This window comes from Microtus oregoni, unplaced genomic scaffold (assembly GCF_018167655.1).
Source record: "Microtus oregoni isolate MIOR12 unplaced genomic scaffold, Mior012 000020F_ref0000438, whole genome shotgun sequence".
NCBI classification, from domain to species: domain Eukaryota; kingdom Metazoa; phylum Chordata; class Mammalia; order Rodentia; family Cricetidae; genus Microtus; species Microtus oregoni.
In genome coordinates this window covers 38,953,521-39,487,723 of record NW_024543079.1, presented here as the reverse complement: position 1 = coordinate 39,487,723, position 534,203 = coordinate 38,953,521, and the positions used below count along the sequence as shown (strand labels likewise).

The 534,203-nt window shown below is 45.6% G+C and overlaps 2 protein-coding genes and 2 pseudogenes across 3 annotated transcripts; all 4 read left to right on the top strand.

Annotated features, from left to right (window-relative positions):
- Positions 1–57,166: 57,166 nt before the first annotated feature.
- On the top strand, positions 57,167–295,407 carry Acoxl (acyl-CoA oxidase like). Its single transcript, XM_041670171.1, has 17 exons — positions 57,167–57,172; positions 58,096–58,182; positions 58,752–58,850; positions 68,557–68,671; positions 69,263–69,349; positions 70,989–71,061; positions 75,254–75,386; positions 101,414–101,448; positions 159,503–159,619; positions 166,593–166,746; positions 194,175–194,264; positions 212,432–212,541; positions 219,040–219,151; positions 244,170–244,257; positions 254,723–254,793; positions 274,244–274,345; positions 295,177–295,407. The coding sequence occupies exons 1-17, from the start codon at positions 57,167–57,169 to the stop codon at positions 295,363–295,365; spliced, it is 1,668 nt and encodes a 555-aa protein (XP_041526105.1). The 3' UTR covers positions 295,366–295,407.
- Positions 258,530–258,681, top strand: LOC121460589 (annotated as a pseudogene).
- A 3,015-nt stretch (positions 295,408–298,422) lies between the features above and the next one.
- On the top strand, positions 298,423–335,183 carry Bcl2l11 (BCL2 like 11). 2 transcript variants are annotated; one of them, XM_041670899.1, is made up of 5 exons: positions 299,874–300,082; positions 300,885–301,021; positions 301,190–301,279; positions 320,346–320,455; positions 331,954–335,183. In XM_041670899.1, the coding sequence occupies exons 1-5, from the start codon at positions 299,874–299,876 to the stop codon at positions 332,053–332,055; spliced, it is 648 nt and encodes a 215-aa protein (XP_041526833.1). In that variant the 3' UTR covers positions 332,056–335,183. The 2 variants fall into 2 exon arrangements, with proteins under 2 accessions (XP_041526834.1, XP_041526833.1); XM_041670900.1 differs by lacking the exon at positions 299,874–300,082 and adding an exon at positions 298,423–298,517 and having other exon boundaries at positions 300,885–301,279.
- Positions 335,184–496,385: 161,202 nt separating this feature from the next.
- On the top strand, positions 496,386–497,238 carry LOC121460454 (annotated as a pseudogene).
- Positions 497,239–534,203: the final 36,965 nt, after the last annotated feature.

The following is a 534,203-nucleotide window of genomic DNA, read 5'->3' as shown; positions in this document are numbered from 1 at the left end:
TTTGGAAATAAGAATTTTTGCAGACGTAATCAAATTGATAAGTCTTACATATTGGATTAGGCTGAGCTCTTAACCCAGTGACTGGTGTCCTTGTGAGAAGAGGGAAGTTTGAAAATAAATACAAGGAAAGAAGGTCACATAATGAGTAAGACAGTTAGGAGAATGATACGATGCAGCTACAAACCAAGGAATGCTGGAGATTTCTGGAAGCCACTACAGTCTATGAAGAGGCAAGGAATTCTCCCCTGAAGCTTACGGGGACAAGGTACTGCAACAGACATTCATCTTCAGACTGACCGTGAGAGAACAGGTTTCTGTTGTTACCTTACCCATTTGTAGTATTTCTGTGGCAGGACACTAAAACAGTGGCCGTTGGACCGATTTAAACTAGCCAAAGTGATTCAAAGGCAATTTTTCTAAGTCATTTATTGAACAGCTTCTCCTTGTCTCCAAGGAAGTGCCTTGGAGACAGCTAGGGAGCTTCTGATTCTTGCTGCTCTGGGCACAGAAGAGGATTATGTTTCTCTGGCTCTTGGAAGTGGGTGCGACATGTGGAAAGATTCTTCTAGGATCTTCCAGGATAGTCTAGATTATGGGTGTTATCTCTGGTATCCTTTGCCAGTCAGTAGGGTACTGGATTCACATTTGTGCTTTGATACAGAAGCCTGCAGAGCTTCACATGGGTGTCATTTGGAGCAGTGTGGCCTGGGAGAAAGGAGGAGGTTGTTTGTCAGAGTGAAGTCTGTTTGTCACAGGGTTCTAGGCAGACATTTGATTCTATCCTCATCACAGTGTAGAGTTTGGAGGTCTTGAGTCCTTATTCACCTTTGTCCTAAAAACAGTCTCCCCCCCCTCCAAAAAACCTCTCTACCACTCAGGTTTATCTTTTATGAATAGAAAAGAAGTTACTAAGCAGTTACCTCCCCTACCTCTAGAGTTCCTAAACTCTTTATTCCCTTTTACTCCACTTGCAAAATGCTTTGCTTTGTTTGTTCAGATAGGGTTGCAGGTACTCCAGGATGACCTTGAACTTATGACCTTCTGCCTTCACCTCCCAAATGATAGGGATTACAGGTGTGTGTCACCATGTTTGGCCAGTTGTGTCTTTTCTAAGCCCTCTTCTTGCTATTAAATGGCTATGAAACACAGCAATGGCAGCCAATAGACAATGTCCTTTTGTGCTTTGGTGTCGCCTGGAGCCATGCGTCCATAAACCCATGGCAGTCTTACCTGACTCCTATCACTTCTCTAAGATTTTAGAATATTTACTTTATGTGTTGTAGTAGTTTGCCTACACCTATGTATCCTCCACAAGTGTGCCTAGTGTCTATGGAGGTCAGAAATGGGCACTGGATCCCCTGGATGGAACTAGAATTACAGATGGGGGTGAGCCAGCACGTGAGTGCTGGGTACCAAACCTGGGTCCTCTGCAAATGCAACAAGTGCTCTGAATTGCTGAGCCACCTCTCTGTCCTCATCACCCATCACTTCTTAGAATGAACCTCCTTCCAATACCATCTTTTCTGCCCATATGTATGTATACATTATATGGGCATATACACATGTACACAGGCACACACACAACAACATTCTTCCAGTATCTTCCACAGATAATGCAATGCACAATTCTCCAAAAACTTATGGTGACTTATAAGAGCAGAAGGTTCCCCCACCCCCACTTGAGCTGCACACAATGGAAGATAGCATACTTACTTGTCTTTCTACTTTCTAGGTCTCTAGGCCAGGAGAAGGAAGGTCAAGGGTAGCTAAAATAACAGATTCAGTAATCACTTGCACTGCTCACAGACTGATTTGGGTGTTGGCCTTCTGGGAGTGCCTAGGAGGTTACTTTCCCAAAGTGAGCAATGAAAGGCTCTGCCTGATGGATTCTGACATCTGGATATCATCTGTGTCCTTTCCAGTTGTAAAAGCCTGCGTGGCAACATGATGCTGATGATTCTATCATCTGGTCTCAGGTGAGAGGACAGGATCAGAATTTCCAGGTAGCGTGTGTTAGACATAAACTTTTGTCTTTAAGAGCCCTAAGATTTGGGTGCTAAGGGTGACCATGCTATGTAGAACCATGTGGTAAAGGCTTGTGTAAAAACCAGGAGAAGATGCTTTCCTCATTTTGGCACACCTGGTACTTGGCAATATCCATACTTTAGATTGGAAGAGACAAGTGTAAAGAAAGGAAAAATAGGATGCAGAGAAATGATAGATGGGTAGAGCAGAAAGAATGGTCCCGAGCCAAGCATTTAGTCTTCTGAAGTCTCCCACATTCTGGATTCCCATTACGTGGGGACAGGGATGTTACTCTTTGCCATCAGTGGGTATTGCTACTTGAAGTTACATGGATGGTGTGGTCGATAAACAAATAGCCCACCAATAATGTTTATATCCTAACCTCTGAAACCTAAGAATATGTGGTCTTCTTTGATAAAGGTGGCATTGCTGATGTGACTTAAGGATGTTGAGATTTAAAAAGCTACCCTGTATATCAATGTAAATGAGTACATTTAAGAGGGAGGCAAGAAGGTTAGTCAAGAGAAGAAAAGAAGATGGAATTCTGGTAACAGAGGTCAGAGTGATGGTCTTTGAGGAGAGAGAAAGGAGCTGAGAGGCAAGAATGTAAGCAGTGCCCCAGAGCTAGAAAAGCCATGGGAACAGATTGTTCCCCAGTAGCCTCCAAAGTAAACCCAGCCCTACCAACACCATGATTTTAGCCCTGGAAAATCCAGCTTGAACTTCTGACTTCTGGGACTATAAATAATTATATTTGTGCTCTGTAAGGCAATCAACCTGTTGTAACTTGAGAGTCAAAGGAAACTCCTCCAGGTAGCATCCCCTGACCTAAAGACAGCCTATGAAAGGAAGGGAGAAGCTAGCATGTTCTTGTGTATGACCACAGCAGTAACGAAGGGAAAGAGAGACAGGGAGGGAGGGAGGGAGGGAGGGAGGGAGGGAGGGAGGGAGGAAGAGGAAGAGAAAGTGAGGAGGAAGGGAGGGAGGGGAAGGAGGAAGAGAGAAAGAGAAAGGGAGGGAGGGAGGAAGGGAGGGAGAGAGAGATTGATTCCTGGTAGGTGAATTACGTTCATTATCTTCTGTCTATACCCAACTACCTTGCACTGCCTGCCATCCTGTAGGTTTGTACTGAACCACTTCCAGATTGAAGGGACACAATACCCAATTTGGGGTGGTGGCCTCTGAGCAGATGCCAGACCACCTGGGAGCCAGGCAAAATTGGCCAGGTGGGTGGTTCTGTTGAGTGGATGAAATGGTTTAGCGTTAAGCATCTGTCTGTGGCCTAAAGAAATTAGTCCAGCAACCCCTTTAAGGACCTGAAACTTGTTTCTAATGACCCACAAATCTGGAGGGACAACTTACTGGTGGGATAGTGGTTCTCTGTAAGGATGGGAGAATACCGGTAGAGGTCAAATGCTCTGGACAGCCCTTTGCCTCAAGCCTAGGAGGAGGGTGCCTGGGAGGGCGTGTGGCAGACAGGTGAAAAGGGAGGAGACATGCCAGTGAGCTGGGAGGAAACCAGTCTGGTAGAATGATAAGTAGGAGTGCCAGTAAGCCAGGAGTTCTGAGGAGGTGTGTAGAGAGAGAACAGCCTGCAGCCTTAAACACACAGATGGAGCGCACTCCCGACCTGGGGCTTGGGGACTCATCCCTGCACCGCTACCTGGATGGAGAATTCTGGACCCTCAAGAACGAGATGCGCAGAGCCCTGGGGAGCTCTCCTCTCTTCCAGCCCAGGTAATGCAGTGGAGTAGCGATTCCTGTCCCTCTGGGCTGACCGGATTTGCCCCTGGCGAGGCCGGGTGGGATGTGAGCTGCATCTTAGTGGCAGCCGGCATCATCCTCACTTCTGGTGAGGAAAGGAATCTCCTAGCAGAAGTGTGATCACAGCCCGCTGCCTTCCTCTTCCTGAGTTCCTAAAGGTGTTCTCCCCACCACTCGCTGAAGATGCTGGGCTAAAGTGTGGGCTCTACAAGGATAGGTGCTCAGGCTTATTTTGCATCTAAATCTGTTTCTGAGTTTCCCTCTGGCTTGGCAGGGCAGAACCCACAGAAAACAGAGATAGGGTGCGCGCATCTGGGATGGATGCCCCTCCGGGGAGGGGTACTGCTGTCTGGGCGGGGAGGGACGGCGGGAGGCTCGCTTAGGAAAGTTTTTCGATGAGCCAGTGCAGAGGAATGGCAAACCCGGCGGGCGCGTTGGCTTGCAGAGGGAGATTCTAGGTCTTTTACACTGGTTTTGTTGGCACTGCACGCCTGACAGGGAGATCCAGGGGTTGGATATAGAAAACAGCTGTCATGAAGGTGAGGAGGCGACCTCAGCACCGGGACCCCAAAGCCTGATTACAGACATTTACTTTGTAGTTTTAACATAGGAAAATCCTAATTTAGAATGTTAAAATAACGTTACCACTTGGGAAATGGAGGCAGGAAAACCAGGAATTCAAGGTAATTCTCAGCTACCTAGGTTCAGAACAGCTGAGGCCACAGAGACCCTGTCTAAAAAAGCAAAACAAAACAAAACACCCCCCAATCAAAACCACCAGAAAACTGACAAAACTTAGTATGTTCCAGAGAGAATTAGCTAACTCCCTCCTACCCAGTTGTGATAACCTGGCATTGGTGGTTCACGCCTTTAATCCAGGCACTCAAGAGGCAGAGGCAGGTGTATCTCTGTGAGTTTGAGGTCAGCCTGGTCTACAGAGTGAGTTTCAGGACAGCCAGGGCTACACAGAGAAACCCTGTCTTGAAATGTGTGTGTGTGTGTGTATGTATGAGAGAGAGAGAGAGAGAGAGAGAGAGAGAGAGAGAGAGGAGGGGAGGGGAGGGGAGGGGAGGGGAGGGGAGGGGAGAAGAGAAGAGAAGAGAAGAGAAGAGAAGAGAAGAGAAGAGAAGAGAAGAGAAAGGGGTGTCTGGGCAGCGAGTGCAGGTGGAAGGTGACGTCCAGATTTTTAAGTACCCTTTAAAAAGACCCTGGTTATGTCTTTGAGTGTCCCCCACATTTTTCAATCTTTTTTTTCCCTCACCAATAGTTCTTTGGGTCACTAGTAACTCTAGAGGTCATGGTCCTCCAAGTGTGGTCCAGGTATCTCTAGACTTTAGATGGTATCCAAGATTTCTTACAACAGGTTCAAGATTATTTTTATAATTTCCAAAGTGTCATTGGCTCTTTCCATGCACATATTCCCACCAATGCACAGTAACAAATTCCAGTGACGTCATGAAGTACAGTATTCCCCACCCCAGACTAATTGGGAGAGCCGATGTGAGATCCACCTGCTTTCTATTAGGATGGACATTGAAGAAATTTATGAAAATGTGGAACAGTTTTGGTTTTCTTCTTAACTTTGTTTTGTTTTGAGAAAGGGTTATTTTCATAAAACACACTTAATGGAAGTATTATGTTTAAAATGATTTAAAGATTTGAAATCTTTTCTGTAATGGCATCTGAGAGGATAAATATAACTCAACCAAAAAAAGGAAAGGAATTCAGGGGCCTCACTTTAGGGGTTCAGGGATCTCTTTAGCCTATATTCACTAATGTATCACCAAGTATTTGTGTAATGTATCACCAGTTTGTTTCTGGGTGGGTGGTTCTTGGCTTTTTCTGTTTGGGTAACTACATTTTAAAACTTGGGACAGAATTCTGAGATCCAAACCACTGATTTGGGCCAAATAGATGGTCACTTACTTACATATCACCCTATCTCTTAGGGACAGAGGTAATGGCAAGCCTGAATTGCAAAACCACTGGGCAATTGGCTTCTTGGGTTTAACACCAGGGTATTTCCTCAGCCCTATCCTTAACACCGAGTTCTGGTTAAGGTGTAGCTCAGCACTAGAGAGCATTCCTAAGGTTCAATACACACACACACACACACACACACACACACACACACACAAACCCAAAGTAAAAACACAAAAACACACTGAAGTGGAGATAATGTCTGAGCTCCTTGGCTGTTGGGAACCATAAATGAGAAACTCTTGAGTAAGCTTTTAGGAAACATTGGTTGAGTGCCGTCCTAGTTAGGGTTCCTATTGCTGTGATGAAACACCATGACCCAAAACAAACTGGGGAGGAAAAGTTTATTTGGCTTATACTTTCATATCACTGTTCATCATTAGAGAAAACCAGGCAGGAACTCAAACCTAGAGGTAAGAGCTGATGCAGAGGCCATGGGGGGGTGCTGCTTACTGACCTGCTCCTCATGGCTTGCTCAGTCTGCTTTCTTATAGAGTCCAGGACCACCAGTCCAGGGATGGCACCACCCACAGTGGGTTGTGCCCTCCCCCAGCAATCACTAATTAAGAAAATGCCCTACAGATTTGCTGACAGCACCATTTTGTGAAGGCATTTTCTTAATTGAGAGTCCCTTCTTTTAGATGATTTTAGCTTGTGTCAAGTTGACATAAAATTACCAGCACAAGTGTATCCTTCTTCTCCTTCCCTTTCACACACACAGAAGAAAAAAAGACAAAACCCCACAATCCCAATGTTTCGCCCTCCTTTCTTGTTTATTTCATAATCTCAGAATCATAATAGCATAGATAACATTTTTACTGTTTCCCCCAAAATGATTCAAGATTGTGATACCTACATGAAAGCTCACTTTGTGCTACCAGATTTAATCTTTATGGGGCTAGAAGGAGATGGCTCTTATTTCTGGATGAATATTCATTCTGCTATTGCAAAATCTGCCTGGAAGTGGTGTTAAACCTCCTGTAGTCAATCCTTATCTCCATTCTTCCTCAGTGGGCCTTTGAAGTTCAAGTAGGCATTGGGGTGGAGCAGGGATTGTGGCAACTCAGTTCTTTGAGTGCTTTGTATAAAGCAGAAAGTTTGTGTAAAGTCAGGCACTCTCAGAATAAGACTCCAGGAAATAACTTTCTCCCCAAGGAAAAGAGTTTTGGAAGTCCTATATACTGAGGTGCTCCTCAGGGAAGGTTTTTGTCTTTAGACTGCTAGACCTCAGCAATAAAGAGCAGCATGGGCCTAGCTCACTGCCCCCTCCTGAGGAATGGTTCTGTCTCTCTCAAAGACTTGCTTCCAAGGCAATTTCCTCTAATAGCGTCCTCCAGACTCTGGGAATTCCCTAACTTCCTGAAGTCTATTCCTTCTCTGCCATGCATGCCATGATAGCACGGTCTTCTCTGAGAACAAGATTCTAGGTGGCGTAAGGATTGTATGATCTGAATGTGGCTTTGTGCTGCAAGGACTCATGGGTTAGAAGCTTAGTTCCCCAGTATGGTGATATTAAGTTAGGTAGGACCTCTAAGAGGTAGAGAGAGCCTACCAGAAGGTCTTAAGATTATCCCCTGTGCATTCTCGGGCTTCCTGTTTTTCTTTGTCTTTTGGTTATATTTTCTGACAAAAGCTACTTCAGGAAGGTTTCTTTTGGATAACAGTTTCAGGTTTCAGTCCATCCCCGTGGAGAAGCCAAGGCAACAGGAGCTGGAGAAGGCTGGTCATGTCACCTCAAGAGGTGGAGGGTGATGGATATTTGTGCTTTCTTACTTTCTCCTTTTTACACTGTTCAGGATCCCAGCCCAGGGAATGGACTACCCTGGAATAGAGAAGGAATGCTACCTGTAGTGGGTCTGCCTTTGCACTAAGTTTACCTAATCAAAATAATCCTCCAGAAGCATTCCCAGGGGCTCATCTACCACATGATTCTGGATTCAGCCAAGTTGATAACTAAAAACCATATGTAGTAGTTTAAATGATATTAGTGTCCATAAATTTGTACTATTTGCACACTTAGTCTGCAGTTGTAAAATATTTGAGTGGTATTATAAAGATAGGAAGAGTGGTCTTGTTAGAATAGGTGTGGCCTTGTTGGAGAAAGTGTGTCCCTGGGTGTGGTCTTTAAGATTGCCTAGATGCTTCCTGTTATAAACCGCCTTGGTCATGGTGTCTTTTTCACAGCAACACAACAGTAACTAAGACACCATGTGATTTTGTTTTCCCACCCTGTGCTACCACCCACCATGTGATCTTTGCCAGAGCTGGGCAAAAAACCGGCACCATGCCCTGGCACTTCGTGAACTCTCTCTCTCTCCCGTCTCTTTGTGTGTGTGTGTGTGTGTGTGTGTGTGTGTGTGTGTGTGTGTGTGTGTGCGCGCGCGCGCACGTGCACACGTGTGTCCTTGAGTGTGTGTGATATGTGTTCATGTGTGAGTCCAGGTGCTTGTGTGCCAAAGTGTGCATGTGGTGGTCAGAGGAAAACATTAGGTTTTGCTACTCTCCTTTCCTCACTGTTTAGGAGTCTCTTGTCTCTGCTTCTCACCTCCCATAGGCTGCTGGGATTATGCTACTGCCTCTGGTTTTTATGTAGGTTCCGGGAAGCTGTACTCAAGTCATTAGGTTTGCAAGCAAGTTTTTTTTACCCATTGAGCCATCTCTACAGCTCAGACCTCTTTTCTTTATAAACTATTTGGATTTAGTTGTTTCATTATAGTAGCAGAAAATGGCCTCATGCAAGGCTTCTCATTGGGGTTTGAAGGGAATGAAAAAAGCAGTGCTGGAAATGAGATATGCTCCCAAACACTTTTAATTTTGTTTCCTGGCAAACAGAGGTTCTGTCACGGCAGACTAGATGGTGAGTGGTTGCTTTCACTTAGGGGTATGTCACACTCTTCAGCCAGACAGCTTCGAAAGCCCTGTGAGTAGATGTTTCTGTTCCTCTAAGGCTTTGTCATGCTCCACAAGGTGCCTTTGGCTGTTTCTGGATGCTTCTATATCTCCTTTTTCTTCATTCCCTTATTTTTTTTCTTCCTTGGAATAATGTATCTTTTTCTTCCTGACTTTTCATGTTTCGTATTTTTCTCAGTCTTATTTATTCATGTGAGTATACTCAAGTTTACTCAAAGAGTCAAATAATATTGGAAATAAAGTTTTCTTAATGGTTCCATCTCCAACCATGTTTCTAAACTGCGCTAAAATATACACAACCTAGTTGTTTACTATTACAAACTTGAATATATACTTTAGCAGCATTGATTACATTTGCATTGTTGAACTGCCGTCACCACCATCCATCTCCAGAACTTTTTTATCTTCCTAAACGGAAACTCTACCCCATTAAACACCAGTTCCCCCTTTTCTCTTTTTTGGCTCCTGCAAGCCATCATTCTAATTTCTCTATATGACTACTGTAGATACCACACATGGGAGCAATCACACAGCTCTGGTTCTTTATGATTAACCGGGAGTGACATACATGGTCCAAAGGAGATGTGCTTGTTCCAGAATCCTTACTCTGACCACTGGATGCCTATCCCTTGAGGGCTATTGCTGCCTCTCAAGGGAAATGGGAACGTGTGGCTGTATTTGTGTTTTAACTGGGGATAAGGATGCTACTGGCACCACGTTATGGTTGTGAAGTAGTCTCTCAGCAAAGATATTCCTCTCCCTGTGTGTCCCTTGTCTAGGTAGGCAGTGTATGTATGGCGGGTCCCTGTAGTGGTATACCTACAGTAAAGCTCTGAAGGCGACGGCTTCTCACCCAGGCTCTCCTTCATCTCTTCTTTTCTTTTCTGTCTCTATTTCAGAGAAGAGATGAAATTTAGAGAACATGCAATTGGTTATCGTCAAGGTGTTCGCTTCAGTAACAGTTAGTGTATTCAGTGTTGTGCAACCAACACTTTGACTCCATTCCAAAGTTTAAGCACTCCCGAAAACATTCTGTAACCATTACTTAATCACTTTTTGTTTCCCCTCCAGTTTGCCCTCTGGCAACCAGTGATCTACTTTCCGTTTATGAATTTGCCTGTTCTGGACATGTAGCCATGCTCCATCTGGCTTCATTCACTTAGCGAGTACTTTTGAGGTCTAGTCATGCTATAGCGCTTTACAGCCTTCAGCTATGTGCTAGCACTTTGTTCCTTGTTTAGGGTTTCCTGGTCTCATGTTGTATACGTGTGTCAGGCAGGTAATCAAAGGTACGAGTAGTCCACATACCCTGCCCAAGTCAAGCAAAGTCATCTGATTTGTCTTGTCTCAGGCCATTGAGGAATGCAGTAGGGTGTGCACATCTCTTCTAGATTCTAGAAGAATTTGTTTTTATTTATCTCTAGATTTTATTTATTTATTTATGGAATATATTCTTCTAGAATTTGAGTAAGTTCCTTTTCCTTAGTCACTCACAATGACTGTTTTGATTTATTTTACAAATATTTACTAATTTTCCATTAGCTTACTATATAAAATGAGAATATAATGATTTTTAAAAAGCCTGAGTTCAGGGAATTGGTGAAGAAGGCTGGACTGTCACTGAGGTGTTCCCAGGCCATCAGTGATCACCAGGATAGAGCGAAGGCCACTCAGAACACTTCTCACCGCTCTCTCCAGGTCACCCACAGTCTCTGTGTCACTGCTGCTCTCGCCTTAAGACTTTTACCCCCAGATGGAGACCTTAGAAGTCTACCCTCCTGCTTTTCCTGATGGTGGCTTCTCCAGAGCCACGTCATCAGGAGACTGATCCATGTCCTTTTGTCAGGTGTCTAGGGATCCCTGAAAGAAACTGGTGATGTGCGCTAGGATTTTCATTGCCTCCAGGCTTCCATAGGCCCAATTAACTGTGAAAAAGTCATGCTCGGGCTTTGGATTTCCCCTCTTACAATCATGAGTGCATATAGTACTTCCTTCTCTGCTCCGTGGAGACCTTTATCAGTAACTGAAAGGGGCTGGGATATAACCCAGGAGGTTTATTTAGCATGTACAAGGTCCTGGGTTTAATCCCAGTACCACCACAATGGCAACAATAATATAACTGATATAATAGTAATTATTATTTGGCAATTGAGAATAACTTCTGCTAAAACAAGAGAAATGTAGAATGCTCCTTTAGTTCGGAGACTGTTGGGTAGCAATTTTATCTGAGTTAAAACATTCCATCTTTGTGGGGAGCGCTTTATGACTCAGGGATTTCTAAAGGGAAGTTCTTAAAGATTTAGAAAGTAGACAACAAACACATCTCAAAGAGTTCCTGAAACTTAGAGGATCACAAAGGCCCCTCTCTCCAAGGTTGTATAAGAAATAAACACTGCCTGGGAGAGGAGACTTTCTGATCTGAGGAGTTGCTGGTAAGTCATACAGAGAGCTGAGGGGTTCAGCTACTGAGGGGGTCACCACTCATGCTGGGATGGGTTCCGTTCTCCTATAAGTAGCTCCTCCCTCATTTATACTTCTGTAAGTAACTCCAATCAACTCACTGGTTTATCAAGTTGAACTTTGGCGATACTGTTACTGGGATTTGTCATTGGTTCCCTATCCAGGATGAATAGATGTTTGTTCACACTTCCCTAAGCATAGTGCCACGCAACAAACATGAGGATATATTTGTTCTTCCTAAGAAAGATGCAGAATAAACATTAGGGCTACCTTCAAAGTACCAAGTGGGTGTGTGGGGCCAGGGCTAAGATTCTGCTTCGTGCTGGGGAAGTGGATGTCTGTCAGGGAGAAGACAGGACTCCCCAGACGGTGTTCTTTCAGTCTCCTACAAATCCCAGACTTAGGAGGATAAAGCAGCCTGGGCACCTTCTGTTAATGCATTGTGAAAGGTTTCCGCCCACTCTTCTGCCTCTGCACCTCTTCTGCAATCCTAACCACTGATCAGGCAGCAGATGGGCACTACCCGACCTGCCCCAACGTGTCAGTTTTTGAGTGATAATGGTCAGTCCTTTAGGGAAGGAACTCTTCCTTCCTCTCAGAAGGATTAGGAGTGATTCACAGGATTAGGAGTGCTGGCTGAGGGCTACAGCATCACTCCCAACATCCACAGGTACTGACCCTGCATCAGGCAAAGAATGGTCTACCTTCAGTCAGGCCTTGTCTCTGCAGCTGTCCAGCTAAAGAAGCTGGGGGTGGGTGAGGTGGGTGGGTGGGGGATGAGAGAAGGAGAGGAGAAAGGAAGAGGCAGAGAAGGGTAGGAGGGGGGTAGAGGTGGCAAGCATGGGCGTAAGAGAAGGAGCCTCTAATGAAAAGGACCAAATCTCTGTCTATGAAGGACACTTCATTGCCAAGGAGCTCTAGACCCAGAACACACAGGCTTATATGTGTCAGCAGAATATATATATCTTATAATTTTCCTGGCTATTAAAGGTGGCAATAAGGGGGAACTATGGTGGAAATGTAGATTAGGCAGATCAAACAATTTGGGAAGGGGACTTGTGAGATTTGATAATTATAAAATACATTTGCATGTCTAATTTGAGGAATTCCTTTAAAGGTGCTAATGAAGAAGAATTCATTTCCGTCCTTTCCCCACAAAGCAGTCTTACTAAAGGGAGCATTGTCCTCCCAACACACACCCTTCTCAGCATTGCCTAGGTTTTCCTTGTGGGCACACTGTGTGATCATCTTATTGTCTCCTGGCACTGATAACCCTGTCTGCCTCCTCCCAACCCTGCTCCCCAGAGGCTACTTCAAGTATAGCCTTTCTCTGGCTGCAGGGTCTTGTTCCCTGGTTTTGGTCAACAAAACGGGAGGGGAGGGTTTGGAGCTGCTCCTAGGAAAGAGATCTTCTGTCAGCAGTGCCTACTTCATTTTGGACAGGGTAGAGTTTGAAAGTGAAGCTGGTCCTCCCATAGTCAGTTAGTTATCATAAAGGAAGCCAGCTCTAGGATGAAGTGACCCCTAGAGGAAGTTAGAGAGATGTTGGTTTCAAACTACGCTAGAGCCACAGTCAAACTGCCGCAGGACCTACCCCCAAGTCAGGCCTCCCTCGTTTGGTAAGGAAGAAAGTTCCATTTGCTGTCCAAGTGGCTGCGGCTTGACTCTCAGGTGCTCACTACTAGAAATATCTGAGTTAGCCTTAAGTAGTGACTCCCTGCAGTTACAGAGTTGGAAACTCAGCTTCTAGGAGCTTTAGGAGTAGAAGCCGGGGTTCAGCACATGCAGTCCCCCTGTTCTCTCCATCTCCTGCCCTTAGCTCTGGGTACACGGCCCAGACTCAGCAAGCAGGCAGGAAGACAGTGGCACTTGTGATTTCTAGCTTGGCTGCAGTTTCCCCTCACTGATGCATCTTGCAGCCACCTTTCCTTGAAATCGGCCCTGGGGCTGAAATCAAAGAGTGGCCCAGGCTATCCAGTGTTTGCTCACCTCTAGAATGGGGTCACCACCAAGAGCCATGAGATTAGGAGAGGACAAATGAGCACTTGCCAAAAGAACCTGAGGTGATGCAACTCAGCTGAGAGAGCGTGCAGATGCCAACAGGAGACTCCTTGCCTCACAGTCTCCAGGGAAGCTAGGAGAGTCATGCTACCTTTTTTTTTTTTTTTTTTTTTGCTATGATATTCATTTGAAGTTGTTAGAATCAAGATGGAGCCACTTCTGTCAAATCCTTACCAAAATATAAATAAATTAATACTGCAGGGAAGCTGAAAAGATCCCCGTTCATACTTGCCTTTGATAATAGCTGTTACAGAGACTTTGTGGCTCTTAGCAACCAGAACCTATAGCAAGAACTTCTGCTGAGGAGTTTCCCGACTGCATCTTGCTCAAGTGGATTCTACTGCTCGCCTTGCCTCTAGAAGCTCCTATTTGCTATCCCTTCCTTCCTGTAATGTGCACAATCTGTATCATAAAACCCTGCTACCCCAGAAAAAGTTCCACAGGGTGTTCCTTAGAAAGCACCCCTCTGTTTGTGCTTTAGGACAGTAATAAACACGATATCTGCTTTAATAGATGGAGCTTTTCTGACTGATTCCAAAAGACTTGAGTTTGGTAAAGAGGTCATTGAGACCTAGTCCTCTCTATGGTTATAATTATGAGCATTTGGGGGCTGTTTCTTAATTAAAGATAGCCCTATTCTGTTGAGATCATAAAACACCAAACCCCTTTTGTGTCCCTGCAAAGGGTTGAGAGCCCCTTTTGTGTCCCTGCAAGGGGTTGAGAGGTTAACAGGAGGTTGTCACCACCTGTTAAGATGCTTCATGCTCATTTTGTTTGTTGCATGGAGGTATGGATGTATGGGGTGTGTGGGTATGTGTTTGTGTATGGGTGGGTATACACGTGCACAGATGTACATACGTGAGTGTGTATATGTATATGCTTGAGTGTGGAGGCCAGAGGATAAACACTGATGTTGTTCATCAGACCTTGTCTACTGTTTGTTTTCAGGTAGGGTATTGCTAAGAAGGTCTGGAGCTTGCCAAGTAGGCTAGCATTGGTGCCCACTGAGTCCCAGGTGCAACCTCTTTCCCATCTTAGGGACTTAGCTTCTTTGTGGCCCTCAGAGAGCTCAGGCCTTGAACCCAGTGGCTCCTGAAGTACCATGTCCATCTTTCGACTTCTGAAATAATAGGAAATGAAAAGGAAAATGGACAAGTGATATATATATATATATATATATATATATATATATATATATATATTTTGGTTTTTCGAGATAAGGTTTCTCTCTAGCTTTGGAGTCTATCCTGGAACTAGCTCTTGTAGACCAGGCTAGCCTCAAACTCACAGAGATCTGCCTGCCTTTGTCTACTGAGTGCTGGGATTAAAGGTGTGCGCCGCCACCACCACCCGGCTTGGACAAGTGATTCTTAAGGGTCTTTGTGAACCCTGGCTCCTGAGCACATTATCTGACTCATGAAGGGGGCTTCCTTATGTATCTGTTAAGTGGATTTGTTGTTAAAGACAATGAGCATCTGTCTTCTGTTCTGTAATAAAATGTCTGCCATAAGGTAATTTACAAAAATAGAAATGTATTCCATTCCCAGTTTTGGAGTCTAGGAACTTCCAGAGCTCGGCACCAGCAGCTGGTAACGTCCTTGCTGCGCTATAGCATACTAGAAGGGATTAAATAGTGAAATGGCAAGAATGCCAGCTCAGAAATCATTTTCTCTTCTCATAAAGCCACTGATAGAATTTAAGATTACATCTCCAGCCAGCATATAAACATATAGAACAAAGCCAAAACCACCGTGAGTTTTCAAGGAGGACTGTTATACAATTAGTACAATATTCCACTAAAATGCCACATTTTATTACAGGAACCCTACAGGTCAACAGGTCAACCATACTGCAGACAGAGCAGCTTTAGACAGGTCTGAGAGCCTCGTGTCAGCAATAAGCTGCAGTGCCTTATGGTGGTCACCGCTGCTGCCCCCTGGTCACCTCTGTTTTCACAACTGATCCTTGTGTGCTGCTCTCTTTACCTAAATGTACCCCTAAACAAGAGTCTTCTTGTTTTAATATCGTCTTTTCTTTCCAAACTAATCATTGTCCTGGAGGTTGGGATCCTGGTGACAACTTGAGCTAACCAGGTGCCACGCCTGAGGCTAGGCAAGGAACAGCCTCAGAAATCCAACAGGAGAGGAACAGCCCCAGCAGTCATGGCCACAGTGTTTCCTTGGTGAAATATCTCAGTATTTGTTAACAACTCTGGACTTTTCTGTGAGTGTGTATGCGTTTCTGGTAGCTTCCCCTCTCACTCGCCACTGTGTCGGTATTTGTTGACAACTTTGGGTCTCTCTCTTTCTCTCTCTCTCTCTCCCTTCCGCCCCCCCCCCCCCCCCCCCCCGTGTGTGTGTTTTCAGTATCTTCCAGTATTTTTTGAGATAGGGTCTCTCACTGAACCCAGTGCTTAGAATCTTAGATTGGCTGACTAGCAAGTCCCCAAATCCTGGCTTTGCATCACCTCTGGATTTTATGTAGGTTCTGAGGATTTGAACTCTGGCCCTCATGCTTGTGCAGCAAGCACTTGACTTACTGAGCCATCTTCCTAGCTCCATAAGTGTATGTTTTTATCTTAGCAGATTGTGATTGTATGTATTAATAGGTTTGCTGTAGACCGACAATCAGTTTCTCTGCCAATGCAGTAAGTCGGATCAAGCTGAATTAAAAAGTAAAAGACCAGGTTTATCCTGGGCAAAGCAGCTCTCGAATGGCTCCTCCAGCCCCCCAAAGAGAGAGAGAGAGAGAGAGAGAGAGAGAGAGAGAGAGAGAGAGAGAGAGAGAGAAAGAAATGGGAGCCTTCACAGGTGCGAGCTGGAAGTTCCAGCAGAACATATATCATGTGCTTATTTGATCATATTTCTCCTTCCTGTTTGTTCCTTTCCAGCCCTTCCCATTTTACCCCTACTCTCTAACATCAGCCCTGCTTCCAGAAGATGTACTCCCTCTGGCCACAGCCATATCATTTCTCCCAATGTCTTGCATAAAACTCTCTGCCTCCTCCAGCCCTGGAAGCAAGCTCATCTTTTTAGAACCAACTCAAGGTTCTAGACCACAGGCTTAGACAACAGCCACACCACTCTCCAGGAGGAAGCCACAACCCAACCAACTTGATGGGTACTGAAAATGAGTAAAACCTGTGTATTTCTTTGTGTGAAGACCCAGCATCTTCCACTGTGTTGGGGTTCTTCTGTTTTCCATGCATGTATCAGAGCTTTTGAGGATGGCAGTAATCCACCCGTGTTCTTAGAACATAGTTTGGTGTAGGCATCTGGTGAACAGTCAAGCGAGCAAGGGAAGAAGATAGGAGGAAAGAAAGGAAAGCATGAAGGAGAAACAGGGGCCCTGCTGCAGGGCTCAAGCATCTAGTGAGGGTTCCCTACCAAGTTTTTGTCTCTGGTATTTTCTGCCTCTTCCTCCCTTTTCTTTCTGGCCTCCATCTTTCTTCTTGCTACCTGTGAGGAATTTGTCACCTAAAAGATTTCTTTTCCTTTGAATGAACTCAAAGCTAAAATCGAGCTGTAGTACTTAGAACACCGCTCCCTCTACCCCATCTATGGTTCTCAGGTCAACCCAAGGCTTAGGGTGGTTAATCTTTGTTAACGCAGGACACTTCGACAGTTTCTCTTTCCATCCTTAGTCATCCATCCATTGTGTGTGTGTGTGTGTGTGTGTGTGTGGTGTGCTGGAAGCTGGGGGTATGGTTGCAGAAGCAGTGTTTACTAGAAGGCAGATAGTTTCTTTGTTTGCTGATCTGGAGCTTTGTTTTTTACAGCCATTTAGATTGGTGTGAGCGGTTGGTTCAGTTCATAATGGAGACGGAACATTCACACAATAATGGTGTGTGTACTGTGAGTCAAACCCCGGACCTCATGAATGCTGAGTGTATACGGTCCTGCTGGACTATCTCCCTAATCCTGGAGCAGGTTTTGATCCCTGCTGTTTTCAAGGAGAAGGGATTAATGTAGGGAGTGGTAGGGGGCTGGATTGAAGGTGTCATCTGAAGCAAAAGTGTAGAAGGAACTAGACAAAGGATGCAGGTTAAGCAAGACCATGCTGTGAAACCATGGTTTAAAGTTGGCATTAGTGCATATTTGCTCTCAAGAAACATGTGAGTGGCCAAGGATAGATAGCAAAATGTTTCTTATCGTGCAGGCTTTTAAATTTTGTATCTGAAGGTGTTTTTCCCACCAGCCCAACACATGGGCCATTGGGGACATTCAAACTGCATCCAAACTGTAACAGCTGGGTTCTTCTGGGTCACTACCTTGGAACTTGGATTTAAGAAAATCGTAGAACATTTACTTAAAAGCTTTTCTGTTTTTGTTTGTTGGCGTGCATAGAGTTCTTTTGGTTGTTACCGTTGACTATTGTCCTTTTTAGAAGTGGACTTTAAGATTTTTTATTTATTTATGTTATTATTATTTATTTGTTCTTTCAAGACAGGGTCTCTCTGTGTAGACATGACTGTTCTGGGACACTTTCTGTAGACTAGGTTGGCCTTGAACTCAGAGATCCACCTGCCTCTGCCTCCCAAATGCTTGGATAAAACAAAAAATATATTATTTTTAATGACACATATCTGTGTATGTTTATTTGTGTGTGGTTATGTACCTGTGGAAGCCAGGCCCCTTGGAGCTGGTGTTACAGGTGCTTGTGCACTGCCTCACAGAGGTGCTGATGAACTCTGGTCCTTTGCAAGAGCTGTGGCAGCTCCTAACTGCTGGGCCATCTCTCCAGTTCTGAGAGCCTTTTTAATAGAACGCTTCTTGTTGTCCAGTGAAGCTATGGAGAGCGAAGACAGTTCCCATGTACCCCTCACCTGGTAACATCTTACACAGCAATCTATTTGCCAAAAATAATAACAGCACGGACATGTTACCATGAATTAAACTCTAGACTCCCTTGGTACCATCTTAAGTTTCCGCACATGTGTTCTGGTCCCATCCTATGGTCCCCTTCAGGACATCAGGTTGAGTGTGTTGTCAGATTCTCTTAGTGTGTTCTTATCTGTGACATTTACTCTCTCTCTCTCTCTCTCTCTCTCTCTCTCTCTCTCTCTCTCCATGTTTGTCACGATGTATTATCTTTGCTGTGATAAACACCATCATTTATGAAAAGAAACTTGGCAAGGAAGGGTGTGTTAGGTAATCAGAGTCTATCATGATGTAAAGACAGGGCTGAAGGCGTAAGTCATAAACAATGCCACACCAGTTTGGAATTATGATTAATAGGGTGGTATTTATTTAAAAGGGAAAAAACTTACAGATCACTGTCAGCCCTCTGCACAACCAGGAAGTGAGTCTAGTCGCCGGCGGAGCAGGAAGTGAAGAGAGAGAGGAGAGGGAAGTGGCAGCTTTTTTAAAGGGAGAGAGACCATGCCCCAATGGGCTGGTATCTCAGCGGCGATAGTCTGGAGGAGTGGGAGGACCTCCCGTAACACCTCCCCCTTTTGTTTAAATAAGAGAGTTCTAAACCTACTATGAAATTATATACAATAAGTACAAATATCCTATTCTAACTAGCTTAGGTCTTGTATAATAAATAACTTGGCCAAGTCATGAGAGAAACTAACTGCATTTATATAGTCTTCAACCCCATCGAAGATCTGAGAAGGGAAATAATGTTACCTGGGTAATTAGGAAGTTCAGTAAAACAACTTCCAAAACATGCAACAAATCACAGAGACAACTAGCTACCTAGGCAATCACCCAAAGTCACATTAGCAGCGTTGAAGCAACCAACATTGGCTAAGGCCTAACATAACTGACATACCATTTTTCAAAGGCAAGCAACTTTTCAAAACTATCTTACCCTGTCTTGGCAGGATATGACAGCCCTGTTTTATCCATTGATGCATGCTCTGTATCTTTGTCAGTGGTTGAGGTGTGGGCATTTCTTTGCCCCAAGGCCAGTTCTGCCAAAAAGAAGGCTCCAGGTGGAGTGTCTTTGGTGCTCAACATTCTCTCGGGAATGGAGTGGTGTTGCCAGGAGCAATTGTGTCTCACTACCGCAAAACTCTGAGTTAGATTAAAGGCCATTTTCTACAGCTCTTTGAAGAAGTTGAAGATTATCTATCTATACTGAGTATAATCTCTATATACCTAAAGAACCTGATTAGTCTAATTATAAATGACAAACTTAGATGACTATTAGTCTATATAATTCTCAATATCTATCTAACTTAAAGACTAAGACAATAAACGACTGTGAAACAAATGAGGACAGTGGCCTCCAAATATAAACAATGTACAAATATACATTGCAGTAGGTAAATATATATCAATACACAAACATTATATAAGTATCTTAATCAGAGGTAGAAATGTACACTGCAATATGGTAAATATATACAATATATATATCAATACAATATATGTCAATACATAAAAAATGTTTTAAGCAGAGGTAGAAACATGCATGCTTACAATAGTCAATATAATTTAACTTTGTGTCAATATACAAGAATCTATACCAATATATTTGTCTAAAAACAGTAACTCACAATTACAAATCTATTATCCCATCATCCCTCTTTTTTTTTTCCAAAATGATCCCTGAGCTTATAAAATTCCTCCCCAACCCTTAATCGTATACTAATTATAATCAACCCCTAAATGATGTCCCTAAACCCAAGGGCAAACTTTACTGGGAGAGGGGATGTCGTCCTCTAGAATTACTTCCAGCTGTCATGGGGGCGACGTTCTTTCTGGGGGATTCTGTGAAAGTAAAATGATGGTTAAATTTCAAGATCAATGTCTTTTAAAATTGCCAATAGTCTCTGAGTATTTTGTGTAGGTCTGGCCAAAATGTTGTATAAGATGTGCACCATTTCAGCTAACCAAGTTGGAACTGTCTTGTGCAGCTGGTATCCAAAGCAGGTCTTGTAGTAGCGCTATCAGTATCATGACGTCATATCAACCAGGTGGAGTTGTTGTTATGGGGCCCCATCTTCTTCCTGGAAACTTCAAATGTCACTTCAGGAAAAACTCATTGTTCATTATGAAAAACTTAAACATTAATCATATAGACATATATATATATATATATTCAATGAAAGACATGATAGATATATTCAATGAAAAATATGATAGATATGAAGAAAAGCAAAGATGTTTTCTAAACTCATATTTCTTTCTGTCCCACATCATGGCTCTTGACATGAGACAGAAACTCCAGAAACTCTGGGTTTTTCTCTTACTAACAGGCTTGGAATTGGAGAGGGACTGAGCCAGAGTCCAACTTCAAAACCAGCTTTATAAATTTAGAAATATGGTTTAATTTTACTTACACAACCCATTCAGTTTTCTTGATATTTCCTATTGGGCAGGTATTTTTCCATCTGTCAGTATCCAAATATCCAGGGTCCCTTGAATTTTTCAAAGATGAGTGTTTTCCTGTGGAGATAAGAACAGAACCCTGCCCCCATTCTATATGTTTTTCTTACCACCTGTATGAATATCATCATTGTGGATAAGTTGTCATTTCTCCTTTCCAAGAGGTTTCTCCTCTTCAAATCTTAACTTTATTAATTTTGATGGTATCCACAATTTTTCTTCTCCTGTGGAAACAAGAGCAAAACCCCTTCCCCAACGTAGCACATCTCCTGGCTTCCATTGAGAGGTCAGCACATCTTTGAAATAAATCGGTTGATTTAGTTCAGCAGACTTTTCCATTATCCAATGTCTCTCTGCTGCTGTCGTTCCTTTCTCATTAGCGTTAAGAAAATTCAAGGTTAATAAAGCATTATGTAATCTATTCCTAGGTGTATTTTCGGTCCCTTTCTGTTTGTTCAGCATATCCTTTATAGTACGATTTGATCTTTCTATAACTGCCTGACCTGTAGGATTATTTGGTATACCTGTAATGTGTTTTATATTATAATAATCAAAAAAGCGTTTCATTTTCTTAGATACATATGCTGGACCATTATCTGTCTTTATTTGCGCAGGTATACCCATGATGGCCATAACTTCCAATAAATGTGTGATTACTGAATCAGCCTTTTCTGAGCTCAGGGCAGTAGCCCATTGAAAACCTGAATACGTGTCTATGGTGTGGTGTACATATTTTAATTTACCAAATTCCATAAAGTGGAACACATCCATCTGCCAGATTTCATTTCTCTTAGTACCCTTTGGGTTACTCCCTGCAGGCAACGGTGTTTGATTATAGAAAGAACAAGTAGGACATCTCTTTATAATGTCCTTAGCTTGTTGCCAAGTAATGGAAAATTCTTTCTTTAGGCCTTTACTATTGACATGATGCTTCTTATGATATTCTGAGGCCTGCAACACACTTCCAATCAATAATTGATCAATCTCAGCGTTGCCTTGGGCTAGAGGACCAGGCAGACCTGTATGGGACCGGATGTGTGTTATGTATATCGGACAAAGCCTGTTCCTGATTATGTCTTGTACCTGGATAAACAATGAAGTCAACTCTGTGTCATCTGGTATAAATTCAGCGGTTTCAATATGCAAGATAACTCTTTCTGCATATTGTGAATCTGTAACTATATTAAGAGGTTCTTTAAAATCCCTTAGCACCATAAGAATGGCATATAATTCTGCCTTCTGGACAGAATTATAAGGGCTTTGTTCCACCTTACTCAATTCATCTGACTTGTAACCTGCTTTCCCTGATTTATTTGCATCAGTATAGAACGTACGGGCTCCAGTTATTGGAGCATCACGTACAATTCTAGGAAGAATCCAAGAAGTTCTTTTTATGAGGTTAAGTCTACCACTTTTGGGATAGTTGCTATTTATTTCTCCCAAAAAATTAGCACAAGCTCTTTGCCATGGTTCATTATCTTCCCATAACTTTTTTATTTCTTCAGTAGTAAAAGGCACTATAATTTCTGCTGGGTCTATACCTGCTAGTTGACGAAGTCTCAGCTTACCTTTTATAATTAATTCAGAGACTTTTTCCATATAAGTTTTTAATTTTTTACTTGGTTTATTAGGTATAAATATCCACTCTAAAATAATATCTTCCCTCTGCATTAGAATCCCTGTAGGAGAAATTCTGGAAGGCAATATGACTAGGATGCAGCTAAGATTTGGGTTCACCCTATCCACATGTGCCTCCTGTAATTTTTCCTCAATCATTGTCAGTTCCTTTTCTGCTTCAGCTGTCAGTTTTCTTGGACTATTCAAATCTTTATCACCATCTAAGGTTTTGTTTAAATGAACTATTAGATCAGGTGTTATCCCAACAGCTGGTCGTAGACTGGAAATGTCTCCTAACAATCTTTGGAAGTCATTAAGAGTCTTTAAGCGGTCTCTCCTAATTTGTGCCTTTTGTGTTTTAATTTTCTCTAACCCTATTCTGTAACCTAGGTAATTAATAGAATTTCCTCTTTGAATCTTTTCAGGGGCAATTTGTAATCCCCACCTAGGCAAGACTTTCTTTACTTCTTCAAACATCATTTCTAAAGTATCTTTATTTGAATCAGATAACAAGATGTCATCCATGTAATGATAAATGATGGACTTGGGGAATTGTTTACGAATTATTTCCAATGGTTTACTTACAAAATATTGGCACAGTGTAGGACTATTGAGCATACCCTGTGGGAGGATAGTCCATTGATATCTCCTATTAGGCTGAGAATTACTATAAGTAGGCACTGTGAAGGCAAATTTTTCTCTATCCTTTTCTTGTGACGGTATAGTGAAAAAACAATCTTTCAAATCAATAACTATAAGAGGCCATCCTTTTGGTAACAGAGAAGGCAAAGGAATTCCAGATTGTAGTGGGCCCATAGGTTGAATTACTTTGTTGACAGCTCTTAGATCTGTCACCATTCTCCATTTACCAGATTTCTTTTTTACAACAAACACAGGAGAATTCCAAGGGCTGGTTGATTCTTCAATATGGTGAGCATCTAGTTGCTCTTGCACCAGCTGTTCCAATGCCTGTAGTTTATCTTCAGCTAGAAGCCACTGTTTGATCCATATTGGCTTCTCAGTTAGCCATTTTAAAGGTAGGGCTGTTGGTACCTCTAAAGGTTTGGTATTTGCTGTATGTTCTTGTACAGCCTGAATGACTGGTGACCTTTTTCCATAATACCTCATCATATTCTTCCCAGAATTATGAGTTCCTGGAACTACAGGAATGTTAACCTGGGTATTCCATTGCTGTAGCAGGTCACGGCCCCATAAATTTATGGCAATATTGGCTATATATGGCCTTAGTCTTCCTATTTGCCCTTCGGGCCCTATGCATTCAACCCATCTTGTGCTCTGTTTTACACGAGATAGGGTTCCAATTCCCAGGAACTGAACATCTACCTCTTGAAGAGGCCAATTCGGATGCCAAGATTCTGGGGTAATGATACTTACATCCGCACCTGTGTCTAATAAGCCTTCAATAAAAGTGCCATTTATACAGACTCTTAGCTTTGGTCTTTGATCATTAATAGAAGTCTTCCAAAATACACGTTTACTCTGTCCTACTGGGTTTTTTGACTCATCCTCCACACGTATTTCATCATTTAGACCAGTATTACTTTTTACAGCAGAAATTGGAGCTTTTAATTTTCTTGTTGAGGCACGTTCTCCACTGTGACTGGGAATGACTGGGCCACTGTTGGCTTGGGGGCCTGCGAGAGGCCCCTCAAGGAGTTTCCCGACGGTATCGGGTTGCCTTGTTTGTCTGTTGTTGACCTGCACTCATTGGACCAATGTCGGCCTTTACCACATCTCCTACATATACCTGAAGGCCTAGGTCTCCTATTTTTGTCATTCCCAGAGGAGATAATATTCCTAGAAATTCTGTGCCTGCAATCCCTTTTCAGATGTCCTAATTTACCACAATTAAAACACCTGGCAGTTTGATGTCTCCTCATTGCTGTGGAAATCGCTTCTCCTACCCAAGGTTCATTGTTATAACTAAACGTCTCAACATTCATCGTATGCTGAATCCATTCATCCATAGGTGCTGATCTAGACTTTAAAGGCCCAATTATCTTTTTGCATTCTATGTTTGCATTCTCAAAAGCTAGAGATTCAAGAAGTATTCGTCCAGCTTCTGGGTCTGTTACCCCTATGTCCAGAGCCTTAATTAATCTTTGCAAAAAGTCAATAAAGGGTTCTCTCGGTCCCTGCCTAATTGTAGTATATGATTCAACCCTTTTTGCTGGATCTTGTATCCTATTCCAAGCATTTAAAGCTGCTTGGTGACATAGACACAGTACTTCATCATCATAAAGAGCTTGGACCTGTGGATCAGCATATTCTCCTGCACCAAGAATTTGATCTTGGGAAACCTCGACACCTTTTGCTCTTCCTTGCTGTTCCATATGTTTGGATTCTTCTCTGAAATAAATTCCAAACATCAAGGAAGGTCCATTATCTAAAACTGCAGACACTAACTGATGGAAATCATGGGGTGTAGCTCTAACATTAGAAGCCCAAGTCCTTATCATTTCCTTTACATATGCAGAGTGCAAGCCAAAATTAACAATAGCTTGCTTAATTTCTTTTAGATCATTCATTGTTATTGGCGTCCATCTAGCTTCTCTGACTCCCTTTGAGCCTTTAGAAGTTGACGCTTTGTCAGAATTAAGTATAGGGTATGCCGCTAAAACCTTGGGTAAGCCAGTTCTAATGGCTGGTGTTGGCATTGTATCCTGTCCTTGTGCCTTATTACTCTGTTCACCAGCTCCAATCATTTCTTCAATCATTTCAAGTCTTTTTATTATTGTCTTTATTATTGTCTCTTTTGAATCCTGAATCTCCTGACCTGCATGAGTTTCTAGTAAAGATTGTATGGTTCTTATGATAGAATATTCAAAAGAATACTGAAGCCTAGTAACCAGTAAATTAAGTTATCCCCATAGTCATATAAACCTTGCATGATATTGTATTGGAAACCAGAACAGTAAAATTCGCGTTGGAAACGAAAACTGCCATATTTACCTATTATCCAGCAGGTGGCGCTGTTGCCAAGTCGTGACGAAAACAGAGTCCTGTTTCAGAGTCCGCCTAGTATTTGTTAAAAACTGGAAAATGTAAGTTGCTCAACAAAGTAAATGTAATTAAATCAATTCCAGAGACAGAACCAGAAACCCAGAATCCAGGCGTAGAGAGAAGAGCAACCTGGAAGCCGCTTATGCCTCCACGTGACAGAGTCACCCTGAGGGGTTGCAGCTTTCAGCAACCGCGTGCTCTGGTTCGTGCCACTTAAGAGCTGTGCTTGCAAGGGAGATTTAAAAACGACTCAGAAAAGAGCAAACCACGCGGCAGAGACTACGCGGGCCTGTGGAGTTTAAATCCACGTGGGGAGGCCAAGGCCACCAGCGGCGGCAGCTGAGGAAGGGAGGGTTCCCGCCAAGCCGAACTCGCGGCCGGCAGCCGAGCGGGGAAAGGAGAGGTTCTAAAACCAAACCTTGGGTGCCAACTGAAGGCGTAAGTCATAAACAATGCCACACCAGTTTGGAATTATGATTAATAGGGTGGTATTTATTTAAAAGGGAAAAAACTTACAGATCACTGTCAGCCCTCTGCACAACCAGGAAGTGAGTCTAGTCGCCGGTGGAGCAGGAAGTGAAGAGAGAGAGGAGAGGGAAGTGGCAGCTTTTTTAAAGGGAGAGAGACCACGCCCCAATGGGCTGGTATCTCAGCGGTGATAGGCTGGAGGAGTGGGAGGACCTCCCGTAACACAGGGCAGTAACTCAAGGCAGGAACCTGGAAGCAGGAACTGAAGCAGAGGGCACGGAGAAATGCTGCTTCCTGGCTTGCTCACTGTTTCTTGGCAGCTCACTTTCTTATACAACCCAGGGCTGGTGTCAGGAGCCATTTCCCCCAAAAAGTATTGCAGGGACCATTGTCCTGGGGAGTTTGCAGAGAGCCCCACACCCCAATGGTATTAAGAACTGTTTTATCGGCAGAGCCTACCCCACACCCAACTATCTTGAGAGCTGTTAGCTGAACCCGCCCCACATTCCAACTATCTAGAGAACTAGGTGTGTCAACTTGTGACCTCCTGACTCGAGGAATCGTGACCTGACCGATTGTAACCTCCTGACCGATGACCTCGTGACCAGCTTGGACCATCTGGACCACCGGCTGCAAGATCCCTTCCTGCCCTGGCCCTGCCCCCATCCCAACCCAAATTCCTCATCCAGGGGCTATATAAGCTGCAACCTTGACGCTAATAAACGGAGGCTTTGACAACATCTTGCTTGGCCTTCTTCCTCTTTCCCGCCCATGTCTTTTCAGATAGCACCTCTCCGGGACCCTGGAATAACTGACCTGCCAGGGGGGGTTACAATCCCTAGACTAACTGACCCGCCAGGGCAGTCTACAGGCTGGCTGCCCATGGGTGGCGCCACTCACGGCAGACTTCTAAGAGCCTTCTTACTGACAAGGACTCTTTGTCAGCAGAGCAAGGCATCATAGTTGTTGAGAAGGCATCCTCTGCCCTACCTTCTAGGAGGTACCCACCGCTTTGTTATCTCTACTTCCTGTTACAGATGGGTTTTGTCTATGTTTAGAATTTAGTATAACCAGAATCATGCAGTTTGTTCACTCAACTTCTTATGGCATATTTTAATTCTAATGATTCAATCCTATAGCACAATGGAATGAAATGAATGAACTATGGATACAACAGTCACTGGAGGCAGCTCTCATTGGTCATGCTGAATGGCAGAAGCCAGACACAAAAGAACAAACACGTGTGTATAATCCAATCTCTTCAATATTCAAAAGAAGTACAGAGTAGTTTCTAGAGTGAGAAGCTAGGACAGCAGGCAGCCCTGGTCAGGAGAAAGGAAGTAGAGACTGACAGGGAAACTGAGAGCACATTCTGTATGCTGGCTTGGGAACACCTCCCCCTCCCTTCACCCATTGACTTGGCTGGGGTTTCCACAGGGAAATCTACTTTGCACTAATTTCCTGAGATATAACTTATAGCCCATGCCTCTGTTCTTGATATATTATTAGAGTGTTTTAAAAATAAGATGCTAGAAATGAAAAAGGTAAGATCCAAGTTCCTGCCCACCAGCATTGTATGCATGCATGGCAATAATGTATCCCTTGTTATTTGTTGATAAGTAGGAAATTACTCCAAAGGGCAGCAGGCTGCATAGCATTACACATTGTCTCACACCGTGTCTGGGCTTCGGAGCTTCTGATCTGGGCAGTCATGGTTCAGTCTCCTGTAAGACAACATTTTGGCTGCTGTCTAAGCCTTGACCAGAACTGGGAGACCCACTTGTAAGATGGCCCATTGAACATGGTTGTGGGTAAGAGATCGCAGCTCTTATCCTGTGGATCTCTTCAAAAGGCTGCCCAAGGACCTTCATATCATGATAGCTGGCATTCTCTAGAGCAAGGGATTGGAGAGAGCTCAATATAATGTTGTCCTGATTGATATATGTCATTTATACATCTCAACACTACATTCCTTTTATATCTAATTTGCCATTCATGAAAATCACGGTTATTTATCTGTTCTCCTATTGGTGGATACCTGGGCTGTCCAAGCTTGGAGCCTTTTGCAGTAAGCTGGTATGAACAGATTCCTATAAGGATTATTGTGAACACGTGATTCCATTTCTGTGGGGTAAAAATCCAGGGTGTGACCACTGGGTTAAAGGATGGGTATGTGTTTAGTTTTTATAAACCTTGGCTGGTCACTTTTAAAAGACTCACACTACTTTACACTTCCACAGAAAGATAGGGGAGGATTATACCCTCATGTTGCTCACCGGCAACTGATGTCATCACTGAAACAACGCTAGCTGTTGAGATGGGTGCACACTGGCATTGCGTTATGGCTTTAGTTTGTTTTCCCATGATGCCTGTTGGTGTTGAAATTCTCTTCTGTGTTTGCTGGTCATTTGTATATCCTTTTATATGAAGCATCTATTCAGATCTCTTGGTGTGTGTGTGTGCTTCTGTGGAATTTTATCCCACGTGTATAGCCAATGTCACACTCAGGTGCACAACATCACAAAGTAACTCCCTTGTGCTTTTCCTGTAGACTCAACTTCTTTCTGCAGCCCCAACCTCTGGCAGCCGCTGAGGTGTTATCCATTTCCATAATATTTGTCATTTTGAGAGTGTTATAAAATGGTGCTTGTACAGGATTAACCTTTTTGAGATGGGCCCTTTTACACTCGCCTCTGAGAGCCATCTAAATTGCTGTTCATGTCTATCACTATGGATACAGCACAGGGGGCTTACCTACTCCCCATGTGAGGGACATTTGGGTTGTTTGTCTTTGAGTTTTTCCCATATGCAGAATGTTTTATAATCAGCTTTTTTAGTTAGCATAGAAAATAATGGATTTTGTTATGACATTTTCATATGTATACATTATTGTCCCTTGCTTATATTTACCTCTTGCTACCCTCCTCCACCCCTCACTGGCTCACCGATGTCCCAAGTGCCCCCATCTCTCCACATAGAGTCAAACCTAGATTCTGTGGTTGTAAGAGTGTGCCCAGTTTGTGATGGCTGCACATAGCTGTTGTAAACATTTCTGTATAATTTTGTTGTTGTTTGATTAACAAATGGCTTCTCTTCTCTTGGGTGGATATTTAGGAGTGGAATCATGGGTTGTATGTGAATTACATGTTTGAATGTCACAAGAAACTGTCGAACTTTTCCAAGTGACTGTACCATTTCACAATCCCAGCACCAGCAGTGAGCTATCTGGTGACTCTGCTAACGCTTGGCCAGGTCTATTTTTATCTTAGCCACTCTTTTTTTTTAAAAGTATTTATTTATTTATTAATAATGTATACAATATTCTTTCTGCGTGTATGCCTGAAGGCCAGAAGAGGGCACCAGACCTCATTACAGATGGTTGTGAGCCACCATGTGGTTGCTGGGAATTGAACTCAGGACCTTTGGAAGAGCAGGCAATGCTCTTAACCGCTGAGCCATCTCTCCAGTCCTGTCTTAGCCATTCTTATGGGCATGTATGATTTGGCTCTGTTTTCACTTAGAACCTTGTGGCTTGGTCCTGGCTTATGAACCGTGCTTTCTAGAGAGATCTCTCATTCTGAGAATTCATTACTGCCCCTACAATCCCCCCTACCCAGCAGCTCCTCCATCAGGACAGGTGGAACCTAGTATCTTTGACTTCCTGCTGGTTGCATGCCGTAATGCAGAGAATGTTCAAGTGTGTCCTTGGCGATTGGTTGTAGTCTTTTTTCAAGAAGAATTTCACACAGAACACCGGTAGTTGAGTCAGATGGTGAGGGAACTGCTGGGGTTACAGCTGGACCCTCTCTTCATGGATGACCCTAGATGTCCCTGAGCATGCCAGGCCTGGCTCCTGATTGTGGCATGAATGCCATTGACTCTTAAACTTAAAACATCTCTTGCTTCTGTGGGACTCCTGTAGGGAGAGTGAGACAGGGGAGTAGTACCTGCCACATCTCCCTATTTTACAGACTCAGGAAAACAGAACAGGTATCATAGCTGTGAAAATACCAAGTCAACTATTAGGTGTGACTTATACCCTTGCTATGCAACAGTACTTGAAGTAACCAACAAAAGTCTTTAAACGAGGAAAATACACTATCAAACCTGTGCTTAGAGCTTCAGAGTGCCTGTGACTGTCTCCACAACTGCTTTACCAGCTACGTGGCTTCCATTTCTCTGCTTCAGAGATGGCCACTTGGGTGGGCAATTATGAAGAACCAATGTTCATCTTTCCAGGTGTTCCTAATGGTTTTCCATCCCATTTTGATTTCTTTGATAACTTTAAGCTGGTCCTGGTGACAGTTCAAGTGACGAACAAGTTCCATCTAGTGGTTGTTTTAAGTATATGCTTAGAAATGCGTGTTATGGGCCAATGAGAGAGCTCACATTTACTGCTAAACCCGATGAACTTGGGTTGGAGCCCCAGAACCCATGTGGTACAAGGAGAGAATGGTACCTGAAGGTTGTTTTCTGACCTCCTCATGAATGATGACAGGTTTGGTTTCCAAAGTGAGAACTGATTGCTGGAGGGATTCAAGCTGGAGATATGTTACATGAGGACTTGCATCTCCAGAGGCCTGGCACTAGGCTTCTGCAGCCCCCGTAACTCAGCTTCCAGCCTCTGTGAGTGGAAATGGTAAATACATCATAGGCCTGGGAGACTGGCACCCCCAGCTTTAGAGAACAAGCATTATAGCTCTTGGGCAACTGATATTAGGGATTTCAGGTTGGGGTGTCTGAGACCTTGGTCCTTACAGCTTAGAAGGTCCTGAGACCTCGTCCAGCAACCGGGACCCACAGGTTTTCTTCTCTGACTTGTCACAAAGTCTCTTGATTGTCACATGAGGCTCTTTGCCTTATCTTGTCTTTTTTGTTTCCACTGTCCTCATCATTTCTACCCTAGCTGCCCTTTGTCACTGCGGCTACTGATGGCTGTTCCCTTTCCAGCTGCTGCCACCCCTTCTGCGGATGGTTCTGTTGCCTTCCGTTCCTGTTACCAGCGTAGCTCATTCTACTAAGGTCAAAGATCAAATTCAGGTGAGAAGAGGCCATCTGAACTGGAGGGGCCCAGAGAGTGTTTAGGGTGAAGTGCTTTATCAGATGCTGGATGCATGCACTGTAAACTTGTCTCAATTCATAGACTATACTCCATCAAGAATAAACTCCAAGGAGCTTAGTGGTTAAGAGCACTTGTTGCTCTTCAAGACAACCCATGTTCAGATCTCAGCACCCACACCTCACGGCTCACAGTTACCTATAACTCCTTGGAAGAGATCTGATACCCTCTCATCCCTGGACACTTACACACATGCCACACATAAGACACACACACACACCTTTTTAAAAAAAATAAATAATCCTGATCTTGATGTAATCTTGATGAGCTTGTAATCCAGCACTTGGGGGAGTGATGCAGGAGAATTACCATGATTTTTATAGGTCAGCCTAGTCTATATTATGAATTCTATGCTAGCCCAGGCTAAAGAATGAGATTCTGATTCAAACCAAAGACAATCAAACCAACCAAACAAAACTTCCCAAACGAAATAAACAAATAAAAAAGTGTGAACCTTCTGTAAGCTGCGGACTTGAGGCTTTAGTGCAGGTTAATTGGTTGTAACTAACATCCCACTCTGGGAGGTGAATAATAATAATACAAGAGGCTATGCATTTGCATGGGCTGAAAATATATGGGAAATCTCTGTACCTCCTGTTCAATTTTGCAACGAACCTACACTGCATTAGGAAGGTCCATAAAAAAACCAAACCCAAACAAACAAACAAAAGAAAACTTTTTCTGCTGTCTATCATACTTATTTCTGTTTCCACCCATTCAGACATTCTCTTTCTGTTGGTCCCAGCCTTGTGTGTGTGTTAGTAAATAATTTCTTCTATGTTGAGAAAATACCTTTACCTGTCATATCCTTTCTGTCTCTCTATCTCTGTCTCCTTTCTCTGCCTCTCGCTGTCTCCCCACCCCAGCCCCCTGTGCTGGAGTTGGGATCTGGGGCCCTGTAAGGCAGCAGGCAAGCACTGTGTCACCAAGCCACGCCTCTCTTATGTCACATGAAGGATGCCTTTGTGAGAATGTCTTCATTGTTTCCTTTATTCATGAAAGGCAGTTTCAATGGATGTAAGACCTGCTCTGGTCATTCTTTTGTTCCTGAGCTAAGAAAAACAAACAGACAAACAACCTGGAGCCTCCCCCTCCCCCTCCCCGCCCCAGGCCTCTGTGGCTTCTGAGGAGAAATTTGTTACTACCCTGTGAGTCTTTCCCTTTGCATTGGTTCTCTCAAGTTGTCTTCCTAATTTTTGCTTTTGGTTTTTAGACTTTGAATTGTGCTACATCGCAGTCCATGAACGAAAGTTCTTCTCATGTGATAGGCTCATCTCCCAAAGACCCCCACCTCCAAATGCATCACTTGGGTGATGAAAAACTGAAAAGGGAGAGGACCAGCTGGGTGGTGGTGGTGCACCCTTTAGTCCCAGCACTGGAGACAGAAGCAGGTTGATCTGTGAGTTCCAGGCCAGCGGTCTGGTCTACAGAGCCAGTAGATAGCCAGTACAGAGCCAGGTCTAAACACAGAAACCCTGTCTCAGAGGGAAAGAAAGAGAAGGGAGAGGACACAAATCTTCAGACTGAGCACGTTCTCATGAGTTCACAGACTTGCTCTCTGTCACTCCCATAGGAGCTATTTTCATCAGAGAGGTGTTTTAATTAATTTTGGCTACCATATTTTTCAGTTGTATAATTTCTATGTAATGCCTCCCTAAACAACTTATATTTCTTTGGTGAGGTTTTTTTTTTTTTTTTTTTTTGGTTTTTCGAGACAGGGTTTCTCTGTGGCTTTGGAGCCTGTCCTGGAACTAGCTCTGTAGACCAGGCTGGTCTCGAACTCACAGAGATCTGCCTGCCTCTGCCTCCCGAGTGCTGGGATTAAAGGCGTGCGCCACCATCGCCTGGCTTCCTGTTTGTTGTTTTAAGATCATGACTATAATGTATCAGTGTCTGAGTCATCTTGGTATTGCCGTGATACCATCCGAGATAGAGGCTAACATCAACCGTGGATGAGGCTCTTCTAGGCTTCTGCTATGATTTGCACGGAACTATTAGATGACACAGAGGAACCTCTCCTCCTGGGCTTAGGCTTGTTGAGAAATAGACGCCAAGATGGAGCTAGACATGCCAGAGATTTGATGGAGGAAAATACCTGTGAAGGGCAAAAGTATTGAGGGATTGGTGAAAGATGCTGCCAAAATATCGGAAGGCAGGATGGACCCTGTGGTAGGAGACAGGCAGGAAGAGTGTTTCTTGAATAGTCCCTGACACAGCATAGCCCAGGACTTTGTCACAGTTAGGACAGAATGCAGGTGGGATAGGAGAAGGGCAGAAATTTCTTACCAGGCAAGGGTAGTTTTGATGCTACTAGGTCAAGCTCAATCATCTGCCTGGACAGCCAAACAGGAGAGTAACTTCCCAGTGACTCTAACTTCATTCAATCAAAATCAGAGCAGTGGAGTCAGGGATTCACAGTTTGACTCTGAATAATTCTCCCCACATTATCACAGTCCTCTCCTTATACCAACCAACAGGTTCTACTCTGCCCCGCCTCCACAGATCCTGCCCTTGGGTCTTCCCAGACTATCTTTAAAGCTCTGCAGAGGAGAGGGAGTGGTGGCAGCCTCATTTTAATTCGGTCTTATCAGGAAACCCTCCCCTTTCTCCTTCCAGCTGACCTTGGGTGCAGGGCCAAAGTGTCTGTTCTCTCAGAGCTCTGGATTTGGTTCTGGCAACTTACAGAGTCAATGTCCTAATGCCCACATGCTATCTGTTCTGTGCAGGTATGATTTAAGTTTGGATGAAATGAGAGCTTTGACAAATCAGCGAACGAAGTTTGTCCTAAATCACCCTCTGGTAAAGCGTGTATTTCAGGAACAGGTAAGTGACATCATTATTTTTGCAAGAATGTGTGTGTGTGTGTGTGTGTGTGTGTGTGTGTGTGAGAATATTTATCTGTTTCTGTAGTGTGTGCCTATAAGAAAGCAAGGCATGTGTTATTTGCTTTTGTGACTTGTGTAAGCTCATGGCCTGACAAAGCAGAGTATATTCCTCAGCTCCCTTTCTGCTTTAAACCCCAGACTGGGTCAGCTTTCCTGGACTCCATATTTACTGTTAGGTATAATCTTAAAAAGAGCCTCTCTGCCGATGCAAATAATTCCAATCAGACTGTTAAATTGGGAGCGTAGCCCCCAGCCCCTGGCCTGGGAGTTGCATTACTCTGGACTCCAAATGCCCCCTCCCTGGGAGGGGGTCAGGACCACTCTCACAGGGTATTTAAGTGGCCTCCTGGAGGAACCCCGAGAGCGTCTTACTTAACAAACGATGGGCATTTTGACCTAATTGGATTCCTGCGGAGTTGCTCTTTTTTTTTTTTTTTTTTTTTTTTTTTTTGGTTTTTCGAGACAGGGTTTCTCTGTAGCTTTGGAGACTGTTGTTCTTAATTTCTGTTTGTCCTATGGGGGTAAAGACGATTACGCAGGGAAAAGACACAGACACGCGGCGGTACCACGTGGTACACTTTTTAATGGGAGGGGAAAACACACTAGGAAAAGTGAAAGGAAGGGACAAGGGGAAGGGATAATAAAAAAAGGGCCGAACTTGTGGCTTGTCCTTGCTTTTAACAGGATGCAAAGGCTTCTGGGAAATGTGTCCCGCGCTTGCTGTCCAGAGGGATGTTGGGAGTTGTAGTGTTGCAAGGGAACAACAGAGACTGTCCTGGAACTCCCTCTGTAGACCAGGCTGGCCTCGAACTCACAGAGATCCGCCTGCCTCTGCCTCCCGAGTGCTGGGATTAAAGGCGTGCGCCACCACCGCCCGGCTGCGGAGTTATTCTTATCACAGACCAAATAAAAGATGCCCACGTTTACTAAATGCAGCGCTCCCACGTGGCCAGGAGAGCATGGCAAGGAGAAGGGGGGGGCACCACGCAAAACCCGAGACACGTGTTCTTTTCCTAGGCAGAGGCCTAAATAGGCTATGGGAGCAGTCCTGACCCTTCCTGGGGAGGGTTCAGCGTTTGGCAGGCTTCCCGGAGGTGAAGTCCGTACCAAGGCAACCCCCAGGGGCAGGGGCCTTAGGATGGATGCCAGGGACTGGGGTGAGACTTCCAATCATTTGTTCCTCCCAGGCTGGAGAAGAAACGATCCATAGAAGTAACAAAACGTCCAATTATAAAACTGATATAACTCAGGTCGTCAAATAAAACTTGCTGACAAATGGGAAACAACTCATTAAAAAGAAAGTTTGAAACATTTTAGACTTGTCCAAAGTTTATGAGTGTTGGTCATCTAAAAATTGCCATTTTTATTTCACTGGTACCGTTTTAGTCAGCTTAGCCTCATGATAGAGAAGGAAAGGAAGAAAGACGATGAGATGAAAGATCCCCTCTGTAACACTAGCGTTAGAAACTGTCTACTGTAGCAGTTCTGTATCACGTCCTTTCCGTTCAGCTCAGTGGCTTCCTTAGAGGTACTTTCCTTTTAGAGAGCCACAGGGGAGGGGCCTGAATGGAAGACGACTTCAGTGTGGGAGATGCTGAGAGCTGAGAGTACCTCGCAGGAAGCTCGGCCTCCTCCTGCCAGGGAGTGATTGAAGATTGAGAGGTGGGGGTCCTCCTCTCGGTAACTCTCATGCAGCGCCAGTCAGCGCTGGATGTAGTAGGGTTCAGATCCAAATGAGAATAAATCCTCCAAACCCCACCTCCGAGTAACGGTCCTGAGGAGATGTAGGGGCTGACTCGCACATTTCGGGGGCTGATTTCACTGCCTAAACACAAATTTCCCTCAAAGTAGTCAGCCATCTTGAAGTGGGCGACACTGCCCTTCAGTGGAGAGCACGTGGAAAGATGTTCATTTGGAACTGACAACCCCTACATAACAGAGCACATGGATGGAAAAAGCAAACAAAACCATGTTTCATTACAGCCCTTGCTCAAGATTTTAAAGTTAATAAATTGCCAATCAATATACATTTAGAGTTGTGAGTATTGACACCATATAAAAAAGGAAACATATAATTTGGGGCTCACAGTTGCAGAGGGTTCGAGTCCGTGGCCATCGTGGTGGGGATCACGGCAGCAGGCAGACAGGCAATGGTGCGAGACCAGAAGCTGAGAGTTTGCAGCTTGATTCACAAGCGCAGGGCAGAGAGAACTAACTGGGAATGGTTTTTGAAGCCTCATCTCCTGCCTTCAGCGCCTTCTAAGCCTTCCCAGAGAGTTCCACCAACTGGGGACTAAGTATTCAAATTAATGAGCCTATGGGGGGCAGCTCAGTTTGTTTTTAGTCCTGCCAGTAGAGACCAGAATTTATTCATCCACTGTGGGGCTGGTGGGAAGGTAGACTCCTGGCGTGAGACCAGCCCTCTGCTCCCTTAATCAACCCGTAACACATGGCGCTTAAACTAGTGCCAACACCCCAGACACTGATGTGGAAGTTGATCCTTGAGTGAGGCCTGAGAACTGCTTTCCTACCTGCTGAATCTGGAGGAGCCTTTGTAACCAAACTCTTAATGAAGTAGGCTAACCCAGATTCAGTTACCTCCCTGTTTTTGTAACTCCCCTAGTGACTCTAGGCAGCCTGGACCACTTTCTGTCCCGGATGAATGGATCTAATTCCTCCATAAGGCACAGGAGTGCCCTTGAGTATCCTTCTGGTTCATCTTCTGTTAGTTATTTTGATGAATTTGGTTCCCCTCTCTGTGTGAGTCCGTAAAAAAAAAAAAAAAAAAAAAAAAAAACCAATGAAAGTAAACTAGCTGTCAGTCCAGCAGGCTCATCTCACTGGGTAGATGTCAGGAGACTTGGCAGTACATCTGTGTTGGAAGGTTCTCGGATCCCACCCTTAGACAGCTGGACAAGCTGCCTACATCCCAGGATCCTAGAAGTGTTACATGATTCATTCTGCCTTTCAATAAAAAATATTGAGTCATGGCTGTCCTGCCCAATCAGAAAGCGTACTGGCTCTTCCGTCTTTTTCTGGCCCCAGTGACATATTGCTGCTAATGTTCAAGGGTGAGCCAGTGAGTTCAGAGGCAGAGTGTAAGTGTAATGACGATGTTTTCAGGCACATGAGTAGGGAGCCTCACTTGTTCCAGTTCTCCACGGACAGTTCACAAGCCAAGAATAAGCCATTAAAAATATTTCCATCCTGTCTCTTCTCTGTAAGACAAAATGTTTCAATAATCTTAAAGGGGAAAAACACTGAGACCAACTAAAATGTGTGTGAGTGTGTGGATATTTTTCCCTCCTCTCCCTCCTTCCCTTTCTCCTTTCCTTCCTCCTTCTCTGTCTCTCTGATTCCGTGTCTCTTTATTTCTCACTTTCTATATTTCTCTGTATCTATATGTTTCTCTGTATGTTTCTCTTTCTGTGCCTCTCTCTGAGCCTCCCCCCCCCGTATGTGTGTGTGTGTGTGTGTGTGTGTGTGTGTGTGTGTGTGTGCATATAAACACATAGGATACCCAGTGTGAACACTATCATTGCTTACTGTACTGGTACCTCTTATACTGGTCTCTAGTAACATCAGCTTTGTGTATCTCAGCCAAGAACTTTCTTGTTCCTCTGGCAATTTCAGGATTGGGTCCTAGGTGGAGGAACTGCGGACTCTCTATCTCGATGAAGAGATTAAAACCTTAGGGTAATTGTCCTCTTTGTGGCAGGACTAAAATGGGAGTTTTCACTCCTTGCTTTGGAGCTGTTATGGTTTGCTGTGAAATCTTCTATGGGCTAGTGCACTCGAATCCTTGGCTCCCATCTGAGTTTTGTTTTGGGAAGTTATGAAACCTTTGGGATGCGGAATCTAGGTGGTGGCCATAGCCACTGGGCAAGCCTTGAGGGTTTCAAACAGACTGTCTTCCAGTCCTATTCTCTTTTAGTTCCTGATCTACTCAAGCTTTTGCCACCATGAATTCTGCCATGCTTTCTTTGCCTGCCATGACCGACTGAATCCATGAACCAAATAACACTCTTCTTCAAGTCATTTCTGTCAGGCGTTTGCCAAGGTGGGAGAAAAGTAACTAATATAGGAGCCCGGTCATGAGTGGCAGCATCTTTAGAGACACTTGTCCCTCGAAGCTGATAGAGACTGATGGTTTCTACCGTCATTAAAACAAAGAACGACAACACAAACTTAAAACTTACATAATTTGCAGCAACATTAAGAACTGTAAATGGGTAATTGTGCTAAATATTCATCACGTTGTTCACGGTGTTTCCAAGTACAGGCTAAAAACAAAAACAAACAAAAAAGAAAGAAACTGGTAATTGAATTGAGGTGAGTTGTGTCATTGTACACTAAACTAGTAGAAGGTATTCAAGCCCAGGCCATTGACTAACTAGGCTCTTCAGTCTGATGCTACTATCTATTACAGTCAGCTGGGGAGCATTAAAGATTCCGTTAACAAGCCCCCACTCTGATCCAGAAACTATCTCCAGTTAGGAACTTCTCTCAAAGGAAAGTTAGTTTTCTCCTATAGAGCCACACTGGTTATACAAACAACTCTTAAGGGCAGGTCCCATGCGCAACAACAGATGGTTAACATAAAACAAACTCAGTGGTATTTTGTTTTTGTTTCTGTTTTCTCCTAATTCTTTGTCTGGGCACTTAAAATAAACCTCTTTTGCTTATATACCATGGTTTCCAATTTTGTGTTTTTATAGGATTTCTCTGTGTGTGTATCTGAATTTGTATGTGTTTTTTTTTGTCTCACCCCTGCCCCCATTTCTTTCTTTCTTTTGTTTTTAATTACTATTATTATTATTATTATTATTTTAGATGCCTGCTTGTTTTCTAATAAGAGAAAGAAAGGGTATGAATCTGGGTGGGTGGGGAAAAGTTGGGGGAGGAAAAACTATAATCAGGATATATTCAGTAGAAAAAAATATATTTTCTTTTTTATTGTTTTTATTGAGCTATATATTTTTCTCCACTCCCTTCCCTTCCTCCCCCCTCCCCTTCTATCCTCTCCCATGATACCCATGCTCCCAATTTATTCAGGAGATCTTGTCTTTTTCTACTTCCCATGTAGATTAGATCCATGTATGTCTCTCTTATGGTCCTCTTTGTTGTCTAGGTTCTCTGGGAGTGTGAATTGTAGGCTGGTTTTTCTTTGCTTTATGTCTTTATGAGTGAGTACATATTATATTTATCTTTCTGTGTCTGAGTTACCTCATTCAATATGATGTTTTGTAGCTCCATCCCATTTGCCTTCAAATTTCAAAATGCCATTATTATTATTACATTGTGTAAATGTACCACATCTTCTTCATCCATTCTTCAGCTGAGGAGCATTTAGGTTGCTTTCAGGTTCTGGCTATGACAAATAATGCTGCTATGAACATAGCTGAGCACATGTCCTTGAGGTATAATTGAGCATCCTTTGGGTATATATGCAAAAGTGATATTTCTGGGTCTTGAGGAAGGTTGTTTCCTAATTTTTGAGAAATCGCCATACTGATTTCCAAAGCGACTGTACAAGTTTGCACTCCTACCAGCAATGCAGGAGTGTTCTCTTTACCCCACATCCTCTCCAACATAAGCTGTCATTAGTGTTTTTGATCTTGGCCATTCTTACAGATATAAGAAGGAATCTCAGAGTTGTTTTGATTTGCATTTCTCTGATGGCTAAGGATGTTGAACATTTTAGATTCATCTGTTGCGAGTTCTCTGTTTAGATCTATGCCCCATTTTAAAAATTGGATTATTTGTTTTTTGATGACCAATTTCTTGAGTTCTTTGTATATTTTGGAGATCAATACTCTATCTGATGTGGGATTGGTGAAGATCTTTTCCCATTCAGTAGGCTGCCATTTTGTCTTGTTGACCGTGTCCTTTGCTTTATAGAACCTTCTCAGTTTTAGGAGGTCCCATTTATTAATTGTTTCTTTCAGTGTCTGTGCTACTGGGGTTATATTTAGGAAGTGGTCTCCTGTGCCAATGTGTTCAAGTGTACTTCTCATTTTTTCTTCTATGAAGTTCAGTGTGGCTGGCTTTATGTTGAGGTCTTTGATCCATTTGGACTTGAGTTTTGTGCATGGTGATAGACATGGATCTATTTTCATTCTTCTACATGTTGATATCCAGTTATGCCAGCACCATTTGTTGAATATACTTTTTTTCACTTTATATTTTTTGCTTCTCTGTCAAAAAATCAGGTGTTCGTAGGCGTGTGGATTGATATCTTGGTCTTCCATTCGGTTCCATTGGTCCTCCTGTCTGTTTTTATGCCAATACCAGGCTGTTTTCAGTACTGTAGCTCTGTAGTTGAGTTTTAAATCAGGGATTGTGATGCCTCCAGAAGTTCCTTTATTGCACAGAATTGTTTTTGCTATCATGGGTTTTTTGTTTTTTCCATATAAAGTTAAATTTTGTTCTTTTGAGGTCTGTGAAAAATTTTGCTGAGATTTTGATGGGCGTTGTGTTGAATCTGTAGATTGCTTTTGGTAAGATTGCCATTTTTACCCAAGCATGGGAGATCTTTCCATTTTCTGGTGTCTTCTTCAAAGTCATACAGGTCTTCCACTTGTTTGGTTAGAGTTACTCTAAAATATTTTGTTATTAGTGGTTATTGTGAAAAGTGATGGTTCTCTGATTTCTTTCTCAGTCCATTTATCATCTGTATAAAGGAGGGCTACTGATTTTTTCTAGTTAATCTTGTATCCTGCTACATTACTGAAAGTGTTTATGAGTTGTAGAAGTTCCTTGGTAGATTTTTTTGGGATCACTTATTTAAATTATCATATCATCAGCAAATAGTGAGAGTTCGACTTCTTCTTTTCTGATTTGTATCCCCTTGATCTCCTTTTGTTTTTTTATTGCTCTAGCTAGAACCTCAAAGTACTATATTGAATAGATATGGAGAGAGTGGACAACCTTGTCTTGTTCCTGATTTCAGTCGGATTGCTTTGAGTTTCTCTCCATTTAGTCTGATATTGGCTGTTGGCTTGCTGTATCTTGCCTTTATTATGTTTAGGTATGTTCCTTGTATCCCTCTTCTCTCCAAGACCTTTATCATGAATGGATATTGTAATTTAGTCGAAAAAATACATTTTCAATAAAAATTTCTTCTGTCTAGACTTTTGCCCTGACCAATGAAATTGGCATTTAAATCCACTGGTTGAATCAGAATGTACCTGGGGTTTAATACTGCTGTGCCAAACACTGTCTTCCTGTGGCCCTTGCAGTATTCTCCCAAATTGTTCCCATCATCAGTTGATCTTTCTTCTAGTCATGGTCCATGAAAGGCTCATGAGGACATTCTAACTCAATATTTCCTCTCCCAGGAAGGAGGCAGCTGGGTGTCAGACTATTCTTGGCCATGTATGGGGCTGGCTGGGGACTAAATCTTGGATAATGATACCCACTCATGGCTGCTCCATACCATCTTTCCTAAGTCTAGCTGTAAGACCCTGTGTCACCATCATCCTGTTAATCTGCACAGGGAGGGACACTCAAGTATCATCTAAAGATCCATGGGCATCTCTGGGATGTTTGCAGGCACTATGTGAAAAGTAAATGTCCAGTTCCCTATGTGGGTGGTGCAGGGTTTGCATTACAGACTAACCCAAATGGCAACTCACAGCAAAAGCAGACAAGAAAGTCAAGGGTCTTTAGTTAGGTCAGATATTCAAACAGTTTGTAAAATGTAAGATAATTCTATTCTTCTTACTGATTCTTTTTTTATTTTTGAAGTTATGTTACTTATAGAGCTATTTGCTTTGATATGCAATGAGTTTATTGTTATTTGCAATGAATAAAGTGCCAAATTTATCCATTCTAATTAATACTAATATGGTAAATTTCTAGATATAACCACAAAGAAAAGCTCTCAGTAGTTTTTCTTCTTTTTACATTTATTACTTACTTACTTATTTATTTGTTTTGTGTGTGTATGTGTGTGGACACACATGTGCCACGGGATGCATGTAGAGGTCAAAGGCAGCTCGTGAAAGTCGGTTCTTTTTTTCCACCATGTGGCTCCTCAGGATCAAAGTCTGGTCGTCAGGCTTGATGGCAAGCCCCTTTACCAACTGAGCCATCTCCCTGGCCCCTCAATCGTGTAAAGGGGTTCAGGAACCTTGGAGTTTGAGAAGGACTATCGGACTTAAAGAACCGATAGTTTCCAGGGAGTTTATTCACTCTTAAGATCTTTGAGGTCCAAATCAGGAGCAGAAGGAGACGGAGCACGAGCAAGGAACTCAGGACCACGAGGGGTGCACCCACACACTAAGACAATGGGGATGTTCTATTGGGATCTCACCAAGGCCAGCTGGCCTAGGTCTGAAAAAACATGGGATAAATCCGGACTAGCTGAACATAGCGGACAATGAGGAATACTGAGAATTCAAGAACAATTGCAGTGGGTTTTTGATCCTACTGCACGTACTGGCTTTGTGGGAGCCTAGGCAGTTTGGATGCTCACCTTACGAGACCTGGATAGAGGTGGGCAGTCCTTGGGCTTCCCACAGGTCAGGGAACCCTGATTGCTCTTCGAGCAGATGAGGGAGGGGGAATTGATCGGGGGAGGGGGAGGGAAATGGGAAGCGGTTGTGGGGACGAGGCAGAAATCCTTAATAAATAAATAAATTTAAAAAAAAAAAAAAAAAAAAGATCTTTGAGAGGACTTGGAGAAGACCCACAGTCTGATACCTGTGTTTATCCTAATTATATATTACTTTCATCGGAAAACTCACTTTTGGGTGTTTTATATTTAGAGAGAAGTGGGTTGGTGACTAAGATGGTGTTATTTTCTAAGGTCAAGTCACCTCACCTCAGAAGGTGTTTGAGAATGGGGAAAATGTTGGTTACTTTCCTGATAACCTCTGAGAAATAAGACTTTCCCAGAAAGTCGTGAGTACATTTCAACACTCTTGCTGGGCAGGAAATTTGTCCAGAGACCAAAGAAGTCAGTCTGTCATTGGTCCTTCAGGACATCTCATCCTGTTCAGGCCCCAAACACCAACACCGGTCCTTATTGGTCATCTGGATCGTGACAGAGAAGCCTTCCCCCACCAGTCCCTGTGTTGGCTCCCGACTTGCTCTCTCTGAGATCTTTCCTCTTTGACCTTGGCCTTGGCTTCGTTTTTGGCCCTCTGGCTTCTGTTTGTCCTGGATCCCTGGCTTTTCCTAGCAGGCTGTGACAGCTGCCCTGGATCTCAGTCCTCTATGTTGCTTTTGGCAGGAGTCTTTGTCCCAGCTCCAGCTCCACAGACTTGGATACTGGCCACTTGGCCAGCACTCTGGCCAGGCCAGCCCTGGTCCCATGGGATATTGTGGAAGAGTTGAGCAGAGATGACAGGATGGAGTGGACTGTTTATAGAAGTCCCTCTGTGTAGATTGGCATTCAAAGTGTGTTGTCATCTGTGAGGACCACAGGGATTTCTTCCAAGAGCCTGCCGGGGAGTAAGTTGCCTGCCAAGGGACTCCAGCTGGGATCCTGGTGCTGCTGCTTATTTCTTGATACTGAGACCATTCTTCATAAATAAAATCTTTTTATTTGAAAACCTAATTACTATGTTTGCAGTAAAGTATTGTGTAAAAGGTAACAATAATTATGACTTGCTACCATTTGTTAGGTTCCGTTTGTGTGCCAGGTGAGGTAATTCACTCGTTTTACACTTATTGACTAGCTCCTTTTGTGAGCCAAACACTAAGGGGAGGGAGTAAAGCAGGCATTTGTAGAGCTTATAGCTTAGTATAGGAGGAGGCACTATGGAGTAATAAATATATACGTTTATGGCACAGCAGACAGTGACAGACCTGGGACTAAAATCAGACATAGGGTGGAGAGAAAAAAGATAAAATTGTCTTTGCTGACAGATGACATGATCTTACTGTAATAATTCCACAGTAATAAGTGAGAGCTAGTAAATCCAGCAAAGTTGCAAGATAAGATCAATACGCAGAATTATTTTTCATTTCTGTATGTTAAAAAGCGCAATCAAAAGTAAGTAATTTTATTTACTAAAGCATAAAAATAACACAACACCGGGGGATAAAATGAACTGAAGAGGTGGAGCACTTACACATTGAGGACTACTTGGTGGGCATCAAAATGTTCCTTCTTGTTGATACAAAGAGTCATTGTATAGCCTGATTGACCTGGAACTCTCTCTATAGACCAGGTTGGCTTTGAACTCACAGATCTATCTTCTGCCTCTGCCTTCAGAGTACTGACTGGCATGCACTGTCATGCCTGGCTTACAATTTTGTGCATCAAGGTGATATGGATTGAATGTATCCCTCCAGACTTTTATGCTGGAAACTTAAGGTCCACCAGAGTAGTTTTGAGAGATGGAGCTTCTAGGATGTGGTTAGAATATGAAGACTCTGCTCCTGTGTTAGTCAGGGTGCTCTTCAGAGGAACAGAACCAATAGAATGAATCTCTCTCTATATAAGAGGGATTCATTACTGCAAATTTTAGGATGTAGCCCAGCTAGTCTAATTATGGCTGTTTAGCAATGGAAATGTCAATAACTGATTAGTATTCAGTCCCCAGGCTGAATGTCTCAGCTGGTTTCATTGTATTCCAGAATCCCGAAGAAGTAGGTTCAAATGCAGTGAAGGAATTGACTTGCCAATGAGAGCCAGGGCAAACAGACAAAGAACAAAAGCTTCCTGCTTCCACAACCTTTATATAGGCTGCCACCAGAATGTGTGGCCCAGATTAAAGGTGGATCTTCCAACTTCAAGTGATTTAAGAAAAATCCCTCACAGATGTGTTCAGCTGCCTGGGTTTTTGTCATTTCCAAATGTAGTCAGGCTGACAACGAAGAATGGCCATCATAGCTTCCATCAAAGGATGAATGCCATTGTCTCAGGAGTGGGTTAGTTATGGCAGTTGGTTCTTTGTAAAGGGTGTATTTTTGTTCTGCCTTCCACCATGGGATGGTACAGCAGGATACTTGTCAGACGCAAGACCTTCAGCCTTGAACTTTCTCTGCCCCTTAACTATAAGAATAAATTTCTTTTCTTTATACATTACCCAATCTCAGGTATTCTGTGACAGCAGAGCAGACTGAAGGAACACGGACATCAGAGTGAAGAGACAGTCCGTGGGATGGGAGAAATACTTGCAAATCACGTTTCTAAGACAGTCATAAATGTAAGGAACTCATGCAATTCAACTACAAACAACTATATTAAATAACAGATGACATCATCCCCCCCCCACTTTTTTTGAGACAGGGTTTCTCTGTGGCTTTGAAGCCTGTCCTGGAACTCACTCTGTAGACCAGGCTGGCTTCATACTCATAGAGATCTGCCTGTCTCTCCCTTCTGAGTGCTGGGATTAAAGGTGTTCGCCACCACTGCCCAGCTAGATGACATGATCTTCTATGTAGAAAAAAACACTGACAACAATTTGTTTTTAAATGACCAAAGGACTTGAAGAGACTTTCTCTAATTAAAGTATAAAAATGATTTGTCTCTAATTAAACTATGCAATGACCAATAAATACACAGAATGATGCCTGATATTAATCATTTGAAAATCAAAGATCAAACCTGCAGTGAGCTACACATTTCTTTACACCAGTGATTCTCAACCTTCCTAAGGCTGCGTCCCTTTAACACAGTTCTTCATGTCGTGATGACCCCAACCATAAAATTATTTTCAGTGTTATTTCATAACTGTGATTTATCTACTGTTATGGATCACAAATATCTGATATACAGAATAGCTGATATTAGACCCAAAGTGGTTGTGACCCACAGGTTGAGAACCACTGATTTACACCCTTTAACACAGCTGTCTATAAAAAAATGAGACAAACCCTTAAGGATGTAATATGTGAACCCTTATGTGTTGCTGGTGCTGGATAAAGCCATGTAGCCTCTGTTTAAGACACCATGGCATTTCCTTAAAAATTAAGTCACATGATACAGAAATCCCATTTCCTAACATATGCCCCAACACTTGAAAGCAGACTCAGGTAAATGTTTGTGTATGTGCTCTAGTCAGAGTTATCCACAGGAGCAGGGCTTTCCTCAGGACCTCTTTATGTCAGACTGCCTGGAAGGTGCTATTCACTTACTCCTTCCTGGAAACACCCCCACAGACCCTTGCAAGCTTGGTTCTTAGTTGATTCCAGATCCAACCAAGTTGACAACCCACATTTACCATCACACCACATTAACAGCATCGCTGTGCACAATAGCTAATGTCTGTCAGCAGAGGGAAGAATGAGCAAAATGAGGCAGGTAATGACGAAAAGAATTAGGTTTTAAAAGTAAAGGAAACTTGACAGCTGTTGCATGGCTGACTCCTGCAGACATTGTGCCTAAAGAGAGTGAGGCTGTCGTTACTGTGACTCTATGAGAGGTGTAGGGGTAAGCAGAGTCAGGGAGACAAAGACGAGAACGGTGGTTGTCATAGGCTGGGAGAAAGGAGGATGAGAAGGTTTTAATTGGTTCGGCTTTCCTCCTAGGATAAAATGGGAAGGTTCTAGAAGGACTGAGTGGAGCAGGACATGATTTGATAGTTCGCCAGGAGCCTTCCTAGCTGCTGGGGCAGGACTGAAAATGACAACAATTGAGGGGATTTTCAGTCCCCGAACAGAGAGCTGGTGCTGGCCAGGACCAGAGTGGCTGTGGTCAAAGTGGCTGAATTAGAGAGTCTTCTGAAATCCGATTGGAAAAGCAGTAGGAGCAGCTGATGGATGGCGAGACACAAAGGGGAGAGAAGGATGAAGACTTTTCTGTGCTTGGCTTGACACTAAGTCAGGAGTTAGTTTTTAGCTATGATCAGAAACTTGAGATGTATAGGGGCAGGATGTGGAAATCGTGAGTACAGGGATGAATTAGGAGCTGCGAAGCTGGATGGAGTCCCAAATGTGTTGACAGAAGAGAGGAGGCTCAAGGACTGGGTCTGGTGGATTCTGGAAAAGGATCAGAGTGGAGACTGGGGTGGGAGGACTGGTCAGAGAAATAGGTCACGAGCAGAAAAGAGCTGAAAGAATTTTTCATATGCAATACACTGCACAAGCTGGGCATGGTGGTACATGCAATTACCCAGGTAATCTCATCAAAAAGCTGAAGCAGGAGGATAGAAAATTTAAGGCTACTTTGGGCTGCATGACAAGGTCTTGTCCCAAAAGCACACTCCACCCAGGAAAATCATAAAGTAAATTTGATTCTCTATTTTACGGGCCACAGGCCATGGGGCTAATGGTTAGAGAACAGGTTAAATTATCTAAAGTTAAATGCTAGAAGTAACAGAGGTGAAAGTCAAATTATACCTGTATTGATTCCATAGCCCAAATGTGGTAAAGCTCTGCCCCACACAGTCTTTCTGTTGTGATGAGGCAGAAACAGAGGCTGGGAGAACAGAACTGCAGAACTCAGGAGGAGCAGAAGGCATTCTCTGTCTTTCAAGTGTCCCTGATCTATTGGTCCAGGGCTGGTGTGGAAACGGTCAAGTGAGGGGCTGTGCAAAATCAGCCCAGCTGGGCAAGCCAGGATGGATGCCAGCCATAGGAAGCTGTGAAGGCTTCCACTCCTAACTTCAAGGTTTACATGAAGGTAGGGGAAGCTACTCTAACATAGGGTGGGACTTTTGGGTATGGGAGCAAGATGTTGTGATTTGGGATGGTCTCAGCATGGGTATGGGTAACACTGGAGGCTCCCCTTGGCATCTTCCTTGCTACGTACCAAAAGTGGGCTTGAATGCAGGACCCAAGGCCAACTATCAGAACCTACCATCAGGACCAGTGAACAGGCAAGGGATGCCATGCAGTTGGAGAAATCAGGTTTCAGATTTCTGCTGGCCATGTCCAGTTGAGGTCATGAGTTCTGGGTCATACTGGATTTACCACTACAGCATTAATTTCTCTGCTTCCTGCACTGAGATCAGCTTTTTCTTAACCCATGTTTTAAGCCTGCTTCTTCACCTTCTATTTATGCTGTGAAGTTTGGAGAAGTCAAACAATTATAAATAGAGATTATAGAAAAATTCACAAAATTCACTGGAAGAAATGTTGAAAATTTACATTACCAAAGTAAGAGATATTCACTTCAAGAAAATTAAAATTATACATACACACAGACTCATACATAATAACATATATAACTAATAATGGGCTTATGTATTCTAGTGTTGTCTTTTAAAGTGCACTTCATATGTATGTGTGTGTGTATGTCTATATATACGTATATATTTGTATATTGACTTTACATTAATTTGGGGTAGTCAAAATGTAGTTTTCTCTCCCATTTTGGAGTCAGATAGATGAAGGTTCATCCTTGGCTTCTTCATCGAGAAACCCAAGCCCTCGGGTGACTTTCTTGCTTCTCTGAGCCTTGGTTTCCATCACTCATGTTGAAGGGCGCATGGGAGGATCAAATGACATCCCACATGTTAGGTTCTGCATACAGCACTCGGCAATAGCAAGTGAGCACTCAATGATACTGTGATTTACTACCCGGTTTTTAAGGCACAATCTTTCAAAATGTGAAGTGACTTGAGCGATATTTACCCGAGGACAAACATGGATAAGCCATCATTAATTTCCATTAAGACGATGGTCAGATGCTGGAGTTGGCACTCACAGGAAAGAAGTCCCAGGCACTGAGATGGCGAGGCCAATAGAAAAACTCATTATGGCATGTGGTTAGTATTGACCAATTCTGGGATTACTCTTTAACTGGAAACATTTCCAAATGCAGGTACAAGGGTAAGGATGTGGGAGGCCTCTGTTGCCAAGGGAATGTATATCATGTTTGAGGCAAGAATCTGGGAGAATCTTGCTTTGTCAGAATGCTACAGTAATGTTTTCATGACATGGACACTGCCCTTAGATAAAGCCATGGGAATATCACTTTTATCAGCCCTGGGAGGAAAAGTATATGAAGTACATAGCTAGCCTTTGCTATCAAATGTTTCCAGCCCTCTGTTCAGAGCCTCTCCTCTGTGATCTTAGTAACCGCCACAGGACATTAAAGCCAGACAGAGGCTGCGCTGAAATGATTCAATTTTATTGAGATGGTACTGGGGTCTCTGGAGGCTCTCATCACTGGGAAAGGCATCGGCGTGAGACTGATTCTGGAGCCATCATTACAATTTACTGGTTGATTCCAAATGCCTATGGATATGCAAAGGACCTAGAATGGTTAAAACAATTCTGTAACAGAGCAAAGCTGGTAGGCTCTCAATACATGAGTTCAAGGCTCATTAGAAAGCTTTATGTGATGCTGATAAAAGAGACAGACATAGTGGCTTGGCGGTGGTGGCGCACACCTTTAATCCCAGCACTGGGGAGGCAGAGGCAGGTGGAATCTCTGTGAATTAGAGGCCAACCTGGTCTACAGAGTGAGTTCCAGGACAGGATCCAAAGCTACACAGAGAAACCCTGTCTCCAAAAACAAAAACAAAACAAAAACAGACAGACATATCAAGGGAACATAATTGAGAGTCATGGCAGAAATACACATTTGATCAGTTGCTTTATTCTTCATAGTGTTGCCAAAGCAACATAACAAGAAAAGAAACATCTTTGTAATAAATGATGCTGAAGCAAATAGGAAAAAAAGTAAATCTATATTCCCTACTTCACACTGCATGCAAAAATAATTAGAGTGTATTATATAGTTTTTTGGAACACAAACTTTAAAATCAGCTCACGGAAGGACAAAGAACATCTTTTTGACTTTAGGATAGGCAAGAGTTCCTTAGAGAAGTGGAGAGAAAGAGAGGGGGAAAGGGGAGAGGGAAGAGGAGGGGAAGTGGGAGAGGGAAAACGCATTACCTAGATCCTGTTGAATGTGCATAAGCAAAAGTGATAAATTGGTCTTCATTAAAAATGGAAAGTTGGTCATGACCTCCCATGAGGACATGTAGTAATACGGGCGGCAGGGCTACGTCCCCAGCACCCCAGCTGCCCACACGGCTAGCTTTACCCGAAATAACAACACACAAACTGTATTCATTTAAACACTGCTTGGCCCTTTAGCTCTAGCCCTTACTGGCTAATTCTGATATCCCGATCAACCCATCTCTAATAATCTGTGAGAACCGGTCTTACCGGGAAGATTCTAGCCTAGTCCATCCTGGGTCAGAGTTTCATGGCGTGTGTCTGCCCGGGAGCGGGGCATGGTGTCTCTCTCTCAGGCGTTGCTCCCGAGAGGAGAGCTGTGGAGTCTGAGCTCACTTCCTCTTCCTCCCAGCGTTCTGTTCTGTTTACTCCTCCCACCTATCTTCTAACCAATAAAATGGGCCAAGGCAGTTCCTTTATTAGCCAATGACCTTCCTCCATCAAGGACATGCCTCTCACAAATGATCTCCTTCATCCCTCTTTAGAAAAGAAGAAGAAACTCAGGAAAAGGTGCCCATTGTAGGTCCCGGTTTCTACTTCATGGATGTGAAATAGCCAAAATGCTATAAAATAACAATGGTTTTGAGCTGTGCACAAATGGTAGTCTTGTGTGTAGGCTGCTGTACCTTCATCAGCCCACAGGTGGAAAAGCAAGGCAGACAGAAGGCTGCATCTTCAAGGGGAAACATAGAGATCTGCTATATAAATGCCCCGAAGAGAGTATTTTAGGACAAACTGTCTTCCTTCTGTTTGAAGTTGAAATTACTACACAGATGTGTTTGATGGCATGGACTTCAAGTTCAGATATAATAAAAGTTTGAATTATTGTTTATACATTTATGGATTTACTACCCTTTAAAATGGTAAATTTACAAGACTATATAGTCATTGAGTTTGGTTTCAAATGTGAATGAAGGTAGCTATTGATATAGCAGACATATTAAAAAAGATGCAAAAAATACATTGATTAATGATTGATCCCAAACAATGCAGCCAATGCAGCTAGTGCTGCCAATTTAAGGAGAGGGTAAATTTGCCAATTATGGCTATTACTTAAGCAATTAGCTAATTAAAGACAAGAAAATTTATGTGTATAGATGATGTTAGAAATATATGCCAGCAATATGGTCAATCAAATCAAACCCAGTCCAGGTTTCAGAACTTTGATCTGACTTCTTGAAAATGAATCAGCCCAAGCACATACTCGAGTTAACGCCAGGGAATGACAAACTCCTACTGACGTTTCCCATCAGGTCTAATAATAAACATGGCTGTCTTCTGTGGAGACAAGGGAAGGGAAGTCATCATAATAAACAATTTCAAATGCTCCAAGATGGGTGAATTCAACACATGTGCTTGCACTTAGCTTCAAGCTTGTGAGTAAAAATGGCCACAACTGGATGTTACTAGTAATAAAATTATATTCCTGCATCAATAGTGTGAATTATCAGAATGAAGAAAACCATCTACACCTGATATTTCTAAGGGATTTACTATCATCTATCTATCTATCTATCTATCTATCTATCTATCTATCTATCTATCCATCCATCTACCTACCTATTTATCTAATAATTATTTAGACATAGGGTTTTTCTCTGTAGCTCTGACTGGTGTGAAACTTCTGTTCAGACCAAGCTGACCTGGATCTTTCCTCTGCCTCCTGAGTGCTGGGATTTCAGGCATATGCCACTATGCACATCCCTTTGATGGTTTGTGTCTAGAAAAGGCAGAGCAAGTGGTTGAAAGCAAAGGGATGTTTGTCCATGTGACTGTAGATAGCATGACTCAGAAAGATGGCATGGGGGCACCTTGACAGGATGATGTTGAGTCTTCTCTGGTGGTACGAAATAAAATGGTGATGAAGACTGGGTAACCAGAGTCTTTAATAATGAAGGACAGTGAGAGGTAGTAGCAAGACATCCTCATGAGCTCTGAAGTTCTAGTTTCTGACCCTTGTTTGGACACTCATAAAGTGACTCTGGTTGGGTAAGTCACTTGATTTTCCTGAGCATAGGCTTTGCCATCTTTTATGTTGGGGTTGTTCTAAGCATTGGTGAAACAGAGGACACTGAGAAAGTAAGTAGGTATCTGCTACAGTTGTTTTTCATTATCTGCTTGTAACTGACTCTTCAGTGCAACCCCGGGCCGGAGCCACGCCATGGTTTCTGCGAGAGCCTGGAGGTATTTTAGGAAATAATCAATACAAGATGTGTTGGGTTGCGGCCATGTTGAGAAGCCTGCTTCTTGACAGAATGGTGTTTGATGGAATTAATAATACTTGAGAGAAACATTGTAAAAGCCTGAGGGAAGGAAAAATATGGAGGATGCCTAGGGAGAGAGTTGAAGCCAGTGTGGAAATCGTCATCCAGAGAAGGCTGGTCTTGTCTTGCTGCTGGTGGGGCAATACACATGCACAAGCCCACATGTGAATGTGTGTATAGAAACACACACTAAGACATGCATGCATATGTAAGGGAATATGTACATGTCCACATATGTATATATAAGAACATGCACACACATACACGTGGAGATTTATGCACATAATATATACAAATAGATGTGTCCACATTTGGATACACAAATACATGTGTGCACAGATAGATGCACATACTTGCACACATAAGCAACCAGTATCAGTTTTGTTGGTGGGGGTCTCAGGAGAAACTGGCCCATAAGGACAGCTCACATGAATTCCAATAATGAATAATTGCAAATTGTCCACTCAACAGGCTATCACCTTCTCTGGAAATGTTGTTTCTGGCTTGTTTTGAAAAGTGTGTGTGTGTGTGTAGGTCAGAGGTCATTGTTGGGTGTCTTTCTCTGTCACTCTCTACTGTATATTTTGAGTCAGGCTCTCTCACTGAATGTGGAGCTCAGAAGATTGGTTGGTTAAAGAGCCCCTAGCATCCTCCTGTCTCTGCTAGAATCTCTAGTGCTGCTAGAATTGCATATATATATATATATATATATATATATATATATATATATATTTAAACAGTTGAGAACCATCTGCTGTCTGCTCACTGAGATTTGGAAGTTATTGATGTTGTGATAGGAAGAGACTCAGCAGGGATGACAGACCAGGACCTCATGGTTTTAAAATCATAAATCAAACCCAACAGTGACCTACGCTTAGGAAGAGAAAACCATTGCTTTTCCTTTATCTAAAATGTTCCCAGGTTTTCTACAGGATTTTCTTCACATTGGTGTTGCTGTGGGAACACTTGGAGTAGCAAGGCAGGATGTTTTCGCTGCCTATATTGCAGCAGAAACATACTGGGAAGTCAGGGACAAGCTTGGTCAAGGCTAAGTAAAGCCTGGGGGACATATGGTATAGGGACAAAGAGTCTGTCCTCAAGAAGCTGCCTTCCTGTTGTGTAAGAAAAGAGGTTGTGGGGCTCTTCATGGTGAAATAGCAGGTAAAGGCACTTGCTGCCCACCCTGATGACCCAGTTTAGATCCTTAGGACCCACATCGCAGTAGGAGAGAATTGACACTTGCAAGTTGGCCTCTGACCTCTACACATGTACTGTGTTGCACATACCCCTAAATAAATGTTTTTTTTAAAAGAAAGATTAAAAAAGGGAAAAAAGTTCTTGAATACCACACCCAAATGGCCAGAGACCAAAGGCCACATTGACACAAGATGAAAACATTTATTTTCAGAAGAGCGATGAGACGCTTTCCTAACTTAAAATTGCTTTGTGTTGTTTTTTTGTGAAGGAATTATGTATATTACTCATTATTTAAAATATGTATATTTCAAGATCAGAAGATCAGCAGTAAATCTTGACATTAGTTCTATTATATTTTCAGGAAGAAAGAAGGAAGAATTTCACCAGCCGAAGCCTTGCCCTGGCAGAAGTGGTCTGCATGGTGGACCCGGGCACCTGTGTGAAGGTGAGAGGCAGACAGTCCTGCTTCTGTGGAGCTTGCTGCCTCAGACCTGCTCTCCTGCTTTTTCACTATTGTCATCCATTCTCTCTTCTTTGCCTTTTGCTTTGTTTGCTTTGAGACAGTTTTCCTATGGCCTAGGCTGACCTTGAACTCCTGCCTCTGTCTCCCAAGTGCTGGGATCACTAGTGCAGTCTGATGCGTTTCTTGTTTTTTCATATTGTTTTCATTAATTCATAGATAGTGTATTAATTGATTATTCCCATTTGTCTTAATTTCCTCCTCCTTCTCCTTCTTCTTCTTCTTCTTCTTCTTCTTCTTCTTCTTCTTCTTCTTCTTCTTCTTTCTTTTTGAGACAGGATTTCTCTGTGTAGCCTTGGCTGTCCTGGAACTCACAGAGATCAGCCTGCCTCTGCCTCCTGAGTGCTGGGATTTAAGGTGTGCACCACCTCACTCAGGCTTCATTTGTCTTTATTTTATAAAGACAGTACCATAAATGTCTGTGACTTACTTTCTTCACTTAGGTATCACTGCTGAGACTGACCTATATTGTCCCAAGTCATGGCCTTCATTGATTTAAATAAGTTAAATATTTGGCTTTGAAAATTAAGCCCTTGAAGCTTTTATTTGTTCGGTTTTTTACATATGTGTCACATCATGGAGAGCACTACTGCTTTCTCATCAGCCTACATGGAAGTTAGCTACTTTTGCTTCACAGTGACCCAAATACCTCTGAAAACAACACAAGGAGGGATGATTTATTTTGATTCATGGTTTCAGCTTGTTGCTGAGAAGGCGTGGTGAAGCAGGTGGTGCCATGGCAGCAAGAGTGTATAGCAGACAATCGAAAACACAGCAGACCAGGAGGCAAAGAGCAGGACAGGAAGTGGGCAGGGATAATACATTCCCAAGTACTGCTCCTCTTGGTATAACCTTTTGAGATGTGGATAGTATGTGTGTGTGTGTGCATTTGCACACGTGTGCTTGTGTACAGAAGCCAAAGGGCAACTGTGGTGTCATTCCTCAGCCATATTTTTTATAATTAGATTGTTTATGTATTGAAAGAGAGAGAAGAGGGGTTGGGGAAGAGAAAGGGAGAGGGAGATCAAGAGAGAGAGAAAGACAGACAGACAGACAGACAGAATATGAACACATAATGGTGTTCCTATGGAGGTCAGAGGACAATTTGTTGGAATCAGTTCTCTCCTTCCACCATGCAGATTCTGGGGACTGAACTCCGATCATCAGGCTTGGCAACAATATTCCCTGAACCATCTTGCTAGCTCCTGGACACTCTGTTTTTTAAAAAAAGGAAACAGGGGTCTTTACTGGCCAAGAACTCACTGAGTAGACTAGGTTGGCTGGCCAGCGAGTCCTGGAGATCCTCCTGTCTGCTTTCCCAGCATTGAGACTAGAAATGTATGTCATCGCACCTGCATATTTTTTAATGGAGGTTCTGGGGATCAAACTCCGGTCCCTGTGGTTAAAAGGCAAACACTTTGCTGACTAAGTCGTCTTATCATTCCACCCAGAGCCCTCGTTAATTATCTACCAGGTGGTGGCTTCATTGGTGGATTGAGGAGAGGCCAACAAGCACTCTGCTCTGATGAACAGAATCACCTTCTCTTCCCCATGTGTACGTCGAGGCTCTGGCCAAGGCTCATCATTTGTCTCGTGATACTGTCCTGACCTCAGGTGCCAGTCTTTAGGCATCTCCAGTGGGAGCCTGTGGAGGCTGCTGCCAGCTCTTGATGCTGTCCTGACCTCAGGTGCCAGTCTTTAGGCATCTCCAGTGGTGCCTGTGGAGGCTGCTGCCAGCCTTTTCTGGGCATGCTGTGGTTATTGCTTCATACTCCTGATGTTGCAACCATCCTTTTTCTTCAGATTATAGAAAAAGGAGAGAGAGAGAGACACCCAAAACAGTACATGTAGAGTGCATGTTTGCAGTTGGGGTTTTCTTTCATAAGGTGTCTCAACTGCTTTCCTCAGTTTGTCTCAACACAGGTGGGCTTCTTAGTGTTCTGCCCCTGAGGTTTACTAGGGACAGGAGATAGGGTGGTTTTTACAGCAGTGGACACAGTGTCTTCTGGGACGACAGTCTGGATATATGTCCATCTCTGGCCAGTTGCAGTATCTCTGTCCCTCTATCTTCATTTAAGATATCTCCTCCCTGTTCATGCCAACTCTCGCAAGCTCCTCCATCACAGCTAATGGGCTTTCATGGACACGGTCACTCAGCCAAAGACCAGGTACTCCCAGAGTACCCCTTCTCTTCCCAAATCCAACTCATCAACTTGTCTCCAGAATTTACCCTGAATCTCTCCACTCCTTTCCTCACTGCCACCACCACTACTCACCTGCCTGATTCAGTTTTCTGGTTAGAAAACTGTTTGTGCTCCTCCTGGGAGGCGCTGCTGTGACCATGTCAGGCCAGAGGTCACCAGCTCAGGAGCCCTCTGGTACTCTTGGTGAACTTGGTCTTGTTGTCTGCTGTGTGAAGACTGCTTTTGTGAGGGGAAGTCCCCACACATTTCTTTGTTGTGTGAGTGGAAGTGGCAGAGATGCTATCTACGAGCTGGCCACTTTCCTTCGAAGGCACAGGCCATCCTGGCCTAACTGCTTACTAACGTAGCTAGTGAATGGAAGCTTTTCAAGCATGTACAAAAATATCCTAGTTTTTCCCATTCCCAAGGAAGAGGAAAACGTTAAAAATCTAGAAAAGAAATATATGATAATGTATACATTCACCATCAACCATAGAGGTTTAGGAGAGGAAAATTCAATTTGCCTTAACTTGAGTAAAATATTGTCTTTAAAACTAGACACAAAGGAAAAAAAATATCATTTTGGATTGATTCCATTTTCCAAATGTGTGGGTACAATGGACCCCTCCTGCCCACCGAAAGATCCAGTTTAAACTTGATTAAGCAAAATAGACTTAATTATTCTCATTAAAGAATTCCACTGGTGAGTGAGCCCTGAGTTCTTGAACCTCTTGGCCATCTTCTTTCTTCAACCCCATCATCGTATGCTGGCTTCATTCACCACCTCAAGGTGAGCTGGCAATCAGCTGCCTCAGGTCTCAATGGCTCTGGATTCCATTGTGTCTTGGTGGCCACTTGGAAGGGGCCCATTGAGATCCTAGGTCTATTCTTGAAGCCACAACTTCATGGCTCTGGGGATGATGTAGCTCAGCTGTATGTAGGTCGCACTCATCCTAAAGCCACATGTAAGGATGGTCCTCAGGGGAAATTCAGAGTCTGTGGCTAGGAGAGAGAGGGAATGCTGAGCTCAACACCAGCAAATATCTACACACTTCCATCCCTTTGTTTCTGCCACCAGTCACCTTACTCCTTCCATGTGGAATCTAGATGTCTCTTCTTCTTCTTTGTGTTTCCGTCAACTTGACATCAACTAGAGTCACTTGGCAAGAGGGACCCTCAACTCTCCATTTGGCTTGTCCAGCATGCCTTGGTTAATGTTTGAAGTGGGAAAGAAAGCTCAGTCCCATGTGGGTGGTGCCACCCTGGGAAGCCCAGCCCCATGTGGGTGGTGCAACTTTGGAAAGCCCAGTCTCTTGTGGGTGGTGCCACCCTGGGAAGCCCAGCCCCTTGTGGGTGGTGCCATCTTAAGTGGGTGGTGCTGGGGTGTATAAGAGCAATAGAAAGCCATGGGGATCAAGCCAGTCAGTAATATTTCTCTGTAGTCTCTGATTATTAAGTTTTCTGCCTTGGCTTCTCTTGATGATGGCTGTAACCCAGAAGCTGAAAGAAACCCTTGACTCCCCCAAGTTGTTTTTGATTGTAATGTTTATCATATGGATAGGGATCAAACTAGGGTACCTCTCCTCTTTCTCTTTTTTAAACCTGCATCCACCTCCCCTTCCTCTTTCCCTTTCCCTGTCAGTAACACTTTCTCAGGGCTTACAAAAGGGCAGAGAGGGCGGTGGTGGCCCACACCTTTAATCCTAGCACTCGGGAGGCAAAGGCAGGTGGATCTCTGAGTTCGAGGCCAGTTTGGTCTACAAGAGCTAGTTCCGGGTTAGGCCCCAAAGCTACAGAGAAACCTTGTCTCAAAACAACAACAACAACAAAACAAACAAACAAACAAACAAACAATTTTTCCCCGACGGTGGTGGCGCACTCCTTTAATCCCAGCACTCGGGTTCCAGGACTGGAACCAAAGCTACAGAGAGAAACCTTGTCTTGAGAAAAACCACCCCCCCCCCCCAAATAAAAAGGGCAGAGAAAGACCTGTGTAGCGTGAAGGATTCCTAGAGATACCCTGAAGTGCGATTTTAATTAGTCTTAATAATGGAAACCTAGTGTCAGGTATCAGGGTAAAAGCTGAAAGATCAGAGAAGTAAAGTAGCAACCACAGTCACCTCTTAACCTCTCCAACTCCTTTGACCAAAAAGGGCTGAGATCCTGTCTATACCCCACCTTATCACTTCCTCTCTCTGCCCAGCCTGTTCACTTCCTGTCTGTACAGCCCTTCAGACCTGTACGGTTAACTCGTGGCTAGATCCACCCTTTGGTCTCCAGGCAAGCTTTATTAGTCAGAACACAAAATATTACAACCAAATCAATCCTTGAATGGATTTTGACCAATGGGTCTAGCCGTTGCTAAGCTGTTGACTGTGGCTCGTCATTGTTTGTACTGTCCTTGTTTCTAGTGTGGAGTCATTTCTTTCCTATTTGGCGGTACCATCCTCAATCTTGGAAGTTCTGAACATGTTATCAAGTGGTATCAGCAACTCAAGGTATGATGCTTACTTTAGCAGATAGCTTTTTCCATGGAGATTTAAAAAAACAAAATCATACTACTTTTGTGTGTCTGTTTGATTAGAAACAAAACAGAATTCAAGTCTGCAAAAATTTTGACCCAAATGAGAATTTCAAGACTATCTTTTTACATACTACATCTACATCTGTCATATTCTTTTTTTAAAGATTAAAAAACTGTTTATGTGTATGGATGTTTTACCTGGCTGTGTGTTTGTGTACCACATGAGTGTGAGATGCCTTCAGAGGCTGGAAGGGGGTGTTGGATCCTCTGGAACTCGAGTTATGGATTGTCGGAAGCTATTACATAGATGCTGGGAACTGAACCTAGGTCCTCTGCAAAACAGGAAGTGCTCTAAACCGTGGAACCATCTTTCCAGGCTCATCTTCCATATTCCCAAATGCATAATAAACATCAACAAAATATGTTTTTATGGTTGTTTCCAGCTTTCTTCTCCTTTCCTTGCTAATATTGTTAGTGTCCTGAGGTCTTCAGTTAGAGTTCCTCTGACCATCTAACTTCCTTTTAATATTTCCTAAATTTCAGGAGCTGAAGTATACCGGGATGTTTGCAATGACGGAGAAAGGCCACGGGAGCAATGTGAGACAGATCCAGACTGAGGCTACCTTTGACCTTGACAATCAGGTGAGGGATCTGTTTTTTGTTTCATGGTTCTCTGCAATAGGGGACCTGCACAGACCACCCATCTTCCTGAGCCTGGCTTTACACCCTCAGCATGGTTCCCTGCAATAGGGGACCTGGACAGACCACCCCATCATCCTGAGCCTAGCTCCACACCCTCAGCATGGTTCCCTGCAATAGGGGACCTGCAGAGACCACCCCATCGTCCTGACCCTGGCTCCACACCCTCAGCATGGTTCCCTGCAATAGGGGATCTGGACAGACCACCCCATCGTCCTGAGCCTGGCTCTACACCCTTAGCATGTGCTCTGGTTGGGAAGCTTAGGCTCAGAACAGGTTGTTTTATGAATGGACATGGGCTCAACCTTTGGAAGCAATACCAGCCTACGCTACACACTTCCTGCCACCAACAGGACACAGCTCTGCACACATATTCTTTAGTTATTCCCTCGTAACGTTTCAATGGGAACAGCACTAGCCACATTGTTCTTCTTCCAACAGTAGTCTATGAGAAAGGAAGAGATGTCTTTGCTGTTTCTGCCTGGAGTACATGGCAGCACACCAAGAGTTGAGATTTTTCTGATCAGGAGATAAGTCCTCTATGCTGTCACAGCTGTTCCTCAGTATTCATGGACATCACAGCTTCTAGGAACCTCTGAAAAGTCTAAAATACACAGACGCTCAATTTCTTTCTATAAATAGCATAGTATTTGTGTAGGACATGCCAGACCTCCTCCATTTTGTATAAAAAATGATCTATTTACATCATTTTTGATGACTTCTAATACTTACTATAATAATGATGTTATGCATCTGTTAAACTGTATTATTTATCGAACGATGATAATAAAACCTTGTCTGTAGGTAGTAAGTATAGATGGAATTAAAATGTATCTCAATACATAGTTGATTGAATCCAGTGATATGGGACTCATGTGGATAGAGGGCAAATTAATTGCATTATGCAGTGTTCTTTTTGTGTGTGGTATCTTGAATTTAATTGGCCTCCATAAACTCATAGGGAGTGGCACTATTTGGAGGTATGGTCTCATTGAAGTAGATGTGGCTTTGTTGGATGGAGGAAGTGTGTCACCATGAGAGTGGGCTTTGAGGTCTCCTGTGCTCAAGCTTTGTCCAGTGTCTCAGTTCACTTTCTGTTACCTTGGGATCAAGATATAGAATTCTCAGCTCCTTCTCCAGCACCATGTCTGCCTGCATGCCACCATGTCCCACCATAATGATAGTGGACCAAACCTCTGAACTGTAAGCAACTCCAATTAAATGTTTTCCTTTATAAGAATTTCCATGGTCATGGTGTCTCTTCACAGCAATAAAAACTCTATAAAAGATGGAATTTGGTACCAGGGACTAGGATATTACTGTGATAGGCTTGACCATATTTTTGTTTGAAGGAATATGAACATTGGAACTATGTATTAGGAAGCATTTGGAACACTTTAAGCATTGTCTAATGGACCATACTAATAGGAACATGGAAGACAGTGGTGCTGAGTGTGAGTTGATGAACTGTGGGGGCCCAGATCAAAATGTTTCAGAGGATAAGAATTTTAGTATGTTGCCTCAAGATCATTCTTGTGATATTTAGTGAAGAATGTGGCTGCTTTTTGCCCTTGTTCAGAGTCTACCTGAGGCTAAAGTGAAGAGTTGTGGATTAACTCCTTTGGCAGAGGAAATCTCTTTAATTGTCTAGTATAGACTGTGTCATGTGGTTATTAGTGATAACTCTAATCAAGATTTATACTGAAAGGGAGTAAATTGAAGAAGGCAAAATACAAAATGTAAAATTTGAGGAGAAAGGGGGCAACAGGAAATGGAATGGTGCTAAATCCCGCATTCAAGGAGAAAGACAGATTAAGAAATGGAATAAAGGGAGTGGTGACCTCAGGGAACTATCCCACCAGCTAAGTTTCCAACTTGGGAAAAGGAATTAAAGAAAAGCTTAGAGCTGGGTGTGGTGGTAGATACCTTTAATCCCAGCACTCCAGAGGTGGAGGCTGGCAGATCTCTGAGGCCAGCCTGGTCTACAGATCCAACTTCAAGACAGCCAAGCTTAGGCTGCAAAGGAAACCATTGAAAAGAGAAAGTTGGTGAAGATGTAATTGAATGAGGAGGGCCATGTTCCAGTCCCAGTAAGCAGCAGAAGATGGCAGCTTTAGTCACGTGGTTCTGGAGTTAAGGATAGAAGAAAGGGGCTATGGAATTTGTCTCTTTGACTAAGAAAGTTGTTGAGGTCAGGCAGATGTCATGAGTGTCCCTAAATGGAGACCTGGAGGGGCCATTACATAAAGCTGTGAAGTTGAAACCTGGATGGCCTTGGAGACCCCAAGATATTGGAGATGCCAGACCCATGGGATACCTGCTAAGGAAAACTGCTAACAGGGAGTGGAACTAGCCCAAGAGACGAAGTGAGTTGCAGTCAACAAAGCTGAAAGGAGTTGGAGATCTGAAGAGCATTTTGACATCTGACATGGTGATACAGAGTTTGGTGTTTGCTCAGCTGGTTTTTTATCTTGTTTTGGTTCAGTATTTCCTCTCTATGCTTCCTTCCATATGTTTTGGAACAGTAATGTATATCCTGTGCCATTACGTGTTGGAAGTATGTGATTAGATTTTTTTATTTTGATTTTATAGGGGATTATAGTTAAGAGATTGCATGAATTTCAGAAGAGACTTTGAACTTTGGAGTTTTAAACATTGTTGAGACTATGATAGACTATGGGGACTTTTGAAGCTGGACTAAATGCATTTTGCATTATGATACTGTTACAGGCTTATAGGGGTCCTGGTGTGGAATGTGGTAGTTTGAATGTAATTGACCCCATAGTCTCATAGGGAGTGGCACTATGAGGAGGTGTGGCTTTGTTGGAGTGGGTATGGCCTTGTTGGGGGAAGTGTGTCACCTTGGGAGCTATCTTTGAAGTCTCCTATGCTCAAGCTATGCCCAGTGTCTCAGTTCACTTCTTGTTGTCTCTGGGTCAAGGTGTAGAATTCTCAACTCCTTCTCCAGCACCATATTTGCCTGCATGCCACCACGTCCCACCATAATGATAATGAACTGAAACTATAAACCACCCCAATTAAATGCTTTCTCTTGTAAGAGTTGCCATGGTCATGGTGTCTCTTTACAACATTAGAAACCGTAAGATGTTATGTGAGCGTATGTGTGGTTTATGTGCACCTATGCCTGTGCATATGGAGGCCAGAAGAAGATGCAGAGTGCCCTGCCTTACCATGCTCTACCTTATTCTCTCGAGACAGGGTCTCCCACTGAATCTGGACAGAGATAGGCTAGCAGCCAGCATGGCCCAGTGATGCTCCTGGTTCTGCCCAACACAGCATAGGGTCTCACCTGTGTTTTCACCAGGGTCCTGGGGATTTAAACTCAGGTCCTCATGCTTGAGAAGCAAGTGTTCTTCCCCACCGAGTCATCTCCTAGCCCCTGTGTGGTTTTCCTAACTCACATGGATTTTACTTGACAACCTGAAGGCACTGTAGTGTTGCTTTTTCTCCTTTTTATTCATGTGATGAACTCTATTCTTTTCCTTTCCATTTTGTTCTTTTGCTTCTCTTTTCTTTGATTTTCTTCATTCCCCTTCCCTTTAAAATATGTGTGTGTGTGTGTGTGTGTGTGTGTGTGTGTGTGTGTTGTAGTAGGAGCGGCGGGGCTGCGTCCCTGGCACCCGGCCGCCCACACGGCTAGCTTTACCTGAAATAATTACACGGACACTGTATTCTTTTAAACACCGCTTGGCCCATTATATCTAGCCTTTTCTCGGCTAACTCTCGCACCTGGACTAGCCCATTTCTTATAATCTGTGTAGCCCACGAGCTGGCTTACCAGGAATGATCTTTTTTTTATTTTTTTTATTTTTTATTTTTTTTTACCAGGAATGATCTTAACCTGTGTCTGCCTGGAGTGGGAGAATTATGGCGACCCTCTGACTCAGCTTCTTTCTCCCAGCATTCTGTTCTGTTTACTCCACCCACCTATGTTTTAACCTATGAGGGCCAAGCAGTTTCTTTATTGCTTAACCAATGAAATCAACAGATTGATGTATGACACTCCCCCATCATGTGTGTGTGTGTGTGTGTGTGTGTGTGTGTATTGTGTGAGTGCGCACGCACGTGTGTGCCACAGTATGTGTGTGAGGTTAGAAGACAACTTGTTGGATTCAGGTCTCTCCTTCCATCATGTGGGTACTAGGGATTGAACCCAGGTCATTAGACTTGGTGGTGAGTGTCTCTACCCACCGAGCCATCTCAATCACCGGCCCTCTTTTCCCTTATTAATTAAACATGTTGGTGAAGACCTTCTAATCTGGCGTCTTTCTCCATAATGGACCATAACCAAAGCAATGTGGAAGCTCTTCTTGGTAGTTCTCCACTGGACCCCTCCACGCCCATAAAGAAAGCCACTGTTGAATTCTGTTACCCTCTTTGCACTTTCTTATCTGGTACTCGGTATTCCTAAGGACTACAAAGGGACAACTGAATTCTGTTGTGTGTAGCTGTGTTTGTGAGTGGGCTGGGGAGGGGACATTACACTAGTGTCTGTGTGTCTAGTTCTATTCTTCCATTTCCTCCGAGTTTGCCTTTCTGAATCAGGAATTTAATAAAGTAAGTTTTTTTTTGACTGACAAATCTTCAGTGGGTGAGTGACCAGTGCTGAGAATGCCCTAGTCAGTGACCAGTGCTAAGAATGCCCTATTCAGTGACCAGTATTGAGAATGCCCTATTCAGTGACCAGTGGCTTAGAGGATAGTTTCCCTGCCCTGATGTTCATTCTTTGCAGCGGTCAGTGATCTCCCAGGTTGTGGGAAATGCAAGGACTGTGCCCTGCCATGCTGGCCCAGCTTCTTCTCTATGCTGCCTGTATTCTTTCGCATCAGCACTCCCTTTAAGAAGGTTAAGCAGTTCCTGCAAGTAGAGAATTCAAGTGGTAGAAGGCACTAAGCTAAGCCCTGAGATAACCAGCCAACAAAACTTTGTTGTCCCTATTTTATGGATAGAAACTAAGACTCACAGAAGTTAGGGACCTGACTATAGTGACAAAGTAGCAGAGTTAAGGAGTCTTAGGCTGAAATGGAACTGTCTTTAAGAGTGTGGGTTATTTACCCGATATCTTGTGGGTTATAACTGACCACTTTTGTCCTTTTCCCAGGCTTGCAATCGTTACTGTGAAGGGAAAAAACACCCACAATTCTTACTTGTTTCTTCTTTCAATTTCTTTTTTGACAAAAAAATAATTTCTTGCATTGGTCCCATTTTCCCCAAACAGCATAAATGATTTTGTCACCTGATGGGCCTCTGCAGCTGCCTCTTTCTGACAGGGGAGTTGCAGATGAGGAAAATGGTGAGCACTGTCTCTCCAGTGGGTGGGAGAGAGACAAGTCAGTCATGAACTTCTGCCAGGAGGAAAGCAGGATGGTGGGGGGTGAGGGGCACAGCGGGGGGGGGGGGGGACTGACACAGCAGGGGGTGGTTTCTCCCTTGGATTCACATTTCTCCTTTTGAAAGTGTGTTGCATATCAAATGAATCTTGCTTCCATCACTTACTGGTTTTGGTTTTTGGTTCTTTTGTTTTCATTTGTAGGGGACTAGATCAGCCAGCGGTATGTTAGCTGTGAGATAAGAGCTTTATTTTCATACTCTGTGCTAACTAGCAAAAATAAGTGCGGCTACGGCCAAAGCTTTTTAATTTTTATTTTAAATCTATTATCTATCTATCTATCTATCTATCTATCTATCTATCTATCTATCGTGTGTGCATACACATGCATGTACCACAGCACTCATGTGGAGGTCAGAGAACAATTTTCTGGAGTCTGTTCTCTCCTTTCTGCCATAAGGGTTCCAGAAATTAAATTCAGGTTATTAGGCTTTGAAACAAATGCCATTAGTGACTGAGTCATCTCACTGGCCCTTTTTGACTTTCAAAAAGATTTTATTTTACATTTTACATTATGAACATGTGTGTGTGTGTGTGTGTGTGTTGGTATGTGTATAATGTGAGCGCAGGTCTCTTCAGAGCCCAGGGATGTGGGCTGTCCTGGAACTGGAGTTACACAGTTACAGGCAGTTGTGAGCTGCCTGACAGGGCTGCTGAGAACCAAAGTCAGCTCCTTTGTAAGAGCCGTGCATTCCTGAACCACTGAGCCATCTCCCCAGCCCTCTCCTTTCCTATTTTTTATTTTATTTTTACATTTCTTAGTCTTTGCAACTTTGACCATTTTGCTGGTCTTTACCAAGTAATCATAATTGTAACCAGCACACATGCTGGGCATTGTTTAGGTTACAGTTTGAACTCCAGCATTTTGGCTGATACAAACTTTCCACATGCAGTCTCTTGCCAGAAGTGACAAACTTCTTCCCGGGGTGTATTAGATGTGTAGAGGACCAGTATGCGTGGCCTCCCACCTTCTCTCCTGGCAGCCTGGTGTTTCCAGGGCTCTCTTCTCAGTATGAGTGGCCTCCCACCTTCTCTCCTGGCAGCCCGGTGTTTCCAGGGCTCTTTTCTCCCTCCCCATCATGCACATGGGTTGTTTTGTCTTCGTGCCCATTGCATGCAACCTTGAATTCATTCTCCTGCTTCCAGAAGCCCTGGCTGACCAGATAAACCAAGGGCAATCTCGAGAGACTTCTCTTGAAGAGATTCAACTCGCCCATGTATTTTTTTTTCTGAAAAGCCCCTGCACATGTTAAAGGTTTTCCTGTACAAACTGATGTCAGAGATTGTTTTCTTAGGCTTTGAGACTGTATTTCTTGGCCCGATGGGAAAGCACAGTCTATACACTTTATAATCTGAAATCTGAGATAATCCTTGTGTGACCAAGAACATGTTGGTTTAGCTGAATCATATCTTCTACATTGTCAACTCCAATTAAGTAGCCAGTTCAGCTTTCTGCCATTTTTCTCTGGGCCCCTGACCTGTCATAGGTACCCTGTACTCAGAACTAGCAATGTGGTTGGTACCGCCTTGGGAAGAGGTTTAAGAGAAACCTATGTGGTGAGCAAGAGTGGGGAGATCCGAGCCTTGAAGGCAATATTTTCACCGGCTAGTAGCAAAGAGACGCCTAGATTTGAGCAGAGACTGGAAACCAACCCTACATGTGGTCCCTGCTTCTACAGGCTGGAGCTGGTTTCAGGGTCTTTGGAGCTGGAATCACTGGCTATTACTGAGACAAACTGCATGGGGCATTCTAAGATCCCCTCAGAAGACCACGGCTCCTTTGCAGGTGTCTCTGTACCAAGGGCTTGGGCATGTGGCTCTAGTCTGGGACCCTGGGGACTCTTTTACATTCACTGACTAGTAAGATGTTCACAGTAGGTTCTGAGACAACCAGCCAAAGGGTTTGGTGGGTGTTTTCTTTAACTTTAAAAAAAAAAAATCTAAATTAAAATTATTTTGGGGCGATATGCTAAGCAGTATAGGAATAACGCACAGATGCTTGTTTTGCTGGCAGTCAAGCACATGGCTTCGGCTTCTTAATGAATAGGTTGTGATTTAAACAAAGTTCTTATCATGGCTGCAGGATGGCCAGGCCTGTGCAATTGTGGAAAGCTTGAGAACTCAAGAGATTTACCTAGAAAGGGAAGACAAAGTGAAACATATGTTGTGTAGAAACAAATCATCCAGGGCCCTGGGTCATTGGGCTGCTCCCTCTTTTCATGGGCACCTCATAGGTGAGGTGTTTGAGAGTGAGGGGTATGTGGAGAGCTAAATACATTCTACCAGAACCTGTGTGCCCCCTTCCGTGTGTGTGTGTGTGTGTGTGTGTGTGTGTCATGGGGAGTAAACCCATTACTTTGAGGCCAGAAAGTATTCAACCTCTGAGCTGTAAGCCCATCCTTTTATTTTTATTTTGAGAAAAGGCTTTGCTAAATTGCCTAGGCTGCCCTTAAACTCACTGTGAGGTCCAGGCAGTTTTTGAATGTATAGTCTTCTTGTCTCAGCCTCCCATGTAGCTGAACTTGGGGTCTGTGTCAGCACATCTAGCTCTTGTAGAGGTTTTGGTGTTGGGTTCTTTAAAAGGTGAAACCACAGTTTGAAGTAGTCGGATAAGAGAAATTGATAATTGAAGAAATAGTTAGCATGTTGAAAACCAGTGGGTGAAGAAGACAGCACACATCAGCCTGACACTGTTAAAGACAGAGATGGGAAATGAATGAATGAAAACTGGCTGCTTTTTTTTTTTTTTTTTTTTTTTTTTGGTTTTTCGAGACAGGGTTTCTCTGTGGCTTTGGAGCCTGTCCTGGAACTAGCTCTGTATACCAGGCTGGTCTCGAACTCACAGAGATCCGCCTACCTCTGCCTCCCGAGTGCTGGGATTAAAGGCGTGCGCCACCATTTTTTTAAATTTGTTTATTTATTAAAGATTTCTGCCTACTCCCCGCCACCGCCTCCCATTTCCCTCCCCATCCCCCGATCAAGTCCCCCTCCCTCATCAGCTCGAAGAGCAATCAGGGTTCCCTGATGTGTGGGAAGTCCAAGGACCACCCACCTCCATCCAGGTCTAGTAAGGTGAGCATCCAAACTGCCTAGCCCCCCCCCCCCCCCAAAGCCAGTACGTGCAGTAGGATCAAAAACCCACTGCCATTGTTCTTGAGTTCTCCGTAGTTCTCATTGTCTGCTATGTTCAGCAAGTCCGGTTTTATCCCAGGCTTTTTCAGACCCAGGCCAGCTGGCCTTAGTGGATTCCCGATAGAACATCCCCATTGTCTCAGTGTGTGGGTGCACCCCTCGCAGTCCTGAGTTCCTTGCTCGTGCTCTCTCTCCTTCTGCTCCTGATTTGGACCTTGAGATTTCAGTCCGATGCTCCAATGTGGGTCTCTGTCTCTGTCTCCTTTCATCACCTGATGAAGGTTAATATTCAGGAGGATGCCTATATGTTTGTCCTTGGATTCACCTTCTTATTTAGCTTCTCTAGGATCGCGAATTATAGGCTCAATGTCCTTTATTTATGGCTAGAAACCAAATATGAGTGAGTACATCCCATGTTCCTCTTTTTGGGTCTGGCTTACCTCACTCAGGATAGTGTTTTCTATTTCCATCCATTTGTATGCAAAATTCAAGAAGTCCTTGTTTTTTTACTGCTGAGTAGCACTCTAATATGTATATATTCCATACTTTCTTCATCCATTCTTCCATTGAAGGGCATCTAGGTTGTTTCCAGGTTCTGGCTATTACAAACAATGCTGCTATGAACATAGTTGAACATATACTTTTGTTGTATGATAGGGCTTCTCTTGGGTATATTCCCAAGAGTGGTATTGCTGGGTCCAGGGGTAGGTTGATCCCGAATTTCCTGAGAAACTGCCACACTGCTTTCCAAAGTGGTTGCACAAGTTTGCATTCCTACCAGCAATGGATGAGTGTACCCCTTTCTCCACAACCTCTCCAGCAAAGGCTATCATTGGTGTTTTTTATTTTCTGGCTGCTTATTTTTCTGATTGAATTACGCACCAGAAACTAAAACCCATTTCCAGTCACCGTCAAAGCAAAGATGGAGGTAAAGTACATTCGCAGACTGACAGACAGCACAAAGTTCAGAGTTAAGACAGTGGCTTCCCAGGAGCCCCTGAGTCTTCTTGACACTGCAGATCTGTTTTAAGGTTTTCATTGTGTTGAGTTAGGGGTTCAAGTGAGCCACATGGAGGCAAATACTCTGTGGCTTCCTCTTCTGTGCAGGAGTTCGTGATTGACACGCCGTGTGAAGATGCCCAGAAGATGTACATCGGCAACGCCATGGACGGGAACTGTGCTGCCGTCTTCGCCCAGCTCATCATTGAGGGAAAGTCACAAGGTTTGTTACCAACATGAAAGAATCCTCTTTGTTATTGCTGTTTTCCCATCAGGTGAAAATGGGCCTCACAGGGCCAGTTTTGTCTTGTAAAAATATGTACTAACTTTATCTTACATAGAAAAGTGGTGACCAAATTTGCTGACATTAGTCGCTGCTGTGTGCAGTGCCTAGAACTCAATGGATTTGGAATGTAACAATGTCATATTGCTCCAGAGAAGAAGTTTTATTCTTTTATTTTTATTTTTCACTGGGTAGCCTGGCTATTCTAGAATTCTCTATGTAGACCAGGCTGGCCTTGAACTTACAGAGATCCACCTATCTCTGCCTCCCAAATGTTGGTATTAAAGACACATGCCCTCACACAGAGCTTGAAGGTTTATTCTTCACAAGGAGTCATCTAGGGCCGGGATGGTAGCTTACTCCTGTAACTCCAACACTTGGAAGGCAGAGACAGGAGGATTAACTTGAATTAGAGTCCACCTTGATCTATATGGTGAGTTCTATGCCATCTAGGGTTATATATTGAGACTTTGTCTCTACAGCAGTGAAAAAGGGAGGCCTACTAAGGTCCTGTCTCTGTGCCTTCCTTAGGGCCCCACTGTTTCATCGTTCCCATCAGGGATGAGCACGGAAACTTGTATCCAGGGGTGACAGCTATTGATATGATGCATAAAGAAGGTGAGTCCTCAGGTGACCCTCCTCTGTGCTGGCTGATACCCCCCATGGGTCCTCCAGCCCCCACCACAGCCAAGGAGAATCTAACCACCTTCATCTCCAGGAAACCAAACTGCCAGGGGACCATACATTGATATTGTTATCTCCCAGCTTCTCAGTTGCTTAGTGACAAAGATGCTTAGTCTCCAATGGGTGTCTCAACTTTTCTTTTCTTAGACTTGTGCAGGTATCAGCTCTCTGGTGACTTTTCACCTCCAGATGGATGTTTGTGTCCAGACAGCCCTTTCTGAGCCTTGAGCACTGTCTCAGGACATTTGTGACACAACTAAGTCCTCACAGTTTTGGAGGTTAGAGGCCTGAGATGAGGGAGCTGCCAGGGTTGACTCCTTCTGATGGGGGCAATGGAAGGTTTTGGTCCAGGACTCTTGCCCCAGCTTGTGAATGTCATTTTTACACGAGCATGAAGTCTCCCTGTGTACATATCTGTCTCCAGGTTTGTCCTTCTTATAAGAACTTCTATCATTTATATTAGGGCCCACTTTAATGACCCCATTTTAACTTGGTTGCCTCTGTTTCTAAACAAGGTCGCATTGCAAATATGGGGCTTACGGCTTCAATCTACAAATCGGATAGGGGAGGACACAATTCATCCCATAGCTCTCAATGAGATCAGGTTTCCAAGGTGAAGCCAGCTAAAGAAAGGGATGTAGGAGTTAAGAAAAGAGAGAAGAGAGAGAGGAAGGGGTAGGGGAGGCACGTTGGACAGCGGAGGAGTAATCCCTTCCTACCTTTAGTATAGGCAACCACTGCTGCCAGGCATGGCCCCTGAAAGTACCTCGAGTGTCAAAGTCTGCTGAGAGCGGAGGGACAGGCCACTGCTGATGAAATCATGCCACATGTTGACAGCATTGGCAGCTGCAGAAAGACTGCTTTGGTTTTCCCATGTCTTCTGCTATTTACTTTCACTAGCTCATCCTGTGCCTGAGGAGGAAGCATGAACCGTGCATGGAGACAGGCTGGTCTGTCTCCAGTGTCCCATGCTTTCTCTTGCCTCAACACTCTTTTTTTTAATTTTTATCTACTTATTTAGCTTTAAATTATATTTTATGTATGAGTATTTTCTTGCGTGTCTGCGTACCACATGTGAGCTGAGTGCTCAGGGAGATTGGAAGGAAGCCTCAGTCTCTTGGAACTGGAGTTGCTGATGGTTGTGAGCCACCCTGTGGGTTCTCAGAACTGAACCTGGGTCTTCTGCAAGAGCAACAAGTGCTCTTAATCACTGAGCTGTCTCCTCAGGCCCTGAACTCTTTCCTTTTAATAATGTTTGCTGTTGGGGAGGGAGATGTGCCCCATCAGACCCTGAACTTGAGTTTCTAGCACATTGTGGGGGGCAGGGGCTGCAAACAAGGAAAACCACATCATTGTCTGGTTCTTCTTCAAGGTGGGGGTTGGGAATGGGCCAGGTGTGTCTGAGCCAGGGCCCAGATAACAAAGAGACAACATCCTAGGCATACTCCCTAACAAAAGAACACCTGCAGTTCTGGAAATGTTTAAGGTTTGTGTTTTAGGCCAAGAAGCTGAGACCATCTTGGAATGTTGTGTAGCTTCCCCTTGCATCTCCATTTGAAATCTGTCCCCCCAGGTCTGAACGGTGTGGATAACGGAATTTTGATGTTTAACAAGGTTCGAATTCCAAGAGAGAACCTGCTGGATAAGTGAGTAATTTTTTCTTTAAGGTCTGTGTAGATGGTCTCCTTGTTCCCAAAAATGAGGCCTCTAGTTTTGGGGTCTTGCAGACTGCAGGACCAAGTGGTCTCCCCTCAAGGGTTTCCACAACTGACTGGAAAAGGTAGATAAGCAAATAGTGAAAAATCTAAATGCTCCAACATGACATCTGTCAGACATAATGCTTGTTACGGTAGACTTTTCTCTATGCCAATATGTCTAAAAAAAGAGACCTATATTAGAATTTTAACATAGAGTATCTTCTATTCTTTTAAGAATTCCCATTAAAATGTACCATAGCACTATGCTAAATAACTGATGAATTATGTCCCCAGTTTCTTGTTGTTTGGCATTTAACTTCTTTTTATTTTGGCAATTGTTTTTTTCCCATTTATTTATTTATTTTTAATTAAAAATTTCCACCTCCTCCCCTCCTCCCATTTCCCTCCCCCTTCCCCCTTCCCCTCTCCCTTCCTCTCCAGTCCAAAGAGCAGTCAGGTTCCCTGCCCTGTGGGAAGTCCAAGGTCCTCCCCCCTCCATCCAGGTCTAGAAAGGTGAGCATCCAAACAGACTAGGCTCCCACAAAGCCAGTACATGCAGTAGAATCAAAACCCAGTGCCATTGTCTTTGGCTTCTCAGTCAGCCCTCCTTGTCCGCCACGTTCCGAGAGTCCAATTTGATCACATGCTCCATCAGTCCCAGTCCAGCTGGCCTTGGTGAGCTCCCACCGTCTCAGTGGGTGGGTGCACCCCTCGCGGTCTGATGTGCGCTGCTTGCTTCCCCTGTGGGTGTGAAAAGTTAAGACACTCCCCCTTTTGATCATTATCAAAATACACTGTATGCATGCATGAAATTCTCAAAGAATAAATAAAAAATATTGTATTAGAAAAAAGACACCTTTCATCTGAGGAGGTAGTTAAAACTACTGTCAATTGGAGGGAGAATGCCCAAGCATCCACAAGGTAGTCAAGGTGACTCAAACAGGGAGGTGGATGTTTCCTTCTCTGGTGTGATCACTGATGAAAGTTAGGGTTAAAGATGATATTTTTTTTTTGCAGATTCTCGGAAACACCAGCTACCTCAGTGCCTCAGCTGTGTTTCCTGTGGTCTGTAAATCCAGAGCCAGAGCTGCACTTAGATCACTGGTAGAGCCAACAATCTGGGCATACACATAAGCTTTCTATTTCACTTTGCAGTGGAGTTTTCCCTTTACTTATCTTTGCTCCTTACAAGTTCTTGTCAACAAATACATGTAGTCACTTGCAAAAGTCAAAGAAAATTGTGTGGGAAACAAACTTAGAATGGGCCACATTCTCTTTGTCTCCCACCTTATGTAAAATGGTGGTAAATAGAACAGAAACAGCAAAGACATCTTTACAGATGTCCTGGAAAATCTCAGCAGATACCAGTGCTTGTGAAAGTGGGTCTGAGGCCCACTAGCCTTCCCTAGAGTCTCCTGTCCATTTCCTAGGCTCCTGTCAGCATCACCCGGTTTCTGTCTGTTTCCTAGGCTCCTGTCAGCATCACCCACTCTGGGGGATGGAAGGGAGGGAGAAAAGTCACAATGGGCAGCTTCCCATATTCTATCACCCTAACCAGATCCCAGTGTCCGGTGTGGCCTCAGAAGCTACTGGCCAATGGGAAGGGCTTAGCAAAAGCACTAGAGATTAGCAAATCAGATTCCATGAGAAAGCAGAATGATAGTGGACTTGTTTGTAGTTAATCATTTTGATGAGCAAGATTTGATTTATAACATTATTTTGTTACCATTTAAGTTGTCCCCCATAACTGCAAAACAGCAGTAGCCACATGGGGTTTTAAAGGAGCAAGTTTTGGTTCATCACTTGAATAGAAAGTGAGCCAGTTCATAGATGTAAGCAAATGATTCAATATAATCTCTCTAAAAAAAACCTCAGCTGCCATTTTCATTTTTGAAGAAATTAATAAACTCATCCTAAAATTTACATGCAAGTATAGGAAACTTAGAGCAGAGAAAAACCATCTTTATAAAGAATACAGTAGGAGGATTCATACTTGGAATCTGAAAGCTGAAGACCAAGCTGTGGTAATCCTGACTGCATGGCGTTAACATAAGGGATATATATGGACAATGGGATAGAATAGTGTACACATAAATTTATTGACAATTACTAGACTTCTGGAGAACCAAGACAGAAAGGAAACAATAGTCTTTTCAACAAGTGGTTCCAGAACATGTGGCTGTCTGTATTCAAAAATGTTAGGTTGAATTATTACCTCACACCACCCAGCACAGATGCACACAGTTCTTAGAAGAGGCCTGGGCTATACAGCTAGTGACCTTGGTCTCATCAGTGAGTTTTTTTTTTAAGATTTATTTATTTATTATGTATACAACATTCTGCCTCCATGTATGCCCACATGCCAGAAGAGGGCATCAGATCTCATTACAGATGGTTGTGAGCTACCATGTGGTTGCTGGGAATCGAACTCAGGACCTCTGGAAGAGCAGCCAGTGCTCTTAACCACTGAGCCATCTCTCCAGCCCCTCATCAGTGAGTTTTTAAATGTGACACCAAAGATACAGGCAAAGAAAAACCAAAGAAAAAGTAGCGCACTTGAAGTTTATAAAAAATTGTAAAAACTTAGTGAAAATTGACTTTTGAGCTGAAAAAGACTTGTGAATCAAACATATTATAAGGGCGTAGCCTTCAGAATGGGAGAACTATGCCAGTTAATTATACAGACAACCAGTTAAAAAACTAAACAAAATATCATTAGACATTTTCCCAAAGAAGATAGTCAACCTTCTAATAAAGCATGAAAGAAAACTCCCCAACTCCCCACTGTCAATGGGAGGCTGCTGTCCAATCCCAGTGAGATGCCATTCTGCACCCCTTAGGACGTCTGTGCTAAAACTTGCAGACAATACCAAGTACTGTTGAAGATGAAGATATTGGATCTGACACGTGGCACTGGCAGTGTTGTAACATGTCTTCATAGATTTGGAAAGTCACTTAGCAGTTCCTCAAAAGTTTTAAGTTTGGACTGGAGAGGTGGCATGGCAGTTGAGAGTGTTTGTTCCTCTTGCAAGGAAGCAGATTCAGTTCCCAGCACCCACATAATGGCTCATGAATGTCTAACTTCAGTTCCAGAGGATCTAATGTTAATCAGATGTTTATTGCATCTCATTTCATCTTCTTCTGGCCTCAGTGAGCTCCTTTACTCAAGTGGTGTGCATTAAACTCGTGCAGCACACACACACAAATAATATATAAATCTTTTTTAAAATGTTGGAAGTTAGATGATTCAACAGTTTTATTTCCAGATGCACATGTATATCTGTATATGTTATGTGTGTGTACATCCATACATATATACATAGATATGTGTGTGTTATATACATATAAACATTGTCCATATGCTCATTGAAATGTGTACATCTATTTGTCCCAAATAAACTTGAGCACAAATAGTTATAACATAATTATCCATAATATCCCCAAAGTGGAAAAATTCTAACATCTGTTAGCTGATAAATGCTAAAGATGATTGGGTGAAATATTCCTCCATAAAAAAATAAGTAGTGATATAAACTATATAGCATAGGTGAACCTTGCAAACCCTGTGCCAAGTGAAAGAAGCTGGATACAAAATGACATGATATATTTTGTTCCCTTTGATGCAAAGAGTAGGATGATCCATAAGGACAGGAAGTTGTTAGCTATGGACTGGAGGGTGGAGATATAGAGAGTGAGTTCAGCTGGGGTGGGGTTTCTCTAGGATGGTGAAAAGTTTTGGAGTTGAGGAGTAATAATGGTTGTAGAACTTTGTGAAAATTCTAAACCCCACCAAATCCAGATGCTGTAAACAGCTGAATTGTATGGGATGTTCATTACATCACCTTGTTTTCAACAAGCAAGCCAGGGTGTTTGCCCATCCAGGCCCTGGCTTTGGTTTGATGGTGGTGGTCTTCCTGCTATTCCTTTGTGGGAGCTGCTTCTCCACTGCAGGCTGGCAGTGGTAGAGAACCTGTACTTACCTTCAAGTCAAGCCCTTCTCAGCATTCCCTTGGAGACGCTCCCAGGAGTCCCATTTCTGTGTGTACAGGGGAGTCACACGATTTCATTTCTAGCAGCACCATACTTTGTTTTGTCTTAAACACCGTCCTCTTTTCCATCCTGCTTCCCTACATCCTCACAGGTTTGGTTCTGTGACTCCAGATGGACAGTACTATTCACCCATTCAAAACAAGAGTACAAGATTCAACGCAATGCTGGCAATGCTGACCCCTTCAAGACTGGCAGTGGCTTTCAACGCCATGGGTACCATGAAGGTAGTAGACTCTGATTCTAATTAACTTTACTGCTTGTTGTTTCCAGGATGAGTAACAATATCAGAGGCTAAGATTCTCAACTCACAGTTACATGGGGCCAGAGATATTCATGGTATGCTGACGAGGGCTGTTTAACCGTGAATACAGATCATTTCTGCATCCTCGGACTATCTTTCATCTATCTGTATCTCAGATATGCATTGCTAGGCAAAAGCAGCAGCATTATAAAAGGTGACCCAGAGAGACTATCTTCTTTAAGATGAGTGTGTCTGCTAGAAAGCAATTAAGCATCAACTCACATGGGAAGGTCATCATTTCTTTGCTTAGTTCTTCGATGCCTATTGCTCTACACATGCTAGTCAGGTGTGATGTTTACCAGCCTGAAAAAAATGGACAAGCAGGAACGGGGAACTGATTCAGGGTTGTCTTGAGTGTCAAGGGAGTGTCTGTGTGCTATCGCTCCAATTCATGGACGTCTTTCAACAACCACTGTCAACAGTCTTCTGGCAGAGTTCACAAGGACAGATCTTTGAAGCTATCTGGGTCTCCCCATTCCCCTTCTCCCATGCACTGGTTTGGGTAGAGCCTCAAGAGAGGAAGCTCCGGGAGTATCGTTCTCTCTTCCTCGTGGCTCCATACTGTTTTGTTCTCTGGGCCTTCATAGTTTCTGAGTGAGGGAGAATTCTGCCTTAAGTGCCGTTGAGTTTGGCGAAGCTGGAAGAAAAATGTAGACTCCTCAGTAGTGTGTATTTGTGACTTGGATCCAGTTTTTCCATCAAGAAGGATGAGATTTCATTCACCTGACTCCAGGCCTGACATTGGTCTGTGGGTAACTGAACAGTATAAAATCCTTTCTTACTCATTTATGGGCACCGTGGCCTTATCCCAACGTCTGGGAATGGCGCTCCTTTTGTGTGTGGATCCAGCTGTCACATTGTGAACCCAAGTGTTCAGTACCGAGGCCCTGACCTGATGCCCTGCGCGCATGCTTGTTCTGTGGTGGCTCTTATGTGAGACCAGGTGGCTATTCTGAAGTCTCGTGTCGCCGGTGTCTTGACTAGTTCCTTATCAGTACTATTTGATGGGGGGAGGAACCCAGCAAAACTTTGTGATGAGGCACTGGCCCGTCAGCATTCAGGTTCTGAAGAAAATGGACAAGCAGAACGGGGAGCTGATCCAGGGTTGTCTGGAGTGTAAAGGGAGTCTCTGTGCACTATTGCTCTAACTCATGGACGTCTTCCAACAATCACTGTCAGCAGTCTTCTGGTAGGAGTTCTGGGTTATAATCACATGCTGGTTGGCTAATGGCAGCAGAGGCCTCTGGGAAACCCTGCATTGTAGGCATGGAGTCTTGTTATTAATTAGGAAATCTTGGCCTTTAGCTTAGACTTGATTTCAACTAGCTCTTTCTTTTTTTAGATTTTATTTATTTATTATGTATACAGTGTTCTACCTGCTTGTATGCCTGCTTGCCAGAAGAAGGCACCAGATCTCATTACAGATGCTTGTGAGCCACCATGTGGTTGCTAGAAATCGAACTCAGGACCTCTGGAAGAACAGCCAAGGCTCTTAACCTCTGAGTTGTCTCTCCAGCCCTCAACTAGTGCTTATAACTTAAATTAACCCATATTTTTATTAACCTATGTTCTACCATGTGTCTTTTACCTCTACCCCATTCTGTGTGTCTGACTCATTCCATATCTCACTGGCCTCTCTCTGGAGTAATCTGCATACCTAGGTTCCTCCTACTTTCCCCCCTTCTCCCCAGAAATCTCACCTATCTCTTTCTGCCTAGCTATTGGCCATTTAGCTCTTTATGAAACCAATCACAGCAATACATTGTCACACAGTGTACAGATATTCCACAACATCACAGCCTAGACAGATACATGTGGGAGATGGCACCAGGACATCCACACTGCCGGAAGTCTTGTACATGCACGGTGGGCATGCCTGGCATTAGCCTCAGCCATATGTGGGCATCAGATCTCTTGTAACCAATATTACAGATTTCTGTGAGCCATCACGTGGGTGCTGGGAACTAAACTTGGGTCTGCTGCAGAGCAGCAAGTGCTCTTAACTGCTGTGCTACCTCTACAGCCCCGAGACCTGGTTTTAAATTTCACCAGATCTGTACAGTGTGGGGAGGCAGCTCCCAAGAAAGGAGACCGATGGGTGAGTTTTTGTGATTTCATTTCCTCTTCTACTGAATGTTACTATGGGGCTAGCACTGAAGACCCTGTGGTCTCGAGAGCCACATTTGGGTCAGTTCTTTGTGACAGTTTGATGCTCATCCTTAGTTTCTGTCCGTGTAGATGGATGATAGTGAGGATGGGCCCTGAACTCAGGGGACCTTTGGATTCTAGTCTTAGCTCGTATGTGACAGAAATCGGGCTGTAGGGCAGGCTTTAGCCCTTCCTGAACCTCAATTTTCTCACCAATGAAATGGACTGCCAATGATGGTGAGGTAAGAGTGAAGGACCAAGGGTGCCAAGCATAGAATAACACGGCTTTAGGGCATTGTGGCTTGAGCGCATGGACGAGAGCACACCTCATGCCATGGCATCTGAGAAGCACAGAGAGATGGGAAGGGTCTATACCAGTTACTTGTCTCTTGCTGTGACAAAATACTGGATAGGAGCAAACTGGCTGGAGGGCGGGTTTCTTTGGGCTCCACTCTTCAGGTATGTACCGTCTACAATGATGGGGATGTCACGGCAGCAGGAACTTGAGACAGCTGCTCACATTGTATCTGCAGACAGAAGCAGAGAGGGAGAAAGGCTTATGTTTAGTTCACTTCCTCATTTCTATTCAGTCCAGGTGCCAGCCCATGGAATATTATTTATATTTAGAGTAGATTGTCTCACCTCAGTTAACCTAGATCATCCCTACAGACATGCCCATAGAGTTGTTTGTATGGTGTTTCTTTCTTTCTTTTCTTCTTTTTTCTTTCTTTTTTTTGAGACACGGTTTCTCTGTATAGGTTTGGAGCCTATCCTGGAACTCACTCTGTAGCCCAGGCTATCCTCAAACTCACAGAGATCTGTCTGCCTCTGCCTTCCGAGTGCTGGGATTAAAGGCACACACCACCAGCACCCAGCTTTGTATGGTGTTTCTAAATCCCATCAAGTTGGCAATCAAAATTAACCATCCCTGCAGCTGAGCTCATGGTACCTACTTCAAGGGCACAGCCCCAGTGATCTTACTTCCTTCTGTCAGGCCCCAGATTCTAAAGACTCCACAATTTCCCATTAGTGCCACAGGCTAGATACTAATCTATCAATACATGGGTGTAGAGGGCAGCATGCAGGATCCCAGCTGTAGCATCTAGGCCATGGGGAGATGTTTTACAGAGCCCCAGTGGGGTTAGACCTTGTGTATACTGCCATGTTGTCCCCTGAATAGCATTTCCAGTGGCTGTGTTGCATAGTAAGTGATTCAGAGCGGCCCTCTTGGCAGCTCCTCTTCCCCTGCAGCTCAGACATGTGACGGGTGTTTCCACAGCTGAAATCTAAGATGCTTCTGTTCCTTCTGCTGTCTCTGATGAATGGAAAATGGATCCTACCCTCCTGCGTGCATTCTTGATGTGTTAGGAAACTGTCACCCAGGCTGCTCACAATGATCTTAGCTCAAGGCTGGGCATGCTCAGTCCTTTTAAACTTTGCCCAGATGCCTGACTTTTCATGACTGTCTCTCATTCCCACGACATTCCTCAGAACGTTGAGATTTCTCTCAAAGGTTTGCCGCAGTAACCATGCTCTACTGGGTGCCCAAAATGACATGATCATTTAAATGATCAACAAGAACAGGAGAAAAAAGAAACTGAGATGTTTGGGGTAAGGGGTAATGTGGGGGAGGGGGCTTAAAAGACATTTGAAACATACTTGGGGTAGCTGGGAAGCCTTTCCCAGCAAATAAGGGAGATGAGGACAACACTGTGAATGTGGAGGGTGGCAGCAGGGGGGGGGGAATTTTAGTTCGTGGTCAGGCATCCCAGCTTCTCCTTTTGGATTGATTCTGCATGGAGGTAAATGTTTTAGCACAAGACACGTTGGTCCCCACTTGTAAAAGCGTATCCCCAAAGGAGACTCCTGGGAGCTGCATCCCATCCAGCAGTGTCTTGTCTGGTGTGACGTTACAGGCAAGGGTTTGCTCTTTGTGGAGGCCTGTGTCTAGCAGGTAGGCATGGCTGTACCTAGGCTAGCTTTGCTCCAGCCACCCTGATTCCCTCTGTGGCCTTCTGATGTTCATGGACCAAGGGCCAAGTTCTTGTCTCATATCAAGGGTCCCATATGACTCCTTACTTCTGGACCCCTTCTTCCCACTTGGCCCTCTCCTGATGGCCTCATTTTCTTCCCTTGTTGTGGTTGGGGTACTCACAGATGATGCTCTGCCTACTCATTTTTATATAAGGCAAATTTTCTCATCCATTTCAAAGCTCTCAAGATTGTGCCTTCTTCCGAAGTGCCAGGCCGGCACATACTCCCAGTGCTGTCTCTCTCCAAGACGTGGTGGCTCCCCACATGGTGTTTACTTTGGTTATAACTAAACTAAAGCTTGCGACGGTGACACTAGAGTTTAGGGATTCCGCATGGGTCATGGATCCATTCAGAAGGCATGGCCAACCCCAATGTTTGGGCACTGTGTGTGCAAAAAGGGAACTCAAAGGAAATGCGGAAATTTGCTAAGACTGGTATCTACGAGGCATCTCCATGTGTCTGCACATGGGACAAAGTCCATGCGAGGACAAAATGGGAGTGGCTTCTGGTTAGCCACTGGAACCTCCATCTCAGGCTTCTAGACTCCAGACTGTGAGGGAAAAATGTCTGTTATTGAAGTTATTGGGTTTGCTTTGCTACTTCAGCAGACTGATATATGTGTCAAAGGACCCAGAGGGTAGGTGAAGGACCTCCATGACAGGCTGTCAGTCAAGACTACAGCTGATTGGAATCATCTCTGCCTCCTCCCCTCACCCCAGGGCCCAGCCCTGAACTAGGCAAGAAGAGGTGGTCCTATATAAAGTTGTCAGGCGAGGTGACTGAGTGGAATCCACATGAATGGAAACAGCTAAAATGTCGGGTCTGCTCCAGATGCTGTACTGAGGCCATTAAGACCCTAGAGCCAGCCTCTCTGGGTTTTTGTTATACCCTTGTGACCTTGAAAATCACAGAGTCTTTCCATTTCTTTAGAGAGAAAACTACTGTCATAGAAAGGAAGGGCTTCCCTGAGAACCTGCCGATGTGAGCCACACAGGGACGTGGAAGCTTGCAAGATCAGGTTCAAGGACACTGATGATTAGAGGTGTCTCTGAGGTAGTTAGGGTGACAAATAAGGGTGATAATACACGCTCACCCTTGGCAGTAGTTTCTCAGAGCTTAGCTGAATGATGAGCCAAATCTGGGCGATGGGAGGGATTTGTATATGAGTAGTTTGGGGACAAGAGTAGCCATGCTGCCTGGGCACCCTCCTGGAATCAGTGAAGTGCATGATCTAGAGAAGAGATTGAAGGAGCCTCTTAAAGTCATCAAAAAAAAAAAAAAGGTGTGGTAGGAAAAATGGTGGCAGCTTCTTCAGTTTCCTAGACCTGCAGGGGTAGTGGGGCTCAGGGTGGGGTGGGGGGACCATTTACCTCCCATCCATCCATCCATCCATCCATTTTTGCATTATTCTGTCTCTTTAGTCATTTGCTGATATACCTGTACATCCTTCCATACATATACCCGTTTGCTCATTCATCCATGCATCTCTCCCTCCTCCACTCTTCCCCTCCTTCATCTATCCGTTCCTCCGCCCTACTGAATGCTTTGGTGGCTAATGGGGATCTATGCAACCCTCAGAGAATAAGTCACCTATCTGATGATACTGCACTAGAGAGTCTACACCTAGTTGGGGTTTGGAGGGGGAGCTGAAGGTAGCAGCACCTCCATGAGATCTTGTTTACATGAAGGCTCAGGGTGGGAGACACATTGAAAGGACTTGGTTAGAGTTGAAAGCCTTTGATAATGTTGGTAGTGTGACCTTATGGAGGGCAGGGCAAAGAGAGGTAGTGGGTTCCTATGTCAATGCCCTCAACACACACACGGTGTGTGTTTTGTTAAAACTGAAGGGGAAGTCAAGTGATGTTTATTCTTTTTAACACATGTACACAGCGAGCCATCGCTCATCTGTTCTCACAGATAGCAGTGGTGGAGAATTCAAATTGGTGCCTCTTCTCTCAGTTATCTTTGTAGAGGAAGCATGGTCTCAATGCTCATTTAGCAGCTTGGGCTGTGCTATTCTTTCTCCAGCACACATACATATACACACGCACACATGCACAGGCACGCACATACACAAAGAGGCACACACAGGCACACAGAGGCACAGGGGCACACCCACCTGCACATGTACACATATAGACACACACACAGGTGCACATGCACACAGGCACACACACACAGGTTCATAGAGACACATACACAGTGAGGCACAAAGAGGCATACACAGGCGTGCGCGCACACATACAGGCACACACACAGGCATACAGAAACACACATAGGCACACAGAGGCGTACACACACACATACATGTGCACGTACATACATACACAAGCACACACAGGTGCGCACACACACAGAGGCATACACACAGAGGCATACACACACACACACACACACACACACACACACACACACACACACGTGGAGAGCAGAGGATCAGGACCTGCTCTGTTGCTTAGAAGTCTGGTAGAATGATGAGACTTGCGAGCACACATCTGTGTGAACTATATCCTTTCCAGGTCTCTGGTGTGGGAACTTCTCAGGGTTGATCACCAGAGGGCAGCAAATACCAATTTGCAGATTGTGTCCTTGCTATTGTGTATTTGCTTTGTGTTGGGTGTCAGAAGGGACAGGATTTGCTTCTACCATCAGTTGAATTAGCTTCTTACTGTCACTGTGAGCACAGGGGCTGCGTTAGCCATGTGTTAGCCAGGCTCAAGACTTGTAAATTATCTATGATTATTTTGATGACTTCAGGGCATAATTTGACCCATAAACGTCTCTTAGAAAAACAAACAAAACCAAAGCCCTTTGTATTACTTTGGATGGATATTAAAATACTTACATATTGCTGGGTTGTCTCTATGGCAATTATTTACATTTTCACAACAGAAATTTAAACATTTGTCTTTTCTTTTGAGACAGGGTCTCACTATGTAGCCCTGGCTGTCTTGGAACTCCCTTTATAGACCAGGCTGCCCTCCAGCGCACAGTGATCCTCCTGCCTCTGTCTCCGGGTTACTGGGAGTAAAGGTGTGCATTCAGCAACATTTACCTCTTAAAAGATTTAGCTCCTGTACTTTCCCCAGAGTCCGAGGTGCTGGCGGTAAATACAGCTAGAGATAAGCAGGTGTGTTTGAAGTGGGTGTTTGGAAGAATTTCCGTTTTGAGCATACCTCTGTAAATGTGTGCTGAATATTTTCCTTTTCAGCACTGCAGGGGCGGTAGAGATGACCTGGACCAGGTTCATACCCCACAGAGACTCAGAGTGTACCAAGGGAACTCTAGACCATTGAGAGGGAGCACCTCTAGGAGGGGGATAGAGGTAGTGGTATATAGACTTGGGGCTAACACATCATAAAGAGGGAGCCTTAGGGTATTGTGGATTGGAAGGGACCTCAGAGATCACGTTCTAATCTAAGCCCCACACCCCACCATGTTTGGGATTGAATTTAGGGCTTCACACACGAAGAACACCAATTTGGCCACTGTGCTGCACCCCACCCCCACTGCATGTCTTTTACAGAAACATTTCTGAGTGAGGCCTCTTGATCCCTGGCAGAGTAACCTAGAGTTGGCCTGCAGCCCATTCCTCCTGAGTCACATATCTAGGCCATGTTTACAGATGAACACCCTCAGAGTGTGTGGCAGGGTTGGAGTTTTTCAGTGCTGAAGGAGAGGGAAGTCCTGGGGCATCACTCCCTGTTTGATGTGGCACAGAAACCTTAGATGCCGTGACTGTGCCAGCCGTTCAAGGATCAGGGCCTTGTCCGTGAGTCATCAGAAGCTGAGCAGGCGTTTGGGAGCCCTGGGTACAGCCATGGCAACTGTAAGGCAGACTGAGCCACTGCCATGGCTGTGGACCGTTTACAGTGTTCCTTGCCTGTGTCCGGCTAGGGAGGGAGCTGGCCTTCCACAGCCTGGCAGCCTACTTACCTGGCACAGAGTGTACCTGAGCTACAGTGTGGGGAGCTTCATTGCTTCATGGAAACTCTGTCACCTGTCATTGGGGATCATTGTCTGTGCTTCCCCCCCCCACCTCCCCCACCCCCCTGCCGAAAGGTTGGATAGTGGCAACTGATTGCTGGCAGATTTTTCTCAGTGCTCCTGTCTGAACCTATTTCCATGCAGGACGGGTGACTGTGAAGGTCATGGTCCCTTTTCTTCACATTTCACTATTTCCTACTTCTGTCCCTTGCTTTAGTAGGCTCATAGAGAAAGGGGCCCAAAGAGAAGAGTCACCGTCCAACTCTAGCTGGCTATGCTGAGAGCCCACTGTTAAGGGACAGTTTATGGACAGTCACCCATTTGATCATCTTAGCTATCCTGTGAGATAGATGTTTTCATGATTCTTGTCTGTAGTTGAGGATTATGTGAGTTAAAAACACACAACTGCTTTCCCAGCGTTGGTCAGGGCTCGCAGTTCATGGGGTCATCTCAAGGGCTATGTCTCTGAGTGTCTTCATAGACCCTACCTGCAGCCGCTCCTGGCTTACTGTGGTATGCAATCATATTTGCTTGGGTTAATTTTGCTCAACCAAAGGTTTAAAAATTGTCCACATTGAAAATCATGGAAATTCTACCTAAACTGGGATTTGTCAGGTGTCAGATGACTGGTGGCTGGACCAGAATCCAGGCTTCTACCCACCTAATTGATTTTTAGTGGGATGCTGACTTTTTTTTTTAAAGACTTTCCCCTGGTCCCAAGCATCTGTGTGCCAAGAGGGTTAAGGGAGGGACAAGGCTGAGGCAGTCTTTATACTGATGTTCTTTCACGAAGAAAGGGGCCATTTATGATGAGCATTTATGGAAGATGTTCAGAGGAGCTTTTAAAAACGCAATCCTTTGTAATGATTTTGAATCTCTCTGCCTATTCTATAATAAAATTTAATAGGTCAAAAAGTTTGCCTTTCATTAGACAAATTTTAAATATCCTAGGTCATTTAAATCAGACATTACAAAACTCTCATAAGAGAGGCAAAAATGAGGATTTGTGATTATCTGTATTTCTAAGTTTCTTGAATTTGGGGCATTTCTACATCACTGCTGTGAGAGATGAGAGTTCAGCTCAGTAACACAAACCGCATGTCATTCCCCACTTCAGCCTTTTCCTTTAGCTTCTGACTTTTACATTATTTTTAATTTTTGTGAAGACTACCAGATCACTTACATATATTCTGCAACCTCCCATTTCCTGTCCCAATAACTCTATTTCAGGATCCTATCCACTCCCACTGTGGCCTGCAGAAATACTAATCATTTTTATATTGTGAAAACTAAAACATTAGCTTTTTGCCTTCTGTACTTATCACCTAACTTTTGGTTTGTAATTACATTATTAAGGCCAGGGCCGTGCATTTGTCCACAATAGAACTATATAGAATACAAGCACATATTTTCTATCTATCTATCTATCTATCTATCTATCTATCATCTATCTTTCCAATATCAAAACACTTTTGCAATTTGAAGAACAATATCCTAGCAACAAAGTCAATGTAATAACTCTCTTACACTGCATTAATTAATCAAATCACAAATGCTTGATATTTACATAATTATATTTTTGTAAGACTTTTGTTTTCTCCTGTAGTTTTCAGTTGCCTTTTTTCCTCATTGGGAGAGAAAAAGAAGTTACATCTTCCTTTTATCTTTTTTATTTGTTTGTTTTGATAGACTTCTAATGGTAGTTAGTCCTTTTTTTAAGTCCTGTGTTATCTTTTGGTTAGATTTCCTCTAGTTTTGTTACTATAAAAATATATAATATCTAGAAGGGCATGTAAATGACAATATTTTGACTCCTTAATGTGTTTTTAGTGGTCTTTATTTTGCCCTTATTATGACAGATTGTTTAACTGAGACTTGTAAATTGAAAATAACTCCTCGTGCCCCCCCAAAAAACTTTAAGGGTGTTCCTCCATTACCATTTTGTACCCAGTCTGTCCGTCGGAAACCCTGTGTCTCCCTGTGGTGTACCTATCTGCACTTTTTCTCTGTGAACTGTTTGTCTTAAGCCTTGAGTGTGGGGATTTCTTAGTGATGTGTCTAGGTTTGGATTCTCATTCATCCTGTGTGGCACGGGGTAGGCCCTTTCAATTTTAAAACTATGTCTCCTTTCATTCTGCGGAGCTTTTCTCTCTACTCAGAACTCTCTTATTTGGAGGTTAGGACATTTTTGTCTGATCACCTCTCTCGTTTATGCCCTCTCATATCCCAACAGGGTTGTTCTGTAGGAATCATCTTTCCAATTTTAGTTTTATTTGCATGATTATTTTTCACTTTGTAAGAGCCCTTCCTGTTGTCTATTTTCTTTAAGCCTGTTGTTTTCTAGATGTAACTGCTGGCTGAAGTGTAGAGTTTGACCACCTGGATTATCTTTCTTCTCTAACACCAGTGGAGTTGACCAGGGAAATAAGAAGGCTGAGAAACAGAGAGGACAGAAGCTACAGTCAGTGTGACAGAAATGCTAGCATGAGCAGTTGCCACCAAGGTTAGCTTTGACCACTCAGGGGATCCCCCAAAGACCTTACACTGAGTTTTGACACCCAGGTAGAAGCTAGTTAGCTAACACAGTAATGGAAGGGCATTTCAGGCCTGGGAGAATGCACAAAGTCACAGAGTAGGCGAACAGTGTGCTCCAGTTGGGTGCCACACAGGAATTAACACGGCCTGAGTTTCCATGGGATGCTTGAGAGTAGATGGATGGTGGGGAGGCTGCAGGGAGGCTCGAATGCACGAGAAAGATGTGAGGAGATTTACGTCTATTTTGTTTTGTTTTATTTTTTTAGACAGGGTTTCTCTTTGTAGCTCAGAATGTCCTAGAAGTCACTTTTTGTAGACCAGGCTGGCCTTGAGCTCAGAGAGCCACCTGCTCTGCCTCCCAAGTGCTGGGATTAAAGGTGTGCACAACCATAGCCCAGCTGAGACTTACATTGTGTGACTGTCCTACAGCTGGCTAATGAATGGGAGAACAAAGTGTTGATGACTGGGACAGCCATAATGATCTGAAGAGGACATGATCCATTGTGAATGTATAAACAGTAGGAAGAGGAAAAGACCTCAGGTCACTGGAGTGATGGATCGAGGATGGGTCCTTCTGGGTTTCGTGACTGTGAGACTTGAACTTGTTAGAGAGGGAGTTAGAGACAAGGATATCTTCTCACCCTCAGAAGCAGAGACATTTTCTTAGATGTTCAACGGGCCCTTCTTCACCCTTTACTCAGCCTGTCCTGTAGTCCTTTAGTGACTTACCTCACCAAAGAATTCAAGCAAGAGAACAAATCTTGTCTTTTCTTGGTTACCATTGCCCCTTCTGAACTGAGATCAAGACTTGATACTTAGTGACTATTTTTTTTAATTTAATTTATTTATTTATTAAAGATTTCTGTCTCTTCCCCGCCGCCGCCTCCCATTTCCCTCCCCCTCCCCCAGTCAAGTCCCCCTCCCTCGTCAGCCCAAAGAGCAATCAGGGTTCCCTGCCCTGTGGGAAGTCCAAGGACCACCCACCTCCATCCAGGTCTAGTAAGTTGAGCATCCAAACTGCCTAGGCTCCCACAAAGCCAGTACGTGCAGTAGGATCAGAAACCCATTGCCATTGTTCTTGAGTTCTCAGTAGTCCTCATTGTCCGCTATGTTCAGTGAGTCTGGTTTTATCCCAGGCTTTTTCAGACCCAGGCCCTTAGTGACTATTAAATAAACTGTGAACAAAGATGGACAGACGAATGACTCACTGTAGAAATGAAGGAGGAGTTTCTTCTGACTGAGAATTGATCAGTTCAGATCATAATGTTATGGGGATCTGGTTTGGGTCATTTGGTGGCTTTTTATTTATTTATCATTTATTAATTAATATTATTTATTATTTAATACTTGAGACATTTGGTGGTCTTCTATTTATTATTTACTAATACATCATTTATTATTTATTTATTTAAGGATGGAACCCAGGGCTTCATGACATTTTAGTTGTGAACAGTAACACTGAGCTACATTCTCAACCCTTATGCAGGGGCATTTGAAATGTATTAAGAGTCCTAGAATCCTAAATTAAATTTTTAGAAAAACAAACAAAATACTTCCATTGTCCTGTGTGCCAGTCCAGAGCTGTGCTATAATCTTAGGTCTAGTTTGCCCCGGGACATTTCAGTCTGGCCAGTGTGTACACAAGCAGACATTTGTGTTTCTTTCCTGTGGTGCTCACTTATTCCTTGGCTACCCTTGCAGATTGCTCACGGGTGAGCCTCCTGGGCCTGACGACATTGTCAGTGTGACTGAATCGCTATTCTGGGCTGATGACACATAGCCTAGGGACAACCTCTTGTTCTCTGAAGACTCTGTGTAATAGAATTACAGCTTCATAATGCAGTTCAGGCCAAACTTTGGAGCAGCTGGGCTAAGGGGAATTATACCTGAGTGAGAGAAATTGATTCCAAACCTCAACAACACAGAACTTGTTTCAGCTTCTCAAACAAGCTGACAGGTGACAGGCTTTGTCACCTATGGGCTCGGCACAGGCTGATCCTTCTGCCCGTGACGCTAATGTTTCCTTTCTTAGCCACTGTTTCTATGTAGGTGGATGTTGTGTCTCCAGGAAACCTCTCTCTCCTGTGGAGAACCTTCCTTTACAGAAAACTCAAAGTGCTTGGCTTATTCCAGTCCCTGATGCGATCTCTGTATTTCTGCAGAAGATGTGTGGGTGGGTGGGGGCATCACATAAGACCAGGCACACAGGAGGCCTTCAGTAGCCATCACAGCATCTCTGTGCTAAGGAGGTCCAGGAGGAGGAAGGGAGCTATACATGCAGCTGTCTACAGTGGGCCACACTCCTCTGTACACTGCTGTCCCACCCTGGAAGACAAGGGGCTCTGGGAGGTGAGGCGACTTGGCAGTGGATTGTTGTGACCAGCCCTGTCCTTCAGTGACTTCAGTCTCTGCAAAATTTTTTATTTTTTAGCTGGACATGGTGGTACATGACTTTAATCCCCGTACCCAGGAGGCAAAGGTAGGAGGATCTCTGTGGGTTTGAGGCCAGCCTGGTCTACATAGTGAACGCTAGGATAGTTAGAACTACATAGACTCTTTCTCTCTAGAAAAGCAAAACAAAACCAACCAATCAAACAACCAAACTAACACCCCTCCCTCCCAGCCCCCACACAAACAAAACAATCTTCTTCTTGTCAATGTATTAAGGCTTTGCTACAGCAGGATTGCGGGCATGTTGGACTCTGAACATATATCTTGAGTTTCTAGAAACATATATGTTTCTTCCTTGGATAACAGCTTCTTTGACTTTTGGACTGTACTGACCCATTCAATATTTTAAAAATTTCATCATGCCTATCTCTGCGATTGTGTGGCCCTTGAACTTGATTTTTGTTTTCAGGGATCTTCCAAGTCAGAGTCAAGGGCATTAGCTCCATGCTGAGCCTATCAAGTCATGCTTTCTTTGTGAACTTTCATCTGGTAATAATGCTGGAGCGAGTCGACTTTTAAAAAATATTTGCATATCTCATTTCCTTGTCTAATCAGTGTTGTGAGGATAATGCCCCACTTTCCATGCTTGGCTGAGCAGCTGCGGTGGTGTGAGGCGCTCGGGGGCCGGCTCACGGCAGCAGTTTCTCTTTCCTACGTTTCCCATCTCATCCCAGCCTTGCTGCAACCCACGCCCCAGACTTCCTTAAAAAGACCCTATCTCTTCAGCAAAACGATACGGACGTATGACATTTGCCCACAGTTTAAAGGACAGCTTTGTCACAGCTGCATCGTCCTTGGGCATGCTTAGTGGAAGGTGTACTGTGCCTAGCGTCCCCTTTGAAAGTCCTTTAGAGAAATAAGGGGAGCAATTAGGTTTAAGGACGACTTTTCCTTTGGCGTGTCCCTATGGTTACCCGTGACCTTGCGAATTGTCTAGTTTATAGGTCACAACTAGGCCAAAGATGTCAGGTGCCTCTTTTCAAAAAGAAATACAGCATCCTCTTTTCCTGAAGGTGTTGATGGGGGTTGGTGAGCTTTTTGTGGTAAATAGAGCCTCTCTCAGGAGTCCCTCTGTAGATTTTAATAGGATCATACTGATTTCCTGACAGCTTCTAATGGAGGGGTGGACTTGAGGCTTGAACCCCAGGGTGTATTCTATGTCTTTAGCTAAGGGAGTTCCTAAGATGGAATTTGAATGCTTGCTGAGGATGGGCATTTTTAAGATTGTGCAGAGGGAAAAGGAAGCATAGAGAAATCCTTGCTGCCAGAGAGAGGAAGGAAGTTGACTGCTGGGAGAGGCATTGCATGAGTTTCTTTTCCTGTTGCAGTGACCAAATATCTGACCAGAAGCAGCTCACAGGAGGAAGGGTTTATTCTGGCTCACAGTGTGAGGGGTTTCAATCCATCATGGCAAGGAAGCCATGGCAATGGGGGCTTGAGGCAACTGGGAACATTACATCTACAGTCAAGATGCAGAGAGTGGTGAGCGCTGGTGCTCAGCCCGCTTCCCCCTTTACATATGCAGGCTAAGGGATGGTGCCACCTATAGCCAGCATGGGTCTTCTCACCCAGGCTAACCTAATCCACATGGTCCCTTGTAGGAATGCCAGAGGACGTTCTCTTGGGTGATTTTAGGTCCTGTTAGACTAATAAGCATCCACTGTAGTCCCGGAGACATAGGCCTGACGTTAAACACCAGTGGAAACTTGACCTTGATATGAAAGCAGAGATGGGAGGAGGATCAGTCTAGAAAGTGGACAAGCTATAGAAAAACTTTCAGGGTGGGACAAGAAAGTTGAAGGTGGCTCAAATGACAACTTCTGTCCTCAAGGTCTAAGGAGAAGAGGCTGGGGTGAAACTTAGGACAATGTTTGTCTCAGTTTCTCTGTTGCTGGGAACAAAGAAACCCGAGAAAACCAACTTACAAGAAGAAAGGTTAGTTTTGGTTCCTGGTTTTGGAGGCTTTAACGCAAATGCATGGTTGGTTGGTACTGTTGTTAGGGCCTGTGGGGTGACAGTACATTATGATGAGGAGTGTTCACTGGAGCTAAGCTGTTCTCATAGTGGTGGCAGGGAAGTGATGGGGGAAGGCGTATGGTGAGGAGCCACGTTCCCAATATACCCTTCAAAGTATATCTCCAATGACCTGATTCCCTTCTACTAGGTTCTACACCCTAGAGGTTCTACCACCTCCCAAGAGCATCACGAGTTAGGATGGAGCCTTTAACACATGGCCTCTGTGGATATCCAGGATCCAAAGCACATTTATCAAGGCTCAGCTGTTTAAGGTGTCAGAATACAGGGCGACAGGCAAAGCATAGAGAAGTATGGGAATTACTGAACATGGAGTCTGGAGAGGCGTGCTTTGGGCTAGTCTGTGTCCATGGCAGTCCCCATAATAGAAAATGGGATTTTTTTCCCCTGCAGAGAGAAGTGGAAAGTGGGTTGGTTGGGTTGACCCGGGTCTGGAAATTTACCTTTGAGTTTGCACGAGGTCCAGGGTGGGTGCGTGGAAGTGCTGTCTGTTGGGAAGGTTTGAATCAGGCGAGCTTGGGAAAGGCGTGTGGAGGGGATGGAACAAAGGAAGATTGGAAGGAGATAAAAGCCCCCTTCTCACTTCTGTTGGGTACCCAGTGTATGGTCAGAAACACCTAATGAAGGGCCCTGATGTTTAAATCGCTCTGACCAGCCACGCCAAGGTATCTGTATGGAAAATAGTATTGCAGGAATGTCTGGATTCTACTCAAATCGTGATTTCAATTGCAGTCCTTTAACACTGCACTCTCAACACCCCTGGCCTGGTGGTGAGGGGTGGCACATTAGTGACTTTCTGTGACAGGGACAAAATGCCTGACAAAAGCAGCTTGAGTAAGAGAGGTTTGCTTTGGCTCAGGATTTTAGAGGATACGGTCCATCCTGGCAGGAAAGATACAGGCGAAGGCTTGGTCTGTGGTGATGGGGACTTAATAGAACTTGTTCCTGTCCAATGCCAACCTGGAACCAGAGAGCCTGGGCAGGAAGTCAGTCTTGGCTATTGCTCTCAAAGGTCTCCCTTAACAGGTGACTTACCTCCTCAACCACATCTTCCACCCTGAAGGTTCCACAGCTTCCTCAAGCAGCACGAGCTGGGTACTAAGTGTTCAAACATATGTCTGTGGGGACATTTCATAAATCCTCGCAGGAAGCGTTGGCTTCTCATAGTTTTCTGTCCTTCTGTCTTGAATGTTGAAGGGACCCAAGTGAAACATGTATAAGGAGGACATCTCTCTTGAGCTGTTCAGGGTGTTTTCCCTTCCCTTCCTTCCTTAGTTTCTATTCATCAATGAAGGTGCCAGGAGATCAGACCACTGGACTGAGTTGCAGATGGAGCAGTCAAGCAGGCTGGAGCAGGTTCCATGGAGAGCTGGACCACTGTATGCAGCAGGGTTGTGGTAGTCTCACCCAGTTAGAGAGGCTCCCCTCCTCTGGGGTATGCCTTAGAATCTGGCGCTTTTGAAGCTAGGTGATACAAACGACAGAACCTAGGGCCCAGCAGCTGCCCTGTCTATCTCTCTACAGCCCCAGGTCAGGTGTCATTGACTTAGCATGGCTAAGGTAGTCTCTGTCAGCTTTCTCTAGGCTAAAGTTACTCCCTGCTCTCATACGATCAGCTCATACTTAAGACATGGGCAGTCATGCTTTTCTTCCATAAGAAGAAATTATGTGGACATAAATTACTTGGAATTCTCCCGCATCAAAATTTGCTTCTTCTCCTTCATTTGCTTACTTATTTTAGTCACATCTTTTTCTCCCCTTGCTTCGGCTTTTTGAGACAGGGTTTCTTGTTGTCCAGGATGACTGAACTCACATGTAGTCAAGGCTGACTTTGACTCTACTCTTCTCTCATCTTTATAGGGCTCGGGTTACAGGTGTGTACTCCCCCATCTGGCTTGATTATTTCTTTGTATGATTATCTATTTATGGATATTTAATTTATGCTGTGGGTTAGAATCTAATTCTACTCATTTTATTTTGTTGTTTAAATTATTTCACTTATGACTACCGGGAATTCATCCATTTGGCTTATTTCTCTTCCACCTGGGCATGAGTGTGTGAGTGTGTGAGTGTGTGTGTGAGTGTGTGTGTGCGTTAGATATTTCTTTCTAGTGTTGCAGGGCACTCCATGCTCATCTTGTATTTTCCCTGCCCCAGGCTCAACCACTCTGCCAAAGAACCCTGGTTTCTCTTATTGGAGAACATTTTGAGAAATCAAGGTTTGGGTGCTATGTGGCTTTGTTGCTACAAGGGAAATGCATGTGTATGCCTGTATGTGAATAAATGTATTCACTTTTAGCTCTATTAAGCTAAACATGAATTCATGTTATGTCTGAACGCTGATCATTATCACATAGATATTCTAGATTCCTATTATGGCTCATGTGTGAGTTACCTGCTCCAGCATTGAGAAACCTGGCTCCAGACATCCACTGTAGTGGTAGCTGGTCCAGAACTGTGGGCCCCATGGGAAGCATTAGATACAGCTTGGCTTTGCAGTTCCCTTAGCCCACCCTGCTCTGCCCTGCCTCTCAGATAGGTTGTCCTGTGCTCTTGGCTCTTTCATGATCTGCATTTCTTCTGGACTCTCCTCACCATTCCACGTTTTGTCGACTTGTGTTTTCAGTTGCTTACATTTCACTTTCTCTCTGTGTTGTAAGTTTCCTTCGTGGGTCTGTGATGTAGCTTCGCTAGTCCCAAAGGCCGTGCACTTCTCCTAGTCAATCTTCTTTCTTCTCTAAACCCTTTCAACCTGGACCTATTTCCTATGTCCACCGAGCTGCCGCTTCCAGAATGTCCTGCTGATAGAGCTACACTACAAGTGGCCTTCCAGCATTAGCTCCTGTCACCGTAACACAGCACTTTAAGATTCGTCCACCTATGCAGGCTTTCCTTTAGCTCATGTTATCAAATTATTTGTGTAAACACCTAGAACTCACAAACTGGTTTGTTATACTGGGCAGCAATCTCAAGGGAACCCCCTGCCTGTGCCTCCCCAGTGCTGCTTCCCCTGGCTTTTTAAATGGATGATAGACATTGTGCTCTTTCCAGCATAAGAAGACAAGCCTACGTGAGATGTCCTGTGCTTTCTACAGTGCTTTGAGGCCATGGTAGATAAATGCTGGGCCTCTGGTCACAGTGGAGACTTTTCTTGGAACCCTGAAAGGCATTCATTTTCCTAGGAGTGGTCCAGCTTCTGCCTCCTGTGTGGTGGCCTGGAGGCCTGGAGGCCTGGGCTGAGCTTCTGGGCATTCAGGGCAGGAAGGTGGGGACAAAAGGATGCTAAGAAGGAGCTGGAGCTGCAGAAGTTTGAGCACTTGCCCCAGGGTGCTCAGCCACATGGGGCGAGGCATCCTGATGCTGGAGGACAGTGACAGGCTCAGCCGTTCTCTTAGAGCTCGGTGGTTTTATTTAATCACCTATTTCCGGTCTGGCTTTTTTTTTTTTTAAATCAGAAATAATGAATGGTCTCTTTGGAAAGAAAAGTATCTCCCTTTGCATTTTTCTCCATCTTATGCAGGGGTGAGAAGCTTTTGTTCCTTCTTTGTTCGCACACCTTCAGCATCTTTCATACTATCTCCAGTACCATGTTCTCTTCCTTCTCGGGAAATCCGCAGGTGAAGGGCAGCCTCCCCTGACAGACTGGGAAAATGGAGACAGGGGGAGGCTGAATATTTGTTTACATGTTTAGGAAACCCTGGACTGGGGCTTGGGGAGTACTCTGGACATGGGCTATCACCTACTCATACCGACTTATTGCTCAATGTGCACTTTAGGTTTCTCTTTTGGGGTGTGTGTGGGGGGTAGTGATCCTACATGTTTGGTAGTCATACTTCTTTGTTTAGCGCCTTTTTCCTTTTATACCATCTGGGATTTTTATTTGATAAGTGTTTTGTTTTTTTTTAAGTTACTTTTCAGGTGGTGGTAATAAAATACTTTAACAAAGGCAAGTCAAAGGAAAAGGCTTATTCGGGCTTATTGGGGCTCACAGTTTGAGGGTACAGTCCACATGGCAGGAAGTCCAAGCTGCGGGGTGTCAAGGCACCTGCCCACTGCCCCACATTTAGGAAGCAGAGCATGATGAACGCTTGTGCTCAGCTGGCTTCTACCTGTTACACAGCCCCAGCCCCAAGTCCAGGGAACCATGTTGCCAGGCTGCCCTTGTTTACGGGGATTCTTCCCACCTCAGCCAAATCAAGACGATCCCTACCAGGCACACCTAACCTAAATAACCCCCACAGGTGTGCCAGGAGGCTGTCTCCAGGTGACTCCGGATGCTGTCAAGTTGACAGTCAACGTTGTCACGCTTAGCTCTCTGCCCCCTAACCCCATGCCAACATGGAGTGTCAGCACATCCCACTGCCGAGATCATCCAGGCCGGTGGTGGTCCTCAGGCCTTTGCCAGGCCAGGGTGGCGGTGAGAATGGCTCTTGTGCCCCAGAGAAGAGCTGCAGCCTTTAATTTAGAAGGTGAAACTTGATTCCAGTTCAGGGCGTGGGGCAGGAGAGCAAGGAATTGAGGTGTTTGTATCCCTGATCTTCAGTTGGTTTGCGCCTGAGGACATACAACAGCCTGTTTCTTAGGTTAACTGAATGGCCAGCTTTTGTGTTTCAGGGCCATTCCTGTTAGCCACCGTCAATTTTCCCACTGGCCTTTGACACCTGCCTTTCAAAGTTCCAGAGACAAGTTACTGGGGTTTTTAAAAGTTGAATAAATGTTTACTTATCACACACATACACCACGTGCACATATGCACAAACACACGTGCACGCACAGACACATGTATGCGGTTCTTTTCCTGAGCACAGCTGTGCGATGTTCTTCTACTCTCTGAAATGTTAATTTCCAGGAATCAGGGCTAGATAGCATCATGAAATAGGTTCACTAATGACAGCGTCATTGCTACTCTTCTCCCATCCTGCCTTGCTGTCTGTCGTCTCCTGTTGGTAGGAATGACAAAATAGAGGTGGGGGCTGCAGTCCAGGGGCTATGAGGCCTGCCCTTGGTCTTGATGAAGCTGGCCCATCCTCGCTTGGTAACACCTCTCCCAGCTGAATGGCTGGGTTCCTGCTAGCACTACAAGGCCTGAGTTCACAGTGACTTCAGTCTTGAAGTTGAATTTAGGACACTGAAATGCCATTTAAAGGGCACAGATGGGAGCCGTTTCACTCTGAGCTCTTAGCATCATTTCCATCACCAGCACCTGGCAGTTGGTGCCGACTCATCCGTGCTAAGCGCGAGGCTGAGATCTTTCCATACATCATCACGTCATCAAACTTGACCCCTGGAGGACCAGAGAAAACACCAGAGTTCCTGAGTCAGTGGGCTAGGGCTTAAGACTTTGCATTTCTCATGAGTTCCTGGGCAGGCTGATACTTAACGTTTAAATTAATCTGCGTAAATGATCTCTAGGAAGCAGGGAATGTGGACCACATTTCACAGTAAGGAATCAGCAATAAAGGTCAAGGGACTTGTCCCCAAAGCTCCTGCCTTTTCTCCAGGAGCGGTTTCTATCTCAGCTCAGTTATCTATCAAAGGAAGTAGGAAGAGCCCAAGGAAGCAGGAGGGGGCAGGGAAGAGGGAAGGGGGCAGAGGTGTAGTGAGCTGTGGAGGGTTTGAGAGTTAGGCAGAGGCTGAGGGGACCTATGTGAAGGACCAGCCTGAGAGGGTGCTAGGGTAGCATTGGAGGCCCTGGCTTCTCAGGAGGAAGCCTCCAGGAGAGCAGCGAAGGGGTTAAAGGAATCCGCTCTGTGGACCATTTTCTCCATGCCCAGCCATCTTAGCTATTAATATGTCATGACTCCATGTGGAAAGCTACCTACATTGAAGCTGTTTATGGGAGGGCCTGTCTATACCACAGTTGTTCGTGCCATCTCCTCATGCTATGGCCCCTGCTTATAAGAGAGTCATTCCATGCCATGACCATAAGTACTACCCTGCCCATGATGCAACACTCTGTAGGTGGCACTCTCTCTTTCTGCTGTGACTCCCGGTGAGCCTCTCTCTCTGTGTGCTGTGACTGCATTAGTGGCTGTCTCTGCGCTGTGACTGTCTCTGCGCTGTGACTGTCTCTGCTCTGTGCCTGTGTCTCTATGCTATGACTCTGTGAGTGGTGTTCTCTCTCTCTCTCTGGAGGGTTGGCAGTGTAGAGATGTGTCCAGTGAAATTATTTAAATTATTTTAAAACTCATGCATTTTCATGATAAATTCCCTAGTGTCAGCTCTTCTTAATAAGTTGGGAGCTCTGGGTTAGAGATTGTAGCTGCCCCTGAGAAAGGGCCAAGCTGCTGGTCATGGCTCCTTCAGCTCAGGCACTGTCACTGGTTTAGAAGGTTCTAGACTTGGAACATCTCCCACTGGGTTGAGTGACTCTGGGGTTTACTGGCGTTTCCTTTTCCACCTGTCAGCTGTTTGTACCAGGACTGTGGGGGAGAGGGTTTTTGGAGCAACCACTTCCTGGTAATCCATGGACTTGGAAGGAAATCTCCCCAGCACCTTCTGTGATAATTTAAACCATTTCTCTCTCTTTCTCTCTTTTCTCTTCCTAAAAATTATAGTGTGTTTTTAAAATGTGATTTTATAAATTATTATTTTACAAGGACCACGTTGTCTGCATGGTGCTTTACAGGGTCTATCTGGCCACAGCTGGAGCACTGCTGGGTGTTTTATGGCAAATTATTCTCAGATTACCCTTTAATGCAGGAAGGGCTGCCTGTTGTCTGAGCTCCCTGGGTCATACAGAAACCCCAGCCTTGATACAAAACAGCTGTCTGTGTTCCAAGGAGGAGGATTTCAGATGGAGACAGAAGGGAAAAGGTTTGCATAGCTGGTGGGGGCTTTGAAAAATGTTTAAGTTACTCTTTCCTTGCCATTAGAATGTGATTTAATTTTGTTACCAACAAATTGTGTAAATCTAAGAGAGAAGCACTGTGAAAAAGAGTTTGTGACGAGTGTTCTGGCAGTACTTACAGCGTGTCCTGAGGGGCTGCTCCCTAGGGAGGCCAGCACAAAACTCCTGCTGACCTCCATGTCCCCGAGCCTCAGTCCGGCTGGGCCAGGGTCAGGGGGGCAACCCACAGACCTCCCTCCCCTTTCTCCTCTAGGCCCCTGCTGAGACCAGCAACAAAAGGGCCAATTGTCTGAGGCATCCCCTTGTCTCAGGGGCTCCAGCAACCTTTCTGAATGCCAAAGTGTATCCAGGCACATTGATATGTATGCATATATGTATGTATATATATGTATATGAATGTAGGTACACGTAATGGTTCTTGCCCACATGTATATGTAGCATCTGTGCAAACACATGCATTCACACATATACACATTTGAGCAAGCATGTGGACATGTGTGTGTGTATACTATGAAGATATGTGTGAGGGTATATACATGTATGTACATGAATATGAATGGATGTGTCCATATGCATACTAATGCATGTATGTGTGTGAGTGCATGAGAAGCATGCAACTTGCTTAAAGAATTTCTGAGTCCTGGTGCATCTAAACAGAGCCAGTGGCCCCAGAAGCTGGACTGGCCAATGGTGGCTCCTAAGGCTAAAGGAATGGAGCATCTGGCTCACTTCTCAGCAGGTCGCACAGCTGCCTTTATGTGGTGTTCTCTCTGGTATGGAAAGCTTAGAGCTGTTTCTCCTCGCTTGCTTTCCCTGGAGGAAACCAGAGAGCAGGCATAAGCAGTCTCCTCGCGTAGCTTTTTGCCTACTTTGCCTCATTGGCCTGTTCTGACCTGGACTTCCAAACTAGACCTTCTAGAGATTGTCTGCTCTCTTCCTGTTCCTTCCCAGGACTGCCTGACTGGAACCAGTACATTCTCTGTGTAGAACAACTATGATATGCCCCATCCTCATCAACACTGAATTAGTACCCACTGAGCCACAGGGCTCTTTCCTGTGTCCCATCATTTCGGTCCCTAACACTGATTGTTCACAGTGGTGTGTAGGGATCAGTGACCAGGCCAGCCTTGGGTATGTGCCAGCCCTGTCTATTGGAGTATTCAGGGCTCAGATTTTCTTCTTTAATAAAATTGTCCTTCTGAAAATGACAACAAAACACATTAGACTCTGAAGCTGGGAGAGAGAAGGGAAATGCTTGAATTCTCTGGTCTGCCTCTACAGCAGTTCTGCCCGGCCCCTTTCACCAGCACAACTGCCCTGGAGTAGCTTCCCACTTTCTTTCCCTCCTTGTCCCTCCCTCCCTGTTTCCTCTGTGCTCCCAGCAAGGGCTTATCTTTCTACTGTAGAGCAGCCACCAATTAAACTTTGCTCCAAAGCTTATCAACATATTCAGCCAGTAAAATTATCTTATAATTAGCTGAACTACAAGCCAGAAGTCTTTAACCACAGGAAATACAATGTGACCCAGTGTGTGGAGTCTGTAAGTTGCTCATCCCCACCTTGGCTGCAGTCGCGGCTTCTCATTTTTTCCCAGTCATTTCCTCTGTGTTCTGTGTGCTCTTAATGGTCCCCAAGGCCTTAAAGAAAATACACGACAGGTTTAGCTGTGATAGATAATGGAGTAAATTCAGTTAAATGTAATATAAGATCATCCTGGTTTTTAATATTTCATGCACGCACATTTATATACTCTTTGTGTGTATGCATGTTCACATATGTGTGCATGCATATTTGTTGGGGGACGTGCATGTGTGTGGAGGCCAGGAAACAGGTGCTGTTCACCTGTTCTATCTAATCTATCTATCTATCTATCTATCTATCTATCTATCTATCTATCTATCTGGCAGGGTCTTTCTCAGACCTGGAACTCACCATGTAGGCCTGGCAGACTGATCATAGAGTCCCAGAAATCTGCCTGCCTGCTTCTTCCTGATGTGAGGGTTACAAGGGCCTGCTACCATATCCAGTTCTTTTAGTGTAGCTTTAAATGGGGTATTCAACCCAAGTCCTTCTGCTTGCAAGACAAACTCTTTATCAACTGAACCATCTTCTTTGTCCCTGCATGCATTTTGTGTGTGTGTGTAAACTTAGGCCTACTTTTCCTGGGTGTGCTGATGTTTTGCCATGACTGGGTCTGTATTTTGGATAACTGCAGTGTTGTTCTGAATTATTCTGGAGCTGTGCTGTTCCAACAGTATCCAGGGGATTCTGTAACATGGTCAGCTGGACAGCAGTTGGGCTTTCTTGCCTCAATTACCTCAGTTTGCCCTCTTTCTCACTCTCTGTTCCTCACTCTTTCTATAATTCCACGGCCTGGAGTCCCTCCTGCCATCTTGCACCAAATGTGGTATCATGGCCATGTCATCTGTCACCCTCTCCCCATCTCTGTTAGGGGATAGCAAGGAAGCATGAATGGTATTTGGGGATCTTAAGGTACAACTTAGGCTTTCAGACAGAAGCAATATTACAGGTGGTACTTAGATTCTTAGTTGCTGTGAGCTTCTTTAATGGCTAATGCCGTGGCTGGACATAAGAGGGCTCATGAGACTTACATAGATTCACTGGACATTGATTACATCTTTTCTATAATGAAGCACTTCCAAAGTTCTAAAAACAAATCGAAAATTAAGTTTTGGAATATACTAACATTTTCATAGATAGGCATCGATTATAGTACTTATACAGTAGTTAATATTGGTAGCGTTTTCTGTGTTTGTCATGCAGTTATACTGCTATAAACACAAATGTAGAAAACATCTTCATCCTAACATTATTCTTAAGAGGAAACAATGGTTCTGACCACTTTAAAACTAGGAAACTGGCATCAAGGACCTCAGTAACTGCTGTTGCAGCTGAGCTCAATCCGCTAACCTGACTGTCTTGTTCACTGTTCACCGTGTGTGAAATGTCCAGGGCTCATGCCTTATGGTTTTGACCTTATGGTTGTGACCATGTATGCTTGAGAGGTTTCCATGATACTGCTGCAGGTAAAGAGGACATCACAGCTTCATTTCAGCCTCCTGTCGCTGCTGCATCCAGCTGTCACATGTACCATTCCCTGAAGTTACATTTCCATTTGGGGCTTGGTTTCTCTACAGTCTTTAGAATGTGACTTGACCGGCCTTGAGATGATGGGATAGCCTTAAATGCTAAGTGAATCCCCAGGAAACCTCTGGCCCAGGTATCTAATCCCTTGGTGGTCTAGAGTCTACATGATGCTCCTGTGAAAGGGGTGACTGGGGGGGCCCACTCTTGGTTTTGCTGTACCAATGCAAACCTTGGTAATGGCTGCATGTTGACACCCCATCCTTCTACTGATGTCCCAAGAGCCCTGACCTGCAAGTTGCTCCCAACTAAGGATGCTTTCTGTCTGATCCATGATGAAATACCCTTGGCTGTCTAAAGACCTTTTCAAAATATCATGATCCTTTCAAAGCAAAGTTGAAATCAAGGCACTATCATTAGAAATGGCTGTGAAACAACAAGGCCTGTTAGGAAATGTTTTAAGATTTACTTTTATTATGTGTATGAAGGTTTGTCTGCTTATGTATGTATGTGCATCATGTATGTGCCTACTGCCCACAGAGGTCAGAAAAGGATAGCAAATGCCCTGTCACTGAAGTTACAGCTGGTTGTGAGCCACCATGTTGGTGCTGGGACCTCTGCAAGAGCAGCCAGTACTCTTATATTTTGGTTGTGAGCCTAGCCTTTAACGGCTGAGCCATCTCTCCAACCCCAGACATTAGGAAATGTTTAAAAATAATTGACCATATTGAGCTAATTTTCTTGTGATTTCAGCATGTCCTTTATATTATTTAATTTGTATTTTCCCTCTTTTTTCTTAATTGCAGGTTGGACTGACGATAGCCATCCGCTATAGCCACAGGTAAGGTTTTAAAATCTTTTTTTAAAAGAAATGGGCTTGTGGTTTAGAGGTTTTGGTTTTCGTAGGTCCTGAAGAATTTTGAGGTTTGTGTTCTGTTTTGGTTTCTTTTTTGGTGGCTGTTTTTCCATGTTGGAGATGGTACAATTGCAATTGTTGTTTGGAGGAATGTGTGGTGGTGGCGGTGGAGGAATGGTTTTAGTTTTTGCTTATGCGTTCGTTGCAAGCTGGCCTCAACCTTGCAGTCCTGCCTCAGCCTCCCTAACACTGGGATCATAGGATCGCACCACGGTACTCAGTTCTGCCGTCAGTCTTGTTTACAGACAGTCTTCTTGGTCGTTCAGCTTGGCTTGTTGTTTTTTGATCCTCCTGCCTCTGCTTCCCAAGTGCTAAGATCACAAGTGTGACCCCTGTGCCCAACAACATTTTCTGAATGACATGAACTCGAGAAGCTTGACGGTAGGGCACAGATGTGATTTGTGTGTAGCGTGTTGAGCCTGAGTCTGAGAATCAGAGTGAGGGGGTTTTTACCTGTGAGGCCAGGCCAGGCCTGTTTGTAGAGCTCTTTCCTTGCCCACCACACCTCTCTCCTTCCTGCCTTCCTGCCTTTGGCAGAGGCAAAGGGCCTCGATTTTTGTCTCGCTTCATGATATCCACCCTGGTGGCAATCGCACCATGTCAATGAAAACAAAGCATTACTTTCTAGTGCCATCATTGTAGCCTTGTCCTGTGAATGTTTGCTTCTAGAATCATCTCTCTTGTGTGTATGCACCAAGATATACTGTGCTGAATGAATTAAAATGAAGGTTTGATAAGCAGTGTCTTCCTGTTCTCATGTACGCTGTGTTCACCGCTTCCCCAAAGCGCCACCCTCGGATCAAAGGCGGGCAGCTCAGGTTAATCTGCTCATCTCTCCGCAAACAACTCAAAAGAATACCAGGCGTCGGGACAAATTTTCATCCTGAAGATAGTTGTTACAAGTTGTATGTTCAGTTTTGATCTAAGTGTGAGACTCAAATAGCTGCTGAAAAACAGAACAGGTATGAACAGGAAGAGGGCAGGAGTGGACTTGAACTTCTCGGAGTTCATGTATGAGAAGGAAGGTGTTTGGGGAGACATGTCTGGAGCAGGTGGATGAAGGCTGCCCCAGACAGGTTCATGGCCGTGCAGGGGGTAAAGTGATATCTTCCCCTTGCCTGTCACATAAGCTTATGGCTGAGGTCACATAACAAAAGGCAGGTAATGAGAGGCCGATGTACATGTTCATTCAGTACGTTTTACACGAGGAGGAGGTTTTATAAGAAAACAAAGACCCAAAGTGAAGAAGCATGATTAGACAGGTGCTAGAGCAGTGGTTCTTAACCTGGGGTCCCTATCCCTTTTGGGGTTGCTTATCAGATATCCTGCACATTAAATATTTATATTACAATTCATAACAATAGTAGAATTAAAGCTATGAAGTAGCAATGAAATAATTTATGATTAGGGGGTCACCCCAACACAAGGAACTGTATTAAAGGGTCGCAGCATTAGGACAGTTGAGAACCACTGCTCTAGTGTGGATAAAATGATGGGCCTTTTTTTGCTCAGATCTTCTCTGTGCTCTGGTGCCTTCAGAGGTCAGGATGCTCCTTTGCGAATTGAGAGGGTGCTCTAAAGAGTCTTGCGAGCTGTTTTGGTGATCTTCTCTTCTGCGATCTTCTCATGCCAAAGGGCCATATTTTGGAGTAACAAGTCCCAAACCCTATCTTCCACCTGTGTGTTTCCCAAGTCTGGTGTGTGCAGTGTTTGGATGGTGTGCACACACATAGAAACATTGTCCTGAAAGAGCATGCTGTCCCCTCATCAGCACAGCTGGGTTGTCACAGCTGATGAGATGCCTCTCACCGTGCCCTTAAGACACATTCACCCATCAGTGCACTCGTGGGCTGTGTCTGCCTTTTAATTATAAGGGATGTTGATGTTATAAATACAGCACATGAATGTCTTGTCCTTGCTTCTACTCCTTTTGGACTTATATAAGAATTAGAGTCCTAATTACATGGCAATACTCAAGTTAATTGTTTTGAAGAGTGTTCATACTATTTCCTTGTCATTGCTATGTGAAATGGAGTTTTATGAAGTCCACACAGTTCTGGTTCCTTCACAAACAGTTGGGATGGAGAATTTCATTGTTATGTTTTAGCAGAACCCAGAGACTGGAGTGAGAGTTTCCTGGGTCTTCTTTGTGTGGACAGGAAGACTTTGAGGACAAGGTTTGGGTCTTATCAGCAGACCTTTTCAAAAATTCCCATAGAAAGGCCAGCACAAGAGTGAGGAAGATGAGGAAAACCCCGATCGACCTCTGCAGTGGATGGAGATAGATTCGAGAATCAGGAAAAGGCAAACGTGGTTCCAGAGTGACAAATGAGGAGGAATGGCTTCTCCGTAGAGCAATGGGTGGAGGCATCGTAAGGAGATGAGTTTGAAGAGGAAATGAAGGAGTCAGGAAAATCACGTAACCTTGATGAGCAAGCATTTCTCAGTCTGCTGTGGACAGAAGTGGGGACAGAGCTCTTCCAGAGCAGGAGGGGACCTTGCATGATAACTAAGGTGCTTGAGGCCGCAAAGCATCCAGGGGTGCTCCAGCTGTTAAATCTGTCCCATTAAAAAGAGGATGCTGTTCAGGATGAAAAATATCCCCCACAGCACACAGACATGCATGTGTGCACACAGACTTTCACATTCATGCACATATGTGACTACACACGTGCACGTACACACACACACACCATCCACATCTACTTCTGCATCTATCCCTTTGTATCCATCATTCCAGACCTGATTATATGGCATAGGGGTGCATGTGATATGCCACATAGGGTTGGTGCTGAGGTGTGGGGAAGCGGAGGATACTGTAGCCATATTCAGATACTATAAATGTGCAAAGCAAGAAGAACACCTGCCATGGCTGATGGACATTTAGCAACGGGACTTGCTCACAGTTCATTTATTATCATGGTGCCTTAATTTATTTTTATAAAGTCAAGTCATTTTTGTACAGAGTGGAAAATTGTCTCTTTGATGCTTATTTCCCATTGTTTAGCTTGAGGTTTTGGGTGGAATCCACACAGTGTGACAACTGGGTAACCCCGAAAAGTGCCCTTTGCAGATAACAGCTCTTGGGGCCCCACCACCTACGCAGTGGGGAACAGTTTCCCCAGTGTGTGGGTGTTTCATTTTGTTCTTTCTCTGTAAGGTTGAAAGAATTGCACTCTTCCTCCTTACTGATCCAGGGCGGCAGCCCAAAGCAGCGCGTTCCCTCGTGGTGGATACCCCTGGGCAACCGTGAAAGAGGAAAGAGGCAGAGAAACGGCACCTCACCTCTAGCTCTCCCTTCTGACACGGGAGCACCCACGTGAGCCAACCTTGTGGCATTTTTGCATGAGCCTCTACACTGATGTTTCAAAAGCAGAAGATAACAGCAGCCTGTGATAGGATGATTTTGTTTGTTTCTTTTGCTGGTTTTCTCTCTTAAATAGATAAGAAAGGAAACAAATTTTCCATCTGCTACAGGTACAGGAAAGTCCACAGGAACATGAGTTTTAGATAAAACTGAACAATGGTTCTTCTCCAAAACAGACTTTTATCTCCTGGCTTCCTTTGGTCCTGAAGTAAGGCCAACTTAGCTGTCGTTGAGGTCAGTGTCACATCAAGACATTGGGGTTATAGGTGACAATTCTTACAAAGGGTTTGACATCTCCAAGGTGTTATGGATAGTTTTATGTCAACTTGAAACAGGCTAAAGTAATCTAAGAGCATGGAAACTCAATTAAGAAAATCCATAATATCCAGCTGTAGGGAATTTTCTTAATTGTTTATTGATGTGGGAGTGCCCAACTCATTGTGTGTTTATAGGTTCTAGAAAAAATAACAGGCTGAGCAAGTCATGTTGAGCAGACCAGTGAGCAGCACCCCTCAGCCCCCATGACCCCTGCATCAATTCCTGCCTCCAGGTTCCTGCCCTGTTTGAGTTCCTGTCCTGATTTGGTTATGGTGTTTCATCATAGCAATAGTAACCCTAACTAAGACACAGGGTTGTGGACCAGAGACGGGGAAGGCAGAACTAGAGGGCCTACATGTAATCAGTCCCCAAGGTGAAGAGTGTCTGTGCCCATTGTACAGACCTATGGCTCAACAGGCACCCCAAGGCTGTTCCTAGTTTTGTTTTGAATGACTTAGCAAGAAGTGAAGGGGTCATGGACTCTTGTGTATGACTTGGATTAGAATCAGATTCTGAAGTTGGCAGATGAATCAGAAAGCTTATTGAATGGACAGGTGATATCAAGCCAGTAATGAAACTGTCATCTTGAAATACAAAAATAAAGAAAAGGCAAGAAACAGGGTCATCAGGGCCATTGGGCTTTGATTTCAAGAGCTGGCAGATACCTAGTGACTCCCATTTGGAGCTGGTTTGATCTTGTGGGGTCAGCTGGGGGAGAATGTAGTTCTCCAAATTTTGTAAAAATAAAAAAAATTGCCTTTCTACCCTTTTTTTCTATTTTCAAGAAATAGTTGTTTCTGTCACTAGGGCTCTGGCCAACTGCTTTATCTGTCTCTTTCTCAGACTTCACAGTAAGGCTCTGACCAGATTTATACACAAGAATTGCCAAGAATTATTTCTCTTTGATGCTCAAATCTTGAAAGTCAAGCTATCTTTAGAAGGTTACATTTTTTCATCACCTTCCTACAGAATATTATTCTCAAGGGTCAGACTACAGATCTTCATGGAGTGTTCAAATCATATGTTTTTACTTAGTGTTTTGAGGACTGTAGGCTATGTTGTAGGTATTTCATGGCAGAACTCAGTACAGGCTTGCAGATGGGTCTAGAGAGTGACAGATGCTCTTTAGGCTCTACACCTTCTGGTACATCTTCTGTCCACCCCAACCCCACAGTCCCTTGTCTCTTCTCAAGTTAATGGCCTTATCTTTTAGGGACCTTTCCATCAACCCTAAATGGTTGCATGCCATCACCATACCCACAGGGTTGTCTCCAGAGATCATCTGCCCACCAACAAAGGGCTCTTCCTCAAACACAAATCTGATAATACTTTTCTTCCCAGAAGCCTCTGTGGGCTTCCAGCCCCAGAGCATGAAATCCAGATGCTTAGCATGGGATTCTGGATTCATTCCTGGTCCATCTCCTCTCAAGCTTCATGTGTTTTCATACACTTGATGCTGTTATTCCCTTTGATAAAGTAACTTACCTCATCTCTTTTTATATCAGTGAACTCCTACTTCATTTCAGGCAGCCTCTTGGGACGTTGTAGTCTTTTTGAAGACTTGTCAGGAATTCATTCTCCTCTCGGTTAGGGTTCAGGGTGTTTCTCAAGACAGATTCTCTGTGTCTACTTACCATCTTTATCTAGAGATGTGAAGGACGGATTATGTGAAGGCCCACATTGGGCCTGCCCTATGCTATTCCTTCCCCAGTTAGCGCTTGGCCTAGAGCTAAGGTCATGGACACAGTGCTGTGTTGGTGGGTCTGAGAAAACGTAGATTTTCTTTTACAATCACTCCTTTAAAAAAGTGACCTCTCCCTTATTTTAAAAAGACTGAGATAACTGTATTATTTTTCTCACCACAATGATAAAAATACTCAAGCAAAGCAACTAGAAGATTTCTTTTGGCTTGCTGTTTGAGGGTACAGTCATTAGAGGAAGTAATGAGGATGGAGGAAGGCATGGCAGCAGGGGTAGGTATGAGGCAGGGAAAGGAGAGTACCGATATCCAGATGGCCTTTTCTCTTTCCCATTTTTACTCAGTCCCAAACCCCAGCCACCTATGATTGGTAGTATCATCTACATCCAGGACAGGACTTACTTCTTAATCAGTTCTTCCATAGGCATATCCGAAAGTGTATCTCTGCAATTCCCTAGGCATTTCTAAATCTAACAAAGTAGACGATCAAGATGATCTCAAGTCCACCCTTATCGATTTGGCACCCAAGCCCGTGACTTTAAACCATAACATTCTACCCCAAGCACCTTAAGTCCATCTCATTAGGCAAAATGTATTTAGTCCATCTCTAAGAACCCTTGAAGTCTAACAGTTCTAATATTGTTCACCAGCCCAAACTCAGTGTCTTCCCTGAGATCCAAGATAATTTCTTACCTCATATAATCTTACCCTTTACAAATAAAAATGAAAACCATATGCTTCCAATATAAATTGGTGCAGAGTAGATGGTAGTATTTTAACGCAAAACCAGGAGGATAACGAGGAAGATTAACTAACCTAAGCTAAGCAAAAGAAACACCAAACTCTGAAGTTTTGTCCAGCATCTTGGGCTCGTGATAGCATCATCTGGACCCCAGTGGACTTGGGTAGTCCCACCTATTCAATTCTGTTGCCCGTGGCAACTGTAGCCCCCCCCCCCAGCTGACTCCACTCAGTACCTGCAGCTTTGCTTGACAAATACCCCACATCTACAGCATCTCTAATATATTTGGGATCTCCACTGCCACCTAGGTTTCACCTTTAAGGTTTGTGCATAACCATCCCAGAAGTTGTTTCCAGAGGCTCTGACCCTGTTACACATCACATCACATAAAAGTTATTGTAGAACCTTGGTGCAAGCTTCCACAACCGCCTCACTCCTGCATCTCATGGGCCCATGAGACCAGCACAGTATGGATGCCACCTCCAAATTCTGCTTTCAGCTCAAGGTGTGTGTAGCATGTCCTTCCCTTCTGTAGTGTCCTCCGTGCACCTTGATGGCTGACTCTGGAGAAACACTTCTCAAAGAATCCCTTCAATGGCCTTCTCAGCTTAAGTTCTCCCCTTTCAAACAACTCTAATTGATACAAACAGAAACCTAAGGTAGGTGGGATCTTGACCTTAGATGACCTTTCCTACTGGTTGGGGCAGAGTAGGAAGTTTCTCTTTAGTGGTGCTAAGTCCTTATCTCAGCTGCTTATCTACACCCACCTTCACCACAAGGTCCAGATTGCTCACAACACCCTCCACCAAGCCACACATTTTCATGTTTTCTTCTCTTTCACACTGTAAATATGACTAATAACAGATAGCAGTAACCGTGCCACAGGCAGTACAAAACCAAATGTACTTTGCCAGACTCTGACCTGAATAGACTTGCTGGAGTCTGGTCTTGGGGTAGGATCAAAGGAATGGTGGTAGACGTGATCTGTCAGTTAGGAAGAGGGGAAAGCACGCACACGTGCACACACGCACTCACACACACTTTCCTGGGCTCTGTCTGGGCTGCCTGATGGAAGATGTTCCTCACCTTGAGGATACGCCTAACCTGCATCAGGGTAGCCTCTGGAAATGATCACACAGACATGCCCAGTAGTGACTCTCCTGTGCCCCAGCAAGTTGATAGTTAAGATTAATCATCACAGTACTCAAATCAAATTGGCCAAAATTCAGCATAGCTCAAATTAAAATCCCAATGATCTCTCATGTAGAAATCAACAATTACTAAACTCTTTTGTAAAGATAAAGACCTAGAGTAACTATGTTAATCAGACCTTCGCTACTGTGGCCAGATGTGTGACAGAAACTCTTTGAAGGAAGGAATGATTTACTTTGGCTCACAGCTTCAGTTCATCATGGCTAAAGGTGTGGTGGAGCCAAGTTCCATTCCTCCAGGTAGCTCATGGCAGAAGGGTGTCTACACTGCTGACTTTGTTTCTCCCTTGGTTTCATTTGGCTTCCTCCCTATGTGATGGTGCCTTCCACAACTTGAGGAGTGCTCTATCCTAGGTTAATTCTCTTAGGGAACCACCACAGACACTCCCATAAGATATATGCTTTATTAATCTCCTTTATTTCATCAAGAGGACAGCCAATAACAACCCATTATGCCATCAATCTTCAAAACAAAACAGAACAAAACAGAATCACGAGAGCTGCATTTAAAGTCTCATTGTAATGTTACAGTAATCAGTTCAGTGTAGGGTTGGTGAAAGGATAGACATATGGTGTATATGTGTATACACACACACATTCACATCCCTTACCACATTATCATCCCTCAATGTAAAACTTAAAGCTACACACCTGGGAAAGGATTAAGAGAAAATCTTTGTGAGCCTCTGCAAGACACAACTTTCTTCAGTCTTAAAAAAAACTGCACTATAAACGAAAAGGTTGGAAACATAGATCTTATTAATTAAATACAAGTGTTGCTTGAAAAGCGGGGCTAAAAGATGAAAAGACGATCCACAAATTGGGAGAAAAATATTTGTGCAATGCGCATCTGACAGGAGACTTGGATCGGGAACATATAAAAACCTGTCATGGCCCCCTTGACAAGAAAACAAAGGAGCCCCGCTTAATTTATGAACAGAAAGCTTTGAACCGTGAAGAGATGTTTGACACCATCAATTATTAAGGAAATGAAAATACACTGAATGTACTTTAGAATGAGTTAAGAGAGCCAATCTCCTCCAACCCACACAAAGCAGCTGAGGAGGAGATGTGGACCCTCCCGTTGGGGAGAAGGCAGAATCGTGCAGCCACTTTGGGGAATGATTTTGGTAGTTTCTTGTAATGTTATCTACTTAACGATTTAACGATACTACTTCTGGAAATCTACACAAGAGAGATGAAACGGACCTGCGTGCAGATGTTTATGACACGTCTATGTATAACAGCCTCAAACTGAAAACAATCCCTAGCATCCTGGGAAACGGACGAAGGCTAGCACAGCCATGTGATGAAATACACTTGGAAATGGAAAGGCACTGTAATGAGTGAAAGGATCCAGGCTCAAGGGCACACAGACGATGCAATTAGCGTTGTATAACCTGAAGACGTCCAGTTGCATGTTAGTGGTGTCCCAGGAGGGTGCAGGGATTGACTGGAAACACATCTGAGGAGCTTGGGGCTGGGGTGAGAGGTGTTTTCAATCCTGATCATGACGGTCTCGCCTCGTTTCAAAGGAGTTTTACTGGGATGGGTTTGCAAGTGTGAGCTAAAGAGGTGAGGTAGGGAACCCTTGCACCACTTTTGCTAGGGCCCTTTCTAGAAGGTGGTATTTCCAGTTCTGTCTTCCAAGGCTCTTTTGTGGGGGCCAAGGCGAGTATTTCATTTGGAACTGTGGTGTGTGCTGTGTGCCCGGCGGGAGGCCAGGAGTTCATGTTTTGGCTCGCCTTATCACTTTCCAGGAAGCTGTTAAGTGCACAGATGCACTCAGCTCTCTCTTGTCTTTCTAAGACTTGTCACATAAACACAGGTGCAGCCAGGTATTTTGTCAGCTGTGGACATTCCAGATGGAAGAGCACTTGAGTGAAGCCTTCTCACTGGGACAGTTCAGCCTGAGGTAATTGGATTTGACCTTGTCCTTCACCCTACAAGGTTGCTGTCAGGCACGAGACTGGGGGGTCTCCTGAGCCCTTAGGGCGCTGGACCAATGCACTTGACTTGGCTTAACTTCCCTCCTAGGAGCGGGTGTGGGTCCCCAAGGTCACATTCCAGGAGGCACAGCTCAGCTATCCATCTGGAAAACTCACCCGATGCTGACCTCTCCCTGGAGACTGAGGAATGGGGTGCAGCTGTTCGTAGCTCTCCCCAGTAAGAAAGCAGCTCCATGTTCTGCTCCGGTGAAAGTGGCAGGTGTCACTCCTGTTTCCACTTGGTTGACTGCCACTGTGTGCTGGGCAGAGGGCAGAGCAAGAAATGAGCCCAGAGAAGTCCAACCACATGCTTAGCACCGCACTGAGCATGCTCGGTACTTCACCAAAAGAGGCAATACTGTTACTGTTCTTCCAGGGCCAGCTCTGTTGTGCTGATGACAGCCAGAAGGGAGGCAGGTGTGTGTGTATGTGTGTGTGTGTGTGTGTGTGAGAGAGAGAGAGAGAGAGAGAGAGAGAGAGAGAGAGAGAGAATGGAAAAATGAATGGAAAGAACCTGTTGCTGGATAGTGGGAACTGGCTCATAGTCTGATGGGCTACGGCCTGACTTGAAAGCCTGGTTCTGCTCCTAGATTCTCAAAGTATTTTCTCAGATTTTGTTGCATGGGGAGACCAGTGTCACAATTTGAAGATTCTTCGAAGCTAGCCATGCAAAGTTTTACATCTGCATGTGTATGCCTTTTTTTTTTTTTCTCTATGAATTGTACTTTGGTCGCTCATGTTCCTAAAAATCCTGAAAGTCATCTTTCAATCACAGGGAGGTTGACCCGTTGGGAATGGCTGGGCATCTCTTAGGAGGTGCTTATGTCGTCAGCTGTAGACCAGGCAAAGGGGTGGTGCTGAGGCAGCTCTTTCTCTTCTTTCCTGTATCACGTAGCCTTCGTTTCCTGTTGAGGCTGATAGAGCCTCAGATGCCAAGTAGTGAAGCCGCTGTCGAAATCTACACTCCCAGAACTTCCCTACAGTGGGTATGCCTGCTCATGCCAGCATCTGCCTCAGATATTCAAGCTCATTTCTGTCCTCTGTAAAGTCCATGGTGGGGGTGGATGATGAGTGGGTACTTGAGGGTATGGAAGGGGCTCTATCTTGATCTAGGGATCAAGTTGTCTTCCTCCCCATTCATATGGTTGTTGGCATAAACTGGGCCAGTATGCTTGGCCTCTTAGTGGTATATGGTGTGGTTATTTATTTATTTATCATGCATGCGTGTGTGTGTGTGTAGGTGCATGCTTAACATGTTTTTATGTGCATGTAGAGGCCAGAGGTTGATACTAGTTGTCTTCCTTTAATACCTTTTGTCCTATTTTTGAGACCAGGTCTCTCAATGAACCTGTAACCCCACTCACTTGGCAAGAATAACTGGTTAGCAAGGCCTAGAGGTCCTCCCACCTTCTCCATGATACTATGGTTACAGGTATTTACTACCATTTTTACACGGGTGCTTGGGGTCCCAACTCGGGTCCTCATTCCTGTATGGCAAGTATTTTACTGACTGTTTGTTGATGTTTCTCCTGGGGTGATTGCTTCTAAACCAGAGTGATTTTGACCCTCAAGGGATGTTTGTTGATATTTCTGGCTAACCGGAGGTCAGAGAGGTTACTTCAGGTGTTTGATGGGTAGAGGCTGGGGATGTATTGCATTCCATAATACACAAATATAAAACAGCCCCTTAGAACAGAGAATCACCTAACCCAAAACATGAATAGAGTCCAAGTGGAAACCCACTGTAGACAGAGAGCCCCAGAGGCCAACATAGTGAACATCCATCCTTCATCTTCAGGACTTGGAAGGTATCATGTCCTCAACTGGCACAGACTGAATCAATCAGGTCTGTTATTTTATTTGTTGAATTTGTGTTGTTTAAACATAAAGATTAAATCAGCTTTCAAATAATATTGGCAATGAGTGAGCCAGCATGGTTGTCTCTTTAGCATGGTAGATGACTCTAAACCCACCGATGGCTGCCTGACAATGGTCCAGAGGCAGGAAGCAGTAGCCTTCCTGCCTTCCTGGTTGGCCTTTCAGTAGAGGCTCATGGGAAGGCACTATTGTGTTAGCTAGCTTTCTTCTCCGTGGAACAGAAGGCTCCGCATAAGCTACTTAAAAGGAGGAATGGTTATTTTTGCTCATGGATTCTGAAGGTTTGGTGCATGAACATCTTCGTGTCCCCTGGCAGGGAGTAGGTGCTCCTCCTCTGACCCAGTTAGCTCTCCATAGCTGTGATAGAGATCATGACCAAAAAATTCCCCATGCTCCCTGGCAGGGAGCAGGTGCTCCTCCTCTGACCCAGTTAGCTTTCCATAGCTGTGATAGAGATCATGACCAAAAAAATTCCCGTGCTCCCTGGCAGGGAGCAGGTGCTCTCCCCCTGACCCAGTTAGCTTTCCATAGCTGTGATAAAGACCATGACCAACAGCAACCTGGAGATGGAAGGATTTACCTCATCTTACAACTCATAGGTTACACTCCATTGCTGAGGGAAGTCATAGCCGTGGAGGAGTGTTGTTGATTGGCTTGTTATTCATGGCTGTAATTTCCTGCTTTCTTGTATAATACAGAACCACCTTCCCAGGGTGGCACTTCCCACCATGGCCTAGGCTCTCACACATCAATCATCAATCAAGAAAATGCTCTGCATGTCTGCCCACAGGCCGATCTGATTGAGACATTTTCTCAGTTGAAGTTCCCTCTATCCAGAATATCCTTGCTTGTGTGTCAAAATAACAAAAAAAAAAAAAACCATAATTGGCATACCTCCCTTTTTGTATCATTGTGATGAGTGCGGATTCCATCCTAATTCCAAGTAAAAACTCAGCTGATGTTGAAAATGAAACTCAACCAGCCACTCCAACAGCTGCTTTTAAAATCAAGTGTTCTATCTAACTCATAATCTAAAGAGCTGCTTATTAGTTTGGCACTTACATGTGGAAGAATGATGGTAAGCAAATGGCCAAAAGAATCTTTACTTTCCTGTATTTAAACTATTATGCTTCTGCAGGAGCAAAACAAACAAAAAACAACAACCATGTGTTAAAAAAATAAACACAAAAAAACTCCACTGCAATTAACAGCACACAGTGGTCTTGAATCTGAGTGGAGGTGTTTCAGGCAGTGGTCCTTGATTTTGCATGAGGTGTTCTGTACCAAGGCTGTGGTCCTGCTGTGTAATGTGGATGGACACTGCCAGAAATGCCTCTGGTTCATTTGACGTTCGATTCTGAGTTGATGTTTGGTTGTTTGAACTGAAGAACTCTCTCACTGCTACTAGATTTTTCGCAAACTTCATCCACAGCTTCAGAAGCTGGCTCTTAAGTAACAAGCAGTTGCTTAAATCCTGTTCTTGTAGCTACCATGACCCTCAAGGGGGTGTAATCAATTCTGTTTTGAAGGCGAGGGCATCTATTCTGAGAGATTAAGGAACCTGTCCAAGGCCACGTGGGCACTTAATGAAGATCACCGTCTTTCAATAATGCTAGGATTCTCTATGTATCTTGGAATAGCAGTGAACATAAGATCCATTTGAGAAAATATTCTCAGAAAAATCAAAGAGCTACTTCATAAGAGAAACTACAGGGATATATCTTTATAAAGAAATGAAATGTACAACATAAGCTGTGAACGAAAAGACTATGAGGTCCGTGAGGGGACATGCCATGGAAATCTAGCTCTCCTGCAGGATCACAATGGCAATGACTGTGTTATGATTCATGATGCTGCTAAGACCTAGTAATCCCTGCTGGACTTCAGAGGCTTCTTTCATTGTTTCTTTCATTTCTTCCACAATTACTTTGTGTCAGATAGTATGCGCTTAACTGTGAGCAAAGAGAAAGCCCAGCCCCACGGCTGTAAACAGTAACTATATATTTTCTTACTTAATGATTCTTGAAGTGGAGCAGTTTCAGGGTGGTTATTTTGTGGCTCAGTGACATCTTCAAGGACCAAGGTTGCTTTGATCTTTCTTCTCTGTAGCCCTCAGCCTGTTAGTTTTGTCTTGACTGACTCCCTTGTGGTCACAAAATGGCGCTGGGGTTCTTACTACCACAGGCATGTGTAATAGGATTTAGCAGCAGAGGAAGATCCATACTTTCCTCTATGTTTCTTTTCAGTAGATGGAAACCTTTTCCAGAAACCCTTCAAGAGACTTCCCCTCATTCCAGATTGGCTAGATGGACCCATGTGGTCCTTCCTAAGGTTGGCACTGGGGAGGAACCTGGATGCCTCTGGCACAGCAGATCCACAGAGAAAGGTGGACTGTGGAAACAAAATGGCGGTTCTGTTACAGAGCAGGGAGGGAAGAGGGATGAGGCCAGCAACTGGAAATATTGCTACGTATTTAAAAATATTTTTACTAAAGACAATCTCAAACATGAGAGAAAGCGATAGCAGGTTTCCAGGTGCTTTTCCTCCAGTTTCTGCAGTTATCACACTGTGGACAGTGTTTATTCGCCACTATTCTTCCTTTCATCTCCTGGAGAATTTGAAAACGTCCCAGACACACACTGATGTTCAACGATCTACACATGCTGAAGACCTCCTTCATACCTGGGCCCAGATCCAAGGGAGAAAGAAGCTACTTCACGGGCTAGAGATTAGGAAGGACTAACTGGCTTAACTGCTTTGTGCTAGAGAAATGACAGTGCTCTAGCCAGCTGTAGCGTGTCTTTCTCCTACGAGACTGAGACAGGAAGACCTTAATTTGAGGCTGGCCTGTGCTACATCACAGAACAACAGCAACAACAAAACCAAAACAAGTGTCAGAATTTCTCAGAGGAAAAAAATGGCACTCAGAGGAGAGAGTTCTCTCTGCTTTTGTTCTGGCGGCATCTGGAGTTTTTTGTACGTGAGGAAACAGCTGTCCTAGGAAGTCTGAGTCCGGGATGCGCGCTCCTCCCTGCCGCTCAGCCTCGAGTTTGTAGTTTCCACTGTGGCTGATGAGGCGAATGCTTTCTAAGAGTGGGCTTGGGTTTGATGACACCTGTTTCTGCATGTTAATAGATTTCTGGAGGAAGACAGAACCGGTGATGTCATCTGCAGGTGTGTGAGCCTGTGGTGGCGGTCTGCTGTTTGGCATTTGTTTCGTGAAGCATTGTAGTCACATCTGTCTCCGGCAGGCTGCGGGGTGAAAGCCAGAGGCAGCGAGTCACTGTGGCTGTGCTGCAGACACACGTACTTTCCCCAAAGCTTTGGCTGATTTCAGTTAGTTATGGAACAAAATACAAATGTTGTTTCTTTAAAATGCCACGGTGGCCGTCGGGGTATATTGCCATGCACCCTCTTCTGCGTTTCCTGAGGCCACCTGCCTCATGACACACTTGAAAGTTTCTCTTCCTCTCCCTGAAACAGGAAGCTTGCTTTCTTATTTTCCTTGGGTTTTAAAGCACGTCCCTCTTTGAAGAGAGTTCACATACTCTCTGTGGGGTTGCACCTTTGTTTATAACATTAAAAAGAATTCTCCAGTTCGCTCCACACTTCTTCTTCTCCTCTATAAAGGTCACACAGCACAGAGCTCCCTGCTCAGCATATATCAGCCTGGGCTGATTTTATCTGCGTGTGCTTTGTAAAATGTTTGTATTTGCATAGGTCGTTTAGATACAGAAAAACTTTGCATTACTATATTTGAAAATTGAGAGAGAAACTTGTGACAATCTATGCATGGTCTAGGTGGCTTCTGTAGCAATAGCACCAGTCCCTTAGTGTAGGTTTGCAGAGCACGTGAGCTGTAGTGAGGTGTCCCTTGTTTGCACGACGTGCAGTTCTGTGTGGTGTGAGAAGCCGATCTGACCCCAATACATTTTGTTTGACGTGCGCAGCTGGGGTGCGAGAGGATAGTTCAGGCCATTGCAAAGAATGCAAAAAGAAAATAGACACAATCTATTCGTCAGGACACAGTGAAAGGGAGACTTACTGGGCCTGGATCATACCAGGAGGATGGAGAAGAGGAAAACTAACCTGGCACCCAGAAAGCAGGAGGGAAGCACAGCTGTTGTTGGCTGCTGGGGTTCTCTGAGCAATGCACACTGATGCATGCCCTTTCCAACTTGTGGGATCATCCTCAAGGCTAAGGGGACATAAGGTAAACCTGGCGTCTAGCAGTGGCTTCTAAGATTCCTGGCCTGTGAAGCCCTGCTCTCCTCCCCAGGCATCCCTGGGTTTCCCTTAGGGCAGAGGAGGAGGCTGTGATGAATTGATGAGTCTTTAGGAAGTTGGTCCCTCATCTTTCCCAAGCCACAGGGATGCTGCTCTGAGCCCAGTTCTGGTTCTCTCCTGCCTGGCCCCTCCCCTTTCCATGTTCTAGGAGGAACTGGAAACAATATAGTGATGTTACAAAGAGTTTACTCCAGCTGCTTCAGAAATATTAAGCTATGCAAGATTTTGCTAAGGGAGTACTCACGGATCAGTAGCATACTGGCCAGCCTTGTCTCAAAACCGTGCAAAGATTTGGACCTCTGACATAATTAAAATTTAGGGTGTTGGGAAAATGTTTCTGCTAATGTTTGGCAATTAATTGCCACCAATTAAAGTCCATTCCCATAGCACAAAGAAACACCCCAGGTGTGGGGATCCACAGACATGAACCTGTTCCACCTTGACTGGAGGTCCGAGAGTTTGAGCTTAGTTTTTTTGCTCTTTTAAAGTTGTTGACAGCAGGTGTGGCTACAAACAAGATATTGTGACCCAGGGTATGGTTACTTGGTGCTTTGGACATTAAGATGGCCCATAGAGGTGGATCTGTTCTACCCTGACCAAAGGTCAGAGAATTTAAGCCTATTTCTGCTCCTTTATTTTAAAATAGGAGGTTTGACATAGGGAGTGGCTGCCTACAGGATGCTTGGTCGAGGATGTACCCGTTACATATCCTGCTGGAAACATCCAATGCTTTACTCAGTAAATAACGCTTGATGCCTCAAGTACTGAAGCAAGTGACTGCTGTGGTTGTCCTTTGTGTCATGGTAAAGCAGTCTTTTGCCTTCTTTCTTCCTTTTGTATTGGGGTATAAAAGTATATAAAAATTAACCACGGGCAAATTCAGTATTCAGTATCCACTGAATTGCCCTCCTGGTCCTATCCTATGTCTCCATGTTTCTTTCACATCTCTCTTCCTCCTACCTAACATTTTTAATCCACACGCCCCTACCCTAAAACCTACGAACCCATTATGGCTGAATCACACAAAAGTCACCCTAAAACATGTGGTTTATGACACCCTGGTCCACAGCTGGCTATTAGCCCCTTTCCATATCCAAGAGCATGCCGAGAATGTTATAACTAAGACCTGCGTGAGCTCAAACAATTTCTATGGATGCTGGTTTCTTTTGGTGTGCCAGAACTGGACCTATGCGCTATTATTTTGAAAGGATTTCTTCCATATTTTCCCTGAGTATGAGGTGAGTTCTCACTGGGACTCGGGGGTATTTCTCCGCTATAACAGTATTAGTTTCACACTTTGTCTCTGACTCTCTCCGTGTGTGTGTGTGTGTGTGTGTGTGTGTGTGTGTGTGCACACACCCCCCCACACACACACATATTCACATGCACATACATATGATTGCTCCTGAAGGGCCATGCTGCAGACCTGTGTACAGGTAGACCTTGAGAAAGGTCCCTGGCAAAACCTCCGCTGCATTCGGAAGCTGAGGCATCTGCGTATTGCCTTTCAGAGTGGCAGCTTGGAGCCTCGCCTTGACTCAGATAGGACTCGCTGTTGCTAGTTTCTTCTCTAGCCATCTGGAGAAGGGCGCCAGTATGCACTTACTCTCCATGAAGGAGCTTGGTGAAAAAGGTGCCCAAGATCCTCCCCCTCTGTCCAGAGCTTCACTTGGGTTTGCAGTCTGAGGTTAGGGGCTTGAGTAACCTAGGGGCAGTCTTAGACTCACTTCCAGGTGAGTCTGTACCTCAAGCTCTTCACAGACAACCTGGGGAAGGGCACCCAGGAAGTAGAAGCTGGCTTGGCTGCATCTCGAGTGTCAAAGATAGCTGGTTAAAATGCCCCCTTTATTAGCAGGTCTCTGCTCTCCCATGAAAGACAGCTGGTTAAAATGCCCCCCTTTATTAGCAGGTCTCTGCTCTCCCATGAAAAAGTCCTGCGCAATTAAGACAGAGCCCACAGTAAATCCTAAAAGGGATTCCAGGCTTAAAAAGGCGTTTTGGTTTGTTTATTCACTTATGTATTTGTTTGTTTATTATTTTATGTGTATGGGTGTTTTGCCTGAAAGTATGTCTATGTGCCAAGTGCACACAGTATGCACAGAGGCCAGAAGAGGGCGTCAGATCCCCTAGGACTGGAGTTACAGATTGTTGTCAGCCATCACATGGGTCCTGGGAATCAAACCCTGGCCAGTGCTCTTAACTGCTGACCCATCTCTCTGGCCCTGCATTTTCTTTTTTAAATATGGTTTTAGTTCAGTATTGATCTTTGCACACTGTTCAGTGCCTCCCAAATCACACCAGGTACCAGATTCATCAGGAAGTTTCAGAATAAAATATCTACTTTCCTTTTGATTGCCTATAAAATTCACCAGAAATTTGATGGCATATTAACAAAACAAAAACAAAGCAAAAACAGCTTGAGCAATATGGCTTGGCAAGAATGACTTAAAAATGGACTTTCCTGAAAGACCCCATGTTAATGAAAAAAAAAATACGTGAATTTTTTCCCTTCGGGGCAGAAGTTTAAGGTGCCAGTGTGGTCAGCTGAGCTCTCAAAGGAACAGAGGAAGAACGTCCCTCTGACTGCTTTTGTGGCTGCATTTGTTCCAAGTTCCCCACTTCTCCCTTACATACATTCTGCTTCTTGACCTGGAACGGAGACTCTCAAAAATCCAACCCTGGCTACATTCATAAGTGGTAAACTTTTCAGTTCACACTGAGTAGTTGATGGGAATTTCAAAACACAGCCAAAGCCCATTCTTCTGAAGACAACACAAGCGCCTTGTCTTTCTGATGTCACTAATCCAGTGTTTGCACTGGACTGTCACTACGTCATGTCTGAGCAACTCGGGAGGATTTCCGGTGAGTGAGGCTGAGCGCATCTCGCTCTTCGAGTCGTTCACCCGTGGTGTTTATTCAGCAGGATTTCCTCACCAGTCTTCATCTTGGCATGCATTGCTTTTTTGTCACGGCGTCCAAAGCATCCCATGTGACCCCCACAGAGACGATCTTGTCAGGAGACTCAGGGAGCTCTTGTGAATTTTGTGATAACAGATAGCCAAGGCATAAAAGTACCTCCAGGAGCTTTTGTTAGAGGGATTTGTGCTCTCAAGATTGCAGTCTCTCAGATCTGCAATGGGACCATTTAGCGTGGGGAGGACATTGAGTGTCAGAACACAGCTGTCCCTGACATAGTCCTTCCTGGTCCCCACAAACTTCACATAACCCAGAGGTCTCCTCCCCTTGTTTCCCACCTGGCATTAGTGATCACTGTATACTGTGTCTCCAGATGTACTAGGGTTTCCTCCATCATAGAACTCAGGGGGTACCCAGTGGGTAAAGACAGAAGGAGGAAGGAAGAATCAGTGGGTTTGATGCTCTTCTCTGCAGAGGAAACTTCCTTCTTTGTCATGGCTAGCAGTTGTAGATATGACCTCTCCAAGGTGTGGCATCAAACACACAGAGGCTCTAACTGTGTAGGGAACTTTCTGAGGTGCTTCCTGATAGCCAGAACTCGGGTCCTGTAAGTGGCTGGTCTTCTCTCCATCTTAGACAAGCTGCCCTTGATTTCTCAGCAGGTTGACATTGCTAGTGTCAGGCCAGCCTTCTGTTGGAGTCCACATGTTCATTTTCTAGATGTTTCTAGAATGATCTATAGGTTATGTCCTTATTTATAGTTGGTGTAATAAGTGAACACTGTTCCAGAGGGTTGTTGTTTTTCAACCACTCATGGTGGAAATGCATAGAAAATAACCCTTTAAAGTAACTACAAGGTTGGCACATCTCATAAACATGCAGAATTCCCTTTTCTTGTACAGAGGGCAGACATGATTGAGTCCCCTCTGTTTTTGGAAGGCCATCCGCTGTAGCATCCTCAGCTGATGCTACAGGGAGCTCTGATAAAAACACCGAGATGATTCTGGGTGGGTAAACTTTGACATAAAAGCCAAACTGCTGAGTTTGCAGACTGCCCTGTTGTGAGGGTGAATTTCGGCTTCCTTTGACACAGTTTGAACAGGACCTGTCCGTACTGTACACCGCAGGGCACTGCTTTCTTCCATCCGGTGCTCAGGTGTCCATGAGTTCTGTACCCAGGCTTGCACTCTTTTCCCAGGACAGGCCTTCGACGCACAGCCCCTGAACACTGTTCAGCTGAGGCTGTTCCTCTTTTCTAGCTCAGAGACTTAATTCACTCAATTTAGAAGGATTTCTGATTTGGTAGGAAATTCAGCTTTCTTTTTAGATGGTGTCTGAGTTTTACTTCTTCCTCACATAGCACAGACCTTGCTGGAAACAGATCCTCTGTTCTCCTCTCCTCACAGCCACACACAATTCCCAACATTCATTTAGAGAGAGACATATCTGAATCATTTGAATAAATAAATATCTTAATTCCCAAAGCATGTTACTTGCTGATAAGTATGTAATATTCTTTTAATGATTATGTGCATCTCTTCTCTCTCTTTCATTTCTGGGTGTTTAAGGTCTGCACAGTGATAGGTATTTAGTTCCTTTCAGAAAAGCTCACCCACTCTCAGACCCCATTGCTGGATCTGGGCTGGGGGTGGGCGTCCATGTCACCACAAAACCATCCCGGTGTAGGAATATGGGGGATGGGTTGGCACGGTTGAAGGTCAAGTTCTAGCACCGACACAAGTGGTGTGTGTGTGTGTGTGTTTGCGTGCGTGTTTGTCTTGTTCCCTTTGTTGCTTGTTTGAGACTCTTGCTTTATAGCCAAGGCTGACTTAGAATTCACTTGCAGCCCAGGCTGCCCATGAACTCATGGCAATCCACCTGCCACAGCTTCCCAAAAGCTGAAATTAAAGCACGAGGCACCATGCCCTGTTAAGCAGATGATTTAGCTGTACTGAAATTTAGTTTCTTCTAGAAATGTAACTTTACTGATTGTGGTAGTTTGAATGGGAATGGCCCACATGGGGCTCATAAACTTGAATGCTTGGTCCCCAGTTGGTAGAAGTATTGGGAAGGATTAGGAGGTGTGGTCTTGTTGGAAGAGGTGTGCACTGGGGGCAGGCTTTGAGGTTTCCCAAACCACTCCCAGTTAGCTCTCTGCCTGTGCTTATGGATCAGCATGTAAGCTCTCAGCTACTGTCTCAGCACTGCACCCGCCTACTGCCACGCTCCCTATCATTATGTCACAGACTCTAGTTCTCTGGAACTGAGAATCCCAAATTAAATGCTTCCTTTTATATGTTGCCTTGGTAATGGTGTCTCATCACAGCAGTAGAAAAATAGCTAAAACACTAATACATCTATCTGTCAAAGGATCACTTTGTGGATTAATTTCTGTAACTCATGTGAATACACTTAGCAGAGTAGTCACATGGGCAGTTGGGACCCTTTTTCTGTAAGTCTTCACTTCCTTTCTTTATCCAAAATACACATACACAGCCACCCTACAAGAACCAAACGCTTCCCACTCTTTTCTTTCCTAGTCCCTCTCCTAAATGTCAGTGGACTACAGAGTTGTGGGGCCAAGGTTCTTATGGGGACCCCAGTAAAAGTTCCCCAAGGCACTTGGCTGTGTTTGTCCTGATAGTAGTGTCAGAAGTTGTTGGCAAAGACTGTAACTTTTCTGAGAGCCATAGGCCCTCCTAATTCCCAGTTTCTGGCTTGGTGACTCTCTCAGATCTTAGCTATGTCATCAGGACAGGAGAGCAATGATCTTATTTGAACTTAAGTTCCTTTGTGGTTTGCTTATGGGAAACAAATTACATATTCAAATTGTAATGGAACTTGGAGGAAGTTTTTAGTATCTGGGGGGAAACCATGACAGAAGGTGCCATTTAAAATGTATGAATAATGTACAAGCAAAAGGAATTCAAAGTTACAGGAGCAAACCTGTCTATTGGAGAGAATTGCCATGGGAACCAGAGATGCCAGCCCCGTCGCCTTCCTTCAACAAATGAACTTAATGCTGCAGCTAAATTTAGAATGCCTTCCGCATTGGAGTGCTCCTGAACTGGGTTTTGTCTTCTATTTCAGAAGCCTTCTATTTTGTCATCAAAGTGAACATCTGGGGACATTTTAATTGCTGTTTTGCATTGCACTCTATAGCATCTTCTGGTACCCTGTGCATTTACCAGCCAACTGCACACACTGCCTCATGGATGTCTGCACATCCAGGACGAGATGCCGCCAGTGCTGCTGGTAGCTTCTGACTGTGGAAAACTGGACGGTCAAGTGCTCATGATGAAGTAAAATTCACAGCCTCAACTGGTTGGTTAAACTCAGTTTTATTGAGATATAACACACATACATGAAATGTGCCTATTTAGCATATATAGGGGTTGGTATATCCACAGAGATGTGCAAGCGACTTCTGTCAATTCTCCGCCCATTAGTCATTGCTTCCACCACTACCCCTTCGACTTGCCTCAAGAATTAATCTTCCTCTCTTATAGGTTTTGTTCTCATTCTGATAAAAATCACTTAAGTGGTCTTTTGACTGGTGTTATTCCCCTAGCACACGGCTTTCCAGACATGGTGCAGCATGTACGGGCTGCCCCTTGGCTTCCTTTTCATGTTCCTGTGCAAGGATAGACCACATTTGATGGACCCACTTCATCGGTGATGGTCACTGGGTTGCTGCTGCTTTCCAGTTCCAGCTGGGTATCATGTTCTTAGCAACAGACATGGACACACTTTCACGTGGGTGTGCTCTGTTCGTCCTTAGAACAAAGTTGCTAGGTTATTAAATATAAGTGTATATTTAATATTGAATTACTACCAAGTCATTTTTCAATGTGGCTGCATCATTATATTTTGTCACCATCAGTTTGTAAAGTTCCACTTCCCATGTCCCCGCCTTATTGCCACCTAGACGTATCTGAGTAGGGTTTTGATTTCCATTTCTCTATGACCGATTTTAGTGCACATTTCTCATGTACATATTGGCCATTCGTGTGTCTCTTTTGAAGACTAACTCCTTAAACAATTGGCTCTGTTTGAACTCTGGGCTACTGAGTCTTTCATTAGTGAGCTGCCAGGATCCTGGCTAAGTCTGCACACCACTCTATTTTCTCAGAAATATGTGCTCTGAAATATAGAATTATCCCTGTTGATGAGTTGGCGCCATATCTACGAGACCGCTGCCTCCTCCCAAGGCCCCTCATGCTTTACGGTCTGTTATCTCCTGTGAAATAATTTTAGCGTCTGGGTTTAGGCAAGTGAGTTAACTTTCGTTGATGGCACGAGGAAAGTGTCAGGCTCCATTGTATATGGTTATTCACCGGGAACCCATGAACGGTCTCAGATAGCTGAATGGAGAGGATGGAGCTAGACCTCTGTCTCTCACTCAGACAAAAATCAAGTCCAAGTGGACCAAAGACTTTTAATATCCGAACTGGAACCACTAGAAGGTGGTGTGAGGAAGACATCACGGTATAAGTACATCTGCCCCCGAGCTTTGTTACCTTATATTTTTGTTATTGGGTTGTTTGGGGGCCATTTTTGAATGCCCAGTTATAGCACGACTAATAAAAACCCAAAGACAGATATTGGGGTTCAACCTGAAAATCAGGAAGGCAAAGCAGCCAACCACTAGAGAGATCTTAACTCTGCCGAGGCTCAGACAAACAAAGGGGTGATCCTTTGCTCTCAGACTCTACACTCAAGTGAGTTCCTAACTGTTCCCCTTTATAGTCCCCTCTCTGCCCAGCTGTATTGCTCTATCTCTACCTACCTAGTGCTGGTGTAACACCCGATTCTGTGTTACACCCTCGGTACAGTTCGCGCGCCACTGTACCCGTACGCAAGTCGGGCAAAGGCCTGGAGATTGAAAGAACACACACAGAAACCAGGGTCATTCGAAAGGAGACCAGCTGAATGGCAGTTTATTCAGATTTGGGGGAGTCCTTTTCTACCTAACTGCTGCACAAGGATCTCCGCCCAGGCAGGTGGGAAATTACCATATTAACAATGGAGACAATGGCCTACAGCTAATCACCAGGCAGGGCAGGGAGAACACAGAAACAAACAGGATGCTTAGTTAGCTGACCAGGAACTGTCCTTCAGATGCACCCCAGGAACAAGGGCAGACCAGGGCCCTACATGCTGGGAGTAAAGGTGTGTGCCACCTCCTCCTGGATCTGTTTCTGGATCCATCTTATGTAGCCTAGGGTAGCCTTGAACTTACAGAGATCTTTCTGCCTGTCTCCCGAGTCCTGGTATTAAAGGTGTGTGCCACTACTCCCTGGCCTGCTTTGCCCTCTGATCTTCAGGCAAGTTTTATTTATTAAAACAAAAATGATATACCACTATATTCCCCCTTTTGGTCTAAAATAAAAGGCTATAATTAATATAAGGAAAACTATATATAATAAATAAAATAACTATATTCAACATATACAGGCAATAAATACATCAGCAATGTCTAGTTCATTTGCATTTAACAAATTCAGAGAAAATACTCAAAACACAAATAATATACCACTATACCCAGTAGTTCATAAGTGTAAAGATGACTTCTGGTGGGGCTAGAGAGATGAGTAAGCACTTAAGGCTGTTTACTACTCTTGCAAGGGCCCCAGTTCAGTTCCTAGGACCCATTTCAGAAAGGCCTGTAACTCCAGCTCCAGGGGATGCAGCACCCTCTTCTGTCCTTCGAGGGCACTGCACTCTCATGTACATACAGGGACACAAATGTTTATAAGTCTTTAAGAATCAAGTGACTTTTGGAATCTCCTATCTACCCAGCGGATCTGTGTCAATTCCAGCACACCTTCCCCTGATCACTGTAACCTTGTAACAAGTGTCTGGATTGGGAAATGTGAGCTTTCAAGACCATTTTTCTTTCGATATTATTGGCTGGGCTTTTGACTGGGTCTCTTCTGTTCTGTGTGAACGTTAGGAGCTTATTGTTCAGTTTGGAAAACGCGGTGGCTTAGACACAAGATACCTTTTACATGTTTTCTCCTGACTGTCAATGTTAGCTTTGAATCACAGAATTGGAGCAACAATATATACAAACACATGAAGAGAATGAGTAAGCCTGAGTAAACCCTCCATCTCTGATGTTGGTTACTCTACTTGGTCTTGTCTATTGATAATGCTTCCCCGATGTGTTTTCATTTGACCGGTTGACTCATTCTGTTAGTTCTTTTTTAGCCTCTCATTTCCCTTTAGTGCTGACACGTCTTACCCAATACTGCTGACTTTTCCACCCGCTATATTAGCATTCTTGTCTGGTCCTGATTTTTCTCACTCATTCAGCTGCTCCTTTGAGCCCTTATCTGGTCACCAGTCTTGTTGGAAATGGGACATTGAACTCTTCCTGGTGTTCCAGCCACCTCACTGTGTCTGGCTTCCAGGATAGAATTGTGAGGCCCTGAATATATTATACTACCTTGCTTTATAGTATTTCTGTGTTGCTTTGTGGTGTTTCATGTACCTACTGGGACAGATATAACTTTGGTTTTTATTGTTCCCTTTCTTTAGTCTTTTTGCTTGCCTGTCGTGTTTTATTTGCTTAGGCTTTGTTCCCCAGTATTATTTAAGGGGAAATCTGACTGCTGTAATAGAAATAGTGGTTTGATAGCAATTGTGGGTTGTGGGTTCCTCCTCGGCCATGCCTACTTCCACTCTAAAGCCACACACCAGAGGATTGACTCCCAAGCTTATTCTTTCACCTGTCCCCCCAAATGAACCCATCCTCTTGCTCCAAATGTCATTTTAAAATTGTAAACTACATTCCCAGTGTTTCTTCTCATTAGAAAAATCAGCAATAGCTTCATTTTGGGGGGTTATTATTGCAAACAAATTTTTCACTTGAAATCTTTATCCTGAACAGGTTTTTTTGCTTTTGTTTTTGCTTTTCACTGAATTTTTAGTGAAAAATTAACACATCTATGAAGTTTAAAATTGAATTCTGGGTTTTTTGCAGACTTTAAAATGCTATTGAATATTTCATAATAAATTAAGCATCAGTTTTTTAAAAACTTTTTTTTTCTTTTTGGTATATGTTCATTGTAAATAGTGATTGGTTTCACAAAGACAATTTCTTCAAGTGTATCTTAACTTTGACCATATTCTCCCTGTGTGCCTTTCCCTTTCACGCAGTTCCTCCTTTCCACAGTTTTCTCCAGGCTCCTTTGTGCTTTCACACACACACACACACACACACACACACACACTCACACACACGGATCCACAAGTGAGAGGACACGTGATATGGAAGTCCTGCCTATTTCAACTAACATGATAACCTCTAATTGTATTCATCCTCTAGTGAGTGGCATGCTTTCATTCTTTATGGCTGAGTAGAACCCCACTGTGGGTGTGTACCTCATTTTCACCGTGGATTCGTCTGCTGATGGACATCGCCAGAGCTTCCATGATTGAGTCACCGTGCTGCAGTAAGCATGGATTTGCGAGCCTCTGTGATATGCTAATCTAGGGCACTTCAGGTTTATCCCAGGAATGGTACTGCTGGGTCACATGACAGTTCCAGTTTTGCTGTTTTAAGGAATCATGACACTTATTTCCATAGCGGCTGTACCACTTCATGTTCTTACCAGCAGTGCACAGGTGTTCCCTTTACCCTGAATCCTTTACAGTATTTATTGTCATTCGCATGCACAGTGTGTGTGTGTGTGTGTGTGTGTGTGTGTGTGTGTGCATCACAGGCAGGCAGTGCCCATGAAAGCCAGAAGAGCACATTGAATCCCCTGGAACTGGAGTTACAGGTGACCGCGAGCTGCCTGGTACAGGCCTTGGGAACAGAACCTGGCTCTTCTGCAAGAGCAGCAAGTACACTTAGCCATCTCTCCAGCCCTAGTTGGTCATTGTCTTAGCGTCTCATTTTGACTGAGAAAAGATGGAATCTCAATGTAGTTTTAATTTGCATTTCCTCAATGACTAAGGATATTGAACATATTTTCATGGTTTTCCATTTGAACTTCACCTTTTGAGAACTGTCTTTCATTTCACTAACCCATATATGTATTTTTCCATATTAATTTTCTGAGTTTCTTATATAGTCTAGATATTACTCATGTCAGATGTGTAGCTGGCAGTTTTTCTCCATTGCATAAGCTGTGTCTTGGATCAGATGGCTGTTTCCCTTTTTTGTGCAGAAACTTTTGAAATGAATGTGATATGGCTTGTTAGTTTTTGGTCTTGTTTCCTGAGCTGTAGGAGTACTTTTTATTATTTTTAAAATGTATTTTAATTTTTTATGTGTATAGGTATTTTGCCTGCAGATGTGTCTGGGCCCACAAGCATGTCGTGCCTGTGAAGGCCAGAAGAGGGCACTGGAGCCTTTGGAACTAGAGTTACAGACTTTATCTACCACATAGGTGCTGGGAACTGAATTCCAGTCCTCTGGAAGAGCAGCCAGTGCTCTTAACCGCTGAGCCATCTCTTCAGCCCCTCATCCCTGTACCGTGAAGGATTTTGTCCATGTTGGTCTCTGACATTTTCAGAACTTGAGATCTTTTGCTGAGGTCTCTGACCCACTTAGAGTTGACCTGGATGGTCTGTGCACTGGATGAGAGGGGGACAAGGTCTCACTCTTTTCTCTGCTGACATCCCATTGACTCAGCATCCTTTGTTTAAGGCTTTCTTTTCTCTGAAGCACAGTTTTGGCATCTTTGTCAAATTATTTTTGACTATATTGTGAGTCTAGTTATGGCTATTCTGTTCTTTTGATCTGTGCCCTACCATGCTGTTTTTGTTACTATGACTCTGTAGTATAATTTGGAAATAGGTGTTTTAACAAGTAGGGTTTGGTACTGCTAGCATTGTTCTTTTTTGTTCAATATTATGTTTTCTGTGAATATCTTTAATTGTAAATGAGAAGTTTGCTAGGCTTTTTCTCAGCATGCTCCTGCTTGATACAAAGGAAAAAGTTTGATTTCTATATTTGGTTCTGTATCTTTTTTCTGCACTGGGCCTTGAACATCTGTGATTAGGTCATTGGCTTGATTTTTTTTAATTTTAATATTTTTTTCAATTCAAATATTTCAATGTTCAAGTGGGGCTAGCTGAGAATAGGGTTGAAGGTTTGTTTCTCCTCTCTAGGGGAAAGTATCTCAGTGGCTAAACCTTAAGTTCATATTCCCAGTGCACCAAATATGATCTCCATTACCACCCCAAGAGTAGAAGCACCTGCAACTGATAGATGGACCTACTATGAGAGAAAAGCCATAGCCAATTAAAAATTACAGCCCACTCCAATTGCTTTGTCAGTGTAAAGGAGCGAAGGTTGTGTGCTATGTTACTAGTTATTGAAGTTAGGAATGCAAACAGACTAACAATTAGTGTGAGAGCTTCAGAAAACATAGAAAAAGATGGAGTCAATAGGGGAGTGTTATCGGGAAGGGAGGGGACAAGGAGGTAGTGCCATTGAAGGAATGATGGAGAGAGAAATATATAAAGAGTTGGAATATGGCCTGAAACAACCCCAATCCTTGGGAAGCTGTGTCTGGGAGACTCCAGTCCCAGGCCATCCTTCCTTTGGAAAGCAGGACAGAGCACTCCACAAAATTAAAATTAGATCTCTCTTCTGTGCTGGTGCAGTTGCTGAAGACGGGCCCAGGCTGTGTATGTGGCAGGGCAGACTGTCCCTGTGGGATCGCTTGCAGGGGTGCCCAGGTGCAGAGTGTCTCCGTGTTAGCACTCATATGCACACAGGTGCAGACAGTCTGTATGCAGTCCCTCCTGTGTGTCCAGGTGCAGGTGCCTCCGTGCAGGTACTCCTTGTGTGCAGGTGCAGAGGGCCGTTGTGTGGTGTCAGGCCTCCGCAGAGGTGCAGTCCCTGTGCCATCCCTTGCCTGAGTGCAGGTGCTGGTTATGTTTCTATGCCATCTTGCTCTTCCTTCTCTGGCTATTTGGGTTGGCGTCCTCCAAAGAGAACAGAACCTTTAGTGGCATTAAATGGCTTAGTGGCTTCTTGTGTTGATATGTTAGTGTTGTTTACCCCATAACCAAAGGAGGTGGCTTGTGGGTTATGTAGTGGGCACGATAACAGGGTCTTTCAATCTCCAGGCACCAGGAAGAGCTATTGGCAAGCTTTCCACTGGCATGTGCCCTAGTGCCTTTAAACAGTTGTCGCTCAGCCCTCTTCTGGGGAACTGGAAAATCTCACTCCACTCTAAGATTGCACCCCTGTGGGACATAGCACCGCTTTGACTGCAGGTTTTCCTTTAGCTAGAGGTGATACGTGCACCAGCAACACCCTTCTTCCCTGAGTCCCAGAGAGGGCTGTTCACAGAGGGATCTTACCTCTGGAGTTGCCTAGCTACTGACCTAGTCAGGGTAATTTCCAAGTGGCTTCTTGCAGCTGCTCTGGTAAAATGCCAGCGAGAGGATTTTCCTGGCCCCTCTGGTACACAGACCCCAAGATTTCTGTCTGGTTGGACTGAAGAGCTGATCATGAGGCCAGCGTTGGTTGTGCTTTTAAATTCTCTGATTTGTTTTGTTGTTTTTCTTTTGGATTCTGCTTCTACTTCTGCTAGCTACCATGCAGCACCCTCCTTCCTGTGTAAATTCTCCACATTGATTAGGGTGCAGGTTTTCTGAGACTCCATTCTTAGCAAAGCCCCTGTCCTCCACTGTTGCCCTCTGCAGCTTTAAGAGTGGAGTCTGGGAGGGCTGCCAGAGGGATGCTGGGCTCTTTTGCCTGTTCTAATACCCTTCCTTCCTTCCTTCCTTCCTTCCTTCCTTCCTTCCTTCCTTCCTTTCTTTTTACTGAAACTGGTGTTGGTTTGGCATCAACTGTCTCACTGTGAGAAAGCTACTCACAAAGCCTCCCTCGCTTATTCCCCAGAGACTGAGTGCAAGGATGTGGGAATGTGTATTTTATTCTGTCTGATGACATTATAAATAAAAATATTTTCTTAACCTAATTTCCAAATTGCCCATAGAATACATATAGAGGTACATATGGGTTTCTATGTGTAGATATCATATTGGGCAGCTTTGATGAATATTTGTTACTTCTAATAGACTTCCAGTGGTATCCTCAAGACTTTCTATATAGATTGCATCATATGCAAATACAGGCAATGCTCTGAACACCTAAATGGTCTTTATGGGCATTGCTTTTCATTTTTAGCAATATTTTGTCTTTAATTCTGTTCTGCCTGCTACTAGTGTAGACCACTCCAGCCAGGGCTGCTACTTGCTACTGTTTCTAGCACTTTGGCTTCCAGTTTGCTGCTTTGAACAGAAAGCATATCTCTTCTATAGGGAATGTGGCTGAACCTTCTTTTTAAATATGGTATAATTACCCTTGCTTTGTTTATTGGATGCTTAATGCACTCAAGTTAAAATTTATTATTGGTGAGGTTGCATTTACTCCTGCTCTTTATTCGTTCTTTTTCTCCAGCCCATGGATTTTGTGTGTGTGTGTTAGTAGGTACAGGTGTTGGTATGGGCAGATGTGTGTGGGTGAGCTTGTATAAGTGCATACATGAACTGGAGACCAGAGTCAACATGAGGCACCTTCCTCAATTACTCTCCATCTTTATGCTTGGATCCAAGGTCTCTCTCTGAACCTAGATCTCACCAATTGGATAGATGGGTGGCCAGCAAGCCCCAGGGCTCCTCATGGCTCCGCCTCCCCCGGTCCTGGGCTTACAGAGTACACCACTGCAACAGGCTCAGCTCATGGATTTTTTTTAAATCCTATTTCTTTTTGCTTTTTTTTGTACTAAGTAAATACTTTCTAGTGTAGCAGTTAAAAGTGGAAGCATAGGACTGCAAAGTTGGCTTAAAAGTTGTTGACATAGGTTGCTTTTGCAAAAGACCCATGTTAGATTCCTAGCACTGATGTGGAAACTCATAACTGTCTATAACTCCAGTTCCAGGGGGTCCAACACCCTCTTCTAGCTTCTGCAGGCACTAGGCATACACACACATACATACATGCTGTTACTACATGTACTACACTGTACATACATATATACAGAGCACAGGCATACATGCAGGCAAAACACTTATACAAATGAAATAAATTTAAATATTTTTTTAGAAGTCACAGTTACCTTGCATAACTGCCAACGTAAATCACCATTACATGTAATTCCTCTTCCATTTCAACTCAAGGAACTTCAGTTCATGTTTTTTATGGTGTTAGTTCTGAACAGCTCTTCTGTTTTGTTTAACTGTGAAGACCATTATTTCATGTTAATTTATGAAAGATAACTTTGTTGGCTGTAACCCACCCACAACACTCTGAGCTGCCTTAGGGCTCCATTGCTTCTGATGAGAATCTGTTTGTTAATCTTATTGGTTTTCCCTTATATCAGTGGGGGTTGGCCTTGAGGTGGTGACCCCTTTGGGGGTCGAATGACCCTTTCACACGGGTTGCACATCAAATACCCTGCACATCAGATATTTTTATCATGATCCGTAGCAGTAGCAAAATTACAGCTATGAAATAGCAATGAAATAATTTTCCGGTGGGGGCCACCACATTGTGAGGAACTGTATTAAAGGGTCACAGCATTAGGAAGGTTGAGAGCCTCTGCCTTATACACTGTTGCTTTCTTTCTGGGGTAAGAGTTTCATTTTGTGGTTAGTGTCTGTGTTTTTGCTATGTCCATTGAATCTGTCTTTGTTGTATTTGAGCTTGTTGAGTCTCAGATGGGGTGATTATTTTTCAAAAGATCTGTTAAATTTTTAGCTGTTAGTTTTTTAACTTTTAAAATACTTTTTATTTTATCTTTTCATGTTGTGTGTATGCATCATGGTGCTTATGTTGGGGTCATGTGGAGGTCAGAGGTCAAGTTGAAGGAGTCAGTTCTCTTCGTTCACTATGTAGTTCCTGGGGATGGAGCTGCAGTGATCAGCTTGGCAGCTGGTGCCCTTACTTATGAATCCATCTCCCTATTCTATTCTCTCATTTTCCTGCTGTCTTTCCTTTCTTGTTTCTCCCATTGCCTGCATGGGTTGCGTACTTGGGCCTTACTCTCCCTTTGTCTGCATGTGGTACATGCATGGCCTTCCCTCTCCCATTGCCTGCATGGGCCTCACTCTGAGCCATTATTTCTTAGCCATTATTTCTTCTGTTTTTCAGGTTGCATACTCTATTGATTTATGATTGAAGATTTTATAGTTTCTCCCAGCAGTGCAAATTTATTATTGAGCTACTCTCATGAAAAATTTTTATTTCAGTTATTTTCAACCTCAGAATCTCAACTTTTAAAATAGTTCTGCATTTTTATTGTGCTAAACATTGCTATCAGAAATACTTAAAAAATGGGGCATGAATTTTTACTTTAAAAACATGCTTGTAATTATTGATTTGGATTTTTGTTTCCTACGTACAACATTTGTACCTCCTCAAAGGCCAATGGAAGGCTCGCTCTGGTCTTCATCTCGTGCGGCTCACACCTGCACACTTTATAATCAGTTTTCTGTGGACACTGGGTGTTTGGGGTCACGTGCTGTAGGTTCTCCAGGTGCCTGTCTTCTCTCCTAGAGCCTCCTGTTTATTTATGTAGTGCTCCCCCCCACACACACTGTAGTACTCTGTGATGTCACTTCTGAGCCTTTCAATCTTGAGCATGTGACTGCCTCCCAGACTGCCTTTTACCAGTTTGTGCTGGGTTCTTTCCTTAGCATCAGCTTGTAGGTGTTTTGCTCCGATTGGTAGCATGATAGTTTGTTAGTTTCTGTTATCATAAACTAGATGCTGTAGGATTTTCACCACTTCTTGCACCTATGCCAAGACCCAGTCTGCTTCACTTAGTGAAATCCTTTGGAAGGGCCAGAATATTGCCAATCTTTGTGGCTGCTCAGGCCACAGAAACTCTTCTTAGATCTTTGCACAATTCTTTCTGTAAAGCTTTTAGCAGACATACTGTTTAGTTTCAATACATTCTTTCTCTTCGCCACCAAAAGGATTGTGAAATTATTGGAAACTCTTCATTGCTCACCCACAAAATCTGCTTTTACCAACACTCGTCTGCGTGGCCCTTCCCACGCTTTGTTCCAGGTGAAGTCGCTCTCCTGAGCAGAAGCTCTGGCTGTTGAGGCTTGCCTCTCTGGTTCTATCTTGGCACCATTGTAGCAGAGCGAGGCTGTGATCCAGGCTTTCTTCCCTTGAAGTGACACCCCTTTATATGCAAAGATAGGGCGGGACCATAACTCCTGGCCTTCTCAGCTGTCTTTGCTAGTATGAGATCTTTGCCCTAGAAATAAACTTGGGCAGGGCGCTCTGGGATAAGTGTCACAGTGAAGCTTCGGCCCTGGGAGTGAGGAATTGTTGGAGGAAGAGAGTCCCAGGCTTGCCACTGTCTGCAACAGTGCTTCTGTGCTATTGTGACTGAAGTGGAGAAAATAAGAGATGCCAGCATCTTGCTTCTACTGGTAAAGTCATATTCTCAGACCAGGAGGGGTGAGTCAGTCCTACTTGGTCACACCTTCCTGCAGTAGAACTTTCATCACACCGAACCTCTGGTGCAGAAAGAGGGGATACAAATGTATCATTTCTCCAACATCAGATTGTCACTTTTTTTTTTTTGCTGAAATTTGGATAACATTGAATAGCTCTTTCTTCATATATACACCCTAAAATATTTCCCAAAGATTGTATGTATTATTGTACAGATCATTTTCCCCCTCAATTAAATGATAAATACTTTGGTATTAGTACTATCGAATGTAGCCCAGCAGAAGTGGAGTCCATTTAAAGGTGAAAATCGTATTTTCCTTTGAGTAAAATCTCGAAGCATACTGCTGTCTCAAGTCCAGTCTGTGACCTAGGTGAGCAAGAACTTGCTAACTCTTGGCAGGAATTCTGTGGTCCAACATTCGTTACCCTTCCAGAACCTTCTGAAATGCATCTACCCAGGCTGTCATCTTGAGTTGCATTCTTTGGCATCCCATGACTTAGATAATTTCTAGTACCCTAAGATCTTACACATAAACTCAAACGACCTTGTAGAAGTTTATTTCCAGGCTGTATCCGCGTGAAGCAGATGGATTGATTTTGTCACAGGCATAATACATTGTTAATTTTGGAAATGGTTTTTGTAAAGAAAACAAGCTGGGTTATTTTCTTTTTAATTTTCAATTATGTGCAAGGATATATCAGTATAAAGAAATAAAATGGGCTTTGTAGAACTCAAAAGACAACATTGCCCTCTGGGATGGCCCAGGAGGTAACTGGAGTCAGAAAAGGGGTAGGCAGACAGAGCGTGGTAGTGAAATGTGGGAAGATACGGGAGGTCATCTCACAGTGAAATACTGGGACACATTCAGCTGTATCGGCCACTGTAGATATCCACCTTTCGGAGGGCAGAAAACCAGTGGTGGGTCCTTGGGCCAAGTCCAACAGAGGGTGCTTTTCGTTGCTATGTTTTAGGCCTTGACAATAGGCGTGTTCAGTCAACACCTGACATCTGCATCCCGAACATCATTAGGACCACAACTGAGTAGCTAGCGCGTCTTAAGTAGAAGTTGAAGTCTAGCTTTGTTGAGAAGGATGGATATGACAACAGAGACCCAGTTAAAGAGAAAGAAATTCCCCCTAGAGAAGTGTTCCCCCAAAGCTTTATATTCTGTTGCCAATAAAACAGTAAAGTCACTTTTACTTATCATTTCAACTGTAGAATCAAAGATGAAAGGAGAAGCCTGGAAGAATCTGTGTTGGGAGAGGCCCAGGACTCATGTTCATTTTCCAATAGATTAGAGCAGAAAGTAGGAGGAGGTTAAAGCAAGGACTTGTCTGCTGAGGCGACTGAAAGGAAGACCAGGGACTTGTCAGAATGAGGAAGAACTATTTTCAGCCTCAGAAGCAGGAGTCCAATCACCTTCACAGACCCTTCTCGGGTCAATTAGGCACTTGCTGGCAACAACTAGGTTGGTCTATTGATTGTATCCCACTGGGTTAAGCCTCACCTCTATCCATCTATAAAAGCTGAAGCAAGCCACAAAATAGCAGGGATGAAGGCAAAACTTGATCCACATTCTTACAAACTTGAAAGTTGTCCTGATAGAAAAAAATTACCTCAAAGCAAAAAATATTAGATTAAATTGATTATATAAAAGTGCAGGCTTGGGCTCAGTGGTTAAGAGCACTGGCTCCTCCTTGATCCAAAACAGAAAGCAGAAAGAACAGACTTTGGAAACCTCAAAGTCCACCCCAGTGACACACCTCCTTATTTAAATTTCATCTTACATTCCAACCAAAGTTATCCCTCTGCAAAAAGTGATAGTTTGACTTCTTCCTTTCCAATTTGTATCCCCTTGATCTCCCTTTGTGGTCTTATTGCTCTAGCAAGAACGTCAATTACTATATTGAATAGATATAGAGAGAGTGAACAACCTTGTCTTGTTCCTGATTTCAGTGGAATTGCTTTGAATTTCTCTCCATTTAATTTGATTTTGGCTGTCAGCTTGTTGTAACTTGCTTTTATTAAGTTTAGATATGTTCCTTGTATCCCTGATCTCTCCAAGACCTTTATCATGAAGGGGTGTTGGATTTTTTCAAAGGCTTTTTCAGCATCTAGTGATATGGTCTTGTGTTTTTCTTCTTTCTGTTTGTTTATTACATTGACAAATTTCCATATATTGAACCAACCCTGCATCTCTGGGATGAAGTCTACTTGATTACAGTGGATGATTTTTTAAATATGTGTTTTTAGATTTGGTTTGCCAGTTTTTTATTGAGCATTTTTGCATCCATGTTCATGAGGGAGATTAATTCTCTATCTTTGTTGTATTTTTTTGTGGTTTGGGTATCAGGGTAACTGAAGCCTCATAAAATGGAAGTTTGGCAGTGTTCCTTCTGTTTCTATTGTGTGGAACAATTTGAGAAGTGTAGTAATAGGAGCGGTGGGGCTGCATCCCCAGCACCCCAGCCCCTGCTAGCTTATGCCCGAAATAAAAACACACAAACTGTATTCTTTTAAACACTGCTTGGCCCATTTCTATCTAGCCTCTTCTAGGCTAATTCTCACATATTAATTTAGCCCATTTCTAATCATCTGTGTTGCACCCCAAGGTGCGCTTACCAGGAAGATTCTAGCCTACGTCCATCTTGGGTCGGAGCTGAATTGCGTCTCTGCCCAGGAGCCGGGAGCATGGCGTCTCTGTCTGAGGCATCTTACCTCACTTCCTCTTCCTCTCAGCTTTCTGTTCTGTTTACTCCACCCACCTATGTTCTAAGCTATGAGCCCAAGCAGTTTGTTTATTACTTAACCAATGAAATCAACAGATTGATATATGACACTCCCACATCACTTCCCCTTTTTCTGTTTAAACAAAAATAAAGGAAGGCTTTAACATAGCAAAATTACGTATAGCAAAACAGTTATTAAGCAAGAATCACAGTTAGAATATTTATATCTATTTTATCTTTTATCATAACAATGGAAAACTATAACTACCTATCCATTCTTCAACTCCATCAAAGACTCCAGAAGGATATAATATTACCTAAGTAAACAAGAAATCCAAAGCTCTAGAAATGACAGAGACATCTCGCTGCCTGTACAGTCCCCCAAAGTTCCTCTGTACCGTTGGGGCATCCATCTTTGGCCTACAGGCCCATAGTTTCCAGCAGACATTTCCACAAAGCAGGAAATTTCAAAGGCAGTCACTATCTGCTTGTCCTGCAGAATGTCTTGCAGACTCTTTCATGAATCAGGAACCCCGAAAGATCATCTCACCTTTACGCAAGTTCAGTAGTCCTCTCTCTGCGGGTTCTCTGTGTCCAGTTTATACAATAGTCCAGGCAAGAACAGTTTCTTGCCCAAATGGCTATCAAATTCCATAAGGATCCTCTTCGATGCCCATCTTCCTCTTGAAGTAGATTGGTGCTGCCAGGAGCAGAGTGTCTCATTGTCATGAAAAATCCTAAGTTATTAAAACATTTAAAATGCCATATTCTATAATCTTTGAAAGATATAAAGAATGCCTATCTAAAATATATCTATGTACATCTAGAAAATCTTAACTAACATGACTACAAACTTGACTATTATGATTATCTATTAACAACCTATATACATTACATTTTTAAATGAACTACACAATCACAATACCTTAATCAATATCAGAAATACATATACATATAACAAAATTGACCTTAAATCTCTATCAATAAAACAAAATCTATACTAATGCAAATTATTCATACCTATATCATATCCCCCTTTAAATGTAAAAGAACGTTTATAAACCATATTTGGGAACATGGGCGCAGTTTTTTCTCTCCAAACTGCTTCCTGCTGAATGGGGGCGCTGTTAATCAGATCATTTAGGGTGTAACCTGTGTGCCAGGTTTATCTCAGTTGGCAGTTGAGTGAAGTAATTTTTTGAGGGTGTTCACAGGAACTTTTCGGGAGGTCGTGGTCTATCATACCATATCGGGATAGATGCAATCCACAGGGTCTGGTCCTCTGTGAAAACAAAAGAAGACCCTCTCCAAAGCATCATATCCTTAGACCCAAATTTTGAAATCGTAATACCCTTATATCCATTCTGGTTTAGCTTGGCAGCCCATGTAATGAAATGTCTCTCTGTACTTAGCTCCTTCACAGTCAAAAATTTTAAAGAAAACACAATGTACATAATCCAGACTCTCTGTGAATTTTCCATTTTTACAGGGCTTATTTTTCTTTATTTCTTTTAATCTCTTAACTATCTGTACTCTGTCTCTTTAAAGACTTTACCTTTTTTTTTTAAACCATTAACTTTATTCTCTATATTCTTTTTCTTCTCTCTCCCAAGCCTACGTACATTCATCCAACAGTGTGACTCTTTTAGTGGTCTGAATCTGTCCTATTGTGAATCTGCAATTTTTTACTATCCAGGAGCACTTTTGATTTGCGCCTTTAAATCACTAGGCGCTTAAGAATCTAAGCTGTTGGCGCACACCTTTAATCCCAGCACTCGGGAGGCAGAGGCAGGCGGATCTCTGTGAGTTCGAGACCAGCCTGGTCTACAAGAGCTAGTTCCAGGACAGGCTCCAAAACCACAGAGAAACCCTGTCTCGAAAAACCAAAAAAAAAAAAAAAATCTAAGCTGTGATATTCCTAGGTCAAAAACAGGTACTGCCTGCTGGCCCCGCCCAATCCAACATGGCGGAGCCGCTCGTGCCTCTGATCCTTGCACATTGCACCACTAGTATGGTGGAGCTGCTTGTGCCTCTGAGCTGCGGCACCAATGTCCCCCTTTTAGGCACACAGCAGTCTAGTTGCCATCAAACAAATCGTAGCACTTTATTCCAAATGCTCCATTCAAAAGCTCTGTCTCCCGCAGGAGCCAGACTGAGATTGCAATGGCGGCACAGCCCAGAAAGCCAGCATTTTAAAACAGCCAGTTTTTTCCTGCTGCTGAGTCAGGAAAATTTCAAAATGGAGGACATACCATTTTGTGCTAGCTCTGGGGCCACCAGGTAGGAGCTGCACTCAGCACTTTAATTCTGAGACTGAGCGTGCAGCACAGAAATTCTTTTCATCCAAGTTACAGCCAAATCTGACACGCAGAGCCGCCTGCCTGAGCCTGATTCTGCAGTCTGCCCAGGTGCAGGCGGGGAGCGCCGAGCCATCAGCACGGTCTCAGAGCACTCTCCTTTCGATCCCAAGTGGGAACACAAACATCCAGTCCCATAAAATCCATTGAAATGCTTTAAAGCCAGAGTTCAAGCTGGCAGCACAGCCCCAGGAAGCCGCGCTTTAAAATGACGCAGCTTTTTTTCTGCTGTTGTTGCTGAATCAGGAAATCTCTCTACGGCAAGCCACCAACAAACAGCAAAAATCCGTGTTAAATTCTCTCTCCCTTATTTTTAAGCCTTCTCAGGTTTTTAAGTGGATTTAGTCCATCACGTCTGGGCACCACTCTGTTGTAATAAGAGCGGTGGGCTGCGTCCCCGGCACCTGGCCGCTCGCACGGCTAGCTTTACCCGAAATAATTACACAGAAACTGTATTCTTTTAAACACTGCTTGGCCCATTTCTATCTAGCCTCTTCTTCATAGTAGGTTTAGAACTCTCTTATTTAAACAAAAGGGGGAGGTGTTGCGGGAGGTTCTCCCGCTCCTCCAGCCTATAGCTGCTGAGATACCAGCCCATTGGGGCGTGGCCTCTCTCCCTTTAAAAAAGTGGCCACTTCCCTCTCCTCTCTCTCTCTTCACTTCCTGCTCCACCGGTTGCGACTAGACTCCCTTCCTGGTTGCGCAGAGGGCTGTTGTTTGGGACTGTGATCTGTAAGTTTTTTCCCCTTTAAATAAATATCACCCTATTAATCATAATTCCAAACTGGTGTGGCATTGTTTGTGACTTACGCCTTCAGAGAAGTGTTGGTATTAGCTCTTCTTTGAAGTTCTGGTAGAATTCTGCACTGAAACCATCTGGTCCTGGGCTCTTTTTTTGGTTGGGAGACTTTTAATGACTGCTTCTATTTCCTTAGGAGTTATAGGTCTATTTAAATTGTTTATCTGGTCTTGATTTAATTTTGGTACATGGTACCTATCCAGAAAATTGTTCATTTCTTTTAAATTTTTCAGTTTTGTGGAGTATAACCTGAATATTCTTTGTATTTCCTCAGTGTCTGCTGTTGTGTCCCTTCAAATTTCGTTAACTTGGATATTCTCTCTCTGCCTTTTAGTTAGTTTGAATAAGCGTTTGTCTATCTTGTTGATTTTCTTAAAGAACCAACTCTTCGTGTCATTGATTCTTTGTATTGTTCTCTTTGTTTCTATTTTATTGATTTCATCCCTCAATTTGATTATTTCTTGGCATCTACTCCTCCTGAGTGAGTCTGCTTCTTTTTGTTCTAGATCTTTAAGATGTTCTGTTAATTTGCTAGTATGGAATTTCTTCAATTTCTTTGTGTAGGCATTTAGTGCTATGAATTTTCCTCTTAGCACTGCTTCATAGTGTCCCATAAGTTTGGGAATGTTGTACATTCATTTTCATTGAATTCTAGAAAGTCTTTAATTTCTTTCTTATTTCTTCCTTCATCCAGGGGTGATTCAGTTGGGCATTATTCAGTTTCCATGACTTTTTAGGATTTCTGGAATTTGCATTGTTGTTGCAGTCTAACTTTAAGCCATAGTGATCTAATATGGTACATTGGGTTATTACAACTTTTCTGTATCTGTTGAGGTTTGCTTTGTTACTGAATATGTGGTCAGTTTTTGAGAAGGTTTCATGAGGTGCTGAGAAGAAGGTATATTCTTTTATGTTTGGATGAAATGTTCTATAGATGTCTGTTAAGTCCATATGAGTCATAATATCTGTTAGTTCCTTTATTTCTCTGTTAATTTTCTCTCTGGCAGACCTGTCCAGTGGTGAGAGTGGAGTATTGAAGTCTCCTACTATTAGTGTGTGGGGCTTGATGTATGATTTAAACTTAGTAATGTCTCTTTTTCTAATGTGGGTGCTCTTGTATTTGGAGCATAGATGTTCAGAATTGAGATTTCCTCTTGGTGGATTTTTCCTGTGACTAATATGAAATGTCCTTCTTTGTCTCTTTTGATTGATTTTAGTTTGAAGTCTGTTTTGTTGGACATTAAGATAGCTACACCAGCTTGTTTCTTAGGTCCATTTGATTGGAAAATCTTTTCCCAACCCCTTACTCTGAGATGATGTCTGCCTTTGTAGTTGAGCTGCATTTCTTGTATGCAGCAGAAGGATGGATTCTGTTTTTGTATCCAGTCTGTTAGCCTGTGTCTTTTTATAGGCGAATTGAGTCCATTGATATTAGGGGGTATTAATGACCAGTGATTGCTAGTTCCTGTTATTTTTGTTGTTATTGTATTGTGTGTGCATTTCCCTTCTTTGGGATTTTCTGCTGTGGGATTATCTATTGCCTGTGTTTTTGTGGGTGTAGCTTACTTCCTTGGGTTGGAGTTTTTCTTCTAGTACTTTGGGTATGGCTGCTGTTGTTGATGCTTCTGGGCCACTGTGGCTGCCGCCACATTCTTTCATTGATGCTTCCTGGCCAGGCCAGGGTGGCTGTCTGACACCCTCTCTCTCTGATGCTTCTGGGCCTGGCTAGGAATGCGACTGCTTCCACACTCTCTCTCTGATTCTCCACATCTCCTAATTCTTTCTAAACAGTTCCACTAATTGCCCAACAACCAAACATATGTGTGTGTATTTATTTACACATATAATTATATATAACTAAAGAAAAGCATATTAAGTGATGTGACCTTTTGTTTTGATGATTTAGCAAAGACAATACTACTCAGACCTGCAGGAGTGTTTTAAGATAGGTTGATTTACATATCAGGAGAAGGAATCAAAACTGATGGAATCTTTCTAGAAAGTGAGTTGGTGATATGTCTCAGGAATTTTAAGAAAAATTGCAATTTTCTATGAAATAGTACATTTTATTCCTGGAAATTTACCCTAAGAAATTAATACTGAAGATATAGCTTCAAATATATTTAATGACAAAATAAATTTAAAAAGTTATTTGCAATAATAACTCTTTAGGAGAGAAGAAAAGCACACATAGAACCCTCATGACATACTCACAGCTGCTTATGTTAGTATATGCTGGTGAGTTTATCACTTTAATTATAACACCTACACTTGTCTCCTTTGCATTGAGGTATTCATAATTTCACACTGATTTCCATGAGTTTTTTTATTACTGATGTATCACATTAATTGGTGTTGCATCTTTAAGACAGGATGCATCTTTTATAAAAGTAGAGGATATATGACATGTCCCTTCTGATTGACGCCAATGCAGTCTTCTTTCTTCCCTCTCTGTCTGTTCTTCCCTATTCATCAGAGAGGACAACAAATCTAATATTGCCACTCTCCATATTCCAGCAGCTGAAGAATGGTAGACTTGCTAAAACTTTCATCTTTATATGTCATGTGGAGAATCTTGAAATAAGACTGCCTTCAGGAAGATAAGAATAAATGTGCATTTCTCTGCTCCTTCCACTGGGGACATCTGTGAACTCTGGGTATTGTGTAGGAAATCTAAGGAGAATGAAAGGTGACAAAAAGGCAGCAGTTGGGACCTCACGGTCTGAGAGAAGACTCTGTAGGGAGTTCCCACTTGTTTCTTTATCTCACACGTCTCCGAGTAGTTACTAGGGGAGCTGATGACCCAGAAACACCAGTGAGCACTCACATGTACATGTGTACACACATACACAAACACACACACACACACACATTAACACATACACATGCTCACATACCTCACAGATACACACAGGAACAAGCACATACATATATACACACAGTTACAAAACATATTCACATTCTCTCTCTTACACACACACACACACACACACACACACACACACCCTGAGCCTGTTTTCCTTAATTAAAGGTTAAGTCAAGGGACACCTGTCAAGACAGAAAAATTTTAGATAATGCTGTTCTGTGTAGTCTAATTCCACACAAAGAATTATGACACCATCCCTACCCCATACCAACAAAGGGCTAGGCCTCTGCCTTCTGTGTCTATAGTGGATTTTCTAAAGTCTGTTACCAGGCTGAGTACTTCTTGTGTGGTCGCGATACTGTGGGAGACCTAGACATCTACTCCACCTAGCATCTCCTTCTCCCTCCAGCTGCAGGGTGTCAGGGACCTGGAGGATTTATACTCTAATCCATCCTAGCAGAGATGATGCTGTACCCACTGTGGGGTTGGTAAGGATCAGATGAAGGGCTAGAACTCTTGCACTTGCCCAAAGAGAAGGAGGACTCTGACCCAGCGTGACTTGAGAGTCAATGGGGGCCAAGAAGGGCATTTGGGCTTTTACTTCTGCTTCTTAATAATAATTCATTTCTAGACCACAACAGGCCAGAAATCCAGAATTTTAAATAGGACCCAGAGACTCCAAATGTAGCATTAAAATGTAGGTATTCCAGTTGAAAATTACTCATTACTCTATGACCCAGAAAAATCTCAAATAGAATGGGAAAAAAAGGAGATACCAACACAGGGATCATAGAGATGCTGGAATGATTTGAAAAAAATCATTTTTTTATTTTTAGTTTATATTTGAGCATTTCTATCCCACATGCCAGTTTATAAATAACTGGAAGCCACTTTCCAAATTATTACACAGAGGCTTATATTAATTATAAATACCTGACCAATAGTTCAGGCTTATTACTAACTAACTCTTACATTTTAAGTTAACCGTTTTCTTTATTTACACTCTGCCATGTGGTGGTACCTTTATTATCATGGTATGTTCATCTCCTGCTCCCTCTGTATCCACTGGTGACTTCTGACTCTACCCTCTCCTTTTCATCATCCTTAGTTTGGTTACCCATCTATATTTCCTGCCTGGTTACTACCAATCAGCATTTTATTAAGCCAATTTGAGTATAAAAGATTATTCTACAGCATTCGTGTATATGTGTGTGAGAGAATGTGCATATACACACACACACACACACACACACACACACACACACACACACACATATGTACAGGTGGGACCAGTAGCTGATTCTCCACCTTATTTTTGAGACAAGATCTCTCAGGTCCCTATGCTTGTATAGCTGTATAGCAAGCACTTTTCCTCTGAGTTATCTCCCCATCCCTAAGATGCCTCAATGATAAAGGTGTTTCATGCAAAATCTGGTAACCCAAGTTCAATCCCCCGGACCCACACAGTGGAAGGAGACAAAGTGAATTCCCTCCCACAAGTTGTCCTTTGACGTCCACACGCATGCACCACAGCACCTCCTCATACACACAATAAAGTAATGGGAGTCATTTAAAATTTAAATATTAAACAAGTACAGAGGAAAGAATCAGCGAGCTGGAAGAGGAGAGCAGACTAGCAAAGAGAACAGAGCTTCAGCAACCTGCAGAACTGCAACAAAGGACTCAATGCATGTGTGCTTATGTCCAGACATAAATGAGAAAGATGGCAAGGGTGAAAATGTAGTTGGAATAAAGATAAAAAGTCCCAAACTTGTCAAAAAGTCGTAACTTACAGATTCAAAAAGTTGATCCTATCTACAAGGGGGAACTCAGAGAAATTCATGTGCACACACATTGCAGAAAAAATGGAAACCTAAAAAAAAAAAAAAGGAACACTCTTGAAAGCAGAAGAGAGAAACAATCACAGCAGATTTCTCATCAGAAGCCGGTGAAGGTCACAGGAAGTGGCTTGCCATTTCCCAACCATTAAAGAGCCATTAAACCAGAATTCTGTATGCAGCAAGGTGACATTTCAGTACATTCGCAGATGAAACAAAACGGAACATATTTCTCATTCACAGACTGAAATGGAGCTGAGTAAAATTCCTGCCAGGCATGGTTGTGCACATCTGTAATCCTAGTAGTCTGGGAAGCTGAGGCAGGGGATTCACCAAAAATTCAAGGCTAGCCTGGGCTACACAGTGAAACATTGTCTCAAAAACAAACAAAGAAAACAAATTGAAGAGGGCAGGAAGAAGAAGGGATGGGGAAGGAAAAAAATGAGCAAGAAAAGAAGGAGCTGAGAGGTGTGTGAGAGGTGTGAGAGGTGTGAGAGGTGTGAGAGGTGTGAGAAGTGTGTGAGAGGTGTGAGAGGTGTGAGAGGTGTGAGAGGTGTGAGGTGTGTGAGAGGTGTGAGAGGTGTGTGTGTGAGAGAGGTGTGAGAGGTGTGTGAGAGGTGTGAGAGGTGTGTGAGAGGTGTGAGAAGTGTGTGAGAGGTGTGAGAGGTGTGAGAGGTGTGAGAAGTGTGTGAGAGGTGTGAGAGGTGTGTGAGAGGTGTGTGAGAGGTGTGAGAGGTGTGAGAGGTGTGTGAGAGGTGTGAGAGGTGTGAGAGGTGTGAGAGGTGTGAGAGGTGTGTGAGAGGTGTGAGAGGTGTGAGAGGTGTGAGAAGTGTGTGAGAGGTGTGAGAGGTGTGAGAGGTATGAGAGGTGTGAGAGGTGTGAGGTGTGTGAGAGGTGTGTGTGTGTGTGTGTGAGAGGTGTGAGAGGTGTGTGAGAGGTGTGAGAGGTGTGTGAGAGGTGTGAGAGGTGTGAGAGGTGTGAGAGGTGTGAGAGGTGTGAGAGGTGTGTGTGTGTGTGAGAGAGGTGTGAGAGGTGTGTGAGAGGTGTGTGAGAGGTGTGAGAGGTGTGAGAGGTGTGAGAGGTGTGTGAGAGAGGTGTGTGAGAGGTGTGAGAGGTGTGAGAGGTGTGAGAGGTGTGTGAGAGGTGTGAGAGGTGTGAGAGGTGTGAGAGGTGTGTGAGAGGTGTGAGAGGTGTGAGAGGTGTGAGGTGTGTGAGGTGTGAGAGGTGTGAGAGGTGTGAGAGGTGTGAGATGTGTGTGAGAGGTGTGAGAGGTGTGTGAGGTGTGAGAGGTGTGAGAGGTGTGTGAGAGGTGTGAGAGGTGTGAGAAGTGTGTGAGGTGTGTGAAAGATAGTCGTTGTGTGCCATAGAATTGCGCAATTCTATAAAAATGTTAACTACTAGGCACACATTTAAGAAAATGTCCAAGCCTGGTGGTGGTGGCGCACGCCTTTAATCCCAGCACTCGGGAGGCAAAGGCAGGCGGATCTCTGTGAGTTCGAGGCCAAACTGGTCTACAAGAGCTAGTTCCAGGACAGTCTCCAAAACCACAGAGAAACCCTGTCTCGAAAAACCAAAAAAAAAAAAAAAAAAAAAAAAAAAAAGAAAAGAAAAGAAAATGTCCATGAGACCTGTGTTCTGAAAACATTGATGAAACGAGACAAAGATCTAACTCTGTAGAGAGTTAGTCCGTGTTTATGGTTGAGAGGCTGTGGTGTTTTAAGAGCCTAAAGACACCGTTTACCTTTAAGGCTGTGGATTGAGCGAAGGTGGAGATGCCAGCTCTCCTTTAATTATCTCAGGGAAATGTTCTTGTTGCCAAGGCTATTCTGAGGCATTGAGATATGGGTGCTCTGTCACCCAGTGTCCATCTTCAGTGATGGGTGCTGAGTACCAGGGCTCAGCGTTTGTCTCTGACCCCCTGGTGAGACCAGAGTCTCTGGCTGGCTGTTCAGGTTATCGATGCCTATAGTTACTGCTGCACCTGCTGTAGATGGAGAAGAGAGAGAATGATGGCCTGGCTCCCAACAGGAATCTATTCCTCACCTGAGCAGCTGAGGTGCTACAATATCCTGAGATGGTGTGACCAGGGAGAATGTCACCCTGTAGACAGGATCTCAGATAGAGACTACTTCCACAGTGAAGCCATTAACCCATGCCAGAGAGTCTCAGCTGTAATCTAAGTCTCCACATTTTACAACATTGTAGATTTGTTTTGAAGTCATTAGGATACAGCTCAAGGAAGCCCAGTCCTGATGCCCAACATTAACCAACTTTTGTCACTCATAGCTATTGCTAAGGCTGTAGTTCTGAAAAAGTAAATTAATTTCCCTTGTGTGGTAGCCAACTGAATATCACTCAGGCTCCTCACTAAGGTCAGCTGATTGGCTCTGAAAAGAATCTGTTGCTACCATGGCTTTGTCCACACCATCCTCAAGCTGTGTTTTGTCTATCTTATTTCAGCCTGGAATTCAGAGGGAAAAATCACTGCTGTTCCTCAATATACATAAAGGGGGCAGCTGATATCAGTTTTCCACTACATGGACACACACACAAATACACAGATACACAGACACACACACATATACACACATAGACATACACACAGACATGTAGCACAGACAGACACACAGACACACACACAGACACAGATACACACACATAGACTCAGACACACAGATACACACACATAGACTCAGACAGACACACACAAACATGCAGCACACATATATACATACATATACACACAGACAGACACACACCACATATATGCACACAGACACACACAGATATACACACATGCACATACATACAGACACACATGTACATACACAGACACGCAGATACGCACAAACACACGGCACATACACAGAAACATACAAGCACACATACAGACAGACACATACACACAGACACACACCACATATATACACACATATGTACACATATACACATAGACATTCATAGATATACACAAACACACAGCACACACACAGACACAGACAAACACATACACACAAACATACAGACAGACACATACAGATACATAAACACACAGCACACACAGAAACGGACAAGCACACATACAGACAGACACACACCACATATATACACACAGATACACATACAGATATACACACAGACATACCACATATATACACACAGATACACATACAGATATACATACACACACAGACATACACACATACACAGATATATACAAATACATAGCACACAGACACAGACAAACACATACACACAGACACATAGACAGACACACAAACAGTCTCACACATACAGAGACACACATATACACAAAGCATATAGAGACATACACATACAGACACATATACACACAGAGACAAACATACTTACAGACACACATACACTTTTTAACATGAGCATTAGTGTGCCTTCTTTCTCATCAATTTCATTTTTTCTTTTTTTTAATTGATTTTTATTGAGCTCTACAATTTTCTCTGCTCCCCTCCCTGCCTCTCACCTCCCCTTCAATCCTCCCCCAAAATCCCCATGCTCCCAATTTACTCAGGAGATCTTGTCTTTTTTCTACTTCCCATGTAGATTAGATCCATGTATGTCTCTCTTACTGTCTTTATTGTTGTCTAAGTTCTCTGGGATTGTGATTTGTATGCTGGCTTTCTTTGCTTTATGTTTAAAACCCACCTATGAGTGAGTACATGTGATAATTGTCTTTCTGTGTCTGGGTATCTCACTCAAAATAATGTTTTCTAGCTCCATCCATTTTCCTGCAAAATTCAAGATGTCGTTATTTTTTCTGCTGTGTAGTACTCCATTGTGTTAATCTGCCATATTTTCCTTATCCATTCTTTGGTCTAAGGGCATTTAGGTTGTTTCCAGGTTCTGGCTATGACAAACAAAGCTGCTATGAACATAGTTGAGCACATGTCCTTGTGGCATGATTGAGCATCCTTTGGATATATACCCAACAGTGTTATCACTGGGTCTTGAGGAAGGTTGTTGCCCAATTTTCTGAGAAATCGCCACACTGACATCCAAAGGGGTTGTACCAGCTTGCATTCCCACCAGCAATGCAGAAGTGTTCCCATTTTCCCACAACCTCTCCAGCATAAGTTGTCATCAATGTTTCTGATCTTGGCCATTCTTACAGGTGTAAGATGGAATCTCAGAGTTGTTTTGATTTGCATTTCTCTGATGACTAAGGATGTTGAACATTTCCTTAAGTGTCTTTCAACCATTTTAGATTCCTCTGTTGAGAGTTCCCTGTTTAGGTCTGTACTCCATTTTTTTTTATTGGATTATGTGTTCTTTTGGTGACCAATTTCTTGAGTTTTTTATAAATTTTGGAGATCAGATTTCTGTCTGAGGTGGGGTTAGTGAAGATCTTTTCCCATTCTGTAGGCTGCCGTTTTGTCTTGTTGACCTTGTCCTTTGCTTTACAGAAGCTTTTCAGTTTTAGGAGGTCCCATTTATTAATTGTTTCTCTCAGTATCTGTGCTGCAGGGGTTCTATTTAGGAAGTGGTCTCCTGTGCCAATGCTTTCAAGTGTATTTCCCACTTCCTCTTCTATAAGGTTCAGTGTGGCTGGGTTTATGTTGAGGTCTTTGATCTATTTGGACTTGAGTTTTGTGCATGGTGATAGATATGGGTCTATTTTTATTCTTCTACATGTTTATATCCAGTTATGCCCACACCATTTGTTAAATATGCTTTCTTTTTCCATTTGATTTTTTTTTTTTTTGCTTCTTTGTCAAAAATCAGGTATTCGAAGATGTGTGGATTGATATCCGGGTCTTCTATTCGGTTCCATTGGTCCTCCTGTCTGTTGTTACGCCAATACCAGGCTGTTTTCAGTACTGTAGCTCTGTAGTAGAGTTTGAAGTCAGGGATTGTGATGCCTCCAGAAGTTCTTTTATTGTCCAGGATTGTTTTGGCTATCCTGGTTTTTTTGCTTTTCCATATGAAGTTGAGTACTGTTCTTTTCGAGGTCTGTGAAGACCAATTTCATTTTTTTTTAACTGAATGCTGGAAGCAGACTTTCTCCTTTTTATAGAAGCTTTGGTGGACAGAATAAAGAAAACAACTTTTGGGAAAATTTTTTAATCACTTTCTTAGGGACGAGTAGACTGGCGGATTATCTTGAAGACTGTGGTTTGAATGGTAAGGACTCTGATGGTGGCCCTTGCTGTATCTTGGACAACTGATATACCAGGCATGTAGCTTTATCTCACTTGGCTGTCACTCTAAGCCCATTTATAGTCAAGGAACCTGAGGCTCACAGACTTCCTGAACAAGACAACCCACACACAGGTGGCATCATCTGCATCTCTTGTAAGGCAGGTGTGCATGGTCCCAAGCCAGGTGTGCATGGTCCCAAGCTAGGTATGCATGGTCCCAAGCCTGGGCTTCCACAGTCATGTCTTCTGCTGCCCCTTGCCCCACCAGTGATATAAACTGGGATGTGATGGCTCAGTCCTGGGATCGCCTCCCACCGGCAACAACAGGCACCAGAATAGCACAAGAGCATATTGACCAGAAATGAAGCTATGTTCCTTGGTGTTTGTGTTAAAGAAGTTTCTTTGAACAAGAATGTGATAGATCCGATCTACTTTTATTTAAATAGAAGAACCCTCAAAGAAGAACAGGGATCTTGGCCAGTCTCTGCTGCAAGGAGAGCCTACTTTTGGTCTTTTCTGTCAGATGGTGACTTTGGTCAGAAAGAACCTATTCAGGAGAACACAGGGAGAGTGCTGTGGGTCCTTATCTCTGGTCTGAAGGGCATCTGAGCTCTTTAAATCACCCATTGACTCAGAGGAAAAAGTGCCTTGTTCCTAATCACTCCAGACTCTTGCAGGATGCTCCGTTCTGTGCTGCTGCCACGGTGCCAATGATGAAAATGGTCTTCACCATCTCAGAGAGCAAAGTCTTGGGCCCTGCCAGATACTGACCACAACTTCTGTGTGCTGCCTGTTGGGTAGAGACCTGGCATGATCTGCGAGAAAGGGAGATGGGGAGAATGATGGCAACGGCTCTTTCCTAAAGAGCTGCACACTAGCAGTGGCATGCAGGCTCCAGCATCTCTGTCTGTAGGCTTGGGCCACTGTCCTCATTTGCCATGTAGACTTTCCAGCAGTGACATCAAAGCAATAAACTAACATATCTTTCTGTATATTCTCACTGAATAGCCCATGTTTAAAACTTGTCATTGTCATTAATCTCACATTGGAAGAAGAACTGTGTGTCTAGCATCTGCCCTTGACCTTGAGATGTCTTGGGGTGCAAGGTCATTGTGCAAGCTGGTTCACAGACATTCCTCCTCCATCACTATCAGGATGTTTGGAGACCCAAATGTTATTTCTAGAGAGTTTACAAGATTAGAATTTTATTTTGAAAGCTTTCTTGGGAGCAGTTTCCATACTAATTACAGTTAAGGTTTTTTTTTTGTTTGTGTGTGTATACGTGTATGTGTGTGTGCAGCAATAATGCATGTGCTTGTGTAGGGCAGTGGTCTTCACCAGGCGCCATCCTCAACCCTTTTCACTTTGTTGTTGTTATTACTATTATTTGAACCAAGGTCTCTCACTGAACCTGGAGCTTACCATTTTGGCTGGAGTCCCAGATCTGCCTGTCTCCTCCCAACCACCAGAGGTTGTATTTGTCTAAGGTTGACTTGGCTGACATCCAAACTCAGGTGATTACAAAGCAAGGACTTTATCTACTGAGCCATCTCCTCTGCCCAAGGCCACTGGGAAAGCAATGTTTATCTATGCATAAGTAGACCTGCAGACACACACTTCTTTCATCAGCTGTAGAGATGGATGGAAAATTGTTTAGCTGAAGAGTGACAGCTAAAACCTGGTAGATCTAACATGTCAAGTATGATGTTTTGTGCAGGATTTCTCAGAGTACAAAGAGAAAACCATTAGGCATTCAGCTTTAAACAAAAATAGCATTATGGGAAGCCAGTCCCCATTTTGATGCCAAGCTTGACCCCATGGGAATCAGAAAAGGTTGAGTGTGGCAAGGCTCGAAGCTGGGAATTGGGGTGTTGATACCCATACATTATTTGATAATAAGAAGCCAGGTTTTTGATAGTTGGACCCCAGTCTTCTGGGTTCAATAAATGCTTGTGTTAGTGTAGCCATGCCCAATACACTCCACACAAACAACTAAGGAAATATAAGTGGGAAGGATTAGTTAGACTCAAGGTTTCAGTCCATCACGGCAAGGAAGGCATAAAGGCCTTTATTGTGGAATGTGTAGTAGAGTCTCCTCACATTTCCAAAGGAGACAATGCTGGAACCAGGTTCTTCTGTAATCATTAAGTGTCCACCCTTAGTGACCAGCTAGGCTCTCCTTAAGGCCCCATGGCCCTCCTAAAATAACACTACTAGCTGGAGGACAAATGTTAAAATATGAGCTCATAGGGACATCTTAGATTTACACAGTGCTATGACAGGGTCCTTAAAATCTTTGGTTTTGATTCTGGGGAGATGGCTCAGTGGGTAAAGTGTGTGACATGCAAGCATTAGGAGCTGAGTTCAGATCCCTAGAAGCCACCTAAAAACCAGACACGGTGGCATATATCTGTAACTCCAGTTCTGGGGGCATGGAATTTGGCAGAGCCCAGGGGCTTGCTGGCTGTGCATCCTGAGCACAGCATCAGGCTCTAGCTAAGTGAGAGATCCTGCTCAAAACATCAGTGTGAGAGACCCTGCTTAAAACATAAGTGGGAAAGAATAGAGACAAACAGCTGATGTCAACCTCTTGCCTCCACATGCACACACACAGACACGTATACCCAGACATATGTGTGCTGCACACATGCACACACACAGACATGTATACCCAGACATATGTGTGTGCTGCACACATGCACATACACAGACACATATACCCAGACATACATGCGTGCTGCACACATGCACACACACAGACACGTATACCCAGACATATGTGTGCTGCACACATGCACACACACAGACACGTATACCCAGACATACATGCGTGCTGCACACATGCACACACACAGACACGTATACCCAGACATATGTATGCTGCACACATGCACACACACAGAACGTATACCCAGACATACATGTGTGCTGCACACATGCACACACACAGACACGTATACCCAGACATACATGCGTGCTGCACACATGCACACACACAGACACGTATACCCAGAGATATGTGTGCTGCACACATGCACACACACAGACACGTATACCCAGACGTATGTGTGCTGCACACATGCACACACTGCACACAAATTCTATCTCTCTCTCTGATTTGTACAAATAGTTGCATGCTAAGTTCTAAACCTAGGAGTGTCCCCCTAAGAGAGGAGAAACAGAAAGCATTGGGCTGGGGCTCTCTGACAGGTTGAGGTATCTCTGTAAAGTGATATGGGATGTGGGTGTCCCACTGAGGACACTCACCGGTTCCCTTGACTGTAGCCTGAAATTGAATTATTAATAAATCCCAGTGGCCATGGATATGTGTCTGAGGCCCAGCTTCATCTGCAGAGGTCAGCACCACGACACTGAACGAAGTGAGTTTTCCTCTCCTTCTTCCTGGCTGAGGAGATGCCTGTGAACTAGCTTGCACCCTTGGCTTGTACCCCGAGACTGAGGGTGAAGGACAGAGGCTCAGCCACGCAGGCTTTCCTCCTTCCAGGGTGACTGCATGTCATTCACAGCAGACTGAGGCAATGATGCTTCGGAGCAGGAAACATGGGAAGCAATTATCTTTTTAGTAGGTCACTGGCTTCCTTTGGGAGAAGAGACCAGAGGGAGAGCAGGGAAGGCAGGCAGCACGGTCCCCCCAAGAGGCTGCGCCTGCAGTAGCTGCCTTAGTGATTAATAGCTGTGTCACTTCCCGCGAATGTTGCTTTAAGCAGCCGTGTTCAAAATTGAGTAGGGATGAAATACAACAACCGAAAATAAATGTTTCCTCCATTCCTTAGTTGTTGCTGGAGTCCAGAAATAGCCTTTCAGATCTATATTCTAAAAAGCATCATTCTCAGCTCTCTCTGAGGCCTGGATGGATTTTCACGTGGCTATCATTGTGTATATCAGCACGGCTCTTAGTTTTATAAAGATCAGGAGAAAGCTAAGTGATTTGAGTTATTTTCCTTTGGAGGGAGTGCTGAAATAAGAATTGTGTTTACAGAGAAAAATATACCCTTTACATGTGTTTTTAACAAAAAAAATAGTAACCCAGTGGAAGAAAAGACAGGAAGAATATTGTATCCATATAGATCATATTTTGGAACAATAAAAATGTCTGGCAGGCAGTAATTGCTGGCCAGCTGCAGGGATTACAGCCCAGTGAGCTGTGTTCGGGGTAGTATGCCAAGATGCTGGCAACCAGGGAAGGAACCCTCAGTGTGCCCAACTGGGTCCTGACAGCATGAACAAGAGGGTGACTCAGAATGGCTGGGCAAGGTTGCCATGTGGGCCATACTTTCTACGGCCCGGAGACTCGATATTCCTTTTTATCTGCTGCTTCTCTTGCAGTTAGCCAACCAGCTTGGGGCTAATAGTGGCCGTCCTAGGACTAATCTCTGTTGGCATCTCTGAGCAGAAGAGTCATTAATCTTTAGTGCCACCTCTAAAACCAGGTAGAGTATCAGATAGGTAAAGAGTCAATAGAAACTCCCGTTCAGTGCTTTGGAGACTGTCAGCATCTGAGGAAAGGAGCGGGTGTGCCCCACTTTCTGTATATCCACTGGTTTCCTTCTGCTCTCCTATAAGAAAGCCAGGGTAGGGCTGTCGGTATTACAGGGATTGGCTCCTCTCTCCTGCTTTCTCAGTCTCATCAATTTCTATTCTGTCTACTGCTTCTACCATAGCTCTACTGTCAGAGTTACTTCTTTGTTCATAACAACCATAAATAAGTAAACATTTCAGGAAAGAATGGGGGTGGCAGGTGGGAAGCTGGAGTACAATTGCTGAGATGATGTGGTATCCAGTGTGCCCTCCTTTCTTTCTTTTCTGGAAGTCCCTGCTCCAGGCCAGGCTGGGGCACATGAAAATAAGCAGGTGTGAGCTATGAGGCAGATAGCAGAGACCGTAGACATGTAGGTTGTTCTAACTTCCAGATATGTGGAGGCCAACAGGTCAGGAAGATTGCCATCTTTAAGTGGCTCATTGTTCATAGTGCCCTAGAAAAAAGGGGGTGTCCACCCAGCAGAGCCTCATAGGGAACCAGCAGTGTCAATGAGGAGATGGAGGATGCCAAGGAAAGGATGGACCACACAGGCTAAGCAGGCTAAGCAGGTTAAGCAGACTAGGCCTGATACTAGCACTCTGATATCTTGAAACTCTCCTCAGTGGTCTGATACCTGGCCCTGGGTGTCACCTGGGGAGACTTGTACTGGGCATCAGTGTCCTACATTGTAATAGCCTTATACACGAGGTATTGGGGTTTCTGGATTTGCTAGCTTACATTTGGATGATGCAATCATGGGGACATCATTTGCTATCTTTAGGAATGAGCTCACCCTGGGAGGTGGGGCTCACAGTCCAGGATCAGCAAGGCTCTGGGAGGAGAAGCATCAGCAACCATCAGTTAGTGCAGACTGAAAGAGAGAGAGACTGGCATTGGAGGGAGGACTACAGAGGGAATACTTAGGACATTCTAAGGAGAAGCCACTCTGCTTTGATTGGTTTGGTTCTGTTCGGGTTTTTGAAGGAACGGATTAAAGAGAGGGAGAAAAATCAAAACAGTCTCAGTGTCAAGAGAGAACATGTGGCTGGTTCACCACAGATGAGTCCAGACAGTTGGGTTTGAGGCTGGTGGAGGCAGTGAGTCCTGCATGGACAGAAAGTACAAAGAATCATTAAAGGTTCAAGCAAGGCCCAAGTTAACTCCTAAATACCAGACAGGGGCATTTGGATTAGATTCCCAAGCATCTGGCTCCTATACTTTAAATGCCTGTGTGTGGCTATGTGTCAAAGAAGTAATCGTCAGGTTAGGAGGTGGTGATAAATTATTGTGGCCGAAGAAAAGAAACCCATCCATGAAGGGTGTGGTAGTTTGAATGAAAATGGCTCCCATAGGATCCTAGGGAGTGGCTCTATTGGATGTGTGGTTTTGCTGGAGTTGGTGTTTGAGGAAGTATGTCACTAGAGGCAGACTTGAGGTTTCAGAAGCTCAAGCCAGGCCCAGTGACTCACTCTCTTCCTGCTGTCTGCTAAGATGTAGAAGTCTGAGCTTCCTCCAGGACCATGTCTGGTGGCTATGCTTCCTGTCATAATGATAATGGACTAAACCTCTGAATGTAAGACAGCCCCAATTAAATGCTTTCTTTTATAAGAGTTTCCATGGTCGTGATGTCTCTTCACAACTATAGAAGACCGTCTAAGGCAATGGGGCTAGAAACCCAGTACCTCCTGAGCCATCAGTTAAACTCAGTGAGTGGATGGCACTCTGAAGGTTTGCAGGGCAGAGATAACTATGCCCTGAGCAAACAGTTTGGTGGCCCTAAAGCCCCGCACACCCCATCATGAGAGCAGACTCCACAGCTGTTGGATCATTCCATTTTACAAAGACTATCTAAAAATATATGCATATATCCTTGTAAAACCTCTCAAGTTTATGAAATCACCTAGAATCCTGCAGTAGATTGGCCGATCTCCCTGCCACATGAAGAGATATAGTCTGAGGCCTGCTGTGTGGACTCTTGGTGGTCTCTCTGGCCCGTGCCTATTACCATATTGAACTATAAGAGTCAAAGAGGAAGTGGGACCATCACAAATCACACCGGGAAACTGATTGTATTAGTTTTGTTTTCTTTTGCTGTGATCAAACACCCTCGGGAGAAAAAGCAACTGAAGGAAGAAAGGGTTTATTTTAGCTCCCGGTTTAAACATCAGTCGATCATGGTGGGGAAGGCTCAGCACTGGGAGCCATGGTGGGGAGGGCTTGGCACTGGGAGCCGTGATGGGGAGGGCTTGGCACTGGGAGCCATGGTGGGGAGGGCGTGACACAGGGGGCGTGAGGAAGCTGGTCACACTGTTTCTTGTAGTACAGAAGAAGGAAGTGATAAATACCTCTGCTAGCTTTCTCTGTCTTATGCAGTCTTGGAGCCCAGGCCATGGAATGGTGCTCATATTCAGGGTGGGTCTCCCACCTCAGTAACCCTAATCTAGAGAATCCCTCACAGGTTTGCCCAGAGTCTCGTCTCCTAGGTGACTCTAGATCCTGCCACGTTGTCAACAAGTTGGCAGCTGCTTACCCCCACACTGATCTAGCATCCAACAAACCTTCCTTGAGGTCTTGACCAGGCCACTCTGCCATGTTTGCCTGTGTTTCTTCATCTGAAAAACCCATTCATTCCATATTGTGTATCTGTTGTGTGCTGTGCCAAAGCAAAGACTTGCTTGAAGAAACAGAAACTTCGGTGGAACTCTATTTAAAATTGTACGGCTATCATGATTTTTCAGCAAATCAAGATCTAAAAGATGTTGTTATTGATCATTTCCTTTGCCATCTCTGTGTGAGTAGAGTACCCTGAAATGATATTTTGGAAATCCAAGATGAAATACTGGTGATTGACAGGGATGGAAGGCTGGGCCATCATAACTGGGTCTTCTCTGTGTTCTGGGCTATGAGCTCCATATCTGGGACTTGACCTTGAACATGGCAGGTGCCCAGAATCTAATATACTGGTGGCACAGCTGTCTCCCAGAGGAGTGGGCTGCATATGGCCATGTCTAGTGTGAAAATTGGGCTTTAATAATTGCAAATAAACCTACAGTAGAATTATAAAACAGAATTAAAACTCTAGAGAGTGGGGACAAATAGAACATTTTAAGTAACTGCATGAGACCATTTATGCTGCTATGACAAAAACACAATAGATGGGGTAAACTTAAACAATAAGCATCTATGTCTTGTGGTTCTGGGTCTTGTGGTTGGAATGCCAAGGTCCAAGAACCGGCAGATTCAGTGTCTGTGTAGTTTGTCTTCTGATCTGTCCTCTTGAGTGTCCTTACCTGACCTTCCTGCAACACACTGAGTTGAAGGAGGGTTTGCTGGGTAAATCAGATTAGCACCCCACCCTTATGACTTCATTTAACCTTAGTTACTTCCTAAAAGCCCTATCTCCAAATAGTCACTTGGGAATTAGGGCTTCAGTGTATGAATTTTGTGGGGACACAATTCAGTCCATAGCAATAACCTAACATTATGATGATACCCTTATTGAAAATGAAGTTTCTTTTTCTATTTTTGGACTCATCATGCTCCAGCTGGAACTGAGAGGTTACCCTGCATACTGCTCAACCTCTCATTTGAGACCGTGCCCTGCTGTGGTTGGGTGGAGATGGTGTGGGCGAAAGGGCATGGACCAAGGGCAGGGGATAATAGTGTTCCTGGGACAACCGTCTGGAGTGGTCAGACTGTGCCCAGGGATGTCTGCTCACTCTGCTTGTAGCGTTCTGGCCCAGTGTATGCCTGCGTTGGTTTGCCTTCTCCCCTCCCACATGTCTGACACAGACAAGTTGTGATTTGTAAATGCCTTATGCCAATGACTCTCAACCTTCCTGATGCTGCGATCCTTTAATACAGTTCCCCATGTTGTGGTGATCCCAACCATAAAATCAAGTTTGTTGCTACTTTAAAACTGTAACTTTGCTACTGTTACGAATCATAATATGGATATCTGATATGCAGATAACTGATGTGACCCTCAAAGGTGCAAAAATTAAAACTTTGAAAAATTTGCTTGTAAGTGCATGGGTATCCTTGGCTCAATAGTGTCTATAACATAGGTTTGCTTTGGATGTTTGATAACGTGTGTGTGTGTGTGTGTGTTTAAGCTGTTATTTTTTAAAAATAAAAACTAAGTTCATGGCTACTTCAAAGCAGAATATCATCAACCCGAGTCAGAGAGTATTGGCCGGCACCAGGGTTTGCCCATGGGCATTGCTACAGGGACAGTCCCAGGAAGTGCATTGAGGAAAGACATGAGATGCACCTGCCTCCAAGTGCCCTGCAGCCACTGTAACAAGACACAGGGGCTTCAGTTGAATACTATGCCACGCAGCACTGCAGGGGACTTAGGAGGGCTGAGAGTAATGATCTACCTGTGCATCTGACAGCCGCGCGGAGGCCACCACCACCCTCCTTGTTGAGAATGTCCATTTGAAATATGTTCTAGGCTACGGCTCCTGTCCTATTAATTATGTTACAAACCTAGTAAAGCTGAATAATTAATGATCGTGGGGCACTTGAAGCTCGGAAATGTCATGTAAATGTTAAGGAGTACAAATTACTCCATGTAGTAGATAGATCTGTTTTGCCTTCCACATATACCATGGTGGGAAGGTTCATTTCTAGGAAAACTAAAAAACTTGCTTGGGGTTTTCCTCGGACGGTTGGACTATCTTAACTTACTGCCTTAACCGCATTTTAGGAGATTTGGGTTTCTGTATCCTGCAGCGTTTGAAACATCACTGGCAGCTATGAAGATAAAGTTACCTACTTACTGCGTTTTGGTAAAAGTCATGTTTGTTCCTTTTCTCTAGCCGAAGGCAGTTTGGGCCCAAGGGCAAAGAAGAGGTGAGGATCATCGAGCACCAGATGCAGGCGCTCAGGCTGATGTCTCACCTGGCCACCGCACTGGCCCTGACCTTCACAAGCAGGTGAGCTGGCTCTGGGAGTGCTTCTCCCCCAGGAGAAACTGTAACAGATTTGAGCAGTTAAAATGTTTCCAACTTCTGGTAAAGTTTCTAAACGGAGGATAAAGCTCTGAAGACTTGATCAAGGCATGTGTGGTGAGCGTGTGTCGGGGAAGAGGCGGGTCGCTGAATGAAATAGCAGAAATGATGCTGTACTTGCACAAGCACGCTCCCCTTCACCGCAAGCTCTTACAAACTCTGCTTTAGATTGATTGATTTTATGTGTATGAGTGTTTTACCTAAATGTATGGATGTGCCCTGCACATGTACCTGGTACTACGTGTGTGACTGGTACCTGACAGGGACTAAGGAGGGCATCCCATACTGGAACTGGGGTTACAGATGTTCTGAACTGTCATGTGGATATGGAACCAAACCTGGGTCCCCCAAAAGAGCAGCAAGCTGCCCGGCTATCTCTCCAGTGGTCACCAAAGGCTTTAATAGATTGATGCCTTCAGATGCTCTGTCTCCCAGCAGCACTCGGGCAGGACCTGGGCTGTGTGTTCTGTGTCATTGTCACCCCTAACATCCTAAAGACAAGGAACTTGAAGGTTTGTCTAAGATGACAAGGACCCAGAAGGATGTGGACAGGGAAAAGAACATCAAACTTTACATCTTTCTCCTGTGTTCTTTTTTTTTTCTAGGATGCTAATTCTGTTTCTCAGTGGGTTTGCTGCAGAGGGTACCTTACAGCCTCTCACTTGTTGGAAAATTTACACACTGATGAGTGTGTTCTGGGTTTTATAGGACGATGGGCATCAGAGAAACTTTGCCCTGTCTTCTGTACTGCTGATCTGTGGGGTGCCACAGTCCTTAGGCCTGTGGAGGAGGGGGCCTTCTCATAACATGAGGCAGGGAATGGAAGTCCAGGACTCCAGAAAGTACCAAGGATGAATTCTGTGGCAGGCAAAACAGGCTACCTGAGAAAACAAGCTCACATCCAACATCTGATACTTAAAATTTTCTGAATTTTTTCTTCCCTTACTGGGGCATCCTGCTACTCTGTTGCTGTGATAAATTACTAACCAAAAGCAAACTGGGGGAGAAAGGGTCTCTTTGGCTCACACTTCTCTAGACAAATCCATCACTGAGGGGAGTCAGGGCAGCAGCTAGAGAGGGGCACTGCTGACTGGCTTGCTCCCCAAGGCTTGCTCAGCTGCCTTTCTCATACAAGCCTGGACCACCTGCCCAGGAGTGGCACCACCCACAGTGGGCTGGGCCCTCCCATATCAACCATCTTTCAAAAAAAAAAAATGGCCACAGACTTGCTTACAGGCCAGTTTGATGAAGGTGCTCCCTCTTCTCAGCTGACTCGATTTTACGTCATGTTGACAAAAACTAACACAGGATTAGGCTGCTGCATATGCTGGGCGCACGGGATTAGACCTTAGGCTGCTGCACACGCTAAGCTAGTGTTATACCACTAAACTACTAGCTCAGCTCTAGCTCTGAATAATTTTGAGACTCAGTTTGGATAGAGTAAAATGCTCAAATTGCCGTGTATCATTTAGTGAGTCTAAGCAAATATGAACAGCTGTGTAACAAACATCCCTACTGAGTATGAACCATTTTTATCACCCTGGGAAGCTTCCTGGATCCCTTGAAGTTGAACCGCATGTCAACACTGTAGCTGAAAAAACACACATTCTGATTTCTATTCCTGTTGCTTAGTTTTGTTTGCTCCAGCTGAGAGAGGCCCCTGTTCTAGCTTTGGGTTTCAAGGTGAGAAATGACAAGGGATTAATGTTAATTAATGCCAAATCACAGAGCCATTCTTGTGTGACGTGTGGTGCTGTATTGTTGAACACATCACCAATCCAATTGCTCCATGGCCTTCTAAATTCCTAACTATATATTGCCTGTTTGTCATGTGTATGAGGAGGTCAGAGGTCAACCTCAGAGGCCTCGCTCCCTTCAGCTTCTAAGAAAGTAGCCAGTCCAGTTCACTGTGGCGTGGCCAAAATTGTGCTGGCTTCTCCCCTCCTCCTCTTTTCATTTTCCTTCTCCATACAGGTTATCAGACTGTGGGATTTGAGTTCCAACTTTGATGGAGGTGTGCTGCTGCCAACTGGCCTCACATTTTAGGGACTGGGTACCTTGAGGCTTGATTGGTGAAATGCTCAGAGCTTTGGGTTCTCCTCAAACAGTGGGATGGGCCAGGTCTTTAGGTATCCAAGCCGGGTGTTAGTAAGCAGCAAAAACGCTCTGCAGCCCGGGTCAGCTGGCCCCGCCTGTCCCCCCGTGTCTTGTAATAAGTCTTGAGTGGTCAGAAAGGCACAACAGAGGTGAAGTGGCATGGGCTTTTCTGGGGTTACGTAACTCGATCCCACCATTTGCTATGTGTGTGGCTTGGAATTCTGTCTCAACTCCGCATACAAAATAGTAATAATAAAACCCGACTTAGGGGCCTTTTGTAAAGATCAAATGAGTGAGGATTTGGATGTGCTCAGAGGAAAATGCTGAATGCTCAATCATGTGGGTTGTTGTGGCCATTACCCGCAAGATTCCCCAAACATTGTCCTTTTTAATCTGAGCGTTCATGTTTATGTCAGCATTAGTCACGGCTATGGAGTCAACCTTATTGTACATGAACTGAGGGATGGAGAAAATGCAGTACGTAGTCCCCAGACCTCTGTTCTCCACCCTGCCAATCCCACCTCCTGACAGTCTGTTCTCCTTCCCCTGTCACCCCAGCTGACCTCTTCAGTCCTACACTCTTGCCATCCACCTCCAACCCGGACCTCTTCACAGACCTCACCAGCAGCCTCTTGCCTGTGACGAAGTCTGAGCGCTCACTGGTGGCTCTCCTCGCGTGGGCTGTACTGCTGGACTCCAAGCTCAGTCCCTGAGCTCTCGATCCTCCCATCGGGTCCCTCCTATAGGTGCACTCCATGTCCCTGCAGCACCTGTCCCTCACACTCTTGCTTTCCTGTACTCGGACAGTCACCTTCTTAGACAAAGCTCTTCCGAGTGACTCTGAGAATAAGGAGTGGCCTAGTCCACTATATCATCACACCAGCGTTCTTGGTTGAGGACTTGACTCCTGTGAGCATAGCAGTTGTGGGTCCATGGTTTGGCATCTTTCTATCTCACAGTGCCTGACTCTTCATAGGTTAATTCAACAAAGGAGTGAAATGACCTTGTTCAATGACATCTTATTTGACTGAGGAGATGGTTAGTTTTGCATTTAAACCATTCTGCTAGTGTGTGGAGCAGGGATTCCATGTTGTGAAATTGCTGGCCAGGGAAGCTGGTGACTGATAGCTCCCTTTGGAACCATCTAGAGAGATTTGCTGTAGAAAGAAAATCTCCTAGTTTTGAAAGAAACTAGCAACTTTTAAATAATGCTATTTGCAGTGCACCAGCTCAAAAGACTGTTGGGGTCTGCCTCTTATTTACTCCTGAACTGAATGGGCATCTCAAGCAGTCCAGGCTTGGCTCCAGACCAGGGGCGAAGGGAAGGGTGTAGAAATGCTAATATCTCTGTCTTTCAGCCGGATTCAGTCATTTAGAGAATTTTTTTCCACTCAGCACCTGTGAGGATAAATTTCAGATAAATACTAGTGCATATTCAAGTGTGTATAGTGTAGCAAGCCCTTAGGATGTAGTTGGCCACGTTGGCACTAGTTCTGTAGGCAGAGGTTGCTTGTTCGTTTTCCCACAGCCCAGACCCGAAATGATCACACAGAACTGTATTAAAACACTCCTTGGCCAATAGCTTAAGCATATTTCTAGCCAGCTCTTACATCTTAAATTAGCACATTTCTATTATTCTATACTTTACCACGAGGCTTGTAGCTTACTGGCAAGGTTCTGGCAGGCGGGCAGGTGTCTGGAGGCTATGTGGCATCTCCTCTGCTCCATTACTCTCCTCCCTACATCTCTGTTCTGATTTCCTGCCTGTCTTTACTCTGTTAAGGCATTGGCCGAAAGTAGCTTTTTTATTAACCAATGGCAATAAAGCATATTTACAGCATACAGAGTGGGAATCCCACATCAATGTATGGGCTCATTCAACATCTCAAGACAGCTCAACAGAGCAGAGGTGTGTGTGTGTTCAAATGCAGAGGCCAGAGGAGCACATTCTTCCATCTCCACTTTATTTACTTGAAACAAAGTCTCCCAGTGAATGGGAAGCTCGCTATTTGGGCTAGGCAGGCTGGCCCGCAAGCCCTGGGGACCTGCTTGCTTCTGCTATACCAGCCATTTCATTGCTACATGGCTACATACATGAGAGAAAAGAAGTCATGTGCCTCCTTTGAGATGTCCACACACATTTTCATAGTCATTTTGTCTGTAATGGTTCCAGACAGGAAGTAACTGAAATGCTCACTGACAAGCAAATACACAGCTGAAGTGTAGTCTCTGCACTACACAGAATGGAATAGTGGTTGGCAGGAGAAATTAACAGTGCCTGGCATGTGCTTGTAACAAGGATAAGTATCAAAATAACACTAATGGAAACAAGGAAGGCACAATTCATACTGTACAGTCTACTGTAAGTCTATAGTGAGTGGCAGAGAGCATGTCCTTGGTGACCTTGGGATGCGACTGGAGGGAGGGATAGACTGCAGAAGCATGTGGGGTAATTTTGGGGTGCTGTTGAAACTGTTTTGTGGACTGATCATCTCACAAGAATGTGTAGCCATCAAATCTGTATACTTTGAATGAATCCTAAATTATTCCTCAATAATGGTGATAAGGAAAAACTTTAAGTTAAAACTAATAATGAAAATTATGACGTGTAGAAAAGAAGCTATTCCTCTCTGCATAAGCTATATTTTCTATCCCTCCTTCTTCACTGATAAACATATTGGTGGCGCAATGGACAGTAAAATGACATGGAAATGCACTGTGTGGGCAAACATTCCTGCATTGCCTACACATGACACACATGAGGGAAGCAGATAGCTAGAATACATCACTGAAATAATGTAGTGTGTGCCAGTTAATGGACCCAGTTTAGCCTGTCTTCTGGGGACCCTGTGATGACAATGTGGAGGGGCCCAGCTCACAGTGGGTGGTGTCACCCCTTAGCATGTAGTCCAGTGTCATATAGGAAAGCTGGCTGACAGAAGCAGGAGAGAGCCAGTGTGCAGCTTCCTCCATGGTTTTTCTGCTCTGGGTTCCTGCTATGAATTCCTGCTCTGACTCACTTGGTGATAGACTGTTATCTGGAAGTGTGAGCCAAATAAACCCTTTCATCCCCAAATTACCTTTGGTCATGGTGTTTATCTCGCAAACCAGTATGTGTTTAAAAGTTAACTGTGGCTCTCTGGTTTCTCTTCAGAGCATATAAATATTTTTCCTTTTATAAGTTAATGATGGGATACAATGGGTGGAATTAAATAAGACAGGAATAGGGGGAATTGAACCAAAAATGTAGGAGTAAACAGCAAATAGTTTCAGAGTAAAAGTTTTAAACTCATTTTGTTGAGAGTTCCAAAATGGCTACCTAAACAAGACCCAAACAATGCTAACAGCAGTCAACATCCCGAAGCGGACAGGGGAAATATCACAGGATTCCACGTGAGCACTCTTCAGTGTACTAGTCTAGAAATTTCCAGTAAGATTTAGATCCTGACAAGACGGTTCCTCACTTAGCATGTTGGCCACCTTGACTTTAACGCTCTTATCTAGGACCTTTCCTGTGCCCTAGAGTTTGGCTGACTATAGAGTTTAGGAAAATATTTACACCAAACATTAGTTATGCGATAATATGTTCAACGAAACTGAACATGAGGCCACACTAAAGGTAGTCCAAGAAGAGAGAAAAGGAAGACCTGTCCCTCTTCAGCTATGACATTTGGAAATACAGAAAGAAAATAAGAACTGAGGAGGTGAAAGGGCATACAAGGGGCACCAAGAAACATGACATCATACAGAAGTCACAGCCACAGATGGCTGAAAAATAAAGGAAACCGGCAGAAGCATTTTGAAGAGGGATAAGCTTCTAGCTACTGCTGTAGCTATAGCGGTTCTTATCTCTGGGAGTCCATTCCAGTAGCCAGTGGATGCCTAGAGCCATGGATGATATCAAACTCTACACACTTAGAGTAGATTTATATAATTTATAAAATTAGGCAATGTAAGAAGCTAGCAATAATAACTAATAACAAAATAGTATAATTACAACTATGTATTGTGAATTTGCTCTGTGGATGTGATCCATCTCTCTTTCAAAATGTCTGATCTGAACAAAATGGGTCTCGTTGGCTTAAAATCAGGGAACTGGCAAGTCTGCCTTCCTTTGGAAGACTCTAAGGAACATTCATATCCTTGACCTTTTAAAAAACTTCTTGGGCCTGCCTCATGGCTTGTCTTGCCCTCTTCTTCCATCTGCAAAGTCAGCAGTTTCCTAGTGCTGTGTCACCTTGATTCTTCCCTCCTCTTCTCTGTCCCTTCCCTCTCATGCATACACTTGTGTTCCCATTGGCCTAGTTGTATCCCCTAGGACCCTAATTTAACTACACCTTGCCAGCCCCTCTTGTCATATGAGGTGGCACACGCACAGGTTCCAGAGGTAGGAACATGCCCTTCTTTGGGCCTGTTATTCTACTTACTATACAGTCTGTCACAGAATTTCCAGTAGAGAGGGATTTTAAAAAACAACAAATTCACAAGGTGTGCAAAACTTTTTGTATAGTAGGTAGAAGAAAATAATGTTGAACGTGACCCTATATGTAGACTGGGAGGAAGCAAGAGAAGCATGGACCAGAGGCAGAGGCCAGAATTACCAATGAGGCTTAGGAATTGACTGCAGAAAGGAATTTGGGCAGAAAGTGAAGGAGAACATTTACAGGGGGGAGAAGGATGTGATGCAGTGGTGGTTGCAAACTGAGAGGCAGTGAAGGGGATCTTGGGGCTCATGCATGCTTCTCCCACATGGCTTTGACACGCTGCTGTGCCCACCACACATCTCTACTTTGTCTCGCAGGCATGCAGCTTTTATCCTGGACGAAAACATCTTCCAGGGGAGGGAACTCATCAACAGTCGCTCGCTGCAGGCTCTGATGGCCGGCCTGAAAGCCTACAGTACCTGGGAGACCATCAGCTGCCTACAGGACTGTCGCGAGTGCACCGGAGGCATGGTGAGTCCCGAAGCTGAGCAGGCCTGTGGGCGCCACGGTCACCAGATCTGCAGGACTCTGCAGGGTACAGCATGTAGGGGGGAACAAAATGTGTCAGGCAAAATAAGTCTTTGAATCTAAAGGAAAGTGTCACTGTCCCCAGACTCTGGGAACTTAATATTAGCTGTGACCTGTGCTTGTCCTCTTGTATGGTGTGGCAAGAACTGGTGTGGACCACGTTGGTAAAATGCTTGGCATGCGGTGGCTGGCCATGAAGATCACTGGTGAATGTCACTGAACTTGAAGGTTGCGGTTGACAGGTTGGAAATGGGCACCAACACTGCAGATGCTCAAAGCTCTGCTCCATTAGTCCCATGGGGAGAACACAGGAACTGACTCCAAGAAGGAAGAATGGCGACTGCCGACACTGGAGGAGTACACTTGTGCCAGGTCCTCCAAGGTGGCCAGGGCAGTGGCTCGTTATGGCCTCCCTGAGGGACCTGACAAGTTAGAAGGCCGGTTCCCACCAGAAGCCAGGGGAGGTGGTTGTCCCTCCAGATAGGAGGATGACAGCAGCTGGGAACTGAACTGCGGGATTCTAGAGTGAGGCCAGGTGAGCAGGTGGCAGGTGAGATCTGTAGGGGTCCCTCAGGCAGGGGCTGCTCACAAGGTGGTGATCAGGACATAGATAGAATTCTACACTGGCTTAGACAGTGTCCTTCTGAGAGATGCCTGAACCCCAAGGTCTGCTCACCCTCCTGTGATTGTCTGGTCACCATCTAATCCCCCTCCCTTCCCCCGCCCCCTGCTCATTCTCTACCATGGTTTGAATGTGATTTTTGTTTCCACTAAAGCTCGTGCTGGACCTTGGCTCCCTGACGGATTGCTATGGAGTGACGGGCTGTTAGGAACACTTGGGATCATGAAGGTTCTCATGAGTAAATTTTTCTTGATAGATGGAATGATTAGTTCTTCTAGAAGATGGGAGGGAGGTACAGATGGAAGTTATGAGCTCCACATCACGGCTTGGTCTTTCTGGTTACTGACCTCCATTCTGAAGCTTTCTGGAGGAGATATCTCATAAAGACAAAACGTGCCTTCAATGACCAGAAAATTGCATGGAATTTAGGATATCTGTGTCAGGAACCAGAGTCAAAGACCAAATATTAGAACAAAGGGTGTTCCCAGCACTCTACTATTTGGGAAATCACAAAGGTTTTAGGAGACCTGTGCCATGATGTGGGGGTAGAGAACCAACATATACATGCCTTATTACACAGGAGCTCTGGGCCTGGACCAACTAAAATTCTATTTCTTATTGTATCAGAGGCATTGGCCCCCTCACACACAGACGAAGGTGGGGTGTGGTATAACTGAGGACACCAGATTAGTTGTGAGTCTGAATGAGGGGACAGAGGAGGGAAGAATTGATGAGATGAAGCTGGAATTAGGCTGGAGAAAAGGACCAATGGGTCCCGGGCATTGTTGTCTTTGGGAACTCTCCAGGGCACCACACACAGCACACTGTGTCCACAGAGGCAAAGCCTCAGCATGTGGCCTGGAATGCAGTGACCAGCAGTGTCCGCTGGTCTCTCTGGCTGCTCCTTTGTGGAGGAGAGCACTGGACAGTGAGAGCTGGGGACAAGCTCTTCATCAGCTCCCTCTAGCCTGAGGCTGGCAAGGGTGTGCAGCATGCAGAACGCACTAAAGACTAAGCAGTGGCCAACTGATAGACGAGTGGACAGACGGACTGATGGACAGAGGGGAGTAAGTAATGAAAAGAGAGAGTGGATGTCCTGTGTACCCGTTCTTCTCCAGAAACCTTGCCTCCTCCCGTCATTTTGTGCATTGTTATTATTTTACTTCAGATACTTAAACATTTTGGAGTGTGTGTTCATGGGGTGTGTGTATGCATGTGTGTGCACAGAGAGACAAGTGGTTGATACTGCTCTTTTTCTCAAACATTTTGGAGTGTGTGTTCATGGGGTGTGTGTGCATGTGTGTGCACAGAGAGACAAGCGGTTGATGCTGCTCTCTTTCTCAATCTCTACCCTCGCCTTTTGTTCACTAGTTAAATTTATGTCTGGACAGTGTTGTTTATGGCTGTGAGGCCTTGGCTGCTCACTCCCACCGTTGCTGTCCTTCATCTCCCTGCCTCGGCTCTTCATGCCTCCTCTTCCCCACAAGTCCCTTTCCTGCAGGTAGGTCTTTCTGTTTTGTGACCCACTGACCTTCACCAAGGCCACCTGTATAGTTATGATTGTAGAACTACCCTTTGGAATCTGGTGGGTCCACAACAGTTTCTCCTTCCCCAACATCCATCCATAGCCCATATTACCCCAAGGAAAGGTAGGGCCCTCTGGGTCCCTCTCCATCCATGGACAACTGTCGAAGAGTCCAGTTGTGTGTAGGCCCAGGGTAGGTGATTTCAGCTGCTGTGGGCTCATGAATTCTGTGCCACACTCAGAAAATAGTGAGTTTTTTTTTCAGCCCTTCTCTCTATCATTTGGTTCTTATAATCTTTTTAAACCACCTTTCCTGGATATTTCCTGAGTCTGAATAAATGATATAAATATCTTGTTTAGGACTGAGCTCATCAATCATGGCTAGAGCAACCATCAGTCTCTCTGTTCACTGCAAAGAGAAACTTCTCTGATGCAGGCTTAGAGTAGCATATATCTATGGGTATAAACATAAATATTTAGAAAGCAGTATTATGTGATGTCAAATTATGAAAGTAACAGTAGTGAGTCTTTCCCCCAACCCCAGGGCCTATGACATCCCGAGCCATAAGTTTTTGAACAGGTTTATAGTATACTGTACCAGGCATGAATTCTCTTCTGTGGCCTTAAATCTATTCAGGGCTCTGCCATTTACCCACCACAATAGCCATGACACTATTGTACCAGGGATTGCATTTTGCCTGGCAGGTTAGTATGATGGATTGAAGGATTCCCATCCGTGTAGGGCTGTTTGTCACTTTTCTCCTCTAGCATCTTGCATAGCTCCTCCCCGCAGGCAGCAGGCAGGCTAGTCAGCAGAAAGGGGACTTCTCTCCATCCTGCTACCAGGTGTGATAGCTGACTTAGCTAGACAGGCTGGCCAGCGAGCTCCGAGATTCATCTCTCCAGTGCTGAGATTAGAGGTGCCCACACAGCTCTCTGCATGGGGGCTGGGATTAGAGGTGCCCACACAGCTCTCTGCATGGGGGCTGGGGTTCTGGACTCGGCCTCTCAGGCTTGTCCTGCAGACACTTTACTGACTGGGGCATCGTTACTTTTTAGGGCGCAAACAGCAGTCCTGGGCTTTTTGGTTAGTCGGCCGCTCATTGTGGGGAATGACAAATCTGATGTCATGACTAGCATGAGAGCAGAAAACGTGAGGAGAGGAGGGAAAGTCATACAATGTGCCAGGATTTGAACCTATCTGGTATTGATCTTTGCCTCGTCCCTCACCCACGAGCAGTTCTTCTAACCTGTGGATGCCACCCCCCCGCCCCACCTTTCCTACTTGTCACCTAGTATGAATGTCACCTAGGGAGGGCAGCTTATTTCCTCAGTGAAGCCATTGTATCGCCACATGTGTTAGGTTACCTTCCCTAATAACAAGAGCAATACACACCCACTGTAGAAGTTTTTGAAAATACAGAAAAACACAGAGAAGAAAGTAAGTGTTCTCTCCACCTATGCTTCCAAGCTGTAACTGGTTTCTGAGCCTCATTATTTGTATGCACTGTGTGTGTTTAGGGTTTTATGTCCGCTCTTCTCGTCCATGAGTGGGCAGGGACGTTGCTTCTGATCTCACTTGTGTAGTAGTTTCCATGACTGGTATCATTCATGATGTAGGTGTAACACAATTCAACTAGCCAACCTTCAGGTATGTAAAAATTGTCATGATCATAAAAATATTCTAGCACCTAACTTTGGTGGTGATTTTTTTTGAAGGCAAAACATCCAATTTTTATTACTTTAGATACAACGGTTTGATTGTCTCAGTTCATCTGTGCTTCAACATAGTAGATTTTCAGTGACTTGTGATGGTTACAAAATGTCAGGCACATTTTGGGAGCATTGATATTTGTCATAATTAAAGCAATATTTCAAACATTAAATCAATAGCTATCAAAAAAGAAAGTGGTTATTTTAAACAATGTCAACTTCCTTATTCCAGACTCCTTTGAGAAAGGAGAAGAGGGGAGGGGCGGGGAGGGAAGGGAAGGGGAAGAAGAGAAAAGAGAGAGGATTAATCAGTTCTGTGGTGTATATGTGTCTCATTTACCACCTCAGATGGTGGTGGTGATTTTTGTGCATATTCTATGTCCTTGGGATCCTGTATTTAAACAAAACCAACACCGTGAACAAAGGGTGTGCTTATTTCTGCTCCCACCTGCAATCAAACACTGTGTGTCTAGATCAGTGGCTGATGGAGGAAGGTCATTGGTTAAATAAACTGCCTTGGCCCTGATAGGTTAAAACATAGGCGGGTGGAGTAAACAGAACAGAATGCTGGGAGGAAGAGGAAGTGAGCTCAGACTCGACAGCTCTGCTCTCTGGAGCAGAGATGCCATGCTCCCCTCTCCCGGGCAGACGCGATAGCTCTGCTCTCTGAGGCACACGTGATGAAGCTCCGACCCAGGATGGACATAGGCTAGAATCTTCCTGGTAAGCACACCTCGTGGTGCTACATAGATTATTAGAAATGGGTTAAGAGGCTGAAACTAATGGGCCAGGCAGTGTTTAAAAGAATACAGTTTATGTGTTGTTATTTCGGGGCATAAACTAGCTAGGAGCCGGGCAGTGGGAAGAGGCTCGCAGCTCCCACATCAAGTGGCTTTCAAGTTCTCTCGGACGTGACCCCAATTAAAATGTACACTTTTCATTAAAATCCAAAAATTACACACACACACACACACACACACACACACACACACGTAATGACACTGATTTTCCTATCCTGATGTGCTCTAGTAATTTCTTTTTGTTTTGAGAAGAGCAGGTCACCATGCATTCCCTTGACTCAGGACCTGCTGGTGCGTCACAGCTTGCCATGTGTAAAACACAGTCAACCTCACCCATCAACCCTAGACTCTTAGTCTAGGCAGGTGGGGCCTTGCCACAGGGTGTGACCCCTAAGCTACAATTTTGGGGGATACATAGTCTAGCCCTGGCAGTGGGATACCTTCTGTGACTAGACGGTTTCTACTTTTAACTGTTGGTATTTAAGATTTTGTTTTTTAAAGGTGAGGAAGAATGAACGCCCCTAATTATCTCCTAAGAACCAACATAATATAGTAACCATTTTTTTTCCTACCTGCCTGCCTGAGAGTTTCCCCATCTCAGTACAGCTGCTCTTGAATATCTCTGTGGGAGTCTTGAGTTCCTGAGACTCCTTTAGTCTACAAATGGATATTTCCAATAACACGCAATGGCTGACGTTAATATCATAACTACTCTGTGTTGGGAAATATGGAGAAGATCTTCGGCGGTTGTTTTTATAGTGGTTTGTCAGTTCTTGCCTTTGTGGGTGGGGGGGAGGCTACATCTTGGAAAAATAATATTTTGCTGCTTAAAGAATCTTCTCAGGTCTTAGAGATGTAGCTCAGAGATAGAACACTTGGCCTCCAATCACAAGGCCCTGAGTTCAAGCCCTAGGACTGCCAGACAAACCACACAGCAAGACTCTTCTCAATGATGTTGACAAATGCAAGATGCGAGAAGAAGGGAGACTCTCAAGTGAAGCCATTTCTAATTCTTTGCTTCCAGGCTCTCATTTCTCTGATGAGTTCTGCCCTTGTAGCATTGCTGGTCCTTTTTTGAGTGCAAAGCCCAGGATGCATGGCTTTCATACAAAGAAAGAAAATGTTTCCCTGGTCTATTATAAAGTGACCCTTGCCATTTGGAATTGTCATAGTTCAAGTTCATGTGAACACATCACACCTCATGACTAAGGATGACTAGGAGGTAGGGGTATACACTCTCTCTATTAGGCACTAACCCTAGGACACATACCCTTGTTTAGGGGTGGTGGGAAGCAGGTTCTGGGCTCTGTGTGTGGCATTGGGAGGCTTAGAGACTTTGACACCAGAATTATTAAGGAATTTCTAGCTGTGTTTGAGTAACAGGCAACAGATTTACCTTATGACCTAAATGGCAACAAAAGGCAAGCAATAAGACAGGGTAAGATGGTTCTGAAAATTTTCCTGCCTCGGAAAATTGTCTGTCAGTTACTCTAGGCATTAGCCAAAGTTGGTTGCTTCAACATTGCAAATGAGACTTTGAGTGATTGCCTAAGTAGCCAGTTGTCTCTGTCAGCTACTGTACATTTTTAGAAGCGCTTGATTGCACTTCCTGCCTTCTCAAGCAATATTATCTCCCTTCTCAGTCCTTCGGTGGGGTTGAAGATCAGATAGACAGAGTTACCTTCCTTGTATGATCTAGCCAAGCCATTTCTAATACAAAACTTAGACTTCTTAGGATAAAATGATTATTAAATCATTTAGCATATGCTCCTTGCTTGATATTGTTTATGCTGGCTGTAATTCTAATTTTTATACTTGGTATCTGTTCTTAGTGTATATAGTTTTGTATTGGGTTTGGAACTCTCTTATTTAGACAAAAGGGGGAGGTGATGGGGAACCTTCTTCAACCAATGGCCTTTAAGAGGCTGGACCATGTTGGGGCATGATTTAGAGTACCAAAAAGCTGTGGCCCTGCCCTGCTCAGCCTCTTCTTCCCGAGAGCCACACCTGGATGTTGGACCTCATTCTTATTTCCTCACTGTGATCCATGAATTCCCTTTTAATAAAGAAAAATCTTAAAACACTCTATCTGGAGTTATCCTGGGATTATTTGACTCATGTCCCCCCACCTTTGATGCATTTTGCATCACGTCTAGGCTGTACTTACAGAGAGGAAACCGAGGTAGCTTCCAGTGAACTCCGTGTTGAAGACATGGAGCTGAAGGCCCAAGGAGACCAAGTCATGTGAGCTCACAGGACCGATTAACAGACCCAGCGATAACTCACATCTACAGTGGCTTCCTGTAAGGAGTGGCCAGCACCTCTTAGTGCCTGCGTGTGTGTTACTAAAATTTATCCCCGGGTATGCACCCCATCTACCCCTCCTTCTAGGGAGCCAACCAGTGTAGGGTTCTACCACAGTTCGCCCTGGGGACCAGTGAATGTATTGGGATTACTCATAGGATACAAGTGCATGGTTACTAACAGGAGCATGACTAACTTCAAAACAGCTGAAGAGAAAAGTCTTCGCCCAGTATGGCTGACGGAGCCATAAATGAAGAGCCCCATCTATGTTTTCTAGTCTAGACCCCAGGTCATAGCCAATAAGGACAAAATTGCATGCAGATGACTGGGAGATGTTGCTGAGCTACCTGGTGAGGGTCTAATGGCCTTTCCCACCCCCCTTCTCTGGGGAATGGCAGCAGTCCACAGACCTGATGGCGAAGGGCTCTCTCTCAGCTGACCTCTGACCTCTGGAAGATGGCAGCAGTATGGCTCAGAGGGTAGCTCCTTATGCGTGTGAGGGCGTGCCTCAAAGCTGAGCAAGCAGTCTCTCAGAAGTATCGAGGAACGGTGCTCAGTGCTCACACTGGTCTGGGAGGATTGTTTTCACCATTTTTACAAAGAAATATTCCATATGAAAGGATTGCGTGTAAAATTGACAGCAGATTTCTCACAGCAAGGCAAATCAGAGGATGTAAAATAGTATTTTTTAAAGTTATGATTGAGACATAAAGCAACCTAAACTTATGCATCCAACAAAATTATGTTTCAAAAACAGAGGTATAATAAAGATACATCATGCCGGGCGATGGTGGCGCACGCCTTTAATCCCAGCACTCGGGAGGCAGAGGCAGGCGGATCTCTGTGAGTTCGAGACCAGCCTGGTCTACAAGAGCTAGTTCCAGGATAGGCTCCAAAACCACAGAGAAACCCTGTCTCGAAAAACCAAAAAAAAAAATAAATAAATAAAGATACATCATGCAATTGCAAAAGTTCAAAGAATTAGCCACCAACAGACTATTGCTATAGGAAATATTAAGAGGAATTCTTTGGGTAAAATGTAAAGGATCCCAGCCTAAAAGTATAAAATTAGCAAGTACATGGATCAACAAGTAAGGTGTTTTTTCAGCATTTAGGGTTGCACAGACACACACCAGAAGTTTGGAAACAGAGTTCCACTGTGTAGCCCAGACTGGTCTCTTGCTCCTCTGAGTATTGGGATTACCGGCCTGCACTACTCTCCCAGTTTAAACATCTTTAATGAGCACATTACTTAAACAAAAGTGATAACCTTTTAGCCTGAGGTCAAGATGGAAGTGCAGTGCTTCAATCCTCTGGCTTTGGGCTGGAATCAAGTGTGACGAAATACGTACAAAGGGCACAGGCAAAGAGCCCTGCTATTGCAAGGCTCTCAGGCCACACACAGGGCCGTGCAACAGCGCTCAAAAGTCTACTGGGAACAGTTAAAGGTAAACTCAGGCTGAGCTTTCCTTGTTTGGGATGTTTAGGACCAGGAGTGTTTCAAGTTTGGGGATTTTCTGGATCTTGGAATATTTTCAGACTTTCCTGCATTGAAATGCTAAAAGCACTTTGAAATCTGAAGTCTCTTCCAGATTTTAGAGCATTTGGGATTTCCGAGTGTTATACTATAAGCACTGAGATCTCTGCCAGAAAAATACAACAAGATGTATAACTAGCATGTGGTTAAAATGGAATTTGAACAGTACCAAAGTAATCAGAAAGAAGGCGGGGAAGCAATGAGAATATGGAGCCAAAGATGTTAAATAGCTTGTTCTTTAAGCACTAAATGGGGCCCCAGCCTGTCTTAGAAGCAAAGCCCCCCTTTTATATCCCTGGTTCATATGCAAATTGGGTTGTGCTGGCTCACCCTCCACTTAGTAAAGAATGTGGGTGCCAAGGAGAAGTAAGGACTCACAGAATAGCTGAGTCCTCCCCAGTGGGTGAGCAGTTTGAATCTGATCTGTGACTTGGCAGTTGTGTGAACTTGGGCAGGCCCCTCACCTGCCTGAGCCTGTTTCGCGGAGTCTGTAGGAAGTCTGGAGTCAGTGGAGTCCACCCGCTGGGCTGCATCTTCTTTTTCTAGTAGCCCCTTTGAGAAAGCTCCCTGATGTTCCCTTCAGAGGGAGGTGAGATGGGCGTGGTTAAATCCATCACCCCAGTCCTCTCCTGTGAAGAGGGAGGGGCAAGGCCAAGCCAGTTTTTCTAGTAGCCCCTTTGAGACAGCTCCCTAATGTTCCCTTCAGAGGGAGGTGAGATGGGCGTGGTTAAATCCATCACCCCAGTCCTCTCCTGTGAGGGAGGGAGGGGCGAAGTCAAGCCAGTTTTTGGTGGGCCGCATTTCAGCCTCATATCTTAGTATGGAAGGGAGGAGCCAAGCTGGCCTAGTTCAGATGTGATGAAACCCTTGGCTTTGCCTTATGGGTAACTGGCCATTGGACGCTTTACTCTACTGCCTCTGGTTGGTCACGTAGCCAGAACTCCCACCTTGCTTCTCCTTGTCACCCGCATTCTTTCTTTAAGGATTGATGGGGTCCATCAAGTTCTCGGGACCTGCTGCTATGAAGCAATTCTTGCACATTGCCTCTTGACCCAGTTGGAGTGCCTAGACTGAACTCTCTAAGGTCACCCAGTGGAGAAATGGCCTTGCTTTTACACTTCTGTCTCTGTGAACTTATGAAAGAGACATCTTGTCATTGCAGAGGTACTACTGTGTTTGGAATCTCATGGTCAAGGCTCTGACCTTGGCTCCTCCCATTGAGGGCCTCAGTTTCTCAACTCTTAAATCCCAGGACCTGAATAAGAATCCAGTAAATGCAGCCAGTCCTCTGCACCCACTTATCCATCCCTGCCTCTCCCCAGCTGCAGATGGAAAGTATTCAGGAAATAACTGTGCTTGAATTAGACATGTTCAGACTCTTCTTCTTATGACTCCCTAATCAATATCATATCACAAACATTTACGTAGCATTCATATGACACTAGGTCTGAGAAGCAATCTGGAAATGATTTAATATATATAGGAGGCTGTGCAAAGGTTAAGTGTAAACACTATGCCATTTTATGTAAAGGATTTGAACATCCGAGATTAGGGTACCTGCATAGGTTCTGGAGCTAATCCTCCATAGACACCGAGGGACACTGTACTTGATTCTCCTTACACTGAAGGACAACTGGACTTGATTCTTCCTCCTTTCTCATTTATGGGATGACATAACAGATCATACTGATGAATCCCAACCTTATTCCCTTCCTTCTCCATCACAACTTACTGAACACAAGTGGGAGCCACCTGGTTGGAGTCCTCAGGATAAGGCTTTGGACTGTGGAGTCCGAGCACAAAGCCTCAGGGTCTACAGAAACAGGCCTGGAGTTCTGACTCAGCTTGGGGCCTTGCCGACTCCTTAAAAGGATAGAGCCCTTGGGTGGCAACTGTACCTGAATGCCCATAGCTACATCTTGTGGCCACTGTCTTGGCCACAGAAGGTCCCAATCTCGTGCTTACTGTGTCCTTGAGAGCAGTTTCGCCAGCAGGATTTCATGTCCCACTTCCACCTGTAGACCATGCTTATTCTGCCTCTCACTTGCTCCGTTTCTCCTCTGCGTGTTCCAGAATCCCACATAGAAGAGCAGAATTGGCAAAAATGAGTAAAGAAACAATGGAACAAAACTGAGCAGGACGGTCTCTGAGGAGATGTGTGATCCAGCATAATGATAAGGTTATCAGCAAACATGCCTTGACCCCGTCTTTCATGTTTCACATGGAGCTGCTGTTTGCTGTTGGGGATAAAATGCAGCTGGGTGAAGCCTGAGTGATTACATTCCGCGATTGCATAAGGCAACACTGAGCTGGTGCTTGTAAGCTGACAAACGAGAGGCGTGTGGTACACAGGCCCTGCTTATTCAGTAGACTGCACCCTAAGGCTGATTCCTCGGGGAGATTCAACACCACCTCATTTATCTGGCATCGGCCAACCTGGGAACAGATCCAAGGCCTGACATAAACAGAACAGATCTCTGGGAAGCCCAGAGATGTCTAGAAGCTTTGCTCCCCTCCTGAAGGAGCCTGGCCCGTCTGCTGTGAGCTAGCTGTGTTGGTGCTTACACTCAGCTCCCCCTCAGGTACTCAGCAGAGGGAGAATAGAGGTTCTTTGAGTGCAGGTGCCTAAGAACGCCCAGAAGTACCCACTGGTGGCTCAGAAGATTCTAAAGGACTATATGCTTTTGTTTTGTTTTGTTTTTTTTTTTTTCAAAGCAGGGTTTAACAGCCCTAGCTGTCCTGGAACTCGTTCTGTAGACCAGGCTGGCTTCAGACTCACAGGCCTGCTTCTGCCTCCTGAATGCTGGGACTAAAGGTGTGTGCTAACATGCTTGTCTAAGAACTATACTTTTTAAAAAATGACTTAAAAAATCCAAGAATATAGAGGGACCTCTGGCCAGCCATGAGAAGGAGTCTAACGTCATCAGGAACAAGGAGGTCACCCTGTCACCCAGCAGTGCAGGCTCTCTGTGGGCAAACAGGCTAGCACCTGAAGGAACAATTGATTGATGATCACCCATCCTTTTGGGTCCTATAGATGTATTATCTCCTAGAACAAAGTTCTCAACCTGTGGGTCGTATCAGATATTTACATTACTATTCATAACAGTAGCAAAATTACAGTTATGAAGTAGTAATAAAAATAATTTTGTGGTTGGAGTGACCATAGCTTGAGAAACTTTACTAAAGGGTCACAGAATCAGGAAGGTTGAGAATCACTGGCCTAGAGGAAAAAGATAGCATTTATTTAAACCCTCAGCTTTCACAGCAATTTGAAGGATATGTACCTTTCAAAACAGACAAGTAGGTCAGCCTGACTCAGGTCTGTGTTGACAGAGACTGTTGTTTGGCTCCCTGTCCAAACTGTGGAGAAGAAACAGGGCCAAGAACAATCTTGGCTGGTGCCTGGGTCACATGTTGTGAGTGATGCTGCTGAAGGATTCTGGCTCTGAAAGTCATGTTAGCTGGGACTGCATTTGTGTGTAGGGTTAGAGCGTGCTGCAGGTTAGAGTCTGCTGCAGGTTAGTGTCTGCTGCAGGTTAGTGTCTGCTGCAGGTTAGAGTCTGCTGCAGGTTAGTCTGCTGCAGGTTAGAGTCTGCTGCAGGTTAGAGTCTGCTGCAGGTTAGTGTCTGCTGCAGGTTAGAGCGTGCTGCAGGTTAGAGTCTGCTGCAGGTTAGTGTCTGCTGCAGGTTAGAGTCTGCTGCAGGTTAGTGTCTGCTGCAGGTTAGTGTCTGCTGCAGGTTAGAGTCTGCTGCAGGTTAGAGTCTGCTGCAGGTTAGTGCCTGCTGCAGGTTAGAGTCTGCTGCAGGTTAGAGTCTGCTGCAGGTTAGAGTCTGCTGCAGGTTAGTGTCTGCTGCAGGTTAGTGTCTGCTGCAGGTTAGAGTCTGCTGCAGGTTAGAGTCTGCTGCAGGTTAGAGTCTGCTGCAGGTTAGAGTCTGCTGCAGGTTAGAGTCTGCTGCAGGTTAGTGTCTGCTGCAGGTTAGTGTCTGCTGCAGGTTAGTCTGCTGCAGGTTAGTGTCTGCTGCAGGTTAGAGTCTGCTGCAGGTTAGTGTCTGCTGCAGGTTAGTGTCTGCTGCAGGTTAGTGTCTGCTGCAGGTTAGAGTCTGCTGCAGGTTAGTGTCTGCTGCAGGTTAGTCTGCTGCAGGTTAGAGTCTGCTGCAGGTTAGTCTGCTGCAAATTAGTATCTGTTGCAGGTAAGGGTCTGTCTGCTGCAGTGTGAGGGCCTACTGCAGTGTGAGAGTCTGCTGCAGGTTAGGGTGCTGGATTACAGTGGGGGTGGGAGCAGGTGGAAGAGTTCTTACTCAGTGCAGGAAATGTCAAAGCTTCACAGAAGGGTTTTTCTAAGGTCCAAGTGTTGATTTTGCTGTGGTCGACACTTGCAACCTTGTCAGCCCTGGTTCGCTCTGCATTATCCGGATTCTTCTAGAATTCATCATGGTTGCTGACCAGCTCTTTGCCTTTCTCGTTTATCAGAAAACCCTTTCTGTTAAGTATTAAGATTCTCCCATAAGAATCAATTACTCTAGAGCTTTGGACTGAAACCTAGGCCTTTTTTAGACTCTTTAAGTCACTATCTGAAGATTGCTTGCAGTGATAACTGAATACAACACAGTAAGAATCACCTTGTGATCTCAATGATTTCTCAGCATTGTTCCAAGCTCAGAGGAATCAACTCTTGCTTTCCGAAAGGAGTTTTGCTTTTGAAGTGAGATGACTAACAATATCTGCATGTGTGCGTGCAGGCACAAGTACCATGTGTGCGGAGGTGAGGACGACTTTCAGGAGTCAGTTCTTGTTCCTCACTGTCATATGGGGGTGGAACTCATGTCATACAGTATGCTCCAAGCTCTTATCTGCTGAGTCACCTCACTGGCCCAGAAGTTTTCACATCTGCCTGTTTTATTCTGAGCCCCTGAAACGTCAAGTACCTGGGCTGTGTCGATGGCCAAGGAGCAGAGATTGTTGTCCTGTGACTTAGCCCCAACTGGAACGGCAAGGGATAAGACGCCACCTCTCAGATCTAATGAAAGGAGGCAGATGTTCTAAACCAGCCCTTCGCCTAGTACCAGGTGTGATGATGCACACCTGTAATCCTGGTTCAAGAAACAGAGGCAGGCAGGAAGATCCATGGGTCCAAGTACAGTGGCCTGGGATGCACAGTGAAACCATGTCAAACACACACACATGCTATAGAAATGAACACTTTACATTGGTATGGACTTTGACTTTGGTTTATTGATACAAATTTAAGGTTTTGTTAATACACACACACACACACACACACACACACACAGAGTTTACAAATGGCGCCTCTGTTGGTTTCTTTGGGACTGACTGGTTGTGGGACCAGGCAGGACAGAAACTTCTTTACACACACACACACACACACACACACACACACACACACACACAGAGAGAGAGAGAGAGAGAGAGAGAGAGAGAGAGAGAGAGAGAGAGAACAAAGACTGGCTCTTAAGTGGGGTCAGTCTCTGAGAATGGGCTTTGCACGTGGGCAGGTGAGTTCTCAGGGAGAAGAGTGAGCTCCATGCAGGGGTAGACTGGTTGGGAAATTTTTTAAAAAATGAGATAAATAAATACATAAGTTAGTATGTTTTTAATTTAAAAACAGATATCAGGCCTTCCAGATCCAAGGACCCTGCCCCTGATTTAGGTTTCTGCTTTGTGAGTGTGTATGTTGGGAGGTCATGGAGCTTTGTTCTTTGGCTCTCTGTGTTAGTGACCCACACTTAATTTTTATTTAGCATAGTGCATGTTTTTTTAAAAACAGGCATCTTTGTCTCTAGTGATTTTTCAGTGGGGGCGGGGGAGGGTCATCCCTGTACATGAAAGTCTCTGTGTTATCACTCTGACAGTCTTGTGCTAATGGGTCCCATCTTGTTAGGCAAATTAGAGTGTGCTGTACAGGCAGTAAAACTGACCCTTGTTGCTGATAAAGGGAAGAGAAATTGCTACAGTGACACAAGGATAATTAATTTCATTGGCAACATTCCTCTGAAAGTCTCAGCCCCAGCTTCTTAGGGCCGAAAGTAAGGTGATTATAAATTTTATACAGAATGGAGAGCGTCCAGACGTACGAGTGAATAACGGATGTGGCTGGCATGTAACCTGGGCTGCCTTGCCAAATTTGGAGTCTGCTGTGCAGTTCCTTCTCCTCTTGTGAGATAACTCATAACTCTCTAAAAGGATCCACCCTATATCAGGGGGAACCAAAGGGGGTGGAGGCAGTAAGGCTTCACAGTTGACTTCAGAGGGGTGATCATTTCAGCTAAAAGCCTTCTGGGTGAAAAGTAGGAGAGACTTGTTACTGCTTACTCAAGCCAGAAGAAGAATCCATCTTAGGAAGGGAGGGGAAAAGAAAGAAGCAGAGAGAGTGAGGGGGAGGGCCAGGAGGACAGGAAGAGGGAGGGCTAAAATTCAGGTCTTAGGAGAGTTAAGAGCCAGGAGGGGTTGGGAGCCCCCACATCCATCCCTCCAGATCCCCAGATTCACCTTAGTATCTCTCAGTATCTGCCCATTCTTCTTCTTTCCGGCATCTCTGACTTCCCTTTGGCTATGGAGGATATAGGCTGAGCTGTGTACTGCAAAACCTCAGAAGTCTGAAATGCTACAAAACAGAAAACTGTCTGAATATCAACATGATGACACAAGGTGGAAAAAGCATCTATCTCTCACCCAATCTTCCTGACAAGTGTGAACTAGAAGGCAAGCCCACAGAGCACTGTGTCAAATGACCTTTAGACTGTGTGCACAAGGCACCTAGGAAGCAGACATTTGGTGCTTCGGATTGGATTCCACTCCCAGATGTCCTGACTTGATTTCTGTGTCTGTGATAAGACACTCACTAAAAACAGCCTACCTATCCTAGTTCAAGTCTCTCACTGAAGGAACCAGGGCAGGAACTCTGGAAACGGAGCATCTACTACCCTCTCTACAACAGCTCCTCCGGTGTATGAAACTAACCTTTGTCACCGATACATAGACACATTGATTATGTGTCCAGCAACCACGTTAAACTGTCATGATTGTCCTAATAATTGGTTTATAGTTTTCTGGCTTTCTCTAAGATGATGATTGTATCGCCTGCAAGAAATGATAGCTTTGCTTCTTCCTTTTCAATTTTTGCTCTTACTTTGTCTCTTACCATGGAAGTGGTGAGGATTTCCTGTGGTGGTAGCTGGTTAAACACCTACATTTGCATTTTGGTCTTGCACAAACTACTCTCTTAAGGAAGGCCTTTGCTGCAGTTTGGGTATGGCACGTTCCCCCATAGGTTCACCTGCTTTAATGCTTGCTCCCTAGTTTTGCTGCTGTTTGGGAAGATATGGAACCTTTAGGAGGTAGCAGCTTACTGCAGGACTATGTCAGTGGGCGTGGCCTCTGGTGGTCCCCTTGCAGTTCTCTTTCTGCTTCCTGTGTCCAGATGCGATGTCCAGCCCATTTCTTGCACCTGCTGCTGTGTGTTTCCCACCATGATGGCTCTGTTCCTCTGGAGCTGTAAGCTGAGACAAACCCTTTCTCCCCTGAGCTTTTTATTAGGTCTTTTTATCATAGAAAATAAACTGATCTAGTCTGTCGTACTCCTGGTTTAGGAACAGATGTGTATATATGTGGGTTTATATTATTGGTTAGTTTTAAAGTCTGGGTCTATGGAGTTATCTGCATTTTTTGTTGTGATGATAACATCTTTTCCCCTCTGAATTCTGTGGTCAAACCCTGAGCTTGTGGATGTAACACAGCTTAGCTATCCACCTTGCGTATAATATGTGTGCTGTTGTCTTGCTGATACAGGTTTGGGGTTTTCCGTCAGCAACTGAGTAAGGCTAGCTCATGTCCTTCTTTTCTGGGAGTGCCCTTCTCTTGATTGGATATCAGAATGCATATGTCTCTCAGGGATAGGGAGATGGCTAAGAGGGTAAGTGACTTTCTGGACAAGCATATGACTATGAGTTCAAACGGCTAGCACTTACATAAAAGCCAGGTAGGTATGAGGCCAACTGTTATCCCAGATCCCAAGAGGCAGACATGGGGGATCCCACAGACCAGCTTAATCAATGAGCTTTGGGCTCCAGTGAGAGGGCCCTGTCTCCTGAGGAGGACACCCGATGTCAACTTTGGATCTCTACATGCATGCATGCCTTCCCCACAAAAAGATGCACCAACACATGTTACAAAAATATTACACCCTCACTAAATGACTTCACAGTGTTGCTCTTTTTCTCCTGTTATCTCATAAGCTTTGCATGGAATTAGTACTGAGTGCTCTGTCCCTTGAATATCTGGGACAGGCGGCTATGGGTTGTACAGACCTGTGGTTTCTTTCTAAACCATGTGACACTGTTGGCTTTGCCTCTTTGGTAACTATAATCTACTTATATTCTTTCTTCTTGGGTCTGGTTTGATAATTTCCATTTTTCTGTAATTTTTCCATTTCTTCTTAGTTTTAAATTTTCCTGGTAGAATGTTCATAACCCCCTGTTATCTTTTTAATTCCTGATGTAGCTGTAATTATGGCTCCTTTGTCATTTCTACTGGCACTTGTTTTCTCATTCATCTTATCTCCGAACTTACTTTATACTTATTCTTTAACTCATAAGCATCTCTCTGTTCACTTTATTGCATCCGATTTTTCTGTCCTGCAGATTTTTTTATTATTGTATTTCCTTCCATCCTCTTTGAGTTTATTTTCCTACTTGTGGTATCTTTCTAAAGCTTTCTGCAATTAAGATTTTTTGTATATGTATGTGTATGAGCATGTCTGTGCATGTTCTCGTGTGTGTGGTGCACACGTGTACACGGGCACATGCATGTGGCTGCTCAAGACCGATTGCTGGCCAGCTTCCACGCTGAGGCAGGCTCTTGCTGAACCCAGGGCTCACTGTTTCAGTTAATCTGGCTAGTCAGTTTGTTTCGGGGTTCCTCATCTCTTTGGGATTCCCAGAACCCACATAAAAGCATACCAGCTCACCTATGATACAAGATTTAGATTACACCTGGATAAAGGGTGGGATGACAAGCTTTTATGTGGCTCTGGGCATCTGAATCCTGGTTCTCATCACTGCTAAGCCACTTCCCCAGCCCTCTTTTGTATCTTAAGTGTTATTGTCTTACTATCTCACTTGTTAGAAGCATTTAATGCTACAACCCTTCTTCCGAAATACTGCTTTGATGTTATCAATTGTGGTTTAATGAAAAAACTCTTTATTAATTCTAAGTATATTTTAATTTCCAACATTTACTGACCCATATGTTTCTTGAGTGTTTTTCAATTTCCTGATGCCTGATCCTGAAAGATGGCAAGAAATGTTTACCTGTCATTAAATTTTAATTTGTGTCAAGAGCCCATCTCTGCATTTGGCATTACTTAACATAAATTCTGATGGCAGTCATACAAGGTAGCGCTAGTGGGACCCCAGCACTGTGTGTGTGACACATGGACCACAGGGCATTTTAGTCATTTTTCCAAGGCCGTAGAGCAGCTGAGCAGACAGTTCTCATGTTCAAACCCAAGCTGTTCAACTCAGGGCTAACCCCTTCACAAACAGCCATCGTCTGAGCTACTGTGCTGGTTGATATAATAATTAGTCTTTATTCATTTTTTTTCCTGCTCAATTCTACCACAGTGACAGAACACAGCCAGTATAGCATAGACTTTCAAAACTTTGTCATGACCTACGCTTCGGGTGTGTGACATCGAGTGTGGTCAGGTTCCAGATCCATCTCAAAGGCTTGGATACCGTTATCTGATACAGAGTCTCCAAGGATACCAATAGGTTAAGCGTGTTGGATAATAGCTCCTTGTAACTGTGTTGACCTCAGTTTTAATCATATTGAAATTATGTTATTAGATGACCACACAGTCATGCTTCCCTTATCTTCCTAGTGAATTTAATTCTTGACTTTTAGACAGTGACTCTCTATCCCTAAAAATGCCTTAAGGTTGGAATATGTTTCAGGCCCTAGAACTGTGGTTTGCAAAGAGTATCCTCCATCCACTGCTAGAGCTGCAATTAACAAAGCTCCCATCCTCTTGGGTGGGCGTGGGGTTTCTCCTTCATCCGAGTGGTCATCACTTTTCAGAAGGCTAGCTATTTGGAGTTGACTTTCTAGAACCCACCAGCTGACTTCAGCACCTGCTGCCCTCTTTGAAGTCATGTCTGCCCTTTGTTTACTCTTTGAGTCCTGACGCCTGATTATTCTTTCTCGAAGTCATTTCTCAAGCTTGTTTTTGATGGTTTCTACGAAAACAGTTTTGGAAGCAGTATCTGACTTGCTGCATTGGCAGAGGCGGATATCCTCTCTGGACACCAGACTTGTTTTTGTTAAGTCACCATGTATTCCCAGTGACCCAGATCAAAGGGTCCTTACCCGCTCAAGCCCTCAGTAGCATTCTTGACGGGAGAGTTCCTTTCTGAGGACTCCGGGCTGCACAGCCAGCTTCCTTCTTGTCCTGTTAGTCTACTCCGCCAGTCTCGCTCTTTCCATTCTCTCGAGGTTGCATGGTGTGTTCCCCTTCTGTGTGGAATTCTCTTAGATTCCACATCTTCGTGGTCTCAGTACTTCCGAGGGATGACAACTGTTTCCATCCCAGACTTGCCACATCTCTAGATTCTCCCATGTCTCATGGCCATTGAGATCAGTCCACTGGGCGGTCACTCCAACTCTTACATTTAACACAAATTTGAATGTCTGCTCTCCCCATACTCCCATCCCCAGGAAAACTCTGTCGACTTGCAAAGAAACAGCTTTCCTCTTTGTCATGTGCCTGATCAGCTGCACCCCTGCCCTCCGTGGTACCTCTGTTCCTCCTGGGCCTGCCATCTCTACACTGCTCCAAGTCTCTCCTGCCCTCTCGCTTCCTATGGTCTGTGCCCCATGCAATAGTTAGAGTCATCTTTTATAATAAAGTCAAGTGATTCTGCTCCAAACATTAGCATTTATTTTTAACTTTACTTTGCTCCTAAGCCACCAGAAAAGATGCCCAAGGTGGCTCCCAAGCCCCCGAGTGACTTGATCCTGGTATTCCTACCCAGCCTTAACTGCAAGCTGCTCTCTGTCTGCCTTGTTGATCTCAGGGTGTTCTCACACTCTGCTCTCTTGACTTGTGTAAGTATATCCCATTCCTAACTTGATTGAATTCATTTTGGTGAGGTTCCAAGTTAAACAAAATACACCTCCCCCCTTAAAAAAGAGACTAGGTCTTGCTGTGTTGCTTAGGTTGGTCATGAATTCCTAGGCTCAAGCTATCCTCCTGCTTCTGTCTCCTGAGTAGTTAAGACTCTAGACACATGCCACTGTGTTTGACTTTCTTTGCTGGCTGTCCTCCCACTCCCCTCAGAACTTCCATTTTTCCTTTCTGGAGCTTGCGTGTGTGTGTGTGTGTGTGTGTGTGTGTGTGTGTGTGTGTGTGTGTGGTTTGCACGTGCCATTGTGTATAAGGAGGTCAGAGAACACCCTTGGCTGTTGCTCCTCAGGCATGGTCCGTCTGTTCAATTGACCTAAGCTCTCTCACTTGCCTGGCATTTGCCAGCTAAGCTGGGTTACCTGGCCACCTGCTGGGTTACCCAAGGCCCCACCTGTCTGCTTCCCCAGCAGTGGGGTCACAAGTGCACCATGCTGTTTTGTTTTGTTTCCGTGTGTTCTGGGGGGTCTCACTTGGGTCTTCGTACTTGCAAAGCAAGTCCTTTACTGACCAAACTGTCTCCCCAGCCCCATGACCACCAACATTATTTGACTGGTCTACCTGATTGATGTCTGTTTCTCTTGAGGGCAGGACCATGTCTAACTCATTATGAACAGCCTAGTGTCCATCACCCAGGGCAGACAACTGGTGACAGGATTCATGAAGGAATGTCCTCTCACCCTGGCCAGTTCCTAAGTTCTGAGGATACAATACCATAACAGAGGGGTCCGATCATGGAGGGCAGAGTCGGGCAGCTCATCATCGGCTCTGTTGGACCCAGAGCTTTGGACTCAGAAGACTCAGCCCAGATCAGGGTGGTCTCCAGAGAGGTTACAGTCACTCTCCACATGCACCTTTCCTCTTGCCTATGGGACTGAATGGTAGAGGCATGCAAGAGCAATACTAACTCAGCCCTAAGATAGTCCCCTGGCTGGGAGCTCTGTTCCTACGTGTTTTTCATTGGCCCTCCCCTAACAAATAAGATAAGATTGATTGCATCTGTTTCTTCTTTAAATTAACAAAATTTGCCCTCAGTTTGTTTAAAAAGAGGGAAGAAAGTCTGTTTCTAATTTGTTCTGATACATTTATTAAATGTAATCATCCAGTAAAAAAAAATCAGAGATGTTGAAAACAGCAGGAAAATATTAAACTTTCAAAATGCAGAGCTTGAATCATAAACTATGTTTCATGGGCTCTCTCTGAAATGTCACAACCTCAGTGACATTCGCAATTAGCTGCTAGGCGGCTCGATGGAACCCAGAAGGCCGAGAGAGGGTAGCACATCCACCCAATGTGCCCCTTCTTCTCAGAGATGAGATTCTGGGCTGTGTCCCCCCCTGAGGACTCTGTTGGCTTCGGGAGCACGGGTTTAGAGTTCCCTCCATCTAGTCCGCATTTCTTCCTTTCGTTCTGTTGTTTTATTAAGAGTGAAGTCAGCTAATGGAAAATATTACTCACTTTTGGAGGATGATGGCTTTTTCTTTTCCCCACTCCCTTCTTCTTTCCCATTCCCCCTATAAACCTCACCAAGAATATATAAATTAATGTCCCACTTGGGAGGCCCAAAGAGAAGGAAGAAAAATTTCACTCTATAATAAAGCCCCAAGGTACTGGTGAATAACTAAGAGAAGGATTCCCTCAGACTCCAGATTTATTCACATCATGTTATTGATATATAGATATATCATAAACACCAATGTGTACTTAGGAGATTTGTGTGTGTGTGTGTGTGTGTGTGTGTGTGTGTAAATACATGGGGTATATGTGATATAACTATATGGTTGAAAAAATTCTCAACAAGGTGCTAATAAATTAAATTGAACAGAACATTAAAAGATCATTCATTGTGGCTAAGAGGAATTCACCACATGGATGCAAGGATAACTTGATATATTCAAATCAACAAGCGTGATATCATATTACCATAGTGCACAGTTTTCCTACATACAATCATATGGTCAGCGACAACATACAATCATTGTCATAGATACAGGAGACAATGCTTGATGAAATTCAACATTCCTTCATGATAAAAAAAATTAGTCATAGAAAGAACAGTGCTTCAACTCAATGAAGCCAGCATGGCAGACTCATGGTTAGCATGCTAAAAGGAGGGAAGTTAAAAGATTCTCCTCTAAGATTTGGGACGAAACAGGAAGCTCATCTTCACCGCTTTTAGGCAACACAGCTTAGAAGACTTAACTTGAGCAACCAAACAAGAGAAAGAAATCAAAAGACATCTGGTTTAGAAAGGGGAAGTTAAAATAACCCTGTTTGTAGATGACAGGCTTATGCAGGAAAACTATAATAAGATATTTAATAAATATTTCACAGAGTGCCAAATGAATTTAATAGAGTCTCAGGATGCAAAGTCAACACACAAAAGTAGCATCATTTCTACATAGTAATGCAAAGCTATCTGAAAAATAAAGAAACCCATCTCATTTATCATAGCTACCAAAATGACTAGGGATTAATATAACCAAAGTGCTGAAAAAGTTCTACCAAAAAACAAAACAATAAAACATTGGTTAAAGCAACTGAAGAGACACAGAGCTGTAAATGAGCCCATGCTCTTGAATTGGAATAATTAATATCATTAAAATGTTCATAGGACCTATATTGACATACATTTCAGTGTGGTACTTACCCAAATTCCAATGCAGGTCTTCACAGAAATGCATGGACACTACCGAAATTTATATGGGGAAAAACAATCTGAATAGCCAAAGCAAACTTGACCAAAATAACCAAAAGCTCGATCACTAGACGACTCCAAATCCATAGCCACCAAACAGCAAGATTCTTGCACGAAACCAGACAGAAATAATGAAACAGTAGAGAGCTGGACCCATGCACCTACAGCCAAGATGTTTTGGACAAATGCATGAAGAACAAACATGGGAGAGAGGGCAGTCTCCTGGACCAATGGGAAAATAGGACACACACATAAACCCACACAACGATTGAATTAGATCCTTATCTTTAACCGTACACACAAGGTATCCACTTATCTCTGGTAGTATAATATTGCATGTCTATTTCTCAGTCTCAGTCTACTGTAGTAATAGAAAAGGGACCAAGAGGCTCCATGGTCATATTTGATGATAACTACCTTTGTATGCATGTATGTGTATACATTTATATATACATATACTGCATTTTCTTTGCCTGTGCATATGGCCATAAAAAGAATGAAAGCCTGATATTTTATGACACTGTAGAAGAAACCGAGGGACATTCTGTTAAGTAGAATGATCCAGGTACAGAAAGACAAGTACTGCATGATCTAACTCATGGAGAACCCAAAAAGCTTATATTATAGAAGTGGAAAGTAGAGAGGGACCTACTGGAGCTTGGAGTGATTAATGGGGATGTGGTAGCAAGACACTGGCCAAAGGCACAGAACACAGCTGGAAAAGGGAAATGGACTTTTAAGAGGTTAATTGATGATGACATAGTGTATTCTTCAAAATGTAAAGAGTGTGGGCGTTATGTGTTTTTACCATGAAAGTGGTAACTATGTGAGGTGATGTGTTTGTTAATCAGCTAGCGCTACTGTTTCACCATGTGTATTTACTTGAGAATATCTTGTACATAAAAAAGGTCTATGCTATCTATCCATTTAAAAAGGTGTGTTTAAGTGACTGGAGAGATGACTTAGTAGTCAAGAGAATTTGCTGTTCTTGTAGAGGGCTGGAGTTTGGTTCCCAGCACTCACATGGTGACTCATAGCCTGCCTGTTACTCCAGTTCAAGGGGATCCAATGCCCTCTGGGTGACAGGCATGCCCATGGAGCACATACAGAAATGCAGGCAAGACAGCCATATATGCAAAATTAAAAACAAAAAAGAAAAATACCCAAATCTTTGAAAAAGAAAGGATGAAGTACCATTGTGGAGGGGGGGGGGGAGGTTGCTGTTTGATGCGGTTAATGTTTTTAAGGCTGGGGCGATGGCTCAGCAGTTAGGCGTGCTTGCTGGTCTTGCAGAGGCTGCAGCTCAGTTCTCAGCACCCATTTTGGGTGCCTCACAACTGCCTGCAGCTCAAGCTCCATGGGTTTCAATGATTTCTGGTCTCTGTGGGCACCTGCACACACGTGACACACACACATATATACACACATGCACAATAGTTAAATAATTAATTAAAATAAAACAAAAACTAGTATTTTTTAAAAGGAAGGAAGTTGAAATAAGAAAATCAAAAAGGAAGTAAGAAAGGAAAAGGAGAAATTAGATAAGGGAAGTGAGAAAAGGGGAAGAAGAACGGGAAGTGAGACACTTGAAATACACGGAAAGGGGAAACGGAAGAAGGGAGGTGTGTGTTAGGGGGTGGAAAGTAAGTTAACAGACAGGGAAATACACATAAGTAGGAAATTTGCCTTAACCATACCTGGGGAAAATAAATAAAGGAAGTGAGAATTGCAAAGTATTTGGGGGTAGAAAGATATGGGAAAAAGGAAGTGAGAATTGTGACATGTTTGGGGACGTAAGACATGAGAACAGGGAAGTGAGAATTGGGGCGTGTATCGGGGTAGAAAGGAGCCCAGATGTAAGACATGGGAACAGGGAAGTGAGAATTGTGATGTGTATGGGGTAGAAAGGAGCCCGGATGTAAGACATGGGAACAAGGAAGTGAGAATTGTGATGTGTATGGGGTAGAAAGGAGCCCAGATGTAAGACATGGGAACAGGGAAGTGAGAATTGTGATGTGTATGGGGTTAGAAAGGAGCCCAGATGTAAGACATGGGAACAAGGAAGTGAGAATTGTGATGTGTATGGGGTTAGAAAGGAGCCCAGATGTAAGACATGGGAACAAGGAAGTGAGAATTGTGATGTGTATGGGGTTAGAAAGGAGCCCAGATGTAAGACATGGGAACAGGGAAGTGAGAATTGTGATGTGTATGGGGTTAGAAAGGAGCCCAGATGTAAGACATGGGAACAGGGAAGTGAGAATTGTGATGTGTATGGGGTAGAAAGGAGCCCGGATGTAAGACATGGGAACAGGGAAGTGAGAATTGTGATGTGTATGGGGGTAGAAAGGAGCCCGGATGTAAGACATGGGAACAGGGAAGTGAGAATTGTGATGTGTATGGGGTAGAAAGGAGTCTAAATGTGAGAAATGGGGAAAGGGAAATGAAAACAGAAATAAGAAGGGTGAAGACATGCAAAATAAGTGATAAAGGGGCAGACACGGGAATAGAGACAGGAAGAGGAGAGGAAACGCCTCACCCAAGGCTCCTCACACACCCTTCTCTGCAAGGAGGGACTGGTGGCTGGGCAGTCAACTGGACATGTAGGTGGAGAAGAAGACAAGCCATGTACCATCTAGATTCCAGCACCAGTGCCATCCTGGGTGGTTACTCAGGTTAGGGACCTTTGGGGACAGAGACTGAAGCTGGTGACCCTCTGATAGAATACAGAATTCACATGCTGTGAACACAGACTAAAAACAAGGAACCCAGGAACTGTGACAGAGGAGCTAATCAGAGAGCATGCAGGGATTCCCTTGCAGGTCTCAGGGGATAGAGAAAATCCTACTCCAAAATGCCAGGGAAGTGAGGAGGTCTTCTCTGATTGTTCCTACCATGGTCTGTCGTATCCCTCCTCCTCCTGGAACACCCTAGGGCTTACTTAAACCCAAATCTGCTCTGTGGGCTTCCCAGGTCTCCCTCCTTTCTGCCATCCTGGCCAACTCCTACCTCTAACTGTGTGATCCCAAGTTTCCATCCTAAGCCATGGCCTCTGAATTGTTCTTCCCCAGGTACCCACTTATCTCTGGTAGTATAGGTTATTATATTTTTGTTCCTCTTTTTTCATTGATTTGTTTGTTTGTTTGCTTGTTTGTTTTTATAGGGCCTTGCTGTATACTGTAGGATGGCTTTAAATTCTGGGGGAGTCTGCACTACTTGCCTCCTATTTTTTTCTCCTGATTTGTCTTTTTAAATGTCTTTTTATGGTGAAAATTTATTGATTTTAGTAATTAATAAAAATAATTCTTTAATTTTTAATCAAAAAAACAAACAATTACTGGGAAACTGAGATTCTTATTCTAAATTTTTAGTCTCACTAATAAAAGAATTTGAAAATTGACTCAAGGAATTTCAAGGATAATTTCATTAAAATTTGAGATAAAAACCAACATTGTAGGCAAGCTGGAAATGCTGAGCAGCTGCCAGGAGGGGAAGTGGAGAAAAAGTCATGCCTTTTAAGATAGCCACAGAGGTAAGAGAAATGCTGAAAAGGCCCTGAACTTGCATTGGAGCGCCTAGCCCACCCTGAACTTAGCGGGACTTTTGGTGCGCATGTGCATGCTCCATTCCGTTCCTTAGTGGAAGCTGAGGAGAAAGGGCTTCCAGCGTCTGCAAACTGGCTGCTTTTGAGGCTTTCTGTTATTGTTCTCCTGCCACAAAACTCTTTACAATCATTTGTCCCCAAAGAATTTGGAATCTCAAATTTAGAATTTCAGGCACTCAATCATATGGCTGCAAAATCCCTTTTAGGAAATGCAGTGTTTGGTGGGTCTTTAGGCTTGCTCATAGTTTATATCAGCTCTTTCTCAGCGTGGCTAGCTTCTAAATACGTTACCTCAGCTGTCCTAAGGATTTAGACTTCAGTAAGGCCAAGCCTTCCACCCAATCTGAGGAAATTAGATGGTACACAAGATTGGTGATTCCAGAGGAGAGGAAGGACCAGATCTCACATATGTCAGCATTGTATTCTTCCTGCTCTTTCGTTTCCAGTTGTCCAGAAGCCCGGGGAGAGCTTCTGGTTAGGTTATATCTAATTCCTCAGGTCTGAGGGCACCCTAGAACATCTGAAATCATCACACAGTTTTATTTCCACTCCATACCTGATGAAAAGTTCAAAGCAGGGACTCTGAGCGAGGAGCAACAGAGAGCTAGAGTCTAGATATTCTGTGGGGAAAAGCCTGAACTGAAGGAGATGACGAGGTCTTGACAGGGGAAGAGCTCTTAGGCCAGAGGCAAACCTTGCTTTCTTCATGTTTGCCTGGACCGGAACCAACATTTTCTCAAGGGACCAGTTCTTTATGTGAGGAGACAGTCAGCTCTTGGATAATTGTGGGCTAATACGTTTGAAATAGGACTTGAGGAAATGAAAAGGAGGAAGAGGAGGAAGGGGGGAGGGAGAAAGAGGGGAGGGGAGGGAGAAAGAAGGAAGAGGTTGAAGAGGAGGGAACTAATTAAAGAGTGGATTTGCAACACAGAATAGTTGATAATATTAAGACTTGGAATGTTAGCGTGAAATTTTTATCCTGCCTTCCAATGATCCTCATAGTCTAGTGGTCAGAAGGGGCATTTTAGGGTGGAGGGAGGTGTCAATCTCTCACACACTTTGGTGTAAGTCACTAGTAGAATTCAGAAGACTTGGAAAACAGAAAGAATATTGGTGTAATTAATTGAAGTCTTTTGATTAAATATGGAATGACTATTTGTAGATGTTTTACTATCAATAAAGATAATACTCAAAATAGTATTTATGACTTCAAAGCTCATGAGATAGATCAAAATTATTCTGAGTAAGAGATCCATGGCTATCTTGTTCTTCCCAGTGTTCTGTGCTTTTAATTTCAAATAAACTATTCTTTACAAATATAAAACATTTTTTTCTTCTTTCTTTCCCTTCTCTTCTCCTCCTCTACAACAGGGTTACATCATGGAAAACCGAATCTCAGGCCTGAAATGTGACACCGACGTGTTTGTAACCTTTGAAGGTGACAATGTAGTCATGCTTCAGGTAAGATTCAGGACACATGTATTCATTTTAACAGTGTGGTTTTCAAGACCAAGGCTTATCCAAAGGATCTGAAATGTTCTGCACGTTTTATCTTTATCTGATATCTCCATTTAATCGGCAGGTGTTTCCCTGTTCGGCAGTTGAACAGGAGATTGAGTTATTTCTCTTTGAGGTCATCTTTGATGTTGAAATATGTCTTTGTAGTTTCAGAAAACTGCTTGTACTGTCAGATTTTTCTGCTAGAAATGCTACTCCAATAGAGTAAGTAGGCCCTGAAGATAAACAATTGAAAGACAAGATGCTAAGTTACAAATGGATAGGTTAGTCGACCTCACTAGTCAACACAGAGATTCAAATTAGGAGAAATTGAGTCACTGTTCTCTTTTCAAGTTAACTCATGTCTCAAAGCATGTTGAAGATTCATTGCTGGTGAAAGTCCAAGAGTTTGCTTGTTGCTAGGGGACTCTGTGTAATTCTACTCTAGGACTCTACCCTACTAGTCATAAATATGGAAAAAACAAGCAAACAAAAACCACTGAAGCAATACATTCTTACCAGTACATAATTTACGATAATAATGAATATCAATAGCAAAATGATTATGTAAATCATACTCCGACCATTCAGTGGGGAATTATATCTCACCTTTAAAATTGTACTTGCAAGCAGTTCTGCTTTCAACAGAAATTTAAAACTTACGGTAAGTAAAATGATAAAGAATTGCATACAGGATGTAATTGCTGTATTTTTTAAAGAGAATAGTGGTGGCAGGTTGAGCCAGTGAATAAAATGCTTGCTATGGAGACTCAAGTTCAGAGCCCCAGAACCCAGGGTGTGCCTGTAATGCCAGCACACGGGAGGCAGAGATAGGGCCTCCATGGGACAAGCAGGCTAGCTAGACTAGACAAAATGGAGAGCTCTTGTTAAAGTCAAAGACCTGGCCTTGATACAGAAGGTGGAGAGCAATGAAGAAAGACACCTGACATCAACCTCAGGCCTCTGCACATGTACATTTACACACCCACAAACATACATATGTACATTTGCACACCCACAAACATACTTATGTACATTTGCATGCCCACATACATACATATGTACATTTGCATGCCCACATACATACATATGTACATTTGCATGCCCACATACATACATATGTACATTTGCATGCCCACATACATACATATGTATGTGTGCACGCTTATATACATACATATGCAACAAAACAAAAGGAACAATAACAACAGATGAATAATGGGGGCTTGTGGTCTGTCAGTGCAATAGCCTCCTCTCCTGGGGTCCTCTCTCTTCATAATTCAACATCCTGGATAATACCCAGAAAACAAGCTGGAAGGGAAGAAAGATACTGGCTGCCTGGACCTTGAGACATGAAAAGGCAATTATTTGCCCAGGATTCTAAGAATCATGGACAAAATACACTCCAAAATGAAGGCTCCTCCATAGCTGAAGGACCAGGAAGACAGTGACCTAACAGTAGAAAAACTTGACAATGTCCACTTTGAATCAGGCACAAGGAAAGGACACCTTAGCCTTCTTCCCACCCCACTCACCAGCAATTGCAGTGGGTCCAGGCAGGGAGCTGATGTGTTTCCCATAGCCTGAGGAAGCAGGCAGCATAAAATGGTAGCATTCATGTATCTACCCAGTGGCATGTAGGGAGCCAATCTCTATTCCTCCAATGGAAGCAGAGAATGTTCTAGATCTCACTCCAGGTAGTTTCACTGGAGCCTGTTATGAATGGAGCCTCTATATCTACCAATCAGGTGATCAAAGGGATGTCCACCCTGGTGTCAACTGTGGGAATGAGGGAAGCAGATACCATGATCACCTCTCAACTTTCCATCACCATGACAAAATGCCCACATGTTGACTCAGTGTCAAAGGTATCATGGTCGCTTGGCTTCACTGTTTCTGGACCGTGAGACATCATAGTGGAGACCATGTAATGGAACATAGTCACGGTGACTGGGAAGTAGAAAGCAAAGGGGAGGGAGCAAGATTCAGACCCCAAGTACATACTTTCAAGGATCCACTCTCTTCTATTAGCTTCTACTTTACCTCCCATGGCCTATCAAATTATGAATCCTTCAATGAACTAATCCATTGATTAGTCCCAAGTCCTCATGATCCAACCACTTTCCAAAGTCCATGTATTGGCAAACAAGCCTTTGAGATTCAAAGCACAACTCTCACTCCTCTCTGCCCCAAAGCAGTCAGGTGGGGGCTGAGCCCCAGCATCACTTGGTCTCAGAGGAGTGAAATGATGTGAAGTAAGACTCAGCTTTCTCCTTCTTAGTGAGAGACAGAGAGCTGAGACCCTGTCCTCACCCAAATGTCAATAAGGGGCATAATGAGGTGGTGGTGAATGGGACGGATTGGCTTTCTGTCTCCTTGTTCCCATGCCCAGGGGGTGTAAATTAGTGACCTGATTTTGTTAGGAAATATTGAGGGAATCAAGTGGAAAGAGGAACACACTCAAGCAGGGACCTTTGGAAACTCAGAATGAAACAGGAACTCATTGCCCATCATATGACAAGCCAGGAAAAGGATGAGGGAAAGTAGAAAATCAGCAGGTGCTAAATGAGAAGAATCAGACGCTGGAATTTTATGACAAGGATTTGAAAGTTACCACCATAAAAAAAAAATGCTTCTCTGACAATAAACATTTTATCATGAAGGAAGTGAACAAGCTTGAAACTCAAATTAAAAACATGGTAGCACTGATAGTTTTTCAAAGGAAAATGAACATGTTGACATAAATCTAGCAAAACATGTATAAGATTTATATGTTCAAACTCACAAGTTTTCCCAGAAGATATCAAAGAAGACCTAAATAAGTGTAAATGATAAAAACAGAAGACTTTTAGCAGAAAACCGATGACTAAGAATGCAGCTTAGTTGGCAGAGTGTTTGCCTGGAACGCCTGAAGCTCTAGACTTCATGCCCGGCATGGTGTAAGCTAGAAGTGGTGGTGCGTGCCTGGAATCTCAGAGCTTAGGAGAGGCGTGGAGGCAGGAGGGTCAGAAGTTCAAGGTCATCCTTAGCTTATAATAATAAGCCAGAGGCTAACCTGAGCTACAAGACGCTCGCGTCAACACAAAACAAAACAGAACGTGGGAAATCTCATGAGAGCTGTAACAAAGAAAAAAGTCATAGGCGTGCCAGCAAAGCATAATTCATAAAAGAAGAATTGATAAACAAGGTTATGCTTGCCTCACCTGTTGCTTGTCTCTGATTGGTTTCTAGGAGTGGAAAGTGATTTCTGTCCCCCAGTTTCCTGATTTTTTTTCTATTTCAGTTAGGAACATCAGAGTAGGATCCAGTGTGGCTAGGAGCAGCTGCCTCTGATGGATTCTCAGTGGGTCCCTTCCTTCTCAGAGGAAGGTTGCTCTGGCCAGGGCAGTCAGCCAGCACCATCTCCACAGCCATTACCTGGGGATCACCTCTGGAGACCCTGCAGCCTGGAAACTCTGGGCACACAGCAGGACGTGCTGCAGGTGTCTCTCTGGGGTGTGACTGATGGCAAGCTGGCCGGCTGACCCACTCCCCAGTATCTGCGCTATCAGAAGTTTTGTAATTCTCCTATCAACCACGGCGCTTTCAGCTCACTTCCTTGAAGATGAAACTCCCAGTTCTATCTACCATGTTGGGTGGCTGTCCTTAGAGTTTCTGCAACCTTTCCATATTTCCCTTGGAGACAAATGGTAGGTTTTCTGACCTTTCCATTATTTTCTAGGGCAGAGGTTTTGGGCTCTTAATGGAATTTAATTACACCCTCCACCAAATCCAATTATGGTCTGAATCCATGAAGTCCCATTAGAACTTGCTTCTGCCTCATTAGGTATACACCAGGACAGATCCTTGCCTAATCCCTGGCAGATCTCCTAAATAATGGCATCCGGAGACTTTACACGTGCTGTTTATTACCCTGAAGTGGAAATATGCAACATGCAAAACATGCAAATGAGCCTTGGGAAACTTGCTAAAAGACCAAGTGGGGGCTTTCCATTCCTACCTGGCTGGGGTGACTGCCTTTTCCCAGATTCTGCTTAGGAATGCTAATGGAGTGTTGTCTGTTCATGGGCCAGAAGCCTGCAGTGGGAGTCCTGTGACCCACAAAAAGAAACATTTTTTCCAAGCAAGTGAAAAGTGACTCACCCTGGACTGCTGTGGGCAGCCACAAACACAAAATTTCCCTTTTCTGTTTCTGTTAAAATACTAGACTTTAGGACTGGAAAGATGTCTTGGCAGTTAAGAGCACTCACTGGTTGCTCTTCCAGAGGACCTGGGTTCAGTTCCCAGCACCCAGGACAGCTAGCAATTCCAGGATACCTGACATCCTCATACAAGCAAAGTACTAGTGCACATTAACAAACAAACAAACGAACAAAAACCAACTAGATTTTAGATTCATTCAGGACAGGGTCTGGGCCAGGCTTTTCGTTCACAGGTTGTCACAGGGCGGCAATATTTCTTCACTGGTTGAAGTCCATGCTGCAAATGGCAGGGTTTTGTGTCTTCTATAGCTGAACAGTATCCCATTGTATATGTAAACATTTTCTTTGTCTGCTTGTCTGCTGATAGGCTCAGAGTTTGATTCCATATTTAGCTATTATGAGTGCTGCTGCAGAAACATGCTGGTGTTTCTTTGGTATGCTGGCTTCATTATCAGATAGACACCCAGAAAACAGTTAGTCGTATCAAATGGCCATTCTGTTTTTGGCCGTTCGAAAGGCCGTTATGGTTGGCAAAATGGGTGTGTGAAAATGTTTTTTTCTTCACCTTCCACCAGCATTTTTTTTTCTGTTTTGTTTTACTGTTAGCTGCTCTGAATAGTGCTCTGATATCTCACTATCGTTTGATTTGTCTATGCTGATGGCCAATCCTATTGAGTGTTTTCATGTATTTGTTGGCCCTTAGAATTTCTTCTAAGAAGTATTTAAAGTCAAGTTATTCGGTTTGTTGTTCTGCGACTTCCTTCTATATTCTAGATGCTAATCCTTTGTCAGATGAACAGTTGGTGAATGCCCTCTCCCATTCTGTGGGCTGTCTGTTCACTCTGGTGTAAAGTTATTCCTTTTGCAATGCAGAAGGTTTTTAGTTTAATATAATCCCTCTTTTATATTTTCCCCATGCTTTTGAGGTCATGTCTGCAAAATCATCACTTATACCATTATCTTAAAGTGTTCCCCTTATTCTTGTAGCTTCGTAGTTCAGAGGCTAAAATTTAAATCTTTGATCCATTTTGTGTTGATTTTTGTATAGAAGAGAGACAGTGGTCAAACTAGACCAGGTTGTAGATGATATTATTCCTTGTATAGAAAAGCTTAAAGACACCACTGAAGGTGCAATGGGGCTGATAAACAAACCCAGTAAAACTGCAGGATATAAAACCAATACATAAAACTCCAGAATTTTACACATCCAATGACAAAATTCCCAAGAAAGAAATCATGAAAACAGACCTATTAAAAATAGCCAAAAGTATAAAAATAAAGTGCACAGGAAAAATCGAACCAAAAATGGCCTTTACCATAGATATCACCAAACACCAATGAATGAAAATTAAGGAGACTTTAACAACTAGAAAGAACAGCCATGCTAATGCCCTGGAACAATTAGTACTGTTAAGATGTCCATAGAGCTCAAAGAGAGTTACAGATTCGTAGTAAGCATCAATGTAGTCCATAGAACCACAAAACCAAACCAAAACTAAAACCAAAAAGCAAAGCAAAATCACACATACACACACACAAAGTTCATATGTGAGAAATCTTGATCACAAAGAATGCATCTCTCCACCAGATTACCTAAGAAACACAAACAGCATAACCCAGGCATAAAGCTAGGCTAAGAAGGCAGAAACCCAGGGATAAGTCCAGTCATCCACAGCTGACAGAGATGCCACAAGATGACGGGAAATACAATGGAGAAAGAACAGCCTTGTTGCTAAATGAAAGGCCTAGGTAGCTAGGCACACAGGAATCAAGAGCTCAAAAGACAATGACCTTCTAGAACTTGCCCAAGTGGAGTCTGTGTAAAGAAATACCTGGACGGCCCAAGCCCAGGAAACATTTAGTCTAAGTGAGGACAGGAGAGCAAGTGGGATCAAAGGAAGTCTTCAAACAGGAAGTGGTTTCTGTTTAACAAAGAGCGCGAGTAAGAAGCAGGAGGGGCTTAGCCATGTGACAGGGAAAGCCTGTGTTTCTTCTTGAACTGAGTGAGAAAGAAGAAAGGCCATTAAGACACCAGGACAAATGGACTGCGATAAAGCCCACTCAGGAGCACATAGAATCTGTTTGACCTTGACACCTTCTGCTGCTTTAACTAAATCTCCTGGAATGAGACATTGGATACAAAGCATTGAATAGGAGCCTTTTACTTTTTACCTCAAATTTTTAGTTCATTTTATGTGATTTTGAGTTTTTCAGAATCAAGTCTACTTGAGCTACAGCTCCTTTCTAGACACGACATGACTGTCACAGCCATAACCTCTCAGTAGCTGTGGTTATCTACACAAGACCAAGCCCGCTAACATTTCAGCATAGATGATCTCTGGCCCCACCCCTTGTGGGGGAGCTATTTTTGGCAGTGAATAGTGTCTGGGGGAGCAAGTATTATTATTTTTTGAGGGTGTAACTATAGGTAGGTTTCCCATACTCCAGTGGATGGCCCCACATTCATGCATATATGGGCAGTACTAACTGGACTTATCAGGTTATCCCCAAAACAAAAACAAAACACACACAAAACAAACAAACAACAATAACAAAACAAAGGCATGAAGTTGGTAAGACACCTGTTGGGGAAAACGTGGAGGAATTGGAGAGGGAAATAAAGGAATATATATGAGATTCTCACTTACATATGGAATTCTCAAAACTAAAGGAAAAATCTAAAAATATATAGTTCCTTCTTGAAACATAAAAAATAGGAAAGGAAAGAAAAGGATTGAAGAGTAACAGGTAAGAAGTTCTTTCCAAGGGACAAATCTATCCATAGCTATTATCTACCATCTATGTATGTATGTATGCATCTATCTATCTATCTATCTATCCTCCATCCATCCATCCATTTATCCATCCATCCATCCATCTTTTAGCTTCACTCATCTCCTCCCTCCATAGCAGAAAGAATTTGAAATTTTCCCAAGGTAAGTAAGACCTTGTAAACTGGAATGAGATCCTTGAGGCCAACCTGAAGTGACAGTAAGGGCTGCACCTTGATCTGAAGTTTTGGAGTTACCCTCTATTTTAGGAGAACCCTGTAATACCCCAGAAGGCGATTTAATAGACGCTGGTCCTCTGACTTTGGGTGAGTCTAGTGACTAGCAGATGATGTTGAAGGACACAACCCTGGGATAAGGATATCTCTCACATCAGAAGATGGGATCAGCTCAGTCACGTTGTTCATCTAAAGGACTGAGATCTGGCCTGCAACAGGATCTGGGCTGGTGGCCTCTGCTGCAGATCATAGCTCCTGCCTCCTGGAAGGCCAAGGGTCTTCCTGATCTACAGAGCTGGGGATGGGGTGGGGAAATAGTTCAAGAGCTTTCCCTAAGACTAGATGGGAGACATCATAGAATTGCCCGCAATGTAATAGCAGCAGAAATATTAGGAGTAGATAAGAGGTGGGAAATAAGGGTGTGTAAAATGAGGCCAGAGAGGCTCCAGAGGCCTGGCTAACAGATGCTGCGAGGGCCATGGTAGAGCAGGGCAACCAGAACTGTGCCTGGGACCAAACCACAGACGCCCAAGCTAAGGTGATGGCATGGGCACATAGAAGGATATCGCCAAGATCTGCTTAGGGTTAGGATGGATCCCAAGCAATTCCAAATGTGACCCTTCTCTCCGGAAATTAGAGGGACTTGAGAACAGTTTTTTTTTTTTCTATGCTGACCAAGGTAGTTTGAATGGCATTGTTTTTCTCTTTCCAAGTCCATTGACCCATACACAAAGCTGGTACCCAGTTTCAAAACCAGATGTTACACCGTCTAAATATTTAAAGCTCTCTTCAAGGACTCCATGTGTGCACTTTTGGAGAAAAGGAACCTTCCAAATCCAAGCCGCTCTTTTATCTTTGCTTCTCTGCTCTCCAGAGGGATGCCTTCATTTTCTACACTGACTGTAACTGTTTTGTAGCAAGGCTGATTTTAGCATTGTTGCACAGTCGATGCCTGTGGGTCATTGGCAGGATTGTGTTAATTGTGTATTTTAATTTTGATGATAATCTAAACAGAAACAGTCTAAGTAGGGTATGTCAACTGTTAGAATAACAACCATCCAACCAGGACTCACATGAGCTTCCAATCTTTGTCTTTTTTTGTACATGGTTCCTTGCCATCCAGCAGACCTCCCCTGACCCACGGGGTGAACATCCTGAGATACTTAGTTAATGCCTAAAGCCATGAGTCGTACATAGACTACCAAACCCTAACTATGCTATTTGTTCCTGGGCGCACACACCTATGATGAGATTTAATTTATATGCTATGTTCGGTGAGATTAGCTAAAAATAATAGTAACACACTAATAATGATATACTGTAATAGTTATTGTCAAAACTTTAGACTGCCTCTGGAATTTTCCACCTAATATTTTCTGCAGATAGACCCATAGGTAACTGAAGTCTTAGATGGTCACTGTGAATAAGGGAGGACTGTGGAATTTGTAAGCTTTCTGTACCAAGTCCTAACACCTTAATCACGAGAAAACAATGAGGGGAGAAAAGACACAGGTCCAATTTAAGTGAAAAAAAAAATGTGTGTGTGCCAAGGAAAAATCAAAGGACGAGGGACAGCTTGGTGTGCTGCTGTAAGAGGCCCTGACAGGGCACAGAGAGGATGAGGAGGTGAACCTCTTCCTGAGCCGGCAGAGCCAAGAGCGCACTGTCCGGAGCTCTGCCACAGTGCAACAGGGCCACGTTTCTGCCACAAGCATTCTAACCCTTGCTATTGGGGCAGTTGGCGTGAGATTCATTGCTGTATGCTGCATGGTTTGTTTTTAATTTTCTCGTTTATAGTTGGACAGCTCTATAAACATAAGGTATTTATATATAGTTTTACATTTGAGCATGTTTAAGTAACATAATTTGAAACAACTAAAGTCAACATTGCAGGGGAGTTTATTCTCCCCCCACCCCAGGAAGGTTCCACATTTTACTCAAGTTCAAGAAAATTTGAGAGGATTTGTTTCCAGCGGTCTCCTTGCTGTTTATTTATTTATTTCATCATAGATTTTAAACTTCATTTGCTTTTATTTTGAGCACTAACAATTATACACATTGGGGTTGTGGTCATGGCCAGGCTTTGGGTGTGAGTGGGGATGGACACTTTCATGAACACAGGAACCTGGTGGAAGTGACGGACATGCACACAGGGGAAGCTTGAGAGGGGATGGGGTTGGGATGAGGAAACTACAGCTTGGCAGGGGCTCTCATTTGCCTGGAGAGTTTAGTCTGAACCAGTGGGTCTGTCAGTCAATACATTCAGTAATGTGGCTAAACATCCAAATGCCTATTGTTCTCCATGGGGACTCCAGGGCCAGACAGCTCTGTAGCCTGTCTGTCCTGGAGGCCTGACCCTCTTCCCAGAGGTCAGTTTCACTGAACTGACACTGTAGTAGTTCCTGGGTCACTTCCTGGGTTCTCAAAGCAGCCACCTCAAATCTGGAGGAGGACAGAGCCTCAGGAAGTGCCCCCCTCTCTTACCCCACCCCATGACTCCTCCAGCTAGATTCCTCTCTGGTATCTCTGGATGCCATGCGTACATGCCTCAGCTTTGACTCTGCAGAAGGCTAGGGATGAGTATGAATGTTTTCTGCCTTTCAATGGGACAGGATTTGGACCCAAACTGAAAACCTGTGGGGGTGTCGGCACCAGCCGACAGCAGAGCAGCTTTGCCCCCCAGCTGGCCTCCATGGCACAGGGTGAACTGCTCTGCCACACAAAGCAGATTCTTTAAGGTGGTAACAGAACTTCCAGGGCCGAGGGGCAGGGCCGCACTCCAGGCTCCTGAATCAGCTGGTGTGGGTTCCTGGAAGATAACTGAGTGCTGCTTTCTACCTTCGGGGCCAGGTGGGTCCTTTAATAAGTGCAGCAGGCCCTGGGGCCTCGGAGTGTGGTGAGGAGTTAGATAGCCTGAGGTCCTTTTCCTTCTTCCCGGGGACTTACTGTTGCTGCTTGGCTCTCTGATAGCTGTCCTGGGGAATGCAGGTTCGGGTCTTTCAGAATTTCCGGGTTTTCAAATGATGAGCACAGTATTTTTAATGTGGAATGGCTGGCATGGTGGTATCCAACTGAGCCTGTCTGCCCGGAGGGGTGAGCGCCACTCACGTCGTGAGCATAGGCCTTGGCTCCCAAACTGATCGCTTTTTCTGGAAGTTTTTACTCTTAACACAGCTTTGGATGCTGGTGGAAGAGATTGGTGGCTCCCTGAGGAAGGTAAATGACCAGGATTGAGCCTCACAGGTTCCTGTCCTTAGATCCAGGACATTCCTGGGAGAGGCCTCTCATGACTGTAAGTCCCCTGAATTGACAGTGGCTGTAAGAAGTCCAGAGCAGGAGGTACCAGAGGGACAAAACTCACTTAGGCTAGACAGCCTCTGTTTTATTCATGTTGTGAAATCTCTAGTTTGGCCTTCTCCTAGAAAATGGGGGCATCACCTACAATATACATAGCGTTGTGTATTATATATTGTACTCTGTGTTGCCATAGACTGCTGGGCGCAGAGTATGAACGCAATTGTGTTGTATTGTGGCCATTCTGTGTGTATGAGCTCTGTGACTGTCCCCTACACCAAAGATGGGTTTGGTTTCTGTTCAGTGAGCTGGGTTGGTCACCAGACATTAGTGCACCAGCCGTTCTCTGGCAAAGGAGAGTGTGAGCAAGTCCCATGAAGAGGTGGTATGTGGCCCTGCTGTAATAGTGGAAGGTGTGAGCCACATACTACGGCAGAACCCAGACTGTATGACCCATGTATACCGGGGATGGAAGGAGGCACAGGGGAAGGGAGGGGCAAGCTCTCTAAGTCCGTCCTCTGCTGCCACACAGCACTGCCCACAGACCTGCACACAGAGAGGCGTCAACCATAACTGCCATGTTACACTCACAGAATATCTGTCAGGAGGTCCAACAGGAAGCAGCAAAGCTGCTTTCCCAGAAGCCCCTCTGCCCTCTGAGGTAGAGGGAAGTGTTTCGCTCCCTGCCCTGATGATGGCAATGTGGTGACTCTCTATGTCTGTGTTGTTGTGACCTATTGTCACCTGCCACCTCCATGCCCACTGTGGAGCCATGTCTCTGCCTTATGCCTCGATGTGAACCCTGGCACCTGTCACTATGCCTCTCACACAGTAGGTGCACTTTGGGTATAGAATTAGTAAAAATGTGAACTCTGGTCTAAGTTCCAACCCTTGCACTTCCCAACTCTGTGACCCTAGCACGTGACCCTGCTTGAGTTGTCTTAACTAGACAATCAATGCCCAAACATGAAATGAGCTTCTGTCTAAAGAATTTATAAGGGAGCCCCAGTAGATGCTTAGAGGAAAAGGCTGTTGTCATCGTATGTGTGACATAAAGAATTAAGGGAAGAGGGAAGGAAGGAGGGAGGGAGGGACAGAGAGACGGAAGGAAGGAAGGAAGGAAGGAGGGAGGGAGGGAGGGAAGGAAGGAAGGAAGGAAGGAAGGAAGGAAGGAAAAGGTTGGTTCTCTGCTCTTTAAAGTTCAAATCAACTCTCCCTCCTGCATGAAGTACCCTCGGCTCCTCACAGAGTAAGGATCAACTCTCCACCCATGAGCTTCTGGGCCTTTCATGACCTTGCTGGTGCCACCAGTCCAGCATACACATGCTGACCTCTCAAGTTCCCCCGGAAGCTCTCAAGAGACAGGTGTGTCTCGTTCATCTCTTTAGTCTGCACTAAACAGAAGCAGTAGATATTGTGCACATAGTAGGTGCTCCATAAGTGTGGGAGGCTGAAGGACACCATTAACTTTCAGTTCATTTAATCAGGAAGAAACGGAGAATATAAGGTACATTAGGCCCAGACTTAGCTAAAATAACAAAAATCTCATCACTTTCATTCTATTTAAATGTGTGGCTTTTGCTGAACCTGAACAATCACTTTCCTCTGCTTAAAATGTCAGGTACATGTTTAAGGGTCAGGAATTACTCAGAATCACACAGGTTGGTGTACACGCTGACTTCAAATCAGTTTGACTCACCTCTCCTCAGCTCCCTTCCCCTCCCTTTTTTCCTCTTCTCCCTCTTAGTGATTTTCCCTCCTCTCTCTTGGCCCTGAGGACTCTGAATGTTCTCCTCTTGCCTTGGTGACCCGGCTCCTAAGAGAAGTAGATGGCTATGGTGCCTGATGAAGGCTGGCACCTCCTTCTCTTTCTGACCTTCACACACCGAGGTGGCCCCTGAACTGCCCCTTAGGAGCCTACTGGGCTGCTGCTGTGAGTAAATTATAGGACACTCCGTTTCATGTGCATTTTGAATAAGGACAAATGATGTTTTAGCATATATGTCATGCATTATTTGGGTGTCCAGATGTTAACAGGAATCCTACATTCTCCATGACAATCCCAACTGAAACTCCTAAGGCCAGGGCCTGCTTTGTGGGGTGAGGCCTAGGCAGTAGCACAGGATCCACAGCAGAAGGACCCCACTTGGTTTTCTGTTTTCTAGTCACCTTCTAGAAGTTAGCAAAAGACACCTCCTTTTTATTTTGTACTTGCATCACTGTTTAGACCTGTGAAGTCACAAGTACTACTGCTTGGTATGACTCCATCACCATACACAGTGCAGACAAGTGCAGACTGAGAGAGGACCGAGTGAGGCCCGAGTGCGGCCCGAGTGCGGCCCGGGTGCGGCCCGGGTGCGGCCCGAGTGAGGCCCGAGTGAGGCCCGAGTGCGGCCCGAGTGCGGCCAGAGCGAGGCCCCAGTAAGGCCCGGGTGCGGCCCTACAGTACCTGTCTCTCCCTTCTAGGGTGATTATCTACAAGTTTCTATTCCGAGTCATATTTTTCTGTTCTAATTGGCTCAAATGTTTCTGCCTTGGCAGCAAACCCTCCCTGTTAGACTTTTTAATCCAAGCTCACTGTACCTGGCAGGAATCAGTGAGATCCTTAGCCTGTGGAAATGCAATGTTGCTTCTAGATGCCTTGAAAAGCAATTTGACCTAAAAAAATTTACTGGTTTTATACAATCGGTGTTCCAGGATGCATGTGATATTTATTATAAATGTGTGTTTCTGATGTCATCTTTCCATACACTTACTCGCATTTATAGTCTTGAATGTTGGCTACAGATTAGCTTGATTCCTTCTGTAGATGGGGCTTTATATATGTCTGTTCTGTCTGTTCAGTCATTTCCAAGTTTTAAGAAAGGACTCTTGGCTAGATTTGCAAGAAAACAGGGCACTCACTCATGTTCAGAACCAGAGAGCAGTGTGAGTGGCCTCAGACATAATCCCCAGACAGAAACTGTATCACAACCTTCCTTGAGAAGATATAAGGACAACAGCAGACCTGGAGAAAGATGTAACCACTTGTATTAAAATTTTTCATTTTATAAAAGAATATATTTTAAACCAGGTAGTGGTGGTGCACATCCTTAATCCCAGCACTTGGGAGGAAGAGGCAGAGGCAGAGGCAGAGGCAGGGGGATTCCTATGAGTTCCAGGACAGCCTGGTCTACAGAATGAGTTTCAAGACAGCCAGAGCTACACAGAGAGACCCTGTCTCGATAAACAGACAAAAGTCAAAAAAGAGAGAAAGGGTATGTATATTTTTTTAAATAATGAAATCCCGGTGAATAAACGGGCTGCAGAGTTCCTGCCTTGAGAGGCACTATTGTCACAGATGAGGTCACTTTCCTCAGTGTCTCTGTACTGCTTGACTTTTGTGACTTCTTGTGAATCTGTGATGGTTTTAAAACGGGAAGCTGCAAAAATAGTGGAAATACGATAGAAATATAAAGCGTAGTCTATTACAGTCTATTCAGGGACAGGTTTCACAGGTGGAAATACCCAGCTTGGCTTCAGGTTCAGCTCAGGCCTCTGACCTGGCTTGGCCTTGTTTGTTATTTGGTCTGATAAAGTATTGAACCTAGAGCCCCTGAATCTCAGTGACTGAGAGCATCTATCACTAGTCTGGGGGATCATTCTACTAAATTAGATTTAAGAACTATCTGGAAGATTATCAAAACACACCTGGGTATGCCTATGAGGATTATCCAGGAGGGAAGACCCTTGACTGTACCATCCGATTGGCCTGGAGCCAGCTGGAATGACCTGAGGACAGGAGAAAGTCAGTTAGTGGGCTCCTCTCTGCCTCTGCTTTCTGACCACCATGATGCCTGGGGCTCTGCCCCTCTATGCCCTCCGTGCTGTGAAACTGTGAGCCCAAGCAGACCTCCCATTGCCTTGTGTGGTTGGATATTTGCACAGTGACAAGGAAGTCTGCTTACACCTGGAGTCTCACCACAGAGCCATCAGCTGTGCAAAATAGCCCATTTGGAAAACATTAATTTGTCTCCTGGCCTAGAAAAGGAGTAGAGACCCACAAGTGGTTATCTGCTTCTGTGGTGCTAGCCAGGGGGCAGTTTTTCTTGTCTCTCTTAAATTTAGCAGGAGGAAGTTGATTATTATTTTATTCTAATTAGGGTGACTTAATATTCCCAATTTGAGTCGCTTAAATCAGAAAGATTCAGCAGTGACAGAGTTAGAGGGTGTCACTGAGGGACTGGAGAGAGGCGGTGAAGTTAGGACAGGAATGTGCCCGTTCACTTCACTCAGTCAAGAGCGAACTTGAATCCAGTGGCTTTGGGACTCTCCAGTTTTTTGTTCCTTGTCTGCTGGTGAAGAACAAACACATCTGCCCTTCTGATACCTATGTTCTAGGCAGCAGGGAGACTACAGCGGCCAACATTGCTTTGTTTTGAGGTGGGGCAGTAAATCCAGGGAAAACTGTAGTGGGCAGGAATCAGAAACAGCCAGTGTGTAACAGCTGGAATGATGTTGCTTTTGGAACTAGAGGGAGATCAAGTTGGAACAATCATAAATTAAACAGAACAAAACCTGCAAATGTTAGTCCTCATAAGACAGCGGTGAACCTTGAGCTTGACTGCTGGGTCGTTTTAATTCCACTTCCACTTAGAGTTGGTTGTTTCTCTCGCTATTGGCAATGTTTGGTTTTCACGCTTATTTTATATAGCTGTAGCTGTCATAAAAATACTCATGTTACTTGGCCTCTCATATTTCATTTCACCCTCTTTATCCCAAGATAAAACCTTTGGCCATGTTGTCCGTCTAAGGTAGAACTTATTTTTGAAAATATTTATTTATTTTTATTTTATGTGCATAAGTGTTTTGCCTGTATGTATGTCTGCGCACCCATGGAGGCCAAAAGAGGGCATCCAATCTCCTGGAACTGGAGTTACAGAAGGTTGTGACCTGCCAGATGAGTACTGGGGATCAAACCTGTGTCCTCTGGAAGTCAGTGTACTTAACCTCCGAGCCATCTCTCTGGCCCCTAAAGACATAAATTTGAAATTTCAAGACAATGCTTCAAGGGACCAAACAAAAATGTCATGCCATTGCACAGTTCCAGAGACCCGACCTGATGAGGCGGTGTGAATGAGTAAAGAAATAAGAGACACACAGACCAAAATCCTGGTTTAGAGTGGACTGGGGCTCCCTGCTGGAAAAGCTGCAGTCGGGAAACTGAGTGTTTATTGTATAGCATTGAACAGGGAGGCATGGTTACTGCATGCAGATAAGCAAGGGGTCTGGGATTACTGTCCACGGCTGGATTAAGGAGGGAGATTTGGCTGATCTCATGGAAGCAGTCTCTAAAGGAGAGCAGTGTTCTGTCCATAAACATGGCGGGGCTGGGAGAAGCCGTTTTCTGCCACACTATCAACACTTGCACTTAACGCCCCAAGGGAAGGCTTTGCATTTGCTGGGCCTCCCCGCATTGGGAAGGTTTTACCACCTGCCCGTGGATCTGAAGCTTCACGGTCCTTGGCCATGCCGGTATCAACAGCGGACATTTACTCTTTAGTCGGGGCTTCCTCGTTCAGGGCTTCCTCTACTTCCTGCCAGAGAATTGGGAAGTCAGAGGACAACTTGTAGCGACCGGTTCTCTCCTTCCACCATGCAGAGGACTGAACTCAGGCCAGCAGAGTCGGTGGCAAGAGCTTTTACCCACTGAGCCATCGTGATGTCCGGAAATCATTTATAATAAGGCAAAATACAAATCTCAGTAAGATGTAGCAATGCCTGCGTTTCTACAGAGAATTGCCAGGACAGCCTCAAATGCCGACTACAGCCGAGGCTTAAGCCCCAGGTACAGCTGGGAGTATTGCAGAGTGCCATCGGTAGGGAAGGAGAATAGCTGTGTCACTGTGTGCTGACCTAAAGCTGATCTCCCTAGAGTCTGGCCCCAGAGAACCCAACAGCTTTGCTGTACCGGAGTCAGATCCCAGGCTCCTACCAGCGTTTGAACTTGGACTGAGGTAGAACATGGCAGGCAGTGTAGTCCTCTGCTGGATGATGTTGTCCCCTGCACTGCACACCTGGTCTCAAGCACCAGTGCTAACAAAGTTCCTACAGAAAAGAAAAAAATAAATAAAGAAAAAAGCATCTCTCCCATGAGCAGTGTGGCTTTCTCTAAGAGCCCTGCGTTCATTTACATGAAGATGTAGTTTCTGTAACCAAAAAAGGAAAGTGCTGTCTGAATGTGTTGATATAAGGGTTAAGTACTGGGGTGTCAGTTCCATGGGCAAAATGCCTGTTGGGTAGGCATGAAGGACCTGGGTCAGATCCCCAGCACCCATGTAAAGTTGGGTGTGACTGTGTGTATGTGTGTATCTTTAACCCTAGCACTCAGGGAATGGATACAGACCCCAGGAGCTCCCTCCTCCAACCTAGCCAAAATGTCAAGTTCCAGCTTCAACCAGGAAACTTGTGGCAAAAAAAAAAACAAAAACAAAAACAAACAAAAAAAAACAAAAACAAAGGTTGGGCAATGGATAGGAAACCTGACATTTACTTTGGGCCTCCATATTCCCACACATGGGTGGGTGTGCCTACTTACATGTACGTGCGCACACATACACACACACACACACACACACAGAGAGAGAGAGAGAGAGAGACAGAGACAGAGACAGAGAGAATATGCATGCTGTTGCAAAATAATGAGGAACATTTTTTAGAATTGAAGGCAGAGAAAAGGTGAATCAGTGCCCCTTGGCTGGGTGCCTTGACAACCATTTGTTAGTGTGGGATTATAGTCACCACGCAGCCTGAGCTTAGGCAACACGGTTCAAGGTTTGGCTGGTTCTGCTTGGACTCATTCTTCCTATAGGAGCTGTGGTCAGTGGCAGGTTGAGCCAAGTTACACCTCTCACGCATGGAGTTCTAGCTGTGCACTGTCGGCTGGGCCTCCTTTGTGGCTGACCCACAGATATTTCTGAATGGATCTGCAACAGTATTCAGTGTCTTGAAACAGAATTCTAACTTTAAAGTCATGGGAGGGGTAGATATTGATAAATTGGTGGATAATGACAGATTGCTTTGTTTGCAGGGTTTTTTGTGGGGGATGGGTGGGTGTGAAATATGGTTTCTCTGTGTAGCCTTGGCTATCCTGGAATGAATTCTGTAGATCAGACTGACCTTGAATTCATAGAGATCCACCTACTTCTGCCTCCTGGAATTTAAGGCATGCACCACCACTGCCTAGCATATTTTAATAGTATCCTCCAAAGGTTTAATCAACCAGAGAAAATCAAAGGCAGAAAAGGGAACAGAGATGTCTGGGCCATTGAAAGTAGATTTCACGTGATACATCGACTAAGATGGCTGGTCCCAAGGCTAGTGTGGGAGGCTGGCAGAAGCCAAGGGAGAGAGAGCAGTTTTCCAGAGTTAGGACTCAACCATGGGGTGGGAGCAGAGTGGTCTGGTAAATGCCACATATCTACCATGGGCTATGGAGGTCCCCAGAAGAATGGGTGGGGTCGTAGATTTCTTTCTTTCCAAAGAGCTTGCTAATAGCAGGTGGACTTACTCTGACTGCCGCGTTTGAGGACACGGATAGGCCATACACTTGTGAGGCACGGCTGATGCAGCATTAACTTTCTGTGCAGGTCGTGGCCCGGGAACTGCTGGCCCAGTACAACAAGCGGTATAAGAAGAACCCAGTCCTGGGGCTGATCCAGAACTGGACTGCAACTGCCAGTGACCAACTGAGAACCAGGTACACATCGCCCAAGATAGTGTCCTTAGCTCCATAAGGTTTTACTCTGGGTCTGTTGATAGAGCCTTGGCATGGGCCACCTTGCTCCTGCTTGACAAGTTTAGTATCTGGTGTTTGCAAATGCAGTAGGGAGCATGTGAAATGGAGGCGTATGTGCCTACCGCCCAACTTAAGACCTAAACTACTTCTGGTTCTGCTATTTCTCCCAAATTCCTTCTTTAATTTTTATTCTGTGAGCTTCAATCTTAAAACTTACTGAGGCAGGCTCTTATTTACACTTTACAGGTGGAGAAACTGAGGTGAAGAAGTCAAGTATTTTTCTCAGAGTTACATGGAATATGGGTGGCAGGGCTAAGATCTGACCCCAGCTAGTCCGGCTTGACGAATCTATGGCTGGGTTGTTTTTATATATTTTTAGTACATTGACTGTAACTGGAAAGGCATGATATCTGATGTATTCCATAGCTTTCTGTTTTCTCCTGAGATTTTGCTTCTGTGGTTTACCTAAGCTATCTATTTAAGTAGCCGGGCAGCTTCATTACAACATGTTGCAATAGTTCTGCATGTATACTTTTTTTTGTTTTGTTTTGTTTTTGTTTTTCGAGATAGGGTTTCTCTGTGTAGCCCTAGCTGTCCTGGAAGAAGCCCGTGTAGACCAGGCTGGCTTCGAATTCGCAGAGATCTGCCTGCCTCTGCCTCCTGAGTACTAGGATTTAAGGCATACACCACCACTGTCTGGCTACATGCCACAATCTGACTGCCTTACTCAGTCTGCACCTTTGATGGTCATGGAATTGCGTTCAGTATTTTGGTATTTTGTACAAATTAGTGAAACACCTTGCTCATGTTTTCTGGGACATGGGGAGAAATCAGCTTGGGGAAACTTCTTCACAGCTGGGAGCAAATCATCCCCAGTTTTGTTTCTTTTCTGGATAACATAGCAGGACTCGTTTCTGTCATGGGAGCGTGGCATGCTCAGCATGCAAACTGGTACCCTCTGCAAACTGTCCAGGATAGATTTGAGATGTGCCAAGGCAGTGTTCCAAATAGAAGTATTTGGAAAATGCTAGCCAATTTATTTTTTGTCTACTTATTAACCTCTGGTGGTTTGAATGAGAATGGCCCCATAGGCTCCTGTATTTGAATACTTGGTTCTCAACTGGTGGGCTTGTTAAACCAGATTAGGAGGTATGACCTTGTTGGAGGAGGAGTGTCTGTGAGGTTTCAGAAGCCCGTGCCATTTTTAGTTAGCTCTCTCTGCCTGGGAGTTGTGTCTCAAGATGTAAGCTTTTAGCTACTACTCCAGCACCATGTCAGCCTGCCTGCTGCCATACTCCCTACCATGATGGTCCTGGACTCTACACCCCTGAAACTATAAGCCCCAAATAAACCCTTTCTTCTGTAAGTTATCTTGGTCATGGTGCCTCGTCAGAAATAGAAAAGGAACTAAAAAACCTCTAGAACAGTTTTCTGTCTTACACAGCCAGGATTTACTCATTCCATATGTTGGTGCTTTTTCACTTAAATCCCACACTTTGGTTTTTCTGTTGAGGCGAGCTATTGCCACCAACACATTTTTGGTTTTCCCTGTGCACTGGACAAGGCTCTGGTGTGACACAGCAGTAGCTAGACTCTGCTCCCATGGGACTCAGACTCCAGTAAGCAGGATGAATCCACTCTTAGCGATAATGTTCAGAAGAAGTACACAGGATCAGGTGGGGACATGCGGAATGAAGGGATGAGTGCTTCCCGATTCTATGAAGTTCCTCCAAGCAGGAAGCCATCGTGGGGTCACCCAAGGATGTCCTTCATTTGGACTGTATAGGGAGCAGGCATGGTCCAGAGACTTCATGACACTGGCATGGGGAGTGCCCTGGATTGTACTGGGTTGTCCCAGGAAGTTCTGCCTTGTGCTCTCCTGCAGGTGCGCCTGCCACTGTTACCCTCTCTACTCATATCAGTCTAGAAAGCTCTACAGAGGTCTCTGGATATTGAGGAGAGCCAAGATTTTGCCTCACAGTGAAGCATTATCTATATCAGATTATAAAACTTGTCAGATATGCAACAAGACTTGAAGGATCTGAGGGTAAAGATTCATGTATTCACCTTCCATGAAGAGGCTTCCATGGAAATTATACTATGAACACGCTACTTATATTGCTCATGCTAAATCTCCACCGCATACACACAGTCCTGTGTCACTCGACAACAGGGACGAGTTCTGAGAAGGGAGGCCTCAGGATGTTTCGTAGTGGGAACATCATGGAATGTATATCACAAATCTGGACAGTATAGATCAGTGTTCAGCTTGAACTCTTGGTGAAATCACAGGACATGGTATCACCACACGTGTACCAGGCCATCACTGATGGAACCGTGTAAGTGTAAAGATTTTAACAACTTTTTACATTATATGCTAAAATAATGTTAAAATATGGCATAGTAAATACACAAAAGTCTAACATAGTTATTATCATTATATAGCACTACATTTTATATCTATTTGCTGGTGTTCTTATATATGACTTTGCTGTACTTTTATACGACTGACAGGCAGCACAGTAAAGCTGTCTGGAGCAGCATCTGCATAAGCACACAAGTCCTGGGTGTGTGCTCTGATCTCTTTTCCTTTCTTTTTTTTTTTTTATGTTAAGATAGGGTTTCCCTGTTTAGCCCTGGTTGTCCTGGAACATGCTCGGCAGCGCAGACTAGGCTCAAACCGAGAGATCCGCCTTCCTCTGCCTCCTGAGTTCTGGGGTTAAAGTCATGTGCCACCATACCTGGCTCTTGTGTTATGATTTTATGCTTGGCCATGTTATCACTAGACAGTGGTAAGTTTTCAATTCCCTTGTGAGCTTGTGGGATCGTTACCATACAGTCAGAACATCGTTAATGGGAATCCACGGATGACGTCACTCGTTAGCCATCTCCTTCCTGTGCATTTTAAAGTAAACTACAGACGTTAGCACACTTTGAAAGAGCATTGTTTACTCGAGTTCAACCTATGGGGACAATTCCTTTTCCTCTTATTCGGAACTTTCTTATGATACCCCTCACGTGTTTTAAATGTACACTTGTTGAGTTTTTGGCAAATACATGCAGATTATTCTGATATTTTTCTGCCAAAGACTAGAGTTTCCCATTCTAGGATTTCATAGAAATGGAACATACCAACTCTACTCTTTTGTGGCTGCCTCAATAATTCAATATAATGCTTTTTGAGATTTACTCATGGTGTCCCATGTATTACTTCTTCCCCTTTTATTACTTAGTGGTATTTTATGGGTTTGCTATGATTTGTTTCCATTCTCGTATAACAGATAGACACCTGGGATGTTTCTAACTTTTCAGTCCAATGAACAGGACAGCTATGAATATTCTTATAGAAGCCTTTTATGAGTGTTCCTCTTGATTTCTCTCGGGCATGTAGGAGACATGGAATTGCTAGGTCATAGCACATGTGCTTATTTTATGAGAAACTGAGAGATTTCCAAAGTGGGTTTGGATATTTGACACTTTCATGGGTAGGTATAAGCATTCTGGCTGCTGTGTGTCCTTGGCAACATTTGACACAGAGTATTTAATTTTGGACAGACTTCTGGGTGTAGCGAGCTGTTTCTCTCCTGATTTCCTTTGCATTTCTCTGAGGACCAATGATGCACATTTGCATTTAATCTAGTTTTGATTCTACTGTCATTCTGACTCCCTTGTAAAACAGGCAGTTATCCGAGAGACCCCCTTCAGTGGTGGTCCAGGTTTCAAGGGTTTCTACTTTGGGTGACTCCTTTGGATTCACAGAGAACACAGATGTATGAGTGAGGTCCTGCACACACAGTGCACAGACTTGAGAGAACAGACATTGACCTGTGGTAAGCATCCCAAGATACAATGGCAGTTTCCAACACAAATATTCATGGCTCTGGGTTTCATAGACTAGCTCTTGGATGACTAAGACACGTTTTAAAAAATAAATGATGTGAGTTCTTTGTATCTTTTATGAACTAGGCTGAGTCAGGAACTTGGCTTTCTGATGCTAGGTTCAGAATGAGCATTGATATATAATTGAGATTTCCCCGGAATGGGATGTATAAGCATCCCCCTCTCCTTCTGTCTCTGTGAGAGATAACTGCTCAGTCAGCACTTTTCTATTCTGGCTCATGAAGGATGCTCTTCTGCTTACAATGAACAGCAATAACTTGGGTTTTAAGGGTTAATTAGTGAAAATCTGACTTGTTTGGGTCTTAAAATCACTCACTTTACCAGGATGCAGGGAAGGGGAGGTAAGCTATGGGCAAACCTTAGTATGAATTCATTTTATACATACTGGTCAGTTTTCAGTCAACTTGCCATAACATAGAGTCATACAAGAAGGGTGAGATCCATTTGAAAAAATGCCCCCATCGGATTGGCCCATGGGCAAGTCTGTGGGTGATTTTCATGATTGACGGTTGATGTGTGATGGCCCATCCCTGTGGGGATGGTGCCACCTGTAGACACATGGTCTTGGGCTGAGCAAGCTATGAGGAGCAAGCCAGTAAGCAATGTTCCTCCATGGCCTCTGTTTCAGTTCCTGCCTCCAGGTTCCTGCCTTGAGTTCCTTCCCTGACTGTCCGTAGTGATGGAAAATGACCAGGGACTATAAGCCAAATCAATGCCTCCCCAAAATTGGTTTGGGTCAGCGTTCTATCATAGCAACAGAGACGTAAGCCAGTAGAACACACATTTTTGAAAATATTATTTAATGATTTACTTGGGAGTGTGTGTGTACACATGTCCTAGCATGTGTGTGGAGGTCAGAGGACACATAGAGACTCTTATTCTTCTGTGTGGGCCCCAGGGATTGACAGGCAGCACCTTTTCTTGCAGGGCCATCTCACTGGTACCCCTGTCCCTTGTGGTCTAGGTTGTTGGGAGGTTCATGGAGAAGAAACACAAAACCAGCACCAAGTCAGGTGTGGGTGAGGAAAAACCCAGGGCAGAGGCCATTTTGCCTATTGGTCTTCAAATCTATTGATGCCCCCATGTCTCAGTTTCCCCTTTAGTCAAATGGGGACTCTATCAACAGCTACCTCATGAGGGAACGCATAATCTATTTACTCTGGGCTTGCCTATAGCCCCGTGGGACACCTATTCCCTCCAACATTGGTATACCCCAAAATAAAACTCACCAAGTCTAGGTGTTCCCTCTTGATGGAGGAAGGTCATCTTTCTATCTGTTTCATTGGTTAGTAATAAAGAAACTGCTTGGCCTCTAATAGGACAGAAAATTAGGTAGGCCGAGTAGAGAGAACAGAATGCTGGGAGAAAGAAGCTGAGTCAGGTCAGTCGCCATGATTCTCCCACTCCAGACAGACGCAGGTTAAGATCTTTCCTGGTAAGCCAGCTCGTGGTGCTACACAGAATATTAGAAATGGGTTAGATCAATATGTAAGAGCTAGCCAATAAGAGGCTGGAACTAATGGGCCAGGCAGTGTTTAAAAGAATACAGTTTCCGTGTAATTATTTCAGATAAAGCTAGTCGTGCGGGCGGCTGGATGCCAGGAACATAGCCTGCCGCCCCTGTCACTACACTCTCTGGGACATCCAGCAGGTGACTGCATCTTCCTGAGTCAGTTTCCTGAACAATACATTGATTATGATGGTATCAGCATGCTAGATAATAATGACTCAATATAGATAATGCTCAATAAGAACTCAACACTAGATACTAGTAACTCAAAAATATTGGAAGTTGTCATAACTTTCACTTGATGGGAATTGTGTTAATAAACACACATATAATATTGACTCTAGCTTAAGATGCCATAGTCAGTAGGAAAAGCAGGACGCCATATTGCTTCTAGACCGCGAGGGTAAATATGTAGAATAAATCGGAGCCAAGCACCCGCCAGAAAGTACTGCAAGAAGAACATGTATGCCAATGGGAGTTGGGAGGGAGGTGCATGTTCATAATGCCTGCCTAGGAAGAAAGTGCTTTTGGTTTTTAAATATACATTGTTATTATAGCAATCATCATCATCATTATAGTGTGTGTGTGTGTATGTGTGTGTACCTGGGCCACCGTGTATGCATGGAGGGTAGAGAACAACTTTTGGGAACTGATTTTTCTTCCACTGCGGAATCCAAGGGTTGAAGTCATTAGGTTTGTGTGTTGTTTTGCTCACTGAGACAGCTGTCTGGCACTTTTATTTTTTAAAATATTTTTTAAAATTATGTGTATATGCATGTGTGTCTGGGTGTGCATTTATACACGCGAGTGCAGGTGCCTGCAGAGGCCAGGGCATTGGAGGCACAGGCAGTTGTGAGCTGTGATGTGAGTACTGGGAACCAAACTCCTCCCTCCATAAGGGCAGTGTGTGTGTTTTCTTAACCACTCCCTGCTGAGAGCCATCTCTCCCGCTCTCACTACTCTTTATAAGTCCTCCTTGAGGAGCTCTTGAAAGTGACTTTGTTTGAAAAACCAAACTGACAGCAATGTTCTCTGTGTTTCCTCTCCAGTTTCCTGGCATTTAACACTGACACAGTGGGCCATCTCACCTTTCTGCTAAAAGCAGTGAATTTTCGAGAAAGGGTTCTTCAGCGGAGTTTGGTGTCCAGGATTTACCATAAGGTAAAGCTACTGTTTCATCTTTTTCCTTCTGGATGAGTCTACAAGGCATAGCTGACTCCATGCTGACTTTAACAGGGGATGACTCTGCATACTCAGAAGCTTGGGGAAGTGGTCAGGGCTCTCCAGGCTGCCTTCCAGGGCAGCCTTGCCTGCTCCAGAAGCATGACACTACTGATTAACACTTTGTGTCCTGTTCTGGAATCCCACTGGTAAGCGTCACTTGGCACCATGGCAGGGGCAGTGTCGTGCTTTTCATTGGAAATGTAATGTTCAGATGTAGAGCAAATATGTTGTCCTCTGGAGAAAATGTGTCCATTGAACACGTGTAAAATTAGCAATGTGTTGACCTGTGGTGCACTGTATTTCCTGTTGAAGAATCCATAGATTTCTGTGAAAACATAATTCAACATGTGGGGACGTGGCTCAGTTCTTAAAGCGGTTACCACACAAGCATGAGGACCTACGTTTGTGTGGCTAGTACCCTCCCAGGCACACCCAAAGCTGAGGGTGATAGCACACGCTAGTATAACCAGGGCTGGAGAGATGGAAGCAAGAGTTTCCCTGGGGTTTGCTAGTCAGTGAGTTCCTTGTTCAATGAGAGATCCTGTCTCAAACATAAAAGAATGGAAAAGAGAAAGGGTTGAGGAAAACAGCTCATGTTGACTTCTGGTTTCCACACGCATGTGTACACACCTTTGTGGTTATCCACTCACCCACACAGGCCTACATACAGGTACCCACTCACAAACAAACACATATGAGAAATATATATAGCTTCATTGATAGCTATCAGGAGGAAATAGCTGTCATGCACAGTGCCAGAGGGTTGGTTTGACGAAACACTCCAGGTCTGCGTGTTTCATCCTTTGGTCCAAGGCAATCGGTCAACGAGATCCCAGAAAGCTTCACTCATCCTTTCTTGATCCTGAGTCAGTGCTCAGGGCTGAAGAACCAGGCTATGGAGAGTGGCTCTTCTTCTGTACTGGAACTAGATGCTCAGAGGACCAGACCTGAGTCCCTAGAACTCTCTTTCGATCTACCTCTTTTCATATCAGTTACATAGTGTTGTCACCTCATCCCACACAAAGGAGCCAGGAATATAGAGGGTGCAGTGTGTATAGAGACCGGCATTCTCTCAGGAAATACGCTGAAGGCAGAGGATTCCTGGAAACACATGAGCAGTTAAGACTCACGCTTATGAAACAGAGCCACATTGGGTAAGAACTCATAGGAAGCTGGGCTTGGGGGTGAGCACGGTCCATCTTCCAGTCAGAGATATGAGGTGATGCTCTGCCGACCACAATGGCACAGTCTAGCGATTTACACCGCTCTGCACACCCTGGCCTTTTCATAATGGAGTCAGCTGCAGAGTGGGAAGTCTATAACCCAGGGCAAAGATGCATCCCAGGGAACGGAGGACACTCAACCTACAAAGCATCTTCTAGACACTGTAGAAGAAAAGGTGGGAGATGAAATTGCAAGAGAGGAAAAAGATTATAACAATCCAACCAGTGGGAAATCCCAAAATGCCAGAACAAAGAGAGCCACAGAAATAATCACAGACATGATGGAACAATACTTCCTTTGTATTTAAAAAACGTGTTCATGGCTGGAAAACCCGTGCATATACCCTGCATGTTAGTTGCTTTTCTGACTGCCTTATAAAATACCTGACAAAAATAGCTGAAAGAAGGGTTTGCGTTGGCTCTCAGTTTGAGGTGCTTATCCATCATAGCAGTGGAGGCATGGCCGCCGGAGCTCGAGGCAGCCAGCCACATGTGCCTACAGTGAGTGCATGGCTCACTCCCTTCCTTTATATCCAGCCCAGCCCTTGGGATCATACTGTCTGCGTTCAGGGTAGGCCTTTTCTTCTCACTTAGCCCTTTCTAGAAATACCCTCCTAGATGCACATGCAGGTGTGTCTTTCACGGTGATTCTGTTGCTCTTATTTCTACTCCCCACATAGTATAGATGCTCTAAGACTTGCTAAACATTCAGAAATATTTTCTGTTTACAGTTCTTCTCTGCCAGGGGAGAAGTAATCGTTTTCATTAGTGTCTAGTCTGATTGCGAGAGAAGAAAACTTTCACACATGCGAGTGTGTTTTCCAAACATCAAATAAACACTAGGCAAAGGATGTGCTGAAAAAACTGGAGAGGGCTCTAGAGCCCGACAGCTAACATTCGTTGCTGCCAAACTTCAGCGTCCTCTTCTGTAATTTAGAATAATAAGGCCGCGTACAATGCAAATGCGCTGCCTGCTGGAATACCACTGGATATGCAAAGCAGCCGCGGAAGCTCTAACTCTTGCATTCATGTTAATTACCCAAGTTTCTATCGTCCTGTAACCTGTTTATAGACAATATGATTAAATATTCATAGCACACAGAAGTTTCAAGGGCTAATTAGAAAAGAGACCGTGAAGATTATCAAGCAGGCTCCTGCCTTGGGGAAAGTTCACATCTAGTTTTCGCCTGAGGCGAAATTAAGATAAAACCTATAAGGTCAGTAGAAAGAATACGGACATCTATTATTTTAGTTTTTAGTTTTCACTCATCAGCTGGCTGCGAGTGGCTTGTGTTTGCTTCCATAAATGAATTGGATATTGTAATAAAATGATTCTTATCAGCAGTTTGGACATCTAACCTAAGCAGAGCTGGTTCAACCGTTTTTGACTAGTGGTCAAAGAAGGGAAAATTCATCTAGCATCCACAATATTCCTGAAAACAGCTGGAATATTTGGCTTAGAGTTTTTCAGATGAAAAGGCAAAGCCCTGAGGGCTTTGGGAATCTGCGTGTCTTCCTAGTTCTTTGGTAAAACCTTGACTTTTTTTATTTCCTCAAAAGCACATTCCATTAGAGCCATGCTTGGCCAAACTTCTCAGTGCTTTGGACAGCCACTCTACCCCCACCCTGTAGTGACAAGAGGATCCTACAGCAGATCCAGCCTGTGCAATCACTTGACAACGTGTTTCTCTGCCCAGAGTGGTCAGGGCTTCTCTTCAGAGTACCAGGGAAGCTTTTCTGCTTTGCTAGTGACATTGGAGAGCACTGATTCCCTGAGCTCCCATACGGGCTCATTTCTCCAGTTTTCCAAACTTGGGGTGCAAGGGCTGTTCATAATTGCTGCCTCAGTTCCCCATGGGTAGGAGAAAATAGAAACCAATGAGCGATAGCTTGTCACATTGAGAATATCACGTCACGAAAAGCCGCCACTCTACAGAAAAGCTCTGTGGACAAGAAGATGGAGCATCAGTAATTGGTATGTTTGAAAAAACGACTTTGCTTGCAAAGATACATTACAGAAGCTGGATGGATGGTAGGGTGAGAATGTGGTAAGTCTGGACTTAGTTCACGGACTGCCTCTCATCGCTGGTAACATTCTCTCGCATTAGATGTATCTCTTTATTTTTTGTTGTTTCTTTAGTTTTTAAGAATTTCATAGATATGTATAATATATTTGCATTATTTTCATCTATCCTTTCACCCCCTCTATCTCTGCCTTCCCCTTCCCTCTTATATCCATAACATAGCTATGGTTATATAACAATACGTTTACTGATGATCACTTGGGACCAGATAACCTATCAGATGATGCGTGCTGGAGAAAACCAGTTCTCTCTCTCTCAGAAGCTATTGATTGCCTGGAGCTCTTCCCTCAGGGGGTAGGAATTTTTCCAACACCTATTGCCTTTAGGCAGGGCCTATTTAGGCCACAATATGTTGAGATTTCACAGGCAGCATCCCTGTCAAGCCAAGAATACATGATTTTTCAGCAGTCCCAGTCCTCTGGTTCTTACAGGCTTTCTGTCCCCTTTGCCTCTCTGTTCCCCACACCTTAAATGTGGAGGTTGTGTTGTATGTGTACCAAGTAGGGCTGAACATCCTGGTCACTTGCTCTCCACATTTTGACCAGTTGTGGATCTCTGTAATAGCCCCCATTGGTGGCCAAAAAGAAACTTCTTTGCTGAAGGGGGTCTCCCTTTTTCTATTGCCATGATAAACCACCATGACCAAAGCAACTTATAAAATAAGTGTTTGATTTGGAGCTTGTCGTTGCAGAGGGTTAGAGTCTGTGAGCATCATGACGGAGAGTGTGGCAGCAGGCAGGCATATGTGGTGCTGGAGCAGGAGCTGAGAGATCACATCTTTAGCTGCAAGCAGGAGGCAGAGAGAGGCAGGAAGATAAGTGAGAATGGAATGAGCCTTTTGAACCCTCAAAGTTCACCTCCAGTGACACATTTCTTCTAATAAGACCACACCTCCTAATCCTTCCTGAACAGTTCTACAGTCTGGGGACCAAGCATTCAATCATATGACTCTATGGGGCCATTCCTATTGAAACCACCACAAAGGGCAATACCTACACTTACCTATGGCTATAAGGATAAGTATTTAGAGTATGGTTAGAAGCTTTGTTGGTTTAGGAAAATGGCAATACTATTCTCCTCTAGAGTCTGTGACTCCTCCAGACACAGGTAGTTGGTCAAGTTTACAGTATGAGCCTCTGCTTTAGAGGGTGTAGGAATCTACTGGAAAAGATTGTTTTCAGAAAGCTGCTGCAGGCTCCCCTCCACCATGCCACAAGGCCAAGTTGAAAGGGAAGGGGAGTGGTTTGCAAGCAAGCATCAGGACTTAACATCAAATCCAAGGCAGTAAACTGATTTAAAAACAAATACATACTACCATTGATTTTCCTTATACGGAGATTGGATGGAGAGTTAGTGGAGGCTGGAAACAAGGTTGCTAGAAGTGTAACTATGTAGCACTTTCTATTTAGACAATTACTCTCACTTTGGATTTTATTGTCATGAATACACAGCCTGAGTACTCCACCTGTGTAGGACTTATAAGTAGATCTTTGAAACGGAAGGACAACACAGCACTTCTGTAACTGTTCCGCTTGCTACAAGTTCAGCCCTGACAATACTTTGCTCATGTCTGTCAGTTGAAGCCAGGACTCTCCTCTGCACTATCATCTGTAGAAAAGACAAACTGCCCATGTTGGTGACTGGATGGCCCATGAGTGGCGCATGCCCATGAGAAGGGCAATTAGGACATCTCTCAACCAAGGAGCTTCACAAACACTGGTTAGGAGGCAGCTGATGGATCTAGGAAAACACGATCGTCAGTCAGCCCAGACAGAATCCACCACTTACTGTACCCATGTGAAGGTCCAGATAGAACGGTGGCCATCAGTCTGCTTGTGAAATTTAAGACTCATTTTTATTATGTTCAATTATGTATTCCTGTGTGTTTGGGGGGGCTGGGGTTATGTGCAAGTGAGTGCAGGCACCTGTGGAGGCCAGAGGCAGCGGATCCCACTGGAATTTGAGTTATAGATGGTTGTGGTTCACCTGATGTGGGTGCTGGGAACTACAGGGTTCTCTGCAAGAGCAGCACTTGCTGGTAACCACCGAGCCGTCTTTCTAGTCCTAGTTCTTAAGTTTTAAAACAAACAGGCTGGATAGATGGCTCCATGGCTAAAAGCATATTGCATATCACATATTGCTCTTTCAGAGTGCCTGGCTTCCATTCCCAGCACCCATGTAGGGTATCAGCCTGCAACTCCAGCTCCTCAAACTCTATCGTCCTCGCCTGACCTCCATAGACGCTGCACGCACCTGCTGAGGTGTACCTCTGAATGCATCATTAAGAGTAAAAGTAAAATTTAAACAAAAAAATCAAACAAAAAAAACACACATGGTGACTGGAACAAGCAGATACTTTCCTAAAGGTCTCTTGACATATAAAAAGCAAAAGTTTTGCTTCAAACATAGATCATTAGAGTCAGAAAGTGAAATGTTTGCAAGTTTGTGAAAAACTGCGGCCTCCTCTCAGTTGACTAATATGTAAAGCTCTGGAATGTAAAACAGCTTCTTATTGGTCAGTGAGAGATTAGGGTTTAAATCCTGAGTCAGGGAAGGAGTAGGTAGTGGCCTGGAGAGTTCTGGGAACAGAGAGGCAGGAAACTTCAAGGCAGGTTGCACTCAACTCCCAGCTTTCATTGCTCTCAAGATTTGCATAGCTCCTCCCTCATTGTTATGGCCATCATTACTTTTTTAAAGCCCACTTAATAAATTCTCTCTCTTTCACACACACACACACACACACACACACACACACACACACACACACTTGTTTTGTTCCTTAGAGAACCCCGACTAAAATGTGTCATGAAAAATACCCCTTTTACATGTTCTTTTTCTTACTGTCTTGCTCCTTTCTCTGCCCACAACAACCCAGAAAACCAGTCAATACTAGAATTCACATTTTCTCTTTATTTTTTTCTTTTCCCTTCACTTCCAACTCTTTTTGTGGATGACTTTTCCTGGAAAGAAATTAGCAAGTGTCTGCTCATTCCACACAGAACACCTTGACAGAACAAAGAGATGATTCCCCCCCCCCCATGTCTAGCCTAGCGAATCCGTGGGATTCACTACAGAATGAATAGATGAGGAGTGACTGGAAGGCAGGACATCACTGAAAAGCCTGCCTCAGAATAGGTCATGACAGCTGGGAATCTTTCTCTCAGCAGTTGTTCCGACTTATACAGCCTGTGCAGAGACCTTGTAAACTGTAAGTTTTAGAGGCTTCCTGTGCTTCATAAGTTGTGTTTACTTCCTGGGTCTTATGAGCTTCCCTCCTCCCTCCAGGGAGGGGTGTTTCTGTTTGGAGAAAATAGTCACATAATATCCTCTTTTTCTCATACACAGAGCTGAAGTTATCTTTCCTAGGAGGGACTAGAAAGGTAAAGAGGAAGTCAAAATAAAGAAGAGAGTGGGAAAGGAAATTGCACTCCTGATAACTACAGGGAGGAGTGGCCATTTCCATGGGAGTACAGGAGCTTGGATCCTTGAGATCTTATTATTAGACCCATTCTTTATAGGCAGTCAGCCTGGGACCCAGAGTCCCTGGTTTCTTCATGTGTCAGTCACCAGTGGCAAGGAAGGCTCAGAAGTGGACTGCGAAGACAGCGTCCTTTCCTGTTGGTGGGTCCTTCTTACCGCCGTTGCTACCGGCTGTCTTCTTGACTCGAAAGTCTCTGTTTTCCCTATTCCTGCACATATTACTTGGAAACAAAAAACTTCTCCCCGAGTTATCCATTCAGTGAATTCCTATTTATATCAGAATGGATTTGTAGATAATTATTTTATACTTTGAGTTATAATCCAATAATGTTGATCAAATTGTTCCCAGTTGTGGTCATGGTGAGCTGCTTTGTTGCAGTTGGTCTCTGTGTCCCTTTGTTGAACACCCCACCACTGTGTTTCCTCCCTCCCTCCCTCCCTCCCTCCCTCCCTCCCTCCCTCCTTCCCTCCCTTCCTGAGCATTTTCTTGCTTCCTGGTTTGTCTTGCTTCATTACTGGCAACTCTGTATCAGTCACTTCTTGAAGGAGCTCAAATCCAGTGTCTCGTCCTCCGGTTCCCTCTGCTTCCTATTCAAGGCCATAGAATAAATATAAATATGAGCATACATGAGTCATGTCCATTAGAAATCACGGGGTTTAAGGGTAACTCCAACCTCATACACAAACAGCAGGGATGTTCTGGTGTCACTCTTCTGTCTGCTGTTTCTTGCTTGTTTGAGAATTCCCAGGACGTATGTTAAGAACGTAACAGAATTGCTCCTGGTGGGGAACACATTAACTAACGAGGATGCAGTATTCTTCTCTATAACATTAGCCCTGAGAATCCAAACAGCGTTTCTAACATTTAATTATCAATCGTTCTAGTCTCTGTTTGTAGTCTTCTTTCAAGTCTGCCTATATCCTGGCTGGTGTATACCCCCTTTTTCGTCTCTTTGAAAATTATTATTATCAAGGTCTCTATAAAAACCCGTGAAGCTCCCTAGCCTCGCTGCTGTGCAGAAAGCTGCATTCAGGGAACTCTTGCTCCTTTCTCATCCGCATACCCCGTTCTTCGGCGTTTCTTTCTGTTATGGTTTGAAGCTGAAATAGCCCTCTGCAGTCTGAAGTGTTGAAGACTTAGCTCCTCTCAGGCAGTTCTTGAGAGGTGACTGAGGACTCAGACATGGTCCATGGAGTAAGCCATTGGCAGATCTGCAGTTTAGTGGTACTATTGATCAGTGGCGGAAACTAGAAGGTAGGTCTTAGTGGGAGGAACTGGGTCACTAGGGCTGTGCCCCTGAAGAGTCTCTCTCTCTCTCTCTCTCTCTCTCTCTCTCTCTCTCTCTCTCTGTGTGTGTGTGTGTGTTTTTCTCCCTCCCTTCCTCCTTTCCTCCCTCCCTTCCCTTCCTTTTTTAGTCTTCTAGTATGAAGTGAGCATACTCTGATGTTCTGTTTCATCATAACCCAGAAACAATAGACTGCTTGTGTGTCTCAGGGATTGCGTCCTGATGAGGAAGAGTGTGGGCTCACCTTTCTCATCCTCACTACCACACTTCCATCTCTTCCTTTCCCCCTTTGCTTCACTTTTAGCAGTATTTTTTTCCCACAAATGAGTGTAATATGCATGTGTGCCTGCTCATAAAGCCATTTTCTTCTATGGCCGGTCACCTTCCTTAGACTTGTTTCTCCCCCTTAACAGCACACCCCAAAAGCCCCATGAGGGCCTAAACATCCCCGCTTCATCTTCCTGCACTGCAGAGTCATCTCTTTGTGGCTGTATCTCACTGAGCCTCTCTCATGTGTTTGATTTCCCACTTAGCATTTTGTAACTACTGAAACTGCACGCAGAGGGAGAGGTGACGTCAGGCGTGTCTACTTCCTCATCCACAGAACAGAAACTGTTCGCATGCTTTTCTTCTCACTCCTTTGATGGGTGGTGTATGTTATCTCCATGCTGCGTGTGTGTGTGTGTGTGTGTGTGTGTGTGTGTGTGCAGCTTTTGTCTGTGTGAGGGCTACTTCAGTTTCTCTTGTGTTTTCTGTTATGCCCTTTTCCCTCCTCCATAAAATTCTGATATTTTGCCCAGCAATTTTTTTCTGTGCTGAGTACTGACCAAAATATCCTCTTTCTCTTAAAAAAAAAAACTCTGAATTATTTGAATATTAAGCAACACATCAAGAAATACTCTATGAAGAAAAAAACATAAAAAATAGTTATTTTTAAAAAGAATAGTTAAGGGAAAAAGTATGTTAATCAGAATGATAATAAAATTACAGCATACCAAATTCTATGGAGAGGACAAGGTATAGATTGAAATAAAAAAGCTTGAAACAAATGATGTAAACTGCCACCTTAAAGGGCAGAAATAGAATAACAGATGAGTAGAGATAGCAACAAAAATAAGAGAAATATAAAACACAGGGAGAAACATCAGCAAACTTAAAAGTCTCTTCTTTGAAATGATTAACAGAATTGATTGACCCCTTGCAACACTGATGAAGAAACAGAGGGGCCAAGTGTGAGCAAGTGATATCAGGAACAAAGAAGGAATACGCTGACATCTTGACACACACTCCGGGCTCTGCAGTATGGCACAGCATAGACAAACATGAGCAATGTGGTCAAGACAGGGTTAGGAGAAAATCCCGGAGAAACAACTCCCGCTAGGAGCAGTGGCACACACCTTTAATCACAATGCTCAGGAGGGAGAGACAAGTGAACATCTGTGAATTAGAGGCCAGCCTGGTCTACAGAGCAAGTTCCAGGACAGCCAGACCTACACAGAGAAACCCTGTCTCAAAAAAAAAAAAAAAAAAAAAAAAAACACAAAAACAAAACAAAAAACCCAAAAAACAACAAAAAAAGCAACAACAAACAAACAAAAACTCAAATGCTAACAAAAAATAAAAGATCTGAAAGTATTTTTAAATGAATTTGGTTTTTAAGAAAACATTGCTATAACTGAAAAGCTCCAGGTTTATGTCATTTTCTTGTTGAATCCTACCTTTCATTTTAAACACAGCAGTGCTGTCTCTGCTAGGCAGTGTTTTGACACTTTGCCGCAAAGACACAGTATAACAAGGAAAAGATTGATCTTGGCCCACAGTTTCTGAGGCCTCAGCCCATGCTGACTGGCATTCTCTTCCACACTGTGCTAAGTCAGAGCATTGTGATACAGGGTGTGGCTGTTTACCCTCAGCAGCCAGGAAGCAGAAGGAAGGAAAGGAGAGACTGCAGATTGTGTTTTGAGGCTGTCCTAGTCCAGTCATGGGAACACTGGTATGAAGCTGCACACATCACCAGAGCACTGCAAGGTCCACTTAGCCATACATATTTGCTCATTCAATTTCTGACAAACATGAAATAAGTTCAACGATGAAGAGAGAATGTTGGAGGAGGTCGCTTGTTCTTTCTGACCTCCCAGCTAGCTTAGACCCAAAATAATCACATAGAAACTGTATTAATTAAATCACTGCTTGGCCCATTAGCTCTAGCTTCTTATTGTCTAAGTCTTACATATTAATTTAACACATTTCTATTAATCTGTATATCACCACGAGGTCATGGCCTACCAGCAAAGTTTCAGCATGTCTATCTCTGGTAGCAGCTCCATGACATCTCTCTGAGTCCACCTTCCTCCTCCCATGCTATAGGCCAAGCCAGTTCTTTATTCATTAGCCAGTAAAAGCGACACATAGACAGAAGGACCTCCCACACCAAGATAGATTCTGAATGGAAAATGAACAGTGGACTGTTTCCTACTCAATATGGAAGTGCTCATTAAAGACCCGTCATAGACCTGAATAGAAGCAGGGAAACTATAAATTTCCAAAGAAAACAGGGAAGTATCATCAGCATTATGCTGGAAGCCAGAGTAAACAAAGATCTCTTAGAAAAACGGAAAGCACCCATCATTTACATTAGCTATCGATACACTGTTATTGTCTGAAAGCCAGCCATCAGAACAGAGGCAAGCTCTAAGCCTTGGAGCAATTCCCCCAGTGTCTGTGTCTGGCACAAGCTTTTTTTTTTTTTTTTTTTTTTTTTTTTTTGGATTTTTCGAGACAGGGTTTCTCCGTAGCTTTTGGTTCCTGTCCTGGAACTAGCTCTTGTAGACTTATCCAGAATGTGTGGAGAACTCTCACACTGCAATAGTGAAAAGATACAATCTGAGACAACTTTGCACAAAAGACTTGAAATCCACCTCATAAAAGAAGATAAAAGGAAAGCTAATGAGCATGTGAAACTGCCTGATCTTATTAGTCAGAGGGAGCCAGAAATCAAAACCACAACGAAGTACCAACACCCGCCCACTGGCACATTTCAGCTGAAGTGCTCCATGGAGCTCAGCCAGCAGTGGTGCAGGGCAACCCTGGGTCTCATAACTAAGACATTCGAAGGTGTAAACATAGAAGCTGGGGCTGTAGCATGATAGCAGAGTGTTCATTCATCTTCCATGCACGAGGCCCGGAGATCAGTTCCCTGTTCGCTCTCTCTCTCTCTCTCTCTCTCTCTCTCTCTCTCTCTCTCTCTGTATGTATCAAATACACAGCTATGTGGTTCATAAATAGCCTTATAGAGGAGCGTTCATAGCAGTTTTATTAATAACCCCAAGTTGGAAACTGGAAACCGAATGTTTATAGATATGAAAACTAGAGAGGTAAATTGTGGTTGACTTCACAAGGTGAATCATGTGAAACAGCATGTGTGAATTTTACAGACACGCTTAGTGATATGAAAGAGTTTTACTGGCTGGTCCCATTTATGTGGCAGTCAAGGAGGGGAAAGACTAGTTGAGGGTGATGCAGTAGTCACCATCCAAGGGAGAGAGTGGTGTTGCATGGGGAGGCTCCGAAGGGCCTGGGAGATGCTGTCCTTGATTGGCATGGTTCCAATGAGTATGTACACGTACAGAAGAACTCACGGATGGGTGTTGGAGACATGACTCAGTCATTACAGTGCCTGCTGTACAAGCGTGAGGACCTGAGTTCAATTCCTAGCATCCACTGTATTACACAGCTGTGGTCACAGTGCTGGGGAGGCGGAAATAAGGATCTTTGGGACTTCCTGGCCAGCTAGTCTTTCCAAATTGGGGAGCTCTGGGTTAATCAAGAGAGTCTGTTTTTAACAAAACAAAGTGGGGGGCGGTGGAGATGGCTCAGAGGTAAAGAGCACCAGGTGCTCTTCCAGAGGCCCTGGGTTCAATTCTCGGCAACCACATGCTGGCTCACAACCATCTATAATAAGATCTGGTGCCCTCTCCTCGCAGGCAGAACACTGTATACATAATAAATAAATCAATCTTCTTTTTTAAGTGAAGGGCAATTAAGATGGTACTGACATTGACCCAGAGCCCACATACAATCGTGTGAACATGTGCACACGCGCATGCCTCCCCCAAACACTTTAAAAGGCACTGAGCTGCAAACTAAAGGTGATATGTCACACATCTAACTGCGCATATGGTGTATGTATCTCAATGACAGGATTTAAAGGTCTAACTCAAACAGGGCATCTCGGAAGTTAGGCTGTATACATGAGAGTCCCTCCATTTTTCTATATAAGTTGTAAACTTTGAGGTCCTACAGGTGGCCCAACCTGTTGTCTCTTATAGACCGAGTGAGGAAAAGAATCAATGGCAAAGGACATCAGTGAGAATTCACTAGGATCTGTTCTGTGCTGGGCTCTGTGTTAAACAATTTTCAGTGTCACATGGTAAAATGCCGTGGGTCCTCAGCAGCACGGAATCTAGACAGCACGGTGACAGACCAGAATGCGAGAGGCGAGGTGTGGAGGGCCAGCCCTGATGGCACACAGAGGAGCCGAAGAGCCTGGACATTCTTCTTGGGCCTTGATTTGAGGCCAGACCTCAGGAATCAGGTCTTTGGAGAGATGGTAAGGGTGGGGCCAGTCCTGATAGACCTGTAGTTCCTTGGAGAGCTCCCTGACCAGGGTTGACATAGGGACAGAAAAATTAGTTAATGCAACAATGTACCTGCCAGCCAGTTGGTGGTGGCGCATGCCTTTAACCCCGGCACTTGGGAGGCAGAGGGAATTGGATCTCTGTGAGTTCAAGGTCAGCCTGGTCTACAAAGGGAGTTCCAGGACAGTCAGACAGAGAAACCCTGTCTAAGAAAAAAAAGTGCACCCATCATTCCACTTCAGGCTGCCCTCTCCAAAGGCAGATCGTTGTGCTCTGCTGAGGTCACAGTCCTTGGCAGAGTTCTTGTCACTGCAGTTGTGAACTAGATGAAGGGAACCAATAAAGTGATCCTAGTGCATGCCCTCCGTGGTTTGATGCCAACTCAGTGGGGCAACCGCCCTCCTGCCTGCAGGGATGTCAGTTAGACCACAGGCAGGCAGGGAGCTTCTGCTTCCACCGGCCAGGTTGAAGCAGCTCACGTAATCGGGGATGAAGCATTTAAGACCAAACACAGGGGTGACATGTGGAATTGGAGAACAGACTTGGTCTGTCCCCATCCAGGGGCACACATCTGGCCTCCACACTCTGAAGACAGTGCTAACACCAGCTTTACTCTCTTGTTTCAGAGGCTGACAAGGGAGGGGAGAGGCCCCTTGCTGACTTAGAATCCTTCCTGGTAGCTCTTATAAACATGCCCAGATTCCCACTGGTCTCTTTCTTATGCTTACTGGTTACTCGGGCAGTTAGTGCTGGTTCCAGTGAGTGGATATTTAGCTTAGTAGGTAAAGTGCTTGCCTAACAAGCATGAGGCCCTGGGTTCAATCCCCAGCACCACATGAGAGCAGTGTTGTAAGGCGCATTTGTAATCCTGGAATTTGAGAGGTGGAGTAGTTCATCACTGAGGCTGACCTGAGTACCATGAAAAGAAAGTAAACTCCTCAGTTCAGCGAAAGAAACATAACTGCTTAGTTGAAACTTAGGACGTATAATTAAGAAAGGACAGATGGACAGGAAAGACCTATAGGTGTTTTTATTTGAACTATGTTTTTGTTTGAAAATGTTGTTATAGGGACTCACATATACCACGCACTGTGAGTGTTGTCGGCTGTAAAGGTATATAATCCCTGTCCTCTAGGAGGAAGGGTGGCTTGGGTTCTATACACAGAGAGATGGAGGAGAGAGAAGGCCCCTGTGTTCTCGGTTCAGGACAGATGGGGGAGGCAGTGAGGATGGAGGTGAGTCTTAACAATGAATGGACTTTCCTCTCAACCCCAGGCACAAAGTGAGGCTAGACCTTCCAGACAAGACTTGGGGAGGTCAGGGAACAACTGTCACAGCCACCCTAGCACCGAGCTAGTCAGATTTTCAGGTCACAAGCTAGAGACACCAGTAAGGGAGGGTGACAGTGCTGGTTGGTGGACCGGCGCCTTGTGTATCCTGTACAGGGCACTGAAGACCTCCTACGTCACCTTCACAGAGGAGTCCTGTGACGATCCTCCTCTTGTCAGTGCTGCAAGAGTGACCTATGTGTTGGTCACAGTCACCAACAGCCCAGAGTGTGAGCCTCAGCTGAGATGGTAGCCGAGAAGGGTCATTTGATAGAGAGCAAAGGTGCACTGGGCTCCAGCTTGCATCTTGGGAACACAGGTCAGCATGACCAAAGAAGAAAGACCCCTAAGGAGCCCCAATTACAGCAGGGTTAGTGATTTCCATTCCAGATGCCTCTCCTCTGAACTCATCCCTAATGCCCCCAGTTTTCTCCACCCAATGCCCTCCTCTCAGCTCTCACCTCCTGGGTCCCAGGTTCCTCACCAGCAGAACAGCTGCAGCTTTGGGAAACAAGATCTCCAGGCACAATATCGTTCCCATATTAAATGTATGTTGTTCTGCCTTTTGTGGACTTGAAGTAATACTAAAGGCAGTCAGGTCCAATAACACAGTCTTCATCTGAATGGGGAGTATATGCTGTTGAAACGCGATCTAGCTGACCAGACTCCAGATGCATGTGTCGGAGCCTGTACAGTGTATTTAAGACCCTGTGATTGGGTTCTTCCTCTTCTCTCTTACAAGAGCAGCTAAGGAGGAACTTTGCAAATGAGGATGCTGTTAGGAAAGGGACCAGGCAGCAAACATTTATTTACAAATCTGTTACTGGAAATTATCAAGGTCCATTTCAGGAGTTGAGCTTTCAAATGGCCAAAGAGAATGCATCACCCATAATCATTTTCTATCCCTGATGGCTCGGAAATGAAAAGCAGACTCTTCATTGGACATGAAAGCAGGGGAAATTAGGAAGTAATATATTCAATTGTAGAAGCCCTTTGCCAAGACTGTATTGATTTCATATTCTGACAAGTTCAGTTAAGCCTCCATGGGGAAACATTTTTGAAGCAGGTCCCATCTAAGATATGTGTGTTCCTACCACTTGGGGCTGGATGGAAGTGGTTATATGGGGATGGGCTCAGTTTTCTCTTTGTGACCAACCTGTTCATACTGTTTGTGGGAGAGCGTGGGCTGCAAAGGTCCTAGCAGGACTGTCACAGCCGTGTTGGGAGAGGCTGGCTGTCTCTGCTGAACCCACTGTTCCTATTTCTCTGCTTCCAACCTGTGTATCTACCTCTAATCCTAGCACCCATCTTCAGTGCCCAATTCTTCCACCCAGCCATTGTTCTGGTCAGGCACTCAGACTTGTGCTAGGTGCTGCAGTCACACAATCAGAGCAGTGCTCACGCTCCAGTACTGAAGACTTCCTGGGATGGATGTGCCAGCTGGGTGGGAGGGTAGAGGAGAACGCCGAAAACACCGAGAAGACCACATCTGGGGAGAGAAGATGCTGGAGGCTTCTAGGAGGAGGTGGAAACCTTGAAGCCAGGAGGAGGGAGCAGAGGAAGAAGACATGCGGATAGAGAGACTTGCATGTGGAAATATCTGGACCTGGGGTTGGGCACTTAAAGTTCATTTGGTGGTAGAGTGCTGGTCTAGCATTTACAAGGTGCTGAGGCATTCCCTAGAGGTGGAGGGTCAGAAGTTCAAGGCCATCTTGTGATACTAGAAGGTTTGAGGTTGACCTTGGAGACATGAGACCCTGTTTTAAAAAAAAATATGTCTGAAGAAGAGAAGGAAGCATGTGTCTTAGAACTGGACATAGATCTGGGTAGAGGGAAACCATGTGTGTATGTACAGACATAGGTATGTGTATGCATGAGTGTATGTGTGTGTGTACAGACATAGGTATGTGTATGCATGAGTGTATGTGTGTGTGTACAGACATAGGTATATGTATGCATGAGTGTATGTGTGTGTGTACAGACAGGTATGTGTGTGCATGAGTGTATGTTTGTGTGTACAGACATAGGTATGTGTATGCATGAGTGTATGTATGTATGTACAGACAGGTATGTGTGTGCATGAGTGTATGTGTGTATGTACAGACATAGGTATGTGTATGCATGAGTGTATGTGTGTATGTACAGACAGGTATGTGTGTGCATGAGTGTATGTGTGTGTGTACAGACATAGGTATGTGTGTGTGTACAGACATAGGTATGTGTATGCATGAGTGTATGTGTGTGTGTACAGACATAGGTATGTGTATGCATGAGTGTATGTGTGTGTGTACAGACATAGGTATGTGTATGCATGAGTGTATGTGTGTGTGTACAGACATAGGTATGTGTATGCATGAGTGTATGTGTGTGTGTACAGACATAGGTATGTGTATGCATGAGTGTATGTGTGTGTGTACAGACATAGGTATGTGTATGCATGAGTGTATGTGTGTGTGTGTACAGACATAGGTATGTGTATGCATGAGTGTATGTGTGTGTGTACAGACATAGGTATGTGTATGCATGAGTGTATGTGTGTGTGTACAGACATAGGTATGTGTATGCATGAGTGTATGTGTGTATGTACAGACATAGGTATGTGTATGCATGAGTGTATGTGTGTATGTGTGTGTGTGTGCATCTAAGCTCACCTTTTTTTCTTTTTTTCATCATTTCACTCTGTAGTCAGGATGGCCTGGAACTCATTGTGTGGCCAAGGCTGTCCTCAAACTTGTAGCAATCTCCCTTCCTGCTGCCTCATCTGAGATTACAGGTATGAGATACCAGATTTGAGTCCACGCCTATGGAGTGCACACTCTCCCAGGCACTCCTGGCAAGATGGTGCCTTTGATGCTGTGGGCAGAGCAACAGACTTCTGCATGAGTAATGGCGCGGGTCTAAGCCACATCCCTGACCTGAGGACAAGGTGCCAGACAGCCATAGTCCTTGGAACCAGATACGCCTGTGTGCCATTATGACATCTACTCTGTGTTTCTCTCGGAACACATGTGAATTCCAGCCCTGCACCTCAGGACACTCCCCTAGGTAAGGCTGCCACATTGTGAGAGAAGGTTTCTGGTGCAACAGGAGCTGGTGCAGGGATAGGGTCAGGCAGGGGTCTGCACACAGGGCAGGAAAGAGCAAGGTAGCAGAGAAGAGTGCCCTGGGAAGAAAACTGCCCTATCGCATCACCTGGGGATTCAGAACCCAACCAGGAACCATAGCTCCTCTTGGAGCCAGGAGCAATTTTGGGGGGATAGTTAGTCTGTGTAAAAGGGCTCTCCTAAGGGCAGCGTGACAGCTCGGGGGGCAAGGGAGTGCCTAGCTTGAAGATCTGAGTTCGAGTCCTAGAAACCCACATAGTGGAAGGAGAGGACCAACTCCCTCCACAAGTGACTATGCCCCCCCCCCAAAAAAAAACCCCAGTACGGTTCTCCAGAGGAATAGAACCAATAAACTGTATATATGATTAAAAGGGAGGATGTGTTGCATTGGCTTCCATGCTCACAGTGGAGTTTTGTCTGCTGGAGAACTTTGGAAGCTGAGAGTCATTAGCTGTAAGCCCAAGAAGCTAGACACTTTACAAAAAGAGACCCCTCCAGACCGTAAGCAAGTGATTGAGCTGGGGACCCAGTCAGGAACAGAGGTGTGGAACTGACAAGAGAAACTAGATTACCTGCCTGGCTGAAGAACTTGGTGGGCACGGGGCACAAGGGCCAGGAGAAGTCCTGGGGAAGCTGCCGTAGGAACCTTAAAATGGATTGTTGGGAAGAAGAAAGGCAAAGAGTACTCTGCAACTTTTGGAGATGTAGAGAAAAACCAGAGTTGAGATGGGAAAAGGGAATTTTCAGGTCAGGAGAACTTGGCAAACAGGAACTAGGCATCCGCTCATCCAATCCATTGTTCCCTTGGGCCTAGCAAAGTGCTAGAGTTGAAGAGCCCACGCTCCCACTGACTGGGTCAGGAAGGGACCAGGATGCCCCTATAATGCTCAGAAGAGGGAGACTATCAGCCACAATGTGGGCCTGCAGTGGTTTATCTAAATGTGGTCTTGTTCTCTCACAATAGGAAAACAAAGGCAGACAGCCAGAGCCCCACTGTGGTTCCATGGCCAAAGCCCAACAGTGCTCTTGCTGTGGCTCTGTGGCTCTTACCGTCCTTCCTCTCTTCTCCCATGATGTGAGTTAAATTGTTTCCAGCAGAAGGGTATGTTCAAGTCCTTATCCTCAGGACCCATGAATGCCAACTTAATTGGAAAAGGGGTCTGTGTAGCTATAACCAAGTTATAACTGAGGAAGTCATCCTGGAGAGCAGTGGCCTTACTCCAATATGCCTGATGCCCTCAGAAAAGGGGAGAAGCACAGACCAGATTCATGGAAGGAGGCTTGTAGCAATGGCCACCAAGATTAGAGCCATACAGTGGCAGGCCAAGGAAGACCAGAGAGCCGGCCACAGCCTGAGGTTGAGCGTGGCAAGGCAGCATGCTTGGACAGGGTGGGGTCTGCTGACACCTTGGCTTGGGACCAGACCTCTAGAGTGGGGAGAACATCTGCCTCTGTTGTCTCGGGCCCCAGAGACTGTGGTCATTTGGTCCAGGAGCCTCCAGAAGCCAGCCAAGCTCTGTAGCCCAGTTTTTCACCATCCTCTCAGCTGTGCGGTGGCTGGGGTTGCAGACCCGGAGAGGACAGAGAAGAAAGCAGGCACCTACCTGTGTGGGGTCTTTTTAACAGGGAAGTGGTGGCTGGCCTTGGACGCTGTGTGTCCAACCCTAGTGACAGAAGTACTTTGTAGAAAATCGTCTTCTATATACAAATGTGCATATGCACATACACACATATATGGAATAATATAGTGCATATTTTTTAAATTTACTAATCTCAGGTATTTGGTCACTGGGTTTGAACAAATGCTTGTGCTCAAATAGCTCTCACCAAAACTAGATGCAGAATACGCCCATCACCCCAGAGGGCCCCTTCAAGCCACTTTGTCATCTGCCAATCTCTCCTCCCAAACAGGTCCTGGAAAATTCTGATCTTTTCTCTGCTATCGATTCATGGAACCATCGCTTGCTTCTTCACTTTGCATAATTTATTGCACACACAATAATAAGCCTTTTGATTCTGGCTTCTGTCACTTTGCAAAGTGCTTCTGAGATCATGCAGCTGTGGCTCTGTGTGTGTGGTTGTTCCTTTTTGCTACAGTGTACTATTTCTTTAGAAGGGTCTATACAGTCTGCTTGCCCAGTAACGGATTGCTGGACATATGGATTGATACCTGTTTGGTGATTATGAATAAAACTTTAGTGGACATTTTCTTACAACTCTTTACATAGACAGCTGTCTTTGATTCATCTGTATAAACACCTCAGGGTAGAACCACTGGCTTCCCTGGTGGCTATGTGCTGAATTGCTTAAGGAACTACCAGACTGTTTCCAAAGTGGCCACGGCATCTTGTGCCCACCAGCAATGATTGCCGGCTGCCAGGCATCCTGGCTCACCCTCAGATTGCCAGTCTTACTCATCGTTGCCATAGTGGGTGTGAAGTGGCACCCCACTGTGGTCTTGATTTGCATTTCTCAAACCATCTTTGTGTGTTTATTTTCCATGTCAGATACAGATGGGTGAAGAGTCTGCTCACAGGTTTTGCCATGTGTTTAAGTGGGTTTTCCTTTTTCACGGTGTGTTTTATGTCTGTGCTTCCTTTCCCACGCATTTCTGTTGCTGTCCTTGTGTTTATGCCTGTGCTTAGGTAGCTTTGTAAAAGCCCATCATACATGCGCTTTGCAAACATTTACGCTGATCCATTACCTGACCTTAAAAGAGCAGTGTGCTGCAAGAGGAAAGAACTTATTAAAGCTTTTCATATCATAGCTCCTGGGCTTTTTGTCTAACACAATGTGGCTAAGGTTTTCCTCCAGTGGTTGCTAAATTCTTATGAGTTTAGCTCTAACATTCAGGCCGACCCCTCACTTTGGCACAGAGTGTGAAGTAAGGGTTGAGGTTTGTTTGGGTTTGTATGTGGGTGTGCACTTATCCTGGTAGAATTTGTTTCTTTCCCGTCTTCGACCGTAGGTGTGTGGCTGTATTCCTGGACTCCCTGCCTTGTCCCATTCCTCTGTACCTCTAGCCTTATCCCAATTACACACCGCTGTGTTTACCTTAGCTTTATCAAAGTCTTTCAATCAGATCACATGACTCTTCCAAGGTTTTTCTTTCCCAAAACTGCCTTTGGCTATTCTAGGTTTTCTGTTGTCCGGTTAGACTTTGTAGCCATCTCACAAATTTCTACCAAAGCCAAAAGTCTGCTGGAATTTTGATGGGCGTGGAAGAAGTGACCCTGCAGCGAAACAAGGGTTTCCCACCTGTGAACACAGTAGCTCCGCCTTTCATTTAGGGAACTTTGTAAATTTCTCTGTGCAATATCTTTTGGGGTTTGTGTATAAATTTTACATGTTTTATAAGTTCTTAATGTTTCTGATGTTGCTATGATATTTTTAAAAGATTTATTTTAGTTTCATTTATGTATATGTGCCTGTGTGTATACCACATGCATGCAGTACCTGTGGAGGCCAGAAGAGGGTGCTGGATCTCCTGGAGCTGGAGTTACAGGCTGTTGTGAGCATCCCTGTATGGGTTCAAAGATCCGAATTTGGATCCCCTGAGAGAGGAGCAAATCCTCTTAACAACTGAGCTGTCTCTCTGACCCCATAATGGGATTTTTTAAAGTATTGCTCTTGAACCTTGTGACTCACTTGATTCACTTATAAGGTCTAAGACCTTTATTATATATTCCTTGGCATTTCTTTATAGATGAACATGTATTTTTTAATATGAGACTTATTGCTTTCATTTCTTTTTCTTGCCTTATTACCCTGTCTAGCTCCTCTAGCTCCATGTGAAGAAGAATGCCATCCTTTCCAGAAGGAAAAAAACCATTTATTCTTTCACCATTAAATATGATGTTAGCTGAGGTTATTTTTTTCCCGTTTATTTATTTATTAAATATTTCTGTCTCTTCCCCGCCACCGCCTCCCATTTTCCTCCTCCTCCCCCAATCCAGTCCCCCTCCCTCATCAGCCCAAAGAGCTATCAGGGTTCCCTGCCCTGTGGGAAGTCCAAGGAACCCCCACCTCCATCCATGTCTAGTAAGCTGAGCATCCAAACTGCCTAGGCTCCCACAAAGCCAGTACGTGCAGTAGGATCAAAAACCCATTGCCATTGTTCTTGAGTTCTCAGTAGTCCTCATTGTCCGCTATGTTCAGCAAGTCTGGTTTTATCCCAGGCTTTTTCAGACCCAGGCCAGCTGGCCTTGGTGAGTTCCCGATAGAACATCCCCATTGTCTCAGTGTGTGGGTGCACCCCTCGCGGTCCTGAGTTCCTTGCTCGTGCTCTCTCTCCTTCTGCTCCTGATTTGGACCTTGAGATTTCTGTCTGGTGCTCCAATGTGGGTCTCTGTCTCTGTCTCCTTTCATCGCCTGATGAAGGTTAATATTCAGGAGGATGCCTATGTTTTTCTTTGGGTTCTCCTTATTTAGCTTCTCTAGGATCACTAATTATAGGCTCAATGTCCTTTGTTTATGGCTAGAAACCAAATATGAGTGAGTACATCCCATGTTCCTCTTTTTGGGTCTGGCTTACCTCACTCAGGATAGTGTTTTCTATTTCCATCCATTTGTATGCAAAATTCAAGAAGTCCTTGTTTTTTACTGCTGAGTAGTACTCTAATATGTATACATTCCATACTTTCATCATCCATTCTTCCATTGAAGGGCATCTAGGTTGTTTCCAGGTTCTGGCTATTACAAACAATGCTGCTATGAACATAGTAGAGCATATACTTTTGTTGTATGATAGGGCCTCTCTTGGGTATATTTCCAAGAGTGGTATTGCTGGGTCCAGGGGTAGGTTGATCCCGAATTTCCTGAGAAACCGCCACACTGCTTTCCAGAGTGGTTGCACAAGTTTGCATTCCCACCAGCAATGGATGAGTGTACCCCTTTCTCCACAACCTCTCCAGCAAAGGCTATTATTGGCGTTTTTGATTTTAGCCATTCTGACAGGTGTAAGATGGTATCTTAAAGTTGTCTTGATTTGCATTTCCCTGACCGCTAAGGAGGTTGAGCATGACCTTAAGTGTCTTTTGGCCATTTGAACTTCTTCTGTTGAGAATTCTCTGTTCAGCTCAGTGCCCCATTTTATAATTGGGTTGATTAGCCTTTTACGGTCTAGTTTCTTGAGTTCTTTATATATTTTGGAGATCAGACCTTTGTCAGTTGCGGGGTTGGTGAAGGCCTTTGTGTCTTAGGGTATTTTTTATTATGGATCATCTATAAGGAATGGTTTCTAGCTGGCTATAGTGCTGCTGAGATCCATTCTAGAAACGAAAGGGGGATGGGTACGCTCATCTAGTGCCAGGAAGGCCTTTCTCCCAGCCTGTTGTTGCTCTGTATGTTGACTGCGCTCTCGTGTGTCTTTTCATTAAACACTTGAAGAATGGCCTGCTGTTTACTGGTGTGGTCACCTGTGGTAACATGTGCCGTTCAAGTGGGAGGGGTAGGGCTTCAGATACTTTCCCTTGCTCCATTAGGAGGCAGAGCAGGAATTTTGGAGTCTGTTTGTCCAGTTCCAACTCCACTCTGCAATGTTAGGCAAATCATTCAGCCTCTCTGAGTCACGATTTCAGCCTGTGACATGAAAATATCAGCAAATGTCGAAGGCTTCTGAAGATTAAATAAGTGAGCAAATAAAATTAAATGCTTAAAACAATGCCTGTTGCCTGGATGCGCCTAGTTTAAACTCAGGTTTCCAGTAGCTATTTATGGCTGCAGAAAAAGGGCAACTGTCCCTTTAAAAGTCTTAAACCTCCCACAAAGGTGCTTAGGAGGAGGGTTGATTTCTTTTGTATTGTACCATCGCTAGTGTAGTAAAGACTCTTCAACACTCCCCGCAGTGCAGACTGCAGACTAGCTGTTACACCTGTGGGCAGTGACATTCTCAGAGCTGATGCCAGCATGGGGGGGGGGGGGGGCTTGGAGGACCCGCTGCTCCCTGGATCCTCCTCTTTCTCTTTTTTCTCACGCTCTTTGAGGAGGCAAAGATGTCTCCAGGGCCTTTCCAGTCACTTAGCTGTCCCTGGTGTTCTGCTGGTCAGACCAGTGAAAAGCTTTGTCCCCATATCACTCTGTTTGGGCCATCTGCATGGTGGCTTGTTCTTCCCACCGCCTGCCTTGCGTGCACTCTTCAGGAGAGCTGAGCCCTGGCATTATCCTGTAAGATGATAGGTGAGCGCTGTTTCCAGACTATCTTCAGGAACTTGCAGCAACTGCCAGAGTTTCCGTGAATGCCCCACCACGGGGTCAAGAGTCACCAGTCTCTGCCCCACCTTGTCAGTTTGAACAGTGACACCTGTCCAGGGAGATACGGATTCAGGAAGCATCCGTGCCAACACTGTCTGTCCATTCCCTGACTGTCATGATGCCCAGTTAGAGGTGGAGCTGGAGAGTCACGTGACATGGCCCTCCTGACTGTGCGCACTGCCCCGGGTCCTCATATTGAATTATACATGGCAGAGGCTCTCTGCAGATCTGTTTTTCCGCTAGCGCACAAAGCACCATTAGAGGAGGTATCTGACAGAGAGAGCTTCAGGCCCTGAAGAGGCGAAGCCACCACAAAGTTGGTTACTTTCCAACTGAGAGGCCTGTCAGCTTGGGGGTGACACAAATGGGAAGTTGATACATCAAGTGTAACTTTCTGTTTGAGTCTTAGTTCCTTGAGAACACACACACAATCACTAAAAGTTTGATATCAAATCATTCAGTCTTCGAAACAAAGAAAGAGGAGGAGGAACAAAGTAAAGGTCAGCAGCGCCAAATTTAACTGAGGTCTTTGGTTAGATAAGAGGTGCCTCGGGCTCCATGCCCAGGAGACCCGCTGCTTGGTGGGTGCCAGTGAAGCAATGCACACAGACAGACTGTGGCTCCTGTCTCCGTGACTGTTCATTTCTCATGTCATCAGACACTGAACACAAAAGGAAGCACCCGATGGCAGTGGAAGCAAGGACACTGAGTACTGCACCTCAGCAGTAAGCTTGTCACCCATGGCTGAACCTACTACTATTACTTGCTAAATGGACTTAGTTCATTGTATATATGCTTCCTGAGCAAGCGAAATTATAGGCCTTTACCACCAGGCCCACCTCAAATTTCTCCTTGAACATGTGTTGCCTCCTAGATATCAGGTATAACTAGACACCATACCTGATATGTGAGGACTTAACATATACACATGCACACACACACTTATGCACACATATGCACATACACACATACATAAACACTCATATATACACATGCACACATACACACACATGCACACATACACACACATGCATACATGCACACACTCATGCACACATACATACACATACATAAACACTCATATACACACATGCACACATACATACACACACACACACAGACTGGACTTCCTGGACACCACCAGGACATTCATTCTGCTCACAAGTTGCTCTCACGGGTCATGCATCCAGCCTCTCAGTGACTGCGCAATGCCCACGTGTATGTTGTATGGACCCTTTGGATATTTGCTGGGTTGGTTGGTAAAGGCCTCTAAGCCTGGGTACTTGGGAGGCTGGGGCAGGATCACCAGTTTAAGCCCACCAGACAACTCAGTGAGGTTCTGTCTCAGGATATGAAATTAGAGGAGGGTGCTATTGGGTAGTGTCATTCAGTCCACGGTAGAGTGCTTGGCTTGTGTGCCAGAAGCCCCAGCACCTCCCTCTCTCTCAAACACCCACACTGCCCCCCCCAAAAAAACCAAGAAAACAAAATAAAAAGGAAATTTTTGAGTTCACTTTTCTCCAAATATTCCTCATGGGTATTTTCTCCCCTCCCTTGCCAGGTGGTAACCAAGAAAGGGGATTTCTTCAGTGCCTGGAACTCCTGCATGCACCATATCACCTTACTGTCTCTGGCACACATCCACAGAGGTGAGTTGGCTCTTGATGAACGCTCATGGTTGGGTGACTCAGAGCCCTGAAGGCCACAGGGGAACATAACTCTGTAGAAGGGAAGTCTTGCCACCAGTCTGAGCCTCCTGCTAGATCTAGGGCCCTGAGTACCTTCAAGAGACTGTTGTAACTCAGCTCCCTACTTATCAGGGAAACTACCCAGGCAGATAGCCCACCAGGACCCACTAGCTGGAGAGGCATTAGTTTGTACATCAATTCCCCCAGGCCCTTGTCCAACCACATCTGGAACTCCTGAACAAATCTACATATACAAAACCAAAGCATACCGGATAAAAGGCCCCTGTCTGAAGAGGTCTGACCTTTGTCACAGCTGCTTAAACCTAGTCCTCAAATGAGGCAGCTGTGTCAATCCAAGTCCCTGATTCTCAACCCAGGACAGTTTTACCCTCAAGGGAGGTTTGGCCATGTTTGAAGATGTCTGGAATGTTGGATGCAGACAGTGTTATTGGTGGATGGTAGGTAGAGGCTAGACTAGCATTAAATGTCCTCTATGTTACAGGCCAGTCTCCTACAGTCCAGTACATAAATAACTCTGAGACTAAGAATACTCATTTTGGTCTAAAGAGACTAAAATAACACAAGAAAATGAAAAAAAACATTTGGATCCACGACTTCATGTCAGTGGAATTATTTAATATCGAAAATCATCTAGTTTACAACATGATGTCACTGTGTGAGGGAAAGGTACTAAAAGAGAAAGGCCAGGCTCTCAGTGAGCCTGATGGCTGTGTAGGAGACTTCTATCACATGGGGCCGCTGATGGTTATATAGAGCAGGGCCAGGCTGGTCCCCAGCACGGCTGCAGGGGCCTGGCTCCTGGTGCCTCTTGTCTGTGGGTCTGTTAAAAGGGAGGGCAAGGTATTGTGGCCAACAACCAAGGAATGAATATGTTTGGCTAAACTTCCAGTCTGCCTACCACTCACTCTCTCTCCAACCAGCATGTGCCAAAAAAAAAAAAAAAAAAAAAAACAAAAAAAAGAAAACAAGAGTGTGCTGTGGGATTCTGTGCCATGTTCCAGTAGCTTCAGGGATGCCCAGCATCGTCACTCAGAGCTGAACTAGAGGGAAAAGTTTCAGCTCACATGAAGCCTGGCTGCTTCCCTTCCTCCGACGTCCAGCTCTGGGAACTCTGTGTTAGAGTGTCATCCTTCAGGGCTAGTGAGCGCAGGCTGGAATGAGGATGTGTCGGGGACACAGGTTCTTCACAGAGAAAAGAAGCAGGTGGCCCACAGGAGGACCACCTCAGGGTGGCCTTTACACACAGTGACCCAACCCCGGAATAACCAGTGCCGTGTCTGCAACCCTGATTCTGTTTGGAGTCTACCTTCTGCTCTCTGGGACAAAGAGGAGGAGCAAGGTAGGGACAGAGAGGATGGGGAATGGGAGAAACATTCACATCTCTGTGTGTTACTAAGAGGCAAGATTGGATTCCCTCATTTGGAGATGCAAAAACTTTGTATACCCTGAAGTGTGTCGGCTGTGGGGAGACTGGTTCATAGTAACTGAACTTGGAAATGACCGATATAAACCGGAATGCCGGTTCATTCATCACGTCAAAACCCAGCTGCTGGGGTCTACAAGCCATCCCTCACACAGGCAGAAAGCAACGTGCAACTAAATAGCAACCGAGGGTGCCTCAGGTCATGCCATCTGCATAGTGCATGCCTTCATGGCTGCAGGTCTCAGACCCACTGTCTACTGCCAAGGATTCTGTAGGTTACAGGCTGTCTGTGTTCCTGCACTGTCTTGGTAGCCTTGACTCCAGACTCATTTACTTAAAAAATCTTCTTCTATTGGAGGTTTTGTTTGTTTGTTTTCCATATTTGGTGATTAGGCAGAAACACATTGAACACAAAGCCCCCCCACACACACCCTAGTTGAAGGCAGGTGTGTCTTTGACCTCTTCATCCATGGCAGGTAACTAGTACTGGACTCATTCTTGGAGTACTAAGGTCCAGATCCTGGGGGTCTTCCCTCTGGGCCCCGTTGTACTGACCACAGATACTGTCCATCCCCAAATCTGGTTCTAACGTGAAGGCATGGGGAGCCTTTTACATACTTTTCAAATACAAACACATCTTCAAATAGCCACCTGTCAACTTTCCATCTGGAACCAGATGGTTCACCTTAGAAGGACTGTGACTCTTCCGATGATGTCACACATTCCAAGTATAGCTGAGCTTGGTGTGTGGACAGTGCACACAGGCCCCAGGAGCTGGTTATCTGAGTTCACGTCCTGCTTGTCCTTCCACCAGCTCTGTGGCTGCAAGCCAGTCACCTGACCTCTCTGAGCTTCATTTACAGAAACTGTGAGCTATGGCAAAGACAAATCCAGATGATTACCCAAGGTTCTTGTCTTAGTGTCTGACTCATTCCTCGTAATGAAAAGAGAAACAAATGTTGTTAACCACTATCATATATAACTGAAGTAGATCTTGTTCCTGAAGAGGAAGTTCAACAAGTTGAGTGGTAATGTTTGAGGTCTGAATGCCAGGAAGAGGCATCAGAGATTTGCTGTCACCTCAACAATTTTGAACTGTCAGTTGGTTAATAATAATTTAAAAAGTGATTATTTTCATAAAATTACCCTCAGGTTTAAGACTAGATATGGAGTTCTTAGGTGTATAAAAATGAAAATTGATTTGAAGCTAGTATTTGGGGAGCTCAGGAATAATTTGAAATAGAAAACTCTATCTGTAGTGTAAAGGTTTAGGAGCCGGAGAGATTGTCTCCATGGGTCAGACTGCTTACTGCAGACACGAGGCTCTGTGCAGCCAGGTGTGACTGCACACCCTGCACTCCCAGCACCTTGGTGGGCAGTGATAAGAATATCCCTGGGGCTTGCAGGCTGCTAGCCTATCTCCACGCTCATTGAGAGGCCCTGGCTTCAGGAAATAAAGTGGGGAACGAAGCAGGACACCCAACATCCTCCTCTGGTCTCTGCATGCACAAGTGTGCTCATGGTGCACACACTCGTGTGCCTCCACCACACACAAAACCAAACCAATACATGCAATGCAAAGGTTCGAACACACAGACATGTAGCAGGTCCTCAGGATAGGGGAGCACTGAGCCTGGGACAGCCAGAAGATCTAGCCCAGATGTTGCTGCGTTCACATCCAGTCACTCTCCAGCAGAGGTCTCCAGGGGAAGGGACAAGAGCTCAAGAAGCCCATGGGTCTTTGCTGACCTGCACAGATATTGCCTGAGGACACTTTTGAAGGAGCAACACGCAGAGGGGGAGAGGGGAATCAGTCTGTTAAAGCTCAAACCTTAACATCTCCCCAGGTGGAAATGAACTCAGAATCGAGCCAGTTTTATTAGGAACAAATGGGGAGAAAAGCCTTCTGGCATCAGTATCAGTTTTTCACCTGAAGGCTAGGGAAAACTAGGCTTGAGATGAAAATGTTAAGCAGTCTCCAGTGGCTTCTGTAGTGGGACGTAACCATTACAGTGATGAATTGATATTTTTCTGTGAGGCGCATATTTATCTTGCCCCAGAAAGAGCATCTCTGAAACCTCATGGTACCTAAGCCCCTAAGGGTGTGCCCATTCCAGGCAAAAAAAGAAAACAAGCAGTCATTAAAGAAATGGCAACATCCACGCTTCCCAGCTCTGTGCAGAACTGTCTGTGACGTCTCTCAAAGCCTGTGAGCTTCATGTAGCAGGAAGCCCCTTTCTACTTCTTAATAAAACGCCTGATAATTTTGAATGTCCATGTTAAGGGCAGGCTGTAATTATAATTAGAACACAGAATGCCTTGGGGTTCTGCCTACTGAGAATTAATTTCAGATTCCTTTCAAGGACGTGTGTGTTTTGAAACGAGGCTTTCTTTGTTAATAAAAACATGATAGCATGCATTATTTAAAACAGTGTCGTGTTTTGCCTATTAGTGCTGATTCCAATATTCTTCATGGGGCTAGCAGTTTCCTCCCAGTTGGGAATGGGGTTAGTCTTTGGACAAATTGCCTTTGCCTTGTTTAGCTTAAGCTTGCATCATTTTCTATGAAATTATGAAAATAAATTTGCCCCCTCCCTGAATGTATTTTAACATTACGGAGGCACTGAATGCTACCTCTTCATCTGGAAATCCTGTGTGGGTCTAGGCACTTACCATCCTTTACCACTACTGAAGTGGCCACTGCCAACCCTTTCAGTATTGTCTTTTGTTAGAACCAGAGGTTTTGAGTTCATCTTACCGTTTGAATAACGGGTTTGCGCGATGTTTTGTTCCTGCTGGAGGGTGAAGGGTGGAGAGGTGTGTCTGAGGGAAGAGCACGAGGCCCAGTGCCAGCTGGGACAGTGTGTTCTTTCTCTTGCCACTGGTTCTATCGATTTGGTAGCACAAACTTTGCCACAGTGGCCTCTGTAAATTCCATGTGTCTTGGTTTCTTTTCATCCGCTGTTGATAAACACCCTGGCTAACACAGCTCCAGGGAGAACAGTTTATTCCCCCTTGGAGTTCAAGGCAGCAGGAGCTTGAAGCAGCTGACTGCATCCCATACATCCACAGTCGAGAAGCAGAGGGAGTGAACCCAAGCTGCCGCTCAGCTCTGCCTCTTTGCAAGATTCCCCACCTCACCTGCCATAATTAAGATAATTCCGCAGAGGGATTCCCCGAGGCTCATCTCGCAGAGAACACTGGATTTTGTCTACTTGGCAAGTAACACTAACCATCATAGCAGTGAGATTCAAGTGGCTCCAGGGAGGGAGTCCTTGGTATGGCTGCACCTGATCACAGCATCTCTGTGTCTGTCTCCATCAAATACATGGATGGTGGGGCTGGCCAGGGTGCTGAGGAAGGGCCAATGTAACTGGCTGACGGGCCTCTGTGGATTCAACCTCTTGGAGGGCCCAGGAAGGCAAGGAACGCACCAGTTTTGTCTCCCCTCTTTCAATCAGACATTCAACTCAGCCCGTGAAGGTATTCTATGAGCAAAAGGTGCTTCTGAGGATGGAGGATCCACACTTTACAGAGTCTACAATGTTGGGCTAGAGACACAGTTACATACTCGACAAGATCACAGGAAGTCCTGGGCCTCTGGGTCTCTCCCACTTGAAATCAGAAAAACCCAGACAGTGACAATATGGTAGAAAAGAACAAGAGCCCACGGTCTCACCACACACATTCAACAGGGAGAGCCATGACAGTGAAGGCCCAGGGTGAGCCCCTGTCATGAAATCCATCCTAAATGGGAGCACAAGGCACTTTGTGGTCTTCAGAAGAGCGTGATGAAGGACTGGAGATGGTTAGTGCTTAAAAGCATTCGCTGCTTTTCCAGAGGGCTCAGCTTCAGCTCCTAGCACCCACGTGACAGCTCACAACTACCTGTAACTCCAGTCCCAGGGATCCAACGCCATCTTTGCACCTCCAAAGAAAAGCACCTCCATACATGTGGCGCACACACACACACACACACTATAAAAGGAGCTTACATTTTGATTGCTTGTGGTTTTCTGTAGTGATCTCTGCTGCAAAGAGAAGTTTCCTTGATGAGGGTGGAGACTATGGCTGTCTGTGGAAATGAGGAAAGATATTTACCATGTAGTGAAGGGTTGCACTGGTTTAGGAAGGTGATGATTGGATGTGGGTAGCTGTCTGGTTCCCAGTATCAGACATGATCTCCCTCTTGTTGAGTGGGTCTTAGGTTCTTTTAGGGGGCTGCTGGTAACTGCCAAGGTACGCGTGCCATTATGGCACTCTTGGAGTACCATGTTATGTTAGCCATTGGTATGGTTCATCCGTGTTAAAACTAGGTAGAGCGCTGCTTGCTTCCTGCCTTCCTTTGGAAGTTTTTGTGGTGCCTTCTGGTACCATGAAAGCTAGTCTTCAGGGAAGAGGACTGCAGGTCAGTTCCAGCTCAGGGACATCTGGGCCCTGTATCTGAAGTGCATGGTGTCCACAGCAAGGTGTATTTGCCTTCCATATCTGGGCAGAAACTAGTCTGTAATGTTGGACAACCCTGACCAAGAGCCCAACAGCAGGGTTCTCATGCCTGGTGGGGGTGGGGATTCTGTTAGATGGTCTTTGGCTCTTGGAGGAAGCATTGTCAGCCTAGGTGGGAAATTTTCATTTAAACTACATATGTTTACTTAGACAATACTCGGTATTTTAGGTAGATAGTTAACACTATGGTTCCTTTGGACGTTTTCCCCATCTTTACTGCTCTTTTACCTTCCTGTCCCTCCCTGACTAGAAGCCCCCCTTTTCTCATTTCCCTGCTCACACCACTCATTCTCTGCTAGTCTCCTCTCCTTTGCTCCCCCAGGCCCCTCCATGCCAGTAGTCCCTTATGATTTTTCTGTGTTTTGCAGTTACTCCAGGCTATGCATGCACATCTGAAGGCTTGGAGCTCCAGATAAGAAAGAACACGTGGTGTTTGTCTTTCTCGGTCTGGGCTACCTTGCTCACTGTGCTCTTTTCTAGTTCCATCCGTGTAGCTGCAAAGTTCATAATTTCGTTTTCCTTTACTGCTGAGTCATATTCCATAGTGTGCATCGAATTTCCATATTCATCTGTTCAAGAGCATCTAAGTTGTTTCCGTTTCCTAGCTATTGTGAATAGAGCAGCAATGCATCAGGCTGAGCAAGGATCTGTGGAACCTTTGTGCACATGCTGAGGGCGCTACATCTGGGTCATATGGTGTCGGGCTGCTCAGAACCACTGAAAAGGCAACAGAAACCTGCCCTCCCTGGCTGTGAAGTATGTTCCTGCCCCCCTGTTTTCCACCATGTGATTTAAAAATTTACCTTGTACAGTAAACTGCAAAGATCTGTGTCAGCATTCTGAACTGAATATAAGTAAATATATGGGGGGGGAGGAAACACCAAATCATCTCAAAATAATAAGTATCCATTAGTATCCATGCTGATGGAGGGAAATGTGAAAGAGTAAAACAAAATAGATTTTCCATTAGCATCAGGTTTAAGAATAAGACCTTTAGGGGACAGGCAGAATTCCTAGGGTCCCTTGGTCAGCCAGTCTAGCTCCATCAGTGAGCTCCAAGTTCAGGAACAAAAACGAATAGGGTATAAGTAATAGAAAAAGACACCTAACATAACCTCTGGCTGCAATGTGCATGCAGTCATGTATGCATGCACACACACACACACACACACACACACACACACACACACACACACAGGCACACCTGCATGCATGAACAAATACATGTGCAATACATTCAAAATCTTTAAAAAAAAGATTAAGGCTTCCACACCACCAATAAAAATAGACATGCAGAAACTGTCTCACCATGGCAATTCTGGATATGATGTTATATTAAAACACTATTACCCCGTCGCGTACTATAAAGTTAGACATATTTGCCAGGAGCGCACGTTTAAGCATGAGTTTTAAAGGGCAGCATATTCTAGTCTCCAAAACACTTAGCAAATAACCTTTGAGTTCACATGAGCCACCCACACAAAAACCAAAATGAACTAGACAGAAAAAAAAATTGCAAAAGCAACTGTCTGTTGACAACCAGATTTTCTTTCAGTCCTTGAGCTTTTGTCTATAAATAATCTGCGTGTTTCGAGTCTGACCATTGTCTTCGGTGGCCCCTCCTGACATGTTCTCAGTTCAGTGTGTCATAAAACACATAGTAAATGTGTAAATCATGGAAACTATTGTGTTTTTAGAGGGGAGCTGTTGGAGATATGTGCTTTTTAGATACCCAGAGTGTCAAAATGAAGCATTAAGATGATGTATTCTTTCTTTGGAGCATCTGTTATCTTTTGTGAGATCTTGAGCTTGATAAATCACCAGAGATAAAAACTTCATTTTTAACTTATTGTAGATCCCCAATGCCAAGAGGAGAAATGGCACTGTGTCCTCTCTCCATGAATTTTCCTCTCTCCCTGCTGAGGACTTACAGGCTTTTATTTGCAGAGAAAACATAATGCTCTGGTGGCTTTTGCTCAGAAACCTGAGAAGTGAAGGGAAAAAAAGAGAAACATCCATTGACAGATATGATAATTTAACATGCTTTAATACTGGCCTAAAGTGGCATAGAGTGTTAAATAGGGAGAGACCACAAGGTAATTTTAAAGCAAAGTTTTAAGAATGTTTTTAGTTTTGTTTTTCAAGTCGGGTATATCTGTGTGTTCTGTGTGAGTATGTACCACACGTGGGCAGGTGCTGGAGGAGTCCAGAGGTGTCAGATCCCTGGAGCTGGAGCAACAGGTGGTTGTGAGTCACCAGACAGGGATGCCAGGAACCTAACTTGGGTCATCCACCATAACAGCAAGGGCTTTTGACTAATGAGCTCTCTCTGTACTGTAAAGTGAGGGTTTTTTTTTTTTAAATCAGATTTTACCTTCATCTGTTGACACTTAAAACCTCTGAACAGATGCAGCAGAATGGATATTGGATACTTGATGGGGATATGATTTTTAGATTAATCCAAATAACTGATGAAGGTATCTTTTGAGATACATAGATAGATAACATATATATTATATTCATTATACATGCACACAGAGAGAAAGAGAAAGAGAATTTTGTCTCTCAAAATCACTCCAAAGTTCTCTCTTAATTGGCAGTCTGGCTAATCAATAAAATCCCCATAGATTTTACATGTATATATGAGTATTCTTCTGTATCCAAGGGGACCACACAGAAAACTTGTAGGGATGGCTTCTCAGCAGTTCCTACTGTGAACTTGGAGGATCAGAGGGCATGACTCATAAATAAGTCAATCAAAATGGTATGGCGTGAATGTTCACACTGCCTGCTGCTCCGTGTGTAAGGAAGTCCCCTGCTGCAGTGAGTGCCCCCAATGTCTTGCCTTGCCTTTAGTTTATTGGTCTTCAGCCCTAAGCAGGTGGAGGCACATTTAGGCACATTTTATTGAATGCTCACCCATTCCAGGCCACAGGCAAACAGTTGGATTTTTCTGGTAACTGCCACAAAGATCTGCTTAAAGGAGGTGATTGATAGCTTCTGCCCTAGGTTTCAGAGGTTCCTAAAGTTCCCAGAGCACATGGCCAACGGTATCTGTGAGCAGGTGACCTCATTTTGCCCTTCTCTCTACTCTCACAAAAGCGTGCAAGTTATGATAAGAAGCCCGTGGAATTATTAAGGTGGCCAGATGTTCTGGAGTTTCAAGCCTCCCTCTATGTTCTCACTCCAACAGCTACACAAAGAACTGATCTTTAGATCAGGAAGCTATTCCACCTGAATGAAGCATCTGCCTACTGTGTCAAAGGGTTGCAGTCTATCATGGCAGGGAAGGGCTGGCAGGGCAGGTCTTTCCATGGGGGCAGGAGTGTAGGGCAGGAGCTTTTCTCACCACAACAGACCAGGAATCAGAGAGTAGGGTTGGGAGGCAGGACCAGGAATCACCCTTATTGGTCTCCTTCCTCCAGCTAGACGCAACTCCAAACATTTCTAGAATCTTCCAAAATAGCACCCTGGGGCCAAGCATTTAAACAGAGGTCTCTGGTCAATATTTCAGGTTTAAATCAGAAACCTCTGCCCACTCACACAGGGTTTGGGCAGGTCAGGATGGAACCTAGGGTAATCTGTTACTTTGCCCGGTTGGATAGGCGAGCCTGCGGGGTTCAGATGCCATACTCGTCTGGATGATTGACAGCAGAAGAGAAGTGTGACCCCAGCCCTCAGTCCAGCAGTAAGAGGACAATCTAGATGGGTTAGTCCCTGTCACCAGAAGAGGATTAGAGTCCAGGGATGCCAAGACATCTTTAAAAGTGAAATAATATAGTCAAAACCATGTGCAAGGAAGAAAGTCTGTGTCTCTGTGTTTAGTTAGATTAAAAAATGGTACTCACATGGCAGACTTTGATGAGAGACTGGCCATGGGTGTAGAGAAGAGGGGGTTCCTTTATGGAAACTGTAACGTGCACAGAAACATTCAGAATAATTTAAGTACCCATTAGAGCATTTTTGTAAACCATCTTGTGATTCCCTTAACCATTCTGTCAAACAAATTGGTTGAGGAAAGATGGTTAAATACACTCGGGGAGTCTGGGACTTACTTGGGTCAACGTTTGGGGCCATGTCATGTTTCCGCCACACAGTGAACTAATGCATGGAAATCACTGTGGAAGAGCATGGCTGAAAGCTGACATCAAAGATACCAAGGCAGAGTTTGGATTCCCTTCATGAAGTCACCGGAGTAGGAACAGAGTGTGGTCTCTCAGGGTGGCTCATGCCGTGGCTGAACCCAAGACTTTCTGGTGGTTTCCCTGGAGGCTGGCTGACTCTAGTGGCCTTGTGACCATGGGAAAGTCTCTGCACACAGATGCCAGCCCATGCAGTGGACAGGCAGGGAACTCTGTGTCCCTAAGCTGGCATGGCTATCATGCCATTTGTTTCTGCCATAGCCACGAGGCTATGGCACAGATGTGCTGGCAGTCCCCAGGGAGGTCACTCACCTTTCTCTCTCTTCCCTTCCAGTTGCACTAGAGCAGTTTGCGCTGGCCGTGAGGCGCTGTCCGGACAGGGAGGACCAGGCCTTGCTAATGAAGGTAGGTTATCAGATAAGTCCTTATTGCCTTAAAGCCTCCTCGCATTCTGATTGCCCAAAGGAGAGTTCCGTGTTTCACAAGCGGGAGTAGATTTATCATCTCTGAATTTTGTGCTCCAGAGGGATATGCTTGTCAGTGGCTGGCGGGAGGGTGGCTGGGTAATGAGCACAACCACCGTCTGTAGAACACAGAAGTGACAGGAAAGTGGGTGTCGACGACTTGCAGGAGCTGACGTGATTCTCTGCGGGTTTGGTTGGTTTTATTTAAACTTATCTGACAGTCTCGATTCTTGTAGCAGATTTATGAGACTTGGCCAAATTCCATGTCTCCGACTATATTTTTAATTAAGACAAAGGATCCCACACCTTCCCAGTTGGCCTCGTCTTCCCTTTCGCCATCAGAGGGAACGCCACACAAATTAGACCTCTCGTGTCAACCACCGAGACAGTCAACTCATGTCATGGGCTCTTTGTCCTTAAGTCAAAACAAACTCCCCTTCTTCTCAGCAACAATCACTTTATTTCCTCCCAGACGGCACGGACAGAGGTGAGGTATAACCTATATTTAGGCTGCGCATCTAGGAGATCCCGAAGAGTTCAGGCAAGCAGCCTGCGGATTTTAGTAAAACTGGAGGGGAGAGCAGCTCATCAGGGTAGAGGCGTACACGCATTTCCACTGATGACTAAGCCTCCTGTTTTCACCTAGCAATGTACAGACTGACCTTGAACACCAGTGTTTCCATGATGTCATTTCCATTCTGTGCCACCAGGAAACCGTATGTACCAGGAGTTGCATTTCTTTACCTAAATACAGACCCTTTACCAGGTGTCTTCAGACTTGAGAAATGGGTGGGAAAAAAAAATAGGATGTCACTCTAAGGGATTTTCAACTCATTTGCCTAAGGTGTGATATTTTCGGTCTGTCTATTTTTTGTTTAAAAATAAAACTTTCAGTGATGTTTATTTTATAATAAAGAAGGGCTGCTGATTCCAAGTGTTGGGTTGGTATGGGAGACCTGGTTCATCTGAGTCCAGGATGACTTGGCACAACAGATCCAGACACTTAAGCTCTCTTGCTGGTCTCAGGTCTTCCACACTGGTTTTATTCCCTGCCCTGAGCTCCATCCCTTAGCCTGTTCGTTCAAGTACAGGTTGGCTTCCTGTGATCTTGAGGCAGCCTTGGGTTGTAGACACTCCCTTGTTTTGGGGTTTTTTGTTTGTTTGTTTGTTTCTTGAGACAGGGTTTCTCTATAGCTTTGCAGCCTGTCCTGGAACTAGCGCTTGTAGACCAGGCTGGCCTCGAACTCACAGAGATCCACTTGCCTCTGCCTCCCGAGTTCTGGGACTAAAGGCGTGAGCCACCACCGCCCGGGGACACTCACCTTTTAACCAGCGTCATTCACTGTTCACACAGAGAGTCTCTGCCGTCTTCTTCCATCCTGTCTGCCATCTTCTCCCATCTGCTCTTTGACACCTCTTCTCACCTGGTCACTCGACCCTTCTTCAGGGGGAGAAGCTCCCGGGCTCCCCTCCATCCCGCTCCACGAGTCTCTCCGGGAACTTATGTGGGAATCGCAGAGGTGTGTGGGTTAGAGAACTGAGCACTAAGCTCAGGAGCCCACACCATCAGACCCACTTCTAATTATCCTGCCGGTTACAGGTCCGCGCCCCTCTCTAGATTTCTTCTGGTCTCAGACAAGTAGGTGAAAGCAGCAAATTGAAGGCCCCTCCTCCCAAACTGTCACCTGTTGCTTTTCATGCCGGCCTGGCTTCTCTAGTCCACTTGGTTAGAAACAAACATTTAGATGTGGGATAAAAATCAGGCTTTCTCAAGATGCTCTGGAATGTGGGTGCCTCTCTATGTTTGTGTCTTCCCTGGTGGCTTTTCAGCCTGTATGACCACAATAACTGAGAGATCATCTGTGGTGTTTTTACAGCATCTTCAAGATATTTGAGCAGGCCTCATCAAAGGAGTTTTACTGAACAAAATTATGTGCTCAGTTCATATCTACCAAAACTACTTTGTGACTTTTTCTTCAAGAGATTGAGGTTTCTTTCATGTCACCTATGAGAGGCCACTATGTGGGTGTGACAGGAATGGGTAGGATTTTTTGTGGATATGTGTAAAAAAACAGTAGGTCGTTTTGAACATACTTGATCAGCTGTCCAGTGTGTGTTCACACTAGCGTACTTTGGAGTTTATCTGTAGTAAATTTCATGTGTGTGTGTGCGTGCGTGTGTGTGTGTGTGTGTGTATAGCTGAGAATTTCAACAATGTATTTTGACCTTATTCATCTCGATCTCTCAATTCTTCTCCAATCTGCCCCCCCCTTCTATACCCACCTTACTTTATGTCCCCCATTAAAATCCATCAAGTCCAATTTGTGCTGCCCAAATATTCCTAGAAGTGTGACCTAATACTGAAATGTGGGCAGCCTATGAGGGGCTCCGTGTTTAGAAAAGCAACTAATTTTCCTCCCCCAGCAGCTCTCAGTTGCTCCCCTCTCCCTGCTGGGATTTTGTCTGGGTGTGCACAGGTCTTTTGCGTGCTGTCACAGTCACTGGGAGTTCATATGCACAGCTGTCCTCCTGTGCCCAGAAGACACTGTTTGGTTGTAGTCACCCTCTCTCTGGTTCTTACAATCTTTCCATAGCCTCTGCTACAATGATCTCTGAGCCATGAAAAGAGGAAGTGCGGTATAGATGTTCCATTCAGGGCTGAACCTTCCAAAGTCTCTGCACCTTGGCCAGTTGTGGGTCTATGTTAATCACCATCTATCTATGTGTAATAAAAAGTGAAATAGAAACTTCTCTGATGAAGGTTGAGGATTCATTGATCTATGTGTAATGATAAGTCATTAGGAGTCAAATTAATAATACATCCATTTAGCAGAATAATAATAATAGATTTTCAGCTACTGCCCGTGACCTGTGTAACCATAGTCCCTAGGCCCATTATCAGGCCAAGTACGGTTTCAATTTATGGAACAGAGATTAAATCCAATCAGAAAGTAGTTGGTTACTTCTATAATGTTCCTGCCACTGTTAAGTCATAAGACATGTCTTACCAAGCTAATCATCACGGTAGCTCACAAGATTCACAGCTAGATAGCATTAATGGTTACTTTCCTGCTCTGATAGTGTGCATAGAACCTTTCAGAATGATAAAATCTATCCAGTAGGGATACAGCTTCCATGTTAGTACCAGCTTGAATTCTCCATATTTATATTCATTGATGTGGTTGTGTCTTTAGCAATAGGTCTTACTGTCAAGTTCTGGAGTTGACCAAGAGTATTGGAGATAGCCTATAATATTTGAGGTCTGTGGAATCTCACTGGCCAACAACTCCAAAATAAGTAGCCAACTCCTGGCACTGGGCTTTTCATTTGTAAGATAGTGTATCTAGTACAGACATTGTTAACCAATTTTAGAGTAATTCTATTTTAACTCATTTTATTAACATATGTGTATGCATGTATGAATACACACACATTCGCACACATATATGTATGTATATGTATTTTGATAAAGCTTCTAGAGTAGGTTTCTATATGAGTTCTTTGAAAGGTCCCTAGTGTTATATATCCCTCTCCACACTCCCTCTTCTATCCTGCCCTCTCTTCTACCACCCCAATTTAACACTTCATATTTATTATTCCCTTTTATAAATTTCAAAATTCTACTTCACCTCATGAAAATTTGTTGAAGGCCAAAAGCAACAACAACAAAGCCATAAATGTTTACTTGTTGGGGGAAACTGTGGCCAAGAAGGTGATGTTCCCAGGGTAATGCTCATTCACTGTACCTGGGATCTTCTGAGCCTTCTAATTTCCCCCAAATTTGGGAAACTTGACTGTATGATATGTGGTAGTGGAGTGGTGCACTTTCAACATAAAGCCCCCCCATACACATACCACACACACACACACACACACACACACACACGTGTGTGTGGGGGGGAGGTTGGACCAATGATGGTATGATGTTACTACTTTTCCATGCAATTTGTTGATTCCTACTGTCAAGCATTACTGAAGCTAGAGGACAGGTATGTAACTGGAGGTTTCTCTCCTGCCCTCCAGTTCCCAAATAAACTCAGGTTTATATTAATTATAAAAGTTTGGCCGATAGCACAGGCTTACTACTAGCTAGCTCTTACGTTTAAATTAACCCATTTCTATTATTCTATATTTTACCACAAGGCTCATGGCTTGTTATGTCACATCTTGCTTCTCTGGTAGCTGCTGGTGTTTCCCTTGACTCTGCCTTCTTTCTCCCTATGCCCATTTGGATTTCCCACCTAGCTATATCTGCCGTGCCATAGGCCAAAGGGGCTTCTTTATTAACCAGTGGTAATAAAACATATTCACAGCATGCAGAAGGGCATCCCACTTCACAGGTACTTTAGTCTAACCTGTGAAAGTTACATGGAGCTCTGAGAAGATAGTAAAAGTTGAGCACAGAGAAACATATAGCTATGCCAGATTCAAATTCCCCTGGAAGAATCAGAAGTGGTTGGTGGGACTCCAGATGGTCAAAGCCAGAGCCTCTGCCCATGATCAGGATAAGCAAGCAGGGAGGGGAAGTCAAGACCTCTGGATCCTTTAGCTGCTCCCTGGCATAGCCAGTGATAAGAGGACCTACAGAAAAGCCCCGCTCCCAGTGCCCCCTCCCCACAATACCATAAGAGCACATACAGGAATCCAAGCTTTGATGGACACAAGACACAACTGTGCTGGCTTGGGGTTCTGTCCTCCTGGTTTGTCAGTCACATCCTCTTCTGTCCTATCAGATGTGTAAGGAATTCCACCACACGCCAGAACATGAAGGGACAGCTGTTCAGTCTAGTACACGACAGTCCAAATGCAGATTGTCACTGTGGGATCAATCAGGCCTCCATTCTCCTGTTAACTAGCTGTGTGTCAGCATCCTCTCCCTCCTGCTTCTTCTGATCACACACAAATGCTCTGGCACACCAGGAAGTTTCTCACCCGTGGGAGAGGAGAGTGACCCTGTGACTCCCATATGCCAAGTAGGATCAAGGCCAGTGTGATTTGACTGGGGCTCTTCCTACCACTTCAGCCTTGAAAGGGCTGGGAATGAGGCCCTGAGTGGAGAGATGGAGGTGAGGGGCTTGTGGCCTTTCCCCAGCACTGCTGGAGCAGAGAAGATACCTAGATTCTACAAACCACTTACTTGTCCTCGCTGTTGCTAGATTGCCTCCTCCTGCTTCCCTGTCTCTTCATCAGTTTGGGGTCTTGACTACATTAGTCCTTCCAGGTCATGGTGGTCGCCATCCTAGAAAGCTGCCTACTCCTGGCTGTACCGACCACTCCCTGAGGCTCCCCCAGCTCACACTGAGCAAGTCTATACTCATCCCAGTCCCCTCTTTAGGCTCCTGTCACAATCTTCCCCTCCAATGGCCTCAAAATGATGATATGGTAGATGGCTTTTCTCTATCCTGAAGCTGTCACCAGGCCCCGTATGACCCCGTGCACACCCTGCCGATGTTTGGTTGGACATGGTTATAGCCTATGATGCCAAACATGCATCAGAGAGAATCCATTCGGCCCTCCCCACTGCTCTCTCTCCTTCAGCCTCTGTCAAGGTGACTCAGGTGCCCCATGTCCTACATCTCATTTTCTAGATTCATTTCTGTGCCTAAGTCCACCCCACCTTTGGAAAAGGATGATTGCAGAATCTGTCATCCAAACCTGGATTTTTTATTTTTTGCAAGTAAAAGGGAAATTTAGCTTAGATGACAATCATAAGCCATGTCTGACCTAGACAAACAGGGCATCTGGGCCCTCCTCTTCCTCAGTCAAGCTCAAAATCCCTCCCTGCTATGGTTTAAACCTAAAATGTCACCTACAGACTAATGTTTGAAACCCTTGTCCCCCAGGTAAAGGCACTATTCAGGAAGTAAGACTCAGCTGGTGAATTTGAGGGAGTGGCTTTAATGGTTATAGCCTGGCTCCTGGTTTCCTGTGATTTAAGCAGGCACCACCACCCTCTCCCACTGCCATGAATGCGGCCACGCTTCCCCGCCACTATGAGCTGAAACCCTTGAAAGCCACAAGGCATTTCCTCTCTCTGGTTGCTTCTGGTAGGTATTTTGGTCCCAGCAGCGTGTAGGTAACTCATACCTTCTCTCAACCAAACAGTTTGGTCCCAGCAGCGTGTAGGTAACGCATACCCTCTCTCAATCAATCAAACAGTTCTACTTTCCCCTCCAGCTTCTCTCTCAGTGCTTGTGAAGACTCTTTGGTTCCTGTTCCCACCAGGTTTGTCCTGACACTTTTAGAACCTACGCCTCCATGCTGGATGACCGACTGTCAGTCTCTCGGTGACATCTGTACTTGGACCATCATGCCCTAATCTGACATTTACCCCTCCTCACCTTGTTCTGGCACCTGTGAAGTTCCTGACACACCTGATAGGCAGTATTTGTTTTCCATCTGGGAAATCAGGAGCCTCCCTGGGACTAAAACCTCTCAAGGCCACTTCCAGACCTCCAGGCCTCCCTTGGATAAGCTGGAAAAATAAGTAGGATGCTCATGGGATAGTGGCCCTTCTCGGGAGCTGCCACTGCTCCCCAGTTCAGGAGGCAAAAGGTAGTGCTACCCTTGAAGCAAGGCAGTAGAGCTTCCCTGGCCGGCAAGGTGCGGTGAATGCCCAGAATGTTTCCCATGTTCAACCTTCCAACTTGGGCCCAACTCACTTTGCCTGACTAAGTAAGACCTTGGCTAGAACAGTGATGACAGACATTTCTGTAAATAGAACCTGACATCACAACCCATGGCCCATAGAAAAAAGTAAAAAGAACGAAGCTGCCTTTGAAAATAAGAAAATAAAGCAACAGGCAGCCAGTGAGGCCTGCTTATCACGGAGCCTTGCACTTCTGCTCCCAAATTGCTGACCTTTGGTAAGGGCTGCCCATGAACTGGCAACCATGACAGGGAGGGGAGCTGTCTCCTGGTGGGATGGTGATCCTTTGCCTTGAGGAGACATGACAAACATCTCTCCTGTTTCCCATTCACCTGGCACCATATGCAGGGCCCCTGAGGATGATGGGCATAGCTTCCAGGTAAGAGACCCAGGCTGAGCAAATTCACAGAAATAACGGTGAGTTGGCAGGGTCAAATGCTTCTGGAAGCTTCCTCAGCATCATACCTTAACCCACAAGGCATTAGTGCTGGCCCAGGTGCAGAGGAACTTGGGCAGATGTGGGAAGAGGGCCTCCCTCTGACGCATTCTTTTGCCACCAAGTCCGGCCAGATGCAACTGTTTTTCCCATCTATCCATGTTCTAAGAAACCAGAGACCCCGGAGCCTTTCTTCAAACCAGACATCGCCTAGCGGCAGACACCACCTGGCCCTTCAGCCTTCCACATTTACCAAGTCAACCTCTTCCAGAAGCAGGCACTTTTCTCCTAGCCTGATGGAATCCTGTCAGGAATGAGGGCTTTCACTGGGAACACAATGCCAGTGCCTTTGCTTGGAAAGGGCTGTGCTGAGGAGAAAGGAAATTTTCCACATGACGGCTTCGCTGCTCGGCACCCCTCCCAAAAGCTCAGAAGCACCCAACAAGCTGACTGTCCAGTGTTTCTTAAACTGTCATTGTCACAAAGATTCTTTCCGCTTCACTTCTCGCCAAGGTCCCCATCCCCCCACACTGCCTAACCAGGGAGAAGTGACTGAGCCATTCAGCATCCAGCACGGGGCACAGCGCTGAACGTCCACACAGGTGCCCTTTGTGTCCCTTTGTGCTCAGAGGTGACCTTTGGTTCCCAAAGGGTACTCATCAGGGCAACTAACCCTCTGAGCAGAGCATTCACTGGGGACTGTCCCGCCCTTACGGGCTTCTGGCAAGCATCAATTTGTGCCTGTCGAGTGGGCGGGGTGGGTTTTTCCCTCTTTCCTGCTCTCTAACTGCTCTCTCTTCCTTTTCTCAACGTGTGTAGGAGGTAGCCAGTTTAGGCCAAACCTAGCAGCCAATGGTTACTCGCAAACACCTCTTCTCAGGCACCCGTGCTTTCTTCTGCAGGTGGCCCCTTTTCAGCCCCCAGGACCCCATCTCAGCTCTGTGCCTTTGAGACTGTGTCTAGTCTCTGATCGGCAAAGCTTTCTCTCTGCCTCTCAAGCGGGGGCCCTTTAGGGGGTGTCACACAGAATACATGCCCAAGGCACCAGTCAGTCATCTGGGGTTGCTCATGGGATTGAGCCTCCCACACAGGAAGAAAGGGGCTCTCATCGGGGGCTTGACTGCAATTTCCAAATCCAGTCCAGGGTGAATCGTACCAGTCCATATTCTGACTCCCGTCGGTGCCAATGACGTCACAGTGTCAGGGACTGTGATGGTGGAGTGCTGCCTTCAGCCACTGTTCTGTCCCCAGGCTCTTCTCTACTCCTTGCAATCAAGGGCCACATAGAGGGGAGTGCACATGATCGCAGCAGTCCCTTAGGACTTCCTTAGAAGGTTATTCAACAAAAGTGGCTTGAGTTCCCATCATGTGGCTGGTAAGGTTTAGTGTCTGGCTCCTTTGCGATATTTTGTCTGCAGGCTTGTGCCTCTCAGAAGGAACACAGATACTGGTGATGTAGAAATCAGAAATAAATGGTTTTCTCTCCTTCCCATCTCTCTATGACCCTGGAAGGTCCCATTCATCACACCTAGGGGGCTTCTCACACATGGTTGTGACAAAGCTCTTCACGGCTGTGCTTAAACCGCATCTCCAAATCAGTGGGGGTACTCATCCCAGTGAAAAGTTAATTTTGGAAGTGACCTCTGGAACAGAGGCCTAACTTTTCAGCTCCCAGGACCTTTAAATTCAAGGAAAGGTGGTGGGATCCTGGACTCCATGGCAGGCAGAGAGGAGTTAGTTATTTTCCGGCTGTTGCGGGTATTTGCTGCAATCCCACTTTTTTTTTTCCTTTGTTTCTTTTTGTTTTTTGAGACAGTGTTTCTCTTTGTAGCAGCCTTTGCTGTCCTGGAACTCCCTCTGTAAACCAGGCTGACCTCAAACTCACAGAGTTCCACCTGCCTCTGCTTCCTAAATGCTGGGATTAAAGGCATAGGCCACCACTGCCCGGCCACAATCCCACTTTTAAAGCATTTGTGAGTACCTGTTATATGACGGGCTCTGCACTAGGCACTGCCGATGCAAATGACAACTACTTTTATATAGCCCTGGGTGACTAGTTAGAGACTTCAGTGTGCCCCAAATATGCAAAAACCATGGAGTAAACTAACCCCTCAGGGGGATATTTGATAATAGGGGACCATTCAGCTAGTCTCCAAGACAACATGGATTTAGGGAGGACTCCTCAGAGGAGGCGACATCAGGGTTAAGTCTCTACATCTCTGCAGGAAATTAAATTTAGCTGGCTGTGTGGGTTCCAGAGTGCTTACCAGTGTTGTTGCCATGACAAGGTATGTTCTGAGTTTTCCATTTATAGAGTAGTTTAAGTGCACTGATGTGTGCCCTAAAGTTGATGCCAGAACAGGAACCCTGACAACGGCCTTGCCAGGGGAGGGTGTCCGAGTATTCCATTTCAACATCTCCACATTTCCCTAACTGACCTCGAGGTGCCTCGAGGTAGCAATTAGTTCTCCTTCAGGCCAGGAAGACCTGGTTTTCTCGAGTGGATATCTAGACAGGAGTCCTGAAAGGGAATCAAATGGGAGTGGCCATGAATAGTCACCGTAGAATTGTTCTGAAAGTTTGGTCTCTAAGCCAGAAGCCACGAGAAGAGGAGGAGGGTGTCTCTTGACTTATAACAAGGGTCTGCTCTGCTGTGGGACTCTCCACTTCAGCTGACCCCTCACAGAGCTCTCTGCTTAGGAGCAAAGGGCCAACGCCATTCTGCTGTGAACAGCACGAAGATCCGGCTGTGTGTGCTTCATCACCCAGGGGAACACCGGCACGCAGATGACAGCAGCTGTGGGGCCATCCCGCCAGTTCTTTCCCTCGACACTTTTTTGTCGCACCGCTAAATCAATAGCTAAGCAGAAAGGCAGCTAGGTGGCAGAGATCCTCATGTTTGGAAATGCAGTGAGCCCTTCCTCCAAGCATGGCAGGCTCAGCTCTCTGGGGACCTGCCCTAGCATGCCAGGCACAGGGCCTGTGACGAGGTAGGCCTCCTAGCGTACTCTGTCCCCCCATTTCCTCTATGCACAGCTGTACGGAGCAGATTTCATTTCAAGTTGCAATTCTAGAAGACAGGGCACGAGGGGAAGCGATCACTTGGGACACAAATTGAGAAGCGTTTGATGGAAATCACACACAGGAAGCTGAGAGGAGCATTTGGCACTGAGAGACAGGTTAATGTCATCAGGGAAGAGAGTCTAGCTGGTGTTTGCCATTTCATCAGTAAAATGGGGATCAGGATCTGAAGTGCACAGGGAGCTCCCCTCTGCACCTGCTCCCTCCGAGGGTGGGTGGAGACAGCCATCAGTGGGTTTCTGTGTTGCTGCTGTGCATGCAGCCTAGCAGACAGTCACATCGTCGCCCTGTGTCTAGAAGAACACACGTTTCCCAGAAGAAAGCTATAAGGGGACACCAAAGCTACCGTTATGGGAAAAGTCGCACTGGTGGCTGACGAGGCGGCAAACCCCAGCACCTGCTTGCCACCTGCCACATCTGCACCCTGAGTAATAACGGGATTTATTGAGAGTTCGTGACTTCTGCTCTCTACACTCGATGAACTAACTCTTCCTTCTGTCCTTACTAAATTTTAGTGGCTTGCTTCTGGTTAGGTGTCCATTAAAGAAAAAGAAATAAAACTACCCACCAGAATACCAATTATAGCATGCGGTGGGAAGGAGGAGGGACTCATTAGCAGGCAGGGAGAAAGGAGAAGAGGGAGGAAGGGAGGGACAGAGGAAGGAAAGAAAGTGGGTTGTTTCTACACTAAAATATCAGGGAAAAGTAGTCCACATGAAGGCTAAGCAATTGCTGTCCCTCTCAGTCTCCTGGTGCAGTCTTTCCAACTTTGACAAGGTCTTTCTACATTTTTTGGTCCCTTCTGGACTGTCAGAGATTGGACAGGGACAAGACAACTTGCATTCTGAAGCCTCAGCTGGATGGGAAGGACAACTAAGCACAGCCCCCCCCCCACACACACACACAGCTGTCTGATTAATAGATGACACCCAAAAGGGCTCTCACAGAGCAGAAAGCAATGAATGCCACGACTAGGAGCAATTATGGGAACAAGACTAGCCTGCCTTTCAAAGTAAAAGACCCAGGTTGTATGAAGAGTCAGACTTCCTCATGCCCATCATTTCTTATAATGTAAGAAGTCACTTAAAAGAGACATCAGGAGACAAACCAGCTGGGAGAGCTGACCCAGGGCGTAGCATGTGTAGAGTCCTCTGGGCTCTCGGGAAGCTTCATATTCCAGAACTGTTGAAAATAAAGCAGAAAAATAACTCAAAATCTGGAACAGGCTACTGTACACTGCAGAAGCAGCATGAGGAAGAGCAAGCAGAGGGGGAGGAGGGAGAGGAGGAAGAAGAAGAGGCACTGCTTACTAAAGGTCCAAGGAGGCAGTCTACAAAGACAGTAACCGGGACTTTGGTTCTAGAAGCCAGTGCAGTAAGGCAAGAAGCAGAAAAATACAAACTGTATCCTTTTGGACAAGAGAAGAAGAAAAGCAAGTGTTGACATACATATGGCATGCTTGCTTATCTGTTTAAAAAGTACTAGCAGGTGTGTCCAACTGGCAGCCACATGCTGTATGTACCTGGGATGGCCATAACGTACCCAACACAAAAATGGTACACTTACTTAAAAGTTTATGGGTTTTTGGTTTCCTATGGTATGGTATGGTATGATATGGTATGGTATGGTATATAGATATATGATAGATGGATAGATTGCACTCTTGTCAACTATAAGCTTTGCTGCTCTGTGGATGGCAATGTTGTGTCATGGTGTCAGACAGTCAGACTCACCTGCAAGGTGTTTCAAAACAAGACACAAGGGGAGAAAAACAAGAAAGAAAGAAATTAATTGTTGGAACTAAAAACTGAGTCCTTCAAAGTTATGGATACAAGGTCAACATGAAAATACTGATAATATTTTGAATACTAGTAATGAATACCTGAACACTGAATTTCTAAGTACATTTTAAATGTACAGTATACTAAAGTGCACACACACACACACACACACGTCTAGTGATAAATCTACCAAAATGTATGGGGCTTTAATGTTTTGGACTGATTAAAATGCTAATGAATCAAATCAAAGTAGGTCCATACAAATGGAGAGAATCATCAACTAGAAGCCTCTACACAGTAAACATTTAAGTTCTTTTTATCGTGATATACGGGTTTAACATAATTCTTATTGAAGGATCTCTTAGTGCTGGGAACAGAATCATCCTGAAAATTTTAAGTGATGTCAAGTACCTAGAAAAGGCTGACAGACCTTGAAAAGCAAATGAAGGGGAGGCATCAGTCAAAACTGTTCCAATCATTGTAATTAGAGAAATCAAAACTACATTGTTGGTAGATGCGTGCACACACAACTCAGTGGCTCGTGCCAGGGACTGCAGAAACATGAAACATGTACACAAATAGGACCACCTGGTTTGCTGAAATGGCAACAGCAAACCCAACAGCCTCTCCCCCAAATGGTGCTACGGTAATTGGGCACTCATAGACCCAAGAGGATGAACAAGAAGCCAAAGACGGTGGAGAATCGGAAATGGCAATAAGTTTGATTCTGGAGTAAAACACTTCAGGAAAGGAGCCTGACTGAGCTGAGCGTTTATCCACAAGTCTCCAGCTTTGATGTATGCTTTTCAGTCAATGTGTAGATCAGATTTCTGTGGCTATAACAAATAACCCAAGTAAGTAACTTATATAGAGAGAAGACTAGTGGCTACAGTGGTGCAGGTCCATCATCCAAAAGCTGGGGTATACATACTCAGTGGTAGGACACTGGCCTATAATGCATGAGGCCCTCAGTTTGATCCCCAGTGCCACAAAATGAATGGGGATAAAAGAGACTAAAGCTCTGTTTTGGCTTATGGTTCCAAAGGTTTTGGTCCAGGATTGGGTGTGTGCCCTGCTTTGCGGTGCCTGCTTTGGGAAACTGGGTAACAGAGCAAAGCCTTTCATCTCTGTGCTAAGATGCTGGATGGACAGAAGAGCCCCGCTACCCAGTATGCCGAGGGTACTTGCCAGTGACTAGAAGACGTGCCACCGTGCCTTGCCTCTTAAAGGTTTCAAGTTGAAGACGAAGCCTCTAAGATGAAGGCTTTTGAGAGACATTTAAGATCCAGGCTGTCACAGTCAGCTTGCACAGCAGGTTATGTGGGAGCCCCTGGGGGTGTAGCCCAGCCTGCATGGCTAGCTTGCTGGATTTGCTCCTTCCTGCAAATGCGGCAAACTCTACAAGGTGGAGAGTGTGTCTGCAGCCACAAGCCAGCTGTGTGACACCAGGACTGGAGAACTCTCTCCCTGTCATCCCTACTTGGTGCTTAGACACAACAGGGTTCGGGTCTCCTGCTGTCCAGAACATTCACTGGGTCAGAAAACATGGCCCCTGTCTCCTCCTGAGCTTTCTCTCTTCTCGCTTCATGTTTGTTGATTTCGCTTTCTGTGCTGTTCGTTTTCTGTCTTCTGGAGACCAGGATACATCTGTGTCCAGGCCTCTCAGAAAGGCAGACAGCAGGCTGCTCTGGGGGCTGTCCCTGCCTTTTGTCAACTCCTGTGTGTTTGATCAACCATGACACCAGCATGTGGCCCATGCTGAAGAGAAATCCTCTCTACCTCAGCACATGGTGTTAGAGAGAGAACTAGCCAAACTAGCCATGAACTCCGTCCCCACCTGCCACTGCTGGAGTGGACAGGTCGAGTTTGAACAATCAGATTAGGACCAGTTCCTTCAGATGGTCAAATAAAACGACACTAAAACTGATACACCCTGCCTTCCCTTTTGGGTTAAATAAGGTTAAGACTGCCTTGCCTGAGCTGGAGGGGACTGGATGGGAACTAGGCAGCTCACAGGTAGGCGTTGCTCCAGTCTGGTCCAATTCAAGCCACTCTCCGGTTATAGGGAATGCCCTGAGAATTCGCAAAGCTGGTATTTTCTTGCTAACACTGACAGAAATGCCTTAAACTGGGAGAGTGCACCTTCGCCCATCAATTTTCCAAGGCAGGGACGGGGATCCCAAGCGGCTGAAGGCTGAGGCCAGAGGCAGACCACTTCATCACAGTGAGAGAACTGGGTTGCTCCGGGGAAGCTGTTCTGTGCTCACGCTGCTCTTCCCGTGTGTTAATAAGCTTTGTTCATCTTCTCTGACACCATAGGCCAACTTGGTCCATTTGCTTCATCTCCCAGCTTATTATGCAGCTCGGGCTATGTATGTAGGCCACCGGCTTGTCATAAATTCCAGGCAGTTTCCCCTCCTCCCATTGTGGATCCCAGTGGGCCTACACTCCTGGGACCCACTCGAACTCCTTGGTCTCACAAATGCACATGGGCCCAGATAGAACACAGTGGGGCATTCTAAGATGCATGAGTTACAACTTTTTGATCATGTTGTGGTCAAGGAGTGAGACACATGACCAGATAATTATACCAGCAGGCAGATTGTGTAATGGAGGGGAAAAAACCCACACAGTTGTGAGAACCCAAGAGGGAAGAAGCCAAGGCTTGTATTCTGAGAACGTGGGCATTTCAGCTTGGAGTTTGCCATTTCAAAACAGAGGGCCCAGAGCATGAAATGGGATGCAGAAGCTATGTGATACTCATTCCGTCTGTGTTGTTGAGTGCAGGGCTGTGCTCTGAGAAGCCTTCCAGACCCAGACACACGCAGGTGCTAGAGGGAGAGGCCTGTGTCTGTGGCTAGCATAAGGGTTTTACTGTCAACTGCTTCTGTCAGAGGGAAGGTTCTACAAAGTGATGATGTAGTCTAGCCAGTGTTCAGATCGGTACCACACACAGGACATGTTCACTAGTATAAAGCACCGTGAAACACACGCAAGTGCATTGCACATGTAAGTGCATTGTTAAGCTTTTCAACAGCTGGTAGCACCACAGATGTGTTCACAGCAGTGCCACCCAAGCTGGTGAGTGACGCTTTGCTCTGTAGTGTCAGAATGTCTGCATCTCTGAGGGGAAGTTGTAGCATGAGTAATAAAAACACAGAGCCAGACATTGGGGTTCGACCTGAAAACCAGAAAAGCAAAGCAACCAAGCCATTAGAGAAGTCTTACCTCTACCAAGGCTGGGTAACTGCAGACTAAGCCTCTCTCTCTCCTTCCATTTTATATTCCCTTTAGTGCTGGGATTAAAGGTGTGTGACTCCCTGGTACTGGAATTAAAGGTGTGAGCCACCACCACCTGGATTTGTTTCTACACTGATCTTGGGTAGCCCAGGGTGGTCTTGAACTCACAGAGATCCATCTGCCTGTCTTTCAAATCCTGGGATTAAAGGTGTGAGCCACCACTGCCTGGCCTCTAGTGGCTTAGTTTGCCTTTCTGATCTTTAGACAAGTTTTGTTTATTAAAACATAAATAAAATGTCACTATAGGAAGTTTTCAAAGCACTACAGTTTTTTGTTTTGTTTTGAGACAGTGTCCTTATTCTATACTGGGTTGTCTTAGAACCTTTTTTTCTTGTAGACCAGGCTGGCTTCGAACTCACAGAGATTCACCTGCCTCTGCCTCCTGATTGCTGGAATTAAAGGTGTATGCCACCTCCACCTGGCCAACCTTTCTTAAAAATAGGATCCTACTATGGCGTTCTAATTCTTGTTTCCCTTTTCTAATGCCTCCCAGAAACCAATGATCTAGTCTCTGTCACTACAGTTTTCTTTTTTTTGAGAGTAAGTGGAACTCCACAATCTTTAAACTTTCTATATTTACATCTTTCTCTTGGCACAACAACTTGGTGGTTGGGCTGAGTCGTATTCTGTTGTATGGAGCTACCACAGTTTAGCTGTTCACCCACTGAGAGCTGTTTGGTTGCTATAAATATTCTTGTGTAGGCTGTTCTATGAACGTAGGCCGTTACTTCTCTAAGACAGCATTCCTCAGCTTTGGTGCCTCTTTTGGATCGTGAATGTCCCTCCCTACTTGTGTTAAAGGTTTAATGCCCACAATGACAAGGTAAGAAAAGAGGCCTGCTGAGAGGTTTTAGATCATCGTGAGCATGTTACAGTAACAGATAACTGGGATACTCACATTGTGTACATACTCAGCGTATCTGACCTCAGTATTTGGGGAGGGAAGTATCCCTGCCCTCTGCGAGATATTTGCTAGTATCCCCGGCCTCTACCACTAGACACTAATAGAATCCCTCAACGTTGATGAGCAAAATACCTAGAAATAGTCAAGGGCAAACCCCATACATGGCTGAGAGCCTCTCAGCCAAGGTAAGTGCGCTGGGGTAACCTGGGAGTTGTGAGAAGAAATAAAGCCTTTTAGCCCCGTGTGGATTTTGGTCGTGGTCTTTAATAGCAATGAAGACAGCAGGTGTCCCTGCTCTTCCATCTTCGGGAAGACGTTATATGCCCTTGGTGTTCTTTATTAGACAGAGGTGTGATTTGCCAACGAGACCATTGTGTATCATGATTGTGTTTTGAGAACTGAAATGATGGATTCAACTTCTTTTGTCTTTGTAAGACTGTCCTAGTCAGGTATTCCATCTTATGTGATTCCCCACAATACACAGCATTCTATACATTGCTCTGTCTTCTAAAGCAAAGTCGTTACAGTTCTGTTCAGGTTCCCTGGAGCTTTAAAACTCTGCTTCTCTAGAGTAAGGTTTCCCCAGAGAAAGTGTTACAGTTCTCTTCCACTCCTATCTGTTCCTGCAAAAGGAGGTTATTACCCAATTATTATTCAAGAGATTTACTGGTAGGGAAGAATCCAAGAACATGGCCACCTCCATGGTGAGGCAGCGGCAAACTGAAAAGGGTGCAGAGCTTATGAAGGGCTTCTTAGGGATGGAGTTTTTCCAGGGAGAGGATTTTCAGGGTGGGAATTGGTCAGATTTCAATTCCTGAGTTTGGACAAGCTCAGAGACTGGCTGGATTCTCTGCTTAGGGATTGGTTGGTTTTCTGCTCAGGGGTTGGTTGGTTTTCCTAAAGAAGAGAACAGCAGACACAGTCGGTAAACTCCTTGTAGTCTGGTAGTATGGAATTACACCTGGCTTGTTTTGGCGTGAATTGGTAGGACTGGATGAGAGGCTGATGATCACAGTTAAAGCTGGGACGTGTGATGAATGTGTGGTCTTCTCTCCAGTTCTTCTCCCCAGGAAGTTGACCCATTTTAGCTTCTTTCCTGTTGCTGTCACAAAACACCCCAAGTGGATACTTTATGAATAATAGCAATTTTTTTGACTCACGGCTGTGCTGGAGGCTGAAAAGTCTAAGAGCATGGAACATCCATCTGCTCAGCGTTGGTGAGGGGCTTCTTGCTGCATCCTAATATGGCCCAGACCATCACGGGACAAAGATTCTTTTTCTATAAAAGCTGCCACGTTGCTCTCAATCCCCAGGACCTCATGTCACCCTTGTGAAGGCTCCACCTTTAAGTGCCATTCACATGTGAACTTGAGGATTATGTCTCCAATAGGGGAATTTGTAGTGGCATTTCTTTTGTATTGTAATAAATAAAGCTTACCTGGAGATCAGAGAGTAAAATGGCCACACTAGTCAGTCTTACAGTCCAGGCTGTGATAACACACACCTTTAATCCCAGTAGCCACACTAGTTTGCCATAGAAACCAGTGCTACATGCCTTTAATCCCAGTGGTGCACACCTTTAATCCCAGTGGTGCACACCTTTAATCCCAGTGGTGCACACCTTTAATCCCAGTGGTGCACACCTTTAATCCCAGTGGTGCACACCTTTAATCCCAGTGCTAGAGAGGGTTATAAAATGGTAGTAGACAGCTCACAGTCATAGTCTCATTCTGAGATTCCTGGAGGCAGGATCGCCATTTCAGACTGAGGTCAAGGTAAGAGCCAGTGGCTGACTGTTTTGCTTTTTGGATCTTCTTAATTTCTTTGAGTTTTTATTAATTGTACTTCAGGGACTTCTGGGAAACGTGTTCAGATCATGGCAGAATCCTTGCCCTCTCTGTTTTGTTGGGTTTCCCTGTCTCCTTCTTACCTCCCCAAGGGGGAGTGACCTGCACGGGGTCCAGGACCCTTCTGCAGTAGCCCTGTTTGCTCCGCTCTCTCAAACTACAGTAGCTGCCTTTGCGTTCGACTCCCCACCTGACTCTAGCCAGAGTTGCCAGCTCTAAGAAGCCCACTGTCCCTTGTGCTTTTCCCACATCTTTCCCACACATATATTGTGTGTGTGCACATGTATGTACACTTGTGTGTGCATCCATGTATAAAGGTACACTCATCCATTCATGTGCATATGGCATGCAGAGGTCAACAGTGGGCATCTTCTTTGATTGGTCCCCTCCTTTCTTTTTGAGACAGGGTCTTTCACTAGACTGGCTGGCCAGTGAACCCCCTGCCTCCACTTCCCAGGTCTGGGATTATAGGCATTCTCCACCGAACTCAGGGTTTTTTTTAAAAGTGGGTGGTGGGGATCCAAACTGAACTCTGTACCCTGTAACTGATCTGTGACCTCAGCCAAAAACCATCCTCACAAAAGTCATTGTCTTTCAGAGATATGAAGGCGAGGTGTGTTCGTGAATGAAGTGGTAGGGCTGGGTTTAGTGCGACAATACCACAGAGGGGACCTGAGTGGGAGGTGAGGTGACAAGAAGGCCAGAGGTCTGATCACTGAAGCTGGGCGGAGACACGAAGGCCTTTGCACACTGCTCTCCCACTTGCTGTGTGACTTCAGATTATGGAATATTAAATGGCGAATGGATGAGTAGCTAAGTGAAAAGTCACTCTGCCTCTGGGAAACTGGTTGATTTTTGCTTGGTTGCTGCCTGTGATGTCATTCAGGCTGCTCAGTTTCAGAATTGTAACATAAAAAACATACTGAGGAGAGATGTAAATGAGGAATGCTATTTTTGTGAAAGTCAATCAAATGTTGCCCAGTGGAAAATAGCAAGATGACATTGCTGTGTATTTTTCATGAATGAGAAGGGAAGCAAACAGAACTACATATGGATTTCAAAATTGCTTCTGAATGGACTTCTAAGTCACCTGGGTGTGGAGGATACAGGGAAGTTACGTGTGAACCAAGGCTGACTGTGTGTTAATATTTCTTGAATGGGATTGATACAGGAGACCTCACTAAACTGTCTATTATTTTAGAATTGCTTTCAAGGTTTCTGGAAGGTTAAAAAAAAATAAAACATATACTTTGTATCCAAAGCATGGCCATTTTAATTAAGAAAAGACTTTCTGACTTTAGGAAATGTGATGTATGTGATGTAATGTTATCTCTAACTCCTTACAGCCCCTGTTTTTCTAACAGTTGCTTCTTTCTTGTCTCTCATTCTTCAGTTTTGTCTGTTGTATGGGACGAAGCTGGTGTTCCAGGAGCGGGGCTGGTACTTAGAACATAAGTACCTGACTCCCAAGGCCAGCATGAGGATCAGGGCTCAGGTAAGAGTTGCCAGTGCAGAAGCAGTACTTCGTGCACCAACTTTTGGCTCTTTGCTTAGAAAACAGCCCTGCAGTTTCCAAGCACTGACTCTTGGCCTCTGACCTTTGTGATCCATAGTCTCTAATCATTCTATTAAGCGACAAGGACTGACTCGCTGTGCATGAACTTCCTGATATGGAGGGTAGAGACAGAAACGTATTTTCCTTGTCTTAAGGGTGTGTGGAAGGGGGGTGATATTAGCAATTTTTCTACTCCTTCCAAAGTATAGTGACTCATTCTTCATATTCGGAATATCCCATGGTATTTTGATGTCACCAGCAACAATGAAAGTGAAGAACTACTTAGCACCTTAACATAAGGTAGGGCCATTAACTCATCCCAAAACACTGCTCTAAGGATAGGGAGCACAGCCAGCAGCAGCAGCAGTGAAGCCGGCTCCTAGCACATCTCCTCTGAGAAGCACAAAGAGGTAGACGGCTCAGACCAAGCAGTATCCAGAGGGGCTTGTTATAGTGAGAGTCCCAAACTTTTAAAAACGCTAACAGTGTGGTTAATATGCCCAGTGACACTCCACTGGAGAAATTGATTTTCCCTTTGCCTGCAGTTACCAATTGCAAATAGTGTCTTGGTTAGGAGTGGGATTACTTCCTCTTCTCAGTGCTGGGACCCCATCTGGCTTGAACCTGTGTGGGTCTTATGCATGGGACCACAGTCCCCATGAGTTCATCCGTTTTGTTGTGTCCTTAAGGGTGAAGTTCCTTAGAGTTACCCATCACTTCTGACTCCTGCAGTCTTTCTAGCTCCTCTTCCACACAGATCCCTGGGCCTCAAGGGCAATAGTTTGATAAAGACATCCCACACAGGGCCGAGTGTTCCAAGTGTCTCATTCTCCACACATTGTCATGTTGTGGGTCTCTATGATGGATCTCCTAAGGAAAGGGAAATGTTATGGAGAGACAGAGGGGAAACCAGAATAGGAGGATTAAGTTGGGAGGGAGATGGGAGAGTAAATTTGGGGAGCCTGGGAAGGGACAACTAACAAACACCAAAGACCATTTGAAAAATGCTCTGGAAACCTACTGCTGTAGAGGTTTTCTAAAGTAGATACATATAGAAAAGACTTTAAAAGGAATCACCATATAATGGGGACAATGTCCCAACTAGACTTACTATGCCACCAAGGAGAATCTTGTGCCAGGAAAGGGTTACGTCTTGTTGGGTTGTTGGCCAAAGGGATCCCATGGAACCCCAAACATCCCAAGATATTGCCAAAGCTTTAGATTGTACTTCACAATCTAAATATGTCTGTGTGCTGTGTGTACAATGCCCTCAGTGACCATAAAATGGCATTGGATCCCTTGGAGCTGGAGTTTCAGACAGTTATGTGGGTGCCGGGAATTGTACACATGTCCTCTGGAGGAGAAGCCAATGCCTTAATAGCCAAGCCATCTCCCCAGTGCCTCTGACACAGAAGCTCTGAGGGCTTGCTTGAATGGTAAAGAGTAATGAACAGAGGGCAGCTGTCTTTGGTGGGGACATCTCACAAAGACAGTGCTCGCTTTGGGATAAGCAAGGAAACCATGTTTTGTTGTTGTTATTGTTGTTGTTGTTTGTTGTTTCTTTTGTGAGACAGAGTTCTTCTGTGAAGCTCTGGCTGTCCTGAACATGCTCTGGAGATCAGGCTGGCCTCATACTCAGAGTTTGCCTGCCTCCACCTCCTGAGCGCTGGGATTAAAGGTGTGTGCCACCACCGCCTGGCTAAGGAATCCACTTTTTAATTTAAAAAATATTACACAGAGAGGAGAAGCTAAAAATATAGAAAGAGCCAGAGAAACAGGATACTACTTAATAGTGTCTTCTAGACAGGACAGGAAAGATGCATCCATGAAACTCAGAAGTGGGTCACCTGAAAAAGACCTGAATAATGACAACAGTTGGCATGCCAAAGCTGATAGAAATCTCACCAGGCCCCACCACTAGATGAAGAGGTATAGGCAATTTGACTGCTATCAGAATGAGAATCAGCTTTCTCCAGAGACAAGCCATGATCGGTTAATTAATCCATAGTAATTACTCTTAAATATATGTATGTAGAAGCAACTCTAAATCTCGGTATATGGTTTACATATACTTGAGTGAATATATGTAAGTAACATTAATAATTAAAGAAGAAGTCATGAATTTGTGAGGGAGTAGGGAACCATGAGAAGAGTTAGAGTGGGGAGAGAGGGGGTTAAATGATAAAAATACAGTACTTATGAAGTTCTCTAAAAAAATTTAATTAAAAAATTATATAAGGGAATATTTGAATCTATGCCACCAGTAATGTAGAATTAAAAGAAAAGCAAATTATGGCAGAGAAAAGTTGAGTTTATGTAAGACACAAAAGTGTTTTTGTATTCCTGTAGTATGGCATGATTTCCACACTTGTCAACCGTGGGACCCTCAGAGCATCCTGGGAGATGAGCAGGAAGGAGCCAGCCTCCTCAGAACTAGCTTTCTCTGGAAGGCCAAATGGGGTTGCTCAAAGGCCTCCTCGTCAGATATCTAGCCTGCCAACTTGGAGCATGCAAGTGTTCTCCAAGGGGAGGAATAGGGAAGCTGGCCTGTCTCTGTCATCTCCTACCTCCGCTGTACCACTTTACAGGAACCTCAAGTCATCCATGAAATCTTGAGCTTTTGTTTGCCAGTAAGTTTAGGGTCCTCAGTGAGTTGAAGATGCCCAGCAGGAGAGTTCTGACAAATCCATGAGATGGACAGACTGGGGTTCTCTGTGTTCTGGAAAGTGTCCTAGGTGTTTTCCCCGGCTCCTCAGATGTGTTTTTCTTTTGAGCTAACCCATCCCCTTCCCCTGGCTTTTATCCGAGGTGTTAGAATGTTTATCTGAACAGGTCCCTTCTTCCTTTGTCATGTACCTGTGGCACATTTTAGTCTCTACTCCACAAATATGTTTAACATTGTTCTTTATTTCTCTACACATTAAAGCACTGTGGTTTATAGCCTTTAGGAAGCAATTTCAAGTTCTTCAGTCTTTAAGCTTTTATTTCCTTTCCCGACCATGTCAGTTGTGTGGTGAGTTACCTTCTGGTGTGTACTGTTCTGCATTTTGGAGTAATGTAAACGTTTTATGATTTATGAGAAGTCAGTTGAGGCTACTTCACCTTCCAAGACACTCTGAAGAGACAAAAAGGAGGCCAGCCTTAAATTCAAGCCTTGCTTGAGGTTTTTTCAAAAGAGTCATAAAATTCAGGGAGGAATTATTTCACCTGTTTGTTCCCTGGCATCGCTGTTTTCTGTGGCAAGGGTCTCCTGTGGAGATCTTTACCTAGTATTGTCTCTGGTGTTTTACTATCATGACTTTGTCCCTCCTCAGTCACTGCCTTTCTGTCAAAATGAAAGTTCAGATCTGCTGGAAACGATAAATGGCTTTAGAGAAAATGCAATTCCTTTTTTATTCCTTTAAATTCCCTTTTTTCTTATTGCTTTTATTGTTTTATCAACTCATTGATGCTTTGACTTTGTTTACCGTAATTTCCCCAAATACTTTGATTATATTCAGCGGAAAAGTTGGTGTGGGAAAGCAGCGTCTGCTCTCAGAAACAGCTAGTCTCTCTGATGGCACTCCTCACAATCCTTCAACCCTGCCAGTGGTTTTCGCTTTTCCTCACTCACTGATGAGGAAACTGGTGCTCAGAGTGAAAAAGTAGTCATCCCAAAGTCAGAGAAAACTGTCCCTTCCCAACTCCAAGCCTTTACTAGTGTGCTTGCTAGAAAATGGCGCCAGCAAGAACCAGCAAGCATGCCTGAAGTTCATTCCTGGCTCCTAACCACGTGTTGATAAAAGGAGCAGAAGGTCTTGGAAAATGGCTAATTCTAGGGCCAGACAAAAAAGTCAAAACACCCCGGGGCTGGAGAGATTGCTCAGTCGGGAAGAGGAGTCTCACAAAGACCTGCAACTCTGGTTCCAGAGGAAGCTGATGCCCTCTTATGGCCTTTTAGGACATGGCTCTCAGTGTGCAAATACCCACACACAACTACACTCACATACACATCATTAAAAATAAATCTGTCTTAAAACAAAGAGTATGCAGAAGGTAAACCTGACAGATTTTCCTGTGAGGAAGTGAGTAATGTTACCCTTACCAATCGCAGAATGCGTTCATAGCGTGTGTCTCTACTGCCACATGCTAAGAAAGCACTTCTTCTCCCACCCCCCAAAACCCCTAACTCTAACCACAAGAAAACACAACAGCAGGCGAAGCCAAAGTGAAAGGTGGTCTACACAACGTGACCAGTGTGCCTCCAAATGGGGAGTGAATCAAAGACGAGGAAATTCGGAAACTGGCTTGGAGACCAATCAGACATAAGACCGCCATGTATGAATGAGGCCCGAACGCTGGGCAGAAAAGGACTTCAGCAGAAGAAACGGTAGAGTGAAGGACAACTGTAGGTTAGTTAATAGCCGTGCTCAAGTGTTGCTCTGAAGTTTTCACAATGGGCTAGAGCCATGTAAGACACTAGCGTTAGATGAGCCATGTAAAGGACGTAAGAGAACTCTCCGGATTGTCTTTGGCATGTTCCTAGAAATATAAACAGCATTCCGAATTAGAAAGCTGACCAAGATGACAACAAGGCATGGGTCAGAGGAGTGAGCCTGGACTCGTTCCAGACGCTGAGGCCTCCCAGAACACCCAGGCGTTACAGCGAGCTATGGTCTGTTGAGAACTAGAAACGTGCATGTTTGTACTAAAAGATCGTTTCATTCGTTCTCACAAAGACCTTCAAGGTATGGAAGGCTGATGGAATCCCTACTCAGTAAGTGAGTAAAAGTGACAAATAGAAGTTCAAAACCCATCCCAGATTCTATCTCCACACCCAGCGCTAAGGACATGACTCAGTCGGTACTTGCCATGAGTTCATATCATGTAAAAAGCTGGGCATGGTGGCACTAGATATCCACGTTTGTCGTGCTGGAGGAGGGGTAGAGGTGGGGGAAACCCTGGAGCTTGCTAGCCAGCCAGTCTAGCTGGTCAGAGAACTGAGAGAGAGAGAGAGACCCTGTAGCAAAAATAGTGTGGGGAGCAATTGAGAAAGCTAGTCGGTGGCAGTGGCCTCCCCGCGTGTGCACAGAAGTACTTGTGGTTTGGAGGAGGTAAAGTATTTGTTATGCATACACTGAACCATCTTTGCAGTCCCAAACTTCATTGACTAAAAACATGAAATTCTAATCTTAGCTCCTGAAATCAGCAAATTAGCATACGTATGCACTTTTTAGTTTAGCCCCAAGTCTCTCAGCTCATGTCATCCTTTGAGGTAGACGGGTGGTGAATCTCACTGTGCCCTCTGACCTGGGCACAGCCACCCTGCCCTGTCGGTTCTACCAGCTCTGCCACTGTGAGCCTCCCTCGAGGACGTACAGAGAAGAACCAAGCACAAGCGGCCATGTGGTCGGATCCCACTGCAAAATCAATGCCCAAGGGAGCTTTCCAGTTGGGGTGAGTGAACCTCAGCCTCGCTGTGCGCTGCAGATAAAAGGAGGAGCCTCCTCGGTGTGGTGGAGGCAACTCTGAGCCAAGTGCTGCCTAGGGTTCTGTTTCCTAGAACTGGAAACACGGATGTCAATGAGTCACGGGCAATGAAGGATTTGCCAGGCATCCAGGGAGGCTTGGGAAACCCAGGCCCAGCAAAAGGAGGGTTAAATCTCTACCTCTCAGAGGGAAATCACCCATGAGAGTCAAACACTGAAAACTCATTCATGAAACAAGAAAAGAAATATCAGCTAGAACTATGTCCAAGAAATTTTGACACTTCCACCCCTCCAGTCAAGTTCATTTCACTGCCTTGTCCAAATGTTCTCTTTTGAGGCATGACACGTTTGCTGGAGCTAAGCCCACCTGCGTCTTTCTCCCATGACTCGTAGCCTGTTTTTTTTTTTTTTTTTTTTTTTTGATGCAGCCACAGATGTGTCCAGCAGAGCCCAGGTCTTGCTTTGCTTCACTTGTAAGAGGAAGCAGAACAGACCAGGCTGCCTGGCAGGAAGAGATGATTCATTCTCTCCCAGAGTGGATGAGAGCTGCCAGGAGTTTGCTGATGGTGTGTGATCTGGGCTCTTGGCTGTGTCTACTCCTACTAGGGTGACCCCTAGGGCTAGAGTTTCAGTTTCAGTTCAGTCAATCAAAGAGTTGAATTGCTGAGGAGGAGAAGCATTCAAGGCTGGTGATGGAGGGCCTCCCATCAGTTCCCAGTACTGCTGACCCAGGGATTTATTCTTAGATATGGCTTGGAGTGAGAATGTGCAAAAGTGTGGCCTACCCCACGTCCCGAAAGCAAAGATCCCTGGGCTACTATTTGTGATACCAGCTCTTCTCAATCTTAGCTTCCAGGAGAATGCATGCCCCATGCTTGGGCAGTCACAAGGCTCAGGAAGGGCTTGTGGATCCTTCACTTGTTACAGATGCCTCCTTGGCCCTGTCCCATGCTCCATGGGGCGTTTTTTCTGAAGAGCACTTAGATTCCCATCCCTTTTTCCTTTGGCCCAAGCCACCTGGATGGAGGCCGCTCAGCAGATGTTCAGATGGGCAGATCCAATGCCGTGTGAGCTGAGGTTTCCGGCAGTGGATGTTGAAAATATCCACAGGAGTTGGAAACTGAGGCAGGGCTCCTTGACCCACGGCTTTCGTTTTCTTTATAAAAAGTATGAGAAAAGTTCCCTGCTCTCCGCCAGTTTAAGCTCGTCTGATGTGCTTCTGGCAAGGGCTGAGATAGAGAAATGCTGCTGGGATCTCCCCATCAAAGGGGAAAGGTACCGAGACTGAGAATCCAGTTGGAGTTGAAAGACTAGCTAGAATGGGGCTGAACTCACAGTCGCTTCAGTAGGACCCCTGGTGCCCCTCCAGGGGACATCAGAGAACAACTAGAGCGTCTGTCCTAGGACCAAAGACCTTAAAACAGAGATATGTGAAGACTATTAGTGCTGTAGATCATTGCTAAGGTCAGGGGGTCGCTCCTTCTCCCTTCCCCTCCTGACCCCTGTGTGCACCTCAGTGGCATGAAACACAAGCTTGACCTGATAAATGGAGTCATTCAGCAGAGGTTAAGAAAATACGAATGAGGTTTGGTTTCTTCGGTTTAACCAGTAACAGGAGATCGCGAGGTCATAACCCGCCCCCCAGCCCTGATTTTCACCTGGCAGCCACCTGGACAGACACGGTGCCCACAGTAGAGCTTTGTGCATCTGGGAAACAAACCAGGATCATTCTGTTTCCTTCGTTCAAGAGCAGAGGGCTGTAACTGCAGCAGAGGCAAGTTGTCTTATAGGTCTCCAGTCTCTGGGTTCCGGCAGGGGTATCACCCTAAGTGCCTCAGGGAGATCCTCAGTGTGCTGAGCAGTTGGGGCACTCTTCTCCATCAGGGTTCACCCCTTCACCAAGGGTTCACAAACTTCTGATGGTTGGAATTTGTACCTAAGAGTGACTGTGTTATACCAAAAAGACCCCACCAGATGGATCCCACCAGACCCCAGTCACAACTTTGGACAATGATTTTATTATGAGTCCTGTAAACCATAATGGATTTTACTTGCAACAGAAGCAAATAATCCCCAGTGTGTCAATTTCGATGTAAGTTAACACACTTATAATAGCAAATATGTTTATGGTTGCTTTTCATTTTCTGAAGGTAAGTCACCTGTTCCCATCAATTATTACTTTCAAGATTTCTTCATTTATTTTTATGGACATATATGTGTGTGTGCCTGCATGGGTTTATGTGTGCCATGTTCATCCTATACCTAATGAGGCCAGTAGAGGGCGATGGACCCTACAGAACTGGAGTAGTTCGCTTCCAGATGTGAATGCTGGGAACAAAACCCAGATCTTCTGAAAAAAAAAATGCTTTTAACCACTGGACCCTCTCTCCAGTGCCTGTTCCCACCTGCTCTTTCATCTTAGAGAAAAAGCATTGCTGTGTGGAGTTTAGAGTTTCTCCTTCCCTGGGAAACTCAGAGTTCTTGGGACTTAGCAACCAGGCAAGTATAGCATGGAGGAGTGACAGAAAGGAAGAGGACTGGCCTGTGGGAGCTGGTACCCTGGGGAACTGGGGCTTTTGCTTCTCCTTTCCTGGGCAGCTAGCTGCTGAGATCACAGCCGTCGGCTCACATCAAGGCCATAGGCACTCATTCCGTTAAGCTAGTGGGTTGCTGCTGAGCAAATGCTAGAAAAATGTCAGGTGTGAGCGTAGGAGATTTTTGGGAAATCTTTTGGGAAGCAGATATTCTATTCCTTAACCTGTGTGATAGGTAAGTGTGCTCATTCTGGGATAATTTTACAAGCTTCTGAGCTTAGAGCTCATTGTACGCATTTTACACCAACTAAAATCATTAGAAGTCAAAGGAGGAGGCTTCTGGGTCATGTATAAAATTCTCTTGTTAGAATCTAACTTGATGTTTATTCTGTGATTTCTTTGGTTTTCTTCCTTAATTAAATGTTTCCTTTTGGGGAATTACAAGTTCATGTGTAGCTCTTAAGAATAATGCACAGTAGTTTTGCAATTTTTCACCTAGTTTCCCTTTTTGGTAAAATCTTGTAAAGCTTTAGAACATCCCATGCAGGATTTGGATGCAGTTGCCTTGACAAAGAGAGAATGCAGTGTGCTTCCATCGCCGCCACAGGAATCCCTCTTGGGGCTCTTTCATGGTGATACTTTCTTCATTTTTCTCTCTCTTTTATCCCAGGTCACATGCACCAATCTGTTCTTCACTCGCATAATAACCATTTCAGTGCTGGGTCGCATAACATACACACTTTAGAATCAGTTTTCCCCTTCTGCATAATTTTCTGGAGATCCATCTAGGCTGCTCCGTGTATCAAGAGCCTGGTTTATAATTACTGTGGCTTTATGACAGTTTGAATAACCGGTCACTCACTGAAGGATTTGTGAACTGTCTTTAGTTTTTAACAGTTAGCACTAAAACCACTTTCAACAGCAGTGTACAGGATTTCGTGTGGATATAAATTTTAATTTCTCCAGAGTAAATGCCCCAGAACTCTTGCTGGATCATATAGTGGATATACGTTGGTGTGTTTAAGGACTTGCCAATTCCTGTCTAGAGCGGATGTGACGTGTTTGCACTCCCATGGTCACGTGTTAGTGATCCAGATACTCTGGTTTTCTTTGCTTGAGCACAGCATTTGGTTGCGTTGCCATTTTCTGTTTTCACTGCCCTGGGGGGTGCGCAGAGGTTGTTCCGTGTCCAAGCATGCTTGTACCTAATCAGTGAAGCATTTTTTATGTGTCTGCTTAATGATCTCCATTAATCCTCACCTCGATGTCGTCTCCGTGTTTACCTGGTTGTCTGCCATCCTCATTCAGCCTGACATTTTCCTGGTTCTGGGTACGATGAGGGACTTCTGATTGAGACCTGAATGTTCAAGGCTTTCTGTCACAGAAGATGCTGAATCTGCTTCAGTTTCTTTAGCACTGTGGTAGTGGAGAATTGGGAAGGGGGCGTGTCTCACCTATCACCGTGTAGTAGGGATAAAAATTCTGAGTTCTCTGCTCAGTCTCTGCTCAGAGACGTTCTGGTTAGCTTTTAACTGTCAACTCAAGACAGTGGTTCTCAACCTTCCTAAGGCTATGACCCTTTAATACAGTTCTTCAGGTTGTGGTGACTCCTGACTATAAAATTATTTTTGTTACTACTTCATAACTGTAATTTCGCTACTGTTATGAATCGCAATATAAATACCTGATATGTGGAATATCCGATATATGACCCCTGAGAAAGGCTCGTTTGACCCCCAAAGGGGTGGCCACACATATGTTGAGAACTGGTTTAGAGTCACCTAAGAAGGCAGTCTCAACTAAGGGATACTCCAGATTAGGTGGGCCTGGGGAATTGTCTCGTTAATTAATGCAGGAGGCCCCATCCCACTGTGGGTGACATCATCCCCTGGATTGCATAGGAAAGCCAGCAGAACAGCAGTGAGCTACCAAGCCAGCAGTGTTCTTCCAGCTTCTTCTTCGAGCTCCATCTTGGACCGATCCCTGCCCTAACTTCCCTCAATAAAGGACGGTTACCTGGAAGTGAAATCTAAATAAACCCTTTCCTCCCCTTGGCTGCTTTCGTTGGAATGTTTACTCGCAGTGACAGAAAGGGAACTGGAACAACATATAAAGGACAGGCATGCTATCCTATCCTCTTATTATTTCTAGGGGGTGTGAGGGGGGTTCAACTAGGCCTCACTGGTTCCTCCCTTGTGGGGGGAGACACGAATGCCAGGTCACGTGGTCCACGTAGCCTTGTCACTTTCCTGTTAACGCTAAGTTCTGAATCTAACCAGGCCTTCTCTGACAGCACCCTATGTGGGAGACAAAAGGGCCACTCCTTTGCCAGGAGGTAGAAGACCTGGCTCCCTGTGAGGAACTCACTACAACCTATTGGGATAGAAAACTATCCCTGTGGCCCTCTGAGCCCTTGGGAGTGTGGACACAGCCTTTCCTGTGTTGTTTAGATGAGCTAGGACAACCAATGTAAAACTGTGTAGTGTGGCTGCCCTTTCTTGGTCCTTTGGCTAGAGAAAGCAGGCTTTTGTTGGGCTATTTGTCAACCTCTGCTGGTATCTCTAGCTTCTTCAGCTACAACGTGGATGTGTGAGTCAGAAAGAAAAGTGAGGAGATTACCAAGGTCACCCAAGAGCCCACAGTCCCTAGATGGTCTGTTTCGTTCTTCTCTCCGGTTGGTTATACTACAATATCTAGAGTGTCTACTGTGCTGAACGGTGGAATAGGGAATCTGTCGTCTCAGAATGAGCATTGACGACGATTTTTGGGCAGGAGAAAAGTAGGGTCAGGTGGGATGGGTTTTGTGCCTGTGCGCTGGGGCTGAGCCTCAGGTGTGCTAGAGGAGCCACGACCACGGAGCTGCAGCGTAGTTCAGTCAGGGTGCTTTCGGAGGACTCGCTGAGTCCGCGGGCCCTAGGTCAGGACTCTGGGAGCCCCTCGGCCTCCTGCTGAAGAGTCTTCCTACACTCTTCCACCCCTGACCTCATCACCCTTCATCTAATCTAGAGGATCCCATCCAGTCGTAGCTGGCCTGAGAACCGCACAGGCCAACTTCCAAGCGAGGGAGATTCCTCTGGAAAGAGCTGTCCTGCTATGGCAAAATGAAAGAAAAGAAAAGACATTGCATTTTACATTTAAAAATTATGTCATGGAGCAGCAATTAGAGTCAGTGGGTGAAGGCACTTGCCACCAAGCCTGATGACCGGAGTTCAGTCCCTTGGGGCCCACTTGATGGAAGGAGAAAATACACTACCAAACCACCAAAAGTTATTCTCTGACCTACATGGATGATATGGCATGTTACAACACACACAACTCCATAAATGTAAAAATTATTATTAGGTCTCCGTACTCTCTAGGTACCAAAAGGCACCCTGTATATATAGTGATAGAGATAGTAGATGCTACTTTTTATGTTTTACAAAAACCAAAGTTTGCTTCCCCTAAAATTGTTTTAATCTTTCTTTATCTTTTACTTAAATTTTTAAATTAAAAATTAAAATAAGCCAGGCAGCAGCGGCACGCGCCTTTAATCCCAGCACTCAAGAGGTAGAATCAAGCAGACCTCTGTGAGTTCAAGGCCAGCCTGGTCTACAGAGCGAGTTCTAGGACAGACTCCAAAGTTACACAGAAAAACACTATTTCAAGAAACCAAACAACACCAACAAAATTAAGATAAAAAAAAAAATGGGGCTGATTTTGCTTACACCTAGATGTGTGAATTTTGGTACACTTTGGTGAGTTTTAGCAGAAGGCAGATCGTATAACACAAATGTTTATTGCAGAAAGTGCCCATTGCCTGAGAAGTGGGAGTCACCTTCCCATCCCTGCCTGCCCGTGTCCCCTGCAGCTCCCACTAAGTGTCTATAACTCAGGACAGAGCTTCCTAAGAATGGAGGCCCGCAGACTGACCCCTGCCCAGCATGTGTCTGAGATTCCCTAGTTCATTCCTTTTTTTATTCTGGATAGTGTTTCTTTATGGAGACTTCTCTGGCCTCTCCCTGCCTCTTCTCCCTCCCCAAGTCTCTTAGCTCTTAGAACTATGCTGTGTTGTGGCCTCTGGCAACTGGCCTTCACCTCCAGCTGACCTCAGGCTTGAATATTCACAGAGAATGCAAGTCTCAAGGTCACAACCTACACCAGACAAGTCTCAAGGTCACAGCCTGTGCTAGATGTGCTCACTCGTGGATATACTCCCTCTCTCTGTTAATACTCATTTTCCAGACCTCTGATGATGTTGAGCATCCTTTCAAGTGCTTTTTGGTCCTTTATGTCAATATTTGTGTGGAAATATCTAATTTTATCCTCCGCCCTCTTAAAAACTACATAATATTATGTAGTAGGAATTTGCTAGACACTGTAAACACAAAAACTTTTAATTTTCCCATCCCGTGGCCTGCTCACTTTCTCGATTGTATCTTTTGATAAGCATCAGGCTTTAGATTTGGCAAAATCTAAGTTGTCGGTTTTTAATTTTCTTACGAGTGCCCTTGTGTCTTTTCTGGAAACTTTTGCTAACTGAAGGCTGTAAGGAGGCACACCCATGCTTTCCTAGAAACTAAATGGTGTTTGCTTTTACAATGATGTCTACTTCCTATCTCAAATTAATTTCTGGGTATAGGATGATGTAGAGGTGGATTGATTTTCAGAAGGTTATCCAAGTGTCTAATCCCTACTTGTAAATAAACTTCTCTCTGTCCAGTGAAGTGCTTTGTCTTCTTCTGGGAGAATCAATTGAACATACACTTATGAGGTTGCTGGGGGTGGGGCTTCATATTCCATTCGTTGATTTTTCTATTTTCACTAATTTTGTCTTGGTGGTTATAATAAATCTTATATTGGTTGAATAATACAGACCTCCTATATATTGTATTCCTTTTCAAAATTGTTTTGGTTATCCTATGGATTCTTTTTTAATTTTTCTATACAGTTTAGAGTTGCCTGAACATTTCCTGCTTATCTTTGCATTGACTCTAATGTCCGTCTGGAAAGAGCTGATACTCCAACAGTCCGTGAACACGGTGTGCCACTCCATTCAGTCATTGTCACCAGGAGACCTTTTTAAATCAGTAATAGAAGTCTTGGCCATACTTCATTACATTTAGCCTTAATTCGTATGTTCTTAAAGTTATTAAATGGTATGTTTAATTGTACATATTCCAATTACATGCTCTAGGTGTAGTAATACACAACTATTCTTTTGTATTTGCTTGCACACCTAAGTCTCCTAAGTCCATATCCTACTTACAGCCCCTCTAAGTATTCAACTTTGGAGTGTGCATCTGTCATTATTATCAAGAAGGTTTGCATCCTGGAAGTTTTATCTTCATGGACACAAACGATTTTAATAGCAACTTGCAAGGGTTACTGATTCTAGTTAGGGTGTGAAAAACATTGAGAGAACTTTGTTCCCATGTGAAGAAGATACAGAATTGGGACAAAGCATAGCCATTCTGTGGGTTGGCACTGCGATTAAGAAAGAATGATGAGGAGCTGGAGAGGTGGCTCAGAGGTTAAGCTCACTGGCTGTTCTTTCAGAGGTCCCGAGTTCAATTCCCAGCAACTACATAGTGGCTCACAACCACCTGTAATGAGACCAGGAAGAATGATGAAACAACTTCCTAGAAAAATGAGGTCTTTGGGGATAAACCAGAAGCCCTGTACGCTTCAAACATGAGGTGAGAAGTTGTCTAGAACGTACACAGATAGCAGTGTGGGCTTATCCTGTGGGGGAGGCGCTAAAGGCTGAGCTAACATGGCTAGAATTGGGAAACCTGAAACATAGTAGCAGACACTGCTCCAGCAGTTCCGTGGTGCGGAATATCAGACTGGCGAGGGTGTAAGGCACAGAAAGGTCTGCAGAGGTTGCAGATACTACCACATTCTAGTCAGGAGACTTAAGCACCCATAGGTTTTGGTATCTGCAAGAATGTATCCTAGTCTCAGAAACACTCCCTGAAGCTGCCAAAGGGATGTATTTAGTTCTGGCGGCTTGTGAGGCTTCTGCCCTTGAAGAAATGTTTGCGACTGAAAAATCACTCCCTCTTGGGTATGTACCTTATCAGGCTAAACCATCAGTTGATTAAAATACCATATTCTTTGGTATTAAAAGGTGTGAAACTAATGCTGCAGCTCTATGATAACCACCTAATTGAATATTCTTTCTCGTTTTGTGTAAATGCCTTTGTCTGTTAAAAATGCTACCAAGCACAGCCCTGTGGTTACTTTAATTCCATTGCCAATACTTTCATATGGTTTCCTGTATTCTGAAGAGAAAGCGATGCGCACTTCTTTAGAAACTTGTCCTCTTATGAATCAGCAGCAGCTTGAATCAATGTCAGACGCTTTATTAAGTGGTTAAAGTTGGTGCCTCTGTGTCAGCGCTTTTGTCTTAGGTAATGGTGATTAAGCATTCTCAGTAAAAGAAATGCCAGATAATAAGGAAATCACATTTAGTGCTAACTAGAGAATCTGTGATAATCATTGTGGGAGGGCTAGGGATGTAGTTCAGGGGTGGGATGCTTACATGACATGTATGAGGTCCTGGATTCAAGCCCGTGAATCACAAATAATCATCATCATCATCATCATCATCATCATCATCATCATTTTTCTATCTTTGTGTGTGTGGCATATGTGTATGTTTGCATGTTTTACATGTATGTGGGCATACGTGTATGCTCATGCATGTATATGTGCATGCACGCAGAGGCCCGAGATTGATATCAAGAGTCATCCTTAATTGATCCTTTTCCACCTTATTCATTGAGGCAAGGTCTCTCAATAAAACCCAGAGTTCTTTGATATCACTTGTCTTCTAGCTAGCTTACTCTGAAGATCCTGTTTCTGCCTTCTAAGACTGAAATTACAGATGGACCTCCATAACCAATAGTCATTTATATGGGCTTTGGGAACCTGAACCCCAGTCCTCAAACTTGGTCAGTAAGCACTTTAACCAATGAGCCATCTCCTCAGCCAGAAATAATGATATTTTATATGCTCAGTCCGTGCAAGAGTCATGTAACGATAAGAAACGTACCTTGTTTAGAACGGCAGTGTTGAGGGTCAAAGCCCTGCTCTTTCACTGAAATGGGCATTTCTAGGAATTCTTAGCAAATAGTTGAATGCTGTGTTACTCAGTTGAAAACATTGTGACAGGAAGGACATTTCGACGGTCTGTCTGTCTGTCCTAATCTCCACTTAGCTTGAATGACATGCTGCTCCTGCTGCCGCCACCGCCACCGTTGGCTTAGGAGGGCAGCATCTTCAAATGTAACTTTTCCACTTCTGCCAACACTGTCAGCTAGGATCTGAATGGATGCAGAGTGTTCCGCTGGAGTCCTGACTGATTCGACCCACAGGATTCTGTTTTGTGCCTACTGAATCTTGACCACAGAAGACGCCATGGGGAGCATGTGTTCTTGAAACTGGGGGTTCAAGCAAGATAAAGAGTGATCCTGCCATGAGCAATGGACCTATAGTCAGTAAAGATGGAAGAGCCCTATCTCCACATGGGGGGAGGGATGGAAGAGAGAATCTCAAAGTCAGGTGAGAGGTGATGCTTTGTAAGCCTATGGGACATGTGGACCTCTGTTCTGTGAGTCGGTGCTAAGGTGGCATGTTACCTGTGGAGGACTTGATCTCTGGCTACTCCACGAGACAGTGTTAGCCTTTATAAAGACTAAGCAATTTGTCTTACTTTTCTCATATCTGTGACTGATCCCCGGCAGGAGGCAATTCAAAGGAGGAAGGATTTATGTAGGCTCGCAGCTCAAGGGTCCAGTCTACCATTGGGGAAGGCATGGCAGCAGGAGCTTCCTCACATCTTGTGGATGAGGGACAGGCGCTCAGCTGGCTTTCACCCATTTTTATCCAGGCCAGGTCCCCCAGCGGATGGGGTGGTTCAGCCTGCATTCAAAGTGGTTCTCCTGGCTCAGAGCAGTCCTCTCCTTAAAAGCTATCAGAACTCCCCCGCCCTCCCCTGTCCCTCCACACACATACACAAAGGTGTGTCGTCTCATGTACGTTCTATATGTTTACCAATCCAATCAAGTTGATAATCAAAATTACCCAAGGTAAAAGTCTTAGAGGAGTGTAAATGGGTAGGGAAGGAGCCAGAGCAAGGCCTCTGGGTGTTCAGTGAAAAATGCCAGTTATGCGTCACAACAGGAGAAAGATATTAAGTGATAACCATATATAATACAGAATATCAGACTAGGTAATGCGCACCTTTAATCCCAGCACTCGAGAGGCAGAGGCAGGTAGATAGCTGTGAGTTGAGAACAGCCTGGTCTACATAGCGAGTTTCAGGCCAGCCAGAGCTGTACAGTTAAGACTCAGCCTCAAAAACAAAACAAAAGCAATACAGAAACCTCATTTTACCAGTAGCTTAAATTTTATCCCCATCACATCTTTGGACCAAGATTCCCACCCCTTTGTGTGTAGATGCTTGTGTGTTTGCATGGGTGTACATGTGTGTGTGCATGTGTGTGTGGTAGCCAAAGTCCACATCGAGTGTCTTCCTCGGTAGCTCTCTTCCTCTTTTTCTTTTTCTGAGACAGGGTTTCTCACCAAGCTTGGAGCTCACTGAGTGGGCCAGACTGTCTAGTCAGCAATCCCCAGGAATCCCCACCTCCACCAGCAGTGCTGGAATGGAAGATGTATGTTGTACCAGTTTATGTGATGTCTCTCGTTGAATAGCTCAGGTGTGGGTCCTCACATGTGTGTGTGTCTGTGGCAAGCACTGTAACCCTGAGCCATCTCTCCAGCCCTGAAGATACTCACTCTTGCTTTTTAAAAAAAGGTTCATTTTAGTTTTTATGTAGGTGTATGTAGGTGTATGTATGTCTCTGTGTCAGTGTGTATACACACACATGGATCCCATGAAGTTTGATATAAGTACAAGTACTTATAACTGTATGTAGATGATGGGAACAAAACTCAGGTCCTCTGCAAGAGCAGCAAGCACTCTTCACTGCTGAGCCATCCTCAGCCCCAATTCCTCTTCTTTTTTGGTTTCTCTCCCAATATCCAGGTTCATCAAAAATCAAGTTGGCTGAAAATAATGGACAAGAAATTACTCAATATCAAACAGTCCACAATGGAAGTTAACTCCAACTGGTTCCTTTTGAAAAGGGCATATAATTGATGTAGCAAGTTTATTTGCTTTGCATTTCTGAATATTAACTATCAATCATGTTTAATTCCAGTTCTGTGAGGCTTGCAACCTTGGCAGTTCTTTGGGCAGTCTTCAGTGTGATCATTGCTGGAGTTGTAGTCAAAAGGGCACAAAGTGCTGGGAGGGACAGGTAGCCCTTTGACAGCATCAGCAGTGGGTGCTGCCTGTGAGTCAAGGCTCCTTGGTCCTTCTTCATCAGGTTTCCATCCTCCAACAAGTGATACAGGACAGAAATTGGTATCAGGGTCCCAGGAAAGCATGAATGGGAACTGTGAAGCCTCTTTTAAGGCCTCAGCTGTAGGATTCACTTTCTCGACATTCTACTGGTTGAACGAACCATATGTCCCTCTAGAATTCATGGGATGGATATAAAGACTCTAGCACAGTGTTCAAGCAGGAAACAGGCTCATCTGATTAGCTATTCATTTCTCCATGCCTTTCAACCTGGGTTTCCCCAAAAACATCTGGAGCTGGAAAAAGAGGCAAGACATACAAAAGCAGAAAAGGCTTACGCACAGAGGTCAAACAGTGGTGGGGTAGCACACCCTGAAAACTCCTATATTGTCAGGGCCTTGCTGAGTGAGAGGGTGGGAAGCTTAGGATTGCTGGCACAAGGCTATCCCATCCTGACTGGCGTTGGCTGTGCTGGCAGAGTCAATCAGAAGAGAAGACACTAGTGTGAGGAGGTGGGGATAGGCAGCCAAACAGGACAGAAATCCTTTCTTTCAGGTTACATAGGAATATATCCACAATCTTGATCCTAATGCTTCTGCTTGCTTCCTTATTTGCTATTTATTATCTTATGTGTCATACATACATGCAAGTACTTGCAGAGGCCAGAAAAGGGTATCAGATCCTTTGGAACTGGTGTTATAGGCAGATGTGAACCATCTAACCTGGGTGCTGGGAGCCAAACCTGAGTCCTCTGTTGCGGGATATTTGATGGCACTGTGTGAAAGACACCTTCTGATTGTTTTAATAAAGAGCTGAATGGCCAATAGCTTGGCAGGAGAGGGTAGGAGAAACTTCTGGAGAGAGAAACTCTGGAAGGGATCTGAGGCATGGAGAATTTGCCAGCGGACATGGGGAAGTTGAATGTCCAGTATGAGGAGAGGTAATGAACCGTGTGGCAGAGCATAGATCAATATAAATGGGTTAATGTAAATTATAAGACCTAGTTGGGAACAAGCCTAAGCTAAACCCAAGCTTTTATAATTATTAAGAAGTCTCCATGTCATTATTTGGGAGCTGGTGATCCAAAGAAAGTCTGACTACAGTCCTCTGAAAGAGCAGCAAGGGCTTGTAACCCCTGAGTCATCTCTGCAGGCCCTATTCAAGCACTTTTTTTATTAAGGGATTAAGTTTTTATTTTATTTTAAGATTTATTTTTATTTTATGTGTATGAGTGTTTGTTTACATGTAAATATATATATACCATGTGTGTCCCTGGTGCCCAGGGAGGCCAAAAGAGAGCACTGGATCCTCTGGAACTGGAGTTATAGAGATCTGTCTGCCACTATGTGGGTACTGGTAACTGATCCCAGGTCCTCTGCAAGAGCAGCAAGTATGCTTAACCACTGAGCCATATCGCCAGGCCCTACTCAGGTTTCATTTTTTTTGAAGCCTCTGAAATTTTGCAGTAGCTTCCTGATTGTAAGAGGTTATGACTATCTCCAGTGTGCCGCGTGTCGGTAAGCTTTTCAAGTCCATCATGGCACCCAACACAGGGCAGGACTACAGTTTAAATATTGGAAATGAAAGGAGGGGGATGATTATGAACTTATTAATAGGCAGAGCTGGATGGAAGCAGGGTGTACCACAGGAGCCCTATCCCATCTACACACTCAGTGCTCTACTGCAGTGAACATGGAGAAAACCAGAAGGACAGGTGTTTTAGACTATGTGAGCAATAGCTTGAGATTTAGAGAGTTTCTCACCAGGAAATGTTTGGTGTTCTTAGGCGGTTGGTGTTCTTTTCCAGTGTCTATGGTGCGCTCATTCCTGGAGGATTATGAGTATAGAAATAATCTTCCTCACCAGCCATTTGGTGCTTCTTCTTCCTCCTTCTCCTCCTCCTTTTCCCAGCAAATAGAAATCATGTAATTTCTGCCTCTGACCGTTAAGTCTACAGTTAGCACTAGACAAACCAAACCCATAGTGTTCTCTCACAAGCCCTCTTTCGAAGCCAGTTTCCCCCATTGGCAACAACCTGACAAGAGTTGGCCTCTCCGCCTTAATGGACCCCAAAGGGAACATTATCTTGACTAATTACATGACGGCATGTGGCGAGTTCGGGGACTGTATAGCATCTCATGGTTTTGAAATGTGTGGTTAAAGACATCTAGAGTTGACAGACTAGTTGGGGATTTGTCAAGAGTATTAATTACAGACTTGGAAATCTAGTCAGTTGCAGTCTGTCTTGTCGCATCTTGAAATGTGATCAAAGTCTTTTCAGTCCTTATTTCATGGTGCCTAACCACAGTGCGTGAAGAACAAAGCTTTTCATTAGAAATCACAGGTACAATAGGGCACATTTTTAAGGAAGAGGGCCTGAATGTGCCCTCCCCGCCACACTTCTTTCCCCTCTCCCCCTTTCATTTGGGAGTCACTATAGTTTCTGAACGCCTGAGATGGTTTTGGAGGGGTGTTGCAGAAAAAAATCAGTACTAAAATATGGGCAGCACACAAGGACAAGGGCGGGGCCCATAAAAGTGGTTTTTAAAACCATGAAAATAAACTATGAAGCCTGGAGGTTGTTGTGATTTAGTCAAAGAAATGTATAGCTAGCTTTATGAAGACTTGAAAAAAATGTCAGAGTTGTAGTATGTAGCTACTTTGGGGAAAGAAAAACAGGCCTCTGCCCTTGTTCAGATCTAGAAAAATAATCCTTTATTTTCTCTGCCTTGGATGTGGTGTGTGTGTGTGTGTGTGTGTGTGTGTGTGTGTGTGTTGGCATTCAAATCACAGAAAATGAAATAGAAACAGCCAGCCAGTGCAACTTCTCCAAAGCTCTAGCCTGCCACAGCCCCTCCTTTCTGGGAAGTCTATCGGGATGTACCTACCGTGGCTAGCAGAGTGCGGACCGCTAGTCCGTTTACCACTGTTGGAGAGCACGGAAAGTGATGGGCGGCGCTTAGCCTTGGCTTGCTTGGTGGTCCATCCAGTCTTGGACCCTCGCTCCCTGCCTTTCAGGCTCTCTTGGCACCTTCTGCCGCTCCATCTTTTCAGAGACTCTTCTTGTCAATTGCCTCTACGCGCCAGAGGGTGGCACTCCAGAGGTGGAGAAGAAGGGCGGGAAGAAGAAAAGGGAGCTAAGAGGAGGCAGTGTTAATTCTCAGACTTTGGTCTCTTAGTTACCAAGATAATCTTGGGAAAGAGCTCCAACCCATAAACCCTTAGCAGAAAAACCTAGATTTCGGCAGGACCTGGGGGTCAGAGACTTAGAAATTTTAAAGAAGATACAGGTTTATTTGAAACAATAACTTCCTGTGTTGTGGAGAATTTCAGCCCTTGTGAGTGATTGGGGGCGGATGGAAAGTCCTCCGTGAGCGCGCCCACATCCGACCTGTCCCTTTGTGTTGTGTTTTGCAGTTGCTGGATTTGTGCGAGTCCGTGAAGGATGACGCCCTGAAGGTGATCTCTGCCTTTAACATTCCACACACCAACCTCCATGCACCAATCGCAGGAATTCCCAACCCCCGGGCTGCCTGGGCCTTCTACCCCGCGCCTACGCCAACGCTGGTGCGGGAAGGGGCGCGCTCCCAGCTGTCCAAACTGTGAGCCAGACTATTAACCAGCAGGGCAAGAAATGTAGTGGCCCGTCCGCAGCTTGCCATGGAGTTCCCTTCAAATACTCCCAGAGTAGGAGCAGGGGCCAAAGTGACAGGTGCACGACCACCATACTCGGGGGTTTTGGGTCACGCAGAGGAGGAGATCTGGCTAAGGTTGACAAGGCTCAGGACAGGTTATGGGGAGGAGGACGGGGGGGGGGAGGGGCGGGAGAAGGAGACTAGATGGAAACCCGGGGAGTACAGTGATTTATCCTGGTCTGTTAACCTCTCCTGGCCCTTGCCTTGACCTCTCCCAGCCGCTGCGCTGGATCCTCAGACGATTCGGTGGTCTTGCCCAGAGCCTGATGCCACCAAAGACCTTTGCTGTCATCAGTGACTCAGATTCCAAGTGACTTCGAAAAACTCTGGTGCTGGGGGAAAAAATCAAAACATAAAAATCAAACACCCTCGGGCAAAAGAGGCGGAGGAAAGCTCCCAAGTGCGGGCAAAAGTTCAACAAGGGGTGCTTAGTGAATCAGACTTGCTTCAAGCTCTGCTAGAAAACGGGCTGGCGAGAGAGAGGGGAGCGTGATCCTGGAGTCGAGCTGGTCCCACCAGGTAGGCGATCTCCGGACCGCAGGACGACGCGCGACAAACGTTTCATAGCACTACACTATAATCTGCCCTTTAGAAAAGCGTAGACGCAAGGTTTAATAAGTTAAGCGATAGAAAAATGCTCCCGCAGCTTGGAGGGGTAGGGGACGCGGGCCTGGGGAATCGCTGCAATAAACTGGTTTTGGAATTTGGAGAGATTGCACAGGCGGAAATGAATTTCTCATTTATGTCCTGACTTTGGCGTTGCCCGGTTTCACTCTTAACTCTAGCTATCGTCTCTCTTCCTTCTCTCTATATCGCGTTGCCAGCCTCGGGAAGGCACGGGTGACCCACTAGCCCTTCCCACGTTGCTCTTCTCTGCCAGCAAATTGATCCCAGGAGTTCTTCTGACACTGCGGGGGGGGGGGGGGGGAGGCTACAAGGGCCCAAGGGCTCGCAGCCACCTGTCGTGAGGCATTTGGTGGAAGCTCGCTAAACTGCCATATTCTCCGGTGATGCAAAGAGCCTCCACTTCCAGACCATCTCCCTGATTAAGTCCTAAATAAGAGCACATAGCCCAGTCTGTTGCTTTCCCCAGTGCCTGTATGGTTTCTTTTAGCGTGCCCAGAGTTGCAAAATCGGTAGACTCCTGGGTAGCCTGCTCCTACAAAGAGAAGGGGCGATAAAGACTTTCTTTTTTCTTGTGTGGTTCTTTTCTAGCCCGATTTGGAGGTGCCGGCTCCCGGCCAAGAGCGCGGAGCAGGCAGACTTGTTATTGGCCGAGGACTCTAGGAGCAGTAGCAGACCGGGTTGCATGGGTGGGATGCGGAGTGGACAACGCACAGCGCTAACTCGCAGCCTTGGTCAGGATAGAACTGGATCTGCCGCTGCTTGGCTGCATCCACGCCAATGCCCTGTGCGCTCTTGTAGCGAACACCCCTCACCCACAGAAGGGACATGGCTTTGCCGTGAGTCCCCCAGCTCCCCTGGGAACCAGTGGCTTCTTTGATCTCTCTCAGGATTCACCTGAGAACCAAGACTTTAACCCAGGGCTGTGCTGTGTCACGCTGACGTTAGAACCGCCTATAAACACCGAAATGACCAAGATGGTTCGAAGTTGGGACGATAGATCGCGTCACTTGTTCATGAAAAGGTCACTTCCTTCTCTCTGCCAGCCTGGATGCAGGCTGGGTAGTCCTTAAATCGAGTTTCTTTAATCTTCACACTTAGGATGCCGGATGTTCCATTTCCAGAACAACTTCTCCAGGTGTCCGCGGTGAGAGAGTGAAAGGGGTTGGGGGTGGGGTGTGTGGCACCATTGACTTCAAGACTTCGACTGGGTACACGAAGGCCTCAGGAGGATCAGGGGATTTTTCGACTCCCATATGGCTTTGCCAGCACAACCCGAAATCTGCTGCTCCGTCCGCAGTCGCCAGCTTCAGCCGGCTGATGGACAATTCTTGGCGGTAGTCTGAGCCCCCAAAATTTAAAGACATAACGCACGGCACAACCGTCTTTCCTCAGTAGACCATCCCCATTTTTCCTTATAGTTATCCTTTTATAGTTTCTTTCTCATTCCCTATTTTATATGCTTGTCGTGCACGCCTATTGCGACCCGAAGCTGAGCTGTAGACCTAGGATCTCCCTGACTTTTCTCAACTGTCCTTCCTACCTCTTAAGAAACTGGGCACTGGGGAAAACAACAACAGCAACAACAACACACACACCACTCACGACCAGGGAGAACCTAAATGGCGACGCAAGACAGTGGTGTTGAAGAGTCCTGCATTGAGGCACAGCTGAGGAGGGGTGAACATTTTGCTAATTTGGGTTCCCCGGAGGCCATAAATTTTTGGAGAGGACAGTCAAAGGCTAGTGCCCATTCTTGCACCAACCCAGGCCCCATGGTTTGGGGCTGAGAAGCTCCGCAAAGCAAGCGCGCAGGGACTCGTTCTCAGACTTCCCACTGGTGCCCGAGGCAGGCTGGACACAGCAGTGTGCCCTGAGCGCCCCCTAAGTTCCGCTCTGCGAGGTGGCCGCTCCCGGCGGACAGGGAGGGGCAGAGAGGGGCGGGTACGTTTGGGGTGGAGGAAGGGCTTGCAAGCAGCTGCCCGCAGGCCAAGTCACTAGGGTAAACACGCTGGGGTGGGCGGAGCGCGCGCGCGGCGGGGCTACCCTCGCCAGTACCTGTCGCAGCCTGCACGCGCCAGCGGCCAGGGGGGCCGCGGGAGTGGGGTGGGGCTTGCTTTCCGGCTGAGTGAGGGCTGGACCGAGCGGGGGCGGAGCCCGCGGTGATTGGGCACAGGAGCGGGGGCCCAGTAGGAGCAGAGTCACTGGGCCAGGCTGGTTTCACTTCGCTCCCTGCAGGCACTGGGTCACCAGCTGGTTGGAGCTCTGCGGTCCTTGCCGCCGTCGCCGTCACCGGATTCCTGCAGCCGCTCTGCGAACCGTGCCCCACTTAAATCTGCCCAACCTCTGCTGCTCCCCCGCCGCCACCGCCTCGGCGCCCTTCCCCTGGCCCTCATCCCCCCAATGTCTGACTCTGATTCTCGGACTGAGAAACGCAAGGTAAACTCTCCGCGATTCGCGATTTTCGGGGCGCAGGCCGGGGACGGATGGAAGAGAGGCGCCTCACCCGCAGAGAGTCTCTGGTGTCGCACGTGCGGGCGGAGGCGCTGGTTTGTCCCGCTTGGCGCGCGGCTGCAGGAGGCGAATGCGGCAAAGTCCGGCCTCGGTTCCTGCCTAGCAGGGCATTTCTGGGAAAAGGTCGTAGGCACAGAAGCTGCGGGTATTTAGCCGAAGTCTGGCTTGGGTCGGGATGCCGCACGAAGGGTTGTTGAGGCATCTTTCGCGGGCCGGGAGGGCGCGTAGACTCGGCTTGGAGGCGAGGATCCGCCGACTGCGCGTCCAGCCGGGAAGCGTCGCCGCGAGCCAGGCAGCCCGGGAGAAGTAGCCGCGCGTTAGCCACGGGCCGGTAGACTTGGCTCTTCGCTGGCGCTGCTTCATTGCGGAGGTTTATTAAAATCACACGCGCCCTGACTTTGCTTGTATTCATTCAAGCCACGGTTTGGCCACAGTGCCCGATTTTGTTGCACAGATGTCCCCGTCGGCCCGGTTCAGTTTGCGAGCGTCCTGTGGACGCCGAGGGCCACAGTATCTACAGGAGCCGAGAGATCGCGTAGGCGTCCCAGGACCACTTAGGGCACGCGAGTTCCGAGCCACGGGCAGCTGACTAACCGATCGGCTCTATGAAGCGGGATCGCAGCGGGACCCAGTCGCATAGGCTGGTGGCTCTGTGATCTCCCGGGCCTATGGCCCCTAGGCAGGCACTGCTTGTGAAAGGCTAACTGGACCCTGGGGGCCGGGGGTTTGGAGGTACATGCCCGAGAGACCCGAGATGGTCGTTCATATATGGTGCGTGTCGGTGACACATGGGGCACAACAGGTGAAGTTGCAGAGAAGTTCAGCTCGGGACAGCGAAGGCCATTACGGTCTTTGCCCCGAGTGGCCTGGAATGGGATCCTGGTCCTGCGGATCCCAGGAGGGCGCGGGTCCCGCTTTGTCTCTAGAGTCCCGCTGCCCAGGCGGCGGGAACTCCCGCAGGGCGCGCGGCGTCCGGACCGGGCCCAGGGGCGGGGCGGGGCGCGGAGCGAATCAGCCCGGCCCCCTAAGTTCTAGCCGGAGCCGCGGCGGCCGGCACAGCCTGAGTGGCGCTGGGCGGCGAGTTTGTCAACAATCGCCGCGCCTTCGGCTGCCTGACCCGTAGGCGCCGCCCCCGCCGCCTCTGCCCATTGGCTACGATGGGGAGCCACCGAGCGCGGGCCAATGGGGAGCATTGGCAGCCGGCGCCAGCGGCGCGGGGCTGGCGGTGCCCGAGCGGCGGCCGGAGCTGCGCGCGAGGGGCGGAGCGGGAGGAGGCGGAGGATGATCCCGGCGGCGGCCGGTGCAGCGCGGGCCAGAGGCGCGGCGCGCGAAACCTTAGGCTCCCCAGCGGAGCGTGGCGGCGGGCGGACGGGCAGGCGCGGGACTCTGGAGCCCACGGCTCGGCTTTGTTTTCCTTGCCTTCTCGGTGGCGACGCTCAGGGGTCGTCTGATCGGCGCTGGACACCGCGCTCGGAAGGGAAGGGGAGGACGTGAGTTTGCGAGGTGGCTCTGGGAGTTAAAGAGTCTACGGGGTGGAAGCAGCCGCGCGCCGGCTATTGCCGAGCGCGCGCAGCTAGATGTGGAACTTGCAAGGGGATGGCTCTGATGGCCCCCATTTGGAAGTGGACACATTCCGGCAAGGTTGCTCCCGAGAGAAATGGTTTCGTGTTTGGGGTGGCGCGCAGGGGGCTGGCAGCAGGAGGGACCTTGCGGCCGAGGGCGCTCGACCCGGGCGGAGCTGCGCTCGGAGTTACAAACTCTATTGTGACGCACTTACTACGACTGACGGCCGCTGCCAAACCTTCTTCAGACTTGCTGCCCTCAGCATTTTCGGCAAACAATGGGGCCGGAGCAGGGAAGGCGGCCAGCCGCCTGCAGTCTCTGCATCTGCGCCCGCTCCTGTGCTCCAGCGCAGCGTTTGAGCCCGGGAAATGAGAGCCCGCTGGGACTTTCATACTTGATACAAGTTTGTCCTGAACGAAAAGCACGAAATGTAGTAGACTTCCCACGAGCTGCTCCTCAGGAAACTTCTGTGCTTGTGTGTGTGCGAGAGCGCGCCAACCTCACAAGCTATCGAGTGGATACTTTGTTTTGTTTGGTGGTCCAATTTAGTTTCACCCGACACCAAAATAAACACCTTCATTATTTTGAGTGCACTTTTAATCTTACTCGGAAGATAGAAAAGTAAACATAAAGATGTGCGGTTCACTCTGGACTTTGTAAGGAGTAGGTGAAATGATTTTATAACTTAGTTCGCTGAAGATAATCTTTTTTCTCCTGGTTTTCTTGCAGAAAAAAAGACCAAATGGCCAAGCAACCTTCTGATGTAAGTTCTGAGTGTGACAGAGAAGGTGGACAATTGCAGCCTGCTGAGAGGCCTCCCCAGCTCAGGCCTGGGGCCCCTACCTCCCTACAGACAGAACCGCAAGGTAATCCCGACGGCGAAGGGGACCGCTGCCCCCACGGCAGCCCACAGGGCCCGCTGGCCCCAACGGCCAGCCCAAGCCCTTTTGCTACCAGATCCCCACTTTTCATCTTTGTGAGAAGATCTTCTCTGCTGTCCCGGTCCTCCAGTGGGTATTTCTCTTTTGACACAGACAGGAGTCCGGCACCCATGAGTTGTGACAAGTCAACACAAACCCCAAGTCCTCCTTGCCAGGCCTTCAACCATTATCTCAGTGCAATGGGTAAGCCATACCCGGGTAAGAAAAGAGGCAGTTGGTGTGTGCTTGTTTGAATATTGGTTCAAGGGTGTGGGTAGCATTTGAAGCCTCGGTCAAGTGACTTATTTTATATTTTGATGGAAATGGAAGATGTTTGGAGATTCCCGACAAATTTTTTTTAATTCGCAAATTTTGTGACATGAATTTATGGAGGTACAAACATCAACCTATTGAGTTGCAAAGTTTGAATCTCTGCAGCCTTCAAGCTGAAGCTTATAACCATGGTATGATTGCTTTTAAATGCTAAGCTTAGATATTAATATCATTGGGTTGGAAAGGGACCTGGTCAGATATATAAAATATTTAATAACCACCGGGAAGGTAAAGGAAGAGATGGACATGTTGGTCATTTCTGAAGACAGCGCCTGCAGAGATTGTGTGTCACAGAACCAACATAGAGCCCTGAAGATGGTTTTATGGCTAAATTCTCCCTAAAGCTCATTCTTGCTTTAAGGGATTGAATTTAGTATGGATGGGATCAGATTGTAGATTTTTATTTCAAGGGCTAAAGTCAGTGTTAGAATGTGTTTTTTAAAAAATATATTCTTGTTTTTGAGATTTCATTCATGCTACGGTTTCATTTGATTAAACTCATCCCCTCCCCCTAACAACTCCCAGATCTGTGTATGTGAGAATCTTAACCAAGAGTGGCAGAAAATATCAATGACAATGCACAGTAAAGCTGTTGAGGTAGGGTCAGTGGCGTTTTGGAGAGTTTGCCCCATCAGCACTGAGGTTCCCCCTACTGTGGCTGTGGGAACATGAGGTCTTAGAGTGCATCGCAACCAGGCCTGCGGGTTCCAAAGTCAAATGTCCCAACATTTAAACATTGACAACTACACTAGCTCCTTTAGTGAGTGTTAAAAGCCAGATTGAGACATCTGTAGACTTGATTTGACTCTTAGAACAAGCTTATGACTTGGGCTGTGCACATTTCTGGTTCACCCCAGGAAAGGATGGCTCTGTACGTTGCATCTCCACCAAAAACAAAAGTCTGTATCTTGGTCCTTCTCATCCAGAACCATGTTTGGTGTGTGTCCCACTAGCCAGTCCTGTAGAAGAAGACATCAGGAACGTGTTCATGGTGTCCGATAGCACATTTGGTATCTGAGCCATATGTTAGCTGCACATTGCCTGAGTTCTGGGGACTGTTAAGTCCTCTTAACTGAAAGGAACTGGAAGTCCTGTGTCCGTTATTACTTTAGCTATTACTGGCAGTAGTGTTCCTGAGCAGGCACTTGCCACCGTTCCACCCTGAAGCAGCCTAGGGTATGCACACATCTACAGCATGTGCTGAGTTAACAGGGCTCCCTGGTATATGTGCAGTAAAAGCTGCCTTTTAAGGACCCTCTGGAAGCTATTAGGGTTTTACACTGCTGGCCAGGCTAATGGTCTCTGCAGGTGGTGGGATAATCTGGGGAAATATTTTCTCCTTCCCTGCTAACTAGTGGACGAGTCCGTGCCTTTTCTAATGGGAAGATGGTCACAGTTGTTTTGTTTGGGGTCCCGTACTCTTTGGGAAGCCAATTACAGATCATTCACCATGATTGGAGATGACAGATCAGGGCTTTAAAGATCACAATCTCCATTTTTATACAGAGTTGATTGTTATACCTGTGCAGTAGTAATTGGGAGGATAGCTCAACATCTGGTAAGCTGTGGGTTTAAACTATAAGTTACGGGGGTTTGTGTGAAATTAATGCACCAAGGTAGGGTTTTAACAGTAAGTTCTTGAGAGATTTGATTGAGGAAAGGTTATGTTGGGATGGGGTGTGGCAGAAGTTACTGATGGGTAAGAGGACCTAGCCAGATATTAAGTTAAATACACTTAGAATGTTCACAAATATAGTGATATTTCATTTGTATTTTAATAAATAAAGCTTGCCTGAAGTTCAGAGAGTAAAACAGCCATCCACTGGCTCTTACCTCTTCCTCAGTCCAAAATGGCACCCCTGCCTCCAGGAATCCTCAGAATGAGACTGTGTGAGAGCTGTGTCCTCCCGTCTTATATTCCTCTCTAGTGCTGGGATTAAAGGTGTGCACCATTACTGCCAGGTTTCTATGGCAAACTAGTGTGGCTACTGGGATTAAAGGTGTGTGTCACCACTGTAAGGCTGATCAGCTCGGCTGCTTTACACTCTGAACTTCAGGCAAGCTTTATTTATTAAAATATAAAAGAAATATCACTGCACACACTGATGCTTTTTTTCTGGCTCTCCTTGGTATTGCTTCTGCCCATAGACTGCTGAGCTGAGCTGAGCTGTGGTCTCTATCTTTTTGGATTTCTTTAGTATTTTTTACTCAGCCATTAAGATCTTCAATGGTGCTTTTGATAAGTTATTGCAAAATACATTTTTCACAAAGGAGCCTTTATGATTGGTATGACCCACTGGAACACAAATGGGAGGTTACACAGAGGTCCTGCTTAGCTCGGGGCTCCTCTTCTCCCCTGGCAACATGTGATAGGAGACATGGAGTGTGTCTTAAAAGCTATGTCCTACCACGAGGACGAGATGTAGTGTTCCCTCCTGGGGAAAAAGCTATGTCCTTGTATCCTACCCTCACTAATGTGTTGAGAGAGAACCTAGGGCTTTTCCCATTGAGGTAAATTCTCCTCTACTGAGCTGAACCCTGCATCCTTGTGTCTTTACCATAGTGGGAAAGGAGAGTCTCATTGGAGATACACAGCAGATAGGTACTGTATTAGACATGGCTTCAGTTCCCTCCATATCCGGTTTTTCTAAAAACATCTTGAAAGGGCATTTTGTTTACACTGTGGAGATCAGTGTAACGGAACTACCCTTTTCCTTGATTCTTGCCTCCATACACTCTGGGAGAATTGACTTGACAAACCATTTCTTGGTGAACGCCTGATTGTCTTTAATAAAAAACCTTCCACACACCCACTGGCTGCCTTTTCTAGTGTCTTTAATGCCGGTATAATCTAGAAATGCAAAGTAGATGAACGTTGATCGACAGTACCGTCTCTGTGAGGTGTTTGTGAACGCCTCAAACTTTGGACTTGTTCCTGACATAGCAGAATTTGCGGGTGAGCGTTAATTCCCATTCTTCCTTGTATCCCTCAGCATCCTATGGCAAGTGGTCCCTTCTTTAGATGAGATCTCTCTTCGGGAAATAGGACATCCTTCCTATGCCAGAGTATGCCTAGCGGGAGATGTTGAGATCAGTGGAGATCTGTCTGGGAGCCTGTCCATAGGGTTGTGTTTTGTTTTTAGCATGCCGGGAATGGAATTGAGACCCCACATAGAGCAGGATTTGACAACACATATCTAATCCCAGCACATTCATGGTGAGATGGAGGTGTCCTCTGACCTCTGAGTTTGTGCCCTCTGTCACAGACACAACACACATGTGCGTGTGTGTATACACACAAGTAAATGGAGTGGTTTCCTGGGCTATCCCTATAGACACTCGTGTCACGTGCATACAGGGAGTGTTTCGTTTGTTTTCCTGCCCTATTGCACTAACCAGAACTTCGTAATTATGTTGGATGGAAGTCATAAAAGCTGTCTCAAGGGACGGCAGCTTTCTGTTTAAAGAGTAAAGCCATTAACCATATAACTATGTTAGCTATAGGTATTTTGGAGATACTTTTATAAAAGTAATAAAAATTAGGCCAGGCGGTGGTGGCACACTCCTTTAATCCCAGCATTAGAGAGGCAAAGGCAGGCAGATCTCTGTGAGTTTGAGGCCAGCCTCGTCTACAGAGCAAGTTCTAAGACAGGCTCCAAAGCTACAAAGAAACCCTGTCTCAAAAAACAAACAAACAAAAAAGTATTAAAAATTTGGAAATTTCACCCAGACACCTAAGTTCCTGAGAATTTTCAGAGTTAGGTTTTGATGATATGTTTACACAGATTCTGTTAGCCTCTTGGTGTGATGGATTTCGGTGTTGGATTTGCAGTGTTAATGTTCTGTATGCCTGGGATAAATCCTACTTGGGCAGAACATATTATTTGTATACACTGCTGGATTGAATGGAGTATTTTATTGAGCGATTTTTACACCTTGAGAGGTGTCTGTTATGGCTGACTGCTATTGATATTAAGGCCTTAATGAGTTGAGAAATAGTCTCCCTCTTGTATTTCCAGAAGAAACTATGAAAAAGCAGTATTAATGCTTTGGGTTTTTTTTTGTTTTGTTATGTTAAAGCCAGTATTGACTTCTCTTGTGAGAACGTGGTCTTAGATTTCTGGTGTTTTGAGTGGGGGTATACGTTTTAGATTCCAGACTTAATTCTGTGTGTTTGTGTGCTTTTGGGGGGGCTATTCTGGTTGTCAACTTCTTGATTATACTCTGGTAATTTGTGGGTTTTGAGAAAGGGGAATATTTTTCTAATCTGTTGAATGATTGGAAGAAGCATTTGTAGCATCCTTATTATTTTAGATGAATGCAGGTTCTGTTGTGATAACTACTGTGGCATCCCCCAACCACTGATGCATTTGAATACTTGGTCCCCATTGGTGGAACTGTTTGGGATGGATTAGGAGGTGTGGCCTTGTTGGAGGAAGTGTGGCAGTGGGGGCGGGCTTTGAGGTTTCAAGTGGCTGCAGTCAGAGATAATGTGCCCTTTAAGAAGGAGCCTAGGCAGTTTGGATGCTCAACTTACTAGACCTGGATGGAGGTGGGGGTTCCTTGGACTTTCCACAGGACAGGGAACCCTGATTGCTTTTCGGGCTGGGGGGGGGGACTTAATTGGGGGAGGGGGAGGGAATTGGGAGGCGGTGGCGGGGAAGAGACAGAAATCTTTAATAAATAAATAAATTTTAAAAAAAACTCAAAAAAAAAAAAAGAAGAGAGATGGGAGTCCCCAGCTGTAATTCCAGCTGCCACCCCATCTCTCTGCCATCGAAAGCTTTGGCCCTCTGGAACCTTAAACCCAATTACACTTTATTTTATAAAGCTGCCTTGCTTGGCCTTGGTGTTTTAGCTCAGCAATAGTATAGTACAACAAACAAAAACACCTGCCAGTCTTCTTAGAGGTTTGTTTTCTTGCTTCTTGTAATAAGTGATTTTTGTTTCATTGATTTTTCTTTTTTCCTGTATCCACCCTTTGTTTTTTTCTCTTTGCTTTTTTTTGTTATTGGTTTTCCCCCTCTAGCTTTTTGAGCCTAGGAACAGAGTATGGTCTTGAGGCCTTTCCTTTTCGCTGGTGTGAGGGATTCAGAGCTGGAAGTCTCCTGGGCCCCCTTGCTTGGGTTGTTGCCCACATGCTGTGATGGAATGGTTTTTATCTTCATTGAACTTGTACCTAGCTTTGTCCTCTTTGAGGTCTACCTAGAAGCACAGTGTTTCCTCTAGAATATGAGGCTCTCCTCTTGTCCTCTGGTACTCCCTTTATAGTTCTGTTTTGCTGAGGTGTCATCAACTTTGGAGAATGATGCAGGAATTCTCAAAACGAAACAACCTGCCTATTGTGTCTCCTACTTCATTAGTTCTGTTGTTGCTGCAAGTTTTGCATTATGTAATGTCAATATATTAACCCTTTTAAAAGAAAAAAATGGTGATTGATGTCTATAGGGTCTGTCTTCCTCTGCCCTTCATGTCCCCAAGATACATGCATTACGTTTAAAGTGCATTGTTTTATTTAGTGCATTTATAGGTTGATCTGCTGTGGGCCTGCAACATCACTTTGCACTGGCTCCTTCAGTGAGTGTATATTGTGTAGCTAACCCTACCTTGTAGCCTCTTCCTTGCCGCTTCGTTGGAGATTTGCAGCTAGAATTGTCTACTGCTACCTTGATAAAGGACTAAGGACTGCATCTGCCGGTCAAGAGTTGGAGCCAGGTGGCCATATTGCCCCACCAGTACTACTTGGCAGGGCAGCAGGATTGCTTCTCCCAGACAGGGACTTGACACTCAGCCCACAGTGTCTCCTGCTGGAATCTAAGTGACCCCAGTCGTCCCTGGGCTGGGGCTGGACTGGAAGATCTCTCTCCAATGGCCATGCTTAAACTAAGTAGGTTTAAGCCCACTTACAGTTGGGTTCTTTGTTGTTCAGTCATCCTTTCCTAGGGGCCCTTGGTGAGAAGAGATAGTTAGTTCTTGGTGCATTCTCTCCGACTGCCTGCTTCTGGAGCAGCCTGTCCGGGCTATGTGAAGGCAATGAAGGCTAACTACCCCGGTGTCAGTCTTCAGTGCTGAGCCCCAGAAGCCCTCCTCTTTCCCCTTGCCCATTTTTCTGTGCTTTGCACACAACGTTAATGCTCTCTTATGATCAAGGCAGACCTGGATATGGAGCTGCCCTCCCTTGGGGATTCAGGGGTCTGTATCTTTTAACTAGGTCGTGTTTGCCATTTGTGTTTACTCCATTCAGGATGTCATAACAATTCCAGGCTGAATGGCTTAGCGGCGGTTCACTTCCACAACTGCAGGGGCCAGGCATCTAAGATCAAGGTGGATTTGGTGTCTGAAGAGGCTCCCTCTTCTTGGCTCAATAGCCGCCACCCCCAGGTGTCATCACTGGGGAAGCTAGATTATGGTGTCTCTGGGGTAGAGACCCCAGAAAAGGCACCTATCCTACTCAAAGGACCCCACATTTTAAAACTGACACGTTGGTGGCTGTGCACCATCAAATTAGAACAAGGTGATGTTGATTGACCTTGGCCACAGAGAATTCAGAGTTTTCAAAATCATCTCTTTCGCCTTTTGCTATTTCTGTCTACATGGAATAACATTAGAAAGAGACTAGCCATGTCCTCTTTTTAATAACTATCACGTATGTTGTCGTTCTCATTTGCCCTGTGTGACTGGTGGCCGGGCCCGGGACTGTGCTCCGTTGCTTCCTGTATGTGTGGATAACCAGATCTAATCCCATAATAGGTAATGCCCCTAGGGGCGATTAGTAAAGAAAATCCCAAGTCTTATAGTTGTATGTGATTAGATTATAAGGTAGAAGAGATAGCCTGGAGAGGGATTGGTTTTAGTTTATGTACAGGAAGCTGGAGAGGGGGACAGGTGCAGGATATCTGTCTACTTACAGCTGGCGCTCTGTCCTGGACAGTGGTGCCTAGCAAGGGCAGCATGGGACAAGGCTTTTCATACACACACATATATACCCATACACGCACACACATATACAAATAAGTCTTTAAAAAACTAATAGTGGCATGAGGGACATGCCCTGACATGTTCTTTTAAAATTAAAATTGTTGATAGCAAGTTTGTTTTTAGAGAAGTTCATAGACATAAAAAGAAGAAGAAAATATGTCCAGCTGTAAGCAGTGTAGAATGGACCATCTCCAGCCCCTAGGCCCCTGTCAGTGCCCTTCTTGTTTGCCTCTCTCTTCAGCCTTGTACAACCACGCAGAGCAAGTCTAAGCAGGCTCTTGGCTGCTCCTCTGTTGACCCAAGGACAGCGCATCTGTCAAGTCTGTCTCTAGTCTCCTCGTCCATCTTGTGGGGACCCGAGTTCCCCACATGCTGTGGGAGCTTGGACAGGAATCCCCCAGTGGGGACTCATTGCTTCTTCTTGCCTTCCAGGAGGTGCCCCTGCTGGCCATAGGCACAGCTGGCATGCAACATTCTCTGTGATGTCTGTGGAAAGGAACTGCCCTTCTGGAGCCTAAGAAACTCACAGGGAAGTCTGTGGGAGTACGGCTGTGTGTAACTCAAAAGCCCTCTGGTTCCAGACCAAACAAGCAAAGAGGGGAAACTCTTTCCTAGAGACTCTCTCGAGTGGGGGAGGGAGGTCTGAACTTGTTGCGGGTCAGCTGGTGGACCTGAACTTCACCCTGAGAAGAACCTTGGCTTCTCTGGCAAATCTTTGGACCGTGCAGGGGTAGCTGGAAACCCTGCCTGTACCAGCTCTGTCTGGCTTGGGGTTGAGCCTAGGCCTCCTGCTAGAGATGGACCATTTGATGTGGCAGAAACTTGCCGAGAGTTCAGAAGTGTGTCTTTTAGAAGCAGAGAACCACTTTCCCCTGCAGGCCAGTGTTGTGGACCAGCCTGTTACTTCTGAGAAGGCCTGATGTCTGATCACTCAAGACTGCCCCTGTCACTTGCAAGGGGATAGGCTAGCCTTAGCTAAGAATTGGCAAAGAGTGTTTCTTCAAAGAGTGTTCTTTTTAAAAAATATTTATTTATTATGTATACGACACTCTGTCTGTGTATATGCCTGAAGGCCAGAAGAGGGCACCAGACCCCATTACAGATGGTTGTGAGCCACCATGTGGTTGCTGGGAATTGAACTCAGGACCTTTGGAAGAGCAGGCAATGCTCTTAACCTCTGAGCCATCTCTCCAGCCCCTGGAGTGGGTTTCTTTTCCTGCCTTTTCCCAAAGTGAGACCTCAAGAGCTGGTTGTCTGACGGTGAAACCTGGCCTTAATATCGTTGGTACTGCTGCCCGCCTCTGCACAGTATGGACTACTTGGTGTGCTTGGACTTAGCTCTGTTTCCTTGGGAGTGAGAGTGTGTTTGAAGTTGAAGCTAAGAAATACTAAAACCGACTGTTTGAGTTTAAGATGAGTATACATGTAACAGAGAGGCTGGGATGCAACGGTGTTCGGCTTCTCCCCTTCCCCGCAGGGCAGATCGCATTCTCTTGTATCAGAGTGTAGTTTCCTATTCTTGTTACTGAAACATTTCAATATAGGCAACTTAGAAAGAATAAATGAAAAATTAGAAAGTTTTAGAAGGTTTTCATTGTAATTGGTGTGTGTGTATACATGTGCCCACTTATGCACATACTTGTACAAATGCCCGAGGAAGCCAGAAGAGGGCATTGGATCCCCAGAAACTGCAGCTACAGGGAGCCATAAGCTGCCTGATGTGGGTGCTGGGAACTCAACTTGGGTCCCCTGTAAGAGCAGCAATGCTCTTAACCATTGAGCCGTCTCTCCAGCCACTTAAGGGGGACAGGATCTGTTTTTCCCTTAGGAATGCTTGTGTCTGAAGATGCACAGAGTATATTGTGTTACTTTTCTATATGTTGACCATGCTAGAGAAAATGCAAGGATATTTCTTAGGGCTCGGATGTAGCTCAGTGGGCTAGCACTTGGCAGCACATCCAAGGCCCTGGATTTGATCCCCAGCCCCACAGACAGTGAGAGAGCTTTGGTTTTTGTTGTTTGTTTTGTTGTTTTGCTTTGATTCGTCTGGCTTTTGGAGCCTTGACAAGTTTCTCAGCATAAAATAGTGGCGATGAGGTCAGGATAAGTATGACATAAGTATCTATGAGACACCAATCCTCAGCTTTACTTAAACTAATATGTAAGTTTTGCATGCTGTACCTTGTAGCAGCTCACCTCCTGATTTCTCTTGAATTTTAGCTCTGTGTGGTTTCTCCACTGCAAGCCTGGCCTCTGCAGTGCAAGTGCTGAGGGCTACCTTGGTGTCCACCCTCTTCCTGCACTGTTGGTGTGATGAAGTCTAGCAGTGGAAGGGTTTAGCCAATGACCGGCATGGAGTCTTGGTCCTTCTGCTATGATAGTCCCATTATCATGACAGGTGCCTGGAGCTCTTGCCTGAAATAGGGGAGTGGGGAGGCCACTCTAGTGGTCAGAGCTCCCAACAGCAACGCCAGCATCCTGGATTACATGGGGGACTTTTCAGAAGGGGCTCGAGCTGTCGCTGCCAGCCAGCTGTGTCTGCCCTGCCTCTGTGGGCCAGAGGAGAGGCATGTCACGGGCTTGCTCAGAGGAGCAGGCTGTCGCCGTGAACTCAGAGTGACAGCAGTTTTCCCGTGTCTTCCTGCACCTGCAGTCACCAGAGCTGGTGTTCGTGATCAGAACAGACCGATTAAGCATAGCTATAAATTTCACTCTTAACTTTGAGCTTTATTTCAGTCTGGTGTTTTCCCAACTGAGAAGTCACCTGTATGGAAGCAGGGCATGGGACACAGTTGTGTAACATTTGTGCATTTGAAGTGTCTTTCTGCCACCTCCCTCAGACTTGTGCACTAGTGTGCAGAAGCTGACTGTCACCTGAAGCTGGCGGCAGGCCGCTGGTGAAGGAACTTGGCTCCCACCTCCTCTCCGACTAATCTTAGTCGCTCTGTCAGCTCATGAACCCTCCAGCTTTCTTTGGCAGCCGCATTTAGCTCTTTCTACTTTTCTTTCTTGTCACAGAACTGACTTTGGTCTACGCCACGTCCTTAAGTGGCTCAATGTCACCTTCAGCCTGAACGTGTCTAACGTGCCTGTTCAAGGTGCGGAGCTTTTGGGGTTGTCTGGGAAGAGTCTCAAAGCCCAGCTGGGACAGACATTTAAACCATTAACTGTCCAAGCACAGTGATTGTCTTTGCAATTATGCAAAGCAGCGTCTGGAATTGAGGTAGGAGAGTTTATTCTGTTCCTCCGAGATGGGTAAAAGGAGGCAGCTGCCTTTGTGCAGGGAAGTGGGAAGGTTTTGTTGTCTCGGTCCTTTCGGCGAGTTCCCGCTATGGCCGTGCATCTGTGTTGAATTACTGCTTGAGTTTGTATATGGCTATTATAAATGCTAAGTTTGTAACTAAGGCTTTCATTTAAAAAAAAAAAAAAGCTAAGGGGTGACTTTTGCAGAGGCCGTTTCTGCCCTTGTTTTTTTAGTCTGTGTCTTGGTCTTTGTTGTCACTGAGATAAAAAAAAAAAACAGTCAAGAGTGAAACCTTACATAAATTTAAGGGGGAAACTATTGTCACTGTTTTTCTTTTTTGCTACTGATTTTAAATTACATACGGGAAGCCACAGTTAACTCTGGAACCCAGGAGTTTTTATATTATAGTGTAAATTCTTATCTCCCCAATATGATTTTGTCATGAAGTAATTTATAGTTACTGAAAGCTAGGAACATTGGGTTTCTAAATGACCTATTCTGGAGGAAAGTCGTAAGTGAGCTAATGTATTTGGATGTTGGATGTTGCCTTTGTGGTTTGGATGGTAATGTTGGCCTTGTTGAGGGCGGGGCTTAGACTTTCCCTATGTAACTCAGGTTGGCCTCAGACACACCCTGTAGTTCAGGACTTCCTAGTGTGTCAGCTGCCAGGCAGAATCAAGCTGAGGCCTCACTTGTGCCAGGTCGAATAGGTATCCTACCACTGAGTCTTCAGTCCAAGCCATACTTGTGTTGCAGGGGCTGGAGCCCAGGGATTCCTGCTCACTAGTCCGGGGTTTCCCACTGAGCTATGTCTCCAGTCCTTGCGTTTCAAGGGTTTCCACGTAGTTCTTTTGATTGTTCTGTGGCGTAAATGGTGAAATGGCTCAATAGGAAGGGTTATTGGTTTTATGTTTTTGTTCTAAAGTGAATACAGGGCCGGTGTTCATTTGACCAATGAAATTTTGAAGCTATTTATGCTTACTAAAATAAGATGTACAGTCAGATTCCCATAATCTTCTTAATGTAAATAACAGCAGTGGACAGAGATGGAGCTGACCCAGAGATTTACTGGGACAGGATCAAAGAGACCAAGACACAGGAGTGTCCTGGCCTGACCGGTGAGTATGAAATGACGCCCTGTGCTCTTCAGAGCATTGGTGTCAGGAGCATGGCAGGAGAGAAGGCACCGTTATGGCTAGGAGCCTCCTAGCCAGGGCGTGTTGTTCACGAGAGGAACTGGCTGTGGATCAGGTTTGGCAGCTTTGGTGATTAAAAAGAGATGAGATGCTAGAGAGATGTCTCCAGGGGCTAAAGGCGGTGGCTGCTCTCTCAGAGGACCTGGGTTCGATCACCAGCGTCCACGTGGTGACTGAAAACCACCTAACTACAGTTCCGGAAGGTCCTTTCTCTGCCTCATGCCCTTGGTGCACAGATGTTCACAGAGGCAAAACACCCATGTACATACAATAAAAATAAGTAAAATCCAAAATAATGTAAAGGAGAGAGAGAGAGGAGAGAGAGAGAGAGAGAGAGAGAGAGAGAGAGAAGGGTGTGATGGTTGAGAGGGATTATTATAGGCTGTCTTACAGCCCTGGGGCAGAATCATGATGGGGTGGAAGATTAGAAGGGAGCATTCAGTTCCTCCAAGAGAGCTTTGTAGTACTTACTGGCTGTCAGTGGGGACTGCAGCACTGTGGGAAAGGGCACCTGACCTGGCAGTAAGCAGAAGTGATGAGAAACCAGGTGGCCTGTCACCAAGGATGTCTACCCTGTCTCCCACTAGAAGCTGTGCTCCCTCTGCAACTGAGATGTCTCTGGACATGGGTAATGCAGCTTGGGCTCCCCGCATGCCACCCATGTTAGTAAATAGGCTAGTGTGTTTTTGGGGGACAGCTCAGATGGAAGGGATAGTGAGGGCTTCTGATGTGGAGTCAGAGATGAATGAAAAGGCCCTGCATCTTACTTGCCACTCATTTTAGACTTTATTGCACGAAACGGGCCTTGGTGAAGGGGAAAGGCCTTGTGAACACTAGTTTCCACATTTCTGTCCAACTTCAGACAGAGGTTTTTGGAAACTGGGCTTTGCAAACCATCCGGCTGGAAACGGATGAAAGTGGCCCGTTAGGACTTATTAGCTCGGGGCTACGTGAAGGCAGTGGGGAGGACGCCGGAAGAGTGAGTAGGAGAGCTTTGGCTCTGGGTCGTGCACTTCGTTTCTGAGCATTTCATTCTAGCAGCTGTTTTGAAGGTGCCGTCCTGAATTTGTTTGACAACTCAGGCTTGACACTAATGTGCCTGAGAGAAACTTAAGCTCTTAGGCTATATGCTGTTGCTTTATTTATAAATACTAAATTTTATTTCTTTTAATTTTATTTGTGTGTGTGTGTGTGTGTGTGTGTGTGTGTGTGTGTGTGTGTGTGTATGGTATGTGCGTGTGCCTACATGCACAGGTGTGCTGAGGCCAGCGGTGTTGGGTGTTTCCTCAGTCACTCTGATCCTTAGACTTTACGACTGTGTTCTCTCACTGAACGTGGGCGTCACAGAGTCCTTCAGGCTGGTTAGCCAGTGAGTCCTACCATCCCACGGTCTCTGCCTTCCCAGTGCTGGGTGCTAGGGATCCAAGCTCACGCCTGTACAGCAGACGGCTTAACTCTAGCCCCCTGTACTTTTATTTCTGATAGCTTTCATTTTTGTCAGCTGGCTCAGTAGACTTGTTAGATTTGTCTATCAAGAAATTAAATGATGAAAGTTAAAAAAAAAAAAAGACCTGGAAAGGTTGAGGGAAGGGATGAGCATGAGGAGGGAGACTTGACTGGTTTCTGGGTGGCATTTCTGAGTACACAGCCTTTAGTGTACCCTCACTACAGTGGCAACAGCTCCCCCTTACCTTTGCCTGGCTGGGAAGAGACAGGACCACTTGGCTAAGGTAGAGTTGAAGGCTGCCTCAGCACACTGGCTGGTTGCTCTATTCCTCCTGTGAGCTCTGGGTGTACATAAATACATAACGATTGTTTCTAATGATAAACTTAAGTAAGCAGATTACTGTGTTGATCCAACATCCCAGAATTTTTTATTTGCCGCAGAGAACATTGACAATCAAAGTGTCTACCTGCGGACATCCTTCCCCCACACCACGCCATATTTGAAGCATCTTTTGGGGGATTATTTTGTAGCTGGTTTGAATCTACAAGGAAGTGAATCTTTGGAGGGGCCCTTTTAGGTGTGGGTGGTCTGTCTGGTCAGAGCTTCGGCAGGGACAGGAATGGACAACCCTGGGACGGCTACAGAGAGGTTAGCCATCTTTCTTCCTACGTGGACTAATTGCATTTGACTGTCTTCAGTGTGTTCTGTTGTGTTATTGAAATAAGCAATCGTTTCTTCAAAGTCACACATTCCTTTGTCTACTTGGACATCAGGGAGTCTTTTTCCTGTTCTGAGTTGAATATGGATTTGGTTTAATTCGTGCTTATTACTTTAAAATTTTAATCTTTGTGGATTACTGACCATCCAGAGACAGAGCTGAAGTTTTCCTGCAGGTTTCGAGTTGGCTTCTGCTTTGGCTACACTGTAGTGCTGGTGGGAACCAGGGCCACCAGGACAGGAGGTGCCCCCTAGTCATAGAGACTGAGCTATCCTGCTCCTGATCTGGGACTGCAGGTGAGATTGTAAGTTGATGTGCTAGGACGCCTGTCCGTGTTGTTACACAGTACTGTTGCAGGCGAGGACAACTGGCGGGAGGGCCCTGAGCGCCACAATGTGACCTCACTTCTTTGAACCCATTGCGTTCAGTGCAACGAAGTCATAGCTTGATTTCACTCCCAACCACCTACCCATGATATCAGTCCTTCCAGTTACTGAGCTTTGAGGAGCTTGTGTTGCCTTATGAGTTGGAAAACTCTTGACCAAGTGACCCACATCTTGCATCACTGAGGCCCTTTGGCGTCAGGAATGCCCTTTCCCTCCCCTGCTCCTGCGTAGAAAAATGAATTGGTTTCGTGCCACATAGAAAAATCATGTTTAAGATTTCAAAAGATTTTTCCTTGGAGTTATATGAAAACTCAGCAGGCAGAGGACACTTGGCAAAGCTGCATGTGTTTGACCCAGCACATAAGAAAGTTTTAATAGTTGCATTTGTTAACAGTAAAGAGGAACAAACCTGAGCCTGGGAAGTCCCCTCTGGTGCAGGCTAGTGGCCTGCAGGGCTGGAGTCTGGCTGCAAGTCACAGCTTCATAGTACATGTGTGGTCTCGTGCACTTCATCTGCTTGAAGTGTGTGTGTGTGTGTGTGCGCGCGCGGGCGCGCGCACGCGCATGCACACTCATGCCAGGTTCACAGAGTGAAACGTTTCTTAAATACTGAAACTGTTCTGAGGTTGCAACTGTGACTTAAGAATTTCCCCTTTGAAGAATTTTTATCTGCGTGTAAAAAGTCCTCATTGGTTTAGAACTGTGGCCCTCTTGCTTGGAGGGGCTTTGAGAAACAGCTTTTCTGTGAACACGTGGGAACATTTATAATCCTCAGGCATATCACTAGTTAGCGGGTGCGTGCAAGACAGGGTGACAGGAGTCAAGAGGTGGGGTGGCATGCTCTCAGAGCCCTGGGTCTCCAGCCCACAGGCTCCAGGTGCACCTTCAGAAGATCAACAACTGTGGTGTCTGTGTACCACAGCTGTGGTCGTCGGTGCGCAGGGTAACTGTGGGAGGAAACTGAGCCACTCTGCCTTGGGAATGAAGACCTCGCTTCTAGCTCACCTGCACTGTGTATAGAAGGGATGAGTTGGACCATTCTGTGCTCTGCTTTGTTCTCATAGGGCGCAGCACCAATTATGGCACTCACTAGCATAAAACTGGAGCTCAGTAGGAAGCCTCCCTGCACCCCATCCCTATACTCCAAGGAAAATATATGTGTAAGATATTTTGTTAAGCAGCATACCATATATGTAACTAGTAAGCCTTCAATACAAAGGAAGATGATGCCTTATAAAATACTCTAAATAGGATTTTTTTTTTTTGGTATAAACTTAGTATATTGGGACTGAAGGGATGGCTCACTGGTTAAGCTGCCAAAGTCATAAAGAGTTCAGATCCCACACCTGAGTCACAGCCCAGGTGTCTGCACACATGCCTGTGACCCCAGCTCTGAGTGCAGACAGAGACAGGACTGCTGAAGTCTTCTGGGTTCCGACCTCATGGAGGAGAATGTGAGCTGGGTTCAGGGAGAGACCCTGCCTCCAAAAGCAGTAGGCAGAGAAGGGCAGAGAAGGATGGAGAATAACACTCGCCTCACTCTTCTGGACCGCACACACTGGCATAAACGCATGTGCTCATACACACAGACTCATCCCCAGAGGGCTTTTCTTTAAGTGCACAGCTAACCGTAGACTCTAGCGTAGTTCATATCTACTGTGTGCATATTACCTGTGCCTCGTGGAGCAGATACTAGCCGTTAATTTTCAGTTTAGATCAGAGGAGTAGTATTTGCTTCTCATAAAAAAACAAAAAAACAAAAACCAAAGGGGCTAGGGAGATAGCCCCAGCACCCTCATGGCAACTGACAGCTATCTGTAACCTTAGTTCAAAGGGAACTGACACTCTCATCTGGCCTCCCCAGACACCAGCCATGCACAGTGCACGTAAGTACCTGCAGGCAAGGACAGCTACATGCGTAAAATAAAAGTAAATAAAAATCTAAAAGCACAACTATCCTGGAGGCTGTGGCTCCATTGGTAGAACCCTTGACCATTACATTGGAGGCCTTGGGATCTTTAGCATCACAGAAAAAAAGAAATCAGCTTCTTGATCTTTAAAAACACAAAACACCAGCCAGACATGAATGGTGTACGCCTTTAATCCTAGCACTCAGAAGGCAGGGGCAGATGGTTTGAGGCCAGCCTGGCCTAAATAGGCAGTCCCAGCTCAGCCAGGGCTACGTGGTCTCTCTCTCACACACACACACAAAGGCTGGGTGGTATGTTAGCGAGTCTGAGCTACACCAGCCTCCTCTGTGAGTGGTGTTTACGCTGTCCATCGCTATTTTGTAATAGCATTTGAAAATTACACCTAAGTACAGCTGGTAGCCTGCCTACTAACCCAGAGCTATTGCCTGCCGATTACAGTGTAGACTAAGCTTAGTCTAACCATTATCTTGGGTTAATACACCCTCTTGACTCTTAAGTGCTCTTAGAAATCACAGATCAGGGCCCCAGGCTTGCCACTGTTTCTGGTCCTTTGTTCAGTGTTTTGTTTTGTTTTTTTCTGTTTTTTTTTTTTTCTCTTCAGAATCTGGTCTGTGGACCTTAGGGCTTCCATTCTCTCCCACCCTGAGCCTCCCTGATGGGCTGTAGGAATCTATATCTATGTACCTACTTGTACTAACAGCCATTGAACTGTTCTTTATGGGAGAAACAGGCTGGCTGCTTATCTCCTCAAACAACAAGGCATTTATCTCTAAACAAGTTGAGTTTGGCCACCAGAGAGCCATAGCTGCTAGCAGGGTTGGTGTGCTTGCTAAGTGCGAATTTTGATAAGTCAGCTTGTGACCCAGGCTAGCTCCTTCAGTGGCTTTTTAAGTTCCCAGCCAAGTGTGAAACCGAGCACCTTCTGAAGCATACATGTGAGAGAAGAATTAGCTAGAATGCCAGGAGGCTTCTTTTACAGTGTGGAGGCATTCATCAGAGTTAGTCACTGTTTCGTGTTACAGTGGGAGAAGCTGGCAATGCTGATTAAAGCATAATTCTCTCCGTGTGTAAAGAACAGCAGTGCTGCAGACATGAGATGCATGGGGAAGGTCATGCTGCTTCATAAGAGGGTTCAGTCAAGAGAGAGGAAGTCGAACCATCCCCAAATGTCCCTTGCCAGCAGGAAAGATCAGGTGGCTCAAAAAGCAGGCCAGCTTCCTTGAGTTCAGAAGGCGTTGCTGAGAACTCAAGCAATTTTCTGAAGGTTTTAAACAGACCAAGACCAAAGTGTGAACCGTGTTGCATCTTGAGTCCAGGCAATTGGTGACACACACCTGTAACCCCAGCACTTGGGAAGTGGAGGCAAGAGATCAGGAATCCAGGGTCAGCCTGGGTGCAGGGTCAGACCTTGTCTAGGGAGGAAGAGGGGGGGAGGGGGGAGGGAAGGTAGGAGGGGAGGAGGGAGGGAGGGGAGAAGAGAGAGGAGAGAGAAGAAATTCGTCATCAAGAGCTTCAGGTCCATGAGACCTCAGCTTGGCCTCCTAGAACCACATGGCTCACAGTCATTTCCTTGGGTAAATCAGTGAATCTTGCCCCATAACGAACATTAGGTAAGTTGACCAGCAAGTTCGATCATCCCACCAGCCTCATAAATAAAGCATATATCTATCCCCGCCTCTACACACCCGCCCAACCCCAGAGTTGAAGCTAGATATCTCTCTTTAGTGTCTATGGGGGAAAGAGTGGAACTGTGACACCCAGAGACGGGCTGATGCCTCTCCCGTCTGGATGAGCTCTTGGTGTCACTGGCCCTGCTTCTGTAGAAAGCCATCTTCTGGGCAGCTCAGGTTTCTACGTTTCATCGGGTTTGAGTTGTTCCTAGGAATTTGTGCCTTGTTCTAAGACCAAAGTGGGTATTATGGGTATTTTACTAAGGAACTAAAATTTTATGTTCTCTGATGTTTTATCTTTTTTTTTTTTTAGTGTAGTTCTAGGGATAGCCCTTGGGACCCCATGAATGCTAGGCAAATTCTTTATCACTGGTGTCCGTCCTTCCTTCCTTCCTTCCTTCCTTCCTTCCTCTTCTTTTTATAGCCCTGGCTGTCCTGGAACTTCCTCTGTAGACCAGGCTGGCTTCGCGCTCACAGAGATCCACCTGCCTCTGCCTCTCAGGTGCTGGGATTAAAGGCGTGCGACGCCACCGCCTGGCTACTTATTTCTTTTTCATCATTGTTCCATTTACTTTGTGTTCATGGGTAAGGCAGAAGTCAGCTGTGAGTCAGTGCTCTGCCTTCACCTTGTAGATTCTGGGGACGGAAATCAAGCTTGTCAGGTTTGGTGCCAGCTGCCTTCACGACTAAGCCACATCACCGGTTGCTGTCGTGTTTCTTTGGTGATCTCCACCATGCTGCTGAGGACTCTTTTGGGAGTAGGAGTATGTGTGGCTGGGCCAGGATGATTTAGTTCTTGTAAGTCTAAGTCTCCAATTCTGTGAAGTTAGTTCTTTGTCACTTACACATTGACTACTGGTTCTGCTTTGTTGTGTTGGTCAACTCGACACAAGCTAGAGTCTCCTGGGAAGAGGGAATCCTAATTGAGGAGTTCCCTTCCTCAGGTTGCATGCAGGGAAATCTCTGGGGTAGTTTCTTGATAAATGATTGATGTGGGGGCCCAGCCTGTTGCAGGCAGGGCTAGCCTGGGCAGGTGGCCCTGGGTTGTATAAGAAGGCAGACTTAGTAGGCTAGCTAGTAAACAACGTTGTTGCTTCTTTTGCCTCTGCTCCTTGACGTCTTGATGGACTGTGATCAACTGTGAGAGCCAAATAAACCGGTTCCTCAGCAGCAGAAAGCCGCCTAGGCCATTCACTAAGATGATGCGTCCTTCATGGTTCTCAGCACCGGAGTGAGAGTCCCTGAAAGCCAGGGGGTGTCCTGAAGGACGGGAGTGTGTGAGATGGGTTTGTTCCTAGAAATTCATGTGTGATGTTCTCAGTGCTGTGGACCCTGGCATGATTTCTGGTCTCTTTGTGCCCTCACAGCTTCCATAAGGCAGTCTCAGGAGGAACCTGCAGATATTCGCCCTGAGATCTGGATTGCACAGGAGCTCCGGCGGATTGGAGACGAGTTCAACGAATCTTACACGAGGAGGGTAAGGACCCCTCCCCACCCCCATGAGAAAGGAGACTGACAAGCTGCGGGCTACATCACTTCTCTCTTTACGTCTTCTCCTGCTGCATCTGGGTGCTTGCCTTTAGCTAAGGCACAATGTGAAACTGCAAGAAGTGTTTTATGTGCAAGAGACCTCAGCATATTTAAAGGGCTTAAAACTCCTTTAAAAGGTTATTTATGTACATCTTGAAATAGTCCCATGTAAATATGGAGCACTTAGTTTTCAGTTCGTGTAAGGTGCTTCTCCATGTGTAGAGCTATCAAAGTCTAGACTGTCATTCAGCCAGGACTACCAGCAAGGGGTGCCAGGGACGTTGCACATTGGGTTATTGAAATGTTAGGAGAGCGATAATCAATAGCTTATGACGTGAACCTCGCGGAGGTTAAATAAGGTTGGCTGGCTGCTCCATAGACTTCTCAGGTATGTTCCTGACTTTAGTTATAATAATAGTTAACTTAGTTCATCATTTTATTTACCAGCAGTACGTTTAAAAACAGTTTTGGTGCTCACCTGATAGAATGAAGACGTTTGTCTGTTTGGTACCCCCTTTCCCAGGGAGTCCTCTTTTGAGGGTATAGGCTTTGATTCTAAGGTTCAGGATGGCTGTGGGTGGGATGACCAGTTTCTTAACAACGTGTCCGAAAGTAACTTCGGCTCCTTCTCCTTCATTCAAATGTAACCTCTCTTCTCTCTGGAGAGATGTCAGGCATAGGACCTTGAGGTGTTTCTGTCTTTATATAGACATTTTCTAATTAGCCAGTGGGTCCAAAATAAGTGAGTGCTCCCCATGAGCTGTTTGGGGTCTTCTTTTCTGCCGGCAGGGCTACTCAGACCTCCCTCAGACACACAGGGACACCACCATTGCCACCACCCTACTCCTTTCCACCCCCACTGAGAAGCAGATCTGTCAGGGAGTCCCGAACCTTGAGAATAATTTCAGTTCCCCTTCCTGCTTTTCCATGGGGTGTGTTGGGGGATGTGTGTGTGTGCGCACGCGCTATAGTTACGCTTCTGTCATTAAATGGGAACTGTCACATTGATGAATGGGCTGAGGAATTTTTCACAATATTGTGTTTAGTTGACATAGCCTGGCATCTGCCCCCTGACATGGATCTCTTCACAGAATATAAATACCTTCTAAGCCTAGATCCAAAATGGCAATCTTTGGGGAAGAATGGTTGATTTCATAATTTACCACTAAAGTTACATCCACTAATCCCTTGGCCTTGGATTCGTTAGAGATTTCAGCGTTTCTGTGAGGACTTATAGAATGTATGAGGCCATGGAACGTTCAGGAGCCTGGTCCTTCTGCTGAGGACAGAGGTAAAGGGCAGGAGGCTCCTCAAGAATGTAAAGGACTGCATTTTAGTCTTGGGCTGGAGTTGGGTTCAGAGTCCAGGAGGACAGGCTGTCTTAGGCTTTTATTGCTGCCAAGAGACACCATGAGCGTGGCAACTGTTATAAATGAAAACGTTTAATTCAGGGAGCTGGCTTACAGTTTCAGAGGTTCAGTCCATTTTCATCACAGCAGGGAGCATGGCGGCATGCAGGCAGATGTGGTATTGGAGCTAGAGTCCTACATCTTGACTCAGGCAACAGGAAGTCAGCTGACTGTCACACTGAGGGAAGCCTGAGGAAAAGAGACCTCAAAGCATGCTCCCACAGTGACACACTTCCTCCTAAAAGTACCATTCCCTTTGAGGGCCATTTTCTTTCAAACCACCACACACGCCATTTCTGCCAGAGACTAAGTCTGGATAGGAACTGGCTATGATGCCCGTGGGTGAGGGTGTTTCAGGAGGGACGTGGCTGTGGGCAGGTCTTTGTACTGCTGGGGTTTGTACACTGAGAGGAGCTCACACAGCACCCTACTCTCCGGTCATATGGAAGCCTTTGTCTGCAGAACCAGGCGTTTGATGGATATTTTTGTGCAAGTTTCATTTTAAATCATAAGGTTTGGGCAGAGGCCGAGGAGGCCCTCCCAGATGGGCATGCTTGAAGCAGCTCCCTGGGGACTGTGAATGGCTGAGGATGGTCCAAGTCGGGGGTAGAGTGAGAGCTATCACATCCTCTGGCTGGCCCCTCAGGGAGGGCATCCAGGTGATGGTTCAGGTTCTGTACTGATGCACTATGTACCGCCTCAGATTCTTCCATGGCTGTGTGTGCTCGGCCTCCTGCTTTCCTTATAACGTTATTTCATGGTTGCATGTTTAAGGATGCGTCTTGTGATGGTTGCATCTGATGTGACTTTGTTATTTCCCATCCTTTTAACACAGTAAATGTAAATAAACATCACTGTACTGTTTTGCAAGATTTTAGGTTTTATTTTGTGTATCTTTTTTTTTTCATTTGTGTGTGTGTGTGATTGTATACACCTTTCAGGCCGCTGTGCATGTGTAGAGGTCAGAGAACAACTTTTGACAGTTAGTTCTCTGCTTTGAACTAGCAGGCCTACAAGCTTCCAGGCGACTCTCATTCCTTTGCCTCCCACCTCACTGGTGCTGGGATGACAGATGCACACCCCATCACATCCAGCGTTTTTATGTGGGCCGCAGGGTCTAACTTAGACAAGGGAACTTCTGTGACTAGGGCTCCTACTAGCTGAGCGTCTCTCCAACCCTTAGCATGTCTTAACCCAATGCTGAAGTGCAGTCACTAATAAAGCTTTAAAGCTTCCTTAGTTGGCTGGGGGGCGGGGGGGGGGGAGGAATAGATGCTAATTAGACCCTAATTCCTCTAAAATGAGGCAGATACACTCCAAATGGTAGGTGTCGGCAGCCAGTTCAAAGTGTCACCCTCAAACTCAGACAGTGACACAGTGACCTCAAAAGCTGCAGCCACCAGTCTTGCTGGTTGGAAGAGCAGCCCATTGTCTGTCATCACACGAATGGTCCATTGTTGAACATGGGACAGGAAGCCAGGCAGGAAGTGGGAGAATAATGACTTCAGATGACCTATTGCTGAGCTGGTACCCATCGCTCGCCTTCTTGACAGGATGCACCGAAGCCTCTGAAATTTAGTGTGTGCACCGGGGTGGTTGTCTTCTCAAGTGTTAGCTTTTGTGTGTGCACCGGGGCAGGTATCTTCTTTCTAGTGTTAGCTTTTGTTGCCTCCAACCTTACAAAGCCTGACAGGATGTCTTGCCAAGTCACCACTTAGGGGAATGGAGGTGCCTTTTTGTGGTTGCTGTGCACTGGGTACATTTGAGAAGAGTGGGGCAGTGTGAGGCGGAGCTGTGGAAACTGAGGCCACATAAGGAGAGGAGGTCACAAGTGAATGCCCAATCCTGTACACCTCTGACTGCTGGATTCCCAGGGCGGCTCTGCAGGCAGCTGTCACTCGAACATGCGTGCTCTATATCGTGGGAATTGGTGGCAGCTTTCCATTTTGAATAATTTCTAGAACCATACAGAGAACTTTGTTAATATGCCACCTTGACGCCCTAGTGTGTCTTCCCATGTGTGTGTGTTGTTTTCGCCATGATTCCCTTAGCTTATTCTTTTAAAAAGTTTATTAATTCTTTGAAACGTTCACACAATGTTTTGATCCTATTCTTCCCTTCCCCCACATCCTCCCCATCTCCCTACTCACCCAATTTCATGTTCTCTTTTGCTTTATTTAGTATTGTTATAACTATTCATCTATAAGATGGTCAGGGAACATCACGGTGGGGGGTGGGTGGCAGGATACAAACCAGAGGAACAGGACATTTGCTGTGAGATTTTGTCATCTATATAGGACAGGAAAGCTGCCCCGTGGAATCTCAATATGGTCACCTAAACAAGACCTGAGCAAGGACAACCCTGCTTGGTATGCCAGTGTGGATGGGGAGCTCTCACAAGACTCCACCCCTTATTAATACTCCACCGTGTGCTTCCCGAGAGCAATTATGACATCTTCTCGGCCACGTGCAACAGTTGTGATCCTCAAATGGGTAGTGACCCCATGCTGTCATGGGACTATAGACTTAAACTTCTCATCTGTCCCAAAATGACAGATGGGGGCAGCGGGGGCAGACACTGAGCCAAGCCCCAGTATAGACTCATGCATTGAATTAGGATATTAAGGTGCACTTTGGCTCCGCTAATTCCTCTGTCCTTGGGAAGGTGACACTTGTGGAGGGCCCAGACAGTTTGAGTTTATAGACTCCCTGCATTTCTTTTACCTGGTGCTTCCACAGGTTGAGAGTAGGAAGTGTATGGTGTATGGTGGACCATGTATGGTGGGCCTCTGCTGCTGACAATGCAGAGCCAAGGTAGTGTGTAGCGTTAGTACTTTTCCAAGAGCTTAGGCGGGAGGAGACAAAGCTGCACTGGGGAGGGGTTAGGCCTTCTGAAAGATGCTCCCTGACCAAGTTATACCCAGGTGGTGTACCACCCCTTCTCACGCTCGGTGTCCACTCTGCAGTGTGGTACTGTTTGGAAGACTCAGGGGCAGGGGGGTGGCAGAGGCTTTTGTGGGGAGCAGGACAGCCCAGGAAGGCCAGCAGGTCCAGAGAGAAGCTCAGAGAACCTGATTGTCTGGAGGTCACGGGGAAAGCAAGCAGTTTGCATTTAACTTGAGTGGTGGAGGGTCATTGGGTCTTTACAGCCTTGTGTTTGAAGCCTCTCCTTCCTCATGAGGGGCTGTGAGACCACCCACTTCTCACTCATCTCCAGTGGCCATGGTTGGTGCTGTCTGCCTTAGCTGCTGCTCCTATACCCATACCTGGGCCAGCTCATCTTTTGAAAGTGACATCAAGTGCAAGTCATATGGCCCTGAGCGCCTGTGAGCGCTAATTCTGGAAATAAGATGTCCACTTGTGGGTATCGTGGCTGTGGACTGAAGTTTCTCTGAAAGATGTCAGCCCTTCAGATAGTTGTTCTAGGAGAAACTGAACTCATTCTGCAGCCCAGCCCTGCCCAGCCCCGAAGCTGGGATCCTTGACCCCCTGTGGGTTCTTGAGGGTTTCAGTCAGATCCTCCTCCCTGAGTCAGTATTCCTAAAGAATGCTCTTGACTGACGGTGACTTGGCGATGTCCTGGCCGTGGCCAGCCTAAAGCAGAGAGACCCTGCAGACGGGGCGATGCATGAATGGAAAGAAGCCCTTCTATTGTCTGGTCACAGGCACAGTGCATCTTTGCCTTACACTGCCTGCTTCCTCCTCAGTCGGACATGTGCAGGCATGAACTGACTGAGGTGTAGACACCAGCAGAGCCCTGCATCAGTTAACAGTGGAGCCGAAAAGGTGGCCCTCAGAAACAAATTTCTCTCAAGTGTTACACAAACGTTTGTGTTTTTTAAACTTGAAGCCTGCATGTGTCTCGTTCCCAAGGAAGGGAACCCACTGTGTTATCTGTATTCGTGCGTTTAGAAACGAAGGTGGTCCTATAAACCACCGACAAGGGAGAGGCCTAAATTATAGCTTGCTTGCTTGGATGAGACCAACCAGAGATGGATGGCCTCGGGCCATGTTCTCCAGAGGCCTTCATTAATTGAAAACTGAAGTTTAACAAGATAAGCTGCTTTCTTAGTCTGTTGTGAAAAGCGCCATTAAAGACATGAATAGCAAATGTAGAATCCGCACTCAGCCTGACTCACAGAAGCATGGGGATGGGCTGCTTGCCTCGTGCGTTAGACACGGGAATTTACAGATAAGCAGTTCTCTTGTAGCAAAAGCAGTCGCTTGGAGGGTGGAGACACAATTGCATACATGTGTTCCCCTTGTAGTTGGAAGAAGCGGTTTGGCATTTTGGTTTTAGGCCGTGCTCACACACATGACCTGGGCCACACCATTTCTGTTCTATGACTGGAGGAGTTTGGGCTAGATTCACTCCAGAGTGCTGCTTCTCTGAATAAGGAACGCCCCTGAAACTACCGGGGACAGTTTGCTCATAAGCAAATGCACCCCGCCAAGGGGCATGGGTCCACTGTGGTGTCAGATGTTGGGTGTTGGGTGCTAGAGAACCTGGGTGCCATTGCCACTCCTTCCTGTGTCACGTTGAGTATTGCCAGGAACTCTGTCCACCCGGCTGCCTTTAGAGGCTTTGGACGTGGTTTTGAGGCAGATGCGCTCGACCCTACAGGCGCCGGCAGCATCTGTCTGGGTGTACGCAAATGTGAGAAGAGATTGAGGCACTGAGGTGTGTTCAGATGGCTGGCTGGGTGTTGGGCTAGACATCCTTGCGTTGCTCTCCCCCACGTGTGAGGAATCCGTCGGCCTGGCAGGTGCTACACCTGCAGGGCTACCCAGCAGTTGTGGGACGGTGAGCCATGAACGTGTAACTAAGAGGAGATGCAGGTGCCTGGAGGGGAACTTCAGCCAGGTTTGCAGGGTATTTTTTTTATCTCTGGAGGAGGAAATGAAGATGCAAAGAAAGGAAGGTTTGGCCCTTCTGCAGACACATAAAAATAATAAGGCTGTTGCATCACCCCTTGCTAGACTTCACCTCGCTGAACCAAAGCAGGAGGTCTGGGTTGTGGTTAAAGTGTGTTTCATCCCACTTAGCATTTCAGAACAGCATGTTCCTGCTCTGAATTGAGTGTTTTGCCCCTGTCTCTCTCCCAGGAGACATAATAGCAATCGTGAACCATGTTTGACTGGCGATAGAGCAGGATCCCCATCAAGTAGATGTGTGTGTGTCATATTGCCAGGATGGCTAGACAGGTAACCCCCACTGCAATTAAGCCTGTGGAATGGTTTCTGTGTCCCCATAAAAGACCTTCACTTTTCACAGTTTCTGTCATATGGTACATAGGAAAAGATAGATAGAATACACGTACGGTTTGTGAGAGCGTTTGCAGCTTGTCTGTGACTTTCACGCCAGTGTGGTCACCATAGATCGTGAGAGCTCCGCTTGCTTGCAGGGTAGGAGTCTGGGGATGGGGGCACATTTGTTCCTCTAGTGTTCAGAGGTCTCTTCACATTGTCCTAGTCCCTCTTGTGCCTTCTCTCCAGCCATTGCAGTCACTAAGCTGTTTAAATGCACTTGTTCCCTTGGTGACCAAAGGAGAGTGAATGTGGCCTCTCGGCAGCAGTCATCTGGCCTGACTGGGCAGCCGTGGGCATGGATCTCAGCAGAGTCTCTGTCTGAAGTTGGAGAGGGGCGAAGGCCTCCTGGCTGCTTTGGTAAACATTGTTTAGTTGGCTGGATTAGGATCCCATAGAAGTGGCACAGCTGTGTTCTGTGTCTCCTCAGCCTCCTGGATGGCTCACTCTGAGTGGCGGGGAGGGGGAGCATTGCACCATCCAGGTGGACATGGCGTCGCATTCTTTGGAGCCAGAACTGCCGGTGGAGACTACCAGAGTCCTTCCTGGTGCAAAATTGGGTTTCCTATGGATTGCTGCGTGCATATAAATAAACCTGTTAGAAGATTAGGACATCTGGAGCCTTCCAGTGTGGACATTCTATGTGACACACTCTTCCAACTTGTCAAATTCCTTTGTGTCTCAGAGTTCTGAGGGTGCCTATCTTGGGATGCACTTGGGATAGGGTACTGTCAATTCTTAAGAGGGTTTATTCATTGTTTACTTATGTGTATGTGTGCATGAGTTTGTGTGCAGGCACCCTCAGTGGACAGAGGGCATTGGAGCCCCTGTGACTGGACTTCAGAGCAATTATGAGCCATCTGATGAGGGTGCAGAGAACCCAGGTCCACAAGAAGACCACTAAGGGCTCTTAACCACTGAGCCGTCTTTGCAGCCCCAATACCATCGTTTTTTACCCCCGTTACCTTGACTGCCAGGAAACATGACTTTGAAGTGTGGTTATGTTGTCACAGATGTCACCCCTCAGTCTCACAGTGTCTCCTCCTTGCTGTGATTTTACATCTCCATCAACCTTTAATTTTATTGTGATGTGGTTGTCACTCTGAGCCCCCCCCCCCAGTCTGCTCTCTGTGTGGTGTTATGCTGAGCGTGGGCTCTAAAGTAGAGATTGGCATTTGAACCCTATTCCAGCAGAAGTCTGAGCTGAGTTGCTGCAGTTACTCAGAGGCTCTCTATTCCCACTGCACAAACCCACTCTGAAACCTCCTTTGAGCTGAAAGGGAGGTGACCTTGAGCAATGAGAGGTCCCTCTTAGAGGCAATGCTGTGTTGACTCTGGAGTTAACCCTGAACTTCTGTCCTGTCTCTGGCGTGCTAGTAATCATTACTCTCCTTTCTGGGAGCTTGAATATGTGGTCCTCAGTGACATGTGCCTTCTAGGAAGGCATGGGATCCAGGGTATCTGCCCTGGCCCTGCCACTTCTTGTCCTGCTACTTCCAGCCAGTTTTAGCTTGAGGAGAGCCACCCTGGCCCCATGGGGTTGTTTCGAAGGCTTGAAGGCCTGCCATTTCATTTAGCACTGGCAATGGGTGATTCTTCTGTCCCCAAGCCCCTCTTAGCACCTTAGAGCCTGCTTGTCTCTGAAGCCTTTTAAGTAACCCCTTCACCCACCTGCATCCGCGTGACTGATCTCCCAGGCATCTTTGTGACTTAGTCTGAAACAGTTGCTAAGCTTTCATCTTGAGAAGTGTTTCTCTTTAAGTGTTCCATTTTAAGGGCGAAGGGCTGAGAATGATCGTTCAGTAGGCTGAAAGGTTTGCCACAGACAGGGTGCTGTAAAGAACAGGAGTTAATTCCGCCTCAGTTCTGGGGCCCACAAGTCCAGCATCAGTCTCAGCAGCGCCGGGAGTCTCTGACCTGTTCCCACTCTGTCCTCCATGTCGTCGCATACTGTCTCGTCTCTGTAGTCACACCTTGCCCACCCCCCACCAGTGAGCTCGTCTTCATCACCTTGCTGAAGGCCCTGTCTCCACAGGCAGCCACTTTCTGAGGTACTGGGGCCAGGACTGCAGGCTAAGAAGTTGGGGAACACTGTGGCCCATATAGAGGGGTTGCCAGGAGGGAGGCAGGCCTTCCTTCCTTATTGTACTTTGTTTTCTGTTTCAAGTGGTTGTAATCAGGAAAAGCACCCTGTTTTCTACCGGGTGGCACAGGCGTGGTCCTGGGCTGTATGCCCTTGGTACACAGATGCCCTTGGGAGTGCCCGAGTGTGAGTCACTGATGCAGACCCGCTGGGCACAGGCCTGAAGGTGAACTCTGCGAAGAGCTGCAGCCGAGGGAGACAGATCTGATGCCCTTAGTCCTTTGCTTGTTCTCTTGTCTTTCTAGTTCTGCCCAAGTTGTGAGGGGCCTTGCAGCATGTGGGTGACTTCTCCCCTGTACACTGACATTTGTCTAAGGACCCCCTCCATCCCCCACCCCCACTGCAAATGACGGTTACTTTCAGGCCTGCCTTGAACATGTCCCGGCCAGGCTCCCTCCTGTGGGTGTGGGTGGCGGGAAGGAGCGCGGAGACGAGTCGGTTTGCATGATCCTTTCAACTCTCCTGACCCTTAAACCAGATGAAAACTGAAGCGCAGGCTCAGCCTTGGGTCCCCATGTGTGTGTCACAAGGAGCTCCTTCTGGGGAGTCCTTTTCCTAAGCATTAAGTCCTGGCTTCTTGTCCTCATACTGCTTCGGCTCTCAAATCTGCCGTGCGTCAGCTCCGCCGGGCTCAAGCGGAGGCACACCTGCTGAAGCTGGTGTCAGTCAGCGCCCCCCATCTGGCAGCTGTTTTCTGTTGTGTGGGCCACATGTGCCGGGCCAGAGGAGCAGCTCCAGCCACCGTGCCAGCTGTCGGGGGATTTCTGGACTGGCATGGTGCTCTGACTCAGTACTAATGGCTTCCTCCGTTGAATGTTGTCCAAAAGCAATTGTTCACTTGCTAAAGGCACGTGCCGCGCTGTCACACCACGGGCCCGAGAGGGCGGCACACCACCGCCACCCCTGGCGACCGGGTCTTCCTTTGCCAAAATTTCCTGCATTCCCATGTCAGTGCCACCTGTCTTGATTTTCTGTGTCCGTTGTGCATGTCTTCTCGTTAGCCTGGACCACAGCCACCACAGGCCACCTGTCATCCTCACGTGGTGAGCCAGTCGGTGCCTCCCCAGATGCTACCAGGACAAGAATTTGAAGCTTGCCAAGTGTAAGCAGTTGAGGCCCATCCCTTGGGCAAGCCATTCTTGGCGTGTTGACTGTAGATACCCAGTCATCCTGTGTCTGGTTCCGCGGAGGGCCTCAATGACAGCAGGCCCGTTTGAGTCTTCCCACCTTGGACCGATGGCTTAGTCAGTCGGAGAGCCTGCTCTCTCTGTTTTAGTGAGTTGTGGTTCTATTTTTGAATCAGTCTCTTTCAGCCCCGTTACTATTCGTCCGCACCAGAGTACCTTCCCAAGCTGAGTTATTCTCACACCAAAGGAGCAAAGTAATTTTGAAAGTTAAATCAAAACAAAGCAATCTTGTGTGTAGAGCTGATAAAATCGCAGCCTGTGGTCACGGGAGCTCCTCCACAGGAATCGCTGACATAAAGCCGATTTCCTCCCATCTTGTTATGGAAAGAAAAGGGGAAATGCCCTGGCCCCTTGAGCTTGAGAGCTATGTAAACAGAGGGGAGAGGGGAGCTCCCCTCTGCAGCTGGTGTCTGCTGGGATCTTTGGAGTCTGAGAGGGGACAGACTGGCCCGGTGTGATTCATGGTCATTCCCAGACAGTCTTTAGGAGCACTTCCCACCCTAGTGAAGGGGGGGCGGGAGGGGGGTACTGTGGCGGCCACGCAGCCAGGTCCTGTTTGTGGGTTAGTCGTTAAGGATACCAGTGGGGCCTGCTTCAGACTTGAATTTGAACCAGGTTGTGGCCCGTGGCACTGAGGCAAATGTCTTCCCTTGCCTTTTGTTCTCCAATGAGATGAGTTAGATCCCCCTGTGGACACTCTGGAAGGGCGAAAGGGACTCGGAATTCTTCACATCAGTCCCAGGCTTCAGAGAGTCACAGACTTACGTATGTCACAATCGACCAGGCTTTGCTCTTAATTGCCCTTTCCTTCCCAGGCCTGGTGTGGGATGGCGAGGTTGACTCAGCAGCCCCTTGTCTGCGACAGTGGCAGCCCCTCGGGTCACTGTTTATGCTTCAGTGCAGCCAAAGGCCATCACTATTCCACTTTATTTAGCTTCTTAGAGCAAATTACCCCCCAAATCACTGCTTTCTCAAGCCAATTACAGCTACCGGAGTCCGCCTCCGAGGGAGTCTGAGCATGTCTGACTGCCAGTGACTGTGGCTGGTAGTAAGGGACCCACGTTCACCCTTTGTTTTCCTCTGCCCCTCCCCCGCCCTTGGCCACTTCTCCAGAGACACCAACACCAGAGAGCTGGCGTGGCTCTTGTTCAGCCCCCACGTGAAGGTTTGTAGTTCCGGGATGCCTTTGGAGTATTTTGATGGTCTTCTATCTGCTGTATTTTCCCAGTGATGGACAACTCATTTGGTATGCTTGTACTCTGTGAGGTCACATTGTCCCCTTGGCGGGACAGATGGAATGGAGTTCCCCTGCCGCTCAGGTGGGATGTTTGTCTTGCTTTAAATGTGCACTCTTCAGATTGCTAGGGAGTAACCAAGAACTCCGCTTGTGTTTTTGCAGGTAAATAACTACCCAGAGGCTGAAGAGCACCCTCACCACCCTCAAATGGTTATCTTACAACTGTTACGATTCATCCTCCGTCTAGTATGGAGAAGACATTGACAGGATCTTCCCGCCGCCAGGATAAAAACGTGGACATTGCTCTTGTTCAGACCGCCAGAACCCCAGCACTTTGGTGCAGCCGCAGCCGGTGGCTCTATCCCAGAGAGGTGCTGCGAGTGGACGACACACTGCCCTGTGTCGATGTGAACGTCACCCTTCTGTGCGCCACCACATGGCAGGATTTCCAGTAGATGTTTGTGTGAATGTAAACAGGGAGGGTTCTTCTAGTGTCCAGAGCCTAGGTCTTTGGAGGAGAGTCACCATGCGGGGAAGGTGTTTACATGCGGTGTGTTCCTTTGTTTTTCCAACCTACTTTCTTTGGTAACCATTTGGTTGTTTTTTTGTTCGTTTGTTTTTTGTTTGGGGGTTTTTCTGGTTTTTTTTTTTTTTTAGAAAAAAAACATGAAAACTTTTTAGCCAACTTGTGGATGATTTTTATACTGAAATTCTAAGGAACCTGTTGCCTACTCTCAGTGGATTCTGTAAACCTGCAGTAGGAACTGAGCCGGCCAGTTTAGAAGGCTGTCTTAGTTTATTTTTGGAGATTACTGTACAGACTTTTTAAACGGGGAGAGTATGGTGTTTCCCCTCTCCCCTCTGCCATGACTTCTTTGAGTTTCTTTTTTAATTGTCGCTACCAAAACAGTTCTTACGAAATGGTAAGGATGAGAGTGGCCAAGGGTCAGTTTTGGTGTGCCACCTCCATTTTGTAAATACCTCCTTAGCTCAGTTGCTTCTGTGGCAAAATTTCACACTTTCTGTGTTTTTCCTCATCTCCTTGTCCTCCTCAGTCTGTCTCCACACTGATACACAGGTTCAGCCCAGGGTGTTCTCATGACGCAATGGGTTTGGGTCAGCAAGGGCTAGGGGCTGCCCGGATTGTTCCCAGCTCCATCAATCAAGCTGACTCGTGGGAAGGGCTCTTGTTACTTCACTTCTTGGGAGTGGGTTTGTTTGTCTCTTACATCTTGAGAGAATGCAGACTTGCAACACTTGCTGAGGCTGTTAGCCCTTTTGGTTGCAGGTTTTGCTGCCGTCATAGGCTCTGCCTTCCATGTACCTGGTGGGCGAGAGCCCACACTTTTGGGGATTGGCCAGGTCCTTTAGGGAGCAAGGGGCTCAGGTAATCATTTTCCATGCTACTTGGCACTTAGCCCTGCTCATCCAGGCCTATGACACCTGAACTCCACCCCCATTCCTTTAACCTACCTTGAAATAAAGACTGGCTCTTCCTCACCAGTCACTGTATATAGGAAACCTCCGTTACACCGGGTGAGACGTGCTTTTTGGTCTTCCAAAAGATGACTGACTACTTTCTTCTCCATTTTCTTAACAGTTGGATCTTGTTGGGCCGTCTGTGTCTGGGGTGGGGGGTGCTCTCTCTTGGTACCTGCCCCTTAGGATCATGTGCCCCAGAAGGCCACACATTGGTCAGCCATTTCAGGAGCTGGCAGGACTGGAGGTGTGCACCCTGGGGAAGGAGCACTTCCCTACCATGTGTAAAGGCCCTGGCTTCCATCCCCAGCACCTCCCAAAACAAACAGCACAGATAACCAGGGAAGACACAGAAAGGACAGAGGGAAAACCATCAGAGGGGCGGGCAGGGGACTGGGAGCCCTCTAACTTATGAAAGCATCCGTCAGCAGGCAGCTTGCTTAGAGAAGTGTGTGTGTTTCCAAGCAAGTCAGCAGTACCAACGACTGTGTTTGCTTTTTGCCCTGTATAGGGCCAGTGTTTTTATGTTATTAAGTAGAGAAATCCATTCTTTCCTATGTTCCTAAGTGTGTGTGTGTGTGTGTGTGTGTGTGTGTGTGTGTTGCCTATATGCTTTTCCTTCTAGATTGGGATCATTTGATTCCAAATAGTCTTTCTTTTAAAACCATTTCTTTCCCAGATTCCTTAGATTTTTAATAGTTTGAAAGCTGTGTTGGCGCTCCTCATGTGTTGAGCCTAGTCAAGGGTTCCTATAAGGTTCTTATAAGGTGGTATTAAGAGTGCAACCATAGTTCTTCTAAACACCCATGCACACGCACGCGTGCACACACACACCAAAGACATACTTGGTTCTGGGCCGCTTGTCTCCTAGGACTGCCATGCTCATGTGCCAGTCTCTCCGGCTGGAGCACTTTACTGTCTCAACCCCGTGACTCTGTGGTACCTCCTGGGCAGGTGCAGAAGGCTCCCAGAGCCAGGTGCCAGTGGCATGTGTGGCCCTTCAAGCATGCTTACCTCTGTCCCATTGGCCTCCAGCCTGGGGCTGGCCATCCAAGCAGCGCATGGGGAAATAAAGGATTCTATGACTTGTAGAAGTATTCGAGAACAGGATGCGGCACCCGGAACTCAGACATGACTGGATGTCCCTGTACTGTATCTGTTTATTAAAATGCAAGTAAGAAAGTATGTCTGCCTGCTGTAGGTAGACCCTTGTACTTAATTTTTATTTTATTATTATTATCTGTCATTCTCACTTTTTTTAGTAGAACTAGATCCCCCCTCCTCTGTCTCTGTCTCTGTGTGTGTGTGTGTGTGTGTGTGTGTGAATACATAATGCGGGTTTGTGCCTTGACAGCCTCCCCAAGTGAGGTTTGTAAAAGAGTGAAGTCCTGTGGCTTCACCCCAAGATGCAATAAACACACAAAATGACTTCCTGAGTAATTTTTCAGATTTCCTTCCCAAAAACAAGTTGATGAATTTGGGGGTGGGGGACGGGGAGGCTGGAAATCATTTTTAAATCTCTTTCATTCACGTCTGTAGTGCATACTGTACACATCCTCTCCTGTCTCTCACGGCTGTAGTGCATACTGTACACATCCTCTCCTGTCTCTCACGGCTGTAGTGCATACTGTACACATCCTCTCCTGTCTCTCACTGTTGTACATATTTTGACTATTTATTAGATTAGGAAGTCGTGTTTTATTCATCAACTGAGCCAAATGTCTGTGTGCAATTGTGTTTCCTTTACCTTTCTTTGTAAAATTTTGTACGGCATAAATGAGTGTAAAAAAAAATCACTGTTTTTCTAAACTTCTCAGAATTAAGGATTGTAAATATTGCAGGTTCTTTTTCTGTGTAATGTGCCCTACTGTTTCATAATGCTGTAACTTGTAAAAACGTTGTATATTTATTTTCTGCTTATTTAATGTCTTAAGTCCTTGAAAGTGTTGACATCCCTGTCCCCCACACCCCTGCCGTCCCGTCAATTGCTTCAGCTCCTGAGTGGGGGGTGACTGGGTCCGCTCTCCCAAGGTGGCCTCCATTTTGGCTCCTGGCATTCAGTTCTTGAATCCTGCCACCTTTCTGATGAAATTAGTATTTTGCTGCCCATGAGAATCCCTAGATGTGGTAGGCTGGAAGATTGGACTCTTAAAAAAAAAAATACCCATTAAACCCATTTGTTGTAAAGTAAACTGGTTTTTGAGAAAAACAGACTTGCCAGTAAGTTGGCCATATCTTTAGAGAAGTATTATTAGCAAATGGGAAAGACTTTTTTTTTTTTAATCGAAAGAGTATCTTCGACAGCTCAGTGTTGAGAGAAATCCAATTCTGCCACCTCTTGAGGTGCTGCTGTGTGGCTGTCCTGGATAGGGACCTGTTCTAGAGAATTTGCCAAGACCACCCGTCTCCCCAGGACTCTTACTGTCCCCACCTGCTGTGTGGTTCCTGTGTTGAGGTGTGTGGACTGAAATGAGCTAACCCATTCAGCTCCTTCCTCCTGGCCACTGCATTACTCCAGCCAGCTTCTGCAGGTCCATGCCCTTGCTCCAGCTCCCCGTTTCCCTCAAGAAGTCGGGGTCCCCACTGGCCTGTGTGTCAAGATAGAAGTGCTCACTGAAGCCCGAGGGGGCATGTGACTTCATGTAGATGGCTCTGTCCTCCCTGCTGATTTAGCCTGGTGCCTGTGTGTGTCCGCTCAGCACAGCATGTGTGCAGGTTGTGTCCACACGTGTCGCTAAATCAGGGGGGAACCCTTCCCAAACAGCCTTGCACAAAGTACCTTCAAGCTCCCAGCCAAGTACTTGACTGCTTTTATTTGGGAATTTCAAAAATGTAATAGTTCAAATAGGTTTTGATGTCTCTGTTCTTTGACCTCTGGTTACTGTATGCAAACCTTTCAGGTACCCTTTACTAAATAGCACTGATGTCTGTGTATAGTGCCCCATCACTAATGCGTCCAAGGACCCAGCGTATGTAGCATTTGTATTGCAGTTTCCCTGGCTTCCTTTATGTTTTGCACTGATGAATTTTGACAGGGTAATTGCCACTGTACTTGTGCAATACTGCTGTAAATAACTGCAGATTTTTTTAAGAAACTCAATCTTTTATGTTCCTGATGAATTTTATATAAATAAAACTTGCAACTAGCTTCCGTGAACCGCTTGATTTGTTTTCCTAAAGACGGCCAACAACTGAGGGTAAGTGTAGTCATACACACCTGCCCCCTGTCAGTCAGAACACGTTAGCTGTGTGGAGATTTTGTAGCTTGGTGCTTGAAAACGAGTCTGTGTGGTATAGTTAAAGCAAACTGGGTCGTGCAGTTTTGAAGTGGATGGCGGAACCTCCTGCCCACGGAGTCAGCCATGACTCGGTACTTGGGAGGAAGAGGTAGATCAGGAGCGGACTGTTCTCTGGTCACCCCACAGAACTGCTAATCTCTGGGATCTTGGGGTGTCCACTAAATTAGGAAGAGCGAGAGACACTGAAGCCATGTTGGAGGGCTACAAGTTGTAAGGTCCGTGTGAACGAATTCAGACTTTGCCTATTTGGTTCTGAAGTTGCTGCTGAACCATTTAAGCCAGGGATCCGTTCATGCTGCTAGTTAAACAACACACATGTGGGGCTTTGTAAAATCCATCAACCTGTGGCAAAGCAGATTGTCAGGGACGCTGCCCTCGATCCTCATCCAGGTAGGAGCTTGCATTTTTCCAGAGCCCCCCCTTTTTTTCCTGCTCTGTGGGTGTGGGCTTGTGTACTTACCTGGGCATTTTGCATAAATGCCAGTAACTACATCCATTACCCAGTAATAGGTCGTAGACCTTTCTAGAGTGATTCCATTTCACCCTGACCACTGCACTGGATACGGAGAGCAGTGCTCCAGGGCCTGGCTCCCTGCTCACCCTTGGCCGCTCAGTGACGTGCCAGTACCTGCCTGGTGTGTGAGGAGACAATGGCCTTCCTGGTTTAAATTAGACTTTGCTGTTCACAGCTCTGATGGCACCAGGCCCTGTTGGCATTGCCCTTTTGTCTGAAGGGAGCGGTCTTATTTTTAGTCATTTGTTTCGTTTTCCTTTCAACAATCACCTTGTTATGCATAATCCTTCAGTCCATTGCTTCTTTTCTCTCTTCGTCTTACTGTGAGAAACCTCAAGTGCGTAGGAAAGGCCACAGGATTTGACCATGCCCGCATAATGTGGCTGCTGTTATGGAACTCAGAACATTTTGCTGTGGTTGTATGAGCACTACATCTGTCTAACCTGAAGTGACGCGACGCATCCTAACCCTCACCCAGCATCCGGTTTCTCGACTCTTCTGTCTTCCGTTTTTTTTTCCGTTCGCCTTAGTTACTATGTTTTCAGTGCTCTTGCCCACTCTCCACATTCTGTTCCGTGTGCATCTCCAGAAGCTCTTTGGGGCGGGGACAGGAGGCGGGGGTCTCACTCCGAACTAATGATTCTACAGTAACTTAAGGGCAAGTAGCCACTCGGACATGCTTTCCAAGGTGTGTGGCTTTTATCCGCAATTCCTTAGAAGTGGTTTCCTACCCAGTGTCTAAACCTGGAATCCTGTAACCGAATATGAGGGTCACAAAATTTGGCCACAGTGGAAGGTTTCTGAATGCTCAACAATCAGAAACCAATTCAAAGTGAATGAGATGGGGATGTCCTGGCCCTGCTCAGCTACATGGGACCTTGCGATTTTCCTGCAGCCTTAGTTGCCCGTGGTTGTGTCATGCTGTGCTATGTAGAGCCACATGGCCCGATACTGCCTCAGCTCATATCTGAACTGCTGGGCGTTAGGGATGCGGTTTTTACTGCACTTGGTAATTTTGTTTATAATGCCTTTATCACAAAAAATAAAGGAGCTTAGTGTTTCCTTACCGTCATTCCTCGTATTATTAAGTATTGTGAGTGTATCTTTGGGAGGGATTATATTAGAATGTTTGATTTGAAAAGCTGCCATTTGAGACCTTTTTCATGGCGCCTCCCAGGCAGTCAGCCGTGTCAAGATGAAGCTGAATCGCTTGCCCAGACCATCAGCTGCCAGAAGCTCATTGAAAGGGTGATGAACGCAGCCGTCTTGACTTTCTATGAGAAGCACATGGCCTCAAAAACAGCTTCTGGTGCTCTGGGTGAAGACTGGAAAGGACCATGTGATAGGAATCTGTGGTGAGAACAACACACAATGTTTTCCCATGAAACAAGGTATCTTGACTCGTGGCAGAGTGAGCCTGCTATTATTGAGTAAGGGGCGTTTTTGTTACAGAGCAAGGAGAATTGGGAAGAGGAAGCACAAGTTTCTGGGTTGCACTGTGGATGCCAATTTGAGTGCTCTCAACCTATTAGAGAGTGAGAGAGATTCCTGGAGGAACAGGTAGCTACTGAGCCTCGCCGATTGGGGTCCAAAAGACTCACAAAATCTGAAAATTTTTCAGTCTCTCTAACAAAGATGATGCTCACTCTGGTAGTTTGAATGTATTTGGCCCCCATACTTTCATAGGTTATGGCACTATTAGGAGGTGTGGCTGTGTTGGAGTGGCTGTGACCTTGTTGGAGGAAGTGTGTCACTGTGTGGGTGGGCTTTGAGGTTTTCTATGCTCAGGATACTGCCCAGTGTCTCAGTCCATTTCCTGTTGCCTTCTGATCAAGATATAACCATCACCATGTCTGCCTGCATGCCACCATGCTTCCCGCCATGATGATAATGGACTGAAGCTCTGAAATGTGAGCCACCCCAAATAAATGTTTCCCTTATAAGAGTTGCTGTGGTTATAGTGTCTATTCACAGCAATAAAAGCCCTAAGACATCCACCAATATGCTGTCAGACGGTCTTAAACAAAGAAGGTAAGAAGCCCAGGACCAAAGCACCCAAGATTCAGGGTCTTGGTACTTCAGGTGTCCTGCAACACAAACACCAATGTATTGTTCTGAAGAAACAGCAGCTAGGAAAAAGGAGGGGGGGGCTGCAGAATATGATAAAGGGGAAACAAATAAATAACCAGACTCTGAAAAGGTAGAGAGAGGGGAAGGAGAGAGAAATTGCTGTTTGAGTTGCTGACTTAAGTTTCACTCACATATGGGTGCCTACACACACACACACACACACACACACACACTTTTAGCATGAGATTAGAACAGAATTCCCAACAATTTCTAAAATGGCCCTAAATAAGCTTCTTCCATTATTTATTCTAGGAAGCATCCTCAGCATAGCACTGACTTTTATAAAATCAGAATGAGTCAACTGAAAGATGCTGAAGATGTTTTATAACCTCCAGGATCAGATGTTGAGCCAAGATTTAATTCCTTGAGCAAAATCAAATGGAAGCTTTTTTTTAGTATGCAAGTTTGCTTTCTTTTTTTAAAAAAATGACTAATGTGTGTCGAAAGTTGTTTAAATCTCTATTACCAGTAAATGATTTGTGCACAGATATTATGCACTTGCCAGCCCTGGGTTGTGTAAATATTTCTCCAAAGGCAAATGATCACAAGCGGAAAGGTTTGAGAAGTGTTAGTTAATTCAGTGCACTTAGATTTTCTCCAACACCTCCAAGAGTCTTGGCTTATTCGCAGAGTGGGCTGTGCATCACCTGGCACCCAGCCTGCTCGCTCCCTGCACAGCCCTCTTTGGGTGCTTGTTATCCTGTGTCCCTTCTGCCTGTGAAACGCTCCCCTGCCCGTGGTGCAGCTGAGGACAGGCCCAGAGCCAAGCCAACACTCTTCCCCACCACTCTGCATCTGGAACAAGTGTAATTGTGAGGGCAGCATCCTGAAGGCTGCCAGAGACATGATTCCCCCTACTTGGCTATGATGCTCTGCTACCCAGCCATCAGCAACAGTTCCCTCTTGGTCTGTCGGGCAGGTGCCTGCCCCTCCCGTGAGTTCTCTTTATGCTCAATTAGCTGACATTGGCCTGTGTTGTTGGCAGCTGAACTGCTGACTCATTCCTACCTGTCAGAAGGACTGGATAAAATGGTTGCAAAAGGTTCTCACAAACAATATGAATTCAGAGGGTCTCGGGGAGACAAGCTGATGCTTTGAGATGCCTTGCAGGGCAAGACCAGACCAGGGCAGCTCGGAGCAACGGGGTATGACAATGGGTATCTGATCTCTGGGCAAGTTATTACTTGGTCTTTTCCTCTTTCAAACTTTCTCTGAAGCGAGCCTGAAATACTCCTGGGTATTGTCAAAGCAAAACTGTCTCAACTGTCACAAGCCATGACTTTCCCACATGTTGTCCTTTCATTACAGGTGTTGCCGAAAGGGACTCAGGGAATCGAGAACTTGCTAACTGCTTGGCTGCCTTCACCTCCTTAAAGCAAACTTGGGGTGGATGAGCTCTTAACAACCTCTTGCTGGTGTCTAAAGAGCAAACTTAGGTCACTATCTTTGGGAAGTACACTGAAAAGGGGAGATGGCTCAGGAGGTCAAGGGGCTTGTGGCCAAACCTGGTGACCTGAATTTAGTCCATGATGGAAGGTGAAAACTGACTCCCACAAGTTGTCCTCTGACCTCCACACATATACCGTGACATGCAAATGATCACACACACACACACACACACACACACACGTGTGCACACATGCACACACACTAAACACAATAATTTTAAAATACACCAGACATCAATTAAAAATATAATTTAGATGGCCATTTTCCTAAAAATTATTAGTTTTAAGGCCCTGCCATATCTAGCACAGAAGAGAATATAAAAGATTTTAAAACTAGGACATGCCAGGGAGGATGTAAAAGGACCACAGGAAGACTTAGAGGCAGAATTGCCAAACAGGAGGCTGCTTTCGGGGGGGTCAAGAAATAAGTGTTACAGGTTTAAGGCCCTATGGGCTGTCTCTCCCTTTCCCTCAATAGCTCTGGGACCCGCTATAATGACAACCATGATGACCACTAACCTCTGGACACTTGCTACCTGTGAGACAAACACCAAAGTACAGATGGGGAAACTGAGTTACACAGCGTAAGTCATTTGACGGAGGTCCCCAAGCTGGTCAGTGGCAGAGCCGGGATGCGCTGAGGCATTGTGGCTCTGCCTTTGCCCGCATGTCTGATCACTTCCCTCTGTTCCTTTCCTGGCCCAGCAAAGCTGAAACAAGAGCCTGATGAGGCAGCTAGGGTCTGTCTCCAACAGGGTTCCAGAAACAGCCTCCTGCAGAGTAGTGCCAGGCATGTGGGGACTCATGAGTCTGTAGCTTGAGGGAATTCATCTGTGGGCCCAAGTTTCACTCAGCCTCCAAGGGTGCTTTAACTGCACCTCGGTGGCTCACCTTGCTGACTCTGTGCTTTAACTGCACCTCGGTGGCTCACCTTGCTGACTCTGTTGGGTCCTTCACGTGTAATCACGCATTGCCCATCTAGTTCTGTGCTTTCTAAAGGTGCACATCCCACAGTGTCTGACCTCGTCTGATGTCCTACTGACATACAGGTTGTCCCAGGAATTCTGTCTCTAGGAGAGTGGGTTCAGCTGATTCAACACATGTATTAGACCGTTGAGAACAGCTTCTTCCCAGAAAATCTGTTCACGGTTAAGGTCATCTCAACAGGGCATCACGGTGCTGGAGTGATGGAGAAACAGGACTGGAAGTGCCATGGATGTGAGCCTCCACGTAAGGTAGGGAAGGTCTTATCTGTAATTCAGTAAAAACCAAACCCATCTATCCCTTTTGTGTCTGGTCCTTCCCATTTTTTCTCTTTAGACCTAAAGCAGGGAAGTATTTTGAGCCCAGAGATTCCTCAGGATTCAATACTTCCACAGCACCTGCCAGACAGGTTTGGAGCACTGAGGCCACAGCCCTAGGTGACAGTTGTCCGTTTCTGTCTTATGCTGCCCTCATTTCTGAAGGAGAGTGAGAGTTGGACTTTGGGTTATTGGGAGCCTGATGTGTTCTACTCCAGAGAGAAGGTGTGGAGCGTGGGGTGAGCACACCAGGGGTACAGACAGGCCATGCCCCAAGGCTGCTGCTCCTCTGGAAACGTATACCACCCAGCTTCCTTGTCTTACAGAAAATGTGTTGATGTCCATGTGTGTATAGTGTAGGGTTTGGGTATGCCTCCCTCAAAGGCCTTTAGGCATGACTCCAGCCAAGGGTTCATCTCCACTTTTCCAATATCGGTGTGTCTTTGTTAGGGTTTCTACTGCTATGAAGAGACACCATGACCACAGAAATTCTTCTGAAGGAGAAACATTTAATTGAGGTGGCTTACAGTTTCAGAGGTTTAGTCCATTATCATCATGGTGGACATGGTGGTGTGCAGGCAGATATGGTGCTGAAGAAGTACCTGAGTGTTCTACATGTTGGTTTACAGACGTCAAAAAGTGGTCTGAGACACTGGGTATGGCTTGAACATATATGAGACCTCAAAGCCCACCTCCCCAGTGACACAACAAGACCACACCTACTCCAACAAGGCCACACCTCTTAATAATGCCAAAGTCTTTGGGGGCCATTTTCTTTCAAATCACCACAAGGTAAGAACATTCCATCCTGCTTGCCTGTGACCCTGGCTCATCCCTGACCTTCAGGCTTGCTTCTTCTCTGGGGTCCCATCTGGGAACTCCATGGGAGATGCTAGAGGTTCAGGCCTCCAATCTCAGTGTAAATAGGTTTTTCCAGGGTGCTGTGGGCTGCCCAAGGTCATTGAGACAGGAAAGGAACCATTTTAGCCCCTGGAATGGGTTCCACACATTTCTTGGTGTGTCTCAGCTCAGGCCTCATGTCTGCTAATAATTCTCACACACAAAGCCTGAGATGTAGAAGATCTATCATATCCTCTTTAAAAATAAGCCAGTGCTACTACCTTCATGACTGGAGACTTAACAACAAAAGAGCTATGGACTAAAGCCTTCTTGGTTAGTGAATGCCATTTTGAGAGGCACATGGGGGTCAGAAAAGTGTTTTTCTTCCATCAGCTCCTGCCAAGTATCGATCCCATTTAGGTGGAGGTGAGAGGATTCCCTTGTCTCTAATCCAATCATCTGAAAAGACTTTTGTTTACCTGTGCATTTATTCACCCTGCACAGGTTGGCTGGTTGCCCATTTATCTCGGGCAGGCACACACTATCCCAAGCCTTTGGGCATCACTAAGGACAAGCACGGCAGGAGCTTATCCTCAGTAGGGTTGGAAGACGACAAACAGGTGAATGAGTGAACTTTCCACTGTCCTGTGAGAGTGTAAACAAGCAAACAAGGCAAAGTGTGCGGCACAACTCTGTGGAGAGGACTCAGCCAGCCCAGCCTGTCCTCTGTGACCCCAGGATGAGCAAGAAGCAGCCAGAGCAGTGGCGTCCAAACAGACAGACTACAGACTTGGTAATCCTGGGCAAGCAGAAGGCTGGGTCTCCTGGAACAAATGGGAAGTGGAGCAGGCATGGGCACGAGGAGTCAACTGGCTGCGGGCCCAGAGGACGTGCCTGAAATACTGAGTTAGCTCCAACTATGGGGTGTAGGGGAAGGCTTGTCAAAGAAGTACCACCAGCTGCTAGAACTGTTTAACAAGATCCCTCTGAAGTCCAGGGAAAAAGTCTGAATAAAATGTGTGGCTAGATAATACTGATTTATCATTCGGAGACTGTTATTGCTGTAAGTTAGTGTGTTACTCAAAAGTTCGGGTGTAGCAGACTTGTTCCAGAGTCATATGGTATTGTATTCTGTACTGGAGCCTTTGAGGGAATTGGGATTAGGTGGGTCACATAGGTAATGAACTGATTACTTCTCAATGATGTGATAAAAACCATGACCACGAGCAACTTGTAGAAGAGTTTATTATATGGCTTCCAGTCCCAGAGGGAGCAGGAGACTCATGACAGCAGGTGATTGGATCACATCTCCAATCACAAATATGAAGCAGAGAGAGCTCACTGGAAATGGGACAAGGCTAGGCACCCTCAAAGCCTGACCCCTCACTGACTTACTTCTTCCACCTCTGCTGACTTACCAGGCTCCACCTCCCGAAGGTTCTATAACCATTCTTAACAGTGCCAGCAGCCATGGACCAAAGTATTCAAATGCCCGAGCCTATAGGACACATTTCTCCTTCAAACCACCACAGGGGAAGATTCACAAAACTTCATCAGTTACTTTATAAAAAGCAACCTTTGCTAGCAAGCTTGTTCTGGGTCCACACATTATTTCCACCATGTTCTGATGCAGGAAGGAAACCCTAGCCAGGTTCTAGGCATATGCTGCTGGCACCAAGCTCCTGAACTTCCCAGTCTATAGAACCACCAGCCAAATAAACTCTTCTCAGTAAATAACTCAGCCTCAGGCATTTTGTTACAGCAAATAAATAAGTAAATAAATAAATAAGTAAATAAACAACAGGTCTTTATTTTTAGAAAATGTGCACTTAAGTATTTAGAGACGAGGAGGCATTTTCTCTCAAACATTCAGGGGAAAAATATGCTTACAGGGGTATTTCTGTAGAGTAAAAGGGCCAGCCAAAGAAACACACTTCAGCCCTGAAACCAGAGCCAAAGAAACATACCCTGACCCTGAAACCAGAGCCAAAGAAACACACTTTGACCCTGAAACCAGAGCCAAAAAGTTAAAAAATGGCCAATGGGGGGGGGGGGACTTTGGCCCTAAAACCAGAGACAAAGAAATACACTCTGCCCCTGACCAACTCTGTACAAAAATCAACCAACCCCTGAGCAGGAAAACTAACCAATTCCTGAGCATGAAAACAGCCAATCCCTCAGCCAATCTCCAAGCTTGTCCAAGCTCAGGGTTTGAAATCTGATCAATTCCCACCCTGAAAATCTCCACCCTGGAAAAATCCGCCCCTCAGAAGCCCTATATAAGCCCTGTGCCTATTCAGTTTGCTAATACCATTTTCCACCTCGGCAGAGGCAGCCATCCTCCTGAAGTCTTCCCTTGCAAGAGATCTCTTGAATGAGGTTTGATGAGACCTTCTTTCACAGAATGGAGGGGAGCAGAAAAGTAACAACTTTTCCGAGTATCCAGAGCTGAGCGGAGGAGGACTGTAACCCTTCCCCTGGGAAAAACTTTCCCCAGTGGAGCACAGTTGCAAGAAGAACAGTGTGAGCAGAGTTGTAACAACTTTGTGGGAGAAACCCTCCCCTATCTGAGCAGAGTTGTTACATTGGGGAAGCCTTTCCCTGGAGCAGGGCTGTAACTGTAAGCTGCTGTGCTTAAGGTGACTTTACGGTACTCGTTGCCTCCTGATTGCCGGTACTCGTTGCCTCCCGATTGCCGGGATCCGTTTCCATCCGAGCTGCAATGCTTACCGTTATGTCTCAGGAATAGGCTGGTGCTCTGTGGCAGGGAGGACAAAGGATAAAGGAAATGTAACAAAATGCTATAGTAACATGTGAGGGAGCTGAGTGAAGTCTCTGAGTAAATTCTCTACACCTTTTTGCAACCTCCTCTGAAATACTCAACGTAAAAGACAAAATGCCGTCCATTTACTTCTGAGGTAAAATGTGGGGTGTGTAGACAAAAACTTCAACAAGGTAGCACTATGTTTTTAGGAGTGCATTACTCTCCAAAAACAAACCTCCCCAAACCGCAACTTGTGCATGTTCAAGTTCACATGTACTTGTGGCAAGGCCTGAAGCCAATATCGATGTCTTCTTCAATTGCTCCCTATGTTATATTTCAGAGTCTCTCCTGAAACCCATGGCTCTGGGATCCTCCTCTCTCCACCTCCCCATTGCTTGTACGCACTGCTGTGCCCAGCTTTTTACATGGTTGCAGGGGGTCCAGACTCCGGTCCTCACGCTTACACAGTAAGTGTTTACTGCCTGAGTCACCCCCTTCCCAGACTCCCAAACAGATTTTTTTTAAGTTGTGGAAGTTATGGACCAATGGCGACTCTTCAAGACCATATGGAGTGTCACCTGCACATGAGCCAGGCAGGATGGAAACGGACATCCTCGAGCCCAGGTTTTGTTTTGTTTTTTGCTTGTTTGTAAAATACCATGAATAAAGGCACATCTTTTCAAATCTCCCAGAGGCTCAACTATGAACGTGACTGCAAGGTGTGTCTGGGCCCCACGGCCTCTGCATCAGATCCTCCCCAAATTTCCACAGATGACTCCCGAATCCGGGGGCCAGCAGGATCAAGCGCTTCTCCCCAGGGAAAACACTGAAGGACAGGTGCTATCTGTTTGTTTAAATTTGTTTGTAGTTGCAAAATGTCCAATTCTCATCTCTACTTCCCTCTGCCAATTTGCCCTGGCACGGACAGCCGTGCCTCTTGCCAAAGGCAGGGTGAGGAGGAGGACAGAGTGGGCTGAAGGGCCCGTGGCCAAGGCCATGGCGGGAGCAGGTGAGGCAGCCCCGAGCTGTGTGCCTGGGGAGAGAGCCCAGTCGCCAGGTGAGTCAGAGCCTGCTGTTGACAAATGGAAAGGGCTAGATGAGGTTAGAGAGAAGGAGGAGGCTGAGTGTGCTCTGGGAGGGGGAAGAGGCGTCTGTCCAGCGAGTATCAAATGACAGTGCGGATCACTGTGGGCTGATGCCATCTTATACCCTCAACAGGTTAGATGTTGGGATGGTCTTGGCACAGGAAGGTATCATCCCCACCTCCCCGTCACACACACATACACACACACACACACACACACACACACCAGAAACAAGGCCTGGAGGTCACACCGGAGGTTCTGAGACTCTCTCCCAGGTATGCAGAGAGAAAGGAAATTGGTCCTTTGCACTGAGGTCCAATAGGTGAACACTGGCCTCAGAAGGAGAGGAAGGTTTTTTGTTTGTTTGTTTGTTTGTTTTGGAGACACGTTTCTCTGTGTAGCTTTGGTGCCTGTCCTGGGACTTGCTCTGCAGACCAGGCTGGCTTCGAACTCACAGAGTACCGCCTTCCTCTGCCTCCCGAGTGCTGGGATTAAAGGCATGCACCACCACCCAGCAAGTCTCTAAGGTGTTCTGAAACTATCTCTAATCACCCAGTACCCCATGGGCCCATCCGGAAATGTGTGACAGCTACCTGTGTCCTAAACCAGACTCTGTCCCCCCCCACCCCTGCGGCCAGGTGCCCCTTAGGCCATTTACATTGTCCCAGGCTGGTCTCCCCTCCCCACCCGTTGACTTGTAGGTACATGTTTCTGCTAATATTATACTTGAAGTTGTCCTCTGAGGTCAGCCCTCTGACTTGGCAGGACCTGAGGATAGCTGGCACCTTTTGTAGGAACTCAACATACCATCTGGTAGGTGGCTGAGTGGCAGTTCTGTGCCTGGCTAGAATCCCGTGGTAAATAGGTAGAGGTGCTGGCTGCCCAGTCAGGTGATTTGAATTGAATGGTGGAAGGAGAGAGCTGACTCTCCCAAGCGGTCCTCTGATGGCCATGCTTGCACATGTGTGTATATACATGTGCACATATTAAATGTAATCATTCATTTGAAGGAGCGGGGACAATGGGCCCATTCAAATGAGCAGCCTCTTTCTGAAGAGGTGAGCCTGGTGTTTGCTAGAATAGTTGTTCTTTGGGGGTTATGGGAGCTTCCTCTTCTGTCCACAGCCAGCCTGCCTGAGCCCCTGAACTTCTGTGTGTCCTCTGAACTCCTCCCTGTGAGAGCCCAGAGAGTCACAGAGGCAGGATTCGATGTGTGAACTCCCCAGAGAGAGTGATGGATATGTCCACACAGCCTCTCCTTTCAGACAACCCTGCTGTCTGGACCTGCTGACCACTAGAAAGCAGCTGGTTTCATTTGTCATCAGAAATGACACTTGGGAGAAAATAAATCCCGGTAATCAGGGCGCTTTCCTGGAACACCCCACAGACTGCTTCCCAGAATGCCCGGTTCACTCCTGCCTGACGCCCCTGCGCTCTCAGCAAACCTCTTCCCAGACAGCCCTTGGATGAATTCTCCAGCGGTTCCCTGACCACCCACTCAGGGCTACCTTCGAGCTGCATCCTCTGGCCTGCAGGCCTTGTGGACACTCAGGGACAAAGCTGCAGTTCCGGGGAGCATGCAGTGACTCAGGGACCATTGTGGAGGACTCGGGGGGCAGTCCAGGAGTACTTAGGCCCAGGGTTCTAGTGCAGAGGGGTGCAAGCCCCATTTCTTGAATTTCCAGGACTCTGATGAGGGCCGAGTTCTGCTTGTAGGATAAGACAGCCGCTGTTCCTAGGATAAGGTGAAGGAACACCAACAATGGGAGCAGAAGAGAGGAGTCTTCACAGCTCCCTGCAGACCTCTGATGGTGTCCTGATGGGACTGTCTGCTGTGGGGCTTTTCCCAGTCTAGCGCTAGTCTGGGGTAGGAAAATAGAAAAGCACAGAAACTCAAGTGTCTTTGAACTCTCTTCCATGGAAAACTTGGCTTCAAATCCTTGTACACTAGAAGGCCAAGGCAGCCTTGGGAAACCAAGTCTCTGATCTGATGGTGTCTGGACAAAGAACTCTGGAAGCTGTCCTCAGGGCATCAAAAAGACCCAGCTGGTGACCTCAGGGGTCACAGCCTTATTCCCTGTATGTGATTTCAAAACACGGGGCTGACCTTCCTGGCGGGGCTTTAAAGTTCAGATATGCAGACAGACAGACAGACAGACAGACAGACAGACAGACATGTGAGGGAGTACACTTGCTCCTGTGACTGAAATCCCACAGGAGGCCAGGGTGGTTGTTTACTCATGGGCCAGGAGAGGAAGGGGGCCTGTCCCTGAGGTGAAGGTTAAAACCAGGTGTTTGCAGCAGGGGACAGCTTGTTACCAGAGAGCTGACCATATCCCTGCTGATAAATCCCCTTTCCTGAAAGCAGAACCTCCTGAGAGGCAGGTGTGAAATCTGAAGGCCTTTATCCTCCGAAGTCATGCATGTCAGCCTGTGTAAGCAGCACCTTCATGACAGACTAATGCAGCAGCCAGGAACAAAGCCACGCTCCCCTGCTGGGCTGTGATTCTGTTCCTACCTCTGGCCACCAAATATTACCTTCAGATCCCCAAGTCAATCTTCAAAGATTCAAGGAGGGAAATGACCACTGTCCTGAGTACAACCTTGTATAATTTTTTTTTTTTTTTGTCTAACTTTGAAGAGCTGTGGGGCTATTAAAAAAAAAAAAGTGAGTTAACATTTGTTTTCCTAAAAGGATTAACTGAAAACTCCACATTCCAGACAGACATCTTTGTCAATGTTCTTTTTTGGGGGGTGGGGGCGGGGGAGGGTTTATGAGACAGGGTTTCTCTGTAGTTTCTGAAGCCTGTCCTGGAACTAGCTCTTGTAGAACAGGCTGACCTCGAACTCAGAGATCCGCCTGCCTCTGCCTCCCGAGTGCTGGGATTAAAGGCGTGCGCCACCACTGCCTGGCATCAGTGTTCTTAAATGCAGAAAATCTTCTTTTCTGTGTGTTTTGTGACTTTAAGCTATGTTTCCAAAGCCCAACACGTTTTTCTGTTGAAAAGCGGTCAGGATGAGAGCAAGCCTAGCCCAACAAGTGTTGTGAATGTGTGATCTCCATTCCTGTCCTTAGGGAGAGACACCTGGAGGAGTGTAAGAGCAGATTGAAGTGGTCCTGATGCTGCCTGCATCAGGAACTGACGAGACACAGACCTCTGCTGAGTGCTGATGGATGGAACTGCCCATAGACAACTCCTACCCACTGCAGCTACCTGCTGCAGCTCTCTGTGAATATTCCTAATGACGAAGTTCAGCCATCAGGGAGGCTGAACTCCAAAGAGGGACAGCCCCCATCTCTGACAGCTGGGTCCAGGCTCTTCTGTGTCCATTTGGAGCTCTGGGTTGAGCTGTGGCCCAGAGAAGGAACTCTTCCATCATTTCATGTGGTCCCTACAAACACCCAATCTGACAATGACATGGTACCCATTTTTCTTACATTATCACATATGACAATGGCGTCCACCCTGAACATTTGTCTCATTCATATTTCATAGACATGCATGCACATACCTATGCCAGCTGCCTCTCTCTGGCTACTAATGGCAATGTGCCTTTTGGAATCCCAGGTTTGGTGTATCAGGAATACACCTAAGGAAAACAAACAAACAGCTGAGCAAAGCTGCCTGTGGAGGGTCATGCCTACAGACACCAGTGTGAAGTTGGGAAGGACGCCGAGTTAGTTACCTAGTGTACATAACACCCCACAAAAGCGACTAAAGGAAGGAAGGGTTTCTTCGGGCTCACAGTTGACATCCATGGGGCAGTCAAGCCACCTAGTGTGTCATGCAGCTGGTCACACCACATCTTCAGTCAGGAAGCAGAGTTAACGAGCCTGAGAGCCAGCTCTTTCTTTCTATTTGTATTTGCCTTTTTATCTAGTTCCAGTGCCCCGGGCCAAGGGATGGTGCTAACTAGCACTCTGGATGGGTTTTTCCTCCTCTGTCAATCCTCTTTGGATGCTCCCTTACAGACAAGCTCAGAGGTATATCTCCTAGGTGACGCAAAATCCAATCAGTTTGATGGTGAAGTTGAACCACAACCAACCACAAGATCTACTGGCCACTGTGAACCTGACGTGGATGCAGCTTAGTCTTTTAGTGCTCAAGTCAGTCTCCAAAGCTGGGGAGGCTGAGGGCCAGGCATATGAGCAAGACACTTGCTTCTGGGAGCTGCCTTAGCAAATTGCCCCAGTGTCTCATCTTAATGCAACTCACTCCAAAGGCCGCTGTTCAGCCCTGTGTATACGATTTTCAGTGTGTTACCTGAATTGTCTCCTTCCGTGCTCACGTAAATATGAAGATGTAGCTACAAATTATTGTCTTCACTTTTACTAAGAAAGATACTGGAGTGCAGAGAAGGGCTGTCCACAGCTAGAAGGTGATGGGGCCTGGCAGGGGTATGGCTCATAGACTAACCAGAGGCCACAGTATTGCCTCCACCTCTCTCATGGTATCTTATCCAGTGGACTGTGCAGCATGTAGTCCACGCTTCTCTGTAGATCCTGCCCTTCAGATGCCCCATTCCTGTAGGCATCATGGGAGTCTTAGCCTTGAATCTCTATTCCAAAGACCTCTGCCCTCCTACCTGCCCTGCAGGACCTTTGCTACCCCAGTTCCTCCATTTTGTTCTGCTTTTCTCTCAGGCCTTCCTCCTGCCTTCTCGTTTTGTCCGCCTGGCTTCTACTCCTCAGAATCTTTCTAAAGGGAATTCCCTCAGCAAGTCCACCTTTGTTACAGTTACTTGGCAAAATCCCAAGCCCAGAGAGCCCTCCCTCCCACCTCTTCATGCCTGCACCATGGCTTCTGGCTGTTTGGGCAGATAACCACATGAGCAGGCCGGGTGCTTTTGCACTGGGCTCTCCAGCTGAGTTCATTCTGCACCTTGGCCCTCAACACTGCCAGGCTAGGCTACAGATCCCATTGTTCGCTCCAGGCAACTCACCTCCTTGTGCCCACAGCACTGGTTTGCCTTCCTGTTCTCTGCATCTGGCCCTCATTCTGCTCTATTGACCCCTGCACTCTCCTCGCTCCAAGCAAGCCCACTTCTTAACCAAACTTTCATCTTCCTGACACCAACTTGGCCATCTCATCTAGGCTGTGCCTCTCTCCCCCCCCGCCTGGATGACCAGAGGCTTCCCAGCTGGGCTCTGGAGTTGGTCATCCCACTCCCTGAGTGTCTCTGGCCTCTTGCTCAGTGCAAAAGTCCTTCTGTTAATGGACAGTTCCAACCCAACGGTGCTTCCTTCACAACCTCTCTGACATGGAGACTGCTGGGCTCCTCTCTGCCTTCCAAGTCGCAGCTTTCAAAAGAATCGGATTTATTTGCATCATGTCTGTCTTCTTAACTCCTATGCACTCCTAGACCCACTGCAGCCTGGCTCAGCTCCCAATGCTTTCCCTGGAGGGCTTGGTCAAGGTTGCCCAGGACCCGTCTGACTGGCTCTTGGACTTTATCCTTGGAGTCTGGACACACTCCGAGCATCTGTCAACAGACTCTCCCAGGTCACCTTCTACCCCCCTGATGATCCTCTGTGACTCTTTTCAGACTCCTATATGCAAGTGCTCCCTGGGGCTCTGGACTTCTTGTCTTCAATTCCCAGGTGGTTTCCCTTAGACCATGGATTTAAACAGCCTTCCCAAGGCTGCGATCCCAAACTCATCCTGTAGTTTGAGCTTCCTTCCAATGGATCTGCAGGTGCTACAGCCTTCCCGTTTCCTCTAGCGCCCCCAGCCAGCCCATGAAGGCCCCTTCTGATTCTGTTTTCCCCAGCTGTAGAGACTACAGCCCTTACCACCCTGGTAAGCTGACATGGCGCCCCACCCCAGCTCGCCCAAGCCTCTCTCCAGCACTTCTCCCTCTTCATGTCATCTGAGATCTACACCTGTGGTGGCCTGGAGGCCACAACCCTTTCTCCATGCTCTGCTCAAGATAGTGCCCTGGACAGAAGTCAGCAAATTTCTCAGTTCCTACCCAAGTTCTTTCCATGTGGAGACCCTGGGTATACAGCCTGTCTTGCCCTGTCCCTCACTGTCTCCCTCAGTTTTAAATGTTGTCTATTTAAAGTGACCGTCGTTAACCACTTTTCTCTAAAGTAAACCCTTTTTATGTTCTTTATCGCAAACTCATTTCCTTTATTTCTAATATCGCAGCTTAAAATTGATTCTTCTTTGTGTAATTTGATTTGATCTTTTTTCCCCCCTGAGAACAAATATCCATGTGTGAGAAATATAATATGTATTTTCAAAATATATTCGTACTGGCTGGCATCAACTGCTCGGGTTCAGCAGCTGCACATCTGTCTTGGATGTTAAGATCAATTTCTTTGCAAGTCTGTTTCACTCGTCTTTGTGTTGATGTTGACCCAAGAAAGCCCGCATCTTGCTTCATACGACATCCATTCAGGATGCAGAGTGGTGCCCGCCTTGGTCTGCCGGGCCTAAGAATGCCTGAGTGAAAGACAGAAAGTGGAAGTGGAGCTACTTGCAGCTCATGTGGGACCTGGCTCTCTCTCAGGGCTCGAACAGCTTCCCGCAGGAGATAGAACATGGTACCGGAGTTAGGAGTGGGAGGAGGGTTATCTGAGACTACAGGTGGTCTGGGAAGGCTTCCTGGAAGAAGAGACTTGGGGCTGAACAGCTGAGAGCCTGTCGCCTTTCCTCTACCTTCAGATCTCAGCAGACCTTGGGCAACCCAGCCCTGATCATGGGGGCCTGGCACTGACTCTGAATTCATCTTGTTTCCTCGTGTCTAACCTATGGGAGAAAGAAGTCAGGATCTTTCAGGACCCCCTGCAGGAACGTTCTGTGGAACAACTGCTTTTGATGGCCTATGCTTCCCACCCTTTCCCCAACCCCACCACCCACATGGCCTGCCCCTCCCCCCACCCACACTCTGTCTAGCCTCTTGGCCACGTCTGTCTTCTTCCAAGGGTTCTTATGCAGTCTTCCCAGGGACCCTGCACTCCCTGACTGTTCCTCCTGCTGGTATCTCCGCCCTTTGCTCTCTGCCTGTTCCCACCTTTGCCTGCACCCATCTGGGGGTGAATCAGATCAACTGTGGTCACAAACCCAGCGCTCCAAGGCTCACGGTGACTGGGACATGTGAACTGGGAGAGGAACAGGGTCTAGTACCATCCACCCATCATGGGTTTTCCCCTGTCTCCATCAGAGGACACAGGCTGGTGGAGGCTTTGCCATCTGGAATGTTGCCGGGCACCATGGTGGGAGGGAAGACTGGGGAGAATCATGAGTCAGCTCTTACCAGCACTCATCCGGAAACGCTTCCTCTCTCTTCCCCTGTCGTTTCATGGCTCTGTGGGCTTTTCTGGGTGAGGAGAGGCAGAGAGCAGAGGGCAGAATATTATGCAGTGCTCAGGAGCAGAGATGTGCTCTAGCATTACAGGGCTTCTACCTAAGGTAGCTGAATGCCCTCAGAGGGTGGGCCCTGTCTTCCCCATGCCCAGCTTGTAAGTTGTGCAAAGATGTGGGATGAACAGGATCCCCTCTCCGAGGCCAGGATGTTCTCTTTCAGAGGGTTCTAACAAGTTCAGTAGCAGTTAGTGAGTTTTGAGGACTTCGGCTCAAGAGAGTACAGGCAAAGTTTTGGATAGAGTTTCCGTTAGTTGACCTCATTTGGCCCCGTGCTTTTTAGCCACAAACTCTGTTTCTTTCCCTCTCAGCCTATGTTCCTCTCCCCACCTCACCTCCTCCTTCCACCCAGCTCTCTAGAAACTGAGAAGGTTTGGTCTAGAGCTATGTGAGAAGTTTCTGGGAAGCTCTCTGTCCCTCCTGAGCAAGGGGACCTCAGCTGCCCTGCAATGAGCCCTTCCCAAAGGCCAGCACTGGGGTCAATGTTTAATCACCTTTTCATGACTTCTTGTCACAAGCCAGCTGGTAAGGAGACAATTGTCCTCCAGCCACTTTTATAGAGACCAGGAAACTGAAGTTCAAAGAGGATTTAAAACTCCCCGCTGGTGGGCCAGACCTTTGGGCATTTCCCTAGTCTGTGCGAGGCACACCTGCCTCCTGACTGGCTGGCTCCACGGCTGAAGGGGTGAGCCGGTGAAGGTCAACCCCGGAGCCAGCTGCCAGCTTGCCTGGGAACTGCGTGTTCTGTGTAGGGGTTGAAGTGCATAGATAATGGTGGAATTTACCTCTCAAGATGGCAGGGCCAAGTGTGACTTTGTTTGATAAGCTTGGATTTTATGTCTTCAGAAGCAAACAAACAAACCATCAAGAGGCAGAGTGCTGGCTGGTGTCCCAGAAGCCTGCCCGGGAGGGAGAGGCTTGGACTCCACCCTAGAGAGAGCCAGGGCTATGAGGTAGGGAGCTTCGTGAAGTTTCCCCGCCGATACTTAGGTTTCCCTGACTGTGGTTCCTCCAGCTTCTCCTCATCTCCTCCATGGCATTCAGGGGCTGTGGACTCACTACAATGCCTTCACCTACAGGGCTCATCTCACTGATAGAAATGACAATGACCAGAATGAATCAGAATCACACTGACACCACCTGACAGACACAAAACTAAGAACTTCATCCGTATTGTATTTTCTTTTTAAAACTTTCATTGATCATGGGGAACTAAGGCAGAAGGATCATGAGTTTTGTGGCTAGCCTGGGCTATTTAATGAGACTATCTCATGGGTATGAATTTTCTGTAGGATCGTGTAAACCATTTATATTTGTATTTGCTAATAACAATCTTTTGCCTATTCATTTTATCTTAGTTTTTAAATTGGTAAATAAAATTTAAAAATTTAGGTAATAGTGGAATGCCATATGAATTCCCTGCCCACTTCTGAGACTTTTTTTTCTGAGACTAGGTCTCACTATGTAAATGTGGAACTCATAGAGATCCACCTGCCTCTGTCTCTGGAGAGCAGTGATATGTTACCACACCCAGAAGTCACGTGATATTTTATTACATGTATCCATGCTTCTACCATGAAGAAATAAAAGATGATTGAGGACACGAATACATGTAATCTGATCTTAAAAGCTGATTATTTTTAATTGGCAAGTTCAAGTTATATATGTATATATTTATTGTGCACAGCATACTGTTTTAAAAAGTGCATGCACCATGGAATGGCTACATTAAACTAATTATCATATGTGTTACTTCACCTAATTGTTTTTTTTTTTTTTTTGGTGTGGTGAGAACACTAATATACATTTTTTTTTTAGCTAAAGTCACTTTGTTGTACAAATAGATTCCTTGAGTTATCCCTTTTGTCTAAAGCCTTAGCCGTTATTTCCTTTAGCCACTCTCTCCTTCTGTGAACCCCACTATATCTTTTTGAGTTATCCCATTTAATAGGAGATGAATATGAGGCCTACAGTAAAATGTCCTCAAGCTCCCTCCTATGGAGTGATGGAGCTAAGCTAGCAACCCGCAAGCCTCTCAAGGGACCATAGTCCCTCCACCTCACTGTGAAGAGTCACTGACCACACGCGAGAGTTGACAGCGGTCACAAAGCTGGCGATGATGATGAGGATGACGCTGATGACCGATGTCCCCTCTGTGAGTTGCAGACGGATTGCCACGTCCTCTAAAGACTATTATACTAGAAAGTTAAGCTTTGGAATGGCAATGATGTTCAGTGATGAGGCCTTAATGAGGTAGAACTTAGTGGAAGTCAGGCTGTTGAGATGATACCCTTGGAAGTGAGAATTGTAGTTCTCAGAACTCTAGGTAGATCACACAAAAACAAATTGCGACAAACAAAGCAAGTGCCTGAATCTCTGGCTTCCTGTCTTGCCATTAGATTTCTCTCTCTCTCTCTCTCTCTCTCTCTCTCTCTCTCTCTCTCTCACACACACACACACACACACACACACACACACACACACTTTTACCACGATGCCATCTGTTCTGAGATGCAGCCACACAGCCTTGCCAGAGACAGAATGGATGGGACCACTCGAGTTTAGACCTTCAGCTTCCAAAACTGTGAACTAAATAAATCACCTTTCTTTACAGAGTATTTAGCTTCCAGTATCTGACCTCGGTTGCTATGGCAGCAGAGAAGGAACTGGAAGGCTAGGGAAATGTTCCAATGGTTAAAATACTTGCTACACAGGCAGCAAGCATGAGGGTTGGAGTGTGGATCCCAGAATCCATGTGTCTTCGTTAGCACTTGCTTCTACTGCTGTGATAAAACACTAACCAAAACAACCTGGGGTTTATTTCACCTCACAGATTACAGCCCATCATGATGGGAAGCCGGGGCAGAAACTTGAAGCAGGAATCTGGAGGCAGGAACTGACTCAGAAGCATGGAGGAACTAGGCTTACTAGCTTGTTCCTCATGGCTTGCTCAGCTTGCTTTCTTATGCAACCCAGGACCGACCACCTGCGCAGAGGTGGCATCACTCACAGGGATCTGCGCTCTCCCATAGCAACTGTCTATCAAGAAAATGTGTTGCAGGTTTTCCCACAAGCCGTTCTGACGGAAGCAATGGGATTCCTGGAGCAAGTTGGCTAGCCAGACTAGTCATGGAATTTAAATAAGAGACTCCGAGTCAATGAAAAAAAATAGAGAATGATCATGAAAGACAACTGACATCAACACTGGGCGTTGATTACACATCACCACACAAATGTGAGCCTACATACATGAACACCCACATACACATGCATGTATGCCGTACATGGAAGAGAAAAGAAAATGAACTGATATAGCCCCAAATAGTTATTAATGAGTTGCCCAATTCTTAGCTTTTTAGAAGTCAAAGCCTCTCTGCTTGCGTGGCTGTGATGGAAGAGGCTTTACCTGCACCAGGATGCCAGATGACCTGAACTGTTCTTTACCAGTTCTATCCTTTCCCAGGGAGCTAACCCTGTGCAGCCACAGCCTAGAAGGTCATGCACACACAGACTTGCTGCAGAAGACACAGGATCCCACTGAGGCCACCTCTTCTCCCAGGCACAGCTTCTCCCAGGCTGCTATATCCTCCTAGTCCTCTGCCCTGCCCTTTTCTCTCCAGCCTGGCCTGGTTCCAGAAGCTCATCTCCCTGGCCCAAATTGGTACACGCGACTTGGCTTTCTGCATTTTTATGCAGCTCATCCTGAGGACCAGTTCCAGAACTTGTGGCTGGTGGATTCAGTCTTCCTTTTGTGACTTCATCCATTTGTCTTTTGAAGCCAAGTTTATGGTGCACCTGCCATGTGCCAGGTGTGTGTGGTGTAGAGGAATGAGCCAGGGCTAGGACAGGTGTGAGATCTGTCCCGTCTCTTTTTAGTTGTGTAGTTATGTGGCTGGACAAATAACAACTCCCGGTTTCAGTTTGCTCTTCTGAAAAATCTTGATCATCGTTGGTGACACTGTGTGGCGTGTGGAACCTAACAGCTCATCACAGGCCTTCTGTAACCCTAATCCCTGGCTCGAGTCCTCCTCCCACCCCTGCTCTGACTATAGCTCCTCCCCAGAGCTCAAATGGAACAAGCGACTCAGGCAGTCTGGGGCTGTGTGTGTGTGCGCGCGCACGCGTGTGCGTGTGTGCATGCGTGTGTGTGTGTGTGTGTGTGTGTGTGTGTGTGTGTGTGTGGTGGGAGTCTGGATGGTTTGTGGCCAAGGCAGGGTTGAGGACCCAAAACAGCTGCCAGGTTCCCCACTGTGTATTCCACCAAACAGATCTTCCCAGGTGCGCTTCTGGAGTGGGAAGAAGAAAGCTGGTCAGAGCCCTTCCTTCTGGCCTGTGGGCTGTTTTGTTGAGCTATAGAGAAAAGAGAGTGCAGCTCACTCCCGGGCCCACTGGAGCCATGATTGTGGGTGGATTCCTGAGACTGTCTGGTAAGAATTGCTTCCAGACAGAGAGGGAGAAAAGGTCAAAGAAGAAAGCCGGAAAATAACCGGAAGTCAAGGCAGGTGCTAATGAGAAAGGGGGGAAGAGGAATCTGTCTAGAACCCAGAACCTTCTTCCATGTACCTCACCAGCTGGGGCCTAGCTAGGCTGAGCTGCTACCCCAGGCTTGTCAGCTAGAGAGAGTTTGAGGGCTTGAAGTCAGCAACCTGAGAGGAAGCAGGGCCACCAAGAGAATAGGCTGAGGGAATTGACATTCCCAGAGCACAAACCAATGTGGCTGAGTTAGTAGAGTGCTTGCCTAGCAGGTTAAGGACCCTGTGCTCAAGACCCAGAATTGTGTAAACTAGGCACTTGCCTGGAATCCCAGCACTGGACAGGTGAAGACAGGGTCAGGAGTTCAAGGTCATCCTTGCCTACATAGCAAGTTTGGGCCAATCTGGACTACAGGGGCCCCTGAGACCTTATCCTAAAACAAAAATGACCATCAATGGTACAGCGAAACCCTGGGCCTCAATTGGTACTGCAGATCCTAACAAGCGTGTGTGTGTGTGTGTGTGTGTGTGTGTGTGTGTGTTTGCGTGTGTTTGCGCATGCGTGAATGTGTATTCCTTACTCCTCATTCGTTGAAAGCTTTGATCACTGAAAGCAAAGACTACATGAACACAGTCAACAGTCACACGTGAAAATATGCATGCACACCTCATGTGTGTGGCATGTCTGTGCTGAACTTGAACAAGACCTAAATATATATTTTCTCACTAATCAACATTCCCCTCTTCCTCAACAAAAACAACAAAGACCCCAGCATCTATCTACTTTTTTCTTTATACCTAGATCTTGAAAGGTTGGAAGTAGTTACATTCTGTAATTGCTAGAACACAGTAGGAACATAAAGTGAGTGGTCATGTGGTTTTAGCCTATGGGTTCCTCTCTTCTGCAGGACGGAAGCACGAGCCATCCCCAAATGCAGTAGCCCCAGTGCCCATCATTGTTTGAGTAGCTCTCGTGGCTACGAGGGGCCATTGTCCTTCAGGCTCCAGGGTAGCGATGCTCAGAAGGTAGCTGTGGCTGGTGGTCACTGGGCTGGAGACGCTCACTGGCAGATTCCCCTGCCTTGTATGGGGAGGGGTCCAATAGGAGTGTGGCAGTCAGATTAGAAGGATGCTGTGCTTCCTTCAAAACCCGACCTTAGGTGTCACAGAGTGCCACTTCTGTCATAGCCGTGAGTATGCCTGGATTCAAGGGGATAAGCAGTTCATTAGGAAAGTGAGACAGGCATTTGGGACGGGAAATCTCGCTGTAACCATCCTGGGCAATAACACAGTGTCCAAGTATTTGTCCCCTTAATAAAGACAAATTATGTAATTTGTGTTCTTTCTAAGAAATTGTCACCAACTCTTATGGTACCAGTGTTATAATGAGCGGTACAATGAAAATTCCCCGTGGTCTTCAGTCTTGAGTGTGTTTCTCATCTCTGTTTACTCTTGACTTTCTCCCCCACAAATGGGAGAGCTGGTTTTGACCCGTGAGGCCCACTGAGTGGGTGAAGGGAGCCAGTGTTGGCTGAGCCCTGCTTATGAAGACTTATGGCCGTGGCTGCTTCTGTGTGAGACAGACCAGGCACAAGATACAAGAGCAAACCGGTGCTTGGCAGGGTAGCCTAACGCTGTTATCAACACCCTGTCAGCAGTCCGTGTACTGGGCAAGACTAAACAGCTATGTATCCTTGGCATGGGGAACTGGGATCCATTTAGGCTGCCTGGTCCACGGAAAAGGCTTCGTTTAAGTGTGCGGAATAGGAGAACTGTGTGCTTTGAGGGGGAGATGCCTGGTTGGGGAACTTTTAGTTTCTGTCGTCAGCTGCCGTTGGTTTCTTTCCCAGAACTGGCTCTCCTAGTATCTCCAGGTTTGCTTCACAGTCCATGCCCCCTCTTCTCAGGACAGTGCTGGCGATCAGAAGCAAGGCTAGGTCAGGCTATGCAGACACCCAAATTTGGTGTTCTTCTTGAGAGAAGATAGGCACTTTTCTAAGGTCCTGCTGCATTAATTTACCCAGGAGACTCAAACGCAGATTGCTAGGCCTTAATCGTCCCTTCCTACAGGCCGCACTGCTCAAATGTGTGTGTGTGTGGACTTTCCTGGGGGCTCTGCATACAGCAGCACACTGTAGCCTGGCAGAGTGCTCAGCACCGTGGGCGCTAACACCCGCTGTTGGGGCGTACATCCTGGGCCTTGTAGTTTTAATAATGGTCACATCTTAGCTACCCAGTGCCTCAATTTACCCCCACTACCATATAGGGGCAATGATGACTGTGTTCAGGTTTGCTCCACCAGAACCCCAGTTCGCCACAAGGCATCTCACAGCTCAGTCAGAAAGTCTTCATTGGGGGATGGGGTAGGCGATGCTTCTTCTCTGGGGTGATGAAGCCAGAGTCCTGGTCCCCATGGAGGATGCCAGCAGGAGCCGTTCTCCACCCACCCTCCAGGATAAAGGTCCCTTCTCTGGGACCCCAGAATTCAGTGGAGGCAACATCGATCAGACATACACAGCATCTTTACAAACACAAGTGAGGGCAAAGGGGGGTTCCTGTGGCTACTATAAACACTTACAAAATAAAAGGGTTGCGGGGTGGGTCAATTGGTAAAGTGTTTTCCTTAGAAGCATTGGGATTTGAGTTTAATACTCAGCACCCATGTAAAAAGGCAGCTACAGTGGCACTCACTTGTAATCCCAGTCTTGAGAATACAAAGATAGATGGAGTTTTGGGGCACACTGGCCAAACTCCACTACTTGGCAAGCCAAGGTCCCATGAAAGACGTTATTGCAAAAGAAGAGGTGAGAGCTAAGGGTGACCTCTGGCCTCAGCATGAAAATGCACACATCTGAACCCGTATGTACAAAAATGCACATAAAGAGAGAGAGACATGTAGATACAGGACTTCTTTTCTGCTCTGTTTTAAAACATAAGATAAGGTCCGAATACAGTCTAGAGATTACACTGGCCATGGAGAGGACAGAAGGTGAAGCTGAGGCCAGCAGGGCCACACACCACAGTGCCTTCAGTGTGGCCTTGACCTGCAGCCACTTCAGAGGCTGAACCCGGAAGTGGGAAGGCTCATCTAGCAGCGGTTGGCCACCTGTACAGCGCTTAGAGCCAAACACCTTCCAGGCAAAATCACAGAGTGTGACAAGGTTCTCCAGTTAATTTTAATCAACTCTGAAACCTCTGTTCAGCTCCAGCGACAGGGGCAGAACTTAACATCTATGTGGCTAGTGACTACCACACATTTCCTAACATGTAACACGCTGCTTCTTTGTTCTGGAGTCCAAAGTGATCAAAAGACGACCCCTTTTCTCTGAGGTATCCTTCTGCGAAAAGTGCTGGGACCCTGGTGGCAGCAAGAGGTTTGCTGAAGGTACAGCCAGGTGATCTACAATCTCAGCTCTTTGACAGGTATTCAAGATGGAGTCACCGTGATTCGGCTGTGAACACCTGTGATGTTCCTAACTCTCCTTTTACAGCAGTCTATTTGGGGGCTGCACAGAGACCACCCCCCCCCCCAATAGAAAGCTGAAGCATATTCAGCCAGGCTCTTCCTAGGATAAGCGTCAACAGCAACCTTATCAAAACCAGGTTGATTTACATCAAGAACTCTCTTTTTCTTTGTTTTTACAGAACAACAGCAGAATGTGGCTGATTGGTGCTTCTTAATAGACGTGTTCTTTAGAGGATCTAATTCTCATACTCTGCAAACTTCTCAGGGAAACACCTGTGTGCACAGACTCTGTTTGGGTCTTGAGAAGTAGGTGGCTTTGGATGTCTGCCACTGGGGCGCTTTGAGCTTGATAGCAATGGGAGGTCAATCTGTCACCACAGGCGAAAGACGCTCACCTCATCCTAATTATTTCTGGGTTACCCTGCATCCTGGACCCCTTTCTTCACATTCAACGGCTTCTCAGTCAGTAAAAAACCCCTTCTTCCCTACCCCTAGGCAAGAACCTGCTGTTTTACCACCACTACCTAGTATTTGCATTTACTTCCAATCTTGCCCCAAATGCAAGCATAGAATCAACACAAGAATTCGGAATGGGAAGCAGAGCTTGAGCTTGTTTTGAAAATACCTTCTAAAAAGAAGAGTTTTAGAACAATAAAAGTATTGATAAAAATCACACAGCTGAAATGAAACACTCTCATCCACCTTCCTGGTGCTTCCTGTTTTGGTGAATACATTATCGTCAGCCGCGGTGGTATTTCCACCCTCCACTTCCACCCGCACAGCTGGACGAAATGTGCACTCCACGGGAAGGGTCTGGAGTCCTGCCTTCTGCTCAGGTACCAGCTTTTCAGCCGGTTGTTTCCACCTCTTAAGTGACCTGGACTGCTTTCTGCTCTGGACCTCTGCTTATGGTTCTGGTTGCATCTTTGTCATTGGGGATGTGTGGTATTCTGTGTTTTTCCCAGTCTTGGGGCAGAAAAGAACATTCTTTGCATCCTCCCTCTGCAGCTGATTACAGTTAAGGGATTGTTGGCTGCGCTCCTCAAGACACCAAACAACACTGTGAGTGCCACCAAGGACACAGTGTAAAGGTGACCGAGATGCTGACAACAGCAGCCCTTCTTCGGCAAGCCTGGCTCCTCTTCCCAATGGCTGCTAAACCACATTAGCGAAGCTTTGAGATCACTCTCCTTGCTCCTACCTCTGCACATCCATGTGGATTTCCTTCTTTTGCAATTTTTTTTTTTTTGAGGCAGGGTCTCAAGTAGCCCAGGCAGGCCTTGAGCTAATTATATATCAAGTTTGAACTCTTGATTCTCCTGCCTCTGCTTCTGCCTATTGGGATTATAACCAGATCCCACTGCCTGGCTTGCTATATCTTTTTATTTTAGTAGAAGCAGTACGATTGCCAGGTTTCTTGCTAGCCCCATAATGGCTCCCTCAATCAAAATATCTCTTTCCTTGCTTTCCGTCTCTGTCCTTCCCCCATCTCAACTATCCCATTCCCTCAAGTTCTCCTCCCTTCTCCCCTTCTCTTCCCCTCCCACCCTCCCTTCTCCCCCGCCTCCCAATTTTGTCAGGTGATCTTCCCAGGGGGATCTATATATGTTTCTCTTAGGGTTACCTTGTTACTTAGCATCTCTAGGGTTGTTATCCTTTGCTTTACAGCTAGTATCCACTTATGAGTGAGTACATACCATGCTCATCTTTCTAGGTCTAGGACACCTCACTCAGGATGTTTTTTTTTTCTAGTTCCATTCATTTACATGCAAATTTAAAGGGTTTGTTTTTTTTTTTTTGCCGTTATTACTCCATTGTGTAAATGTACCACATTTTCTTTATCTATTCTTCAGCTGAGAGGCTTCGAGGTTGTTTCCAGGTTCTGGCTATTACCAATAATAGAAATTCCCAGGAATCCACAAGGATGACCCCAGCTAAGACCCTAAGCAACAGTGGAAAGAGTGCCCTAACTGGCCTTGCCCTGTAGTCAGATTGATGACTATCTTAAATATCACCATAGAACCTTCATCCAGCAACTGATGATAACAGAGGCAGAGAGTCACAGCAGAACACTGAGCTGAGCTCCCAAAGTCCAGTTAAAGAGTGGGAGGAGTGAGAATATGAGCAAAGAGGTCAAGACCTTGATGGGGACACCCACTGAAACAGTCTACCTGAGCCAATGGGAGCTCACCAACTCCAGCCAGACAGGAAAGAAACCAGCATAATCCTAAGCTAGACCTTCTGAATGTGGGTGACAGTTGTATAGCTGGGGCAGATTGTGGAGCCACTGGCAATGGCACCAGGATTTGTCCCTACTTCTTGTACTGGATTTTTGGAACCCATTCTCTTTGGATGGATACCTTGCTCAGCCTGGATATAGTGAGGAGGGCCTTCATCCTTCCTCAGAGCAATGTATCTTACCCTCTCTAAGGAGTGGATTGGAGGGGGAAGGGAGAGGTGGAGGGAATGGGAGGAAAAAAAAAGAAGAGTATTATTGGTGTATTTTTGAGTATATTTGCCCAAAGTTACTACAGACCCCTTCCAGAAGCAGAAAGAGAATAAATGACAGATAAACCTATATTCCCTAGTAGATAAAAATAACTAATGATATTGAAGTTTTTGCTGGATTTTTCAAGACAGTGTTGGGAAAACAGGGAAACTTCCAAAGATGGCCATCATCTATACACTCAACAGCACCCTGCCCCCAACCTTGCCCTTTCAGTCTGGACTAGCCTCAAGGCTGCTCTGTCTGCAGAGAAGTGTATCCTGGATGTCTAGACCATAAGAGGACTGGCAGCTTCCGTCTCCTTCCCCACTCTTGCACATGCTCCTCCTGCTGCTGAGAAGCTCAGGCTGTGTGGAGAGCCGCATGGAGGATAGCCCAAGCACTCTTCGACAGCACCGGAGGGTGCCCCTGCTGTCAGGCAGCACTGGCAGCTAGCCACATGACGGATGTGGGGGCAGCCAGGCCATCTCGTCCAAATAGAAACTCCTGTTTTTCTTTCAGAACCGTCCCAGCTCACACCAGCTTCACCAGATTTTCTCCAAGCGCCCTCCTTTGTGTGAACCAGGCAGAAATGACCCCTCACCTGTGGGACTCGCACAAACCTCCATTACAGGGGACAATCAGTGGCCTCATTGCTCTGTTCTGCATACATCACCCAGCGTGCTATATTAGAGACACAGCCTGAAGCCCATGGGCAATGTGTAAAGGAGACCAGGGACTAGATTATCCCGAGAAGCTGGGCCAGCCTGAGTCCACCATCAACTTAGGTTTTTAGGCTACAGGAAAAACACAACCCCTGGCCTTTCAGGTCCTCTCCCGGTCGCCCAGCTTTTATGACCTCCTAAGTTCTGTTCACTAACAGGGAAAGACAGACACAGGGCCATGTATAGTGTCTGCATTCTCCTCTGGTAGCACAAAACCCTTTCCTCTTATGTGTGTTTCCTCCCAATAAGATCATCCTTTCTGAACTGGAGAGATGGCTCAGGGGTTAAGAGCAATGTCTGCTTTTCTGGAGGTCCTGAGTTCAATTCCCAGCAACCGTATGGTGGTTCGCAACCATCTATAGTGGGATCTGATGCCCTCTTCTGCCCTGCAGGGAAGGATATATGCAGATAGAACACTCTGAGGTGAGGACCAGAGGCGTAAGCAGATGCCTGGGCCAGAGCTGCCCAGGAAATAAGAATCCTTCCCGTTCACTATACCCTCGCCTGTTCTGCCGAGGAAGACTGCAAAGGGAAGATGGTCCAGGTCAGGCACATCCCTGTAGAAAACCTGCCTCTCTGAGGTAGGTCACCTGGCGTTTCAGAGTGGTATGGACAGGGCTGTGCGGACCACAGTGGGAAGGCAAGGGACCATAGTGGAAAGGCAAGGCTCTCTCTCTCTCTCTCTCTCTCTCTCTCTCTCTCTGCAGTCTTGGTCTCTCTAGAACCATTCCTCCTCATCCAGGCAAAGAATGGACAAAATATAGCTTCTTGCCTTCCACCTTGACTTTGCTATATAGTTTTCAAAAATGAGATACACATTACCTGCACTGAAGAGCACACATCTTATTTGTCCATTTCCCTAGGCAACAACCATCCTCATGAGGATTCAGAATGCTCCATCCTGGAGCAACAGTCCTCCCTCACCCCTTCCAGCCACTCCTGGCTCCCCGTCTCCTGGCTTCTGTTACCATAGTTAGTTTTTCCTAGTCCTGAAACTCTATGATAATGAAGCTGTACAACATAGAGCAGTCCTTTTGTATCTGACTTCTTTTGCTCGGCAGAACGTTCTGGAGATTCATGCAAGTCTCTGTACTCTCTAGTTGCTTGTTTTGGTGGGGGTCAGTTTACATTGTATGCATGACTATCCCTCAGTTTGGGCTGTCTCTCACATTTATTGCAACTTTGCCTGGGTCCTGACTTTTCAAGCACCAATAAAACCTGGGGAAATGTGGGTGGATGTTTACAGCCAGTTGCCCTGGCTAATAAGCTCAGAGTGGAATCTCTGGGTGACTTGAGGATTATGACAGTTAGTGCTAATAGCCAATTGGATAGAATCGAGAATCACCTAAGAGAGCCTCAATTGTCTAAACCAGGCTGACCGTGTCTGTGAAGGATTTTCTTGATCCTGGTAAGTGAAGTAAAGGAGCCTGCCATGAACGAGGGCAGCACTGTTTCCTGAGTTGGGGTCCTGGGCTGTTAATAGAAGAGAAAGTGAGCTGAGCAAGCATTGATTTCTTTCTGCTCCTAACTATGGATGCAATATGAGTCACTGTGACCTCCCTGCAGGATGCATGGATGCTGGAACTGAACTTAAACAGAAGTCCCGTCTCCTAAGCTGCTTCTCATCAAGGTATTTTATTACAGCAACGGAAATCAAGGTTGAATGTTTATACTTATTGGAAAATATCAACCACTTTCCCAAAGATGCTGTACCGTTTATTGAGTTCCTATGAGCAGTGAGAGAGCTACTGAGAACAGTAGACAGCACCTCCTTGCCCATCTAGGCAGGCCTGTGGGTAGGACCACATCATGGTTTTTCCTTTCCTTTTCCTTATGCAACGTCAGCTCCAGCACATCTAACCCAACACCTTCTTCTGGCCTCCACGGGCACCACCACTCATGTGTGCACATGCTCACCAAGACAAACACACAAACACACATAATTAAAAGTCAATAAATCTTTAAGGCAACCTTCATTTTCATATCAAGAAACAAAGACGTCAATTTCTCCAGTTATGATGGAAGAAAACAAGATATAATTTGAGTGATATCTAGCACAAAATTTCATATCTTTGATCAGGCAAAATATCAAAAGTTAACTTGAATCATTTCAGGTAGGTAAGACCATTTGTTAATTTCTTTTTAGGTATATGGTTTTGTTTCTAGAAAAACTAATAGAAATCCTGATAGTGTGACAACATGGATTTGGGGCAAGCAATTCTTTTTATTAATTGTTTTGTTTTGTTTGAGACAGGGTCTCATTAGGTTAAGTCCAATGAGAACTCTTAATCCTGCTCCAGCATACCCAGCAGGCTGTGCAACTCTGAACATCACTTGTGAATGGATCATATGAATTACACATATACAAAGTAGGTGGGGAACACTGTCAGGCATCCCCATGAAATATCACCAATGCTCACTATTACCAGGCATACACATTGTAACACTGATTCTCCTGGATCTCCAGTCAGCCAGCTCATCCTGAAGATCTTGAACTTGCCAGGCTCCATAACCACACGAACCACATACACTTCTCCACATGTATACAGGTTCGGTTTCTCTGCAGGCTCCCAAGGCCTTCTTACTAAAGCCTGGAATCGTAGAATCTACCAAAACAAACAAACAAACAAAATTGATGAATTGCCTTTAAATTTTCAAAACTTTGTTGCCCCAATCTCTAACTTCCTCTAAAATCAGGATGGCTACAGAATATCCTTTCTCTACCAGCTGGCGCCTTCTCCCAGGTCTTAGCTTCTCATCAGTAGGACAGAATGCTCAATAAACAAGGTGGAAAGATTCACTTGAACTCACAGCGTCAGACACTTCTGCCTATGGCTGGCTGGTCCTGTTGCTTTGAGTTGAGGTGAGATAGAAACAGAGTATCAACTGGGCGGAGGTAGTGCATGCCTTTAATTCCAGCGGAAGCAGGCAGATCTCTGTGAGTTCCAGGCTAGCCTGGTGTACAGAGAGAGAGAGCTCAAAATAGCCAGAGCAGTCACACAGAGAAACCCTGTCTCAAAAAAAAAAAGAAAAGAAAAAGAAAAAGAAAAGAGAAAGAAGGAAGGACAGAAGGAAGAAAGGAAAGAAGGAAGGACAGAAGAAAGGAAGGAAGGATGGATAGAAGGAAGGAAGTGAAAGACCCTACAGACCCTCTCCTCAAAACCCGCAGCTAGCATGCTCCCGGGGGAACGTCCTGTTTGCTTTCATAAGAACATCCCATGTGCTTGAGAGAGCAGGATATCTATGAGATAGGAAGACTGCAAGGCAGGATATCAATAAGATAGGACATCAACAAAGCAGGTTGACTGCAAAACAGGATATCTATAAGATAGGAACAGGATGACTGTTGCCAGACATCCATGCTGAGAGAGGAAACCATTCATGCCCCCCCCCCGCCTCATTCCGATAACCATGCTTTTGCTTCTGTAAACTTGCTTTTTTGCTGACACCCCGCCTCATTCCGATCGATCGATAACCACGCTTTTGCTTCTGTAAACTTGCCTTTTGCTCTTCCCTATAAAAAGCCTGCCCTCCAGTTGGCAGGCGCGCAAGTCTTCCAAGAGATCTTGCCGCCCGCAGGTACCTGTGTCTACTCAATAAACCTCTTGCGATTTGCATCCGTGCCGTCTTGGCATTAGGGAGGTCTCCTCCTGACAAAAGGTCCTCGTCGAGGGTCTTTCAGAAGGAAGCATCATAATGTTGTGAGCACTTGTGGCCAGGAAGCAGAAAAAGAAACAGGCAGCAGCCAGCGAGAAGGTAGGTCTTTCCAAAGCACACTCCTAGTAAACTACTTCCTGACTTTGTCACCACCACAAATAACCTTGCCAGGGGACCAACACATGACCTTAAGGGGGCATTTTATATTCAAAGTGTAATACCCACTCAAAGCCAAGATGGTTTCTGCTGCTTGTATTTGTGTGGCTTCCCAAGAGCCAGTCTTTCTTTCTTTCTTTCTTTCTTTCTTTCTTTCTTTCTTTCATCTTGACAGTTGTGATTATTTTTCTAAGTTTTTTAATTTTTGAGAATTTCATTTATGAATGTGTTATATTTACATTATTTCCACTCCTTCCTCTCCCCTTCCAACCCTTCCAGCATCCCTGCACCCTCAAATTCATGACCTCTTCTTCTGTAATGATTATTGTACAATTATTATTTGCCATGTTTTCAGTTGAGCTAATTTCTTCTCATTGAGCCAGAAAATTCTCCAGTAGAAAGTCCTTTACCTCAAGGGAGCAGGGTTTTCATCCCCTTGTCCCCAACTGCAAAGCCTAGTGGCCCCCAACAGATTTTACAAAACACTCACAAGACATGGGGGCCTGATGGTGGTGCTGGAGACCACCCTGCTGACGGTATGCACTCTGCTCCCTCATACTGCGGCTGCTTCATTCTTGTGGAGGCACAAGATGATTTGACCGGAAATGGACCGCTGCTTCATTGGATGGCTGTGTCCAGGTGGGGTCACCTTAGTGGGGCCGCAGAGAATGTCTGTTTCATCACGGTCCCTTCTCAGCAGCAAGGTGGGGACATCTATTTGAAGAGGCAGAAGAGGGAAGGACAGCCCGAGCCTGGTGCTAGCAGCATCACATTCTTACAGTGTCAACAAATTCCAAGGTTCTGAGAAATGGGTAGGCCTGTTGGAAGAGCTTGAAACCCAGACATGGTGATGCATGTCTGTCATTCCCTCCCTTGAGAGGTGGAAGTCAGGTATGGAGGAACTCAAGGTCAGCCAGGGCTACATGAGAACAGGTCTCAAATAAATTAAAAAAAAAAAAAAAGAAAGAAAGAAAAGAAAAAAGAAAAAATTAAAATTAAAAAGTGATAAGCGTTTGCCACAAAGACCACGGGATTTGTTTTTCTTAACAGCCCAGAAGATGGCCTTGGGGGCCTGTCACTTGGGTCACCAAGGGGTACTTTCCCTGTGTGTGAACCACCGCAAACACTTCACTTAACCAAGGCAGAGCTCTGATCCTCCAAACCAAAGACAAAAGCCCCAGCTTGGGTTAACTGGCAGCACACAACCCAGAGTGCAGGAGGGTGGGTGGAAACAAAGGCCTTCAGGTGGTTTCTAACCTGACTCTCCTGGGCCCTCCCACACAGGACTTTGCATAACGTTGCTGAGGTGCGGTCAAGCGGTCAAGCTCCCGCTAAGTAGTGATGGTGTGCACATGTTCAAAGACCAGAGGGAGGACAGTGATGGGTGGGAACTCTTAGGACCGCTCCCTGCCACGGCCTAGCTGGCTTTCTTTCGTTTTAACAGCTCCATTCCAGTGTAAGAGACACAAAAAAAGATTACGCAAAAGAGACGACTTGAAGGTTGGAAGGGGACATGTTGGGGGCAGTGGGAGCTGACAGTTGAGGAGATATAGGAACAAGATATATTGTATATATATATATATATATATATATATATATATATATATGTAAAATTGTCAAATGATAAATGAAATTTACGTTGTAGAATGCCACACATATTTATAATAGACAGCAACAGTTTTTCTGTGCATCTATGCCTGTGAAACCATCTCCAAATGGTCCTGTCTATATCTGTGAAACCCTCTCGGAACGGCCCCAACTATGCCTGTGAAACCATCTCCAAATGACTCCCAGCACAGTCCTCATGGCCCTGTGTGATTTCCCTCCTGGGTACCCTTGCCCCCACTCCATTTATACCTATTTTGTATCACTGTAAATTTTCGTTTCAGTAGCTTTCAATGATGCAAGTATATAACATTTAATCTTCCCTGACTTCTTTGACTCACTCTAATTACTTTGAAGATTCATCCAAGTTTTATTTATCAGTTATTTTCTTCTTCTTCTTCTTCTTCTTCTTCTTCTTCTTCTTCTTCTTCTTCCTCCTCCTCCTCCTCCTCCTCCTCCTCCTCCTCCTCCTCCTCCTTCTTTTTTTGCCAAGGAAAATTGTAGTCCATTGTAGGGCTGTACCTCAGTTGCTCATCTATGCACATGGTGATAAATTTTAAGTGTGGGGCTATGACAAACAAAGGTCCTGTGATTTGAGCCCAAGTTGTGTGCATGTTTAGTCTCTTTGCTCTTGGAATTAAAAGGCTGGGTCATGAAATGCAGTCGGTTACTATTTAGATATTTTCTCTTTCTTTTCTTCCTTCCTTCCTTCCTTATTTCCTTTCCTTTCCTTTTTTTCCCCTTCTTTTTTTTTGTGGTTTCTCTATGTAACAGTCCTGACTGGCCTTGAACTCACAGAGATTCACCTGCCTCTGCCTCCCAAGTGCCAGGATTAAAGGCGTGTGCCACCACCACCTGGTCATATTTAACTTTTTAAGACACCTTGAACTATTTGGGGGGATGTTTGTGGAACTTTACATCACAGCAGCAGTGTGTGAGGGCACGAGTTCCTCCACACCCTCGTCTGTGCAGGTTTGTATCAGTGTTTTTCATAGAAGCTGTCCAAAAGTACGTGTGATGGGTTTCCCCCATGACTTCAGTCTGCAGCTCCTTAGCGACTAGGGAGACCGTTGCCGGCAAAGCTGTGGAGATAGATCGCCAGACGGCGCGGCCACCATGCTCTCAGTTGGGCTATTTTCTTCTCATTAAGTTTTATGATTTTTAAAGATCCTCTGGATATAAGTGTAATATAAGACATATGTGTATTAGGGCTGGGCTCAGAGGTTGGGAGTGCTCTGCTAGAGGACCTGGGTTTGATCCCCAGCACCTACCTGGTCGCTCACAACTGTCTGTAACTCTAGTTCCAGGGGATCTAACGCCCTACCCTGATCTCCGCAAGCACCAGGTAAACAAGTTGTATGCAGACATATAGGCAGGCAAAGTATCCATATGTATAAAACAAAAGTTAAAATTAAAAAAATAAATATATGTGACATTTTCTTTCTATCTACTTAAACCTTTCAAAGAGCAAAAGTTTTAAATTTGAAACTATCTAGTTATAGCATTGTATCTATGGACTGTGTGTTTGGAGTCATATCTAAAAGCTCTTAGTCTAAGGCAAGGTCAAAACTCTGTGTGTGTGTGCGTACACTTGCTTTGCGTGGGTATGAGCTTGTGAACATGTGTACCCACACACACACATTTGAAGGTCAGCAGGATCGTGGCTGTCTCCCTCCATCGATTTCTGCCTTCTTGCCTTGAGACAGGGTCTCTCCCTGGATGAGAAGCTCACTGTTACATCTAGGCTGGCCTTTGGGACTCACGCATCTCTGCCCTTCCCTCCAGTGCTGGGGCTAGAAGCACACATACACATGCGTGGCTTTGGGAATTTAGTCAGCAAACTGCCTTACAACTGAGCTGTCTCCCAAGCCCTCCCCACATTTTAACGAATCTTATCCCTAAAGGTTTATAGTTTCAGACTTAACGCTGAGAAAAGACGAAAAGTACACATTTTTACAATTTTCCTATAAGCTCTGAAACCCCCAAACCTTTCTCCCACCCAGGAGGGAGTGCTCCAAGGCGGAGGAAACAGCTACCCAACACACACATTTGTCAGATTTATTCGTAAGTACTGCACATTTTGCTGCCACTCTAAGTAATCGGATTTTAATATCTGATGTTATATAGAAATACTGTTTTGGGATAGTTCTAAATTCACTTCCAAGTGCTAGTATTTTATTTTCACATAGAAAATATTTATTTCACTTTAGAGAAGTCAGAACTTCTCCAAAGGATGACTGCCCTCAATGCAAAGCTTTCCTTCTTCTTCTTGACTTCCTGTGCTGGCTACTGTTCTCAGCACCAGGCTGCCTAGAGTTGCCTCCCTGGCTTGTGTCTCAAGGTAAGGGAATTCCGTCTGTTACCATGAAACAGACAAACAGTGGGTGTTTCCACAGTTGCCCTTAAACAGGACAAACACATGATTTTCTAGACCTGGTTTTCTAATAATTTTACTCAGGAAGAGTTGTCGGATTTTGCCAAATGTCTATTTCTTGCATCTATTAAGATGACCATATGGGTCTTAATTTTACTATTTCTATCATGACCTTTTTTTTTCAAGACGGGGTTTTCAGAATAGCCTTGGCTGTCCTGGAACTCATTCTGTAGACCAGGCTAGTCTCGAACTCACAGAGATCCACTGCCTTGAATGGATTTTGAATCCATGGGGTGGAGAGAACGCACTCCTGAAAGCTGTCCTCTGACCTCTGTCATGGCATGGGCCCACCTGTATGTGTCTGTGTCCATAGGAGTGTGTCACACACACAGAGGAAATAAATGTAAAAATAATTATAAAGTGAGGCAGAGGCAGGCGGATCTCTGCGAGTTCGAGGCCAGCCTGGTCTACCAGAGCTAGTTCCAGGACAGACTCCAAAAGCTACAGAGAAACCTTGTCTCAAAGAAACCAAAAAATAAAAATAAAAAAGAATTAATTAATTAAATGAATAAAGTGAAATAATAATAGTAGTAGTGATAATAATAAAGGGACTTTTGTGCAAGGAGTTCAGAGTGCACAGCTGCAGGGTCAGACAGATTGAATCGTAAACAGCACCACCCACACCTCCCACCACAACACCAAAAACCTAGATAAGGTAACCCTTTCTTTCCAGAGCTCATGTTCTTATTAAGAAAAAGTTACAAGGCACACTAAAGGAAAAAACAACAACAACAACAACAACAACAACAACAAAAAAAAAAAAACAGAGGCAGAACCCAACTGATGGAGCAAGAACAGCGTTACCAGACACAGAATCCAGACAGGAAAGCTCTTTCTGTCAGCACCGGGGAAAGCTGCCCAGCTCCTCCTGGCCTGATTGTTTCTCTCCACCTCCTTTCAAGCTTTTGTCTTTTAATTTTAGAAATATGACTGTGATCTGTCTCGGTGTGGGTTACTCTGGACTCCTCTCTTTTGAGGGATTTGTTTGATCATGTTTTGAGATTGTAGGTTCAAGCCTTTGGCCAAAAGTTTTAGCAATGACCATTGATAATTTCTGCTGCTCGCCTTTCTTCTGCTCCCTTCAGGGACTCTGATCTTAAACCCCCCCCCCCCCCCCAGATCTCAGGTCTCTCAGGTTCATTGTCCCAGTCTCCAGAGCTTCTGATGATCTAGCCTTCTTGCCTCTGATTTATTTACTTGTTTGTTTGTCTGCAAACTGAGTCCATCTGTTGGGTTATCATTTCAGTTATTATATTTTTAAACTTTTCTAATTTCGAACTTTTTTTTCATACTCCTTTGCTTAGAAGTTCATGATTTCTGTCTTAATCTTTTGTTTCAAGAGTATATTCAAGGGCCTGGGAGATGGCTCCATTGGGTCATGGTGCTTGCTGCTAAGCTTCTGACCACTTCAGTCAAGGTGGTCAGGACAACCCTCCCTAAATGGGCTGTTTTCCCGCTTCTGCTACACAGTGGTGAACAGTAGCTCGCTACCTGACCTGTAGCTACTGAGCAGGGCAGAATGAAGGGGATTTGGGCAGAAAGTGACCAATTATGGGAGCCAATGATAAGAATACTATGCTTTCTTGCTGATTTTGTGTATTTCGACATTTTCACAGTGACAAGTGAAAACACTTGCATAGTTCCCGGGATTCAGATCAGAAGCTCAGCACTTCCTTACCGAAGGAACCTGACACAAGAAGGAAATGAGAATAAATTGCTATAGATGAGAATATATCTACCTTAGCTAGAGAAATGGTTTATCACCAGGAAAAAAAAACCTTCCAGTTGAAGTCTGCCCTGGTGCCTATTCACCTGTAAATGTGCGCAGCTGGGCTGCAAAAGTAATATAAACCTACAATAAAATTACCATCCACTAGAGAGGGAAAAGAAAGAAAGGGGTAAGATTCCTCTGGAAGTGATGGCTGAGCCATTGAAAGCCCTGCTGCTCTTTCAGAGGTCCTGAGTTCCCAGCACATGTCACATGATCGACAACTACCTGTAACCCCACCTCTGGGCCTCCCACTAATGTGCTCCTATCTACACACAGACACGTTAAGTAAGCAGAAGCTTCATAAAGACAGAGACAAACAGAGACAGACAGACAGACAGACAGAGTCTGTGTACGTGTGTAACAGAACTGGAATAACAGGATATCGATTATTTTGCAATTTCCTTTTTTTTTCTTGAACATTCTACTAAGTTCACTTTGTAAAACTGAATAAATAGTTGTTTATAAGAAGCGGTTAAAGGAGATAATTCTAAGGTCATACTAATTTTAATATTTGACACAGAGGTAAATATGAATATTTACCCAGTATGTAATTCAGCATACATACTATGCTTTTAACCTAAGAACAAAAACAATTACAGAGGCAAGCCAAGTAGTAAGGGCTGAAGTTGTGGTTGTGATCAGCTGGCCCTTGCTGCCCCTGGGGGCCAGTGGCAGCTGGGCCACCTGAGGGGAACCTGCTCAGCAGGATGACTCAGGGCAGTGAGGCCGATCAAGACAGTAATGTGACAGGAAGATCATTGTCCTTAGTAATCCAATTTCTCTTCTAAGATAATGAAAAATGCTCGTTTGTCAGCCCCTCTCTCCCTTGCTGGTTGGCGTTTGGACTTGGGTCTCTCCCAGGACTGAGCAATTTTTCTTGGAGCTGGGTTTTGGGGCTTCTGTCCATGGAGCCATCAGAGACATCTGACCCAATCATGAACCTAGGACTTCCTTGTCCTGTGAACAAGATTCCTCCAATGATTCAGAAGTCCCACGGTTATAGATGTTAGTAAGGACCTGAAAAGCTGACCCTCAACCCTAGAGCCATGAGGCTTCCTTCTTCTTGGCCAGAAAAGAACATTGGCTCCAGTACCCAATGGAGAGCAGAAATGAAGAATCATGAGCAAGGTTCAAAGTGGCTTTCCCAGGAGAAGGGTCAGGCTTCACTATTGGTGCAGTGATCCTACAACAAAAACGAACAGGCTTATGAGGATTGAAAAACACTAAAAAGTCTCAAATAGAAATCAGTACAAAGAAAATAATAGGCCATCCAGATACATCTGCTCTTTCTGCCTGTGAGGGGATCCTTCTGAGAATGCTAGAATAGGGGAAAAATAGTCAATACAGGCCTAAATGGTACACTGACCTTTACTGCAACAGGTGTAAAAGCTGTTATTTGAAAATGAGCTGTAAGCAATCGTTTTGAATAATCTATGCACGAGTTCTGTGGTGTATTTCCATTCCTCCGTTTTTCCGGTGCTAAGGGATGTCTTCTAAACTTGTCCCTCCTGGTCTACATGGAATGTGTGCAGTTTGAATACGTGTAACTGATCTCATTATATCTTTATGTTTTAATTTGATCCGAAGAAGCACAAGCGAGTGTCAAGTAGTCTATGAACTCTAGAAGCCTCGAGTCTGAGACGAAATACAAGAACTTCAAAGAACATAAATAGAATTTAGGGGTAGTTTGATTAGAAGGTAAAAAATTAGATAATTGACTTTTTCTAGTTTGCAGACATTTGTAATAAAGGCAATCTTGTCTTAATTTTTGGTAAATCGGTAAATAAACAGAACAGGTTAAAATGGGAGGGAAGATGATCAAAGTGTTTTAGACTCTTCTTGTTCATTTGTGAATAGACCCTGTTTGTTCTCATGCTTTCCAGCGCAAATGAAAGCAAATCCCAGGCATGGGGAGGACCCGCTGGTTTCCTCACGTTCTCTTTTCCTCATTTAGTCTTAAGTGGTGTTTGCTGCCACCTGATTTACATCTAGGTTTGAGTCCCACTTGGTAGGTCGGCTCTTCTCACTTGGCTCCATGAAGTACCATCGGGCTCACTTCAAGCATGGCTTCCCGGACTGTGTATGGTTGGCCATAAGGCCGAGAACGCAGGTATGGTGACAGGGCACAGATGGGCTGCCCCTTGTAAAACAGAACTCTCCGGCTTAAGCCTCTTTTGCATGTACAAGGCTCCTCTCTCTGACAGTATAGCCAGCGTGCTTTCAAGTTCATTAGGAGGAAATGCCTCCAAAAATGCGCTCATGGATGTCTCTAGCTTAGTTGCAGTGACTTGTCAACTCAGAGCAATGACAGGGAAATGTCAGACCCAACTTGGATCATATTATAGCACTCAATGCTCCGTTTGAAACCTCTTAGATTCATCTGTCCCCCCAATTGCTCAGTTCTTAGAGCACAGAACTAAGCAATGGTAGTCTAGGCTCCTTATATACCCTGAGTACCTGCCCTCTAGACTCTAGCCTGCGCTCTGAAGACACCCAATGGAGAACTACAGCCCTTCTTCAGCACCAAGAACCTCGAAGCCTTGCCTTCTTGGAGTCCTGGGCTTCCTTTCTACCCAGGATCTCACTGCCTCTTTAGACACGATGCCATGATCCACCCACCCCCTCCCCAGGGGGGCGCCTTATGGTTCCTTGGCAAATTCATTCAGATAGTGCTCACTTTGGAACCAGAAGCCTTCCTAGAGATCGAGGTAAGGGTCCCAAACTTTTCTCAGTGAAGGTTTGCTGCTCTTTCCATACCCCTTCAGAGTGAGAAAATGCTGGATACCTCGGGCCTCTTGCTCCGTGCCCAGCCTCTGCCTGGCCCCATCCAAGCCAAAGCAAAGTCCTTTCTCCTTCCAGCCTTGTTGAGGTGTACTCTCACTTAGCCTTTTTATCTTTTTATGCCCACAAATCTCAAGAACTATTTGTTGTAGTATTAGATTGTGCTACATTAGAAAGAAGAAAAGAAATAAAAAGGTCTCTCCGCACCCCTCTACCTAGAGACAAGCAAGGTGTTACCTGCTTGGATAGGGAGAAGATTTCCCCTTCTTGCGCCTAGGACTTAGTACGTGACTGAGCTATACCCTGTCTGCACGGACTCCCTTTTTTGTGAAAACTGCTTCACTCACTCGTCGTTATTATACATGGACAATATTGTGCAGTGTTGGTACAGCTCCGTCTCCAGGTCGCTAAATGAATAATCATAGTGTTTATTATGAACAACACTTGAGAACTATCCCAGTCGATCTAAAGGGCATCAAGCACTCTGATGGGCTCTTCCTCTGCAATCTGGGTTACTTTCTTTGTAGGAAGCCCTTTGTAGAGGGTCATGAGCCCTTTTGCTGTTCTTGCTACATCGTAATAGACTGCCCTCCATGAGAGAGTATATATGTGTGTATGGATAACAATGATGCTTTTACAATTCATAGACTCCCTCAAGAATTGGCACGAAAATGCTGAATACAAGGCCAAAACATGACTGATACCTTTATCCCCACACTCTTTATGCCTTGAAGCAGGCTTTCATCATCTAAGTTTAGCTAGCTGTGTAGATCAGGCTGGCTTTGAACTCAGAGGGATCTGTCTGCCTCTGCCTGCCAAGTGCTGGTATTAAAGGCATGTGCCACCATGTGCAGCTGATTATAATTTGGTTAGTGACTAAGGTGCACATTGAATAATTTGCCACAGAGCAGTTATGTTACCAAGGTGGTATGCCAGTGAAGTGTTTTGGCACCTTCCCTTGGTTTCTGTCCCTTCAAAAGGTATTTGTGAGTCTGTGTGAATACGTGTGTGTGTGTGTGTGTGTGCACTGTGTGTGTACAGTGTGTGCATATGAGTGTGTGCAGGTGCAGAGGCCAGATGTTACCCCCAACATTGTTCTTGAGGCCCTGTTTACTTTCTGTTTAAAATACCAGCCTGAAATTCTCCAAGAAGGCTAGACTGGCCGGCCAGTGAGCCCCAGGGACCTGCCTGTTTCTACCTCCCTAGGACTGGGCTTGCAAGCACATAACACCATATATCTGTCTTTTTAAAACCACTGTGTGAGTGTGTGTGTGTGTTTGTGCACGTTCATGCGTGTGTGTGTACATGTATATGATTTGTCCATGTTTACATGTGAATGGGCACATGTATCTGTGTGCTTATGAAAGCCCAAAGTTGACATCAGATACCCCCCTCAATTGTTCTCCAATTTATTGATTGGCTCAGAATCTGTCACTAAGCCTGGGCTTGGGCTCAGCAGTTACAGCTAGTGTAGCTAGCTACCCTGCCTCAGAGATCACCTCTGCCTCCTGAGTTCTGGGATTACAGGTGGCTTCAGCATGGGTTCTGGGCACCCAAGTTCCTGTCCTCATGCTTATGTGGAAAGTACTGCCTACTTCATATGTCTCCAAACCTCCATGCCTATCCCCTACACGGACTGGGTGTATCAAACTCAGGACCTTGTGCTTAAGAGACAAGTACTTCATGGACGAGCTGTCTCTCCGGCCTACACGTTAGATTTCCCAGGACACTGGCAAGCTCGTCCCCACCAACCATTAATACCGAACATGCTGGGCTTTATTCAGACAACTTGATTTTATTTTCAAATAGCTTTCTTCTTTCTTGGAGAGGACTTGGCAACGGCTTGGCCCTGTTGTGGTCAATTAACCATTTGTCTCTCTTGCCAATGGAAGTTGGCCTGTTGGGCTGGACTTGGACACCAGATGCCACCTCCTGATTGGCTGCCCTCTTGGTGACGTCATCTATACCTGGAGTACCCAATAGACAGTGCGATGGGAAGGAATATGACTGTCGGGACGGTGCTTTTGGACACAGATCACTGCTGTCAAAGGAGTGGGTCAGCATCGGAGCTCCTCAAGACAAGACCTACCGGCGTGACCCTGGAAGACTCAACCATTTACCCTTACAGCTGCCACCATGTCACATGCCTGGCTTCTCAGTGCTGAGCCGGTTAGCCAGGCCAGGGCCAGACTTTCTGCGATTCAAGGGCGATGAAGCAGGAGAGCCTCCAGCCTGAGGCAGAGCTGGGTTAGTTTGCATACACAATCAGTTCACAGCTGTGGCAGCCTTGAGCTGTCTAAACCCCCTTCTAGCTGGTGAAAGAGACAGTCCTCACCTTTCCCTTGCCAGGGAGACAGCCGTCTAGGACACGGTTCTGGGAAGGCAGCATAATAAAGGTGACTTCTCCCCTAGATAAGGGGAAATCTTCTACCCATCACGGTTTGCCTTCCAAAGTTGCAAACTGCACCTCTTCCTTAGACTTTGGGGGCTCTCTGGCTCTTCCCACTGTCAAAATCCACCAGCTCAGCGGGGCGGTGGTGGCTAACGCCTTTCATCCCAGCACTCAGGAGGCAGAGGCAGGTGGATCTCTGTGAGTCCGAGGCCAGCCTGGACAGGACAGGCTCCAAAGCTACAGAGAAACCCTGCTTCACAAAAAAAAAAAAAAAAAAAAAAAAAAATGGCCAGGTTAGATTTGATTTTGGTCTATACTCTCAAATATGATTACTATATCAGTTAGTGACCACAGTACCATGAGAATCCCGATAGCCGAGCACAGAAATCCCTGGGAAGGCAGTGGCCTAGGCAAGCTTCCGAGATGACACAGAACTTGAACTGAATTTGGGGGCCAGAAAGAGAAGTGAAATTATACACAGTCCTGTGTATCTGAAATGTCATCTTCGGTGCTCTTTGCCTGTGAGAAGGTTGAGGCCACCAATAGAAGGAGAGCATGATTAATCCAAACAATTCTGAAAGATCTGCCTGGAAGCTATGCTGGGAGGAGATTTAAAAAAAAAAAAAAAAAAGCAGGCCAAGGGCAGTGGTCTTCTCCCAAAGAAGTCATGCACCCTTGGGCTCCAGCAGGTAGCAGCTGGTAGAGGTGGCAGAGCTGCTCCCCAGTTTGCATTTGGTGACAGTGGCGGGGGGCGGGGGGAGAGGGGTTTTCCAATGGCTCCTTGGCTTCAACAGTGGGCACATGTTTGGGAGACAAAGACAAGTTCAGTACTGAGCGCTCTGAACTCTGAACATCTAGGAGACATCACAGCATAATTGAGAGGTCCGGACTCCAGCACAAGGAGTCTTTAATTAAGGCCAAGAGTCTCAGTCCAATAGCCACAGAGTTAGAACAGGGACGGGAGTCAGCCAGCATGGGGTGGCAGAGTTGCCGTTTCCCCTCGACTGTGATGAGGGCCAGCCCAACTGACTGGAGCACAAAGGGGGTGTGGGCTCAGCAGCCCTGGTACCTGTTGCTCTACAGAGGAAAAGACAAAGAAAAAAATAGAAAAGCCGAAGAAAGGGATCAATTCGCCGTCTAGGCCAATCACCATTCCCCACAGCCGCCCTGCTAGGAAAGAATTTACTGGAAACCAGTTTGTTGAAGGATCAGTTTCCCTGGTGAGCACTCCCTGGAATTTACCCAAAAGTTGTCTGGGTTAATTACTTTAACAATGATCATCGTGTTTGTCCTCTGGTTCCCACAAGCCTGCAGAATCCCCTGAGTGGTTCTCTACCTTGCATTACTTTCATTTCGATGGTTGGTGTTGGGTGTGTGCTTACTAGACAGACAAGCTGCTCAGGGTCTTCCAGCCCAGCTCTGGGCAGTGTCGACTTTATGAGTGTTTTCTCATTTAGAGATTGAAGGACGTCCTGGATGCATGGTATTATTAATTTGTTTCTGTGCGTGTGTGTTTGTGTGTATGTGTGTGTGTGTGTACATGTGTGCGTGCGGATGGGTTTTCCTCAACTGTATTGACTGTCAGCTGTAATTTGAAAGACGTGGGGCTAAATTAGCCTACAGTCCCCACTTTGGGATCTTTGTCATTGGGGAAATTGTCATGGGATATGAGAAAATTAACATTGCAGAAAAAAAAATAACGTTGAGCTGGCTGGCTGCCAAACCACTCTGGAGCCAGAGTAGGTACAAATGGATGCTGAGATTGCCCTCGTGGGCCAAAGCCATCTTTCCTGCAAAGCAAAGGTTAAAATTGGAGAAGTCTTGCGGATTGCCAAAACTTTTATATGTGACAATTGAAGAGAAGTTGGCTCTAGAAATGGGAACCACATGCCTACAAACCTGATAGAAAACAGGGTAGAGAAACCCCAAAATAAAACATCTCCACCAGATGAATCCTAAGGCCTAACCAGAGAAAAGAAAGAATACTAAACAGACTTAGGAACTTGCCGGGAACGTGTTATGGCGAAGTTGTAAAGAGTCGCGGGAGGAGTTATTTGGGATTTGGTAGCCTGTGGGATTTGGCAGTCTGTGGGATTTGGTAGCCTGTGGGATTTGGTAACCTGTGGGATTTGGTGGTAGCCTGTGGGATTTTGTGGTCTGTGGGATTTGGTGGTAGCCTGTGAGATTTGGTAGTCTGTGGGATTTGGTGGTAGCCTGTGGGATTTGGTAGTCTATGGGATTTGGTGGTCTGTGGGATTTGGTGGTAGCCTGTGGGATTTGGTAGTCTGTGGGATTTGGTAGTCTGTGGGATTTGGTAGTCTGTGGGATTTGACAGCCTGTGGGATTCGGCTTCAGAAAAGTGACTTTTAGTACAGTGTTTTTTAAACAATCACTTCCCAGTGTGGCTCTTGGGAAATTCTCTTTCAGGGAACCACACCTTCTCTGAGAAGGGGGCTGACTTCACCCTGGGCGGGCTTAAGAGGCAGGTGTTATCTGGGGTCTAGCTTTTGCAGGACAGCAGGGGGCTGATCTGTGGGAAGAAGACCTTTTGTTGAAGGGGGTGAGGTCATCTGAGGGCAGAGGAGGAAATAAGAGGAAGTGCCATCAGGACCTGGAAAGGTGCTGAGGCCTCTGGGGGAGTGCAGGTTCTCTCCAGCACTGCTCTAGAGCCTGGGGTGCACTAGCTGGACGGGGTGCCAGGTACAGGAGTAGGTGAAGGGAGCGAGCATACCTGAGACTGAGGTTCCAAGGCCAGGGAGCAAAGCTCTAGGCAAGAGAAGCGGTGGGAGGCCGAATGATCAGATGCAGGCCAAGGAGGGAGAGTGCCCTGGGAAACAGTGAGGCCAGGCCAGGGGTTCCTCCTCACAGGTCAGGAGCAGGTCTGCAGAGACAAGCAAGGAGAACCCCAAAGGACTCAGCAGGAATAAGGCATAGGTCTGAAGAATGTTTGGTGCCATTCTCAGGCCCAGCTCAAATATAGGTCTGCAGGTTCACACAGACAGCCTCAGACACAGACACACAATCACACAATCACACACACACACACACACACACACACACACGCTCCTCACCACATCGTCCTGGTCGTGCAGTCTTAACTGCCCCATCACACTTATTCCCACACAGGAAACAGGCACCGAAACCCTCTCTTTCACCTAGTATTCCCATCCCGTGTCCTGTCCTCCCTCATCCCTGCCAGGTAACAATTAACACAGTCACACCCCAGGAATCTGCTGTTTCCAAGCAGATGCGATTATTCATCCAGGACCAAGAAAGAATTAACCTGTTTCCGTTTCCCCGCTGCCCCTCTGTCTTCCTCCCATTCCGAGGAGGCAGCCCTCCTCCTTCCCACACCCTCTCCTGTCCAGAGGCAGCAGGAGGCCTCTCTGCAGGAACACTAGCTGGGGATCTCCAGGCTGGCAACACCTGCTCAGCGGCAGCCTGGGGCACAGTGACTCCTGGGGTGGCAGCTCAGAAAGCCCCTATTAAAATGCTAATGTAACATCTGGAAGGGTGAAGGGTAAAGGCAGCACCGTACCTCAGAGCCTCTTCCCGTCTGAGCTGCCAGCGCACAACACCCTGTGGGCACCACAGCCTGTGCTAAGGGCCCTCTGGACTCCAGGGACCCAGCAAGCGTTTTGCTTCCTGTACGAGTTCCATAGCTGTTAGACTTACGTTTTAGAGTCTCCCAGGACAGCAGGCCCTGAGAGCCTGGCACATGCCCACCCCACCCTGCTAACACTCTATATTATTTAGGGCCCGGTGCCCCCCTTTTCTCAAGACATCTCAGCAGCATCACAATTGTCCGTGTAAGATACTGTCCCCTTCAATCTGTCACGTCAGAGAAGTGGGGGCCTACCAGCCCCGTTCACCCCTCACTTCTCATGAAAATGATTTGAAAAGTTCTACACTTTGAATTGCACCTGCTTCTGGAAAGAGGAGGCAGGCGTACAGATGATCCTCTGCCTACCTTGGTGGGGCGGAACATTTTCTCAGTTCTGCAATGGTGCGGACGTCTCTATCCATCAGCCCTTCTGTTTTTCACGGTCAGCACATGATTCAGCCAGTTCAGTGGGATGTCCAACGCTTTATCAGAAAGTAGGCTTTATGTTAGATGTTTCTGCCCGACTATAAGATGTATCAGTGTTCTGGACCATGCTTCCCTGGGATGCTCTGTAGGTTAGCTACACAAAAATGTATCTCTGATCTGTTGTATTTTCAGTTTATGATGGGCAGCTATATTTTCCCTGCTCTCATGAAGTAGTGATAAAAAAACAAAAAACAACAACAACAAAAAAAAACCCTGGCCATGCTACAGAACAGACCAAGCAAGACTCCAAAAAGTGAGGCAGGGAAGGCAGACTGAAGAGGTACTTGCCATTAGCTCAGGTGATGTTGGTTGGCCAAATGCAATCAGTACGGTGACTCCATGCTTGTCTGGCAGTCAGGAGGGACCTGTCTGACCTTGTAGGGTAAGTGAAAAAAATGTGGGGAGTTCAGGCCAGCTTGTGACAGGATGGAGGTACTGTATGTGGAGAGAGAAATAAAAGAAGTCTAAATACAGCCAATATTTAACTGAACCTTTCTTTACAATTGCTGTAACTCTTGCACAAATATTTAACCAGGAGAGAGAACTCTAAGCACCATCTATCAACACTATCCCATTGACGTGTGGGATTCCACCAGATGTTTATGAAATGTGTTAGAACAACTCCACCCACTTTTATCCACAACCATCCCCAAACTCAGAGGATCCATTATTGCCACATACCATGGTCCATGTACACATCATATCTTAGAGTGGTGGTGGTGCACACCTTTAATCCCAGCACTTGGGAGGCAGAGGCAGGCAGATCTCTGTGAGTTCAAGGCCAGGCTGGTCTATAGAGCTAGTTCCAGGACAGTCAAGGCTGCACAAAGAAACCCCGTCTCAAAAAAACAAAACAAAACAAAAATATGCATCACGTCTTGGTTTTAAAACAAACCTCAGCAATGTAAAAGAACTGAAACCACACAAGACAGCTCCTCTGATTCTCATCAAACCCACCTGGAAATCATCGCTGAAATGCAGCAGGATATTCTCAAGGACTTCAAGGCTCAACAGCGTGGTCCAAAGAGGAAAGCTTGAAGGAAATGAAAAACCAAAACCAAAACAAAAGAAAATTCAGCACATCCAAATGTGTCGGCTACACTAACACAGTGCGGAGGGACGTTCACACTGTTAATGCTTGCACCAGAAAACAGACACTTGTCAAAATAAAGAAACTAAGTTCTTGAGAAACTAGAAAAGGCAGAGTAAAGTAAACCTAATACAGCAAGAAGGAGGAGAATATTATAAAAACAAATTTAGAACTATAGAGATGACCCAGATGGTAGGAGCACTTGATGCTCTGGAGGGGGACCTGTTTCAGTTCCCAGCACCCACACGGTGACTCACAACCATCTATACCTCCAGTTCTAGGGGACCTGACTTCAGGTCTCCACCAGCATCAAGCATGATCATAATGCACATACAAACACACAGGAATATACATGCATACACACACATACACACAAACAAATAAATACATAAATAAACCTTAAAAAATAAATGTAAGCACAAAACTAATCTGAACACACACACACACACACACACACACACACACACACTACAGTTGAGTGAAAATGCATGAAGTAAAATTAGGCTTTGGAAAATAAATTTTTAAAAATAGACAAAACTAGGGTTGGGGAGATAACTCATTCAGTAAAGTTCTTGGCATATAAACATGAAGGTTTGAGTTCAGAGTTTTGCTCACATGTAAAAGCTAGGCATAGTGGCACATATCTGTAACCCCCAAACCAGGGCAGGGGTAGAGCTCTTTGGCCAGAAAGTCTATCAAAATCAGTGTGCTCTAGGTTCAGTGAGAGACCCTATCTCAAAAAATAATGTGGAGAAATGATTGAGAAAGATACCTAATGTTGACCTCTGACCTACACACACACAAAACTGATGAAACTCTAATAAGACGGACTTAGTTAAAAGAGAGAAGCATAAGTGGCCAGTACCAGGAAGGCAACAGGGTCACCCCAGACACCACAAGATCAATCTGGAAATACTACAGACAACACCACACACATTCCTCTGACAACTGAGAGGATAAGAAGCAAGTCCTCAAAGAGCATTGACTACCACAACCTACATGACATGAAATAGGCTCTTGGGTAGTCTTCTTAGTTAAAGATGTCTTACATTTGTTTATGCTGTGGAAACTTTGTTTAATGATGCAAAGATGTGCTGCATTCTTTTATGTTGCATTTGTTTAACTCTGTGAAGCATGTCACTTTACCTGCCTAAAACACCTGATTGGTCTAATAAAGAGCTGAATGACCAATAGCGAGGCAGGGGAAAGGATAGGTGGGGCTGACAGGCAGAGAGAATAAATAGGAGGCGAAATTTGCGAAGAGAAGACAGAGGAGCAGGATAAGGAGGAGGACTCTGGGGGGTAGCCATCCAGCTATACAGCAAGTCACAGAGTAAGAAGTAAAGAAAGGTATTCAGAAATAGAAAAAGATAAAAGCCCAGAGGCAAAAGATAGATGGGATAATTAAAGAAAAGCTGGCTAGAAACAAGCCAAGCTAAGGCCAGACATTCATAAGAAAGAATAAGTGTCTCTGAATATTTATTGGGTGCTGGGTGGCAGACCCCCTAAAAACTCAAAGAGTTAAAAAAATGCAACAACAGTTAATTAATTGATTTTATGAGTACGAATGTTTTGCTTTCATGTACGTCTATGAACCATATGCATACCTGGTGCCTGTGGAGGCCCGAAGAAGGCATTAGATCTCCAGGGACTAGAGTTACAGACAGTTGTGAGCTGCTATGTAGATGCTGGGAATTGAACCTGGGTCCTCTGGAAGAGCTCTTAACCACTTAATTATATCTCTAGGCCCTGAATATTCTCATAAAGGGTTGTACCATGTGATTAAATGGAATTTACCCCAGGGAAGCAAGGCTGTTCCAGATCCTAACACCCCTCAGTGTTGCCCAAAGAGGAAATGTTACAGGATCATTTCATATGATGGAGAAAAAGTAAGCACACAATTCAACATCCATTCAATCTGGAAGCGCTCAAGACATAAAAATAGAATCTGAGTGTGGTGGCACATGCCTTTAGTCTCAGCACTAGGGAGGCAGAGGCAGGAGGATCTCTGAGTTCAAGGCTAGCCTGGTCTAAAGAGCCAGTTCCAGATGCACAAAGAGACTTTGTCTCAAAATGAAAAATAAATAAATAAATAAATAAAAATAGAGGGGCTGGAGAGATGGGTCAGCTTCTAGGAGCACATCACACTTTCCCAGCACACACACTAGGCAGCTGGAAGCTTACTGTAACCCCAACTCCAGAAGATCCAATCCCTCTGGCCTCACTGGGTACCTGAATTCATGTGCGTGCGCGCGTGCGCGCGCACACACACACACACACACACACACACACCCTATTCCACATAATTAAAATGAAATAAATATTTCTTTAGAAAAGTAGGTGTTTGATTATAAACATGTGCAGTTTATTTATAAACTTACAGCAAACATCTCACACTGGTGAAAAATTTGGTCTCTTCCCCATACAATCACAGACACAGGGCATGGTTATTCAGTAACACCCTGGGTGTTCTAGACAGTGCAACAACACAAGAAAGGGAAGTAAAAGGCATGCAGAACAGAAATGAAGAACAGAAATGGTCCTGATTTTCAGATTTCATACCAACCAATGTAGAAAAATCCCAAGGAATCTACCAAATAAATAAATAAATAAATAAATAAATAAAATCTAGAATAAATGAGTACAGCAAGGTCACAAGATTGTATTTATTTTCTTTTTTTTTTTTACAGCTACAACGAAAGGACCAATCATTTTATTATTCGTCTTTAAAAGGAATCTTAAAGTAATCACAAACTTTTATACAGCTCTACTTTAAGTCTTAAGGGTATGAACCCACTCATCAATAGGTTTTTATATCAGGAAAGTGAGGATAGAAATGGGTATAAGTAATTAATCATCATCTTTGGTCGTCAGCCAATTCTAGCAAGAAAGGTACATGAGCTAATGATAATTGGGCTACTTTGTTCTTGTTCCCTGACAACAAGTTCCTCATTCAACTATGTGCCTTCCTCAAATTTTAGATTGTCTCCTTGGGTTTTTCACCTCAAAACTGTTTCACAAAAGCATCTCAGTTGAACTTTATTTTCAAAACTGTGTTTCAGCTATGGAGCGCTATGGGATTGTATTTCTGTACCCCAGAAATGAAGACAGAAACACTCCAGTTAAAATGTCATACCATGGACAATCACAAACAATGCTTACTTGAAAGGCTATCAAACATGTACACATAAGATGTGTGAGATACTGATGATAGGATCATAGTGTTTTGTACATGTCTGGTCCTCAGCCTCCAAAAAAACACAAAGACTCCACCAAGGAATGTCTTACAGCAAAAACGTAAGGAGAGGAATGGTGGGCTATTTCCCACACCACCTCTTAAAGAAAGAAATTAAAGTGCGGTGATTTGTTTGTGCTGTAATATATAAAGCATGCCTGAAGATCAGAGTGTGGAGCAAGCCACTAGTTAGTCATAGAGGCCAGGAAGTGATGCATGAAACAATCCCACACCAGTTTGGATCTAAAGGGTTATTTATTTGAGGGGAAAAACTTACAGAACACCATCCTACACGACAGCCGGGAAAGGAGTCTAGTCGCTGGAGCAAGAGAGAGAGCCGAGGGCTGCTGTTGCTTTTTAAAGAGAAAAAGACCACGGCTCAGTGGGCTGGTATCTCACTGGCTATTGGCTGAAGGAGCAGAAGGAGCTCCCGCAGCACCTCCCCCTTTTGCATATTCCCAAATATTGTTTATAAATGTTCTTTTACATTTGAAGGGGTATATAATATAGATATGAATAATTTGCAATGGTATAAATTTTGCTTTATTAATACAAATTTAAGGTCAATATTGTTATATGTATATTTCTGCTCTTGATAAAATATTGTGATTGTGTAGTTCATTTAAAAATGTAATGTATAATTTAAAACTATAGGTTGTTAATGGATAATCATCAATAATGGTCAAGTTTGTAATCATGTTAGATTTTTTAGATGTGCATAGATATATTTCAGATAGGTATTCTTCATATCTTTCAAAGACTACAGAATATGACATTAAATGTTTTAATAACATAGGGTTTTTCATGACAATGAGACACGTCTGCTCCTGGCAGCACCGGCTACTTCAAGAAAAAGATGGACATTGAAGAGACTCCTTAGCCGTTTGGGCAGGAAAGTGCTCTTGCCTGAACTGTTACATAAACCGGGCATAAAGAACCCACAGAGAGAGGACTACTAAACTTGCCTAAAGGTGAGATGGTCCCTCAGGGTTCATGTTTCATAAAAGAGTCTGCGAGACATTCTACAGGACACAGAAGAAAGTGACTAAACTGTCTTTAAAATTTCCTGCTTCATGGAAATGTCTGCTGGATACTATGGGCCTGTAGGCTAAAGATGGATGCCCCAACTGTACAGAAAAACTTTGGGTGACTGTACAGGCAGTGAGATGTCTCTGTCATTTCTAGAGTTTTGGAAGCTGTTTATTTCTTGTTTACTTAGTTAATATTATATCCTTCTGAAGTCTTTGATGGAGTTAAAAAATAGATAGATAGTTATAGTTTTCCTTAGTTATAATAAAAGATAAAATAGGTATAAATATTGTAACTGTAATTCTTGCTTGATAACTGTTTTGTTTTATGTAATTTTACTATGTTAAAGTTAAAGCCTTTCTTTTTGCTTAAACAGAAAAAGGGGAAATGGTGTAGGATGTGTTGTTTTCATTGGTTGAATAGAGACTGCCTTGGCCTTTTGATAGGGCAGAAACTTAGGTAGGTGGGAAAAACAGAACTGGATGCTGGGAAGAAGAGGAGTGTCAGGCAGACGCCATGAAGCTCCAGCCCAAGACGAATGTAGGTTAGAATCTTTCTCGGTAAGCCACGACCTCATGGTGCTACACAGATTATTAGAAATGGGTTAGATCAAGATGTGAGAGTTAGCCAATAAGAGGCTAGAGCTAATGGGCCAGGCAGTGTTTTAATTAATACAATTTCTGTGTGGTTAATTCAGGGGATAAGCTAGCCGGGTGGCCAGGAGTCAGGCAGTGGGATGCAGCCCCTTCCTCTTACTACAAGGAAGTGCTGGCACACACCTTTAATCCCAGCTCTTGGGGGCAGAGGCAGACAGATTGCTGTGAGGTCACCTTGGGCTACACTAGATTGGTCCAGTCTCAAAGAGAAACAGAACCAGGTGGTGATGGCTCACACCTTTAATCCCAGTACTTGTAAATCGCTTGCCTTTAATTCCAACACCAGGGAGGTGGAGAAAGGAAGAGATATAGCTGGGCAGAAAGAGGAATATAAGGTGGGAAGAGACAGAAGTTCAAGACATTCAGTCTGAGGATGTGTAGAGACAGGACACCCCATTCAGTCTGAGGGTACATAGAGACAGGATTTTGCCCCCTTGGTTCTAAAGATTTCATAGAGGTAAGAACTACTGGCTGACTGTTCTGCTTCTCTGATTTTTCAGCTTTCACCCCCTAATATCTGACTGGTTCTTTTATTGGATATATATACATATTCCAATTCGAATTTGAGTTGTATTAAGGCCTTCACTGCATATCACCATCCAGCTATGAGAGCAGCACTAGTGAAAACCAAAAAATAGACAATACAAATGCTGGCCTAGATGCTAGGAAAGTAGACCTGTACTGCCAATGGGGATGTAGATCTCCCAGCACTCCGCATAACAGCTGGGTGATTTCTCAAAAACTCAACGACTTAGGGCTGGAGAGATGGCTCAATGTTTAAGAGCACTGGCTGTTCTTCCTAAAGACCCAGGTTCAATTCCTAGCACCCACATGGGCAGTTCACAACTGTCTGTAACTCCAGTTCTAGGGAATTCAACACCCTCACATTGACACGCATGCAGACAAATCACCAATGCACACAAAACAAAAATAAAGAAATGGTTTAAAAAATTAGTCTTTTCAGTATGCTGTGACAAGATATCCCAAGCAGGTGGCTTCAACCGATGAAATTCAATTTCCACAGTTCTGAGGGCCAGAAAGTGTAAGATCCAGTTGCTGGTACTTTGGGGATATGCTGGGAGCCCATTTTATGGCTTCCACTTGGTGCCTTCTTGCTGTATCCTCACATGGTGCAAGAGTCCGGACAAGTACCCAGGCCTTTTATAGAAGGTTGCCTTCATTTTGCCTCATGGGCAATTCTCTTCTCAAACACCTTGCCGTCCAACTCCATCACATAAAAGATTAGTTCCAACACAGGAACTGGAGGGCGAGAGACATGAACATTCGAACTGTCACATTAAGAATGCACTTTTCACGTGGCCTAATGATTACATCCATTTTTCTGGAACCTAACATGACTACAAATTTGATTATTACAGATGACTAACTACTAACTGTATTTCTTAGTTATACCTTACATTTTTAAACAAACTACATAAACACAATACCCCAAACAAGAGTAAAAACACACATATAGTATAACAGAAATAACTTTAAATTTGTATCAACTGAAATCCATACCCATGTAAAATATTTAGAGATTAATAGCTATTTTTTGGATTAGTGATTCAATAATCTATCCTTTTATCTCATAATTTCTATATTATATCCCCCTTTTTTCTTTAGAAAGAGATCTTCGAATTTATCACCTTTGTTTAGCTTTTTCCTAATTATGACCAATAATAACTTATAACCAACCCTCCTTAAATGATGACAAACATCCATAACCCTATCTTTTGGAAATGTGGGCATTCTTTTCTCTAGATTGCTTCTTGTCTGGGGATGTTGGAATCTTTGAGGGATCCTAAGAAAAATCAAGATTATAGTCAAATCCTGCCTGGAGTAGTCTTAGAGGCTAGACAATGTTGGCCAGCAGCCTTGAAGCTGTGTTGGATGCAGAACTCTGAGGAAACTGCAACAGAGGCACTCTGAGAGGCTGGGTCACCTGGGCCATCTATTTTTATTAGTGCCTTGTCCCCTTGCTTGTAGGGTTAAGTCAGCCCCTTTAGGGGGCGGGGTTTGCCTCGGGCGTTTGTTGACGGATAAATCAAGCATACAGAGGCTGTGCCCTCCCCTTTTTCCTGGCTGGAACCTCGGTTCTGTAAGTTTGTTTATATATTAAAACTATATATATATATATATATATACACATATATATTCTTTAATATCTGCCTTTGCAATTATTTACGCCGATACACTTGCTCTGAAAATACATAAACTTTCAAATATAACATACATATCTGTATTAATATAAGTATATTCTGTGTGGTGTACACAAGTTAGCCAAAGATAACTTTTTTTTGTTTGATATTTCAGTTGGTAAAGTATATGTTAAACATTTTGTAGTTTTCTAGGTCATTTCTTTATGTCTATAACCAAGGTTTTTAGGGGGTCTTCCTCAATCAAACTTGATCATCCTTCGCTCTGAACAAAACCAGGGCCTTTCATTTTCTGTGGGAATAAAAGGATAACCTCTTGCCCAAAGCAACATATCTTTTGACTTCCATTTTGAAGTCAAGACATTTTTAAAATATATAGGTTGGTTTTATTCAGCAGCCTTCACAATCCAGTGTCTCTTATTGCTTGTTCATCAGCAATCAAAAAATTCAAGGACAATACAATAACATACAGGGTCCAGATTTCTCATTTATTTTTCACTCTTACATGGCTTTTCCTTTATATTGTTTTATCCTTTCTTTAAAGACTTTATTATTTTTAAGCTATTTTTCTATGACTTTTTTGTTTCTCTCCAAAGCCGATGTACGTTTTTCCTGTTGCCTACATTTTGCACTCTCTTTCCAGGACTTTAGTCCTAAAAGCACATTGTCTGCCACTGGGATCATCCTTTCTGAGTGACACCTGTGTCTTCCCACAATTCTCAGACTGGACCAATTCCCTTTTACTCTCTTTCTCTGCATTATATTATCTTTTGAATTTCCAAATGTAGCTGGCAAATGATCAAAATGGAATTCCCTGAATATTTGATTCTTGATTCTTGCTCTGGCCCTCTCTCACATCCAGTATTGATCTGTTGTTGGGAAAGCATTTATATCCCCAGGAATAACCAATCTAGACAGTTCTTTGAGGTCCTGCATTTTTCCACAGGAATGACACACCCACCCTGGGCTACTGCCTTTTGGGACACAGCCTCCAGGAGGACCCTGGTAGTTCACCAATGCCCCCCTTTCCAATATCCAAACATGCTCCTTTACCAGTCAAACCCTGTCTTGCTTGCCCTAGGAGTTTGCTGCTCCCTCAAGGACCACCCTGGCCCAAGTAATCTTCCCACCCCTGAATCTGAGTCTCTCTGCAAATTCCTGTAGCCCCACTACTGAGTCTTATCAGTCAAGGTGATTTTTGCCTGTTCTAGAGGTCTGCACAGATGCTCTTTATGGTCTGAATGCACACTGTCCCCCACAGGGTCAAGTGTGGCGTGTGGGATACCTGTCGCCAGCTGGTGGTGGTGTTTGGGGAGGTTCTGGAACTTTCAAGAGGTGGGAAGTAACTGGCTAGGGCAAGTGTTTGAAGCGTGTGGCCCAGACCCTGGTTTCTCCACTCCCCCCCCTCTCTTCTTTCCTCCCTCCCTCCAATTCTTTTTCTTTCTCCCTCCTCTCAACTTCTTCTTGCCCCACTCTTTTCTCCCTCCTTCCCTCCCCCACTCCTTTTCCCCTCTCCACTCTCTTACTCTGATCTGCTGCAATGTGAACACCTCTTCCACAAGCTCCCGGCACCAGTAACTGAACCATACCTCATCCATATTGATGGACTGGAGCCCTCAGAAACCATGAGCCCAAACAAATCTTTCTTCCCAAATGTTGTTGGCCTTGGGCATTTTGGTAATGGTGAGTAACTCATGCAATAGTCACTGTGTCTTAGATTTACCTTGCTCTTGAGTGTAGTCCTGATGGCTCACTAGTATCCCACTGGTGACAGACACAGTGTGCTGTTTATCTTCTTCATTCCTGATGAATTTTGAGATTTTTTTTTTCTCCTTCCTCAGGATTTTTGTTAGTTCACCATCCTTTAGTGTTTTGTCTGAAGTCATCTGTCTTCAAAGTAGTTGACTTTTCCTCAACATGAGGCAGATCAACAAGTATTTGACCTCCCACCTTCTTTTTCTGAGGCCAGGGCAGAACTTATACTCTCTCTGATGTCAGGAGGTCACATCTAGCTGTGTGTCAAAATAAATGAGAAGTGGACATCAGTATGGGATGCAGGCTCGTGGGGAGGGGGCACAGCGGGAGGGGCAGGAGAGCCCTGACCAGTCTCAGGGTGAGGTTCTGTGGACGCACTGGCTTTTGTGAGAAAGAAACAGGCCACACCAGACAGCCCAGGCTAGAGCTCCCTGGAGAGCTGGAGTCTCTGGGCTGGGCTTGGGTTCTCTGGCCTCCTGCCCAGTGTCGTGAGGCAACCCAAATGAGAGCCCAAGAGAGCCAAGAGCCACAGGGCTGTTTTTCTAAGATTTAAAGGGGATTATGTCATCCACCCAGCCCTTGTTTGCCCCAGGGAAGAACCTCAAGTCTCCTCCCTCAGGACCCTCTGAGAGATCCTTCTACAGTCCGTGAGGCGGAAGAGAACAGAGCTGCAGGGAGCTGGAGCAGCTGGGGATGGCCTCTGGCAAGGGCCTGAGGGGTAACTGACAGCACCTGATGACCAGCGGAGATTGCAGCTTGTGGGCCACCACGCTGACTGTTTACATATGTGTAATCAGAGGGAAGGGAAAGAGATTTGGGGGAGAAACACCAGAGAAAAACCCAAGAAGCCACAAGACCTAGACGAGAATCAGCGATCTGGTAATAACCGGGTGTGCTGTGAGGCTGGTGTTTATCCCAGACAGAGCTGGTGCTTTCCTGAGATCTGGTGACAATTTGGGGCACATATATTTAGGGGGAAGGGCAAGTCCTGGGAAGAGGTTTTGAGTCAGGAGACCTGGGGCTGAAACTTAGCCATGCGGTCCACAGCTTTTCAGATTTTGGGCAACCAACAAGCTATCCACTCTGCGTGCAGAATCCCTGCCTGGAGGAGCAAGCCTGCCAGCCCCCATGGCACAGGCATGCCTGGGCATAGAGTTTTGGAGGCCCAGGCTCACTAAGTCTCTGGCTGCATGTCCCAGTGAACATATCAGTACATTATCCAGTTACCCCCAACACCTTTGCAGTCTCCCCCAACCGAAGCCATAGTTTGTGTTTGCTCCTCAAGTCTTACTATCAAAGCGAAGTCCTGTTAGAGTACAATCCTCACCCAGCTTCTCGTATTACAAGGCACTATTTGCTCAGTGTTTCTGAACAACTTATTATGAACCACAAAGTTCTATCTTGAGAAAGAACCACAGGCTACAATATCCTCAAACAGAACTTGTTCTAGATGCAGAGGGTCGCCCCCAGGAGACAAAGGAACAATAACACCCAGACGGGAACTTCCAACATAGAGCATGATCCTCCGGCTTCTGAAGCTTGTTTATAAGATACAGTGAGCGAAGCAGATTCACACTGAAGAGACCAGTGCAAGACATAGGTAATCAAAGGCTCTGCCAGTAGCTTTGTATGGCCCATCCTTCCTGGACTACGTCCCCCACGCAAGGTCCCTGCATCTTAAGTGATTCCTCCAGGGCCACAATGGGGTATTTGGGAACAAACTGGAACAAAAATCTAGTGCTACTTCATAAGTGTAATTCTGCTGCTGTTATGGATTGTAATATAAATACCCGCATTTCCTGATGGTCTTAGCTGGCTCCTGTGACGGGTCGTCCAACCCACAAAGGGGTCTCAGTTCACAGGATGAGAACCACCGATCTAAAGGGATAGCGCAGTAACAATGACACTGGGACTTCAAAGAGCATATGCAGCAAAATTTGTGGTTTCCAAACTTACGTTTTATTTTATTTTATTGTGTGTGTATATGTATGCATGCAGGTGCACATTTGTATATTTACATACACAGCACATGTGTGCACATACATGTAAAGGTAAGAAAAACTTTGGGTGTCATTACTCAACGCTATCCCGCTTATGGGTTTTGTTCTCTTTCTTCATTTATCTTCTTTACTTTCATATCTGTGCACTGTAGTTACGTCATCTCACCCCATCCTCCTTTCAGCCCCTCCTGTGTTTCCCTCCACTTCCTCTCAAATTCCTGCCCTCTTTTTCTTTATTATTGTTTTATGCACACACACGCACACATGCACACACACACACACACATCAATATATAAATAGAACATGCTGAGTCCATTTAGTGTTAGTCGTATGTATATGTTTTAGGGTTGACCAGTGGACAACCTATCAGGCGGCCCCTCCCTCTGCAGTCATTAATTGCCTGTAGTTCTTCATCTAGAAGTAAGATAGACTCTCTTACTGGTCCGGAGTTTGCTCAGCCGGTGAGGCTGGCTGGTCAGTAAGAGAGTCTATCTTACTTCTAGATGACGTCCACTGGTCTCCAGCTCCCCAGCACTGAGATCACAGGCATGTGCTACCATGTCTGGCTCTTTCCATTGGTTATAGGGATTGAGCTCAGGTCTTCATGTCTCCTCAGCAAGCACTTCATTGACATAACTATCTCCTTAGCTTTTCAAACATACACGGTATTTAAAATCTGTTAGTGAATCTATAGCATGAGTTAAATAAATGCTTGATTCTTCTCTCTATATTTCTGATAGTTGGCCAAAATTTCACTTTACACGTTTTCTCATGAAGAACGTTATGTGTACAATTATCCTAAAATAAGCAATACGACACCTCTAATCTAGAAATAGAAAGCTCCCAGAATATCTAATTAGACCCATTCCACGCTCTCTGGAACCTTCTGGAAGCTGTTGCTGCCCTGTGAGAGCACCACTAAATACAAGGTGGATTGAATCAACGGTTGGCAGAGACTGTGATGTCCCAGGCTCCGGGATAACCCCTCCCTTGTCATCAGTCACCCTGAAGTACCTCTATAATCACATCCTACGGTGGCCCGGAGGCAGGCATCAAACAGCTGGCGGGCAAAGTATGAAGGTGACTTGCTGACAGGTTTGTGACTACCTGACTTTGAGACGGGTTGTCAGACACGTACCAGAAAGGAACTGTGGGGCCAGCAGGCAGCTGACAGCTGGAAAGCGCAAGATGGCAGAGCGGCTGTGCCCACAGAACCCGGAAGCAGACTGACGAGCCTGCTTCTTAATTATTTCCTCCCCTTTTCTCTCTGCCTGCTTCCCATGCATTCAGAGACTCATGGCAAGTGGAATTCAGCCTCCTCTCTGTCACTGTTACATTTTCCCCTGAAAACTGGCTTGCTCCTAGTCCTGGGGCTCCCGCTAGAAGGGGAAGGAGGATACTGGATGTGGAAGAAGTGCATTGCTTCTTTATTTTCAAAATAAAGAACTTCAGCCAACTTGTTTTCCCCAGTGAGGCCATCACTATTGGCACTTTTTTTTTTTTTTTTTTTTGGTTAGGGAAGACAGTAAGAGACACCTCAAATCATATCTTGTTGTCCCCCAGCTACCACATCCCGCAGATACAGGCGGGTTCACATGCAAAGGAGCCCAAGGGATGAGCAACCTCTTACTGAACACATTCCAGGGAGTGTTTCCGATTCCTTTTTCCTCTAGGGCTGGCTTCCATCTGCAATCACTGGAAATAGTCTGGCCCAGGACACCAGACACAGGCAGGTGTGAGGTGGACAGTGTCAGGGCCGCGAGGTGGGACGCGGTGGACAGTGTCAGGGCCGTGAGGGGGGACGCGGTGGACAGTGTCAGGGCCGTGAGGGGGGACGCGGTGGACAGTGTCAGGGCCGTGAGGGGGGACGCGGTGGACAGTGTCAGGGCCGTGAGGGGGGATGTGGTGGACAGTGTCAGGGCCGTGAGGGGGGACGCGGACATGTGCAGTGACGGACCTAGCAAGAGCTGGACAGTTCTTCTCTGCTTGCTCCTGCAGCCCAGAGCTCCCTCCGATGGTTCCAGCACCTACGTCATTGGTGTTAAGCATCAAGTTGGGGCTCAGTATCCATCCTAAGTCTTGAAGTCTTGGCGCGTGGCAATCTGAAATACAGAAATAAGGAAGAGCGGCATCGTCGGCAATAGACGGTTTTCTGGAAGTTTCTAAAGAGAGACACTTCTCTCTTGAAACAGGGCTCCTGTGAGGGAATTCCAAGGCTGGTTAAGGTGGGTCCTCTGTTTCTATCCATGCCGGGGTCTAGAGTCTGTCCTAAGAATGAAGCCACAGCCCTGTTGGAGCAGAGCATCCTTCTGAGGCTAAAACTGAAACAACAAGAGAAACAGTGTGAAAGCCCCTTGCTGAACCACAGCCCTGGCCTGGTGTCACTTTTGAGAATATACTTCTCCATTCTGCAAATGGTTTGCTGTTTTCCTTGTGGTCCAGCTATTGCTGTGCCCTGAGAACTCTCTAGCAACTCCTTTACCAAGAAATGAGCTAGCTCTTCTGGGACTGTGTCTAGTGTTTCTCATATCTAGAAGGAACCAGACTTTGGAGCTCCCAGAAAAGTCAACATTCCCGATGGTCTTTGAGGACCAATGTGTCTTGTGGTAGCAATTGGCTGAATACTCCAACCGAATGCACCAGCTGTAATAACTTGACATCCAAACCGCAGAGCACAGCTCAAATCCTACTCCTTGACAGCTTCTCATCTTTGTCCGTGTACCACAGCTGGGCTCTGGGGATGCAGGCCCTGCGGCTAAGATCTGGAGATTGGGGGAAGGGAGGCAGAACAACCCGCTCTCCCTGGAAGGTCATTAGATAGAAGCATTTATCTTTCAGGCCTGTCCTTGGAGGTAGAACGTGGGAACTCGGGCTATAGAACAATCTCTTTTCCACTTCTGATGTTTAAAAGGCTCCAAAGAGCTCTGCATCCATCCATCATATCGTACCATATATGATGTGCTATCATCAGCTCATCTATGCACCCTTTCCATGTCTATCTGATGAAAGGGTGTCCGTGTAATTGGGGCCCAGTGTTTTGGAACAGTGGAATACAGAAGGCTGATAGAGCCACTCAGATGGAACCATGCTCTATCAGCTTTGAGAAGTCACCATCTGTTCACCAAGTCTGTTTCTTCATCTGTTAAATGGGTCGTTGAGGATGATATGAATTCATGGCGTGCCTCCATAAGCAGTAGCCATTGGTGACGGCACAATTGCCATCATAACTATTGATGTGGGGTTCCCCTCTGTATGCTGTGAATATCATTGGTTAATAAAGGAACTGCTTTGGGCCTATAGCAGGTCTATAGTGGAAGAGAGCTAGGCAGGCGGAACTAAACTGAATGCTGGGAGAAAAGAGGTGGAGTCAGAGAGAAGCTGTGTAGCCCCGCTGGAGACAGATGCCAGAACTTTAGCCAGTAAGCCACAGCCACGTGGTGGTACAGAGATTAATAGAAATGGGATAAATAAATATGTAAGAGTTAGCCAATAAGAAGTTAGAGCTAATGGGACAAGCAGTGTTTCAAATAATACAGTTTCTGTGTGATTATTTAGGGGCTGAGTATCAGGGAACCAACTAATGGCCTCCCTCCAACACAACTATGGCTGTCATTGTCATAACCAGTAAACATTAAACTTTAGAAATACTCCCTGGGCCAGAAATGAACTTCTAGCAATACCCTCAGGGCCAAAGTAATGCCATATCTAGACTCCTCAGTTTCTGAGTTTGCTATCTAAAGATTTGTGCTGCACCCATTTATCAGCAAACACTGCAGTCGATTCCTTGGGTGTGAAAGCACCCATGGGTGTGCCTCCTGCAGAAAATGAAATCAACTCTTTCCTTCATCTCTGCAGATTAAAGAAGGCAGGATGGAAGCCGTGGCCTCTCTTTTAAGGCTCTGTCATCTGAGGAGGTGTCCTGTGACTTCCAAGATATTTCAGGACTTAGAAAAACACATAGAGGGGTTGGAGAGAAGGGTCTGCAGTTAAGAGTGTACACTCTTCTTACAGAGGACCTGGGTTTGGTTCTCAGGAACCTTGTAACCAATTGAAAGAACAATTGGTGAAGATCAACCCCCAAGTAGATATCACATCTATGATGACAATGACCTTCAGAAACACTGGAGGCCAGACAAGAGAAAAATGCAAAATATATGCAGGCAAAATGCTCATATACATAAATAACTTTTTTCAAAAAGGGAATCAAGGTTTTGATTCCTTTAGGCTGTAGGGAAGTGATGTCATTAAAATAGTGAATTTCTAGGTAAACATAAAGACATTTTTAAAATTTAAATATATATGATTAAATAGAAATTATATTATGGGGTATATTTGTAAAGCATATAAATTTTTTAATATTTTTTAAGTCAGAGTTTCTCTGTTTAACAGTCATGGTTGTCCTGGAACTCACCCTATAAACAAGGCTGGCATTGATCTCTTCCAGAGATCCACCTGCCTCTGCCTCCTGAATGCTAGGGTTAAAGGTGTGTGCCATCATCACCCAGGGCATATGATAAATTTAACATAAAGTGATTGTGGTAAATGGATCTATGTTATCCTGAGGTTTTCAGTTTATATGAAGCAAAACCATTTTAACTGAGCAGAGTGTAAAACACACATTGTAATATTGATATAATCAACAATAAGCCCAAAGAAGTCAGCTAAAAGATTAAGAAATAATGTAAAAATATGCTAAGGAATTTTACAAGCACACAGAAAAGGATGACCAGAGGAAGAAGCACTAGAAATTAAGGACTGCAGACGAATGGTGGAACAGAACAACCTCAGAAGGGCTGGCTGTGTACCTGGCTAACAAACGGAAGTGTCAAAACAGCAAACTACAGTCAAAGAAGATTGTCCAGGTGTGTTGGCAGAGGCCGTTCGTTCGCTCCGGCTGCTCAGACCCAAAATAATCACACAGAAGCTATATTATTTAAAACACTGCTTGGTTAATAGCTTTTGCGTATTTCTAGCTCCTACAAACCTGTGACTGTTACTTCTCCTTGATGGACTTATGATGAGAAGTAACAGTCACAGGTTTGTAGGTGCCAAGAACAGAGCTTCAAAAGACACAAAGCAAAAATGAAACAATTCAAAGCAGTGGGGAATTCTGCAATCCTATTTTCAAATGTCAGTGCCTGTTACCTGTCATTGATAGGAAACCTTGGCCTCAAATCATCAGTGGTATCTGGGATTAAAGGTGTGTGTGCCTACTGCCTGGTCTATAAAGCTGATCAGTGCAACTGTTTTACTCTCTGAACTTTAGGCAAGCTTTACTTATTAAAATATAAATGAAATATCACTACATCCATATATGCAGAATAACACTCATAGACCTTAAAAATAAATAACTAAATCTTAAAAAGACATCACTAAGTAAATAAATGAGCAAGCCACATGGTGGGAGGAAATAGTCACACATCTAAAAAATAAACAGATACCTTGGATACAGAAAGAATGCTTTCAATTCACTGACGAAAGATGATCAATTCAATTAAAAATGCTTGAAAGAGCCAGGCAGAGTAGTGCACAATTATAATAAATATGAGAACTTGTGAGGGAGGAGGAGAGTGAGTCCAAGACCAGTTTGGGGTGTGTAGTGAGTTCTAGGTTAGCATAAGACACACCGTAAGATTCTTCAAGGAAGAAAACAAGGGCTGGGGATATAACCCAGCGGTTCTAGCACCTTCATGCGCGGGGCTGAGGTTCAACTTCAGCATCATGAAAATAAGTGAGTAAATAAATAAATGGGTGAAATATTTGGATCTTTCACACACACACACACACACACACACACACACACACACCCATGCAAATGGCCACCAGGGACTTCAAAGGCATTTGTCAGCACTCACCAGGGAAATAAAGACTAAAACCACGGTGAGATACCACAATACTCCCACCTAAAATTAAAACTACTGACATGACCAAATATTAATAAGGATGTGTCAACTCCAAAGACAAGTACACAAACAGTGCCCACAGTCTTACTCCTAGGGGTTTTCCCACAGGAAATGAAGACACATGTCCACCAAAAGGCTCACCCGGGGTGATCATGCCAGCTCTAGTCACTTGGATGGAAAAAACAAAAACATGTTAGACAGACATCAACAATCAGGATACTGATAGACACATCAGTAGACCTGTGCTCATCAGCACTCTGCTTCTGTACCCAGTGCCTGAGGGAGTCAACTTAAAAAGGCAGAAGGTCTGGTGGTTTCAATCAAGGGTCTGCCAGACCCGTTTGTTGCCTTTAGGCCTCTGGTGGGAATGACAGAGCCAGGATGGGCAGCCGGTGGCAGAACAAAAGTTGTCAACTAGCAACTAGAAAGCAAAAGAGAGAAAGAGGGGTGGGCTGAGGTCACAGTGTCCTTCAAGAGCAGCCCCTCAGTGACACGGAGACTCGTAGCAAGTAAAACCCCACTCTTGGAAGTTTCCACTGTCTCTTAACAGTACCACAGTGAAAGCTAAGCCTTTAACACACACACTGTCCCGAGCCTCCTGGCCTTCTGTGGGGAGGGATTAAGACTGAAGGATCCAAGGTTGGCTGCTCAATGGGTCTGGGACATCTCTATGAACAAGCTGAGAGATTCCTGCACCCAGTGCCCATGTGCAAGGGTCTGAGTTTCAGCACAGTTGCTGTTTCTCCTGACTGCCATAGCCGCTGTGGAAGAATGGCTCAGGCAAAGACGGCAGTCTTTGTTCTAGGTGTGTCTTTCCCCAGCTGCTCTGTTCTCGAGTTCGTGCTTCAAGCCACGGCATCCGTGTGCTTTCTCACTGAAGCCTGGTGCAGAGGCCGTGCTGTGGCCGACTCCTCTGACTGCTTCTCACAATGTTCTTCCCTGTGGGAGGAATCAAACATTCCCAGAAGGCCCAAGAAGGCTCCAGAAGTGCAGGGGAGACTCCTCCCAATGCGCTGTGGTTGAGGGGCAGGGAGAAGCTGAAGGCAGGGGGCCCTGAGGGATCAGCAGTGGCAGGACTCTCCACGAAAACGTCATCTGCTCGTCCTTCACCTCCTCTCACGACGTCACCATCTAAACCCAGCCATCGAAAGTAGTGGAGAGGGGGCAGGGTTTTGAGAGCTGAGATTAAGTTTCTTCATAACACCAAGCCTGGTTGTACATCAGTGTGTTTTACATCAATATACTATACACACACACACACACACACACACATACACACACACACGCACACTCAAATTCCCATCAGAACAGAATAGAACCAACAAAGGTATTAGATAACAACAACAAAAAAACCCTGGGGGGCTGGGGGATGGCTAAGTCAGCTGAAGAAGCACAAGGACTTGAGTTCAGACACTTAGCATGCATGTAAAAAGCTAGGGTTGTTGCCAGGCAGACTCAAGAATCTCACAGATCTCATCTTGTCTCTGACCTCTAAGCCCTGTCATATGCTCCATTCAAGGCAATGAAAAAGAGTCCATTTCTCTTAAACTATTATGGAATTGCATAGACTTTACAGACAGCAGTGCGACCAAGGACAGGGTCACATACTCCAAAGGCGTTGAGGTAGGGACCTCTCATCAGAATAATTTTCTTCTTTTCAAATGTCTTTCTCTCTGGAGACCTTATCCATCTTTCTTCTGGAGGCTCCATTCCCACTGGGGTCACTGGCTTTCCGTTCTGCTTCCTGAAGTTCTCTGTAGCTCCCTGTAGCTTCCCTGTCTACGTCCAGTCTAGGTGTCTAGCCCTAGACTCTACTCAAATTGAATCATTTCACTGGAAATATTGACCCAGTGAAGTAGGGTTGGTGATCCTACAGGAGTCTCCTAAAGTCTTCACTAAAACATCACCTCCATCTTAATGATTAGCATCTTCATTGTCAGTTTCAGTATCTTGCCACCATCACCATTGCCACCTCTCTCAACACCATCCTCATGACTGCCCCCACTGCCAACAGCATCACTGGTTCCACCCCCACCATAATCCTCTTGCCACTGCCGTGAGCATTGCTCCGCCACCATCAACACATTGCTAGCTCCTTGTCAGTTCCACCACCAGCGGTATCCATTATTGGGGGTCCACTTTATATATGAGAAACTATTCAGAATCTCTTGTAAGATATTAGTATAACCATCTCCGTTTCATGGAAGATGGCATTAGAATTCTGAGAATCATCTCTCATTTGGAGGCATTCACTCCACTGGGATTCTCTGGCTTCAACCAGGCACTCGCTGTAGCTGCCATGCTGTTGGGCTCTTTCCTTGAATATGGTTGTCCCGGATCCACATCAGGCTTTCATCCAAGGCCAGATGGCCTCTGTGATTTCTACAGACTAGTCTACGGGCCTTTGTTGCAAATAGCCATTCTGCTTCACCCTCTCACTTCCTGAGCCAACCTTTCTTGAGTAGCAACTGTTCCAAGCAAGCTTTGGTCCACGACTGTATCACTTCACAGACTGAAGTCTGCCCCCTAACTCTTTGATCTGGTCCTCTCCATAATTCCTACCTTGGCATATGAGAAGTACTTGGATGTTTTGTTTGTTTTTGTGGGAAGGGCAGCCTGCCCACCATGCCCGTATACTACTGGCAACCCACATATGTTGGGGTCTGGCCTTGGCAGGTTTATGTTCCAGGGTAGGGACTTGTGCATTAGAAATGTTAGGCAGAAAAAACAGAGACACAAAAGACAAGGCAGGAACACAGGATAGAGTTGGGAGGGCAACCCAGTGAATACTGAATCCAGCCATGTTTGTTTATTTTTCATAGGCTTTATATACCCCGATCCAGAGAGGAGGGAAAGACAAAAGACCTTTTTACCAAAATGCAAGGAATTAACAAAGTGATCATCTTCTCAATACACAAAAAATCAAGTAACCACGCCCTAGGTCAAAACATCCTGCTAATAGCCACACCCTGGGTCAAACCTCCTGCCAAGAACCTTGAAGGAGCAAGAATAGACCTGAACTCTCTGACCTTTGGTCAAGGTGGAACGAATCCACATCTGTGGGCTCTTACACAAAAAGCCTAAGTTTAAAGGGACTGTCTTTGAATATGCTTAGAGACTCTACCAAGAACTCCGCAGGATACATGGCCTACTAACTTTATAGTTAAAGGGCAAGACATCTGGCAACCCTTCATGTGGAAGCACCAACATCAGCAAAAGCATCTAAAGTATGAAGAAGAGGAGGCCCACTGAAGTCACCTTGTCAGGGTCTGTGTCATGTGGACTTCTCTAGCATGCAGACAAACAAAATAACCCCCCAGATTGGTATGTAAGGTTTTCAGGAGATGGGCAAGGCGATAGTGAGCACCACACTACAGCCTTAGCCCGAGTGCACCGGCAACCCGGCTGATTGAATTTACTCGACTCCCATGTTCTGTGCCATCGCTGGGCTAGTCTAACAGCATGCATCCCTCGAGGCACCACAAAGTCCATGGAGGTGCTGCTGAATACAGTCATTAGCTGTGTGTTCTGTCTCCAAGGCAGACCAGTAGATCTCTTTAGCGGACTAATTAAATAATGACACTGTACATACTTGTGCACACATTTATTTTTTTTTTTTTTTTTTTTTTTTTTTTAGACAGGGCTTCTCTGTGCAGCCTTGGTTGTCCTCAGATTCTCTCTGTAGACCAGGCTGGCCTTGAACTCACAGAGATCTGACTGCCTGTGCCTCCTGAGTGCTGGGGTTAAAGTCATGTGCCATCACCACTAGGCTTTCTGTGTACTTATTTTGGGGGGACTTGTTTTGAATTATCTTCAATATCCCAACAGGAGTAACATACTGGGTCCCATGGCATGGTGACTTCATGTAATACACATGGAGGAATTGTCTTATGACTTCCCAAAATAAACTAATTTGACACTCCTCCGAGCTATGTACCAAGAGATATTATTTTGCTACCTCCTCGCTGACACTTGCTATCATTGTCTGTCTTCTTTATTTTAATCATCTTTGTGGGTATGAGGTGGCATTTTGCTTGTGGTTTTGATGAACATTTATCTGATGAGTAATAATGTGGTATTGGCTATTTGAATATCTTCTCTAGAGGAACGTCTATCTGAGTTTCTCACTCATTTTTTAAGTTTCAGAGTTATTTAGTTGTAATAGTTTTTTTTTTATTCTGAATATCTGGCCTGTGGCCATTTTTCTATATACAGATTAGACAGGATTAAAGTACAATTCTTTATTTTCATGAATTTAGTGAATTTTTTTCAGAATAATACTGGGGGCTCATAGAATGACTGAAAAAATGTTCCCACTTAAGCTACATTTTGAAAGAGTTTCTTAATGGTTTGTTAATTATTCTTTTAAATTTTTATATAATTTACCACTGAAATCGTTGGGCTTTGGGTTTTTCCTTGTAGTAACTTTTAGGGGAAAGGAAGGGTTAAGGCAGGGAGGGTCTTGTGCCGCTCAGGGTGACCTCAGCTTCACCAAGTAACTGAGGATGACCTTGAATTCTTGATGTTCCCCAGTGCTGGGATTACAGGCATGAAACTAGGCCCTACTTGAAATTTTTTTGTTAATAAAAATTCTAATTTAATCTTTTCACTCTTTATTTCATAATTCTATTTTTCTGGAGCTAGTTATGCTAGTTTATGCCTTTCTAGAAATAATTCCACTTTATCCATGTAGCCAACTTGTTGGCATGATGTGTTTATAGTATATCTTTATAATTATTTTACTTCTGAAAAGTTGAGATTGTGCTCTTCTTTTGTCATATTGGTAGTGGGAACATTCTTTTCTCCCCCTAGTTAGTCCAGACTAAGAATTGTCAGTTTTCATTTTTTTTCCAAAGAAAGAACTTTTTGTTAATTTTGTTTTTTTTTCCTATCCCATGTTGTCTTCATTTTTACTCTGGTCTTTATAATTTTTTCTTCTGCTCACTTTAGTTAGATTTTTTTCCTCTTCTTTTTCCCCCCAGTTTCTTAGGATGGAAGATGAATTATTGATTTGAGCTCTTTGTTTTTCTAAAATGTCAATGTTCACACACCTTGATCTCGCCAAGCAGCGCCTTTCCTTTGGTGGGTCTCATGGTTTCGGCAGGCTGTAGTTTCATGTATCACTAACTATTCTTAAACTTTTTCTATGGTCATATTTCCTTGCTTTTGGATTTCAGTTCTGTGAAATCTTCTGTTTCTCATCTGTGTGATTTCTTAACTTACATGACCACTGTGGTCATTGAAGACAGTGTGTGACGTCAGTCCTTCTGAATGCCTGAAAACCAGTCTTACAGTTTCACATGTCTGTCCTGGAGCTCCTTGTGCAAAGAAGGTGAGTTTGCTGTTGCGTGGAACTTTCTATGGGTGTCTGTTAGGTCATTTTGGTTGACAGCATGCCCTTTCTGAATGTATCTGTGAGGTTGTCTACAGAGAAGACTGGCCCTGTGTCAGTGAGCTGAGTAGAAAAGACAGTCAGGGTGGAAAAGTGCACCACCCAACTAGCTGAGGAACCAGACAGAACCAAAGGTGTCTCCGTCTGTGTCTTCTGGAGGGGCCTTTAGACTGTGGGACTTACACTAGTGCCTCTCTGATTTCCTTGCATTTAGAATGGGGCTGGGTGTTGTGCCATCAGCTCCCCTCAGCCCCCACAGTTCTGAGACCCTTGGGTTTGGAATTGCTACTCTTTGCCCTGCTTCTCTCTCAGTCTCTCTGACCTCCTGGCCCACATCCCCTGATGAAGTCCCACCGAATTCTCACCTTACTCAGTTTGGTGCCATATAATCTGTGGACAAAGATGTTCTTAGGGTTCTGGACAGATGACCAAGTTTGCTGCGCTACTCTCTGTGAAGTTGGACGTGCGAGGAGCTCTGGCCTCTTTTCTGAGGATGGACACTGCTCTTTTAGTACCCAGGGCTTTTCTTCCTTTTGCTTGCAGATTTCCATATTCCCCAGACGATATCGGAGTTGTCGGAGCTCTGTCCCACCTGCTAGCCTTTACATCAAGTCTATGCGTAGTTTATTATTGTAGCCCAACTGGTATCCTCCACTTCATCATCTGTGAAGCTCAACAATTCCCTCCGAGTCTTTTTAACAAATGCCCTACAGGAAACAGCTTTTAGCCCTGAGGAAATTTTAAGTTAAATTAAATAAAGATGGGCTTGCAGCTGGGGCTTTCAGAAAATCTTCAGACTGGGTTTCTCTTGGGGGCTTTTGAATTTTGCAGGCTTAGATGGAACTAGAAAGAGTGATGGCAGCAAGGCGAGATGCTTGCTGTAACACTCACTATTTTTAATGGAACTCTTCCATTTCATCAAGTAAACCGTTCGCTGCTGGATGGATGGAAGCCTTTGACCAATTTCCGGAAAGGTTGAATCTGGTTGTTTTTGTTAATTTCTCATCATTTTTGTAGTAGAAAGAGTTTTTGCAATCTTTACACGACCTTTTTGCAGATGCCACAGACTGCCTCCTCTTTCCCTACACAGCATAAATAAAAATAAAACTTAACCCGGGGCGGGGAGTGAGGTGTGTGTGTGGGGGGACGCATATCAAAGAACCCTCAACAAGACGGTCCATGTAAAGAGGTGGGTTTAAGTAATCAGTCAAATGCCACCCCCTTTCTTGACCACCTCCCTTGGCTACTCTCACACTGCCTTTGCTGTATCATATCTGTGCTCTCCTACACCCACCCTTGGGAGCCCACCAGAACCTACAAGCTGTTAGTTATCAAACCCCCACAGTTAGTTAAATCCTCTGAGGATCTAATGTGGGAGAATTCAGCAGACATTCAACAAGTTTACAGACAGGCACTGATTAGAGGGACAGGCTCCTGGCGCTGAGAAGGCTCAGAATTCTCTGACTGGCTGTAGTGTTGATGCCTCGGGGATCGGAATGAGATGTAGCGCTGCACCGTGTGCTGAGGACTTTGGGGTCCACCTTTAACTCCCAGCTCACATGTCACAATTATTTTGCCACTTTGATGCACATATGCTTTGCCGATCTACAAAGCATCGCTCCAGGGTAGCCCCAGGGCCCATCTCACACTTTCCTATTGAAGGTCTCCTTCCCGGCCCCTGCCATGAGTCCCTTCTTTGAGAGAAATCTAGCCTGCCAGAAGACTTGCATTGATAAATTATTAACTGATTCTGCTGCACATCAGTTTTACCAATTTATGTAGACTCTATCTCCTGCATGCATTTTTATTGAACTAAATCAAAGCTGGAAAGATGACCAAGGTAACCAGGACTCCCGTCTCATCTCCAGCAGAACCATGTCATGTGTGCTAGGGACTCAGGGGTAAACTCACATCTTCCACCAGTGTCATATTTGTGCTTGTTTTATTTGGTGTGTGTGTGTGTGTGTGTGTGTGTGTATTGCATTTATTTCGGTTCTTTTGGGGTGACTATGTAACCCAGACTACCTTAAACTTTCAGCAAAGGGCAAACTAGATGAGAAACATCCAACTTCTGTGTCTTAGCATCCTAAGCGCTAGGTTGGCAGGTGTGCAGTGTCTTAGCATCCTAAGTGCTAGGTTGGCAGGTGTGCAGTGTCTTAGCATCCTAAGCGCTAGGTTGTCAGGTGTGCAGTGTCTTAGCATCCCTAAGCACTAGGTTGTCAGGTGTACAGTGTCTTAGCATCCTAAGCGCTAGGTTGGCAGGTGTGCGGTATCTTAGCGTCCTAAGCGCTAGGTTGGCAGGTGTGCAGTGTCTTAGCATCCTAAGTGCTAGGTTGGCAGGTGTGCAGTGTCTTAGCACCCTAAGCGCTAGGTTGTCAGGTGTGCAGTGTCTTAGCATCCTAAGTGCTAGGTTGGCAGGTGTGCAGGTCTTAGCATCCTAAGCGCTAGGTTGGCAGGTGTTCAGTGTCTTAGCATCCTAAGCGCTAGGTTGGCAGGTGTGCGGTATCTTAGCATCCCTAAGCTCTAGGTTGTAAGGTGTGCGGTGTCTTAGCATCCCTAAGCGCTAGGTTGGAAGGTGTGCGGTGTCTTAGCATCCTAAGCGCTAGGTTGGAAGGTGTGCGGTGTCTTAGCATCCCTAAGCGTTAGGTTGTAAGGTGTGCGGTGTCTTAGCATCCCTAAGCGCTAGGTTGTAAGGTGTGCGGTGTCTTAGCATCCTAAGCGCTAGGTTGGCAGGTGTGCAGTGTCTTAGCATCCTAAGCGCTAGGTTGGCAGGTGTGCGGTGTCTTGCCCAGTCACATTGACGCTGAAGGAAGCCAGCTTTGGCATCTGTCCCCCAATGACTGCTGAGGTCACACCCAACTTCACCTCACACTGCACTATACTGAAACAGATTTAGTTTCCTGGGTAGTTTCATTTGTAAACATGCACAGAAGCCTTCAGAAGACAAAAGTCTGTTTTCTGATGGCTCAGTTGACGAGTAGCTAGGACACGAGAAGTTGTACAGAACTGAAGTCTATGTTTGAGAAGTTTGACATCTTTATAAATCTCAAAGTATCATCACAATTTATTTTTTAAATATTTATTTATTTATTATGTATACAATATTCTGTCTGTGTGTATTCCTGCAGGACGAAAGAGGTGTGATTGCTTGGAATTGAACTCAGGAGCTTTGGAAGAGCAGGCAATGCTCTTAACTGCTGAGCCATCTCTCCAGTCCCCAGAATTTAAAACATAATACAAGGCTGGGTGTGGTGGCGAACACCTTTAATCCCAGCGCTCAGAGGCAGAGACAGGCAGAACTCTGTGAGTTCGAGTCCAGCCTGGGTCACATAATGAGAGTTCCAGGACAACCAAAGCTACACAGTGAGACCCTGTCACAAAAGAAAAGACAGTAAAATAAACACAGCCTCCATCCTAAGTTTCCTTGTGCTCCTTTGTGGTTGCCACAGCTGTTTTATTGTGGTAGGGCTATCTACACTTTGTAGAATTTCTGTAACTGAAGACGGAGCACATGTACTCCATTTTAACTCACTGTAATTACCTTTGAGGTTTAGTCATGCTGCCGTGGTTTCCATAGGGGCTTCTGTGAGACCCAGTGGCAATTTGCTAATCCATTCACTGACTGGGGTGCCCTTGGGTGGCTTTCAGTTCTTGACAATACAAACTAAGAGACTGGGGATGCTTGAGTATAATTCCGTGTAAATATGTGATTTCATTTCTTTGACGGGGTGGAAACGACCAAGAGGAGAATGACGAAGTCACTTGCTGGACACCTTTTAATTACGTTTCTTTATTTAGTGTGTGTAGATGGTGCCACACCGTGCAACTGGAGGTGAGAGAATGAATTCTGGGTATTGATTCTATCTCCCACCACGTGGGTCCTGGAGACGGATCTCAGGTTGACGGGCGTGGCAGCGGGAGCCTTCACCTACCCAGCCATCTCACTGATCTTCCTTTTAACTTTTTTTTTTATGTCTATATTAACTCCAGAATTTTTTTCTTAAAGTACATTTGTTTATTACTTATATCCACATCCCCCAAGAAGGTTTTGTATACACTAAATGGTCAGTGGGTAGTTCTTATATGACTTATGTGGGAAATATTTTAGTTAGGGTTGACTCAAAACAACTTAAGAACGAAAGGATTTATTTGGCTTAGATTTATACATCATTGTTCATTATGGAAGTTAGGGCAGGGACTCATGAAGGGCAGGAATCTGGAAGCAGGAACTGATGCAGAGGCCATGGAGGAACACTTCTTATTGGCTTGCTCCCCATGGCTTTCTCTGCATACTTTCTTATAGAATGCAAGACCACCAGCCCAGGGAAAACACCACTCACAATGGGCTGTGATATATGACACTCCCACATCACTAGCATGTGGGCGGCCGGGGTGCTGGGGACACGGCCCCGCCCATCCTATTTCAACAGATGGCGCCCAGACGTGTGGGTAACTGAGTCCACAGAAAGCCTGAGAAAGCTTGGAAAAGAATAGAGTAAAGCATGTTTCTTGTGGCAATTTCTTGGGTCTGCTCTGCTTGCTAGAGGCAAGCAAGCGCTCTCATCTAAGAGAGGCTTCCTGACTCAGCTTTAGCTACAAAACCCTGCAGCTCATTAAGAGATCCTGCCATGAAACACTTAAATGGTGTTGACGAAAAGCTGAACGCATGCTTTTCGGTTTTCAGCCGTAGCAGGAAAAAAGCTGCGCCGTTTAAAAATGCCAGCTTTCTGGGCCATCCTGCCAGGGCAAACTCTGACTGTTTGAGGCAGGAGGGCCGGCTACCGAGAGAGGACTTGAGTGTTGTCTGTTGTAGCTCGCTGGCTGGCAGGGACCTTGAAACACCATAGAGTTGTGGCTATAAACATGGCTGCAGCCTGTATATCCGCCATGAGGCTGGAAAGCTAAGGAATGGACTGGATCTAGCTGGCAAAGCCACGGCTTTAATCCCACCCATATTGCTCAGTAATTTAAAGGCTCTTGTGGTCAGAAAATGAGAGATATACAGTAAAGAGAGATTCAAAGACAAAGAAAATTTCTAAATGGTTTACTGTGTGTTAAAAATATATGCAAGCTGTACTGGCTTTGTGGGAGCCTAGGCAGTTTGAATGCTCACCTTACGAGACCTGGATAGAGGTGGGCAGTCCTTGGGCTTCCCACAGGTCAGGGAACCCTGATTGCTCTTCGAGCAGATGAGGGGGGGGGGGACTTGATCGGGGGAGGGGGAGGGAAATGGGAAGCGGTTGTGGGGACGAGGCAGAAATCCTTAATAAATAAATAAATTTAAAAAAATATATGCAAGCTAAAAGTTGAAGTTCTTAAAGTTAAAAAAAAAAGGAATAGAGTTGTTGTGTGTGGTAGTACACACCTTTAATCCCAACACTTGGAAGGCAGAGGGAGATTGACGTCTGTGACTTCAAGGTGTGGTAGTACATGCCTTTAATCCCAGTGCCTAGAAGGCAGAGACAAACAGATCTCTGTGAGTTCAAGGTGTAGTAGCGCACAAATTTGATCCCAATGCCTGCGAGGCAGAGACAGACAGATCTCTGAGAGTTCAAGGACAGCCTGGTCTACAGAGTTACTTCAGGTCAAAGATACAGAGAACCTGTCTCAAAAAGCAAAAAAGTTAAAAGTAAAAATAAACAAAATAGAGGTTAAAATAAAGCGCACAAAGATGGAAAATACACAGAGAATTTTGATACTGTATGCTATTATGCTCTCTTTGAATTATTTGAATGCTGAGGAAAGAGCAACAGCTGCTGAAAGATATTTATTTATAAATGCTTCTGAACTAATCCAACATAGATATTTTGATGCCTTGACTTTGAAATTTGGATCTAAGGACATGATGCTTTGGAAAGGAGTTTCTTATTTTGTTTTCACAGAGGATGAGATCCTGTTCATTTCTTCTATTCCAATATGGTATGATGGACCACGCCCTTCTGAAGGGTTGCAGTGAACATCTTCAGAAAATTGCTTCGCTCAACTGCCAACTGAGATGAAACTAGCACACAGGTTATACCATGAAAGACCTAATTAACGACACCCCCATTCAGCAGAAAGCAGTTTGGAGAGAAAAAACTGCACCCATGTTCCCAAATATGGTTTATAAACGTTCTTTAACATTTAAAGGGGGATATGATATAGATATGAATAATTTGCATTACTATAGATTTTGCTTTATTGATAGAGATTTAAGGTCAATTTTGTTATGTGTATATGCATATTTCTGCTATTGATTAAGATATTGTGATTGTGTAGTTCATTAAAAAATGTAATGTATAATTAAGAAATATAGGTTAATGGATAATCATCAGTAATAGTCAAGCTTGTAGTCATGTTAGTTAGATTTTCTAGATATATAGAGATACATTTCAGTTAAATAGACATTTTTCATATCTTTCAAAGACTGCAGAATATGGCATTTAATGTTTTAATAACTTAGGATTTTTCATGACAATGAGACACTCTGCTCCTGGCAGCACCAATCTACTTCAAGAGGAAGATTGGCATCGAAGAGGATCCTTATGGAGTTTGATAGCCATTTGGGCAAGAAACTGCTCTTGCCTGGACTATTACATAAACTGGAAACAGAGAACCCGCAGAGAGAGGACTACTGAACTTGCCTAAAGGTGAGATGATCTTTCGGGGTTCCTGATTCATGAAAGAGTCTGCAAGACATTCTTCAGGACAAGCAGATAGTGACTGCCTTTGAAATGTCCTGCTTCATGGAAATGTCTGCTGGAAACTATGGGCCTGTAGGCCAAAGATGGATGCCCCAACGGTACAGAGGAAGTTTAAGTGACTGTCCAGGCAGCGAGACGTCTCTGTCATTTCTAGAGTTGGAAAGTTGATTATTTCTTGTTTGCTTAGGTAGTATTGTATCTTTCTGGAGTCTTTGATGGAGTTAAGAATAGTTAGTTATAGTTATAGTTTTCCTTAGTTATGATAAAGATTATTGTAACTTTTACATGATAACTGTTTTGTTATATGTAATTTTGCTATGTTAAAGTTAAAGCCTTCCTTTTTTGTTTAAACAGAAAAAGGGGAAGTGATGTGCGAGTGTCATATATCAATCTGTTGATTTCGTTGGTTAAAAAAATAAAGAAACTGCTTGGCCCTCATAGGTTAGAACACAGGTGGGTGGAGAAACAGAACAGAATGCTGGGAGGAAGAGGAAGTGAGCTCAGACTCCAGAGCTCTCCTCTCGGGAGCAGACGCCTCAGAGAGACGCCATGCTCCCCGCTCCCGGGAAGATGCACGTGATGAAGCTTTGACCCAGGATGGACTTAGGCTAGAATCTTCCCGGTAAGACCGGTGTTACACAGATGATAAGAAATGGGCTAGTCCAGGTGTGAGAGTTAGCCTAGAAGAGGCTAGATAGAAATGGGCCAAGCAGTGTTTAAATGAATACAGTTTGTGTGTTGTTATTTCGGGCATAAGCTAGCCAAGCAGGCATCCGGGGTGCTGGGAACGCAGCCCCGCTGCTCTTATTTCAACAGCACTGGGTCATACCCCATAAATTACTAGTTAAAATACTTGCCTACAGCCACATCTTCCTTTTAACTTTTAAAAACTGAAGAAAATGCTCTTTAAAGTGCTCGTTCCAATTTCCATCCCGGGTAGCTGGGAATGGGAGCCCCTGCTTCTCCCGGATGCTTGCAGAGACCCTGTAAGTCTTACAAGTGGTACCCGTGCTGATGTGGTGGCCCTTGCTTGTGGTCGTTAGAGCAATTGTCTAGCGACTGACAATGTGGGCCTCCTTCCCCAGCTCTAGACATTCTCTGGTGAAATGTCTGTTCAGATCTTTTGCCAACTTAGAAAAGATTATGTTGTTTGTTGTCTTTAAATTACTTTTGGGTACAAGCCCCTTGGTTATAGATGATGCTATATATTATATATATATATTCTCTCTCACTTCTGTGGCTTTCTCTTCTATTCTCCTAGGCTTCTTTTCAGAAGTGAAAATTTATTTTTTTGTTAGAATGAAGCCCAGTGTAGGGGCTTTTTCCTGTGTGCCTGTGTGTTTGTATATACAGGTTCATGTGTGGGTAGGTACGTGTCTTTGGGCTGGTGCGTGTGTGTGTGTGTGTGTGTGTGTGTGTGTGTGTGTGTGTGTGCTCATGCTCACGCATGTGGAGGCCAGAAGACATTCTTGAGTGTTCTTCTTCAGACACAATTCACTTTGATTTTTGGAGACAGTATTTCTTCCTGGGTCCTGAGGCTTATTGATGAGCGGAGGCTGGCTAGCCAGTGAATCCCAGCATCCACCTGTCTCACCCTTCTCAGTCCTGGGGTTATTAGCACATGCCACCATGCGTAGCTTTCTTTTTAAAACCTGAGCGCCAGAATTGCTCGTGTTCATGCTTGCACAGCAAACACACTACCAGCTGAGCCAGCTCCCCACGCCAAGAGGTGTTCTTTAATGATTTATCCTTTATCTATTAAAACATTGACAGTTCAGAGCCAAATTCAAGGTCAGTAAAATTTTTTTTCTTTTGTTTTCTTCTAGGACTCCCAGGTTTTGGCTCTTTTCTATCAATAATCCGTTTTGAATTCATGTCTCTCCATGGTGTAAAGGAAGGGCTGAGGGGTTTGTTAGTTTGTTGAATGCAGCTGCCCAGCTCCCTCCAGCATCCGTTGTTGAAGACTGTACTTTCTAGGATTTCTTGAAACCTTTGTCAAAAGGAGATTGACCGCGTGAATGCAGGGCTGTCAATTTCCATTCTTTCATTGATCTATATGTTTATTTTAGTATCAATGTTGTGTAATAAAGAGGAAACTAGAACTTTTTAATTAGCTCTAGATAAGAACTACAGGCCTTAAAATGTTCTCAACCTGCCTCCAAAGCTCTCCTCCCCCGTCCTGGGGGACCTTACTCCCATTTAGACAGTGGAAGGGGTGGGCCCCTTCTCTCACCTTGATAAGGATGAGAAGATATGATGCGAAGCTGAGTCAAGGAATGAGTCAGAAGGTGCAGCCTGAGTCACCCATGGGCTCCTTGGAGAGACCTAGAGACAGCAAAGGGGACAGTGGGAGGCACAGAGGAGTTCATCAAGTCTTTAATGCTCACATAACCTAAGAGCGGAGTAGACAGTGGCTTAAGTAAACCAAGTCTGTTAAGGTTGTGGCCTTAAAATATGGAGGTCCTGAGTGACTCCCTTCCATCCCCCCTATTGAAAACATAATTCTCTGTCATGGTTTGGGTGTAGGAGAAAGACATGCATTAGAATTGTGCTGAGGACAAAGCTTGCAAGGCTTCTGACAGAGTTCAGCCGAGAGGCCTTGACTGGCTCTAGGGCTGGTAATCAGTGGAATGAGGAGGGTCGTGAATCTGAAGGAGAGGCTTCAGCAAGACCCCTGGGGACCAGGAGCATGCAGCAGGGTGAGGAAAAACACCCAAGAAGTCAGGGAAGGGTCCGGCCTACAAGGGCCTGGGGTCAGGAAGGCCGTGGTGTGCTCAATGGAGGCCAGCCTCAATGTCCAGTTGGAAAATGTTCACAGAGGGAGGACAATGCAGAGAAGACACTGGAGCAATCCGAGAGGCAAAAGCGGGAGATCCCACAAGTGGGGTGTGGTCTGTTTGGCTTGTGTATTAATCCAAGGTTTTCTAGACCCCTGGTTCTCAACTTCTTAATGCCACGGCCCTTTAACACAGTTCCTCATGCTGTAGTGACCCCCAACTACAAAACTGTTTCATTGCTACTTCATAAGTGTAGTTTTTGTAATATAAATATCCAATATGCAAGATATCTGGTATGGGACCCCTGTGGGGGTCATGACCCATAGGTTGAGAACTGCTGCTCTAGAGGACCAGAACCAATAGACACACACACACACACACACACACACACACACACAGACACACACACACACAGACACACAGACACACACACACACAGAGTGGGAGATTGATCAGATTGGCTCACACACACAGTTTGGTCTGGGTAGTCCAGCAGTGGTCATGTGTGTGCTAGAATCCCATAACTGCACTTTCTGTAAGCCCGGGTTCCTCAGCAGTCCCAGGCTGGTGCTGAAGGCCTAGAGGATTCCTGGAGAGCTGTGGATCTTCAATCCAAAGACCCTGGACTCTGGTGTCCTGATGTCAGTGATGGCAGAGCAGCAGGGGAGATATATTTGTCAGCAGAGAGTGAAGGCAGGTGGGCTTTGTGTTCAAACGTCTGGGCTGCTCCTGGGAGGAAGGGACGGTCCACTGTGGGGAGGCCGTTCCCCTTCTGTCAATCCTTCCAGGAAATATCCCTGCAAACCCACCAAGATGCGGGTCTCTTAGCTGATCCAAGATCCAATCAAGTTGACAACCAAGATCAACTTACACTAAAAATCTCACTGGTACATGGGGTGGAAAAACACTGGGACTGGGGTGCCCCTGTGCAGTCACTTTTGTGAGCCCAGAGCACCCTGTCGAGCTGGAGACATGGCTCAGCTGTGACTGAGCCGTGTCAGAGGGAGAAGGCAGCCGTGCAACCTGTAACACTTGGCCACTGTGCCCAGCTTCATGAAACAACTGAATTTTCATAATTTAAGGAGCTTAATTTTTCTCTCATTTTCTACTTTATCTTAGATCACACAAGATAAAAATTCCATGTGAAACAGCGGAGAATTGAGATTTCCTTATGTTCAGCAAAATTTACCAAAAAAAAAAAAAAATCCCTAAAAATGTTCACTAAACTCGCCTTGCAAGATACAGCAGGCATTGATCAGTGCTTCTTGGCTTTGGGGGAGCAGCTTGCGTTTCAAGGCACGGATGAGCCCAGGGAGTGTGCTCAGGACCTGTGACTCTGTCTCCCTTGGAGACTAAATAATCAGTTTATGAAAAGCTCCAAAGCCCATGAAAAGATATTCAATGTCTTTGGCCACTAGGGAAACGCAAGCGAAAAAGCTCAGTGAGGTCCCAGTGCACAAACACTGGCATGGCTATGATTTTATTTTATTTAATGGTGAATAGTAAGAGTTGACAAAAATGTAGATAAATTGTAACCTTTGCACATTAGTCGGAATGTAAAATAATGCAGTTACCTTGCATGGAAATCTAAAGGTTCCTCACAGATCTGAACTGTAGCATTATTACGTTATCCCACTCCCGAGGGAACGGAAAATAAACACACACACTACTAGAGCTGTTGATTCCTGCCGACACCAGCCTTCTTCACACAGCCAAGAGTGGAAGCGAAGCCATGTCCCTTGCGACTTGTCTGTAACAACCTTGAAAATATGAGAAAGGGGTCCAGATCAAACGGCCACATGTCACGTGATCCCACCACAGTTAGGCACGTTGCTTTGCATGCTATGTGTGCATGGCTTCACTTGGCTGTGTATTGTCTTCTTGGTGGATTTAGAGACAATTTGGAGAGGGAAAGTGATTTTTGTTTCATTGAAACCCGACTCCTCACCATCCCTGGGGCCGTAAGATAGCATATGCTTTAAATGGTCCGTAAATATCCAGTTGGGGTTTTGTACATCAGATGAGTTAAACCATTCACAAAGATAAAATATTAATAATTGCCCACGAAAGAAGGTGTCAGTGCAGCCCTTGCTCACTTCTCACTTCGTGGTGGCTAGGAAGCAGAGAGAAAGACGCCAAAGAAGCAAAGTCAAGGTCTGTCTTTTGGGAACCCACTGGACACTCTCTGAACTCCACCCCTACCCCATGTCCATCACCTCCCAATAATATCGCCTTGGAGTTGTGGGTCAGCCAGTGGGTTACTGCACGGACTGTATCAGAACTTTGTGGTCCAATGACTCTCAAAAGATAGAATCTGCTAGCTGGGGACCATCTCCTCCAACATGAGCCTTTGAATATGCATTTCATGTCCAAACCATATTTCCAGTCCAGCTTCTGATCCCAGACACATTGGGATATGTTTCCTGATGGCTAAGTGCTAAAGTCATACCCAATTTTTTGTCATCTCAACTTCTGAATACCCTAAAGGAGGGAAGTGTCAGCTTTGAGTCCCACTCCCTGGCCACAGAAAAGCAGGTGGGATGTCTACTCAGGCGTTTGAAAACGTTGTCTTCCCTTCAAGTCCCCTCTGAAGACTTCCACTCGGGAGCTCTCTTTGTGCAAACGCAGTCCCGCTGTGGTGAAGGCAGGTGCTTCAGCCTCTCCGAGCTCGGGCAGGATAAGGCCCAGCTGGACCAAGGAATGCAACCACTCCACTCAGCAGCCACTTTCTGCTCACCTCAGACTGGCACAGAATGAGTGGCCGGCCTAAATAAACTTTAAAAAAAATGGTTGAATTTGTGCTGAGAAGTGCTAGCGGCATGGCTTCCTGGTATTGGTCTTTTTCTCTGCAGGAAGAAACTGAGTCTGGAGTCGCAAAGAAGGGACAACTGGCCCTTAGGGAGGCAACCCCGGAATACAGAGATCGCTGGAGCAGCTCTCACAAGATAGAACACAGAGAAAGGGGCCTGGAGGCAGGGCAGGCTCTGAGCACAGGGGTCTCTGAGAGGACAGCAGGCAGCAGGAAGTCCCCAAGAGAAGAGGCTGGCCTGGAGTAAAGTTACCCTCCTCCACTGCACCCTGGAAACCGGTCTTTCTGGTTTCCCTAGGGTCAGAGGGCAAGCGTCCCAGCACGCAGCAGACTTTCTAGACTTGGCTCCTCTCCTCCTCCCTCCCCAGGGAAGGGCAGGACAGGAAGTTTGAGATGACTGAGCTCCTGGGTCACTCAGAGAGTCCCCTTTCTATACCTAAAATGAATCTGACGTGCGGAAATGGAAACCGCTGTCCCGTGCTAGCATTTTTCCAGGGCTGCAAGCGTTCAGGGTTTCTCATTGGCTCCCACACTTGTAGCTACCAAATTTACATGTAATTAAAGACCCTGGTACAGGCTGAGTTTCCAAACGTTGGAATTGCCAAATTAGACACAGGAGGCCTCCTCCTGAGACAGAACAAGCAGCAAAGCAGGCCTGGAGGGGAAGGCTCACTCAGGGTAAAGCCTTCTGTGTAGCCAACAGACTGGGCATGCAAGTTCCAGGGCAGAGGCTGGGCAGAACTGGACTATTCTGATTGGGTAAGGATGAAGATGGAGAAGCTGAAAAAGCTGCTACCCACTCCAAGGCAGACTAAAGAGAAGACATTCCATTAAAAATTGCAGTGGATCACTGAAAAAGAACACCGAGTCACCGGATGCTAACAGGGATTGTTTGCATTGTATTTTGATTTCCGTTCCACAGAAGACCCTGGTGAACTGCTATCCAAATGTTACTCCAGAGCCCGGAAGTCCTTGAGAGTGGGTTTTGGTGCAGTTAAAACAGAAGGGAAGAGCTGAGAGGCAGGGAAAGAGGGCGATGCCCCTTCTTGGATGTTGCTAACGCTGTGACTGTCTGTGAAGGGTTTGTCCTAAATGACATCACCTAAGTGCCTGCTGAGCACCTCTGGGACAGCCTGGACAAATGAACCTGATGAGACAGGAACCCCTGGCCTCCAGCAGGCTGACAAAGAGCAAAGATTCTGCTGTCCTCACTGGATCCAGCTGCTCTGCCTCCAGCAGAGTACCTAGAATATGCTAGGTGCTCCCTCCCTACAGGAATCCAGGATACTGACTGGACTTTAAGGAGATGTAGGGGTTCTTAAAGGGAGCCCTAGGTTCCCTGATGTGGGGGAGGGGCATCAAACAAAGGAAAAAGACTGTTTAGGAAGCCTGGCCAAGGGGTTGTCCAGACAGGCCTGGCTGGACTTCAGAAACAGAAGACGTCCTTCAACACAGTCTCTCTGCTCTGTGGACTGTGACCACTGCTACAAATCAGGCTGGAGGCCACTCTGTCCAGCTCAACTCCCTGTGTTGTGGAGGTCCCTGCAGGAGTCCTGGCCGGCAGCAAGTGATCCACAGAGAGGCAAGACTGAAACTCCATTCAGCTTGACTTAGTTAGCGAGACTGGCTGAAACTTCTGGAGTCTGGCCCTGAGCAGTTTATTCTTTAAATATTTAAACACAGCAAAACTTTGGAAGCAAGTTTTCTCCTGACAATCATCACAGCGAAGCTTAAGGCGTGCCTACAGTGAAGCTCCTGTGCAAAGCACACATCTTTGGCAGAGTACCTGTGATCTCTTCCATAGGAATGGGTTCTGTTGACTGCAAACTAATGCCCGGGATAAGGTCCCTGGGAGGAAGGTTTTGGAATAAGTGTAAGGATGAGTTCTATTGACTAAAAAGCAATGCTCAGGTTGAGGGTCTAGGGAAGGAGCGTTTGGAATAAGTGTAAGGATGAGTTCTATTGGCTAAGAAGCAATGCTCAGGTTGAGGGTCTAGGGAAGGAGCGTTTGGAATAAGTGTAAGGATGAGTTCTATTGGCTAAGAAGCAATGCTCAGGTTGAGGGTCTAGGGAAGGAGAGTTTGGAATAAGTGTAAGGATGAGTTCTATTGGCTAAGAAGCAATGCTCAGGTTGAGGGTCTAGGGAAGGAGCGTTTGGAATAAGCAAATAGCAAATTCTTTGGCAAAGGACACAGACCTCTTTCATTATGGTTCTGTTGGATTCTATTGTCTGAGAAACAACGACTCTGGGGAATTCTACTGAAGGCTGGCTCCCCAGAACAGCAAAAGATCACAGGGTATTAAACAGCTTCCACTCCAGCCTTCCCGGTGATCAGGTGTCAATTTCTTCCTTTGAAGAAAAAAGCCCATGTGATTTTTTGTTTTTTGTTTTGGGTTGGTTTTGGTTTTTCGAGACAGGGTTTCTCTGTAGCTTTGGGGCCTGTCCTAAAACTAACTCTGTAGACCAGGCTGGCCTCGAACTCACAGAGATCTGCCTGTCTCTCTGCCTCAAAAGTGCTGGGATTAAAGGCATGCGCCACCACCACCTGCAAGCCCATGTGTTTAACAATTCTGGTTCCTCTAGTGCTAGCTGTAAGTCTGTGGGCCCCATGTCTTTCTACACTGTGTTCTGTTTCACAGATACCCTTAAGGATGCTCACTGTATGGGCTGGGGGATGGTTGAGAGGACAAAGTGCTGGCTGTGCAAGCGTGAGAACCAGGGTTTGGATCCTCAGATCCCACACCAGTGTTGGGTAGTCACGGTGACCTGTAATTCCTGCACCCAGAAGGCAAGGACAAGGGATCCCTGTAGCAAGCTGGCTAGTTAGACAAACCTGTATCTGAGCATTTTCTGATCCTTTCCTAATGAATTGGGGCCATCCCTGATGTCAACCTCTGGCTTCCATATGTAGCCATGCACATACATAATCCTACACATCCAACACACACACACACACACACACACACACACACACACACACACAGAGAGAGAGAGAGAGAGAGAGAGAGAGAGAGAGAGAGAGAGAGAATGCTTCTCATTTCTATCTCAAGACTCCTAGTAGAGTTCCGGGTGGGAGAGGCCTCTAGCTGTCCTGGAGGAGGGTTTGCAGATTGCATGTCTGGAGGCTTATTGCCATATACTCCCCTGGTTCTGTGCTGGGACCTGGATACCCCCATGAATAAAGCCTAGCTCCTGTGGGCATCCAGGAGAGTGATAGTTGGTCCAGCTGAAGTAGTAACAAGGCTGGAGGAAGCTAGGGTGGTGGCAGCCTTAAGGTGACTTTTTCATGCCAATATTTTCTAGATAACTCAGTGAATTTAGCAACTTTTTATGAGTCCCTCATATTTTGCAAGCTGATCCTTGGACCCTGTTCTGTTTAGCTTTAATTGTCAACTGGACTTAGTCTAGAATCATCTGAGAGGAAGTTCTCCATTGCGGAATTTCCCAAATCACATTGACTTGTGGGCATAACTATGGGAGATTGTAGGGCCCAGGTTACTACGAGTGGTCCCATCCCCTAGGAAAGTGGTTGAAGACAATATAAGAAAGCCAGTTAAAGCTGAGCTGGTGAGTGATCTAGCAAGCAGCCTGACTCCTACTTCAAGTTCCTGCCCTGACTTCCCTCCTTGATGGACTATGCCACGGAAGTGCAAGCCAAATAAACCCTTTCTTCCCGGAAGCTGCTTTTGGTCAGAGCGAAACCCCAAGTATTTTATATTTTACAAGTATTAACAGAAACTTCTTAGAGTTTTAGAGTATGCCCCTAGCACCTCCAATAGGACAAATCCTAACTGGGTTCTTACTCTGTCTACATAGGTTTGAACACAATTGGTGTTCACTAACACTCACACTGCATTTTAGTTCCTTGGTTTGCAGTGTTGGGAGATGGGTGTTTGTGGGCAGCACCCTCATGAAGACAGCGAAAGCCTTTTGTGTGACTGAATTCTTGTTGTCGCAGGGCTGGGGTGGTTAGCGCAAGAGGAGGCCGTTATTAGGTAAGGTTGCCCCTTTGTGCCCTTTTGATTCCTCCCATGAATTGAAGCCACACAAAACCTTCAAGGGAAGTCACACAGATATTGGTGCCATGCATCTGGACTTCCCAATCTTCAGAACCGTGAACCCAAATAACCATGCATTTCTTTATAGATTACCCAGTCTCAGGAGTCTGTTAGAGCCACAGAATGCAGACTGAAGTGCCATTTCTCACGTGCAGCTGTTGGTTTGTTTACCTCTGTGGGGGGCCCACTGCCCAGCTCCCAAATAAATACACAGAGACTTATTTTTACTATGAATGCCTGACCTTAGCTTGGCTTATTTCTAGTCAGCTTTTCTTAGCTTAAATTATCCCATCTATCTGTTGCTCTGGGCTTTTTCCTTTCTCTATGTTATATACCTTTCTTTCCTTCTTACTCCATGGCTGACTGACTGGCTGGACCCTGGCATCCTCTCTCCTCCTTTTTTCCCTCCACCCCCTTCTCCTTCTCTTACTTCTTCTCTCTGCCTGGCAGCCCCTCCTGTCCCTCTCTCCTGCCTACCTATTGGCCATTCAGCGCTTTATTAGACCAATCAGATATTTCAGACAGGTAAAGTAACACAGCTTTATAGAGTTAAACAAATGCAACATAAAAGAATGCAACACATCTTTACATCCTTAAACCAACGTTCCACAGCATAAACAAAGGTAACACATCTAAAACTATATTCCATAACAATCGGGCATTTATTAGGTGATGGGATCGGGTTGTCCCCTTCCTTCTCGCTCCTCACTCATCCAGACACAACAGCGAAAACACTGAGAGGAAGCGGGGTGGGGGTGGGGGGAGTGACCACTGAGGGCTGCCACTCTGTGTCAGCTGCTCCACTGCGATCCTCACACTCCCCAGCGTCACCAAGAGGCAGCCAGAGGCCATGGTGGGAGACTTTGGAGTCATATGACTGCAGGTCAGCAGCAGGCACCTGGAGAGGTTGCTGATCCCTTGACTCCTCACTTCCTTCACATGTGAAAAATGAACCCCAAAGTTACTTTCGTAGGGCAGCACTAGGGCTAAGACTGCCACTCAAAACTCAGGATGTGTAGCGTGGAAATCATGAATGACTTTCTAAGAAAGTCGTTTTTTTATTTCTTATCTGAAATTCATATATATTGTGCCTTACATTATTGTCATTTTATTTTGATTTTATTAGGCTTTATTTTATCTTAATTTGTGCTATGCCTGGAAACCTACTGGAAGTTTAAGTGACCCATGAAGGTCAAGGTTTGGCACAGAACAGCAAATAGGATGGACTCGGGAAATGGCAGCCATGGAGGCTTCTGGAAATTCCTTGGAAAATTATCCAGAAGACTTCAGGGAGAGAGAGGGCATTTTCTGAGCATACTGCATGGATAAGGTGGGCGAAATGTGAATAAGACCGGTTTTCTATTCTCCAGGGGCTGACTGGAAAATGAGTCACTACCCACTCTAAGCCTTGGGGTGTGATGAATGAGGCACATTGGGATGTTGCAGAGAATATGCAGGGCCCTCGGTAACAGAACATGGAGACTGAGCGGCTAAAGAGGAGCCTGGCCTGTCCGGCAGGTCTTTCAAATATCAGGCTTGGCGAGAATGTGTGTGAGAGGACTTTGCACCTCTTCTGGCTGCAAAGAGACATAAATGGCTAGGTCTGTATCCCGGTTGCCATGGTAACAGAGAAGACCATGTATAGTGGTCCTGAAGTAGTGACCCCCAATGTGAGAGATGTTTTTCTTCTTAATACACAGTGGGATCTCTTGCTACACTCACCCACCCCAGTTTTGAAATAGTAAGATGTAGTGAGAATGTTCTCCACTCTGGATTGCCTGCTCCAGGCTGGCCTCTCCTCAGACCTGTGCTCTTTTGGTGGCCCCGGTGGAGGGATAGCGAATCTGCCCTTCCAAGCCTGGCTCAGCAGGCTGGATCTTGGGTGAGGACAGAACAGCAAGGCCAGACAGCAGGCCGCCTAGCTGCCCTCACTCTCTGCTGGCAGAGCCGGCCTTGGCCTGTTGTCTGCTCGCCAGCTCTGTTTCTTCTGCGTGCTGGACACGGGCCACAGCGTTGCTCTGCGCTCTGTTATCTGGAACCGTCAGGTCCTTTGGCTCAGCCTGTCTCTACCCTGTGTCATCCCATGGGACTGTGTTTGCAGGCCTGGCCCTTCATGGCTTGGGAAGCATGCCAGAGCAGAGGGATTCAATACCCATAACACTCTTTGTGTGGGGCATGAGGGGCCGTTGGAGGCTCTGTTGGCACTGACAAATAGTACTCACTCGGTGGGAAGCCTTGAGTATTCCGAATCCATTAGTAAGCAGAAAACAAAGTTTATGAGCCAGTGTGCCAATAGCTTCATAATCTATAAATTTGTGATTCGTATGTACAGTATCTGTCAACAGCAAGTCCCCTGTTGTCATGGATCCTACACTCCCAGACTCAGCTCATCACAAGCCAACAAACAAAACATTTGTTTTAATTACATCTGCATCTAACAAGCACAGATATTTCCCTAAGTGATGTTAACACAACATCTAAGTCATCCGGGGACTGGTTTAAATTTTATAGGACAATGTGTGCAGGTCCATTGCCAATACTAAATGACTTTAGAGAAGGGACTTGAGCACCTGACAACTTGGGCAACTGTGATGTGCTCCAGGAACCAGTCCTGACAGGTGCCAAGGGCAGCTTCATATACATGTAGGCACATATGTGATACTGTATAGGACTGCATACCGCCTAGGCATGATCTTATGCATGGACACACATACATGTATAAACGGGTGGGTGACTGAAATATACACAGCTCAGAGACAAAAGTGGCGGCACAGCTAGAAACAGACCGGGAAGTCAGTAAGCGGCATATGACTGTAATTAGCAACAGTTAGGTTTGGGGTGGCTTTCATTTTCTCCTTTTATTTAGCTCTATTTTCTAATTTTCTGAAAAAAGCACACATCATGCAATAAAAATAAAGAGGAAAGGGCCGAGGCTATAGCTCAGTGAGTAGAGTGCCTGCCTAAGATGCACAAAGCCTTGTGGGTGTTCCCTAGCATGGCAGAAACTGGATTTTTCGATGTATGCCTGCAATCCCAGAACTTGGAGAGGGAAACAGGAAGGTGCCATTATGAAAAGACCAGGCAGAGCCTACCATCCGCTTTTGCAGATTTATTATTATTTTTGTGTATATTTGGGTATGTGCGTATATATACAGATGCTTGTGGAAGACAGTTCGGCCTTGGGCTGCCACATCTCAGGTGTTTTTGTTTATCTTCAGACAGAGCCTTTAGTTGGCCTGGAACTGGCTAACTGAGCTAGGCTGGCTGGCCGGAGAATGAATATCCCAGAGTTCCTCCTGTCTCTGCCTTCTTGTGCTGGGAGTACAACAAAAGCCACTGCACCAGCCTGTGGGATCTGAGACTAAGCCCTGTACTGACCGAGCTGATCTCCCTGGCTCCCTTCATCATGTGTTTATACACAGACTAGAACCTAGGAGGTTTCTCTGCACCTGAGAATCTATGCAAAATACCGGAGACTCTCTCGTTCGTCTACCCCATCCGGGTCTGTACATCTCTTCTCTCCAGTGGCCTCTATCAAGCCCAGGAGATATTTCCCTCTGTCCCTCTTCCCTTCCTCCCTTCCCGTCTCCTCTTCCTCTTTGCCCCCTTCAATCCCCTTCTCCTTTTCTTCTTACTTTCTCTGCTAGCCTGGGGCCTTCCTGGGCAGTGCTGGTCTCTTTATCAAAGACAGTACTCCAAGCAGAAAGCAGGCAAGAACTGGACACACTGCTGGGTATATGAATGTCCCCAGAGCCCAGCTGTGTTCACAAGTCCATCCCACCCTGGCTCTGAAGTGGCTTGATATGCAGGCCCGGGGTGCTCCTGAGCTGCTGTCTTCTCTGCCTGGGGTCAGAGGAGAACCTTTGTCTCAGCCTCTGCTGAATGCCAGGCACCAGCTAGGAGCCCTAACCATGGAACCTTTTCCTGGATCCCTCAGCCAAGACACAGTGGCTGGGGCTGTGCTCTTGTTCCATAGGAAGCACAGGAAGGACTGGAGGATAAGCAATGGTTCATTCCTCTAGATGAGTCCTGCCCAAGCCCCTAGCAGAGCAGAACACAGAGCTGCTCTGCCTTGCAGAATCCTCTGCTCGGAGTCACACTGGCAGATGCTGGGGCTTTCAGTTTTCCTAATGAGGTATTCTGTGCAGGAGACAGAGCTGTCGGTGAATTAGGACCAAGGACAGTGGAAGACTTTCCTGGAGTCCCACATCTGTGCTAACTCTTTCTCAACCTCCTCCTTGGGGAAGGGGAGAGTGACAGCAGTGGTCTCATGGGACGAGATTAATGCGCAAATGTGTGAAGTTCTCAGCCAGAACAGGACAACAGCTGTTAATAGGAGCAGTGCTAACCATGGTGGCCTGGGGCCAATCCCTTCACCTCTGGAAGTCTCAATTTCCTCATCTGCAAGAGAAGAAAATAAAAATAGCCTCTCCCCAGTATTGTTAGGTGGGTGGAGAGGAAAATTCCACGCTGTAAATGGTTGTATCTAAAGAGTTGTGACCAATGCAGTCTCCCTTCTGAAGCAACTCTTGTTAGGTAGTTACCATCTTTCAAAACAGCATTATTAGCTATCAGCATCCAACAATGTAAACAAATACACACACACACACACACACACACACACACACCTATGAAAGGAAACATCTGGACCATAGTGTTTGAGGATTCACTCTCTGCCAGTTCTCCTGGATTGGTCTCCTACTTGTGAACTATGCAGTCCATTGTAGCCAGTAGAGAATACAGAATAAGACATTCTGGAGACAAATTATGGGCATGGCCAGCAAGGTACCTTTGTGTGAATAGGGATTGGAACTCTTTCCCTGGGACAGAGCTTGGAACATGAGATTGTATTAATGTTGATTTGATAAGGTTTAGAATCGCCTAGGAGACACACCTCTGGATGTGTCTGGGAAGGGAGCCCGTGATCAGAGAAGTTTATCTGGGAAAGAAGATCATCTTTAAAGTGGGCAACACTCTCCCATGAGCTGGGGTCCTAAAATGAATACAAAGTAGAAAGGGACGAAACCAGAAACTGGCAGAGCCAACCTCCACCTCTCCGTTTCCCAGCTGCAGATACAATGTGACCAGTTTCTTCACACTCCTGCCACCGAGCTTTGCCTACTGTTATGGATTGTACCCCCCGCCCCCAACCATGAGCCAAAGTAAGCCCCTCCTGTCTTAAACTGATTTCTATAGAAAAGTAACTAGCACTGCTAGAAACTGGATCTGAACTCTTGCTCACCTGCACACCACAGCCTGGTTCACAAGGCTTTCATGTAGGGCTGCAAACTCACAAGCCTATTGGACATCCTGGAATGTCAGCGGGGTGAGGCAAGTTGCTCAAGTCTGAGGACGAAGGAAGGGTGGGGACCACCGCTGGTGGAGCAACAGCCAGGCTGGAAGTCTCAAGGGAAATGTAACCAGCTTGGAAGCACTGCAAGCCGCCGCTGACATCACAGCTAACCAGAGAAATCTGCACAACGCTATGATGATTTACTGGCTTTAAAAAAAAAAAAAGTCACTATGTAGATCAGGAAAAATATCTTTGGGTAGGTGGACCATGGTGGACTCTGTGACCTATGGAAAATTCAGTCGCAAACAGAGTTCCCTCACCTGGAAGTAGAGACACTCTTCTTCTACCCATTCTCGCTGACTTCTTTTTCCAGCCAAGCCCTCAGCTTGACTTCTGTGGGTTTCTCAGATACCTGACCCTGGGCTCCCCTCTCATTACCTTTCCTATCCTCTATGCAACAGCCCCCTCCCAGCCCCTGGCTGTGCCCTTTTTCTTTTCCCAGATGCCGCCAACCTCATCCAACAACTAAGCCTTCAGAACTTAGACTGAAAGGTGAGGGATAGCTCAAATGGTAGCGCTTGCCTAGTATGTGTGAGGCCTGGATCCCATCCCCAGCACTGCAAAAGCAAATAAGGAAGAAAGGAAGGAAGGAAGGAAGGAAGGAGAGAGGGAGAGGGAGAGAGAGAGAGAGAGAGAGAGAGAGAAAGCGGAAAAAGAGGAAACAAACTCTTAGTAATCGTATCACTTCCTCTTTTGGATTTCCACGAATGTCCTGGCTGCTGTTTCCCAGAATCCCAGCTGTTATGAGGAAGATTTAACCCCAGGAATTTCTGGCACTGGGTGGTTGTTACCACTTCAGGGACACTTCCTCTTCCATCTGGTTAGTTTTAATTGTCACTTGACACAACCTACAATCACACGGGGGAGAAAACCTCAATGGGGTATTATCTACATCAGGTTGACCTGTTGGACCTGTCTGTGGAGTAAGGTAATTGACCCGGGGAGACCCGGCCCACTGTGGGCAGCACCATTCCTTAGGCATGGGGTCCTGGACTGTGAAAGAGCAAAGCAACTGACTGGAGTAGAAGTAAGCAAGAAGCTTGACCAGTATACATCCTGTCTGCTCTTGGCTGTGGAGGCAGTGTGACTAGCTGCTTGAAGTTCCTGCCTGGACCACCCATAACGGTGAACTTCACCTGGAGTTGTGAAATGAAATAAGCCCCTTCCTCCTCTAAGTTGCTTCTGTCAGGGTATTCTATCCCAACAACAAAAGTGAAAATGCTCACACAGACTGGAGGTCCCTGGTGTCCCAACACACCTTCCCAGTCCTTTGTAGCATTGTTTATCCTGTGTATCAAAAGCTTAATTATCAGCTTGGGCTTTCCATTTGTTTTTCCTGCTTCTGAAGTACTTGGATGGGGGGGGGGAGAGAGGGAGGGAGAGAGGGAGAGAGAGAGAGGGAGGCTTTGCACACTTCATTTCCTTTGAGCACAGCAGTTTCTACACAAGAGAAGGCTTTTTCCAAGAGCAACTTGGCCCTTGACAAGACCACATCCTACAAGACTCAACCTCAGTGGCCAGCACTGATACAGAGGACAACAGCCGAAGCTGACCTCCTAGAGGAAGCCAGCTAAGCGCTCCCCTGGGGGATTTCCACGCATGCTCTGACACCTGTCTTCTCTGGTTTCGCCCCTCACTTCTCCACTCTGCTTCCTTTGTCCTGTGATCAGGTGGGGAACTAAGGCGTCACTCAGCTCCTGATGGTACGAGGCAGGATTGTCTGTCACCCTCTAACTATTCTGCAGACAGCCCATGTTCTGGGATGTTAAAGGGTGTTACTAGATTTTTTTTTAAGGTTCTTTGATGTACTAAGTTTTAAAAGCATCAAACAAAAGTTCATTGGGCCTCTCTGCTGCAGGACTTCTCAGAGCCTTGGCCGTGCTGTGACTTTTTAAGAGAGGGCCAGACCACATAACACTTGTGAGCTCCTAGGAGAAGAGCCGTGCTGTATCCAAGAGGAGGCTTTAGGAAGAGGAGCTGAGGACGGCACCCTGGGAGAAGGTCTTCTCCACACAGCCCATCACCCTGATGGGTGCTGCCCAGTGTGCTGCTGCCTCTTGGTACTGGGCCTTCTCCCCCTTCCCCTTCAGCTTGGCTGCCTTCCCTGTAATTGTGTTCCCATATGTGTTCTGTCTGGCTTTGATACAACCCTGGTCACAGACCTCCAGAATATTCTAAGGCCTAGAAGAGGGTAGTGTCCTGAGATCACCTCCATGGCTGGCAGAGGTTCAGAACTGAGAGGCACGGCGGTTGCTGGTGAGGCTGCCGTGGCTGACCACACTGGTGCTCTTTTGTTGCCCGTGCTCCTGGCATGGCCAGGGGACCGACCTAGGGGGAATCTAAGAATCTGCTTGCCCTGGGTTTACAGCAAAGGACTCCCAGAGCAAAACAAGACACAATTTCACAATGGCTCCCAAGAGTCTACATAGTGGATGTTAGAGCTGCAGCCCATGATTTAAACTTCTCTTTTCTTTGGCTCCAGGATGCCAACAAGTGTAAGGCACACCAGTGTTCTAGGAGAAACTTGTAGGGGAGCGAGAAAAAGAAAGAAAGAAACCGCGCGGGAGTGTAGGATGTATTCTGATTTCAGAATAATTAAAATGGGAACAACCGTGTGCCTTGGTTGTGAAAATAGACTATTTCTACAGGTTGAGGCTAGCTTGCTGCTCTTTATGAAGGAAGCTGAGAAACAGGCTCCAGGAAAGAAGGTGGGAGACCAGGGTGCCCAGCAGGTGTTTGATCTAGAAAAATAGTTATTGACCTATCACATGTCCAGCTTTGTACAGTTTGGAAGGACTGTGGTGAACCTCCCAGACCTCCATCCCCTAGCACATAGAAGGAATGTCTGGGTGTGTGGAACTAGCTCTCAAACTAGCCCAGAGCCTCATTCTTGCCCCGCTCCCAGAAATCCACTACTTATTCATAAAAATGAAATAAGAACAGAAATGTAGCGTGTGTGTTTTAAAACAATGAGTGGAGACCTCCCCGCTATGGCTCCACATCTTCAGGGTCTCAGCTCTTCTTTACCCAAGGACTCCTGACCCTTGCACCCATACCTCAAATTTTGTCACAGTACCAAGATGATAGGCAGGGCCTTGATGTCAAGTGGCAGGTTTTCCCTAGATTAGAACCTTCCATCCCAGAGGGAAGCTGGTTAAGACACAGGATATTAGAAGGGAAATGAGACAACCGGATAGCCTAAGACAGTGGTTCTCAACTTGTGGGTCGTGACCCCTACACAGGGGTCACCTAAGACCACTGGAAAACACAGGTATTTACATTACAAGTCAGAAGCATAGCAAAATTATAGCTATGATGCAGCAACAAAAATAATTTTATGGTTGGGGGTCCCCACAACACGAGGAACTGTGTTAAACAGTTGCAGAGTTAGGGAAGTTGAGAAGCACCGGTCTAAGGAGAGGTTGAATATTTCCATCCCACAGAGAAGCTCCTGAAGCGCAGGAAGGAAACAACTCAGAGTCTTCAGGAAGTCCCTGAAACTGACCGAATATATTAGACTTCCTTCATCCCCAAGCTTATATAAACTGTAAGGACTGCCGAGAGATACCCTCAGACAGGACAAACTGCCTAGAAGAGGCTGAGCCACCCGGAAAGGACAGTCTCCAACCCACTGAGCTGCTATAGGCTGTTTTCAGTCACTGTGAGCTGTCACCCGTGCTGGGAAAGATTTGGTAATGCAGCTATCTCTGGGTCACTTCTGCTCCTGGAAGTAACCTCAATGACGCTCATCGACTCACCAAGTTGGACTTTGGTGCTGCCCACACTTTACTACATCATCAGTTTCCTATCTGGGACAAGTAGACATTTGTTCTCATCTCCCCAGGAACAGTTTCATGCAACACAATTGAGTACATCTTGTCCCAGTGCAGAGAGAAAAAAAAAAAAACTCTAATGGGGGAAAATCCAAAGGGCCCAGGAAGGACTCGGTGGTTTCAATGCATTCTGGGAGGTGGGACTCTCTATAGGAATGATGATATAGGAGCTGGATCAGAGAAAATGGGTACAGCAGTGGGGCTGGAGACAACCGAGCAGCAGTGAGAACACACCTGCTCAGACTGCATGGGAGGAGAGCGGGCTGCTGAGGGAGAGGAGGAGGTAGAGAATCCAAACTGTCCTGCTGGTCTGTGTCATCTTCTTGCTGTGTGATTTTTGGACCTTATTTTTACCTAATTGACCAAAGACTCTAAGTGGTGCCATGCACTGCCTACAAATGTTAAGCCATGACACAAATACTCATGGGTGTACCATGTACCATGCTCTCAAATGACTGAGCTCTCCTGTGACAGGCTTGAAAAAAAGATGCCCTTCCATTCAGCCTTCAGGTGAGACGTCTGATTTGGCATGCTTACTGGAGGCATTCTTGTTCAGCTCACACTTGGGTAGTGGTTTTAGGCAGACTTCATATGTGCAGGTTCTGATAATTCTAGTGGTCACCATCTCACAGCAAACTCCCTGATCCTCTGCCTCTTCCAATCTTTCTGCCCCTCTTCAGCAATGTTCCCTGAGCCTTGGGTGCGGGAGTGTTCTCTAGATGTGTCCGTGGAGACTGGAATCCACAAACTCTGCATTTTGTTTTGATTGGTCACGGTTTTCTGTAGTGGTCTCTGTCTATTGTACAGAAAAGTTTCCTCAGTGAGGGTGAGGACTGCACTTCTAACTACTCAGCTCTAGTGAAGTCATGGTTATTGGAGGAGAATCGAGAACTCTCATTTCCTAAACCAGCACAATCCCTAACAACAATCTATAAACATTTGTCCTCTACCCACGGGTGAGTGTGGTCATTATGTTTTATCACAGCAATAGAAAAAGAATTTAGACGCCCCCTACCTCACCCCCCAAACACTGAGACTACAGAGATGGACTTCTTCACCTGGTCCAGCCTCTCCCTGCTCCCCCCCTTCCTCCCTCTCTCCTTTCTTCCTTTTACCACCCCCTCCCCCACCAATTCTTCCTTTCTCGGTGAGTGTGTCCTTCAGGAAGACCATCAGAGAAGGAGCGATGAGTCAGACAGAACTAGCCAGGGACCAGCATGGTCTCTGTGGATAGCACGCGGTTGTAGCCCCTGCTGATGCAGAGTCCTAGGAACCCAGCACACAGATGTGATGTCTGCTGTTTTACAGACAGGGAAGCACAAACTCCGAGAAGGTAAGAAAAGGCCATAAATGCTTAGGGACCAAGGGAGGGCGCTACCCTGTAAACTGGCCCTTATGCTACTCCTGTGTGCACGGCACCAATCTGCCCACAGGCTTTTGGTTCCAGTGACCAAAACCAGAGGAAGAGCAAGTGTCACAGAATGATCAGACATGGTGTTGTCCATGTCCTCGACTTGGTACAGTCCCATTCCAGTGACAGACAGTAAGTACAGCTGTCCTTTGGTGTCTCTAGGAAGGTGGGCTCCAGGACACCCGAAACCACCAAACCCACAGATGCTCAGCCCCTTCTATAGAATGGCCTCATATTTCCATATGACTTGTGCACAGTTCGCTATCCCCAGTCTTCAGATGACAACTTCCTGAAGTGTGGGCTGCCACCCTCCACGGGAATGTGTAACTGAATGTGTCCTAGTTTCTCCGGCCAAAAGCAACTTGAGAGAGGAAAGGGTTGATTTGGCTTACACTTCCCGGTCACATTCCACCACTGATAGAAGTCTGGGTAGGCACTGTAGCCGAACGTTAGCTCACCGGGAGCCTTCGAGGAGCCAGTAAGCAGTGTTCTTCCACAGCTTTCACATTAGGTTCCCGTCTTGAGTCCCCACCTGTTGGGCCATGGACTTGGGTGCCGTGCCCTGCACTGGTCATCACACCACAGGTCGGCGATGAGTGATCCCTAAACACTGTGGATCAGACATGAGACTGCTGTGGCCTGCAGTGTGTTTAACTCTGCATGCATACCACCCTTTTTGATCTCGTGGGAATAAAGTGCTACAATGATGGAAAGTAAAGACATTTAATATTTTTCCCACTGCCATTCCCCGGAATGAGTCAATTAGCATACCTCATTTGTTGCCTTAGCACATTTGAGTCAAACATTTTCTGTTTGAGTTGGTGACTTGCATTTTGTGAAGGTTACTAGGTTGATTTCAGTTTGGGATTAGGACGAGATCTCCAATCATTTTGAGGTAGTACTAGACGCCCTTCTGCTAGTTCATCATATGTGTTTATGTACAGTCATGTTCTCAGCACTCACAGGTACAAAACTGCCACGACTGACCCGGACAAAGCATGGCAGGTGCTCCACGCCCCACAGAATGAAATGTTCAGTCAAGATTTGATTCTTTATGTAAAATTAAACAAGCATGTCATCTCATTAATATGCAAACTTGTTTTAATCACACTGGTCTTTGTGTGATACTTCTCTGCTAATTTATTTACCAGTGTAAATAGTAAAATTACATGCATATCATATGTTTTAGAATAAGAGGGTTTGTGTTTGATTTGTGGGCTTTGTGTGTGTGTGTGTGTGTGTGTGTGTGTGTGTAGCCCAGACTGGCCTTGAGTTCATGATCCTCTTGCCTCTTCAGTATTTCTACCTGGGTGACTTATGTACCCACTTTATAGGGAAATTCCAGATCATATAAAACACTCCTCAGACAGGAAGTTCACCTTAAATGATCTCTAGATCACACACAGATGCGTGAGGTTTGGCTACTCGGAGCCTTGCTGTGATGACGACTGTTTGGCGTCTAATGACAAAGAACAAACTTCTTTTCAATACAGACTCAGTGCTTTGTTTTGTTTTGAGACAGAACTTACACTGTAGCTCAAGCTGGCCAGGAACTTACTACGTACCCTAGGCTAACCTATAACCTATGGTAATCCTCCTGTCTCAGCTTTCAAAGTGCTGGGTTTAAGAAATGCTCAAAGTGGAATCAGCAAAGAGAAGGGCTGACCGTCTGCCAGCTCAACAGTCTATCTGGCGGACGGGACTGGGAGAGTGGTTTTGTGGGTCTCCAGATGTTACAAAGCAAGGCAGAGAAGTATCACACAAAGACCAGTGTGATCAGGTTTTGTGCAAACACAGAGGCTCTGGAGGTGTTACAAATGAATGGATGAAGGGATGTTTAAACGATCACAAGAAGGTATGTCAATGTGCACACATGTAAAAAGGGGCGGAGGAGAGAAAGCAAACAGGGAGTAACTAGCTACCCTGGAACACAGAGAAAACTGCAAACAGTTCTCAGAAAAGCAGATTGTGGATTCTCTGACCACAGTCGAATAAGGCTTGGATCAGCCGCGAAAATGTCGGCCAAACAAAACCAAAATGTGATCTATGGCTCCTGGCTAAGTACAAGCTTTTCACAAAGCTCTCAGACCTTTGGCAAACAAAGACTGGATTCAGTGACATCAGCAGAAGAGAAGGGCCACCTCCTTGGAGCCTGTCCTTTTAAAACTCATCAAAGCCGGGGAGATGGCTTGATTGGTAAAGTACTTACCACAGGAGTGGGAGGACCTGAATTCAGACACAGCATTCATGTAAAAAGCGGAGCAGGACTTACACCTGCAAGCCCAGGGCTGGGGAGGTAGACACAGCAGGATCCTTAGGGCCTCGGCTTATCTGCTGGCCAGTCTAGCCAGACTGGTGAGCTCTAGGCTCAGTGAGTTTTTTTGTCTGTGACAACCTTGCCTCACAGATAGTTGGCTTTTACCCTGTGATGAGCAGACCACGCCTTTACGCCATGACAATACCCCTACTTTATCCTTTGGCATTTCCTGTGATTTTTTGTGCAGTCAATGTGCATTCTCGGTGATTGAGAAATTTCTCAGCGTCGACGCAGACAGAAGTGAGAGTAAGATGCTGGCCTCCAGGTCTGAACACCTGCTGGGCTGTCCTCCTCAGCTTCCTCTGAAGTCTACATTTTGCCATTGACAATGGCTGACTTCTCCAGGTCAGGCTGGGGTTAGTTATCACCTTGTCCTTCCTGGCTTCCTTCTGTGAGTGCAGCTGAAGGCCTGCTTCATGTGGACTTGCTGTTTATAACCCAGGCAGAACCCTGTTCTCTGTGGATTCCTCCCACACATTTGCCCCCCTAAAACACACACGCACACACACGCACGCACACACACACACATCTGCACACACACACGCACACACACTCACACATGTTGCTCCCAGGAGCTCTTGAACTAGCTTTGGGTGAGTGTTTGCTCCCTTGCCAGTGGAGGCCATCCCAGCAGATGAAGAGGATCATCCTGAGGGACCAATGGGCTTGTCACTGGAGAGGGAAACACAGCTGGCCGTGTCTGCTCTCCCATCTGAAGAACAAAGCTAACATCATTTAAGGATACATCTGAATACTTCAAAACTTTTCCATTGAAAAAGTTGGCGCTAAGGACAGAAGTCAATGTTCATCTCTTCCCTGTGAAGCTTGCTTGGAGACACTTGCAATGAAGTCTGATGGCTCTCTTGGGGCCTAAGCATTACCCCAGGGACTTGGAGTCCATGTGGAATTTCTCAGTCTGTTTCCTCCTACTGCCGCTGTCCTGTTCACTTCCGCATCCCGATTGGGAAGCACATTGGGATTAACACTGTCAAACATGTTTTCTTGGGAGCAGAGCACAGCTGAAGCTGTGAGGAAGATGCAGAGCTCAGTGCTACTGTTTCCCTCCACCTCTGCCTTCCCAGCTTTTCCCACCTCTCAGCCATGTGGCCACCACCATCTCTGCAGTGGCAGTCACACGGACCAAATGAGGTCCAAGACAAGGTTTTCGGGGAATGCAAAGACTGCTGGACTCTTGGCAGAGAGCTCTAAGATAACCCTCTATGTTTTCAGGGTTGGAGTCATGAAGGTGGACTCATGTGTCTGCCCTAAATCTTTTCTTCTAGACATGTCTTTTGAGAGGGTAACGTGGTTTCATTTGAGTGAGTGTAGACCAACTTATTTTAAAATTTTAAATAATATGTGTGTGTGTGTGTGTGCGCACACACACACACACACACACACACACATGCGTACAGTACCTGCAGAGGCCAGATGAGGGTTTTAAAAAGCCTAGGTCTAAAGTTACAAGCACTTGTGAGCCTCCCGAGGTGGTGCTGAGAAATATCCTCGGCAAAAGCAGCCAGTGCTCCTAACCACTGAGCCATCTCTCCATCCCTAGTCCAACTCTTCTTTAGAGAAAAGCATAGTCAAAAGCTCTTTAAAACCAAATTCTGAGAAATGTGTCCCCAAATGCTTACAACTTTGTATATATTGTGCACATTGTGCATACAGAGTATACTTACATCCACCAAGAAGGCCAAGAAGTCAGAAAGTGGTTTAAGATTACAGGACAATCCTCATCTGGCCTCTGCTATAATGCCCTTCTGCTGTGTGCGACTACACTCACACCTTATGTGGTGATCCCATGGTGCCCCACATCTTCCGTACATGGTACCCCTCCTACACTGCTACTCATGAGCTGCACATAGCAGGAAGGCCTTTGCCCTCTTTCTCAACAAGAGGTCATCACCTCTGGCTATCCACAGAACTTGGTAGCCTGTCTCAACCATCCAATATATTACATAGAGTTCATTCCTTCAGTCACCCCAAGCAGTGTGCCAGTGAGTGCCTGGTCCACTGCCTGCCTTATAGCCCCACCCAGCTGTGGTTCTTGTACTCCCACAGAATCCCCATCCTGCGTGCATCTTCCCTCAGATGCCTCGTTTGAGGCACCATCGCTCAGTAACACGCATCTGGAGGAATATGAACATACAAGAACAAGGGCAGAGAGGAATACACAATATCCCACCCCTGGGGCCTCATCAGATCTTAGGATTTGCTCATGCTTGTTCCAGGACTTAAAAAAAATATTTTTTTTCTTGACTTCATTTTCCATCTCTATCAGGGAAGGCATGAGCTTGAATTTAGTATGTGTGAATAGCAGACATAATTTTGTGCATTGCCCTAAGGCACTGGCAGATGAGGAATACATAATATTGCTTTACAATTTGAATTTTCGGAGCTGTTTATTCTGCTACACAGGTACTTCCGAAGCTAGGCTTTGCTGTGCACAGTTGTGTTAACGTTTACCCCAGTGAACGCACCTTGCTCTAGTGCCTGTATTTCTACTACTATATACTGTTCTGTCACCAAAAGTTGTCATGGTTAAGTTGGCCATTTCATGTTGATTTCCTTTTTTCCCAACATGATAGTTTTATCAATTATTTGGAAATTTTATACAATGTACCCCGATCACACTCACTTCTTAATTTTCCCAGGTCCACCCTCCCACAAAACAAAATAAAAAACAAATCCAATTTGTGTTGTTCATATACTCACTGGAGCATGGTCAAACTCCCAGTGGCCAGCCCCTTAAAGATAAGTGAGTCCTTCCCTACTCCCACCCTAGCCAGAAGCCATCACCTGGGAAAAGCTATGTGTCAGCATCATTATCATAATTTTTAAGTACTCTCTTCAATAGCTTCCTGTCTGGACTGTTTTTTTTTTCTTTTTTGGGGGAGGAGTGTCCCAGAAACCTTCAATGTCTCTCACGCTCAGTTATAAGTCTCCAGTCACTGGTACCATTGCAAAAGAAGCTTCCTTGCTCATAGCAGCCAGCGGCAGCATGGGTCACAGACATTAGCATGGGCTCTGTCTGCAGCACAGACCATGAACACCTACATGGCTTCTGGCAGTGGCAGTACAGACCACAGAGGACCCTCAAGGAGACTCCACCTAAACACTGAATCACTCTTTGTCCCCTGCTGCTGCTCAGAGACCAGTGATCTGCTGTAGCTGTGCTCCACCCTTGTTGTCGCTACTCTCCATGGCTTGCGCTACTCTTGTCTGCCATCTCCCCCCACCCCATGAAACCACTTTTTAAAAGCATCTTTCCAACCAGGTGGGTGGCCCATGCTTTTAATCTTAGCACTTATGAGGAGGCAGAGGCAGGAGGATCTCTGAGTTAGAGGCCATCCTAGTCTACAGAATGAGTTCCAGGATAGCCAGGGCTACAGAGAGAAACCCTGGGGTGGGGGAGCATCTTCCCATAAGACATTTTTTAGTTTTCATGGAGGTACTGCACGCTCTGCAGGCTCATTCTCTGCCACCACATCTCCCTGCAACCTCTGTGGGCCCCTCAGGCTTCTCAGAGTGGCCCTCTGTCCCTTGAGTGCTGGTGTCTGTCCCAATCTCTCATATTGATTTTTGGGTTTTGTTTTTAGTTTTTTGTTTGTTTGTTTGTTTGTTTTTTGAGACAGGCTTCTGTGTAGCTTTGTTGCCTGTCCTGAAACTTGCTATGTAGACTAGATTGGCCTCAAACTCACAGAGATCGCCTGCCTCTGCTTCCTGAGTGCTGGGATTAAAGGCGTGCGCCACCATTGCCGGGCAAATGCTGATTTTTTTTTAAGCACTCTTTTTGCTATTTTGGACAATGATGCATTAAATATTTGTGCATCTATATGACAGTTTCTCAGGTCTAAAACTCTGTTCTCCAAAGGGAAGACTGAACTGTATGTCCCCATGAGCAGGTGTGAGTCCCCAGTGTTTGCCATTCATTCCAACACTTGATATTGACAGACCAATAGTTTGACCAATCTAATGCAGAAGTTTGTGTGGTTAAAGTTATGGACCTATGAGATAGTCCTATGGGGTGTGTCTAGGTGAGAGTTATATTTAAATTAGTGAAGGCTCAATAGAATGAAAGGCTAGGCTCCCTAGGCAAAAAGATATTCTCCAGCAAGCTGCTTTGAGGACTTTATCTGCCTTATTAGATTTCCAGGTCTTCTTTGGGTCTCCATTCTGCTGTTCTTTCAGCTTGGATCCCAGCATTGCCTTCTTGTCTGCAGCCTGTTGACCTCCCTTGCAGAATTTTGACTCGACAGTTTCCATCATTGCATGAACAAGTTCCTTAAAGTAAATCTCTATAGATGTGCATATCTACTACCCTGGTTTCTCTGGAGTATCTCAACCAATACAGATGTTATTTTACTCTGTTTTCTGTTGCTATAACAAAGTGCCAGAGGCTGAATCGTTTATGAAGATGAGAGGTTTATTTGGGTTAAGATTCTAGGGGCTGGGACAGCTAGAGCATGGTGCTGGGATCTGAGGAGGACCTTGTACCGCATCACAACGTGGTGGAAGGTACCATATGGCAAGATAGAACAAACAAGCCAGCCTAGGCCTCTCTTCCTCTTCTTATAAACCACTGTCATCCTGGGTACCAGCCCTCATGATGTCATCTAATCCGTTATCTCTGGAAGACTTCCTCTCCACTGCTGCTTACATATGAAATGGGAGATTCACTTTCTAACCATTGGCCAAGGGTTCCTTTGCTATTTCTCTTCTTTCTGTGGCTTTCCCATGCTATTTGCTCATTTATTTTTTCACTAAATCATTTATTATTTCCTCACTGACTTTCAGATGTTCTAGTATTCTGGATTCTGAACCTTTGTCTACTTTCTGATTGCATTGTAAATACCCTCTTATGTCTTGTTGTTTAGCATGTTCATGAATAAGTTTTTAAAATGTTTTCTATAGACTTATTTGTTGTATTAAGTGATCAATTAATTTTTGCAGTAAGGTTTGTGGGGTTTTAGGAAAAATCATTTTTTACTCTGAATTCAGAAAGATATCTTCTATATTTCTTCTGCGCTGTTTAGAGTTGTTGGTTTTTGTACTTAAGTATTTCATCAACTTCTGGGTTATTCTTGTTCATCTAAAGGTATAATGGCATAATTGTCTTTATGTGGATAATCTACTTACTCCAAATTATATTAACATAACCTGCAATAATTTAAATTACTCCTTGAATGAAGCTTTTTCACTGGTCTGTACCTCCCCCTCTGTCGTGTTGAACTCCCTGTGTACAAGGGTCAGTTTCTGAATTTCTTCGATTTTATTTTCAGTTGTTTGGCGTCACTGTAGCAAGGCCCTCCTCTCCTTAGTCAAAGCTTTCTCATTAGTGTTGTTGGTTATCTCTTGTCAAATTTTACACACACACACAAAAAACTCCAGTTGAGATTTGGATGTGATTGTGTTGAATTCAGAGTAGCGTTAGAGGCTGAGTGATGTCTCCCTCCAGTAGAGTCTAGTTTCCATTCAAGACCGGGGTCAGCTCGCGCGCTCTCTCTCTCTCTCTCTCTCTCTCTCTCTCTCTCTCTCTCTCTCCCCCCCCCCCCCCCCCCCCCCGCAACCCAAGGTAGAATTTCTCTGTGTGGCTCCTGGCTGTCTTGGAACTAGCACTTATAGACCAGGTTAGGCTGGCCTTGAACTCACAGAGATTCACCACCTCTGCCTCTCGAGTGCTGGGATTAAAGGCATGCGCCACCACTGCCAGACTTTCTCCTCACTTTTAGAGCTATCTCAAAAGAAGATGAAATTAACAGTGAAAACCCAAACAACTTGCACATATTTTGTGAAACAGAAGCAGAAACTCCTTATAGCTGATAGAGGTGAGATTTTAATTACTGACAGAATTTCGAACCAATACGGGACAATTTTAACTAATATATAACTTCTATTAGACGAATTTTGCCAACTTGGCTTTTGAACAGTTTACTTGAAGACTCGCTTGAGTTTTACACGCAGAAGAACACAGTCCCTGCAAAAGGCCTGCATCTCTGCTTCTTCGTGAGGTTCTCCCCCCCCCCCCCCCCCCGTCTTCTCTCTCATTGTTTTGGGTACAGCATGGGAAGTGAAGAATAAAAAGATTGATGACAGCCTCCTTGTCTCCCGCTGGTGTTGATGGGAGTGATTCCAAAGCCTCACGACCAAGTACAGTGTTTACTATCCATTTTTTTTTTCTTTTTGGCAAATCTCTTTTGTTACAATAAGAAATTTCTTGCAGTTTCTACTCTGAGCATTCACCTCACTATTTTCAGCCTTTCGTGATCTTAGATCATTGGTGGACACACATTTACATTTGGACACTCATTTACTTCATCCACAGGTTGATATGTAATACTTTATTTACGGTGCCTGTTCCACATAAATTTCCCCTTCAACCCTCTGTTTATCCTCTGAGCCATTGGGATGTGATTGTTGGAGTTGGCAAACATATGTGATTTCTTAATTTTTAAATTTATTTTTATTTAGCGTACATCGGTATTTTGCCATGGGTGTCGGGTCCCCTGAAATTGGAATTACAGATAGTTATGAGCTGCCATATGGGAGCTGGTAATTGAACCCCGGGTCCTCTGAAAGAGCAATCAGTGCTCTTAATCACTGAGCCATCTCTCCAGCCCCAATTTCTTAAGTTTTGATGATGTTAGAGGAGATAAGATTCATACCTGCGATTCTGTCCATCGGTTTTCTGTCTGTAGACATTTGTCAGGGAGCTGCTGAGCACTGAGGCCTTGGCTGCCTCTGCTGGCCTTTGTGGGGTACAGGTCCCAGCCTTGCTGTGGACACTTGCCTTGAGTGACATCATTTCTTCAGCTGCGACTCATTTCTGCCTCACAGCAGCGAAGTCGAAGCCACCCGCATCTGCCACACCTGTTGACAGATTTCAGAGTCGTTGTTTTGTGAATCTGTGCCTTGCTGTTAAGTTACTATTCTTAGCTAGATCTGGTGGAATACTCCTTTAATTCCAGCACTTGGAAGGCAGAGGCAGGCAGATCTCTGAGTTTGAGGTCGCGCTGGTCCCAGTGAATGAGTCCCAGGACAGCCAGGGCTACACAGAGAAACCCTGTTATTAGCTTTGCTTTTCCTCACCATGTTGCTTGAGCAGTAGTGGGGAAACAGAGTGTGCACTGGTCTGCAATCCGCAGGGGACCGTGCCTGGCACACAGGGAGGCCACTGTCCCAAAGCAGCCAGCACTGAGAGCAGCTACAGAGCCTGCACTTGATGACTGTTTGTTGACTAAAGAAAGATCCTAGCTCAAGGCCTGCCCTAGTCCATTGGTACCTTGACATCGCTAAGCACAAATTCTGTTCTGCTGCTGGAATCACACAAAGGCCAAGATTAGGCCATGGTGAAAGACACTCTTCCTGCAGATGGCGGGGGGGGGGGGGGGGAGGGGGTGTGTCCTGGATGACTCAACACCCTTGCTACATGGTATGAGGTATGGTCAGAGTACCCACAGGATATGGGAAAGCCTCTTGCATTGGAGGGGCCCTCTTTGGCCAACAGTTGGTGACACCAATTAGTGACTGTCCCTAGACTGGGTCTATAACCTGTCTTCACTAGTGCCAGTGTGGGTCAGACAAGCCAAGCCCAAATACATTCACTTTCAGGTGCCAGCTCTGCCCTTGCAGGGGGACCTGGAGAGCCAATGCATCCTAGGCAGCAGGCTGTCTTTTGTCCACTGTCCTAGCTCTGGTCTCCACCACTCCCTACTGCCTACCTAGCTGAGAAGCCAGGTGCCAACAGGCACCTCTGTTGCTCACTCTACTGCTACAGTCAGGACTCAAAAGAGACTTCCCGGTTTATTTGTGTCCATCTAAAGGTAGTAAGCGCGGTAGAGATGGGGCGGGGCAATCCTGGGTTTCCCTTGTGTAATTCACACATTGCATTCCTCAGCTTGGGTTTGAGACCCCAGTTGTTTGACCACACAGCCAATGACCCGAGTGCCAAGGGCAAACCTTCTCCCAGGAGGAGCTGTGCTCAGACAAGTAGAAGTCTGGTCCCTGCAGAGGTGAGGATGAGGGAGGCAGGCAGAAGTTGCTTCTGAAATGAGGTCCTCTGGGAAGTTTCTATGATTGGCTGGGGCAGGACTCAAAAACTAGTAGACAGTTCAAACAAGACTTCTAGGTGTGTGGTGAAGCCTTAAAAGCAAGGCAAGGCCAGGGCAGTAAAATGACTTTGAGTAAAATGAACTTGAAGCAGGGACATCTAGGTATAGTGCGGTTGCAGGGGTCAGGGCTGGGAGCACCAACCCTTCCCTCCCCAGAGGCTTCAAGTTTCCCACCACCCTCGCCCCCAGTCCTCCTCATTGTTATCAGTCTGAGGGAGGCTGTTGTTTCCCCGCAGAGATAAAAGTTAATCACAGATTGGAACTGCAGGAAAATGAGAAAATATCCATGACTTCATTCACCTGAGTACCCGCCTGGGGGAAGTGTTCAGCACTTTGCAGTGGTCAGACCAGTTCATCCAGTTCTTGTTTTTAAAATACAGGCCTGGACTTAGACAAAGGACTGGACCCATGAATAGGGGGCATTCATTGGCGGTGCTGCGTCACCCTGCGGACCTACTGCGCACCCTCGTTTGTCTAGACAGTGCCCGGCAGCCCTTTTCTGTTTACTCCGCCAGCTGTCTTTTCACTGGACAACCCCCAAGGCCCTCCCTCTCATTACAACCCTTATCTGGTCGCACATCGCCCCAGAGACTCCCAAACAGAAAGCCGGACCGGCAGCACACACCAGTTACCAAACACTGGTGCCTGTGTTCACGGCCCCGCGATTTCTCAATTCTGGCCATTGGGGTTGAACACTAGGGATCTCAGTCCTTGAGGGAATGTGAACTTGAGCTAGGATTTCAAGATGAGTCTGAGCTAAAAGTGCAATGGGCTTTTATGTTTGGTACCAAAAGTGTTAGGCAATTGCCTTGTGGCACTTGGGGACCAAGGTAGCTGAAGCAGAATGCTAAGTCAGTGTGTAGAGTCACAGGGCCTCCCAGGCAGGGACACCAAGCTTACCCTCCCATCACACACTGAAGCTGTGAACTCATGGGGCTGGAAGCTAAGAGAAGTCACCTAAGATACCGGAGAGGTTGAGGAACAGCTGTACACAAAGGCAAAGGTGGCTAAGGGGAGGAAAAGAAGGGCAGCGTAAAAGACACTCTCAGCTGACAGAGCACTGGCCTGGCACTCAGGAAGCCCTGGACTGGATTCCCGTTATAAAACGTATGCAATGATGCACACCTATAGCCCCAACACTCAAGACTTTTTAGAGGCGGAGGGACCAGTTCCCAGTTGTTCTGACTACTTAGGATTTCAAGGTCTGTCTGGGCTACATGAGGTCCTGTCTCATAGGAAGAGAAAACAAAAAGACTAAGTATGTCATTTTTATTTTTAAAAATGTAAGAAAAATAAGCATAAATTACAAATGGAGGACATTCTCACTTGGTAGCTCCGTTGAGAAGGTCTAAGTCATTGTTTGTCTCTCCACCCCCCAGAATGCACTCTGTCGAGCCTTTTGCTAGTTAGATGCCAGTGTGCCCCAGTTCCTTCCAGAACCTCGTGTACTCTCACTTTTCTGAGACTTTCATCCTTGGACTTCCTCTCCTAACCTACTCCGACTTCCTGACATCCATCCTTTCAATCATCCCCATCTGGCACAATGGTGTCACACATTTCCATGGTGTGTCTCTGAGGATACTCTAGGAGCAGAGACAGCTGGAGAGGGTGCACAGGTTTAGAGGCTTTGGCGGATGAGAAGCTTTGCTGGTGGATTTTGATTGTGTCAGCATTGCTATCAGATGGATCTCGGGACTATTAGAACCAGAAAAAAAAGACACTCCAGGGGTCCAGACAGTCCAGAGAAGGCAGGGGAAGGGATGTATTAGGATTCAGAAGTGACCTTAGGAGAGCCAGGGAGAAAGATGCCCTCTACAGAGGAAAGGCAAGGGACCAGGTTTGGGTAGGAGGTTCCATCAAAACGGAGCCTCCTTCCTAGTCCACAGCAGGTTGTCTGTGCTTCAGTTGAGCTCTGCTGTAAAAGATCTGGGGATTGGATAGATGGCTCAGCAGTTAAAAGCACTGGCTGCTCTTCCAAAGAACCAGGGTTCAATTCCCAGCACCCACATGGCAGCTCACAGCTGACTATAACTCCAATTCCAAAGGATCTGACACCTGCGCACAGGCATACATGCTGGTAAAACACCAATGCACATTAAAAAATTAATTAAAAAAATCCATTGACAGTGCATGCTCTGTCCTAAAACACAGACGAGTCTTTTGGAAAGCATCTGGGGGAGAAAAGATAAGGCAGACTGGAGCAAGATGGGAGGAGCTAGGGCTAGGCTCCATGTGTCCCTCACGGAAGTATCACCACTCTTCTGATTTTCACTGATGAAGCAGCATACTCTCCCAGAAGCATGGCCAGCACAAACAAAATGATACTGAATGAAAGTGGAAGCTCATGTGGGCTGCAGCAGGAAGGTTGCCTGGAAGATAAGAGAAGCCACCCAAGCTTCCTGGTATGGTTCCAGTGCACAACAAGGGCTCAGCCAGAGCTTCCCTTTATCCAAAGCCCCGAACTTCTAAAGGAACCATGATGGGGAGGGTGGGAGTTTCTTTTCATCTGGGATGAACCTGGACCTCTGATCTGCACTGTATAGCCCCATGAGAGCATCTCTTTTCCAGGGACACCATGGTTTGCCTGTGTGATTGGCATGGGCTTCTTCTCGGATGTACGCCGAGGCACCTTGAGGTTAGAGCTGGGTAGTCTTTGTCTTGGGAAGCCAACACAGGTCTTGGTGCTTAGAAGGGATGCTGTATAAAATGTATATTGTATAAAGGAGTGCTGTGAGACAATGAAAGATTTGTCACTCATATTGGTTTAATAAAATGCTAATTGGCCAGTAGCCAGGCAGGAAGTATAGGCAGGGCAACCAGACTAGAAGAATTCTGGGAAGAGGAAAAGCAGAGTCAGACATCAGGCAGACACAGAGGAAGCAAGATGAGAATGTTGCACTGAGTAAAGGTACCAAGCCGCATGGCTAAACATAGACCAAAATTTCTGTGTGTTAATTTAAATTGGAAGAGCTAGTTAATAATAAACCTGAGCTAAAAGGCCAAACAGTCTATGATTAATATAAGCCTCTGTGCGTTTCTTTGGGACTAAACAGCTGCAGGACCAGGTGGGACAGAAACTTCCATCTACAAAAGAGTAAATAGATGGGCAAAGGAGGAAGGAAAGAAGAAAGGGAGGGAAGAGAGAGAAAGTTGGAAGGAAGACAGAAACAGAGAGAAAAGATAAAAACAAAGATGTTGGTGATGCTTTCTTGCTCTACAAACTAGAGTCTCTCATTGGATTCAAGACGCCTCTAAACAGGGTTTCAGTACCAATCATTCAAATGTACACTGGCATGAGGAATAAAGTGACCATCATCTCCTGAGACTGACCCCTATGTAGAACAGGGTCAGATACTTTGGAACCCATGGTTCTGAAGATATCCAAGTGCCTCTGGGCCCTGGGGGATCCTGTGGGCCCCTGAGTGCCACCTCAACTCAAATGGAGAGCCCCCTCCACTGTGTGTGTGCCATCCCCATCCAAACCCTACTAAGTCCCATGGAACTGACCCATTGTCGTCTCCTGCCCTCTCCCTCTTCTATCTGTGGACAGTTCTGTGACTTCCCAGCTTCATCACATTGCTCAAGTTTAATCTGAAGGTAGTTTTTTTATTTTTCTTTATACAGTTCTTCCAAGCAGAAGCGCCCACTGGAAAGCTTTCATACAAGCTGCGTGAAGCAAGAGCCCCTGTGTGCCTTCACTCTCCACTGCCTTTTCTTCCCTGTGGATTGTCTGGCCAGCTCCTCCATCCATTTTTCTCTTCAGTTGTTACTCTTAATTTTCCCCCCTTGCTGATTACTAGGTGCTCCTGGCCAACCCTGGAAAACAACCTAGAATTTTTGTTTTGTTTGGAGACAAGCTCTTGCTCTCCAGTGCAGGCTTCTCTCTAACTAGCGAGCCTCTTGCCTCACTCTCCTGAAGGCTGGATTACAGATTCTAATAAGAATCTATGCATGGATACAGACAGTATACGTGTGCATAAATATGAGTAAACATGCATCTGTATGTATACTACATACTGGCATATATACAGATACAGTCATAGACAATATGCTACAAATCGCTGCTTCTCTATTGCTGCCTTTGTTTCTCTCGTAACTATTTCTAGTTTGAAATCAGAAGTTCCACATTTTGATGTAGACAGACTTATCACTCTTTGCCCATTCATCTTTGTGATCTACCCTACTCAAGGCCCTCTGTGATTCTACATCAAGGATGCAAACAGATTTTCCCCAGATTTCCTCATATATGTATGTATGTGTGTATTTATATACTTGAGACAAGGTTTCATGCAGTCTAGGCTGGCTTCAAACTTACACTAGGTCCACAGGTATGAGTTATCATTACACAGTACTGGAGCTCAAACCCAGAGCTTTGTTCATGCTAGATAAGAGCTCTACCAACTGAGCTATAGCTCAATGTCCCATGTCCCATGAACATGAACATGTTCATGAACATGATGTCCCATGTGCCTATCTTACATGTTCATGATCCTCCTTCCGTCATGACCTGGCTCCAATGGGCCCCTCGTTAGGGGAGTTTTGAGGTTGTTCTTTTTCTTTTTCATCAGTTCTTGGAAACATTTTTGTTTGCTGATGTCTGTCTGGTCTCCCTGATTTCCCAGGTGCGGTGTAGAGGCCTCAGGGGTCAAACCATTGGGCACTCTTTGAGCCACAACTGACTTTATCTCTTCTCACTATTTGCTAACTCATGCAAGAATTCTGCACAGACAAACATCAGAAGGGCCCTTCTGTGGTTTACTCTGCTCCCTGGGAAGCCAGGGCCTTGGTCTGCCCTGCTCTTCTGAAACCTCCTAGAGTAACTGGTATCTGTGTGACCTTTTAGTGCTCAAGCTAACCAAATAGAAGCATACACTGGAAGAAAAGAGAAGAGATGGGAAAGCTCCCATTCTGCCATGCAAATCCACTGCAGAAAACAAGCATGGTCTCACACGAGTTCAGCATTAGAATATTTTCACTTTATTTTCTGTTGTGTATACACTCATGTGTCTGTGTGTATATACACATGTGAGTGCAGGTGCCAAGGAGTCCAGAAGAGGGCAGCAGATCCCTTAGAGCCGGGGTTTCAAGGATTGCATGTGCTGCAAATCTCAGGTCCTCTACAAGAGCAGTATGTGCTCCCAAGCCAGCTCTCTGGCCTCAGCTTTAGATTCACAGGAGTTCATTCTTCCCTCCTTGGCTGGCTCACGTGGGTCACACAGCATTCAGAGTGTGTCACAGCTATGCCACTACCATAAGCTTCATAGACATGGGATACTGAGGTGTCACAGAAGCTACACAGAGGGCACTGTGAACTACCAACTCCCCCTCAGATTAAAAAAAAAGCTAGTGAGGTAAGCCAGACCCAAAAAGAGGAACATGGGATGTACTCACTCATATTTGGTTTCTAGCCATAAATAAAGGACATTGAGCTTATAATTCATGTTCCTAGAGAAGCTAAATAAGAAGGTGAATCCAAAGACAAACACATAGGCATCCTCCTGAATATTAACCTTCATCAGGCGATGAAAGGAGACAGAGACAGAGACCCACATTGGAGCACCGGACAGAAATCTCAAGGTCCAAATCAGGAGCAGAAGGAGACGGATCACGAGCAAGGAATTCAGGACCACGAGGGGTGCACCCACACACTGAGACAATGGGGATGTTCTATCGGGAACTCACCAAGGCCATCTGGCCTGGGTCTGAAAAAGCATGGGATAAATCCGGACTAGCTGAACATAGCGGACAATGAGGAATACTGAGAACTCAAGAACAAGTGGGTTTTTTATCCTACTGCATGTACTGGCTTTGTGGGAGCCTAGGCAGTTTGGATGCTCACCTTACTAGACCTGGATAGAGGTGGGCGGTCCTTGGGCTTCCCACAGGTCAGGGAACCCTGATTGCTCTTCGAGCAGATGAGGGAGGGGGACTTGATCGGGGGAGGGGGAGGGAAATGGGAGGCAGTGGCGGGGAGGAGGCAGAAATCCTTAATAAATAAATAAATTTAAAAATAAATAAATAAATAAATAAATAAAAAAGCTAATCTGATCACAAAAAGCAGTTTCGCAGTTGCTTCAGAGAGATAAATAAAATGTAAAATCCACTCTGGTTCTGGAGCTCTGGCTCTGCTTTAAACACACAAAGCAGAAACCAAAAAGCTTCGTACACCTCCATAGAGAATGTGGGGAGCACACGGATTCCTGTAGCGTTAAGGGAGACATTGGGCCTTGACCAATACAAACAAGCTTTCACTACTACATGGTTTTGCTATGCTATTACAGCACCACAGACCCTAATAAACCTTTCTTTTTTCTAAAGTGTTTGCCTCGGGAATTTTGCCATGGTAGTAGGACACTGGCTTCACAGCGTCTTAGTCGATAATCTGCTGGCATGGGGAATTTATCAGCACTTATAAAGTACACCACCACGACAGTGATCAAATGTCACCTTGAGTGCGGGAGGGGAGAGCCCATCCACACCCCTATGTACAGAAATTCAGACAGGCTAATGAGGCAAACTCTTCGGGTGGAAAAATCCACAATCATGGATGTGCCACTGTGAGGGAGCCTCTCTCCCTTCACCCCACCTCAGCGTCCTACGTTCTCCCCCACACCCAGAGCGGCCTGATCCCGGAACCACTGTTGCCACAGCCTGTAGAGGGTTTCCCCGACTGCCCTGACGTCGTGTTTCCTTTCTGAGAGATTTTGAAAATCAGGTCAGGAAACTGGAATGCAGACATTTCTCCAATCCTGAGTGACTGCTAGGTTCTTTTGAGGATTTTAGTGTCAACAGGGCCCTGAGGTAAAAAGAGGAGCTTGCCAGGTCGGCAAGATCGAGGCAGACCGAGGGTGAATACTATGTAGGAGGAGGCGTCTGTGAATCCCACTGGGAGTGGAGCACCAGTGTCTTTACCTGAACCCACATTAAGAGGAAGTGCTACTTCTGACATTGAACTTTACCCATGGTCTTCCCTCTGCTGCCTCAACCCAGCTCTCTGCCTCAGCGCTGGGACGGAGACATTCCTAGCTCCTTCATCCCAGCTCAGCCTCTTCGTTTGTTCTTCCTGCATGTGCCACCCGGTGACCCGATGGAAGACGTTGCACCCAGACTCTAGGGTAAACCTGACGCTATGTCTGCTGCACGCAGGGCGTAAACACTGGGATGAACCCCACCAGGCTGAAAAAGTCAGCTCTTCTTTTTTATTTATTTATTTATTTATTTATTTATTTAGGATTTCTGCCTCCTTCCCAGCCACCGCCTCCCATCCCCCCATCAAGTCCCCCTCCCTCATCAGCTCAAAGAGCGATCAGCTCTTCTTGAAGTAGACCCTTGGTTAACAGTGTCCAACCCGGAGGCTATGCTGATTGCAGGGAGTGAGATTACTCGGGATTAACATATTGCCTAGGGCTGGAGAGCTGTCTGGGTGGCTAACAGCACTTGCTCTTGCTGAGGACTGGGTTCAGGTCCCAGCATCCACATGGCAACAGTCATCTATCTTTCTCCCTTCTGGCACATCAGGGGTGCACATAGTGTACTTCCACACACGCAGGTAAGACACACATGTACAAAATAAATAAATCTATTTAAAAAAAAACATTTACTAAGGAGCCTTGTATAGTACGGCATCTGTAAACATAACATTTGAGAAAGCTGAGACAGGAACATGGTAAATTTGAGGCTAGTCTGGCCTACGTAGTGAGATATTATCTTTCAATATATGCTAGGGGGACAGCCCTAGGAATTATAAATGCAATATTAAAACAACTGTCTCCCTTCTGCATGAATTCAGGTTCATCTATCCAGGAAAGCAAGCAAACATGGTGCTTCCCCAAGGCCAACTCCCAGGGAAGCAAGCGTCAAGGGACACCTTAAAGTTCTTAAATGAATCGCCGTGTAAGCATTTCCTGTGATGACATTTCTGACTCTGTGCACATTCCCTGTCCTTAGGGTGCACAGGGAACACGGGGAAGTGTTTCCTTTGGGAGCCAGGGTCACTTCCAAGGCAGGTAACACCTTTTTACCTGATGTTCATCTTTATGCAAATGAGCACCACCCACCTGGTCTTGGACAAGGAGTCCTACCCAGCATAGAAATTCTTTTTGCACCAGTTTTCCTGGACATGCTTTTTACAACTTTTCCCCTCCCTCCCTCCCTCCCTCTCTCCCTCCCTCCCTCCCTCTCTCCCTCCCTCTCTTCTTCCCTTCCTCCCTCCCTCTCTCCCTCCATTTTTTCCTTCCATTGTTCCCTTCCTCTCCCTTTCCCTTGTTCCCTTTCTCCTCTTTCCCTTCCTCCTTCCTCCCTCTTCCTTCTTCTCCCTCCTTGTCTCTCTTTCCTGTCTCTATCTCAGTTCTGTCTCTTTCTCTCTCTCTTCTGTCATTAGCTCTCCCTGCCTCTGGCCTTCCCACCCTACCTCAGAGCTCCACGACTCCACTAAAGTAGGGAGGTGACATGGGTGTGCAGCACACGCACGACTGGCCCTTTTGCTACTATCCCTAGCTGTCTGCTGTGGCTGTGTGTCTCCTCACGATTGTGGATGTCATTGTTTCCTTAGGGAACTGTGCCGCCATCAGGCCCATTGTTTTGGAAGGATCCCATGATGAAAGTCATATGTGGACTATGTTAAAATCATAGAAGCAGAGGCAGCGCTGCTTCGTGGCACAAAGGCTAGGCTGCTTGGTTTGAACTTTGGTGTTCTCATCATGGTTCTGCAGCCTCTCTTCTCTTTAAATGACTGCCCGTGAAGATGTGGGGACCAGGGGCCTGCAGCTGAATCCTTACTAGGCTCAGAGCCTGACACCCGTGAAGGGATGGCCAGGACACAGGGGCCTGATCTGATGGTGTCTGTCCCACCCAAATGTAAGTGATCCTCAACCCAGTATGGGATTAGATAAAAAACCATTTTAAGGTGCAAATATCATTAGCAAAAAAAATGCAACTTAATACCTCTCACCTAGAGAAACGTCCTTGCTTAACAACACAAATATGGTATAGCATCAATGGTTTCCCCTGGCAACATGGTGGTTGCCTGGCAGTGCAAACTCCATCCCACTGCTCAAACCTGCAAAGATTACCATGGGGCATATCACTAAATGAGGGAAAAATACTGGTCTAGCCTGGCATTCACAGATATTTGAAACACACAGATACTAGTGAATCTCTGTGAGTTTGAGGCCAGCCAGGTAATTGTTCCAGGACAGCCAAGTCTACATGGAGAAACCCAGTCTGAAAAAAAAAAAAAAACCAAAGAAATAAAGAAATGAAACAAAACAAAAAGCCATGTTCACTCCACTCTCAGAGCTGAGACCCCATCTGGCTTAACCTGTGCAAGCCTTGTGCATGGGGCCTGTGAGCTCATGAGGGTATCAGTTCTATTGTGTCTGGAGCACACTGTTTCCTTGGAGTCAATCACTGTTGAGGTTTTCTGTCCTGCCCAGTTCCTACAATCGTTAAGACCCATAGAAATCACACAGAGGTCTACATTAACTATAAACTGATTGGACCATTAGCTCAGGCTTCTTATTAACTCTTATAACTTATATTAGCCTATTATTCTAGTATATGTTAGCCACATGGCTTGCTACCTTTTTCAGTGAGGCGGTCACATCTTGCTTCTTCTGTGCCTGGGCCAGGACTGCGTCCTCTTCCCAGAATTCTCCTGTTCTCCTTGACCTGCCTCTACTTCCTATCTGGTTGTCCTGCCTATACTTCCTGCCTGGCTACTGGCCAATCAGCATTTATTTAAAATATAACTGACAGAATATAGACCGTGGTCCCACACCAAATCACCACCTCTAGCTCTTGAAATATCTTGGATTTTTCTTCCACATAGATCCCTGAGCCTTGAGGGGAGGGGCTTTGATGAAGACATCTGATAGGACTGAGTATTCTAAAGTCTCTCACTCTCTACATATTGTTCAGTTGTGTGCTCCATGTTAATTCCCATCTACTGCAAGAAGAAGCCTCTCTGATGGGGGCTGGGTGAGGACCACTCTATAGGTATAACATATGTCATTAGGGGTCTTTTGATTACTGTGCTCCTTTAGCAGACTAACAGTAATGGGTTTGGAGGAGCTGGGGGAGGGAGAAACATGATCAAAACATATTTTATAAAAAAAATTAATAAAAAGTAAAAAGGGTCATGAGAGTATACAGGAGAAGGTAAGAGAAGGGGAAGATTACATACTTATAATTTCAAAAAATTAAAGAAATAACCAAAATATATAACAAAGAAAGAAAATCCAAGGACTTCAGGTGAATCAACATGTATTGGTGACCATCTGCACAGACCAGGATGAATCTTGGAAAATATTGTGTAAGGTCAGAGCCCCTCCGAGCTTAAAAAAATCATTAATGTCAAACTGAAGCGAAACTGGTATGGTGGGATGAGACTCATGTCTGATCAGAGCCTCCCAGCAGGGGCTCCTTAGAGGCTGAAAGGGGGCAGTGGTGTGTCCAAGTGGGTGAATAGATGATACTTCCTGGGTTCTACAGCCTTTGGGAGAGCAGTCCGAAGGCTGTTGATGGGGCTTAAACTTCCCCATGGTTCCCATCAAGTTCTGAAGCCCAGGCTGCAGACTCCAGAGAGCTCTTTGGGCTGTAGAGGAGAAGTTGGTGCCCATAGGGTGTGAAGGATGGGCTCAGATGTCATTAGGACTCCACTAGCAGTAAATGCAAAACATGGTACAAGGTGAAAAGCATGCTCTATCAGTCATGGCACAGGGGAGAGGATGTGTTGGTCTATCAGTCATGGCACAGGGGAGAGAATGTGTTGGGTCACCATCAGTCATGGCACAGGGGAGAGGATGTATTGGTCTATCAGTCATGGCACAGGGGAGAGGATGTGTTGGGTCACCATCAGTCATGGCACAGGGGAGAGAGGATGTGTTGATCTAGCATCTCCCAGAACACACCTCTCTGGAAGTCCTTGTCCAAAATGAGATATGTTTGTGCTATAGTTGTGGGGCTAAGTGCTGTGAAGGAACTCTGGGGGCCAGCGCTATGGCTCAGTGAGTGGAGGTACTTGCTAAAAAGCCTGACAACCCATGTTCAATCCTGGGAACCCACAAGATGGAAGAAGAAAACCAACTCCTGAAACACATCTTCACTCGACCCAACTCAAAGAAATAAATGGAATTTAAATTATTTTTAAAGAAAAAACAGTGGGGCTGCTGCAGTCCATCCCCCAAGATTTCCCACATAGACACTAACCTCCATTGTAATTGTATCAAGAGACAGGGCCACTGGGAGAAGACTAGGTCTTGAGGGTTGCATCGTGGTTAAGATGAACGCTTTCATGAAGGAGACCCCAGAGAGCTGTCATGCCCTTTGTCCTTTAGTAAGAATTTCAAATTCTAAACCTGTGTTTATGGAGCCGGGAGAACGGCTCAGTGAGTAAAGTGTTCACTTTGAGAGCCCGAGGACCTGAGTTCAGTCTCCAGAGCCCACATACACAGGACCAGTGTGGTGGCATACACCTGTAAACCCTGCACTGGGAAAGAACCAACATGATGGCACATGCCTGCAAACCCTGCACCGGGAAAGACCCAGCATGGTGGCACACGCCTGCAAACCCTGCACTGGGAAGGAACCAGCATGGTGGCACACCCCTACAAACCCTGCACTGGGAAGGAACCAACATGGTGGCACATACCTGCAAACTTTGAACCAGGAAAGAAAAGCCCAGAGGACCCCTGGGGTGGGCTGGCCAGCCTTGTTTAGACTAATTGGTGGGCTCCAGGTCAATAAGAGCTATCTTAAAGAAGGTGGACAGCTTCTGATGATAACATCTGAGGTTGCCCTCTGACCTCAATAAACACAGACAAACATGTCCAACTACAACTACACACACATACATATGCTTGCATGTGCACACGGGCCTGTGTGTAGCAAACCAAAACATCTCCAGCCTGAGTGTGGCTTCCCTAAGCCCCTAGTTTGTGATTTCTGGAAAGGTCTAGAATAATTCTGCTGCCAAAAGGAAGGTTGCTGATGTCAGCAAGTCTGGAAATGCTGCATGTTCGCATGCCACGCTGCCCAGTCTGTGGATGGAGTTGGCTACCATAGGACCCAGCATTTCAGAACCCCCTCCAGCTATGTTAGCCAACACTTAGAGCAAGGGACTCAATTCTTGCCTTTCGGCGTTGTTTCCTAAGGAAGACTAAATGAGTACTGAGTTTCTTCCCAACAAATCATCCATTTTGTAAGAAGTGGAATGAAGATGAAACACTCAGGAAGGCTGCCGGAGACAGTGAAGGAGTAGCTTTTTAGGGTGGTGCAGTGGGGGAAGGAAAGAGAAGATGGAGGTGAATGACCTGGTCCGAGCTTTCCATTCATCTTCATTGTATCTAACGCTGGTTTCCATCATATCAGCCACCCCAAATTCCCAACAATACCTAGGAAAGGTGACTGAGCCCCAAGGGAGTGACTTCAGTTGAGCCAAGGGAACAGCTAGTATTGTTGCAATTTAAGGAAGTGACGATTGATTCTGGCTTATGGTTTCAGCCCCGTCTTCTGTCCTGGTGACTCTAGGTCCAGAGTGAGGCAGAGCATCCAGCTGGAGGAAGCGTGCTGAAGAGGTTGCTCAGTTCACGCAGACAGGAAGCCACAGTGTCATCCCATCATGATGTAAATAGATAAACCCTCTGATTACATCAGATCCCCCAGGAAGCCCACCATCTGTCATTCAACTTTGGATAATGAAGGCTGGAGTTTGTGTGGGGGTGGGGGAGGGGATAGCATTTCCTATTCAAACCATAGCGCCCTTCCACTGCCAACTATTCAACTCCTGATTAATTTGGGGGAGGTTCTGGGAGAAGTCAGCCTTGCTCACCCTCTGAGGGAACCGTTACCCACACAGACTACAGCCTTGGGTTCAGGAAGCCTAAAAACCTCTCTGCAATTGGCTTCAAACTGCCAGGACTTGATAAATAGCAGAAGTATACCCAGTTTTTGTGTCTACTTCCAACTTGAAAATAGTAGGAGAAATAAGCCCCTGCCCATCGGGCAGAATCCTTGCTTCCCATGAGCTCCTCCAGCTACCCTTGCCAACAGCTTCCAATCAAGGCAGCCTTGAACTGTGTGTTTTTCCCTCCTGTGGCTTTCCCGATACACTTCTTCCTGCCTTTGAGTTCAGCCAAACTCAAGGGACAGTTGCCAGCTCCCTTTCCACAGTGAACTTCAAGTGAAAACCCCTCGCTTCTGTTTTGTTTCGTTTTTGTTTGTTTGTTTGTTTTGTTGCTGTTAGTTTATTTCCAGCTCTCACATGCTCACAGACAATTTGATTGGATGCCCTAAGCAGACAGCAATGGCCAATGTGGTTGATTGAAAGTTGCCCTTTCTCCCCGCATGAACACTCCGGTACAGTGTTGGAGAAGAACATGACTCCTAACTGTTGGCTGAGCCCTACTGTGTCCCAGAAGAAAGGTAAAGAGGCCCAAGGCATGTCTGAAATCATTATGTTTTGACTTAAAAAAAAATCTCATTAGCCCTAGGACAGTGGGACTATTGTCTGCTGATAGACAAAAGAAAGTTCTGGAAACTTGGACAAGATGCAACTGAGCCACCTGAACGCCTGGGCACAGATTTCGACAGGCTGATGCCCAGCAGTGGAGAGGTCAGAGCCAAACGCCATCAATGGTGGCAGCCGCTGGCTGAGCACCAGGTTGCCAAACCACTGTCTTGCCAGGGAGTCACAGATGTTTGTATCAGGCTAGAGTCACACCAGGGGTCAAATCTGGGATCTGTGCTGATAATTCAGATTCAGCTTGTTTAGACACCAGGCCAACCTTAAACTCAGCTAAGAGCTGTGCTTTGAGAGGGGCACAGTCCTTCCTTTCTACTGTGGGAACAGTGGTGTCACACACGGAAGCAGAAAACCCATTATACCTGTATTTTTGCCTGGAGATAGCTATTAGAAGTCAAGGGAGTGGAACTCAGATACTTCTTAAAAAGAACAACTAGGGTAGTTCTGAATCTGTTCCTGGCTCCCTCTCCCACTAGTTTCTGATATTTTAAAAACTTGAAGAGAAGAATTCGGGTCTCTCTCCAGACACGACTCCACAAAGACGGTCTCCTTAGAGCTTGGCAAATGCAGGCGGAAGGTGAGGGAGACATGCCGAGCCTCCCTCCCTAGCTTGGCACAGGCCCAGAGTCTAGGAAGAGAAGGTGTTAAATTATCTTTGTTCTGCTTTAAGAATGCCTGCCAATTACTTGAACCAAGGTCCCGATTCTGCTCCTGTTAATTAGGCTGACATCGCAGAATTTACTAGAAGAAAAGCAGTCTGGAAATCGGCTCTCTTGTCTTGATGGCTTCTGCGCCGACACGTGACCAGCAGTTACCATGGTGACTATCAGTCGCTAGTGGATTGTCCACAAGTTGAACTTGCATCTGACAAGTCAAATTTGTCAGTTTGGGGGAAAGTAAAAAAAGGTTTAGGTTTTTTTTTTTTTTTCTCTTGATTCTCAGAATCACTGTTCCCACTTTTCAGTTAGGCAGGCTTTCTCCATGCCCATCCTGAGGTGCTCCTATGCCCTTGTGGGATCTGTGGCATCTGCAAGAAGTATGCTCGCCAGCACCAATGGCCTTCTGTCAGAATCTGAAAATAAAATAACACACGCTGTGATTTAACCACAGACATGATAACGGGGAGCCCATCCGCTCCACCTCTTCTGATGAGAATAAACTCCCAGATTCTGTGCTTTTCCTCTAAACACGATTTCATTTCCTTCTTTGTCATGGACTGCACTCGTGATCCTGAGGGGTGGGGGTGGGGCTTGCAAGGCTGCCCTTTGTACCTTAACAGGTAGACACTCATAGCTGGGGCTTATCAGGTTGAAAATGAAAAAAGCATTTAATGACAAGGACTCTATGAAGCCAACTGTTGCGGGAAGCTGGGGTTGGGAACCCTTCCTGAGAGGGACAGGAAGTCTAAGTGTGACCTTTCAGCGGAAGGAGAACTGAATCCATCCGTGGCTTGGTACTTAGGTACAGCTATTCTTACCAGGTAGATGTCTTTCCTCTTAGATGGGGTTACTATGAATCATAAGTGCCCCCAAAGGTAGGTGGGGTGGGGCGGGGCCCCTCTCTCTGGCTCAGGTCAGGAACCTTGGATTTGTCCCCACTCTGATGGCCTCAGCTAGAGCTAGCCTGCTTCTCTCCAGTGAACTCAAGATGTAAGCTCTTCTGAGCTGTTAGGGTCGGCTGAATTCATAGGATAAGAAGTGTGTTTTAGACCCCACATTCAGGAAAGTCCATCTCAAGTGGACAGCTGTGGATGGATGTGCCCTCTGATGGCCTCAGTCCAGGCTGTACTGAGAAAAGCACCTGGCTGCCTGCAAGAAGCCTGTCACAGAAAAGCACCCTGCAAGGAGTCTGTCACAGAAGGGCTGCCTCCCACCATTCTGCCTGGACACAATTTTACAGAGGTGGAGCTGGGATCCAAAACCACAAATCAGGTTCCCTTCACATATGCAGAACACCTTGGGTCTGAGCCGGGCTCAGGCCCAAGGAGGAGACAGGCTTGGGAAAGGTACCTGGGGCCGACTAAAATGACTGGAGACCCCAGTCCGTTAGTCTGCGAAGCACGGCCAGAGCCTCAGTGCTCCAGCCCACACGGGGAAAATGCCCTGAGTTCTCCTGTCAGCCTTGTGAGTGGGGCTGGTGGAAAAAACGCAGAAGAACCCTCCCAAGTCCAACTTAACAACTATCTCCTTCTTGCCCAACCATTCAGCAGCAGCAACTCCAAGGCCACTGACTTTGCTGGACACAAACCAGGAGATGACTCCATGCTGGAGAGACTGTAGAAGCGCAGCTTCCAGGGTCCCCCTCTTATGCTCCAGAAACAAAGAGAAACACTTTCTGAAACCAAGACTCTTAGAGGATCCAATATGAAAAGGGATGTTTGTGTAAAAACAGCCCAAAGTCCTAGATGATGCCACCGTCATGTTCAGAGGGAGACATGGTGGTGGGACCACCCCTAGGTCAACTGCTCACACCGCTGGAGCAGGCTTTAAGCACAGTGCCCACTAGCAGGCTGCAATTCTCTTTTCTCACACTCTGCCCAGTATCTGGCTCTAGAAGCCTGGCACTCCCCCTCACATCTCCTGTGAACAGAAATACAGACCAGGAGCCCGGGCCAAGAAACAGGAAGAGAAACTGGAGAGCTTGGGCACTAGTATAACAGAGGGTTGTAGTGATCTCAGCAGAATCAGCCTTCAGCAAGCATCTTGTCCTCCAGAGATGCAGAGACAGCTGTGGGCAAGGGCTAAGACATAGCCCCCACCTGGCCAAGACTGCAGATAGAAGATGGTGAGTCCTCCAAAAGCCCTTGGTGACAACTGGCCAACTCCTTCCCCTCCAGACTACACATAGACCACAGGGTTCCTGCCTATTTAGGGGGCGGTTGTGGGTGGATTAGGGTCAGTCAGTCCACATGGACCTGCGTCACCAAGCCTTATGTCATACGATGACATTATGCTCCCTTAGATCCACTGAGTACCAGACAAATGCAGACGCCTGCCACCTGAGGGGCTGCTGGGTCCTCCAAGGACTTGGCACATCTCTCTCAGGCCCAGGTCCAGATCAGGAGAGGTCTGGCTCCAGCTTCCTCAAGGAGAATGAGAAGGCCCTTGTGGCCAGTGTCCTCACCTCCCTGTTGAAGGGAAGAGACCATCTGAGGGTCCCCAAGGAATCCCAGCCAACAGATTCTCAGCCGACAATGAAGGGAAATAAGGATGGAGATAAAATACAAGGTCTGGGCCAAACAGCTGAGGCTGCATTCCCAGCTTACGTGGGCTCTCTGGGCCATTTCCTCCGTGGTCAGTCTGTGAGACAGCATCAATACAGTGTGCGACTCACTGCTGTGATCTTAGAATTGAGTGTGCGTGTGAACATGGGTGTGCTTGGCTCTCCCTCCATATGCGTGGATCATTTGAGTGAGATGTGTGTGTGTGTGTGTGAACATGTGTGTACTGGTGTCCTTCCATATCCGTGGATCATTTGAGTGAGATGTGTGTGTATGTGTGTGTGTGTGAACATGTGTGTACTGGTGTCCTTCCATATCCGTGGATCATTTGAGTGAGATGTGTGTGTATGTGTGTGTGTGTGTGAACATGTGTGTACTGGTGTCCCTCCATATCCGTGGATCATTTTAGTGAGATGTGTGTGTGTGTGTGAACATGTGTGTATTGGTGTCCCTCCATATGCGTGGATCATTTGAGTGAGATGTGTGTGTGAACATGTGTGTATTGGTGTCCCTCCATATGCGTGGATCATTTTAGTGAGATGTGTGTGTATGTGTGTGTGTGTGTGAACATGGGTGTGCTTGGCTCTCCCTCCATATACGTGGATCATTTGAGTGAGATGTGTGTGTGTGTGTGTGTGTGTGTGAACATGTGTGTACTGGTGTCCCTCCATATCCGTGGATCATTTGAGTGAGGTGTGTGTGTGTGAACATGTGTGTATTGGTGTCCCTCCATACGCGTGGATCATTTGAGTGAGATGTGTGTGTGTGTGTGTGAACATGTGTGTATTGGTGTCCCTCCATATGCGTGGATCATTTGAGTGAGATGTGTGTGTGTGTGTGTGTGAACATGTGTGTACTGGTGTCCCTCCATATGCGTGGATCATTTGAGTGAGATGTGTGCGTGTGAACGTGTGTGTACTGGTGTCCCTCCATATCCGTGGATCATTTGAGTGAGATGTGTGTGTGTGAACGTGTGTGTACTGGTGTCCCTCCATATCCGTGGATCATTTGAGTGAGATGTGTGTGTGTGAACGTGTGTGTACTGGTGTCCCTCCATATCCGTGGATCATTTGAGTGAGACTTGTGTGTGAACATGTGTGTATTGGTGTCCCTCCATATCCGTGGATCATTTGAGTGAGACTTGTGTGTGAACATGTGTGTGTGTTTGGCTGTCCCTCCATATCCGTGGATCATTTGAGTGAGATGTGTGTGAACATGTGTGTGTTTGTCTGTCCCTCCATATCTGCAGATCATTGTTTCAGACCCTCCTGTAGGTTCCAACACCCACAGACATCCAGATCTCCTGAATAAAATAATAGATTGTGTGCACACAATCTTCACACATCTCCCTGTGTCCTTCAAATCATCTCTAAGCCATTAATAACACCTTTTAAATTACATTTTAGCACTGCATTTTAAAGAGAACACTGATAGTAAAAAAAAAAAAAGCCTGTGTATGTTTAACATACACACAGAATTAAAAATATTTTCAAAGGGGCTGGAGAGAAGGCTCAGTGATGAAGAGAGCATACTGCTCTTGTAGAGGACCCAGGTTTGATTCCTAGCTCCCATGGTGGGCAGCTCGCAACTGCCTGTGACTCCAGCTGCAGGGGAAACTGCTACCTTTGGTCATCTCCAGCCAGTCAGGTATCCTGTGCTCACATGCATACATCAACATACAGACACACAAGCATACATGCAACTAAAGAGTAAAATAAATGAATAAATATTTTTTTAACTCTTGATTGGTTGACTTCACTGATGAAGAATCTGTGGATATATAAGGTTAATTATATATGTATATATTTATATAAACTATATACACTTATGTGAATATATGAAATTATAGACTATAAAGGACATGGATGAACTTACAGTTCTACGATCTGAGGGAGATATTTACATACTGTAAGTGTAGATGAGATTATGAATACATATATCCAGAATTCTCCCTTAGAACAGTGGAGTACACACAGCAAATTTCTCTTAAATATGCTGTCTGTTGGTCTGCTCCTTCCTCCCCTACACTCTTCTTTTTCCTCCTTCCCGGCAGGCCACCGAGCATCTAGTTTCCTTGCAGTAGGACACCGATTCCAATAGAGCAAGCATCCATCAAGAGACTGTTTCCAATGTACACGGGGAAGTGGAGGGGCGTGGTAAAACACTGTGGTCAAAATGCTGGCTATGAGCAAAAGAATGTTCTAGAAGGCAACTTAAAGGGAGCCCACTCAACCAGGGGCATAAAACTCCTTCAGTCTAGACGTCTATGAAAGAAAAGACACCTGCCCCCCCCCCCCGTGTCACTGAGGCCCACCATTTCTCCTTGAGTGTGTTAAGACACTGACATTGATGTGGGCCTTGGGGGTTGGGGCAGAGTACCTCCTCTCGGGTCTCCTAGGGAAAAGATGGAGACTCAAGCCTAAAGCTCTACTGATGTCATAATCAGGAAAAGGGATGGGGTGAGGAGGGGAGGGAGGAGACGACAGGGGAGAGAAAGGGTAGCAGTGTGGCTTTGGGGCAGGCATCCTCAACTGGAGTCTCCACAACTCCAGAATCACAAAAGCATAAAGTAGAATAGTGACTTCCGGCTCTAGGGAGATGGGAATGGGTTATTCGGATGAGGCAAAGTGTTTAGACAAAGAGCTAGTTAGTCATCTAAAGCCAGTTTTTGGAACACTCTCCAGTATGGTCAAGAGGGCCCTGAGATATGGTCCTGAGATACTGAGCTCCAAGCTGCCTTCGGACACTGAGGTTCTGTGACTTTGCAAGGACAGTGGGCTAAGGCTGAGGACTTCCCCAACAGAGCAAGTGCACACCCACGGACTGCTGGTTATCACTAAACTATTCCCTGAGGTGACGCTCACATGACAGGAGAAAGATGTTTATCCAATGAGAGGAAAACAGAAGGAGGAAGAACATAAGGCCATGGTTCTAAACCTTCTTAATTCTGAGACCCTTTAATACAGTTCCTCGGGTTGTGATGATCCTTAACCATAATAAAATTGTTTTGTTGATACTTCATAACTGTGATTTTGCCACTGTTGGGAATCATAATGAATATCTGATATGCAGGATATCTGATATTCGAGCCGTACTGGGTCATCACCCACAGGTTGAGAAGCGCTGCCCTAAGGCAATGCCCTTGAGCTATCTACTGGAAAATGTGTCCCACACCCATCTCCTCCTACCCCACGCTGGTTCAAGCTGCCATCTTTGCCCTCCAGGAATGTAGTAATTCTACCCGGCCTGGCTGGTTACCATGGGACCCACATCCCAAACTGTATCACACAGTGTTCATCTCAGTGCTGTTGACAGTAACCGATGTGAAAGCAGCATCAGAGCCCACAGTCAGGGGCAAGGAACAATATGGTACATACATACATACAACAGAGTCTTACCCACAATGAAAAGGGGGAGGGGTCTGCCGCCTGTGGGAACTCGGATAGGCCCAGGGACACAGCGCTGGGTAAAATCAGTCTCAGGTCTCATAAATACCACAGGGACATTGCTTACATAAAGCATATGAAGTAGGTAGTAGAATGATGGTTGCCAGGGACTCCAGAGAGGCAACTAAGAGGTGCTAATGAACAGGCGCCATGTTTCCAGACAAATCCAACGAGATGCTGAGCTCTGGAGGTATGCTGTACAACATTCCCCGCCATGGATGAGGAGAGAGCTCGGATCTGATGCTTTTACCAGAGTAAAATGCTTTCAATGAATTAAATGCAAAGAAATAAAATTTTATCCCAAAAACGGGGTGAGAGGGCAGGAATGGGAGTGAGAAACTTTTCATCTCTGGCACAGAAGTAGGTGAAGCAGGAGGATTACTGGATGGGCCTCTTTACAATAGGGAGGGAAAAAGGAAGGGAGGGAGGGACAGAAGGAGGGAGGCAGGGAGGGAGGGAGGGAGAAATTATGACAAATTGGCTTCCGTGACAATGGAGGCTGACAAGGTCCCAGGGCAGAGTCCCTGGAGTCCCAGAAAAGCTGAAGATAAAGGCTCCAGGTCAGGCCAGCAGGTCCAGAGCCAAGATGAGCCTGCGATGTCTCAGTTTGAGTCTGAAGACAGAAAAAGAGCAACAGTGTCCCTGCTAGAAGGCAGTTAAGCTGGAAGAACCCCTGTGGCTCCTGGCCTGCCTTCTTTTGCCCAGTAGTCAGGATACAGCCCACCCACTCACGTGGGGAAAGGGTAGCATGCTTCATCTAGAAACAGTCTGTTCAGAACAGCGTCCACCAAATCTCTAACAGCCTGGAGCCCAGTCTAGTTGACAAATCAAACCTATCCGCCACAGGCCTCAAATCAGTCGGAATCAGCTCCAGAGAACTGGGCCCCAGAGAGTTGCCAGCTATTGTCTGCTTGGGTTGGCTCTCCAGTCCCTTTCTTGGGTTCTGACCATCACGAGACCCCACCCCATCACGTGCTTATCCTTGAATCTTGATTCAATGTAACCCTTTTCCCTTAATGAGTGTGGGCCAAGTTTTATTGTTCTGCTAAGCTGGGCTGAAGCCAGAGAGCAGGCCCCATACATTCTTATTCTTATCTGCCTGGTGCTTATTACAATAACCAATCTGAAAACTGGGGTTTAGCACATGTGAATGAGTACATGTGTGTCTACACGCACATTTGTGTCCAGAGTCATCTGTCTGCCCAGTGGCCTATGTCCAAGAGCAAAGCCAGGCTACCATCAGCCCCTCCTCCAGGGCCAGTGGGCAGTACTTAGGCAGAGTTAACTGTCCTATGGGTCACAGTCTGTGGATGTGTCAGTCATTGGCAATGTAGTTTTTAACCACAATCTTGGTCACTGAGACCTCTCCTCTGTTCACTGACTTGGGTGCATGCAGCACTGCTACCTTCTGACTGGGGCATGGGCCTTGGGCCACTTTTTTATCTCCAGAAGAGAAGGACACATACAAGGGGTAAGCAGGCCAAGGTGGTACCCAAAAGGGACCTCTCTGAAGTGGGCAAACCAAGGAGGCTGCAGGTACACACACAGAAGGATGATGTAGGGGATTAGGAAGAAAGTTAATCCAAGCTGGAAAAACAGAGCAAGAACTCATTTATGCTATCTAGAAGGACGGAGCCAAGAAGCAGCTCAGGCCTGTGAAGTCCAGGCTCAGATTCTACATGGGCCATACCTGGACCCCTGAGTCTAGAGTACTGAACACCCTGTGTTAGTGAGCACAGGGATCCTCTTAAAGACACCCCATCCCCACCAGCTGCAGAGCAGCAAGAATGCCCAATGAAGTTGGATTCTCAGCCAAGGAGCCGGCACCCTCTATGCAGCAAGGTCTGGGTATAGTTTCCATCTTCACTGGGCAGGTAGGGAGGGTGGAAGCTGGAGAAAGCTGCCCTGTCACAGTGGCCCCAGGTGATGGAATCCAGGATAGGATGTGATAGGAGTGATGGGCAGCAGGACAAGCAGTCATGGTGCAGGCAAGGGCTCTCCCAGACACAGAACAGAGCTGGCAGATCCCAGGGGAAGGACAGAGGTACTACTCAGGGCAGAAGTGCTCCAGGAGAGATGCTGACTAGGATCTATGTCTCCTGAAATGTACCACATGGTATGGAAGGCTGTCGGAAAGATATGTAAGGAACAAGCCACATCAAGATGAACCCTTGCAGGTCCCAGTAGCTAGAGAAAAGTGACATCTTACAAAAGGTGCTGTTTCCATCAGCCACCCCCTAACTGCTGCCTTCTTCCCTCCCCCCCTCCCTCCCTCCCTCCCTCCCTCCCTCCCTCTCTCCCTCCCTCTTTCCCTCTTCTCCTCCCTCCCTCCCTCTTCTCCTTCCTCCCTCCCTCCTCTCCATCCTCCCACCCTCTCAGGCGCCCTTCCTCCCCTCCTCTCATTTGTCTTTCTAAGTGCGCTTTGTCTGCATGATCTCTGAACATGATAGATTTGTTTTGAGAACGTGAGCAGCAAGCCCAAGTCCAGCTGTGAGAGGAAAGGGCAATATGGCCCCCTTAGCTAGAGGCCCGGGAACAGCTACGATGACACAGCCCTGTCAGAGGCTGGCCTCAGCCTCCCTGCGATGACCTCATTACTCCACATCTGGGAACCGCGCCAAGAGGCAGCCCAGCTTGCCAGAACATAGACTCCTGCAGAGGGCCTCAGGCTCTGAGGCCCCAGGGGGCAGACTAAGTCTAGTGCCTCCTGAGAAGCTCGCCATCTCCCTCCCAGACTGGCTAGTCACCCACCTTCGGGATCCCACACACAGAGCAGTCCAAGGCCCACCACCACAAAACACAGTGTTGAGGAATGGTATGCATTGAAAGACATGGTCACTTAGCCACAATTGCACGCATGCAGGTCTTCTGATGAGAGGGCTCTGATTAGTTCCCAGGGGTCACTCCGCAGTGCTGGTGCGGGAAGACACACTAGAGTGGGATCCTCAGGACACGGGGAGAAGATTTCTAAGAGCAGAGGTGAACTGCTCTGAATAGAATGGGGAAACAAGGAGATCAATTTCTCCAACAAATAGTCACCGAAAACCTACAGACAGGTGCTCTCCTCCACCTCCGTCCTCCACCTCTCTCCTCCACCTCGGTCTTCCACCTCCGTCCTCCACCTCCTCCCACAAGGTTTGTGGACACAAATGCCTCCGTGGCTTATCTCTAGATCTGATGTGGCCCCCAACAGGGAAATCAGGCAACACCGGGGAATGAAGTCTATGGAGCAAATCCAACAGAAGAACCATGGTGCCGGGCTGTGGAAAACACACAGGCAGCCTAGGCTAAGTTCCTGATTGATAGCAGGCTTCCACTTTCCCCCGTCACTTGGTATTCATTGTCCGTTGGTTCTGCTGGGAGCCTTTCCCAGGCTAGTCATCTTCCCGCATGGTTACTGTTCACACCAGCTCAAGTACCCGGCTCGAGTTTCTCTATCTCTGCCAGCATGATCTGGTGCCTGATAGAACTTTTGGTCATAATGAATGGCTTAGAAAGAGCTGCTTCATATTTTAGAATTAGGATGTCTCTCTTTTGTATCCCTATGACTTGAATGAATCAGATTAATAGAGCACTGTGTGGTAATTTAACACGCAAATACAACATGTAAAAAAGACATCAGGGAGCTTGGCTTTTCCATCTCCAAAACTTCTCCAAGTGTATTTTGGCTAGCATATAACATTTGAACACATTATGGGGTATTCAATTACATTGTAATTCTTGGCTGCTCCAGAATTTTCTATGTAGTTCGAGCTGGCCTGGAACTCGCAGAGAATCTGCCTGTCTCTGCCTCCAGAACTAAAGAATTAAAGGAGCATGCTGCCATACTCGGCTGACCTTGTTCTAATCCCGTCCTGCTTTCTCAATCCAGACTCCTGTCTCATTTGAAGCAAATCTGCATTGTGATAAAACCTGGAGTGAGCTAACGCTTCAGAAATTCTTTCTCATGTACACACACACACACACACACTTCCTCTTCTCATGTGTTGCATGTAAACTTTGCTAGCAAGATTGTGACTAGGTGGTCCCTTGAACTTAGATCTCCAGAACAGGAGATAAAAGGTGACATCTCCAGAAATAAGCCCTGGGTACCATGTTTGACAGCCACTGTTGGGCTCTAAGCCACCAACATACCAGATCCTCCCTGTGTTCCCACTGAGCCTGGGGCTTGATCCCATCCTAGAGAGGTCCTGGTAAACCACAGCACTTCACAGAGAGGAGGCCCGGGTCTTGCCTAAAACAGTTTGTCTTCCCCAGTCATCTTCCTCTCCTTTTCCAGCCCGCGTTTGATTCTTCTCACACAGGCCTCCTCACCTGTATCCCCTGGCCTTGCTAGAATCTCCATTCTCCAGCTAAATACATTCCTTATACACTCGCATTTTCAAACAAAACAACAAGAACAACAAGAATGCAAATACCCTTCTCATAGAGAAAATACTCATTACAGAATATTTTTTTTCTTCAGAAGGGAGAAAGGGAAGATTTAATGAGTCCCTATAGTGTACACAGTGTCATTGACCTCTCCTGGTCTGACAGAGGGACTCTAAGTCCTCATGGTGGTTTCAACTGAGCCTCGGAGAAGAAGGGGTCACTTAACCTTTGCTATTCTCAGCTAGTCTGTCCCAAAGGAAGCCCTGGTCTCTATGGACTGGGTCAGCTGACTATGCCAGGATCTTCTGTGACCAGCAGTCAGTAAGGAGTGGGGCCTAGCTGAGTCTTCACTGCCAATTCAGTCCAGAGCTGGCACACTGTCCTTGCCCTCACTGAGAAGGCTCTTTGGGGGAAATTAAAGCAGGGCACCCAATTGGGAGAAAAAGTCCTTTTAGCCAGAGCTAAAATGAAAATGAAATCCACTGAGTGAAACCCACCGGGCATGCTTGCTCGCCCGCCCCCTCCCCACCGTCCCCCCATACACTGGCAAAACATATCATACAAACATATCATACAAACACTCTCGCCTGCTTTCCTTTTATAAAGCAGAGTCCAAACGATGTTGCCTTAAGATGCCTAATTTTTATGTTTATTCCAAACTACGGGATTTATGAAATGCCAGCAAAGGCTGACCTCCAGGTTAGCAGGGCTCACTGCTTTAGAAATAGTTAAGCAGTTCAAAACAAGCTTGTAACGTTGAATCACTCTACTTGAATGGGTGGGGGTGGGGGGCCGCAATGCAAAAAGGAGCATCCACGAGTGCAAACATGTGACATTTGCAGGGACCCAGACACCACCTCCAGGACCAAGTTCTTCTCTGGTTGGCCATTGTAACACAGCTGACACCGCACCAGATAGTAACTATTGACCACTCCGACACTAGGTGGAATGATTTAGGTCCTTAGCAAATAAAGACCACACAACTCCTTTCCCAGAGTTTGGTTTGGGGCTGGCTCGAAACTGAAGAAAAATGCAGAAGCAGAGTTAACAGCTGGGGTGTAGTGTCAGTGAGAGTTAGCGCTTCCTGGGGTGGAAGAAAAATCAGATGCGGGGGCTAGGGGGAGCACTAGAAAGTGAAATTGGATTTTTTTTTTAAATCGATGAAGTAACCAAGCTATTAAAATGGAAAATAAGTCTGATGTCATTCTGAGAAATAAAAGCGTTGAGTCACCTGCCGGGCCGCTTAATTAGACCCGGAAAGGAACAAGAGAGCTTGAGTAATTTTCCCCGCCAATGTCAGTATTTCAAAATGAGTGAGGCGGCAGGCCTCGTCTCATCAGAGAGTTACATCAGTGCTTTTACCCCGGGGACATCCTGAGACATTCAAAGTAGATGAAGAACAAAAAGGAATGTATGAGGAATGATTCTAACTGCTCTGGACCAAGGGAGAGGTGAGTTTCCACTTCGGGGCCCCTGGGACACCTTAGAATAGGGCTGTAGGGGTTTCTGGACCTGCTCTGGGGAGCCAGGGACAGTGTGACATGCCACTGCAATGGTAGTCAGAGCGAAAGCCGATGGAGCTCCATCCAGAACCCTTTGGAACAGCCTTGGTTGGCATGCCTGTCTTTCAGCAGCTGGGAGCTGCTACAGGGGGGTTGAGGGTTTTAACAGACCAGTGTGGGCACCCAGACTCCTCTGGTGAGTCAGTGTGAGGTGATCCAGGGCCCTGCTAACTTCCCTTTCTGCCTTTTCCAAACAGAGGGCCCTGCTATCACAGTCCCCACAACCATCTCCCGGCTGCAGAAATTGAGCCATCTCAGTACCACCCAGGAAGCCTGGGGACCTTCCTTGTGCACTTGGGTCCTGGTTCTAGTTCTCCTCAGCCACACACATGACAGGTTCCTGCTCTGAATCCTCAACTAGAGAAATCTCTGAGGAGGAAAAGCAGAGGCTGCCGCAGGAACCTAATGGGCAACGTCCTGTCCGCAACGCCCCCCTCAACGCCATCATCAAAGCTAAGCTGCCATGGTCAGCCAAGCCCAGTTCTGAGGCTCTCCAGTTGATGTTTACCTTTCTTATTATTTAGCTGTGCCCGGAGAGCAATTGTCCAGGGACTTTAATCCCGAAATCTGGCCTTCCGGCTCCATGAACTTTGAAATGGAGCTTGTTCAGAACTGAGCACACACCAACGCGAGCCTGGCTGTCCGGTGGCTATGAAGTGCAGAATGAAGGTCTGGAGATGCAGAAAAGGCATTTCGTACTGGAAACGGGGAGTGTGTCCTTACCTGGGAAGGCAGTAGGTGCTTTCTGTGCATTCTGAGCTTATGGAATGCAGCAAGAATGAGCCAAGGGGCAATTCCAGGTTTCTGAGCACCCCTAAGTCCCCAAGGACCACCATAATTTCCACCACAGAAAGCAAAGGATAAACAGCGATCAGTCTGCAATAATTGCCAAGATCGGAAATGACCCCCCTTGCTCACACGCATACCTTGGTCCTGTGACTGCGTTGTCAAGGCAGCCCTGGGCTTTCCCTTTAACTCTCTCAGTATTCTTCCTTCTTTCCTTCCCAACCAAAAGACTGCCAGATAAAAAACAGAGTATAGAAACACTTTGTGTTCACTTAAAAAAAAAAATCTAACAATTGAGACCCAGGTAACTAATCCTAATCCTCTTTCAAGGGTCGCTCTGCCTCATGCATTTATCTAATGCCAACAGCTCACGCTGGGAGCTTTGAGGCTGAGGGGAAATGGCTAAGATGCAATGAAGAGGGGGAGGAGAGAATGATGGCTGAGACCTAATAATATTAATTATTCTCTCTTGGAAAGTCCCTCTTAGAGAGACAGCCATGTGGAAGGAGAAGGAGGCAGCACCTCCTGATATACACGTGTGGAGTGTGGCTCTTCTGGATCCCCACATCCTGCCTTTCACCTCTCCTCACTGGGCTTCAGTCTCCTCATCCGCCACACCAGGACGAGTAGCTACAGTTTCCCTAAGGTTGCGATAAAGCTAGTGGGGCCGTCCCGGGAAGTGTTTAGCACAGGTCCGTGCACAGGGCGTGTCAGTACTCCTATCAGCAGCTGCACAGCAATCTGGTTGGAATCCAGATCTTTTATTAGGTGTTGAGTTGAAAGGCAGGAGAGGGAACTGGGCGGAACATTCATAAATACTGGCTGTGTTAGGCGGCTATCTCTTGTATAATATCACCCGGCACCATCTCCATGGCTGCCGATTTGAAATATCTTGTCTAACTTTGACTTTCGTGGTGCCAGGCATTGAACCCGGAGCCTCACACGTGCTAGGCAAGTGCTCTGCTTTGGAACTACATCCCAGCATGATTTCAGATTCCAGCAGGAAGAGAAACCTCAGGGCAAAAGTAGGCGGCCGCTTATCTTCCGAACAGGACCTTCTAAGAGCTGGGGCTTCTCCATGGTGAAGGACCTTTTTAATTCCCTCTCCTGATTGGAGTCTGGCCTGACTCCTCTTGTAGCCCCACCATGCACCAGGTTCTAGTCAGCCCTTGTCTGCCTGCTGGCCTCCTTCCCTCCCCTGGCTGTGACCCAGAACCAGCCAAAGTGTGCAGATTTCAGAGACTAGGAATAGGCTGTACTTGTCATCCTTCTTCCAGGAGAGGCATTTTATGTCCCAGTTGCATCAGAAAGGCAATAATATTACCATATTTCACAGTCTGTCTGCCTAGAGGTTCTTTGGATGTATATGCCTGGGCCAGCATGGCCCCGTGGCTGTCAAGCCGCAGCAGCCTCCTCCTGGGCCTCAGTGGAAAGAGTCTATGATCATAAATCCAAAGACAATAGAAATCACACAACAGCTAGAGCTGCCACATCCTGAGACAGGCAAAAAGAAGCCAGGATACACTACCAAATAGAAGACCAGTGTTGCCTGACTTTTCTTGGAGCGACAGAGATTTGTAGACGGATTTTTCTTTGGGTCACCAGCTCACAAAAAAAAAAAAAAAAAAAAAAAAAAAAAAAAAAAAAAAAAAAAAAAACAATGGCACAGAGACTTATTATTAATTATGAAAGCTCAGCCTATAGCTTAGAATTGTCCCATTGGCTCTTATAACTTAAATTAACCCATTTCTATTCATCTACCTGAGGCTGTGTGACTCATGGCCTTTGCCTCTTTCCCTGCATGTCTTGTTCTCTCTGCATCCAGCGCATGACCCCCTTTCTTCTTCCCAGATCGCTCTCTCTCCAGACGTCCACCTATACCTCCTGCTAGCCCTTGACAGTTTAGCTTTTCATTAAACCACCACAATGACATATCTTCACACAGTGTTAAGGAATATTCCACAACAGGGATGCATGCCTATTCACTCCAGATAGGACACTGTTGATTGATCAAAGGCAAACCTTCACTCAAGTAGGGCTCCAAGAGCTAATAAATTTGTTGGGATTACTTATAAGAGCATGGTTGACTCAAAAGAGGCTACCTCACTGGAAAGCATACCCCAGCATGGGGGAGGACATTCATAAAAGGTACATCCCGAGATGCCTGCACATCCAGTTCCACCAACGAGTCTCCACTTCCCGAGCAGTGGTTCACAATGGAGGGATGGTTTCTATGTCTCCTGAGTTTCCTGAGTCTCCTGAGTTTTACAAGCCTTTTTCCTCTCTCCAGGAGGGACGGTTCCAATTCAGAGGAAGCTGCTACACAACAACCTGACTGACCTGGCTCCAAAGCACCTGTTCCTCCAGGTGTACACAGGTGCCCAGGGAAGGCCATCGTTATCTAGTCTTTACAGGCTTGGATCATGCTCAATAGAAGTCTGGTGTTTCCCCGGGACTTGCAGGGACTGGCGTGAAGGTTGCTGTTACCGTCATGCACCAGACACTGGTTTGCCTCACATCCGTTCCTGGACCTGCCCAGACTACTTTTCCTTTGAGGTAATAACTCTTCCCTCACACTTTTTTTTTTTTTTTTATTTTCGAGACAGGGTTTCTCCATAGCTTTTTGGTTCCTGTCCTGGAACTAGCTCTTGTAGACCAGGCTGGCCTCGAACTCACAGAGATCCGCCTGCCTCTGCCTCCCGAGTGCTGGGATTACAGGCGTGCGCCACCACCGCCCGGCTCCCTCACAATTTTTGAGGCAGAGAATAATCTTAGGTGTTTGTTCTCTGCTGCAGAAGCCTACAGAAAGGGACTGTTTTCTCTCCTTGCTGTGGGAGGTATGAGTCTATGGGCGAGTATAAGGTATGGGTGAGGTATGAGACCTAACTAACCCTTGGCTGGGAGTTCACATGTGGGTGTGACATCAGAGGGTCAGCGGCTCCAGCTGGCACTCCGAACAGAGTCTCTGACATGAGATAAGGATGACGAGACTCCTGCTTTTTTAGCTCAGTGGAGAAGCCAAGTTTCCCACCTCCAAGTCTGCGACCTTTATCACCTTCCAATAACTTCTCTCATCTGTTCTAGCTGGAGTCTCCTTCTGAAAATGATGGAATCCTAAATACGATGAGCCTAGATATGGTGAACTCCTTAAACTGCCTCCCCCAGTGTCCCCAAAGTTACCTGGGGAGGGGGGAGTACCTTGTGTAGTACTGACATTTTAACTATATGAACTCTTCCTGTCTGTGATCAAGGAATGCCTTTCTATTGATTTTCCCATTTGCCCTTAACTCTCTCTTGATCTTGTTGGTGTTTCCTACCTATATAACTTCTTGGTGTAATGAGACCCAGATGTTTTCTCTACTTATCTACAAATTAACGTGAAAGCCAATGGAAGGAGCTGCCTCTTCCCATTTCCACAGTATCTCCTCAGTTTCTCTTTGAGTAAACAAAAGCCAGGGTGCACTTTTGATGGGTTTCATGGCTTTGTTACATTTGATGCATGTCCGCTCAGCTACCAGCTTCCCAGAAGAGACGTTCACCATTGTTGTTATGTATGATCGCAGTAACACCTGCTCCTCTCTCGAGTCCGCTGGATCTCAGACCAGGAAATAAAGTCATAACCAGCAAAAGTGTGCACTGTTCATCGACTTAACAGAGACCCAGATGTCCCCTGTGAGAGGGCCACAAGCATCCCACAGGCCCTCTTAAAAACTGGAATGTTGACCACATTTCCATGACAAGAGATGCTGGGATCCTATGACCCTGATGATAAGAAGAAAAAAAATCCCAAAGCAAAGTCTGACTTTTCATGAATGGTTCTGTGATGCTTCTGAAAACAAATGGTGGATTTTAGAAGTATCGGGTATGTACATCTTATAGAGGAAATCTATGAATTTTATTAGGTACTCGAAAAAAGTAGGTTCTGTTCCAGAAGTTCCTTCCAAATGCAGGACTCATGAGACGGCTCATCTTATATTATTGCTGGCAAATTACATGTCCACGTGGGGAATTATGATATAAACATCTGCCAGAGGTAATGTAGCCAAGGCTCTTGCCCTGGCTTCAAGATGTCCCTGCTCCTAAAAGTGAGTATTTACATTTTGTTTTTTATCTTCAGTTTTTCGAGGACATGAGCAATGGCTGCATCCATTTCATAATCGGGGACAATCACCCCAATATCTATACCCCAAGAGGACACCTGGGGTAGTAACTGCAGTCAGGAGGGCAAGTGGGTGAGGAAGGCCCACAAAGGACAGGGAGCAAGGCTTAGAGACCAGAAAAGAGGGTGGAGATCCCGAACAGATGAGAAATCCAGAATCTGTGAAAGTTACCAGAGAATAAATTCCAGGGACAAGCCATCTGACAGATGTGCCCTGACCTGCCCAGCTTGGTGGCATGGAGGACACCTGTCTTAGTCACTGTACCGATGCCATGAAAGAGACACCATGACCAAGGCAACTTATAGAAGAAAGCAATTAATTGGGGGCTTGCTTACAGCTTCAAAGGGATAGTCCATTATTATCATGGCATGGAACATGGGGCATACAATCAGACATGGTGCTGGAGAGGTAGCTGAAAGATATATGCTGATCTGCAGGCATGAAGGAGAGAGAGAGAGAGAGAGAGAGAGAGAGAGAGAGAGAGAGAGAGAGAGAGTGTATCTGGGCTGGCATGGGCTTTTAAAACCTCAGAGCCTACCCCCACCCCCATGGCACAGTTCCTCCAACAAGGCTACACTAACTGGGGATCAGACATTCAAACATGGGGGTCGTTCTCACTTAAACCACCACAGCGTCAGGGTCCAGAACAGGGCTTGGAAACTGCAATGCCTGATCATCACTCTGGGTGGACCTTGGCTCTCTCCTGTTCCTTCACAGCGGAGCACCCCAATATTTTCGGACAGTAGATTCCTGGCTGGAAGCAACCATGCTACTGTGTCAGCTCTATGAACATTGTGTTTGCCCTGGCAGCCCCTTGTGTACACAGTGTTCATTGGTCTTTGCCCTTCTGTGTGGGGCTGAGGACACACTGATATCTGAGGGGTCTCCATTCCCACTGCACCACAGTCCAAAGCCTCTGTGTTCCTGCTCTGTTTGGGATAGACCAAAGATGATGGCTCCCTGCCACTCAACCCTTTTCTCCAGCTTGTGTCTGCAGTGTTAACAGAGGAGGCTTCTGTGAAGACCCAAGAATGGGCACCAAACCGTCAGTGAGTTCTGGCCAAGACTTCCCTTTTTTTTTCTTTGCATGGTTGTGGGTGGAACTGGGTGAATGAGATAGCCTCAAGCTACAGCCACTCAGCACCTGCTGAGTAGGGCGTTGGTGGGTCAGCAGGGGCCGCAGAAGGACACAGATGTTGGCCAAGGGCTCAAGAGCACAGGTGCACCTTCCTCATCCCCAGACCTACCCTGAGGTATGCCTCCCCTTAAGAAATAATCACTGTGGTGTCGAACGATCTGACTAGAAAGAACGACAACTCACACCTCACTGTGTACCCTACCAGATCATAAGGCCACCTCGTCATGGCGTTTTCCTGTGGACAGAGGAACAGCCATCCTGCTGGGCTTCCTGATCAGACACAATGACATCTGTCGCCCTGGCGGTGACGCGCAGCCCACCCCAGGTGTGAGAACACCCTGCCTTACTCGTAGATTGTGGTTTGCCCATGAGTCAGAGGGATTGGGACAGTGCTCTGAGCAGAGGGACAGGCAAGTCACAAGACCCATGCCAAAGAGATAAATTTTGAATCATTGACAAGAAGTTTATTTTGAATAAGTTGAGTCATGGTGACATCAAAGATCAGAGCCAGCTGCAGACACTCACAGCAAACCCCAGACCTGGGGACACGTTATCTGGCAAGAAATGTGGAAGTTTAAGTAAACAGTTATTTTGAGCAAAAATACATTTTCATGTGCTTATTTATTTTTAAGACAAGGCTTGCCATGTAGCCCAGACTGGTCTGGAACATAGACTCAATTATGTAACCCAGGCTACCTTCAAACTCAAGATCTTCGTGCCTCAGCCTTCCAAGTGCTGAAATGTTTGGTTATTATAATCAAGGTTGATTTCTGATAAAATTTTCTATAAAGCTTCAAAAAAAGCACAAAGAGAAATGAATTTCCTACTCATGCTAACCTGTTTGCCATAAATTCTGTATGACAGGGAGGGGTCCCAGAGAACAGGGAAGGCCTGAATTTGGGGGAGCGGTACTCACAATACCCTCAGAATGGAGGGACAGCATCTATTATTTGACGTGTTCACAGCAGCGATGAAGTTCCCGGCTTTATGCAAAGAGTCAATGTCTTTTTAAAAGCTCCAAGGAGTCAAGCCAGGAATCTGTTTCCTGAATCATCTTTGATTGGGGGGAATGGGCTACTGATTATTTCCACTGCAAGGTGTAGGGTCCTCCTGAGTATCCAGGGGTCTAGATTGTTGGTGGAGGCGGAAGAGAAAGATCACAGGCTTGGTAGAGGCTCTGGGGACAGCAGGCCTCATCATCCCGGGGCCTCCAGTGGCAGAGGGGCCTGATGGGCTGCTCTGGAGAGCCGGGCTTGGGTGGAACAGGATTTCCTTCAGACTGCGCAGCACTTGAACCTCTCCATAGACAGCGCTCTCTCTCTCTCTCTTCTCTCTCTCTCTCTCTCTCTCTCTCTCTCTCTCTCTCTCTCTCTCTCTCCTTATGCATATCTAGTGCCCCCATCCCACACCCATCCAGGAAACTGGACCCAATTCAAGGATGCCAGTACCCTCATAGTCCATTTCTCTTAGTAGCCAGGCTGTGTTATACCAATAGCTGGGGAAGCTGGCAAACAGACCAGCCATAGGTCTCCCATCCGGGTAGGAGCCTCATGAACCTGGGGGGTTCAAGGGTCTGACCCTGGGTAACTGACCCATCAGCCACTTGTTAAACCCTTTGATCTGATGTCTCTTTCTTCCACTTCCCACAGACTTGTACAGTTTTATTACACGTGTGTTGGTTCTATTGCAGAGACAAGTGAGGCACCCAAATCTGAATCACCCACTGTTTCTCCTCCTAGTCTGTCCAGGTCTGTCACCCTAGTCTTGGAAACCATCTATCCTGACCATTTAAATCCCTTCCTCCAGCCACAGCACGAGGTCATCATTGCTCCCCTGAAAGCAGGCTCGGGCCATTTCCCTAAAGAAGGAAGTTGCACAGAGTAAAGCGACATTGTCAGTCCTTTGTCCCCGTCCCTGGCCTCCCCTGGTAGCCTCCCCCACTCCCTCCCTCATTCTGAGCAACACCTTCTGACTCATAACCCAGGTCCTTCCTCTCTAGAGGCCCCTTGCACCAGCACAGCTGCCTGGCCTCCTCCCAATGCCCCGCTAGAATTTCCTGAACCTTCCAGACTAGGTGGCCCCCTTCTGACCCCCAGATACTCCTCTGGGGCTGCTCTGTCACATGGTGTTTTTTTTCCCCTGGGAATTTATTGCCAGGAAAAAGATTTCCCTAAAGAAATGGTGTTGTTTCTCATATTAGACAACGAGAGACAAATACTGTTCTTTCTTCCCCTTTCATTGCTGGCATGCTTCAGGGAACCCAAGCGCTGATGGCAGAGTCCTCTAGACCAATGGTTCTCAATCTGTGGGTTGTGACCCCTTGGGCCAAACGACTCTTTAAGAGGGGTCACATGTCAGGTCTCCTGCCTATCAGATATTTACATTATGAATCGTAACAGCAGCAAAATTACAGTTATGAAGTAGTAATGAAAACAGTTTTATGGCTGGGAGTCACAGCGTTAGGAAGATTGAGAACCAGTGCCCTGGACTCTTTTCTGTCTTCTCCTGCTCCCATCTCAGCATATTCTTGGTGGCATTCCACATATGCTTGCTGAGAGTCCAGTGCACACAATGCCTGGGAAGGCTGCCCAGTTCCCCTAGGCTCTCAGATCTTGACCTGCTGGTCTTTCTCTCGTCTCTCCTAGCGTTCAAACCTATTGAGGAGTCCCCTCCAAACCAGGGGTTTGTGGGAGGCTGCATTTCCAGCTTTCCACCTTTCATACTGTTGGTGACTGTGGCCCCCTGAATTTCCAGTGAGCCCCTGCCTGCCGGGGTAAAAAACTTGTTTTCCTATGCTTGCAGCTGCTCTGAGCAAAGAACGTGTTTTGCAGCTGCTCCGAGCACGAGACACTCAGGAGTTCCTGATGGCAGGGGAGTGGTTTCTGGTGGGCTTGCAGCTGAGAGTTAGGGCGTGCCCATTAGTCAAGGAAACCCTATATAAGCTGTCCTGGAACACAATAAAGAGGGCATTCTTGGCATTACCCCCCCTCACTCTGTGTGTGTGTGTGTGTGTGTGTGTGTGTGTGTGTGTGTGTGTGTGTGTGTGTGTTTATATCTCCAGGCCCTTGCCTGACTCACGAACTGCACTGTAGCACATAGAGCAGGCATTGCACTACGCCATGCCACCCACAGCAATTTGTTGGCCTCCAGCACCCTAGGAAACGGGATCTTTTCGTTCTGACAGAACAGGTCTCACTGATCAAGTTTCCGTCTTCCACCTCCCATCTCCAGGGCCGCCCAAAGAGAGAATCGAGGAAGACAGGATTTTATTTTCCTGAGTGGAGGTAATGAAGGAGGACAGCAACATCAGGTCCTATGCCCGAGTAATGTTCAGCCCAGTAGGCAGAAGTGGCTTCTCCAGGAAAAGCAACCCTCGCCTCGCCAGGCCCTGAAGCCGAGGGAAGAGGGGTGGCTTTGTCGCTTTCTCCTCCTCTTATAATTTTCTCTACAAACACACCTGAGGTCAGGAAGGAAATACTTCTTTGGAGGTGGCATCTCAGCCTTTTGGAATGTCTTTACAGATCAAAGGGCACTTTCTGCCTTAGAAAGAGAAAAGCTGTTTCCTGTAAGCGCTAACAACTGATCTTTCTCCCTCGGCCCCCTCTGTCTGTGTGAGAGAGAAAGTCAGTCAGTCTGTCTGTCTCTCTCTCTCTCTCTCTCTCTCTCTCTCTCTCTCTCTCTCTCACACACACACACACACACACACACACACACACACTCAGGTATACAACTGCATGGGCTATTTGCATGAGTGCAGAGGAGGACACCAGGCACCATACTCTGCTACTCTGTCTTTGTGTTAGGGTCCCGCTCCACACTTGGAGCTAAGCCGGTAGCCAGCAAGCCATGGATGTCCTCCGGTCTGCACAGCCTCCACATAGCACTGGGCTTACAGGCACATGTGCAGCCATGCATGGCTTGTCACCTACGTGCTGGGGTTTGGACTCAGGTCCTCATGGTTGAAGAGTAACAACTCTTACCTACAAGCCCATCTCTGAAGCCATATCTTAAATATTTGCTTAGTCTGGACAGAAAAAAAAAATCATCCCACCTTTTCTTATTCATAGGTTAATTCCAAGAAATGCAGAGAGGTGGAGGTCATTTTGGAGTGAATTTAAGGACAGTAGCGGAGACACTAACGCAGACGAAAAGGATATCACATAAACCACAATGTTTCTAACCTGACCCCGTGGCACCACCACCTAAAGTAAATACAAAAGGGGGCAGATAGCGAACGTGGGAGGCCTCCAAACACCTCTCCCTTCTTGCTGGCTTGTTTGAGAAGAGCGGGAGTTGAATGAAAATTCTTTCTTTCCAGTCTTGGCACCAAATCTGCTCATGGGATGAACACAGCCTTTGTCAACATCCTTGAGCCCCAGCCTCACCCTGCCAACAGCTCAGCTGCGAGCCATGTGGAGGGAGAAGCTCAGTGTCTGGCCACCACATAGCCGGCACCAGAAACAACTCCCTGAGCGAGCATGGCTGTCAGAGATCTCTTTGCCCCCATACAAAAAAACAGGAAGAGATGTTCCATCCCAAGTGAGTCTTGCTTACCTGTCCCCCAGCTCAACTCGAAGCACAGGGGATGGGATAAGAATTGGTTCGTGGTCCCTCCTCAGCGTCTTTGTTCTTTTAGGGATATTTCCACCCCAAACCAAGAGCAGAATTTGAGATGAGACTCCCTTTTACTCCATCTCTGGGAGCATCTCTGCCCTTCTACCTTGGCCCCTTTGGTGTGCCCTGTGCTTTTTCTAGCTCTTTGAGAGAGGAGAGTCCTCTCTTGCTCCAGCCTTTTGCTCAGCCAGCACTCACTTTACCTCTGCTCTGGATGGCCTAGCCCTTCGTGTCTGGAAATTCCATGTCAACTTCATGCTGGACTGAAGGAGATAAAGACACAGGAACAAAAGGATAAGGCAGAAAACTGAGCTACACCTCAAAGATCTGATACCACCATAGCAAAATAGCATTTGTTGCTAAATCTTGTCCCTATGGTGTGTATTTGCTATTATGCTTTTTTTTTTTTGTATACTTGAAAGTTGCCTTTCTTATAAAAGTGATTTTCTTAGGTTAAGGAGGAGACAACTTAGTTGGCAAAGTTGGACTTTTCTTTCCATTTCTTTGTCCCCTCTGTCTTCTGTGTCCTGTGTACCTGGCTACTTTTTAATTAAGGTGTGACCTTGAGGGAACATTGACACGTGTCCTGACTGGATTTATTATCCTTCTCCTCCCTCTTGGGCATCGCCCACCTTTTCAGCAATTCTCAGGCATCTGAGAGCCCAAGCATCCATCTTCATGCCATCAGCCAATGCCATTTAACGGCAGTAAGAAAAAAAAATATCTAGGCACTAGAAACTGTGGACAGACATTTTACACATATCAAAAGCATGCAGAGTTTGTTAAAATAGAACCCTGGGTCCCACTCCCAGACTGTGTGATTTGGCAAATCTGGAAAGGTCCCATTTCCAAGAATTCTCCCAACAAGAGGGACACCTTGTCTGGTCCTCAAAACCTAGCCAGCTACCCAGGTCTAGTGAAGTTTTGGATCCTGGCCCACAGGTCAACTCCATACAAAGAACTAAAAACAAGTAAGAAACGCTGAGAACAGGAGAAACAGTCTTCCCCAGGGACAAGCATGCCATTAGTTATCCGATACCAAGTGGGCAGCCCTGAGAACACACAGACAAGTAACACTATATAGACTGAGCGGTTGTATTTATGTATTTAGATGTGTGTATGTGTGTGTGTGTGTGTGTGTGTGTATGTACAAATAGATGTATCACAACAATTAGTAAAAAAAGAAACCATGAATTTGAAAGATCAAGGAAGCTGGGTTTGTAAGAAGAATGATGTAATTTTATTATAATTTCAAAAAACAAAAGAGATAATAAGTTACCAGGTGAAGCTGTCATTCTGGGTTGAGGTACCATGCCTTGAGGAACCCCACTTGTCTAGGTAGCATCTGTTAAGAAGGCCTATTGCTCTAGATATTTCCCTTAAGAAATCCTACTGTCAGCTGGGCGGTGGTGGCGCATGCCTTTAATCCCAGCACTCAGGAGGCAGAGGCAGGCAGATCTCTGTGAGTTCGAGGCCAGCCTGGTCTACAAGAGCTAGTTCCAGGACAGGAACCAAAAAGCTACGGAGAAACCCTGTCTTGAAATATCAAAAAAAAAAAAAAGAAAGAAAGAAAGAAAGAAAGAAAGAAAAAAGAAACCCTACTGTCCCAGGTCCCATCCCCTGAGAAGTCCCACTGGTCCAGGTACCACCTCCTAAGAAGAACCACTCGGAATTGCTGAAACAGCACACCTCTGCCTTATTCTGTGCTGCATGTGGCAAGAGGTTAACGGCACACTCCCTGTGAACCTGAACTATGTCTCTCTGGGGTTCTTCGGCCTAACAGTTTGTCTCCGCAGGGACATCTGGCATCGATCTTTGTTTCAGTCCCTCCCAGCCTAGAACGGAGTTAATCACATTTATTTCCATTTGGTATGGCTAAGCCAATGCTTGGCCAGAAGAGAACATTCAAAATTAAATAAACATGAGTGGATGAAGAATGAAGAGAGGAATGAGCAGAAAGGCAAGGGGCTGAAGACACAAGGAATGGGAAAAATGGAGAAGTCAAGAGGAAATATGGGAAAGGAAAAACAAAAAGTTCACGATCTCCGGGAATGCAAAGTGATCCCACTGCTAGCCCATGGCCCACTTCTTGGCCAACAGAGACCACACCAGGACACTAGTATTTCTGCAGGCAAATCGTTGTCTTCAACCAGAAAACAAACAAAATTAGTGGCAGAGAAAGTTACTGCCTGGTAAGGATTCTCCCCTTTAAAAGGTCTTAGTTCAGCAGACAAGGGCTTTGTCCCGAGTCCTATCTAGGCTTTGGCTGATCCACAGCTCCCAAATGAGCCCTCCGTTCCAGTCTGGCCCTGCTTGGCCTATCTAAGCAGCCTAAGTGAAAGAATAAAGAAGCAGATGATTCTCCATTCTTAGAACTTGTGGTTGAAGCACCTTTGTCCTTGAACTAGTTGAAAGCAATGAGCAGACAGGGCAGGGATGGAAGGGGGAGGTGACGATGAAGGCAGACAACATGCTGTCTTTCCAAAGGTTGGTGTGAAGGATGGAGGAAGCAGCCAGCTGTTGTGGACTATTATTTTAAGATGTTACATTTGTTTATGCTGTGGAATATATGTTTAATGATGCCAAGATGTGTTGCATTCTTTTATATTGCATTTGTTTAACTCTGTGAAGCTGTGTTACTTTGCCTGCCTAAAACACCTGATTGGCCTAATAAAGAGCTGAATGACTAATAGTGAGGCGGGAGAAAGGACAAGCGGGGCAGGCAGGCAGAGAGAATAAATAGAAAGAGAAATCTGGGAAGAAGTCAAGGAGCGAGAAAAGAAGGAGCCAGCCACCAAGTCAGACACAGACTAAGAAGTAAAGAAAGGTAAATAGACTAGAGGAAGATAAAAGCCCAGAGGCAAAAGGTAGACAGGATAATTTAAGAAAAGCTAGCTAAAAAAAAGTCAAACGAAGGCCAGGCATTCATTAAAAAGAATAAGCCTGTGTGTGTATTTATTTGGGAGCTGGGTGTCAGGCCCCCAAAGAGTAAAGAATAAAAACAGCCAACTACAGCCAGCTATTCTGAAAAGCCCAGCGTTGCCACCATTGCTTCCCGAGTTCCATGAGATGGTCTGACTGTCAAGGAAGCAGGGGGTGCCAGAAGGAAAGTCAACAGCGGCTGTGTCTTCTGAAGGAAGCTGGCAGGGCACTTGCCGGGCTGTCTGCATGAGCCATTTGTGAACCCACTTACTTTTCTGTCAATCTTTTTCCTTATCTGCTCAGAGTAAATGAATGTTTGCCTTTGAAGGTTTTTAAACCCTGCATAAAATACTCTTTGTACTGGGCACAGGACTGAAATCCCAGCTCCTGGCAGGAGAATCACCGGACCAAGTCCTGTCTGCACTGTAGAGAGAGTTCAAGGCCAGCTTGAGCAACTTAGACCTCTCCACATTTAAAGAATAAATATAGGGCTGGCCATGCAGCTCAGTGGTCGGACACTTGTTGAGCAAGACAAGGCCCCCAAGCTTAGTCCCCATCTCCATATACAAACAAAACACAGCCCCTCTTTGTGAGGCAAGACAACTGTTTTTAACTTTGCAGACCTGGCTGGGTTCTTTTCCTGAAGTCACTGTACATACAGAAAAACAAGGGAAGGAGAAGCAGACCCCTTGCTGAGATGACAAACCTGCGGCCACAGCAGCAGGAGGGAGGATGAAGCAAAGCCCCGAAAGCCGCTCTGTGAACGCCAGATGACTACTGTCTTCACTTCTGACTATATTATTAGGTAGCTTTGTCTGTTATTGAACTTGGCAGCAATGGGACAATTCAAGACACCTTCTTGGTTATCTTGAAGATGGTGTTTATGAGAATCATGCATCAGCCTCATTTGTTGAATTTCAATGCTAAGTACACCTTCACAAACACACCCATATCACTGTTAATGGATATCCGGTTATGTCCAGTCTTTGGTTAGGATAGTTACACGATCGTATGTTTTATGTGTGTTTTTGAGTGCCCATGTGCCTTCCTGTTGGGTATGTCCCCTGGAGTAGAATTCTGGTTCCTAGTAAGTATGTGGTCAGCTGTTGCAGATTTTGTCAAGCGGTTTTCCACAGCGGTTGTACCAATATCTGTTCCCTCCTGCCCAGGGCAGCTGCAGTTACACTGTCATTTCTAGTGTGTGTTAGGCTTGCTTTTCTGTACATTTTGGGGGCAACTCTGGTGCCTTAGTAGTAGTAGTAGCAACCTGTCATTCTGTTTTGCATTTTGCTGCCCTTGCTTTTAGCTAATTGCAAACCTGTTGTGAAGAACTCCTTCAAGTCTTGTGTGTGTGTGTGTGTGTGTGTGTGTGTGTGTGTGCAGGTCTGCCTTGAGTGTTGTTTTTCATGTGATGACTGCCTTGTTTTTCTAGAAAACCTCTCTCTCTCTCAGCGGCCTGGAACTTCTCTCTCTGCTTCTCAAACTCTGGGATGGCATGCAGCCACCACCAGGCTTTTTCTCAGTTTCTCTACAAATTTAACTCAGTAGCTCACGCTTGGACAACATGCACTTTACACATTGAGCTAACTTCCTGGCCTTTTGCTCTGATGAACGACTCATGATGCAGACATTTTGCATGCATGCTGCATAAAAACCTTTAGTTAGAAGTATAACAGGGAACCCTGCCCCCCTGTATATGTGTGGCTTGCCTTTTCACCCACTTAGCAGCAATCTCTGATGATGAACACTCAGATTTAATCATGTCTTGACCATCTCCTTCTCTTTAGGATTTTCATATTACATTTGAGAAAATTTTGTTCCAAGGTCATGCAATGATTGTCTTATGCTATCTTTCATGAGCTTAGTTTGCCTTTAGAGATTGTCCTTTAGTCAGCTGTGGGTGTGCTGTGAAGTGCCATCAAGACTAAGTATGGTAATGCATGCCTGCAATCCAGGCACTCAGAAGGTAGATTACAAGTTTGAACCAGAGATTCATATTCTCTCTCTCTCTCTCTCTCTCTCTCTCTCAAAAAATAAAATAAAATAAAATAAAAAATATGGTTTCAGTTCAGAATTCTACAAGATTTTCAAAGAAGAATGAATACCAATACTTCTCAAATTGTTCCACACAATAGAAACAGAAGAAACATTGCCAAACTCTTTTTATGAGGCTACAATTACCCTGAAACCCAAACCACATAAAGACATTACTAAGAAGGAGAATTATAGACCAGTCTCACTCATGAACATTGATGCAAAAATACTAAAAAAAAAAATACTGGCAAATCGAATCCAAGAATACACCAGAATCATCATACCCATGATCAAGTCAGCTTCATCTCATAAATGCATGGATGGTTCAACATATGAAAATCTGTCAACATAATCCACCATATAAACAAACTAAAAAATGAAACCACATGATCATCTCATTAGATGCTGGAAAAGCTTTTGACAAAATACAACATCCCTTCATGATAAAGGTCTCGGAGAGAGCAGGGATACATGGAACATACCTAAACATAATAAAGGCAATATACAGCAAGCCAACAGCCAACATCAAACTAAATGGAGAGAAACTCCCAGCGATTCCACTGAAATCAGGAACAAGACAAGGTTGTCCACTCTCCCCTTATCTATTCAATATAGTTCTTGAGGTCCTAGCTAGAGCAATGAGACACCAAAAGGAGATCAAGGGGATACAAATTGGAAAAGAAGAAGTCAAACACTCAGTATTTGTTGATGATATGATAGTTTACATAAGTGACCCCAAAAATTCTACCAAGGAACTTCTACAACTCATAAACACTTCAGTAATGTAGCAGGATACAAGATTAACTAAAAAAAAAAAAAAAAAAAGAATCAGTAGCCCCCTGTACATGATAAATGGACTGAGAAAGAAATCAGAGAAACATCACCCTTCACAATAACCATAAATAGCACAAAATATCTCAGAGTAACTCAGAGTAACCAAACAAGTAGAAGACTTGTATGATAAAAACTTTAATCTTTGAAGAAAGAAATTGGAGAAGACACCAGAGAGTGGAAAGATCTCCCATGCTCTTGGGTAGGTAGAATTAACATAATAAAAATGGCAATATTACCAAAAGCAATCTACAGATTCAATGCAATTCCCATCAAAATCCCAGCAAAATTCTTTACAGAACTTGAAAGAACAGTACTCAACTTCATATGGAAAAGCAAGAAACCCAGGATAGCCAAAACAATCCTGTACAATAATAACTTCTGGAGGCATCACAATCCCTGACTTCAAACTCTTCTACAGAGCTACAGTACTGCAAACAGCCTGGTATTGGCATAAGAACAGAAAAGGAGGACCAATGGAACTGAATAGAAGACCCGGATATTAATCCACACACCTTCGAATACTTGAATTTTGACAAAGAAGAAAAAAAATCAAAAGGAAAAAAGAAAGCATATTTAACAAATGGTGCTGCCATAACTGGATATCAACATGTACAAGAATGAAAATAGATCTATATCTATCACCATGCACAAAACTCAAGTCCAAATGGACCAAAGAACTCACCATAAAGCCAGCCACACTGAACCTTATAGAAGAGAAAGTGGGAAGTACACTTGAACACATTGGCATAGGGAACCACTTCCTAAGTATAATCCCAGTAGCACAGACACTGAGAGAAACAATTAATAAATGGGTCTTCCTGAAACTGAAAAGCTTCTGTAAAGCAAAGGACATGGTCAACAAGACAAAACGACAGTCTACAGAATGGGAAAAAAAAAAATCACCAACCCCACATCAGACAGAGGTTTGAGCTCCAAAATATACAAAGAACTCAAGAAATTGGTCATCAAAAGAACAAATAATCCAATAAAAAAATGAAGTATAGACCTAAACAGAGAACTCTCAACAGAGGAATCTAAAATGGCTGAAAGACACTTAAGGAAATTCTCAACATCCTTAGTCATTAGAGAAATGCGAATCAAAACAACTCTGAGATTCCATCTTAGACCTGTAAGAATGGCCAAGATCAAAAACACTGATGACAACTTATGCTGGAGAGGTTGTGGGGAAAAGGGACAATTCTGCATTGCTGGTGAATGCAAGCTGGTACAACCCCTTTGGATGTCAGTGTGGTGATTTCTCAGAAAATTAGGAAACAACCTTCCTCAAGACCCAGTAATACCACTTTGGGGTATATTTCCAAAGGATGCTCAATCGTGCCACAAGGGCATGTGTTCATGGAAGCATTGTTTGTCATAGCCAGAACCTGGTAACAACCTAGATGCCCGTCAACCAAAGAATGGATAAGGAAAATGTGGTACATTTACACAATGGAGTACTACATAGCAGAAAAAAAAACCGACATCTTGAATTTTGCAGGAAAATGGGTAGAGCTAGAAAACATCATTTTGAGTGAGTTAACCCAGACCCAGAAAGACAATTATCACATGTACTCACTCATAAGTGGTTTTTAAACATGAAGCAAAGAAAACCAGCCCACAAATCACAATCCCAGAGAACCTAGGCAATAATGAGGACCCTAAGAGAGACTTACTTACATAGATCTAATCTACATGAGAAGTAGAAAAAGACAAGATCTCCTGAGTAAATTGGGAGCATGGCAACCTTGGGAGAGAGTTGAATGGGAGGGAAGAGGCAGGGAGGGGCGCAGAGAAAAATGTAGAGCTCAATAAAAATCAACAAAATTTAAAAAAATAAAATAAAAAATAAAAAACACTTTAGGATTCACTTTTAGAAATACAAATATCCAATTAACACCATAGTTTATGAAGACTATCATCTATCCTATATTTTATGATACCTTAAGCTTTCAGATAAAAATCCAATTTATTCTACAAATAAGCTAAAATCCTGCTGTAAAGTACAGGCCTACTGTAGATCAGTTTGAAGGAAATTGAACATAGGCTCAACAATATAATAAGTCTCTTAACCCATGAATATTTATTTGGCTGTTTTAATTTCTCTCAATAATAATTCTGTAGTCTGTAGTTTTCAGTTAAATTAGGTTGATTTCTCTGCACCTTTGATGCTATTAAGGATATTCGATGTTTTAAGTGTTGCATTTATTTGTCCGACGTGTAAATCTGTTTGTCCTCTCCTTGAGCTGATTATCGACACCCTGCGGAGGAGTTAATGCAGCAATTTGAGAATCAAAGTCATCACGCACCGTCTCCTCTGCCTTCTCTCTGCTGTTCAGATTGGATGATCTGTATTTCCTTTCACCAGTTTCTGATTCTATCTCTTGTCTTATCCATTCTACTAGTAAGCAGAGTCCTAGGAAGGGGGTTTTGAACCTCTGTCACTCTGTCTTTCGGTCATGTAATTTGCATTTGATTCTTTTTTTAAAAATCATTCTTTTATGTCACTCTTTTTTATTATTTTTTTAATTAATTTATTTATTTATTAAAGATTTCTGCCTCTTCCCCGCCACCGCCTCCCATTTCCCTCCCCCTCCCCCGATCAAGTCCCCCTCCTTCATCAGCTCAAAGAGCAATCAGGGTTCCCTGCCCTGTGGGAAGTCCAAGGACCACCCACCTCCATCCAGGTCTAGTAAGGTGAGCATCCAAACTGCCTAGGCTCCCACAAAGCCAGTACATGCAGTAGGATCAAAAACCCATTGCCATTGTTCTTGAGTTCTCAGTAGTCCTCATTGTCTGCTATGTTCAGCGAGTCCGGTTTTATCCCAGGCTTTTTCAGACCCAGGCCAGCTGGCCTTAGTGGGTTCCTGATAGAACATCCCCATTGTCTCAGTGTGTGGGTGCACCCCTCGCGGTTCTGAGTTCCTTGCTCGTGCTCTCTCTCCTTCTGCTCCTGATTTGGACCTTGAGCTTTCAGTCCGGTGCTTCAATATGGGTCTCTGTCTCTGTCTCCTTTCATCACCTGATGAAGGTTAATATTCAGGAGGATGCATATATGTTTGTCTTTGGATTCACCTTCTTATTTAGCTTCTCTAGGATCGCGAATTATAGGCTCAATGTCCTTTATTTATGGCTAGAAACCAAATATGAGTGAGTACATCCCATGTTCCTCTTTTTGGGTCTGGCTTACCTCACTCAGGATAGTGTTTTCTATTTCCATCCATTTGTATGCAAAATTCAAGAAGTCCTTGTTTTTTACTGCTGAGTATATATTCCATACTTTCTTCATCCATTCTTCCATTGAAGGGCATCTAGGTTGTTTCCAGGTTCTGGCTATTACAAACAACGCTGCTACGAACATAGTTGAGCATATACTTTTGTTGTATGATAGGGCCTCTCTTGGGTATATTCGCAAGAGTGGTATTGCTGGGTCCAGGGGTAGGTTGATCCCGAATTTCCTGAGAAACTGCCAAACTGCTTTCCAGAGTGGTTGCACAAGTTTGCATTCCCACCAGCAATGGATGAGTGTACCCCTTTCTCCACAACCTCTCCAGCAAAGGCTATCATTGGCGTTTTTGATTTTAGCCATTCTGACAGGTGTAAGATGGTATCTTAAAGTTGTCTTGATTTGCATTTCCCTGATCGCTAAGGAGGTTGAGCATGACCTTAAGTGTCTTTTGGCCATTTGAATTTCTTCTGTTGAGAATTCTCTGTTCAGCTCAGTGTCCCATTTTATCATTGGGTTAAGCTTTCGTTATTTGCAGATGATATGATAGTATACATCAGCGACCCCAAAAACTCTATCAAAGAACTCCTACAGGTGATAAACACCTTTAGTAATGTAGCAGGATACATGATCGACTCCAAAAAATCAGTTGCCTTCCTATACACTAAGGATAAAGAAGCAGAGAGGGAAATCAGAGAAGCATCACCTTTCACGATAGCCACAAATAGCATAAAATATCTTGGGGTAACTCTGACCAAGGAAGTGAAAGATCTATTTGACAAGAACTTTAAGTCTTTGAAGAAAGAAATTGAAGAGGACACCAGAAAATGGAAGGATCTCCCTTGCTCTTGGATTGGGAGGATCAACATAGTAAAAATGGCAATTCTACCAAAAGCAATCTATAGATTCAATGCAATCCCCATCAAAATCCCATCAAAATTCTTCACAGATCTGGAGAAGACAATAATCAACTTTATATGAATAAACAAAAAACCCAGGATAGCCAAAACACTCTTATACAATAACGGATCGTCTGGAGGCATTACCATCCCTGACTTCAAACTCTATTACAGAGCTACAGTATTGAAAACAGCTTGGTGTTGGCATAAAAACAGAGAAGTCGACCAATGGAATCGAATAGAAGACCCTGACTTTAACCCACAAACCTATGAACACCTGATTTTCGATAAAGGAGCTAAAAGTATACAATGGAAAAAAGAGTACATCTTCAACAAATGGTGCTGGCAAAACTGGATGTCAACCTGTAGAAGAATGAAAATAGATCCATATCTATCACCGTGCACAAAACTCAAGTCCAAATGGATTAAAGACCTCAATATCAGCCCGAACACACTGAACCTGATAGAAGAGAAAGTGGGAAGTACTCTACAACACATGGGCACAGGAGACCAGTTCCTACATGTGACCCCAGCAGCACAGACACTAAGGGCCTCATTGAATAAATGGGACCTCTTGAGACTGAGAAGCTTCTGTAAAGCAAAGGACACTGTCACTAAGACAAAAAGGCAACCCACTGACTGGGAGAAGATCTTCACCAACCCCGCAACTGACAAAGGTCTGATCTCCAAAATATATAAAGAACTCAAGAAACTAGACCGTAAAAGGCTAATCAACCCAATTATAAAATGAGGCACTGAGCTGAACAGAGAATTCTCAACAGAAGTTCAAATGGCCAAAAGACACTTAAGGTCATGCTCAACTTCCTTAGCAATCAGGGAAATGCAAGTCAAGTAGCTCTTAAAACATTTATGTTTAAGGATGGGTGTGCATGTGTGTGCACACATGTATGCACACACTAGCCATGTGTGTAGATACCCAAGGAGGCTAGAAAGGAGTGCCAGGGAGCTGGAGTTGCAGGCAGTTGTGAGCCTCCTGACGTGGGTGCTGGGAGTCAACTTCTGGGCTTCCACATGAGTAGAAAGTGCCAGTACCTGCTGAGTCATTCTCCAGCCCTACAAAGTCTTTCTTATTTAAATTCCCATTTATTTTATTGTACTTATTACTCAGCGAAAGAGTGTGTGTTAACAGGTGTATGGATACCATGGCTGCCCTTCTCTCCAAAGAGCCCTTCTCTCCTTAGTCGGTGAGATCCAGGGATCAAACTCAAGTCATCAGGCCCTCATGATGAGCCTTTTAACACACTGGGCTGGCCCATCACAAAAACATTTGAAGTGAAGGAATTTAGCAAAATGTCAATCTCAGATCCAATGTATTGACTTAAAGAAAGCTGTACTGAACAGCAAATAAAACAGCAGTCTGCTTAGGACCTGAGCTGTCTCTTCCCATGGACAACTCCAATCCAGGACAGCACGTCCCTTCTGCTGTACTGCGCTGCAGGTGTGTCAAAGTTTTATGAGCCTGCGGGGAAGAGCTAAGGAGAAAACAACAGAACTGCCTGAGTTTCTATGGGTTCCTGCCACCGTGCTGAACAGCTGGGAAACTATTGATGAAAAGAACACAGATGGGGATGAGGGGAAACCTGGTACACAAACTTTATGAACACACACACACACATACCAGTTCAGGAAAGAAAGACAGAAACCTACATCCAAAACAGGAAATATAGGAAATACCAACTGAGAAACTCCTCACGCGTCACCTGCAAGCTGCCTGCCTGCCCCCACCTATTTTAAGGCAGTGACGCACAGCCTCGCTTTCCTTTTCTGCACCTGAAAGAATGACTTCCATCCCGACCAAGGCCCTGTCAGCAATAACGGGGCTATTGTTAGACCTGGACACATGGCGTTTTTCTTCATTCTCTCCAACTGCCCCTTCCAGGAAACAGCTGTTCCTGTTCCTATGCGCATCCCAACTGCGGCCCTGCCAAAGGGAACCTGCTTTCCTAGGGAGCTTGCTGGTGTGGAGGCCAAGACGACTCCCTCCATCCACCTACTAAGGCTGCACCTAATCATATGAGGCTGTACCCATCTGCGGAAGGGATGCCTAAACCAAGGGAGTCTTCCCTCACTAGTTCACTGTCTCTGGAGGGCATGAGAACACAGTGTGACCATGGGAGCCCTTGGCTGGGACTCTGTTGTTCTGTAAGCTGTGTGTTTAGACACATTACTTCTCTGGCCTTTAGAGCCAATCTACCTACGGTAGTGCCCTCTTTATCCATAAGAGATACATTCTACGGTCTCCAGTGGATGCTGAAAACCATGGGTAGTACTGATTATGTCACATGCTTTTTTCCCCCAATACACAACAAGTATGATAAAGTTTAACTTATAAATTAGGCACAGTAGGACCATAACAACAATCAATAACAAAAGAAAACATTTATACCAATACAGTGTAAATAAACTGCCATCTTCACTATTATTGTTCATTGGGGGCTATTATTACATAATCTATATGCCTCTTGAATACAAGTGTTGCAATATTATGAGAGTCAATGTAGAAGCTACCAAATTACTCATGGGCATGCAGCATATACAGTGTGGATACATGAACAAAAGATAATTCACACCCCAGGAGGAAGAGGTAGGGCAGAGAAGTCAGAATGCTGCTTACAATTGTGCAGAATTTAAGTTTTATTTCTGGAATTTTACAGCTAAGATTTTTGGGCCACAACTGACCATAGTGACTGAAACTATGGAAAAGAAAGCCATAGCTAAGGAGGACTGCAGAAAACCAGTGCAACTTGTGCTTGTGTGGGTTAAATAAAAACAAAGCCTCCTTGGTGCCAGCAGTGGAGAATATTCAATAAGTCACGGCCATTACTGTTTTCATTATTTTTTGTTGTTATTATTATCAGAGTCATCAAAGTATTGTATGTGTATTGTTCAATTTGATCTTTTAAGAGATTCGTACATGCTTAACTCTGTAGTAATAAGGGCGGCGGGGCTGCGTCCCCAGCACCCTGGCTGCCCACATGGCTAGCTTATGCCCCGAAATAACAACACACAAACTGTATTCATTTAATCACTGCTTGGCCCATTTCTATCTAGCCTCTTCTAGGCTAATTCTCACATATTAATTTAGCCCATTTCTAATCATCTGTGTTGCACCCCTAGGTGCGCTTACCGGGAAGATTCTAGCCTATGTCCATCCTGGGTTGGAGCTTCATAGCGTGCGTCTGCCCAGGAGTGGGGCATGGCATCTCTCTGAGGCGTCTGCTCCCGAGAGGAGAGCTGTGGAGTCTGAGCTCACTTCCTCTTCCTCCCAGCATTCTGTTCTGTTTACTCCTCCCACCTATCTTCTAACCAATAAAATGGGCCAAGGCAGTTCCTTTATTAGCCAATGACCTTCCTCCATCATAACTCGGGCTTCATTTCGCATTTTCAGGCACATATTCATTGTATGTTTTGTGTGCACATGTCTATGTGGGTGTTCATGCTTATGTGTGGAGGCCAAGAGCAGATGACAGGTGGTTGACACTGTTCTACACTTTTTCTTCTTCCTCCTTTGTCTCCTTCTCCTTCCTTCTCTTTCTCCTCCTCCTCCTTTTTCTCTGTCTTCTTCATCCTCCTTCTCCTCCTTCTCCTTCTTCTAGAGTCTCTCACCAAACCTGGGCTCACTGATTGTCTAGGCTGGCTGGTTGGCAAGTTCCAGATCTGCCTGATTCTATTCTCTAGTAACACACACACATATACCACATCTTTCACACATAAACACATACTACTACACACACCATGCATCTCTCTCTCTCTCTCTCTCTCTCTCACACACACACACACACCACATCTTACACACATATACATACATGACTGTACACACACCATGCATCTCTCTCTCACAATACACATACCACACATCTCACACACACACTCTCTACCATACATCTCTCTCTCTCTCTCTCGCACACACCCCTCTCTCTCACATGCGCACACCCTACACTATACATCTCACACAGCCTGGCTTTTTATATGGGCACTAGAAGTCGGATCCTCACACTTGGATGCTTGGTTGATGTCAGGAGTTTTCTTCACTCGTCCTGCGCTTTGTTTCCTGGGATAGCATCTCTTGCTGAACTAAATTCTTTAGATCAGCTAGTCTGTGTAGCCAGCTTGCCCTTTCTCTTCCTCCTGTGCTCTGGGGTTACAAGATGGCCACCATGTGCTGGGAAATCCAAATTCTGGCCCTTGTTCTTTCCTTGCTGAGCCATCTCCCCAGCCCTGTCAATACTGTTTTGTGATCTATAGTGTATGCCACTTTGCTGAGTATTTTGTGGGCCCTTGGAGATTCTGTGTTCTGCTGCTGTTGGACAGAATATGCTAGGATAGGATTACAGACCTGTCAGTTGGTGATGTCAGTCCTATGTTCTTGCTGATTTTGTCTCTGGTTCCTGCAAGCACTGAGTGTGAGGGCCATGGAGATCACATTCTCACGATAGCTATGGAATTTTTTTTTTCTTTCAGTTTACTTTTTGCTTCATACCTGTGAGCCTTTCATGTTTGGGTCACAAGATAGTTATCACTTATTGATGGATTATTTATTATTTAATAACATCCCTCTCTGCCCAGAGTAACTTTCTTTGTTTGATGTTTTGATTTAGTATAGCCAATCACGCTTCCTTTCTATTAACAATTTTTTAAACTATTTATTTTTATTTCAGGAACATTGATATTTAGCCAACATGTGAGTCCAGATCCCCGGAACTGGAGTTACAGACAGCTGTGAGCTGCCACGTGGGTGCTGGGATCAAACTCGGATCCTCTGGAATAGTAGCCAGTGTTCTTAACTGCTGAGCCATCTCTCCATCCAGTCCCTTTTATAAACAAGTTTATGGTGGCTCCTTTACTTCACCCTCTAGCCGCAGTGGCTACAGCGCAATTGCCAGATAATGGAGCAGCCTTAACTGTGAGCAGAGTGGCAGCACCCCTCAGGACACCTGTGATGCCCCCCCCCACCCCGCAGTTTCGCTATGACGGACTGTTGTGTACAGACATATCCACGACCAATGTGTATCCCTCCATCCTATGCTGACCTTGGCAAAGCTGCCAAAGATATTTTCAACAAAAGATTTGGCTTTGGGTTGGTAAAGGTGAATGTGAAAACAAAGTCGTACAGTGGTGTAGAATTTTTAACATCTGGTTCATCTAACCAGACAGTGGTAAAGTTAGTGGGACCTTGGAGACCAGATACAAATGGTGTGAGCATGGTCTGACTTTCACAGAGAAATGGAACACCGATAGCACTCTGGGGACAGGGATGGCAACTGAAGACCAGACCTGTCAAGGTTTGAAAGTGACATTTGATACTACCTTTTCACCAAACACAGGGAAGAAAAGTGGGAAAATCAAGTCTGCTTACAAGAGGGAGCGTCTAAACCTTGGCTGTGATGTTGACTTTGGTTTTGCTGGACCTTTGATTTTCCATGGCTCAGCTGTCTTTGGTTATGAGGGCTGGCTTGCTGGGTACCAGATGACCAGATGACCAGATGACAATGCCAAATGAAAGCCTGATAAGGAGTAACTTTGCAGTAGGCTACAGCACTGAGGACTTCCAGCTACATACTAAGGTCAATAATGGGACAGAATTTGGAGGATCAATTTATCAGAAAGTATGTGAGGATTCGGACACTTCAGTAAAGCTTGCTTGGACATCAGGTACCAACTGCACTCGTTTGGGCACTGGCGTTGGATCCTACTGCTTCCATTTCTGCAGAAGTCAACAACTCTGGTTCAGTCGGAGTGGGTTAGACTCAGACTCTGAGGCCTGGTGTGAAGCTTACACCATCCACTCTGGTAGATGGGAAGAGCTTTAATGCTAGAGACCACAAACTTGGGCTTGCCTTGGAACTGGGGGCTTAATCCAGTTGAAAGAAACCTCTGGGAAGGGATACCAGAGGATTTGGCCTTAATATAGTTCCATGTGACCAGCAGGCTCCTCCCCTTCCCCCCAGAAGGTGATCAAATCAAAGGGTGATTAAACAAGAGCGGTATTTTAAATATTTAGACAGTTTCCTGTTGGCTGGTTTCTAGCTGGATGGTTATCTGGTTATCAGTGCTGCCGTCGTGCCGTCACCATACCGTATTTAAAGGTATTTAACTGTTAAGTGTGCTACCCACCAGTGATGGAATAGACGTTCATGAGAACCGTGATAGTGTACATATTTGTTTTATGTTCTTTTAACATTGACTATTGTACTGAATGAGATGGATCAGTGGATGTTTTAAGATGAGATAAAAGATTTTCTTTTGTTATATTCAACCATCATTAGAATTACTTTGGTAATCCCCAAACATAACAAATTATGAAAAAAGTGTACATTAAAAAAAATGTTTTTATGGTGTATCCTTTTCCATTCTTTTGCTGTCAGTTACTTAAGTCCATGAATTTGAAATGAGCTTCTTGGAAGCAGCATATAGTTGGGTCATCTTTTAAAATCTACTCTGCCAATCCACATTTTAGTGGGTGTATTTAGACTGTTTGCCTTTATGATAATTATTGACCCGTTAGGGCCAAGTCTAACATTTCCTTATGGATTAAGGTTTGTTCTGTGTCTTACTGTTCTGTTTCACCCTGGCCTTTCTATAGGTTCCTCCAGGAGTTCTTTTTTATTTCATTATAATTTTTCTTAAAGTGCCACTTTCTATTGCTTCCTTGGTGAGGTTCATATTTCCAAATGCTGCTGCTGGGAAACATGATGGGGTGGAAAGTGGCTGCTGGGCCGAGCTTTCTAAAGCCAGAGCACAGTCAGGAAGACTCAGGACCTCCCTGCTGCTTGCTGTGAGTAGCAGGCTACCCACTGATGTCCCAACCGTAGACCAGATGTGGTGGTGGTACTGCCGCTGGCTGACCAGACTGTCTGCAGGGATCCGTGGGCTGTAAGAACGGGGGCTGGAGTCTCTGGCTGGGTCTATTCATGCTTTCCCTCCCTCCGTGGACCAGCCATAGAGAACAGGATGTCTTTGAGGATGGCTTTGTTCCTGCCTTTTTGTGATTCCCATGGCAAATCCCTCCAGAGCCAGGGGTAACCAGGAGAGAAGGGACAGCAGGAGGGCACCAAGCAGGTCACTGGTTCTCAGATCCTGAGGTCTCCTGCTGGCACATCTTTTCCTCCCAGCTGCGGACCGACTTCTAGAGCGGTTATTTGTAGTAAGAGAAGTAGGAGAGGACCAGAAGTCAGCACAGCCTGTTCTTGATGCTTGGCTCTGCTTTGCTCCCTGGGTGATTTTGCAGGAGGAATAGGATCACTGGGGCTTCCGGTGGTCCAGACTGCACCTCCTGCTTTCTCAGGGGGGGACCTGTCCCATGCATTCTGTGCACCTGCTCTGCCCCGAGTCAACAGGATGCTGAATTCCTAAGAGCTAATCAGATTATCACTTCTCTCTGGGACAGCAAGTTGATTGTTAGCATCCTAGCCCTACTTCTCAGCATTGTCTCTGAGTTGTTGCCTTGCCTTGTCCTGCTCGCTCGCTCTTCAGTAATGTTTTCCTTATTTTATCTAGAAGGAGGCAATCTTGGAGTGACTGGAACTTTCTTAATTACAATTGTTTAGCTGTGCTAACAGAGACTTCTCGTAGCTGGATCCTGCTTGTTTCTGTCTTGGACCCTTGCCTGGCTCTGGATGGGCTTTCAGCCCAGTGACTCACGGAAAGTGCTATATTAAAAACTCGGAGTTAGTGCTTTAAATCAACCAACAAAGACATACTAGAAAACCACACTCTGCCAGGTGATAGAGCCCCTATCCCCCACTGCGAGGGGGAAATTCTGCCCCTTATGCATTCCCTTGCCACACGGGTAGTCTTCTGCCTTTCTCTTTGATAACTGGAGGAGACAAATCAAACTTTCTGAACGTTTAGAAAGGTTGGCTGGATTTAACATGCCATGCTGTTTTTCTCTTCTTTTCTGTGTCTGGTGTTACCTGTCCCTGTGATTTAAAGAACTCTGATGAAGTTAGTTTATAAAGCTATGCCTTTACCAGATTCAGGTTTATGTAGGTATGACAGTTTTAATGATGCGATGAGTGACATAAACGCTGTGTGCATGCGCACACCCGCACACCCACTCACCAAACTCAGGTTGCCGGTCTTGGCAGCAGGCACCTCTAACTGCCGAGCCATCATCTCCCAGGTCCTCTGAAGATAAACTAATGTTCAAATATGGAGTAAGATAGTTTAAGGTACACTTTACATTTTCTTTGTCCTGGAATCCCTTTATCTCTGTGAACTATACATTTTTTTTTTCTTTTAAACACATATATACCCTTCTCTGGCTCCTCACACAAAGTTTATTGTTTGAAAACAAGGTTAAAGAGAAGCCAATAAATTACTGTATTCTATCTTATATAGGAGCAACTTACTTTAACCTAACCAAGGAATTAAATAAAGAATCTCAGACAACCAGTCAGTGTAGTAAGTCTTTTCGTTTATTTTATAGTTTAAATATAGTTTTTTAAAAATCTGGATAAACACTTTGAAGTGTCATTTCTTTGATTCTGGTAGAAATGGAAGCAATTTGGGTGAGTTTCAGAACAGGTCCTGGGAGGCTCACCGTCCCCTGAAACCTTAGCAGAAGGAGTGGTTACAGGAGTTTGCACAAACCTCACCCCATCTCCCCCATTCTGACATCACTATTTGCCTGCCTGACTCACAAGGCAGTGAAGGAAGAAAAAATAAAACTACCATCGAAACATGAAATAAGTCATTTTACCTTCCCTGCCTTAATCAAGCCTAAAATTAATAATAATAGCAAACTGGCTGGCAAAGGAAACACAGCTTTTCTCCTGCTTTCTTTTGAAATGAGTCTCCTTGTGCTGTGCTGTTTTGTTTTGTTTTTTGTTTTTTTTTTCCTACAATGAAGATTTGGAGAGGGATGAGTTTGGTGGTTTAGAAACTCAACCGCTATAAACAGGGCTGTGTCCCTTCCCTCCCAGGCATCTCAGTAAATAACCCCAGGCCATTGTCTGGGTCCACTCCTGTAGGAGGATAAAGAGAGTGGAGGACAGGAAAAGAAGGAGGGAGTCATCTGGTGACACACACACACACACCCCAGTGTACAGAAGGTCATGCGCACCATGCACGGGGAGTCAAGCTCAAGAAAGATAGAGGGGAAGGAGAGGGAGGGAAGGGAGAGGGAGAGATGAGAGAGAGGGAGGGAGGGGAGAAAGGGATGAGAGAGAGAGAAAGAGGGAGGGGAGAAGGAGAGATGAGAGAGAAAGAGAGACTAATTAGCAAAAAAAAAAAATGTGCTTGCTGGTTTGAAGTTAGCTCCTAGAACAGGCTCCTAATTGCCCCCAGTGTTACTGGGCCCTTGCCACTCAGCAGAAAGACCATTTATCCAGCCAACAACAGGCTTTTAATAAAATAGGATGCTGGCCCTTTACTAAGGCGATCCTGGGAGTGGACTCCTTTTCCCTGGCCCCATTCCTCCACCCTCAGTCCCCAAGCGGCAGTTCCTACAGGCACCTCCCCTAGCATTCGTGGGGCTCTGAGTTCTGGCTCTGCTGTGTCTCCAAGGCTGACACCCAGAGTGCTGGCTCCTCCTGTAATTTCTGTTTGCACTCTCTCTTCAGCCTCGGGCAGCCCTCTCCAGGCCCCACGTTCCTGCACGTTGGTGCTGAGAGCTGGATACTGAATGCACATCACGAACTGGGAGGCAGATGGTCAAGAGACCAGATTTCAGACGCCAAGAGCAAAGTCACTTGACCACCTCGATTCCATCCCCAAACCTGCCCTGCTTTCACCTATGGCTTTGAACAAGCTGGGGGATGTGTGACTAGGTTTTCTTCTTATAACGTCAGCTGCAGGTTGTTTATAGACCAGGAAAATGTTGATCTCCAAAGACATTGGGAATCGCTCCTAGCACAGTCCTGTTGAGCCCAGGTGTGACAGCCAGGTCAGTTACAACCAAATGGTCAGAGAAGATAGCTGAGGGGAGGCCATTCACAGGTTCTGGGGCCCCCTCCAAATTAGGAGGAGTCTGCCTTCCACTCCCACGCTTATGTTTGAAGTTGTTGGGAGGAAGTGGGTGTAATGGGTGCTATTGATGCTTCTGTTCCTTCTCTCACTTAGAGACGTTCGTTCCATGACTTTGGAGAGAGAGGAAGTCAATGGAGCAACATCTGGGCATGTGGATGGAGTCAGAGTAGGGAATTTTGTCTCCTGGAGCACAGCCCAGATCCACCCCAGAGCAGCAGGGTCCTGGCAGGAAGCAGGGTATACCAGCTAGCATCTGAGATGAGCGTGTTGCAGAAGATGAGCCAGGGTGACCAGAGAGCTGCTCAAGATGGCGACTCCAGAGCGAAAAATGCACAAAGCCCCCAATAAATCCAAAACGCCACAAAGATAGGGCCTGACGCAAGACCACAATCAGCTAACACCCTTGTGAGCAAAAGGAGCAGCTCAGAGGTGAGTGAGTGAGGCTCCTGGAGGAATTCCTGGGGTCAAGGAAAATCTGGGTTCTCAGCTGGAGAACCAAGGTCAGCCCAGGACAGACCCTTCCACCGTCATCACTCCTTACCAGACTGCTCATCTGCTCAGGCTAGCTGGGGCAGGCAGGGAACTCTGGGACACCTTTCTTTCCACTTTCATTCAGGGACAAAGGCACCTGGATTGCTGTGCTGTTCTTGGACCCAGTGGGAGAAACAGAGCTGATAAAGTATGTCAGACTAGAGGAGGAAAGGGTTATGGGTTCCAGGCTGTTGGAAAGAGTGACTTCTGGCATGGAGGTGACCCAAGACTGTCATGTACAACAATAATGAGTGACTGGACAAGAATCTGTGTCTGGGCTGGGCGGTGGTGGTGCATGCCTTTAATCCCAGCACTCGGGAAACAGAGGCAGGCAAATCTCTGTGAGTTTGAGGCCAGCCTGGTCTATAAGAGCTAGTTCCAGGTCAGGATCTAAAGCTACAGAGAAACCCTGTCTTGGGGGGGGGGGGAATCTGTGTCTGAGAAAGATGAGCAAACATAACATTCAGCCCATTAGGGCAACTGGGCAGAGTGGAGGGGTGACTCCAAGGTCAGTGGCCAAATATGGACAACCTATCTGCATGACTGGGTATCATCCAAGGGTAAGGTCAAGGCCAATTAACTACCAGCTCTTAGAAAGTGAAGTGGGTGGGAGATGTCAGACAAGAGTCAAGAACGCCCAGGCTGAAATGAAAGGGAAGCAGGGACTGGGCAGGAGACTCAGGGCTCTCCCACATCCGCTCTGGTCAGATCTGTCAGGAGCTGTATACATGTGAAGAACTGGCTGGGCCCCAGCCAGAGGGGAAGAGGAGTCCCTCCAGTAGCAACAGGCATGGTGGGGAAGCCTCTTCTTTAAGAAAGCAAGTCTCAGCCATAGTGCCCATTCTGAGGGCAAGGTGCCAGGCCCATATTCTGGGGTGTCTCTTCATCATAGCTTTGCCACCCTGAGGGCCGGGCCAGCCTAACCCCTTCTTTTTGGCAAGAAGATTGTGAATTTTAGCCTGCATCCAAAAGCAAAATAAGCGGGCCAGGGTTGGGGGAGGACTGTGCTTGCTATGCAGGTAGGTAGACCTGGGTTTGAACCCCCAGCATGTTTAAAGCTATTTAAGTAGGTTATCATCACAGAGTAACCTTAACAACCTCAACAACCTGTACCTATGATATCAGTATTAACCACAACTCCATCCTGACAACAGCTCCCAGAGTGAGGCCCCATTGTCACACTCAGTGTAGATGAGGGTTCAAGGATGAGGTTCTAGTGTTTCTTGGTATTTATCTGCTAAAGAGGGCCTAAGGAGAGGGATAAGAGCTTAGGGGGAAGTACCAGACACTGTCTAAGCAGCGGTGATTAATCCTAAATCATCTGCGTGAGGGACAGGGAGGAGATGCCCATGGTGAAGGATGTGCCACACAGGACGGCAGCTGGTGAACTCCAAGTTTCAGGCAAGAGCGTCCAAACGATAGGAAGAAGATGTAGGATCAGGGGAAACACCCAGAAGGGGCCCCAGCTCATGCTACTGTACCAAAGCTCAGGATGAGCACTTACTCTAGACCAAATCTCAGTATCAGAAGCTTTCATAGTTGGTTGGCCAGTAGACTAAAAAAGGGACATGGCTTTGCATGGGAGAAGCTAAAATGCAAATGCGTGATGAGATGAGTCATAGATACACAATTGCAATTTAGCTGCTTCCTTGTCTGGTTAAAGAATCGTTCAAGAGAGCGATACATGGATGGTGGATGAGAAGCTCCAGCAACCTGAGAGGCTAAGGCCGCAGGATTGTAAATTCTAGCCCTGTGTTAAAGAAAAAAGAGCAGAGGACCGGGGGATGGAATATTTGCTGTACAAACATGAAGACCTTAAGGTGAATCCTCAGCACCCACCAAAATAGAGGGGTGTAGGGAGACACACACCTGTGACTCTAGCATTGTGGGAGACAGAGTCAGGAGGATCTCTGGGGCCCCACATAGCCGGAAAAAAAGGGACATCCAGGATCTGTGAGACCTGTCTCAAGGATGGAGTTGACAGAAAAAGACACTCAAGTTCTCCTCCTCCACTCTTTGTAAGCACGTAGGCACACAGATTTGAATACAGATATGCATACACACCCATGCACGCGTGTGCACACACAGTGTACTGTAGATGATGGGAAATGAGCAAGGGGATACTCAGGTCCTGAGAATGGCAATAAGTGACCAGCCTGGCCATATATGGATTTTGTTGGTGTCCGTGGACATTGCTAGATATCAGGAAGCAGACAGGCTGTGGTATGGCCAGGCTCAGGTGAGTCAGGTACTTGACTTCACAGTGGTGCTGTTGCTCCCGGTCAGCTGCTCTGCTCAGGTCACATGCTCTGGTTTTAGAAGGACAGACCCTTACTGTCACTCAGCTCAGCTCCCTATTGTAGTATTGTGACTCTGGTCAAGTCACCCCACCAGCCTGAGCTTCAGTTTTCTCACTGTGATCTTGATGTTCAAAGATGTAAATAGCGATGTAAAAAACATGGGTATCAAACTTAAGGGTGACTGGATGCTGAGAAGGACCATCAATGAGCCACCAGACCGGTGACTGACTCAAACCATCAATGAACCACCAGACTGGTGACTGGATGCTGAGAAGGACCATCAATGAACCAGACTGTGACTAACTCAAACTGGGTTTCACGGGATGAAACAGGAAGCCCAAACCAACACCAATAAAGATTCAGTTATAAATACTTATTAAGAAAAATACAGAGAATTTAATTCAAATGCAACCAAGAATAATGGTTCAAGCATGACCAATTGGGCAGCTTCCTTTGTGAAAATGTCCAACAACAATGTTGTAGAAGCTAGGACACCGCCATGCTCTAAGGGCTGGGTGCTAGGGGTCAGGTGGAATTCTCTGACACTTGGGGATGTAAACAGGAGTTACACTGCAAGAGGAGAAGCCACACCCAAAGCTCTAGCTGCATGGTAGACAGAGCTTTACAGAAGTGTTCAGTGAAAATTTAGAACAATTGTCTGGCCCTGAGAATAAGAAAAATCCTATGATTTAGATGCCATGGACTTGGGGGCATTCAGTAATGAGGGGGGAGGGTAAGTTCTAAAAGTTCATGTGGCCTTAGTTGGAATTTGTGTCTCTGTTGAGTGTGATCCTCAGAGTCTCTGATCCAGACATCAGACATGACACACCCGGCACTGGATGATAAGAGCCTTCCAGGTAGCAAGTGTGTCAGAACAGATCAAGGGTGCAGGCATGCTGCTCAATGTCCTTCTGAAGAGACATTCTGGGGGAGGAAATCATCACTAACTTCTAGACAGAGCAAAGGATTAAATGCAGAAAACAAATCCACTTTCCACCCTAAAGATAGGAATGAGCATTTATCCTTACACAGGAGGGATGCAGAGCTCTCAAGCGTAAAAATAATGGGAACAAGCTGGGCATGATAGCTCATGACTGCAATGTCGTAGCCTGAGACACATAGGCAGGAGGAGCGCTGCAAGTTCAACTAGAACGTTTCAGGCCTGGATAGCCATAACAAAACCAAAGGATAAAGAGAAACTGAAGAATATATGTGACACACACACATACACACATGTACACACACAGGTACAGACATACAGACACACGCATGCACACACAGACACACACACACAACACACGGGAGAAGACACTGAACAATGGGCAAGACAGTAGGAAAATCAAGACGAATGATTTGTAAAACATGGAAATATGCCCGAACTCATATGCAACCAAAAGCATTAAATAAAAAGAGTAAGAAAACGCGTATCTCTCAGAGTGGCTTTCGTAGTCTCCTTTTGTGTTACCATAACAGGATATTGGAAGTAGAGAGCTTTCTAAAGAAGAGGATTTTATTCAGTTCACAGTTCTGACTGTTCAAGAGCAGGGCATCAGCATTGGCTCTGGTAAGGTCATCGGGTCAAAGGTGAGCACAGCAAAGGGATTCAAAGACAGAGTCAGGTTCTTGTCTAGCAACCCATCTTTACAAGAGCTGATCCAGTCCCATAAGACCTGACACGGTCCCTGAGAATAAGGACGGAGCTCTCCGTATCCTAGTACCCCAACACACTTCGTATCCTAACTGCATCACATTAAACTCCGCCCCCTAAAGATCCCATCACCTCAGCACCTCTACACTAATCACCCAACCCATGAACCTTTGGGGCTAACCCACAGCCAAACCCTTCTAGCACATGAACCTTTGGGGGCTAACCCACAGCCAAACCCTTCTAGCACATGAACCTTTGGGGGCTAACCCACAGCCAAACCATGAGTGAGATGACAGTAAGTACAAGGGTTCAGGGGCACGGACCACAGTGTAGGTGAAAACATTGGTCTCATACGCTGGGCCTGACTCTCCTTGTTGTACCAGCTGTGGCATCAAGTTCCATGCTTCAGTCACCATTGGTTTCCTTGCCCGTTCACCAAATAAATTCCTAATTCCTGCCCTAGAGCTGTCAAGAGGGCTAGCCGAGATGATTTTGATGCTTCAAAAATTTTTTTTGTGTGTGTTGTTACAAGTAGTTGATCACATTTATAAAATGATATAGACTTTTAAAATGTTTATTTTTTGGGGGGGCTTTTGAGACAGGGTCTCACATAATTGAGGTTGCCCCAGAACTTTCTATGAAGCCAACGATAACCTTGAATTTCTGATCCTCCCGCCTTCCTCTCCCAAGTGCTAGGTTTTTAGGTGTATATCACTATGATTGGCTTATGTGGTCCAAGAGATTGGATCCAGGGCATCACGCAGGCTAGGCAAGTACTTTATCAACTAACCACCCACCCCCACTCTTACCCTTACATAGAAAGAAAAAAAGTTAATCAAAAAATTCTTTCTTTCTGGTAGTTGTCTATAGTGGTGGGCTTACATACAGGTGAAATCCTTCTTTGCGGGGAAGTAAAGACAACATTGAGAAAATGGCACTAGGGCTGGAGAGATGGTGCAGCTGTTAAGAGTACTTGCTGCTCTTGCAGAGGACTGGTGTTCATTTCCTAGTGCCCACAAGCCACTGGCTCACAACTACCTGTACCTCCAGCTACAGGGCATCTGATGCCACCCATGGGTACCCACATTCACATGTGTGTACTTGTACATAATGCACAGGCACATGACCACACACGTAAGTAAAATAATCGTTAAAAGAAAACAAGAGCTGATCTCAGACAAAAGCAGGGCAGAGGGCTCCAGCGTGTGCTGAGAGTCACAGTTGGACACTCATGCTACTGGAAGCCCCACGTTGCCTGAAATAGTAACAGGAAATGATTGTGTCACCCTGGACCAGACATGGCTCTTTAGGGATGTGGCACCTGTCCACACATGGATGAGTGTCAGGTTCCGGAGAGTCCTGATTCAGCCTTCTAAAACAGCATATCTCCTCTCCCTGACAAGACTGTTTAGGAAAATAATTACCTTGTCCAGATGACTTGGGCCCTCAGGAGAGATTCAAGGCTTCCCGTGGGCATCAACAGGCAACATCCAGCCTTTCCCAGAGTTCCATGGACAGAGTTCCCCTGTGTGGAATTTCAGCTCCCTCCTCTTTCGTCCTTTCTTTCTGTCACCCTCCTGAGTTAGGTTGTTTTGTTGGAATTTTTTCATGTAGGGCAAGCAGCAGGAACGTTTCTGTTCAAAGCTGTAGAGATTAGACACAAGGGAGCAGATGAGGAAAGCAAGGTTTAAAATACGGCAGAATCAAGGGGCTAGAGAGAAGGCTCTGGAGTTAATAGTCCATACTGCTCTTCCAGAGGACCTGGATTTGGTTCCAACTTGTGGGTGGCTCACAACTCCTTGTGACTCCAGCACCAGGGGTTTTGATGCCCTCTTCTGGCCTCAACAGACACCTGCATTTAAGTACATGAACATACATGTGCGCTCATACACACACACACACACACACACACTTCCTCTCAAAATAGATATTTTATTTTTTAAAAATACGATACAATGGAAGAAAGCTCAGTACACAAAGAACATGAATTTTTCTGAAGTGAGAAGCAATTCCTATACATTAAACTATCTATAAAAATATCAATTTTCAATCTGGGGTCCTAAGCCAAGGCATTGCATGTAATTCATCAAAACGCACCCTTGTTCCTCAGACGAGAAAGCCAGAGAAGAGCTAAGCGCGTTCAAGGGCTAAGATCAAGATGTTATTTGGAGTCAATGAGGTGGTCTCTTTGGTGAATGGTAATAAAACAACGGGGGGGGGGAGTACAAACAACACATTCCATAGACAAATAAAGCCAAATATATAATGTAAAAAATGAAACAGAAAGAATTAGAAGAAAATATAGATTTCCATTTTGTAGGGAAGAGGGTTTTTATAAGAATGCACAAAAAATTAAAGAAGGGGAACTGATTCAATCAGTTGCATTTAAAAAACGAAACTCTGGGTTGGAAAGATGGCCCAAGTCCAGTGTGAGGAGCAGAGTGCCCACGTGTGTCAGTGGGTGCGGTAGCCCGCCTGTAATCTCAGCTCCAGAGACAAGCTGGCTAGCTAGCTAGACTACCTGTGATGGAGAGATAGCATTCAGAGAACCCCTTGCCTCAGAAGAGCAATGGATGAAGGTTTGATTTAGCTCGGGATTTGAGAGGATGGGGGTCCAACATGGAGGGGAAGACATGCCATTGGTCACAGACAGCCGGGACTCCCCACGGCCGAACAAACCAGGAGGCAGACAACAGAAAATGCTGACGAATCTCCCATCCTGGAACTCCAGTACATGGGACGGTGCCACCTACATACAGGCTGGGCTCTCCCTTCTCAGTTAAACCTCTCTGGAATCACCTTCAGGGATACCCCAAATCCAGTCATGTGACACTGAAGGTTAACCCGCCCACTCCTCGTGACCAAACCTCCCATAAATGCACGCAAATCCACTTGCAGAAGTTATTCACAGTCAATACTTCAGACAACAGGCAAGCTCCCTTGCTTAAAGATTGTAATAAATCAATTAAAAAAAAAACACCACCAACCTAAGCATCCCATGCAAACACCAGCAAGAAGTAAGAGCTGACGAGATATGATGATGGAACCTGGATCACTTGCCCATCCTGGCACCTGAGGCGTAGAGATTGAAATACAATATCATATACATTTGGAGAGAGGCTTTTAACAACACAGAATGGAAGAAAAGGGCAACTGAAATCTAAACCAAGGCATCACGGTCCACCTTCGGGGCTGTCACATTTCTCTCACATGCTGTGTCTGAAATAGGTGTGCGGCTGCATCCTTCTGCCTGCTGCTAAACTACAAAGGCTTCTCCCATCCCCGAGAGCTCAGCCTCTGAGAACTCACAGAAAGGTGTGCTCAGGCGGGTGGGAGCCATGTGCACCCCTACCACCCTTTAGGCGGCATCGCTTGTATTCACGGAAGACGACACACAGCCCCAGTGTCTGGCATTCTCCAACTGGTTAAATAAACAGAGGCACAGCCCCCTGCCCTCCATGTAACAAACTAAAGTGTCCTACCTCGTGTGTGACAAAAATAGCTCTGTCGGCTCCTGTGAAATAGGGCAACAGTGGAAGAAGAGTGATTTTCAAGAGACAGAGGCAGAGGCCAGCGAGATGGCTCAGTGGACAAAGGTGTTGGCCACAAAAGCCTGGGGATCTGAGTTCGAGGCCCCAGATCCATTTAAAGAAGGAAGGAGAGAAACAGCTCCCCCAGATTCCCTCTGACCGCTACATGCATGCTGTGGCATATGAGCCCCTTTCCCCGTGTCATACACATACATACATATTTCAGAACGACAGGCAGTTTAGATCTTTTATTTGTACAGGGTGTACAGGTTATCTATTAAAATACATTTCAACATGTAAAACATAAAGTCTATGTCCTTTCTCCTGAGGGGCAGGCAGATTCTAAAGGCAAGTAATTAAACCTTCAAACACATTCTATCCACTTAGGCTGCAGGCAGGTCACACTGCTGGGTGAGTGCCCCAGGGGTGGGGACAGTGGAGAAGTCCCTACTCTGCTGTCCAGGAGCCACACCTCAGGCCTGTGTTAACTAAGTACACATTAGCCATCCTGCAGCTACCCAGCATCCGCTTAGGGAGAAGCAGAGGAGAGTGTGGTGTTAAAATGTGAACTAACCAAAACATGCCAGCTGCCCGGCCAGCCTCAGGACTTGGAGGTGTTAATTGATGATAAACGCGTTTATGACCATGGCTCTTTTCACAGCTTGGGGTCACCTCGTTCTACTTCTCAGTTCAGGTTAAAAATAAAAGCCCCACCATTTGTCTTTTTTTCCCTGCCCCCCTCCCCGGAGAGGATGAACATACTGTGGCCCCCACGTCTTTGGTCGGCCATTGTGGCTTTGTACTTCGTTACAGAGTATAGCCCCGACACACTCAGCTGCTGGCTCCTGAATCTGCCTTCGGACTCCAGAGCACCTGTGGGTGACTGCTGTGCACCAAGCCCCAAGCAGGATGAGCTTGGCGTACCCTCTTTGGTTCCTCCAGTAGAAACCTAGAACGAAGAACAGAGCTATTCGGGGTTTCATAGAGGGGTTGGCTGATCAAGCCTCCAGCTGTCATCTTGTGAAGGAGGGGGCAGCCTGTCTGTCAGGGGCCTGGCCAGCTGCCAGTGGGTGTCAACAGTAAATTCCCTTGCCCCTGGGCTCAAGCACTGGCTTTCCTGGCCTTCTAGTGCTAGCCGGTCACTGTTTATTTTTTCTTTGTCCGCCTTCCCTAGGGGCCCTGCCAGGAGGCAGGTGGTGGGGGCATGAGCAGAGAGCTGTCCTTGTTCTGCAGCGGCCTGAGCAGCCAGGAGGCTGACAAACAGTAGAGGAAATTCCAGAGGCGAACACACAAAGGGCTGTGGGGAAAGACACCTGAGCGTCATTCAGCCAGGACAGCGCACGCTGAAAAGCCTGCTCACTCCCTTATATAGAAGAGGGGGGCACTGGGTTAATGAGTCATAAAAGGTCAGCAGAGACCTCACCTCAGTCCTTCTCTTTTCAGTCTTGGAGCTGAGCCCTAGGGAGACATGGCACACTCCCAGGCCCCAGTGCCTTCACTTTAGAAAACTTTCTCCACCCCTGTAACTATTTGTGTGTCTTTGTACAGTTCATTGTAAAGCGAAGAGGCCTAAGAGCCCAGACACCCTGGCATCCTCCCTCTAGACCCACATTAGCCAGTGACAGACACCACGAGGCAGTGTCTCGGTTACTTGTCTCTTGCTGTGACCAAACACACGACCAAGGCAGCTCACAGGAGGAAGCTTTTAACTGGGATTACAGTTCCAGAGGGCCAGAGTCTGTGTTGACAGAACCAAGAGCTCACATCTTGATTCGCAAACAGGAGGCAGAGAGCCCTCAGGAAACAGTGTGAATCTTTTGAAGACACAAAGCTCGCCCTCCACGGTACATACCCTCCAACAAGGGCACACATCCTAGTCCTTCCCAAACAGGTCCACCAAATGGAGACTAAATATTCAAACATTAATCCTAAACAGTCACTCAAACTTTTAAAAGATGAACTACTCAGCTGACACGGTAGTGCACACTTTTAATCCCACCGTTGAAGAGGCAGAGGCAGAAGGATCTCTGTGGATTTGAGTAGTTCGACATAGTGAGTTCTGGAAGAGTTGGGGGTACATAGTGAGACTCTGTAGGCCGGGTGGTGGTGGTTCATGCCTTTAATCCCAGCATTCGGGAGGCAGAGGCAGGTGGATCTCTGTGAGTTTGAGGCCAGCCTGGTCTACAAGAGCTAGTTCCAGGACAGTCTCTAAAGCTATAGAGAAACCCTGTCTCGAAAAACAAAACAACAACCCAAAGAAGAAAGAAAGAAAGAAAGAAAGAAAGAAAAGATGCAAGAAAGAAAGGATGCAAGAAAGAATGAAAAGAAGATGAGCTCCTAACAAATTCTGAAAGGCCTGAGATGCTTCCACAGAGCCTGTGAACATGTTGTGTTCACTGGGGACTTTGCGTGTGACTATTCATTTGTGTGTGTGTGTGTTCACACTTACTAATGCATGTATAAACATGTCCGAGTGCTCACCTGTTAACAAGTGTGCACACACTTGAACCTCAAACAAGTGAGAGCATCCTATGGCTGCCCGTGTCACTCCCGGTCTGTCTAGAATCCTGTTCTGAGACTGCATGTGTACTCCAACTTTTAGACAATGAAAGACCAGGAGAAAACAGCTGCCAGCTTTGCATGATTAAACATCTGGGTTCCCAGAGTGGCCACTGCCTGAAGAGTCGTCACCTGAAGAGTATGGCAGATCACTCAGTGGACATGGAGACAGCATCCCCGAGGTTCTGGGATTCCTTGGGCATTTGGTTTGTACTGGATTCCTGGCTCAGCATGGGGGTGGGGGTGGGGCAGCTCATTGGCTTTGACTGGGCAGAGAGCAGCTTCCAGGTTTTCTGGTTAAGCCCAGAGGAGAGCGAACTTTCTGAAAGGAAGTGTGTGTGTGTGTGTGTGTGGGGGGGGTGTTAAAGGGACCTGGGAAAAGCCTTAAGCAATGTACGCAGAGTCAAAGCGCAGAGCACTCAGCTCACGGAATTGTTTCTTTCCTGGAGGCTAAAATCCTTGGGCAGGTAGCCAGCAGCCACATTAGGATATGAAATGTAATCTGTTTAGAATAAGTTTGCAAACTGCCTCTCATTGGTGCAGAGCGGTGCAGAGGGCACCACAGCCCATGGTGATAGGACCCAAGCTGGCAGGTCACTGTGTGTGGAGTCCAGCCTCCCGTACACCTCCTCGCTCAGCCATCTATCTCCCTCTGGAGCAGATAAACACGTTACCAAAGACGACAGCTGGAGTGGCTGAGCGCCAACCCCAGCTGCTTCTCCCTCAGCCGTTGCCGCTGCTGCTGCCGCTGCTGCTGGAGGGCAGCTACAGAAGCAAAGAGGCAAATTGACCTCTGCAGGTTGGGAGGCACCCCACAGGTAACACAGTCTCGCTGATACAGGAAGTTGGGTCCCCTACACCAGTATCCCCCTTCAGGGCCGGGCCTGAACAAGGCAGCAGCCTGGGCAGCTGCTGGCCACCTCTGCCCCCGAAGGCATTGTTCTTATAGTGTCTGTGCTTCCCCGTGTCACAGCATCTTGCTTTCCAGAACAATGGTGAGTGAGAACAGCAGCCAGGACTTATTAGGCGTTTGCAGTGGGCCTGATAGCGTCTCAGCATTTCACGTGTTTGTCTTGGTGTACTGACCCAGCGCGTCTCCAGGGAGATGTTAGTCACCATTTTGTAAACGTGGAAATGGGAATGTGGAAATGGGAGGCTCCAACAATATGCCCAAACTCTCAGGGTCGGTTGGTCGAGTCTGGATTGGAGCCCAGGTTTTCCAGCTCCAGAATCCAAGCAGCTCTCATGCCCCCACCCCCATCTCCCTCCTGCTCTGACCCCCCTACATCTCGCATATGGAGGTCCACAGCCTGAATCCTTCCTAGAATCCCAGTCCCAGAACTGACACTGGACTATCTCCTCCCCCATTTCTTCCTTAGAAACCATGGAAAAGAGTGAGTCTAGAACTTCCTTCAGACTTCTTCAAAGGCTGATCCCCAGAGGACACTCCTCCCCCTATTCAAAATTGAGAAAACAGTAAACCCTGTAGCAAAAAGAAAGGGGAAAAGCAAGGGATTTGGAGCCAAACAAATCTAACTTACCCTTCAGTGTTCACCTCTCACCAAATTTGGGCCACTCGCTCAACCTTTTTAGATCTCCAATGTTCTAGAAGCAGGGAGCGCGAAAGCACCCACCACCATGGTGGGGCTGCCGTGAGAAGTAAATAAGACGGGCCAAGCCTGGTGGGTCAGGCCTGGAATCCCAGATACTCAGGAGGCTGAGGCAGGAGGATCTTATTAAGCTCAGGGCTTGCCTGGGTTACAGAGTGAGTTCGGGGTTAGCCTGAGGAGGTAGTGCCTTGGTCCCCAGTACCAGAAAGCTAAATGGGATAAAACCTAAAGAATGGCTGGGTCTGGGTGTAAACATGGCCCACAGCTCTACTGAAGACATGGTAGCAAAAGTGGTGTCGCTCAGAGAAACACGTGGGCTCATTAGCTCTCTTCAAACTCTCAGTTACAGAGCGAGAACTCCCACGGCCCTGGCTCTGAGAGAAGATTTGGCCTACAGCACACAGACCGGAAGCTCTAGGGACCACATGTGGCTGTAGGTTTCTAACTACTGCCACTCCTGGTGGGGATGCCCCCAAAGGAGAGGAGTGGTGGAAAGGTGGGCTGGAAAAATGCAGGGTGTACTCACATTGATGGAGAAGGCACAGCCCTAAAAGCCCGCAATGAGAGTCACTCACTTCACTGGGCAGTCTCAGTCAGAGGCTTGTTCCCTGGGTCTGCCCCATCTTTTATGGACAGTGTGTAAGCCACCTCTTAGGTACATTGTTTCCCTAGGAGTGAAGACATTTAAAGATACAGGCTTACAGAAAAAAAATCAATCAATCAATCAATCAATCCTGTGTCTTCCTCAAACCCAGCGTTCTCCAAGGGGCCTCCCAGTCCTTCTCCCGACAGGTCAGCCCTCCAGCCACCACTCTGGGACCGAAGGACACCTTGTCTACCACGAGGCTGCCTGGTGTACTCCATCCACTCGGCCAGCACTGTTTAACCTTTACAACAGGTACTACTGATGTCACTTGTCATCCCTTGTTTACAATATTGTATTTCACCACTTGTCAACTGCTGCGGGAGAGATCTAGGTCCTGTGTCTCCCCCCCACCCCCCCTCACTGCTGATAATCCTCCCGAAATGATTTCTAATTCGGAGAATAGGCTCACTAAACATAGGCTGAGTGAAAGAAATGAATGGATGAAGGAAGAAACTTACAAACTCAAGGTGTGTCCTAGTAAGCTATAAAGGTTTCCTTTTTAGGCGCCTGGCAGTGGTGGCACACACCTTTAAACCCAGCACTTGGGAGGCAGTGGCAGGTGGGTCTCTATAGGTCCAAGGCCAGCTTGGTCTAAAAAAAAGATTTCCTTTTTAGATTTAGTTATTTTATGTGTATGAGTGTTTTGCCTGTATGTCTGTACACCATGTGCTTGCCTGGTGCCTGTAGAAGTCTGAGAAGGGCATCAGATCTCCTGGAACCAGAGTTAAAGGAAGTTGTGAGCAACGGTGTGGGCTGAGAACTAAACCCGAGTCCTCTGCAAGGGCAACAAGTGCTTTTAAGCAAGAAACCAACTCCAAACCCACAAGTTTTAATTGTCAACTTGACACAGCCTGGAGTCACCTGAGAAAGGAGTCTTAATTGAACATTGCTAGATCAGATTGGCCTGAGGGTATGCCTGTGGGGGGTTGACTTGTTAATTATTGTCAGAGAGCCTAGCCCACTGTGGGTGGCTTCATTCCCTGGGCCTGCCTGTGCTCCTGGGCTTGAAAGACACCCCCCCCCCCCCAGCTTGTTAAACAACTTAGCACCTGTAATGCCATTTTACAAGGCTTGTACTGAATATTCAGGGTTTGAACAAAGGACAGTTTAAAAGCTGCCAAAACGAGCTAGAGACACCTGTGGCTGGGCCGGGGGAGGAACGGGAATACCGAGAATATGGCTAGGCACCGTCTGTCCCAGGCGGGGAGGAACAGTGAAGTCTGCCCTAGATAAGAGCCAAGGCAGCCCATATCTGAATTCTCGGGAACTAGAGACCTTGTCCCAACCTGAACTTGGCCACATTCAAACTGACCAATGAAAACCCTGTAACTACGCTTCTTGCTTCTGTACCGCGCTTTTTGCTCCCCAAAACATATATAAACCCATTACCCCGACCTGGAGGTGCGCAAGTCCTCTGAGAGACTTTGTCGCCCCAGGTACCTGTGTATCTGAATAAACCTCTTGCTGTTTGCATCCGTACAAGTGGTCTCGCTGCTCCTTGGGAAGGGTCTCCCCAGAGGAAAGACACTCGTGGAGGGTCTGGCTGTGTAAGAAAGCTGACTGAGCAAGAAGCTGAACCAGCCAGCAAATAGCGTTCTCCAAGGTTTTTGTTTCAAATTCCAGCTTGAGTTCCTGCCCTGACTTTCGCCAATGATGGACTGTGACCTGTAAGAGTAAAACAATTAACCCTGTCCTCCCTCAGTTGCTTTTGGTCAGAGAGTTTTATCACAGCAACAGAACAAAACCAGGACAGCGTACCAGAAATAAAGGGTTTATCTGGAAGCATTGTTATTACTGAACTATATATTCAGTAGAAAGATTATTGGGATCACTTTATTAAAATAACTTATTCTCTCTATACTTAATTCCCCAAACTCAGAAACTACTCAAGTGTTCATCAGTAGGAACATGGTCAAGTTGTTGTACGTCCTTATACAACAAGGTACTCAGCAAAAGAAAGGGACTGATTCTAAAATGCGAACAAACAGAGCTTACTATGAGAGAAGGGTTCAAACAGAGGTGACTGCACAGTTCCCATTTCCACTCATCACATGGCATTAGCAGGCAAAGTGAATTTAGGATTTTTTTTTAAGAAAAACAATATTTGCATACACCCAAAAGGAAGATAAGAGCTTCCACTTCCAGGAAGCTGGAACAGATGTTTCTGTCCCTCTTTCCGGCTGAGCATCGCTAGGAAGCCTGGGTATTATTATGTAGAGAAAATACAAAAAGCTTTGGAAGAAGGAGAGAAGACAGATAGATTGACTAGCAACCCTGGGACCAAAGGAATAAGTGGCAGAGAGTTCTCTCTGGAGCTGAATAAAATGTAAATACCGAAAGACTGCCCTTGCAAACCTACTCTAAGACCCTGGAAAGGGGTGGCCTAGAAGACAGAGTCTCTTGGGCAATGGTGGTCCACTCCAGGCTCCACTCCAGGCAAAGGTGGTCCACTCCAGGCTCCACTCCAGAATCTACTTTAATCTAAAAAACAACTAGCCAGGCGATGGTGGCGCACGCCTTTAATCCCAGCACTCGGGAGGCAGAGGCAGGCGGATCTCTGTGAGTTCGAGACCAGCCTGGTCTACAGAGCTAGTTCCAGGACAGGCTCCAAAGCCACAGAGAAACCCTGTCTCGAAAAACCAAAAAAAAAATAAAAATAAAAAATAAAAAAAAATAAAAAACAATTAATAATCTCCAAATAATTTACATTGGCATGGATTTTGGGTGATCCAAACTTAAAGCTATTTTTTGTTATACTGTTTTTATGTTTCTACTTTGGGGGTATTATGTTTATGTAGCTCATTTACAAATATTGATGTATAATTAAGAAATACAGATTCTAGCCGGGCGGTGGTGGCGCACGCTTTTAATCCCAGCACTCGGGAGGCAGAGGCAGGCAGATCTCTGTGAGTTCAAGGCCAGCCTGGTCTAGAAGAGCTAGTTCCAGTACAGGAAACAAAAGCTACGGAGAAACTCTGTCTCGAAAATAAAAATATATATATATAGATTCTAGTTGGGTGGTGGTGGTGCATGCCTTTAAACCCAGCACTCGGGAGGCAGAGGCAGGCATATCTCTGTGAGTTCAAGGCCAATCTGGTCTATAAGAGGTAGTTCGAGGACAGGTTTCAAATCAAAGTTACCTCAAAAAAAAAAAAGGAGAAAGATGAGTTAGTAGTTAGTTATCTACAATAAACAAACTTGTAGTCATATTAGGCCTGTTTTCAAGGTTAAACAGAAATATTTAAATAGATAGATGGTCTTAAACACTTCAAAGACCTACAGAATATGGCACTTAAGATGTTTAATGACCTGAGACTTTTCATGACAGTGAGACACTTCTGCTCCTCGCAGCACCAATTTACTTCAGAAAAGATAATGGGTATTGAAGAAACTCCATATGGAGCTTGCTTTCTTTGTGGCAAAAACTAGCCACTGGATAAGAAACTGCCCTCGCCTCAAGTGCTGACAGTATGCTTTCCAAACTGGACAAGTAGGACACAAAAGAAAGCTACTGCTGAACTTTGCCAAGACAAGGTGGGACAGTTCTTCAAAATTTCCTGCTTCTCAGAAATGTCTGTCAGATATACTAGGCCTGTAAACCAAAGCTGGATACCTCAATGCTACAGGAGAAATTTGGGTAGGCCAGATGTCCCTGTTGTTAGGCAACATTACACCCTTCTGGAGTCTTTGATGGAGTAAAGACTAAATAATTAGACTTAAAATTTTCCTTAGTTATGATAAAAAGGTAAATTATATCTAAAACTTTAGACTCACAAAGATAAGATAAATAATTGAATATTTTCTTTTAATTTGCCAAATACAAATGGATAGGATATTATAACTATAATTCTTACTTGATAACTTTTTTGTTGTATATAATTTTACTATGTTAAAGTTAAAACCTTCCTTTTTTATTTAGACAAAAGGGGGAAATGTTGTGGAATAATTCTTCTTTACAGTATGAAAATATGCTGCTTTCATTATTAATAAAAAGTTGATTGGCTAACAGCTAGGCAGGATTTTTGGGGCAGAGAGAATGCTAGGATGAAGAAAGGCAGAGTTGGAGGAGACTGAAGGCATAGAGATACCATGAGATGCAGAGCAAGCAGAATGGGAAGTACATACATAAGGTAAACAAGCCTGGGACAGCACATAGATTAATAGAAATGGGTTAAGTTATAAGAGCAAGCAAAAGAGAAAAAAAAGGCTTAAGCTATCGGCTGAACATTTATAATTAATATTAAGTCTCTGTGTAGTAGTTGGGGAGCAGTTGGTGGGACTGAAAAGTCTGCCTGCAAGCTTTAGATCAGAAAATCTAGGCAACCCATTTACAATAGTGTCATAAATATAAAATATGGCCCAGTGAGTAAAGACACTTGTGGCTGAGTCTGACAACCTGAGTTCAATTCCTGGGCCCAACCCACACTGGAGAAACAACCAACCAACCACACACACACACACACACACACACACACACACACAATGTAATTTTACAAATTATAAAAGGAGAAATATTTGGGGCAAATGTGACAGATGATGAAGACTGGCTATGGATTGATAACCACAAAGAGATGCCATAAGGTACCCATGGGCTGCGGACAAACAACAAACAAACAAAACCAGCATCTCAGTCAAGAGCCAGTCAGGACCCAGGGCAGAGGAACTTTCTCCAAACCAATGGCATTCAGAGCTAACAAAACCCCCACTGTTCCTCTCCCCTGGGCCTCTGTGAAGTCAGTTATCTACTGCCGCCTCCAGCCAGAGTAAACCCTGCTCTTCAGGGACCTGGGGTGGCTTTGGTTTAGAAATAATCCACTAGCCACTAGGTGCTCAGTGCTCTGTCCTTCCTTTCCTTCGCTTCCAGGGCTGGGAACGGTAACATGTACCTAGCTGAAGGAGAGCTAGGAAATGCAAGGCACACCCTACCAGCCTTCAAAGAATTCTCAGAGGACCAAACCTCTGACTGGCAGGCAGGGAGAGGGTCTGGCCAGGCCAAATAGGGTGCTGTATTAGTGAGAAGGCAATACTCTGTGCCAGGAACCCTGAGGTTTTGTGTCCTTGGAACCAACATGGCTGTGTAAATATTGTCTGGGTGGGACAGGAGTGGGTGAGAATCTCTAGGAACAACGCTGCACCGTTACTGCTCAGGTTCCCACGGGAGACCCTGAAGGCCGGAGCAAGCCTTCTTTTATGGTTATTATTATTTTAAGTGGAGCATCAGTTTATAAACAGAGCTGTCAGCCTACATGCCCTGTGTAAGCTCAGAGCCCCACTGCATCAATGAGTATTTTTAGCCTTGGTTAGCTGGGAGTCTAGCAATGGGCCAGAATGGAGGCTCATGGTGGCCTCAGCCAGCACGTGGATCTACTGAACCCGATCAAACTCCAGAATAAACTAAAGGATTCAAGACACCTAGTTCAACTATCTATAAGAAGGCCAGGTCCCATCCTCCTCAAAGATTACTTAAAATGAAGGGGAGGGGAGGAGGAGAAGAAAGAGGAGGAAAAAAGAAAGACTCCAAAGATAGAGGTGTCCCTGGGGAGGAATAGTACTAAAGATTCACAAATTGAACAATTATAATAACAAAATAAACGTTATTAAATTGTCCTTGAAAGGTGACAAATTGATGGGAATTTTGTTATCCTTTCCAATGAACCTTGGCGGGGGAGGGGATATATGTGCATTTAAAAGCTCCCTGTGGAGGCTGGAGAGGATGGCTCAGCAGTTAAGAGCACTGACTGCTCTTCCAGAGGAACCTGGGTTCAATTCCCAGCTCCCACATGACAGCTCACAACTGTCTGTTCCAAGGGATCCGACACCCTTACACAGACATACATGCAGGCTGTTGGGGGTTGCGGACCCCCAAACCCTGAATTTCTTGTGAACAACTTGTCATGCTTGCAGCTGCTCTGAGCAAAACAACTTGTTTTCCTGTGTTTGCAGCTGCTCTGAGCATCAGGAGTTCCTGATGCCAGGGGAGGGTTTCTGGTGGGTTTGGCTGGAGCATGGATATCAGTCAAGGATCCCTATATAAGCTGCCCTGGAACACAATAAAAGGGGCATTCTTGTTTCAAGGATGACCCCCCCCTCTGTGTGTGTGTGTGTGTGTGTGTGTGTGTGTGTGTGTGTGAATAGCAAAAGGTCCTGTAATGCAGGCGGTAAGCTACAGGCATAGTACATGAAGTACAGGTGCTACAGGATTGTAGTACCCATAGTAGCGCAGATGCTACAGCAGGCAAAACACCAATGCACATAAAAAATACAAATAAATAAATTTAAATGCACCCTGTAAAGAATGTGTTATTTATTTCTGTGTCCTGCCTCCCTGCCTCCCTGCCTGGCTGGCTTTTCCTTCGGACCTCCCAGTGTTATGCACACCCTTCCTGGGGTTGGTCAGGGGCTGCTTTGGGCATTATCCTCTGCTCTGTCTCCTCCATACAAGGTCTAGAATAGGGGGACAGGCCTTCTTTCCCATTCCTGGGTATTAGGGTTCAGCTGTACCGTCCTGGAAGTCTCCTTTAGGAGATGAGAAAGGTGTTGCATGCGCTAATCTGGGGTCCCTTTTCCTCCTGCTCCTCCCTTTGCTTGACTATGAAATTAAAGATAGGGTTCAATATTTGTGAGCTGTGTTTCAGCTGGGTTTTTAGTTTTTAAAGTTAGCATGTTGTAACATGCAAAAGTAATTTGTTTGGAGGATGTGGGTACCAGGGTGTTTACTGACTGTTCTCCATTTTTTCTTCCATCTTGAAGATCTCCTGTCTCAAAAAAAAAGACCCACATGAAACTTGGTCCCTCCCCACAGACAGGAGAGAGAAGGGTGACTAGCTTCTTGCTGTCTTTTGCTTTGTTTGCTATAGATAAACCAGAACCCACAATGAGGGCCTCCCCTCTTTGTCTGGCGCAGCTGCTGTTCACCCAGTCCTGGTTTGCTGGTGGGGTGGGAGTCTTCTGGGTGAAGGCAGGTGAGTCCAGAATGACGTCATTTCCAAGGTTTGACTCAATTCCTGACCCCGCAACCATCCCACCTGCAGCGAACAGAAAGGAACACCTGTGAGGAGAGAAACCGCTCTGTGCTGTCATTAAAAGTGAACCTGCTGGAACAAAAGCCAAACAAACGGTCTCGGGCCTGATGCTAAGGCATCACCAGAGAAAACCCACGGTGACATCGCCACTCTTCTCTCAAAAACAGTCGCGCTAAATTAAGTAACAGCAACAGCAACAACAACAAATTGTTTCCCACACCCTTTGCCCGGCTTCCACCACCAGGGCTCAGCCTGCACCAGTTTCCATGCTTGAGTTATTAACTTATGAAAATAGGCACAAAAGGGGGGAAATGTGCACAGATCCCCGGCTGCGTTATTACTCATTGCTATGGCTCAGTGGGTTCCAGCACAAAGGCGTGTTATTCTGCCTGCCACTCTCTCGGGTTTGAACAAAACGTGGCTCGCTAATGGGTTCTGCCTCATATACCTTTCTGTAATCATTACGTTGCCATTCTCTGTAATTTATCCTGTTCTTCACGAGGACTGTGTGCATTAGTCAGACGTGCCCATGTCTTGGACGTCCCCTTTCATTTGTGGCTGGGAACGAAAGGTCACGAAGCTGCCAGTCACTTGGGGTAAGTACCCATAATGCACCCGTTATGCTGATCTGGGCAATATTTGGAAATAGTAATGGACGACCCTGAATGGATTCTGAAAACCCAGTGAATTGGGATAGCGGTGCGAATGATGAAGGGAATCTGAAAGCAGTCAAGAGAAGACGGAAGGAGGGGGAGTCTCAGCCTCTGTTTGGGGCTCATGGTGGACCACATTTCCCTGAGCCAGTTGTGGCTGCTCACAGACTGAATGGTCTCAAGTTGAACTCCTATACTGCCAGCTATACCCTACAGTTTCTAATTTGTGCTCAGCAGTGCTATTTCAGGGCTGAAGAGATGGTTCAGCGGATAAAAGTCCTTGCTACTCAAGCACAATAACCTGACTGCAGATCTCTAGGACCTAGATGTGGCCACGGAAGGATCCAGTGCTGGACACTGGCCCTTATAAGTGCATAGATAAGCACACACGTGCATGGCGTACATATGCATGTGTGCATGCATGCACACACCAACTTTTTTTTTTTCCTGAGACAGGATTTCTCTGTATAGTCCTAGCTGTTCTGGAACTTGTTTTGTAGACGAGGCTGGCATCAAACTCAGAGACCTGTCTGCCTCTGTCTCCTGAGGGCTGGGACTAAAGGCCACCACACCCAGCCACAAACTTTCTTTTTGAAGGAAAGAAGAAATATTCTATACTAGCTTGAGCCAAGTGTGTAAAGGAACTGAGTGGCATCGTGCTCCTGGAAACCCTAGAACTGGCTGTAGAAATCAAGGCCTGTCAAAGTTTATTTTGGGGGCAAAGGGGCACAGCCAAAATTTCCAGTGAACTTGAGACTGACAACCCTGGGAAAGCTGGGACACAAGGTTTTTAAAAACCAAGTCGGAATCGCATGCCACCGGCTACTAAGCAGGTGACGTGGGTTGGGCACCTTAGAGCAGCCAGAGAGAAGCCCTTGAAGCCCCCTCCCTCCACCAGGACAGAGAATTCTCCACCAGCCTCTTTGCCAGTCAGCTCCGCAGCTGTCGTGACTCAAGTAAAAGATCAAGTACATTCTTGCACCTTCCTGGAAGTGCTAATGAATGCTTTGGTTTTGTTCTTTCCTCCTCATTAAGACAAATGAGTTCTCTTCTGCCCCCAGGAAGCTACTCTAACCCAGACGCCAGCCACCCTCCTTCCTGCTCAGCAGAGCTCAAACCTCTCTAAGGGGCCCTGTCCTGTCAAGTGGCCTAGGGACCTACCTTGCCTGCTTCAGACTCAGCCTCAGGGCCTCTTCAGATGGCTCATGGCTCTTGGAGCCCATCACTCACCTCCCTGGGGCCCAGCAATGTATTTGAGGTTATCTCAACTCTGGAGGTCCTGACACACACTAAGAAACACAGGCACACTACATTTCTATGGTAATGTGTCCTGGAGAGGCTGCCAGGCTCAGCAGAGTTTAGGAAGACAACACCCCTAAAGGATCTTTAGAGACTGTACAGCCAAACCCTGTTTGCCCTAATTTTGAGTCAAAAATCTCTCTCTGGCCTTGAACTCACTAAAGGAGCTACGTGGACCTTACTGTCTCTGCCTCCCCAGAACCTAGCCTTTATCTGTGTGGGTGCTTATGGGATGAGCACTTTATATCCCTAGCCCTTTGCCCTACTTTTAACAGTCTAAAATGAAGCAAAGTGGTGTATGGATCTACATTGTCAGGGTAGTGGCCTAAAGCTAGGAGCAGTGTCTCGTCACTCTGCTGACCTGTTGTCCACACTATCCCCACCTAAGACCTCCTTCCCTCCTTCCCAATGCCAATGCAAAGCTACTAGATCATGCTGACTGGAGGACAATGTGAACTTACCCAGAGACTACTGGTTGTAGAACAAAGGACCTTCATGCAGCTGTAAGGGAATGGCAGGCCTCTGGGACACAGCTCTGTGTAGACAGAAGAAGTTTCTGTCTCGCCCAGTCCCACAACGGTTCAATCCCAAAGAAATACACACAGAATTATACTAATTATAAACTGTTTGGCCTGTTAGCTCAGGCGTATTATTAACTAGCTCTTACAACTTAAATTAACCCATAATTCTTCTCTATGTTTGGCCACAAGGCTTGGTACCTTTTATTAGTGAGGCATTCTCATCTTGCTTCCTATGACTCTGGCTGTTGACTACATACCTGAGCCATTCCTCTTCCCAGAATTCTCCTAGTCTGGTCACCCTGTCTATACTTCCTGCCTGGCTACTGGCCAATCAGTGTTTTATTAAACCAATACAAGCGACAAGTGTTTACAGGGAACAAGAGCATTATCCCACAGCAGCTCTGTGCTCCAAAGTCACAGTGACCAGCAAGGATACAGACAGCTGGCCTATATGTGTGAAAGGCCTAGGTGGTTGCTAAACTGTCAGAGCAGAGTGAGGGCCACCTGAGGACTGTTCCTGGGAATTCAAGCTGAGCAAACTGGTTGGAAGCATCACCTCAGCCCTTAACATCCTTATCCAAAGAGTCTGGAATGTTTGGGTGGGTCTTCACCCCAGCCCCTGGCATCCATTTTGGAATTTGGATTTTTCATTTGGGTGAAAAGCCCCATTTCAAGCCCCCTCCCCTGGGAGTTGCCACAGTTCAGACTCCACATCCGAGGAAGCCTGCCAAACAGGTGACTCCTCCCCAGAGAGGGTCAAGACCACCCCCACAGGCTATTTAAACTGCTCCCCAGAGAACAAACACATGGTCTTTTTGGTTCTCCTCCCCTGCTCTCCATGTTTTCCTGGAGGGCCACCCATTAAACCTGAGCTTTTTCTAATTTGGTCTGATTTGTTCTGATTTGAATTACTGCATCGGCAGAGAGGCTTATTGGGTTAGAAAAACTTGGCACAAACATAACCCACCTTCCCTCCCCCCACTTGAGCGACAACCAGTGTGAGCACCAGGTCACATCTTACTCATCCATCCCTAAGTGATTTGATGGTTGATATAAAGAGCTGGATGGGCTCCAGAGCCACCTGAGAGACAAGCTTCTGCACGATGCCTGTGAGGGATTCTCTACATAAGTTCGTTGAGGTGGGAAGACGTCCCATAACTGTAGGTCACCCTGCCATGGGCTGGGGGCTTGAACTGACCCACAAGAAGACAAGTTGAGCATCAGCATTTATCTGGCTGAGTGTGCGATGTGACTAGTCACTTCAAGTTCCTTCAGGCAGCCCTTCTCCACCAAGACAGACTGCACCCTCAAACTGTAAGCCAAAAAAAAAAGGCCCACTCTCCCTTAACTTGCTTCTTGTCATCTTGTTTCTTGTTGTCATAGCAACAAGAAAGGTCACTGATGCTGGTGGCTACATTGATGAGTTCCTTTCTTTAACTCCTTCTCTGTAGCATCAAGTTCCTTCCCACACCGCCCAGGCCTCTATTCCCTTTCAAACTGGAGACTCTCTGGCCAAAGAGCAGCCCCCGACAGCCGCCACTCTTCATCTCTGTGTGAACTGAACTGCTCTAAGTACTCCATATAAGTAGAATCAGACGGTATGTTCTTTCACATCTGGATGATTTTCACTAACTGCATCTGGACTCAACTAAAGCCCAAGCTGCCGGGCACTCCTGCAGTGGTGAACTTTCTTTCCCAAGCCTCGGGTTGGGGGATCTGTAGTTTAGGGTGGAAGGCTGGGACAGGTGCCCAGGACCACTAGAGTGTTTGACTCACCACCCCCACCCACTCCACCCCACCCCACCCCCAGCCAACACTGTCCACCAAATATATCCTCCGTTCTCATAGCCTCGTGTGCCAGATTGTTGCTTGGAAACCATTGGCAACCCCAAGTTGCACAGAACCCAGAAGCAAGTGTATGACACCCGCTTCAATTGGAGTTACATTTTTTTAAAAAAATTCTTTTCCCCTTCAAGGAAGGGGAGAGAGCTGAAGCTGTTGACGGAAAAACACACTTCCACGGGGCAGCACGGGGTAGCCACGCGCACATCTGCTGTTAACAGGTTGCAGCTGGAAACAGACCTAGAGCTGTGTATGTGGAACCAGCTAAACATGATAAGATTACAACTTGGAGGGTAACAACGGAGTTAGGAGTGGGGCAGGGGGGCAGGAAAAACCCAGACCCGCACTCAGTCTGTGTATTTGCTCCTCACACTTTACCACAGACGTGTTGACTGGGCCGGATTTGCTATGAATTTGAAAAGCCGGAATGGCTCAAGATTAGTTACAGATGAACTCAAGATGTTCCCAGAGCCTTGCAACGCAGCCTGCAGCACAGCCTACAGCCTCCCATGAGAGCCCGAAAGGAGACTGCAGCTAGGAAGTCACTTGGATTTGAGGAGCTGTGACCCAGGAGAAAGACAGTGTGCTAGCTACTCACATGGAGAGGACACACAATGCCTTAAGAACAACTCAAAAATTTCCTTTGGGTCAAGGGTACAGCTCACAGCCAACTTGCTCTGGTGATTCTGAGTCTGTAGCAAGAACGTCATGGTAATGGGAGAATATGGCTGACACCTCATGGCTGGCAGATGAGAGAGAGAGAGAGAGAGAGAGAGAGAGAGAGAGAGAGAGAGAGAGAGATCTGGAAACATACCTCCCCCTGCACTCTTGTATGCACCCCGGGTGTGTGTGTGTGTGTGTGTGTATGTGTGAGTGTATGTGTGAGTGTATGTGTGTGTGCATATGTGTGTGTGTATGTGTGTGTGTGTGATATCTGGAAACATTCCTTCCCTTGCACTCACGCAGGCACCCCAGGTGTGTGTCTGTGTGTCTGTGACTGGTAAGGGTTGCATTCCTGATGGGCCTCGTGCTGTGAGCACTCACCTAGTAGACTTCATCAAAAATCACTTCTTTTAATAAGCAGCCTGCAGGGAAACAATTATTGATGTCAGTTTCATTATCCGCAAAATTCTAGAACAAAGGACACATGGCCCGCAACTCTGACCCGTTAGATGATACCAAATTTTAGTTAAAAGACATTAATATGTTAAGTTGATGGCAGAAGGGGGCTACTGCTCCCAGGTTTTAGAAACCAGGAAGGCAGAATATGGCTGCCAGATTGTCTCAATGAACTGTGCAGTGCGCAATATTTGTCACCTGCGGCTTTTGTCTGAGGCTTTAGGTTCTGTCTGGTTTTTTTTTTTTTTTAGACAAGTCTTTACTGTGAGGCCCTGGATGGCCCCAAACTGTCAGCAACCAGCCTGCCTCCACCTTCTGGGAGCTGGGATTACAGGTGCACCTTCCGGGGCTGGGATTACAGGTGCGCAGCCCCTCGGCACCACTTTAACTGGGGTAAAGCAGGACCCAAGCTGTGCACGTCCACAGGAGAGAGGGTGATAGGATTCTGTCCCCTCAAGTACCGCCACAGTAGATCCTTGAAGAGGATCCACCACTAAAATCCCACCCCTCCCAGGGGGCTACTGCCCCAGGTTGAGACAAGCCCTTGAAAGGAAGCTCTGGGTTTGTTTATTTGTTTGTTTTCTGAATAAGAAACTTGGTGCTATGTCCAGGCCATTAACATAGGAAAACCTCTGCAGTGGGGCTGGTAAGTGGAACCGGAACCGCTCTTCTGAAAGCAGTAGATTAACAATATAATGACGGGCAAGGACGTCCAAGCCACCCCAACCAATTCTAAGAGCACTGGCTCCCGAAACATTAACAGACTAGGAATAAGCATGTTGACACACTGGCTTCAGGAAAGGCCTTCGACAGCAGGTGAATGTCCCCACCCTCTCTGGACAAGCCTCTAAGTCATGCTATGTCAGAGAAGCCCCAAAATTCTGTGAAAGAGGAGACGCTTTGCCCCAGCCACAGAGCACTGAGCTGTGGCCAGGACCTCTGGGGGAAGACACTGGCTCGTGTCCCAAGGAGGAAGTAGCTGCCTGGGTCTTGGGAGCCCACAACAACCAGCTTCATGCCTGGGCCAGAGAGTATATAAAGGGTGCTAAGTGAGGCCTGCCACATGTTCTAAAGGATTTGCGTCTTGGGATGTGCGGTGTCAGCTCCAGCATGGGTGCTGAGGCAACTCCTTCTGTCCTGAGTGGGGTTGGGATGGCATGGGGGCAGGCTGTGGGGTTAGGCACGGACTAGAAGGACCCCTCCTTCCTCCAAAGAAGAGAGCGGAATGTAGTTAGAGCTGAGGCTCCAGACCGCCACAGTACAGTCGCTGAGGCTGGACTGGGCCAGTGTAAGGCAATGAGCCACAGCCGAGGTTGGACCAGGTCAGTGTAAGACAGTGAGCCACAGCTGAGGCTAGACCAGGTCAGTGTAAGACAGTGAGCCACAGCTGAGGCTAGACCAGGTCAGTGTAAGGTGGTGAGCCACAGCTGAGGCTAGACCAGGTCAGTGTAAGGCAGTGAGCTACAGCAGAGGCTGGATCAGGTCTCACACACACACACACACACACACCACCATACCAAAAAAAAAAAAAAAAAAAGACAAGAAATCATTGTCAGGTCCTAGCTCAGTTGTTCCTGGGATGTGCTTCTGGACACCAGTGGGCCAACCGCTCCCTTGTGACCCCACCCCTCTCTTCCTCACTGTGTCAAGGTCAGTGACTACACCCTGTAGGCCCCTGGCTCACAACAGGTACCCAGGCAGGATAGGTTTGTGTTACTCTTTCTGGGAAAATACGTGGAGCTTCATTGAGGAGCAGTACGTAATGAGCATCTAGCATCTTGAAAATGCCATGTGATTCCGCAAAGAAACTGAGAGAGGACCAGCACACGGAGAGCCCCTGCAGCCCTGGAGTGAAGCAGGAGGGCCACACTGGACACCACGGAGAGCCCCTGCAGCCCTGGAGTGAAGCAGGAGGGCCACACTGGACACCACGGAGAGCCCCTGCAGCCCTGGAGTGAAGCAGGAGGGCCACACTGGACTGCTCTCACACAAGGCCCCTCTCCCGACATGGCGACGGCAGGTCGCAGGGGCCCCAGAAGAGGTCAAGTGTGCCCCTTTGAGACAGTGTGGCTCCTGGACACAGGGCCACCTCAGTTCTCACAATTTTCCAGGTAGGGAGATGCTGGTGAGGTTTAGGGAAGCTGGGTCTCGCCTGTGTGCTCTTCCCACCGGCTGGGGGAGGGGTTCTAAGAAGAAGAGATGCCAAGGCTGGGTGAAAATGGACAGCGGGCCTCATGGGGCAGGGTTCACTGTGCCCTATTTGGGCTGGGGCACATGATCACTTTTCTCTGAGGCAGCACATTTTCCATTCTAAAAATAGCCCGCGATGACCCAAGCCATCTTCCCCTCCTGAGGAGTCCCATGGCTCTGTGTTGTTGTTTTCCCGGAATTTTCATGATTTCTGAAGGCAGTGAACAATGAAGGCACTGTGCTGTCAATGCCCCTCCGACGATCCCCCCCAGACACAACCACCTGAGGACCGATATTCAACCCTTCATTGAAAGAACAATTTGCCCTGGGAGATGAGGGAAGCTCCCTTTGACAATCCCCTGTAGTCAGCCTGCCTTTTCCCACCATCAAAGGAAACACGGGTGCTGGTTAACTAGAAAGACCCAGCCGCCACCCCTGCCCCCCATGCACACAGGCTAGCAGCAGAGGTGTTCGGCTTCTGCCTAGGCCTGAACTAGCCACATGTGGAGGGGTTCGAACAGGATACAGGATTTCTGTCTGCCCTGAGAACCTCCCTACATCGATTTTGGTGGTATTTCCGGGAAGTTCAGGATACAATCCTTTTGAGGAGGAGGCACCGGCTACTGGTCAGGTGACTCCTGAGATCCCAGTTCCTTGACTGGTTGTTCGCAAGCAAACGGGCTATTTTTATGAATCTGAGTGGGGCCCTACTAATGGCTGTATAAGCACTTCTAGGGAAGTTCGCATTTCCCAGAAGCCAACTGCTAACTCTTAACAGCGCCAACAGGGCACCGGGAGTGGGGGGGAGGGAACTTAGCGATTTACTCGTGAGAGACACTAGCTTTCTCTAAAGGGTTAATGGCTGTGGACAAGACAGTCATATTAAGTTATACATGGCAAAGGGTGATCAGTGGGTGAGCAACGCAGGCAAGCAAAAGAAAAAACCGTAAAAAAGGGGAAGATAGGATAAAGAAAACCGCAAGGATATACACCCTCTCCCCACCCCCCACTCCCGTCCACCCCTGCCCTCACACAGAGCATTATATGTACAGGCCACAGATCGGAGCGAAGTTAAATTTGGCTCACAGGAATACAGGGAAGAAAGAAAACAGATCAAGTTACACAGAATCCTATTCAGATTTGGGCTTGGGCCTCAGCGCACAATGCTTGACTAAAGAGAAGAAGGCCACGGTGTGCCGGTGTGCCTGGAGAGCGCACACCCACTAGCTCCGCTTTCCCTGTGGTCATCGGCTGGCCTGGCCCTAGGCTGCAGGCTAATTCCCTGCTCTGCAGGTGGAGACAGATAAAATAAACCCAAACGGTGGTCACGGACTGCAGGAAGCCTTTCTTTCAGAACTTGATCAGCCTCCAGAAAGGAAACATGCATGGATTTTTCTCCGGACAGCAATCTGTTTTCTTAGGGTGCAGAGAAAGGCCCGGTGGCCAGGGTAAACAAGGCAACCGGTGGCAGGGCTTTTGGCAGGCTGGGTTGCACAGGAAGTCTGAAAAGACCGCTTCCTACACTCTGATTTCAACCAAAAGGGAGCTGTCAATCTTACAGGATGGAGGTACTGGGAAAGCAGCCGCCAGGAAAGAACCGCTGCAAGGGGGAAACCTGAGTCACAGGTGCGTGCCTGGAATCCTCCCCAGCTGCCTCCGGCTGCTTCACCTGGCTAGAACCCAGTCCTAGAAGCTGGATTCTACAAGTTCACTAACCGGGGCCAAGCAGGGCTGCTGAAAAAAAAAAAAAAAAAAAAAAAAAAAAAAAAAAAACTCCAGGTAGATTTTGGCTTCTCTTTCGAGCAGCTGGGCAGGCTGGCTGGGAAAATCAAACTGGCCAAGTGACCCCTGCATGTCAAGCCAGCCATGAGATGGTCGGGTATGTTTGAAACAGTAGAGATCAGACCCTGTCCCTCCAGCAGACACTCGGGATGCAACACGGAGAGGAGAGAGGCCCGCCAGTGCTTCCCAGGGAGGTGACACACATAATGGTCTAGGAATAGCAGCCCGTATTGCTGTGGTGTGTGACTCTTCACAAAGCCATTCTATCTTTTCCTATTTAAGTCCCTCCTGACCCTAGGTGGGCCAGACAGGGAGAGCATTCTTCTCACTGTGGAGCGGAAGAGGAAGATGCCTAAGGACATTGCCTAGCCTCTGAACAGACGCGTGCCAGGTCACGCTGGGTGGCACAAAGTCCTCATACCCGGATGTACATCACAGTCATCAGCCTTCATCAGCTGGTGCCACCTACTCCCCTAAGAATGTTGCCCTTAGGGGCTGGAGAGATGGCTCAGTGGTTAAGAGCACTCACTGACTGACACGGCAGCTCACAACTGTCTGTAACTCCAGGATTCAACACCCTCGCATGGACATGCATACAGGCAAAACACCAATAAATAAAAATAAAATATTTTTTTTTTAAAAAAAAAAGAACATTAGTCTGGTGGTGGTGACTTATGCCTTTAATCCCAGCACTCAGGAGGCAGAGGCAGTTGGGTTTCTGAGTTTGAGGTCAGCCTGGTCTACAGAGTGAGTTCCAGGACACAGAGAATCCCTGTCTTGGGGAGAAAAAAAAGAAGAAAAGAATGCTGCCTTAGGGGCTGGAGGAATGACTTAGCAGTTAAAAACACTGCTGCTCTTCCAGAGGACTCAGGTCCAATTCCCAGCATCCCCATGGCTCCTCACAACCATCTGTAGCTCCAGTTCCAGGGTATTCAATGGCATCTTCTGGTCTCTGCAGGCATACATGCAGGCAAAAGACTTGCACACATAAAAAGAAAAATTTTAAATAAAAAAATACAATGAAGAATCTTCCCCTAACCTGGTCCTCAGTAGTGGAGTGGGCACCTAGTGTCCTTAGTTCTCACTGGGCTCTGCCATGGTGTGAGCTCAGCCGGCGTCTGCCGTGTGGGGCCAGGGCTCAGAGCATATCTGAGGCTGATTCAGTGAGAGATCCCTTTCGTCCTTGCTTCTGCCTCTGTGACGCTGTGGATCCTGAAACCTACGTAGACCAAAGATCAACATGGGAACTCCTTTGCTTTCTGTTGCTGTGGTGAAATGCTGAGGAAAATCAGCTGGGAGAGCAAAGGCTTTGTTTGGCTTGGAGATTATAGTCCACCATCAAGGGGAGTCAAGGCAGGAACCAGGAGAGAGAAACTGAAACAGGCTTCAGGGGAGGAATGCTGCGTACTCGCTTGCACAAGACACTTTAAATAGCCCAGGTAGGGGCTGGGCCCTCCCATGTCAACCATCAATCAAGACAATTCCTCACAGACACGCCCTACAGGCAAGTCTGAAGGAGGCAGTCCTTGACTGATGTCCCTTCTCCCAGATGCGTCCAGGTTTGTGTCAACTTGACACGAGCTAGGACATCTACCAAACCTATGCATTCAAACCCAATCTACAGCACTTCAGAATGCACCCTTACGTGAAAATTGAATATAATTAGTTAAGATGAAGTCACCAGAGTAGGGTGGAATCCAAAATCACTACAGACCTTATTCAAGGGAAAACTTGGACACCAAGGTGAACACTATATAAGAATAAAGATAGAGATCGAGGGTGTTGCGGTGAGCCAAGAATGATAACAGGTGCCGGCAACATTAGCCGGAACCTTCTGGATAGCCTTGGATATTTCTATACTGTGAACCCTGGTTTGTGTCTCTCTTCATGTCGAGTCCTTGTACACCAAGATGCTAAGAGACTAGGCAAGAAGGGGTTTCAGTCTGCAGTGATTGCGCATTCAAAGTCAGCATCCAGTCCCCCGCCAAGCTCCGAAGACATTTATTCTGTCGCATGAAGGGTCTCTGGTCCTTTGGGAGTGAAGGAGAGCCAGTCTGGTCTTTCTCTTTTACATCTCATCCCTGTTTGTTCTCAGCAGAATTTTTCTGAAGTGTCTCAGAAGTGAGAGCAGCCCACACTTCCTCTTTAGGACATAGACGGGCTCCCGGGTGAATTGTGGGGCAGAGGAATACCTTTGTCCTCAGCAACTTAAGACCTTGCCCGCTTGGTAACTTCCCCTTTATCCCAATGGCTTTTCTAGAGAAATCTGAAAAACGCATTCACATGACTGCAGGACAAACCACAGTCAGGAGCTTGAAGCAGAAGCTTCCTTAGGTGGGAATGAGGCTACAGAATGCATCCATAGGCAGGCTCGTGTGGGGGCCCCAGACCCTGACAACACACACACTCATAACGTGAAACTTCTCCCACGTGGTAGAAGTGCCTCCCCACCCACCCATCCACATCAGCACCCTGTGCAGTGCTGGTCAGACCTCAACTTTCCCAGGGAGGCGTAAGATTCCATTTCTGTTCTGGGGAAACCTTACATAACAAGCCGGCATTCTTAGGAGACACAGGAGGTCCGGGGACTTCAGCACACCTGATGTGGACTGCCACTCTTTCTCTATTTCCTGCACCTCTATAGCGCTCTTCTGAACACCCTCTCTTTCTTCCTTGCCTTCACCCCAAAGTCCTCATTGATTACACAAGTCCAGAGGTTTTTTTTTTTTCCCTCACCAAGCATTACTTAATGTATCAATTTGGGAAATATTTTTTCCCTCAATGGAGACCCTCGCTTGTCCATGTTTATTGAGGCTATATTCATAACAGCACAATCTGATGTGGGATGCCCCTCTATATGCTGTGAATATTTTTTATTGATAGAGGAAGGTCATTGGTTAAGTAATAAAGAAACTGCTTGGCCTCACAGGTTAAAACATAGGTGGGAGGAGTAAACAGAATAGAATGCTGGGAGGAAGAGGAAGTGAGCTCAGAGACACCATGCTCCCCTCTCCCGGGCAGACGTGATAGCTCTGTTCTTGGAGGCACACGCGATGAAGCTCTGACCCAGGATGGACGTGGACGTAGGCTAGAATCTTTCCCGGTAAGACTGATGCTACACAGATTATTAGAAATGGGCTAGTCCAGGTGCAAGAGTTAGCTGAAAAGAGGATAGATATAATGGGCCAAGCAGTGTTTAAATGAATACAATTTGTGTGTTGTTATTTCGGGGCATAAGCTAGCCAGGCGGCCGGGGTGCCGGGGACACAGCCCCACCGCTCCTACTACAACATTTTATTACCATTGGTGTTGATTGCCTTTGGGTGGGCTACTCAGTCTAGGGGTTGTAACCCACCCGGTAGTCAGTTATTCCAGGGTCACGGAGAGGCACTACCTGGAAAATATGGGCTAGGAAAGCGGAAGGAGGCTAAGCGAGAATTCTTGTCAAAGCCTCAGTTTATTAGAGACGGGGTACAACTTTTATAGGGTAAAGAGTTGGGGGGTGGGCACAGGGGCCTGGGCTCTTGCCGCGTGGTTCACGTTGGTCACATGGTCCGAGTTGGTCACGTAGGCAGGAGGTTATCTTTGGTCAGGTCACTG

Bases quoted from the DNA above. Each gene is read 5' to 3' on its own strand.
- Acoxl (XM_041670171.1), top strand. The intron at 68,672-69,262 runs GTTTGTTACCAA...TGCCTTCCTTAG, and splicing joins CATTGAGGGAAAGTCACAAG to GGCCCCACTGTTTCATCGTT. The intron at 166,747-194,174 runs GTGAGTCCCGAA...CCTCTACAACAG, and splicing joins GCGAGTGCACCGGAGGCATG to GGTTACATCATGGAAAACCG.
- Bcl2l11 (XM_041670899.1), top strand. From the start codon at position 299,874: ATGATCCCGGCGGCGGCCGGTGCAGCGCGGGCCAGAGGCGCGGCGCGC. The intron at 301,280-320,345 runs GTAAGCCATACC...GTGCCCTCACAG, and splicing joins CCATTATCTCAGTGCAATGG to CTTCCATAAGGCAGTCTCAG. The intron at 320,456-331,953 runs GTAAGGACCCCT...GTGTTTTTGCAG, and splicing joins ACGAATCTTACACGAGGAGG to GTAAATAACTACCCAGAGGC.